This window comes from Helicoverpa armigera, chromosome 8 (genome assembly GCF_030705265.1).
Source record: "Helicoverpa armigera isolate CAAS_96S chromosome 8, ASM3070526v1, whole genome shotgun sequence".
Classification (NCBI taxonomy): Eukaryota; Metazoa; Arthropoda; class Insecta; order Lepidoptera; family Noctuidae; genus Helicoverpa; species Helicoverpa armigera.
In genome coordinates this window covers 12,141,030-12,662,146 of record NC_087127.1, presented here as the reverse complement: position 1 = coordinate 12,662,146, position 521,117 = coordinate 12,141,030, and the positions used below count along the sequence as shown (strand labels likewise).

The 521,117-nt window shown below is 36.4% G+C and overlaps 19 protein-coding genes, 1 long non-coding RNA gene and 1 other non-coding gene across 35 annotated transcripts; 10 read left to right on the top strand and 11 right to left on the bottom strand.

Moving 5' to 3' along the window:
* Positions 1–43,938: 43,938 nt before the first annotated feature.
* On the top strand, positions 43,939–225,722 carry LOC110380183 (metabotropic glutamate receptor 2). Its single transcript, XM_049838154.2, has 18 exons — positions 43,939–44,153; positions 96,082–96,150; positions 184,164–184,834; positions 184,913–185,055; positions 185,444–185,614; positions 188,130–188,274; positions 195,236–195,487; positions 198,101–198,275; positions 207,203–207,309; positions 208,085–208,234; positions 208,732–208,865; positions 209,913–210,076; positions 211,918–212,076; positions 221,028–221,190; positions 221,633–221,846; positions 223,199–223,350; positions 224,643–224,754; positions 224,934–225,722. The coding sequence occupies exons 3-18, from the start codon at positions 184,228–184,230 to the stop codon at positions 225,146–225,148; spliced, it is 3,063 nt and encodes a 1,020-aa protein (XP_049694111.2). The 5' UTR covers positions 43,939–44,153; positions 96,082–96,150; positions 184,164–184,227; the 3' UTR covers positions 225,149–225,722.
* LOC135117223 (uncharacterized) lies at positions 186,419–187,196 on the top strand. The gene is made up of 2 exons (XR_010276713.1): positions 186,419–186,615; positions 186,890–187,196. It is a non-coding gene; the product is annotated as an uncharacterized LOC135117223 (long non-coding RNA).
* A 689-nt stretch (positions 225,723–226,411) lies between the features above and the next one.
* LOC110380182 (uncharacterized) lies at positions 226,412–230,027 on the top strand. Its single transcript, XM_064035841.1, has 5 exons — positions 226,412–226,692; positions 227,555–227,742; positions 228,164–228,339; positions 228,636–228,760; positions 229,722–230,027. Exons 1-5 carry the CDS (start codon positions 226,430–226,432, stop codon positions 229,906–229,908), a joined length of 939 nt encoding a protein of 312 aa, XP_063891911.1. The 5' UTR covers positions 226,412–226,429; the 3' UTR covers positions 229,909–230,027.
* Positions 230,028–232,075: 2,048 nt separating this feature from the next.
* On the top strand, positions 232,076–234,661 carry LOC110380181 (uncharacterized). The gene is made up of 5 exons (XM_021340077.3): positions 232,076–232,352; positions 232,640–232,809; positions 233,209–233,351; positions 233,657–233,838; positions 234,245–234,661. The coding sequence occupies exons 1-5, from the start codon at positions 232,237–232,239 to the stop codon at positions 234,633–234,635; spliced, it is 1,002 nt and encodes a 333-aa protein (XP_021195752.2). The 5' UTR covers positions 232,076–232,236; the 3' UTR covers positions 234,636–234,661.
* Positions 234,662–234,723: 62 nt separating this feature from the next.
* On the bottom strand, positions 234,724–248,358 carry LOC110380173 (uncharacterized). 5 transcript variants are annotated; one of them, XM_021340064.3, is made up of 10 exons: positions 248,123–248,358; positions 243,820–243,988; positions 242,949–243,034; positions 242,409–242,527; positions 241,806–242,019; positions 239,877–240,004; positions 239,462–239,565; positions 239,098–239,202; positions 238,587–238,709; positions 234,724–237,515 (listed from the first exon to the last, which is right to left on the bottom strand). In XM_021340064.3, exons 1-10 carry the CDS (start codon positions 248,270–248,272, stop codon positions 237,436–237,438), a joined length of 1,278 nt encoding a protein of 425 aa, XP_021195739.3. In that variant the 5' UTR covers positions 248,273–248,358; the 3' UTR covers positions 234,724–237,435. The 5 variants fall into 5 exon arrangements, with proteins under 5 accessions (XP_021195739.3, XP_021195740.3, XP_021195741.3 ...); XM_021340065.3 differs by having other exon boundaries at positions 241,857–242,019; positions 248,123–248,353; XM_021340066.3 differs by lacking the exon at positions 248,123–248,358 and adding an exon at positions 244,544–245,300 and having other exon boundaries at positions 243,820–244,003.
* A 329-nt stretch (positions 248,359–248,687) lies between these two features.
* LOC110380171 (uncharacterized) lies at positions 248,688–293,338 on the top strand. 2 transcript variants are annotated; one of them, XM_064035840.1, is made up of 22 exons: positions 248,688–249,030; positions 249,355–249,471; positions 249,986–250,095; positions 250,629–250,764; positions 251,079–251,198; positions 251,302–251,404; positions 251,721–251,844; positions 252,221–252,337; positions 252,693–252,845; positions 253,119–253,208; positions 253,416–253,506; positions 253,926–254,013; positions 254,209–254,298; positions 254,433–254,507; positions 254,818–254,920; positions 255,377–255,681; positions 256,241–256,508; positions 256,900–257,100; positions 282,313–282,383; positions 291,781–291,871; positions 292,216–292,430; positions 293,153–293,338. In XM_064035840.1, exons 2-22 carry the CDS (start codon positions 249,399–249,401, stop codon positions 293,250–293,252), a joined length of 2,724 nt encoding a protein of 907 aa, XP_063891910.1. In that variant the 5' UTR covers positions 248,688–249,030; positions 249,355–249,398; the 3' UTR covers positions 293,253–293,338. The 2 variants fall into 2 exon arrangements, with proteins under 2 accessions (XP_063891910.1, XP_063891909.1); XM_064035839.1 differs by having other exon boundaries at positions 248,689–249,030; positions 249,345–249,471.
* Positions 257,403–281,780, bottom strand: LOC110380172 (uncharacterized protein). Of its 2 annotated transcripts, none has more exons than XM_064035842.1 (6): positions 281,658–281,780; positions 267,761–267,820; positions 265,127–265,300; positions 259,570–259,665; positions 259,126–259,260; positions 257,403–258,382 (listed from the first exon to the last, which is right to left on the bottom strand). In XM_064035842.1, the coding sequence occupies exons 1-6, from the start codon at positions 281,763–281,765 to the stop codon at positions 258,308–258,310; spliced, it is 648 nt and encodes a 215-aa protein (XP_063891912.1). In that variant the 5' UTR covers positions 281,766–281,780; the 3' UTR covers positions 257,403–258,307. The 2 variants fall into 2 exon arrangements, with proteins under 2 accessions (XP_063891912.1, XP_063891913.1); XM_064035843.1 differs by lacking the exon at positions 281,658–281,780 and adding an exon at positions 276,333–276,339 and having other exon boundaries at positions 267,761–267,821.
* Positions 293,339–293,409: 71 nt separating the features above from the next.
* LOC110380174 (high affinity cationic amino acid transporter 1) lies at positions 293,410–309,080 on the bottom strand. Of its 2 annotated transcripts, none has more exons than XM_021340068.3 (15): positions 308,918–309,080; positions 303,551–303,679; positions 302,870–303,021; positions 301,367–301,495; positions 300,771–300,929; positions 300,221–300,325; positions 299,641–299,798; positions 299,319–299,435; positions 298,596–298,693; positions 298,176–298,315; positions 297,148–297,250; positions 296,119–296,240; positions 295,634–295,776; positions 295,449–295,557; positions 293,410–295,374 (listed from the first exon to the last, which is right to left on the bottom strand). In XM_021340068.3, the coding sequence occupies exons 2-15, from the start codon at positions 303,637–303,639 to the stop codon at positions 293,924–293,926; spliced, it is 3,075 nt and encodes a 1,024-aa protein (XP_021195743.3). In that variant the 5' UTR covers positions 303,640–303,679; positions 308,918–309,080; the 3' UTR covers positions 293,410–293,923. The 2 variants fall into 2 exon arrangements, with proteins under 2 accessions (XP_021195743.3, XP_021195744.3); XM_021340069.3 differs by lacking the exon at positions 308,918–309,080 and adding an exon at positions 306,565–306,711.
* Positions 309,081–313,871: 4,791 nt separating this feature from the next.
* LOC110380176 (cationic amino acid transporter 3) lies at positions 313,872–344,630 on the top strand. Of its 2 annotated transcripts, none has more exons than XM_049838157.2 (11): positions 313,872–314,028; positions 334,348–334,579; positions 336,609–336,893; positions 337,142–337,246; positions 338,797–339,083; positions 339,979–340,216; positions 340,535–340,637; positions 340,985–341,136; positions 341,739–341,881; positions 342,287–342,395; positions 342,763–344,630. In XM_049838157.2, exons 2-11 carry the CDS (start codon positions 334,348–334,350, stop codon positions 342,876–342,878), a joined length of 1,770 nt encoding a protein of 589 aa, XP_049694114.2. In that variant the 5' UTR covers positions 313,872–314,028; the 3' UTR covers positions 342,879–344,630. The 2 variants fall into 2 exon arrangements, with proteins under 2 accessions (XP_049694114.2, XP_049694113.2); XM_049838156.2 differs by lacking the exon at positions 313,872–314,028 and adding an exon at positions 329,465–329,593.
* A 184-nt stretch (positions 344,631–344,814) lies between these two features.
* On the bottom strand, positions 344,815–364,071 carry LOC110380178 (cationic amino acid transporter 2). Its single transcript, XM_064035909.1, has 15 exons — positions 363,752–364,071; positions 359,723–359,971; positions 357,665–357,793; positions 357,078–357,233; positions 356,697–356,801; positions 356,269–356,406; positions 355,640–355,788; positions 355,084–355,181; positions 354,621–354,760; positions 353,999–354,101; positions 353,442–353,587; positions 352,726–352,892; positions 352,190–352,298; positions 346,680–346,908; positions 344,815–346,317 (listed from the first exon to the last, which is right to left on the bottom strand). Exons 1-14 carry the CDS (start codon positions 363,843–363,845, stop codon positions 346,766–346,768), a joined length of 1,926 nt encoding a protein of 641 aa, XP_063891979.1. The 5' UTR covers positions 363,846–364,071; the 3' UTR covers positions 344,815–346,317; positions 346,680–346,765.
* Positions 349,460–351,914, top strand: LOC110380179 (lipase 1). Its single transcript, XM_021340075.3, has one exon. The coding sequence runs from the start codon at positions 349,540–349,542 to the stop codon at positions 350,707–350,709; it is 1,170 nt and encodes a 389-aa protein (XP_021195750.3). The 5' UTR covers positions 349,460–349,539; the 3' UTR covers positions 350,710–351,914.
* An 854-nt stretch (positions 364,072–364,925) lies between the features above and the next one.
* On the bottom strand, positions 364,926–368,834 carry LOC110380180 (uncharacterized). Its single transcript, XM_064035822.1, has 5 exons — positions 368,695–368,834; positions 365,899–366,016; positions 365,342–365,481; positions 365,056–365,237; positions 364,926–364,978 (listed from the first exon to the last, which is right to left on the bottom strand). Exons 2-5 carry the CDS (start codon positions 366,010–366,012, stop codon positions 364,926–364,928), a joined length of 489 nt encoding a protein of 162 aa, XP_063891892.1. The 5' UTR covers positions 366,013–366,016; positions 368,695–368,834.
* Positions 368,835–369,509: 675 nt separating this feature from the next.
* On the bottom strand, positions 369,510–408,562 carry Myo31df (Myosin 31DF). The gene is made up of 17 exons (XM_064035779.1): positions 408,317–408,562; positions 387,714–387,894; positions 386,549–386,670; positions 385,984–386,203; positions 384,363–384,560; positions 383,711–383,950; positions 383,231–383,381; positions 382,626–382,783; positions 382,146–382,267; positions 381,329–381,479; positions 377,847–377,993; positions 377,103–377,329; positions 374,945–375,094; positions 374,248–374,543; positions 373,654–373,847; positions 373,056–373,225; positions 369,510–372,636 (listed from the first exon to the last, which is right to left on the bottom strand). The coding sequence occupies exons 1-17, from the start codon at positions 408,403–408,405 to the stop codon at positions 372,453–372,455; spliced, it is 3,000 nt and encodes a 999-aa protein (XP_063891849.1). The 5' UTR covers positions 408,406–408,562; the 3' UTR covers positions 369,510–372,452.
* A 228-nt stretch (positions 408,563–408,790) lies between these two features.
* Positions 408,791–417,384, top strand: LOC110380177 (forkhead box protein J2). The gene is made up of 6 exons (XM_021340071.3): positions 408,791–409,349; positions 411,246–411,369; positions 412,112–412,258; positions 412,638–412,818; positions 413,111–413,185; positions 413,451–417,384. The coding sequence occupies exons 1-6, from the start codon at positions 409,156–409,158 to the stop codon at positions 413,678–413,680; spliced, it is 951 nt and encodes a 316-aa protein (XP_021195746.3). The 5' UTR covers positions 408,791–409,155; the 3' UTR covers positions 413,681–417,384.
* A 695-nt stretch (positions 417,385–418,079) lies between these two features.
* On the bottom strand, positions 418,080–481,627 carry Ubr3 (Ubr3 ubiquitin ligase). The gene is made up of 31 exons (XM_064035937.1): positions 481,054–481,627; positions 469,041–469,254; positions 462,341–462,466; positions 460,917–461,055; positions 460,381–460,502; positions 459,829–459,970; positions 458,989–459,397; positions 458,414–458,646; positions 457,571–457,726; positions 438,902–439,083; positions 437,214–437,338; positions 436,730–436,872; positions 434,036–434,199; positions 433,378–433,675; positions 432,720–432,909; positions 432,232–432,344; positions 431,716–431,790; positions 431,267–431,378; positions 429,512–429,651; positions 428,924–429,068; positions 428,360–428,495; positions 427,375–427,618; positions 426,564–426,722; positions 425,925–426,221; positions 425,345–425,564; positions 424,640–424,891; positions 423,844–424,100; positions 423,303–423,554; positions 422,280–422,708; positions 421,737–421,876; positions 418,080–421,331 (listed from the first exon to the last, which is right to left on the bottom strand). The coding sequence occupies exons 1-31, from the start codon at positions 481,268–481,270 to the stop codon at positions 421,214–421,216; spliced, it is 5,949 nt and encodes a 1,982-aa protein (XP_063892007.1). The 5' UTR covers positions 481,271–481,627; the 3' UTR covers positions 418,080–421,213.
* LOC110379212 (uncharacterized) lies at positions 439,814–456,466 on the top strand. 5 transcript variants are annotated; one of them, XM_049838444.2, is made up of 11 exons: positions 439,814–440,040; positions 440,847–441,097; positions 451,327–451,468; positions 453,051–453,191; positions 453,480–453,694; positions 454,105–454,197; positions 454,788–454,915; positions 455,146–455,385; positions 455,474–455,605; positions 455,796–455,965; positions 456,192–456,466. In XM_049838444.2, exons 1-11 carry the CDS (start codon positions 439,848–439,850, stop codon positions 456,380–456,382), a joined length of 1,896 nt encoding a protein of 631 aa, XP_049694401.2. In that variant the 5' UTR covers positions 439,814–439,847; the 3' UTR covers positions 456,383–456,466. The 5 variants fall into 5 exon arrangements, with proteins under 5 accessions (XP_049694401.2, XP_021194432.3, XP_021194433.3 ...); XM_021338757.3 differs by lacking the exons at positions 439,814–440,040; positions 440,847–441,097 and adding an exon at positions 442,958–443,673; XM_021338758.3 differs by lacking the exons at positions 439,814–440,040; positions 440,847–441,097; positions 454,788–454,915 and adding exons at positions 442,973–443,673; positions 454,560–454,684.
* A 1,032-nt stretch (positions 481,628–482,659) lies between the features above and the next one.
* Positions 482,660–486,974, top strand: LOC110379220 (probable ATP-dependent RNA helicase DDX56). The gene is made up of 10 exons (XM_021338775.3): positions 482,660–482,933; positions 483,110–483,334; positions 483,488–483,750; positions 483,930–484,190; positions 484,343–484,685; positions 484,845–484,942; positions 485,167–485,308; positions 485,508–485,744; positions 486,047–486,125; positions 486,866–486,974. Exons 1-9 carry the CDS (start codon positions 482,874–482,876, stop codon positions 486,113–486,115), a joined length of 1,698 nt encoding a protein of 565 aa, XP_021194450.3. The 5' UTR covers positions 482,660–482,873; the 3' UTR covers positions 486,116–486,125; positions 486,866–486,974.
* A 1,236-nt stretch (positions 486,975–488,210) lies between these two features.
* Positions 488,211–488,374, bottom strand: LOC126054163 (U1 spliceosomal RNA). Its single transcript, XR_007510740.1, has one exon. It is a non-coding gene; the product is annotated as a U1 spliceosomal RNA (small nuclear RNA).
* Positions 488,375–488,910: 536 nt separating this feature from the next.
* On the bottom strand, positions 488,911–491,120 carry LOC110379224 (uncharacterized). The gene is made up of 5 exons (XM_021338780.3): positions 490,939–491,120; positions 490,290–490,445; positions 489,987–490,079; positions 489,558–489,700; positions 488,911–489,210 (listed from the first exon to the last, which is right to left on the bottom strand). Exons 1-5 carry the CDS (start codon positions 490,984–490,986, stop codon positions 489,015–489,017), a joined length of 636 nt encoding a protein of 211 aa, XP_021194455.2. The 5' UTR covers positions 490,987–491,120; the 3' UTR covers positions 488,911–489,014.
* A 267-nt stretch (positions 491,121–491,387) lies between these two features.
* Positions 491,388–495,263, bottom strand: LOC110379219 (uncharacterized). 3 transcript variants are annotated; one of them, XM_021338769.3, is made up of 8 exons: positions 495,050–495,263; positions 494,606–494,707; positions 493,827–494,012; positions 493,432–493,527; positions 493,033–493,238; positions 492,528–492,704; positions 491,958–492,215; positions 491,388–491,558 (listed from the first exon to the last, which is right to left on the bottom strand). In XM_021338769.3, exons 2-8 carry the CDS (start codon positions 494,630–494,632, stop codon positions 491,459–491,461), a joined length of 1,050 nt encoding a protein of 349 aa, XP_021194444.3. In that variant the 5' UTR covers positions 494,633–494,707; positions 495,050–495,263; the 3' UTR covers positions 491,388–491,458. The 3 variants fall into 3 exon arrangements, with proteins under 3 accessions (XP_021194444.3, XP_021194446.3, XP_063892026.1); XM_021338771.3 differs by lacking the exon at positions 494,606–494,707 and having other exon boundaries at positions 491,958–492,213; XM_064035956.1 differs by lacking the exon at positions 494,606–494,707 and having other exon boundaries at positions 492,528–492,680; positions 495,050–495,262.
* Positions 495,264–495,544: 281 nt separating this feature from the next.
* Positions 495,545–520,121, bottom strand: LOC110379214 (sodium-dependent serotonin transporter). Its single transcript, XM_064036049.1, has 13 exons — positions 520,012–520,121; positions 508,102–508,221; positions 507,465–507,624; positions 506,919–507,053; positions 502,254–502,473; positions 501,730–501,868; positions 500,972–501,106; positions 500,567–500,745; positions 500,154–500,323; positions 499,741–499,865; positions 498,005–498,189; positions 497,508–497,691; positions 495,545–497,346 (listed from the first exon to the last, which is right to left on the bottom strand). Exons 2-13 carry the CDS (start codon positions 508,168–508,170, stop codon positions 497,275–497,277), a joined length of 1,773 nt encoding a protein of 590 aa, XP_063892119.1. The 5' UTR covers positions 508,171–508,221; positions 520,012–520,121; the 3' UTR covers positions 495,545–497,274.
* Between the last annotated feature and the right edge of the window lie 996 nt (positions 520,122–521,117).

The window sequence follows — 521,117 nt, the reverse complement described above, 5'->3', positions numbered from 1 at the left end:
ACTGCAAATATTGTGAATGGGTTTTTGTTTTAAATGTACAATTTATTAAAATATACTGTTGCATAAAAGCCGATTCGATTTAACTTGTAACAGCGCTTGATACTAGCGCATTTTCTGCTTGGTTTTTGCAGTTTGCTAATGCAACCGGTTGACAACCACAGGTTCAAAAAATTACTGGTGGAACCGCACGATAAGTGTCTTGTCGCTCAAAATGTGTCGTTTAAAAATCCGAGCGGAGAATCAAAACGCCTAATGAAACTTCTAAGCGCTGTAAGTATATGCCAAGAAAACCAACACATTGAAATTATTTTTTTATCGATTAATGATTTCGAATGGTATATTAATAACATAAAAAACTATATAATATACTAGAGTTTATTCTAACACTAGCTGTAACCACAGTTTCACCCATGTTCTATAGGAACTGCTTGTCGTACCTGAATAAAAGTGACCTCATTATGATTTATGTACAAGTAATATTAGGTACTACAGTTTATCAAAATCCATTCAGTTATTTTTGCCTGAAAGAGTAACGAACAGTCACATTCCCAAACTTTCACGTTTATAATATTAGTGTAACGTAATTCTTCACCACTTACATACTTTAAAAGCCAAGCCTGTGTATACGTCACTGGCATCAAGACCCATGGATCGGTACGGTAATCTTGGGCTTAAGTAAAGCCGCTGAACGCGGAGGCTGCTTCTCGCTGCCTTTAATAATTTCCTTAGCTAAACTGCTAAGGTGCTGATAAAGATCACAGCTTACATACACTGGTTTACGAATAGAAAGTTTCGTTACAGAATAATATCTAGGATGACATGCAACTCGATTGTTGATTGAAAATTGCACCAGGATAGGTAATTTGAGATCAAGGTTTATCATATTAGAAACCTAACAAAATCGAAGGAGGAAGGAGGGAATACGAAAAAATTCGGACTTACGCACGAAGGGTTACATACCGTTAACAAAACAGCCAAAAATTCGCGTCAGCTGTGTGTATCTGCAGAGATTTTTACAAAATACGTTATTTATAGTTGTCACAATAAGTAGGCTATATATCTTCCTTGAAATCTTCAATCAGCAGTAAATTTTCATTCCAATCTGAGATCGCGGCTTATTGAATATTGGACGAAATACATTCTTGAACATTACAGCGCATAAATCTTGGGAAGATTGCATTGGGACTTCCTGGCGTAATGCTGACTATGCTAATTTTAATGTTGCATCTCTCGTTATTTCGGAATGCCGGATAAAATGGCGGCCATAAATTGAGATCCGGACATGTTGCGGTTAATTTATTTGTGTTTCCTTTTAAGTTATTTATAGTTGTAATGTAATGTTTTATTTTGAGGAGGTTTTGATTTTACAGCGTATGATTTGTAGGGAATGAATGTCATCAGTTTTTCTTATAGAAATGCGCGTATGCTTGTAAGTACTTTATAAAAGAACTACTGAACAGATTTTGGTGGAACTTGCAATTATGTAGCTTTATATCAGCATTTACGGTATACGCTAAATATTTTAGTAAATAATACGAACCGCTTCCAAGTTGATAGACGCGCTTAGACCTGAAATCCGTAAAATGAAAACCACTGTAAAACCGTGTTGTAGTGTTTAATATCTAATGTGACTGCTCAGTTGGTGACATTTACTATTCATTCATTCTGTCTGTTTATGGAAATGAAGCGTAGGTAAGTAATACTTAATAGTATGATAACACCCAGTCATGGACTTGGTTACACCTGCTCAATAATCTAAGTTGACACTGGTAGTGGTATTGGCAGAAAACAGTCAGCAGAGTAGAAACATAGCATTTAGGTCACATCGCATTTATCTGGAATTTCTTCGTAAGCTTCATTGTTTCTCCTTACGGGAACTTTGTCTGGTGAAATAACAATTTTCCGTATAAATAAGATGTCTTATCTAGATGTAATATAGAATGGATACAGTTCTATCATTATTCATATTTTACAACCAAAAACTATAGCAACAAATCCGCAGTTAAAACTTCAGATTAGAAAGCAAATAATATGAAATTCCAGTGAAGCCATAAATTGTAACATAACAACGGCAGTTTGATTACTTTGCAAAGCTATAACTCTTCCATTTTAACATTCAGGCAATATATCTAAAAGTGTGGGAGACAGTGTTATTAGCCTTTACGCCACATATCAGTAACAACATGCCCAGGATTTTAATTTAAAAATTCTCATCTAAACAACAAATCAAAATAAAAAGGAAGGTCAGGGTAGACATCAGAATTAATCGATGTTTTATTGCTCAAAGTTTTTTTAATGTACCTCAAATGCTTAGAAATACGTAGAGCTTACAAGTTACATTGGTAACCTGACCTAAAATGAAACCCGCACACTTTTATTTGAAAAGATGTTGTAATCGCTAGAATTCATATAAAATTGTACCAAAAGCCTTTTACATATTTATATTATTTTCATCCGTCTGCTGTCAAACCGCACTAATCCTAACACACAAAAACCATTAATTTTGCGAGCTAACAATAAAACGAATAACTCCAACCATTCTTCTCATACATATTGCACTTTTATCATGATACTTTATGCACGTGAATGCATACGTTGTTACAAAATATAGGCATTAGGGGCATGACATTGATATGGCTTTTAGTATTTTGATACAGCTGTGGACGGTGTATTGCGTTTCTGAAAGGTCTGGCTAGTTTTCCATGAAATGTTTGAAAGACAGGAATTATGGTTTTATTATTTACCGGCAGTTTTCCACAGTTTCATCTCCGTCCTCAGGGAATTTTACAATATCAATTACGTTTAGGTACATCTTTTATTAAGGCGACAATAGGTATAATTATAAGTTAACTACATAAAAACGTAGCCCATACTCGGTCATTTACGATAAAATATTGCAGTCTAATAGTTTTCTCATATTAACATAAGACCGACTTTATTTATTAAGTGAAAAATGGCTGCAAACTGCTTAACCAAAAGCTAGCGTGTTTAATGTCCAATTATTCACTTTTTAATGCGAATTTAAGTATAGGGAGAAATGTGTAATATGTTTTTCTTGGTAACTTTTGTAATAGATGCTGTAATTTCACAGTTATGACTATTAGCCGTTTTGTTGCAGCCATTACCTGTAAAAAGAGGAATGTTATGAGCTACTTACAATTGTATATTACCTTAATAGTGTAATGAAATTATGCAGAATGTTGACTTATTAACATTCTGAAACTTTTTAGCTTTTATAGTTAGACTGAAAAATGTAATTAGTGGCTCAGTGTGCACAATTCGAAATTAAATTAATTATTTATATGGGGAATAACCAATAAGATCTAGGTTAACACCGAATGACAACGTACTTCCTATTTAAAAATACCTGCAGGTGAACACAGAGATATAAACAAATTTAATTACAATAATTACTTTCATGATTTACACCCACCAATTAATTCTATGTCCCGACAGCCATTATAAAAAATAACCCCAACAATTTCAACAGTTTACATACAAATCCTCAAATTATGGAACAAACGCAGAAACCACTGCATAGCTTGGTCATAAATTATTTGCAAACGGATTTCACAATTCCGGAACATACAGCACATCCGTGAATCGGTGCACACGTATCCGAGTTCAGATGTCGTCTGAATCATGTTATAACTTTAATATCAGTTTTTCTTTTCGGCTTGGTCCCGTTGTCTGCAACTTGGCACTCGAGCTAAAACGCTCTTTTGTCACTCTACGTCATACTAGATTCCTCTAGTGGTTACATTATAGCCAGTCCTCACCTTAGCATAGAGAGTTGCTTAACCGTAATAACATTTTTTTTCAAATTTGTCCAAAAGTTTCGAACATTGTAAACAGCAGACGAGTGTAAGAAAAAATAAATGTTTCCTGTTTACAATTTTAGCATTTACAATGTCTGACCTATGTATTGCAAGACCGTATAATAGTTATAAACGAAATTTCACTGAATGCAAGATTAACTAGAGGTAAAATGTTTACGAATGCAAACAAGTAACACTAGTATATCCAAGCTTAATCCACGTTTACAGCACTAAATGTTCTTAGAACAACATGTTTGCTAACAATAGCTGAACAAAAATGTCTCGGTGCTGAAACTGCAGCTTTCATACTATAGTAATGCTGGAATGCAGAAGTTCATGGCACAGATATATCAACACAGTGGCATCTATTGCACGGCAGGAATTTGTGACACAGCCTAGAAAGCGCAGTGGATCAAGATATTAATTTAAATAAAAATCTTGTTTCGAAGGTGGTTATAAAATGAAAATGTGTTCCTTAATATGCTAATTTCGCTGCCCGTCTGTCAAAACTCTTTCCTTGGAGCTCAGTGTTATAGTGAATTATGCAAATATTTAATATGCTTGTTTTGCATTGCATTTGCATGAGAGCAATTTTTTTGTTACTTGCAAAAGTTTAAACTTAGTTGCATTTTAAACATTTTTCAAACATTTAAAAATTATACTTAATTCATGATTGTTAACTTTTGACTTTCTTGACAGAATTCCACTAGCAAGATTTTTTAATTACGAGAAAGAAAATGCCCCTATATGAAGGTATTGATTGACCAACTGCATTTCGAGCTCCTATGTGCTCACGAAGCAAGATATTCCAGTATTTGCTCAGTTTAGGCTCGTAATATCGTAATATTATTCATATTGTGACCTATTTGCGATTTAAAGGAACTCTGAGTGTGCGGCGATAAACTTGGTTTATAAGTGAAATCCTAGCAATTCATATGGTGAGTATTTCAGGGAAGTTATCCGAGTTCATGACCAAATATAGATGGCCTTCGGATTTTACTTGTATTTATGTTTTGTTCTATTGTTACCGCAGTATTTTATATATGGGAAAGTTATTTGTTAGGGTTATTGTATGGCTTTGTTTAATCTTTGTTGATTGTTTTAGTAACAAATTTATTAATAGGTACAATTTATTATACTCAACTTCAAGTGAATTCTCAGGAGTATTTGGTCATTTGAATTTCAGCATCGGTCTTAATACGTTTAGCAGAAGTATTGACATATACAAACTCAATATTAGAAAATTAATAATCTCAACAACTACTAAACCAGCATAAACTAAAATAAAATTAACTTTATTACCTTTACGTAGTAAAATCCTTTGCCAAGTATTTCTCCAAGTCTTTGCCAAAATGTTACTAATTTGCAAAACGTCTTGCAAAGTCAGGACCTGACTATGTTAACTATTAAGTTAATGAAAGTAGTGGGTTTCAATGAGGAAGCTTGCAAATGTTAGTGTGTATTATTGCTATGAATATTCTCAACTAATTACATTTACTTAGCTGTTGAGATTTGCTTCCAAATTGTACCGCTAAGAGATAAAGTTGTTACATTTTAATTTTGTCGTTATTTTGAATTTAAGAAGAATTATTTTTATAGGGCTTTTTGTCCCACAATATTGTTTGAATTAGTTCAAAGAATGGCGTAAAAAGTAAACATTTTTGCAAAGTCAACTCAGTAGACCTGTATGGCATTTATTTTTGCGATACGAAGTAAAATAAATTCAAGAAAAAAAGCACATTACTTCAAGATTTCTTATTACATTTATTGCTTCTTTCACAAATAATTTCCCGAAAAAAAGCTCTGAAACATCTTGGGACAAATATAAATGGTTGTTCCCAAAAACAACAGTTATTGTTAGAATTCTGCGTGTATTCATCGGGATACTTAATAGGCCTATTGGGAAATTACGGTATTTTCCTATCTTCCTTGAAGAATTTTAATGTTTAAATATGACCTTTGCTAGAGGGAAACATTTACTAACGGACATAACTTCATTGATTCTAGGAGTCTTGAAATTGTTTTATATTTCTATCTTCCGAATAAAGGAATAAAATTGATGTACTTATAAAAATGCTTCTTTATAGACCGTGATACTTATTTAGGTGGAAAACTGATTAACCTTTTCAAGAGGTATCGACATACGAAACTTCGCCAAAAGGTCAACCAATTTTTGACATAAAGTTGAACATCAAACAGTACTTCTTACATTCTTAAAAATACAATAAAAAGTACAGTAAAATGGTGTGAAAACAAGAAAATAGAGCCTACAATTTGGAGGCGTTTAAAATAAAACCAAGACTTTGCACAGTTAATTTACTTTGCATGTTAACTTAATTAGATATTCGTGATTAGAAGGAACACCCACGAAATGTACGACATAAAATATACAGCCTTGTTTATGAACTAGCTACATGCTAAGATTTATGTCCACTGCTCCAGACGTTATTATAATTTAAAAATATGTAGTAGTAGTAAAAGGTAAAAAATATAAAGCCTGAAGCAGCAATTAATAAAAATGTCGACCAACTGTTAACTTATTTAATAAACAAATGTACACATATTTACATAAAAACAGAACGATGTAATGAAAAAGTGACCCAAAAAAAATTCTAAAATATCTTAAATTAAATACCAACATAATTCAAATATCAATGAGGTAACTGCCGACATTAGTCCAAAGTAACCCTCCAAAAATAATTTCATAAGTTATCAACGTGACATACAAAATGACCCATAAAATTAAGGTGTCGAGTAAAAAATCATCCTCATCAACTGTAGTCAGTAAAAACGAGGCATGACATAAATAACTTTTGAGGCATAAATAAATGATTTAAATAGCCAAAATTAATTGAACCCTAAACTACCGGGCTTAAATCTTGGCCACAAAATGGTGGACGTAAATGACGTCATTAAATAGAGGTGAAACTGCAATTTGTCAGCATTAGCTGGCCAGCGGGCCTTGGGCCTTGGGCCTTGGCCGTTGACTTCGCTAAGGCCATCGAGTTTTAATTGACCCTTCATTGTTTACTTGTTGTTTGCTTATTCACATCCTTCGCAAGCTATATGGGTAACCTGTCTATCTATCGCTGCTTATTACAGACTAGCTGTTGCCCGCAACTTCGTCTGCGTGGGCAATATAGAATAGTCAAAATACTACTTATCCCGTAGGTGCATTCTTTCACGTGACAGTATAATTAGGATTTGCACTTAGCAGTCGCATAGATTCATTGATCAAGGTTGTGTTGTGGATGTGACCATTTATCTAAACAAAAGAAGTAAAGTTTGTGACGTTGTGAATATCTCTGGATCTAGTCAGCCAATTTGGAAAATTATTACCTATGGTGCGTAAGTAATTTTCACAGGAAACAGTTATAATCTATGTCTATATGCTTTGATCTCAGTGGCGTGCACTTGGAGAGGCCTATGTCCAGCAGTGGACTGCGATAGGCTGATGATGATGATGATGATGATATGCTTTGAGTCTGACAAAGCTGTCATTTGTACATTTTCTGCAGCTGCTCCGACTAATCAGAAGCCAGAAAGTCTGTCAGTTTTACCATGGATATCGGCTTGTGTAGTTGACTGGATTGAAGATAGGTAGATAGGTAGTCGCTCCAAGCAAAATATTGCTACTCAAACAGATTCTGTGACTGGAAGCCAACACCAACATAGTTGGGGAATAGCCGGATGGATGATAAAATGAGTCATCATCATCAGCAGGCGCATAGGGTAGGATAGTTTCACTACTGGGGAGAAACACTTGTATGACGGGGATTTTCTGTGCACTTACTCACTATGGTAAGGCTGACCCCACATTAGGCGTGCGCGATCCTCGGGCGTGAGTAGCGCGGGCGTCGCGAGCACGCTGCATGAACGTCGCGTTTTGCTGCCCTGCGGCATGTGTGAAGAGTGCAAGCGACGCGGCGCTCGAGTTGCGTTCTTACCCCTTCGCCTGCTATCCCCGCCACCCGCTAAACGCCTTAGCAGTTAAACGTCAAGGAGAGCGGCGCGTGCGCGCCGCGACCTCGCTGTAGGTAAATGCCGCAGGGCAGCAAAACGCGACGTTCATGCAGCGTGCTCGCGACGCCCGCGCTACTCACACGCCCGAGGATCGCGCACGCCTAATGTTGGGGAGGCCTAAGCCGGGACTCCACCGAAATGTTTGCATTAGTTCACCAATAGGCAAAATGTACGTATCTGTGAGAGTCCACTTCATGTGTTCGTACTTGAAACCTGCAGTTTTGCCATGATTTTCAAAATGTACGCTCTCAATTTGTCATTTCTTGGTGGAGCCAGCAAATCAAAAGAAACAGAAGTGTTGTATACTGGGCGTCACTACCGCACACCAGGAAAATTTCGCTCTTGCGTTTATATAAGTCGTGGTGGCCTAGTGGGTAAAGGACCAACCTCAAGTATGAGGGCGCGGGGTCGATCCCAGGTCAGGCAAGTACCAATGCAACTTTTCTAAGTTTGTATGTACTTTCTAAGTATATCTTAGACACCATTGACTGTGTTTCGGATGGCGGGTCCCGGCTGTCAGTGAACATCCTTGGCAGTCGTTACGGGTAGTCAGAAGCCAGAAAGTCTGACACCAGTCTAACCAAGGGGTATCGGGTTGCCCGGGTTACTGGGTTGAGGAGGTCAGATAGGCAGTCGCTTCTTGTAAAGCACTGGTACTCAGCTGAATCCGGTTAGACTGGAAGCCGACCCCAACGTGATTGGGAAAAGGCTCGGAGGATGAGGATGGATGCGTTTATATACCATATTTTGTGTCACACGTAAACAGGACGACAGTAAGTAAAAAAAGTCCACCGAAAAACTTTCAAAGATCTGATGAACGAACAAATCAGACCTGACTTGGTCAACTGGGGCCAATCAGAGCTCTATGAAGCGATCATATGCTTTGGCTCCTACTGTTATCGTGGTTTCTGAAAATTTATTCACCTCATTCAACGATGAATGTAATTCTGATGGTACTATTAAGAACACTTGCTTAGCGCAGAAGCTGACGTTGGCAGGTCGACTCTTTTGACTTCTCGAATAGGATACCATTGGTTTTTGTGCAATGTACACCTGCAATGCATAGGATAGGATACAGGTGGATAGGATTTGCAACAGAAAACAATTCTGTCTTTGTGATTGAATGACATCAAACGTAGTTTTATATAAAAGGTGTTTTTTTAGACTTGGCTCGGGTCTTACTGAGACTGTTCGTAATCGTGACCAATGTATTTGCGATCAGAAGTTGAAAGTAAGCACGTCTCTGGTATGCGACGCGCAATTTGTTAATTTTTTAGACGCATAAAGCATTTTACGTGTGTATGGTATTAAATCGAGAAAGCTCCCATTTCTTATCTGCACTTTGTATCTAGGCTTGTTCTTAAAGCTACAGAATCCTACATTACCTACCTACCTCACGCTTAGCAGCACTTGCGAGAGACAGATCCTCCTATCTTCTAGGATTAAGTTTACATACTTTGCATCAGAAAAAATAATGAAGGTCTACTTAATACTATTCACTCAAAGTAATTTGTTTTAAGGCCACCACATTAGTGGAAGAGAAGCTAAACTATGTTTATGAAAAAATCCTGATATAAACTCCATCTGTAACTTTAAATGATAATTAATTGTTATACTAAAGTCATCATTTTTGACATAATATTCAAAAAATAATTTAGATGGCACCGTTTTAAATTTGGCTGAGAACTATTATTTTCCTTTCATCAAGGTAATAATTATAATTGGATTTTGATGTGGCACGGCAAACTGACAAACACTATTGAAATGTCTATCGAAAAATTACACTACGTGTTAAAATATGGTGAATTACGGAAAATACACAACTCCATCTGTTGAAATAATAATCCTCTATAAAGAATGTATGGTAATTTATTGTCATTTACCACCTCGCTCCTTTGACAAATTTTATGTATTTATTTAACACAGATTACCACAGATGGAGCTACTTTAACCTTGGCTAAACACAATTTTCATTTTTTTTTCTTCCGAAGTTACTTATGAAGGTGTGATTTTCTGTGTAAAGGTTTATAATAGGCCGATCAACTAATATAAGTACAACATTCAAATGTACAGTTTTGACAAACAGATTGCGTGTCGTAATATTTTACATCTTGAATTCACAAAATTAATCATATCTTTTGATAGAGTGAATCGATTTCGATGAAACAAAAACGAAGTAATACCCCAAGTTACGTAGATTTTTTGTATATAAGCATTGTCTGCATTGAATTCGTAGATTTTACGTGAATCCCGAACGAACAAACAGATAAACAGACAAACAGACAAAAATGACAAAAATGATGGAAATGGGTTCTGTTAGTTATCCTTTAACATGCTGGCTATTTTTTTTGCCAATTTCTTCAATGTACAAAAATTACTTTCCTACAGATTTATTATATGTATAGAAGATACCTAATTTGGCATAACTTGTATGGGGCCAATATTAAAATTTTACCTCTTTAAGCAAATCAAGAGGTAGAAAATCCACTGTTATAAAAAAAGGTTAAACTGAACTACACATTCTATAAAGAAAAGCATTAAATTACATTGCCTAATGAACATACAAATAAGCAAATTATACTCGAAAGCGAGCTACTTCGAAATAATATTAGCAACTTAACGAATAAAAACGTTAAAGTTCACAAGTAAGATTAAAAAACTTTAAACATTATGTAGGAAACTAGTGCAGATAATCACAATTTTCCTACACTGCTGTTTAGTTTATACACGAATGGTTTTATAAAAGCTAATGAGGGAAAGTGGAATTAATGAGCTTCGCAAAGTAATGGTGTAAGAGTTTGCATTATAAATCTTAAGCAAACATGGATTAAACTAATAAATTAAAATGTATTCAGGCATGAAATTGCACGATTTATTAAAAAACAAAATGTAGTTCACGTAAGAAAAGTTTCAAGTTTTAACTATGCAGACTTTATAAGTAGACTTAACCTGTAGGGTACTTGAGTAGGTTACGGATTAACATAAATTTTGCCGTTTTTTTTTTTAAATTATGTAGTAGCTTTTCCCGCGGTTATGCCAACGGAAAGTGCAGCTACACAATAAAAATAACTAGTTTTATAAATAAGTTCTGATTTGTGTCTATAACACCACCACACTACACGTAAACAAACATTTCCGCGATGTAACAAATTGTGACCACAGCAATCCAATTTACGGAACAATAAAAACAAGCGGTCACTATCAACAGGCTTTTCACGAACAAATCTGATCAAATAAAAAAAGATCTTTTCTGAAACGGCTCGTCATTTGTCAAGCCGAGTCCGGCTTCGACCCGAAATCGGTTCGCAAAAACTGAAAACCCACCTTTCTCGGGGATTCAATAACATATTTGTATGTCACGAGGGAGTCGAAAGGCTTTGCCGAAACTATTTTACTGCCAAACGAAATTGAACCTTAGTGCGTTGTGATAAGGTTCACAAAATGAGGAATGCCACAAGGGCAGAGCTTTGTTCCTTGGTAATAGAGGAATGGATTGGACAGCCGTCTGTTTGCACTGTAATAGTGCAGGAAAAAAGATGCATAACTGGTGGCTTTGTTACAAATGTTGGCACGATGCGACAGGTTTTTGGAAATGAAGATTTAGTGTTATGGGTCCGCTCTGGATGTTGGAATGTTACATTCTGGTATTTTTTGCGTACTTTTTGAATTATGATTGTTAGCTAGAATGAAAATTATACTAACAATAATTTTGTAATTCTAGACTCAAATTATGCGTAACATGTTTGAACAATTTTGTAAAGTTTAAATATCTGAAATAATAGTACCTAAAATTATGTAATTTATCTCCCTTTAAAAAATAAACGACATGTCTAGAGGATTATTTTTAATCTAACCCTAACCAGGTGGAAAATAATCTTCAAAAATATTTTCTCAAAATTCCGCATATTTCAGTGTTTTATTTATTAAATCTTCAGTCTAACAAGTTATTTTAGGGCGACAAAAATATACTTCAGCTAGGAAAATTCACGACAAAATATTATCTAAAATGCCTAGTTTTTATCTATGATGATAAAATTTCATGAGTCTTTGTCCTGCCATAAAACTTATCGGGAGAGTAGTGGTCGTTTATCATGAATTCCTTTTTCCTAAACATTATAATATGGACCTATGTTTCTTTACTATTCCTTTGTTTTATACCATGAAAGAATATTGAATCTTTTGAACCTTATGAAATGGTTATTATAAAATTGTCTCCAAATAAAAAAATACTGAAACAAAAAGGCAATCTCACTAATGAGGAATTCAAATCTTCACTAGGCAGTAATTGTAAGGAGTCTAGACTACCCAAAGACGCTAAAACCTTATTGGAGCAGTTCAAGGTTGAGTTTATCCTCTCAAATAGCACATTGGAGCTTAGCTAAGCTGTAACCAAACTGTTATGTTTATTTGAAGACTATTTTATTCTGGCTGGAGACAACTTGCGGGTTTGCTTGAAAATCGTCTAAATTGAGCTCTTAGTGCCCCAGCCTGTGAAACGGATTTTAATATAATACATAGTTGGAAGCAAGAAGTTGAGAAGTTGGTATGAGGAAAATGTTAAAAAAGTCGAAATCTTATGAGACACAAAATAATAAGAATATTTTGGTTTAATTGTATATTTTCAAACAGTTTTACAGAAACCCACCTCCCACTAAGAATCTGTTAAAGATACTCAACCCTAAAAAAACTATTTTTGTAAACGATAGTGATAACAAGGCGCAGAGGAACCCGAATGTCGATTTAAAACAAACATAGACATTTTGTTGACGACTCAATAAAGCCTAAATTAGCCTTTTGAGGCGAAATATTATCCTGAATGAGAATTTGATGACACCATTTAATTTTGTTGAGACTAGTTTGTATTTGTACTATCACACTAAGGTTATTTTGTTTGTTTCTTTGAACACGCTAATCTCTGCAACCTATGGGGCGATTTACATAATTCCGTCCTTCAGTGTTAGATAGCAAATGTAGTGAAACAGGACTATAGGCTACTACTTACCTGGGTTACGGATAAAACCGCTACGTGAAGCTAGTATGGTGTAAAGACTACACATCACCAATACATACATATAAGTAGACTATGATAAAGGTTAATGGCAGAAGCGATTGTCATACTGACCGATGTCACGGCAAGAAGTTAGGCTTACCAAAGTAGTGAAGCATTGAGATAATCTTATGTAATACCAAAACAAAGTATCACAAAAAAACGTAATAACATTGAATTACAAAGCACTTTTTCAAGATAATAAATAGTGAAATAGTTCGAGAATCTAAATGAACAACATCAGCAAAAACTTCTCACGGCCCATGAAACGGCAAATTAAAATCATAAATCAAAAAGAAACCTAGTCAACACCTGTTAATTAATAACAGCGTTTAATTTATCCTCATTATGTAACGTAATATTTCAATGCAGCATCTGCATTCATGCTGTAAAGATTTCTTTATAAACGTATCTTATTCAGAAAAACTTTAAGTAGGGAAAAGGCTTGGAAATGCTTAGTCATGGGCCCATCAATGAATGCTGTAACTTTTTACAGGGTTGGATTTTTATCTCGGTTCCTCAATTCAGGTCCGTTTTAAGGGTTGAATGTAAAAACTGGTTAACTGCAATTCATTGCAAAAGAGTTATGTTCGGGTTTGGGATATTTTTATTATATGTTTTATAATGCGTCCAGTTGTTAGTAATGATAGCACGTGCCATTTAATAGTTCAAATAAATAATTTATTATTAAGCTATCAAATATGATGAGCCTTTGAGAGTACCCTGCACACTGCAGACTAAACTGTCGGCTGACAGTTGCCTCGATGGTGATTCCGAATAATTACCAGATTTGATGGTAATGTGCTTACTTCCAGTCATCTGCATACTGACTTATGTTGAGTCACATGTTATACAGTCCACTAGTATTATTTACTCCACCTGCTGAGCTATCGTCGCAACAACTTATGAGCCCAAATAAACTATCGGTCGATTAAAAGTATGCAGTGACAGTGACTCTTTATTGTCATGACGCGTTCTATTGTAATTAAACATTACAATGTTTATGATATCTCTTTATGAAAAATGAACGCTGCAATTTGATATTTCACATAGGTATACAATAAATACCTATACAATAAATAATAGTAATTAGTACAATCGTGTGGTGATTAAAAACAACGATTGTCCTCGGCGAAATTGATACAATATTCACAGAACATAAACCGCGGTGTTTGTTTACCAGCTATTGATAATAAATTTTTAAGCTTCGCATTTTCATTTAATTCAGTTTCTGAATGGAAAATGACAATTAACAAAGTAACTAAGAACTAAAACTTAGACAATTTCTTATAGGTAAATGCTACTATTCCGTTAACGAATACCTAAATGATAAAAATATAAAGACATAAACAGTCACACACACATACACACACACACACACACCCATATATACGCGCACACACACAGCTTCCAAGTTTACAGTATAGATTAAGTGTTTAAATTTAAAAAAAAAACCTTTAAAATATAAATATGTAACTTATTTGCCTATATAACTACTTTAGTCTTAGTCAACAATAATAAGTAACATAGCCGATAAGAGCTTCCTCTCTCCTATCCCACTTATTTTGCTGTGCCCGACAGGGTCCATGTGAACTATATATAAGACTACCACCTAAGAATACACATGGAAAGCAAATAAAGTATTGAGTATTGAGTATTGATTATCATTTTGTTCAGTTATAATTATATGTATATTTCAAATCAAAAATTATGCTCCAATATGTCCAATATGCAAGCGCTTTAAATAACCTTATATTTAAAAGTTATATTTATTTATTTATTTATTTAAATATATATTTCATTCCTTCTCGCATTGTGACAATTATAGTAGTATCTACAGTTTCAGACGGTTCTGGTTTCTACCATTGTGTGACGTAGAAATGACGTCACGTACGAAACTATGACGTATCGGTTAGATCCTGTACTTGATCACTGTCGATGTTCCAAGAAATACTGGTCAATAATATGTGAACACTTTGAATTAAACTTGACAAATAGCTTTTGCAAAATAAATAATATATTGTCTTTAAAGAGTTTATCTGTTATTTTATGATTAACCTTCACTTCTTAATGCTAAAGTCAATGTGAAAATGTGATGTCGGAAACATGATTTATTTACTTTTAGTAATTATTTTTTGAAAGCTCGCAGATAGAATTAATGTTATAATTATTGATATATTTCTAAGATTTAATGATGGACATTGCTTTGTTCTAACTAACACGCTGATAAACATTTAAACATATACCACAATGTCCTAAACTCCTTAGGGAAAGGTACGACAATGTCTTACCCACATTTTTTACATACCTGGATTAGGGTACAGTTTGCCTTGTACCCTAGAATGTCTAAGGTACCTAAGGGAGCTAAAGAAAATATATCTTATACGCAAAACAATCTGAATACAGCTCTCTTCGCGAATATCAAAAAGATACTATAAATAGACTGCTACTGAAGTACACTTGAGGCCAATGAATGCGGGTCGCATAAAAATCGTAAAGTCACCTATTTTATGTGTACTTACTGTGTTTATAAAATGAAAAGGATTTTTTAGGTACCTAAAGTTCTAGCTTTGAAATCGACAAAATCTTTACTTTTGTTGTGTGTGCGCAGAAAACAGAAAAAAATATATATAGTTTTCGGAATTAAAATTATAAAACTAGGTAAGCTTTATGGAAATAACTTGTAAAATACATAACATAAAAGTAATATCTATAAAAATTGAGACTCAAAAAAAATCTAACAAACCTGTAGATGTTTCTCCCTGTTGCCCCAAAAATTGGGTGAAAGTGTATTGTCGTTTCAATAGCATCGGCTGGCTCGTTAGACAGACAACATGTAAAAACCCGAGCCGCGTCACGTAACGTGCGGTTTCATTATTTCACGTTCACGAGGGAATTTCTAAAAAACCTCCAATGTACAAAAGAGTGTTTTTGAAATGGTGAGCCGGATTTTTTGCACTGCTCTGTAATAGATGGCGGATCTCAATTTTGCTTTGTATTTTGTTTGTTAGTTATAGTTTTGTTGTGGTTGAACCAGTTTGATTTTTTGAATGGAGTGTTTTTATCAACTTAAGAAAAAAAAAGTTTAACTCATTTTCTATAACTACAAAGTAGGATTAATCCGGTTTTTTTTATTTTTATAATTTTTTATAAGTTATATATTATAAGTTATATATATTTTTATAAGTTTGTTTTCCCAATAAATAAAATAAAATAATTGTTAAAAACTCCGTCAATAGATGGATTTTCTTCAAATCATTACATTATTTTTCAGTAAAAGAAGGTATTTACCTTCTTAAAATCCTTTATTTCGAATTTGATCTTTTTCCAAACTACTTCAAGGTACAATTTCAAATGAAACCTTTCTTAAACACTTTTGACGTCATTAAATCCTGCGGTGAATCTTTTTACGTGAGCCGCCTTTTCGTTCTTTTAGCGGGAAAATGTACGAAATAGTCGAAGAACTGAGATTATTGCTAGATCTACCTAGTGAGGATTTTAGAGTCTATCAGAAAAGATAAAGAAGTAAGTTAACGCTTTTTAGGTAACGCTTGATATTCCTAGATATGCCTAATGCTGATTTCACACTATCCCTATAGGCGGAATGTCAAATTACTATTAATGGCAAGCAAAAGTCAAATAGATAGATAACTTATCGAAGTCCGTAAAGTTCATAGAAGCTTTTTCAATAAGAGTCAATACACGGATGTATAAGTATAGTAATCATTTAAATATTCCCATTCCAAAATATAGCACAAATAGAATACACTAACTTGCATTTTCCAAACTTTTTTTCAATGACCAAATAATAACTACTATTAAGCCATTGTTCCGACATAGCACGTGCGTTTGGATCGTGACAGCCCTCAGTACGTGACACGCTGACAATAGCCCTAAACGATTATATAAGAGGAAATACATTACTGCAGATTGATTCTGATCTTTATTTATGACAGTTATTTTCGACCTTGAATTTGTGGTTTAATACTTGCAAAAAAGTTTTTGACCTTGAGTAAAATCTATTGAAAAACATAAGTACTTATACATTGATATGAATTTTAAATGAGTTGATTTTATAGCATTTCGGTAAGTACTTTAAAATATAGTCTATATCAAATGTAATGATATAGAAGAAAAATAATTATGCTCTAGAAATGTATAAAAAAAATATAAAAAAGGTAAATAAAAATTACACTATCGTAGTGAAACTATTTCAGTGTTACGTTAATAACTAGCCTAATTGCTTGGTAGAACGTTGTCCCTCTTACAAAATAAAACAAGCCTGTTGTTCCAAGAGCTTCTACCCAACATAACCTTTCCTTTCAATAACAGCCTAAGAAATCATCAATCTTAAAATTTCCATTAATTAATACAAAAAAAAACAATTTCACTTCAATTAACTATAGTAATATGACTTCAAAAGAAGTGCCTTATTAACTTTTTAATGAACGTTTGACGGTATTCGCCGCGTCTGACGTCATACCGCCGAAAAGCGTCAATCAATGAACCCAATATTGTTTGAAGTTAGGAAATGAGCAAATCAAAGGGAATCGTCTCGCGTACTTATTCTGTTTTTGAGGGTATTATTTTAATGAAAAAGTAGAGAAAATGACGCGAAACTGTTGGTCTACATTCAACATTCCAAAGATTTAAAAAAATTGTGGTGAATATTAGTTTTTAATATAATTTCTCGTAGTTATGTTACCTACATTTTAAATCGAAGGCAGCTACAGAGAGCAAAATCGTGGAATCGTATACTTAAACTTTTAAAAAATACTTTGAAGGCATCCCTATAACAGACAAACAAACATATAACAAAACACTATTATATAGCAATAACACAATTATTACACAGAACATAAGTGTATGCCATATAAGCTCAAACATACACTAGCACAATACAACTCAGTCTAACTACTTCGTAACACCATTAAACTGTATCCTCGCTGTCCGAAGTATATTTTAATCCAATTCACTAGAGAACTGATACCCGCACGTTGTCAAGACACAAACAATTAACTAGTTCTCACTAACTCAGCAACTAGATGTTTTGTTATAAGGATAGCACTGATAACTATAGCGACATTTATGTCGATAAAACTGGATTGGCTACGTAACGTCGCTTATTACCTATTATTATGTCATAATTTTCCTGCCTTTACGCCAATTTTTGACCGATTTCAAAAATAAGGAGGAGGCTCTTCTCAATTCACCTTTTTTTTGTAGAGTTTGTGCAGCAGAAGAAATTTCTTCCATACTGTCCGACTTCATGGCACATTTGTAATTTTCTCATTAATTAATCAATCCAACATTTCTTTGGCTGCATCAAGTAAAGGAGCGCTGATTGCAACTGAATTAAAAATATGATAATTTACTATACAGGAATGAATTTTATCCAGTGCACAAACTTTGTCAACTTATAGTTAAATAAGTTTTATAGAGACGTATATTTTTATTTTGTCGTGTTTTAGTACAAATAAGAAAAGATATTGCTATCGAAAGATGTTTATTTCGTCATAGTAGGCACGGCGGCAACGCGAAAACGGTTTACTGATGCGAGCGCTGCTGCTCCAAGCGCGTAAGAATAGTTGGTTTCCATATTTTACTGATTTTAGGGCGGACTAAAGAATATTTTTTTTCTTCTAATGATGCAGATATGTTCTGTTAATCTGTTTTTTTTGCGCACTGCTTAAAATGTATTCGTGTATAGAGAGATTGATATTGTATGCTAACAACTGCAGAATGTATGCTGTGAAAGATATATAGGCAATCATTCAGTGTAAAAAAACTGGTATTCAGTTTTATTTTGGTCTGATTGATTGATAGATGTAAAATACTGGTATTGGGCTGGATCTAGTGTGATTGGAAGTCAGCTGTAACGTAGGTAAAATAAATGTATGAGTATTTGTATGAAACCATTTTTGTTCAATGCTGAGACATAGACATAGAAATTTAAAAAATCGACCTTGACCTTTGGTTGGTTGTCCTTGAAATATTGGCAACAGGTAACATATCTAACAATGTGTCATATATTTATTATGAATATGTGTAATTTTTAAACGTATTTGTATACCTTTTCGAGAAAAGTTAGTAACATTGTGTTTAAAACAAAATATGTAATTCAAAAGTAAACAAAACTTGCCACGATCAAGTTTTCATTTATAATTGGGTTATAAATCTCGACAAGTTTCAGCTTACTTCAATTCAGATCGTATTATAATATAACCCTCTAATCTAAACTGAAAACTTTTGTAAATCAAGCCGTTAGTTTTACAACAAATTTATTTCAAACACAATTTAAATACCTACTACATTTAAGTATTTTCGAATTTGACTTTGACTTAGATTTCAAATATTTGAAAGTTTTATTTTGTTTAATAATAAATATAGAAATAACAAATCTAGAAAAGTTTTAAATCTATTTTTAAGACGAATAGCTTTACACTAATTTGTCATTGAAGTGGTTGCATTTGGACATTTTGTACTAGCCCAGCCTACGAAGTCGTTTTCTTTTGACACTACAAATAAAAAATTATATATTATTTTTTATATAGCTGCACGAATTTCCACCTATCTTCATTTGTTCTGTTTTTAATTAACCACGGGGCCGACTGGAATAAAAGTTCTACATAAAAGTTAAATCCATTATGTTTCTTTGTTTTCTTCTCCCATAAATCAAAAACATTTATTGTATTTAATTATGTGAAACAAGATTACAAGGCGAGCGAAGTCTGAAAATAAATTACACGTATCTACTACATTTGCTACGAGACGCTACGAGCTACGTAGTCACGTAGTACTTTAATGCGTGCTACGAAATCTGCTACGAGATTGTTGTTCGAAGTGAATTTTAAGCGTACATGCACGCTTTTACTGTAATCTTAAACAAATAGTTTTAATTATCGCGGTAATAAATATTGCTGTCAGTTATCTAAATATAGGAAACCTTTCAACGATATTACAGAAACAATTACTGAAATGAAAGTCGTAAACGCTAAGTACAACGATGTTTTTCATTTGACCTTAGGGTAGCTTTTTCATCAAATTCTTCAATTTACAGACACAAACTTTATACAGGTTTAACGTTGTACTTGACCTAATTTTTCTTCGTAAACAACCTGAAATTTCATTAGGCAGTTGAAGAAAAATTGTACCAAATACTGAAGATTTACTTATCTTTGAAGGTTTGAGGTATAATGAGAGTTACTTCGATATCATAGTTTTTATATAAATTCTTGGCACACTTTGATTCTCTCCATGTGAAAAATGACTAAGGCCAAAAAAAATCGGTTAACGATTAAACTTTCACCCATCATAACAACAAAAGCCTCAAAACTTCACATAAATAAAGCTCATGAAAGGCCCATTCATTGAAGAAATGAATCTAAGTTAATGACACGTTACACATTCGTGAACTGTAAACACATCGTTTGTGACAAAAGTGTGGGCGGTCGGCGAGACGCGCAGACACGCACAACAAATTGTTACGCTGACGTTTCATTACTGTTCAGAGAGGTGTAAGGTAAGAGAATAAGGCAATAAAAAAAAAATTTTGGTTTTAGATTAGGCGCTTAATGTACGTAGATAAATTGACTTAAAAGCTTAATATACTTCGCAATGATCAGTCATGGCTTACGTAGTCTACACAAAAATCTGTGTTTTTGTATTTTATTTAAACGGTTATGGTTAAATTGTCTACCATATTTTAAGGCATGTGTTTTTATAAAAATAGTATGTTTCCAGCAATTATCTTTGTCTGTGCTATGATTAATAAAGTTGCAATCATTTATCATTAAGAAGTATCCATACCTGAACCAATCCTGTCTAATGAATTTCATAGCTGAAAAGACATTCAAATCGCTGCCTCTTATGAATCGCCCCACACAGCCTCCATTCTGTTGTGGAGTAAACATGAGCCCGCCGCTATCCTTTCAGACGCACTTTAAATAAATAATATATTTGAAGTCATCTAATATTCGCGCCCTCGCCACATTTAACATGTTTTCAGCAATTATAGTCATAGCAATTTCGTGGCAAAGGATTTTATATGTTTATACCTTGTTATATATGTTTAGGATTATTTATTGCAATTTCGCAAATTAAATAATTTATGTACAAAATTACCATGAATTTCAAATATAAAATAGAAAAAGCTCAAAAAACCAGTTAGCTGACCATAGATCTGAAATCAATTACATGCTGGCTTCTGAGCACCCTTATTGAGTAAAGCAATATGTCAAAATAATACATAACAGCTTATATAAAAGTGCGACATTATGGCCAGACTGACTCCAAATAAAAATTATAAAATCTCCATCAGAACCTTCAGTAAAGTGCACTGAAATATAATTAAACATTCAAATTTCAGCGCACTTAGAAACACACCCTTATCATGTTTTGAGTTCATTGGCATCGTAGACAATATTTATGTAACTAACCTTTACAAAATGCCAAGTAAACATTAAATTAGCAAAACATTGGAATATCACGAACAGTTTATTTAGTAGAAAATACATAATTTTCTAATTCAAAGAAACCGAAGCTTATAAGCTTGTAACGATTCTGAAATAAATTAAATTCATTACTTAGTAACACCCACAGCACTAACAATTCATTTTAATTTAAAACCTGTAGCTCACTGAAGATTTTCTCGACATTAAATAAAATCTGGCTAACGTAATGTAATAGTTTTGAAAGGTTAATGACACGAGACGTTATCTCAATATAATTTGGCTTTGTAAAAACTCTAAAGAAAAAGATGCAAAAAGATTATTAAGATATCGAAATTATGACAAAAACAGTTATTCAAATGTATCATAATTTTCATATCCTAGAATTGATTTACATAATCTTTGTTTAAATTCTGTACACAGGTTTAAATATCCTGGTAACGAAAATGTCGTATCTTAATTTAAAAGGTATCCAAAATAAATTGCAAAAATTATAAAGCGATTGAATTAAACCTTTTAATATCCATTACGTTAATTGAATATTTTTGCACTCAGAAACCTCACGAGATTTATCTGACAGTTCATTTGAATTCCAGACAGTCTTCAACGCAAACATATGTAAATGTTGGGACATTTCATTTTAAAGCTAGAGATTCTACGATAGCTAAATCCTTTTATTTGTAAAGCGATAACACACAGAACTACACACAAAATTGCAAATACTTTTAACCTAGCTTCATGTAATTATGGTCAGGAGTACTACTTCAATTAAATAGATTGTTATATTAGCTTTACTTTCAAGGTCAAGGTCAATATTTCAAGATCAACCGGTGCGACGACTGAGGCATTTGGAAGTAAGACTCAATATAGCCGAAATCTGTGCCCCAGATTTAGTGTCTCCACTGTTTTATACTTTAGTACAAAAGTAGGGCCAATTCTTTCTATTGAATCCGTCTTTAGTATTTTTTTACTGCCTTTTGAAACGAACTTTGCCGTCTGTCTAACTTTATTTTCTTTGTATTCTTTGACTTGCGAACTTTGACCTCGAATCCTTTTAGACATAATAAACAACATATTTTTTTAATCAATGTAGACTCATCAAATTGTATGGTTTATACAGCAACTGTCAATCATGAAATGTTTTAATCAAACTCATATTATTATCTACACTATAATTTACAAAGCTATGAAGTTTGTTTGTTAACTGGATAACTAGGAAATAGTTTCACATTTGATCAGAATTATTTTTAGAAAAGTTGTGCCACTTATCATCACACTTCAATCGAAGAAAATACAGAAACGATTACCTACCAAACATTTAGAAGACAGGTGAAACCGCGGTATTCATCTTATTAATTAGTAGAAAATGACAATGCAATTTCAAGCAAAAATATAGATTACCATTTCTTTTCTAATCAACATGGGTATGATATGAATAAAATTGATTAATGGAACTTAGCTGTCAGTACCACTTGATAGGTACAGTGAAATCAGTTTCTGATTTGAAATGGATCTAATTCAATAGTGTTAATCAGAGTACTGAAATGAATGCTTGTCGAAAATCCATTATTGTGAAAGAATTTTTGTTCAGTTTTATTTCTGCTTGGCTAGACCTTGACTGAAAGGTTATTAACAATTATTTAAATAGATTACATTTCTAATATGAAAAAGCTGCTAATTTTGTAAAGCGAAATATGTCTATAACATGAACGATAAAAAAATAGCCTGACTAGGTACACAATTATTCAAACGGGTACCAAAATTAGTAAATGAAAACTATTTTCAAGCAATCAATTATAAATTCGCGACCAATCGATTGAAAAACTCGTTTATAAATCTAGTCACAAGAAATCTCTTAGCAGTTAAATTCGTATTCAAAATGAACTGAACATAGTCTGAGCTGAACTTCATTGACTTTTGAAATCAAACAAGACCCGATGAGAAATGTTCCGTCCTTATACAAAATGTAAATATTATGCCGTTTTCTTCGAGGAAATTTATTTATTCAGAGCATTGATTATGAAGTTCGATGTACTGTTTATTTAATAGAAATAGTGCATAAGAAAGCTACACGAACCATGGTGTAACGGCGATTTCAAACGCATTTTATGATACTACTACTCCATGCAAACGGATAAGAAAATAAAATAGCTGCGTCCTTCAATAAGCGGCCTTTTTAACACTGGGATGTTAAAATCGGTCCAGTAGGTTTTAAGATTTGCGTGTTAAGACAGAAAAACTAATCAGCTTAATACTATTACCTACTAACATTGATAACATCTTTATAACATTGATAATATTAGTAAAAATGTAAGATTAGTTATATTTAGATATTTAGCGGTCGTACTTTTTAGCCCTTTCCTAATGTAAAAGTATACGTTTCGATATTTTTTCATAATTTAGTTGATTATTTTAATTGGAAACTGACACCATAATACAATCGCATAAATATTAATAACTTAGCTGTACTAATTAAACATAAACCAATTCAACATGAAAGGGTTGAATCACGGTAGACTCGCGACCCGTCAGTCTAATGTTAACCGAACATGAAATATTAATTGTTTTAATCAGATATGCTACATACCAATCGTTTTAAATACTGATACTGAACAACAATTCATTATCAGTTTTTATAACATTTTATCATGTGCAATTTAGAGTCGTTAGTTCATTATTAATTATTTTATTATGAGTGCTAAACATGAAACTTAGTTAAAAGCTCAATAGAAAAAATATATGCATGTAATTATTTTCAGTTGGTTTATTAAAGGTATTCGTTAATGGAGTTACTTGGTGCCTATTTTAGTGTTAAACTAGCCGCAGATATAAGATAAATTCCCTATAAAATATTATATTCTTTATAATGTCAACCTTAGACCTTGCACCTACCACTGCTATTTCTCCACCACCTAAAGGTAGACTGGGAGAAACGCCTAAGGCGTTAAGTCCACTATTGTACAACATGTGCATGAAGTATTAATAATTAAATAAACAGTAAAATTGTTTAAAACAATATTATTTTTTTTTCAAGGAAAACTATTTCAAAAACTCCCCATTTTTCAGGACTTTAAAGCACACGATTTCTGAAACTTTGTGTGAGAGTTGAATAAGTAAGAGCTTTGAGTTCGTAAAACTATTCTGTACTGGAAACTATAATATTTTATATGAAATATATTCGCATAAATTGTGCGTAGTTTGCATGCAAGTGTAATGCATGCAGGTTGGGTATATTTACGTGCAACATAGTGTAACGTTCAACTTATTGAAACGCCGTTTTGAATATCAGTAGGTATAATAAATAACGAAGTCTAAAGTTGTTTGGGAATTGGAATATTATGTTTATTGCTAATATATTCATGAGTAATTTGAAGGATGTAGCTTTTGTAAATGAAAAGCTCTAATAAATTATTGTTAGTTTGTACATACGTCTGTAATAAGTTTTATTTCCACACATCGTTAATTACCCTATAACTATTTTCAATTATTAATATTGGTAACATCAAAGGCGAGTTCAATAAAATCAATTTCATGACACCTACCTAGACTGAAAGTTAATTGACTTTTGTACGATTTAAAATAAAAATATGCCATTCAAATAAACAGCCATGACTTTCATTCTTTTACACGAAACCTTTTTTCTAAATTCGTAGATTCTCGCGCCTCCATTTCTAAAGCTTCCGAATATCTTTTTGTAACTATTTATTTTCACCCAAAACAACTATAATACAATACGCAATAAAATCAATACATGACAAACAGGCGGCGTCAGTGTCAATGAGCAATAAATATCTTACAAAGGTCGGCTATACATCAAAGTGAGTGATGGCCGAGCCCGACCCTGAACTATACTGCAACTTAGCCAATTTATACTTCTAGCAATCATAGATCAATGTATTCTTGGTAATATAAAGTAGCTTACTGATTTGACTTAACCATTAGACTGATCACAGTATTTAATATTTCGTGTAGATATATTTTTAGCTTCCCGAAAGATTATTATTCGAGGTCAAAGTGCTACTAAACATCATTCAATACATCGGGACCCTTTTGACCTTGAATCTCCGTGACCTTGAATTCTCGTGGGAAACTTCGTAACCTGGATTAAAAGTAGCCTAAAAGATTTTTCTAATTGGTTTTGTAGATTTTAAGATTAGCGCATTTTCGTAAACTTTTCAGTTACCTACATAATATGTATTAGTAGAATTTTAAACACATTAAATCAACAGGTTTACATAAAAAAGTACAAACCTATAAACAGATCACTATACTTACTTCCAAGTGCAATATTACTAAGTGGTGGTTTCCCCCACAAGTTATGTGCGACTGTAGTTTATCTACGGCGTGAGGTAGGGCAGTCGCTGTGTCGCGTGCGAGGGAACCATACCTTAAGCGTAGGAAATGTGTGTGCTAATATAAAGAGTTGTTTGTGGTGCTAGCGAGCGATGGTTATAGAATTTTATGAAGACAGTTTTAGTAGTTTAGTAGGTTATTTTATAATGTTGTGGCTATAATTTAGAGTTTGTATGTTGCAGGGGTTACCTGGAATTATAATTAGCTTTATACATAAACTTTAATGTGATAAAAAGTTAACTTGTTTATTTTTGATGACTTGTAACATAGAAATTTTATCTGTTTCATATCTTCTTTGTAATTTTGTGGTATTTGAAATTTAATACGTACTATCTAAAATAACACACTACACTTGTGATCCATCCCTCTTTTGATGAAAGTTTACATTATGTTTACAAAGCTATGAAAATTTTTTTCATTGACGTGATGAGACTTGAATACCTTTGTATGTTCTTTCATAATTAAAAGCTTCTAATGATCGCTTTCCGCTCGAAATGTGACCTCTTCACAGTGCATGGTTGAACTTACTTTGTCTTCTCTCCTCCAATTAGAAATAAATATTATACGTTTTTAATTAGCATTGTTTTCCATCATTACTTAAAAAACCTTCCGTCCTGAAACCTTTTTATTACTTATTTTGGGCTTTGTGAATTTTTGTGTCATTCAAAAAATGTTATTCGAGTTGTCAGATTTTTTATTAAGATGTTACAAGTTTATGTATACTTGACTGATTCCCTATTAGAAGTCAGTCATGTATTTTTTTAAGTATAAAACACGGTAAAATAACTAGTTTTAGATTTTCTATCTGTCTATAAGTAAAATCGATTGAAAATAATTCAATGAATCAGCTTCTAACCTTTTGTCTAAAGATGACACCACTCGTTAAAAATTATTTGGCTTCTCTCAAAAAAATATATCAACCACGTAAAAGTGCCATAAAAATGTACATAAGTCTCGGTAACTATCCACATTTTACACAAAATTGCTGAAATACCAGTTTTATAGTAACTAAAATATAATTTTAGTTTATTACACGCTTTTTTTTCAAGAAAAAACGGCTCTGTAGCACGCTTGTAATAAGTACTTCAAATGACGACAGATGCGTTTTATATTCCCATATGTTATGTTCAAAGTTATGAGCCGTCTGCACTTACATAGTCTGTGTACTGTACATATAATCAAAGAGATGAGATCTCAGTCCCAGTAGTGGAAACATATTTTCTTTAAAGGGAATAAACTGTAAAAATATATGAGATTAAACTTGCAAGAGCATATTGCATTTCTGTTGCAGTAAATATGTGTAGAATTTAAATGAAAAATTAATATATCAACGGTCATCATCTGCCTAGACTGTTCTCAAAGTATACGGGGGACGTTTTCCAATCTTAACAGGACCAATGCTTATCTGAAGTCTTCAACCCTGTTACCTACATAAGGCAACTCAATGCCCCTGACAAGCCAGTCTTAGTCTTGTCGTAACCACTATCAAAGATGCCCAAAAAACAGCCAAGACCATTTTTTAATAACGGAAAATCATCATATGACTCCTCCCACGGGGGGTGCAGCGTGAGGGAGTGCCAGACTCTTACTGACTAACTCCCATCATGTCCCTTCTTAAGCCCTCTATATACCAGGACCGTGGTAACTCTTTCAAAAAATCCCGAGTCCTGGCCACATCTACGGTAAGAGATAAAAAAAAAAACTTTTTTAATACTGCCAACACGAAAACGAGTTTTCTACTCTTAGAATCAAGTTCCCGCAAACTTATTACTATTTAAACAGACTAAGTTGACCGGCATAGTATATGTTATGCTGTAGCCTGCAGGCAGTGCATTCAATATGTGGCTACCAGGGTAACTTGCGGTCTACGAAACTGCATCTTGTGTTCGGCTTATTCAATTTTCTTTTTGTAAAGAAAATATTATTTGTAAAGGAAATGTCAAAAGGCTGTGGAATGGGTGAAATGCGGAATTTTAGATTTAGCTTAAATATAGATTTGCTGCGGCTTAAATGTAAGAGGTAGGCACTAGACGTATCGTATCGTATATTGACGTTATTTCAAGGTTTTTGTAAAAATAAAGGGAAGAAAAATCTTATCTGAAAAATTAATGTCAACATTAAAAAAATCACCTTTTCATAGCAGAGTGGGTAAGCATACCAATTGTTTTTTCCTACATTTGCATTACTTCCATTTTACATTGAGGAAAATCAGCAGAAGTGGGATTTGGTCTCGATGCATATCTGGAATGTATTCACCTCCCCCGGGAATACCCGCGCTGTTGAAATATATAAATTTTGGTGAAACACGAAATAAAAATGTTAAAAATAAATATACATTTCTTGGTGAAATTCAACATTCTGTGTAATGGAAACCTTGTATTGATTTTTTGTTTGTTTGCCTATAGTAAGTGCTTCGGAGAACAAGATAAACTGTAGGTCCCGACTTTAAACATCTTTGGCAGTCGTTACGTGTAGTCAAAAGCCAGTAAATCTGTCAAACAGCGTTACCTAGGGATATTGGGTTACCCGGGTAGCTATCTTGACGAGGTCAGACAGCCAGTCACTCTTTGTAAAACACTAATACTCAGCTGCACCCGGTGAGACTGAAAGCCGACGTCAAAATAGTTGGAAAAAGACTACATTGTGACGCGTGACCTATGGTAAATGATTTATACAGTAGGTACCTGTAATCTATTTTTAAGGCGATAAACAAAAAAAAATTTTTGCTTATTATTATTGTTACTAAAGAAAAATGTAGACAAAATTATTAGGATTCCAGAACTAAGGTATCAAAAATAGACCCATGTTATTGTTAAAAATAATCATGAGACATTTTGAGCACAAAAATCGGTAAAACTTTGTAGTGATAAAACATTCTGCAGACCTTTAAAACTTTTGTAAAGGAAATATTTTTGAGGACGAAGTTTTGGAGCTAAAATAAGGTTGAATGAGTTTATTATCATAATTCCGAGGTTCACATAAAAGTGACGAATATAGATGGAAGATAGGTAACAGTATATTTTTAGGATCAAAACCTTTGGTCAGACTTTACCTCTGAACTTTGAAAGGGATTTTTTGAAAGCCGACTTTATAGGCCTCTGTATTCTTAATTCACGAAATATTACCTCTTTTTATTTTTACTTTGTTTTAAAGTTAAAATTGCAAGTCGTAATAGTGGACCATTAAGGGATTCTTATTTAAAGCAGTCCTAAACTTTTTAATAAAGTGGATCTTATTTATGGTTTTCATTCAACTTTTTTGTTATAAACATTGGTCTAATCAACTAAATTGAGCGGAATATTACGAGATAGTTGCACGCCTCTGCGATATATTCGTTATTTAGAAAAAAGACTAGTTTTAATGCCAAAATTCTTTCTTTTACATAAATATACCGATGAGAGCAGATTATTGGCCCAAAATACATGAATTGAAATCAATCAACATACATGAAAAGAGTTCCATTAAGAATACAAAAATATGCAACGAACGCGTATTCATTTTCGATAAAATTCAATTAACCTATTCTGTCTGATCTTATTCAATTCTATGAATGATGTTGCTAATCTTAAATAAATCTTTATAGAATATTGCACGAAACTTTATTTATGAACCATCACACCTCCACAAAATTGTATATCGAAATTGAATGCCTTTTCTAGCGTACGGCTCATTACTCATTTATTTTTTATTGAACTCGTAAATTCATAGAAAAACTTATAATATTATATGTATAGGGAAAGCTTTTAATGAATATAATTGCTTAACACAATGCCCCATTATTCACATAAATCTTAAACAATTAGTGACAATTTCAAGTCATTATAACAAAAATAACTAAATACTCGAATTAATATCTAACTCAGGCCCAACTGTTATAAATTTTTATTTTTAAAATGCAATCTAGTGTAGAACAAATCTTTAATTACGTTTAGTGTAAAATACATAATACCCCAAATCCAATTTATTTCAACTCAAAAACAGACACGTTAAAATAACCCTGAAAATAAATTGTAATCTTAATTATATCTTAAAGAGTAAACATGTTGTTCAATTTTCAAAATGTATAATTACAGAATTTCAAGTTGTATACAGAATATAAAAACACATTAGAAAAGTAAATTGGTCGAACACGCAAACATAAATAAAGAAAATTGTTTCGCCCATCCAATAAATTTAACTTAACCCTGAAAATAATTTAATTGCAAAAAAACCGCAGAGCTTTTAAAAAACATTTGTGTTTTTACTTAAAATTACGACCAAAGTTCATCTGCGTAAAGTTTGCGTGGATCATGAAAAAGATAAAATCTCTTTTAATGAAGTTACTATATTACTTAGTATCAGTAAATGCTCATTAGAAAATAATATTGACGGAAAATTAAAAAAAATCGAATGTATTTATTCGTTAAGGCAATATGTACTGATATTCAAATCTAGTATTATTTATTTTGTCGAATATATAATAATCTTTTCAAATTTACACAAACGGTCCACTGTCGCATGTATTATTAGGTTAATTTGTTAGACGAGAATACTATAGAATTACAAACTAGGTTATAATCATAAACAAAATAGAAAGATTTTAATTAAATATTTATAAGTAACATTATTGCATTAAATACGAACAGTCGTTTCTATCCTTAACAATACTACAGTGAACCCTAAAATAGTCTAACCCTAGTCGACACTACAACTAACAACACCGATTTACCCGAACAATGTCTAGCTAAATTCAAAATTTACCGTAACGAAAGCCTTCCCGAGGCCAGATAATATGCTATTACAGAGAGAAAAATATGTAAGAGGGTTAAACCTTATCGGGGTGACGAAATTGTTTGCCGTCAACAAAGCATTTTCATGAGCTTCTTTGATGGTGAAAATGAAAAATTGTCACCTCACAGCGGCTATTCTATTATGATATTATGCTATTTTTAGACCAAGTTATGAAGTAAGGTTAGTTTTGGGATTTTTGTGTACTTATGTAATTTATGGGCGCTGTGAACGTAGTGCGTAGTTTTTGTCAAAAGGACGGCAGTATTTGTGTATGCAAAGTAGAGAGAGTTATTGTGTTTTCTATCCTTATGTTAAAACTTTGAACTTACTCTGCACTATAAAATAGGATTTAATATTTATGATAATTAACTACCGGCAACACATATAGAAGTTATTTGAAGATAATTACCTATATTAAGAAAATTCTTGGTATAGTTATTCATAAGGTACGCTCAAGTTTGTTTGATTTCTTATAATTACAGTTTATTTTTGCCGTGATAACATCCGCTCTTGCCTTCCACTTTTAGATAAAATTATGCAGAACAAACATTTACCTTAAGTTCGATTTTATAACTTTCAGCTAGTTGCTTCATAGGTTCTGAAGTTATAATCGCTTCCTATAGTCAAGAATTTTATCGGTCGGGAACATTCATAAAATTCATATAAAATACTTCATCGAAATATGTATAGGTAATACTTATAGTATAGGTATGACCTTGAAAACGAAAAAAAAACGAGAAAAGAAAAGAGTATCCTGTTTCATGGTGTGATTATATCATGGCTAAGTAACAGCCGCACTGGTCAATCGATCATAAGTTTAAGCAGCGCTTGGCAGGATCAGTTTATCAATTGGTGACCAGTGGTGACCATATTGACTCGGTGTTTTGAAAAGCACGTTAACTTGACTTGGTGTGTCCCAACACTTACAAATCTTCTAAGAACAAACCGATCAAAACATGCAAGCAAAAGCTTAGGCAGATGATGAACAGTATTACAAATATTTAGATTCCACACACAGCATTTTCATTAATCTAGGAATTGGCGTATCAACAAGTAATATCGAAGTATTAGAATACCGTTTTCCAGTAACAGAGCAATTCCTGAACAGTATGTGGGAGTTAACATGCCTCGAATACCGTGAACAATGCTTCTAAACCATTAGGCTACAATTTACATGGATTGTTCTCGAAATATTTGCATACAATAGATGCAGATTCGTAACTGCATGCATGCGTGGTAAGATGGCGTAACGAGGATTTTGTATTAAAAAAACAATTGGCATAATATCTAAAGTGATTGAAAAATAATGATTGATGCTGAAAAAAATTGGGAGCCAGCTGTTGCCCACAGTTTAGTTTTCAGGGGACTACCTTCTTTGCGTAACCTTTAAAAATGTTTGCAGACAAAATAATAATGCTATTCGAACTAACTCATCCACCACACTCACAAACTTATCGTAAATACAACGTATTAAGAAATAAAAATTCCAGACCCATGCCATCATCATCATTATAACACATCGCTCTAATAATGTAATGTAATGTAAAAATGTAAGATGTAATGAAAAACAATATATTTTTCAATAACCATCACGGCCTATTTTCAGAGGGCTTTTTATTACTCTTTACAAAAGAAGCTCATTACTTCAAATTACCTATCCCTCATGTTGACGTCAATAAAATAAGGATCCGTCTATCTGGATGCGATTTATAGCAATTTGCATAAATTTACAAAAGAAATTCCCTGTTTATAGCTACGTTAAGGCGGGATTCCACTGGTTAGAAATGTTCGCATGAAAGTTACTGTTTGCTAGCGACCAGGAGAAACATTTGTGCGCGTATCGCGTGCTAGTGTAATGTAGCCTGTGCATTCTTTGTTCGCGAACAAATGTGCCGCACACCATGTTAGTGAGATCCCGCCTTAAGGAGAACTTTGGGTTTTTTACGATAATGACAGGAACTAAAGGGAAAGCAGTTGTTTATTTTACGCAGCTCATAAAATCGGGTATTTTAAGATATTATCAATCGGCCACAAAAGGTTTTAAGGGAAAAAATTTTATAAATACAAACATTATTAAGAAGGCTTTTGAACAAAGCTGGTTATTGTAGAAAAGTAACTAAGTACATAGCTTCTCCACTGTATTGTTGTTTATTTTTAAGTATTTGTAGCTGTAGACTATACAACGAACGCTTACTTTTTATATTGGAAACTTTTACGTGAACAGCACAATGTTTATTAAACTTTCACACAGTTAACTTTCAACCTATTTTAAATTAAATTCCTATTTTGTTTTCGAATAAATTCCACACATGCTACTACATTTTAGTTTTATGCTTACAGAACAGCCTCCATTGTGCCCAAAACCAAAAAGGTTGTCCACGAGAAAGTGTTTTATTATTCTCAGAGGGACATGCAAAATTGTTCTTTTAAAACTAAAGCCTGGGTGACCATAAAATACCCTGGTTTTGTGGATATTTGAACAATGTAACGTATCCGGATTCCATGGTTAACTCATGGCCACTGCGTAGTTTTGTGATGGATTTTCGTTGGGTTCACCACAAAATATGTTAACTATTCGGGTGAAAATTCACTCTAGTCAGAACGTATTTTTTATTTGGCGTATACAAAAAATACAGAATAGACAAACACAATGGCGTAACTAACTGCCTGTTGCGGAAAAATAAAAATAGTTTTACAGTATTTTTTTGATCCTTTAATCCTTTTTCGTTAATCATTTAGTTTTTCAGCCTTCCATACATAGCTAGCATTGTAAACCTTTGCGGAATAATATTTTATTACGTACTAGCCGTTTTCCCGCGGTTTCATCCGCGTCCCGTGGCTACTGCCCGCACCGGGATAAAATATAGCCTATGTTACTCGCAGATAATATAGCTTTCTAATGGTGTAAGAATATTTAAAATCGGTCCAGCAGTTTTTGAGTTTATCCATTACAACCAAACAAACAAACAAAGTTTTCCTCTTTATAATATTAGTATAGACTAGCTGAAGATATAACTACAAGGTTGCATACTGGTAGTAACTGAACAAGAACAAGGCATTACAGCAGTGAAATCTTCTAAGCTATGAACAATGAGTGCACAGTTAAGGTAAGAGCACATTAAGCTACAACTATAAAGTGTCAGATGTTGTGTTAAGCTGCAGACGGGTCTTTATGATGCACTTTTGAGGAGGCATAATGTCTTAAAGTAAGTATGTACAAAATGCTATAACACCTACTTTCTACGTCAAAAGTACGTACGCGACAGTCAGATAAAGACTAAACACGGCGTCCTTTGTGAGGGATCTGGATACTGTAAATGCATTGTTTTGAATTCGCTGCGGATCGCTTCGCAATCTAGTTCGCATTCATTCACTTGTGTCATAAAAAATAGGCAGCGGTGAGTTTGGCATTTGTACTTTGCAAAGTACGTGTAAAATAAGCCTGAAACTATCATATTATTAAAGATTTGTAAGTACTAAATGAGTTCTAAATAGAACAAAAAGATTTGTAAATAGTAATACTGAATGAAAATATTGTAACTTCGGTTCACAGTGTACCACAGACTTAACAATACAAACAAGTACTTGTAGGTCTGTATGTACGTATTAAATAGTTAGCGTCTTATGCCTGAGGAGGTCTGAAGAGGAAGCTTCGACTATAATAGCGTCTGACGTCAGAATATTCAGAACTGCTTCGAGAGGTCTATTGTGATGGTAGTTAGTTTGTTAGGGTTCAACTTTCGTAACTGAGAGAAAAGATGTAGATAATGTAAAATTATAAAAATATTTGTCTTCATTCTCGTGTCAGCCAAAATACGTCAACTGCTGGACTGCTGCCTTCCCCAAGGTTCGGCCCTTTACTCGATCTTCACTGCTTCGAGACGACCTTGACCAGATCATCTGTCCATCTAGTGGGAGGTATGCTCACGCTGCATCTTACGGGTCGTGGTCGCCACTCGATAACTTTTTAGCCCCAACGGCCATCTGTTCTGCAAACTAGACAGAGCTAGACAGTATAAGGCATGAGAAAGGACAGACCTCAGATACTTTTTATAGGAAATAATTTCCCTCGGGACATGCGCGAAAACGTAACATAAACATGCGTGAAAACGACGGCGAAGGCTTGATCATATTTTAACATCATTACCTAATTTTCTATAATTTGTATACTCAGCTAAAAAACATGAATAAAAATTGTGCAGGAAATCCTAAAATTCCTTGTTTTTTTTTTATCTCCAGCATCTGATTGTTACTAGAACACGTTGTTTCTTGTTCTAACAAAAGAAAGGTTCACGTCTGATTGCATATTCAATGGTGCAACCCTTACTTCGGTACAGTCGGTGTATCGAGAGACCATTTGCCGGTCACCGCCCTTGGAAAACCTTAGGGGGTGGCCACATAAAATTAATTCTCACATAAAATTTTTTATCAGTAAAACTATGCAATGGGTATGTGGAGAATGGAAAAAAAATGAAATCATACTTGACAATTATTTATTTTTATTTTAGTAATTTATTTAAACAGTGTCATTCATGAAATTCATTTTGATTCAAAGTTATATTAATTATGGCGATAAGCAGTTAATTATTCTTATTCGATTTTATTAATTTCTCATGAATACATAAAGGGCAACAAGTAAATATTATTATGTATGTTTTTCAAAATAAAATAAAACAGCATGATAGTTACCTACGCAATAAGGTATTCCATAATGACTTAGAGTCCACCTACTATCCGTTTACAATAAGCAATGTTCTAGGAAACGGGGAAACCGCTTACAGAGCCAGTTTCAACCAAACAAGCAACAGAAAATATGTATTTTTTCCGTTTACCTACAACCCTGTCGTCCTTATACCCTCACCTTTACCTAGCAATACAAAACAGACCCGAGGAATTGTGTAAGACAATGCTTGTCGATATCAATTACCTACACCCAGTTCAGCTCAGTTCAGGAATGAAAGAACAATTCGCGGACGATTGCAAATGACAGTTACGAAGGGATTTCTTTTAGGATCATGGTTTCCAAGATTACATTGAGAAAATAAGAGAAATATACGACGGGTATGCTGTACCCAAAAATTATAATATTGGTAAAGGAACCTTTTTTTTATACAGAATCAGATTTTATAAATTGAAAAAAATATAATATAAGATGTGTAGGTACTACGATCTACGAGGTACAACTTGGCTACGAATTGACTACGGCTGCTACGAAGTCGTAGCAATTCTCCGTGCTACGAGCGTAGGCATGGTGGTTTTAATTTTTACTCTTCTGCGCCAAAATGTTGTACATGGTTTAGTTAATCTAATACGTGTCTTTAATCATCAGGAACACATTTTGTAATAAAAAGTTCATCAATATTTACTAATTAACTTCGGCCCTAAGTGTTACGAATATTATCTTCTAAGAACAAACTTAACAAGTCCGCAGTCTTGTATAATATTACTGAATTTCGCTTACAACTTCGTCCGCGTCCCGAGAGACTACATTCGCACCTAGGATAAAAAGTCTCGCTATGTAAAGCGGAAAACGAATGGGCAAAAGGTTTCATTTACCTATTTAGGTATAAGTTTTGCAGAAATTGTCTTAGATCAAGAACAATACTATAGCTCACAATAAAAACCGAGCCTAATAATTATATAAATCATAGTTTATAGTTTATTGCAGCCGCGTTCAGCCTTGACAATACCATTGCTGTCGTTTAGTTTCTTTTACCGAAATCAGCACCAATATTAATAAAACTGCGGCCTAAATATAGGGCCTTGTCATAAACTGTTAGCAGGGCTGTCTAACTTTCATATTGCTTAAAATATATCGTACATAAATAAAGTAATAAGTAAATATGAAGGTACGATACACTTTGTATGACATAGATAAATATTGTTTAAAGATTCAGGAACTCTTTAAAAAAATGCAGGGATATGCACGATGAACAAATATAAAAAATATCCGAATTGAGAACCTTTTTGACGAGTCGGTTAACAAAAGAGTTTTTACATCCAGTCATTTTAGAGATTGTTTCTATATCATAGTTTATTTAGTTTAAAAGTTACACTGCCTTGTAGACACAGAAAGGCAACGATAGCGATTTTTTTTAATCGTACAAATATACAATAACTTTGAACTACATAAAATTAAGCATACATTCCCAGATCTCGATATGTGCACATAACAAAATCTTAGATTGTATACAAACTTCAACTTCCAATTTTGACAACCCTACCAAAGAAAAAATGAAATCATAAACAAAATATTTCATCATAAACCAGTAACAGTAACTAGGTATAACTAGCTTATATCAACAACTGACATACGTACGAAGGTATTTTGTATATTAAATACTTACGGAATACTTTTCCTGAAGGATTCTGTGTATCTTCTTAGTTTTTATTGTGAGTTGCGGTATGAGGAAGTTTTATAAACAATTGTATTGGGATAGTACATGTTTGAGTTGAACAAGGAAAAATATACTTAATTTAGGGCTAAAACTTCAAATCATTGTAAGAAAATTATTCCCTTATATATTCTATATTTAAAGTTATACACATCGTTCCAGACATAGGGTTCACTGTTTGTTTGTATTTGTTATAACTAGTAAATGCAACATTCAATAATTTCATAGAGTTTTTAACTGTCTGTCTGTTTACTAACAATAATAGTTAACTAATAACTTTTGCTAGGAACTTTTTTATTAGACAAAAAAAAACTAGGAAGAAATCCTTCTGTCTTATGTCTTTAATTCGTCCTTCTTAAGAAGTGCTGCATAACAAACTCTAATATTATTTCAATATATTTTTGTCTCTAAACTCAAAACAGTAAATTACCTCAAAATATATGGCTGACAATAACACGTATTATAATCTTAATTCACCTCACGTAATCTCACCCAACATAACAGAGATAGAACCTGTAGCTATGTCGTCATCGTTTCATGTCAATGACGTCATCAAATTTAAATTGTATGACGCCGAGCCTATTTGTTACGTCACCATATATACCGGGTAAGGGTCAAAGCATACATATCACCTGCGGTTTTGTTCCAAGGAGGTACCTCGGCCCTGATACACAGAGGGCTCTAGAAGGAACATAGTGGGTTTTAATTAGCAGGAGTCTGCCATTCTTTCACGCTAGCATACAGTGGAAGGAATCATTTGATAATTTTTTACAAAAAATTAAGCACGCATCACCTCGGAAAGGTGCAGCCCTTCAGTATCATTTGGTATGTAAGTTTCTGCTTCAACATACACTAATCGGAATCTCACGCCTCGTCTCGGGCCAGTAGGTCAATATGAGAGTAACAGTTAAGGACTGTTTCCAAGCTGATAATGTGTGTTACGACCTTAACAAGGAAAGTGAGAGGGTGGTTAAAAAATTACACGCATTTTTGAAACATCCTTATTTTCAGGCCCTCTTGAAAATGTTTGCTCGATGAAATTAGGTTATGTAACGTAGTAATTTATTTGGAACATGACGTTATTTAAGAATTTTATATAAAGAGATTATGTTGGTTGGCATGTTATGTAAGCTACGAATTTGTGGTTTAATTTATGGAACCTGAAGAAAATTATTTTTGAATTTTCATGAAAAATATTTTTTGCCCGCAAATCGAGAAAATTTTAGCTTCTTTTATCTGTTTTAAATCCAAAAATATTGTTTTCACATAAATTCAATATCATTCCGGGTACCCAAATAATATTCCGGTATTAAACCAATAATTTTGATAGTCCAAAATTGATAAGACCGTTTTATGGCGCAAACGACCAAACTGCTGGTAAAGCTGATTAATGGGAAAAACGTGCTGACTTCATCGATGGCTTTGAAGGCAGTTTATTTATGAAATTCAATTATGTAGAGGTACGTATTTTCTGTATAATAAAGCATAGGTGAAGGGTGGGCGTTTTGGGGGCTGTCTTATGTAATTTTTTTTCTGACGTTCGAAAAGTGCTGTTTTGCAGCCAAGTTTGAATAAATAAGTTTTGATTTTGATTTTGATTTTGAGATCAAGCGCTTTGGGAATGTCTTTGCCATGGGAAAACAGGCTTATTTATGTGCTTATGTTTTTGCAAGTAAGGATCCGCTTAAGGCCGAGTCTCCACCAAAGTGGAAAGGAGCGATGTGGAGAACTTTTTACAACAGCTAAATTCTAATAGATTTCGTTAATTGCACATTAAATTGAAGCTGCCAACTGAGTAGTATCTACTCACTGAGTTATGTATATCTACTAAGTGAGGAAATTGTACTGGTTATTTAAAAAACTACGCTCTGCTCCGCTGCATAATGCTCGTCTTCGTTTCGGTATAGTTTGGGCCTGGTATGGCCTTGTATCTATTACGGTTTCATCATGAAAATCTCAAGAGCATTTACATATGAACAACCTACTTAACTAACATACAAACCACAATTCATTGGACGAATGGCTAAAGCGTTCCCTTACAATATGAGAGGTCTTAAGTTTTTCTCCCATCCTTTGCACTATAGAAGTATTGACGTGAACTCCTGATAAAATTCTCACCAAGCTGAATGGCAGTCTGCTACTAAATTCAAAGTGAAAATAGTCGCATGTCACGGACCTCTGCTACCCGCTGATATTAGTTTCTGAACAGTTACGCTGAATGTTCTGTGACGATAAAAAGTTTGGCGGGAACTGTAGAAATATATTAACTTATTTGGAGAGGTTGAACAGTCAAGTAGTGCACATCCAACATAAACCTGATATGTTATCTACACTAATATAATAAAGAAAAATATTTTTTTTGTTTATTTGTTTATACCTTAAAGGCTTCGAAACTACTAAATCGATTTGAAAAATTCTTGCACTGTTGGAAAGCTATACTCTTCCCGGGTAACGAAAGATATACTCTAACCCGGTACAGGCAGTGATTTCTACGGGACACGGTTAAAACCCCGGGAAAACGGCCAGTATGTAATAATTATATTATAATATTTATATAACATATTAGCTACTACTGCACTAAATACAATGTTATGAAGGAAAACCAATTTTATAAAACAATGGCCGTCCTTCACATCAGCGGGAGTTAATTAAATAATTGATCATCCATCATGTATTAACTTTTATGTGAAAACTGATGAACCAGGAAGCGAAACAAATAGTTATTAATAAACTAATCTATTATAGTTTGTTTAGTATGAAGTTCCCGAGGGTATAATTTAATTTTGTGATTTTTAGAGAAAGGTTTGCAAAGACTTTTTACCGTGTTATAAGGTATCATGAATGCGAAAAATGTTTGTTATGCTTTCATGATAAAATTGCTGAGTTGATTGAGATAGGTATGGACACTAGACTTTGTAAATTAGGAAATTGATTTATTTATTTTTCATTCTGGTGCTCGCGTGTTAGTTTCCTTAAAGTGTAAATGAAACTCTGAAATAAATTACTAGCTTTCGTTCTAGTTTTCACCCGCATCCTGAGGGAATTACTTTCCGCATAAAGATAACACGTAGCCTATATGTTATTTATATGTAAAAGCATTAATACTGCCAAAATGTAGGTATCAAAATCCTTCCGGTAGCTTTGGCTTGTATGAGGAATAAATATATGTAAAAATTGAGTTTATAATATTATTAAAGAAGAATTCGCTAGGTACAATGTTTTTACAGCCTTAGTCAATATTATAGCCAGATCTGTTCACATAACCGAGGATATTAAAAAAAGTAACACGTCCCCTATTTTGTTTCGAAATAAAACTTTTATACAGCTTCATACTCCATTGAGAGCACGTACAATCCTATGACAGAAAACTCGAGTTTTTTTTCCAAAAAAATACGTGTTTTTCATGTATTTTCGTGTATTTTCTAGGCAAATGTTTATTAGGTTTCCTAATCATATTTATGTATTGAATAAAATATTTGTAGGACTTGTAGAAATATTGGAATTTGGACTCGAGATGAATAAGTAAATAGACATGTTTTGTGCGTGAGTAAGTAATATAGGTTTGTATTTCAAATCACGGCTGGTGGGTAAGTAACAGCCAGACATGTCGAACTGAAAATGGCCGACCACGGCTTTTCATAAAACTGGGGAGTAATAATAGCCTTCACATCACAAAAATCTATAGCCTAATTTTTATCCAGGTACGGGAAGTTGTTCCCTAGAGAAGACAGTTATAGATAATTTCATAAGAATACAAATATTTGCTTAAAAAACACAGTATAAACTAAACAAATTTACATGAAATAGACGCCTGCTAAATCGTCAACCCTTTAGAATATTTTTAATATTAATTTTATAAGAACACATAAATCACATCTGCAAGATTTAATAAAAAAATAAATGCTTAAAGATAATTTTGTCAGCAATATTCTCCAAGTGTCTTAGAAGAAAATATTAGTAGGTAATACTGGTTTATTACACAAATCTCATTTACGTCAAACGTTTAAAAGTAAACCAGGTTATATTTATTGGTGTTTAAATAAGTTATAATTTTTTTTCAAATATGAAGCTAGAATATAAATGCTTACTCAATATTACAACTGCGAAAGTAAGTCTGTCTGTACGGCTTTCACGCTGAGCCTACTGAACAAAAATGTAGTTTATTTCACAGATAGTCCTATATAGGCTACTTTATATCCGGTTTGAAAAAGTAGTTTCCTGAGGACAGCTGCAAGGAACAGCTAGATTAATAGGCGATTCAAACGGTGGTTGTACGTTTTATATAGGACTGAAGTTTTTTTTACACGCTTTTTATTAGCTTCACCTGTATGTTTGTATGTTTGTAGGTTTGTATGTTTGTAGGTTTGTATGTTTGTATGTTTGTTTGTAACCGACTTCTTTGGGCGCGATTTTGACCCACTTTAAACGGCCAGATTTCGTTCAAACTTTGTAGATTTATTGAGGACCGATGACAATACACTAATTTGATAAAATTATTCCATTTTAACCGACTTCCCAAAAAGGAGGAGGTTACACATACACATCGATTACTCCGAGGTTTATAGACCGATTTACGTGATTCTTTTTTTGTTCGACTTGGAATAGCTGCCAGTTGGTCCCATATTCATCAGGTCAGGATCTGATGATGGAAACCCTGAGAAATCGAGGGCAAACTTCAAAACTTGTAGGGATACATAGGGTAAAAACTTGACACTTAGGTGTACGCCTAAAAGCACTATTCAACTGTGAAGATTTGGAGCTGACCTGATGATGGAGACCAGAGAGGGTCGAGGGAACTCGACAACTGAATATGTAAACTACCTCGTGTTTGGGCTTAAATTATTTGCATTGACAAGACCTTTGCAACAGTGAAGGTTTGGAGCTGACCTGATGATGGAGACCAGAGAAAATGGAGGGAACTCGACAACTGAATATGTAAACTACCTCGTGTTTGGGCTTAAATTATTCGTATTGACAAGACCTATGCAACAGTGAAGGTTTGGAGCTGACCTGATGATGGAGACCAGAGAAAGTCAAGGGAACTCGACAACTGAATATGTAAAATATCTCGTTTGAACTTATATTCTTTGTATTGATGAGAACTTCCCACTTGTATGGATAGTGACAACTATTCGTATCACTGAAAAGCTTTAAATAAATAACCTTTTTACAAAAAAATTTAACCGAGTTCCCAAAACACTAAAAGCAAAAAAACTAATTTTAGGTGCATCGGCCTAGAAGTCGGTGGCAAAATTAACTTAGTAACATCCATTAGACACCGACTTCTAGGCTTTTCAATTTGCAAAATATGATCTTTGTTAATTTATATAATTTTCATCTGTAGTCGATAAGGTAAGAAAATTAATTAAAATTTTCTAGAATTTTCTCTACAGTCGATAAGGCAGGACTCGATGTTAATTTTTATTTCCAATAATTATCTTTAGCCGTTTTCTCTAATATTGACAAATTTTGTATACTAAAGAGAATTTTAATTCTACAAAACAAATAATAGTTTGAAAACAAACTAAAAGTAGAAAATAATAATAGTAAAATTAAAACACACGCTTTTACAGAAAATTTAAATTTTAATGAATTTTTAAGAAAACAGTGTTAAAATTTCAATGAATATAAATTAATAATAGTGTGAATACAAAAATATTTAAAAAAAGCGTGGGGTGCTTTTTAAGATATTATCGAAATGAAAATCACTGTACTCATATCTGTCAATAAAATATTTATAACTATTGACACCATGCACCCCACGCCTTTTTTTAATTTTTTTTTTTTGTATTCACACTATTATTAATTTATATTCATTGAAATTTTTAACACTGTTTTCTTAATTTAAATTCATTAAAATTTATTTTCGAGTTTTTAGTTCGTTTTTCTGTAAAAAGCGTGTTTTTTAGTTTTTTTGAAACTATTATTTATTATTTAATGGTGTTTAATGCTTGTGTAATTATAGGTACACAACGATAGTATTTTGAAAAAGCTTAAAGAATGAAGTCACAATAAAATAAGTTATAAATTTTACCATAAAATATTCATGTACACTGACTAGATCTCTAAAAAAATAGACGAAACGCAGAGAAAAAGTTACCAGGGTTAAAATCGGAAACATTATCCAGAATTTTAATATAACCAGCTATACACAAACTATCCTAGCACGTTTCATTAAACTATCAACAGTTTAATTTTAGCCTCTATTTTCGTAATTTCCTCGACCTTCATGCAAGTTCTAATTACCAACTGTTGCGACATTAAAAAGTAATTATATTGCAGATATCATGTTTTCTGTGAACCACTTCTGTGTAATTATGTAATTATTAACACTTGCCTAACTTAGTGTAAGTTGGCTCAACTTGCTTACTTTCAAGTTATGCTCTTGACACCTATGTAAGTAAATGTTATTGTGACAATGTTTTTGTTTTTCATTGAAGATAGTGGAATATGCCATGTGCAATGATAAATGGATGTTTTACTTCATTATCAGGAAAGCCTAATTTTGTCCTTGAAGAAAACTTTATTTTTAATTGACTTCTAAAAAGTGGACGCCCTCAATAAGGCAACGTTCTTAACTTGACAGACAGGAATAAAAAATAGGCATTTAATTTATTATAAAACACACTTCACGGAACCTTCTTTATCCTTTAAAACAAGGCGAGTCCTTATAAAACAACAATCCCAACTGTCATCAATCAAAGTCAAATTAAAGATTTAAATCTTTTGCAGCACAAATCCCTAAAAAGTCGACAAGGAAACCTTCGTCAAGTGACACAAGTTGGTTTTACTAGAAAATAATGAATTTTCCTTCTCCATTATGTACTAGATACTAATTTTTAAGCCACTAGTGCATAATAAAGCCACATATTCCGCAAAAAGTTTGCAAAAAAAAAAGTATAGTTTATCTCGCTAAGGAATTTTCGAATTTCAAATCGTGTGAACGGCCATATAGTGCTCCTGTCACCAAACATTCCAAATTCAAAAAGCACACGTCAGCGTAAACTAAGCCACTGCATAAAATAAGGTGATAAAAGTTTCAATGGGCCAGGGCTGGCAAGCCTACCCTTGCCAGTAGCTACCCGACCGCCGAACGGGACACTCCTCCCCGCCGAAGCCGCCCGAAGGCTCGCGAACCACATTCCATATTTAAAACTTTTCCGACGTTCGAATTTCAATTTCGTTGTTTTCAATTTCGGTTTCTCGAGTGCCAGTGCAGTTTTGTTTTTGAATGTGATTTTTTTAAAAGTTTGGTTTCTGATGATTTTTTTTGCTGATGCTGATCGTCATTTGAAAGGTATGTGGTATATAAGTTTATAATTATTATTAACTACCTTTATTTTTCATAATTAAAGGTACTTTGGAAACTCTGCTACCTTCATTTATGCAGATAATAATTTCCTAACTTATACTATCTACCCAATAACATTAATTTAGATATGTTTAATTAGTCTGCCCTCTTATAAACATTACCTAATACAATAAGAATATTTAAAAAGTTAGGAGGGCCCCTGTGATCGTTGTCAAGTTTTTCCTAGATCCTAGCCCTCAGAGGTAATTTTTTTTTAACATATGTCTTGAAATACAATAAGCTAAAAACCTTGTAGGAATATCCTTAATGTATTACCTTTACAGAAAGTTCAAGGTACTTTTACAATTATCGACACTTTTTACTTAATAAGTTATTGACTATATTGATGTTAACTTTGTGTTAATATAAATCTACAGGCCCTAGTCGACTAAACGTAATCTCTTAAAAAAGACTTCTTAAGATATGACAAAGATGTTTAAAATTCAAACAAGAATAACCTTGGAAAACTTACCCATTTAGGACACCTAAAGATCTATGTATGTATAACTTACTGTGCAACAATTACTTTCTTATCGTTTTATATTCATTGCACACAGGTAACTGAACCTTAATGATTTCCAAAACAAATATCAGTAATTCCTAATTTCTTATTTGGTGTTGACGCAGCATATTCTTACTTCACATATCATGGTTTCTTTGGCCATCCTCGTTTCTCTATTCATCCACATACATTCTCAATTCTATGTTCACAATATGACCTTCACGCCTCTGCATCACATCTTCATAGCACGACAACCGATCCTCATATAACTTTTCGATTACTGGCCACTTTTCAAGTCACCTTAATATTTACTCACACCGTTTCCACACCCATTCCGTGGGAACCTCTGCACAAACCGGGATAAAAAAACGAACTAAAAACTCGAAAATAAATTTTAATGAATTTAAATTAAGAAAACAGTGTTAAAAATTTCAATGAATATAAATTAATAATAGTGTGAATACAAAAAAAAAAAATTAAAAAAAGGCGTGGGGTGCATGGTGTCAATAGTTATAAATATTTTATTGACAGATATGAGTACAGTGATTTTCATTTCGATAATATCTTAAAAAGCACCCCACGCTTTTTTTAAATATTTTTTTTGTATTCACACTATTATTAATTTATATTCATTGAAATTTTTAACACTGTTTTCTTAATTTAAATTCATTAAAATTTATTTTCGAGTTTTTAGTTCGTTTTTCTGTAAAAAGCGTGTTTTTTAGTTTTTTTGAAACTATTATTTATTTTCTACTTTTTAGTTTGTTTTCAAACTATTATTTGTTTTGTAGAATTAAAATTCTCTTTAGTATACAAAAATTTGTCAATATTAGAGAAAACGGCTAAAGATAATTATTGGAAATAAAAATTAACATCGAGTCCTGCCTTATCGACTGTAGAGAAAAATTCTAGAAAATTTTAATTAATTTTCTTACCTTATCGACTACAGATGAAAATTATATAAATTAACAAAGATCATATTTTGCAAATTGAAAAGCCTAGAAGTCGGTGTCTAATGGATGTTACTAAGTTAATTTTGCCACCGACTTCTAGGCCGATGCACCTAAAATTAGTTTTTTTGCTTTTTAGTGTTTTGGGAACTCGGTTAAATTTTTTTGTAAAAAGGTTATTTATTTAAAGCTTTTCAGTGATACGAATAGTTGTCACTATCCATACAAGTGGGAAGTTCTCATCAATACAAAGAATATAAGTTCAAACGAGATATTTTACATATTCAGTTGTCGAGTTCCCTTGACTTTCTCTGGTCTCCATCATCAGGTCAGCTCCAAACCTTCACTGTTGCATAGGTCTTGTCAATACGAATAATTTAAGCCCAAACACGAGGTAGTTTACATATTCAGTTGTCGAGTTCCCTCCATTTTCTCTGGTCTCCATCATCAGGTCAGCTCCAAACCTTCACTGTTGCAAAGGTCTTGTCAATGCAAATAATTTAAGCCCAAACACGAGGTAGTTTACATATTCAGTTGTCGAGTTCCCTCGACCCTCTCTGGTCTCCATCATCAGGTCAGCTCCAAATCTTCACAGTTGAATAGTGCTTTTAGGCGTACACCTAAGTGTCAAGTTTTTACCCTATGTATCCCTACAAGTTTTGAAGTTTGCCCTCGATTTCTCAGGGTTTCCATCATCAGATCCTGACCTGATGAATATGGGACCAACTGGCAGCTATTCCAAGTCGAACAAAAAAAGAATCACGTAAATCGGTCTATAAACCTCGGAGTAATCGATGTGTATGTGTAACCTCCTCCTTTTTGGGAAGTCGGTTAAAATGGAATAATTTTATCAAATTAGTGTATTGTCATCGGTCCTCAATAAATCTACAAAGTTTGAACGAAATCTGGCCGTTTAAAGTGGGTCAAAATCGCGCCCAAAGAAGTCGGTTACAAACAAACATACAAACATACAAACCTACAAACATACAAACCTACAAACATACAAACATACAGGTGAAGCTAATAAAAAGCGTGTAAAAAGTAGCCTTCTTCGATAAATGGGCTATCTTATACTGAAATATTTAATCGGACCAATAGTTCCTGAGATTAGCGCGCTCAACCAAATAAACTCTTCAGCTTTGTTATATTAGTATAGATTCGCATAACAGTCTTTAAATATTCTAATCTCTGCATGCACTTACCTATCCACGTACATATCGGTTTACAACCCAATACAGTAATTGAACACGCTACAATAAGGTCAAGCATTTGACATGCTCTCTCACGCTAATTGCCGCCTCCACTAATATGATAGATATATTACGCAGTAAGCACAAATGAGCTAATTGAATACTAATGCGATTGCTTATAATCCAGTACTGGATGTGGTATGGCATTATTATAGGATCAGAATAGCTTATGCTGATTTGTGGGGCCTGACTGCAAGTTAATCATCTTACAGGTACTTAAAAATTAGGAGATCTGGAAACCTGTCTTGATAAAGGTTAACAGATATCTAGGAACTGAAAATACAATGCAATCTAATCAACTAGATTAAGTCAACGGTTTCTAGGTAGAACTACTCCACGTATCTGGATAAAATGTAGGCTTCCTTGAAAAAGGAGCTATCCAACACGGCCACATTTTTTTATATCTATTTCTTGAAGTTCCTGTGATTAGCACGTCTAAGCATCAATACATAAACAAACAAATCGTAAGCCTTATAATACTAGTTGATTTATTTTTATCTCAAACTAGCTTTTGCCCGCGGCTTCGCTCCGGTCAACTGACTTCTCTACTTTACCCTATTTTTTTTTTTCATAAGAACCTTCTCCTTACAATAACAAACACAACAAAAAAAAGAATTAGCCAAATTGGTCCAGGCGTTGTTGAGTTATGCGCTTACCAACACATTTTGCGATCCATTTTTATATTATAGGTAGATAAGATTTTTAACTAAGATAAAAATATTTTAGATACAAAAACTTATTGTAGTTAAAAATTAGTTTAACAAACTGTTCAGAGCATTTTGGTTAGCATTACCTATAAAATTAAACTTAAACTTTTTATAATTGATTCATATTTAAATAATCTTCTTTGCAATAAAAATATAAATTAGCTTACATAAACATTAGCATGATATTTGAAACGAACTTATATAAACAAAAAACTTAATCAAATCCTTTGAGACGGAGATGTGTTTCGCTATGAAAATAATAAACATGTTTCTTCAAATGAAAAATCATGTTCTTGATAGCATAAATGTTTATTCACTGCTATTGAAAGGAGCATTAGTAAACTAACTTCTAATATTTATTTGACATAGTACGTTTATGTTTCTGAGAAGCTTCAATACTAAGAAGGAACTGATATGGATGTTCATCCACCCTCAAACCAACCGCATCTTATGGTCAATCGATCGACCCTTTACACAGATACTTAGCCATCAGTTCCTAGTGGTGAGATTAACGTGTTCAAACAAACAAACAAGTGAGCATCTATCAAGTCATGCTGGTATTGAACACATCCTATTACCCAACTGTTAAGTACTTATGTTTAAACTATTTACCTAACAGTCTGCCGATAGTTGACCCGATAGTATGCAATTTTTTGCTGTCTTGATTTCCAAAAAAGTGTTCAGTCGATCTGATACCGTCTTAATGCTTGATCTTTGTAACGTTGGTAGGTACTATCATTCATCTTCATACTGACTTATGAACAAACAATCGGCCGACTAAAGTTTACAATATGCAGGTACTCTAAAAGAACACTTTACTTATGTAAAGAATAACCCTACAAAAAAATCTCCAGCCTAAATATTACATAACCTTTCGAGCCTTTCAAAAAACCTACGCGTACGTATAAAGATGGGTTTACACGGGCGTGGCTTAGCTCAGCTGGTGTGAACCGACCATGACTGTCAATTTTCAACCGAGCGATTATGTAAGGTGGCCCTCGAAGCTGGTTTTAAGTCTAGATTCATGACTGGGATGTTGAAAGCCTTGAAGGTTTTATGCTGGTGAATTTTTTAAGGATCTAAAGGCAGTTTAGACTGTTTGTTTAGATTTGTAAGATTAAATGTATATTAGTAAGTAATTCCTTTATAAAAATTCTGGGAACACTCTATTTACTATTAAATAATAATCTTTTTTTTTTAATAAACAAGCTTTTAGAATTCGTTTTAAAGATTTTATCTAACATCCAATTTAAGATAAAGGCGCAAATCTAACAGCTTATCCCGCGGTGATGTAAATCATTTCAGGTACTAAGTGAAATGTCGAGCCCTTTTAAAGGGGAAGGTTAACCAACAACCAAACTTACTTTCACATCTAGACACACGGCAGTGTGTCCGCCAAGTTCTAGCAAAAAAAGCGACACACCGGCCGTGGGTTATATTACACGAACCATTTCGGGCCAAATTCGACCCCCCTGTAACTCAAAATCTATTTTATTTACGCATATCAAATTTCTAGTATCTGTTGAGACCCCCTCACTTATCTAAAATACAAAATTTCTTTAATATACCTATTGTAGGTCTTGAGATATTGCCGTCAGAAAATCGCTATTTCTAGACACACGGCAGTGTGTCCGCCAAGTTCGAGCAAAAAAAGCGACACACCGGCCGTGGGTTATATTACACGAACCATTTCGGGCCAAATTCGACCCCCCTGTAACTCAAAATCTATTTTATTTACGCATATCAAATTTCTAGTATCTGTTGAGACCCCCTCTCTTATCTAAAATACAAAATTTCATTAATATACCTATTGTAGGTCTTGAGATATTGACGTCAGAAAATCGCTATTTTTACTATACACTCACTGACTGACTGATTCACTGACTCACTCATCAAAAACCTAGACCACTTCCAATGGTCGTATTGACTTGAAATTTGGCATGGAGGTAGGTCTTTATGTCAAAGTAAAGGGAAAAATCTGAAAATGGCCAAGTGTGAGTCGGTTTCAAAATAATGAAGGTGTAACTTTGATCCACGAACATAATATATGATAACATGTCATGTCAGTCAGTTGGTAAATCTAGTCCATTTAGTTAATCTAGTTCATTTCTTTATAGGTATAAATTTACACCGGGTATACCGGTGTAAATTTATACCCCTAATAAACTAAAACGAACTAAATTTATCTAGGTATATTTATAAAATATATCTTCGAATGGTACAAAGGTTTGTATTTAGTCAAAGTAAAGTAAAAATCTGAAAACGGCCAAGTGTGAATCACTTTCGAAAATAACGAATGTGTAACTTTGATCCACGAACATAATATATGATAACATGTCATGTCAGTCAGTTGGTAAATCTAGTCCATTTAGTTAATCTAGTTCATTTCTTTGTAAAAAACATAGTGCATATTAAAAAATCTAAAAGATAGTATTAATGAGACATTTCTTTAACTAACTTCATCATAAGAAAAAAATAAAATAAACAACCTTACAAAATAAATGAAATGTTGCCAAGTTCGATAATATGGGAATGCTTTATAAAAGAAGTGAGATCTGAATATACAAGTTCCATCAGTTAAAAATAGTTACTTTTAATGATGTTACTTGGCAAGTTTTAATAGAAAATTAAATACTTGATTCATTGCGTTTAGTAGGTTTATAACAAGGTGTATGAAAACTTGCTAAGTAACATCATTAAAAAGTAACTATTTTTAACTGAGGTATGTGTATGGAACTTGGTACTTATTCAGATCTCACTTCTTTTATAGGCGAAGCATTCCCATATTATCGAACTTGGCAGCCTTTCACATTTTTGTTTTGGGTGGGATTTACTATACACTCACTGACTGACTGACTGACTGACTCACTAATCAAAAACCTAGACCACTTCCAATGGTCGTATTGACTTGAAATTTGGCATGGAGGTAGGTCTTTATGTCAAGGTAAAGGGAAAAATCAGAAAATGGCCAAGTGTGAGTTGGTTTCAAAATAATGAAGGTGTTTCATACCCGGTGTAAATGTATACCCCTAAGGAACTAAAACGAACTAAATTTATCTATATTTATATAATATATCTTCGAATGGTCGTACCGATCTGAAATTCGTTACAAAGGATTGTATTTAGTCAAAGTAAAGTAAAAATCTGAAAATGGCCAAGTGTGAATCACTTTCGAAAATAACAAATGTGTAACTTTGATCCACGAACATAATATATGATAACATGTCATGTGAGTCAGTTGGTAAATCTAATCCATTTAGTTAATCTAGTTCATTTCTTTGTAAGAAACATAGTGCATATTAAAAAAACTGAAAGATAGTATAAATGAGACATTTCTTTAACTAACTTCATCATAAGAAAAAAATAAAATAAACAACCTTACAAAAATAAATGAAATCCCACCCAAAACAAAAATGTGAAAGACTGCCAAGTTCGATAATATGGGAATGCTTCGCCTATAAAAGAAGTGAGATCTGAATAAGTACCAAGTTCCATACACATATCTTTTTTCCACGTAAAATCATCAAATGACCCCTCCCGCTGTGGGTTAGCAGCGGTGAGTGTCTCTTACTGACTAAAATCGTCGTGTTCCGTCATAGGCCTTTTATACCAGGGCCGTGGTATCTCTTTCGAACAACCCGCAGCCCCGTGGCCCTGCTGGGCCCGCTGGTTGCTGACGTCTCTTTGAGGAGCGCGTGGAACAACGCGCGCCGTCGACATGGGTCTGTCGTCTAGGAAGACAGAGGGACGATGAGCCACCCGAACTCACCGCCAACAGACCCACGCCTACGGTGGCCGGGAGTCATCTCGCGACACCCGGCGCCCATGGTGTCTACCTGGTCCAGCGCGGCGGCCGGGATGAGAGGTGCGAACTCTCTGGCGTTCCGCCTCCTCCTTCTCGAGCATGACCGCTTCGCAGAAGGAGGCGACGGCATCCCATTCCCTCTCGCCCCGGACCATGGCCTGAACCAGGGCCGGACGCGAGAGGTCGCCGCCGCCCAAAGCCTCGACGAGGACCCGGCGGTGCCCTTCCCATGCGGGGCACACCTGGACTGTGTGGTCCACCGTGTCCTCGGGGCTGTCCGCACAATGGTGACACGGGCGCCTCCTCACGACCGATGCGGTGCAGGTACCTCCCGAAACAACCGTGTCCGGTGAGGACCCGAGCCACTCCTCAAAGAGGGGACTTACCGCCACGATGGTGGCGTGCCCTCATACCCATACCCATACACATACCTCAGTTAAAAATAGTTACTTTTTAATGATGTTACTTGGCAAGTTTTAATAGAAAATTAAATACTTGATTCATTGCGTTTAGTAGGTTTATAACAAGGAGTGTGAAAACTTGCCAATTGACATCATTAAAACCGGACACGGTTGTTTCGGGAGGTACCTGCACCGCATCGGTCGTGAGGAGGCGCCCGGGTGTCACCATTGTGCGGACAGCCCCGAGGACACGGTGGACCACACAGTCCAGGTGTGCCCCGCATGGGAAGGGCACCGCCGGGTCCTCGTCGAGGCTTTGGGCGGCGGCGACCTCTCGCGTCCGGCCCTGGTTCAGGCCATGGTCCGGGGCGAGAGGGAATGGGATGCCGTCGCCTCCTTCTGCGAAGCGGTCATGCTCGAGAAGGAGGAGGCGGAACGCCAGAGAGTTCGCACCTCTCATCCCGGCCGCCGCGCTGGACCAGGTAGACACCATGGGCGCCGGGTGTCGCGAGATGACTCCCGGCCACCGTAGGCGTGGGTCTGTGGGCGGTGAGTTCGGGTGGCTCATCGTCCCTCTGTCTTCCTAGACGACAGACCCGTGTCGATGGCGCGCGTTGTTCCACGCGCTCCTCAAAGAGACGTCAGCAACCCCAGCGGGGCCCAGCAGGGCCAAGGCCTGCCGGGGCTGCGGGTTGTTCGAAAGAGATACCACGGCCCTGGTACATAAAAGGCCTATGACGGAACACGACGATTTTAGTCAGTAAGAGTCTGACACTCCCTCACCGCTGCTAACCCACAGCGGGAGGGGTCATTTGATGATTTTACGTCGATAAAAAAAAAAAAAAAAAGAAGGTATGTGTATGGAACTTGGTACTTATTCAGATCTCACTTCTTTTATAGGCGAAGCATTCCCATATTATCGAACTTGGCAGTCTTTCACATTTTTGTTTTGGGTGGGATTAATTTTACAAATAGGAATACAAATCTTTAGTAAATCAGCCTTAAAATATGATTTTAAATGTGAATAAGCGCAGTGAAGTACCAGAAACCACGGTATAAACATAGCAATCAGCAGTATCCCATCCCTGATCGTAATCATGCATCATGATTGATTATTTACATTAATTAAGTTGATTGATTGAAAGTACAAGCAACGTCATTTGATTAAAGAGCATATTTGGGGTGAAGTGGTTCACCGATCGATTTTGAAGTATATCTTTTACTTAGCTATGCATTATAATATCATTAAACAACAATTCATCCCTGTGAATGGAAGGAAATATTCGTGTTAATTTATTTATACCCACGGGACAACTCGACACACAGCCAAAAGTAACTCTTCATTGTTTCCGTAAAGAGGAACGATTTGTATCTACATGGTTATATGGCGCAAAAACTACTGGAGCAATATCAAAAAATCTTCCATCATTAGGTACATACCAATCATTATTTTAACAATGATTGGTACGTACATAGTCTAGAACAAACCTCAAGTACAGATCTTACCTTCAGAATAGAATTGAAACCAATTGATTGATCGAATTTAATTATATCCGACCTCTTGAGTCCTGAATCCGATTCTGTTACAGAAACCTTAATAACATCATACTGAATGACGTTTCGACATTCGGCATTCGTCAAATTGACGTTTCATTTCGACACCAGGAAACCTTACGTCAGTCACGTTCAAATTTCGAACATTCAATTACGATAATCGATGAGTTTATTTGAAGATACTCGTGATATGAGGGAACTTTAAGTAAAAATCTATAATTATATTTAGAAGGTACTTTTCTATAAATAAAAATGTTATATTTAATTAAGTAATCGAAAGGAAACACTTCACCTTTCTATGCCTACCCGCTTAGCCTATTGAATTTCATGTTGGGGTTGGCTTCCAGTCTAATAAGGTGCACCGGGGCCTTTAAAATGGAGCGACTGCATACCTATCTTATATTTTCAACCTTGTTACCCGGGCAACTCGATACCCTCTCTCGGTCAGACTGATTGTCGGACTCCCTAGATTCTGAATATTGACAGTCGATAAAAAGTGATAAGTTATTAAAATTGCCATCCACTAATTGATCTCACTTACTTTTGTTTAACCTTATGATCGACCCTATGGCTGTGCCTTAATTACTCTGTCATCAGTTTACATGTCTATAGGTACACCAAAAATGAGACACGTTTAACCAATTTGTATACTGCATATAGCTAATATATACATGTATACAATATACATATTGTATGTAATAAACGAGCAGTATATCGCTCAGTATAATGTTATTAGGTCGCAGGTGGTGCCTGCCAATTTTACAGAAATAATATTTTACTCGCAGTAAAGGCCCCGCAAGGGAAAATGTACGGTATGTTATGAGAAAACAATATGGTGTTTTTCTTAACATGTTAACCATACTGGTATGAAATACATGCTGATAAATTGAAGTTATCATTTTACTAGCTTTTGCCAGCGGTTTCTCTCGGGCCTAGAATTTTACAATCGGTCTTATGTAAGGTGTAATAAAAAAAGATTATTATTTTAATATCTGCCATTTCTATCCTGTAACCATCGGTTGATCAACAACCGTTGATCAATCGCACTTTTACAAAACTATTAAAGCGATTTAAATAAATTTCGGTACAAATAAAATTTTAGAGGCTCAGAAAGGATATACTGTAATTTTTGTCCGGCTTTGTAAAGTAGTTTCGCAGGGATGCGGGAAAGCTCTTTAATTATTAAATTAGTCCCTTGGTTATATTTGTACAAACAAAGAATATTAATGTGTCTCCTTATATGAGAACACCTTCCATGGCTGAAATCAGCCTTGGACGCCATTCATGAAGTCTAAATATATTTACATCCTTAAAAATCAGAAAATAAGAATATTCAGAGAAGTTTTATTCCCTGAAATATGAGAAGCCGGCCGAATATTGAATGGAGTCGATTCACGGAACAAAATATATGGTTTTAATATGTTTACAAATAAAGATTTCATTTTCATTTTATGTAAAATCAGAGCAATACTCTAATGATGAACAGAGAAATTTTATTTAAGGAAAAATATTCTTCTTTAGTAGGCCCTTACTAATTGCTTCATACAAAGTATTCATAAAAAGAAACTTAGTTGTGTTACCTATATTGTGTTACTATTATACGTTTATATACCTTACTATGAAGAGAATAACAATGATTTATATATTCAAGATATTAAAATAACAATTAAATAGTAAAATCCTTAAATTAAAATGTTTTAATTGTTATTCACGTTTACAGAATCGTTGAGAGCGCTGTTGTTGTAGATAACGCTATATTTTGTAACTGTCCTTTACAAAATATAGCGTTATGTTTCTCATGAATTAATTAACTTACTGGGTATCTCAATTTAGTTAAAATTGTCTGGATAAAATAGGGTTATATTATTTTAATAAACACAGTTTAATTTCTGACCTACTTTGTTCATAGGACAATTTTTGCAGATCGACTTTTAAGAATTTATCATCGGTCATTAAAGCACTCAAACCTAATACAGTTTTCAATATAACCACTTTGTTACGTACGTGGTTAAAACATAGCCCATGTTTAGTGAGTGTATCTTTCTAATAGTGAAAGAATTATTCTAATCGGTTCACTAGTTCCGGAGCTAATTCCATTCAAACAAACAATAAAATATTTCCTTTTTACATATTAGTATAGATAAGATAACCAAAATTCAAAACCGGTTCCATAAATCCAGAGATTCTGAATATCTATTAAAAACCATAAGCAAACAATCTCACAAACTTACCTCGTAACAATATCAATATGTAATATAGTTTAAATAAAGTTGTTTATTATGTTTAACGTGTATATATACTGTAAACAAATGAACAGTTAAGTTAGTTTTAACATAACTAAAACTCTATATCTAATCGCTAAACTACCATAACTATTGTGGTTTTAAACTTAAACATAACATTAATATTATTGTTTAACCTATCTGTAGGTTTATAAGTATGTGAAAACACGGTCTTTAGTGCTACAGACAAAAATGAGTATGTATATTTATAGAATAAGTATGTGAAAATTATCAGAAAGTTTCTGTTCTCACATTCCGAGCTGTGTGGACAACTCAAAAAATAATAATTGTATATTACCTTACCAGTGAAAAGTGGTAGTTTCTGACATGTTTGTTTAATTATCTAGAGCATGAGTTAACTACTGAATTCCCATGATGACATCGTCTACAGTAAATTATTAATGGGCGTTGGTCTTCCATAGCGATACAAAATACGCAAAATCAAAAATAAAAGACCAAAATCCTAATAAATTAGTCAAACATGTCCCAAATCCAAAACCAATAGAATTAGTGATTATCTGAAGCAAACATTTGGATTCATTTGCATGTGGAGAGCTTTGAGTCAGTTGCCGCTTCTGTCGATTTTATTTAATCTATGCTGTGACGTCACCGCTTGTTGCCACAGATTGGTGAACATTTCGGATTTGCAGTGCGGTTCTATTGGGATAAGCTTTAATTGAATGTGGTTCAATTGATGAACAATTTGTTAGTTAGGAGAATTATTTTAAGTCATTTATTTAGTGGTGTGATAGTTATTTCTTAAAAAAACTTACTTTTACGTCAATTTAAAACCTGAATGTATACAATATACCTAACTTATGTACGTTTTACTAGCTTTTATCAAAGAGTATTTTGATTCAAACATTTAGCAGGTACCTATTTGATAAGATTTCTTCTCACAATCAACACCAGCAAAAGACCTAAACAAAATCGAGTATTCGCACAAAAAGGTCATTAACCCGAACGAAAACCCAAATGCTCTATTATCACAATCAGCTGGTTTTCACATTATCAAGGTTATCAGTAACCTTTGGCTTTTAACATTACCCCATAAGATTATATACTCGTAATTACAGGGTTATGGAGTACACAACGTCCGGCCAAGACGCTTAATATTAATGGTAATGAGGGATAAAGATTGCATTCTGATAGCGAATCTTACCGTAACGAGAACCGGTAATATTTTCGAAGCAGTTTGGAGGCTTAATTACGTTTTATGAAATTACGATTAAGTACACTTATACATAGGGCACGCCACCATCGTGGCGGTAAGTCCCCTCTTTGAGGAGTGGCTCGGGAGGAGTCACGGCGCCCTCACGTACCGCATGACGCAGGTCCTCACCGGACACGGTTGTTTCGGGAGGTACCTGCACCGCATCGGTCGTGAGGAGGCGCCCGGGTGTCACCATTGTGCGGACAGCCCCGAGGACACGGTGGACCACACAGTCCAGGTGTGCCCCGCATGGGAGGGGCACCGCCGGGTCCTCGTCGAGGCTTTGGGCGGCGGCGACCTCTCGCGTCCGGCCCTGGTTCAGGCCATGGTCCGGGGCGAGAGGGAATGGGATGCCGTCGCCTCCTTCTGCGAAGCGGTCATGCTCGAGAAGGAGGAGGCGGAACGCCAGAGAGTCCGCACCTCTCATCCCGGCCGCCGCGCTGGACCAGGTAGACACCATGGGCGCCGGGTGTCGCGAGATGACTCCCGGCCACCGTAGGCGTGGGTCTGTGGGCGGTGAGTTCGGGTGGCTCATCGTCCCTCTGTCTTCCTAGACGACAGACCCGTGTCGACGGCGCGCGTTGTTCCACGCGCTCCTCAAAGAGACGTCAGCAACCCCAGCGGGGCCCAGCAGGGCCAAGGCCTGCCGGGGCTGCGGGTTGTTCGAAAGAGATACCGCGGCCCTGGTACATAAAAGGCCTATGACGGAACACGACGATTTTAGTCAGTAAAAGTCTGACACTCCCTCACCGCTGCTAACCCACAGCGGGAGGGGTCATTTGATGATTTTACGTCGATAAAAAAAAAAAAAAAAAAAAAGTACACTTATACATATATTAGCTACACTTTTATATATATCGGGTGTGTCGTTCATAATCACATTAAATTAAATGCGTTAATATACTGGTTAATATATGTCGATTAAAATAAAGATAAAAGAAAAATACGTAAAAATAAAAAAAAATGCTTTTTTTAAACAAAGTAAATGGAATAAAAATGTGCAAAAATTAGAACACCATATAAAAGTCAGTCATTACAAACAACTGAAATTCTCCCTTGAAAACTGACAGCTGTCAACTGATCAAAACTTACGATACTCCTAACTTTATCTCTGCTTTACACATGATGTTGTAAATTATAAAAACGAAAAATGACTCCTGTGGTTAAACCACTGAATGGATTAGGTTATTTTTTTTACAATTCGCAATAGAATATCATAAAGTATATGCGATATGATTTAATGTGATTGTGAACGACACACCCGATATATTTTTAATATGGGACTTTATTTATAATGTAAAACCTGTACATTATCTTTAAAAAGAAAACTAGATCTATATTTACATAAATTAAAACTTTTAATATGGTACAAAAATATGTAAATAAACTTGTGTGAAATGAATCTGTGATACGGATATGACATGTCTCTAAACTACTCAGATAAATGATAATTACGAAATCACTCACCGACGATGTTGACCTATTTACAGAAAAAATATCCACATGCAAACTTTCTAATGGCAACATATAAATATATGTGTGGGTGGGTTAAGTGTGAGCGCAAAGTAAGAAACTTCACTGATGTCGAGTTTTTGTCTTGTCATCGTTGGTTGTGTTAACATGTAAGTATTAAGGTTAACATTTTATAAGCGATATTAATTTCCATAATCCTTACTGCCCATTTCGTAATTTACCTAAAGTACCCATTTCAGTAATGAGTGAATTTATTTAAACCATTTATGTTTTTATCAGGTTACAGTGGTTGTGGACAAAAACGAAGACCACAATATGTGTAACAACCATCTGATAGTCAATTCTAGTGTGCAGCGGCCCTTACTAATCCACTGCAAAAGTTAGTAGGCACAGAAATATGAGTACTCGAGGGAACACAACTTTTGTTGCGAATCGCGCTTTATTCATAACGTTTTACTTAATACGCAAGTTTATAATATGTATCTTTATGTACTTTATTTTAATTACGGACGATGGGTTAGAAGCGTAAATGAATAAAAATTTTATTCTGTACCTTTTTTCTTTTTTTACCGTCGTCAAAAATCATCAAATGACCCCTCCCGCTATGGGTTAGCAGCGGTGAGGGAGTGTCAGACTCTTACTGACTAAATCCGTCGTGTTCCGTCGTAGGCCTTTTATGTACCAGGGCTGCGGTAACTCTTTCGAACAATCCCGCAGCCCCGGCGCCTGGTTTAAGGTTAGATGTAAAGTAGGTAAAAAAATATTTACATCTTTTAGCGTATTTGTAAAAAAAGATGGTACCAATTTAAGCTAGTTTTTTAGGGTTACTTTGCCAAGGAATGAATAGGACATACATAAGTCATATCCATCTTAATATTCATGACATAAATGACATCAAAAATCAAGAATGCACTTGTTTATTCTATAAGCAGATTCCATACAAAAGGCTGAAATAATAAGTACTTACATGAAGGTTATCTAAAGGACGGAACATAAAGGCTCTCTTTTATTTAGCTCGCGCTTATCTCGCCGCGTACTAATCTCCCACGTAGGACGCAAGATATAAATAGATGTACAGGTGACAGCAAATTAATGTGCGTTTACTTATGACTTTATTTATTTAACAGTTTCTGTACGCAGTTTATGTACAAGAAAAATAGAACAATCAAGTACAAAATGCACAGCTTATTTCTTGAGAAATCTCTTCCAGTGACCTACCGTTATGAGAGAGTTAGAATTTAAAAGATTGCATATAGGTAAATAAAATTAAATAAAGTAATGTTGATATTAAAGCTGTTTTTATGCGTTATTTTAAATTACTGAAAGATAAGATAATTTAATTAAATAAATAATGTCAGTACTGTCAAGATAACATCTAAGCTTGAAATACCGCGTCGAAATAAGTTATGCAACATTTGTACTATAAATTACGATTATTTTAACTCTGGTCGTAAATCAAAACAAATTGCTTCGTTACTTGTAAAATTGGACCTTTCAGCAATTAAGTGATGCTTTGTGTAGCATAACAAAATTACTGATTAAGTAAAAATAAAAACAATGACAACAGTATGTTCAAAATATAAATATTGTGTTGGTCAAACTAACGTCACAATTTATTGGTTAACTTTGAGTAACTTTTGTTTACGTTGACACTTTTTGTTTGTACGTATCTTATAACAACTTTATCCATTAAAGACTTACAACGCTATTTTAGTTGGCCAAACACAAAACATTACGCTGTCAGATTGCTGATAACACCATAGATAGTTCCTAAGCCACCATGACTAATGATAAAGGAAAACAGCTTGACTTACAAGTTCCACCATTTTCCTTATACCAAACACTTTTACTTTAACAGCAGGAAAATTACAAGAATTTATGCGGCTGACTGTACTTACGTTAATTATCATACTTCATACATCTTTGATTACAAACATAGTGTCTAACAACCTTATTTAAGCTAGGCAATTTTCTTTCGTGATAATGTGTTAGAGATTAAAAGTTAATTCTAGCTTTAGACACCTTTTTAGTTATTCTATATTTTATTCAGTGCTGAAGCTCTTTCTTTGTAAAAGCTGTATATTGTAGAAGGCTTTTTACAATGACCTATCCCTAATTCAAAAACCCATAACTATTTAGGTACCACATTATTTGTAACACGTAAGTATGAAAATATCCCAAACTAAAATATTTTATAAAGGCTGCTCTAGTGATCTATCTGATAAAATGATTTACGACGTTTTTTCATAGTGTTTAGTCTAAAAAAATATATTAGCCTCCCGAAATATATTTCAAGGTTCATTTGGCACAAAATAGCTTTCAAGCCAAACAGTCTGTTAAATAAACATTATCTACCGAAACTGTATCATGTACTGCGTTCTCAGAGCATTTGACTAACTGGATAAGCCTTACTGTACTCTACTCTAAAGGCTAGTAGGTATCGAGTATCGAGAAATACTAATGCTTTGAACTCATATTAGAAGTACTAGACTACTGCACCATGCGCCACTGACGTATGCACATTCCTTCGTCTAGTTTATGTTTGTGTTAATCAATTTTGTAGTGTGCATGTATAACAATGTGATAGGAAATATCATGAATGAGCCGTTTATTGACTTGCCTGCCACAGCCTTGTCCCTGAACTTAAAATGACCAACTATTTTGGCTTATTCCACTCTGATCACCTGGATGATCTTTGATTAAATAAAGCAATATTATCAGTGGAATAAACCACTTCATAGATATACACTTTTATCATATAGAGATTGGTGCCCGTGCCAGTTCCAAATGTTAACGTTCTCTAAGAAGTCCTGATATCAGAGGGAGAAGGTCTGAAGGATCGACGGAGCATTTAAATTTTTCATGAGGATCGATTTAGCGGCTGTTTCAGTAGAAGTGGTTTGTGGTGTTCGCGGGAAATGTTTATTTGTAGCGAGAAACCTCGGAGCGGTTGGTAACTGTGGAAGCGAGATTTTATTTTAAGGAAATAAGTGGTTAATTAATTTTGCATGGTGTTTTTGAGATGTTTTTTTTAGATATTAATTTTAGAGGAAAACCTTTTTGCCACAAATAATATTATCGCTAAAATTAGGTATACTTAGGTAAAGGTAAATTGTCTATCTTCATTGTGAAAGTTAAAATGATACACCCACGTGACTACGGGATCTTTACTAAACTGAGTTTAAGTTGTCGAATTTGAACTGAAAACTGTATTATTAAAGTTCAAAGTCCAATCATTTATTTCACTTTATCCTTAACATATCTGCACTACCCACGCATATATACATGTTCAACACAAGTCAGAGGTGATTTGTAGGGAACGCGACACAATTCCGATTATCGTCTGCGATACTATTGTAATCCCTAGTGATCGATGTACTGGTGTAGCTGAGATTTGTAAGAGCTGCCGCACATTGTAGACAATACTGTCGATCGATTTTGGAGATTAACCGGTGCAAAATGTAACAAAATTGGGAAGAAAATTCGTAAAGGTATGTATGTACATATTATTTGAATGTGTGAAAGATTCTGTTATTTTAATATTACAAACAGATACTTCATTTTTATTTATTTGTTTACAGTTCTTACTCAATATTAAATTCTAATACTCTCGTTAGAAATACCGAAGACTAAACAGTCGGCTTACAGTTGGAACGATGAACCAAAAAATTTTGTGCTTTTTTTGGGAATTCATGAATTGTATCAAAGTTTTTAGTCAGTCTCATACCAGCCAAATACCTGCTCGCTACATATGATATCTTCAATAATTTATGAGCCCAAACCAACTATCAGCCGACTAAAAGTTTGCTGTGTGTGTGCGTACTCTTAGCATGCATATCCATTTCCTGCAATACTATTCGAGTGTTCGTGACATATGTCGCAGCTGGCTATAAGTAGTCGTCTAGCATTAAACTGGATCTAAACCCACACAATTTTATTCCACGTTATGCTTCAACGATCGTTATCGGTTTTATGCTGAAATTCTCACACTCTTTCGACTTATCGAAATCTTTATTGTTGATAGGATAGTTTTCGATCAAGATTTTACTTACTTATAGCATTTTGTGTTTTTAACCAAAGATTTTAGAAAAATATTTCAATACAATCTGGAGGTTTTGTTTCTCGATTTAAAAGGTGACGAATGTTTAAGTTAGGTACATTAGACCTTTCCACCATTTAGAAGTAACACTAACTTAAGCACCAAATGGACTACGTATAATGGCTGAAGTTTCAACATTAAATTCATTTGCAATCGCCACACGAGTTACCAACTTCCCGGCTTTCATGGAGTCCAACAAGACGCAAATTACGTTACGATGTAAAACCCTTCTGCATCAACTTGAAGGTAAAACTTTAACCGTTTAATGCTCTACTGAACTTAAGCAAAATTCGCGTAGATTTAGACACCTCAAAGATTTGACAGCTCATCACAAACCACATTGAGTGCGCCATCTCCCCAAAACTTATTTAACTTATTTGTCTGCCCGTGCCCCGAATACGAAGGAGCGTGAGGGAAACTGCGGTTGGGAAACCTGCCTTGAATAATAATGAAGAAAAACCGGCCAAGTGCGACCCCGGGTAGGCCTATAAAGGTATATTGGGATCCTGATGTATTTTAGTTGAAGCCTGTTTATGAGATTCCGTCAGGTTTCGTAGTCAGCAGATAAGAGTGTTATATAACGTCATGCCTTTTTATTCTGAAGGATTATACGTAGTGCTTTTAGAGAGATTTTCCTCTTTGGCGGTATGAGGTATGCCCCAGGTGGTCGTTATTGATACCGTCTTTATTGTACGAGACTTATATCAAACTCTTACAATTTTTCATAACCCTTTGAAGAGAAAATTCGTCAGCAATATTATAAAAGCATCTGAAATAAATATAATCTATCAGTTGGTTGATTGGGAGACTGTAGAAGATTAAGTAAGTGTCGAAAGCTGTATGTAACCTATCTTCTAGATTATTTTAAAATATCTATTTCCACTATATAATAGACTAGCAATAAATAGTACAAAGTGTTACAAGGACGAGCTTATCCCAAATGTATGTATAATATTTTATTATTATCTGCAGACATTACTTTTATGACATGTTTCCAATATCTGATATTTTTATAGGATACCTTATAAATATTTACTAAAGTAAAAGGTACGTACATTTTATGCTAAGCATTTTCTTAAGAGTATTTTTGTGGAATAGTCTAGCTACATAATATAAAATGTAAGGTATTTCTTTACTAGGAATTATCTATACTGATATTATAAAGGCAAAAGTTTTTTGTTGGTTTGCATATTAACCTTAGAAAATGCTGTGCTTATAATAAAAATATTTAAATGTCAGAAAGTCAATCTGTATTTACAATAATACCTTTTACTTATTCATGTTATAATGAACCAACTAGCTAAGAAAACCACCCAATTATAAGACAATTCCTACAGTAAAAATATGCCATATTTATGTTGAAGAGAAGTAATTTAAACAGACTGCAAATCTACGGGAGTTGTGACGAACAGACTGACATTTCATTTGTCAAGTGTATCTTATGTAATGCCCCGATTTTTGTTTTTCTTGTAAGAGGAGATGTTCTTACAAATTGTTTTTTGGGAAGTCAATGTTTTTGTGCTCGAGGCATGGCTTTTTCGTTAACTCTTTGTAAATGTTTAAGGCAGTTTCTTTCTGATTTAAATCTCTAAAAGGTTAAATGATAATCTTCTATGTGTAAAAAATACATATAAGTACTTACTATGATTTATGGAGACATAATTATATCTATCAACCAGCTGGCTATTTCCCGTAGTTCCAGCTACGTTCTGAGGGAACTACTTCCCGCATCCGGATAAAAGTAGCTTTTCATTCGTTTTTGCGCGCGAAACCGTAAAAGACAGGCTGCTCACTATCCTAATTACATAATAGTGTTTAATTACACGATATGCTCAAACCTATTATTACCAGCTTAAACCACTGATTTTCTCACTACAAACAAAACAAAATTTTCCATACCAGCTGCTTACACAATAGAATCCAACTTACCCAAAATTATTCAGAAATGTATGTAACATTGTTCCCGTGTTGTGCCGCTAAATATTATATTATATTTATTCAGCAAGAGAGGGATAATGTCGCATCATGTTATGGCAATAATATCAGGAATGTTCACGTGAGCTAGTTTGGAAAATAACTGGTTTTTGTGTTATATGTAAGCAGGTAAAGGTTTCATATCTAATACCTTTTCCTAAGGGTTTAATAGTAAAGCAAAACAAATTGACAAACTTAATTTAGCATTCAGTGGGTTTAGTGTTTGATAGCATAGTGGTAAAAGCACCAGCCTTACTAGTATGAGGCTGCGAGTTTGATTCCAGGTCAAGGCAAGTATCAATTAATGATAATTTTATTATGTCTCGGACAAAAATGTGAAGAAAAACATTTCGAAGAAACCTGGACTTTACAGTCTGAAGTCACAATTTTTTTGTATTTATTATTTTACTACTACTTCGATTCTTACTGTTATTTTAAAAGTGTTGAACATTTTACAAGCTTTTACTTACCATCACCGTATTTTTTTAGATGTTTGTATATTTCTTCGAAATGAAACATCTTATGCAAACATTTTCGCTTTGCTCGGCAAGTAATTCTGAAAACGTCTGTGTCCGCATTTACACGACTGGGTAACAAAACAGCAGTCTTGTGTTGCCATTATATACAATCTCACAGCGACTACAAATGCATTGTTAAGTTTATTTTTAAATTAAATTCAGTTGTTGTACAAAACGAGCAAATATTTAATGGAGTATCTATTACGGTATATTCTATTATGTTTTTATTGAAACTGGTTTATTAAAGTCCTTTAAAATTGACGCAATAAAATCTTTACATTTCATCTGCCTAGCCTTTTCCCAGCTATGTTGGGATCGGCCTCTAGAGTACCTTGATGTTACTGAGTACCTACCAGTGTTTTACAAGAATCGACTCCCTATCAGACGTTCTCAACCCAGTTACCCGGGCAACCCAGTAGCCGTAAGCAAAACTGGTAGTCAGACTTACTGGCTTACTGCCATAGATTTTCAATGACAGCCAGAACCTACAGTTTATCGTGCCCTCCAAAACACGGTCATTGGTGTCCAAGATATACTTAGTAATTGCATACAAACATAGAAAAGTTGCATTAGTAGCTACCTGCCTGACCTGGAATCTTCTGGGGTCATTACCCATTGAGCTACACGACTTAAAAACATTGCACTATAAAATAAAAGCCGTTTAGATTGAACAGTACCCACTTGACATTAGTTCTGATTCTGCCGTTGAACAATACCTATTATTGTCGCCATATTGCCTGCAATTTGCCTGAACGATGCAATTTCTCAACATTTACTTCTACGTGCAATTGTGCTGTAATGCATTTGTGCAGTCGAGTGCTTCGATTTTAAAAAGTAAATATATGAGTACTTTTTGTTTGTTTACTTTACTTGTATAGTTTTCTATAACACAGTTTGAATACCTGATACTACAAGCTTGCCTTGACGTCAGTTGCTAGTCATAGTTTGATGACAGTGTTTATGATCAAATATATTAGTCGAAGAAATATATTTCTCTAGTCTGATATTATCAAAGAAGAAACAAATATAAACGGCAGACCTACTAACAATTTATCTTACGTAAATAATGATCCCTCATAATATGTTTGAAGCTAATAAATGATGTCCATAATGATTGATGGTGGAAGGAAAAAATTGGGAGTTGCATGTTATGAAGATTACCTTAATTAGAAATGATCACCTTGTTGTTTTTAAGGAAAAACATAATTCTTTCCATGTAAAACATTATTCGTTCGACTATAACGAAATGCGAAAAACTTAAGTAAATAGAATATGGTATATCTTAAATTAATTTCTATTGTTAAGTTTTTAAATAGCTATAAGTCTTCCATAGGGTATTAAATAAATTAAATAAATAAAGAAACTAAAAAATGTTTAAGGTCATAATGTAAGGGTCATACCGGAGACCAAATATATGTAAATAACATACCATTATTAGTACCGTTGTTTAGCCTCTTAGTTCTTTTCTTTGACTCAGGCCACGAAAAAGGAAGGCTAAACAATTTATCAAACAGAAACTACTTATAAATGTTAGAGATATCGCAAGTACATACAAAAAAACTAAACTAAACTTCGTCAAAATTATGATCGGACCAAATTCATCTGTTCATTTTCAGCAATATACTGCTAAAATGTTGATGCCAAGTGCAAATCTCATAGAACCAAATGGTCCAGATGTTATACGATAAGCATTTATCCAAAGTCACATACATCAAGTATAATATTTCATACAAGTATCTGAGATTAGCCTATACATACAAAGTAAATATGACACGACTCGAGTGTTACATAAGTGATATTAACGCCTGAACAGACGTCTAACTGCTGTAACTTTTATATGAAGATTCTTTTGTTTATTTTGGCGATGAGCCAAACAGCTGTGATGGGTTGTGACTTATTGTGAAAATCGGGAAGGTTTGGTTTTGCGATATTGCAATTTTTGGGTTTGTGATTCAGTGATAGAATATAATTGGGGTGAAATTGAAATGAAATTTAAAACAAAGTCCAAATATTTATTTTGAAAATCGGTAAACATTGCTGCTTTTAATTTTATTTCATTTCATCTTTCCACGAAAAACATGATTGGATAAACCACGATTCTTTCACAATAATTCTGTTCAAAAAGTCTGGTTTAATTACAGTTAATTTTATTAATCAAACGAAAAATAAAGCGACATTCATAAGAATAATAAATAAAACATACTCCACTATCCCAGAATTACTGTCAATTGCGTGAAAGATGATACGAAATACGAATATTGAACATTTATTACATAATTTCATGGAATTACCGATAAATTCTCAGTTCTCTTAATATAAACGACATTATATTGAATGTGTAAAATATCGAGAACAACTTTATTATTAACTAGCGGTTTCATCCGGGTTCCGTGGGAATTATTGCCTGTGCCGGGCTAAAATATACTCTATGCTACTCGAGAAAAATGTAGCTTATTAATAGTGAAAGAATTTTTTAAATCGTTTCAGTAGTTTCGGAGCCTCTAAGGAACAAACAGACAAACAAACAAAAAAAGTTTTCTCTTTATTATATTAGTAGAAACGACGACTATCAAATCAAATATTAAAGTACCCGCGTTTAATCGATGGGCTGGTATTGACAGATCATTCGATTTGCGCTCCATTTCTGATAACCGATTCGATTTTAATTGATTGTCAACTGGTAGTTAGCGGAAGTCTTGTTTGTGTGGTAGCGTTCAATGCTTTTTGTATATTTAGTTGGATGAAAATGTTTGATTTGTGGTTTTTAGTTGAAATAATAGTCTGTTTGTATGTAAAATAAATGTGTTTGAATTAAGTCATGTTAAGTTTCGATTCCTCGAAGAACTCATGTTACGTTTATTAAAAAGCCAAAGCAATTTATGCCAATCACAGAAACTTTGTAAAGTCTTAGCTTAAAAATGTCTCAACCTAAACTTTAGAAAGTAAATAAGATTTTTAATATAGAACACAAACAAGTACCGATACTAAATATCTAAGTTGACCTTGACATCAACTCACATTTCAATTTAGTTCTTATCGTGTCAATCTCAAGACTGAAAATCGATTGTATAATTAGTATTTAATCCCCATAAGTCGAGTATTTCAGTGTTTATAACAATAATATTTTGCTTCAATCCAAGGTCTGGATTAGATGTAATTGCTTATTGATCTAGCCGCCGGCTCTTAGAACTTAGAGCATTGGTTTCTTGGTTCGTCTGTAATCAGAACAATTGAATTTATAAAGGCTTTGGTAGATTAAAATGTACTGAGATCGTTTGTTTGTACTGTAGCTCTGAGAATCGTAAATGATGTGGTTGTGTTTTGTTTAGTAGCCTTTTGCGGGTAGAGGAATGGAAGGTATTCCATTAGACTTTACCTTCAAGTTTTATTATTCACTTTCTTGCTGAGTAACACTACCTACATATTACCTGTCGTTCGACTACTGCTTCCATCATCTGGATAAAATGTACTAGACGAAACTATCTGACTATCTTTAAATTGGTTCAGTGATTTTGGCGTGAAAGCGCGGTAGACAGACAGAAAAAGCTACTATTGATTTATAATCAGTAAGGAAGTCTTGACCCACATTGTCAGCATTAGTTCAGCATTAAATACATATTTTTTCTCAGAACACAAAAATGTAAGAAATTGAAAAATAAGAGAGCATGTTTTATTGTTATTCCTCCTCTCCTAAAAATTCATTTATAATTTATAAACATTTTAAACCGATATCTTCCCAGTATTCCCCATCCCACGAAACTCGCCAGCTCTCAACCTTCACTCCTCATAAACTGCAGAATACATACCGGTTGCAGGGAAACCCATTCACCGAAGTGACCTGAATTCCGGTCATCTCAAGCAAACATTCGTGCTGCATAAAATAAGGCTGGCTCCGTGCCTACTTCTGGACAGGGGTGGCGTACCTATAGTAGCGTGCCAAATTAATTTGAAAAAAATATAATGGTGAGGTATGAATTTGTGGAAAATGTTAAGAAGTGTTATGAAGCTGAAAAGTTTTTTTGTTATAATATTTTTTTTACATAACTGAATCCCATTTATTTAAAACTGGACTCTTGACTATTAAATAGACTATTTATTAGGATAGTGTAATGGTTCCACGACAACCCTAGGCTGTAAAAATTTTCGTTTTTCCTAACATATATAAATACCGCAGGCTTCCCCCGGAGGGGAAGAGGTTGCGCCCCGCCATCCGCGCAACCCTGTAGAGCTCGTCACCTTACTGGACGCTCTTCCACCTTAGAGGACCATGCATTAACTTTACTATTAGTCCCGCCTAATAAAACTAGGGACAGGGGTAGACGGGACGTCAGCAAATCAAATCAAACTTAACATGCAGGGTACAAATTGAATTACAGATACTAGTAGAGAGTGAGAGGAGTAGCAACCCTACCTAACATAAAATATACATAACGCTTGCGTACAACAATGTATGTTTCAATCTACACTTTAAAACTACAATCCCCGATTAGTGACATGGGCTACCACAGGGCAGTTGGCATGTCGTACGTGTACCGCCAGGACTAACACAGAAGATTCTAGCGGTCACGTTCCCTATGTTCTAAATGTCTTTCCCAATCCTAAGGCAGAGTACTACGAAGTACAACTGCCATTGGGCAAGACAGTCTCCAGCCATGCTGGGCGCGCGCTCATATTAAGCCCCATCGCGAGCCTATTCACCCTTTACTGGTATATACAAATCTAACGCAAGCGCAGTGTATCGTCGGTCGGTGGCAACTTTCCTTAGAAGCGCTATTGGTATACACCGAAGTGGTATTTCGTCACTTCCTCTTCCTTTAATCTGCCCCGTTCTTGACAGGCATCGGCAACTCCCCAAACCTAGCCTGTCCAGTATGCGTGTCTTGCCATCTACCACCGTAATATCCAAAATGGGCCCTAAGGTATGGTGGCAGCTGACGCGACACGATCTCTAGCGTCCCTCGGGACGGGTCTAACGTTCAGTTTTAGCTTGGTTGGTGAAGCCTACCCCCCTCCCTGGAAGAGTGCGTACAACAAATGCAAGACAAGGCCAGCTGCCGGTTTGTCAGTCCATGGGAAGTAGCTTTAACTAACGTTTGGTTCATTTGGATCCCGGTACAAGATAAAGTATAAATAGCACATGGCATACGGCTAGTGCCGTATAGTAAATATGTATATTGCGATCTGTCAATGCGGTTCTGCCTTCTAAATGTGTATTCGATATGATAGTATTCATGCCCTAGTCCACGGCAATGTTGTGGGTGTGTAGGTGTATTATTAATGCAAGTGTAGTAGAAGGCCTTCTCCGCCTCCCTATAACCAAACGCATGTCAGAGGTACCTCAATGTAGTCAAGAGAGAATATGCCAGACAGATACATATATTTAGAAGCGCAGTACATAAATCAAAGCTCAGTTTCCTTACGCTTACGCCAGTGCACAGTATCATTACGCTTATTGCCAAGTCTCGTTTTACGCTTTGCTATAATTAAGTTCAAATATCAAAGTAATTAGAAATAACAGCCTTGGGATGCCAGTCACGGTCTTCGGTATACCTAGAGCCAATGTAATAATAGGGATCACTCACCAGATATCTGCTCATAGTAACTTGTATTCGTCTTACTCACCGGACCATCACCAAACACGATACTCACACATTCTTCCCACATCACTTACTTGATAGAAACTATTATATCTTCAATATAGACTCCCTAATAGACTCGACTACAGTATTTGGTTACTAGTACACTTCGTGACTCAGCTCCGACTGTCCCGAGTTCAGTTCCCTCAAAACCCTTGTGGCCTGCTATCCCTTCCTACATCCTCGCAAGTCCCACCTTCGGCGCTGACTCCACCCTGTTCTTAAGGTCCTGTTTCACGTATTCGCTTATTTGTTACGAGATAGATTTATTAGTCTTTTTGTACACATTCTCAATTGTTCTAAGTATCGTTGTCGGGGTCCATTTGGGATTTGGCACATGTGCACTTCTATTCAATACTAAGTCCTTTGTCTCAAGGTCCTAATTGCCCTAACGGTTGGCATCGGCTTGTAAGTTCTGCTTAGCACATGTTTGATTGCTTTGCTGTGAGAAACTTTCAGACCCTTAAAATATTTTGTTAAGTTTTTATTGCACTCCATGTCAGCCGGCAAATATCCCTACCCATAAAATAGAAAGTTAATGTGTTCTTAAGAGGCCCGTCATCGTGGCGCCTTGTAAAATAAATTAATATTATTTGATAATATTTAGGGCTAGGTGACGACAGTCACATTCCCCCCTCTGAAAATCAGACGCGTGACGCAGTACAGCGTATGAGATTTCACAATAGGCCGGAGAGCTCCTAGCTTCAGTCAGTTAAAACATAAGGCTTGTCTAACGGAATATTTCCACCAATAAGATTCTTACTAGATGAAACAACGTTTTGATGAAATCACTCTGGTTCCGGTCTAGTAGAAGAGTCTGCGCATGCTTATAAGTTGAATATACATACCAGAGTTTCTTCTACTAGAGCTTTTCATTATGGCACTGCGTTACCTTCCCTTATCAACTCAGCCTACTACAGCTGCTGAACTTAGGCCTCTCCGTCGCGTCGTGATAATTATTGCAGCATTTTTATCCTGGAATAGTTCGCACATGTACTAATTAGAAGTTGATTCTAATTGGAAGTTAATATAATGATAGTGGTATAATTTATTTATAAGAAAATTCGTCCCAACTGGGTTTACCCCCCTCCGATTCTAAGAGGATAGAGCCGGTTGTAAATCAACTAATAAGACAGAACATTGAACAAACATTAATTCAGTTCCCCTTTTTTTTCAACCGATTTAAATGGAAATGCCAATATATGTCTGTCATTAAAAGATACACTGTGTGACACAGCCGTGATAGCTCATGTCCACATTGATTCAATCATCACGAGCTGGAATATGATTCAGCACTATCGATTAACTTAAATTAATTAATTTAATTTTGGAAACTTAGCTTCGCAACTGCATCCACACTAGGGCTGCTAGTACGTAGGTACATCAGCCGACGAACGCTCACGACGATTTTGATGAAACTTTGAACCCAAGCGACGCAAATTTATGCCGAAACTACATAATATGTAATTATGTAGGCTCGTACATGAAGACTGTAGTGTCCTGGAATTTAAAAGATAACCAGCCAAGTATCTATTTACAGAAGACAGAGGCTATATCAATAGCCACACAATATATTGTTTTAATACGTGTGGAGGAATTACAAAGATAAATATTTAAATCACACGTAAATACAACTTAGAGGGAGCTGTCGCTTCGTCAGTTAAACCAAAAGTAATTATATACGTCGTTATATACTTATATAGAAGCGGGGTGTACAGCCATGACGTTTCTTTTCTTTAAAGTAGGTACGCTCAGTATTCTTACACTAATTCTATCCTTACGCTTATGCAAATACGCAGTGTCATAACGCTTATTGATACAGTTTTACACTTATAGTGAAATTTCACAACAACATTATTTTAATATTTAAGAACCAACATCCTGCCTCTAGCCATCTGCCAAATTTTTCTGTCCTAGTATTTCACATATTCATTTCTTTCATAATTACAATCACATACATAAATACCTCTAGACTGCACATTTTTGTTAGGGACTCGAACCCATAACTGTATTTCCAACTGTATCCATTCATAAATAAGTATATACAATTCACACCCATGGTAATATATATGGGAATCGAACCCATTACCGTAAATCACACCGTAGTTATATTTCTCTTAATTTTTGCATCATCTTTCACCTCTAGCCAGAGTCTAGGTCTTCGTTAGGGAATCGAACCCATAAATTAAATTCGTCTTAATTGTGACCCGTTTTATATAATACTTCTGTTAGGGAGTCGAACCCGTAACCGTAATCATCGCCATATGAACTCACAGTTCATCACGTTGTTCAAAAAATCACAGGGAATCGAACCCAATGCTGTTTTATTGCCGTAATGCCTCGTCTAGGACCATAAGTATGAAATCAAATCTACGTTGTGATATTGTGTAGTAACCGATTTATGAAATTTAGTTCTTTTATTCTCGTTGCACTGAAGTGAATCAGTACATTTAATGACGAGAATCCTGGTCACGCAGCGCCAAATGTAATGGTTCCACGACAACCCTAGGCTGTAAAAATTTTCGTTTTTCCTAACATATATAAATACCGCAGGCTTCCCCCGGAGGGGAAGAGGTTGCGCCCCGCCATCCGCGCAACCCTGTAGAGCTCGTCACCTTACTGGACGCTCTTCCACCTTAGAGGACCATGCATTAACTTTACTATTAGTCCCGCCTAATAAAACTAGGGACAGGGGTAGACGGGACGTCAGCAAATCAAATCAAACTTAACATGCAGGGTACAAATTGAATTACAGATACTAGTAGAGAGTGAGAGGAGTAGCAACCCTACCTAACATAAAATATACATAACGCTTGCGTACAACAATGTATGTTTCAATCTACACTTTAAAACTACAATCCCCGATTAGTGACATGGGCTACCACAGGGCAGTTGGCATGTCGTACGTGTACCGCCAGGACTAACACAGAAGATTCTAGCGGTCACGTTCCCTATGTTCTAAATGTCTTTCCCAATCCTAAGGCAGAGTACTACGAAGTACAACTGCCATTGGGCAAGACAGTCTCCAGCCATGCTGGGCGCGCGCTCATATTAAGCCCCATCGCGAGCCTATTCACCCTTTACTGGTATATACAAATCTAACGCAAGCGCAGTGTATCGTCGGTCGGTGGCAACTTTCCTTAGAAGCGCTATTGGTATACACCGAAGTGGTATTTCGTCACTTCCTCTTCCTTTAATCTGCCCCGTTCTTGACAGGCATCGGCAACTCCCCAAACCTAGCCTGTCCAGTATGCGTGTCTTGCCATCTACCACCGTAATATCCAAAATGGGCCCTAAGGTATGGTGGCAGCTGACGCGACACGATCTCTAGCGTCCCTCGGGACGGGTCTAACGTTCAGTTTTAGCTTGGTTGGTGAAGCCTACCCCCCTCCCTGGAAGAGTGCGTACAACAAATGCAAGACAAGGCCAGCTGCCGGTTTGTCAGTCCATGGAAGTAGCTTTAACTAACGTTTGGTTCATTTGGATCCCGGTACAAGATAAAGTATAAATAGCACATGGCATACGGCTAGTGCCGTATAGTAAATATGTATATTGCGATCTGTCAATGCGGTTCTGCCTTCTAAATGTGTATTCGATATGATAGTATTCATGCCCTAGTCCACGGCAATGTTGTGGGTGTGTAGGTGTATTATTAATGCAAGTGTAGTAGAAGGCCTTCTCCGCCTCCCTATAACCAAACGCATGTCAGAGGTACCTCAATGTAGTCAAGAGAGAATATGCCAGACAGATACATATATTTAGAAGCGCAGTACATAAATCAAAGCTCAGTTTCCTTACGCTTACGCCAGTGCACAGTATCATTACGCTTATTGCCAAGTCTCGTTTTACGCTTTGCTATAATTAAGTTCAAATATCAAAGTAATTAGAAATAACAGCCTTGGGATGCCAGTCACGGTCTTCGGTATACCTAGAGCCAATGTAATAATAGGGATCACTCACCAGATATCTGCTCATAGTAACTTGTATTCGTCTTACTCACCGGACCATCACCAAACACGATACTCACACATTCTTCCCACATCACTTACTTGATAGAAACTATTATATCTTCAATATAGACTCCCTAATAGACTCGACTACAGTATTTGGTTACTAGTACACTTCGTGACTCAGCTCCGACTGTCCCGAGTTCAGTTCCCTCAAAACCCTTGTGGCCTGCTATCCCTTCCTACATCCTCGCAAGTCCCACCTTCGGCGCTGACTCCACCCTGTTCTTAAGGTCCTGTTTCACGTATTCGCTTATTTGTTACGAGATAGATTTATTAGTCTTTTTGTACACATTCTCAATTGTTCTAAGTATCGTTGTCGGGGTCCATTTGGGATTTGGCACATGTGCACTTCTATTCAATACTAAGTCCTTTGTCTCAAGGTCCTAATTGCCCTAACGGTTGGCATCGGCTTGTAAGTTCTGCTTAGCACATGTTTGATTGCTTTGCTGTGAGAAACTTTCAGACCCTTAAAATATTTTGTTAAGTTTTTATTGCACTCCATGTCAGCCGGCAAATATCCCTACCCATAAAATAGAAAGTTAATGTGTTCTTAAGAGGCCCGTCATCGTGGCGCCTTGTAAAATAAATTAATATTATTTGATAATATTTAGGGCTAGGTGACGACAGTCACAATAGTTTTAATATGGTTGCACGAAGTAGTTTCTTTTGAACATTGTAAAAGTTAATAATTACGTACCTAAATTGGGTCATTTGAAACTAGACACCACGTAGACCATAGAAAATTGTTTAAATTATTATTTTCCTTCTCTTTCCTTACCATTCATTTAGTGTTCTATAATTTTGTGGATCGTAAAATACCTGATGACTTTTGCCTATGGTTGGCCATCCCTGTCTTAGGCTAGGTGATGTCGCATGGCTTACAAAACGAACAGGTTTATGAATGGCCTGAGTCGACAATATTATGAATCGAACAATAGGTTCCTACAATTTATTGCACCCGTGTTTTGGTACGTATTGTGGAAGGTTTGCGCCATATAGGTATTTGACTGAGAACTTGAATTATCGAGTGGGATTTACACCGCTTTGGTATGAACCGGTATGAAAATTTTCCTAATGCAGACTGTATTTTGTTTATTTCTGGTACAAATGACCCCAGATGTCTGTTCAAAAGCACTGGTATTCAGTTGCAACAGAGTAGAGTGGAAGCCGACTTCTATGTTGATAAGAAATGGCTAGGCAGATGATGATTAAGATGACGACCCAGAATGCTAAAGCCACCACACCCCAGCTAAAACATTACTTACCAATATCAGTGATCATGAAGATTACCGACTATAGAAGCATTGCAAGCTCATTCAACCTAACAAAAAGACCATCACACATGAGGGACATACTAAACCCTAGATATCGCCCTGTCAAGAAACCTAACAAAACAGAACGATATTAGATGTACACTCGCAGGTAAGTTTATCTCACGTACACGTACTAATGAGCGCTACGGTATCATTAGGAAACCTGATACAGAGCGTAATGAATCGACAGGATGAAAGGAATATACGTCTTAGTAGGCTGTATGTATATAGGATACACTATTGTTTTAGCTCGTTTAGTTTTTTGTGAGATAGCAGCTTACATAGGTAGTTAAGTTGAAAGGAAAATTACAAAAATACTCTTAAGATATTGCCTAAGCATTAGTAGGGTCTTCTAAGATTTGTGTTTTTTATTTGGCACAAATAAGCCTTAATATTATTACGAGAGCCGCGGTAACTCTTTTAAATAATCCCGCAACCCCGGCTGGGACTTTAATATCCTGCCTGTATCCTGCCTACAGAATTAATTAGGAGTTACAGATCTTGTCTATTTGACATTTACCGCTCAGTTTACATTATTAATGCCTTGCGAATGCACAACTTAGAATTAAGGTACAGTACAAAGGCCAGCGATAACGCAAAACACTTCTATAATACCATTTTAATGAATTTATCAAAACGCGAATATTAGACATTTAAATAAATCTACTTTTACGGATTTTATCGCTCAGTTTGCCCGCTATCATGGATGCTGTAAAAGATCTAATCGAATAATATAAAAACCATTTTTTTCTCACTATTTTATAAATTTAACCTCCATTCACTTATCGCCCTTTAAATCCTTACTACCTTTTTAACAAAACTAATACAAGCTCAGTAAATCCGAGCCCACAATTCGCCACCCCTTGACGTCATCGCATATAGTAAGCAATGATAAACGACACACATTCATACATTGTCATGCCCACGCTTCGGCTATATGGCGGTAATTAGCTGTGTGTGTGTGCGTGCCATTTGATGAGGAATGGTGTGTTTCTTATGGCATGTTTTGTCAAAATTAGTGATGATGCTTAGTGGTTTTGGTTGAGCAGAAATAATATCAAGTGGTTTATGGCTGTTAGTAATCTGTTCATGATAACGAGTAGTTGTAGTAAATGCAAGTTTTTGTTAGCAGTTTCACCCGCGTGACATAATATCACTGGCCTGGATAAATGGTCTATCAAACACTAGAGTAATATTTCAAATCTGTTTTGTAGTGGTTTTGCAGCAAACAAACAAACTTCTACGTCACACTTTTGTAGATTCTGTAACTCGTAGAAGGACATTGTCACTGAGTAGTGCAGGCTTTTATATGTGTTTTAAAGCAAATAAAATAATCATGGATAAGTAAAACTTAATAGTTTTTTTTTTAATTAATAAAAATATGACTACTTCCCACACTTATTTTAATTTCACGCACAAAATCGTAACATCTACTTGATTAAACACCAATATAATTTTATTTCATAAAAGCTACAAGATAACTTGTAAAAACATAATTCCCTTGAAAACGAGTCCTTTTCATCTCGTACAACATAATATCACGGGACATGAAATAAATTTCATAAAAAACATAAAAAAACCTGAAGCAAAAAAGACGTAATAAATCCTTTCCATGACGTTTTACTATATGACGATAAAACTGAGTACAAAATGTTCGTTTTACTCAAAGATGAAAGCAAATTGGAAATCTGTGTGTATACGGTTAATATTCATTTTTGAAGCTGTAATAAATATGCTGCCATCGTTGAATAAATTGATGGAAGTATTTTTTTAATAAAAATGTAACGTTATTTGGGAATTCTTCAACCAATATATCGTAATCGATCTTTTGGTGTGCTAAAGTACCTACGTAGGTGAAAAATCCAGAATATTGAGTGAAATACAAAAACGAGATTACCGCCATTTAAATTTGATTCAAGTCTGAAATAAAACCACACCAAACAAACACAGTTAACAAAACCCAAAAATCATATTCGAGCACAAAAATAATAAAAAATATACCGAGAATATTCAGTTTCACCTCTCCAATATTTTACCAATATTTTGTCAGAAGTACAGTAAATGTCGTTAATTGGCAGCCACAGTGATCCGGACTTTCGCCGTTCTGATTTCAATGTTGACGTGGAAATTTCCACGTCGACGTCAGAATTTCTACGTCGACGTCAGAATTTCCGTGTTGGACGTGAACGGCTTTACGTGGTTTAGTGAGTCCTGCAATTAATTGCGGTTTTGTGACGTCGATGTGTTCTTAGATAATTAATGTTGGCTGTTTACTATGGTGTTTGTATGTCATTTGTTATGGGGGTTAGGAAGCTAATCTAGAGTAACTTACTATCTGATTATCTGGGAGTTTTTTTTCTTATTAAAGTACCTAAACCCTTTAATGAGTAATTAAATTCATCGATGTGTTTATTATTATACCCTGGCTGTATAAGGCTTAAAATGATCACCTCTATTTCTAAATCTGGATTTTGAGGCTTTTTAAAGCAAGATTTATTTAAATAAATGGTAAGCCATTAGTTGAATAGTTTGTAACTTTACTATACTGATGACAAAATTGAATGAATACTGTGTGAATGAAACATAATTTCACTTTCCATTTTACGAAACGGTCGGTTCTATACAGGAAACAATTTGTATTCTGATTTCATTTAGATTAAACATAAAAGGGAATAAGTAAACGTTGGATCTGTACAAAAAAAAGAAACTTTTTTATATCCCTTTGTCTCAGCGTTTAGAAGCAATTCAATTCTGATTACGTTAACAATTCATGAAACAAGGGGCATTTTACAAAACGTTTGGATGTATATTTGTACAATTTTATTTACATTTGTAAGTACATTTTTAGTATAATTCAAAAACATAATGTATATTTTAAACGGTCTGATTTTAGAAAAAGAATTAAATGGATACACGATTGCTAATAAGTTACTAATTCGTTTTTATTTGTAGCTAGTTTTAAGTAGTTAAAAATGAGAATATGTTTTAAGATTTTCTTTGTGTATTTTCCTTGTCTTTAAGATAAGTATGTTTACGACAGGGTTTTACAAAATAAATCAATTTATTGTTTCCTTTCAAAACAAGATCGTTATCATGCTTCATGTTCAAATCATTTACATCATAAAAAGTTTCTCAATATTTCCTTTAAACCATTTTTCAGTACTTTATTGTTGTGTAAATAAACCTGAACAGTCCCAAAGCGAAAAATAAAGAAGTATTTTGTATTATTGTTCCATAAAACAAATTCTTTCAAATGTAGATTCTAGTGCATTGGGAGGATGCTAAAACACGAAACGATGACAAAGGGAATCCGGAATACTGAAAAACGAACAATGTGATGTTTCTCTGTTTTTACCGTTATGTAGGAAAAATATGTCCTTTTATTTTCCATTGAAAATAGGACTTTTCTTGCCTAGGAAGATTTTTTATTCAAATTCTATCAGTAGATAGATAGTATTTTCAAGCATTTGCGATTCCCATTAAAAATTGAAACAAATTAATATGCACTCGTCGTTAGATCACACAACACCAACAAAACATAAAAATGACTACGCTGAGTACTACGGTGCTACGAGTATTTCGTAGCATCGACGTTGCTACGCCGTAGTACATCTCACTACACGTTTTAATCTTTTTCGTAGTACACCTACGTAATGTGTATTTTTAGTCTTCAGTTGCTAGCTGATATTTTTCTAGGATAGTTGAGATAGATATTTTGTTAGTGAATTCCAAGTAATTAGGGTAAAGGGACGATAGGTAATAGGTATAGTAACATTGTAAAATGAATTGAGGTTATCATAACACTAAGATATTAACAGGGAGAGGTTATGTAGAACTGTGTCTTATTCACAAAATTGATTTTTAAAAACGTATATCTTATTCTTATTCACCTTTCATAACAAAAATATATGAAAAGTACAAACGAAGATCCGAATATACAAATAACACACGGAAATACACATAATATAAAAAACGTATTCTTTTATGTCGCGATAACACCATGAAACTCGCATTATGTAACAAACATATTTGTCGAACATCTTGAGGTAAACAAAAAATAAACTACATATGAATAACACTCAGAAGTACAACTTCGTACAAATATGCAACTTTGAAAAATATAGCCAAAAGAAATATTTTTTTTCTTTGTTTTAATCAACCGCGGTTTCGTTATATTTCCCAAGAACTTATTTTATCCATAATTAGACTACCACAGTCCTTACGCTAATTTTGTGCAAATAGGCTGTACAGATAGACACCTTAGTATCTAATTAATTCAATAGCAAGTTACGTGTGAAAGTTTTATGTAAATACGACTTTAAAAATATCCCGAACTAAGACTTTTCTTCAAAATCAATGATACTACGTCTACAAACATAAAATGATTACGGTACGTCAATAGGTTAGCATGTAATCGTTGCCAAGCAAGGCTTCTCCGCATCTACTTTATGACAGCGGGGTAAAGGCCAAACGATTTCGTGGAGGGCCACTAAACCAGCGATAAAGGTGTTTTATTATACTCAACTTGATTTATGACTCGTTTTATGGAGTTTTTATATGGGAAGCCATAAGATCACTATGTTTTAGTATTGGTAAGGTTTTTGAGTATGAAAGTTGCGATTTTTGCATGATGATACACAGATTTTGCTGTTGTATTGTATTTATGAGCGGTGAATGTCTACTTATCACTGTTTTGGATGATATAATAAAGACATAAATATAAAATAAATTTCCTTTTAAATAAATAAAAAAAAACTTCTACTAAAATATAATAACGGGAAAATATGTGTGACGTGTGTTTTTATATTATTTTTTCAGAAGCCAGTAAATGTAACTCTGACAGCCAGTATAACCAAGGGTATTAACAAGGTTTAGGTGGTAAGATAGGCAGTCGCTCCTAGTAAAAACTGGTATTCAGCTGCATTCGGATACTCTATAAGCCGACCATAACGTAGTTGGGAAAAGGCTATGCAGATGATGACAAGTTTTATGTTATTTTTTCATCCCCCCTTCTGACATGGCTGACAATACCGGTTTTTAACAGCCCCACAGTTATGCGCACACAGAATATTTCCCGTGAATATTAAAATATATTTCTCACATTTTGATCACGCATGTTACAGTTGAAAGTATTCGTTTTATTATGTTTTGAGAGTAAATATTATCAATTTGTGAAGTATTGAACTTCTGTAGGAGTTTAGTTTGTGTTTATTTTTATTTAGATATATGTTTTTCGTTTAGAACAGGTAGTTATCAGCGACAAAAAGTAAGACAATACACAATTTCATGTAGAACTGGAATAAAAAAGAAATATATAAATCATTTATCATAAGACAATACTGAGAAAGAACACTTAATATTTTACTAAGTGAATCAACAACCTAAAAATATAGTGTATTCATCTCAACTCAAAAATAATATAGTAACAATATTCATCACAGCTACTCAGAATTTAAACCAAAACTAAGTTTATTACAAAAATATATCTCTGAACTCATGTTTTGGTGAAATTAAAGAAAATATTATTGAAGCGATCGAACTTGTGCCTCACACGTGAGATAACATTGTATTTACCCTTCTACGTGATTCTAAGAATATGTGGCAAGTAAATTGTAGAAGTTCCATTGACTCACGGTTTGTTTATAAGCTTCAGTCTCAGAACCAGCCGGCTTGCAAAATTATTGCAGCAATTATAGACATTTAGTATCTTCATCATGCTCTATTTATTTAGAAAGGATAAAGACTACATTTTATCTGGTTCCGCGGTAATAAAGAAAAAAAGAATTATAATAACATCCAAATTAGGACTCATTAACTAGACTTGCTTTGTTACATTGGTTTGTGGTCTATACTTAGTGCAAAGTTATCTTTCTGCAAAATATTTGTGCTATTTCCTAAAAGGGTGAGGGCGATAAATATTTACAAAGGCGTAAGTACACGGCAATGGGAACTTTCCCATTAATATGTATGGGACATGGTAACAATGTACAAATGTACATGCTATGGGAATGGTACATTGTGTTAAGTGTACTTAACTGGCTTTTGTTCCAAATTAACACAATTGAATAATGTGAGCTTTTGATAGCATTGTATTTATTGTTCTCCACATTCATTTTGGTTATGGTAACCACTCGAATTGTGACTGAATTCGGCCACAGTTTAATGAAATAAAATACTAACGTTTCGTTTTCAATTTATCAAATCACTTTTTTATATCTTTTGCAATAGGAAACCAGCTGCATCATACAATGCAATTATCTAAAAAGATATCCTAGAATCTAAAAATATTTGGATTATAACAACCATTTCCATTATTCAAGAAATGAACAATGACAGTAACATGACACTTACAATTATTATGGTGTCCCTTTAAACTTAATCATGACAAGTACTTCTCGCCCAAACTACTCTCAACCACGCCCCTTAACCATTTAATAATTGATGCATACTTGACAAGATACTCGTATCTTCAAGGCAATGAGAACGAAATACTAACGGAGATGCCATAACGGAAAATCTCCTACGAAAGTAACACACCCAAATGCGGGTGTACGGGGGACGAAGAACGTTACTGTCTTCGCCCTTGTACACCTTCTTTAGACCAGATATTTTTTCATAATGCCATAAATCGCTGACATATACCACAAAGAACCCGAACGCTTCGTTAATTCACTCGTAACTGTTCGTTTTTTTCATATCCACCGTATTTGACCTAGAAGAAGGCACCTGACCTACTACCTGTATTATGGTATCTCCACTCATTTTCCTTACTCCGTGTTTCAAGGTGTAATGGTACAAGGATTTGTATGGGGTATTATCATGGGTATTTACCTGTAAATAGATTAACCGTTTCAAGCTCGAGGGTTGAATCTGACGGAGCGTGATAATTGTGCGACTGTTACCCTCAGGCGATCACACCTTGGGTGTTTGGGAGACGCTTTCATACATTAATGGGCCAGTGAGTAAAAGAATGAAATTGGTGATTGATAGCTACTTAGTAGCAAATAATTACGGGGTGTTTTTATAGTCTGAAAGCCGAGTTAAAGGTTTTAAATCTCGAAAACCAGACTTGGATCAATACTTTGTTATTTTGTCGTACGACAATTTTCGTAACCAGATACAACTCCTTGAAAATCACTCAAGGAAATAATTAACCATGAGAAAATATCCTGAATTATGAGTACTGTGGACAGTACAGTTTCTACAAAAATAAAATTGCTGAGTGACATAAAAAGAAACACAAACTCAACATCAGTCCTATTCTCTTTGCTAATTAGCTACATTGATCACAGTTTCATTAACTGCACAACTCCGTCTAATGCCATCTCGTGTCTCCAAAAATTTAAGGGCCAATTACGAAACAAATTCTGCTCACTCGAGTATATTCTCGTACGAAAGCCGAAGTTGTCCGGAATTAGCCGAATGTCCCCGAACGAGGGCGGAGTGCGTAATGCCATAAATTACGCAAAAGATTACGAGGAGTCGAGTGGAAAATGGTGTTATGGGATCCAGGAGATCAGTTCTATGGAGATCATTTGGGAAAGGATTGAATGGAAGTTAATGCGTTTTTCCAAGCGCTCCCAAAAAGGGGGATTCGGTAGCGCCATTGTTTTTCGTATGTTATTTTACGGAGATTTTTTGCCAAAGTACCTAACGGTAAGGAAAGGAGAGGTTTGAATATTTGAGGTTTAAAAGATGAATATAAGTTAATTTGGCTATAACAAGCATTTTGACTCGCATCGCATGTGTTATAGTCAGCGCACCCATTTACGTACCTATAGTAGCCTATAGCCCAACTCAATAAATGGGACATTATTTACTGAAAGCAATTTTCTAATAGGTATTTTATTATTATTTTCAAGCCAACAAACATTTTCATACATACATATATTTTTTGGATTAGAATTGAACTTTGTTTTAATTTTATATCCACAACTTATAAAGCCTAAATAAGTCATTTCTATTACCACATGCAGTAACTATATAACCCAGGACTACACATACATGTCTTCCGAAGTCCGAAGCCCGCATCCAATAGATATTGTACATCATTCACTAGAATTGTCCGGTCGTTATAGGCAATGCTACGGTTATGGGGGCTTATGTCGATCTAATGCCACGCAATTGATATTGTACTGATGATTCTATCTTGTCTTACTATTGATATATGTAGTTATCTTCATTAGAAACGCAGAATTTGATGGGTCGTCCGTAGGGTATGGTAAAAGTGAATTCTTTGATACGTGGGCTATATAAAACTAAAATATTTTTTGAAACAAATCAGTCTAGTAGCTTCAGAGATTAACTCGTTTTTAAGCGAACAAAGTGTGAAGTTGATACACAAGTTAACACAGTACTAAAGTAACATAAAATATTCTCTACTTTACGACAAGAAGCTAAACAAAATTAACTTGAACAACACCTTGATATACGAAAAGTTTTCAAACGACGCTCGTCAAAAGCTTAACTTAAATCTTAGCGATCACTTACGTGTCAAACAATTTATCAAGATCCTTACATGTGTGTACACACACACTTACATATACATGTGTATGTACAACTTTACTCTTATTTCTTCACAAAGTGAGCAACTATTAGAAGAAAATGCTAGAAGTTTTATAACAAGGTCGAGACAACTTCAACATGGAATTAGGAAGTTCAGTTTGTATGTATGTTTGTTCCATATCTTTTGTGCTACGGCAACTTGAAATGTGAGAGTTATTTTGTTTATTTGTTAGATTTTACAGTTGAATATGTTACGGAGTTAAGAGCGTGTACGTCAACCGCGCGCCATTTGGCCTAAAATGGTACTTTTCAAACCACTGTTTCTCAGTAACTACTTATCCTATAACTATGTTATTTTTTAATAACGCAAGGTAATTTCACTGTCTATATAGTTAATTGAACATAAATTTCAATTTGTGTAGTTTAAATACTTAAAACCCCTATAACGTAACAGATGTTTTATAAAATTCCCGTTCAGCGTCTATTTCGAAGCTTAAATTCATGTGAAAACAGTGGCAAATCTAATCATATTTATTTTTTTACTCATAGACGAAATCCCCATGCCTATAGTTAGTTGAAAACATTTTTTGATTTAGGTCTCTATCTTTCAGAAAAAAATATTTTAACAATGTGAAAAATTGTGAATTTCAAATGCTTTTTTTACCTATCTATCTTACTTAATTTAATATAACAATTATTTACTATAGTAATATAACTCTTTCTTTAAAATATAAACTTTATATTATAATTTAATCTCTCGTTTTGTTTTTATAAATTATTTAAAACTACTATAAAACGCTGCACGCGAGTCAACTCAAACCAGACCGCCGCAAGGCTTTACAGAGAGAGGACGTGTCGCTCCGTCACATCGCGTAGGGTGAATAACCTCTGCCGTGGATACCGAGAATAGAGTACATTTCAAGCGCGACCAACAAATCTTGATACATTACTATTTTATTTAAAGCTCAATTTTGAAGCATATTTTTTTTATCGATTGAGTTGAAATTTTGTTTGAATGTTCAGTTTTAATGGCAATGTATGATTCTATATCCAATATGGCGGTATACCCAAGATGGAGAAAAAAATGTTTTTAATGCATTCCTACGATATGGGTATCAAATGAAAGGGCTTGCTATGAATAACTCGGAAAAAAAATGTGTCGCGAGTCTAAATCCAATATGGCGGACTCCTTAGGCTAGAAATCACTTATTGCAGATGTCTGTTACCAATCGAGCTATATTTTTTTTTTTTCATTTTCGATGTACCCAAATTTTGACTTTTGATCTCGAATAACTTTTGAAGCATATAGGATAGATAACTTAAAACTTTATTTGCAATGGTAAACCCAAGCTCTTCACCAATATTTGGCTTTCCGGCAATTGTTGTTATTTGACCACAATTTTTCGGTCTGGATGGACTGGACCATTCATATAAACAATCAATTTTTCAAATCGGTCCAGGCGTCTTTAAGAAAACGAGAACAATCAAATTGAGAACAATCACAAAACAATCTAATTGAAACCTCCTCCTTTCTTTTTTTGAAATCGGTTAAAATACAGAAACTCTTAACATTTGTCATTAATCATCAGTCGACTATTTAGTACTGTTGAAAATTGTATGTAATATACAGAAAGTCCTCAAAACCAAGGTTTTCATAGGTGTCCGATTTTTTTGCAAAAGAGTGTAAGTATTAACGACTTATTTTCATGCTTTTATATTTTAGACATCCATAGACTTACACTATTTTCCCGCTATTAACTATTTATTAAATAATATATTTTTTGTTCTACCAATTTCACTCGAAAGGATCAAAATGGTTTGTTTGACTATACGTGAAGTATGATAGGCACGCACACAGCCGCGACACTAGTCTGCGCGGTTTTTTGCGTTGAATTACCTAAAGTTGACATCGCGCGCCGAGCGTACACGCTCTTAATTTGGATGACATTTGGTAAAGTAGTAGATTAAAAAAAATGTGCGGTGTCATTTACGCGGAAATGACTAGGTATAGTAAAATGCTTGACTATGTAGAATCGTTCTCAATATAAATTATTGCAACTAGCTTTCACCCATGGTTTCACTTCCCACAAAAGCAATTACTGCCAAGTTTTCTCAAAATTCATCCCGTAGTTTTTGCATGAAAGAATAACTTTCCATAAACCCACGAGTACATACATCCATTCAAACTTTTGTTCTATAATATTAGCAGAATCTTTAATAGTTAAACCAACAGAATTGCAACCAAGTGCTAAATAAACATGCTTGCACCATAGAAGGGACACTAAAGTCATCTCATTATTCAAGATCATCAGCTCTCCGATATCTTCTGCTTAATGACCTTTGCATTTAGTTACTGTTTTGCCCCGTTCCTGAAACTACAGCCATTTCTCTCGAACACACAACTATGCCATTAGCAAAGGTTAATCAATGTCTGTTTATATTGCTATTGTAGGGTTTATTAGATGCAACAATCGTCATGTTATTGTAGAAGATATTCAAAGTTATAATGGGAAAAATAAATGTCCTCTGTAATTAATTATCAACTCTTCATTTGGTACTAAAAACTCGTCGATAATTAATGACGTTTCCTCTCAATCATGATCGTGCTGTTACTCTTATCCCAATTTTTATACGAGGTCGTCATGAAGTCAAAGTTAAATCATTTATTGTATTTAGGTCTTTACAAGCAGTTATGAACGTCAAAAATATAAATATATTACTTTAATTCTTGTTGCCCATTCCAAAAGTAGCCCCCTACGTAGAAAAACGGGTTAAGAACCCAATAGTTGGTCTTTAAGGAATAGTATGTTATTACAGTTTGTATGTATTGATACATACAATAATAGTCACACTGTATTCGTATATTCTCTCTCAATGTCTCCCACAAATCAAAAATCAATGGCGACCTATATTCAGCTGTTAAAATATTGTGTTACATCTCCCATTCGAGTCACGAGGGATAGAGACTCGTGTTAAAAGACTTTCATAAAAGAATGTCGTTGAGTACGCTCGCGGTCTGTACGTTTTCTCATTATGTTGCTTTAGATTTTTGCTGTGGTTTTGCTTGTGTTTTTGAGGATAGTTTATTTACAGCGCTTTCATATTAACAGATTTTTACGAGAGTATACGTTGAACTTTGCTAAGCATGACACGTTTCGAGTGGTGAAAATTCTGTCGCACGGTTTTAGCTTTCAGGCAAGCTTGTACCAATGGTAATCAATTGATTAAAAATAATAAGTAAGAAATACGAAAATCCTAATTGAGAACTCCCTCTTTTTTGAGAATTCATCAAAACACATCAGTTTGCACAAGTTTTTTGTAAACTAAGCTTTGTTGAAATCTAACTTACCTTTTTAGAGATAGTCATATTAAGGTTTCTTCATTTGTTTCTTGCCGGGAACACTAAATATCTATGAAAACAAATGAAAGTCCTTGCGCCAAACAGCAAACGCACCGCTGTCCCACAGACACGACACGTCCAATCTAAAGTCATCCTAAATCACCATAATTACGCTTTCAGTCTAGACTAAACTAAATACCGTACTAAATAACTATATAAACAGACAGCGTCACACTGAATAGTGTTGATTAATGTGGCCACATTCTAGCCAAACGTGCCTAAAGCTTTGGTTTCCTAGGAAAGCGGTGCCGTCAAATAGCGGCCGTAATATTATGGACGCAAATAGACGGTCGTCTTTACGGTGATGACATGTGGAAAGTTCCACGGCCGTTTTATCACACCGTCATTGACTTTTTCCATCATCTTTACTTTTTATATTATATATTGCTTCGTGGTTACGAACGAAATCTATTAAAATTTCGTCGTCCTCGCTGCTCCATGAGTTGGAACTCATTTTTGACGTTGTTCCGAAAAAAAAAACACAAATACGTATTAAAAAAGCTTCACCGCTTTCAATAAAACGTTCACCAAACTATCTGACACCGTCAAGACGGCCGTCATGGAAATGGCGGCACCGCTTTTTGAAGTTACGTTGTCAGTTACCGCTCTCTAGGAAACCGCCCCATTTAGTTTACATAGACAACGTTCTAGTGACGTCATTCACCGCTGTATTACGGCCGCTATATGGCGGCACCGCTTTCCTAGGAAACCCAAGCTTAAGGGTTGTATACGGCAAACTTTTAGTCGGCCGATAAATCAGTATGGAGATGGATGCATGAGCGCACATTATCATCCTCCGAGTCTTTTTCCAAACTATGTTGGAGTCGGCTTCCAGTCTAACGGGAGCAGATATTTAGTCGGCATAAGACCGACAAAAAATGGCTGTCATTGAACATTTTTGGTAGTCGTTACGGGTACTCAGAAGCCAGGAAGTCTGACTACCAGTATACCAAGCAGTATTGGGTTGCCCGGGTAACTGGGTTTAGGAGGTCCGATAGGCAATCGCTTCTTATGAAACACTGGTTCTCAGCTACATTCGGTTAGACTGGAAGCCTGGATGACATCGACCATAAACTGTTTCCAATAAAATTGTTTGCCAAACATCGGGTCGACTGTCGGCCGACTATTTAGTGTGCCGTTTACTCTAAACTGTGTGGCATCACAGAGTGATTTTAATGTGAATATTGAAACATTATGCTGTACCCAGGCTTAGAGTTAATTGTGGTATGTAGCTTTGATGTGCTAAATCTATTAGGGTTTAAATTAATTACTTGGTTTGTACTGTGTTGTGATTATGATGTGTAGATTTTGTAATTAAAGCTGGTTGCCTTTTGTATTTAGCCCCGTTTAAATATTATGGGTATTCATTAGTAACATGTTAGTAACATAGCGTATTTAGTTCAAATACGATTAAGGCCGATTGTTCTCAGAAAATTACTTTTAAAACGGCATTGTAAATTGTACACTGCGTATTTGCAAGATATTCTTATAAATTATAAAGGATTAAATTAAAATAACTCAATGCTATTTCAAACATTGCATATATCTTTCTTCTTCACAAAATACTAATATGCCAATATCAGCATTCACAAAAAGACATTCTATAGACACAAAACCTTATTAACACATTAACGATTTTATTAAAAAAGAACCCTCCCTTTATATACATATACGATATAAGTGTATGTGTGTTTGTACCATGGAGAACGAAATGACTAGCGGAGCTGTCAGAACGCAATATCTCTTAAAATAATAGCGCGCTAAAGTACGGGTGTGTGGAGGAAGAAGAGCGTTACTAGCTTCCATGACAAGTCTTCTATGGAACTCCGTCACTTTTCATCATTACATCACATCAACTCATATTTTTTTTTTAAATAAAATCACCAATCAATCAAGACCAATCCTTGAAATGTTTGGTTTTGATTTGACAAGAAACTTATCAGGCCTACCGCACGTCACTTGACCTACAAAAATGCGCGTGACCTGTCTTGCTTATGGCATCTCCGCTATATTTCCTTCCTCCGTGGTTTGTACCATTATTGGGCCTTTCACATACAAGTGCTTGGCTCTGTGATTTGTGCTTAATTTCCGTTCTAATGATTAAATGTAATGAACAAACATCAAACGTAAATAGGTGTGTGGTATTGTCTTTATAATTTACTGTTTATTTGGTTTGTTTGAAGATAGGTAAATTGGGGCGAGAACTGGATGGTTTGAATAGGTAAATCTTACATGAGGTTATTTTTGAGAAAAGCAACTCGCTGTCATATAACCAATGCCTATAATTTTGTATTTAATATGCTTAAAATTCTTAAAGTCCGTAGGAATATAAATAAATAATATATTACATATTTACGCCTTACCCTAAGAACGTCATCCTTTGTAGAAATATTTACATCACAAGGTGAGATAACTGCTCAATTTTTAATTAAGCGCAACCAAGCCTGTTTAATTTTAATCTGCTTTATACGAGAGACCTCGATTTCCTTTTGAATATCAATATGCTCCAGTGAGCTCACAAGAACTCATTAATATAGGAAATATGAAAGTTAATTAACTTTCAGTAATGAATTTTGCTAACTAATTAATTTCTACCGATCATTGCATAAATCTTTGCTGCGAAGACCTGGCAATTACTGGGGAATGCGAAATTATTGGAGTGGCCTATGGATACGGATACCAACATTTTGGTGACAAACTTTCAGAAATTGGTTTTATACGAAAGTAAGTCTGTCTGGCGAAAACTGATACTAAAATATACGACAGTATTTGTATCTATTCATTCTTGCATGCGTCATATGAAAAAACAATTCCGTGCCGTGCTATTATCAGATTACTAACTACATATTGCATTATTGAATACTGTATTGTCATGGTATCTGTAGGATACCAAGCATAAAAAACCTGCCTTATTGAAGCATACTTTTAATCCCACCTCACTCAACAACCCATTCAACAGCTTACAACGACAAGTACAATAAAACAAACACTTAACATATCCATTGTACTACACACAACTGGGTAAGTATTCAATGATTGATACGCCTGTGACGTCACACCAAACCCCTGTTCCTATTTATTACCAACCATCAATTTCTCGCGATAAGGTTTACGAACTCTTCGTATCAGCCGTTATTTTATCGTATGTACTGTTTTTTGGATGTTCAGGAAGAAGTGAATGGAATAGCTTATTTTAGGGATCCAATCAATTTGTTTGAGATAAAAGGGGTTGGGCTTATCAATATGGTTGATATATTTTAGGGGGTATATTCCATCTTGAACCGAGCGTGACCCTATATTTAGATGCCTGGACTTATCCTTTTATTTATTTAGTTCCAATTAATTGAACGGCAAATGGATAACTAATAAATGACCTCTCAGGCGTAGGAGACTATATTCTTTTGTATATCCTTTTCTTTGTTTGTTTCTTAGCCTAGATGAAAAAAGGAGCAAAGATCTTAAATTGAATTTCGCCAAATCCAACTACTTACCTAATTCTATTTCTTTTGTAAAAACGCGCTGTACTATCAGCTTTTATCTTATCTTATTAAGGTTAGTTTCTAGTCTATTGAGCAGCTGGAAAAAAATATTTAAACATCAATATTATCTTGATTATCCACCCATTAGTGGCTATTCCTATGTAGGGACAATTATGCTCCTTTTTGTGTCCACATTATGCCTCGTCAAAATTAAGTTCCTTCCATTCATAACCCTCTTTCACCACTATAAACATACTTCCAAATAAAACCTCAAACCATAATCAATTCAAAGGGAATTCCTCGGATCTTCGAAACAACATCCAACATTCGAACAAATGATTGCCACATTTGTTCAAGGCCCGAAATATTTGCGGCAACGAATGTCGCGAGTTTTTCCAATATATCCCTGTCTTATGATTGGTCGTTCGTGTGTATAGTGAAATGGAACCATGGAGAACAACACGACAAGCGGAGGTGCCATAACGGAAAATCGCCTAAGAAAGTAGCGCGCCAAAATGCAGGGGACGAGGAACGTTACCTACTGCCATCGCCCTTATGCGCGTTCTTTGGATCCGGATATTCTTTGTTATACTAAAAATCATTGACAGATGTCTCACAGAACCCGAATGCTTCGTTAATTCACTAGTAGCTGATCATTTTGGTCATGACCAACGTGCGAATTTGACCTAGAAGAAAGCGCTTGACCCATCTGCATTATGGCATCTCCGCTCATCTTTCCTTACTCCGTGAATAGAGCCACCTGAGGTGCTCTATAAAATTGGTACTGTTTAAGTGTGCCGAATAGAATGCGAGGTAGGAAACTTGTGGTAGATGAAACGGTCTGATGTAAGCGCTGGAATATTGTTTGTTTTGGATTGGTTCGTCTTTATGTTTGTCGTTACTGATCTTGTTGTGAAAGTCCTTTGTGTTTCTGTAAATATTTGGCTATGTGATTTTTTCAATACGTGTTAGTAGCATGCATTAAAGCTGCTGCTTTGTGATTTGTTTTCTATAGGCAGTGTAACTTTTTCTAGTTTGAGACTTTTGTGTAATGTATTTAAAATAAATGACCAAGACTTGTACTTAGATAGAAATACATAAACTAGAAAAGAGTTAAGTTATTAATATAAAGTTGCGTCTTTTAAATAATTTTTCGATTTCCAGGGACATGCAGTAAATGACGAAAAAAAATGCTAAGAAAGTAACATCAGCTTGAATCGAAAAAAAAATCTAAAACTACAGTTCCATTGGAACTGCGGTAAGTAGACGTTTCTAGAAGTATCCAGGTCGGCCCGTGCCTTTACACCAGGTGGCTACTTACCTTTATGAGATTACGTTACATTTTATTGTGCCCGTGTGTCGTGGTTTACGGCGTTTTTCTGCTATAATCGTATTTTTTCTGTTGTTATCTATTGTAGATTATATTGTGTAATGTAGATTTAGTTTTTATATACTTTATCTAGATATCCTTTATTGGTCCAAGGTATTGATTGAATTCATTTAAGCTTTTAGAATCTAAAAAAGTATTGAGATAATTGTTTTCTCTTCTCTTATAAGAAAAATAGTATATCTCAAACTTGTACCCAATTTTATGAAGTGCGCCTTCACTATTCACACCGTATCTAAAAATAACTAAATCAAGAAGAAACAATAGTACAACACTAAAACAAAAAGATAAGCTCTCACAAATGCAACATTTAGAAACAAGGATTCAGCAAAGCGTCTAGTAATCCTTGCACTATTACAAGGCAGTACAAATGTACATGCAACATCACAAAAGTAATCTCTCCGTCCCAGCGTACAGAACATATGTACACGTCTGTACATTGTATATGTAGGTATGTAGGAAACTCATTATTTTAGAGCACCTGTAGCTTTTCAGCGAGAATCAAAGCGCAACACTACAGGACCTGAAGTTTGTTTGTACGTTTTTATCGTGTACTTGAAACTATTCATAGTTATTTTTTTAGATTTTTTGGCTGTTTAGCCTTGGGTTTGACTGTCATTTTTAGTGTAGGTTAGATAGATATGTTGTTAAGTTTGGAAACTTAAAAAAATATAGATTAGTATTCTACACGAATTTACATAAGTATTGAATTCTTATTACATAACCAATTTCGTTCTTCAAAATCAGCTCAAATGATTTTGTTTAATGATACTGTGGTTTTTAGTCTGCATCTATCAAACAACTTTAACTAAGCCAAAACCTTATTATTATTTTTTGTCATACTTACTTTAAAAAAAAAATATATATACAATAATGTCTGATGTTAGTAGACCTTAAAAGAAAAATAAAGCAAATCCCTACAGAGCTCATTGGGAGTTATACAGAAGTCAGAAGCCATAAACTTGTTTATGACCACACGAGCACTTATGGAGCGAACTCATAAAGATGGCCATTGGGCTAATAGCTTAACTGCCGAGCTTCAACCCAAAGCAATTAAATTGTGAAATAAATATCGCTGCTCCAAGTTATGGGATGCTAAATATGGGATGATATTTTGAAGGCTATAGAAATAATTAATGTCATCATATCCCAAGGACAATGGGATCGTTAACAAAAAATATAGTTGAAAGAGATCAAATAGTTCTGAACCGCTTTAGTTACAAAATTGTTTCCAAAAATATTTGCTCATAAATAACGAAGAGAATAGGGTCTAAAAACATTGCGACAAACCCAAAAAACCCAACACAAGGACACTTGTTTTTCCGATATTTTAAAGATCGAGTAACAGCTATACTGTAATCTTTATTGCTACTCACTCTTAAGTGTACTCCCCGATCCCCCATAAGGGGAAAAGGGCCATATGTTACGTCTAAATATAGCACCGACGTATCGGGAAAAGAAAATTTGAAAAAATCTTTTTTCGCTCGAAAACCCGTCAGCTGTAGCCGCCTTTATTTTTCCTTTATCAACCTGATCGGCGTGAAACTCCAGCAATCACATCGGAAGCAATTTTTCGATAGCTCCCTTTGTGTGCCAGAGTTTGCTTTTCATAGAAAATTAAACAAAAACAACGACAGCTTTTGGTAAATCGTTTTCGTGGAGTTCACGCCTGAATCGCGTAGGATTTGATTAGCTTTAACTTTTAATTCGTTGTCGTGTATTTGTGGGGTTCTGGTGGACGAGTGCCAAAAGTCCGTAATCCTGGGTTGAGGTACCTCACACTTGGTATTCATGGGGCGCACAAGTTGTAAGTCCCGGAGGTATCGAGTTCCGAGCGTTTGTTTGCGTCCACATGTAGGCTTTCGTTTGTTTTTGTGATATTGAGTTATCTACCTTTATGGGGTTTGATGGGCGAAATTGAATTTACCTGGACAGTTAAACTTTCTTTTGGGAACTTAATTTATGCGAAGCTTAACAGGGACCAGATAAATTTTTAATCATCTGTACTCATCGTAATTTTGTTTAAATATTCTGTTTAAAATTACTTGCTTTTAATCAGCATAATAAGGCCCTGTTAACAGCAAAGTGGACCGGAACGGACAAGTTTTTAAACAATTAAAGAAATCCTTCTTAAAATCTCATCTCAGCCTGCTCACACAAAAATAATTTTACCACTCAGAGATACTAGGCGTACAAATTCTATTGATTGTTTAAAATTTTGTCCAATCCACGTCGCTTCGCTTTTGTAAAGCCTGTCTAATAATCAGCACTAATCCGTACTATTCAGTACAATGGCATCTAAATCAGAACGCGACAACCATAATCCTCGTCCATTGAATGTACGTATGAATGTATGAATGCATTAATCACAGCGTCATGTGCGATCGAATGATTGAATGATTGAACGGAACCGATTGATTCATGAGTGGGAATATTAGCATTTTCCCTTTGACGAGCCAAATGTAAAGCTATTGACATGACAGTTTGACTATTGTTGCAAACACACGGAATATTGACTGGCTGTCAAAATTGTTCCGTGTTCATTTTAGCATGTGCTTTGTTGTAGTTCATTATTCATGGGAGTTGTAAGTTAAAGTAAAATAGGTAATATATGAATGCCTTCTTCTGGATAAGGTTTAGATCAAGACTTATTTGAGAAATACGTCACTGTTACGTACGAGATTCAAAAAATATGTTTACATAATAAAGTATCGCGGCAGTGTGGTCTTAGGAAATCACCCTACATATTCTTTAGATACAGCCTTTACAAGTTAAAACAGCGTGAATTCCTGTTGCTTACATTAAATTAATATGTATTTTGATTTCTTGATAATTCTGAAAAATTACATCATCAACAATTTCCGTAAACCATAAATCCTATTCAAGTCACAATAACACAGATTTTAATTCACGCAATCCGAAAACATCATTCATTATGAGCCGCTATACATTTTCCATGGTAAGCGATCACTCAGCCACCGAACATAATGGAACATTAATTTTATTTGCAGCAGTCACACAATGACTTGCGTCTTCAGAGCTCATGATTAACGGCCTCCGAAGGTCTGGGATTAGAATCAGTGTACCTCAGCTCGCTTGGATAATTAATTGAAGGAAGATCGCTAAGGTTGAATTTGTTATGATGATGGAAATAATCGGGATATTAATAAGTATATTCGACTTTGCTGTAAATCAAATAGAATCTAAAATCAGTTGTTAACAACAACTTTCACACGTGTTAACTTCTATGTAGTGTAAGTTTTATTAAATTTAGACTCTATTTCAATGATATTAATATTAATAATGGTTTGACAGCGTGCAAAATGCACTTCGAAGCTCGCCTTTGCTATATCTGTCCTAATCTTAAAATTTTTGCCGTCTGTCAGTTCATAATGAGTTATTATATCTTGTTACAGATTATTTTGAAGATTAAACAGAAAATACTGGAGCTCTACCACTTCTGATGTCCCTGTTACGACAACCAGGTAAGAAATTATTGATTTATTGTTACTGCTAACGAACCGCAAGTCTAAATATAACTTGCAAAAGATACACAACACATCTTAAAATAGAAAATTATGTGCCTGATGCCCTCATTTCAAGGCTTCAGAATTAATTACATACAACAGCACTTGCAATTATTATTATTGTCCCCATTTCTTACAAAACAGATCTTATACCAGCAATAATCGATAAACAAATTACATCTCCGAATTCTGACAAAGCCTGGAATATTAATTAAATTTCCGATTCGCCAGATGTGCCATTTCAATATTAATTTAATTTTCATCTTAGTAAACAGTTCGGTAGCTGTACCTTAAACACACATTTCTATTCAAATAGCCGTGAAGTATCTTCGTGAAGACGTTTACTTTATAAATAAGCTGAGCTGGTAATCTTTAGTCCTCAGTTAAAATCTTGAGGTTATCTCAAAATATTCGGTCGTTAATGCCTTGAGGTATTTTAAAGGCTGAGGTTTTAAAAGGTTCTATTTTTAGTGCTGGCTTATTTATAATACTTCGTTGCCGTGCGAAAATAGCTGCTTTTTCATACTTCGTACTAATAGAAAAGGTAAATAAATCATTAGAAAATTCACCTTTCATTAGAAGAAACGACAACATTTTTACATTTGGTACTACAAACCCTTAAATAAAGGTTAAGGAAAAAAGGTTTCTTTAGAAAAAAGGATTTTCTAAAACAAGGAAATTTGAATGCAAACACCATTCTGAGACACTATCTAAATATTCATGCAGTGCCCTGCATATAGACATAGTCAGAGATTTCCTTTACGCAAAGCGTGCATCTTCTTGCATACAAATTTTGTCTAAGTGACCTCAAGGACCCCTACAGAAGATTGCACGCTCGTTTGACACTGAACGTCTGGAGAGCTCTTGCTTCTTGGAGGGTTAAAATCTGTCTCGTGTTTTGGTGTAAGTTTGTAGCAAGGTAGCTGAAGTATTTTTAGACGGAAGTTTAAAATGATGTGTCAGGGAATTTAGTTTTAGGAAATTCGTCTTAAATTGCTGAAGAGAAAAACAGTGTGTGCTCAGTGTTATTACTAAAAAGTTAAACAGATTTTTGATGTGTTAATTTCACTAAATATTTTTTCTCACGTTTGATTTCCGCAAAGTTACGCCTGATTCCATAATTTATACAAAAGCTTCGATTTCTTTACACAGTACTTCGAAGGTTTTAGTAAAATAATAATAAAACATCATCTATATTAATGTACTAAGAACCTATATCACGAATCACCTTGCGATTGTGTTTTTTATTGCGATATACCTACTACATTAGTAGTTAGTTGACTTTGCGAGAACAATTCAACAGTCAAGTGATTCAAACTTAGCTAATCAAAGTACATCTTTTATTTAAAACTTGTTTATTAGCAACTCCATTAGTTTTGAAAGTACCACCTACTCATTTAATGCCCACGCGTCTTTTCACTTAATTTGTCTAAGGTCAAAAGGTTATCGACCAAGTTTATAGCTTTGTAATAGAGGTCAAAGTCATGGTTAGGTAGTGATTAAAGAACTTGAATTGTGTGGTTCAAATTTAGGCCTTGTTGTTTTTTGTTTAATCGAATGTTATTTTTACAAAAATTATTAATCTATGTACATATTACATAACTATTTAATATGTAAAAAACTCTTTAGTTTTTTACATTTTTATACATTTTTCTAGCTTTACCTTAAGAGGTCCTGGGTGGAGATAAAATATTTAAATCAAGTTTTAAATAGAAATATAGAGAAACAATGTTCGAAAAAATGAATTTCTTTTACATAACTTTACATACTTTAATTCTTTCTTAATTTTTCTTTAATTCTAAAGATAGGCAAATTACTTAGACTTTAAAATTACAACTATACCAACCATCACAATATCGAACCATCCACCTCCAAAATGTGTTAACTCACCACTGAATCATCTATCGTGAAGAACTTATCAAGTTCGAAGTAACTGCATCTCACAACGTTGTCGTGACGTGGTCGTGACGTTGTCGTGACGTGATCGTGACGGTGTCGTGACGTGATCACTCAGCCGAAGTTCATTAACGATCCGCCCAACTTCGATGGCTGAACTTAGATGATCAGGTTTGAGAGTACAGCCTTCGATTTATGTAACGAGTAAATTGAGTGGATGTGGCAAAGATGAGGGAAAAAGAGGAAAAGGAGCAATGAAGTTAAAAAGAGGTTTGATATTTGATGTTCGAAAGAGAAGTATAAAAGAAGGCATGCTGTGACTATCCAAATTGGAATAAAGGCAGGGGATATATAATAATGATCAAATGCTTTAAAGTTTATTTTAATTCTTCTGCACTGGTAAAATGTTTTTTATCATTTTTAGGGTTCCGTAGCCAAAATGGCAAAAACGGAACCCTTATAGTTTCGTCATGTCCGTCTGTCCGTCTGTCCGTCTGTCCGTCTGTCCGTCTGTCCGTCTGTCACAGCCGATTTACTCGGAAACTATAAGTACTACAGTGATGAAATTTGATGGGAATATGTGTTGTATGAACCGCTACAAAAATATGACACTAAATAGTAAAAAAAAGAATTGGGGGTGGGGCCCCCCATACATGTAACTGAGGGATGAAATTTTTTTTTTCGATGTACATACCCGTGTGGGGTATCAATGGAAAGGTCTTTTAAAATGATATAAAGTTTTCTAAAAAACATTTTTCTTAAAGTGAACGGTTTTTGAGATATCAGCTCTCAAAGTCGTAAAAAGTATGTCCCCCCCCCTCTATTTTTATAACTACGGGGTATAAAATTCTAAAAAAAATAGAGGTGATGCATGCTAATTAACTCTTTCAACGATTTTTGGTTTGATCAAAGTATCTCTTATAGTTTTTGAGATAGGTTGATTTAACTGTAATTTACGGAACCCTTCGTGCACGAGTCCGACTCGCACTTGGCCGGTTTTTTTTAAGTATTTATCGCTCGTTTTAAACATTTCATGCAAATTGTATAATATGGTAAAGCTAAAATCGCTTTCATCTGTGTAATTAATGCAAAAAAAACAAGTAACTGCATTATTTTACTAATTAATCTAGAAATTACCGTTTTTATCGGTAAAAAGGGCCACTTAAGTACTTGGTTTAAATTAAAGATAAAAAAATCCCTTTTGATGAATTAATTGCACGCAATGAAACTTTAAAATAGTGGATCCATCATTAAAATAAATTCAGTAGTGTGATTACATAAGCCAATCTTGAAAGCTCATTTTTTAAATAAATAAATTAAATAAGATAAGCTTTAATTATAATTATCCATTCTTTTTAGCGTAGTTTTTTGTAATCGAATTCAGTTGAATATTTATTGTAGTTTAAAATTCTAGAACCCATATTTTAAGGCTACAATTAAGAATTTTTATTATTTTATCTAGTTCAATTTATTTTAATTTTAGACAGATTTTTAATAAAGTCTAGCAACATACACAATTTCAAAAAAAAATACAAATAATTGTAGAAACAATTTTATACTTTATTTTCTTTCTATCTCAAAGTCTTTTTATTTACCCAGATTTATTGGTTGCCAGTATAAATAAACACCATCTAACCCGAAACCGGGATATATTATTCACAGAAAGACTCTCGCCGTATATCCATAAATTATCACAGGTCAACAGCATTTTTGGTGCAAAGGTGAAATATACAATTTCTTGTAGGATATTAGATACGTAATCGAAGTCCAGAACATAGAGTTGCACTAGCACGTAGGGATTTAGAGATATACCCCTCCTAAAGTACCAAAAACGCGATTTTAACGATATTTGACGATTTTTTTGAAGTACAGCAAAATAGTTTTTTTTGTTTCTATCTATAGCATTATATAGTACTACTCTTCCCGATTGAAATTCATTTTTATTTCCAACGTTAAGAGTTTAAATTTTCATGAAATACGTATACAGCTACGATAGTTCGATCTTCCCTATATTTCATTTGGCCTGTTAGTATGAAAAAACTCCACTTTAGTTATAAAATGGTATATATCGGGAAATAAAACTCGCAAAAATATAAATTAAAATGGGGTTAATGTGGGGAAAGTAGTACTATATGATGCTTTAGTTAGAAATTCCTATAAAATTCTGCTGTCCCCAAAAAATGACATCAAATTTCATAAAAAAACGCGTTTTTGGTACTTTAGGAGGGTTATATCTCTAAATCCCTGCGTGCTAGTGCAACTTTATGTTCTGGACTTCGATTACGTATCTAATATCCTACAAGAAATTGTATATTTCACCTTTGCACCAAAAAAAAATTATAATTTGTTGACCAGTGTTATGTATCATTACCACTGATCAGGGAAACGCCACGCAATCGAACCTTTATAAATAAAAGAGGACATAGATACATTTGGACATAATAAGGAGGCTTTCTAAAATCGATGTAACACACACTTTTCGTCAGATGCTAGAGAATTCCGAAACCACACTTAAAAAGGAAAATAAAAGCTTGTAAAAAGACCAAGGTATTTGAAGCCTTCTCCTTCTCCTAGAAATAGTTATCATTACCATATTTACTTGCCTCATGGTGTTACTGGTCACCAAGAAACACTGCTATGCACGGGGTCTCGAGTCCCATTTCTGGGTCGGCATCTCGGAGTGTAGAATGGTGAATTATACACCTGTGCATCGGAGAGCACTTAAATGTCGTTCCTGTCTCGGGTCGTGTCGGCATCCTACCTCTAGCAAATGCTTGTGCACTATAGTGACACTCACGTATACACCTATGAAAATGCATGTGGCTGTGTGCGTGAGGCATCGTGTCATATTGTTATTCCCTCCTTAAATGAGAATATAATACAACGGTGTGCACGGCCGGAAACCTATTGTTAAACTTGAACTTTTGTATAATGATTTCGTGTGTCTGGGTGTGAATATCTCTAACATTCATATAGACCTCAACCCTAAAAACAAATCAGCTACCTTTGCCAATAATTAATCGGTCGACACACTATTAATTACTACACTCTACAATTGAGGTTTACTAAATACATTATATGTAGGTAAAACTCGTAAAACTCACTAAACTAATTTATATATTAAGTACATCTGACCTTTGCTTATCTAAGCATAAAATATGATTTTGACATCTGAAGTTACTGAATTATATAGTGATATGTTCGTTTCTCAAGGTATTTTTAATAAACTATTTTGGCAATGTTTAAAACTGGGTGTAAGCCAAACTGTCAATATGTCTGGGTATGTGAAACTTCGAAATAAGTTACGTGACGTGAATCTGAAGTTAACGTTATTTGTAAAATATTAAGGTTTATTACAATTTATTTTTGATATTTGGCAAAACGAGAGTTTTATCTCAAGCTGAGAAAGACTATTATGTCATATCTTGTCATATTATATTTTATAGATATATAGCAAAATTTAATATACTAAAAATATATTATAATATTCCCATATCGTTCGTTGAAATATAAAATGGACGATACATATTGTAAGGAATATCGCCTTACAATGGCCATTTCTCTGCTATAAACGATTTCTGACTTCATCCTCCATTCATGTTCGGGTCTTTTGATACATTTTAACCAAACTGAATAGATGTCATACAAGATTTATTCGTCTTTGTCAAGAATTTCCGGGATAAAAATTGTGTTTTAATTTTCAGAAAAAATGTTGTGGTTTATGGGAAAAATATTTAAGTAAGTAAAGTAAATTGCGTCATAATGTTCTGTAAATAAAACAAGGTTTTGATAGGATTCTAAATGATACTCCTTTTTTGAGGTGGGATACTGAAAGAGACCTACACAGTCATGTCGTTACGGCGGGTCACGCATTCCATTACTCTCCTCTATCATAACAATTTAAAAATCTATATAAAATTCCATTACTACATATAAGATTTTACACATAAATCTAAACAACAAACAACCAGCAACAGATACTTACATCAATTCTTCAGAACTTCATACACCAGCTTCCTACTCCATGTTATTGAAAACTGCTCAACTTAACTCATAAAATCTTCACGGACTCGCTCCACGCTGGAGTTTTTCCAAGCCAAGGTAAAGCGATTGCAATAGAATTTATGCCAGCAATAAAAGTACTCGAATTGGCAACTGTTGCAGAAATTATTGGAGGCAATAGGATCTCAAATCTTGTGTGAAATATATTACCTGGCCTTTGAATGTATCGGAGTTTGTGAGAATTCATTATGTGAATGTAATTTTGTAGCATTTATATCGTGTCGTTGGAAGTTGTTCAAAATTGAAGGTTTAATACGAGGAATTTTATACGAGGTTAAAATTGCCGGGATGAAAATTATACATTCATAATTATTATTATTGGTGAAGTAAACCAGCATTAGAATCTAGATCTTTAAAAAGCCCGTTCTCTCATAGAAGAGCTCATATTTCTACCCATGCTCATACTTCTCCCTACCAGTTAAAAAACCATTTACATAATAATATAAAATACATTACAAATGCAAGCTTTTTCACAAATAAAAAGCCAGGAAAAAAGGTGTGCCAATTTTATTTCCGTCCTTTACATAATCTGGATGCGTGACCACAAAATTGCTTTCGAACGAAGTCGGCCTGTTCATTACTGAGTCAGGTCCACTTAAAATGACAAACGATTTGGGAAGCTATCGTGTATGGCTGGGAGGCGTGCCGGGGCATTCGATTCTACCTCTAGGAGCGCTTTTAGAATGGGGAATTTTGCCGCGCGTAAATGCTCGTTTAGGTCGTCGTGTGGCACATTGTATTGTAACTCACGCGTATCCGTCATATGTTATTAGAGTGCACCCAGGTTTTGGTCACGCGGATCATTTGATACTGCCTTTACTATATTTTCACACTGGCAGATTTTCCGAGTGGATTGTGCCGACGGTGTCACGCAAAAATGAGCATCAAAAATCAATTGACAACTACCGTTGAAAACGTTGACACTTGAAGTAGGACTGCTACTGTACACTACGCGCGACTAAATCCGCTGATGTAGAAGCTCTCCAAGAAGGCACGTGGCCGAAGCCGAACGGTCATGTGACGACTTTCAGAATTTTATCCAGTATAGATGAGACTAGTTTCGTATGTTAAAGGAAGTCCGAGACTGCTTTTATTTTCTTTGTAAAGAATGCCTTTGAACTCGGGTTCTTTTAAACTTGTACGAGACTACGCTGGTATCGATTTTACTAGACATATCTGTAGGGTAGGATTTTACATTTAAATTGTCATTTACAAATTCAATATAACACATGAGTATTGTGTAACATATTAAATAATAATTTGACGAAGTAATTCCTCTAAGTACATGGAAAATTAATGCTTTACCAGTATAACCAAGTGTAGTGGTAATGACCTGCGTTTAGTTATGAGAAACCGAAGTTCATTGCCATTAAGATAAGTCTTGAAACCTCACAGCTCTTAACTTAAGGCTAATCAACTCATAGCAGACGAGTAAACAAAACCGAGAAGAAACTTCAAAAGCATAAACAATTTTTTACTATGCATATCTTTAAGATTCTCTTCTAGAAGCTACTAAAATAAATATTTATTCAAAAGTGCAACCACACATATGAAACACTTTAACTTCATGGATAATATATAAAAATGAACATCAATATGACTATAGGTAATTACTTAGGTAAGAAAAGAATGCCTGGAGAATGAATCTCCGAAATATGGGAAATGACTACGGATGATTTTTCATTAGTAAGGTGTTACTAAGAAGTACACAGTCATACAAAAAGTTTAGCCTTAGCTCACCGTATTTTTTCCAAAAATACATTGTACACTTAAAATCTCCCAACGCGAACACCAGCTTACCATACATTTTTACTTAATCTTCCTTTTGTTTAATAAAAGTGTTCGCGCGAAGAAACAGGTGTCCTCAGGGTATCTAAATAATGAAGGAGTCTGAAATCAGTGTGTTTGAAATTCATGTCTGTATGTATGTGTGGAAAAATGTGAGACGCCTGGGAGGTAGCTTGTGTTTATAAATTTCTATTTTTGACTTTTATTCGCTTTTGGAGATCTGGGAATAAAGTAATATTAATGACAAGTATTCCTAGATCTTTTTTCAAGTCCCGATTCTACATGATTTTTTAAAGCATTTCTTTAAATATTTTGAGCAATTTGCAAAACCTGAAACAGCAGACCGTTTGTTAAAGTTATAATCCCATTATTTTAATCTTACATGAAGTGGAAAGGAACAAATGATTTCACAAACCAAATCTATTACTGCGTAGTGCTTGTTCATCCTGATAAAATACGGCAATGCTTTACACGGAACCCACAAAAAATGACCCAAAACGTGAAAGCCATATATTATTATTATTTAGTAGGGTTCCGTACACCAGTTTACGACTCCCGGAAATAACAAAGCGTTCCCGAAAAAGTTGACCTCATTCGAAACTCTTAACTGTTTCAAAGAAAAGTGATTTCTCATATTTTCTTTATCATGAAAAATTACAGCAATCGTTTATTTTATTCAATAATTTATTATGGTCCCTTTTTCATGTCGAAAAAACCTCTCACAATGGTTGGGGAAGCGTGGGGTAATTTGTTGGAGACCACTCTCCCCCTTTGAGGGGGTTCACTCAATTATAGGGAATTACTTGACGAAAACTTAGTATTTGTTGGACTGCCGGTGACGTCTATAGTCGCTGTTTTCAGGTTCGTTACAAGAGAATTAATTAAACTTGAACAAATATCTGATCTCGTGAACGGTTCTTCATTCTATCTCACATTAAAAAATACTTGTAACAACATTATCCAGTCATGAATTTATAACATTACAATACTGCATACTTTTGATTAAAAAACTTTGAACTCATCTCGTGAAAAATGGCGAAAACGCAATTGCATTTTGTTCTGTTGGTCGAACAGCGGGAAAACTGTTAGAAAAGTTGAAAACAAAGCACCAATACATTTGCATCTAGTCCACGCATACTTCACAACTACAAAGCAACACTTCATTCATTCATTTTCAAGGTCACATGCTAAATGCTCTTTGACCGATGACCTTGACCTCGAGTAGCTATTAATTCAGTTTAGTGCTTTGTTCGCTTTCATGTATTCTATGGTCAGCAGATACTGTAGGTCGATGGGTTTCTTTGTGGATCTAAATCTTACCCAGTTGACCTTGACCTTGACCAAAGAAAACTTTAGGTATTGCATTGGAGTTGACTTTGAATTAACTAGAGATGACATTTATTTTCGTATCGTATTAAGACTGATTGACTGCATAATGACTTTAATTAATGTTTGGATAAGAAAAGATGCAAACAAATGTCTTTGCCAGACCTTTAAGTAAATGGATAACATAATGAATTTATATGAAATAAGGACCATTTCGTTTAATAAACTTGTTTGGTATTTTGATACTGAAACCGATTTTTGGATCCTGAGTGACGTATAATTCCAATCAAATAATATATTGGACCATTCCTTTTTTTCAATAAAGGGCACACATTAAAATACCTCTACCATAAAACCAGAAGCCAGTTTATACATCACTGAAATATCATGACAAATCCCTTTACGAATGCGCAAATAAAAAAACAATTTTGAGCGTTCCCGAAGGTAGGTATAAATATGGTAATGTGACATATAAAACCCTTTTCGAAAAGGTTTAGTGCCCTAGGAAGAATGAAAGAATGTCAGTGCGAGTGACATACTGAGATCAGTTTTTTTGTGTTTTTAGTGACCAAGGTATATGGAATCTAGAGGTCGTTAAATATATTATCGTTTACTGTGTAATGGAATAGTTTCGGTTCTCATTTATGACGCTCTTTTTATTGTTTGACTTTATTGTCTTGCTTACATAATACATATAAATAGATTCGCTTTCATGTTCGTCTGTAACTATTTTTATATAATAAGTATATGAAATAAAAATTAGCTACAAAGTTACATACACATGAAATTTTAATTTGACCTTGAAACTTTGTACTTTTTTTGAATCCTTTAAAAATAATTTGTTTTTTAATAAATTAATAAATAGGTATAGCAAAAAGCTACAGTTACTAAGTGGAGTTCTAAAGTAAATTGTCAGTAACAGAATTTGTCCGTACTTTGTCAACATTGATAAAGCTATTCTAATGTTGGTAATTCCAATTAATGGATAGCGACCTTTTATTGGATTACCGAAGGTCAAATGTTTCAACAAATGACCTTGAATGTAATTAGTTTCTAAACTTAAAATTTAGAATTAAACCTTTTTGGTCTGAATAATTCAACATATTTCATAAGTTGATAACTAAAATCTTTTGATCATACGTGTTAAGAGCTGAGTTCAGAAGACTTATTAATCCAGATTTTGTAATCAAACATACCGAAAAAGCTATCTAATTTCGCTGAAGTTTTGATTCTAAAATATGGAGCTAACAAGAGGTATTTTACAAAAGTCGATAATATACAAAACAACTAACTTCTAGATTAAACATAGGCTTAAGAATGTATCTGACGGCTTAATCATTAATAGTGACTTATTCTAATTATTCTTACAGTTTCATGGAAAATAATAACCAAATTTTCACACTATGACCCCTTCTAAGTATTAAGATCATCACAATACAGGTACTTATTAAATGTCTTCACATGGAAATCACTGCAATTTCCCCGAATTCCCCGCAAATACTACACGTTACTGCGTACATAAATCGCGGCTCTCATTTAGAAAGATATATGTATGTATGTATGTATGCCGCGCCGCGTCGTTTGGGGACAAAACGCTGAGTTAATGACGCTCAGTCTTGTTACCTGATATGTTTAGATATGGCTATAGGTCTTTTACTGGTTTAGAAAGCAAAAGACGTAATTTTAGGTCAAACAGATCATTTTAGAATATCCTAATCTTTATTTTGTAATGCGGCGGCTCCAGAAGGTAGATAATATTTTGTTATGTAACTATTCAGGAAATATTTATTGCCGGCTTGTTTATCTCATATAGGTACAGTCAACATCAGGTCAGTGGTAACAGTTTTATAGGAAAATGGTACTTATTACTATGGGGTTAAGGTGCATGACAGTTACTACTGACGTGCAGTCTACCGTACATCGCTTATGAACAAGTTTTACCTAGCACATAGTAGCACATGGTACGAAACATAATTGCTTTACCATGTAGTTACATACTTGTATCCATGTTACACACATATGAATATAATAAAAGGACTAGGGAAGTATGTTATGATTTTATAAAGGGACTGAGATAGTACCTACAAAATATCTTCATCAAAAATCCAGGGCATTTATTGTAAGCAAAACAAAATTATTTTAAAGGGAAAACCCTCCGCAAATTCCGGAATTTGCCTAGTGATAGAAGAAAATATGTTTTAGCAAACATTTTAAGCATCAAATTCGTAAAGTTGATTGGAAGTGACACCGCCAAAGAGGGTCGGATGTAAAGAGTCAAACGATAAAAACTTTTCGAGAAGATTAGAAAATATTGAGCCCAAATAGAGCTTAATGTGCCAGAAAATTGGACCTTTGGCCGTTGTTCTAGAATTTATTATTTATTCACTCCTTACTTTCGTTTTATGCGGCGGTAATTTTGGGAAGTCTTATGATAATCATTCTTTATTTTATATTTCGCCATCCCTAAAATGTTCGCAAATATAAATCGGTCTAGTAAAATCAGATTTGTTTGCGCAGGTACTCGGTTTAGTTTCACAAAGTTAACTTAATAACATACAGACACATGAATCCAGTTTTCCCTGGATAGTAGTTTGCAATCCCACCGACATTCAGCAATTAAAGCTCCGTGGACTATCCACTTTGTTTATATTTCATGTAAACGGAGCTTACTATGAGCTATGTATGAATCCAGTTATAAGATTTACTGAGAAAATCCTCAAAGCAAAATACATCTAGGTTTTGGGGTACATAGAAATTGGAGACCGGCTTGCTTATTCAGCAGTTAGATACAGAGGATATAGTTACTAACTCAATCAATGGAGGTCTTTATAAATGGTAACCAAGTCAAAACAGCGTCGTGGAATTTCATTGTATCTCGCCTGAGGGTATTTGTGAAACCTCAGTGTTCACGCCATCGCCGGTCGTCATAAGCGCTTAACATTAATTAACGAGATTACTATCGGCTTTACATTACTCGGGTTGGTTAATAAAATCATCAATTTGCATAAACCAGGCTTGAGTTGGTCTTTGTATTGTTGTTTTAGAGGAAACTGTACGAACTGGGTAAACATAAACTTAGGAATATAGACCGTTTAAAGAATATCTTAATAAATCTACGAACAAGCTGGCTGAGTTTATTTGGACAGATCGCCATTCAAATATCTACCTTATTACCGTAGCATAAAGTCTATTTCTCAACTAAGTTAATAATAGAAACGAGAAGATAATGAGCACAACAGTTTGGCCAGCCCCAGTCTCTAAGGAAAGCAGTAAAATAGGCTGATTAATAAACTTTTTCTTTCTGACACCCGATAAGAACAAACAGACTCTGTTGGAACAAGTTTTTATTAAATTAAAACAGAAAGAAAGATGTGACTTGTCTTATTTCTTACAAAAATGTAACATTGTATTTTACACTTTATATACCAGATTTAAAATTGATTATTCCGTGTGGGTTGCATATGTATAAATAGACTAGCATTCGCCGGCATCTCCCGTGGTAACTACTTCACGGATTTGGACAAAAAGTGGCTGGGCTATATGTATAAATGGACTATCTAAGACTGAATAAATTCGAATTGGACCAGTACTTTCTAATGTAATTCCAAACTGTAACTATTGTAAATATTGTAACCTGTAGATTAAAACGTATATAGTTTTGTAATTCTTAGAAGTGACATTTGATTGGATTTCCGTTAATTGAAGTATTGGATTGCCAGTATATTGATACTACACATAATTCGCATAAATCTTAAGTTGAAATTCTGACTACACTGAATGTGATTCCATTGAATTAACAACTTCACAGTTAACATTAATAATAATTGTTATTCATAATGTATGGTCTAAATGTGAAATTGACTTTGTTTATACATTATACTTTCATAGTAAAATATGAGACTTTACTTGTGCATAAATCATTAACCATTAAAATTTAACACCCATTAAAAAACAAAACAGCTCGAAATTCGAAGCCACCCTATTATCGTCTACTTATAAAAATAAAAAAAAAACTTGAAAATAAAATCAGCTGAACGTTTAAAATAATGAAGAAACAAAGGCCCCGCCCTTGACTGACAACGGCAAAGCGGCGCACCCCATCCGCTGTCAATTACCCCCTCTTTACCCCCCTTCACCCCCTCCCCTATATCTCCTCCATTAATAAAACAACACTCTTTAAAGCAAGGAATTATAAAAATCTAAGATTTTCTATAAAAAATCCTAAGGGTGTTTAGGAATTTATTGAGAAAATTATAGCAACTATAATTTTTCCTAGGTTCTTAACTATTTCTAGACTGTTTGAGGACTGTTTCAGCAAATTGTAAGGCATAACTTTTGTACTAGGTTCTACCAGCAGTGTCACCCACATCTCATAGGAATTACTCGATAGAAAGTAGCCTTGCTCGATCAAAAAAAAAACAGAAAGAATTATTCAAATCGGGCTAGTAGTTCCTAAGATAAGCTCGTTCAATCAAACAAACTCTTTCAGTTTTATACATATTAGTATAGATTATGTAATTCATCAAGCTTTTCCTTTTGCTAAATATAAAGAAAGGTTTCATTTGGCTTCGCTGATTGGTTTCTGTATGTATTATACTATATGTATACCTGTACACAGCTAGCAATATTACCGACGGAGAGATTTATGACCTTTGTTACACGGAAACAGAAACATATTAATATATATTCACATACTTTTATGCTGTAGGTGATTATTTGTATGGTATTGTTTTTTAGTAATTCGATGTGTTTCGTACAAGATTGAATACTCCTACTAATATTATTAAATGCAAAAAAAAATACATGGATGAGTTTATGGTTCATTGTTCCTTTTTCACACAAAAAGATACTACATTGATTTTGATGGAATTTAGTATTAATGTAAATAATATCCTTATCAAAATTACGCATAGGCGTCTTTTTATCCATGTGCGCTAAGTAGTTCCCTTGGGAAACGGTAGAAATCTATATAAATAAAAATCTGATTAAAACTCGAGAACGGCTGGGCCGATTGAGCTGATTTTGGTTTTAAAATGTTTGTCGTAGTCCAGGGTAGGTCTAAACGGAAAGCAAATAAGGTAAAGGCGGTACGAAGTTCGCCGGGCCAGCAAACAGTACACCTGTGGATATAAAACCATTTGTAACCCATCACACTTTATACAACACTCATAGCCAAAAATTTATCATATCAATAATCACCAATCATCTTCATTGCTAAGCTCAATAACCCCACATCACAGCAGATTTCCCTTTATCGCTTCGCTTCAATAAAGCCTGCAACACAGACCGGGGCGGGGCGATAGATTTTATTGTTATGTCCCGATGTTACTCCCTAGACAATACGAACAAAGCTAACGCGAACTGCATTGAACCAGTTTGGTCGTCTTCTGTCCAGTTATCGTAGAATCTGTTTGAAAATTGAATAGAATTTTGTGTTACTTCTTTTGTTTTATTGTGGTATATGAAATCCCACCAAAAACATTAAATGTAAAAAAATGCCAAGTCTCTCGATGCAGTCTTTCCATCGTAAAAAGTTTTGAGATCTCATAGAAGCCAAGTCCTATTCAAAATATTTTGTAGTTATAAATCAACATTTAGTAATTGTATCAATAGTTTTCTTTATATTATAATTATAGTGACTTGGCAATGAGCACAAGAAGAAACAAATAAAACGGCATATTTGGATTTAATTTTCTTTTGGTTTATCCATGTCGTCCCAACCGAATTTCGGCAACGGCAGTCAGTCTTAGTGTACTCTCGATTCATTTACTTTCTTAAGCAATGGCCCGTAAGGTATTCTTAATTATTGTATTGGAGCATGTAGTCGGTAGTGACCATCATGATTCACACATAACAAATAATCTGATCACTGGTCTCGTCAGAATATTTGCACATAATTCCAGGCAGCAAGCAGCTTTTAATTTGTGCTCATTGCCAAGTCACTATAATTATAATATAAAGAAAACTATTGATACAATTACTAAATGTTGATTTATAACTACAAAATATTTTGAATAGGACTTGGCTTCTATGAGATCTCAAAACTTTTTACGATGGAAAGACTGCATCGAGAGACTTGGCATTTTTTTACATTTAATGTTTTTGGTGGGATCTCATTTATTTTTTGTAAGTGTATTTCTTTCTTTTTTTTCACGTTCCAATACACTATATTTACAATTACTACTATAACAATATATTAATAGGGCTTAAACTTATAATTATAAATAAATAACTAACAAACTAAATAGAACTAAACTAACTAACAAATAACTAACTAAATAAATATATATCTGTACGGTTTCCGTACAATGACTGGGTTGCTGACTATGCGACCTCAATTTACTTTAATATAATTCTTCAATTTAAACTTAGTTGACATTTTTCACTCATCGCGATTGGCACGGTGGGCAGCCAACTTATAACTATTTGTGACTTTAAGAAATAAACTATTTCAAGTGATCTGCCGTGTTTTACCGTCAACTCAACTTAACTACAATCAACATACTTGCTCTGAGCCATACAATATCTACTAACTTACAAACTATAACTAGCTAAACTAAACTAAATAACACGTAAAGTTCTCCGAATATCAATTATCACTACAATATTTTTTAGTTTCGAAATGGTTTTTCATAGACAGATGGCGCTATCAAATGAAATTTATCGAATTATTTTGAAGTACTACTTAGACTGCGCTTTGTAACGAAACCATAGCGCGATTCAGACAGGTACAACGCCATCTATCGAGCGCGCATATAATATTTATCGCAATACAATGGAGTTTTAGCTTTATTAATTTAATGAATTATGAACTTTATGTATTAATTTGTATTAATAATAGTCTATGTATTACATTTATATTATTCTTTTCTATTCTATGTATGTATTCATCCAATTGAATAGGTACTTAAACAACGAACAAAGTTAACAATGCAGTCAAAATCCATACATAATGTTCTTGCCAAACCGCAAATATAAAATTGTTTTCTATGGCATATTATTTTTTAATGTTTTTATAATTTTTCCTTTATATGTGGCTAATGACCTATCTTGGTGCAAAATTTGAAGTTTCTAAGTCTGCTAGAAGTACCTTAGATTTTTGATGATCTGTCAGTGAATCAGTGAGTCAGTGAGTGACAAAATGGTGTAACTTTGATCGACCGTAACTCCTAAACTATTAATTCAATTGGCATGTAATTTCGAACTTAAGCTTGTTCTAATGCCTACTATTATTCATCGAAAACCTAAACTCCTAGCTTTGTCCACGTCGAAGATATAGGAGGGGCGAAACAGCCGCGAATCGCTTCGAGAAAAGATGGTACGGCCGTGCCCGTTTTGCTCGAGACTTGGCTGGGGCACTGCCGTGCCCCCAGATGGGTTGTGGTTAGTCCTGCTAGCTAGACAATTTAGACCCATTGTCATTTATGCTCATGATCGTTATTTAATGGCGATTTCTTAACCGCCTGTATGTTTGTACTCGTGTATCACACGTTTTGCGGAACCGATTTTGATACAGTTTTCAACTGAGAGTCACACTTAGGAGAATGTTTAGGTATATATTTGATTCAAGTCGCTTTTATTTATTTTTTGGCTATGGTAATAGTCCATACTTTTGACGTTTGTCTCACCGAAACGATCAACCTAGCAATATTTATTATTAAAAGAAGAGTAAAGCGATTCAAGTTTTGTCAGATAACTTTGTGCCATGAATGAAAGAGGCAGAACTTTTATTCGCCTATTTATTATTTCAGAAGAGCTATAATTTATTCGACTGCCCCCATAACGAGGCTAATGATTTCCTCATCTCGTAAAACCAAAAATAAATCAAAGGGAGCTCTGTGCCGGGTGATATCGTAAAAAACCTTGGATCGTGTAATCCTCCATTACTGTCATTCGGCCATATTGCGCTGCATTTCAGCGCTGTTTCAATACTTCAGGCCAAATTGAACGCATTTGTATTCTTTAGTAGATTTCCTCGTAAACTTTAGCTGGGCTATGCAACTTTTGAGGATATTTTTATTCTTAAATTTTGGGTTTTTGAATAGTCTAGGACTGAAAATGCGTAGTATGTTTAAAGCGCGGCTGGCCTAATGGCTATGAGCTGGACTATGAACATGAACCTACTCCAGTTACAGGTTTATTTAGCCTAGTCAAAAAGACTTGCTAGCCCCAGCAAGTCTTTTTGGAATGTGCATATAGTATATTATTTTTACCCGACTGCCTAAAAGAGTTATGTTTAAAAAAAATACAATATATTCTTGCTGATGAACAACAGCGTATTTTTATTATGTTTCCCCAAAACAGGAAAATATAATCCCAGATGTTACGTGTTACATCATACAGGTGTCAATGTGCGCATGTAAACGCATAGGTATATTATTATTTTACTACGACATCGTAAACCTCCCTACAGTACGTATAAATATCTGTTGTCTCACTTCATCCAATAAACGTTTATTACTCTGATTTTAGTATGGGGTTATCTTCACGCTTTGCTGGATTTATGGGGTAAGCAGAAGGTGTGAACAGTTCTGATAAAAAGGAAAGGAAAAACAAGCACTTTGAAAATCAGTGTAAAGCTAAATATAAAACCAAAAATCCTAGGAATAATCTCTAACCCTGGTAAGCAATTTAACTTAGTTGAAACCCTTGAAAAGCTTACCTTGTCATCACAATTTTACATAAAAGGCCATCATGTTCGGTAACCTTCTGACAATAGGGCTTATTAGGTTAATAAATCAGATGCTATAAAGAAGAAGACTTTCCTTCAGCCTCTACATTGAAAACGATAGTTCAGCGATCAAATAAAAGTTCAATATGTCTCCTAAAATAATATTGATGGTGGATAGGATCCTAGCTCTTTCTTCAGGCCGTATAATATTAATCTTTTTCAATTTCTCTCCCGTACAGCCTTGGGCTGATAAATGAGCCTGTCCCTAGGTTGCCATAATTCGATTTTTTGTGACCGTATTATGTCAGGAATAGGGTTTGATGTTACTTAAGATATTGGCAGCCGTTTTTAGGGTTCCGTAGCCAAAATGGCAAAAACGGAACCCTTATAGTTTCGTCATGTCCGTCTGTCCGTCTGTCCGTCTGTCCGTCTGTCACAGCCGATTTACTCGGAAACTATAAGTACTACAGTGATGAAATTTGATGGGAATATGTGTTGTATGAACCGCTACAAAAATATGACACTAAATAGTAAAAAAAAGAATTGGGGGTGGGGCCCCCCATACATGTAACTGAGGGATGAAATTTTTTTTTTCGATGTACATACCCGTGTGGGGTATCAATGGAAAGGTCTTTTAAAATGATATAAAGTTTTCTAAAAAACATTTTTCTTAAAGTGAACGGTTTTTGAGATATCAGCTCTCAAAGTCGTAAAAAGTATGTCCCCCCCCCTCTATTTTTATAACTACGGGGTATAAAATTCTAAAAAAAATAGAGGTGATGCATGCTAATTAACTCTTTCAACGATTTTTGGTTTGATCAAAGTATCTCTTATAGTTTTTGAGATAGGTTGATTTAACTGTAATTTACGGAACCCTTCGTGCACGAGTCCGACTCGCACTTGGCCGGTTTTTTTTGTTTTTAGCAAGCGGGCGGACCTAGGGTTAAAATTAGATGGCAGTGAAAATAGGGTTTTCTTAAGCGCCAGCTTTTGTTTATGAAAATGATTATGCCCACGGTAACTATTAAGCAATTTTCTATCCGTTTTGTCGTCCGTGAAATTTTAGCCTACGCGTAACTATTTCTTGTCACCAGGAAATCATGCACAAACATCGTTTCCCTTGCATATCTCATAATTTTCAGTGTGTTTTTACAAAACTTAATTGTTTTTTCCATTCAAACTGTACATTAAAAAGCCATCATTTACCATCTGCACTACTTATCCCAATTCAATAACTAGGTACCACTGAACGTTACCTAATACACCACATAGGTACGGCAGGCCAAACCACAGACAATCGCTTTAGCTCAAGCAAATTGGCGTGTAACCTCATTAGTGAGCAGTGACGGTATTGTGACAGGAAGGCCTATTTAGTGTAGAGATATTAATTTATGATTGGTTATGGTATGGGAATAGAAGTGTGGGTGGAAGTGTAGGTTTTGATTATATTACAGCTCCTGTGAGAAAAGCTTCAAGGGAACTTGATAAAAAAAAATAATACATTTAGGTATAGATAGATAGCGCTAAACTTACGTGTGACATCGTTGTCGATTACACATTACCGTAACGTAACTAAGTAATAATATTACATTTTAAAAGACTGAAAAGCTTGTTTGTTTGAGCACCCCAATATTAAGAACGATAAAACCCATTTGAAAAACTCTTTCAGTGTAAGATAGCTCATTTAATGATGTGTGTTACTTTTTATATAGGTGAATGACGTAGTTAAGGGTTGAGGGTACGAGACTGATGACTGGCGGAGGCTAGTTGTTAAATAAATTAATAAAAAAATATTATAAAGTAGTCGTTTAAGTCTTTTTCCACCAGAACTTAAATTTCCCATTACGAAGTTCTTTTCCCCATCGTATTATCTTATATATCTTTAAGACAAAATGTGCTAGATGTATTATGATTAATGTTTCGTAATTAACTTGGTGCCATGCCGCTCTGACTACAAGACGTCGCGTGAAGTATAACATCCAATTAAGTGTGTGAAACTTGGGAAAGCCTGACTATACAACCTATGCATAGAAAGGGAAATGAGCCAGTTTTCATTTCGGGAAAATTAGACTTTGTAGGCTGTTGAAAGCCTTGAATACTGAAAATATTGTGCGTTCACTGTAGTGCTTAAAATTAAGCTTGAAAAGGATCATGTTTTTCGCTTTAAGAGTTCGTATATAAAAAGGTGTTTATTTATTCGTAATGTAGTTATTTTAGCAGTGAACTGTTGATCTATCTTGGGCAACAGTGAGGTAAAACACCACAATATATTAGAGTCATGCATCGGGAAGAACTTCTGATTTTCCTCTAATTGTAGTATTTTATCTTTCAATCCCTAACATATTTTTTTAAATATCTTAAAATAACACAGCAATACGTAAATTATTAAATTAAAGAATGATATCAGATGATTTAAAAGCAAAATCAAAATCAATTCTACCTTCAAACTTCTAACAACTATACAGTAGTGCGATGCAGGTCTTTGAATTCCAGTCTCCATTCATAGAATTTACAAACACCATAGCTCGCCTATATTCCATCTCTAGCTATGATATTTTAACCAGTGGAAACTGGATTTTGTTGGTGGAAATATTTGTATGGTGACTGTTATATCGCTTGCCAATTTGTGTTTCGGTTCAGGAACCACTCATTCATTAGGCAACCTGCGTATACTGATTGGGGTTTGATGCATCTATTTTTGTTGCTTACTAATATTTATAACAAGCTTAGTGGTATAATAATTTTAAGAGGTTTTATGTGTGCGTGTTGTAAGTACCTTTAGGGCTCTGATTTCCGGGTTTCAAAGCTACACTGTCCCCGGGTGACAATAGGGTGTATTTTATCTAGGAAAGTCATCCGCGAAAAACGTCTATAAAAAAATATAGCACGTGCCGGATAAGACTGTACTTTTTCAGTAGTAAAAAAATATTGAACTCTTAAAAGAAATATAGTATCAAATCAAATATTTTTTTAGCATTTTTTGACTTGCTTACTAATCATTTATTTTCTCTCTTTCAGGTAAATTAATGATTCTATCAGTAACATCGCCAGTCATATTCAGCAATTCCTTTCAGCAGTATTCCTGGTATGTACCTGTATAAACTGCTTAATACACCTGAATGAAAGCTAACTAGAACACTTGAATAAAGTTTCTTGCAAGTTCATTGCGTTTTAAAGAAGTTTGTTCACAGCTTTCAACCGCCAAGCTGATTAAAAAGATAAATGTTTATTGATTGGCTTTTAGATGATATAATTGCGTATTCTATTTATATTAAATATGCAACTTATATAACATGAAATGTGCAAATGAATCTTATCTCATTTTTACTGTACTAATTGACCCATTTTTTATTTTTGTTTATTTTATAAATAAGCCTAAATTTCTAGTATTTCTTTTCTACAAATTACATATATCATGGGCTTGATTAAACATGAAAACGTATAATATGATAAAATGTAATGTCAGCTACAAAAATATTGTAGTAATGTTAAAAATATAAAACAGTCATACGTTTATATGCAATAAACAGTCTAGTGTTAATAAAACCTTATATTTTAAGCTTTTTAATATAAACAAAACTGTTACGTCCTCGTTTGTGACCTATATTAAATTCGAAGGTTCCTAATAAAAAGTCTGGATCCTAAATTGGATAGGTACTTATAAAATGTTTTCATTATATAGAAAAGTTATTCGTTTTGTTAAATTCTAGATTTGAAACAACATTAAAATATATCATCTTTACGATCTAAATCGTATTTCGATCGTGAACAAAGTTGTTGTATTATTTAAATAAATCAGTCTTAAACAGCCATTCCGAGTATTAAAATGGCTTATGTTTAAACACCACCCAAAAAAGTACCTATTTTACTACCAAAAAAATTCTAAACGGTTACCAAAATGGATAAATGGTCACCAAACAACGTTTCCAAAAATATTATTAGATAAAACCATTTTTTCTTATTATTGACTACTAAAAAAATTTATGGACGCCTTTAAAATAAACTTTAGACCAAATATTATATATTGTCACTACTTAGATGTTACCAATTATGTAATACCATGCATGACTCCTAATTTGGTCATTTTTGTTAGACTAAAAAAGCTAACGATCGCTAGAATATTTCCTAAATACCAATTAATATACTAGGGTTCCCAAACTTACGTCGCTTATTTATTGTTATATGAATTTGTGTGTAACTCAATGCGTTTAAAATGTAAGCACGCAACATGCAGCAAGCATGGCTTCTGTCACGGCTCCGGCGCTGCGGGGCTCCGGCGGTCCCATGCGAGCTTATCGTCGCAGATGGTTTTCACGCTCACCACCGCAGCTTCGGCTTGCTGGCCGGCAGAGCCGGCCAGCCTCAGCCGCGGCGGCGAGCCTTAAAACTACCTGCGCCTCAGCTCGCAGGCCGCCTCGCCCCTCCGCGCCTACGCGGTTTTGAATTGCACTCTAGGGGTAGGGCAGACAAGACTAAGCGGAGTCGGTTTTGCAGCGATTCGTTTTCGTCACTAACTTTGATTTTTGGAAGTAATATTAATATTTTAGTTGGATAGAATTTGGTGACCATTAATCCATTTTGGGAACCAAAAATAATATGTGTGCGAGATTTGCGATTTTTCTGATGTTATTTTATTTTTTTTGGATCATAATATTATATACTTTAGTGCCCTTTTAATAAAGTCAATTTATTTTTTTTGGAGTTGTTTATTTTATTTGGTGCCTCAGCCTAGAGTCTTAAAAATATTTTTGGTGACCGCCTAAATTATACCCTATTAAAATTAATTGGTCTGTGATGGTCCAATTTTAAATAACACACAAACCTCAGATTTATAATAGTTTTTTTATTTTGATTTTACCAGATATATGAATTTTACATATTTATGTAACTTAATCGAAACTTTATTTGCTATGTACAATAGTAATAGGTACCACTAAATCGAAATTAAACAAAACTACAAATAACAATGAAAAAACAGTGTAAAAAGAAACACGTTTTAGTTTGCAATGTCGACATTTACTTAAATTCTGTAAAACTGGAAGGGATTAAACAAAATCCTATCAAATGCTCACAGAGAGATCCTTTCAAAAGTTACTTTATTTTCGAGAAAGTAGGTAAATAGGAGACCTTAAACGAAATCCGGGATCCTATAAATTGGGGACAGAGTCTTAAATCTTACACTTGTTTATAAAAGGACGTTACTCTTTGTGTCAGATTAATTCGGGTATTTACTGTTACAAAATATAGTAGTTTGTTTTCTTTTAAAAAAATATGGAGGAGTAACATTTAAGTTGATCGAGATATTAATAAAATTTTCTCCTTATCGAGTGGTTTAAGCACCTAACCAGTAATAGTGTCAGAGTTTTCTCAAATCCGCCTGATGGCCTGATGATGTGGAAGTTTCTAAAACTCACAGAGTGATCGGCTCTCCTGAAAAACTCGGAAGCCTGGTTATGTAGATAATATTTTATATTTCTCCTATGAACATAAAACAATACTATAGCTAAATAAACATTTCAACTTGGAAAAAATAACTCACAACGATAAGTTTTACTAACAATACCTGAGAAAAACTTACTCCAACAAAAAACAACTCTTTTGTAATATCATATCCATGCATTAAATAAATGAAGTATCTTATAACAACAAATCCAACAAGAAACCTGAACCGTAAAATGTCACTAAGCCTTAATTACGACGTGCCATACAAATTGCAAGCATATCTTGCTTTCAATAAGGTTCATATTCCAATGCAGTTGGTGTTAATAAAACTAGTTGTGAAGAGATCCTTCGGGAAATCCCTACTAACATAACGATTTTGTTTTTATATGAGAGCGCAGAACTAATTTAAATGTGTATGAGAATTGTGATTTTATGAGATAACGACTTTTATATCTAGAGTTTTTATATGACCTATACTAACATTAATAGGAATTGAAGTGCTTAATAAGTTATATTTATAAGAAACTGTGTGTAATAGCAGCATATACATATGTCCTTATGTGTGTTTCTCGTTTAAACTGGCTCTGTAATTTTGGCGTGAAATCCAGACAGAAAGACAAACATGGTTCTTTGGCATTGAAAGGATTTTAATCAAACTCTTAATAAAATCATTCTTATACTATATTCCACCAATTAATTATTAGGTTAGAACCATGTAAAAACAACACACGTACATTAAATTTATAGACCGCTTGCATAACACTCATAGAATTTCAACAGCAGAGACTCAGGCTGAGTTAATATTCAAGCCGCCATATTTGATGATTACAACCACGTGAATCCGTATGAACTCGCTAAACATTATACCGAGGTGTTCAAATAGAGGTACGAGAATATACATATGTATAACATCATATAATACCATAATCACGTAGAACATACCTTATATTTACCTACGTTCCCGAAATAGCAAAGCTGCATTGACAAAGGGGAGTTGCTATCAAACCGCTTAATAGACAGATTGACCAATACAAACACACCCACGATTTCAAAAGGGTTCTTAACATGGTTCTTAACGAGTTCTATACTTAGAAAACAATAAAAATAATTCTATTGTTTTTTTACAAGTAGGTCGTAAAAGCTTCAAGAAACTGAAGCTATTGATAACACTCAAAGTTGAGTGCCATCAAAACATAATATCGCTTTTCGTGACTCGAATACAATATTCTGGATTTATGTCCATAAAGAACCTAATAAACAAACCGAGCTTATTTTTTGAGAAACCACTAAGTAAGCTGAGTAAATCCAATTTACAAGGAGAAGCTTGTTTAAAATATTTTTCGTCCGATCACTAATCCTTTCCTTCGAAGCGATCAGTTTCAATGAGGGTGAGAATCGGGATTTTTGACTGCGGTCATAGCATGAGCAAAGCGATTTGGATGAGAACATTTATATATCTATGGATAGAAGGATATAGATAGTCCTATCTAGCAAACTATCTCCTCTTCACAATCTGTCTTAGTTAGTACGCTACTTAAGACTAATTAATGGGATAATAGCTAAAGGTCACTCAATTTTAAGACACTTAAGTAAATTGCTACGTTTTTTAAAGGGATTTTGTAAGTAACGTTTCAGTAATTTGGGGTAAGCCCCTTCCATGACATGTCACTCTGGTTAATTTTTTGACGATAATTTATTTGAGGATCTAATGAGCGAGTAGACTTTCTTAGCAATTTATGATTGGACTTCCTCATAACTCCTGTCCGATATTTCGTGAATTTATGTTATATTGCTTGGTTTTCTTCATCCCGCTAGTCGCTCCGCTTGTGAACATGCTCACATTCTAAAGGACTCCCGCAGTTTGAGAGGCGAGTAGTACCGGGAAGCAATTACTCAGCTCTCTCGATATAATAGAGTCCGTTATTTTCGATAGATGCCGAGCGAATTCAGATGCTGGGGAATTGTGATTACCAATGAGTTCTGAAGAAAAAGATAGAATAAAATTGTATGAAATTGATTTTTAAGGACTTAATGGAAAACAGTTTGTGGAATTATTTACCATATCTTGCTCGGTAGGGGTGGTAAATAATATATGTTACTTTTATGAAGCTGAAGAGTTTGATTATTGGTTTATATGAACGCGCTAATGTTAAGACTGTACCCATTCAAGGATGTATTTCATTTTAGGTAGCTGATTTTTCATAGTGTGTAAATATTTTATCCGGGGATTTTGCGTAGCTATGTAGCAATAAGTTGCTTAACCAGGATTAACCTTGTTCTACCCAATCTTGATAATCATCATCAGATAAACACAAGCCATGAATATTTAACAAAACCTTCAACCTTAAACAGAACCTTCGTTTCATTACTTCATTTATTTTCCTTATATTAAACCCTGTTTCAACAGGAAATCCTCTCGCTTGTAATCTTTATTTACGGTAACCATTTCCTTGGTTCCTATTATCTGGCGTCTTAGCCTATGCGCACACTGTAGATTTTTAGTCGGCCGATAGTTTGTTTTTTCCCATGATGATGTCCTTTTAGCCTATTATCGGCTACAGCGGCTGTTCTCATGTAAGGCGATTAGCCAACTACGCAGGACATAGTACACAAGCATTTGCGCAGACACAGGTGCTCTCACTATTTCTTCACTCTCATAGCGCGATGGGACGGCAATTGACCGTCACACGTAACAACGATCAGGTATTAACCGGTATCAGATCCACTGAAAACTCTGATTGGAATAAAGTTTTTTTTTTTAATCTTTGCTAACCATCGGGTCAACTGTTGGCCGACTGTTTAGTTTCTAGTGTGCGGCTACTCTAAGGCTATCAACATACTCCAGCTTTCTAGCAAACACGTGAGATGTACAAAGATTATTATATTTTTTCTTCTGTAGCAATCGCCTAAAGTCTTGGGGGACGAACGCTGAATTTCAGCCGGCATTTTATACGGCTACTTGGATTTTTTCTGGGGAAAATTTTCTCGATTTTGTACGGGTAAGCTTCCTGCGTTGCACGATAAAGGGAATAGTTTTATGCTATCGCATGGGGCTTGTTATTTGTTTTTAGGGTTCTGTAGGCAGCTGGAAACTAGAAGTAGGTTTAGACGTATAGTAGGTTTTATGCGTGTCGGAGGGTCTGATTATTTAATAGAATATAATAAATCTGGGAGTCGAGTCTGATACTAGTTTTTTTAAACGACTTACAAAAAAAGGAGAACTTTTTTGATTGGGAGGTACATTTTTAATTTGGCAGAGTTTTAACTTGCATACAGTACATTTACTAACTCAGATTTCTTTTATTTCTTCGCTTTATTTGATAACCAGTAACCCGTCCTAGAAACATTCTCAATTTTGAATTCCCCTGATTTAGTTACCAATAAAATCACATCCTAGACCTATTTTACCACCAGTGATTTACTTAAAACCCTAGTACATGGTAATTAGTAACACAAACACCGGTTTCTCACGTGACGTCGCCTCACGTGAGAGGTTTGCGAATCCAATCGTCTCCGAGGTGCGGTGAGCACTTCCAATCAATTGAATCCGTCGACGCCTTGATCTTGAATACGGACGGTTTATTCAAGGATGTGGTGAGATTTAAATTGACTGGTTTAAATGAAGACAGATCTTGGAAAGGAATTTAATACTACGTGGAAAGAAGAAAAAACCCTTAAAAATTGATTAGTAAGCGGGTGTGTTATTGTTTTCTTAAAATATTTGCATATTTGTAGTATTTTTTATTCAACCATGTTGTACCTATGTACTCACATGACATAAAAAGCAATTACATAAAATAGTACAAAGGTAGGTACTGCTTATTTCTAATGGAGTTCTCAGCCTAAAGAAACTCAATATTTCCAGCAATTTCCATTCAAGGGCTTTTTTTTTCTTTAGCAAGCTGCGTAGATCACGGGCATACTTAACAAAACGAATGATGAAATAAAGAACTAAACTAAAAGGCTTCAAGCAATTACGCAATCTAATAGCAAAAACTAAATTAGTTCCAATCAATAAACCAATTTAGACTTTTAAATTTCTTTCATAATAACTTCAAAACGAGCCCAATTTCATGAGTTAAACACCTAACTTAATAGACCAAGTTGTAACCGTTTTGGGGTCAAATTATATTTTCTCTCCGTTCTATCAAAGGTCGATTATATTAGGTACCTGAGGAAGACCCGAAACTTTGCCAGTATTTCGGTACAAATTGGATTGTATATTTTTTTTGCTAGATGTCCGTAAATTGTGTAGTGTAGAGGTAAAAGGAAAGTGTCGAGTGGGTTGTGATAAGAGTGGGTTTCTTGTGTCATTATTGAGTTACTGTAATTATGGAACCGTGTGCTCAATAATAGGATGTGTCTATTTCTAAAAATAACGTGTTAGATTGGAACTTTATTTTGTTGGATAACCATCGTTATATACGGGTTATAAACATTGTTATGTACGTACTGTTATGTAGTTTAAGTGTTATTATTTTTAATTTACGTCAACACTATGTGTGTTTCTGTGCCCATTCTATAACAGGTTCATCATCATCATCATTGATAAAAAAAAATATTTAAAAAAATCATCATCATTAGAATATCGCAGTCCACTGCTGGACATAGGCCTCTCCAAGTGCACGCCACTGAGAGGTTACCAAATCATTAACTTAAGAATTGTTTTATTTCGTTTATTTATTTCTTAACCCTCACAAAATCGAAACAAATACCTATAATTACAATACAGGAGACATACACATTTCATTCCAAAGAAAAAACAAATGCCTATAAATAATTTATGTACATACATACATACGTAAAACGTTACAAATCGGTTTACAGCCTGAAGCTGCGGAAAGGAGATTACAGAACGTCCCCTGATCATTAGTAGGTAATGTCGAATTGATGGAGAGCCCTTTGAGTACCGATGACTGACAATATTCTTTGTTAAATATATCAATACAGAGTTAATAACGGTATTTAAATAGATTGCAAGATTTCTGCTGAATGAGGAAGTTGCTGAATGAGAATTTGTTTTATTAGGTTACGAATACCATAACATTTCATGCTGCTATTTTGATTTTTCACTTATCCCTCATGGGTCCCCCATGGACTCGATGAAGTTTCTATAATTCCATCTTTGACTATTCCTTCAATCATGGTATTAAATTCCTTTTTTTCTTGCCACACTGTTAGTCTTCTTGGTAGCTGTCGGATTGCTTACTCATGACTAGTATTAATTCGATGCTAAACCAATTCAGTCTTCCCTATATCATCACCATTCATATAAAATATATTAACATACTTATAAAGTATTTTCTTCCTACATTTTTTCCTGAATAATACCGCAGCATTCATAAAAAGTTTAAAAAGGTTTCCAATTTCAAGCACATTGGACCTAAGTACATAAGGGCCAAATTTTCCTCAATGAAAATTCAAATCACACAGACGATTTCTTTCAACTCTTTGCCATAATACGGGATACCAAAACCATTACAAAGATACCATCAAAGGATATTACAGCACCTATATTATGGAAAATATTCCTTTTCATACGATGGGATTGGCTTGTAAAAACTCAGGAATAGGGACACAATATTGCTTCTCCTCCAAGCGAACAAATAAACTTTTAATATTAATATTATGATGCGCCAAATCTTGGGAATTCAATAACACAATATTTCTCTGTAGGGATGTAATGTTTACACTGTCGTTCAAAAAAAATAACAAACTGTCTCTTTTTATTATTTTTATTGCTTTTGTTGATTATTGCGGATATTTTGTCAGAGTTAATTTGAAAATAATATCAAGGGAGTTGTAAAATACTTTATTACGTTTCAACTGTAGCAATAATGCAGTCAGCAGATACTCAAAATATCGTAAAAATATTGCGTTTTTTTCGATACGTTAAAATACCTCATGTCGATGTTTCCTTTGGCTACCATTAAATGAACATTTCCCATGGTCGTAAAAAGTTATTGGTTTCGTACGAAATAAAGTGGAGCATTTATGACCTTCCATTATCGTGTGCCTTCGTACACACAAAGTGCATTTCGCATAGACGTCCAAAAATATATCATTTTAGGGTAAATAATGCTGATGTTATTTTTGCTTTCAAAGCTAACTTAAATAATCCTCAACATATTTATTGTTGACCTCCAAACAAAAACAGTTTGTATTATAAACTTCTCACTTGTTTTTCAAATCAGGGAGAACCCTTTGGGAAATCAGTTTTGCAGAATCGCTGCCATCGAATAACTTTTTCATATCAAACGGACTCTCGACAAACAAACTCAATTTTCCCATAATATCTGAATGTGTGGCCGCTAGTGTATTTTCTTCCCAGTGGCACCAATGACGGGCGTATCGCGTCCCATTTCTATGGTAATGTGGATTTCTTTCGACGCCTATCGATATCGACATATGAAGACATGGTACAACGCTGCGGATATTTTTCCTACGTTCATAATAGAATTTGAGAATATGTAGGTACTATTATTTTATTTGGAACCATCTAGAACATGCTTAAACTTTAATTAATACCAGCTTAGCGCAGATTTTTATATAATTTTATTTTCAAAAATGTATTATTTATTTTAATTATGATTGACATAGTGGCACACTGTATGCATTTACTTCAGAAAAAATAACGATCTCACACTTTCATTTAGCTGATAAAATAAACAGATCACAGTGGAAAATACAAACATTTGTAATTTAAAGGTAGGCTGCAATTTCAGTCCAATTTATTTCAACCTTGTAAATAAATACTGCGTTATTTATTAACCTGTAAACAGTTCGGTTTCACGCGACAACCATTGCAGAATAGCTGAACAAATTACGAATAAAACAAATACACGAAAATGAGGTTGTAATTGTTTTAACCTTGATGCGAGTGTTTGTAACTTTTCATGAAGTTTTTAAACGAAATAGTTCTACTAACGAGGAGTAAGTGCAGTTTATAGAACTTTGTTGGCACCTTGACAGGTTTTTAATAGTATGTAGAGCATTATAAGTACTTAATTATAGTTTAAGCGTGTTGTAATTCGTAAATTCTTAGAATTTCGTTTTTCTAGCTAAGTTATTTATTTACTTAACCGCGTAGTTATATATCTAATTCATATCGGTAACATGAACATATTGGAAAAAAATGGACAGATGTTGATTATTTAACTAGGTATTATATGGCTATAAATACCTAACAAAAACATACCTTAAAGACGCCAAGGTAAAAAAAAAACAAAGAAAACATTATACAGTAAACCCTTTCATAAATAATTCGGATATCATAAATCAATTTTGTTACCAAAATGTCAATATTAGGCAACGTTCTCGATATAATAATATTTTCTTTTCTTTGAAGACATTGATAGTGAATAGCTGAAATTATCCCAAATTATTATTACGGATATTTTTACGTGGATTCGGATATTTCGGATACGGTGTCCCATCCCTACGTATATATTATTTGGGATTAGCATTACATTATGGTAATCGTTGGGGAACATATATGTGCATGAGATTATAACGATATTAGTGGCTTTCTTTTTAAGATTTTCCATGGCTTTTCCACAAGGATTATGTTACTACCGATGTGTTACATAATTTAAGATGAAGTGAAATAAATAATTTAAACAGATAGCCAGTATTTTTATATTGATTTTAGTAAGAAGAGTATTGTAAAGTTATTAGTTAGGTATTTTATTTTTTTACCAGATCAAAATAGTAACTATTAGTTACTATTAGTTACTATTTTGATCTAGTATTAGTTACCTACTGTCAAATTCTGCCATCATAAACTACCTCGTTCAATAACCATATAAAGAGAATATGTCCAGAATACCACACCCATCTTAACCACAGTCGGAGTACAAACTTAGTTACAATATGGGACACAACTAATATCATTTGTCACCACTTTACAAAGTGACCAGGCTATCTATTTGACTTAGGATATGTTCTGAACGTTGTCCACTTAATTCTAAAATGTGTTTGAGTTAGGAGTAGGGTTAACATGTGTTATGGATTTTGGGGGACTGTTACTTATTTTAGAAATGTATTTAAATGTTTATTAAGTGCAATTTTATTATGATTATTTAAGTGTTCCCAGTTCCATTAGCACCCCTAATATACCTGATATAAATTGGCATTTGTCCTACCTCAATTTCATTAAAGAGGTTCAGTAAATACATCATCCTCGGAGCCTTTTTCCCAATCATGTTGGGGTCGGCTTCCAGTCTAACCGGATTCAGCTGAGTACCAGTGCTTTACAAGAAGCGACTGCCTATCTGACCTCCTAAACCCAGTTACCCGGGCAACCCGATGCCCCTTGGTTAGACTGGTGTCAGACTTACTGGCTTCTGACTACCCGTAATGACTGCCAAGGATGTTCAATGACAGCCGGGACCTACAGTTTAACGTGCCATCCGAAACACAGCCAATGGTGTCTAAGATATACTTAGAAAGTACATACACATTGCCTGACCTGGGATCGAACCCGCGCCCTCATACTTGAGAGGTTGGTCCTTTACCCACTAGGCCACCACGACTTCAGTAAATACATTTTTATATAAAATGCTCTGTAATACCTCTTTTTGATATTTTATCATAAGTTGTCATTACGCCAATATAAAAATCTGAAAAATCTGTATCAAAATGTCCAGAAACCTTTTTCAATACAGTCACAATACTACAAAGATTGATTAATTTGCCATTGAAGAACTTGTACCTACTCAGGAAACTAATCAAATCTTCAACAAGTATCAAAATTAATATTGCACAACTACAAACTAGTGTTGATTTCCAATAGTTCCTATTTATATTGAGAACCGCCACTTTTTGCCAGTCTGGGAACTTTACCAATCGATCGTTTCGAAATAGTTTAGCTTCTAAATGGATGTCAATAGGCGTTATCTGAATTTTGAAATAGATATTTTTAAGTTGTTACAAATATAAGAATAAGAACGATCAGTAAAAAAATAAAGAAATCTTCAGTCACTTAAAAGCAGTCAGCTAGCAAATAAATTCTTACAGTACCTGAGGTCATCATCTCCCAACTATGTTAGTTTCGGCTTCCAGTCTAACCAGATGCAACTGTGCCTCCTCAACAAGACCCCTAAACAAGACTTACTGGCTTCTGACTACCCTTCACGACTGCCACAGATGTTCCTATCCACCAATCTCACATAAATATTTTACTATCTCACTGTACCTTCTAAAGTACAACTTCATAAGCCTTTATTAAACTAGAGCACATAGTGCCGCGTCGCCTACGTGACAAAATTATTAATTTCCACCCGAATCCTACAGCAGGTTATAAACGAACACCTTCTTAATGAAACCGTGGGAAGCCACCTTGTCAAAATGACGAATTTCAGACGAAATTTCACTTTTATGTCACTCACTCTCGCCCTTGTGGTTAATTTATATGTAATTAAGACCCGCTTATTAATTGAACTTGTAAATTCATAATTATATTTTAATAATTTGTTTAACTTTGAGAATACGAAATGGTTTCTGAATATTTGTTGTACCTACAAGGACAGCGTTTTCTTAGAACTTCAAATGTTTGTATTTAATAAATTACAATCTCGAAAATAGGGCAACGTAACACAAGCTAAAAAATATAATTTGTAGAAGATCCGAAGTATTATCATCCACCGAGCCTTTTTCCTAACTATGTTGGGGTCGGCTTCCAGCCTAACCGGATTCAGCCGAGTACCAGCGCTTTACAAGAAGCGACTGCCTATCTGACCTCCTCAACCCAGTTACCCGGGCAAGATCCGAAGTATTAATGGTACTTAAATTGGCACTTTTTACTTAGTCCATTTTATGTATAAAAAATCTAGAACCTAACAAACTAGCGCATTACCTGTATTCCTACCATCTTAGACTTTTTCTTCCAGCTAGCTTCTTGCCATACTTTTGGCTGATATGCGCGTAGTCAGATACTTGCGCTCGGAAATGAGATGTAACCCGACATCAGGGTTAACAAAAACAGTGAACTATAATCATTTATCGATATCTAGGTACTATATAAAGGACATTACCAACTAGTTTATAGTAATGTAAACACACCGTCTAACGGCAGATAGGACTATCTCCATTCAGAAGCTATAAACACGTTCGATTTTATTGTCCAACGTCTCCTTACGACCAATTTAAATGGCATTTTATGGATCGCATCAAAATGACGTAAATTCACCGAATGCCAAACGTTTTGGATACCAATAAATAGACGATACAGGATATCCTTGTATGTTAAATACAAATTTTGAAGATATTTGAAATAGAGATTGCTTTAGACGCAGTAACAACATGGCAGAATACAAATGCGTGGATGTACTTGAAATAAAAATCTTCTCACCAGTCTTTACAACCAACAGCAATTTTATACACCAAACTACATAAACGGTCGACAAACTATTCGGTTTTTAAGGTAATCGTGCCCTTAACAATGCGCAGGCTAGCGTATAAATATTTCCAAACTGAAATTAATGAAACTATTGCCGGACTAAACATTTACAGCCTACGGGTTTTAGAAGATCTTACATTAACCTGTACATGACTTTTAAACTTCAAACTTAGAAAAAAGGTCTACAATTGTCAAATTAGCTTCATAAACCCACCTGTATCACCAAAAAACCCGTAAACAAAACCCCAGACTCACCGAATTTCATCGAGCACCCGTCAGATTGGTGTTTGTTAGTGAATACTGGATAAATCAGTGGCCCTGCTGTTGGCAGCTCATTCATTTTCCAATTCCACGTCTGCATATTGTGGTGTCTGCTATGATACGGGAAGGATCGTCTGATTGCATTTTTGAATCGGTTTTGCATATTGATTTTTGGAGGTAGCTTGTTTTGTGTAGGATGCTGTGTGTTTGATTGATTTTTCGTTTTGTAGAAAATTTCTATGCTTATGTTTTAAAGGTGAAGAGTTTTTAGTTTGAATGGGCTTATCTCGGGGGCTGCTGGGCCGATTTAAAAATGCTCTCAGCATTAGGTAGCTCCTTTAATTAGGAAGATTATAAGTAACTTTTATCCAGGTGCACCAAGTACTTCATACAGGATGTGATTAACTAATAAGTAGAAGCAGTATTTGTGTAATTTGTTACCCAAACCTAGTGTCTGCCTGACTGTTCGCGGTAAACTCTATAATTACTAAACCGATTGTCATGCAAACACTAACATAGAACATTTGAAACATTTGACATAGAACTTTTGAAATATGAAAGTAAAATATAAGTAACATCGGAAAAAATAAAGAGAAAATAATGCAATAATACATTTCCTAAACCTGTTGATTCTGCTCTATTATAACGTTCACAAAGCATTTACTATTGACGTACATACATAGATGTTATTTCCTAACATATGTGATTTCCTGATCGAGTTCTATATCGCTTTCTTTTCCATTTTATGAGAAATATCTTTGATCTTGTTTTTATTGGAACGTTTATGAGTACAATGTAATAACAGCCTATTATTTTGCTATTTTAGGACCAAGATTTTCCGGTATGATCAAAGCCGTTAATGGGTATTTTTTATAAAAAATTTTAACAGTAAAAATGTTGTCAATTAAGTTTCAGAAATAGATAAGAACGGAAAGATAGGTTATAATGTATGCTTCAAATCAAAATGTAATTTTCATAATGACAATGACTGTAAATGATATTTGCACATAACATTTGCAAGTAAATTGAAATCATCACTTTTACAGCGCTTAAACAAAATATGCGAGTGTGGCATATTTTGTTTTACGGCTTTTCCGAACCGGCCGCACGTATGTGCGGTGCAAATAATTGACAGATGCTGACATTTGAAACTGCATAACAGGGTTTAGCGAGAAAAATATTAATTTGCCTTGCAAGCTTTAAACGTCAAGTTTTGTAACTGATCATAGAGGGTCATCTGATCTATCAATCTTAGCAGATTCTTTATTCAGCAATTCAAACTGAACTCGACAATATTATGTACGAAAATCTAAGCAGCTGTCATAAAATGAATCCCGTTTTGCGTGTTCCCCCTCGCAATCCAATCGATGGAGCTCCGAATGTCCCCGAAACCATTTAACTCAGTTTATTCCGTTCGCCTGATTACATTTCCATTAAATTATGTTTGTTTTTTAATAAATAAGATTAATAATGAACCAATTCATCAAACTGGTGTAAAAGGCAATTCTTTGAAACAAGTGAACCGAATTTAAAAATCTATTCATTAAAACAAGGATGACATTTTCCGGGTGTGTTAATTTGGCAAATAATTTTATGGGCCCATTTTGTATATTTTACAAGTAGGTATAATTGCATTTATGTAGTAACATTAAAAAAATGTATATAATTTACCACAAATATCTAACATATACCTAGTATAGTCAGCCATTGTTTATCAAGGCACATTATCTCCCGCATCAGTTCAATGAACCCTATTCCTATTCTAATTTATTTCACACACGTACTGAGAATGTCTGCACCTAAAGTTTCAAAACCAAGTACCTACAATGAAAAATAAATATTCAAACTAAAAAAGTGAACATACCTAAGGGAGAAAATGGTAAGGAAAAAACAATGCAAAATGTAATGAGACTTTTGAAAACTACTTTGAATAAACGCTAAGACCCTACAAAGTTGCACTGTTTATCTAGAGAAAGGAACTTATAACAGAAATAAACTACGTTTATATGTAAAAATGGTACACTTGCCTTGATATTACATGCATACAAGAGTAGGAGAAAAAATCTTACAGATTTCTTTAAGAGTTTTCGCACACTGCAATTTTTTTAGTCGGCCAATAGTTAGTTAGGGTTTATAAATCAGTATGAATATGAATGGTAGCTCGCACATTACAAATATCGGGTATTTAGCCGGTATCAGATCGGCTAGAAATGATAGAATTCTTGATTTCCTTAAAAAAAAACAACCATCGGGCCAAGAGTGGGCCGACTTCGGATAGGCTTAGAGCAGGAACACATTGGGCGTCTTGATACGCGCGTTTTGAGAACCTACGCCAACGCGCGCTTGCAGGGGTACACTTCAATAGAATTCGGGGTTCTCAAAACACGCATTAGCAAAGCGCTCATTTCAAAACGCCCAATGTGTACCCGTTCTTAAGCGTAGAAAAAAATGCCTCGTTCTTCTGTATAATGATAACAGTGAATCATTTTTAATTGAAACTTGCGTAGTGCAACGCTTATAGTTGAAAGCTGTAAAAAAGACTAATGACTACAGGCGGATTATGCTGCGCATTTAATTAATTTGATAAAAGTGAAATACTGGAGCTATTTATTGCTCTTAACATCTGCTATATTTGCTTTCAGCATATTAATTTTATAATAGCTTTTTTCAATAGTTTATTAGAATAATATATTAGACTAAGGTCCAATTACATGTCATTCCAGTACAATTGTAACTATCAGTTTAAATACCCCGACTTTGCATTAAATATTAACAAAAGACATACTTTAAGTGTGGTAAACATTTAAATACTATCCCAAAAATAATTGCACTCCGTCTGCCTTTTGTTGAATCTCATCAACATCTTAAAAGCTATGTCTATTTAATTCAGTTTTATCATTGAAAATAATAAAAAGCCCGACTGGTATCAGACTTGAGGCTTATTGAAATGAACGCATCAATAACAGCCCGGCTGCGAAATATCAAAACCCAGTATCTGCACAAAACCAAATTTTATAGGAGAGCCGAAAAACGATTTCATATCTGTGACAGCTTGCCGTTTCAATAATATTAGTCGTACCGTCCTGGGAGTGATTGTAAAATTTGAGGTAGATAACAGGGTTTAAAAAAAAAGTGTTTTAATGCGTCTATCACCAAGTATGTACGTAGAGGAGCAGTTACTAATAAAAAAATTGTTTTCTTAGTTCCAACTTTTTGAGTGTGACAATTTCAAAACCTAGTAAGATCACTTGCTTTGTTTTCATTTAGGTCTGAATTTACTGAGTAGAAACTAAATGCACTTTTATAAACCTAGTAAGAAACAATAGAATAAAACAACGAAATAGCGATAAGCAGTTTTAATGAAAAAGAATTAAAAAAAAAACTCTTTTTCTCAGTAAAAAAAAATAATCACTGAAAATATTTGAAAACAATATTCAAATAAAATAAATTATTCGCTTATTAAAAATTGTCCAACTGAAACTAAATCAACTGAATTATTATTGATCGGTAAACTTTGCCAAAACTCCCTTCTGTTCATTGGCATAAGCTGTAATAATGATTTTACTATGCCTTCCTTTTTACTTTCTTTAATGCCTCTTGGAATATTTTTTAAGGTTGGGCATGGTCAAGGGATTGTGTTTTTTCATAACGTTCGGTATGGCCGCGGGCCGTACACTACATGAACGTGCCCCAAAGGGTGATAGCCATTAGGCTAATCCGGGGGTACCGCACGATCTCCCGCGAAGCAGCTGGCCTACTAGCCGGACTGCCACCGTGGGATCTGGAGGCGAGAGTCTTCTTGCGCCTGTACGACTGGCGCGAGGAGGCCGCGGCAAGTTGTCGAGCAGCGGGCGGAGCTCCGGCGCGATCTCATGGTGGCCTGGAGGGAACGGCTATCGCAACCAAGTACAGGGCACGGCACCATAGTGGCGGTAAATCCCCTCTTTGAGGAGTGGCTCGGCAGGAGTCACGGCGCCCTCACGTACCGCATGACGCAGGTCCTCACCGGACACGGTTGTTTCGGGAGGTACTTGCATCGAATCTGGTTCAGGCCATGGTCCAGAGCGAGAGGGAATGGGATGCCGTCGCCTCCTTCTGCGAAGCAGTCATGCTCGAGAAGGAGGCGGCGGAACGTCAAAGAGTCCGCACCTCTCATCCCGGCCGCCACGCTGGACCAGGTAGACACCACGGGCGCCGGGTGTCGCGAGATGACTCCCGGCCACCATAGGCATGGGTCTGTGGGCGGTGAGTTCGGGTGGCTCAGCGTCCCTCTGTCTGCTTAGACGACAGATCCGTGTCGACGGCGCGCGTTGTTCCACGCGCTCCTCAAAGAGATGTCAGCAACCCCAGCGGGGCCCAGTAGGGCCAAGGCCTGCCGGGGCTGCGGGTTGTTCGAAAGAGATACCGTGGCTCTGGCAAATAAAAGGCCCACGACGGAACACGACGGTTTTTAGTCAGTAAGAGTCTGACACTCCCTCATCGCTGCTAACCCACAGCGGGAGGGGTCATTTGATGATTTTTGACGTCGTTTAAAAAAATGCCTTTTATTCATAAAAAACCTTGGAAAACAAACAATCTTGACAATATTATACACTGAAGCGTACTTAAATTTCACCATGTTGTTCTTTTAAAGAACTCAAGATCAATTTCGACCTATAAAACTGATTTTTGCTCATTTTTAGAGACAAAAACACGCACTTGCAACGACTTCTTCTCACTTACTAAAGTTGCGCGGGAGTTTTGACGTTTATTACAACCATTTCATTGGCTTAGTATCTACATGAACCATTTTATATCCAAGTAACTACAAGCACTTACTAGGTTTTTAAAATGGTTGATGTTAGATACTATCTTTTAATCTTGTATTTTTTGCATTTTGAAAACGTTTACTGTAGATACTAGGTTTCCGACTTTGTGTAACTTCGTTTTTGTCAAATTTTTGGGAGTTTTTGCTATCCTAGTATGTGGAGAGTGGTCTATAAGGTCGAAAAATGCAAAAACACGCTTTTTTTAAAATTTGTCAGATACTAGGTTTTGAAATTGCACAGCCGAGCCTGTCAACCTCACTAAACGTCTCAAAATAACTAAAAATATCTTCAGAGTATTTTAAAAATACGCTTATGATTAAAAATAAACTCCGATACTGAAAAAATGGAGTAGATATTTTCATCTTATTTTTGGGGATCGTATATTTTTATTTCGGTGGTTGTTATTAATTGAATTATTTTCGGTATAGGTACATAAAAAAGTGTATTTCAAACTCAAAGATATTATTCTCGGTATACATAAAAGAGTGTATTACAAATTCAAAAACGGTTGTTTTTGTTAAAAATTACGACGTAATTAAGTCACGTGCCTCTTGAGCTAAACCTACGATGTTAAATAATTTTCAAAAAGTAATTATAGGTACCCACGCCTCGTAGAAAACGTAGACGTAAAAGTAAACATCAAAAAGCTTTCTCAGACAGAAAAGTAATTAACTATGTACACGTGTTAAGTACATTAATACTCATGAGGTTGTAATAAGAAGAGGCATGTAGGCAGACTCTATTTTACTTTCACTGTGTAACTATGTTCATTTAAAATCAAACACAGTTTAAGCAATAGAACACAAACATATACAAAAGACAATAATCATCATCCCAATTTCATTTGGCATCGGCGCAGCATGTTTTCTACTTCCATACTCTTCGATCTGCCGTCATCTCACAAGTAACATTCTTTCTAACCATATCGACTTTCACACAATCCATTGATCGTTTCTTCGGTCGTCCTCTTCCACTGTATCCGTTCATGTTCATATCCAAAACATGACTTTAATTCCTCTACATCACATGCCTATACCATGACATTCAAAAAACTACAATATTTTTTTGTAATTCTTCAAAGAATCTATTTGAAAAATGCGACTGTAACATCAAAAACTGTTACATATATTAAGGACACCAAATATTCGAACATCGCCTTTGCACTTCTGCTTGCCTGGTACATAAAACGAATTTGGCACCATTCCCATTTCGGAAATAAAATAAAACATTTACAAAGTCAGTGTTGGTAAAATGCAGCCGCTGGTTAAAGCGCTTGCGTTGATTTAATCGCGTGTAGCGTTAATGCTTCTGCAATTATATGGAATCCTGGTACATTATACTATTATATCCCTATTGAATGGGTAGATGGTTAACAGATTTGTAACGTTAAATGGACATTTTGTTATCGATTTTGTATTAACTTTTGTAGAATTAAAAAAATATTTTTTCAACCTTAAATAAAAAGAGAGAATAACTATGAATATTAAGACACGTTGAATGAGCCTATTTTAAAAAACAGTATTAAGCTGACCTATAAAAAAGACCAGATCAATTTAAAAAAAACCGGCCAAGTGCGAGTCGGACTCGTGCACGAAGGGTTCCGTAAATTACAGTTAAATCAACCTATCTCAAAAACTATAAGAGATACTTTGATCAAACCAAAAATCGTTGAAAGAGTTAATTAGCATGCATCACCTCTATTTTTTTTTAGAATTTTATACCCCGTAGTTATAAAAATAGAGGGGGGGGGACATACTTTTTACGACTTTGAGAGCTGATATCTCAAAAACCGTTCACTTTAAGAAAAATGTTTTTTAGAAAACTTTATATCATTTTAAAAGACCTTTCCATTGATACCCCACACGGGTATGTACATCGAAAAAAAAAATTTCATCCCTCAGTTACATGTATGGGGGGCCCCACCCCCAATTCTTTTTTTTACTATTTAGTGTCATATTTTTGTAGCGGTTCATACAACACATATTCCCATCAAATTTCATCACTGTAGTACTTATAGTTTCCGAGTAAATCGGCTGTGACAGACGGACAGACGGACAGACGGACAGACGGACAGACGGACATGACGAAACTATAAGGGTTCCGTTTTTGCCATTTTGGCTACGGAACCCTAAAAAAAGATAAAAATCTGCCACGACTTTGAAACTTCTGTAGATTTTAATTACAAGATAACAACGTATTACAAATCTTTTCCTTTTCAACTGCTGAAATAAAATCTCAAAACCTTGAAATCTTTGGTTTTAAACGGCATATTTCACCATTGTTAAAAATTTCCTCGAAATGACTCGAAATGAATCAAAGAAGGAAGGCACAACTAAACTTCTATAATAAATACAAGGAGACTGAAATAATAAACTAGCTGATTTCTGGCGGTTTCACCCACGTCCCGTGGGCACTACTGCTCATACCGGGATAAACTACAGCCTGTTTTACTCGCAGATAATGTTATATTGCTTTCTAATGGAAAAATAATTTTAAGAATCTGTGAAGTACCTTTTTAATGTAGCCATTACAAACAAACAAAGTTTTCCTCTTTATTATATTAGTAAAGATGTAAAAACTGTCTGTCTGTTTCTCCATTATTTTTCCCAAAAGTAAATGTTGGCTAACAAAACAAAACGATGTTGCCTAAATGTGACAGACCTTGGTTAAGTGGAAAAATTAGCTAGAAACATTAGTATATCCCTCTAAATTATTCTCCTGGTTTTTATAAGGAAGACAAATGAAAAATTAGTTCCACTCCGAAAGCGGTTGTGAGCAAAAAATTAAAATAAAGTGTCCTAGAAATAAGAGCTCATGAATTACAGAAATGTTTTTGTAGCAAATTATAAATTACACCTTATAAAAGTAAGAAAGTAAGACAGAGTAGATACTGCAAAATAACTTGAAAAGGACTTAGTTACTTTTTTAAATCTGGTCCTTTTACCCTAATCCAGTAATCAGCAAGTACTAAACGACCATTTTAATTCTAGGTCCAAATTTATTTTAGAACTCGACGTTGTCTAAAACAATTACATTTTAAGAACAGTTAAACCTTAATTAGGAACCCTTAGTAGCCAAATCGTTAAAGAAACTACGAACTCAAATAGTTAATTAGGCGAACTTAACAATATAAATACCGAGTGAACTGAATAGGTCTGAAGTGTCCAGAACTTAATTGTGTTTTAAGTAATTAGTTGATTCACGTAGGAATGAACTCGTTTGAACTGCCCTGTTTAAGTAGGCTGTTTCACGATACAGAACTGGCAAAGAAACAACAAAAAAAATACGTGTAATTAAGCAACAAATATATATCTATTTGAATTTGAAAATTTGGGGGATTTGAAAAATTTTTAAGTTTTAGATAGCTCATTTATTTTGAAACTTGAGGTTACTTTATCTTTGTATGTACTGTATAATTACTTATAGGTGCTGCCTCAATATTAATGCTTCTGTAACAATTTGAGATACAATAAAATACTTTTTTTTTGTACGAAAAGTAGTTTCTTCGAAATCCGAGAGGAATCTCGGTTGGAAGCTTATATTAAACATGACCCTTTTACAAGGCAAGACTACGCTCCCAATTAGCCTAATGTACTTAATTATTCTGTGTTACAATTTTTCTACGCGAAAAACTCTTTATAGTTGACAAAATTCGGTTTGAAATTGAGGCTAAGGTTGAAAAGGTGACTGTAAAAACATGTCGGTGGATTTTTTTGAAAAGTTGTCTTGCTAATTAGTGACTGCATAGCGAAACTTTCGTGGTTACGTTCATACATTTTTTAATTAAAAAAGTTACAAAGACTAAGGACTATGCAGTGGTTTTTGGAACAGGGTGAAAAGACGAAAAAAAATTGTAAAAAATTCATATTTTTTTATTAATGTTATATCATGGTGTAATTATCTTCAGCTCAAAATTATTTCATAATCAGAATTTTCATTCATTTGCACACAATATCTCATTTCCAAAAGATATTACCTTTCCGTTTTACATTTATAAGAATAGGTTTAAACCTTGGGAGCTGAGATCCAGGATAATGAAACGAGCCGGTAAATCAAATCCAACAATACCGGGACGAACAAACGGCTTCCCTTCGCTATCAACACTAGAGATTTATACCACCCTACTGAATTACGATATACTTTGAAATGAGTACTAATGAACTTTGGGTTAGGTATACGCGCTGTAAAATAAATACATTGTAATTAAAACATAGGTAAAGTATCCTTCCATTATTGCCTTACCGCATTTAATTCATTATTTGTTTCGGCCCAAGTACAACATCATAAACGAATTTTTTTTCTTAAAATAGCTGTTTACTTTTTTTGAACGTGAAAATATATACAGTTGTTTTAGGAAAACTAATGCTTAATGTGGTTGGTGATCTTGGTCGTAAGCGTTTTTCCAACCGCACTCAATTGCTTATTTGGTAGTTGCAGGTACCCAGGCAACCTTTTGGTAAAACTAGGTGTCAGACTCTCTAGCTTCAGACAACCCGTAACGACTGCCAAAGGTTCCAATGAAACCCTCAGGTATCATAACACAAGTCAATCAACTCCAAAATTTCGGGTTACCCAACCATGAAAGGTGTAAAAAAGAGGTATCGAATACAGCATCCACAGTTACACCCGGTTCAACAATCTCCACAGTAACACATCTCGTAACGACCGTCTTTATCTCTCACCTAAGTGTTATGACGATCATTATCTTACTTATCAAGTACACTTGAGTGCAATGAAACTGGGTCACCTTTAATATAAGTGCTTTTTTGAATTGGAGAAAGACACGTGTCTCTTTTATAGGTGTGTGATTTGGTTTAATGAGCTTTTGTGGTTGTTGGAAAATAGTTGGTGATCGTTTTGTAAGTTGTAAAAATCTTTTACGTGACTCGTATAATGTTAAGTTATTGGTTTTGAGCCTAAACCGAGTAAAAACGGTAATCTACTGTTCAATTAAAATGGTTTTAGCGGTTAGCCTAATTACTTTACAATATTACACCACATATAATATTTTTCAAATTAGAAACTTACCAGTGATATGTTTTATTAATGTCAAACTAAATATAAACAGATTTTAAGGACTAAAACTAAGCCTAAATTTACATTTATAGTGTACTAAAAATTCGTCAAAAATTGTTCCACATTCAAATGAATACTGTGTTCAATATCTTTTGTACTTCATAAAAATAGTTTTGATGACCTTGTTACAATAGCAAGTGACCCGAATTTAATGCTAGCGAGTGTATTTGAGCCCTTATTACAGCCAGATGTTCGCTTTTGATCTGAGCCTATATTATTATCTTTAGGAACCATTCCGTTTTCTTTGTGAGGCTTCAACTTTATTACGTTGGTAATTCAGCAGTTTTTCCTTTCTTTATCGTACCTGTACTTATTAAACAAGATAAGCAACTATAAGATATCAATGTGGATCCACCCGCGTCCCTAGGTAGCTACTTCCCATAGCCGAATAAAGAGTAGCCTGTGCTATACTACCAAGACTATCCATTCTGGAATCGAAGCCGCAACCTGCAAAGCGTGACAGGCAGACATTCTAACTTCTGCACCATAAGGCGGGTTCAAGATACGACAAAATCTGAAAAATATCAAAAAGGTCCTTTCTACAATTATTTTCCCTTAAAATAAATAACCTGGTCCTAATACTCCAAGGTCTTTATTAACTTTGTTTTCACCTTAAAAGAGTTTTCATAAAAGAGGAAAACAAACAGACTAAATATAAAATAATAACGGGCATCCTTTAGCCACTAACTCATATAAATTACTGCGATGAAGGAACCTTTAAAAGCACTTTTTACACGGAACCAGCCCTCAAAGGCTTTCACGGAAGTCTCATTGTTTTGATATATACGACTTCATTATTTATTTTTCCACAATTTTAACTGAGAATATTAACAATACCTACTAGGTTCTGACAGCGGTTTCGCCCGTTACCCGTGAGAACTTCTGCAGGAACCGGGGATAAACCCATTGCTTTCCTTGATAAATCGGCTATCTAACACTGAAAGTATTTTTCTTCGAAGAGATTAGCGCGTTCAGCCATCAAACAAACTCTTCAGCTTTATAATATTAAATCTATGTATAGGTAATACATAGATTTATATACTAACTAGCTCCCACGGTTTCACTCGTGATGGGGCCTAGTTATATCTGAAAGGTTCTAAAAAGTAGGCTATACCTATTCTGCCTTCTTCTAGTAGAATATTACTCAACAGTAAACGTAATTTTACAGGTTATGTCTGACGATATGATATTTAGTTATGTAATGTAATATAATTAATGTGTTGTTTTGCTAGATTTATTCAGAGAACAATGAGTGTATTGTTCTGTCTTGTATCATTTATGTTTTGTTCTCTAAAACCCTCTTTTCAACCGCCGTAAGCGATCTATCTTTGTGCTAGTTATTTTTATACTACCCCAACATTAAGACCGAAAAATATTTTAGTGTGTATTATGAAAGTTATACATTTGGACAACCGATTTACGTCTCTGTTGCTATTCACGATTAGGCAGTTACCGTTGTACCACAAAAACTTTAAAACGTCTGTTGAACAAGTGTCTAACAAAATACAGATTATGACGTTGAAATAAGGTCCGTTTTACACCCACAATTTTTTAGACCGATGAAACCTGTCGCGTGATCTCTCGTTCTCCATTTGAAAAAAAGTTCTCAACGGTCTACTGTCGTGCGTATATGTGTGACACCAACCGTACAAACTGTTAGCAAAACCGAGCGGTTCGCTAATGTGAAGGCACTGTTAAGGTTGTGACATTCTCAAAAATTAATGTTGCCTATTTTCTAAAGTAAATACTTCTTTTATAACTAAAGCGCGATTCATTAATTTTGTCTAGGCTAAATTCCAAACTAAATTCCGACCTTAGCAACAAATATTTTCTGCCAATAATAAAATCTATTTTGAGCTAACGATCATACTTTTAAAGATATTTCCGTTTTTCCGATAAACTGGAAGAATTCGAGACGTTTATAAAAAATTACGATGATATCGAGGATATTATGAGTGACAGATATTTCGAGGAGCGAGAGGTTTGCCGACTGATGAGATCAATTTATATTACTGACATGCCTATTATAAGCTGATGTTCGGGATTTTTTCTTTGAAATGCTTAAACATCTTTATATCGTTAGTAGCTACTTTATATTATTTACATTTACTACCTATTTACATTTAACTGCCTCGTTAGTCTAGCTATCGCAAGCGTAGCTGCTGAGCACAATGTCATGAGTTTGATTCCCTGGCCCAAGTCGCTTTGTGGGTTTTAGAAACTTTCACAAAGCAGCTCGGAACTTAAATATTTGGTGGTTAATACATCCTGCGATGTCCTGCGCATTTGGCTAATTTCCTTATATGAGAACAGCCAACGTGGCCCATATAAAGCTAGGAGGACATAATTTGATATTTTACATCACGTAGCGGATAAGCCATGCTTGTAAATGGGTATGCACATTGTCCTTGTATGCATAAGCTTATAACACTGAGTAGTGGTTTAGTCGCCGAGTCACATAATGACAATATGCGTGTATATTTACACTCACACACACACACGTATTATGTGGCTGTTTCCTGAAATAAAACATCTGTAAATCAACATGTCATATAATATAGTCAAGTTCATTATTGGAAATACATTTGTTTTACACATAAATATTATATGGAATTTTATGTTGATTTACTTTGTGATGCGACACAGTAAAAAGTTTACGACTCATATAGGTCGAACCAAAAATACTTTCACATGAAATGGAGTCAATAAAGACTTCATATATTCTCTTTAATACACCACAACAAACCACAAAAATATAAAAGATCCGTACATAAATAGGTCAGCGTGTAGGTTGGAGTCAATTGGGGGGTCAGATGGGGGTCACGGATGGGCCCCACGACTGAGCTTTCAACATTACACAGTCAGCTATAACTTACGGGGGCCCCGCGTGTCAAAACATGCCTTAACACCGTCCTCACCTTTACAAACGTTATTAAGCTTTTTGGTCACGTTCCGATCTCATTTTTATGGTGTTATGCTATGTCATATTTATAGGACATGAGTTATTTGGGGTTAAACCTATTTTAAGATGGAGCTACTACGCTTTGCTACGAGCGTAGCGGCGTAGTGCGTAGCTGCGTAGTACTCGTAGCAAACAATTTGCTACGAGTTGAGCAATATTTTTTTTAAACAAAAAGTAATAATTTTTGTCCGGAAATGTTTAAGCATTCTTTGCTTCAGTACATGATATTATTAACTTTGAATGAAACAATAAGAAAGAAGTTACAATAAAGACAAGAAATGAAATAAACGATGCGTTATCGCTGAACAAGGAAACACAAAGTTCCATATTATATCAACTTTTGCACGAGTTCGTCCCGTGTTCACAGAAACTCTGTATTTTTCTCAAATAAGTAAAATGTTAACTTTGCTCCTGCATTATGCTGAAACAGGAACATGTAACACAATGCCTGAAATAATGTACCTATTATCCTAATATAATATTTATGGTAATATATTAAATAAAAAAAAAACTCTTTCTCTGTTGGATTGCTATACTCTCCCCAAGTAACATAGGCTACATTTTATCCTAGTACAGATAGTAGTTCCTCCTGGATGCGGGGGAAGCCGCGTGAAAATAATACTATTAAGCCAGTAAAAAGGTTAATGATTGTTTTTAAACCCGTATTTCTATCACACTTTATTACAGTAGAATAGACAACACAAATACTTAATTAAACACAAAAATGTATGATTACCTACCATAGAGAGTAATAGAGAACTCATACATATATTCATCAGAAGGTTGAAACAAAGGCCTGATTGTCATGTTATACATTGTATTTACAGCCTATTTGAATAATCACCGAATGTACCGACTTTTGTACATTTTGTACCAATGATTGTTCATTGAGATTTAACCATTTTTTGAATGTATTTTTTCCTGTAACGAATTGAGCGATTCGGTAGAAATATGGACTGGATTTAATTGATGTATTAATTTGTTCCACTAGTTTATAGACACAATTTTGGTAGTTTTTTGGTATTGTTAAATTACTGGAATAAATAACTGGAATTAGTGAATACAAATATATTTTAAAACATAGACTGCGCGTTTGTTTGGTTACTTTGTTGGTAGATTAATTTATGTAACCATGTATTATGTCCAAAATTATGTACTATATACTTTTGCCGTACATAAAATAATACAAAGAAACAAATACATACACATATACCTACTCTATCATTAGTGTAACAGCCTCCTCTAGTTTGCATCGCGAATACTAAACGACAATTAACCCAAAATTATAACTTTAACTCATAAATAAGGGAAAAATTCGCGCCACAACCCCCCCAAGGTACACTAATGTTTTAATTAGCAAATCCTCATTTGTGTGCAAATAAAATTATATTACGGTTCTGGGATTTTAAGTAAACTTTATTGTTGTATAAACAAAGGAAAAGTTTCGATATAACGTTTTGAGGCTTCGAACAAAAATATTGAGTTTCGTTTGTTTTGTGATGGTTTACCAAGGAAGAAGGAAAGATTGCGGAGATGCCGTAAGAAAGGTAGGTCAGGCGCCTTCTTGTAAGTCAAGCAACTTATGGTCAGTTACTAGAACTAACGAGACGTTCGGGTTGATAAAACCAATCTGTCAAAGATTGATCTTAACTGGTTTGATTTTGTTTTGAAAAGAATTTACTGGTCCCATATAACGCATGTAATGGAGTTAGTATCGTTCCTCGTCTCCCAAACACCCTCATTTTGGCGGGCTACTTCTAAGCATGGTTTCTCCGCTAGTCATTTTGTTCTCCATGTTTTAGGCTCTTTGCTGAAATGTCAATAATGTTCTTTGTGTTTCGACAAGCTAAACAATGATTTAATGAATTTTCTTAAACGTTTGCTACGAAGAAACTTTGGTCGCTAAACTGATTGTAACATGAGATATTATTGTAAATTTTTACTCATCATCTTTTCTGAAATCTATTTATGGAATACAGGATCTATTACATGAATTACTTAGCTGTCACACGGTCCTACTTTAAGATTTATAGTCAATACAAAAGCTTTCACAAGGAAGTCTTACATTAGGCTTCCCGCGTTCGCGTTGTTCGCGTCACAGAACTCTGAAATTCTGAAGTTAGCGTCCTACCCAAATATACAAAAAGACAGGACAGAAACTATGTAAGAAGGATACAACATGGTTGTCTCGACGCGCTGTCATGCGCTATCAATCATTGCCAAAACTTTATATAACCGTCACTACATTACCTATTCATGAATATGCAAAACACACTTACAGTTTTACAGTAGGATAAGAATTTATACTAATTTTACAAACCTAAAGAATTCAGTTGTTTGATAATCTCAAGAACTACTAGTCCGATTTGAAAAATTTTTTCAGTGTTCGATAGAGCATTTATCGACAAAGTCTCCACTGAACGCTAGTGAAACCGGAATATTTTTAGAAAGATAACAACAGCAGTTTCATATTTATCGCTACTTTACAACCCTTTGCTTCTAACCAGTGTAATTATCTTAATTTCCACCCCCGTGCTATAAAACACTGGAAGTGCCTAGCGGCGCTACCCTTCATAAATGACTCCAAGAGAGGGTGCTTGACGTTTAAGTGTCGGCTGTTGGTTATAAGATGCTCAATCGTTGTTCTAATGGTGAAAGGCAAGACTTTTCAGCTTGGATTTTTTGGGGTGCAAATCTCGAGTCGAGCAAATCTTTTTTTTCCTGTTTTAATTTCTGAAAATCAAATATAATTCTCAAAGAAAAAAGTATAAGAAACAATTATTTTGAATACTTTTGACGGAAACAAACTCGTTAAATATGTTTTACAAAGGTTTTTGTAAACTTAATATGTATAGAGCCCCAAATTTTACCTATTTAGAAAATTATATTCCATAAAAGAAATGACCTGGAAAAGAGTCATTTAGTAATAACTATTACTGATAAAAGTTTTTAGTGAAAGTACCGTCCTATCAAGCGTTGGAGTTTTTGAACGAAAATTAAGTACTAGGTCAGAAAGTTTTCTTCCAAATTATGTACGTAGTTACTAATGTTATTCTTGCTCAGTTTTGTTTAAATAAACTTTAAGTAATTATATTTATTTTATGCAATGTACACACTATATATACCTACAAACTTACACTACTTATCTTTATACAAATCTAAAAATTAAATACTATATACATACAAAATATATATAAACATATTAAAAAAACCCCCGACCCAAAAAAAGTACGCAATAATTATGACAAAAAGTTAAAAACGCTAAACGCTATAAAAAGCAAAAAATAACTTTTAACACTACGTAAACTAAATTTTGTCGTGTCGGGGGACCGCTCTAATTCATTACTTTAGATACGGGTAAACGAATGTTGTAATTAGGTAGGTATCATTTGATTTATGTAAGTATTTATGAAGGTAAAAAGCGGTCCCCCGACACGTCAAAATTTAGTTTACGTAGTGTTAAAAGTTATTTTTGCTTTTATAGCGTTTAGCGTTTTAACTTTGTCATAATTATTGCGTACTTTTTTTGGGTCGGGGGTTTTTTTAAATTTATAATTTTATTTTATTTAATGCTTTTTAAAGGAGCTCCTTAATTTTTCCTTCTTTCATTTAATTTATTTTATCTTAAGATGGGGTCGCTATATGCGATCTCGGCCAAAGGAAGCTGTTTAACAATCCTCATGACAAACTGGCTCTTGGAGAATTGCACAGATTGAGAAACTATAAAGATTAACCTTTGGACATTCTAGATTTTAAGCAAAAATATAAATCGGTTTATCCGTTTCATTCCGGCATTCCAGGGTTTCATCCGCCACATCCCATTTCCAGCATCAGGTTCTCGTCAATCAGAAACATGAAGAGAACTCGTCAAGACAAATTCAACGAGCCCAAACTCGACGGGTTTACTAAAAGGCAGTTCAGGGTTACGTCTCCTACCTTCGTGCCCTAACAGCAGACCAGCTCAGTGGTTCCAAAAGACATTAGTGTTTCAAATTTCAGATCCCACATATACTTGCAAGTAAACTGAGCGTGTAACATTCCTATCACATCTAGCAAACGAGCTGATGACCTTGAAGACCTGAACCGATTTCCACCAAACATAGCTAAGAACACTCCCGACTGACATACCTTTTAAACAAAAAAAACCGCATTACAATCGGATCATCCGTTTGGGAGCTACGATGCCACATACACACACATACACACACACACACACACACACACACAGACACGTCAAACTTATAACACCCCGTCGTTTTTGCGTCGGAGGTTAAAAACATTTAATTAAACTGCAATGTAACCAATTTGGTATGTCGTAGTGACGAAGTCTGACAACCAATCTTACCAAGGGGTATCGAGTTGCCCGTATACCTGGGTTGAGATAGTCATATAGGCAGTCGCTCTCTGTAAAACACTGGCACTGGGAGACGACCCCAACACAGTAGGGAAAAGGCTAGGCAACTGGTTATGAGATGTTGAGTAACGCGAATTTATTATTGTTTTTTGTATGCAAATGGAATGGAAATGGGCTGAACTAATTCAATATGTGAATATTGATATTCAAATATAGATAATTGCCTAATTGACGTCAATATTCATTTCAATCATCTGTCTGTCTATTGACTAAAATTGAATCGAGTGCTCGCAATTGCAAATTAAATAAATTAATAGTTACTGGAGTGTCAATGTAATATCTATTACTAAGTTACTATGAATAATTGTTCTTTTTACAAGAAGATATCTGCCTAGTCTACCTTACTGTGTTGGGGTCGACTTACAGTCTTTAACGGATGCAGCTAAGTACCAGTGTTTTACTAGGAGCGATTGCCTATCAAGCCATCTCAACCCAGCAAGCAACCAGGTGAGATTAGAAGTTTTGATTTGGCTTGGTATGTATGAGTAAAATGTGTACCTATTAAATAATATTGGAGAGCAAATTATAATATTTAACTAGGTATTCAAATATTATGCAAATCAACATGATTAATATTAGTGTTTGTATGATCCCTTGCTGGACCCTACAATACTTTAGATGATGGTGGAAAGGAATAAAAGATTGTTAAGTACTGAACACTACTGTATTAACCGAAACGTACTAAAGGTAAAGATGAGCTTAATGGACTATGAGTGAATGAAATGAGTGACGCAGCCCTTGTTGGCTGTAACGAGAACGCTTGACCAACTTGGTAGCTCAACGCGAACTGAACATATATTATGAATTAAAATGTAAGTGGCGTAAAATGCTGATGTGCGGAATGTGCGGTTGCACCGTACATGCTCCCGAGCGGGAAGATGAGTATGAGATGAACATGATAAGATGAGTAACAAGGTGATGCCAATTGGTCCTTATACTTGATGATTAACAAGGTGATTCCAATTGGTCCTTATTTAATGCTTAGAGTCTCTACTTGAACTCCGTTTTACGTGATATAGGCACTGTACACTTGTCTAACTTATGCACCTTTGGAATTTCTCTGTAATCTGACACACACGGAATTTCACACTGATTACGCGCACTAGCACTATATTCCACAGTGGATGATGACAGAGAGGCCCCAGCCTCTGCCCGTGCCGGGTCACGTGTTGCGTTGCCTGTAGACTTGCCAATGCGGCCCTTGCCACCTCGAGAGAAGCGGTCCGCCTGTTGTGCAGCCGACGCCGTACCATGAAGCCTGCTCCAACCACCAACACAACTCCGATCATCACATAAAATGCTGTGTAGTGATGGATATCGTGATAGGAAAGTTGATTTGGTAACTTTTCACTTGCTTTAAGTATGCGGAGTTGTTTCTTGATTTCGTCGAACTCCTCGTTACTCGAGAGTAGTGTATTGTTTTGTATCAGTGGTGTCGAGATGCCTGCGTTTATGATATGATTAATTGGTTCTATCTCAGGTAGCTTTAACGATGGTTTTATGTTTAAAGTGCTAAAAGCTTCATTGCGTGAGTAAACGGTAAAACTTTCAGTTTTAATTAGACAGTCGTGTTCGACTCCCAATATGCCTGCTTTTATTATCTGCCCCGGCGACACATTATCGCCGCATAGAACTCTTATTTCACACTGACTACAGCAGAAAAATGCGTAATTGTTTATTTTGCTAAGAGCTGTCCATTGGTTCGAACAAGTCGTAATGCTGATCTTGCATTTGCTTGAGTCTGGTTCTAGTTCACAAAATTTTTCATTATTCTTGAGATGATAAATTGGCTTCTCTATATGACATAGATAATTGTCCACATTGTCACTTAGACATACCTGAACGTCGGATATGGACATTGGTAAATACGAGTCCTTCTTTAAATTGATTGCAACATGTTCAGCAATCGGAGTTAATGTAGCCATCCTTGAATTACCTACAGATTGAGGTATTGGGATAATTTTCATGATGGAAAATGTATCTCTAGACACCAGAGGTACTTTCAATTCGAAGATTAAAAACTCTTCAGTCATTCTTGCTTTGACTGTCAATAAATGATAAATGTTTTTAAAGTTGATTTGTAAGTTATTGATCGGTAACGTAAGATCCTTTGAAAGATGACTCGATATTGTATTCAGCGTGTTCTTCAGTTGTTCTGGTGACAATAAATGAATATTGAGTCTTCCGTGGTAAACATCTGTTACGGTATCTAATAAACTTGTTTGGATTGTTTTTAGCTGTCTGAGAACATTGCTTGTAGCGATTGCTCCCGTACTGAAATCGTTCATGATTCGATTTCTCTCTGATTCGTTCAATAAAACGTTTTCTATTCTATCTAGCTTGATTGATAATGTATTAAGCATCTTGTGTTGCTTATTAATTGCTTGCCCGTTTCTTTTCAAAATGTTGTATTCTGCTTCAATTACCGTTGTTTGTTGTTTCAACAGCGAGATTAAATGATCTTCATTGTCACGTATGGATTGAATATCTTGTTTATATTGTTCTGCGAATCTCTCATCAAGTACACCGAATAAATTGTTTGCAAGATACCCTACACCGTTGATAAGGCCTCGCTTGCGGCGGCGCAGGTCTCGTGCGCGGCGCGTGCCGGTATGCTGACTCAGCAGCAGGTGGTTATAGTACTCGAGTTCTGAGAATTCATGCTTTAGTTGAACTTGAATTACGTCACAATGTGATGTTTCTTTAAACTTATTGCATAGCTGTTCTAAGTAGCCGAGGTATTTACTGCATGCTTCGGTACCTTGCCAAAGTGAATTCATGTCATAGTATGTGACTATCTTCCATTCATCTCTGATTAGTTGCATGTTTGCAATTTTGTCCAAATAAAAACCTTGATTGTCTTTTAATTGTGTTACATTGTATGAACCGTATGCTGTGGTCAAAATGCTCATGAAAGACAAGAGTAACATTACCAGCGAAAAAAAGCTGTAGTTTACTCTTTTGATTTGATATGGCTTGCCATCCTTTACTTCCTTGGAACGCAACTCTTGTTTGTTGATTCTATCGTTCACAGGGAGAATAGACAGTTTGATAATAGGCCTCTTGATCAGCCCATTCTTTGTTTTCAATGTGACCACCCTGATGTGGCCATCGGCCCCGGGATGCAGCTGGACGACTCGACCAACTGCCCATTTCCCAGGAGGTAAGTTTGCATCGTTAATTGTGACGATGTCATTTAGTTGAATGTCTGGTTGAGAATGTCTCCACTTGCTTCTTGCTGACAGCTGTGTGAGATATTCTGCATGCCAACGTTTCCAAATATCTTGTACTATTTTTTGAGTTAAATGCCATCTTGTCCGCATATCAGTTTCTGTTTCTAATATAGTCATATCTTGATTTAGATTGATAAAGCTTGACGGAGAGAGAAATCTAGATCGTTGGGGTCTTCAGTAAGAGGACACAATGGCCTTGAGTTAAGTACTGCTTCTAACTGGGCCAGAACTGTGCTGAACTCTTCAAAAGTGAGCTTTTGCTCTCCAACGACTCTTCTTAAATGATATTTTAAACTTTTAACTGCAGCCTCCCACAGCCCTCCTGCTGTGGGCCATGAGGGTGCGTTAAAATGCCATTCAATCTCCAGGCTAGTAATTTCTTTGATGAAATCTTGATCAAATGTTTTTTGTATTTGTTCCAATTCTTCCTGTAAAATTTTGTTAGCACCAACAAAGTTTGTACCATTGTCGCTATACAAGTGTTTCGGCGAGCCTTTTCTTCCAGCCATTCGTCGCAATGCAGCTAGGAATGCTGATGATGTGAGGTCCGAGACTAAATCTAGATGAACAAGCTTGGTTGCCATACAGACAAATACCACTACGTAGCCCTTTGTAGTCTTAATTCCTCGGCCCTTGTTGGCCTTTATGAGCACGTGTCCGGTAAAATCGACGCCTGTATGTTCAAAAGGCTTTGCAATGTTACATCTCTGCGTAGGTAAATCACCCATCAACTGTGTCATCTTGCTTGGATTGTGTTTACGACAGGTAACGCAGGTACGTATACGTTTTTTGACGGCTCGATTACCGCCTATGATCCAATAATTCTTGCGAATGAATGCTGATGTCACCCGTGCTCCTCCATGGAAGGTAAGTTCATGTGCTTGATCTATAATTAAGTTTGTTAAATGTCCTTCGTGAGCTATGATAATCGGATGCATCATGTCTTGATTGATATTGGCCTTGCTTAGTCTTCCTTTGACTCTGAGAAGTCCCTCGTTGTCAAGGAATGGATTTAATTGCAATAACTTGTTTTTTGCTGATAGCGGCTTATTTTCTTTTAAATAATGTACTTCCTGAGCAAATTCTCTCTGCTGTACATGTAATATTATTTTATGCTTAGCATTTTTTAATTCATGTAATGTTAAATAAGTTTGCATGCGATTTTTCTTGTATCTCGCTTGCTTGATAAATCTTAATATCCATGCTAAAACTCTTGTTAGTTTAGCGAGTGTACTATATCTTACTAATAATTCATCCAAAATATTATCGCTTTCTTGCTGCGATATGTGATTAATAAGTTTCTTGGCTTTTCGTGCTTCTTCGTCTGTGGTAAACACTGCTTGCTCAGTTTCATGGTCAGGGTCGTATTTTCGGAGCCACGACGGTCCTTCCCACCACAGCGAATGATTTTTCAATTGATCGATACTCAATCCGCGGCTTGCACAGTCCGCTGGATTTTCTGCTGACTTGACGTAACGCCAGCAATCTATCGGTATTATGCTTGATATTTGTCGCACCCTGTTGGCGACAAAGGCTTCCAACGTCCTGGCTCTTTTTGTAACCAGGCTAGGACTACCATTGAGTCTGTCCAAGTATATATCTTGATATTATGACTGATAAAGCATTGTTTAATTTTAGCCAACAATTTTGACAATAATAAAGCACCACTCAACTCTAATTTTGGTAATGATATTGATTTGTTTACTGGAGCTAATCTTGCTTTTCCTGCCACCAAAGAAATCTTTGTTACTCCGTTGTTTTCAGTCTTGCAATAAACAACGCATGCGTAGGCTTTATTAGACGAATCGCAGAATCCATGTAATTCTAGCGTGTTGTTTTCTCCTGTACCCAGCCAACGCTCCAACTTGAATTGATTGATTTTGTGCATGTCATCTTTAATGTTTAGCCATTCTTTGCTAATTTGATCGGGTAACTTGTCATCCCATTGACTACTTGACATCCAAACTTGCTGAAATAGTAGTTTTAGCTTTGTTGATAACGGTGACAGCCAACCAAGAGGGTCAAACAACTTTGATATGTCTGATAACATGGATCTTTTAGTTGGTGTTTTGTTTGATGGTTCCATTTTTGATTGAAATGTAAATAAGTCTTGTTTTGAATTCCAACGTAATCCCAATGTTTTTGATGTCTCCATTTCCTTAAAATCGAAATTTTCTTGCTCTCTATTCGCACTGATTGCATCGTCTTGTAAGACTGATACGTTGGACGACCACTTTCTTAAATTAAACCCCCCTGATTTTAGCAATGTGATTAAATCTTGCTTTAGTTTTACTGCTAACTCGACAGAATGCGACCCATGAAGGACGTCATCCATGTAGAATGACTGCTCCAAGGCCTTGATTGCAACACTGTCGAAATTTTGTCTCTCATCTTCAGCCAGTTGTTTTAAAGTCATCATAGCTAAAATGGTGCGGCCTTGGTGCCGTATGTAACCGTGCATAGTTGGTATACCTGATGACGCATGTCAGTAGTATCCCTCCATATGATTTTTTGGAATTTTTGATCCTGTTCATTTAGCCAAATAAAACGGAACATTTTTTCGATATCTGCCGTAAAAGCAACGCGATATTGTCTCCACCTTAGTAGTAAAGATTGGAGATCTTGCTGTAGATTTGGGCCTTTTAACATGACGTCATTTAAGCTAGTTCCTGTTGTTGTTTTTGATGAAGCGTTGAAAACTACGCGAAGTGCTGTCGTAGTGGAATCGTTTCGCAATACACAATGGTGCGGTAAATAATAATCCGGTTGCATGTTACCGGACGCCGGTATCATATGTCCTAACGTTTTATATTCTTGAATAAATAATTTATATTGTTTTGCTAATTCTTCATTATTGTGAAGTTTCCTTTCCAACTGTTGAAATTGCGCCATTGCTTTATTTTTAGACAATCCCAACTGTACCTCAAAGTTTTCTTGAAAAGGCAATCTTACTTCATACATGCCATTATCATGCCTTCTTGTGGTTTTCTTGTAATACTCAATGCATTGTAGATCTTCTGCAGATAAATTGGATGATTCCGAGATGTCTTCAATCTCCCAAAATCTTTGTACTTCGTCCACTTGATTCAGGACTACGCTACAATGAAAAGTGTTTAAGTTTCCGCATAAGATCCATCCCAGTCGTGTCTGTTGCGCGACCGGTAATGATAGATCCACCCTGATAATGCCCTCTAAAATGATATGGGAATACACATCGGCTCCCAATAAGATGTCGATAGGACGGCTGACATTGTATTCTGGATCGGCTAGTTGCACGCCAGCTAGATGTGCCCATGTTGGCTTGGTAAATGTACATCTTGGTAACTGATTAATCAGCGTGTCCATGATTACTACATCTGTTTTAAATGTAAAGTCATTGAAATGCGAACAACATGTTATGTTCGTAACGCCCTTGCTACTGCTCTCCTTTTCTCCTATCCCGCAGATGACGGCCTTGCAATACTTTCTTGATAAAGCTAGCTGTTGTGTCGCTCTCGCTGTGATAAGAGAGGCTTGAGAGCCTTGATCTATTAGCGCACGCATTTTGTGGTATGATCCGTCACTTGCTTGAACTTTGATCATTGCGGTTGCTAATAATGTTTCGATCATGTTATTGCCTTGTTGCGCAACGTGATTTTCTTGAGATTCTTGATTTTGCGTTGCAAGGACCACTGGTGTTTTATTCTCAGTAATTGTGTTACATGAAGACTTATTGTTGAACGCTTCATGTAAAGTGTATTATGTCTACCGCTACATTCGCGGCACCGTTTTCGGACGTACATTCCTTATCCCCATGCGAATAAAGACAATTTTGCACAGACGTAATCGTGTTATAGCTTGTCGCTTCGAACTTGGCGTCATAGTTAAAAACTTATTACAATAGTATATTCCATGTGACTCTTTGCATAATGGACATGTTAATTCGATATTATTTACCGAAGTCTTACTTGCTGAATATTTATTCTTGAAGAATGATGACGATGTTTTATTTTGCTTGCTTGTTGATGGTTTGGAATTTTCGTTTTCTTGCGTGAAGATTCCAATGCGGTGAATCTGCTCTCTAAGAAGCTTAGAAACTCCGTCAATTTTGGTAGATCTCTGGGTTTCTTCAGAGATTCCAAATAATGATCATGCGTGTCCGCATCCAATTTCAGCAATAAAATACGCACGATGAATGGATCCCAGCTGTCTATGTTAACGCCTAGGTTCCTTATTGAGTTTAAACACTCTAGAGTGGTATCGTGAATTTTCTTGATCTGAAAAACATTTGCTTGTTGAACTACTGGAAGATTCAGTACGAGATCTAGATGAGATGTAAAATCAACCATTTGTTGTTGTACCTATTGTTCAATATCTCCCAGCAGACATTGTAATTGTCAGAACTGATTTGTAAATGCTGTATCAAACGTTCAGCTTCTCCTCGCACCTTGCTTTTAAGAAACTGCATCTTGTGGGCGTTTGATAAGGAGATGTTACTGTGGATAGCTTCAGTAAACAAGTCCTTGAAAGACACCCAATTTTGATAATTGCCACTGAAGAACGGGATGTCGATTTTGGCGTCCAATTCTCTTTGTGAACTACTGACTCTAGTTTTCTATTAATTGCATTTTTTAATTCATTGTAAATAGTTTCTTGCTTCGTATAAGACACCTCATATTCTTGATTCGTACCCTCTAATTCGCTGTCTAGTTCCCAATGTAAGGAATCTATAATAGACCATCGAGACTGTAGAATACGCAAGGCATCTTTCAACTCCCACTTTTCGGACATAAAATCCAAATTTATCCCTGCCACAGTGCGCTGCAGCGCCCTGAAGTTGCTTGCTTGTTTCTTCAATAGTTCATCAAGCTTGCTAGATGAACCTCTGGAGCATGTCTCGACAGGCGGCGATTGTTGTCCCACCGGATCTTCTTGCTCAGACCATGCAGGACCCTGTTCTTCCTGTGTAGAATCTCCTTGTTGAGTTTCTTTCATCTTCATCAACAAAACTTGATATTGTTGATTGATAAGTTCCTTAGTCGAGATATATAGCTCTTTTGTTTTTTCGTATTTACGGCCAATGAAATAGGGATGAGTCTTACTTTCTTCCATGAGAAGACGTTCGTGATGGTACTGGTAATCAGACCAATATTGATTTAAAGTATCTAAACGTCGCTTGAAATAGTCAGCAGTCTTACGATCCGCTGAGTCTTTTTTGATATTTGTAGCCAACTTTAGGATGGCTGTGTAAAGTTCGTCCTGATTTGCATGTAAGGCCTCCATGACGAGGATTTAATTATAGTAAGAAATAAATGGAAAGATCTTACTTGACTGTTTTGATAACTGCTTACGAATCCTTGGTGATCCGCTGATACACCTGTTAGCCTCAGATTTTGATGATGAAGCGCTTCTTGAGACACCTGTTAGTCTCGAGTCTGTTGCACTGAACTCCTTATAGTTCGCGGGTCCTTGATGACCCTGGGTCACTTGTTAGTCCCAAAGTTTTGTAGTCACTCAACACAATTCACACAAGTTTTGAGTCACTGGTTAGCTAACCGCTGCACTGTCCACGCGCGCGATATGGACTATGCAGCGTGCAATGTTCACAACCGAAGGACCATAAATATGTATGATCCCTTGCTGGACCCTACAATACTTTAGATGATGGTGGAAAGGAATAAAAGATTGTTAAGTACTGAACACTACTGTATTAACCGAAACGTACTAAAGGTAAAGATGAGCTTAATGGACTATGAGTGAATGAAATGAGTGACGCAGCCCTTGTTGGCTGTAACGAGAACGCTTGACCAACTTGGTAGCTCAACGCGAACTGAACATATATTATGAATTAAAATGTAAGTGGCGTAAAATGCTGATGTGCGGAATGTGCGGTTGCACCGTACAGTGTTCCTGTAATTCATTACCTGCAAATTATATTCAAAACAATTTATGCTAAACGTGATCCCAATTTATGAATATCATAATTGATTAATTAATTAGTCGAAAATAATTACGTACACTAATAACAAGCATCAGGGATTATGATTGTTTTAATATTAATTTATGTTTAATAAACATGGTATATTATTAATTAGAATTTCAATGAAATAATATTTAATAAAATGTCATTGGTGTATGTAATTAAATAGATTAATGCTGGTCAGGTGATAATCGCTTTATATTATAGTCAAGATAGTTAATGTCTCATTACAGTCTAATCTATTTAGACATCCGAGCCATTAAGGATGTTGTTTTCTAAAATCCTATTGATTTTGAACGGATACTACCTTTACTTAACTGCACGATTGTTCAAAAGAGTTAACGCGATCCTACTACATAAAGGCCTTAAGAAATGGGTGGGAGAAAACATGGTTGGTTGGTTTTAGCAGTAAGAGTCTGGCACTCCCTCATTACACACACACAGTGGGAGGGGTCATTTAATGAATATCCATTTTAAAAATCCTACCTCTACAGAAAGCCCGCCGAATAGCTTCGGTCCTTTTTATATTTGTTTATCTTTACATACCTCATATACACAAGGGTTGGTTTAAACTCTGCATCCCCATAATACACTTCCCAATTTGTAAGTGGTTTTACTCAAATAGCAAGTAACCCATGACATGGGTTCCACCACAGTTTAACAAACAAAACTGACCGTTTAAAAGTTTCGGAACCCTTGGATTTTGTCGAGTCACCCGCATCTCTCGTCCAAGCTTTTATTTATCGTGATCACTGAGGAAAGAAAGATAGCGGAGATGCCATAAGAAAGGTAGGGCGCCTTCTTGGTCAAGCAACGTACGTTAGGTGTGATCAGTTACTAGAACTAACAAGACGTTTGGGTTCCTTGTCAAATCAAAACCAATCTGTTAAAAAATCTGTTAAAGATTAGTAGATTTTATTTTTGAAAATAATTGCTGTTTTCCGTAGAAGGTGTGAAAGAACGGAGCTAGTTAAGTGCCTTGTGCCCCGAACACCTGCATGTTAGCTTGGTATTTTCTTAGGATATTTTGCGTTATGACATCTCCACTACTTATTTTATTCTCCATGTTCATGATGTACGAACAAAGGGAAGCTTTTACAGAGCATGATACAGAATATTTTCTGTTTCCACCAACTTATGCAAACTGGTACACTTGGGGCCAAGGAATTTGGGGCGGTTTAAATAACGGTAGCATTTTCTAAAATGTTTTGTAAGTTGTAGTTTGAAGTGGGTGTAAATGTGTAGAATGAAGTTTTTATTGTTATGCTTAGCTAGAGTATTTTGTATGCACTTCACAACTGCAGCGAACACCTTGATATTTTGTCTTGCATGTATTTTTGTAAGTAGACGATATAAGGCCATCCTCTGACGTGAAGTTTGTATGAATGAAGTAAAGTTTTAAGAAATAAAGATGTAGAAATCCTGAAGAAGAAAACTATTTAAAACTAACCCAGTTTCATTTCTCTCAAGTGTAATACATTTGTAGCGAACTGAGATTATTTCCAACTTTTACAAAGTGTGAGTAAAGGAATAAGATAACCTTTGTTTTGTGCGTTCCTAGTATTTTGTATTGTGTTGGCAATATATGACAAATGTTATTGTTAAAAGTTAAAACGTTCTGTAAGGGTTTTTTTTAATTTGAATGAGGTGCCTTTTCATTATTTTAAAAGGCTTGGAACAATAAAAAACGTGTTCGAGCAAATACGTTTTATTTTTGAAATTATAACTTTAACATAAGTGTTTAAAATATTGTTGTTTAAAAGGTGCTCTTTACTGAGCCATCAAAATATCCATCATATAATATTAAATTAAATTAAAATACATCGATAAACCTGTTAAACAAATACATTACAAATTAACAATAATGGAGAGTACAAATATTTCACAGTATTGTATATGTATGAATTTTTCAACGTGAACAATTTCATAATAATTCTCATTCACACGAGCATAACTTACAAATGTTTTAAATTGAATAAAAGGCTGTTATTTGAAAAATGTTTGAATTTTTCAGTGAAACTGATGTATTTATTTGCCAATCAATTAAAGAATTTTTATAACGAAACTCATGTTACAATTATACTTTTAAAAACCTGTTTTATTTGTGTCATATTTATTTGTCTTTTAGTGTGAAAAATATCAATGTATCATCATCTGCCTAGCCTTTTCCCAACTATGTATTAGTCGGCTTCCAGTCTTACCGGATGCAGCTAAGTACCAGTGTTTTACAAGGAGCGACTGCTTATCTGACCTCCTCAACCCAGATACCCGGGCAACCCTATACCCGGCAATAGTGAGACCGGTTATCAAATTTATGATTTCTGACTAACCGTAACGACTGCCAATGATCTTCAAAAGACAGGCGTATGTTTTAATTTTCTACCAAATTACAGTTCTTAACCTTTTCAGCTAAAACACAAATAGACAGACAGACATAACAACACTATTATAGATATCTAAAGGAACACAAAAAACCGAGATTTTTCCTTAAAATAATGTCAATTCGAGTACTTTTATTTGAAACATTTGATTTGTTCAGAGCCAAGTGAAGCATGCTCTCTGATTGGTCGCCCATCCGTGAACTAAAGAATTGAAAGTCATTTATACAGAGACAGTAGCATTTTTAACGTCTATTTGAATAAGTTGGCCACCGTTTTGTAACACTAGATTTTTTGGTTTTACTGGATAAAAGACTAAAAGGGTGGATCACACTGAGGGAATCCAAACACATTTTGGAAGGAACAGCCGCCAAAGCACGAAAATTGACTGATTCATAAACAGTTTTAAATTGAGGTCCCCCTAGCCGATTATATTATCAGCCACGGTTGCTGTTCTCATATAAGTGAATTGCACAGGAAATAAAAATATTATAGTGCACGAGCATTTGCGCAGACACAGGTGCACTCACTATTCCTTCACTTTCATAGTTCGATGGGACGGCAAACCGATACGACCGGAGAGAGATCAGGCGTAGAACCGACATTTACGTGTTCTAAAAATAATATAAAATCTTATGTAAGTCAGCATAATTTTTTACTCCAAAAAGCCTTTTTTTCTGAAACAATATGTCACATTGTAAGAGCTTATATGTCACGATCCAGTCACAAGTTTTAATCCAAAAGTTTAGAGTTTGTTTCAAAGTGTCGTAACCGCAATTATTCTTCAAGGCTTACAATATCTTATCCAGAAAGTTCGTGAAGCTTGGAAGTCTTATCCAGTGGAGTTTTTGTCCTTGCTCGTGACGAGATCAGAAAATGAAGCTACTTGACTTTATGTAGAAAGTTTTTCTTTTCATTTAGCAGCACATTTGGTACATAGGGTCATACATATTGGTAACAATAGCACTTAGTATTTTTTTTATCCTACTAATATTATAAACGCGAAAGTTTGTATGTATGGATGTATGGATGTTTGTTACTCTTTCACGCAAAAACTACTGAATGGATTTTAATGAAACTTTACAACAATATAGCTTATACATCAGAATAACACATAGGCTACAATTTGTAAACATATTGTTCGAAATACTAAACCTGCGCAGACGAAGTCGCGGGCACCAGCTAGTAGTAATATAAAATAGGCGCCTAAAAATCCCATGAATTAGATTTAATGAATATTTTTTTTATTTAAATCCATCTTTGGTGTAAAAAATCAGTAACTTAACTGTGGCTACAGTTTGTAAGAATGCCTAAAAATATCCTTAAAAGAACAAAAATATTCTAAAATATAACTGAAGAGATACAAACAGTTAAAGTTAAGCCCTTTATTAGCAGTTACAAAACGCTTCGTAAATTCATTAGAAAATTTCCACACAGATTAAAATACCATTGAAACTTGAATATTACTTAGAAGTTTCGAGTTCCCGAGATGGACGCGAATTAACTTTGATATTTATAGATGGGATCCTTTATTATATTTCATTGCGTAATTTGTAGAAACATCGTGTTCTTGTAATGGTCGTATCTAATGACTAAAATGCCTGTCGAGCAGTGATTTGTTAAAAAAATCTAGTTATCTGTAGTCCCAGAGATTTTGGATCTAAATTGTTTCTTTTATTATATTATTTTTCGTTTATTTAAAGGCTCAATCTTCTGAATAACTGATTTCATAGCTACACTTTTTTCAGGTGACGTAGGCTACTTTTTATCCGGATAATGGAAGAAGTTTCCGCTGAACGACAAAAAAATCAATTTTTTTTTCAGCGCTTACACCTTATATTCATTTCGCTATCAATCATAGCTTTGATTAGGTACTCTTATCACCAGTAAAACGTGCCACTTCTAAAAAATTGAATCACAAAAATCTTTGTCAAGCTAAAACTACATACTTAAGTAACGGTTACATTAACCTAATTCCCAATTTTTATAATTCCACTCCAAAATAATAGCTGTGATTCATCACAAGTAGAAGGAACCTTAATTAAAATTAACATAACAATATAATTCCCCGTTCATTAGTAGTGGCCGATACCATCGCTCATTGCGTCGTTATCAGCCGCACCCGTCACGCTCCCGTCACGCACCCGTCACGCACCCGTCACGCTTCCGTCACGCCTCCCCCACGCTTACCGTGACAAGTTTGAAATGTGAATTTTGTTAGTGCCATCCGTCATATCGAAGCGACATTTTCATTTATGTGAAATAAAACGTTTCCGATATGAGAATTATTTGTGGCAAGTGACATGACACTTTTGAATAATTATAATTACTGTATGAGTAATTTTATTGGTGCTTTGAGTCGAGTTAGTCGTTTGAATATTCCTATGATTAGTATTATCAAAACACATAAAAGCGAAAGTAATTCTGTGTGCTAACACTAAAACGTCGAAACCAAAGGAGATGAAATTTGGCATAAAAATAGGTGACACCCTGAAGACTAGAATAGGCTACTTACTATCAGAGTTTTGAAAGCAGTTCCCCTAAGATTTGAACGAAGCCGCAGGCAAAAGCTACTCGTCTTACACATCCCGTCTATAATTCCATGAGATGTGACATGAATACTACATATAATAAACATAATACGTATTCCGTATAAGTTATTACTCACGTAACTAAATTTAGATCTCACGTATCACCAGTGAATAATATATCCGTTCATTACTTCGCTAAGTATTCTATTCATAGTTCTGTTCTATAATTAGCTAGACAGATTACCTACTATTATAGAAACCTACGTCAGACGGCAGATTTATCAGGTCTAGACAACAAACTAGACTGAACCCGCAAAACGTCGGTCTGTCTAGCTTTCCAGATTGTTCTAAGGCTAAGAAAATCTTTGGGATGCCTGTAGGGACTGATTTATAGGACTGTGTCAACTGACTGCTACTATTTATCTTAGAAATGTTAATGGGGACCCTAAATTATACAGTGCGTTTTGCAAACTATTCGAAATTATCTGTCTAATGTTATGAAGCTGAAGAATCTGTTTGAACGTGCTAATCTAAGGAACCACTAAACGATTCAAAAAAATATTTCAGTGTAAGAGAGCGCCTGTATCGAGAAAGGCTATTAAGCTTATTATTATATGGAATGTACTAGCTGTTGCCCGCGACGTCGTCTGCGTGGGCAATTTGGAATTGTCAAAATACTACTTATGCTGTAGCGTAGGTGTATTCTTTTACATAACAGTATAATTAGGATTACCACTTAGCAGCAGCACGGGTTGATCAATCAAGGTGGTGTCGACGATTTGTGACTATTTATCTAAACAAAAGAAGTAAAGTTTGTGACGTTGTGGAAATCTCTGGATCTAGTCAGCCAATTTGGAAAATTATTACGTAATTCTCACAGAAAACAAAGGTCTGACAAAGTTGTCATTTGTATATTTTCTGCAGCAGCTGCGACAAATCAGGAGCCAGAAAGTCTGTCAAACAGTTTTACTTACCATAGATAACGCGGTGTCTAGTTCACTGGGTTGAAGAGATCAGATAGGCTCTCCAAGTAAACATTGGTACTCAAAAAGATTCGGTTTGACTGGAAGCCAACACCCACACAATTGAGGAATAGCTGGGTGGATGATGACTGAGTCATCAGGCAAGCGCATAGTTTCACTACTTGTATTTCGGGGATTTTCTGTGCACTCACTATGTTATGTTGGAATTCCACCGAAATGTTTGCATTAGTTCTCGATCAGGTAAAGTATACGTCCGAGAGAGTAAGTCCAATTCGTGTGTTGGCACTTGAAGCCTGCAGTTCTTCCAAGATTTTCAAAATGTACGCTCGCAATTTGTCATTTCTTGGTGGAGCCAGCAGATCAGAAGAAACATAAGTGCTGTGTATACTGTGCGTCACTACTGCACAACGGTAAAATTTCGTCTTTATAAATAGCACAAACGTTCGCTCTCTTGCGGAGGACGTTTAAATACCATATTATGTGTCACACGTAGGTAAACAGGACAACAGTATATTATCATCGAACCGCTTTCAAAGATCTGATGAGCGAATAGACCAGAACTGACTTGATCGCCTCGAGAAAATCAGAGCTCTATGAAGCGATCATTCGCTTTGGTTCCTACTGTTATTGTGGTTTCTGAAAATGTATTCAATTAACCAACGATGAATATAATTCTTAGCAGGCCGAATCTTTTGACTTCTCGAAAATCATAACGTTGGTTTTTGTGCAATGCACAAACTGAAATTCGATATATTACACATTCGATATTCACACTTCTACAGAATTGATATTAAAAGGTTTGACAACGGGCTATAGTAGCGTGGTTAAACTAACTGAAACAATTTTAGTGATCCTTCAATAAAGTTAGAGAAGCGGGTAACATTAAGAGTTGGTAAATACGTGATGAAGATGACCTAATTCATTACTATTCTAATTTGTTCATGTACCACAAAACTCAAGTTAAGGTGGAGAAAAGGATTACCAAGCTCCCCTCCCCTCATTTGCAACACGTTGCATAGAATCCTGGAAAGTTACGTAATTCTCAGCCATCAGTTTGAGCAGCGTGAGGGAGTGTCAGGCTTTGGCCCTAGTTGGCCTCACAAGGGTTTGCTGAATCTCCTTGAGGGGCGCGTGAAATAACGGGTCTCCCAGAAGCCGGAAGGTCGATGACCCACTCAAAACTAATCGCTCACGCCTACGGTGGCCGGGAGTCGTCTCTCGACATCCGGCTTTCGTGGTGTCTTACCGCAGTGGCTGGGATGAGAGTTGGGAATTTTCAGTCGCTCCGCCGCCTCATTCTTTGTCATCCCATTTCTTCTCGCTTCAGATCATGGTTTAAACCGGGGCCGGGTGCGATAGGTCGCACAGTCCGCACAGTGGTGACACCCGGGCGCCACCTCCATGAGATCAGAGTTGGAAATGTATGTTTGCAAAAACTAATAGAACATTTAGCGAAAACACGTTTGATAGTAATTCTGTCTTTTAAACTGAATAATATAAATGATATAAACGTGTGACTGTGACTGTTCGTAATTGTGAACGGTGTGATATAATTCTTAGCTCGATGATTTGTGATCAGAAGTTGAAAGCAAGAATGTCTCTGGCCTGCGACGCGTAATTTGTACGTTTTCAGAACGAACGAACTCTTGTCTTCTGTTGACATCTTGTTGACGTATTGTGACAGGTAGTTATAACCAGTGATGTTAATTTTAGAAATGACACAATGTTTTCGGTCGTATTTTGCCTACATTCTTCATTACTCAAAAAGTATATTAAAACCAGGAACTTATTTTTAAGGATGTTTGAATATTAATTACAATGTTTTTTTTTTATAATAATAAAATCTTAGACTCGCAATGCACTTTCAATTCTCAATTCAATTCTCAATTCTTTATTGCATACCATAATGTATTACAGGTTGTTGGTAGGTTATAGATATTAGTCACAATTATGGACCCTGTCGGGCACAGCAAACAATAGTAGGAGAGAGGAGGAAGAGCACTGTGTGTTTATATTCTATGTATTATCATTATTAGTTAAGTAGTTAGTAGTTTTAAGTTGTTTTTTTTTTTTTTTTTTTTATATTTATATATACATAAATATAATTATTATTTTGTTTATTTCAGTGTGATGCATGTTTGTTATTGGATGAAATGAATGGATATTCATGTTTATGAGAGCTTATAATATGTCAGAACAACATATGTAGAGTTTTTAAGAATGTGGGGAAGTTCATAATTTCTTCGGGACGTGGGTGCCGCTTCCCATGGGAACTACTACCCGCACCGGGATAAAATATACCCTATGTTACTCGCAGATAATTAAATGTAGCTTTCTAATGGTGAAAGAATTATAAAAATGTCCCTGGTGATGCGCTGATATTTCTTGTAGTGTTTTTATAGTAGCGAAATATACACGTTGTCATATAATTTTTTCTTGAAAGTAAGAACATACCATGACAAAGTGAAGTCTGTTTTCATTGATATTTTACCTACTACCAGTTTTATGGCTCATCTGTTTCTGCATGATTTTCTTCATCTATAATTTTAGGATATCATTTCTTTAAATTCAGTTTTTCGCTCAAGTTACTTATAAAAACGTTATTTTCTATGTAAAGATTGATAATAGGCCGATAAACTTACAAAGTTCAACATTCAAATATGTGTCATTATTGCACCCGCTGTTGCAGAAACGTTAACAGAAATTATCGTTCATTGCTCATCCCCCGTAGGTGATAGCGTGATAATACATATCCTATATGTTGAACCGGCCCCCAGGTAATATTCATGCAAAATTTGATTTAAATCTATGCAGTACTTTTCGAGTTCAGTGAGACCAAACATACAGACAAACAGACAAACAGACAAACAGACAAAAATTCTAAAAACTATATATTTGGGTTCAGAATCGATAATAGATCACCCCCCAAGTATTCTTTTAAAAAAATATTCAATGTACAGTTTTGACTTTCCTATCATTTTATTATATGTATAGATTATTAAAGGAATATTCATAAAGAGGACTGTGAGTCATAAAGACAACATATTTTTACCTCACTCTAATATAGAAAACACCATAATGAAGCCCCCTAAACACACACACATATCATAAACACGACTCGAGGAAAAAAACTCACGAAAAATATATGAGGCACATCAATACTCCTAACAAGGGTGCCTTAATCCGAAGGTTATATCACATACAAACATAATTATATTATCCTTTGCCAAACAAAGTTCCACCGTCACCTGGCAGACATAAAATTTATGACAGGTCGTATCTTGGAAGAGGCCATTACTCTTCAAAATTATCACATTCAGCCCTTATGGTAGGAGGATCTCAGACTGTCTCACGCCATGCTATGTTTTAGAGGGTACTAGAGATATTGGGCACACTGCAAACTTTTAGTCGGCCGATAGTTTGTGTAAGCTCATGAATTAGTATGAAGATGAGTGGTAGTACACACATTTCAAGGGTCAGGTATTTAGATTCAGGTATTTTGAAAAACTTTGATTACATACAATACTGTCTAAAAAATATTGCTCTTATTAAAATATTGCTTACCATGTAGTTAACAGCCGGCCGACTATTTAGTTTGCAGTTTGTTACATAATAGGGGTACTCTTAATATATTTCTATCATGTAATACACTAACGACATGTTGACGTGACTGTTAGCATTGCTATAATGTTTTCTACTTTATTTAAGAATGGGATTTACAAATGATAGATGAATGCATAAAGCATATAGACACTGATGGGTGAAAGGCGAAATGATTGAAAAAGTAAATAAGAAATTCTTATCACTGGCTAGTGTGTGATCCGTTTTACAAGGAATATTGTATAGAAGTATATTTTAGGGTCTTAAAGACCGATGCTCACAGATGTGGAAGTAAAATAAAGGTAGGCGTAAAACCTGTATACTTACGTGAATGTGTGCTATTGATAACGTGTTTATGCTTTTTATGTTTTTGCTCCTGAAGTATCAGAATCAGAAATAATAAAATTTCACGGAAATAAAATTATATAAGCTAGCCTTCCTGAAACACCATTTTTTTTACTGTATAAAATTGATTATATTTTTCAGAAACAAACGTTAATTATCTGCTTTCATTACAAGCTTCAAGTTGCATTAAAAGATACTACTTCAGTTCTCAGATCGTAAAAACAAAGCTAACAAACCAGAATCGTAAGTTTTAGTAGCTACACTAACTTAGAACATTTTACAGCAATAATATAATGGTATTGTTCCCTTTGTCTCAGTCGGCCCTGAACAAACCTTTGTTTTGTCCAAGTGCTTTAAAGGAGTATTTCAGTATAGCACAAAGACATACAAGAAATTTTAATAGTCATATTCCTATATCTGATGCCAAAAAGTTCTAAAGTTATCAAGACTTTGGCCAAAGATTACACGGATATCTTTATCTTTTACACTTCGCGGAAATAAAATCGCACCACATTTAGAGTACCTCCATACTGTCTGTAAAGTCGGCCGACAGTTAATCCGATGGTGGTCAATTTTTTATACAAAATCTTGATTCTAATCAATGTTTCAGTCTTTCTGATACCTGCTAAATATCTGATATTTGTTAGATGCGTACTATATATCTATTCATCTTCAAACTGTCGGCTGACTAAAAGTTTTTTTTGTATGTATTCTTAGCTGAATTAGAGCACTTTTTGCACGTAAAGAATGAAAAATTAAAACATCAGCAAACAAAGGTAGTGCAGAACAAAAAAAGGGTCTAACTGACTTTGATGAATATGTAATGGTTGGACATTGAAAAGATAAATATTCAGGGGTCGGGTTGCGTGCACTCGTGTTTACTGTACGTTAATACCAGTGGTTCTCAACTTAGTTAGAAATTAAGTATAATAGCTAATACCCCAAATAATGACTAATCTACATAAATAAAGCTTAAAATGACATTTGTTTCAGGAATTACAGGTTCAATAAGCTCAATACTCAACATTCAATTCTTTATTAGCATTTGATATTTACAACATTTGATGGTTACAGCTTAAAGAATTTGGAGAGCTATACAGTAGCTTAATAAAAAAAAAGATTTAGCTTAATACTTTTATCCAAGTGTCTAAAATAGTTTCAACGGCATTTGAGTGAAATACAACAAAATATTATCGCCACATACAATCCTAGTATCTGATAATAACTAAAACTAATCAAATCACAGTAGGTAATTCATATTATAAGCCTGTGTAACAAGGCTATTGCCATCAATAACGGAGCATGCTAATGAGATATTCCCGATGGCACAAACTAATGAAACTTTACCTGTCTCGGGAATTGAACCCTGAACTAGATTGTGTTATCTTCCACTGGGATCGGGATAGTGTATAAACTTGGAGGTTATGTTATTATAAGCAGATTGAGAAACGTAATATCATCATCATCATCATCATCAGCCTATAGCAGTCCACTGCTGGACATAGGCCTCTCCAAGTGCACGCCACTGAGATCGATTTGTAATATAGTACTTAGTATTTTTTATTCAATGCAATAACTTCAAATCAAAATATTAGGGGTTAAAGTATGAAATTGCCGTTTTATTCTAGTAGGTTTTTGAATTGCCATAGAGTCTTCATGGTTTGAGGTTTTCGAATGGAACTTTTTTCACGTGGTTTCTGTGATGTTTTTCTTTTAAAAAATGTGAAACATTTGATTATCGATGTTCAATTGTTTTTGTTATTCAACTTAAACAAGAAAGATGGATACTGCGAAAATTTGAGTAATTTTTGAATATGAGTTCCGACGCGGGATTGAACGGCAGAAACAGCCCGCAATATCAATGCTGCATTTGAAGAGGTGTCTGCTAAAGAACGCGCCGTGCGATTTTGGATTAAACGCTTTCGTGGTGGAAACTTCGACTTGAAGAACGAGCCATGAGAAAGACCGCCTGACAGGTGATTAACGAGAAATTAAGAGAGACGGTGAACGCCGATCCTAGTCAAACTACCCAGATACCCAGCCGAACACCGAATAATGTTGAAAAAATTAGCAGTAAAACAGCCACGACTCATGAATCGACCTTCACCGCTATTGCTCCATGACAACGCGAGGCCTCATACAGCAAAATAAACCGTTTTAACTCTTCAGGAACTGCAGTTGGAAACTATTCGTCTTCCTCCATATTCGCCAGACCTTGCTCTAACGGACGACCATTTTTTTTTGTGATTTGGACAATTATCTACGTCACAAGAAGTTTCTTCCCAGGAGGCAGAACAAAATTCTTTCACACTGTTTGTGCAGTCTAGATCCTCAGAGTTCTATCGTAAAGGCATAAATGACCTTCTTATTAGATGACCGCAATGTATAGATAATAATGGCAACTATTTTGATTAAATAAGTTTGTTAAAAATTAAAAAAAAATACAATTTAGGTTTTCAGTACAAATCGGCAATTTCATACTTTAACCCCTATTATAATTTACTTCGATGAAAACAAAATTTGCGAGAAACGGTACTATTGCAATAAATTAATCAAAACATATTTTGTTATTATTTCTTTCTGCAAGACATTAAACCAATTTAGACTATTGTTGTAATTTAAATTACATTCATTTGAACATTAATATGTACTGCATTAAAAAAATGTTTAAATGTGTAGAAACACTGCCCCTCACGCTAATAACACATTACCAACATACACGTGGATACAATCAAATTGGCCTCTAACTAAAATACCAATGTTTGTACAAAACACGAAATGAAATCATTATACACACGGTTTTTCCCGGAACTTCCAAAAAGGAAAATGTGAAAGAAAAATACATTTAACGAATCTTTTGTAACATCTATATAAAGTTAATAATTACAGCTTCATCATGCTTCTATGAAAAGTGATCCTTTATGTTGGGAAAAATCCGAAAATGTTGAACGAAACATCCTTTATTTGAATTCACAAAAGGCCCGTTTGTTTACACGAGAGCACGAATTGATGAACCGACGCATTTTTTATGGAGAACATTAATTTAAACGTTTTAAACTGGATTAAGCATGTCCGCCTTCTATTTATAGGCACTGGGTATTTTTAGAGAGGAAACGTGTATGCTGATTTTTAATTTATGGTATGAGTAAAGCTACCTGTGAAGCCTAACTATGTATAATGAATGAGATTGTATCGTAATATGTATTTTGTTACTTTTACATCTATAGTATCTACTAATATAATAAAGAGAAGACATAGTGCTGAACCGATTTCAAAACTGCTTCCACTGTTGAAAGCTACAGTCTTTCCGAGTAACATAGGCGATATTTGGCGATACGGATAGTTGTTACCACCTAACGCTGGTGAAATCGTGGGAAAACAGCAAATTTTTCGTATTATTTTCTGATTGATAAATCGTAATTCCTTTCTTTTTAGGAAGTAGTCATCAGGTTAAGGGCTGTAGGTGACTAGATCCCACCAAGTTTCTTATGGATTCCTTGGTGTACTAGGGCCGCGGTAACACTTTTGAACAAATCCACACCCTGGGACATGATACCTTAGTACGTATCGCATACACGAATCCTACACCCCTTTACATTTGACCTAAATGACATTACATAATTGGTACATGAATTTGCGTACATACCTACATATTTAATAATCAGTAATTTACATTGATACTGGTTTGAACATGAGCGATCGAATTTAGGCAGAATATTCGACACTTCAGCTGTAATTCAGTCTGGCTGGAATCTGGAATGGCATTTTACTGAAATTAACTGAATTATAGCCTAAGCTCATACATTTCAGTTATTCGATCTGAAACTTGTTGAGCTTAAAGTTATATTGCTATAATTTCGTTTGAGAAATATGGTTTTGTAACAGTAAATCGATTGATATTATGCATCAGAGATGGTCTTTTGTTTTATTGTTTTTTCCATGGTATTTTTTATTTCACACCGGGGTGTTACAACACACATTAATAAGGCATATTAATCACACTCAGATCGTGTTGGATTTTCCGTCATATCGGGCTATGAGCATGCACTATGTCTGCGAAAATGCTTGAGCATCAATCGACTTTAGGCAAATAAAAAAATATTTACAAAATAACTTTAATCGTTCTAAAAAAGTATGTAGGTTAAAAAGTCTACCACACTACACTTTATTGTATTTTACCCTCTCGCATGATACGAGGCCGTATATCAAAATTGACAATATAAGCCCCTCCCTCCTTATCTCGAAACACAACATCATGACACATACGATTTACTTTACTAACTTCAGAAATAGCTCGCAAAAACATAAAACTGCTGAATTGGAATCAACTGATATAAAGACCAAAAAACTATAAAATGCTTTCATTGAAAAAGCGAGTTTTTATTTATTTTCTTTGTACTCTATTGTTAGGTAGTTACAGATGCAAATATTTTTGATTCCCGTCAATTGTTTTCTACTGTATTTTTAACGCTAGAAAGCTACGCTCGGAATGAAATTTTATACCATCTGCAACCTTCATAAACCCTATTTCTCCTCGAAATATGGCATTTCAACTCATTCCTTTCGTTTTTCAGTTTTTCCTTAAGTGACCAACGATCATAATCAATTCACCATTTAAGATTTCTCATTCGTCACTATCGTGACGTTTGCGTTACCGCTTTTAAAGAAACCCTTTTCCACCGAACTAAATTCTGCAACCTCACCGTTCCTTCAAACATAAAAATACTACCAATTCATGTTAATCAAACCGGAATCCTTTTACCAGAACTGATAAAAAAGAGAGATAAACTGATCTACCATATGCAAGTCACTGAGCCTCAAGTTATAGCAGAACCGAGTCAAACAAAAAGTTTAATTAGGGACCCCACCTTACCCCACCTCGCCCCATCTCGCCCCACCTCGCCCCACCCTCCCAAAGAAAACAAACAAAGTTTTACGAAGAAACTAATGGTTTCGCCAAACATTTACTTAAGGGCCTAGTTGGTCTTTATTTAGCTGGACATAGGAATTAATTAAGGGTCGGAAGTCTTTCTTAGAAGTTTTATTTTTTAAGTTTTTCCCTGCTCTGTGATGTTATAATAAGTGAAACTCTTAATATACACTGTCGATGTAGTTTGCAAAATGTCGTCTGTACATATATATTGGCCTGAAAAGTGTGCTATTTTACTTGAAATGTAATTCAGCAGCTACTGCTGAGATAAGCATAAGATAGGTACTTATAATATTGAATATTTAAAAAAAAAATGTACAGTTCGAATATTATGGCCAGAATGTTATTTAATTACATACTCATAATTTAATATTAGAATTTACTTTCAATTTTGTCTTATGAAAAACCATTTATTAATTTAGGGTTGAGCTGAAAATATTTCAAGGGAAGTCTTAGCTGGAAATTTTTGCAGTAAATATCTATTAGGCTTCCCCAGAAAAATCTTGCTCATCTTTTCTTTATCTTTATATTATAGCCAATAATATTGAGGTATCTGTTATCTACCAGTTTTCGACGGAAAATACCCCAGACGACATTTTCCGAACGTTGGATATTCTTAAAATATACCCATTTAGTTCAGGCTCCGAATAAGATAATACTAAATGTTACCACTAGAAAAATATCCAGCTAAAATCTGTAGGGAATAGTTTTAGGATAAATCTATACCTATTTATAAGTTTGTGGCGGTATTATCTATGGACCTACTGAACCGATTTTGGTAATTGTGTTATCAGTCGAAAGATTAGTTATTTGGGCTATATTTTTATCCGGGTAGGTGAATAAAGAACATGAGTAAAACCGCAGAAATATGCTTATGAATAATATTTTGTTTGGTTAACATAGTCATTTAATCGTAATATTTTGATTGTATCGAGTTTGTAGGGAGAGAACACTTTGTAAAGTTTAATTCAGTTATAAATTGAGTGCTGTTATTTTAAGTCTGTATAGTACTTTATTAAATAACAATTTATTTACAATATTGAGGTTATTTTCAAGCGTATTTTAAACTGGGTGAACGCCGCGAAATGTTTATACCCGGATGAAATATCTATACAACCTTCCGCAATATGCCCCGCATAATTAATATTAGCAGTACTATTTTGATATCTGTAGTAAGATCGGATTTAAAAACCTTCTAAACACAATTTATCATTGACCCTCAAACCTTTTATTTCTGTGACTTTTCGTTTATCAATTGTTTCAATAAACACCAAACATTTTATTTCACAAAACAAAAGTTCACACTTTCAAATCTCAGTAAAAATACAGAGGGATTCTCTTTTGGTAGAAACAAACGTTGTGGGAAAATTGTCGAGTGCCATTTTATTTCTTGCGCTTTGGGTGCGTCAAAATATTTCTGTTTATTCGCGACGATGCCAGCGTATTTACCAAACTAGCTATTCTCTCGATACTGGTCTATCTGTTTATTGTTGTTTTATTTTACAAGGTTCTGCATCGGTATTTGCACAAGTATATATTTAACTATCATACTTTGCCCGTGGACTGACAACCAGTCTTACTTAGGGGTATCGGGTTGCCCGGGTAATTGGGTTGAAGAGGTCAGATAGGCAGTCGCTTCATGTAAATCACTGGTGCTCAGCTGTCTCTGGTTAGACTGGAAGCCGACCCCAACATATGTAGTTGGAAAAAGGCTAGGCAGAAGTTGGAAAAATATGACCCTCCTCGTTGGGTCAAAAGGTCAACCACTACCAACTATTCAACGTTATCTCAAAAACATACAATTTTATTGGCCCATTAATGTACCCTTGTAACGGTTACCCTACACTACTAACATATCGTATTCTCTGATAACGTCCCGTAACTCTTAACCGCACCCTAAAGAATTATTGAGGAAATATACAATACGAGCCATAAGTTAATTGAGTAATCAAATTAGCTTTTAATTGTTGGGTGAACACGCAACAACATAAATCCCCTTATCTTGAATATAAGTGTAATTCATTTCCGAATGGTAAATGGCCGTTTAACTTCGTATAAGTCAGAAGGTACAATACACATTTACAAATATAAAACAAAATACTAGCTTATACACACGGTTTCACTCGCGTCGACTGTTACGAAAGCCTTTATCGGGTTATCTACCACTGAAATATTTTTTGAATCTTTCCAATATTTCCTGCAATAAGCTCGTTCAAAGAAACAAACTCTTCAGAATTATAATATGAATTAAGAAGTTGATTAATTATGTTTCACTTAAGTACCTAGTGGTTTGTGTTTTACGTTACATTACACGTAGTAACTAAATAAGTCAATTTAAACTGACTTTACTTAAATAATATATACAGCGGGATTTCCTGAAAATCCCGTGAAATAGGCAGTATAAATTACAAAGCAAATAAAGTTGTGTTTTCTTGTATAAGTATGTATAGGAAGCTTTTGAAATATTTACATAACTTCAAAGCTTTATGACTCCTACGCTTAGAGAAAGCAATTCCTCGTTCTTTGCTAAGAACATAAAATATTTTCTCATCGTGTGTTCCCACACAAAGATTTAGAACAACGCAAAAGATAATATTAATAAACAACGTTTACTTTTCCAGGATTTTATATACATATTGCAGATACCTACTTTAATTTTTTTTCTCGATAAAAAAATGTCTCAAAATTAAGATCTAAAAAATGAATTTTATTCTTCGAACATACACACTACAGAAATGCTACTAAAATGTTCTATAATATAATATTCTTTTACGCAATAACGACTAGACCGATCTGGTTGTTTGTTACGTAGATAGGTATTACCCTGGAATAACACAAAAGTTAGTTTTTATCGACGCAACACGCGGGCTACCCCACGGGCGAATGCTAGTAAAAGTATATTTTCTCCTAACAGTAACGGCTTGTACAGATGGTCTGTTAACTTACAAAGACCACAAATAACTAAGTTGTTCAATCAAGTGAACAATAACAATAATAATCGAAGCTATTATAGGTGTTGGCGAACCTCCAGCCGAGAGCCATTTATCACGGTCTAATCTGTAATAGAGTGGCGGGAAAATGTCCTTTCACTTTATCGAAAACTAACTGTTTTCCCGCGGTTTTACCCACGTCCCGTGGGAACTGCCGCGTGTACAGGAATAAAATATAGTCACCCGGAATGAGTGTAGCTTTCCAACAGTGAAAGAATGTTTCAAATCAGTTCAATAGTTTCGAAGCCTTTAGGCTACAAACAAACAAAAAATATTTCCTTCTTATAATATAAGCAAAGATAGAAAAGTAAAGTAAAAGTTAAAATATATAGTTGCAACTTTTAGGTACCTGTAACCCGAAAAAAACAAATACCTACCCTAGTAGGTACTCATACTATTCATCGAACAAGATAAATTATCCGCACAGATGACCTAACGATTCCTACACAAACGACATGTAAGTCGAGTCCACTCGTAAAAAGACCCTAATCGATTTAGGTCCAGCTCTCAAATGTCCATTAACATTGATTAGTCATTGCCTAACAATTACTTATCTCTTTGAGTCGGTTTGCTCCGAATCTCTCTGACTGAGATTAAACGGTACCCAATGACTGGATATTACGAGTGAGCTAATGTGACTGCTTTTGACATGTGCTGTTTAGTTGGTAAGAGTGGCAAATAAAACCTCGGTTAATCTGAACTTAGAAATCGTCTGTCATATGTTTATTTTTGGCAGTCATTAAAGTTATGCAGAAGTAAGAAAGCCTTAAGAAGCAATCATAATATTATTATGAAAGGGTGTCTATTTGGACATAATTGTCGTTGAGGAGTATGTAGTCGCTTTATGTAAAACACTGCTATGCATATTTGATAAATATTCCTTTATTAGTCGTGTTTTGAAATTCGTTTCTTACACTTTTATTTCGTGTCACCTTGTTAAATCCCTCTCATTCTTGTTACCTATCTTTCTTTTCAAAGTATAAATACATTTATGTATGTCGGAGAATGAATAATTATTTATTTTTCGAGTAGCATCACTAGACTGAATGTTGTAAGCTTCATGTTGATGTTTGACAGTGACAGTTGTCTGTGTCATTTCAATCTGTCAGTAGTGTGAATGTCGATGGAGCTCGCTCTCTTGCTCCTGAGACGTCGCCGGCGCCGGGCGTGCGCACTGACCGAGAAATATTAAGATGGCGGACGAACATCACCAACACGTGGATTCAAATCCGTTTGAATCTGCGACATGTATGTTTACCAGCATCAATTCCTCAGTAAGAAACTTCAAGCCTGTATTCTGAAATCTGCATATTTTTAAGTAGCAAATCATCTATATTTTATTACTACTACTTAAAGAGTAAAAAAGCTTTGTCGCATTGATCAATTAAGTATGCAGCTTCGCCTCGGGGCAGAAACAAAGGAATTTAATTGTGTCTACCTCGGCCTGAAAGGTTAAAGGTGACGAGAGCGGGTTCTTTGTTGTGATTCCTCTTTTATCACTGTTGGCGAGACATTATACTTGTAGTACTTTTTTTCAAGCAACTATCCGGATCTTAATCAATGAGAATATTTTATGTGAAGGAGTCTACATCCATTTATTATTGTATAATAAATTGTTGAATACACACTTACATTTTTAGTGTAATTCCATAGCCTTGATTTATTTCAAACTAGATGTTACATCTCGGGTAACCACTACCTACATCACGATAAAAACTAGCCTATGTGCTTTGGTCTTCTCTATCTATCTACCAAACATTTGTTAAGCGGTTCACTAGTTTTGGCAGTACATAGACTTAAACGTGAAAAAATATATGCCCTTAATTTTATTTCCAGCCTCATTATTAGGACATACAGTATACATATAAACAGGAAAATCCGAAGCCGAATCTCGAGAAAGGTAGTATCTTATTATAGTTAAAAGAAACGTAGGTACCAATTTAAACATATTATTTTCCCTCAAACCTGCAAATAAATACTTTTGACTGAATATTTATTTTTAGTCAATGTTTATTTTCTGAAAGCCTATAAAGAGCTTAAGTGTATATCAATAGGACTAACACTAAGCCTCTTATAGCCAAAACATGTTTCTAAATATTACATGTATTTTTACTTTGAAAGGTTTTTTTTATTTAACTTTTGTGACATGATTGATCATTATTTATTTTAAGACTGGATTTTGTTTTGACATATTAAGTACCTAGTACTTTCAAGCCGTGTTGTTTGTATTAAATCTCAATGCGCGTACCTCTAAGAGAAAGTCATGTTAGTTACTCTGTATTATAACTCAAGAATGGCTGAAACAATTTGAAAATGCTGGCTGAAATGACTGAAAATTTAAGGAGTCGTAGCTTAAAACAGATTGATTCTGATGTCAAATATGACACTTTTTATCCTATCCGGGTACCGCAAGTAGTTCCTTCAGGGTTTGGGTGAAACCACAGATGAAAGCATGGTATATAATAGAATGGAGCTAAAAACATGCACGCACACAATTGCAGGGTTCTTTTAACTTAATAAGTTTTACAGTCAATTAAATTACCTGTAACTATAAATCTTACAGCAACATCGTCATTTACATAATAAAAACAATTAAATTAACATTTTACGAGCAGTATTTCGAGTAAAAAGTTTTTTGTTTAAATAATTTACTACTTGTAATCACGACTTTGGTTGCATGTTGACTCATTAATTTTCCGCAATATAACTTTTAAACCTTGTAAAACTCAAGTGATTAAGTTGTGAACATTAGACCTAGAAGAAAAAGCCTACTTTTATTTTAAGTTTTATTTGTTTAGTAAGTATACGATACATACATTACCTCGTCAGTTCTTCAGTAGAGCAACATGGACATTTGAGATTTTCAATTGGGGCAGGAACGATGATTTTTGTCCCCCTTTACCGTTTTTCAAGTGTTAAACTGTCTGGCGTCGATCTATCAGATTACACTGCGAATAGGCATTCTAGGTATAGGTATAGGTATCCTATTAATATTGTAAACTAACTGTGGTTCTCAATGGTTTCGACCGCGGCTATAGGGATCTACTTTCCGCACTTGGATAAAAAATAGCTTAAGTTACTCCTTGTTACATCAGTTATCTGGGAAGTCTATCGTCATTTATCTTTATTTAAGAAAACGTCTTTAAAATTTTAAATCTAGATCTTAAATAAATGTTAAACAGCACTGCAAGAAGTGCCAACTGGCAGCAAATAATTTTATTCTTAAACAATCTTTATTCACGTTTCGTGAATTTTTTATTTAAACTTTAAATAAAGAGACACTGACATTGCCGTATTTCAAAGAAAAACTTACCTACATTTCCTACTTGTCTAGGAATATTATTAACTGTTAAATTGTGGATGTAGATAGCTTAAGGAAGGCGTTCTTTTCTGTTCTTTGTAAGGAAATGAGACTTTATTAAGATAAGCCAGAAAAAAATACGCGGATGTTGCTTTAAGTCCGTTTGAGTTATTTATAAGGTACCTACAAACAACGCCTTCACACTAAGGATTTTTGTCCCACGGTTTCCGATATTATCGATGATACCGGTGATTGTTAATTTTTTGTTTCGCATATGCGCGATATCTCTGGTACGAACCGAACGGATAAGCCGAGTGGAAAATCCACTAGTATGAAAACACTATTCAACGTCCAAAAACTTCTGAAAATTTCGTCTGTCGCGCTCAAAACAATTTATCATTTTTCTGTTCGACGTCATGCCGAGTGCCTCAAAAATCTACACTCAAAACTTCAAACCACCCGGATATCGTCACTGAGATACATTTTCAGCTTACACAAGAGAGTTACGTCACAAGAAACAAAAGTTTACCAAACGTCAGTAGCTCACCAGATTTCGCCATAAGTACAGGCCACATAATACGTCAACCTTTCCCCCATTATTAGAGCCCCGGGCCGCTAAAATTTCCATTTAAAAAATACTCTTTTTCACACGAATCTGGGGTGCCTAAAAAGCTGCTCTGATTAATTACTGTGCCTCAAAATGTACGGTAAAATTCTGGCAAAAGTGTGAGTATTTGTAGCACGTTCTGGTAATTAAAAAACGTGTTGCGACGGATACAAGACCCCGGTTAGTGTTTTGTGCGATAAATCATGAGTTGCGCACTTAGTTTTACCAAATGTGGGTTATTTTTGGACAGTAAATAGCAACTGTTTAAGTGCCCGCACACTGGAAACTTTTAGTCGGCCGACAGTTTAATTGGTAGATAGGTAGATGGGTAAGGTATGCAAATGAATCGCACATAAAAACGATCAGGAATTTGGCCGGTATCACACCGACTAAAAGCTTCGATTGAATTCACTATTTACTTTGAATTTACAATAAAAATATTGTATAATTTATTGACATATTTACAATACAAATAAAAAAAACTATCATAGTAATACAAAAAAAAAAAAAAAAAGCGTCAAAAAATTCATCCCGATCGCTGTCGACTGGGAGCGTACCCAAGAGGCTGGCAGTGGCTATTTACTTAAATAATGTACTTTTTTCAAGCATCGGGCCGACTGTCAGCAGACTAAAAGTTTACCGTATGCAAATACTTTAAATCATAACTTACGCAGGTACTTAGTTTTACCAAATGTGGGTTATTTTTGGACAGTAATAGCTGTTTAAAAGGGCGGAATGTAATTAGAAGTAGAGTAGTTTATCGGCTGAATGCGTATGAAAAAGGTTCGTGAAAAGAGGTCGAAGGAATAATAAGCTACATTTGTGTGGTTTAATGAACATGACAAAAGAAGAATATAACTGACCAGGTAGTTAGGTAAATGCTTAATGCTATGTATTATATTGGTGTAATCATGAAGTAAATCGACTCTATTCTTTGATTGCACTTAGCTTGGTAATAGAAAACCTTGAAATATGGATAAACCCCGTCAATGTAGTATCCAATTATGTATGTGTGGTATGTTATATGCAACTATATTGTATCCAAGTTACCTATAGTAATATAATAAAAAGGACTTTTTTTATTTGTTTGTTTTTACCCCAAACGCTCCGAAACTACTAAATCATCATCCTCATCATCCTCCGAGCCTTTTCCCAAACTATGTTGGGGTCGGCTTTCCAGTCTAACCGGATTCAGCTGAGTACCAGTGCTTTACAAGAAGCGACTGCCTATCTGACCTCCTCAACCCAGTTACCCGGGCAACCCGATACCCCTTGGTTAGACTGGTGTCAGACTTACTGGCTTTTGACTACCCGTAACGACTGCCAAGGATGTTCAATGACAGCCAGGACCTACAGTTTAACGTGCCATCCGAAACACAGTCATTGGTGTCTAAGATATACTTAGAAAGTACATACAAACTTAGAAAAGTTGCATTGGTACTTGCCTGACCTGGAATCGAACCCGCGCCCTCATACTCGAGAGGTTAGTTCTTTGCCCACTAGGCCACCACGACAAACTACTAAATCAATTTAAAAATTCTTTGACTTTTCTAAACCTACACTCTTCTCAAGTAACATAGGCTATATTTTATTCCTTTACGGGTAGTAGTTCCCATGGGACGCGTGTGAATCTGCGGGAAAACGGGTAGTTATAAATATAACTAAACGTCATAAATGCAATACCTATTAACATTACCGATGAATATCCTCACACTCCAGAAAGTTTCGTGTCAGAAAGTGCGCGAACTTTCCCCCAGCATAAATGAAGTTATTGTAAGTAGTTCTGATTCTGATTTATGTATGGTGCTCATAACTTCTCGATAGTTCGGAAAACTTGTAAGGAAGAATAGCAGGTAATTAAGCTAGTTTGAGGTTTATGATATACGGGTAATAATTTCGATGGGATTTTACGTTCTGCAAAACTATTTTTGACTAGCTTTTTCCAGAGCGGTTCCATCCACATCCCCAAATATTAACTACACCCGAATAAAAAGTAGCCAAAGATGTAACAAAATACACACATTCTCACACTTTCGCCTTGATAATATTAGTGTGATTATAAGTAGTTCATTATTATAATCGAATAATTCATCATCCTCATCATCCTCCGAGCCTTTTTCCCAACTATGTTGGGGTCGGCTTCCAGTCTAATCGGATTCAGCTGAATCCCAGTATAATTGAAAAAATTGTTCCTAAGTAATTTTAGATATAAAATTAAAATTGTTCCTTGTTGCTACTCTCTACAGATTCCTTAAACACTAAAATAAAAGTCTTCTAAGCTACAAAACACCAAACAGAACTCCAAATATGATAACAATTTCTTGGAGAAAATGCCAAAACAATTGTTTAAGCCTACACACCAACAAAAGCTATTTAAGTATGAAGTTCCCCCAGGATTCGACCCAAAGTCATTGATGCGTTATTTGCAAATGCAAATTGGCATTTATTTCGAGCTGCCAGAAAGTCGAACCAAAATAGAATTTTGCTATGCTGAAATAAGGGTTGGAAATAGATGATTCGGGACTATTGTGCTAGTAGGATTGATAAAATACATGAAAATGTTAGTATACAACCCATACTAATAATACAAAGTAACACATTTTTTGTTTCTTTGTTTTCACCCCAAAGGCTCCGAAGCTACTGAGCCCATTTGAAAAATTATTTCACTGTTGGGAAGCTGCCCTATTACTAAATGCCTATGTGGCTATATTTTATCCAGGAACAAGAGGAAGTTTCCTCGGGACACCGGATTCCTCTGATGAAACCGAGGACAACAGCCAGTACTTATTTCTTAATATAAAATGCGAGTCATTATAGCAAGCCTTCCCCAGTAAATGTCACTCTAACTCTAAGTTTAATCTTTTCACTATACACTGCCTACCCATTTTACTAAAATAAACACAGGCATACAATAACGGTGGCTGGACGTAGTTAATTGAGTGGCTAACTTATGATGGAGTGGCATACTCAGGTGTGATGAATGAGTTGCATGCTCGTGTGTGACCCACATCGCTGGTCATACGACCCGGTTGTAACCGGCTTTATCCGGATATGCTTTGTAAATTGTGGTCTTCATTTTTAGTATATTTTTGAGTGGTACCTTTCTGCTTACGATACAGTTGTCAGTGTTCCAAATGAGGAACAGTCTTATTAAGCATTATGAAAAGCTAGGCCGAAGGTATGGAAAGCAACAACCCTGCTATTAAAGTTTAAGCCTGATAAATAACATACTTTTGAACATTTACATTCATTTTTGTTTATTATCATTAGAATTAGATAACTCTCATTTTAAAATATTTCAAAGAAATTAAGAAATCTGTACAATCTTATGTAATGTTAGGTGAAACCTTACTTTCTACAAGTACTTAACACATGGTGCTATTAAAGTGAACACCTCTTACATTCATTATTCCCAACTACACTTAGGGGTACAAAGCCATAATGTTCCCGTAGACCACAATACAGCGGAAACACTTAAACAAAGTTATGTCGTAATACTTAATGTTCGGTTTCAAGGTGAAATACCTACACACCTACACTACCTGCAGTAAGTAATGAAGTCTTAACGGGATATAAAAACTTTATTCTTTCCTAGTCAAAGTATACATATTTGCTTACTAAGTTATACACAGATTGAACTGCCTCGTTGGTCTAGTTGTCGCAAGTGCGGCTGCTGAGCACGAGGTCCCGGGTTCGATTCCCGAGTTGGGCCGAAATCGCTTTGTGGGTTTTAGAAGACTTTCACAAAGCAGCCCGGAGCCTGGAAGTTGGTGATTGATTCACCCGTGCATCGGAGAGCACGTAAATGTCGGTCCTGCGCCTCATCTCTCTCCGGTCGTGTCGGATTGCCGTCCCATCGGGCTATGAGAGTGAAGGAATAGGGAGTGCACTTGTGTCTGCGCAAATGCTTGTGCACTATAATATGTCCTGCGCAGTTGGCTGATCTCCTTACATGAGAACAGCCGCCGTAGCCGATAATCGGCTAGGAGGACATCATCATCATACACAGATTGTAATCTGTATATCTTTCGAGATGATTTTCAAGCGTTGCCATTTTCTAAGGATTAAACAGCTTAAACCAATTTTAAAAGAAATTAAACTTCGCGGAAATATACCTCGTATATATCTGAATATATAGGCTACTTTTATCCATGTTCGGGAAGTATTTCTTTGAGACGTGAGTCAATCCGGGCAGTGGTATTATTGAAACAAAACATGACGTATTTTTGTAATTTAGGCCTACACTTTCAGCTTAAAACTTCATACAGCCGGCCAGCAAGCAATGCGTATCACATCCGCCCACAACCCATAAGGCTGAAAGTCAAACATTATTGTAGCTAAGCCCAGATTTACGACGAAACACACTCACACAGGCACACAACAATATACATAAGTACACGCCATGGAGAACAAAATAACTAGCGGAGATGGCATAACGCAAATTTCTTAAAAAAGTAGTGCGAAAAAAAGCGGGGAACGAGAAAAGCTATAAGCTGTGCCCAAACACGCCTTAAAAAAAATTACTAGCAATCAAGACCAATGTTTGTTAGATTGCTTTTGATTTGACAAGGAACCGGAACATCTCGATAGTTGTAGTAACTGATAACGCATAACTTACGTTACTTGACCTGCAAGAAGGAGCCTGACCTACCTTCTTTATGGTATCTCCGCTATCTTTCCTTCCTCCGTGGTACACACACATAAAACATGGAAGTACATGCGACGGATTAGTCCGAGAATTTTCTCCTCCAATTTTTTCCTTAATACTTAAAAAACTTTTTGCAAAATCCCCGACAGGGATGACAAGGATTTAGCTAAATATTTATAAAGAGTTTGGGTTTCCCATTAATAATCATTGAATTGTAATTGTTCCAAAAAGTTTTTGGGAAGTGAAAGTTAGATTTAAATTAATCCAGCTAGACGGAAATACTACTCTGTGTACTTGGGTAATATTATCCTTTTATTTCAAGATTATTTTGAACAAGATGTCTCGTCTTTCAAATAAATTTATAGAACAACAGCCCTAATATTAAACACTCTATCCTATTATTGACTAGCCCAAATAATGTAACATAAAACGTCTAAAAATTAACTTTTGGTCAATTAAGTTCGTAATTACCCATCAGAAAGTTTACAACGATATTGACGGAAACGATATTCAATATTCCTCAGCCATTTCTGTTTTAGCGAGCAATTAACAACGTAAATTCAAAATAATCAGGCGTCCAAATCAAATCTGAACATAAACAGATTACGAACTTATAAAGGCTTCTAAAATGGTTTGTTTTCATTTAAAACATTTCGTCTCCTCGACATCCCTATCCGCGTAGCCAAAAGTTTTTAAAACCCCCTTAAAATTTTAAGACACCCTACAATTCGTGTATTAAATTTTCGGTTTTGTACCGCATTACTTTAAATGGAAGGATTATGTACTTTGAAGGGTTTTAAGGTTTAAAGAATCGTGTTTCCGCATTTTTTGTTTCACATTTTGGACAGCATTTTCATAAATATTCAATGTTTGGGGAAAAAGTTTAGGCGATAGCAGAAAAAATAATTAAGAGTGTTGATAAATGCGCCTTTCTGAACCTACTGAGGGAAGTTGGACTAACAAATTATATCCTTTCCGGTACTCTGTTCCACCTAGTATAAAGGTGTCGCATTAAATAAATTTAGTTTGCTGATGTGGGTCGACAAAACACAGGCCTGAAATATAACCGCGTCAAACCAAATTACTTTATGAATGGTTAACAAATGAACACAAGGATTATATTCGCCTGACTTATTGTGGTACCTCATGGATAACCTCGTAAGGAGAGGTTAAATGTTTCATTACATCGTCACCCAATGTAACAGGATTTAATTGCGTCTATATTTGTATACACTTATCTAATATCCAGCATCACCTAATTAGTTGGCTAGCTCCCAATTCAAATAAGCCGTAACTCTACTGTAACATAATGGCTATATTGTCACCATAAAATACTGATAAAATCTTTTCTATTGTTGCAGATTAAAATGAACGCATACCGTTCAACATGGCCCATATATTCCGCCATAATGGTATGATACACCCATGTCTAACATGCGTCCCGGTCAGCAGTGGTTGGCGGTCTGTCTACTCATCACCACGGTACACTACACAGAAATGAGGCATTCTATAGACTCCTTGAACATCGAGGACTCAGTCTTCCACAAGAGGAACAGACACCATCACAGGCATAAACACAAACCTGGCGATGATATTTACGATCCAACATTCTTCGCAGATAGACCAGATGAGTTCTATCCAATGCTGAGTCTGAAAGATGGAATGCATTTGTTAGATTATGAAATATCACCAAAACAAGAAGCGAAGAGTGATTGGGTTAACATGTCGAATGATCAAGTTGGGGAGATGAAAGATAAGAAGCATCAGCATTGGCCTATAAAGAGGGAAGCTGTGATAGAAGGGGAACTGGTGCTTGGAGGGCTGATGATGGTACATGAGAGGTCGGACAACATGACCTGTGGGCCGGTCATGCCTCAGGGAGGAGTGCAGGCGTTAGAGACAATGTTGTATACTTTGGATATTATTAATAACGAATTGAGACTGATTCCTGGTGTGACTGTGGGAGCTCATATCTTAGATGATTGTGATAAGGATACTTATGGGCTTGAGATGGCTGTGGATTTTATAAAAGGTATGTAAGATACACAAACTTCTTGATATAAAACTTGTGTTGAATAATAGCTTTAATAAATATTTATTTCTTCACCAGGCTCAATAAGCAATATAGATGACGCGGAGTACGCTTGCAACGCGACTGCAGTCAGAAAAGTCATATCAGGAGTAGTTGGAGCAGCATCCAGCGTCACTTCAGTTCAAGTCGCCAATCTACTGCGACTATTCAAGATACCACAAGTAAGAACTTTATTACAAACCCATTAAGGTCTTCTTTTGAACAAGCGTCCCTATCCTAAATCACTTTAATGAGTTTACAAACAAATAATTGGTTCGTAATGGAAATTTTGGACCACGTAATGACTCGCAAACGAGTACACTCAAGATTAATGGATCCTGGTCAGTTACAAAATCCTTTATGCGTAACGTTATTTATGAAGTTCATATTAGAACAATTACTGTTCAAAAAAGGTCGACTTTAAAGTTAAAATATTTTGCTACGTTCCGTTAAATTTCAATGTCCCTTAATTTTAAAAGCATCATATCATTTAGTCGACTGTCTCTTTGACTTTTTTATATTCACATTCACTATGTAGCCTTGTTGACTTCTTCTCTTCTTCTCCAATAGGTATCATTCTTCTCCACTTCCCCGGAGCTGTCGAACAAGGCTCGCTTCGAGTACTTCACGCGCACCATCCCGTCTGACCATCATCAGGTACGCGCTATGGTGGAGATCGTCAAGAAGCTCGAGTGGAGTTACGTCTCCATCATTTATGAGGAATCCAGCTATGGGATTAAGGTAAGGAAGTTACTACACAATGCGATAAAGCATACACAATGCGATTTGTATTCAACTGAAAAGATATTATAAAGTATTTTAAGCCCCAACATCATAAGTTTGGCGATTCAAAAATAAAAGTACAAAACTGTTTGAGAAAGTAATCCATTGCTATCATCTGACCTCAGAAATTACCTATATCTACCATTTTCATCATCACAAGTGTACCAATCAAAGACCCAAAAATACTTCAACAACAAACAATAGAATGAAAAACGCCTGCATATCACAACCCTGGTCATTCATGCGTGTTCTGATCCCGCCAGAAGCAGCCATGTTAGATGCGGATAAATTGGAGTGACGACATGAATATGAATGTCGTTGACCGCGCGTTTCATTTGCGGCAGGCTCTCATGGATTAGATGCTAATCATTGAGACAAACAGACAAATCTAGTATTGAGTTTGTTTATTTAAAAGGGCTAATCTCACCAATTACTGGCTTGAAACATTATTTCAATGCTAGGTAGCCTCTTTATCGAAAAAGGCCCTACGCTTTTTTTTCAAGTTGCGTGCAGTAGTCTTCTAGTAATATGTACACAGATGTTGTAAGTTGAATTTGCTACAAAACTTAGGATGAATATAAAGATTAAATAAAGAAAATATAGTCAATTATTGTCACAGTAATTCAGCTCCCTATTAAGCTGGACAAAATAAAACTTGTAACTCCGGGGGCCACAAAGAAGCAAACAAACTTATATTAGCTCTTCATAATATTTATGTAGAAAGTTGTTTCTGTTTCTTATACTTGGCCGTAATAAATTGTCATTGTGATAGGGGAAGCCGGGGTTCAAAGTGCCGGGGGTAGGTTGTTCCGATCCAAATAACTCCATGACGAAAAGAGATAGCAATAAGTGTGAAGTGCGTCGCGAAACGTCAAATCATCCCGCTATTGCGTCAGCCATTTTAGTGACGCTGTGTCGGCGTGTGAGAGTGGTAATGGATTAGTGACCAAAAACATCACGTAAGTAAATTTTTTCGTCTTTAAACTTTTTGGTCTATTTCAATAAATTTTCAAGCTATTCGTTTGTTACTTGCTAGTATCAGTTGGACAAACTATGGTGATTATCTTATTAATATAATTGTTAGCTTTTTATAACCTATTTCATTATAATTCTAGGTTAGATTGAAAACGGGATTTGGGGTTCAAAGTTCCTTTGTCGAGGGGCTAGTTGTTCCGCGGAACAACGTGCTCCCTAATGAAATACGTAAATAATAAAATTAAATCTTTGTTTTAGGATGAGAAACTATAAACGAAAAACAGAACGGGGCAAGGTTTCAATTGAGCTTTTGCAGCGGAAGAATTTTCTATTTTTGTTAATTAAACGTTTTGTCAAAGTTGATAAATGTTAGAGATGGTGACTAATCTTAAGCTGTTTTTTAATATTTGTTATTATTTTTTATAGTTTCTTTTTCAATAAATACTTTAAATTGTATGCCGTGATGTTGATTTTTCAAAAACTTTAAAATTTTGTGCTATTATAAGTAAGAAACATTAAAATTTTGTACTTTTATAAATAAAACTTTCATAAATATTCAGTTAGATTTGCCAAATTTTTTATACATACCTTTTCAACTAATCTTATATTATTAATGATTGGATTAGACAAGCGGAACAACTTACCTCAGCTGAGGAACAACCAGCCCCTTCGTGGGGCTAGTTGTTCCTTGTCGACTTGCTACAGAAAAATGATACTGCGCTAAAATATATTATTATTTCAATGAATTGGACTATATAATTTGAAACTAGGATACATTCTGCATCTATTTATGCAGGATTCATAGATTTTAGATCTATTTATTACGTTCATATTGCTTCCTACTCCAAAATCGGAACGTCGAACCCCGCCCTCCCCTACAAATACAGCTCATTAATTTATTATTCTACATACGGTTACAGATGCACAAAACTTTGTACACCTAGATATATTGAACAACATGAATATTTAAAAGCCCAACCACTGACCAGTGCATTAACATGACAAATTAGAATACCTAATCAATAAAAACTAAAACTCCCCGTTGGATAGATGTAAATAATAAATGCCTAATTACCCAAACGTTTAATATATCATTTAATTAGTGGTTCCTCATGATCGAAACCGATTTCCGCGCAGGTGGATTCAAGCGCTCATATTAGCACTAATATGGCAATAACAAAGGCAATTAAGCGGGAACTGTAGTTGTAATTTTCCGAAATTAATTAAAATTGTTCATTCGTTTTCATGCAGGCATTAATGGGAACTTAACTTTGGATTTTTCTCGAACTGCGTGCTTCTACAAAATATGTAACTTTAGTTTGTGAAAATCACTTTGGTGCCGTTAATTTTTCATGAGATATGAAAATACTTTTTTTCTAATTTGCAAAGTTCTAATCCTGATTTAAACTTCGTTATCAAAGTGTAAATTTCAATCCAGTCAGATATATTGATGATAATCTTTCTCCAATATCTCTAACTCACAAGAATATTTTCTCAGGCATTTGAAGAGTTGGAAGCGTTGCTAGCGAAGAGTAACATCTGCATAGCTGTGAAGGAGAAGCTGGTGAAAGACTCAGGAGTGGCACACGAAGGAGCCTATGACGAGATCGTGTCCAAACTGCTGACCAAGCCAAGAGCTAGAGGTAAGTGAAGACAGCCTCCATACACTGCTGACTAAACTGTCCACCAACAACTGCTTAGGATTAACTAAGAAATTATTTTGAGTCGGTAAAATGGTCGACGGATAGTTCATTTTGAAGGTAATTGTGAATCCAATGAACCTTCTTAGAAACATCCAAATCATAGCGCACATCTTAAAATCATAATACGTCTCGAACACACCCCGCACAAAATATGCTTAAAAGATGAGGAAGCTACTAAAATATGAGGAAAAAATATCAGTTTATTTCGAGGGTGACGTTACTTTATCGTCCGCATAAACACTGACAATACTGCTTACCCCTTATGGGAATATAAGGTGTCTGCCATGTTTACATGACATGGGGCCATCCCATAAATAATGTAAACGGATACTTTTAGCATACATCCAACTTATTATTACTACCCGTCCGCTTAGTTTCATATTCATAAACAAATAAATAATGTAAGCTAATCCATTATAAATGCATGCCACTCTATTTGGCAAATAAATATAAATATTTTTTTAAAATATTTATATATTTCTTTTAAAAACAAAACCATAGAGATGTCAGATTTTATTTCCTGAATCCGTGATTTATGTTTTGAAAACGTAATATTTCAAACAAGCTGCTATTATTCAAAGTTTTGACAAGTCCCAACTAAATCAACATGAATAATGTACGTAAGCAGAAGAGCTGCACACAGTTGATAACACAGCTGAAGGAATATTTGCAATGTAACCTACGGGCCATAGGATTATTAGAAAAAGCCTCTAAAACACAAAGGATGACTGAATCGTAACAGCGGGCTGATTACTGACCTTGATAGTTGCTATATACTCGCTTTAAAGTGAAAAGGTTAATGTTCATTTTACATACGTTCTATAATTGATCCTCTTACTACATGCTGTAAATCTGAGGGGAATTTATCCATACCGAAAACTTCAAATTGACAAATGCCTCGTTACATATTACCCTGCAGATTAAAGAGTGCCAAGAGTTGTTCATTTAATAAATTCTCATTTCTAGAATGTGATATCAAAACAAATACTTCTGCCGCAATAGTTATTATATGTATATGTAGTTGGCGTTGGCGTGGTTGTTAACGCCGATATAATTACAGACGCATTACACTTTCAGCTTTGTCTCTGAAATGGCGATGCATTTGCAAAGCGGCCAATAGCTTGTTTGCCTATAAATAGAAATTACAAAATACATGACATGGTCAAATGTTATGTTAAATGCTCGAACAAATTATCATTATTATCAGAGTTGGCTTTCCTACTATCGATACGAAGTTATCCTAAACTAATTTATTCGTATAACTAGTTTACGACTTCGTAAAAATAAATTCTTTTTCCGTAAGATATCTTCTATAATATGCGAGGTCTAATTCCATTCCTGAAAGGATCTTTTGTCATATAAATAGGCTTATTCAGAATAGTAAATGAGTATCACGTCTTAGTTTTATTTTGTGACAGCGAACGCACAATCACAATAGAATCCTTACTAATATTATAAATCGGAAAGTGAGTTTGTTTGTTTGTTTGTTTGTTTGTTTGTTTGTTCCGCTTTCACGCCGTAACTACTGAACCGATTGCTTTGAAATTTTGCAGACGTAAAGTTAGAAGTCCGGATTAAATAATAGGGTACTTTTTATCCCGAAAAAAATAGATATTCCCGAGGGAAAACATAAATATTGTTTGCTTGATGGATGGATTGTAGATGGCGCTGTGTGTCGTTTACAACAAGGTAATATATTGCAAACGAATATAAACATGGACATTTAGAAGCTAAATGATACGATAATGAATCCCCGAAAATGAGGAATTCCCGAGGGATGATGTACAATTTGTTTAATCGTCTAAACTGTTTTTTTTACATCTACTTATATATTGCAAACGAATATGAACATATAAATTTATAAGCTAAATGATACGATAATGAATCCTCGAAAATGAGGAATTCCTGAGGGATGACGTACAATTTGTTTTATCGTGAAATAACTATAATTCAACGAATTACTAATTGGTATAAGTATTAGTTAAGTTATTTAGTTCTTGAGGTATGCGATAGATGGCGCTGGGTGTTTTTAAAACGTGGTAACGATGTGTTTTTAAAATACGTAAGAAGTGGAATGATAGCTTTTTAAAACGTGGTGACGTTGTTTTTTTTAAGATACGTAAGAAGTGCAATGATATCTCGCGCTTTAACCTGTAGCTCATTGTTCAATCGCGAGCTTCCCGATAGCTCGATAGATGGCGTTGTGCTTTTCTATATCGCGGTGTTAAGGTTCGCCGCGAATTAGTCTTAAGGTGTTTTGAAATCAGTGGGGCCCAGTAGGGCCAGGGCCAGCCGGGGCTGCGGGTTGTTCGAAAGAGATACCGCGGCCCTGGTATATAAAAGGCCTAGGACGGAACACGACGATTTTAGTCAGTAAGAGTCTGACACTCCCTCACCGCTGCTAACCCACAGCGGGAGGGGTCATTTGATGATTTTACGCCGCTAAAAAAAAATGGTGTTTTCAAATAAATATTTTTTTTTGTACTCGCTCTGGAAGCAGTGTCTAACACTCATACACTTATTCGGTGCACTTTTCGACTCATTTACTTGCTGTTTTATCTTTATTCACTGATTTTCGCTTTTTTTGGTTCCTACCATTTTACATTGAATTGTGTATTTTATAGATTTTAGGTTTTAAGCAGTAGCTGTATAATAGTTAGGTTTAGTTAGTTTAGTGCTTTTTTTCTAGGTCTTAGATTTTTCCGTGGGAATGAGAAGTTTTCTTATAGTTGTGATTTATACCGCAATATAACCGAATTCCACGCGGGCGAAGCCGCGGGCGGAAAGCTAGTGGAAATATAATAATAGAAATGTACTCGCTCCGGTACTAGAAAAAATAATAGGGAGAGAGACGAACTGTCTGGGAGTTATTCCGTTTTTGATAGACTCGTTATTCTGAATTCTTGATTTTGTGGTAAGAATAGTGAAAAGCGTGTTATAGTGATTCCATTCATTTTTTGTTTTGCTACTCGTTGTTTGACTTAACCAGGATCATTATAATTTTGCTGCAAGCAATACACACAATACTTTTTAATAGTTAAAATTAGCTTAATAATTATCGACATGATCCAAGCCTTTCACCAAATACCTATCACCCACGACAACACCCCTAAAATCGAATCCGACAACAAACAAGGAGTTATAAAGTGTAATGTTATCTAGTTCCACCATGTTGGCACAAGGACGTGATAAATTGTGGCTGTGCGGAGCACAGATAGGCAGCTGCGCCGAGTAAAACAATTTTTCGCTAAAGCGGCCACTGAAATTGAATCTATTGGTGACGGCGATAAGCAATGATTACCATTAACTACGCCACTTTGCGTCCTTGTGGATGGCTGGCTTGGGGACAGATTGTCGGATTAAAACAGGTGGCCTTTGAGTACGGCTGCGGATACTGGAAAACTGGCTATGGAAGATTTTGGAGATTTGATACGGAAATAATTTTGTGGAGAAGTAGTTTTTGGGTGTATTTTTAGAAACGGTTTTGAAATCTGGCTTCTCTTATCTATCTACGTATAGTTGTTTACATTTCTGGATCGTTTGGAAATTGGGGGAAATTTGGTTGTGGACGTACTATGACTTAAATGATGATGAGGGTGATGCATGAAACATATTAAGATGTTCCACGACTGTCTAAAGGCTTCTCTAGTTCTTCACAACATCGAATCTTTTTGAATGCCCCTACTTAAGAAGTAGTCTACTTCTACTACGATATTATATATTTAGAAAATGTTATTTTAACTTTTTGATATAAATCACCAGATAAAAAATCCATACATGGAACATAAACAGCAAAAAATACAGCATTGCTCATTCATATTTTGATTGCGATAAAGTGCAAGAGTGCAGTGTGCTGTCACATAAATATAGCGTGAACTGAAGTGGAAACTCGCAGTGAAGCGGGCACTGCGCCAGAGATCCTGAACTGATACATTATTGAATAGTTATGTATTAGTTACATTTATATTGAACTACTTATCTAGTACGTCTAGAAGGAGATTTATTCAGTGTTTCGGAAGGCACGTTAAATTGGGGCACTAGGACTTAACTGCATCGGGTTAGACAAAAAGCCTAGTCCCATAGTTGGGACAAGGCTACGGAGATGATGAGACCTATTCCAGGAATTTGAATAAATGAAGATTATACAACTTGGATTGGAGAAGGGTCAAATAAACAAACCGGATTGTACAACCAACCTGTTGCCAAAAAGACAATATTTGCTTTAGTAATAGTACCTAATAAAGTTCGTCAAGACAAATAATACATTTGTAGGTTTTTATCCAAAGAGATCCACTTAATACTAGCTTCATATTTCCTAACTTCTTAGGAAAGAAGCCTACAACAAAGTTTGTTATACAAACTATGAATCTACGTCTTCATAAAATACTAAGACAACAGTAGTTAAAAATAAAGTATGTAGCGTTGTAAATGAACTGACATAACCAAATGCTCATAAGTGTTCATTTCAGTAATACACTTTTATAGCCCAAAATATATCTTCCTGATATCCAGTTTAATTCAGTGCTTATGATAATAGATGGCGCCACGTGTGGCCTCCTTACAGTTACTCTCAAGATTTATTATTTACGACTGAGTGTTCTTAAGACATGTTTCTGCTACTTGCTCAAAGGGAAATAAAAGTGGTGATACATCATTTTTTTCGTTCGTTACGCGAAAAAATATAAGTGGGAATGAGGTTATATTTTGTGTGTTATCTGTTATATGGAATTGTGTCTCTCCAAGAATAGTCTTTCTCCCGTTCTATTTTTAGTATCTCCATATATATTTTTGTAGTGCCTTCTTATATATACTAACATAGTTACAAATAATTTCAGTCAGGTTAAAAACAGATACTTATATCTTTATATAACATCTGAAGAAATCTCTCGAAATCAAATCTGCAATGATGACGTCACAGTCCCCTCACTAAAAAGTATCGATACATCGCTCACGTACGAGCTCTCGGCTACATCTGCCATCGATAATCGAGTGCTATTGTCTGACTCGAGCCGTTGGTATTAACTCGAGCGAACAGATCGTCGGCTGATCAAGCAGGCTTTTGTCTGTTGCACACTTAATTATATTTTGAGCACATTAGTATATAGACTGTAATCGAAACAAAAAACTACCTAAGAGTTTTATGAATGTAATTACCACGTGTAGAGTACCTAACCAATTTTTGCAGTTAGCGGCTGTATTCAATTTTCAAGGGATAAATGTAAAAAATAGCATTTTTTGACAGTTTGCCATAAAGTAAAGTACTGACTGACAGAATTGTCAACTGTACCAAAAAGCGGTGTGTGGTTACTAGTTTGTTTTTTTAATAACCTACCCACCAGTAACGGTAACCAAAACCAGTAAGCCAAAGTAATGTCATAAAGTAAAAGTAACGGTCAAATTCGTTTTTTCTATTAGTTTTGCTGTTACTTTAGCCTTGAAAAAACGAATTTGACTGTTACTTTTACTTTATGACATTACTTTGGCTTTTACTTTTGATGAAGAAACTGGCTGTTAGACTACGGAATACACAAATTATATTTGACACTTGTTTTTTAAGCCTTTATATTAACCACTATTCTAAAAGATAATAAATTCAATGTAAAAAGAAAATTGAAACTACGCAAAAACAAGCTGGTAAAGAGACATGGAATCTGACGTACAAAGTCAGCCATCTTGAATATTCTATGATACTATGTGACACCTCATTTGTTCTACTGGATTCAGTTGGCGAAGATATGTGAAGTAAGAGGCATCTTGTAGATATGTACGTAATAGATTCCTAATAGAATTAGATGGATAATATTATTAGCATCATAATGGAAATGTATGTACATGTTTTGGTTTACTGATAATCTCGATAGTCATAAACCTTTGCTATACCAAACCCTATTTACTAAGAGATACCATGATGAATCGGCTAAACGGCCTCGTCACTAAGACTTTTATATCACTCTTTAGAATTACCAAAATTAAGTACTACGAGTACATTCAAGTTTATAATATTAGTAGGAGTAGTTGTTTTCCACGGTTCGCCTTGCCACTTTTGATAAAGTAACCTATGTCAAATTCAAATTCAAAATTTATTATGCGAATCAATCATCATCAGTTCTCGGGCTTTACACTACCTGTGTACTAAACATTCAAATCGGTTGACTAGTTTTAGCGTAAAAGCGCGATAAATAGAGAGGGTTATTTTTACATTGAAAATATAAGTAACGATATTTAGCAACAACATTCACTCAGCCTTATTTCCTAACCCTAAAACAGCACATTTTAATCCTAACTCCAACAAGCTCAACGTAAAGAGGTTTTACCTGCTAAATAAAACACGGTTTCCCGTCGGATTTCCGCGCAGTAAGGGCTAATAAATTAGTGGCGTGTGCCCTTGTTTACTCACGATAGGCCTTGGGTACTGTGTCAATATACAACTAGGCTTTGCCCCTGTTACAACCAGGATAAGTCTCGCTTCTTGACTTTGTGTAGTTAAAGGCTTTTGTTTAAATTGCTTTGAGATTTACGATATCTAGGATATTTGTCGGAGAATACAATTTGAAGATTAAAATTCTGGTATCAAGTAAATTTTCGCAAGCTTAATCAAGGGAAAAAATATCTATAAGTGTCGTTAATTTGTGTACGGTTCACAAACAGCATTGCATATAAAAATACAAAGTATGTAAGTGTTTTGGCAATCACTTTAAAAAATATGAAATACATAAAACAAACGGTCACCCTCTTTGAGAATTAGGTACAACATTTCTAACTACCTGCTACTACTTAAAATGTTAGTGATGTCTTATATTAATATTCACACCCAAAAACACTTCTAGGAAAAACAAAAGAACAACGTTATCCATAGGCACAAACATATAAATGATTTTAAAAATATATCTTCGTTCCTCAGGTGCCATCATCTTCGGTTCAGACCAAGAGGTGGCTGGCGTGATGAGGGCAGTAGAACGAGCAAACGCCACCCACTCCTTCAGCTGGGTAGGGTCTGACGGCTGGAGTGCCAGATCCCTGGTATCAGACGGCAATGAACGAGCAGTCGAAGGCACCATCAGTGTGCAGCCCCAAGCCAATGATGTGAAGGGCTTCAAGGAGTACTTTCTAGGACTTAATGTGAAGAATAATAAGAGGAATCCGTGGTTTGTAGGTGAGATATTTTTAGTTTTTCTTGTCTTTTCATATCGCAAGCTCCACATTAGGGGTGTTTAAAATAACTGGATGAACTGTTGGGCGTACGAAAATTCTTCGAGACTTTTTCAAAAATTTAATGGGTGCCATTATTAGTAATTGTATATCCATAATCCAGTCCGTAATTAAACGTTACTTGGCTATTGAAAACGATGCCAATTAGCACTTTTGCCAATTTGTTCGTCTTTTCATTCAAATCCGTTGCTGACAAGAATTCTTGAATTTCAAAAACTTCTCCAATAAGGAAGAGTGAGAAACTTTTCAGTGAACTTATTCAGATATTAGGATTTTCTCTTTTATCTCGCTTATAACATTATAAATAGTTGAAAATGCTTCCAGAACCTTCCAAATCGCTTCTGGAATTTGCTCAAAAGAAACTTTGTTGCGCTCCTTTCAAGTGCGAGGGAGAACTTTGATTTTCTCGTAATTGGTGTGAATTTATCAAATCATTTCCATTAAGTAATTAAAAGTTGTTTTGCAAATAGTTACGAGATATTTACGGAGCTTCCAGGAATGGTTGAATCGTGGAAATTGTTAACTGAACGAATGAACTGCCTTCTGGGCCTAATGATAAGTAGTACCTACTCTTGACTACTCTTCAGCGTGTAAAAGATTTCCCAGAATTTTTGTTATTTTTGTTAATAAGTTTAATAAGCTTTGTATAACTGAATTTTATTGAGTCTATTACCAGTTAGAAAAAAAAAAATATCTCCGCTCTTATTCCATGTTGGCTTTGTCTTACACTATTATGGGAGCCTTCTTGCACTCGCGGTTACACCATGGCATGGAGTACATAAATTATACTTAACCGTCTTCGTGCCTGCTACTTAAACATAGAGTCTGCTTTGCACAGCCATAAATCTGTTCCATGTAAATTGATTTGGTTTTACGGGATACGAGGCTCTAACCCATGCGTGGTTTCGAAAACGTACAACCATTTTAAATGGGTTCGGCTCAATATGTATTTTTTTTTAGTTGTACCTTTTAAGAACATTAGGACAGAACAGCTCAAAGGTTGCAATTAGTAGATTGTACCCCACGATATACAAATTCTTTCAGGAAACAATAATTTTTCGTCGTACTATGAAAGCCTAAGAACTATTTCAAATACAGATCTCTAATCCTCACTCAACATAAATCCTTACTCCCTAATTCAAAGCTCTTATCCAAACAAACTCTCCTGTAAATATCAGAAAATATATAAAAGAATGGTATCGTTGAAACTCGGAGTGGGGACTAATTAGCATAGCGCGGACGAATCCCCCTAGTTTTACTGACAGCTCCTCATTTGCATACCCATTGTTATCTCTTTGAGATTGTATGTACCTGATCCTGGAATTTAATATCTGTGAGTCTGTTTATATTTGAATTGATTTATGATTGCACTTACTTTTAACTGTTTAGTTTATTTGAGTTGTAATAAGGGTTATAAGAATTATTTTGAAAAAGCAAAATGTGAGCTTTTATGTGGATGTTATCATTTTGGCCAATATTTAACGCAGCAAATTGCGATGATTTCGTTGACCCTGTGAATTAGATTTTACTGGTAAAGTTCAGCTTCCAAACTTGATCTTAACATGCCCACATAATTATAATACAGTTTAATTCTAAAAATATTACCTTCTAACTCGAACTAGACTTAACTATTAAACTTGAAAATGGTTCTATACTTAAGAACACTCTAAGCTCTTAAACGTCGCTTATAGCCTCTAAAAGGATTTCTGATAAATCTTCCCTTTCCTCGGAAATCGTTATAAACTTCTTTAACGGTAGCCAGGATAATCAAATTATTTATATCTTAAGTAGCAGATCAGAAGAAATAAAGACGTTTTTCCTAAAGCGGATATTATCAAAAATAAATAGGGACAGGATACTGCGATGACCTTTTTCTAATGGCATCGAAAATATCCTTTTATTTGGCTTTCTTGGAAAGTCAACCAAATTAGTTGGACTGTTTTGGCGAATCACATTTAGTGAGCTTATGTCTCTATTATATCTACGTTAAACTCTTCAAGCGTCCCTTGTCACAAGATACTGAGAGGAATGGCTTCCAACAGTTCCTTAGATTCATGAATTTTACACAAATCCTTCCTTTTCTTTTGCAGTCGGTTCGATAACCGCAAGATGCTCGCCAGTCTAGTCTGACTTGAACTGTCCTTTGCACATATGTATGCTGAAACAGAATTTTCAATTTATTCTTGGTAGGTATTATGTTAACAAAATAAGAGCACTGGGAATATAAGCTTGCGCCCAGAATTTATTTTATAAAGATTTTTTTTATGATTTCTACATCTTGGTCGTTGTTCAAATTGGTTCAGTTCATCAGTTTAACCATGAAATCCGTTCTATTACTGTAAAGCCGAAGAGTTTTTCTGTTGAGTTTTGAGTTGTTTGTTTGATCGTGCTAATCTCAGGAACCGATGCCCATGGTCAGATTCCAGGCCCAGCAGGGCCAAGCCCTGCCGTTACTGCGGTATTGTTCGAAAGAGTTAGATGTAGGGCAGGGGTCCACACACCACACATATCAATCAACTTATTTCAATCACCTTCTCAACCACTTCTTATCCCACAGAGTTCTGGGAAGACCACTTCCAGTGCCGCTACCCCGGCAGCCCGAGGACTCCGTACAACGGCCAGTACTCCAGGGTCTGCTCCGGGCTGGAGAGGCTCACCGTCAACAACACGGAGTTCGAGAGGCAGCTGCAGTTCGTCTCTGATGCTGTCATGGCTTTCGCTTATGCTATAAGGTGAGTTTTTCTACTGAGCTGGTGATCTGTGCTTTTTTTGTGGTCTTCTCAGAAATTATTTATCTTTTCAATAAGGTGGAGCTGAATTAGGTGGTAAAAGAAAAGGTCTCGTATAAGATTGGTAATTACAAGTTTGTAACCCTATAGCTCATTTGTATAGGTTTCTTAAACCCTATAAAGAGGAGTGCTATAAAGCTATAAAGTTCATCTGTACACGTCTTAAATGGAAATGTTGATGATGATGTACCCTATAAGTAGATATGACAGCCACGGTCTATGATTATGATTTTTTTAAGGAGCTCTTTAGCTTATAGTTTCCATGACAATAAAATCAGCGTATCAAAAGCACTCGATAAACCAAACATTGCAAAAATACTTCAACAAATATCATTTATGCATTATGTATGAGCACGTGTATTCGAAGGACATCTAAGAATAATGTGAATCTACGTATTGCGAGGTTTAGATGAAAACTGGTAGGCTTTCACATTGGCAGATTTGCAGATTTGTCTTTCATACTATCATTCTTTCGTACTTTCTAAGTATATCTTAGACGCCAATGGCTGATAAAAAGGTGAAGGAAAACATCTTGAGGAAACCTGGACTATAAAGTCTGCAATCACCAACCCGCATTGAGCAAGCGTGGTGATTAATGCTCAATCCTTCTCCGTGTGAGAGGAGCCTGTGCCCAGCAGTGGGACGATAAAAAAGGCTGTAACACAATATGCTTTAGTTAGAGTCTGTAAGACATTGTTCTTACATTATTAAGTAGTGATGGAATGCCTGCAGATATTACTCTTCATAAACCTAATATTTTACAGTTCGGCAGTAAAACTGGTTTATGAGTTATTTGGAAATCTTGGCAGTTGGATTATTCACACAGTCGTAAAAGAGAAGACATACAGAAAGTATGTTTATTTTCATTGAGTATAGTTATTGAAATTCTTTTTTATAGGTTTGTACTTGTTAGCTGAAACTAGCAGATTTTATTGTTTCAGGTGCATTTTAATGAAAAGTATAAAATAATAATTGAAAAAAATTATCTTCAGTGGGTGTTGTCTTTCTTTTTGAATCTTATACTCTAAAACTTAACTATATTAACCTATGCTAATATCATAAAACTGAAGAGTTTTAATGCGCCAATCTCAAAAATTACTGGTTCGATTAAAAAAAATCTTTATTGCCAACATGTGTTTAGCTATTAATATTTACTAGAGGTACATAATATAAAGATTCTCATAACCCATATTGCAATAATACTAAACAGATTGCGAGACTGTCTATAGCAGATGAGAGACATCTAGGCTCAATATTGCATGATAGCATGCATATGCAATGCTTGGCATTTTTCATTTCGTGCCAACTGGATATTGGCAAAGTTGATGTTGAGAGCAAAACGAGTACAGCTGCAGATAAAACGGTTAGTTTCTACACATTGCACGGTGATATAAACGCTAGTATGGATTAGCAAAGGTTTTAATTATACTAATATCACATAGAGGAAAATATTGTATTTCTGTTTGTTTGCAATGGATAAACTCAAAAACGTCTTAAACGATTTTAAAAATTCTTTCAATGTTGGCCCGAGTAACATGGCCTTTATCTTATCCCTTTACGGGCAGAAAGTAGTTCCTACGGGATGAGAGTGAAACCACGGGAAATACCCAGTTACTAATATACAATTAATAGGATGTTGGTTTAGTATATACGTCAGATATAGCTGCTTTAAAGCTTTAATTTTGCTATATGGAAAATAGGACTGAAAAATATTATGATGTACATTTCTGAACCGACTGGCGCTCTAAAAAGGGCTGCGCTTAAAAGCTCCGTATTTAATACAACGTGGTCACAAGTTAAATAAATAAAATCCTAAATGGACACACTCATCTACTCTACATTACAACTGTTAAAAATTCATCTCAAAGCTCTAAAACATAATTACTAACTAGGAGCCCAAAAGAGTCGCTCTGTAAACTGTTGAACCCAGCATTTTCAAAAGGATAAATAATTCATATGGCATAGTGAGCTTACTCTCGTAAACCCAATTCGACGAAAGCGGTATTACTTTAATGGTCCTTAATCAAATTTTCTGAGGTCATGTAAATGAACTAGCTGGCCCATATCAATTAGAGGGCCCAAAGGGTGCCGGGCCTCGGATCTCATGGAATTAATTTCATGCGATCCTACTAACATTGATTTAAATGTAATCCTCTGGGAAGTCTTTCTAATTTGTTCTCTTTGCGGTCAGGTTTCGTTAATTAATTTGACCAGCTTAGGCGGCCATAACTTTGACAATCAGCTTAAGAGATACTTTAATTAAGGAGATCCTAAAGATGTTAACAAAAACCTGAAATGGTATTAAGTTCTTATCGCTGTAACTTAATTTTACTGAGGTGTATAATAAGACGAAGTTATAAGTGAGGAGAAAGTTATAAATAGCAATCTCATCACTATTTAGGGCGGTTCTGAAACTATTTTAATCAAAAACATTTTTCGTTAAAGTAAGTCTGGCATGATACTGGCTGTTCACGGGGAACGAACAAACTTTAATCCTTTTTTCATTTCTTAATAGCCTGACCATTTTCCCGGGGGTGGAAAGAATTCGAGCGGTACAATTAACTGTCTCGCTAAGAGTTAATTAAGAAGCTGGCTGACGCTGCACTTTTCTCAAAACTTTTGTAAGTGAACGGCTTTTTCTTGCCGTGGTTTCAAATTACACCCGAATTTTAATGAATACATTTACATCGATGATTAAAAATCTTAACTACGACGATAAAATTATAATAAAAATATTTCTTGAAGTTTAATTAATGCTGTCTCATTTTTCAAGACTAGAGAAGGAAGTAAAGAATTTATTTATAGCTACGCGACCATCTATTTCCTAAAAATAAATATTTCCCACATAAAAAACGACGATGATAAATATAAATACCCTATTAAAGAAAACCCATTATTTACCGATGCCAATAAACTAAACCCTTAAGTCGTGAAGGTCAACAGTGTCATCCAATTTTATGGCATACTTGGCTTTAGCAATAAACTAGATAAGTCCCATTGAGTTCACAATGCCTCCGAGTATTTGTGAGCATCGCTGGAAGCAGCCATTTTCAACTGATGAGGATTTGAATCCTCGCTAATCTGTACTTAATATAAATGCAAAAGGAATATCGTCTGTTTGTTACGCTTTGAGGGTGCTGAATGAATTTTGATGGGGTTTATATTTTGAACCTTGAAGCAGAATAGAGAGTGTTTACTGAATACGTAAATAAGACACTTACCTTAGATGCTTACGGAGTTATGTATATACTACTGTTATTAATTAAAACAGTAATTACGGTGTCAAGAGTACAAACAATGTGTTCATAATTTTGATCCCGAATTTCCAAAAAGGAGACTAGATTTCCAGTCCTGTTTTCTATTTAGTTAGTGAACAGAAAACCACAAAAGGCTAAACGTTTTACAAATCTAGCAATATCAACATCATGAACAAAATCCTCGACCTACCAGTTTCGCCCATTATAGCATTCACGGACCCTAAGCAAGGACGGCCTAATTTTCATATTAGTGAATCCATTACGGCTACTTATCCGTCTTTTACCCTAAGCCTCAAAGGGTGCGGTGAATGGCACATTGACAAGAAAAGGGACGTTCTGATAAAAAAGGGTCTGATTCAGAACAAAACATGCACTCACGCTTAAACTGGGCTCGGGGCTTCAAGGATCGAAGGCACATTGTTCGAGGTGATGTATGGAGAACGAATATATAATGATTAATGTTTTGTAGCGATTTCCGTTGACTTTTTGGGCGTGTTTGTTTTCTTTTGGCCCTTCCGCGTGATGTATGTTTGTAACGTGCCGTGAAATATTTTGACGAATTGCTGGTGACAGAAAATGATGGCCCTATCGAAACTATGGCCGTAGTTTTTCGTTGAGTTTATATTTACTGTACTGGGATTACCTACTAGTTTTGCTTCATTTTACTAGCCAGTTAAACCTGGCATGCTCTCAATTACAGGATTTTACACAAAATCTTTTTGAAGGTAATCGTGAATCCAATCAAACTTTTTGCTTATCTAACAACGGTGGTAGTATACCTATTGAGTATTGAGGTTCTTCTAACCTAATAGACAGACAGACATGTGTTTCTGGGGAGTTTCTTGCGCCACTTCTTCTTTCCAGCTAAAACACATAGGAAGTGGTGAAGGGCTGTCTTTTGTTTTTGACGTTCGAAAAGTGCTGATTTATTAGCGTAATTTGAATAAACGTTTTTGAGTTTGAGTTTGATCGTTGTTAGTATGCATTACATGATTTTCATACCATGTCCAACATATCCATGAGATTTATGATCAGGACGGAACTATCATTCGACAAAAAGTTTGCAACGTGCAAGAGCTATCAAATGGGCAGATGTAAAGTCCAAATAGCCTTCGTATAAGAACATTTCGTTCACTAACGAGGTCGTATTTGTGCCGCTAGCTACAAGAGGCATCGCATCCATTCCGGCTTAGATTACCAATAAGTGAGCAGTGAGCCAATCGAAAACTGGACTGCTATCGAATGTTACTGGGTACTTATGTTACTCATTTTTGTTTGTCCACTCATTTTATGATGAGCTTTTGTCTGTTGGAGTTGAATAAATGTTGATTCAAAATTTCGTTTGCTCTTATGTGATTAGCTGAAATGGTTTTGGGGGTTTGCCTTATATTATTAGGCGTCAAGTTGTTTGCTGTTTCACATCTACATATGTGTTGTTATACCTAACCTTGTCTGCAGCTGTCTCCGTAATAGCTCTTGTTGATGTTTTTCCATCCTAGAGATTATATTCGGTTTTTAGCAGTCGATTAGAAGCACAAATTATTTATTAATTTCCTGCCTAATTATTTTCATACCAAGCAATATCCAAAGTGTTATTAAATAAATCCATTGAATTTGGGATTAACAAGCATAAGGAAGTGAACACAAACACCGTCACATTTTCGAAGCCAAAGCCGCAAACCTGTGGTTAAGCCGGCGTATCAAAGGGAACTGCCGGTTTGTGCTTTTGATAGCAACCACAAAGCCACTATAATTCAATCGGAGCAAAGCTATATGAGAGTCAAATGAACCGAAAACCGAAATTCGAAGTTTCATGTGTCACTGCACTACAGCAAAGGTGAAATAAACCGAATTAGATATTTGAAGTTTCACGGTCCCCTTGCAGTAGAACTGGGACCGTGTGTTTGAGAATGGTTTACGCAACTTAAATTTTGAAAGTGGTCAGACTAAATCTCAAGACGATTAAGTAAGCCTATATTGTGTAAAAGAAAAACTACTACCAGTTTGCAACCTTTTCGAGACCATAGACTAGCCCTTGTAGAATCGAGGAAGCAAAACTTTTCGATTCCAAATATCATTATCCAATTTCTATATAAAACTATGCCTAAACTCGCCTTCATAATATCCACCGTTACTTCATTATCTGTTTTCTGTTTCTTCACACCTTTCAAGTAAAAGCGACAACATAAAGTAAAAACAAACCAGGAAAACAGCAAGAAAAAAAGTTTTAATCATCCCAAAACAGCGGTCCATTAACGCCTCCAACAGTTTTAGGGTAAAGACACATTGTCACGGTCCATTACAGTCGACTTGTTGAGACAAAACAACAGCTCTTAGTGGACAGTGGACACATTACTGCAGATTCAATTACAAAGACAGACAAGTTCGTAGTGCCTGTAGGTGTTACGAACAAACTAATGGAAGAAGGCTTTTGTTTGTAGTATAACTTGCTTATTTTATTTTGGCATGTTTCAAATTAACTGTCGTGTCTACTGCCTTATCTAATCTTTGCTATGTAAGCAATGTTTTATTGAAAAATTTTTCATACGCATCTTTTAGTCTTATATAAATAAATACATATATAATATATACCCTGTACAACTGTGATGTGTAATTAACATCCCTTAAATTACAATATTTCAAATTCAAACACAGCCTTCAGCCAAACATTCTAAACACTTACAATACGACACTCCAATCAAAAGGCTACCTTTTAAAAAGCGGCAGAACAGCCAACCAGTCAGTGAACGAAGGTGGCTGAATAGCCAGACTACACAAGGACAGTCTATAGCCACCATAGAGAACAAAATGACTAGCGGAGGTGCCATGACGGAAAATATCCTAAGAAAATAGCACGCCAAAATGCGGGTGTGTGGGGGATGAGGAACGTTACTGTCTTCGCTCTTTGGAGCCTTCTTTGGACCCGATATTTTTTTGTAATACAAAAAATCGTAGACGGATGTCTCAAAGAACCTTCGCTAGTTCACTCGTTTTGGTCATGCCCGCTGTACGTATTTGACCTATAAGAAGGCGCCTGACCTATACCTGCATTATTGCATCTCCGCTCATCTTTCCTTACTCCGTGATGAGCACCTATACCTGGGCCTGAAGAAAGGGCGTAGAGCTGAAACGGGCGCGTCAATAGAAACCATTATGGGCCAACCTGAATAGAAATGGCGATGTAAAGACGTCTGTTGTGGTTCTCGAATGTTCCTTCTCAGAAGGATTGGCTTCGTGTTACATGAGGTGGGATGAAAATGTGTATGTGACAGATTTTCTAATCGTTGAGGTGGATTATACAAACCTATATCTATATTTACAATTAAGTGGAAACACTTCCCGGGTAACACGGGACGCGGGTGAAACCGTGTGAATTCGGATAGTAAATAATAAGGCTGTAACAAGTTCGAAAAGTATGTACTTAGGTATATTTTGTATTTGCGAGCTTCTCTTAAGTTCAAGAAAGAACAAAAGATTTTTTCTTTGGTCTCATGAGTATTTATTTAGAACCTTAATTACCAAACAACTGAACATACCTAACAAAGTAATTATATACCAAATGAAGTTCAGAAAATCGTTTAATTATCAGATACATAGTTGGGATAAGCCGGGATCAGCCCCGGGAAATAATCGCGTCCTCCTAACAGTACCTTGCTCTGCAGCCCGAGGGCCAATCGCACTAGGAATTAATCCCGGATTTACTTGTTTGTAATTAAACACATAGTATGTATTAATGACGTTAATAATGGTTGTTGCATAGACATTACTAGAGACAACAGAAAACACAATCCGCTGCAAACTGGTTTACATGTTCGAGACGCGTCATAAGCCAGTTGAATTTGTACATTTTCCTTGCATAAAAATAATATTACAATGAATAAGGTATGTAAGTCCACTTCTTCGCTATAACTTCATAGTAACTTCTCTGAATTCATCTATCACCACTTCAAGATTCATCTTAATCACTTTACAAAAACATTAATTTATCGCTTTGCTAGTTCACAAAATGAGCCTAGTTTTGCGACTACAAGTTTTTTCTTACAAAGAGAATTCAAGGAAAAAAATAAACAGAAACAAACTATGTATAAAAGAAAAAGGTACCTATTACCGACTTGAATTCCCTAGATAACTTCGTTAGTAGATAGTAATAAGAATATACGAAATAGTACCTATTACGTACTGTTTCTCGATTTTAGTTCCATTTTGTTAATTAATTTCAGAAAATTGTTCAATAATTTTATTTTCGGAAATCAGTAGAATTTTTATATTTGTTTCATTGGTACCAAAATATTTTTGGAAAAAGCAATCAAAGTAACATCCTAAGAAGACTTCCCAAAGAAAGAAGTAGGTACCTGTTTAACATTATTCACGGTCAAATTAGAAACAAAATGTCCAAAGATTTTTCTTCAAACAATATAAATCATTCGATTTTAATAGTGTTACTTAATAAGTATTGCTTTATATGTAATAACGTAACAAGTAACGCCTCGGGAAAGCTAAAGATTTCAATTCAGATAACGAACAAAGTGGAGTTATTAATCTAGTTTTGTTGGCAATGATGAATTGTGATTCGAAATTGCTATTATTTGAGGAAAATTGTAGGGTTTTATATTTTAATGTCATAGTTCAAACCTTGTTCAAGCTGTGTAATTTCATCAACGATTACATAATACATGCTTACAACGTTCTTTCATTATGCTTGACTATTTACTTGCAATGTTTTAATAAGAGCCCCTACATACTCAAAACGTACAGTTGGTGGATAGTATGATCGTTCGCTTATCCTAACAATCAGGTATCCTGCCGGTATCAGGCCAATTAGAAAGTTTGATTGGATTGACTAACACCTTCAGTTTAATACTGTCAGCCAGCTAGAGGGCCAACTATCGGTTGATAGTTTAGGCTGCAGTAGTCAGTTTAGAATTTATAACAGAGGACACTATTAGAAACTATTAAAAATGATGCTCCCAAAAGATTTACCTACTGAAGCATTGCAAAGAGGACACAAAACGTTAATTGGACAGCATTAAAAAAGCAAAAATCTTTGTCTTACCCACAGCTGCAGTCAAAAATGAGCCGTCTTAACAAAACCGCGCTCTCAGGGCTCAAATGCAGTTTTTAAAGAGCGCATTATGCAGCCGACCTCAATGCATTCAGCCTACACAAAACGTTCTCATTTCGTCATACAGAAGCTTTGAGAACCGCTGGAAATACCAGATTGTCTGTGAAAATAATGAATGTGGATATTCAATTCAAAAGTCGTGAGGTACTTTTTGGATGGCTGCCAAAAATGTGTTTTGTGGTTGACCACTTTGCGGTGATGGGTGTTCTATAATTTGACATTTTGTACTCTAATTATTAATGATTCGTTGCAACAGGTAAACTTATACTTTCAATGTAGATTAAGTATTAAGTCCCAGCTGTAACCCATGAGACTGAAAGCCGACCTGTGGTTGAAAACAGATTGGCTAAAAATGATGTTCATACCGTATCTGTATTATTGACCACTTAAGTCCAGACTTCAACTGATAATGAGAATATCTTCTAACAATAACCCCAAAAACTTATTTCAATTTGTTTATCACTTGTTAAAGATTATTTTTTTTCGACCAGGGACATGCATGCTGCGGTGTGCGGGGGGAGGGCAGGCCTCTGTGACGCTATGAGGCCAGCCAGTGGAGCTGATTTGCTGCGGTATCTTAGGAAGGTCAACTTTATTGGTAAGTCTAATTCTATCCTGGTTACTAAATAAACAAATGACCTTCGAATTTCCAATCGGTAGTCCACAAAGTAGAGATGGAGTGACTAATATGACTAATAGTACAAATTACAAAATAATGCGAGCAAAGATACATGGAGATTTTTACCCGGATACGTGAAGTAGGTAGTTCCCATAGCACTCAGGCGAAATGGTTAACCGTAGGATAAGACTGCAACATACAACTTTTTTCAAGAGTAGCTTAATTAAAAACTTTTATAAAGATTTAAAACAGCTTACACGAAGATTCCTTTAAAGAAATGCTCTCGGCTTTATATGCATGGCTTAATGGCATAGTGGCTTCCTATTCAAGTCTACTAAAACTTTCCTGCCAGGCTGGTTTTAAATAAATGTAGCTCCTTTAATGTCGCAATAGAGTAAAATATATTTTTAACATTTGGATATTTTTTTTTTTAAAATGTCCACCAAAGTTGAATAGCTGTCTACCACATTTTATTTCCCTCAGATCTTAAGATTTACAGCCGTATCTAAATCTTATTTATTTATACTTTTTGCACAATGTACAACGGCGGACTTAATGCCTTAGGCCCTCTCTTCTAGTCTACCTTTTTTATTACTTTGACTAAAAACCGTCTTGTTCCGTCGTAGGCCTTTTATGTACCAACGCCGCGGTGCTGGGCCTTCTGGTCTACCTTGGGTGGTGTTGAAATATATAATCATTGAAGCCGTTAAAACTTTTATATCCTTCTCTAAAATGCTTTTTTATCTTCCCCAAGGTCTGAGCGGAGACGAGTTCCATTTCGACAGCAACGGCGATGGTCCCGCTCGCTACAACATCTTACACTTCAAGCAGACAAAAAAGGGCACCTATCGATGGGTCAACGTGGGCCAGTACCTGGATGGAGAGTTAGAGCTGAATATTGATGGTGAGGCTTCAAATAACTGGAGAATTTTCTTAGTGTTATAATTTTGTTTTAAAAACTAGGACGTGTAATTGAGCCCGTGTGATGACGTCTGAGATAATTTTTGCTGATGTAGGTTTTAATTTGCGATCGACGTTTGCACTGGCTTACCTACTAAGCTAAAGGGAGAGTTGTATTGACACAGTTTACAAGATAGTTCCAGTTGACTGAAAACTTCCTGTTTCCTGCTGGTCAAATACTACTCAACTCAAATTCAAAAACGTTTATTCAAATCGGGCTGATAATAAAGCACTTTTCGAACGTCAAAAACAAAGCAAAAGACAGGCCTCAAAACGCCCACCCTTCACCACTTCCTGTGTGTTTTTACTGGGAAGAAGAAGTGGTGCAACAAACTGCCCAGCAACACCTGTTTGGCGTTTGGCCAGATTTATACAGAACAAGTCAAATAAAAATTTCGTTATTCTGTTAGCATAAAGTAAAAATATGTATGTTCTCTTCAGATATCCAGTTCAAGTGGGGCGAGCGGCACCCGCCGGAGTCGGTGTGCAGCGCGGAGTGCGAGCTGGGCCAGGCCAAGCAGTACGTGGAGGGCGAGAGCTGCTGCTGGCACTGCTTCAACTGCACGCAGTACGAGGTACCCACACGTCAAAAAGTTTACCATATTGTTGCCACTATTGGGTTACTGGGTCGATGAGGTTAGATAGGGCAGTAATTGCTCCTTGTAAAACACTGGTACACAGCAGCATCTGGTTAGATTGGAAACCGATCCCAACTTTGTTGGAAAAATCCGCGGAAAAAGATTGTGGCTGCTATTTTAGGCTTGTCAGGGGATGAAACTTGCAGCTCACTCGTTAAGAAGAAGACCGCTTTGACCACCTATATTGTTGTCAAGCCTAAACTACTCTCTACAGTTCATGACTGTAATTTTCGTTATCAAATTACGCGTTCAAGATCGTACTCCAGTTGTGTTTGTTGACTTGACGAAAATTATCCAGGAGTAATGAATGAAGTGTCTATTTCGATACCATTATTATAATATAAGAATAGAAAAACTTATGTGGAAATATCTAGTAAAAAGACGTAAGTCCATATAACAGAATTTATATTTTTCCGTTCCTTTTATTCCGTAAGAATTTTCTGTTAACCTTATAAGTACTTGATGTTTTCCTTAACCGTGAGTGATGTACAAGATAAGACTTTGAAAAGGTCAAATAATCACACGAGGCTTTCAGCCTACATATTTTAGTTTATCTAGTGTGGATATAGACATAAAACAAAAACTACGAACAATAAATACTTGAGACTAGCCGACAACGTCGCCATTACGGAAATACTAGTCCCCTTCATCCGGCAGTTTCTTGATACCGAGTTGAACCACTTAATGTAATAATACTAACTATTTTACATTAGCATTTAGGAATAGCACTTACTGACTTAAGTTAGGTATTTTGGGCTTAATTTTTGGTTATTGAAGAGGAATAAATTGAGGATTCTTAAGGATTGATCCTAAGTGACATTTAAATTACTTCAGGATCAGTGAAGCCAATAAAATAACTCCAAGTCTACACACACACAAAATATTGTTATATGAAGAGTTTTTATTTTGCCTCCATAAAAGAAGTAGGTACATACATCTGAATGGTCGTTTCTGATTGACGTTTTATTTTTTTCCCCAACACAGATAAGATCGATAGAAGAGACTCAATGCACGGTATGCCCTCGAGGGACCTTACCGAACCCCACGAAGACTGAATGCCGTCCCATCCCCGAGGCCTACCTGCGGCCTGACTCCGCCTGGGCCATTGGGGCCATGTCCTTCTCTTCAGTCGGGATACTGCTGACTGCGTGAGTATAAACTATTTAGGCAATAGCAAACAAATACCAATAAAGTTGTTTCAGCACGAGAGAAGAATATAAAGACATTATATGATCAGACAATTTAATGCACTTTCACACCTGTGGATTTTACATTATACGGGGGATCAGCAAAAATAATAATTGTATGAAAGATGATGCCTAGAACTACGTGACCTGCGTGATACGCGCAAACAAAATCTGCTGATGTGATAGCGCTCTTAGAGACGGACCACTCTCAAGTAGGTACTTATATTATATTGCTCCAAATATTTCCAATAACTTTAACATAAAATCCAATATACTTGTCTCTAAAAATCAGGAATTGATATCGACAATATTGTATTATGTAAAGTTGCTACAAATTGATGAGAATCCCCATTTTGATATGCAAATCAAATTGTAAGCAATTCCCTTTGTCAATAAAATTTGGAACGAGAGAATCCGTATAAATATTGTAAATCTGTAAGTGGGTACGTATCTGTTATTTACATAATTTGGTACCTACATATTTTTACTTGGTAGGTACTAAAATCTGCTAACACGTGGTCTCGTTCATAAGTACACTCATAGGTGTAGATTATATTATTATAATAAACTGTCAAATAGAAAAACAAACTTTTAAACCAGTCCAAAATTAATTTAACCAGATTACCCGGTTAGGAACTATATAGTTTTGTTTAAACAGTGGTCCAAAACTCAGTTATGACATCCAACATTTGCTGCAGTCAGCTGTTCTATTTGTCACCGAGTTGCATGAAGTTCGGGTTAGGAGCACGCTCTAGGAATTCTGACTAAATTCTAGAACGTTCGCGAGATTGTATGTATTCATAATTAATTGGATCGTCGTATTTGAATACGAGATGAAAATTAACCAAATTGAAGACAAGACGCTGTACTAGATTTTCCTCATAGTTTCATAAAGTAAACTGTATGTCTTTATCATTTCTACTTGAAAATTAAGTAATGAGGTTTACAAGGTACATGTGGATAAAAACCCGGAATTCGATAAATGAAAAAATAAGATTCATATTTCGAATTGTTTGGTCTGAAAAATATATGTCCTGGATTGAGAACAATCCCTTTTTGGAAGCGGTAAATAATATTTACGATTCCAAAACAAGCAGAGGCTCGCCAAACTAAAGGACCAAAGTCTACAGTAATCCATCACCCACTGCCTGAATTATTCAGCTTCGCAAAAAGAATGAAACAATTCATCAAAATGAAGATAACATTACAAAAATAACTTCGTTAGAATTCATAACAGTTAGCATTCATGATTTACAAAAAGCAATCGAGAGGAAAGAATCCAAAATGGATCCATACAATTTCGAAATGGCGCGTGATGTGAATTAGAAACGTTTCATTAAATGATGGATTATTACAGTATTGATGAAATTCATTTCCTGCTGGATTTGTGACGAAGTTAATATTTTGTGTCCTGTGCCAATTTCATGCCTTCTGTTTGTAATAAGAATAAATTAATTTGGTTGAAGACAGTCACACTTTCAAGCTTGAGTGAATTACGGTGGATTTCTTTATAGAAATCTAACGCTTCATCAAGTAATAATTTAGAAAAACATTATTAAGAAGCAACAGCAATCGCCTTAGTTTATACTCCACATACATGTCCATAACTTACTGAATCTTGAGTCCGATTACAACATCGAGTGACAAAAAAGAAGTGTCTATTAGGAGGAAACCTCCTGTAACACAGAGAAGCCATGAGCATTTATCAGACACCTTTACTAATCGTATTTTTTATGTTCATCAGATATACAAGAACCAAGATCAGTTTTTCAATAATGTAACTAACATGTTCTCATCAACAGCTTTGTATGTGGTGTGTGGGTGCGCCACAGTTCAACACCAGTGGTCCGAGCCAGTGGCAGGGAACTGTCCTACGTCCTGCTTGCTGGTATCCTGATGTGCTACCTCGTCACCTTCGCGCTCGTCTTCAGGCCTACTGACATCCTCTGCTCTATACAAAGGTATGCAATATTAATGTACGAAGTAAGGCTACTCTAGAACTATGGCAAATTATGCCAACCTTATTATAAAGTATACTTTTTATTGGAAGCCGATCAAGCAACATGTAACTAGCTTAACGTATCAAGACAGATTTTATAAGACTTTTTGAAATAAATAAATCATCGGCTGATTTACTGGACCTTACGACCTAGCCTGGTATTCCTCTTTTTTATACATAGAAGGCAGCGGCGGGTTTTAATAAAATGAAAACTTATTACCCATAGACACAGGCTTCATTATGTAGGTAGGGCAGGATAAGGTATGAGAATAGATCACCACGCTTGTTCAAGGCTGATTGACATCAAAGTACAAATACATTATTGATCCATTTGCTTGGACAACAAGGGACTCTTAGCAGAATAAATAGTTAGTGCTAAACATAGTATCGTATCTAAATATATAAAACTCAAAGGTGACTGACTGACTGACTGACATAGTGATCTATCAACGCACAGCTGAAACCACTGGACGGATTGGGCTGAAATTTGGCATGCAGGTAGATGTTATGACGTAGGCATCCGCTAAGAAAGGATTTTGATCAATTCTACCCCCAAGGGGATAAAATAGGGGATGAAAATTTGTATGAAACTTTGTCAATTTTAAACCGATCAGACTGAGACTTTGCATGCATAAAGCTACTATGGCGTAGGCAATCCTTAAGAAAGGATTTTGATAAATTCCATCCCTAAGGGGATAAAATAGGGGATGAAAGTTTATATACATCTTCTTAGATTTTATGAAGAAGTCCTGATGACGAATCAGAATTTTATGATGACGTTCGCTTAAATACGATATTGATTAATTCAACCCCCATTCAACCCCCACGGGTGATAAAATAAGGGATGATGAAGGATGTAAAATGTATTAGTTTGAACCTATCAGTACGTAATGGAACGAACAAAATAATGTTTAGTTCTAAATGTTGAGAAGTTCTGCCTACCGCTATTAGATGGAGCTGTGCATTTTTGTCTCATTTCTGAATTGCGGTGTTAAGATTCTCCACCAGTTAATTACCTTCAAACTGAACTGTAGGTAATCTGTTTGTTTGGTTGCTGCGGATTGCCTTCCTCACTGACATATTAAACATAAATATTTCTAGCGGATTATATTTGACGGTTCTTTTCTTGGCATTTTGTTTTGGTTAGTCGTTTTGGTCATAGACTGCGTTGTATTTGGCATTTGTTTTGTTTTCGTTTGGATATCCCGTTCGAATTTAAACGATTACAGTTTCCCCTAAAAGTCTTTGCCATGACAATAAATAAGTCTCACGGGCAAACTCTCAAATTTGCGGGTATTGACTTGAGAGAACATTGCTTCTCTCATGGACAGTTTTATGTTGCTTGCTCACGAGTAAGTTCACCCAATAACTTAATAGTTTTAGCGCCTAATGACAGATTAGTAAAGAATATTGTGTACAAAGAAGTTTTGTAGGCCCTAATTTTTTACACACGCTAAACAAAAGTAAAGCCGCAAAAACCATACCTAATTAATAATAATACTTCTTAACGCGAGCGAAGCCGCGGGCAAAAGCTAGTTATCTGTATATACGTCTAGTATATAATATGTTGTGCTTATATTGCCTGATTTACACTGAACTCAAATCCTCAAAAATTATATAAGTAGTAACATTCGCTGTCATGCTAAATATAATCTTAACATTTAAAATTAAAAGTCAATGTATTTCCAGAATGAAAAGACAACAATATAATTTTCTTTAGCTAATTTTCTGTAAAATTCTCCCAGCTACAAAATGTCTTCGTTTAATTTGTTGTCGCCACAAAAGTGTTTGTCCATTTCACAGACTATTTATCTTGTCAAATTAAAAAATGGAGATTAAACTTCAATATTATTCTTTTTAAATTCATTAGATAGCCGAGAATTTTATTTAAATACACAGTAAGTGTATTTAAAAAAAACTTTTTGAATAAAACACTTAATTATAAAAGAAACAGAACAGAGCAAAACAAACATTAAACCAAGAATATTAATTTCAAAAGCTAGATTATTTTCAAAACCTAGGAATGAAAATATACTGTAAACTAAGATGTTAGAATGGCATTCGTTTCCCTGAGCTTAAGAACTAATTATAAACTGTAACGAGTAGGTGCTTCAAGAATGTTTGTTACTTTGTTTTAGTTTATAGCAGTTAATTACGTTTTTCGTGACTGTCACTATACGTTTGGGGTCGTGCTATTAATATGAATAAAAACAAACGAAAATTCGTGAAAATATGAAGTAATTCCGAAGAAATTATGGATGCATTGTGTGGACAATCATAAATGCTCATACATTATAGCATTGTAGAATAATTGAGATAAAAAATTGAGACTGGTTTCTGGTTTATTGTGTAAGGATACAATATGACCTATTCGTGAACGTCTATTTTTTCATATCAACATTTTTTCTTGAGTACCATTTCTTACTACATAAATACGATTTATTTTGCTTCAACGATGATTAACACTACTGCAAAGAAAAGCAAATAATAATTTTCCTAGCTCACAACACAATGTAGGCTATAAAAAAGATTAATACGAGCAATCATCCGCCCATCGCTAAATATAGTGCTTTTCTTTGTGAGAGAACTAGGCTAAGAGCGGCTTGCATTAAAAATATTATATTACAAACTCTTGAGACTTGAGACTGTTTGTCGTGAATGCGGGCAAAAGGGAAATTCTTTTTTCTAGGCTCCTTTAATAGCACTTTTATCGATCGATGCGGTTTAAGATCTTTTAGATTGAACAATAAATTGTCGCTTCTCGAGTACCAGCGCGATTGTTCGATTCCAGCGCCGTACCAGTACCAATACAACTTTTCTAAATTAGACATAAACCTCAAGTCTGTCTTTCTAAATGTAAAATATATGATATCAATGACCGGTTAAAGGTGATGGAAAACATCTCGAGGAAACCTGGACTATAAAGTCTGAAATGACCAACCCGCATTGAGCAAGAGTGGTGATTAACGCTCAATCCTTTTCTATGTGAGAATAGGCCGCAGCCTAGAAGTAGGACGTTAAAAATTATTTTTTATTTTATTTATTTATTAAGAAAACCAACGGCGATACATTCAGTGCTTAACAGATTATGATGAGATCGTACGTTACGGCAGTTTGAACAATGTGTACTGTCTTACAAGTAGGTCAAGCATGAACCCTTGCAAAGGATGAACTGGTGATAAACAAACAATATTAAATTTTACCCAAAGCATGGGGCACACAAATAAACCATGGTGAAATTGCCTCGAACAACACCCATTGTTACTCCCATACCTCATTTCAGATCCTAAACATAAACGACAGACATCGTTTATCATCATCATAGAACATTTACATGTCAAAAGCAAGGTGCTATGCGAGTTAATTACAAAATAACTCGCATCATTAATCACCAGAATCGTACCATTATAACCTATGACGTTGAATATAGTTTCACTAATTAAATGTATCATCGCTGGGCTTGTGGCCACACTGTTGTTTACACTAGGTAAATAACTGAAGCTATCAAAACTTTTACAATTCCGTAATTACTTGAATTTTGTTGGAATACTATGTCCTTTTCAAAGCATTGCAAATGCTGAAGCTCTACCTACTCATATAATAGAGCTGAAAAGTTTAATTGTACGTTTGTTAGATCGCGATAAAACTCTTATCTCAGGAATTACTAGCCCAATTTGAAAAAATGATAGTGTCAAATAGTCTGCTAATTCAGGAATTGCTTCTTATCTGGGTGCGCGCAATATTTTCTGCGGGACACAGGTGCAACGACAGACAGAAGGTACTTGCAAAATACTGAACAAACAAACCGATTCACCATACGGAAGGTAGTGCATAACTTACCTACCGTTCACGTGCTACCTGAAATATGTATGAAGTTGAAATACTGAGCGAATTTGTGACGCGATTCCACCAGCTTGAATGCCAGATGTAAAGCATAAACTATCACTGAACGACTAGTTTATGTCTAGAACTCAGTTTTTAGAAGTTTATTTTGTTGGAGGAATTACTGACACACATATTTTCGGATTTATGTAATTGAAACTGCGTGCTCAATTGTTTTTCTTTGCAGCGATCTAATGAATCAATCTGATTGTTGTTCACTTAGTGGAAAATTGCTCTTTCTCAATACCATCGGCATGTTTCACTCCGTTACTGCTCCATGCCTCATGTCTATCCGATTATTTGCAAGTAATTTTAAACAGAGCCTATATCTGACAAACATTTAACATCCAAAACCTGTTGTTATTCCTAGAAATCTGCACCCTCACTCAACAATACCAACACCTTTTTCTACAAAAGCGTACCAAATGCCCCAACAAAATACAGTGTTCCTTTCCCAAATCTAAGCGTTACACAATATTTCACGTCAGACATTACAGTCTGAAGGTTCTGAAATCGGGGGCAAGTGCCAACCGATTGCCTGCCGTTGGCACCAAATCGTTTTAGTGAGGGGATAGCTAATAATTCTGTGTGAATATTATTCGATGTCGACAGAGATTTAGGAGTGTGTTCGAGGGCTTTCCGAATTTCAATTTCAATGCAGGTGTTTGAGTGCAGGGAGTGGTTTGTACTTGCTCTTGTTTGACGTGTATTATCCAGGTTATTTGCTTGTGTGTATTCTGGAAATGTTGAATGTTTTATCTTACTTCCTCTTAGCTTAAGGACTTCTTTACATAATACTAGGCAGTGAATAAAATGCTGTCTTGAACCATTTGGCTTGCAGCAATGCAATGAACAAAATCACTTCGATAGCAGAATATTCTCTCCATTCCCATCACTACCAAGTTAATGCAGGTGCTTGTTTATATTTAACATGCTCTCCACATCGAAACATCACAGCTCATCCTCCACACCATACTAGGTCTTATCCCAAACACAATAAAGTTGACTTTCCTCTAACAAAATGGTAAAATTTCAGCGCCTTTGAGGAATCATGTTATTGCACTTGGAATTTTTGTAATGGATTTGTAAAGACTGTTTGGAAGTGAATAAACATAGAAGCTTTCGTTGTTTGCACTGAAATTCCTTGAACTGATGTCTGTGGCTTTACACTATCTCAGTAGGTGGTTAAATGTATCAGGATGCATTTTCTAAATAGGACCTAGAAATGGAAGATCTTGATAATAATATTTTCTTAGCGAATTTTCATAATATATCGTATTAAGCCACTTTATTTACTACCTATATTAATTTCTAGAGATATGAAAAAAGATCACAAGATTAATAAATTAAGCGGGCTATTTTCTCGCAGTTTCTCTCTGGCGTTCGAATTAAACATTGTGTACTTAATTTTCTCACTTCGAAGCTTATCTTTAGTTTTATCAAGATTTAGGAGACTAACCCAAAGTAGTTTATCCTCTATTCGAATATAATCTAAATAAGAGCCAATTAATTCCAAAATCAAAGAGTCAAATACTTTAATCAAACTTAGTGAAACAGTTCAGACTTTTAGCAACTTGATATAAACTTAGTTTTAATTTAATTTATTCAAGCCTGAAAATAGAAGGTGGTTATCAACTATTACTTCAACAAGACGAAGACATTTTTCGATCTTTACACATTTACTAAATAAGTAAACAAATATCTTTACAATAATAAAAACCATCGATGTACCTCTAGTTATTTTGGTTTCTCTAATTTCCTAGGGTGGGCAAAAGATGTCCTCATCACATTCCATAATTATATATGAAAAGTATAATTGGTCAATATTAATTTATCCTTGGCTTATTGGTTATTCCTTGGCTTCTGTAGATATTTAAAATATAGGTAAAATAATGATCCTCTAACCACTAAATATCAAACTACAGCTCATTCCCAACTCAGACGATCGAACACAGACATATCTAGACATCCGACTTGCTTCCTATCCGGACTTCCGAAGATAGCCGATGTTGCCCGACCTACTCCGAACTGATTGCGTACAGCTCTGTATTACCAAGTTAAGATCTAGACACACGGCAGTGTGTCCGCCAAGTTCGAGCAAAAAAGGCGACACACCGGCCGTGGGTTATATTACACGAACCATTTCGGTCCAAATTCGACCCCCCCTGTAACTCAAAATCTATTTTATTTACGCATATCAAATTTCTAGTATCTGTTGAGACCCCCTCACTTATCTAAAATACAAAATTTCATTAATATACCTATTGTAGGTCTTGAGATATTGACGTCAGAAAATCGCTATTTTTACTATACACTGATTCACTTATTCACTGACTCACTCATCAAAAACCTAGACCACTTCCAATGGTCGTATTGACTTGAAATTTGGCATGGAGGTAGGTCTTTATGTCAAGGTAAAGGGAAAAATCTGAAAATAGCCAAGTGTGAGTCGGTTTCAAAATAATGAAGGTGTTTTATACCCGGTGTAAATTTATACCCCTAAGGAAGTAAAACGAACTAAAGTTATCTATATTTATATAATATATCTTCGAATGGTACAAAGGTTTGTATTTAGTCAAAGTAAAGTAAAAATCTGAAAACGGCCAAGTGTGAATCACTTTCGAAAATAACGAATGTGTAACTTTGATCCACGAACATAATATATGATAACATGTCATGTCAGTCAGTTGGTAAATCTAGTCATAGTTAATCTAGTTCATTTCTTTGTAAGAAACATAGTGCATATTAAAAAATCTAAAAGATAGTATTTAAATGATTATATATGATTATTATATGAGATAGTATTTATGATGAAGTTAGTTAAAGACATTTCTTTAACTAACTTCATCATAAGAAAAAAATTAAATAAACAACCTTACAAAAATAAATGAAATCCCACCCAAAACAAAAATATGAAAGACTGCCAAGTTCGATAATATGGGAATGCTTCGCCTATAAAAGAAGTGAGATCTGAATAAGTACCAAGTTCCATACACATACCTCAGTTAAAAATAGTTACTTTTTAATGATGATTACTTGGCAAGTTTTAATAGAAAATTAAATACTTGATTCATTGCGTTTAGTAGGTTTATAACAAGGTGTATGAAAACTTGCCAAGTAACATCATTAAAAAGTAACTATTTTTAACTGAGGTATGTGTATGGAACTTGGTACTTATTCAGATCTCACTTCTTTTATAGGCGAAGCATTCCCATATTATCGAACTTGGCAGTCTTTCACATTTTTGTTTTGGGTGGGATCTAGTTATACTTGTAGACTGCTAGTCTGTTCACAAAGTGAATGATTTAGACTGCCACTAATGATGGAAGTTTCGACAAATAGGAAAATACGGCTTCTAGAGGCATATTTGGAATAGCTAGGGAGTTATTTGGGTATATAAATCAGGTTAGGCATTTTGAGAAACCCGCACAGTGACAGTTATGGCAAAACCTTGATTCATTACTTATTGTTAGCAAAGAAATATGAAAAAATCATGATAGTTAGTATACAAAACGAAGAATTTACTTACGCGAACACTTGCAATTATTTATTTCACATACACACACACAATCTGGAATTAGAACTACGTAGGTGGGTGAATTTCCCAGGACCAAAAATTGCGTGGCATCGATGAAATCGGTACTAAAAATCATTGTTATAATATTCTTATATTTTTTTCTAAGTAGGTGAAATAGTAATCTATGTGTAGCACTAAATATTTTGTTAATAGGATTAATAGGTTCTCCAAAAAAAAAATTTAAACCTCAAAATCTTTCATTGCCGTGTCTGTCCACACGTCACCTTGATGTGTTCTAGACCTTATTGATAAAAATGTATTAGTTATTTATATTAAAACCTATTTTTATTTGATTCCTGAATAGTTAAAGTATTGTTACAGGATACATTTGTTCAAATGTTTAAACAATACAACGAATGGTAAATAAAAAATTGTTTGTCCCAGAACTACCATTCATCGCCATGTCCTAAACATATTTGAGAATATTGCTTCTTCTAACGGTTTGCGTCCCTCCCGCTGTGCGCTAAATGTTGCATATTAGTGGACGTCAAGTGTTCGACGTGAAATTACGTGTGCACGTGCCTGCGTTTTCGCGCCATAAATGCAAGTATGCAATTTTTTTATCACTGGACATTTTTTCTTTCATCGCCGTGGATAAGTCTTACTTCTGTTTGAATAAGTTTGTCCTCTTAATTGATCATTCGGTACAATGCCATCTATCTTATGTTTATTTGTGACGTGTTAATTACTGTGAATTATTAACAGATTTTTAGTTTTTTGATGTTTTTGCCTTGATATTCATTGCCGTGCTCTCATTGCCGTGGTTTCCGTGGTCAAAATTTGCTATGGAAATGAAAAAAAATACACAGCAATGAAAAAAATTTCATTGCCATGCCTTGTAAAACAATTTCGTTTCATTGCCGTGGCCGCATGTTTCATTACCGTGACTTATGTTTTCATCGCCACGGCATGATTAAGAAAAAAATCAATTTGTACTATATAGTCAACTACAAAAAGATATTTCCACGTTCACCTTACAAAATGATAAACTTACACACACACCACTTCAGGTTCAGGTTCACTTAGGTAGTTTTACTAAAGGAGTGTTTAAGAAAAAAAAGAGAAAGATATGTCAAAACGATGGCTGCAGGAATAGTTTTCATTGCCATGGACGCATGTTTCATTGCCGTGCATGCAAATTTCACCGCCGTGGCATGAAAATTTTAGTCTTGTATATCTCGTTAGTTTTTTAAGCTATCTACTAGATATTAAGTAAGAATATATATCTTATCAAAAACTTTAGTAAACACTATTTTTCTTGTTCTAAAGTTGAAGTATAAAAAATCCACGGAAATGAAGATTTTATTGGACCTGTTGAAATTCACCCAGGTACTTGATTCTTATACCAAACTAAATTAAAGTAACTGCAAATATGAACTGAAAAAGCCATCTACCTCACATACGCATTTCCCAAGTATCTAAATAAACAAGTTTAACTGACTTGTTTCCCCCAGGTTTGGCACCGGTTTTTGCTTCACCGTGGTGTACGCAGCACTCCTGACGAAGACCAACCGCATCTCCCGGATCTTCAACGCGAGCAAGCATTCCGCCAAGAGGCCTATACTCATCTCTCCTAGTTCTCAGCTGGCTATTTGTGCTGCTCTTGTATCTATACAGGTAAGGAAACTATTGGCAGTAATGTTTCAGAACTTTATGTAAGAAGTAGGATCATTGTTTCATATCTCATTCATTCCTATAATGATTGATTCATATCGGGACATATACCTCCTATTATTTCCAAATTTCCAGATTGCTAATAACTATGGCACATTTTGTCAATAGTGGTGGCTGTTTATATTTACCAACTTCGCCACCCCAGGTATGACAGTTTTAATCTCATACTACATTATAAACCAGAACCAGAACTACTATAACAGACAGTCTCTGATATGAAATTTAACTATGAATGCTTTGAAAGAAACAAGCATGCATTTCGTTAAAATTATACATGAATTTTGACCCTAAGTTAGAAGACCCCTTTCACAAAATTCATTTCATCTTGTCTTCTACACTCTAGACCAATAACATAGTTACCTACTCATAAACATTCATCTCTCAGGTGCTGATAGTAGTAGTATGGATGATAGTGGCGCCTGCAAAGGCTATGTTCCACTACCCCACTCGAGAGGACAACATGTTGGTGTGCGACTCGTACGTGGACGCGTCCTATATGATCGCCTTCTTCTATCCCATCGTGCTGATCCTCGTGTGCACCGTGTACGCTGTGCTCACGCGCAAGATTCCTGAGGCCTTCAATGAGAGCAAACATATAGGTAAGTGTGAAGCTAAATTGTATACAATGCAAATTAAACGCATATAAATATGATGACAACTGTCCATGTACTGTTGGAAGATGGTGGTGAAATCACTTTATGCAAAGCAGCCCGGGCTCTGAAAGAGCACGTAAAATTCGGTCCTGTTCTGTCACCCGATCACTCTGGGTCTTGTCGGATTGCCGTCCCTTTGGACTGTGAGAGTGAGGATAATTTATAGTTGTTGATAATTCAACCGTGAACATCATATATCAAGACTAATTTATTTTTGACAACAGGCTGTTTTCGTACTTTGAAATAAACCTAATTTTCGGTTCGAACTATTTTCATAATTGTATCCCAAAAGTTTATTCAAAGCATAATCCTATTCATTCCCATTTTATTCACAATAGAAACTTTTCAATCTGGGCCGTTCAGCCGCCCCGATACTTTGGACGGCTGAAATACAAAATTAATATCTATTTTGTATAAAAGTTTTTGAAGCACAAATCATAATCAAATTAGCTCAAAAGTTGCTTCAATTGTGTTCTGAATTTCAAAAATTACCAAGTTCGACAACTTGAAAGAAAGAACGAAAAATCTTAATGTACTTTTTTTAAATCTTGAAGACTTTTAATTAATTCAGAAAAAACTTGCTAATTTCAGATATGCTAAGTATAGCGTATTTATTTCTGGATTACTTACGGCCTTGGTAAGACTTAAATAGCCATCAGTGTACTCCTACATTGGTCCCTTACTTAAAACGTAAAAGATATCATTTTGATCTCATCAGATCAATTCTAAATAAAAGAGAAATCCCGGTCTAATACTTACTTACGTACAATTTGCAGAACAAACATCAATAAACAGACGTACTGACATAATAGGGGATCTATTGTAGTCCCCGTTGTTAGCACAATGCAATCTGTGGGCTTTCACAGCCGGCGTCAAAGCAAATCGTACTGCAATGCTGGTACAATTCGTATTGACGAAATACCGTATAATTAGGTTCATCATGATCAATATTGATGTCAGCTGTGTTTGTTTGTTTGTTATCTGTGTCTCATTAGCTATTGTATCTAAAGTTGATTCAATATTCAACTAGTGCAACTAGTCTGCAAAAGCCTGAAATGAAAACATTAGACTTTGTTCATCTGACTACGGCTGAACATGAAAATACTATTACAAATATGTATTGAAAATTCACCAGGTTAACGTAGCCACCGCACAGAGGCTGTTCTTTCCATTACTATTTTATGGACTCCTGGCTCTATAGGGGTGCCTATTTACTCCCTATATTCCTCCCAATATGTTCTCTCTTTATTTGCACCCTTACATAAGAGTAAGCTTAAAATACTTTATAACTTCCCCAGGCTTCACCATGTACACGACGTGCGTGATCTGGCTGGCGTTCGTGCCGCTGTACTTCGGCACGGCGTCGCACGTCCCGCTGCGCGTCACCAGCATGGCCGTCACCATCTCGCTCAGCGCCAGCGTCACGCTCGTCTGTCTCTTCTCGCCTAAGGTAAATATTTCTAGCTTATTGTCTAGGCTTGGCCGTAGGTAGGCCGGAAATATAAACATCAATTTCCTTAAAACTACTTTGAAAGTTGAACCTTAACATTCATAGGAAACAGTTGAAATGACAGGGTTATGGAAATTCGAACTTAGGACTCCATTTTAATTGCTTGCCAAATAGAACGTCCAATATTAAAGACTATGATCACGAGTTTCGTAGTCACGCTCGCAACTTATATAAAAAATAAAGGTTCTTGAAATTGATACAGAAAAACGCTTTTATTTGTAACTTACCCAAAACTTATGTAACCCACGTAGTTCACAAGCTTCCGACGTTACAAAACAAAACACGACGGTATTTCATTCGATTTCCTCCACTTTATAGAGAAACAAACGAAGGAGATGTATGTGTAAACAAAAATAAAAAGGGCAAGTTGAAGTAATATGTTGGCGACCTCTCACGGGTCATTGGAGCGAGATCAGCGACGGTCCACCAGTCACGGAATATGTGGACGGACCAAACTGAATTACAGGCCAGATCGACATTTTATATTACGCAGTTAAACAGTATCGACGATTGTAAAAGGGAAATGATATAATTTGTTACACGGAATAAATCATTTTTTGCTAAAATTGGGTTGGAGCAAGTTTTTATGAATAGGAGTCATTTTATGTATTCCAAAATATCCAGTACAAATGACAATAATGTCGTAAAAATTGTAGCCTATTTTGTGTTGAAAAAGACTGGACAAACTTTTTCAAATTGAATTTAAAATTTTCTCATCGCAAAACCGCTTCAAAAATTCAATAAAAAACGTAACATTGGATATTATTTTCATTTTTATTAAACAAGTGGTCCACTTTCGTTTCTCTTCTACTCAGTAATTAAAATGTCAAGTAGTCCGATTAATCAAGGCTCCACTTCACGGTTTAGGCTGTCCCAAATATTTTTTTTATTGTAATAAAAATTTCCGATATTTTTTGTTGTCGCTTGAATAGCAATTTTATTCGAAAAGCCCTGAGGTTTTTTCAATGGAACATATGGAATGGATTTACAGAACAATATATTTTTGTAGGAGAGTTCGACTTTGTGGGGCTTAAATTGAAAGCACTATTGGCTTAACCACAATTTGTACGCCGTTTAAAAATATATTGTGAAGTTTTGTTTTATTTTGCGGACTAGTAGTTTACAATATAGGCTTTAGGACGGCTTTTGGGACCCGTTCCGAGCAAGGAAGCCCTTACAGTATAACATTCTATTCATGATGATGTCTGATTTATAACATTTATTATTTCCAGTTGTACATAATCCTGATTCGACCGGAGCGCAACGTCCGGCAGAGCATAATGCCGGTCCGGTACAGCCGCAAGCCTCCACCCTCGTTGCCGTTGCCTCATCCGCCGACTAAAAGTAAATGTCGTTGTTTATTACCTGGCTAAGTTATAGAATTTTTTTTTTCTGAGAACTTATTGGATTACAACGATTTGCTAAAAGTAAAAAACAATAATTGAATTAAAAGTAATTTTGTTCTTACGTAGGTACCGCAAGAATTATGAGATTCACAATTAATAATGTTTTCGAAATTCCAGAGCCACCGACGGCAAACAAGGAGACGCAAACAGACCCCGCGGACTTCAAACTCCTCAACGGACAAACAGTCCAACTGAAGAATGATGGAGATAAGAAACATGAAGATCCGCCCAAGGAGGATAATAAAACTCAATGTAACAATATCAAACAAACTAATGTGAATGATAAGTCTAGCCATACTCCTGTAACCAATGATAAAGCGGATACCTTATAGCAAAGACATTCCTCCCGCTCCCTTCTCGAATATTCCAAAAAAAACAACAATATTAGTTTTAAAAAGAAAAGTTGCTCATGCAAATATAAAGAAAGAAAACCTGTTATAGTCTAACCTTTTATATTAAGTAGAAGCTTTTGATGTACATAAAGAAATACGCTTGAAACATATGGGTATGTAAATAATTGTTAATAATGTCTTTCTTATTCTAGTCATGTAAATAAAGATTGTAAATATATCGGAAAAGACATAATAGTGATGTTTAATGTATATAATCGTAAATGTATTAATCATGATAATACTGTTAAGCTTATCGTTTTATATATTAAATATTTAATGTAAGTTATAGATTAAGTGCAGTGCATGGTATGTGCAGCGAAGAGCCTTGAGCCAGGACAGTAGAGACAAAACGCTTAGTGTAAATAATTTTAAATTTTCTAATTGTCAACTGAATTTAATCTCTGTAAGCAACTCTGTATTTCTACTTACATTTCCATGTTAATTAATTGTTATAATTATGAATGATAAGTAATGTTTGTTGTTAAATTCTATTTTGTTGTTAGAATTTATTTCATCAAGTTATTTCATCAAGACTATATCATACATATCATAAATTTTCCAATACTACATACGTTATGTTAGGACGATTCTGCTTAAAATTTTAACGTATTAATTAATGTTGTCGCTACTGTCTTGCTCTTCCTGTACATATTATCCTTAATTTATAAGAGAAATAATAACGTAAATCTTTAAGAACTTATTTACGGAAATAAACAGTTTGATGTTACATATCTGTACCATTTATTTTCCTCCTAAGTATCCGACTACTAAATGTCTGAACGACATATACCTATCATCTATACTAATACCTATTATAAAGAGGAAAACTTTGTTTGTTTGGTTGTAACGGATAAACTCAAAAACTATTGGACCGGTTTTAAGTATTCTCCCACCATTAGCAAGCTATATTATTTGCGAGTAACATAGGCTATATTTTATCCCGGTGCGGGCAGTAGCTCCCACGGGACGTGGGTGAAACCGCGGGAAAACGGCTAGTATTTTATAACGTGAGATAGTGTCTCAAAAAGAATCTTCCCTATTGATTTCATCGAAAGAAATAGGTGACTAATAAACTGCGCAAAATATAATAATTAGGTACGAGATATAACAACTACCGCTTCTGAAAATGTAGGCACTGCGATTGGAATTCTAGTTCCGTAATCAATGACGTTCATTACATACGAGTATGTGCGCGATAAGATAGCTACAAATACGATTATAATGCCAAGTGAGTCAGTCGACGATCTGTTGTCAGCCATGGGGCCTAAAATTAATGATGTAGAAGTGAAATTTAACGTAGAAGATAGTTTTGTACTAGCTGCACTACCGTATAGGAAAGCCAGTTATCAAAGAGCTGAAGAGGCACAGGATAATGCAGAAAGTCCTCAGGTTAGAAGTGATGAGCCAGCAATTATTGAGCATACAGATGTTGGAGGACCTTTAAGAGTTTCTACAAGAGCTAGGTTCTCTTACGAGCTAGACAGGTAAGCAATTCCTGATATTTTTGAAGTTGTGAGTGAATCCAAACAGACACCTGTAAAAACGCTGTTGGTTTGTTTGCATAGATTATCTTGTATAAACTAATAAACAAGATAGTGAGAAAGCAGTCAGGTCTTGTGCAATAAAATGTTCATATTAATCTATGTTAACAGCGTCAGTTTGTTTGTTATTTAAGTTCTCACTGCTCATAAAATACCTACACTGATTGAAATAAAATTTTGCGTGGGGCCTTCCCGGGCCTTCTTCATAAAGGTTTAAGTTTCGTTGTATGTTGAAACTAAATAGCGGCTACGTTATACTTGTACATCATACCTACATATAAATATAATCTTTTTATCACGACTCAATTAGAACGATACGGACAAGGATAAATAAAATCCTGAAAAGGATATGAAATGTTTTGCCATTTTGGGAGTTGTGATAAACATGTAGGTCAATGCGTAGTTACTTTTTAAATAAATAAATCGTGCCACACACACTTATTCCACAACATAATCAGCACCAATATTATAAATCGAGAGTTTGTCGATATATTATGCTTGAATGCGTTTATTTCCGGAAAAGACTTGAGTCTGGCTTGAGAATTTTTTTTCAGTGTTAGATAGCCTATTTATAAGGCTGCGGTTCCACTGAGGCGGAGACGCGCGGAGCGGAGAGGAGACGTGTGGGGATCGACCAATAAAATTACATGCAAAAGACGAGATGTGGATTTCATGTAATGTCCATCCCCACACGTCTCCTCTTCGCTCCGCGCGTCTCCGCCTCAGTGGAAACGCAGCCTTAAGAAAGGCTTCGAACTTATAATTCGGATGTATAAAGTAATTACCATTTACGGATAAATTGCAGATACAATAAGAATGCCTTGTTAATATTTGAAGGGAACACGACAGATGTTCCTTTAAGCATGGAAGATGATGCAGACGAATGTGATGATATGAGCACGAAGTTCAAACGTACTTTTGAACAATATCGATTTGAAGTAGAAGTCCATAGCAATCTGAATGATGATGAAATTGCCAGCACTTGTGACAGATGTAAGTAATTATAAATTATCACTTAGGTACCTTCGATTAATATAACTTCTCTGTCCTAGTGAGTCATATGTGATATACCTACACCGATTGTTTAATTATTGTGAGTTTCTGCGGTTTCATATCGGCCAAAATTGTGTATGGAGGTATAACAGGACAGGTATATCGGATGTGTGAATTCATATCTTTGGGTAAGAGAAATAGCTGCAAGCAAACAAAAAAGTAATCCATGATAATTTAACATACATAGACTAAGTAATTGTATGATCGACTAGCTCCAAGTAACACTGGACACTTTGCTAGCGATTAGTTTCTTCTGGTTAGAATCCCAAAATACTTGGGAAAGATGGCTGGGCAGATAATTGTGATGCTGGAAAACTCTCTAATGAAGTCCAAGTAGCTGACAATAATTTTTATTTTCCAGTCTTCCAGCAAGACTTTACAGATTACGGCTGCGTAGCAGTAATGATGTTAGCTAAGACGAGACGAGGCATTGTGGAGACCAGCCACAGTCCTAGAAGTGAATTCGGCGTGATGCGATACATGTCTGACCTACTGCCGCCGACGTTACGGGACAAGCCTACTATTTACATCGTGCAGGTAATAAGATAAAGACTTACGAGACTAATCATAGACAACCAGTCTAACCTAGGGGTGTTGGGTTGCCCGGGTAACTGGGTTGAGGAGGTCAGAATTAGGCAGTCGCTCCTTGTAAAACACTGGTACTCAGCTACATTCGGTTAGACTGGAAGCCGATGCCAACATAGTTGGCAAAAGGCTCGGGAGATGACTTATGCACGAATGCCCCATTCTTCTAGAAAATCATTTTATGTACCTTCGTGTTGTCTATATCTTTTTTTGTTTGCAATGATTAACATTCTATCTATGAATTACAGACTGAAGGCTACTATTTAGTACCTCGTGCACGAGTCTGGTCGACACTGCCGCAGGACAACCTGGAGTTCCGTCTCCTGGTCCCCAACGTTTCATCTCCTGATGCCAGGGGCCAACGCTCATCTGGGTACGTTACAAATAAGCAAGTAATTTTTAATAATCACCGTGTGTTGTTCACACTCATAACAAATCTAAAATCTCCGAGTGGCAAAAATATGATGAGGCCTTAGCAGGCTAACACAGCCAAGTAAAAGAGTAAGGTATACTAAAACTGAAGATTTCAGATCGGACTTTGAAAAGTTCAATGGTCCCATTTTGTTAGGGTTCCGTAGCCAAAATGGCAAAAACGGAACCCTTATAGTTTCGTCATGTCCGTCTGTCCGTCTGTCCGTCTGTCCGTCTGTCCGTCTGTCACAGCCGATTTACTCGGAAACTATAAGTACTACAGTGATGAAATTTGATGGGAATATGTGTTGTATGAACCGCTACAAAAATATGACACTAAATAGTAAAAAAAAGAATTGGGGGTGGGGCCCCCATACATGTAACTGAGGGATGAAATTTTTTTTTTCGATGTACATACCCGTGTGGGGTATCAATGGAAAGGTCTTTTAAAATGATATAAAGTTTTCTAAAAAACATTTTTCTTAAAGTGAACGGTTTTTGAGATATCAGCTCTCAAAGTCGTAAAAACTATGTCCCCCCCCCTCTATTTTTATAACTACGGGGTATAAAATTCTAAAAAAAATAGAGGTGATGCATGCTAATTAACTCTTTCAACGATTTTTGGTTTGATCAAAGTATCTCTTATAGTTTTTGAGATAGGTTGATTTAACTGTAATTTACGGAACCCTTCGTGCACGAGTCCGACTCGCACTTGGCCGGTTTTTTATACGCCATACACCAGTTATAATTGTCGGCACGGATATTGAGCTCTCGGCGGAAGAGTGGGGATCGCTTTGCGCACTGTACACATAAGGCAATAAACCAATAAATCGCTTCTGCGCAGGTGAAGGTCAGGGCTCAATATCCGTGCCGATAACTATATCGTCTATGTACATTTATTTACGTGTCCATCTTGCTTTCAGGGCCTGCCTCCTAAATCATATCCACGAGAAGCTCACGAGCCTAGGAGATCAGACAGACTTCTGCAGCCTTCTTCAAGATGCTGTCAATGAATTCGTTCACCAAACTCCTACGCTCCATGGTCAGCCTTTCAGATTATATTCGTCTCTAACCAAAGAACTGAGACTAGTCAGGACCACTGAACCGTGAGGTCTTAATAGAGCAATTTGTGTTAATGTTTGTTATATTGATTTGGTACCTGAAGTTTTGTAATAATCGTGTTTGGAATAGATAATGTGCACGCTTGCCTAGTCGAAGAAGCTGGTTATTCTTCGAACGTAAAGAATTAAAATAACCAAAAGGATTAAAGGGTTACTTACCTATCGTTTGATCGAATTGTCCTTTCCAGAAAATAAATATTGAAATTTCTATTGCTCCCAGTTTTACATCATCAATTTTCTTGACCATCAACGACCACAAAAATGGTAGTTTAAAGATGCTGAAGACATTCTGCTTTCCTGTAAATAAGGTCAAAGTACTCTCTCTTTCCTGCTATGTATCCCACATGGTGGTGGGGTCAGCTTTCCTTATTTTTCTTTTCCACTTCGCTCTATCCATGACGTCGCTCTCGGACACCTGGCACTCTTTCATGTCTTTCGACACTACGTCCCGCCATCTGGTCTTGGGGCGCCCTCTCGATCTTCGACCGGGGATGGAAAGTTGCAGAGCCAAATTTCCCACGTAATCAGGTGGTCTTCTCTTTACGTGGCCGTACCACCGTAGCCGATTCTCCTGCAACTTATCTGCGACATCACGCACCCCTAAACTTCCTCGCACGTATTCATTACGAATACGATCGAGCCTAGTGACGCCGCACATCCACCTCAGCATCTTCATTTCGGCAACTTGGATGGTATGTATGTGCCTTTTGGTTGCAGCCCATGTTTCGCTGCCATACGGTCAAAGTACGGCAGGCTAATGTTCCTGTTGATTTGTGTCTGTGAATGTTTTATTAATGTGTTGTAAGTAAATATACCATTCAACTATAGTCTCAAATATTTATTTATCTCTATAACCTTGTTTCAAATCACCCAGTCAGCATCTTATTCAGTAATGAAGATATCAATAGGTAGGCACCTACAACGATTTTACCGGCAAATAAAATGTAGCTATAGGACCTATTTATTTCTAAATGCGATACGTTGGTAAATAAAACCTAAATGGAGGTTCAACACAAACGATTACGATTAAACGAATTTTCCCACTAAATTGATTAATGGCAAGTGAAAAGCCTCATTCATCGGTAATACGACCAAGCTAAAATGAGCCCCTGCGACCCTAGAATACAGAGTATTTGGTGGCTCAATGTTATTGGTTGCGTTGCGGGCCTAGAGCCAAATCGTGTAATTCATCAATCCGTGTGATTAGTAGGCGCTATTGATGACGCGGAGAAAATCCCTCGAGATAAGAGTTTGTTATTGAGCTTATTCAGGTTTCTGTATTGTGTTGGTGTCTATAACTACTTAGGTACATAAATGGGTTATCGGTAAGTAGGTAAGTACACTGAGTTTCATGAGATGAAAAAAATGTATGTAGTTAAGTTACCTAATCCACTCAGGTAGAATAAGTAGTACATTCATCAATTAGGATTTGATTCAGAGTTTAGGTAACAATAAAAAAAACTATTGGCTCTGAAGACACCCAGTTCCAACAATTGTACTTAAGCGCCATCAATATAGAATGCTACACCTACGCACTTAGTTGCCGAGGGTCTTGTCACAAGAGGCGTGCCGTGGGATTCGTGACTCCGTGAGTTACGGGAATTATTCATCAAAAGATAAGGTTGCAACTACCACGTTAAAACTTCTTACAGCATCCTACTTCAGACTTCTTCTCAAGGCCTCTCACGCTGGATAAAGAATTGAACCTGGGAAAAGACGCTGGATCTTGATGGAGAATTATTCATTACCTGACACTTATTTCAAACACACACAGTGCTGAGCATTAATTACACCTTAATGATATTTATTGTTCTGTGTACTCGATGTCCGTACGTCATTGTTGGGATCTAGTGGAATACCAGCGTCAGGTAGAATACCTGACACATGCTGAACTGGACTCCCATTCGGTGCAAACTTAACACATACTGCAACGTTAGTTTCTGTTAGCATGTTTTTATTTTTACCCAGCTTTTGTTTTATTTTATTTGTTATTGTGTCTTGTTTGTGCTGAATAAAACTTTTATCTATCTATCAGAAATTGCATCTGCAGACTCCTGACTTCCTGAGTCTGATCAGTTAGAGTATAAATTCTTCCTTTAAAGCCTGTAACTGAAAAGACCCTGTTCTAAATATCACTTCTCTGTAAAAAGCCTTATGTTCCGATCAATAATTTTGCTGACAGTGACAGCGGATTTTGGTCAGCAGTTACTGTCACTCGCTATTTGTTATTATTTTTTTCGGCAAATTGCTCGGATTTGCTTAGATATATTTTTTTTATAATATGTTTATTTCTAAGTAAAACAGCAAAATACGTAAAATGGATGAAGAAGCGATTGAAAATATAAGAGAAACAAGTCGTAATACACTGGTGTTGAACAGAAGAAAGCATCGAGACGAAGTGGCTGATGTACGGCGATCTATGCATTCTTTGCGGTAAGAAATATTCAACAATATTACACGGAAATTAATATATAAAAACCCATTATATTTGAAATCCTAAACCTTGCATACCAAGTTACAATTTAATTTCCTTTGTCACAATAGTGCACTTTTGTTCGAAACTGCGCCCTTACCAGTTTAACGCAGTTTATGCTCAATTCTTTATTAGTAGGCCTAACTATGATTTTACTGCTGAGCGATAGCATTTCCACCCAAAAAAATTGCAGTAGACTGTGCAAATTACGGACCTTTTCTGAATTTTACATTATAATGTTCTACAGCACAAATTCAGACACAATCACACAGATTGCTAATAAGCTGAAGACTAAAGCACCAATCAGCTTGCCGGAGCTCAACACCTTGAAGAATGCCCTGATAGATGATCCTATCAACGTTGAAGTGGTGTTACATACTCATGGAGCTCTCCGAGGCTTGGTGCGGGAAATGACTGGTAAGAAATATCAGCTTTTTAAGACTGTTAATTGGAATTTAACTATCTATCAACTTATTGTGAAATCATTTGTTTTATTCTACAATGATCAATTGTAAATAACTGCTCTGCTTGTTGCAAATGCGAGTGATCTTGAATAGATTTTACATTTTTTTTAATAAAAAATTAAAAAATCAATCAAATGGCTCACAGCCAAACAAAGAACTATATGAGATTGGCAGTTACTTTATTGAAAGCCTTAAAAAATATTGGTTAGGTATTAACTTAAAACTCTTGGTACCTTTTGTGTCATTATTTATTAATTTATTGCATAATGTACATACTTACAGAGTTCCCTATACATCATCCTACTAGGGTACAGCAAATAACCTTCAAACAACATTTTGTAATATTTTCCAGGTCATGAAGCGAACAAGCAGTGTGCGGCAGTGGGCTGCATCTGTAACCTGGCCCTCGGAGATGCTAGAGCTGGATATGCCGTGGCTAAGGCTGCCGGCCCATATCTTATTGCCGCCCTTGATAATCTCACCACTGAGTATGCTGTAAGTATTGTACATTATACTGGCTGCTTAATTTTGGTAGGAGCATACAGCTTTGACTAATTTATCTTAAATTCATTAATCACATGACACCCAAGATTCTAATACTGATAGTTTAGTAAAACGAGGAAACTTGCACAGCTACTAGGAAAAGTAAAAAGCTAGCAACCAAGCAATCTTGTTGTTTTGAATTAACTAAGAGAGTTATGAAAGAGCAGGGCGATTGAATTGAAGAAAATATCTGACCATTTCATGAAATTCCTGAATTTTAAGTAACTTTTATCTGATATCCTTTCTAATTCTTTCAGGTGACCAGTGCATGGACTCTAGGCAACCTGGCTGGCTCCGGGCCCAAGGCGTGTGATCTGCTGGTGTCTCAAGGCTCCATCGCCAAGCTGACGGATCTGCTCATCAGCAATAATGAGGATACGAGGGAGGGTGTGCTGTACGCTCTGGTGCGGTTTGCTCATCAATTGCGGGATGAGTTCAGGTATTTAAAGTTTTATACTTTTGTTGCTTAATTGTTTGTACCCTAAAGGCTCTAAGCTCTGGGGTAAACTTCAGGACTAATTTGAAAAATTCTTTCACTGTTAGGAAGCTACTATATTTTGATGTTATGTTAATTCTTCTTGGGACATAGTGAAACTGCGAGAAACAGCTACTGTATGCTCGTCAAAATTATGTTCCAAAGTGATGTAAGTTAAAGAATCATTCTTTTATTTATTGCTCAAGCATAATGATAACAGATGTATATCAAAGATCTTTAAACATGAAGCATGTTGTTCCAGGCATACTTTTTTCACTCTGTGGCTTAGATTAGTACATATTGAAGAAGTCTAGAGAATAAGTGTCTCTTTTACTTGCCTTAATAAAACCATAAACATTCCGTATTTCAGAATGGAGTATCTCCACCGAATCCTGCAGACTCTCCCGAATTTAAAGATGGCGGCATCCTCACAGCTTCTCTTCATACTGTCCTGTCACCGAGACTTCACAAACCACTTCATCACTGAAGAGTTTCTGCTCAAGATCTTACGATACCTAGGTGTAAGTATCGAGAAATCTATCGAAAACCCTAACATTGTGTACTTATTTAGATTCCTAGCGAATTTGAACTGTATCGAAGTATTTAGCATAGTGTTAAGCAATCTCTTGGCTAATAATAAGGTTAATGTGCTAAAAAAATTGATGGAGACTGAAAATGTGAGCGATTCTGTATTGTGGTTCTTAGGCAATGCTTATAAGTGTTGTAGCAATCATGAATTCTTTGCAGTATTATTGCGGTGATTTAAATAAAGACTTTTTTTACTGAACTATGGTATTTTAAATCTATTCTGCTTGACTTTTATGTTTGTAGGTTCAATAAAACAAATAGCATTTGCAATAAATATATTATCATATCAATAATTATAATATTCAAATATAATAATTAATAGTATTATTTAATAAATTAGATTAATATGGATAAGGCTACAAATATAGCATTTAGTAGGTCTACATCACTCTCACAAATGTAGCGTTGAGGACCGTTCACACTTACACGGCAATCGGGCGGACAACTGCGTAACTATATAAAAAACGTTGTTTATCTAAACTTTAAACATGATTAAAATCGCAGATCATTTTTAACTATATTTAATAATAACTCTAAATTCAGCTAAAAATATTTTAGTCTTTATATTTTAGTACATAATCATACCGTTATGCCGTAGTTCGCAATCCGTGTCCTGTGGAAAATAAATGCTAATGGCAGTATTATTACTGGGATATCTCACTGGATTCCGAAGGCAACGAAAATATTTGTACATTCTAATAAAGAAAAACTTCTACCTACTCGCCAATGTTCGTCTTGCGTCCTTTTTATTCGTTATAATAAAAGAAAGAGACGTAACACTAAGCAACTATTACGTAGCATTATTGCTCATAAGTACTAAGTTTTTCTAAATTTACTGTTACATGTATGTACAAAATTGCACTTTACATCACAAATGAGCAAAATCTAAGGGCGCGTCCATAATGCTGCACGGGAACATATTCACATAGCATGTGTTCATGCCCTTTTAATTTTCTGACGCCACAATATAATAGTAATTGACAAAGACAAGTTTATTGTGAACGGAAAATTAAAAGATCATGCGTTTTCACATAAGTATGCTTATAAAATGATATCTCTAAATACTCATTAATTGGTAATTGGTGTTCTCTATAATAATACTTCTCGTTGAGAGAAGTACCTATAACAGGGCTTTGTTGATGAATGATTTTGCGAACTGTAGGTTGTAATTACAGTTCACGAAATCCACGTTTTCGGTACATAACAGGGTATTAGGTAATTTTAAGTCAAAGAATCAAGATGGCCGCCATGAATGTCAGCGCCATCTTGGATAAGTTTGACAGTTACATATTTTCAGACAGTGAGTGTTCCGTGCAGCATTAAGTAACGGCTCCAGTTCAACACGGTCGTCTGAGGCTATACGATAACTACGAGTTAGTAATATATTACCGTTACAGAAGGCGATTACGATTATACCATAGTAATTGAATCCTTTAGTGTTGCCCAACCGTCGATTATTTGTTACGCTATTTGTCTAAAGGCTCAAGTTCATCAACTACATAAACGACACTTTTCTTAAAACACCTGCTAACTATGAATTTTCAAAGTTTTAAAGTAACGAGTTGTTTTAAGAAAATCGAACATTTATGTCAGTGAACTTGTGCATAAGTGGTACAGTTGTCATATTCAGTCTAACTAGGTGGCTGTTATTGAAACTACAGTTGCAATTTCTTGGAGACATTTTGATCAGCCCATAGTGAGGTTTTTTTTTATGTAAAGCGCCTCAAACACAATAAATATCGATCACCTTATTCATAATCCAGCCATCCGCCATTTTAGATTTTGTCTCTTTTCGTCTTTCGTCATAGGCTTGACAGAAAAAGACAGTTGGTAGCTAAAATAGGTTTTATTAAGTGGCTGAATTATAAATAATGGGAGATATAGCACACCCTCAAATTGCTACGTTTAAGTAGTAAATAGTTGAATGCTTTTTAAACCGAATTCTACATTGAGTTTGTCTAGTGTGTGAGGCGCTTACATTGGTACATACAATAAGTATTATATAGGTCCTCAATTTTACGATAGTAATTTGTTGGTCAATTAGTTCATGGAGAGATTTGTATTTTAATCTTTAAAATTTGTTAAATTGACTAGCCAATATATTTTAGGTGTCGAATTTTAGCTTTGGATTTTGTAGACACCAACTTTTGTTTTGTTTGTTAGACTGGTGCCTAAAAATATGACGTTACTTTGGTCTTTCAGTCTTTCTATATTGATATTTTATAGATTCATACGAACATAATTTTCATGCAAATTATGATATTCCAAAACATGTTCGTTGTTCCAGCATTTTACGTGCGCGGAAAATGCTTTCAGTAAGTTTTAAAGATTTGACAAGTACATATGTAGGTACTTAAGTAATTTGTTGATTTAATGGAGATATACCATATATAACATAACTTTCATGGTGAACGCACATCTATTGGAGTAAAGATAGCTTCACACTTTTACCTGAGCTTCCAAGCATTTTTTCTATTTCCTTTGTACTCTCTTGTATTTTCTTTGTTAAATGTGCGTTCCCCATTAAAAATATAGAGTTATTAAACTCATTAGATATTATGGATAGTGTCTGTAGTATGGATAACATGTTTAGTGGTTGTTAAAATATAACACTGGACATGACCTTTATGTTGACATTAACATGTAAATAGTAGAATGGTCTTCAGTGATGTATGTTGATATAGTTCTCGTCAAATAACTTTACTTTTCCGAAGTTAGTGTTGCCTTGCGCATGCGCATTGGTATATACGAGTTTTTCATTCTTTATGAAATTGATGGAATACGATGAATAGTCTATGCAAAATATCGTTCTACCCAACATTCAAGAACATAGATTATGTATTGCGCTTTTAATAAAAGTTGAGTGTACCTATAGTGTAGTCGCCACAGCCTTCGGACAAGCAAAGCTAGTGGACAAGAATCTGGCATAGTGTAGACATCGAGGTTCGGGCGGTGGCGTGGGAGTTGTGGTCATTACGTGTGGTCGGCGTGTCGGCGCGGCTGGCGGCGCGCGCGGGCACGCGGGGCCGGCGCGCCGCACGACGCGCCGCTCACTGCGGGGGGAACAGTCACATACAGTAGCTATCCCGCTGAAAAGCCCACCTTCTTACAAATCGCCCACCCTTCGCCAATTATGTGTTTCAACAGCCAACTGTGTTGAAGAAGAAGGGGGCGACCAGCAAATACAAGTATGCATTACTTATACATCGTTAGTAAAACCCCGCATGCACAACAAGCCAGTTAAAATTGTTAGAGCCGCCGTACACGGACTGCTTCAAGCAGTTGAGACCGACTGCTTAAAGCCGCGACCGCGCAGTGAACTATAGTCATTCATTCGCTACCGTACACACGACTGCTCGAGCAGTCGCGACCGCTTCAAGCCGTCAACTGCATGATGAAATTCCATCGTGCCGTCGACCGCTCGCGAGCGGTTGCGAGGCATACACCGACTGCTCGAGCCGTTGACTGCGCTAGAGCAGTCGACAGCTCTCCGACTTCCTTCTCCCCCCCGCCCTTTGCGGCCTCGCGGCGTCTGTTTTCTCATTTGACTGCTCGAGCAGTTGGGTCGTAGCTCGAGCAGTCAACAACCGACAGCTCAAGCAGTCGACGCCGACCGCTCGAGCGGTCCGTGTATTTCACTCAGCCGCTAACTGCTCGAGCAGTCCGTGTACGGCGGCCCTTAGTAAAAACTGAATATGTATCTATATAAATCAAAGATTAAAATAAAAACTCAACTGAAAACAACCAAACTAGCACACAGCCAGCCTTCAAATCCTTTATCAAACCCCTTATCAAACACAATAGGTACAGTTGCCGCAAAAATCAATGACATCAACATTCACTTCATCTTCACATTTTACTCCCTTCTCATCCCTAATCATCGTTTTATACACAATTCATTACTCTGACATTACCAAAATATTCGCAGTAACATACAACAACATATTTTCCGCCATCTTAGAACAATTTGAGAACCTATACCCGCCTATTGCAAAAATAATAAAAAAAAAACAATTCTTATTTGCTACTTTTGCTTTTACTTCATAGCCCACATGAACCACATCACAGGCTGCAGTTAGTATAAAAGCCAAAATCAAATAAAAAAAAACGTGCTAATTCCTCACCCTGACAGTGTGACAATAATTTTATGACAACCATTTTCACCTCTGGGTACATGTCGTTAGAGTTCATTTTACTACTGTCGTGTTTCGCTAAATCACTCGCGTATATTGATCTAATTCGGCTTTCTGGAATATTAAAATAAAAGCAAAATAAAAACTCTATAACTCACTTGTTGTGCATGGCTCTAAGAAATTGTAACGGGGTTTAGCTTTGGACTCAAAATCTCACCATTTTTTGACATGGAAAATGGTTTAAAATTGGGGAAATTATTTAAGCCCTATACAATGCACTCAAAAGTAATATTTTCATTTTTGCAAATGGTTACTGCTCGTCTTCTATAGCCTATCAGGAACACGGTTTATCTGACAGGTAAACTATAACTTTTAGTTTCACAGGTCTCGGATAGCAAAATCTGGCACAAATTATTAACAGCCTTTATCTGACAGAGCATTAACCGACTGACACTTTATAGGTAACCAGTGAAACCGGTCTAAATCTTTCAAAAAGCCATACCTGAAGGTTCTTCCGGAGTCTTAGGAGAGGTAGTAGCAGCTTCGCCATTCACTGACTGGGTCTTTTTATTCTTGTCGTAACCATTGGCTCTGGGACGTGTATGATCTGAAATTGGTAAGGAACTCATTAGAGAACTTTCTTGAGGGATTTAGATGCCCCCTAAACAAATGGGGCCCTCTTAGGTTACAATTCCAGAGATTTCTTTAATATGTCACAGTTTCTGTTGTTCATAAAGAAACTGCCCTCTCTTTCTCCCCTCATTTCCTCGTGATGTGATGAAAATATGTGTGGTCTCCGGACGATTGAAAATTTAGCCGTTAACTCATCCTCGTTCAGCGAAAACTTGTCTCTAAAATATACTTACTATTAGCATATACGGTAGAGCGGTGCATTTGTTGTCCGGAGAGTTCTGGCAGTGTGAGCGGTCGCCGCGTGCTTCGCCCTCGGGAACCCACCATGTTGAATTCCCTGCAATTTTAGACGAACTTGTGACAAATTCAGAAGAGAAGAAAGCTTTTGGGACCCCTTTTGAGAGGGCACACATTTGTGGCTCTTGAACGCGAAAGCGTAAGAAGGAACACGGTGGCAATTTGACACTCAGTAGCAGTCGTTGTTACAATCCCACGTCAGAAGCTGTCAGGCGGATTTGAGAAAACTCTGACACAAGGACTTGCTAGGTGATTAAACGGAGAAAGTGCATTTTCAAGATTACCCACCCAAATTCTAATTTCATGTAAATTATATAGTAATCTACATGAAAGTATTTAGTAAATACTCACTCTCTGAGCGGTTCTCGCCAAAAGTCAGGAGTGTGGACAGGCGGGAAGTGGTAATTGTTCTGGTAGCCGTACGCGTCCAGCCCGCTGGCTCGCAGACTCGCGTGCAAAGAATTCTTCATACACTGTAACTGTTGCCAAACGCATTCGATAGTTTAACCTTTATTTAAAAGAGAATAGGGTTCAGAATTAGTTGGTGAGTTTTTGGAATGAGTGGTTTCTTATAAATGGGTGTCCAAAATTGCTGGCTTGGCAAAAAGGATTTAGAAGACTTTGGTCTTCTCACTAATTCATTTGTCAAAGTTTGTTTTGTTGTTTTCAAAGGCCGTTAAGAGTTCAAACCTTTCTGTATGATTATTCCTTGAAGTTTTCGATTTCGCCCACGTTTGTGTAAAAGTGCTAGCAAATCCACCAAAATATGTGCATTGTGATTCAGTCATACAAAACAGTGCAAATTTGCCTCTTGCCACCCAAACCGTGCTTTCTTTCTAAATATTAGTAGGGATCCGAATCTCTTAAAGTTAGGTATAAGATAACTCCTAGCTAACATAGCTATTTGTGCAGAAATTCCTACAACTAGACCACTGAGAACCAGTAAACATATAGTTCGGCTAGTAAAAGGAAAAGTATGCAATAGTCAAGAAATTTTGGCTGTCTAGTACGCGGGCACATTAACCAGGGGACAATTTAATTTTTACAGAGCTTAGGAAGAAGAAAGTGCTATCAATAGACTTGTTTACATTACTAATTCAAACAAAAATATAGTGAACACATAAAGCAGTTATCCCGTACATTCCATTATGGTTTCACATAATGTTAACTGTACTGTGCCATGGTCAGAATGCCCTTAGTCTCATTTAAATTATTATAAGCGGACTGCTTGCTCACCAGGGATATGCCATAAATTTTTCGTGAACAATATCGTTTCCAGTGAGTACTGTTTTGATTTTAGCCCAAAAAATGCTAGATCTCCTGAAGAGCAAACAACCTCAAAAAGTGTCCTAGAAGGTGCTGTTCCCATAATTCCGTTTACAGTTCAAACAGCAACCTCTTTCCACGACTACTTAAATCAAATTATAGCTAAAATCATTGTAAAAGCGCATACGAGGACGGGACAAAACAAAGATGCTAACACATGCGGGGTTAGTAGTCAACTAAAACATCACTCTCGCGAAATTATTGTGCCAAAAACTAGGTTAAGATACTTTAACTTTTTGGAGTTATACCCCTGCCAGGAAAGGCCAAAGATCAAAGTGGTATCAGACTTCTTCTAGACTGAACGAAGGTCCTTTTGGAAAGTACGCGCTTCTGATCAAGTGAAGGGGTGAGTCAACATCCAAATGGTATCCCTAACTGCTAGTCCCTTCCCTGGCTGGGGCACTGTATGCGTGACGCGATCCCGTCCACGTCGGCGCGCCAAGCGGCTGCTACGCCGAGCCTCAACAACACCACCACTTTATGAACTCCAAGGGAATTTGTAGGACTTACTTGGACAGCGGAAGGGATCAGGGGGACCTTGAAAGACATAGATGATATTGTTGTATCCTTTTTAAAAATTGAGGATGTTTCGATTCTCTGCAGATATGTTTAGATAGTTCAAAGTGATTTTCAACTGTCTTACTTTGTCTTCTGACAAATACTGTTCGACTAACTAATTAGATTTTGGCCGTACTCTTCATTTTGACCGTTAAATGGCTTTACCATAACATGGTTGATTTATTTGGTGAGTTTACACCAAAATGTATGCAGTAATTCAATTATTCTCGTTCTGAAGCGAGGATATCGCCTATCGATTTAAAGTTAACTCGTAATCCTTTGGGGCAATAAAGGAGACATGGTAGAAACTTGTTGGTTCATTTCGTGGAATGGCAAGGATCAGAAGTAGTCGGGAGCGGAGCGTGGTGCGTGTTGCGGGGCGAGTGCGACACGTACGTGAGCGTGGCCGTCGAACAAGAGGTTAGTGACGGCGCCGCCCGGCGGTACCTCTCTGCGCTGGCGCTCGGCGTCGGCGCGCAGGCGCCGCACCAGGCGCTCCGCCTCGCCCAGCCGCGCGCGCAGCTCGGCGCGCGACTCCTGCGCCGCGCCCCCCGCGCCCCCCTCCGAGCCGCACGACGCGCACTGCGACACCTCCAGCGCGCGCAGCTTCCTGTGCCATCCACTCTCATCAGCTGCCTAGCCTTTTCCACATATCTACGTATATTGGGGTCGGCAGAAGCCTCTACTTATAAAACGCTGCCGATAATCACTAGCTGTTTTATAGGTATGAAGCGATTGTATGTCAGACCTCCTCAACCGAGGTAACTCCTAGGTAGGTACCTACTTACAATACCAAAATAACATGGATTAAATGTCCTTATGTGTCATTGTACGCAAAGGAAGAGACCTCAGGAGAGGGTCCTCAGGGGTTGGTAACAATGGCCTTGTACCAAGGAAACAAAAAACGTTTAAAACAAACACATAGGTATCTGGACGTCTTATGTCTCCTTTTTTCTTAAAGCTACAAAGACCCAAAATGGTATGGAAAGGTATTCATACTCAGTCTGTGCATCAACTAGAAGCTGCAGCTGGCAGGCGCGTGCCTCCGCGGCCTTCGCCTCGGCGCGGGCGGCAGTCGCCTCCTGCTCCAAGCGGGTCACCTCGCGTTTCAGCTTCGTCTGGACATCATCATTATGGTATGAGCAAACAATGTAGTAAAGTTCCAAAAATTTTAAAAGGACCTTTAACAGAAAACTTTGATGCAAACTAAAAGCATAATTCTTTGATCATAAAAGCAATACGCCAAATATATGTGCGTGTTTTGATTTTTACAGTTACATCCATAATTTTAATTGTGATGCACGAATTGGGTGAAAAAATTTACATAATTAGCTTATCTAAGATCATTATTTTATTACTTATATATACAATTCTTTCAGCATCTAATTTATTTCATTTATTTTTTAACTTGCTCTTTTACGTAACTAGACTTACTTAATTGGTGTTTTGTTTTGAAACATCAACAAGCTTAGTATGAGGAAACAAAATGTACTCGTAGGTTCTAAAATGTATAACATTTGCAAGAACTCGTTAAATTACCTCATTGTTTTCGGTATTTTCCTCGGCTGCAGGCGAACTGGTTTTGGGAGACGATTCTTTATTGAATATGAGTTGGAACTGCAAATCTGGAAAGAACAATATTTTTATAAGATCCTTTCAACGAATACGGGTTTTCCTTTGTAATGTAAGGCAAGGACCTAACATTGGTCGATAAAAATCTTAACAAAAATACATCGACTTGACATGACGACGAGCATGTATTTCATTTACATGTGGGCAAGTACCTAAATTCATGGATTGCTAAAGTAAAGTTGCACTGCAAACTCATTGAGTCATCGTAAATAATCTTGTCATTATGGCAATAGTTGCAAGTTGTTTAACGAACCAGTTTACCTCATTGTTTAGATCATTTGGCTAAGTGCGCATGAGTCACTGGTTAAACGAGGCAAAAATAGATGAATTTATAACCTTCGGTGAAATAAACATTTTAATTGCATTTCGAACTTGCAGTATTAAAGAGTTATTCAGGGTAATGTCCTCGGTATTATCCATTTATTTTGTGATGCTTGTCATATTCTTGGCGAGCCACTTGTTTCGATGGTTCATCGTTATGATGTATAATTAGAAGGGCAGGGAGCAACCACATAATGTGCAATGTAATCGAATTCATATTTATCCGTGTCAGTAAAAACTCTTCACTCACACTATCGGTTTAAGATTTTCCAAACCTACATATATGCGGGCAAGACTGCATCTCAGAAGAGCTTATGCAAAGAAATATGTCGATTCTCACTGACCAGAATTAAGACCAGGCCCAAAATCCATACCTGATAAGTAATAAGGTACACTTATACAAAAGGTACCTACACCTATTTCCTGTCTGGACTTTTAAAGAGTTACTTTTGCTTACCTCTATTCCTCTCCCTCAGCGCTTCAATCTCGCTATGTAGCCCATTCAGCATGAGCCGGTGCTGCTCCTGCAGGAACCTGACGCTATGCTCCAGGTGCGCGACCCTGGCGACAGGATCCCCGCCGATGATGAATCCTCCACTCGAAGGCTCCGGCGGTGACTTGCTCACCTGCAAATGATGGGTCTAATTTGTTAGGTTGTATTTTTACGAGGCAGGTATGTTTTTATATATTCTGTGTTGAGTATACCTATGTAATAATACTTAAATTACCCTCATTAAGGTATTACCTCATATCCATAACATAATTTCACACGGCACAACCTTCCTTTACCTAGTTATATAAATTAAATAAACGAGACAGCTCTTTGTTCAGATAAATAAATTATGAACCTCGGAACGGTATACGGAAACACTTAATTGCAATTAAATTACCCCTATCGGTAACGATTTCCCATAGCCAGGTGATGGGAAAAGCCCATTTCATATACATAATTACTTTTCCTATAATGTCAATGACCGGAAGGTAGCTCTTTGTGCTCCGTGACTCGGCAATTTTATTATTTATACTGGACACTCGCTCGAAAACATAACAAACGTAATACTTAGTAGAGAGATGATACAACTGAAATCGAACGAGTATCTGGCTGAATATCTATTTCCGACGCAAGATTTGCGCTGGTGACATGAGAAATTAAATACAAATTAACAAATTGATACACTTACTTGGAGCTTCGTGAACGGAGCAGCTGGCACCAGGACTTTAGACGCCATCGCTGCAGACCAGATTAATTCACATCCACAAAGCAAAGCAATAAGAAGTCAGGAAAAGGCGATTAGCGCAACCTCCTTTGTTGTGTACCGCCGCGGAGCACGCGCGTGTTTCCAATGATAAAGATTCAACATTTGTGCACAGCAAACGCACCACGACCTTGCCCACTACACGTAATAATTAAAAATAAAATTTCACAGATCAACACAAATAATAAACAGCGGCGTATTCGACTAATACTTTATGAGGTAGACGTTTCTCCTAAAGTTAACCGGGGTCGTCGACCGTGGCGACCTTGAACCACTGAACTGGTTACTAATGGTGAAATTGACTTGGAGGAAAGCACTGTTTCTTGGTGTTTCTGTCGATTTTTGGAGGATTTTACGCGTGTTTTTGTCGTGTGGCGGACGGCTCGCTGGGGCCGTGGGCTCTGCCGGCAGGTGCAGGCGCGCGGCGCGGGGAGGGTGCAGTGTCTATCGATCGCGCCGCCGCACACAGGTTCCGCGTCGTACCGCTGACTCACGGGCTTCGTTTCTGTCACTATTTGGCTGTGGCGCGCTGCCAACTCCTCTGATGGCTTTATGGCGTGTCACACAAGTCTTAGCTAATAGCTTAATTTCACCATACGGATTTGGGAATAATATGTAACTTTTTACGGCGACCTTAACCCGAAATGATCGTTAGAATGCTAACAAAACCCGGATATAGTTACGCAATTCGACCACCACTAGTTTTACCCGAGGAGTTTATTTCTCGGATTAGTTTTAGCTATTTCCGGTTATTTGAACTCCACACGCCACTATGCTCTTACCTACCTCAACAAAAACAGCCTTTCTATAATTAAGTTAGTTTTTACAATAATGAAGTAGGGATGTAGGCAGCTTAGCAATTTTACACATTTAAAACATGTGTAAAAAACAATCCCTAGCGCTAAATAGGTACTCAATGTAGAGATACCAACCAGCGTCACTAAACTAACAATTTTAATGCAATAAAAATAGCTATTTAACGACCAGAGAAAGTGCAAACTTTCGAACACGTATGGAACATTAAACTGTTGGCACAATGATAAAACCCTCAAGATCTAACTAATATACTGCTATTTTATTCAGAGGAGAGCGAAAGGGCTAATGGAAGTAAGATTTCAGATCTATCATTCATAATACCAGAGCTGATTTTGAATTATTGCACTTGTCCAAATTCATGAAATTCTCCTCTAAAAATGTAGGTAAATATTCTATTTATTCGCCAAAGTAATGGCCATTATTTCCATTCAATTTCCTCCTAATAACAACGAAATTGACTGTACCGCGTCCATCCTTTCCAAAAATAAAAGGCGCTTTTCCGAGAACACATTTCAATTAATTAGTTTTCCATTAAAACTTGTTTTCCAAGGAATATGTTCAGTAAGTGTTTGTTATTGATGGTGTTTCCACAAACATTTGTCTAGTCAGCCGTCTTTCTTTGTTATCTCTTTGTAAGAGGTAATCCTTGTAAATAACTCGATCCTTTGTCTTTAAGGAAAACACCTTGACTTGCAAGTTGTGCAATTTAAAACTAGTATCCTTTTGCAGAATTGTCGTCTGAGATACGACAAAGGCTGAATTTATATTCATATAGATCATCCAAGACCAAAAGTGCGTTTCAAAGGGTCCAAATTCCGAATAAGGGTGTTTGTTCACTATTCTTTAGACCTACATTTGGTAGCCTTATTCTTCTTAGACCTCTGAGGTTATAGGTAGCATCATACTGTAATGTGATCATGTGAGCCAATTTGAATCAAGCATGAAGATGTATAGGACAATGTGATTTATAGCGATGTTTTAGGAACTGCCTGCACGTGGGTATAACTGTGTGAAATACAGCGAAAGGAGATTCATGGACGATTCGTCGAAAGCAAACTATGCTGTTGTTATCAAGCTTTCTACGTTGCAAAAATATTTTCCATTTAATTTAATCAATATCAGGTCAGTTCATCACGATAAACCCTCCGGTGTTTCAAAACAACTATATTAGGTAGATTCCGAGCGAGCGCTTCATGTTATTAATTTAATGGACCTGCAATATTACAGCAGACATGCAACCATTTCGACGAGTTGTAAAGTTCGTGAGCTATGGATCATGTCGGCTGCTATGTTCATTTATATTAAAACCAGCTTCCGACCGCGGTTTCACCCGTTTACCGAAATAACTGCTTCCCGTATCCGGATGGTGACCCCTATGTCCTTCTCCCGGGTCTAAGCAACCTCCCCACCAATTTTCAGCTTAAGTGGCACAGACATTCTTTTATTGCGTATTTCCAGACATACATACCAACATGATAAAGCAAAACCTAGAAATATCACATCAGCTGAAACCTTTTTGATCGTTTTCATGCCATTTTTCCGCAATATATTCGTAAAATATGTAATGTGGCTTTTATATGATGGATATTCAACCTTCACGCTCCGCATGAGGATTACCATCCAAAATTTCACGGCACGTACGATCCGAGTCAGGCATAAGCCGCCGTAACAAATCTCGAACCTTTCTTTTTTCGTTTTGCATCAGAGCTCCGTTACGTATTACATACCAACTTAGTTATTTCATTCATTTCGGGTGATAAAATCTTCATAATAACTTATACACACGCTTTGGAAACCATTGATAGAGTACCTTTGGAAATCAAGTCACTAGTTGCTCTCGTGTACTAAAGGGTAAAGGGTTAGAAAAAATGTATGTGTCATCACAGTCTACTGGACATCGGGCTATTTCAGGATTTCCACAGGTTAATTAAGTGACCTGTAAGTAATCGCGCATTTGAGCGACCTTTTACGATCCCATCGGTGATGCTATTTGTGGATCCAAGTTCAAAACGATGTGTGTAGTAGGTACCTATTCGTATTTTGTCTATTAAGACGTCTCCTATGTGTATGGCGTCGTCCTAATTTACAGCGATCGTACGATGGCGCGATGCGTTTTTCATCTCACGATCTCACTATCTCACTTGCGAGGTTCAAATAGGACACTCTGATGAAATCTGTATGTTTGAACTCATCGCACGACGAGAACGCATCGTGTCATCGTACGTTCGCTGTCAATTAGGACGACGTCTTAGATGAAAAACGCATCGCGCCATCGTACGATCGCTCCCAATTAGGACGACGCCTTAATGTAGGTATACTTAGTGAAAGTACTTTAAGTTGTGTAGGCAGGGGTATTTCTGAAGATGATGAATGATGTAGGTGGATAGCAGTTGAAATGAGGAAATATGTGGATGGTATGCAACCCTGACCTTTACAATTGAATTTCACTTATTAATACGTGTCCAATGCCTCTGCGCTCTGCCTCTACTTACACCCTATATTCCGCTAAGGTATGGAAGTACCTTCATCACGCTAGCGCTGGGGTTTATAAAAGTTTCTACTTTACGCCAAAATCATGGGTAGATAAGTACTTACTTTTTTTTCACAAAATACCTACCAGTGACATGGAGATATTATGATGAGAGAAAAAAACTAAGAACAATGTTGAAGAGAAACTTCAGAACAAACCTGAGCTATAACATCATCTTCAGATTCAGCTACACTGGCTAGCGTCAATATCGCCGTTCTGCTCCACTGAGGAAAGTGGCGGGCCTCCGGGTGTGGAGCCGGCAGCGGCGGCGCCCCCATGTCTGCCGGCGGTCGCGCGCTAAATAACATAGTGCACGACCCACGGCTCACCCACGCACAAACTATCAACAACTAATTACACTATTCACAAAAACAACCAAAGCTCGCACCTATCACTAGCACATAACCTTTACAACCGACTGTTTCATTTCAAAAATAACAAAAAAGTACTCTTTATTTTTTTATGTAACGAATTGCACTTTATACAAAGAAAAAAAAAACTAAATAAAATATTACAACGGTTTTCTAATTAAATAATTCTCGATTTGTGTACAGTTTTTGTGATTGCTTTTTTTTGTTGTTGTAAAACAAACAGTGCGTTGCCTAGCAACGGTGGCATGACATCATGGCGGGCAAAGTAATCACGCGATGAAATTACTATTTTAATTGGCTTTTATTTATTAGTTTTTAACGTAATTATTACCTAACATGTTGGCATACTTTACTTTATTAATAGTAAAATTCTTATGCTTCATATACTTTTTCCAATGAAGTTATTATCAACACGAAACTTTATTAAAAACTTATTTGATCAGTGAAAGCGTTGACCCCGCGTTTGACATTTACAATTTACTTTTATTTGTCAAATTCAAATGTTTACACAATAATATTCGTAATGGCGAATAGTGTATATCTAAATGTTTAGGATTTTTCCGGAAATTATATCGTATTTTTGTGCTTATACTCTTGTTTAGTGTGATTTATATAAATGGTGAACTGATATGGAGACTTGCGTAAGAGGATTTTCTTTTATGTCCGATAACAAAATTGACTTGGCCGATTTGCAGGTTAGTGCGTTTTCTTCTCAATTGTGATTCTATTTTATGAGCCTAAACTTACTTAAATTGCTGAAGCTCTGAAGACAAAATTCAACAAGCTTGAAAGCCTCGATAACTTCGTAGTCATTTCTGAACAAAATATTTAGTTACCATGACATTTCTTTACTTTTTACTCAACCGACCTTTTTATGGTTTTATTTTACATAAAGAAAGTTGGGATACAACAGCTACTTATTTACATTATTTCCGTAAAGTAAATTATTTAAGTACATTTTAAAAAGCTTAGTTTAACGCCATCTGTTGACTAATAGTTGAACTTATAGTATATTGAAGGCGGCGAACTAGAGAGGGCGTGGCGGAGCTCGCGCCGGGAGCGCATGAAACAACGCGAGCAGAAAATATGGGACAATTTCGTCAAGGAACAGGATATCGTCAAAGGAGTCTGTAATGGTAAGCTGTGACCTAACGCTGTGTAAACAGATTTTAATATTGAGTAGTAGATGGCGCTAGTCGCAAATGTGCTTGCTGTAAAGTAGGAGAGCCCAAATTATAATCAGAGCTTTAATGGGACTCTTGGATTTGGATTTTGTTGTGTAAAATAAATGATTCTCCTGCCTGCCTACTAATGCGTTTGAAGCAAAGCGGGAATGGGGCTTTTTCCCATTCAGTTCCCGCCGTGGCATGCATCAGAATTCTCCTATAGAAAATAATCTGACTCGATTAATCCTCGAAATCATCCCATTGTACCTAGTCTCTTGAAAATTCTTTATGTTTTTGATATTATGTAAAAATGGAGAGTAAAATCAGCACTGCATTATGTTTTTATACACTTTAGCTTCTTGTTTATCATAGGACCTAAATCACTGCGTTATATGCTACTATCAATGAAGGACTTATAATCATACATAACTCATCTTTATCCTGTCAATTGTCGTACCAAGGTAAGTAAAATATTATATTTCAGATGACCCTTACCAGTTTTTGGATCAGTTACCAGAATCTTGTCTGAAAGAAATAATGGAACATGAATTGATGAAAATGACTCAGGAAACTGATGAAGACCTTATACCGAAGGTAGGTAGACAGCTTTTTAACATCACTACATAGTATAAAACAATGTCGTTTTTTCTGTCTCTATATCCCTTTATACGCTTAAATCTTCAAAACTATGCAACCGATTTTCAAGCTGTTGTTTTAAATGGATAGAGTGATTAGAGAGGAAGGTTTACTACTACTACTATCAGGTACAAAGCCGGGGCGGTTGGCTAGTAATACCTTTAGAAAAGTATCGTCAACTATGGCAATCGTCTTTTCGAAAATGGTGTTAATATGTAGATGTTTGCATTTTGCATCAATTATTATGTCTCTGCCTGCACCATGCTCTATTGGCCACTGCACATAATTTATGTAATTAGCCAATGGCCACTTAGATACTTGGCGTTTCCGCTGCCTACTGACAGAAATCTTCTGTTCTATTCTGATTCTTACGCTGCTGCTATGGCATCAATTCCAAATAATGAAATTTATGTCATGCCGTGCCGTGCATAGTCAATCCGGCTTCTTTGAGCTGAAACTGAGCAAGAGCCCTTCCCTTCTTATTTCTCCAGGACGTGGTCCAGCATCCCAGTGTAGACAACTCCTCAGGAGACGATGGACAGCACACTTGTGTGGTGACGTTCGCTGATGACGTAGACGAGAAGGAAGACTGCGAAATGTTCCATATTTTTGATGATGAACCTTCAGGTTAGATACATGTTATGCGATCAGTTTTTTTTCTTCGTCTTTCGGTTTTCGTTTAGTCTTTCGTTGTAGATATTCATTAAAATATTTTCCGTATTGAAGAGCTTGTATTTCAATTAACAATCACGTTCATTTTGCTTTGTACCACTAACACTTCTTGACTAGTGCGAGTAATGAATGAAATTAGATTTAAGTGGTTTAGCGTCGGTCGTAACTTAACGCAGCGAAGGCCCTTATACATCAAAATCTATAAGACTGATCAGCATTCCATACTTTTTTATGTAAATATAGGTGTTCAATATTCATTTCCTTCTTAGGTGAAGAAGAAGCCACGAATAGTAATCCCGAGCCGCCCGCCAGTCCGCCCACAGTGCGCGAGATATCTCCCTCTGCTAATGAGTCTCCAGAAAGGCGGCTTAGCCTTGAAAAAACTTCCAGTAAGTTTTAATATTATTTCACTCAATATAACATTAATATACATTATTTATAATTTAACCAATGAATATAGGATAAAATGTATGTATTTCTTATTTCCGACAGGTAAATCATCAGAGAACGTGACAAATGTGATCGAGAGCAGCATCTACTGCGCCAAAGTGAGAGATCTTAGAATGAAGATCAATGAGGAACTAACAGCTTTGATGTTAGTCTGTCTTACTATGTACAAAGTTATTGTATCTAAATAAAGAGTCCATGCAACTGCTTCAATACTAGAGGTTCCTTAATTTAGAAAAAAACTATTAATCATACCCACTCTTAAGACCTTCATTGGGCCAGATCCATCATCCGAGCCTTTTCTCAACTATTTCGGGATCGGCTTCATTGGGCCAGATAAATTAAGCATAATATTCTCCATAAATTATTACATAAATTATTAATTCTTACATAAATTATTACATTTAACTTCTTTGAAAGCTCTGACATGTGAACTTTATTTGTACTTGTTTGTGGCATACCAGGACGACACTAGACCGTCGCGACATTTTGTCGGCTGAGCCGGACGACATCGCGCGTATGATCAAGCGCTCCACAGAGTTCTGCACGAGATTCAACAGGATCTACATGTATCAGTTGCAGAGACAGGTAAGCGTGAATGTGTGTCGTATAGGTAGGTGTCCTGATTTTGACGGCGGTTTTGCTCGCTCTCTTGCGTACTCTGCGTACACCGAATAAAATAGCTTCTCTTGCACCTACAACACCTACGTCTTTTCCTAGCTCAGCCCGGTTCCGCACCACTCTGCTTCACGCTTCCTCAATAAAAAGGCTCTCTGTCTGACGTTAAAATTATTTTAAGACTCCTGAGATTAGCGAGTTCAAGCAAACGGACACTAAATACTTGGGAATTATTCAAGGACAGTTTGGTCTTAAACCGCCATTTAAAAGTGCAAAAGTTTGTAATGGAAAGAGCCATTTAGTGTTTGAAGTTATTCTTCTTTTATATAAATGCTTATTCCGTTAGATCCACGATATAAAACGTAACAACAGCCAGAGCCTGCCGTTTGCGAAGCACACTCAGTTCCAATCGCAGATGGTCAGGATTGTGTCACTGCATCAGAACATGTTGCAGTCGTTTCAGGTAAGTGTTCCAGAACCTAATAAAACTGTTTACATTTAAGAAAGCCAGTTTATTTCACTTCCGATTTTGTAGGTCAAAAAGTCATTATTTTTTGTGACAGCTTCAGAACTATGATGGAAATAAAAGATGCCTCTTTCAGTAGGGCTCCTGTTTAGTGGGTTAAAAATCCGAATTGATACGAACATAGTGATTTTTTGGGACTGCGTGAAATGCAGGCTTGGTAGTCACAGCCAGAGGAGTCATTTGATGATTTCCTACCAAAAAGAAGAACTTCCTTTTGGGGAAGTGTCTTAAAAAGACAGTCCTTTTGCTTCACTTGCCAAAGGAGTTAATTAAAATAATGCTTCATTCCAAGGTGTTCCACAAGTCGATATCATCAACATGCTGTGTCCGCGAGAGTGCAGCCAGCCTGGGCTCGCTGCTGGCGGCCGTGCGCGACTCCACGCACATGTGCCGCGCAGTGCCGCCGCCCAAGGACTTCGCGGCCGCTGTGGACTTGTATACTGATGTAGGTGTAGCATATCATCATGGGTATATGAAGGAAAAAAAACGGGAAAAAATCTGTTCACAATAAGTGCCTTATTGTCTCTCCCTCTCCAAGATGAAGGGGCATTGCAGTGCCCCCGTCAAGTCGAGTCCCATTTACCTCTGAAGTCATGGAGTCATGTTCTACCTAGTTTTTTTATTACGCTCAACTGCTCGACAAACAACTGGCCTACTATTGTAATCATTCAAAACGCTAAGCCATGATTGTGAAGTAATGTATTAATATGTTTGTCAGGAAATGGTAACCACGTGCGACAAATTGGATGAATTTGTTAACGAATACGCACTCCGATGCGAAGAGTTTCTCAACAGTATTGAGAATATGGTAAGTATTTATTAAGATAAGTTTTAATTACTATCTAACCATTATCTTGTAAATAAATAAGCTTGACATAAAATAGAGTCTAGAGTGGTTTTACAGTAGAGGGTAAAGAAAAGTATGTATGTTTATTAGCCATTACCCACGTCTTGATATACATACATGATATACTGCCTAAATACTCTATAAAATATCATTTAATGTTTCCTTCAGAATATAAGATATTCGAAGAAATCAGCAAAGAATAAAGGGAAGAAGAGATCTTTGGGAGCCATGTGGAACAACAGGAGCAATGCCAAGACTAGTAAGAAAACGTTTAGTTTCCCTCGACCAATATAGCTACTTAAATAATTACCTATATGGAACTACTCCGCGCTCCTAGGTAAAAAGTCCTGCCCCTTCCTCGATAAAAAGGGTATCTTAAGGTCATTAAGTACATGAACGGTACGGCCAGCTGTTGTAAGGTAGCTGCATGCTCGCTGTCATCCCGCCGTTGACTTTCTAAATTGATGTTATAAAATGTTTTATATTAGATACGATTAAGGAGTTAAATTCTAACTACAAGTTTATTGCTGCCGGGCGGTGCTGTTCATGTATGCCATGACCTTATCACTGAAACAATTTTCCACAAACTCAGTTTTCAGCTTTTAAATATTAGTATAGGTGTAGGATGATGATGGTGATAGGTATAACTATATTTACAAGGATTATCTGGTTTCCTAGGTACAGACAGCAAATTATCAATGTACTCCTTGGACACGCTGAGGCTCAATCTGAACAGTAAGTCTTCTACCTCCAAGGATAACCACACGTAAGTGTTCATACACCATAACGTTACGTATTTAATATTAGGACCCAAGTTCTGTCTACCATGGATTTTCAAAATCAAAGTGCACAGTTGTTTGAAGAAAATCTTGACTTGAAATCCATCGAGAAAAGTTGTTTTAATAAAAGTAACGTTTAAGTTATCGGTGAACTTGAGCCTGAATCTTATGTTTTTACACAGCAATTCAAGTAAGCGCGGGAGCAATGGGACCAGTAATCTGAAACGCGGAGGAATTGAGAAACACTCTGACGGAACAAAAACACAGAGAAAGTTAGTATTTATTTTTATATTTAAAACATTCACTGGAAATTTTAACTTAGGATAGCACTTTTATTGAATAACTAGGTCCAATTTAGAATATATATCACATGCTATAAGTATCACATGTTTCGAAATTTTTCTAGGATTTCAGTACCAAATCGCCTAGTTACCTTAGTGGCAAACGCGGCAGCCGAGCGCAATTCTATGGGCATTCCAAGGTGAGTCCAAAGAAACCATTATTTTAAGGTGTAGGGTATTTTGCTATGTAAGGTGATTTTTAGTTTTATGTAGTAGATTTGAGCAAAGCAGTGGTACTTTTTTGTGCCCAAACAGCGTTTTTAGGAAAAGCCTTAGGAAATCCACCTTATGTCAATGCATGAACGTCTGTAATCGTTTGTAACCATATGAAAGGATCATCGTTAGCAAATTACGTGCTCCACCTGAAAAAAGTCGGTCAAGGATACCAAATTCCATCTCGATCTGCAGAACCATTTTAGCAATGAAGTAGTAATATATCAACGCATTCAGGTCCCGTCGTCCCCTGATGCGGGACCCGCATGCGGGGCGTCCGCGGGCACCGAAACCCACGCGAGAAACTGATATACGTACCATGGTAGAAGGCGTTGAAACGGTATGTATGTTTTTGTGTATTTAATTCCGTTTAAAATTTTCATCTGTTTAGATATTTTCTGTATGTATATATATCAGGAATACAGTTATTGTGCGTGCAATAAGAGCACGCCTACCATCGTCAGGATATTTTTCAGATGAGATTATTTATTTATTGAATACACCATTATGTAGAAGACAATAAAAACTAAAAATAGAAAGAAGTACATGCAACATCCCGACACCCGAATACCCGACCCGACAACTATCCAGATTGGACACAGCACCCTTCTGGTTGCAAGATCCTTTTACCTTTGGACAAGTACCTTATACCTGAAGAGCCATTCTCTCTGTTTTTCATACCCCTAAAGTTTTGGTGTATTATACCCATTGGATATAGGATACCATCACATTTTGATTAGGAAGTTCACATACTGAAACACACCTTGCCGTTGTTAAAAACTGGTGGTCTACACAGTGTGCATCCTCCCACGTGATAATAAGTCGCGAGGCGAGCCCGCACGGCGGCAGCACGCTGCGGCGCAGCAAGGCCGCCACGCCGCGCCGCGCGCCGCACCACACGCCGCGCAACGCCTCGCACACCTCGCAGGCGCCGCATACCTCGCAGGCGCCGCATACCTCGCAAGCTCCGCACACCTCGCAAGCTCCGCACACCTCGCAAGCTCCGCATACCTCGCACGTGCAACACGCGCAAGCGTCGCACGAGCACGCGCCGCACGAACACGTGCAAGCCGTGCCGCAACACCCGCATGATGCTCACAAGTTAGTGTTGTTACTGTAGCTTGAGGGTTGGTTGATATAAGTCATTTTCGGTCTTAAGTATTTCATGACGGATTTAAGTTATGTAAACAAATTATTAAATGAATAATCATACATTTTCATCGATTCGACTTGGATTAAATTTGATACCTACTCAGTGAGGAATAGGAGGTTATAAACAAAGGTAGAAATTAAATATGTTTGCCGTAGTAATTATTTTTTTATATGCCATGAACTCACATATTAGCTATTCCAGTAAAATGATAATTTGTGAAGCATTATCCTTCAATCAATCAAAACATTCCTTAAAGCCTTAATTTCTGAAATTCATCTTAAAACTTGGTGCAAAATTTGAGTCCATCATATTTTACAAAGTCTCCGACAACTCATGCTCAAAGCTCATCCACAATGTCTTCTTCTTTCTCCTGCCAAATATTACTTGCTGTTCCCAAATATTACTTGGGGTCGGCGCAATATGTATTTTCTTCCATTTTCCCCTGTCACTCGTCATACTGACACTCACTCCCTTCCTATTCATATCATCCACAATGTCTATGCACAGAAAAAGCCAACCATCTCCGATGCCAACGAAGCGATCTGAGGAGCCTTCTCCAAAGCCAAAGGCCCGGCCCAAAACTCCAAAGACTTCAGTCTGCACAAAAGAGTGTTTAAGTTCCACCCGAACAGACCTCGAGACTGTGGACTTGAACCAGATGACGCCAGTGTGCAAGATACAATGTGCCATGAAGAAGGATCTAGAAGTAGATGATAGAGAATCCGCGAATTCTATGTCGCCTATGATGTTAGAGGATTCTGGTGAGAAGAAAAAGGTGAGTTGCTGTTGGTTTTTCTATAGGAAAATAACACCTGACCCTAAAAAGATCATGTTGTCCATTCGCTTTAGGGAAGAGTTTAATGAGAATAAGGGGTCAGATTTTGTTAGCAGCTTCATTTGCGACCTGATTAAATCGCAATACATTTTGTTTTGTTCTCCATACCATCTAAATTGGTTCTCACAAATAAGACACGAATTATAAAGAGGTTGTTGTTATAATTTCCAGTGTTGCTCAAGATGAATGAATACTTTCAGGTTTCTTAGAATGAAGGTTTCTAGTTACACTGCTTATTTAACTTTCAAGCCTCTCAAAAGCTAACAGAATTATTTCAAAATTGACAGAATTACGCTATTAATCTTTATTTAAATAAATTTTATATTCCCAGAACTCCCCCGAAAGAGTGCATTTGAAATCAGTGCACAAGATCAACAGCTCTAAGAAAGACACTGATGACGCGAACAAGTATGGCGAATGCAGTAAGAGGGATAACTCTCCTAGGAAGGTTCCCTCGCCCGCGCCGGCTAGAAACAGGGAGCCAGTAAGCGAGAGGAAGGAACGAGAGAGGACGGAACGAGAGAGGACTAAGGTAAGATATTTTAAAACTTTCACTTTTGAGAAGCTAAGATATACACGGATGACATGGGCCATATTTTATTCGGTTACGAAACTAAGTTTGGATCCCGGTGAACCCGCGAGAAAGGGCAAGTGTAACCATAATGGTGGTATGTAATATCATAGACCACTGGTCTATAGTAATCTTGAATAAACGGCCGTAACAGTTCATGTCGACTATCTGTCATCTCTTTGTGTGACGTTAGATGTTACATATTTTTTTTATTTGGCTCACGTTTTATGGAAATCGAAAGTAAGCCCGGAAATAAAATACCATTATAATCAAAAACAAAATAATTTATTGGAAAAATAACCATTCCGGAAAAGCGTACAAAATATAATCTAGCTCATTTTAACAATTTTAATGATGTAATAAGTATATCATTGAATAAATACAATCGAAAGCCGAAAAGCATCACAGCGACTTTTAATATTTAAATACGATTATGTACAACAAATTCTCAAAGTTTAAATTAATGTTTAAAACTTATATTAAAGTAGCTTAGTTTTGTGCAGTCATATTTTGTGCACTTCGTTACTCGGCCATTGAAAAGAAAAGATGGTGTCTGAAAACATAATTTTGTGAATATAAAGGCTTCTAGAAGAATACTTTGTGCCCATAAAACATCAATCAATAACATGAAGATGAGATGTGTCAACATGGTTGCTAGATGGCGTTACTAGTATACAAAATGGCCGACATAACCTAAAAATAACGTTTCTTTGTAAATGCTAGAACAACATTTATCTTCATAAAAGCTGTTCAGCAATACATTATGGCTTTAAACACGCATTCCTTAATAAAATACTTTATTCCTTACGAACAAATTGTATTATATTTCCTTAAAAAATACTGTCATATAACTGCTGTATCCTTTTGTAATCTTTGTAACATCGTAAAACCTAAGTAATTTATTATTATTTATTTTAGCAGTAAGATTGTGTTCTCAAAGATTGTGATTTTGATAGTAGAATGAAATGTAAGCATTTCTTAGCAGAAAGTCCAAGGATAAAGGGTCTTAATCTTAAATGGCTGCTGTAAAAAAATACTTTTTATAAAAAAATATTATTCTTTAAATATCTGCATTTTCTTTGAGAAGCACAACTAGGTAAGCTATGTACCATACTCCTGGCTACTCGATGGGTGTATAAATATGTGTGTGTAATGTCAATATGTGCGTTTAGGCGCATTTGCCGCAAAGGGGTTTGTTGTCCATTACGGAGAAGGTGGCGTCTGTCACCGGGTTTCTGCATTTCTGTAACGTTGAAACATTTAATTAGCATACTTATCACAATTCTGAACGGTGTAAACTGTTATCTTTTTTGCTAACATTGTAGAAAGTAAAGTTAAAATATTTCGGGTCTGTTCTAGACTATTTCAAGCGCTACTCGAAATATTTCCTTGTTCCTCTGAAAAACGTGACAAGTGAGAACGTGAAGAGTGCCATCAAAATATCCTCCCCTCGTCTTAATTACAACCAGCAACTAAGACACTAAAATTCATCTCCATCATCCTCCTCCGAGCCTTTTTCCCAACTATGTTGAGGTCGGCTTCCAGTCTAACCGGATGTAGCTGAGTACCAGTGCTTTTACAAGAAGCGACTGCCCTGCCTGACCTCCTCAACCCAGTTACCCGGGCAACCCGATACCCCTTGGTTAGACTGGTGTCAGACTTACTGGCTTCTGACTACCCGTAACGACTGCCAAGGATGTTCAATGACAGCCGGGACCTACAGTTTAACTTGCCATCCGAAACACAGTCATTGGTGTCTAAGATATACTTAGAAAGTACATACAAACTTAGAAAAGTTGCATTGGTACTTGCCTGACCTGGAATCGAACCCGCGCCCTCATCCTTGAGAGGTTGGTTCTTTGCCCACTAGGCCACCACGACTTTTTTTTTTAAATTCATCTCCAAATCTCCATAATATATCTAACTCAAAGTCCGTTATTTTAAAAAGAACCTTAAACCGAAATCATAAAGTTGAAAACATCTTACCATGCAAGTGAAGCAGTCACGGTGCCACTTGGCATCGAGGGCGATGATGGCCTTATCCGTGATGGGGGAGCCGCAGCCCTTGCAGCGAGCTGCGAACTTGTCGGCGTAGCACGCTGAGCAGTAGGGTCTGCCGGCCTGGAAGATGAGCAGATATTGTTAATAGGGGTCTAATAGGATAGTTCTTGGGACCTTTGAAAAAAATGTAGCAGGGGTTTTCAAACAATCATCAGTTTTGTTTTTGTTGACGTTATTTCCTTTTCGAATAAAATTCCTGTTTTCAAACATTCATTTTACATCTTCGTCGATTTCCTAGTTTCAAATACCACCTACTTTACTTATTATGACGCTAATAGCAGCTGTCCCATATAAATTAAACTCGCTTCAAACTGTTGTTTTGTCCCAAAGCATTCTGTCATAAGTAGTTCAACTTCATAAAATATTTACCTGTTCCACAAAACCGCCACCTCCGAGCTCCTTCCTGCAGCCGCCGCAGACGAAGTGGTGAGCGTGCCACGATACGCCGAGGGCTTGGATCACGCGCTGAAACATAATAGTGTTCATTTAGTACACGATCCAAACATATTGCGTCGCGTCCTCTATAAAATTTCTAGAATAAATGGGAGATCTATTCAGTATTTCGATGGTCCTTTGGGCCTGGACTCCATCTAAGGAATCTCTATCATGGAAAGGAGAAGTGTTTAAACACCTAATAGAATATTGTTATTCAAAACAAAGGAATTCTTAAAAAAGCTATCCGTGGAACCACAGACTTAACCGTCTGTATAAAATGGAAGTTAGGTACTACTACAACATTTGCCTAATCCTTCAAAAAAAGGTGTGATGTCATATTAACATTATTAATTGGTTAACACTGGTTAGTGTTAAATAAATCAATATTAAAATCAAATCACACGCATCAACACGTCAAATTTTTTGCAAACCATCTGTGTCACCATTAAACAAATATATCATTACTAATTGCGGACTGAGATAAAAACTGAACCGATTATAGCGTGTAGATGTATCATGGCTTGATTCCCATGGTGATGTCATGGCTGCCATTGAATGATGGGCTATTGTTTAAAGCCCGTGCTCCGGCGACCGGTTTCTGTTATGGGTTGGAGGTAAAAGTTGCAATCCAAGACGGATTTTGATTATAATGGTGTGCTAAATTGCTTCGGAGATACACTGATTATATATATATGTATTAATCAGCTTCTCGTTATTCTTGCTCGGTTGTTAATCGACACTCAATCTGTTTTCAATAAATACGTACAGAAAGGCTTCTTCAGTGACTATTAGTTTAACCAATGTCTCGGTTTCATATACCATCATTAATTTTCCTCATACAAATAATAACGATTACTCATGCAATTGATAAACATAGAGATCCGGTCTTATTGACCTCAAGTAACATTGCCACTTCACACAGAAGCAATTTGTATTTTTTACTAAAACAATTACGGAGTTACACGCGGAAATGAGCGATCACTCATTAGTGGCCGTGATGCGTCGATAATTTTATGAAAATAATTGATTTGAGATCGATAAGTACTTATTTATTACTGAAATTACATCATTATGGTATATTAGTATTTCATAGAAATGTAGTATAATATATTGGGTATTCAAAAACAATGATTTATTTATGCCATTGTTTATTAGCTGATTAGAAAAGAGAATCTCCTATAGATTGTTTTTAACCAAGATGTTTAATCCTTGTTAGAAACCGTAAGCCGCTGAAATTCCTGCACATCATTCCATCTAATCTATCCCTAAAAAAAACTAAACACTGTCTTCCACCTTTAGAGGGACCGCCCAGCAGAAGCTATACTTCACAAACTAGCCTTTAAAAATGCCTACTACATTCAAACAAATACCCGGGAGGTATCTTGAATAATAATGATTATCATATGCCTATTTTCTCATCAAGCTACAATCGTGGGTGGTGTCTCATGACAAATATAATACTTTCGCTACTTGAGCGTCTCCATGTAAGGATCGCGGAAGGCCCTGACCGGACTGATTCACCCGGCCTCTATCATAATGTGCCATATTATTGTATAGTCTTATGTAGGTATTTGTGTTTGTGTGTGTGAGTGTGTGTGGTTGGTAGGCATAATGAGAATTACGTGTGCAGTCCGAATATTAGAGTTTTGTCGTCGGTATCATGGTCAAAAGGTCGCCCAAGTAAGAATTATCAAAATGCCTTTTAAATACTTCGATGATTTGTCCTCCTTCCGTATTAGCCCAAAACAACAGTCAACTCGATCTGAGAACCAACCTCAGTATAGTTAGTCACTTAAGAAAATAAATCTATCTTATGACTACTAACTTAACTAATAACATGCACACAGAATATCAATTACGACCGTCCTTTAAAAGACACATCCTCTATATTGGCAAACATCCACATCTTATACCCCACCCCATATTAGCAACATCCTTCTAAAAGGTCGAAGTGTCCACTGTTCAGAAACTTTACCATAACGAGAACCAGGCTACCTATATGGACCTTTACAAAGGCTATAAGGCTTCGTAGTATTTATTTGTAACTATGCATGCATTAAAATATGCAAATGTATACGTGCCACGTGACTCGGCTGGTTAAATGATGTCACCAGTAAAAATGTTTTGTAGGAATTTGCACTTTGAACTAGGGCCTGGCTGAAGGATCGCTATAAATAGCATTGGTCATCATAAAACAATATGTGTAGGGCTACTTGTCAATATGGGCATGTAAACTAAAAACTTATTTGTCTCAGTTGTGGAGATTCTCCCTGACACTTCATCTCCTCGTGCCAATCATTTAGGCGTGAACGCCCACCTCAAGATCCTATGTAGACATAGGTTTCGTCCAGAAATTATTTTTAGTCAGTATAATATTATAGTGCAGAATTAGACCAGAAAAAATGCTATTAAAGATAGACCTCCTATTTCCTTTGTTGCTTTTTGTACTTAAGTCAAGCCCTGCAACGATGATATCATACTTATATCCCCAACCTAAAACTAGGCTATCAATTGAACCAATAACCTGCTTCTAACAATATAATTATCATGTCTGATTCATAGAGTACAAACACTCTCCTTATAGCCCAAGAGCCCGGGGCCGCCAGACCTTACTTATTTTCTGATGGACAAAACATAAATAATAGGATAGTTTTAGTGTGTATAGTGAACGTACATATATCTGCTAGCTTAAGCAGTGGGCCAATTTTCAGGACCAAGTGCTAGGTTCGGAAAAATTATTATACTCACTTTACTTTCAGCCCGAGGTCAGATTTTTACTTATGTTGTAAGGGCACTAAATACACTAATACTGACCTATTATGTATGCTTTGTCCTTAAGAAAATAAGTAGGGTCTGGGGGCCCTGGGATCTTGTTCTATTATAAAAGCTCGATAAATTAACCGCAACATGCAATCAAGCTTTGCAATGCGTTGCAATATTTTATGTATGTTTGTATGCGCGCGCGCAACAAATACATTACATCACTCGCTTTAAATGATAGCACTTAATTATGTAATTAGTGAAGCTAGGAAAACTACGATATTGTAATTGAAATGTGTTAATTATAGCACAATGGTGCTTTGATTGTGCTCACGCGCAGTGATGGTTTTTAATAGCGTTTTAATTTCATGTAATTAGTCTTACTTAAAGCTCATGTGCTCATCATGCTTTTGTGTTTTTATGTAGCTGTTATTGCATATAATTTAAACGGTGGTGTTAATATGGAGAAATAAAATATTTTAATTGAATACTAGAAAGAATTGCAGTTTTTTTCTTAAATGTAGGCCTCTCTACCAGTAGAGATCTTGAAATTGGTGACGGTTATGGATCCGCAACGTCGGGATAAAATTCTATTAATATAACCACGATAAAATCCGTTAAATAAGTTTTATTCAAATGTCTAATATTCGCGTAAGTGTCAGAAATCAATACGGGTTACAAATGACAGCAAATTGAAAATATAGGTATGAAGCAGACGAACTTGCTTGTCATAAAAACCTATCGTTCTGTCTTTGGCTACCTATTTGTGCAAGCGCAACAACTTAGGTCACTCACAATGCGGACGTGACCTACACCTCACTTGTTTTCGCCCGGTCAAGGTCATTACGTAACTAATATAAATAATACTGAAGACATTTGAATTACCTACTTATTCAAAGAGCATCTACACTATAAATATTAAAATGAATAGCTTATTGAAATAGATTAGTAATGCATTGTTAATTGCCACTTGAGGTAAACAAACTTCCCCATTGATTCAGAATAGCTAAATATGAATAGCTAATAAAGAATCTTTGTGAAAACAAACCACACCTAACATGTCATCATACTATGTACGACACAATTTTAATAGTTCCAAGTTTATAAGAAAAATTTATATAGTTTCTATCACATTACAAGTATCTTTCCTTGTAAAAATATCCTTGAGTATGTGTTCAGTGAACTCAAATCAGGTACCCTTGGCTACCGGATGCCCATAAAAAATAATTAAATGCACCTACACAATTAAATGCAAATTGTTCCTATCATGATCTTTTCTGCAACAAAAACTCCAAAAAAACACACGGCTATTAAAAATCAATTAGAAGTTGCGCAACTAAGGGCTGATTTTTCAATCATCAGTTAACTACTATCTGAGGAATAAATATGGCGGTTTGACATATTTTCCATACAAGAGCTGTCAAAACGTCAAATATATTCCTCAGATAAAAGTTATCTGGCGATTGAAAAATCGGCCCTAAGATAAACGAAGTAGTAAACATAGTGAGTCATTCCATCTGATGTAAAATAGAACTAATCCCTGACCTTGGAATATAGATTTATTTACATATTGACATGTTGATAACCGTTAGAAACCGTTTTAACTCATCATTTCCCTGTTGTTATCCAATTCGTTGTTTGAAGAAAATGTATTCTTCTTCCATACCTTCCTATCTTACATCATTTCTTAAGTATAGCTCTTTGTAGCCATATCATCTTTCATTCATTGTATCCGTAGTTTCTTTGGTCGTCCTGTTCCACTATATCTATCCACGTTCATGGCCAAAACCTTTTGCACAACATAACTTATATTAATCCATGTCACATGTCAACACCATGTTAAGACATCCATCGTTTCTTTTACTCTAACACATACGGTTACCAGAAAAATTGCAGATATAACGTCCACCTTATTTGTTTGGCTACATGATATTCACAAGACCCAGATAAGGTAGGCCGATGTTCAAATGATTCACACGAAAAGATACACTATTCACTATCATGAATCACCTTTAAACAGAACCATAATTATTGAGTCATTAGCGTCACTTTTCATATTTTTGCGCCGTCAAAGTTCATTCCATGTCTATATTAGAGGATAGTGGGCGAGTGGGTGAGCCTACTTACTAGCAGGCTAAATATGGCCGTCGTGACGTAATGCCAGTCATCACCCACTGAAGATTCAGAGGTCTTAACTTGTTAGGTCATTGGCTTCTAGATAAAGCTGTTGCTTTTAATGTACTATCTCGATTACTTGATTGGTTTTATTGTGCTAGTGATTAAATATGTAGGCTGTGATGTCATGGAGTGTCAATTTGTTTTATGGTTTTGTTGCTATGCAGCTATGATCTAGTTTAGAAGTTTTTGGTATAAGATGATGGAATGTCTAGACATTCTAAGATGTTGACGGCAATGTTTTGCCATCTCAAAACGACAACTGCAAGAGTGCGAATTCCTCAAAAATTTCAATATTACCTTGAACCTACAACGATAAGACGATAATTTCGATCAATCTTTGGAAACTTTCAACATCTTCATCTTCTGAGCCTTTTCCCAACTATGTTGGGGTCGACCAGTATAATCGGATGCAGATGAGTACCAGTGTCTTACAAGCAGCGACTGCGTACCTGACTTCCTCAATCCGGTTTCTCGGGCAACCCAATACTTTGGCAAATTTTTGCAAACTTTGAGCTTCTAAGTCCTTAAAGCAATTAATATAAAAGCTACTCACATCAGTGATAGGCTCGCCACACCCATGGCACCTGGGACTGTGGTGGGCTGCGAAGCATGGCACGCAGTGGACACCACCGTCGTGCTGGTGGAACTTGGCGCCATCGATGGGCTTGCGGCATGTGTTGCACGTGAAGTGTTCGGGATGCCACTTCTTGTTTAAAGCTGTCACTATCTGGAAAATAAAGATTAAGATTAATGTTGTGGTTGAAAAAAAAAATGTTTGCATGAGGTTTTTTGATCAAATTTTCGTTGGTGGTCAATTTATTCATTTTCTCAGTTTTAATTTCGTTACTTTAGGTTGTGAGAGGTTGGGTTATCCTCTTCATGTGTTTAACCTGACATTTATGTTTAATTTACATTATTTCAATGAGTACCATGGTGAAAGATGAAATTTTACGTAAAGATGCTGAATAGTCTTATATTAGATCTTGTTATTTGTCATGAAAGAGCTCCCTTTCAATACAAGAGTGTTAGGGTTTTGGTTAAAAAAAAACACCTGTGATTCCCATTTTATAACGTTCATAAAATGTGGTCTCATAGAGTATCAGATTGTAGGGCTAACCGCAGCTTCCTCTTTGCACCATTTTCTAAGATCCCATGAAACTGGTTTTTATTACTCGCTCCAGCGGGTTCCTGTATCATCTTCCTTCAAGAACTAAAGTTGCGGTTTCTATTACAAACTGGGTATAAATTACATGAACTATAACATGAACAGCAAAAGGCACTCCGGTCTGAATAGTATTTTTAATTTGCTATTGTACCTTGGTCAAGTTTTATCTCAGCAAGTGTTGTGCCCATTTCTATATTCATATTATCATTTACACAACCAATATTTATTTCATCCTCTATTCCTAAAACCATTAGTATCCATCGGAAAAGCATTAAACACCAACTGAAAAAACATCTTCAGCAACCCATTGACTAAATAACTCATTGAAAGTTTTATTCTCTGCCGCTATAAGAAAACACATGCTTTTCCTATCTATTTCTAAATCTGTAAGTACAACGCGTTTTGTTTACCTTTGTTACGTCACACGTGTCTATTTCGACTCTTGCGCATGACCACGTGGTCTGGGTATTTATATCGATGTCCATATAACGTGAACTTCGAATTTTTTTCGTGAATTCTTCAACGTTTTCGCGTGAGGTGGATGTTTACCTCATCTTTATTGTTGTATTTCTTTCTTGTTATTGTTAGATAGAGGAAATTTACATTTTTCTCTTAACATATTATTAAGAGACTAGTGCTATTTATTCTGTATGTTCACCTAAAGCCAGTCACAGCACAGGAACATTTATATCCAGTTTTGTGTTTTCTTCATTTAGAAAAGACTATACTTGACTGATACACAAGATGAATTCATCAAAACCTTGCTTGTCATTAATTACACTAAAACAATGCTTTTTATCATCTCCTACAAAAATCCTAAGTTTAGACATGATCATTCCATACTCTTCTTCAAATAAATCTATCATCAAGTTTTGTCTTTTGCCAACTAATTATAATCACCTGGAGGAAGCATCCTACCCGCCTTGACCGCAGTGACCACTGTATTTCCATAAGCATGTGGCTAGGTGTGTTTTGTTTGTATATTTATTTTTAATTTTGTAATTTCTTCTTTTAGAAAAGCCAAAATTTAGAATGATATCTGAGAGGAATTAGACGAAACCTTTCTTGTCATGCTGACGATAATCTTGAGTTTAGACATGACGGTTCCATACTCCTCTTCAAGTTAATCTTTCATCATGTTTTCACGTCTATTGTCTTTCGCCAACTAATTATAATCACCTGGAGGAAGTACCCTACCCGCCTTGACCGCGGTGACCACTGTATTTCCATAAGTATGTAGTTGGGTGTGTTTTGTTTTGCTTTAAAGCTTTGTTAGCTTTGGGAGGAATATTGTTGGTAACTGTTTTAGCTTCTTTATTTTCTTTAGCGTTTGTATTATCATGTATGATGGTTAAGTTGCCTGTTATTTCATTTTCAGTACTCCGTACGTTATTGGAGTCATTCCTCAATGATCGCTTTGGTGTGATAGTACTTATGGCCTAGGTATTACTTATTTGTATGGATTATAAGTTCTTTGAATTTTAGTAGCTTTTATCTAACACTATTAGAAGTGTTATCATTATCTGTTACTGGTCTGTACTTTATGAAGATTTTTATTCATTTCTGACTCAAATATGGACTCTCTGACCAAGTTTGACCTTTGTCCACTCAAATTCCAGGTAGAGCTGAATTTAAAGCTGATATGTGTTTCTAATAAATACAATATTGTTGACAGTAATGCTATTATCGCTATCGACCCGTATCGGCACTTATCACTGATATAGAACCATTACGATTGTTCTAGAAGATAGGGCCGAGTGCATAAAATTAGTGTTAAATGTTGAAACGGTTTATAGATATCACTGAGCTATCTTTTATCTGTATATTCGTAATTTCTTCTGAAAACAACCTTACATTGTGTTTTTTATATTAGCTGCTCGCTCGTATACTTGTGTACGTATGTACTGACTATTACATATGATCTGAATTCTCGATGGACTACTCCTGAAAATATTGCACTAGGGCTTCTATGGTTTATTCCATCATGAACCTGTAGGATAAAAGATATGATAAAATACTTACTCTTCCATTGATGACTGAGTTACAGCTATTGCACACAGCGGGGGCTTCTACTTTGGTCGACTGTAACAAAATAATCTCGTTAGATATAATAGATTAATATCTTAAGTCAAACAGATTTAATGGGAGAACCATTGGACTTGCATACCAAAAAACGTAACAGAACATTTTTGGTAGGTAGGTACGGGATAATATAATAAATAAATGTTTCTGTAATTTCAAAAAATATGTGTTTAAAACTTTCATGGGGAAAAAGTCCTCATGCAAACTTTTAGGATTATTTCTGTCTGACTAGACAGTTGTTTACCTACTTAAAACGAACCTGTTATTAATAGATAACTAATGATAGTAAATAATGCTATTTATGCCATACAAGTGTGCGTTTACCTGCATTACACCACAAATTAATTATGCAATGAGGAAAATTCTGTGGCACAAACAAGAGTTATAATTAATTATTCCCAGCTTTACCTTACCTACTACCGATTTACCTACAGTATGATTATGATATATTACCAAAAACTTCACAAATACAATTACGATTTATTTTTTATACCACTACATAATACCTTTACCGATAAACCTAAAACAAGTTCCAATAAAAGAGCAAAATAGTGTAGCTTCATCCATATACAAATTAGTAGGTATATTTAAAAGGTCACAATCAACGGTTAGTAACACAAAAAATACATACAAAACCTAACATTGACCTCGAACGTTCAATGCAAGCCGATAACGCCGATATCTAAGATACCATTTGATAAAATTCAAGTTATGACATCACACCATGCCCACTACAGAGATAAAAAAGTAATTCGTCTCAATAAGCACTATTAACAGAGAAAGAAACTTAGCGGAGATGCCATGATGAAGGTAGGTCAGGCGCCTTCTTGTAGGTCAAGTAATATACGGCAGGCGTGATCAATTACTAGAACTGACTAAGCGTTCGGGTTCCTTGTCAAATCAAAACCTATCTGCCAAGGATTAGTCGTGTAATTGGTGATTTTATCTTGAAAATAATGGTCGGGTTCCAATGTATGCGTGTAAGAATGGAGCTAGTAACGTTCCTCGTCCCCCGCACACCCGCACGGCGCGCGCTACTTTCCTATTAGATTTTGCGTTATGACATCTCCTTTATTTATTTTGTTCTCCATGACACTATCCTTATGTGGGAACTACGTCATAAGACGTTTTACAAAGACGGCTATATCCGTTGTCTTATTTATGTTGTGCATATAAATATACGTAGTACGAATTATGACATAATAATGCAATTGGCAACACAAATTTATTCTAATGAGAGGACGGAGAAAGAATAATAATGATTTATAAATACGTATCGTTTTTTTACTGTTGTTTATAAGCGTTGATGCGCTCAGTGTTATTTTAAGAATGTATTCATTGTGGACAGTGCAATCTGGTATTTCTTTTGTAGCATTGAAATTATGAGTAAAATTGGCCTTTGATTAATCAAAAGGTTAAATGTATTTTTGACCTGTCCAAGTATTTTTGTTATATTATTTTCTTGTGAAAAATTGAGACCGTTTCATTCTGTAATGTGCATTCTGAACTCTAACCTTAAATCCAATTTCGTGTTTATTTTATTGGTTTGACCTCTTTTTATTTATTGATACGGGTAATTTGTAAAATAAATGCTTAACAATCAATCAGTACCCTCCATATCGCAGGTTATCTCACAGGAAATTACTCATACTTGCCTCAATTAACTACGTTTAAGTAGGTACATGAAAATCCTTTTTGTACGTCAGTTTGTTCCACATGAATCAGAAATAAGAACAGGTGTATACTCCACGGACTAATTGTACAGACTTCTCCACATTAATTTGTCAGACTTGCAATCTAAATAAGATTTTCAAAGTGCTTTTTAAAAAAAGACGAAAAATCTTCTGAAAGAATCATTTTCTGTAAAATCGTGCAACAGTAAATTGATACTTTATAAATGCAGTAAGTCCGAATTCATGCCTGCATTATAACTCCTTGTGATTCTATTAATGTCACAAAACTACAATTATTTCATCATCTCAAAACAGCTAGTCATCCACAAAACTATAGGTACTCATAAATATTACCCGAAACGGGAACAGAGCTCGCGACCAAAGCTACGGGAAGGCGTAGGCGAGTCTACTTACCACGTCACGCTCGCGATTACTCACATTTGTCACACTTACTTGATCGAGACTTATGTAACCGACACAATGCCGTGTTTGGCATTCTTAAAGCTCGGAATTAATTCACGGTCATTGTCATTGACGACGGATGAGTAACGACGATAAAAGTTTATTTTTGCATGATCTACAGTCTGTTTGTGATGTGAAGTTCCATCCTCATGTATTCTTAGAATCTTCTAGGATAACGGACGGAAGTATCGAAGTGTGATGTTGATTATAAAAGCTTAGTTGAAATCTATTTATATAGGATTTTATTCCTAAATAAGTCCAACAAAAATTTTAAGCATGATCAGTTTTACATCAATAGGGGATCCTTAAGACGCTGCAACGCATTGATAGCATAGTCAGTCATATCTTCCACACTATTCTTGCTCGAATTGATCTCCAATCTCAATATTAGACTAATGAAAACTTCCCACGCACCTGCATTACACACAGCACTGACATTTATTTCTAGATCGCTCGCGAACAATGCTAGACTGGGTCCTTAATCTAAACAAATGGATCTTGCATGCCAGCCCATAAAGTGTTGGATACAATGTCAAGTGTGTCACTATCGAGTTCGGCAGAAGGAATAGTACGCACTTTTGTGGTAGAAGATATAGAAATACAGCTTGAGTTTCCCTCACAAATGTTTACCTTCGACATTTTAAACTGCGTTCTTAAGTAGAAAATGACTAGATTTGAGATACTGTGGTGATGGCAAATTATTGGAAATGGTTGATGGTTGCGATTATTTTCATGAAATCTAGCTAGTGTTATCTTGTTTTTAACAATTTCTGCTATTATGTTACTTCACCCAAATTCCCAACTCCAACTAATATTCATTTTTTTCGTTTAAGTATTGCAGACAATGACACTATTTAACATTGTAGCGTTTCTTCAATTTGCTTTTGACAATATTTGCGAACAACTCTTTTATGTTCCCCTGAACTCCTCTAAACCGCTGTTGCTCCTACCTTAACCCACACAATCCAGTTGGGATGTAGGGCGCTCACAAGTTCAAGGCATCAGCAGTTAAACGTGGAGCGTTTTTAGGCCGTCTATATACGTCCGACAATTTCTTTTGTTTGCTTTCCTTGTGAGACCTCTATAACCGTCGGGTAGGGCCCCATTAAGGAGTAAGGACATGGTCCCACTACGGGTTTGGGCTTGAAAGAATGCCGACTTGTATTCGGGTTTGTAGTTTTAGGACATTGTATTGAGTACAATCGATTCATTAATTAACAATTGATTAATTAAGGCTGTTAGCTATGAATGATTTTGTTTGATGTATACCTGCTGTAAATTTTTTTTTTGGTCTTGCAAAACGTGTTTGTTCTAGACAAAAACTTGGATGGATTTCATGGATTCTTTGACACCATATTTAAACTCTGTAATTTTTTATTGCAAACACGGAACATTGTTTACTAATACCTACCTACATTCGTCAAAGCAAAGTTGTGTGCTATGACTTCTCTAACAACTTTATTTGGTTTGTGTGACGTTCCTATTATGGAGAAGCGGAAATGATTTGATTTAGGACAGCCATTAGGTTCTTATTGAATCTAAAGGGGCACCAGGCTTCTGTGCTAATGTATTTGACCCAGTCGACCTTGTTAATGTCAAGGTCAAACGATAATATTAAATTCAATATTATTGACAACGATAAACTTATTAATAAGCTAACAAATGGAGCGTGAAATTGCACAATTAAGTGTAAACAAGTCGTATGCTACACATACTTAAGATAAACCTCTCAATAAGATAGATACCTACGATAGTTTACAATGATATCAAGATAGATTACTGCAGGAAAATGGTCAAGGAAATGCATTTACAACGTCCAAGTAACAACACGGGATATTATAGTGTTATTTACCTTAATCACCGACCTTTATTTTGAAACAAAGAGCAGTGATTTTCTAAGGAATGAATGAAAATTAAAGAACGTTCTGCTCGATTTTCTATACAATAATATGACGCTACACGGTAATCTGAAAATATACTAAAGAAATGCTTCAATATGAAAAGACTATAATTCTCATCGATTTATTTTTACTATTGGTTATAAAATAGTAAATTCAAAAGCAACAAATAATAAAAAATAAATCGCAAAACGAATGATTACAGTTTAAGTATGACTATTTAGTTACTACGCATATAACTAAAATAGAAAAAAAAAGATTCCATGAAAACGTGATTACTCAAAAAAAAACAATAGATAAAGGCTGAGTAACCAACGCTAATATTATCGATAACCGTTGATTATAGCTCTAGTTATCTTTATTAGTTCAATATAGCGCCGAAAACTAATAAGTCCATTCACTCTAGTACCCTTGTACTATTAGATTACTGTTTATCTTTTATCTATGTACTAATATCAAATGCTAGTTTGTTGGCTTATATTACTTTCACAGTTACATGGCTAGTAGTTGTTACTATGGGCATGTAATGAGGAGGGATGAATTAGGTACATGCCACAAAGAAAGTAGCTTTAAGCCCCTTGTAACATCATTGTAACATTATGGTATGCAAATTAATATGAATATGAAAAGTTTTTATTGAGCATGATGATTGAGATGGACGAATTGTCTGAGAGATGATAGGAATAAGACGGTAGTGAATGTTAGATGATCGCAGACAGAGAAAAATGGGACCAGCCTCACATAAAATCAGGGAAAAAGAAGAAGGTGACTAGAAAAATGTTTGATTCAACACAGAAATCTTGAAACAGTAATTTTTTTGTCTAATAGCGTGACGTTGGTTCGAAATATTCCAATCAATTTAAATAGATCAACAATATGAACATTCGGAATAATTCAACGTTTATTCCATTTTCACGATCTGTTAAATACCTATGAAACATGATGTAAAATTATTATTATCTATGGCTTAAAGTCCAAGGATTATAGACCGGTGCACCGGTGCACCGGTGTCAGAAATGTAGGACACTATACTCACGTGGGTTTCAACTGTAAAAATATTTTGGAATAAGTCTCAGGACTATTCGGGTTAATGATCTCTTAATTTTTTATTCTGTTCACAATAGGCGTTCAATTAATGGGTGTGTAGGACGATTTTATAATTTAAATCGTTATAATTTTCAAGGTCCATATTAGTTCGTGGCATAAAAGAGAATCGTAGGGAATTGTGTGATCCACGAGCGATTTTGAAGACGCTTTATCTTTCGGAGATAGAGAAAAGTATTTAGTAGATGAGCTTAATTTTAGTATCCATTGCTACAATTACGAAAAATTCTTTGAACTCGATTGCAATAAATTCTGCTTCTTTTAGATTTCTCATTACGTAACTTGCAATTTCGCCGCTTTTATCTTTTTGTTTCTAAAGCTTGTTCTTCTAAGAAAGAATTATATTATAAATCTACTTGGTCGGTTTTATTTAGACGTGATTTTTTTGTAACATAGAGACCAGGCGTGCCCACGCGATTTCTGAGGCCCCCTAAATCTTCTTACTATTTAAACATTACGCGTAGAAAGGTGAAATGAGCTGTATTTTGAAGACAATTTATTAATCATTAATGTTTGAATTAGACGTTTAATTTATTGTGGACGTATTTTTAGTTTATTGGGTTCATTAGCTTTTTAAAAAAAAAACTATTTCAACTGAAAGAGTTGATTTTTAACTGTGTCTTACACTTGCTACATATTGGACATCTAAGATATATGTAAAAAAAAACTAGATCTGTATTTACATATTAATGTTTTATTATTTAACGTCTATAGTAGCCTAGTGTAGTAGTAATACGTATACGTATTTATCGTTAATATATATGTTTTCGTCATCGTCTCGTCAAGAAGATAAAAACATTAGAATCGATCATAACTCTTAAGATGTGTTGCACACTTTGACAGAGAAATCATTAAACTTACATACAACCGTTCTTTTGAATTCAATTCACCTGAAATTCCTGCCATGCAATTTTACAAAGTTAATGCCCAGATTCCCAGATTTCTCCTAGATTTGCAATGTCAGTTAGTCTCACAACATAAACACGTTGTAACCTTGCAATGCAGCCCTGCATCGCTTGCTATACAAAATCTGAAATAGTTCGCGCGTGGGACGCATTGTATACGCGACGACCTCTCGCGCTATTGCTGGGCTATGTAGACGCGTGGCGATTATACAAGTCACTATAAAACTATTAGTTATTTTTATACCACGGCGTCTAAAGGAGGGTTATGTTTTCAGTTAGCTAATTATATACAATTACTGTACCTGTAGGTAAATACATAGATAATGAATATAATTATTGACTAAATTAATTTAAACGTTATTTTTGTACCACTGCTGTAAGAAGAGTTATGATTACATCGTAATGTATGTTTGATTCTATCACATTATTTTCTAACATGTATTGTGTTGGAGAAATATTGACCAGCGTTTAAAGTAAAACTTCATCATTGTTGATTGACTACGTAGCAATTTTTGAATAGCACGGGTGAAGTATGCATCTACACAGGATGAGGATTTTAATTTGAAACTTTTTCGCACGTGTTACCACTTTTAATCCATTAAGCAAGCCGTAAACACAATAATTTATTAGTAATATAACACCATAAATGCAATAATATATTAAATTATACGCATTACGTATTAAATATTAGTATATTATGTATTCTAAGCTTCACACATTAAGTGTAGTTAAACAAACTGGTTATTTATGCAAATGTTTGAGGCTTGTCCAAATATAATGAGTGAATCATTTGTGGCCAGGTGATATATGTAAAGGAAAAATATTTATGAACTAGCTATAATTAAATAGGTAATGATAAATATATGAACGGGAAAGGCGAAAATACAACTGGGAAATATTTCAGAAACCAATAATATTTGCGTGCGGGTTTTGGTTTGCGGGATAGGATTAACCTTTTGTATTTAGAATTTACATCTAGTTATTACTAAAACAATTATTATAAAAATCTGATCAATTAACACTAAGCCTGATTGACAAAGCTTAACGAACGTTACCAAATATATACGAACCTTTTGAATTAGTCCTAAAAAAACTTGCCTGCTAAATGTATTATTTATCTCATACCGTGGGTGGTAAATATAATTTGAACAAAATAATCAGACATTTCAATATTTTCACATACATAGGTAGTTCTTAATAAAAAAATATAATGCGAAGCTTCATCGCTTGTTTGTTTGCAACCTTGAACTCAGAAACGGAAATCCCACCGGTACGCCATTTAAGTCGCGTGCCATCAAATCAATAATAGAAACAACAGATCATTAATTTGTAAGTTTTTTGTATGACTAATGTGTCCAAAAACATGCCATGTAGGCGTTTTTAATTACTAGCTACCTTCTGAACTTTAATTAAATGGGACTTATGTCATAGCAATTATTCGATTATGTTGTATTGTGTTATTTGTTCATGATCTTTTTCCTTTATTTTTTCCAACAAAGTGAATCATCAAAAGTTCAAGCACCTTTGGAAATAACTTACATTGGACTGTTATTGACTGTATTCCCACGACAGTTGAATTTTGCTAAAATTTTTGCGGTATATTTCTTGTTCAATTCTTGCATACCGCTTAGTATTTTCTAATTATTAAGTAAAAATATTAATTAATGTTAATAAGTAAAAATAACAGTGTAAAGTTATGCTATTATTTTATTAACGAAAAAAATGATGATAATATAAATTAAGAATCGTTTATATCATTACCATTACCATTGCCTTTAATAATTAACAGAACACGCACGTGTCCCATCACTACAACAGAGTGTCGTATTAATAGTTTTATTATGTCAATCTTAAGCGACGGGACAAAAATACCACTAATTTTAATTCCAATGCCAGGAAAATTTAGACAATCGTTCTTCAGATAAACTGTAATTTTTTCTCGCATTTACAGAAATACTACATTTTCACGACATCATTTTGTGGTATTTAAAACGGTGTTTCTATTCTAGACTTGTATAACTGTATTCACGTATGAAAGCCAGTAAGTCTGACACCAGTCTAATCAAGGGGTATCGGGTTGCCCGGGCAAGTGGGTTGAGGAAGTCAGATAGGCAGTCGCTTCTTGTAAAGCACTGGTACTCAGCTGAATCCGGTTAGACTGGAAGCCGACCCCAACATGATTGGGAAAAAGGCTCGGAGGATGGATTCACGTATGAAAGCTGTGAATTTGATCTACAGCCAGATGATCGCCTTAATTTCTTCATGTCGTCTTCGGCCTATTGCCAACGTTTGTCTCAGTTAATTAATTGCTAATTGCTCAGTGATTTATTTAATTAGACTTGTCATTAAGCATTTGAAGAATTAATTTATCTGACATTGTTATCAACTCTTTCTAGTCGGTACGCATTGCATGCAGTACACATTGTATAGTGGCAGTCTTTTCTACAAATGATTGTCCATCCAAATCTGTATGTCTGTGTTTAAAGTCCTGTTTGTTTGCTATAATGTTATTATTATTGACCTTATACTCCGCACTCTTTTCACGACGTTCAAATTGTTCATGTAAGGTACACAAATCAATTTCCTACGACACCTTCCCGTCTCATCTTAAAAGAATTTCGTTAGCACCTCCTTCTTGTTCTAAATGGTTTCCATCGTCTATATTAAATTTTCCCCTTCTCGAAATAAATCACAAGGTTCTGTTTATGTATGTTTACGCGATCACATTTGTAGTCCATCTGTGTTGTTATGAGGATGAAGCATCACTAAACCTTCCTATAAACAATTTTACTATGGATTTTGTTTTTTGTAACTTTTACCTTTACCTATTTAAACTGGAAACTTTGTCTCTGTCGTTATCTGGCTTTATATGACATCTTAATCTTTCCTTGGTAAGTCCTTCATGTTTATCATACCTATTCCCTACTTGTTATATCTACCTAGATCTGTTCTCACCCTGTTTACTACTCTACACAAAATTTCTTCACTCAATCTTCATGCCAAAAGAATGAGACCTTTCTTTTCGCAACACCTAACATACCTTAAAGGTCGAGCAGACATCGAATGTCAAGCCGATTACGCGAGAACGGATTTGTAAGCAAAATTCTATTCCAGAATAAAGCTCGCTACACACGACACTAACGAACACAATTGTAACAATAATAGATACGCATCACCGTCCGCCACGGATTTGTACAACACTTAGTCATGCCGTAGCGTTGGCAATCCCGCCAACACCTGAATATTTATCATGGAATTATTGGTACGAATAAAATCTCTATTTTCACCATAGATTTTGGACCAAGGATTTTTCGGCTGACCGTTCCAAGCTTGATTACGGTGACTGTTGACGCGAAATTTTTCGTCTTGCAGTCTGCTGCGAATATTTCCCCAACATTATTTATTACATATTTTTTTCAACTCGTATTCGTAAGCGTATTCTTTTACTTTCTATCTACATGGATCCTGTAAATAGTAAGGTTAAACATTTCTGCCATCATGTAGGTTACTGTGTTGTTGGTCATACAAAAGGACTACAATCGGGGCCTCTTCATGATTAATGATAAAACAATTGAGATCAACACAGCTCCGGAAATTCCTTCCGACTACACCATTCGGTATTTTAACAAGATTTACATTTTTTGTACACTCGTGACTAACTTGCGATTTAAACGCGTGCTGGGTTTGTCATTCCGTTGATTGATGTTAAAAGGCAAACGTTTTGACAAGACTGATAACTGACACTCATAACATGATGAAATATAGTCTGACAGACAATATGGAGTTTATAATCCTATTAATTGTCTTGATTTTGTTCACTCCTGTCTTCTATGCAGATTTAGCCTTGGAATATTTTTATGAAACATCATCCATATACACGCCTACATTATAAATAAGTCAGCTATCAACACGAAAGTTAACCCATTTCTCCCAAGTCGCAGCTACAATTTCATATTTCTCGTACTATAATCACTAAATCCTGGCAATGTTGGCACTCGCCGCGACACCTGACCATCGATCATCTGAATATTAGTTATACGTGAAGTGTTTGTAAATTGTACGGACAACGACCGGTCGTGGTCGGACATGTATTTTTGTAAGGTTATGTCACAGGGTCCTGAGTATGAATAAGGATAGATTAGGATTAGAAACAAACGCAAAAAAAATACTGAACATACTCTATAAAAGGTAAGATGCTTAGAGATGATTTGAGTTATGAGATGTTGATTGCAGCTTAAGTACCTTAATCCCAAATCAAAATAAATAATCCAGTATTAGTAATAATCCAATAATATCGGTCTTGTATGTACCACAGAATATTGCCGCTGTTAGTATTACCGTGAAGCATTAAACATACGCTACATGACTAAATGCTTGTTTAAAAATATCAGTTGCATACTTTAAGACAATATTGATGTAACTAATACGAGTACATAAGTAAAGTACAGTTGGGTTACTAACAAGTTGACAGTTTTCATTTAATGGAGTTTGCTTAGGAAGGAAATCGTGACCACAATATTCATGTGAGGAAACAATGATGTATATCTAACCTTCACATTGAGACACTATATCGATGGAATGACAACCATATGCTTACACCGGAGGAAATAAACGATTGCAGCAAAATAATTCCGATAACATCAATAAAATTCGATAAATTCAAACCCAGTACTGTACTACATTTTCCAATATTCCCAATGATAATAGTGCGATGTCGTAGGAATTTATTAATTTTCATAATGGTAGAGCAGCCAGGAGACAAAAAATACGCTAAAGACGGGCAAACATTCAATTTTTATGACAGTAAATTACTGTCCGAGTACGTACCAATACATTATAATGGACAAAGTAATGTAGCATTTGTGTGTTCAACCGTCTACTTCTACAACTAGCAATAAAACCACACCTGACGAATAATAATCTACTAATACACGGGGCGTGTGTAATCCCAAATGGCGGAGAAATGTCGCAACGCCAATAAATTAGTGAAGCGAATGTGAAACAAGCCCGAGTGGGCAGCTGGATATAGAGACATGTGCTATTAGTACGGGAGTGACTAACACGGGGAAACTTAGTGTAGTGGTATGTTTGTAACTTGAAAATAACTGTATGTGTATGTAAAGTGTTGTATTTGTATCATATAATATACTTCAAATTGAGCACTCGCAAACCGTTAATCAGTCATAGGTAATCAGTCATAGAGTCACTTCATACTACGTGGAGATTCCCAGGATACTCCCCAATAGGTAGGTACTCGCAGACACTCTAAACTTCACATGACATTGATGCACTATTCATCTAAATTCCCAAATATTCTTATCGTCTATATTTCCTCTAACGTCTGATAATATAGATCCTGTTTTGCATACAAAACGGATTATCTCGTCACCAGACGTCCTGACGACCTAGCCAAGGTCACGGGCAGCCGGCGGGAAGGAGTGTGTGACCTATGACCGTGCCTTGCGAGACGCCATACCAATACTCAACAATGGTTCCACTTTATGGGTTTCTGCTACTTGTGGAAATGTTTTGTATTGATAATAAAATTAACTAGCTACATTTTATACCATGACAAACCTTTTTAAAATGTTTTCTAGTTGATTTGTTGTGGGTTATGTTTGTTGAATGCTAATGTTTATTTGAAAAGTTGGTTTTTAGGTCTTAGTTAATTAGGCTTAATTATATCACTATTATTTTTTTCTCGATTTTGCAAAACAATAATTTATTTTTAACAAAAAAAATCACAAAGTAAAGAAGTTTATGCCCTAATAATTTTAAAACGTCCTCGTCGCTGCGTTAAATTAATTAAATTATTCTGCAACGTTAAAAAAACACTTCATGAAGTAATGACTACGTCATCGTAACATACATTTGCAAACAGGTGAGCAGTTTGTTTTTATTTTACTGAAACATTGCAAATACTCAGAACCGAGTTTATCTCGCAAAAATAACTGTTGAATCATGCGTGCCTGACCCGCGGCATGTAATTTGTTTTCCTTGTCTATTCTTCTATAAGTAAGTTTTATTAATTTACTAACATTAATCGTACAATTATTTGTGTAGTTTTTCTTATGAACTGTTTGAAATGTTGACTGATGTTCGAGTCCGAGCGGTATTTAGGTTATTTGAAACTACAAGTTTTACTATGATCAAATAGATTCTTTTTAATTTCCTGTAAACTTTAATTAGAGTGGTAACATTTTATATTAAAATCGATGGCTGTAATTACCATTACTAATGAGAATTATCGCATCACTTAATTATAAATGACCCCGTGGTGAAAAATCTCAATTTTCCTGTAATATTTCCACAACACGACAAGTTTCGCGGAATCGTAACAACAACAGCTGCTCCTGTGCCCATTATTAAAAGAGTTTTATAACAAGCCGAAATGTCCGTCAAAATTGTCAACCTACAGACTTGTCCCAATTTTAAAAACGGATTCAAAGCATTAATTTTATGTTTCATGGAAAAATTCACTAGAACTTCAGCAGCTAGTTGTAGTAGTAAAAGCAGATGCTAGAGATTTGCAAATTATTTGGAAGGATCCCGAGTTGGACTCATAAACACACGGTATTTATAACTACCTATTTTGATGTTCATTATTGTTGTGCTTCTAAACTTTATCGTCTCGGCCTTCACGGCTCTGTTATAGATTTAGCTTTTCATTTTATTTATCATGTTTTTCATATATTGATGTAAGTGCAAGTACTGTGACGTAATATGGTTGATATTGCTTAATCTAATCTCTATTATTGGAATTTGATTCCATTAAAAATTTGTCACTAGATAAATGTTTTGCGTTGTTGATTCGCATTATTGATTCCTATTGCTTATTATTTTACATAGCTCTTTTTATCATATTAGAACATTTGGTTATCTAATTCTCATCCTTTATGTTTAGATATCAGAAACATTTTTTAAAGCCGATTATATAGCCGGTAAGGTCTTACAGTCAAGTGGAAACTTCAAATAGTTTGATGTCTTCAATGTTATCATTCCTTATTGCAATTTCTACTATGTTATGTTTACCATTTATTTCTAAATGTGTACTACAGCAGTCAATTATTGTATTGATATCAATAAAGTGTCTAGTTGGTGGTCAATTAATAGTCCAGTGTCGTGTCACGTCAGACTCGGTAGCAAACAGATGTGGATAGCATCCCGCTGATTAGATGCACATTCCTCTCAATTACATCAACTGTTTCAGTGCACACTGATTTGTTCCAAATATGCTATTCACTAGGAAATAAACATAATGTTTTAATTCGTTGTAAAGAGTCACACTTTTGCTGCGATTTTATATACATGATTTTTTTCAGGTTGGGATCAACCTTATTAAACTGAGTACAAAAAAACAAAAGGCACCATGTATTTAAAAAATTAACCTTTGCAAAAACGAAAACCGGTCTAGCATTTTATATTTATAGAAATTAGGATAAAGACAATTTTATGTGACCTTGCTCATTTTCATGAATTAATTTTCCTTTTAATTTATTCCGTATGGCTTAAATAATGTCACGTATCTACTTTTACAAATTATTTCTGATGAAATAAAACGTGAAAAACACAATTTTAATTGAACGATTATTTTATACGCCAAACTATAAACTCCTTAAAACACTGGACCGCTCAAATTTCACAGATTTTGTCGAAACACCATTCTAATCTTAGACATCCTTCGCTTGAACACTATCTAATTTCTCACAATCATGAAAATACTTTTCAACTGGCCAATATTGTTCATCGTAACATTAAAAATAATACGTAGCTACAAAAGTTTATAAACACTTACCATGTCTGTGTTCACGTGTGTCCTGTACCAGTGGTCGGCGTTGACTGGCCCGGTTGCCGGCGCGTCGAGACACCGGCCCCTTATCGCGCCATGACGTAATTCTTGCATTCGGACTGCACGCTCCGGCCTGCGATCTGTACCGATATTGTCGAAGAAATTGGATCATTTAGCAGTTTTTTCCAACTTTTTGTATGGACATCTTTATGTGGTGGTCGTCACTTCATTAGAGATGTTAATTAAGCTGAGTTACTTTTATTATTCGCTGCCAATGGGGGACAATACATCTCTTTCGATAAATGCTTCGTTACCATCGTAATTTAACTAAACCTTGATGGATAATGAAGTAAAAGCTCTGGAAAATGCAAAGCTTGTTGTGTTAAAATGCCAAAACAAAACAGTCTCAAATACAGTTGCTAGAAAATCATCCGATCTAATGCGTAACAATAACTAAAATTCAATCATGGTAGCGGAATATTACATTGTTTTTTTATGACTTCGTATTATTCCAGAACAATATAACATGAAATAATTGTTGATCTTCACCTTGATCCTATTGTTGATGATCAATGAAAATCGCAGTTCAAATACGAAGAGGAGAAAGAGTACTCGTATTTATTAAAGGAAAGGACATTAATGAAATGTGTTTTGTTTACAGATCTCAATGGCACCAGATCGTTGTGAAGTGACCAGATTAATCAAACAGCTATGCAGTGGAGATGCAGGAGGGTAAGTATATCCAAGGTCGAAATAGTAGCCTAACACTTTTCATAAGAACTAAGGTGTCTACGAGTATTACAAATTGATGGTTTGATGATATCATCAATAAGCTCGCACGATGCCTTAATTAATGTGTCCCAAATGAACATTGACGTGGCGCAGATCATAAAGTTCCTCTTAGCGCTACTGTTTACTCCTAAGGCGAATTCTATGACAAAACCACACAAGGAAGGAAATTAAACAAATTGTAAAAAGAAATGAACGTCAACACAAAAGAATCTGAATATTATTAGATATGGCTGACAGAGCAATGATTAGACGCACCCTAAGACTGCCCACAATAAACCTTGTAGATTATGTACTATTAGTAATGTTTGCTCTATTTACAAGGCGAATGATATGGAGACGGATATTACTATCGGATTAGTAATAGAAACAGGTGACCGTTTAGGGTTTTTACAAAAACTTTGATGCTAATTAATCAATCAACATACGTTTATTCAAAATAGGCTTGAAAACAAGTACTTTCTGAAAGTCAAATATTACAAAGGATAGCCAACAAAAACTCCCTTCGCCATTTCCTACGTGTTTTTGCTAGGAAAAAGAAGTGGCGCAACAATGTCCAATATCAAAATTATTGCTGTAAGATTTCGTGCACCAATCTTTCTTCTATTGGACCCATCTTGGCGAGTCCATGGATTCTTGGCGAGTCGATGACAATCAGTCCTATATTTCAGTGGCCCAGTATTTCGTCACATGGCATTGTTGGTCCCATACATTCCTAAATGCTAACCATGCTTATAGTGATATAGTGCTATAGCTAAGTACTATAGCAACAAATAATTTTGTTCCGAATCTACGCCACTAATATTCTAGGTCAAGTGGACGAAGCGCATCTACTGTCTATCGTATACAAACATTTATTGCCTGAATCGAGCAATGTGTTTACGGTTTTCCGTATGGTATTTCCCAGAATACTAAAGTCTTGGGTCTGTTACGGTCATTGTCAAAAGTTAAGCTGTACGAATTTAATGAAATACAGCGTGTTTATTTCGTTTTGCCTTTTTTATTTTGACTTCAGTTCTGGGAATCTGGTTACTCGGCAATAGGTAAGTAATTATTATCACTCAATTACAGTGCTTTGATTCAATTTTAGGATTAGGTATGTAGAAACGTGACTATCATATAAATATCAGTGATTCATACAATTCCCAGGAATAATTTCCTTCCTTTACATTTGGAAAGACATTTTCCTACTATTTACGTACTTTTTTATGAACTTATGCATGCTGTTTAGATTGAAGACACTTTAATTATGCAATGTGTCCTGAAATAATTTTTAAACGTATTGCCCGTCACTAATTGTAGAGTTTGCATATCCCAAGTACTTTTTACGTTACTTAATGTCATCTACTACCGTCTTGAACAAAGAATGCAGGTGATGCCACGGGCAGAAACCATATCCAAATAATCTGATCAAATAAATAAGATGAATTAATTTTGTAATCAATTCCAAGAGATTCCTAATCTACAGATTACGATATATTGAGGAAAAGTTTTCTTTCTCAAGTTTCTTGTAATTACTGATACGTCAATACAATCGTAATTTCATTAATTCGATAACAGACTTTTCTTGGAGTTATGCGTACTTGAAAATAGATTATAGACTTATCATGTTAATACCAAAGAAGTAAACAAAGCTTATAGAACTTATTAATTAAACCATTCAATCACTTAACCTTTATAGGAGCTTTCATTAACTAAAGAAGTAACGGGCGCAAACTCCTCCCACTCTTTCTTTTCCTCTCTAAAAGACAGAGAGGGAAATACCGCAAAATTTGAGTGGTATCCCCACCCACTTGAAGTCCGTAACGGGTGGTGTGACTAATTACACCTGACGAAACGTGCTGGAAGTCGGTTTCTGATCGTGCATACTAAATTTGGTAAAGGATTACGATGTGGGGTTCTGTAGAAGAATTCTGCTGGAGCAAAAAACGCCAATTTGCCTACAAGATTTCTTTAATTTTAAAAGTGTTCAGACCGCCATGAAGTCTTCGTAGTTTATCTCTGTTACTAGAAAAACTATTCGTTTCGGAATTAGTTTTTGTATTAAAAGGAAATCTAGCGTTTCCTTAGAAAGCCTTATAAGCAATTCTAATCTATTGCTTTCGTAGTCCCTAGTCATATCATCAAATCGGTAAAATAATGACTGTCAAATTACCAGATTCGTCTTTATTTATAATACACAGTACAAGTTCTAATTTTTGTGAATCATTTATTTCAAATTCTGCCTCAATTGCCTAAAGGTAAAAAAAACTGCGGAACCGCAGCTCTTTAACAAAATTCGTGAGAATCAAGCCGCGAGTGTTAGCTAAATTTTTTTCGGAAATCACTTTATCCAAATAAAAAGTAATCCCACCCAAAACAAAAATGTGAAAGACTGCCAAGTTCGATAATATGGGAATGCTTCGCCTATAAAAGAAGTGAGATCTGAATAAGTACCAAGTTCCATACACATACCTCAGTTAAAAATAGTTACTTTTTAATGATGTTACTTGGCAAGTTTTCATACACCTTGTTATAAACCTACTAAACGCAATGAATCAAGTATTTAATTTTCTATTAAAACTTGCCAAGTAATCATCATTAAAAAGTAACTATTTTTAACTGAGGTATGTGTATGGAACTTGGTACTTATTCAGATCTCACTTCTTTTATAGGCGAAGCATTCCCATATTATCGAACTTGGCAGTCTTTCACATTTTGTTTTGGGTGGGATTTCATTTATTTTGTAAGGTTGTTTATTTTATTTTTTCTTATGATGAAGTTAGTTAAAGAAATGTCTCATTTATACTATTTTTAGATTTTTAATATGCACTATGTTTCTTACAAAGAAATGAACTAGATTAACTAAATGGACTAGATTTACCAACTGACTGACATGTCATGTTATCATATATTATGTTCGTGGATCAAAGTTACACATTCGTTATTTTCGAAAGTGATTCACACTTGGCCGTTTTCAGATTTTTACTTTACTTTGACTAAATACAAACCTTTGTACCATTCGAAGATATATTGTATAAATATAGATAAATTTAGTTCGTTTTAGTTCCTTAGGGGTATAAATTTACACCGGGTATAAAAAACCTTCATTATTTTGAAACCGACTCACACTTGGCCATTTTCAGATTTTTCCCTTTACCTTGACATAAAGACCTACCTCCATGCCAAATTTCAAGTCAATACGACCATTGGAAGTGGTCTAGGTTTTTGATGAGTGAGTCAGTGAATCAGTGAATCAGTCAGTGAGTGTATAGTAAAAATAGCGATTTTCTGACGTCAATATCTCAAGACCTACAATAGGTATATTAATGAAATTTTGTATTTTAGATAAGTGAGGGGGTCTCAACAGATACTAGAAATTTGATATGCGTAAATAAAATAGATTTTGAGTTACAGGGGGGTCGAATTTGGCCCGAAATGGTTCGTGTAATATAACCCACGGCCGGTGTGTCGCTTTTTTTGCTCAAACTTGGCGGACACACTGCCGTGTGTCTAGATTGTGATAAGTGTGGGCTGGTCCAGTCAAAATGGGTACTTAGTGTATGACAAACCACACCCACGGCGATATAACGGATGCTAATTTTATATTAGCTTTAAAATCTTGTGAATTGAAATATTATTTGTTTGTTTTTTGTTTCCTCTTTTCGAATTTACCATTTATGGGTGTCATGGCTGTAAATCTTAGGTTGTTAGGTATTGTACCTCACCACTATTATACATAACTGCAAAAGCAACTGTAGGTATAGCATCGCATAGCCAAGGGCCTGAAAAAGCATATACATAGGATCATTTTTATCCGAGTGCAGAAGAAAGTTCTCTCGAGACGCAGATAGAACCTAGTTATAAAAAACCAGAAGACAAAAACCGCAATACAAAAGCGGTTTTTAACGACTCTTATAATTCTCTGTTTGTCCGAAAAACCTATCCAAGCTCCGTGTGGCTAGCATCACGTACAACTTATTGCTTATCAGTGACAACGCGAAGCCTTCTATGAAAGTGATGAACTATTTCTAATCCGTCCTCATCGCTTTCTGATAGCTTGTAATTATCTAATTTATGACTTCATTGAATTTCCAGTTTTCCAACTACGTATATTTTTCCTGTTTATCAGTTATATTATCGCTAGCTAGGATAAAACAATAAAAATTCCGAATTAGAACAAACATTTGAATAATCTAACACTTATTCTAGGAATGTAAATTGTATCTAAACTACTAATCCATATGTAATCCCCCGATATGTGGTTCTGCGGTAAATTCCATTTATAGAGCATTATTTTTAATTGCGTTATTTTGTTCTACAAGTGTAATCTGATAAGTTCTGATAGTCTGAATGCGTTGTATGTGAACTTGGCATTTATTTTCAATGTGGCATTCATTCAACAGTGTTCGTTTGTTTGTTTATATCTTTATCGTAGAAATCTGTCTGATTGTATGTTCGTGTATTTTTGCAAGCACGTGTAGATCAGGCTCGCGATTAACGGCAAATGTTTTGAATGGTTCCGAAAAAGGGAGTTTTATTAACTTTCTCTTCCCATAAACCAAACGCTCCTGGGTCTTGAAATTGCCTTTACCCTTTCCACCACTTAGGGATTATAGATTTACGGCACTCCTTTGATTGACTTTAATCCTATCTCAATTCTCAACATCTACCACCAATTAATTTTCATTCATTCTTTCTATCACATTTACTTCCAAATGATCTAATATTCACAGCTACAGCGGTATCATTATACAATAACACATTATTATCGTTCCATTTATCGCCACTTCAGTACAATGTCGCTATACCTACATGACCGACTTTTCTCGAAAACTATACTTATAATTACCATTTCATGCATTTATTCTGAGGTGTTATGATTTATTTTTATAGTATGATAATTTGTTTTCCTGTTGCCATTTATAAATACTCTGTCATACGTGGTCACTTACTCGATTTAAGTACCTATAGGAAAAGATTTTCCTGTGACGTGGATTTTACAACCACATAAACTACGTATACATATATTCCATGTATAGCTACTTCACTATGTGTCGCTGCTCTATTCGCTGACCAACTTTTAAATATAATTTTGATATTCTTGACGTAGTCGAAAGTAACAGTAACTTCAATATCTCCAGTAGATACTTACGTACATGACTATTAGAAAGCAGACTATCAACTGTTTATAAACAGCATATTATCATACAAAACCGCACATAACATTTCCAATGACTCAAGCCCCCATAACCCGATGAGATCAGCTCCCGATGGCATTGCGATACGCCATGGGGTCACGTGCCATTACTTATGGTGCTCTCGCCTTCCATAGCTGTTTATGTGACCAGCCATGGCAGTTACATCCCATTGTCTTGGGATATAAGTAGTAAGGCTGGTGCAGATGCTTCTTCGTATTGTTTGGAGTTGGGTAAATTAAAGTCGACTGTGGTTAAGGACTTAAAATACAAAACAAGATATAAATAAACTAAGAACATGTGTACATGATGAGTATGGGTTTTCAAGAAAAAAATAAAGGGATGGCTACATATCAACTATAATGACTGTCGTAAAGATAGAGATAGATTCGGCGATGTGACGAATAATTGAGTAGGCACCTATTCCATACCTACGACTTCATGTCTTCAATTAATTTTTATTTGTGTAGGTTGTTGCGCGGCTGTGATCTCAGTGCATTTCTTAGAACCTTCTTTATAAATATCCATCTACAAAGGCACCTGAATCTTTACTACCTATACCAAAAACCTACAGTTAAAGACGCCATGACATCACCATCAAATAAATCATCCATTTGTTTACAACTCCTACACAAAACCCTAATTAAACGTATTAGTTGAATAGTTCACGCGACCGAACCATTCTCACGTGCGATTAGGTCATTGCATCGCGCTGCACCCATTAACGATGCTATCCTATACGTGATGACCACCTTGCCATGCGGAGCACGGTTTGCAGTTGAAGGACAGACCTATCTCTTAGTACTTAGTTAATTAGATGTAAGGCAAAACTTATGTTTTTTAGGTATTGTGGTGTATGTGATGTCTTTGCCATAGCTTTATCCAGGTTTTTGCAAAAGACGTCCAGTTAAAACCAGTCAGGTCAGTTAATAGACCAAATGGTTGTAGGAGTTGATCATATGTAGAAAGAGAAATAATTGCCCGGGTGTGGAGAAGAAATTATACCTAAATTACTTTCAGTAAGCACCAACTAATGCTTGCCATACAAAATATGAGAAGAGATCAAAATCGGTATAATATGGCATGATGTTTCTCTTTATCAAATTCTCTCAGTAGGTACAAAATATCAAGACATTACATAATCCCTAAATCCAGATTCCAGTAGTGTGTAAAATGCCATAATAAGATAATAGACGTTTACCGCAGATTGAGATGACCTTGAAAGTTGATGTCACCGGTGCTGAAACTAAACGCTTTTATGGCCGAAACTGATATTGCAAGAATACTGCTATTTCTGTACATGATATTGTCAGATTTAGATTAAATGATTTGTCGTTTTGTCCCATACGTAAAGATGTTTGTGATGTTGTCATATTTTATTATTTTTAGCCCATACTGTCCCACTGCTGGGCAAAGGCCTCCCCATCTTGCTTCCACACTTCTCGATCTTTCGACCGAGCCCACCAGTCTCGATGTTGTCATAATACCTCTATAATACTTCTCACATAAAAACCATAGATAAAATACCATGATAACGAAATATGTACTGTTTATAGCATTCCAAGTTCCAAAAAGTTCCAAGTGCCATGTATAAGAACGGTATAAAAGTATATTATTTGAAAAAGACATCCACTGCAATGCTTAGTGTCATCATCATCATCATCATCAGCCTATTGCAGTCCACTGCTGGACATAGGCCTCTCCAAGTGCACGCCACTGAGATCGATTTTCGGCTTCTCGCATGCTTAGTGTATTTTACACTATTTTAAATTCTGATAATATTCAAAAAGCACACTAGGTGGGTTTTGGACAGTTTATTTATTTATTTATATCAAACACAGCTAATTTAATCTTTACAGGCCCTTAGCCTAATACGACAAAATTAGTTACATTATATAAAATTTAAAAATTCAAAATTACATTTATACATACGAAAGTTACATTATACATACGAAAACTAAACATAATATCACAAAAATAATAAACTTCGTTCATAATTTTTGGAGCTATATATTTCTGAGAAAGATAAACGGGATTTTATCTTCTGTCAAAGACCTTATTACGCACACCATAAGATCAGAATCACATAATTTATAACTCATTGACATGCAAAAAATCACTCTAACAAAACTATCCACACAATAAAAAATTAACTCTAATATTTTAACCCCTTTCACAACAGACCAGATAAGAAATTGCCAATACGCAACAGATAGTCATTGCTATGATCAATGTGTATGGGTCACGAACATTCGCTAAAAACAAACGCGAGTCGCATTTGTTTGACCTTGACCTTGGGAAGTAAACAGGGAAGCTCCGGGGTAAGGTACCAACTGGCACAGATCAAGAAACACGCGAAGGTGTCAAACACAGTTAGAATTTCATGTAACCTTTCTGGATTTTTCCATTCTTATCTGATCTAAACTTAACAGTTACATTTGTGAAATTAACACTAAAATGTGTTACGGAGATTATATAGTGTTGGTTCATAAAATAACTCATATAAGTTTTCCTAACCAAAGCAGAAGTAAGATGGTATACTTGTGTAAAAAAGATGTAACCTACTAACATAAAAACCAAAACTCAATGGCGTATTCCAGTCAGAGACGATTGAGAATCTAATCTTCCCGTTGAATGCACGACTTGAATAGAGAAAAACAAAAGAAAATAAGCGAAAAATTCCAATAAGCATATCATAATATGTTGTAAAATCTATAATAAGTAAAATGTCGATGTAATGAAGGGTGAAGTTTACACAAACTGTGGTGCTTTTAATGTTTTTATTCGTGTCGTCTAGACGGCGACCATGGGGTGTCTCCCTAACATGCATCATGTCATGCCCTTTCGGTGTCCTGGACTTGTCTCATTAGGGCGGGTTTATACCTTTGTTTGTTTCATCCAGTATTTTTCGTTTTGGCAATATGTCAATGCAGGATCCTTTTCTTTCTCATGAACGTCTGTGTTAAGTACAATCCAGGAACGGAACCCTTTTCATGATCTCGCTGTTGCCTTGGGTCCTATTTCGCTTTTTAAGTTATGAATCAACAACACAACTTTGTTAAATAGCATGCATTAACGGAAATGGGCTACTGACCGATGTTCCAAATACTCCGTTTAAAAAAAATACAATTATGACGATAATATTTCAAAAAAACAAATGTGGATGCATCCTTATAATTAACTTTCTAGTGTCCTCTGCTAATGGGTTATATATTATAACATTAATAAGCACTCTGTTTGCAAGAACTAATTAAAATGGAAAGCCTCATGTATAGCGATAATTCACCCTTGCTTATGCCAACCTTATGCTTGCTAAACTTCAGACACATTCATCTAAAAAACTTGTTTTTCCTTCAAGCTTTACATTTGTTATCTCTCAGGTTTTCTCCTAAATCGTTGGTGCGTTTACAAACTTTTGGAAACCGTGCGTGTAAGAATCAAGTCTGCCATTTTATTTTGCAGGTTTAGTAAATAGGAATTTTGGATTTTAAATAACATGCTAATGTCCATCTATTGATTAATTGTACCTGAAACGTTACACTACCAATTAACGTTATTTGCCAACGAATAGAGCCACTACAAAGTCATCTATTACTTGATTTAGAAACAAATAGAAGGCATCGTTGAGCCAATTTATAACTCACATGTTCCATAGTTATACAGCGCGTGCTAACAAGCTCTCATAACCAGTTTGATGGGATTTTAAGGACCCCTATCATTTAGTATTTAGTTCAGCATTAGTCCTGCACTTGATGATCTTATTGTTAACGAGATAGCTCAATATACATATTGTTGTCCTTGTGCAGTTTATAGTTTTATACATGAAGCAAATGATGATGTTCTTTAATGACTTCGAAAGTGGGATGTGCATCAAGTAGCTTCTATTGCTTGGTTTAACCTTTTGTTGTGTCCAGTTTTTGAGCACCCTAATCGGTCATTAGTGATTTCAATAGCCGACATGTCGTAAGGTATATTTATTTATTGAAAATTTGTCGGCTTGTCTGGATCTGAAATAGTGATCTTATCCTGATTCACTCTATACACTTTTGAATTCGATTTTTATAAAGCTAATTTTCGCAACTCGCTACCAGTCTGTGCGATTAATCAGTTGACAGTTATGATTAGCATGAAGAACATGTGTAACGATTGTTCTTGTTTCGCAGGGCTGAACGTTTATCCGGAGCTAAGAATGCTCAGTTGCAGTACGCGAGTGGCAACAGTCCTCGGCAACCGAGCACACCGCAGCTGCTGAGAGTGAGTACGACCAAGTATCTTCTCCTACCACAGTTATTAATTTAATTTCATACTTCTCTTGTGTATTTTGTCTACTAACACACTTGTATGTTGTATGTTGATTTCTGACACTTACGTGAATATTAGACATTTAAGTAAAACTACTTTTACAGATTTTATCTTATATCTCCGCCCTATGGATGCTGTAAGTAAAGGATCCGAATTCCGAACCGTCGCGATTAAATAATATTACTACAGTTTTTGTAGTCTGTCTGAAAGAACAACTGCTGATTTAACCTTGTCTAGATCACCTTCGTTTATTATGGTAATTCTGTAACGTAATACGACGATATTTCTCTCAACAGATACTAGAAGAGACAATCCAAAAGAAGGTCCCGAAGCCTCTCTTCCAGAAGCAACCATCAGCCCGAGGGCTGGAGCGCCACCGGCTCCTGTTCAACATATCGGAGAAGACCTCGGACTCCTTGTTCCAGTATCGCACCAAGTTCGTGCAGCATATGCTGACCAGCGCCATGTATGCCAACAGCGCGGTTGGAAAGCCTTGGGAGATGATTGGCAGGTGAGGGAGTCTATGAACCATTTGTTTGACCCACGTGTATTAACGTTTCGATTTTACCACTGCCATCAGCGGTGGTTGACAGAATCGAGAGATAATCACCTTCTGCCTGATAATATACATAGATGGAATAGCGAAAAGATGATCCAATAGAATTTAGTGACGTTTGAAATGTTAGTCAAATAATGGAATGTTACTATAATACGGTACTCATTTTCTATTCGATTCGAACATGGCGGCAAAATAAAATTTAATACTGCATGCACTTGAAATTAGAAATTTTATTATCTACTTTAGCACATTATAGCATGTCAAAGTCGTAAAACACTCAAATTAAAGTACAGCGCGGCCGTCTAGAGTAAGGACGGGGATGACATCACTGTCCGCCCTTTTATCCCTCGACAGTCTGGCTTGTGTTACATCGTAAAATGTTACATGACCAGATCCTCTAGGAACGATATTAGTTGTTTTAAGTAGCTCTTTTTCTCTTCCTTTTTTTTTATTATGTGTTACCACGGTTCCACTGTTTTGTCCTTAGAGAATTCATAAGCAGGATAAACACTTAGGCCCGTTTTTACTGATAATATGAACGTCTGTTTTCTTAAAGCAACTGTTTTCTATGAACTTCACGTTCTGATACAGTTTTCATTAAATTTCAATCTCCAGTTTTATTGAATGGGTTTAGCTGTTAGCATTTTGTTTAACATCACATATGTATTTTACAGTATATCCGAACAAATTATCGACGAGCTCCTTCTAGGCTGTCTGAAGGAGATGGAAGTTCGAGATCTAGTGGTCCAACTGTACAAGACAGAGACGCGTTGACGCGAAACCACATGTGATAGACAGAGACGCACAGTGTGCTCACTGACAATTTGATATATTTAATTTTTAATACATTTGTTTTTCTACATCATTGTTTTTTTATTATAACTTTCCTTATTAAACGTCATTTTGCTTAATGCGAAAATGAAACAAAATCTTGATACTTAAATTAGTATTTATTAAAATTTGCGGCTACATACACACTTGAATCACTGATGAATTTATCGACAAGTCATCTACAATAGTTTCGTCAGTCTTACTGATCATGATAATCTATATTTCGAAAACACACTACTTACAAACTAAAATTCGTATCCGTTCGTCTACAATTGCTTACTGTACAAAGACACTGCAAATGAAATAAGCTTTACATACAGTCGCACTGGCTTTTTTATGATAAAATGGCGTAACATTATCAACAAGGGTAAAAAACGTGAGTTCGTTCATACATAAATATCTATACAAAATAAGGCACTTACCATACGACTAGGCATAATACCCGGGTATCAAAATATTTGAGAAGTTAATGAATAATTTACAATATACGAAAGAAAGCTGTTGAATTTGGTTAAACGTCACATCAATACAAATAATAACAATAAGACAGTTTTGTTCAATAATATTGTCCGAACACCTTGTACTGTTTCACTTAATATCACTTTCTAAGCGAACTACACTTCTTCATCCTTGTTCATACTCAATCGGAACGAATTCAATACTTCGCCGAATTTTGCTCTCTGTCTCCTTAGCGTATCGTTTTTATCCATCTTTGGTAACTTTGATATGCTCTCAGTGCTTGAATTATCTGTTTGGTATGATTCCTCTGGTGTAGGTGGATTAGATTTCATTAGCCTTGGCTTTAAAAGCTTAGGACCACCTACCGCAAAAATGTTTTCTAATTTGTTCTTTAAGTCTTCTCTACTCATTGACATGTCTTCCTCTTCAGGCTCAGATGAATCTGATCTAGGCGCGTTTTCTTCTGTATTTTGTGCGTTGACTGGACGTAAATTTTGTGTTGGTTCCCTGGACAATAACTCTTTCTTTAAATCCAGGAACAACGATGGTCGATCCATATTGTTTACTGATAATTCGGCTTCAGCAACGTTCCCTGTGGAATGCGATCTCCTTCTTGGAATCTCTTCATCCTCAGTTGGAGCTATAGTTTTCTGGAATATATTATTCAACTTGGACATGAATTTAATCTGCCTGTCACTACCAAATCTTATATTGCCATCGCCTTGTGAATTGTTTGACTGTATGCTTACTCTAGGCTCATTAACTTCATCATCGTCTATCTCTTGTGGTTCGGGTTTGCTATATCTAGGTAGTACTGTATTAAATTTCCTATAGTTATTATTATTCTTAAAATAATTTTCATCTAGAGGTGGTGGCACTGGAATTGTTGATACTGGTGTATCATCTAATGACTCGCTGAGTGCTGGTCTGTCTATAGTGTCTGAATACCCTGATTCATCTGTTCGTGAATTTGTGTCGCTTTCGTTAAAAGCCGTTATTTCTTCGTCATCGAAATCATTAATATCGTCGTTACTGTCCAGCTTCTCCTCTTCCTCGCTAACTCTCGGCAAGTCTTCCCTGTGCACCTGAGCAATTACGTCGTATTTAGACAATACTTGATTGCCCGATGATGCATCGGACCCAGCATCTGACAGTTCACTCAAAGACTTTCTATGAGGGATGCCAGTCTCATTGGGTTCGACTGTTGATTGGCTGTCTTCTTCCTTATTTTCCTTCAAACTAATGACTTCACCGTAAGTATCTTCCTCTGCTTGCAGTACTTGATCTAGCAAGTCTATTATCTTTGCTTCTTTTTCTTCATTATTTTCAATCTGAATCTCCTGTACTATAATTTCTTCTACTTTTTTACTATTTATTGCTGTGTCTTTTAATTCCTTGTTGATCTGTTCCAAATCGTCATATTCTTCCATGTTGTCATCAGGTCGTGCAAGCGTACGAGGTGGTGTTGGTGATTCCACTACTATTTGTACCACAACCGGTGGTTTTCCATTTCTTTTTTCATGTGGTTCAAATTCTATTTCATTTGCAGTAGATTTTCCTGCCGGTTGCTTATAGAAGCACATACATATGAAATACACTGGAACTCCTAAAATGTCAAAGCAAAAAAGGTTAGTATCAAGAATCACAGAATAAAGAAGAGAAATGTCAAGAAGTGCTTACCGATTAGCAGCCAGATGAAAAGTCTTATCCACGTATTTATGTTGATGATTGCCATTAAATGCACGTTGGTGTAGATGCTGATGCAAGGAATAAACGGCACCAGGGGTGTCTGGAAATAAAAACAACAAAACATGGAAAAAAAAAAATATAAAAATTGGCATGCATCAATAAAATATTATACTTACTTTGAATGGTAATCGCTCATCACTGAAAGGCTGCAAAGCCATGATGATGACGATGGGTATAGTCAGCACGTGCAGGATGATGGCAGGAATCAGGGGCTGCTGCACGTAGACCACCACCAGAGCTATCGCGAAGCACATCACCACTGGAACAAAAATAATATTTAATTACAACTCTTTAGAACATTTGTTCCACAATTTTGCCATTCCCTTTTGAGAGAAATGATCCCAATTTCGCCCGGATGAAATGAGGGGAGCTGAGATGTTTTTAAACAACTAATAGAAAATTTCCGCTCAGTAGCTACCACAGAGTAGGAGGAACAAAATTTCTCGGCTCCAATTTGGTACAGCCTAAGCCTAAAGAAATCATATTTTATAGAAGGGACCTCAAAATTTGGGTAAAGCGAAAAAAACTCGTGGTTTACTTTGATGCAAACATTTTCTGACAGAAACCAATATCTGACCATTTTTTTAATATTTAAACTTACCAAACAAAACTATGGCTACATTGACAATTGTAGTAGAGACCCGGGTGGCTCTCTTGTCTGCTCGGCCGATGATCTGTTTCATGATGGAGTGCTTCGCTTCAGGCTCATGGAATGAACGGTATCTGTAAAATGGCAGTCTTTATTGCATCTTCGTAATTATCTTATGAATTACCCTCCTGGCATACATCTCCTAGCATGAATCGTTTTTACGGATATTCAGCAGCCAGGAAGTCTGACAATCAGAGTTGCCAAGGGGATCGGTTTGCCCAAAGAAATGAGTTGAAAAGGTGGTTGGGAAAAGGCTAGGCAGATAATGAATGGGTATCTCAGGCGATCCTTTCATGATATTTTTATAAGACAGTAGCAATATAGTCGACCTTTTTTAAATTAAAATAAATGCTGTATTTAGCAAGGGTGATGATGAAGTGCATGAGTGGTCATTATTTTGACAAATTCATCACAATCTATAAATAAATCTTTTGTCTCAGAATACGAGCTTCATTAACACATTCAAAGAGACGTGTTAATTGTAACATTGTAAGTATAGTTTACGATTCTGATGAACTAGACCAAAATAGTGGTTGTGACATCGAGCGTGTCGCCAAATTACAGACAATTATGTGCCAAAAAATACTTCCACGTGCTTTCCCTTTGTTTTACAATGTTTATAAAACTATGCAATATGCGTGATTTAGTATGGAGAAAAAAGGTATTCAAATAAAGCATTGTAAAATGTAGGCACTCATTTGAAAATCGTACATTTCTGGGAAGTCCCATACACGTATCATGCTCTAACCCATACCGATATAACCCAGCAATAGTCAATCACAAGATATGGTTAGTAAATTACAAAGCTAAAGAATAATACTGAATTCATTTGTAAAAATAATTCGAAGTTAGGTAGGAAATTTATCAAGGAAGGCTTTATCCGAGTGGGTGGATAAGTTCCCGCGGAATAGGGTGAAACCACTGGCATAAGTATAAAGAAGAATAAGTCATATAATGAAATGTAATCATCAAAGTTGTTACCTGAGTAAGACAACACACACAGCGACGATGGTGTAGGAGCAGAGCGTTCCGATGCACATCGTCAGTACCAGCTGTTCCAACTCCAGGCAAGCAGCTAGCAGGGCTAAAAGATGTAAGAACATATGAAAAACTAGCTACTAGGTGGTGGTAAAGGGTGCATGTAGCTGGAGCAAGTTAACATGCGCAAGTGACAAGAGCACGCGGCTGGGTATTTTGCTTTAGTACATACGCAAGCATGGGATGGATTGTGTGAAAGTAGATATGGTAAGAAAGAATGTTACTTGTGAGATGACGGCAGATAGAAGAGTATGGAAGAAGGAAACATGCTGCGCCGACCCCAAATAAAATTGGGATAAGGGCAGGAGGATGATGAAATACGCGAGTCGCTGGACCCGTACGTTTTTAAAATGCATGTAACCTGCGCATGTCAAGTAGGTTGGTATAAGTAATAGAAACATTGGATTGTGATTCCCAAGTCGAAACGTTAAACGTATTCTATCTTAGTCAAAAGAATAAAAAATACTGCTCTTACACACACGTGAATAATTAACGTCATCTTAATTACCAAAGATAAATATTATTCTTGAAAATATGACAACAGCATTATGCAGCGGAAACAATGTGACGTTGACAAAATTATAATTTCACCTTATTATGCCATCAAGTATTTGGTATTTAGCCAACACTGGATTGCTGCTCACTTCAACTCGGCACAAAATATTTTGACAAAAGGAGAGAGTGACCTTCGCTAATGATGTCCAAAATAAATAATTTCGTCACAAGCGCCAGTTTGTCTGCTGGTGTTTAGTTTATATTTAAACTCATACTAATTGTTGGTTTGTACCCTGAAGACTCCGAAGTTACTAAACCTATTTGAAAGAGTTTTTCACTGTTGGACACTTGGATAGCTACATTTCGACGTTTGACATAGGCTATATTTTATGAAGTACGGGAAGTGGTTCCCTTGCGATGCGGGTGAAACCGCGGGCCAAACCTAGATCTAGGGCTATGAATAGGGATATACTTACAAATAGCAACAGTGGGTATAAGAGTAGCGATAATAGGTGACCGCGTCGTGGCACCGACTTTAGCGAACCAGTGGAGGAAGAGGCCATCCTTCGCCATCGAATACAGCAGTCGTGGCAACGGGAATAACGCGCCAAATAAACTGAATATAATAAAAATATGAAAATAAATAATTTGTAGTAACAGAGGTCTACAAACAAAAGATGCCCCATAAGTAGGTACCTATATGATGACGTTGTAGAGTTGAAAAGTTCTTCAAGTGCTGCCTAACAGCTTACAAATTATAGGTACATATCAGTTAATTCAAGATTATGAAAACACACATGTGCCTTCCAGCCTTAACACTAGGAAGTGTAATTTTCAAGAGAAAAAGTGCTATATTAATTAGCCTAGATTCATGAACTTTTACTCTATTATCATACCTTGTAGAAATACCAAAAACGGCTCCGATGGTGATGATCCACCGCGCCCAGTCCCACCCCACTCGGGTGAACGCTACCGACACAGACGCAACACCTACCTGAAATCATCACAACATACATAACGTCAGCAACGATAACACAATCATCATAGATCCTACGAATATTATAAACACGAAAGTTTGTAAGGAACTAGACATCATGTTAGGGTATGTTTTTTACTCTTTCCCCCCAAAATTACCTGATGGATTTTTACTATTATCTTTAAATGTCAAAACAACTCATAAACTATTTTCAATCCAGATGCAGAAAGTGGTTCTTTCAACACAATTAATTATTAGCCTTTCAAAGTTATAAGAGCAATAATTTATAGGCGATTGGATTCAGAAGATTCATCTAGGCGCACAACATGTTCAACTTCAACAGCGACATTTCTGTTAAAGGATTTTGGATTCTATTTCAATGAGCACAATATTCGAATTTCTTTGTTCCTGAATTTGTTAGGCTCTGGGATAGGTAGAACGAGTAGTTACCGCGGTCCTGTAATACTAAAGGCTCCAAAAGGTACATACATGGTGGGTGTTAGTCAGTAAGTTTGACACTCCCTCGCGCTACACCCACAGTAAGAGGGGTCATTTGATGAATATGTTACGTTATGGCAATAGGGAATTATAACCTAATATATACATATTTACCTTCATATGTTATGAAGGTGAGGGTACTCACCAACTCATAGTACGGCACCAGCATAGTGGCCACGATGCTGACTCCCGCATACGCAATAAACACTATGAACAGAACGGACAGGATCGCTAAAGGTAGTGTCTTCCTTGGGTCTTTCACCTGTAATCATAAAATAAGTTTAATTGCCATGAATTCATTGTCCCTCAATAGGTAAGATAAATACGGAAGTGAAGATGGCTTAAAGAACCCACAGAATTTCTGTATTCAAACATCGCGTTTTGAAACAACGTAAAAATATTAACGGCCATCAACTGATCAAGTCAACTTATTAACCTCTTAATATCATTAAGGTAACAAAGCTCACCTCTTCTCCCGAAGCATTGATCACATCAAAACCGACGAAGCCGTAGAAGCAGATGGCAGCCCCCTTGAGCATGCCCCACCAGCCGTACGGGAAGAAGCCCCCCACGCCGTACCCTGGGGGTACCAGCTCCTCAGGGATGCTCCAGTTGCGGGAATCCGCTGGAGAAATCATAATACATTAATACATGATGATGGTCATACCTAAATAGTAGAACAATAAAGTGTGGCTGTCTGTCGCAAAATTTTGAATGATTATTAACTTAGCTACAAACTTTACTTACTATGCTCACAAATAAATACATTGAATTGAATTGAATTGAATAGGGTTGGTGAAAGTAAACTACCCTTTTTAACAAGATAATTGTGTCATGTTAGAAGCCTATTAAAATAGTCGCATTAGATTTATAGGGACAATGTTACATTATGTTAATGAATAAACAGTAATTACTACTACAAAATCCTGACTTACCTCCATCAAAACAGTAACAAAAGAAATACATAATTGAAACTTTAATTCTTATCGTTTGAAACTGAAGTCTTGAGAGACAAACTGCTTACTGCAAGGTTGGGACAGTACTAACCCTTGAAGGCTCCGGCGATGATAATGAAGGCGATGACAATGATGTTCATGACGGACAGCACGTTGTTTACCATCGAAGACTCGCGCACGCCGAACGACAGAACCACTGCAACATAAACACCATTGTCACACACTTCCTAAATAAACATGGTGACGCCATTGTATTTGGATCTAATGTAATTACAATTTAGAGACACTTCCTCATTTATTTGTAGTAGTTTTTGCCTGTCTTGAGATTTTGTGGGAGATGAGATATTTACGCGCTCTTTCGAAATCACTGCTTCGATAGCAAGTATCTCAGGATACAAACACCTTTTACTTTACTTATGTTAAAAAGCTGAAGTTTGTTTCGGAACTACTGGATCGAATTGAATTTTTTTAGTGTTAGGTAGACCATTTATTGAGTTCTCAAAGGATGCGGGTGCAACCGCTGATGTAAGCAGTTAGAAAATAGGAATACCATCTCACTCAAGCAGATAGCACTCTCAAGTCATCAAAACTAGGCTATTAACATAATAAATGTTGAATATAAAGAAGGCTTAGATACTCACCTCCTATGATGGTGACGAAGAAGAACGAGAAGAGATCGAAGTAGGGGGAGATGCCCAACGAGGCGTTGATAGGCATGTGGTTGAGGAACCACTCCGACATGGCGTTGTTGGATACTGCATCAATATAAGCACCTAAACCGCGGGCCACACTTGCTGCACCTAGAATAGAAAAGAATAGGACTATTTTTATCTTACTGCTGTTAGAGTTCATAATCTTACCATCATTGTCTGCCTATCGACACATCAACCATTCGAGTAGGTACAAGAATTTTTCGTGAAACGACCGCCTATCTGACTACCTCAACCAAGTTACCCGTGCAACATTTCACCCCAGGGCACAATTTCGAAACACTTTTAGTAGTTGTGTTTAATCATACGTGAGAGTCAAATAAGCCAAAAATTGTGGACCTGTGGAGCTCCATTGTTAAATCCTTAATCCTTGACAGCACCATGGACGATCCATGGAAGCTTCATCTACAGTTAGAGGAAGTTTATATAGCCATCATTGGAGAACTGGTTGAAATCCAGGCTGGTGTTTACACATAGCTTTCCCATCATTCTTTAACATCTTGTAAGTAAATGTGATTGTAACTCACCGTATGTGAACTCGATGATGTTAAACCAGCCCACTATGAAGGCGACGAGCTCCCCGACGGACACGTACGTGTAGATGTAGGCTGAGCCCGCCAGCGGCACCCGGGCACCAAACTCCGCGTAACATAGTCCTGGAAGAATTTGGGAAAATGGTAAAAACGCGTAGCCGACTGACCCTACATGACGGCTGACTGGAAGCCGACCCTAACATTGTTGGGAAAAAGGCTCGGAGTTGTTTAATGTTCTTGAGCCTGAATAGCAATGACATTTATTCTTGGCCAATGACAAACGAGTACATCTTCCTTATTAAAGTTATTCCTTAGATAGGGTATTGTAGTTATTTATAATATCTTCTATAACTCATTATTCATACGTATATCATATCATATACCTAATATGCATTAATAACTACAATGGGGTTTCAACTGAGTATTCATCATGGAGTATCCCTTTGATTTGAGTGATGTCAGTAACTCGCCGAGGCATTCAACAAAAAGGTTCAACGACATGCCGATATAAGATAATATCTTTCTATTTTACGCATTTCCCAGTAATCCTGTTTGCTGGCCGATAAAACAATAATACAATTTTGTTATCGGTGATGAAGTTTTATATTAAACATTCTTCGAATCTAATGACAAAATATAACACATTCGTGTGTTCGCGAAATTTCCTCGTACCTGCTACGTAAAAGATTTTCAAATAAAGTTTATGAGCCAAAAAAGATCAAAAAGATGCTCATAAATGCTTTAAAAGGATCAACGATCCTTACAAGGAGCTGCTATGCGTTTCAATGCAATTTTATTCCACAATAGAGAATAGTCTTAGATATCATTGATATCTTATAAACATACACATAAGTGCCATCATTTATTTCCACGCTCCAACATCATCTATAGCTTTGATTTAGCTAAGTTTATATCGATTGCTAATATAGCCAATAAAAACAAAATAAAAGGCACTACAGATACACTCGTATCTGCATAACAAATAAGTGCGAATGTTTATGATGTTCAAACAAACGAATCGATAATTGTGTGATAAGAGTAATTCCTGAGTTATAACGAGACTACACTTACGATTGTATTGTGTGTAGGTAATTTATTTACAATGTATACATTTTGCCAAGTGAGTGAAGTCATAGTCATTACCTGCAGAATAGCTGGTGTACATCAATAAATTGGACCCAAATTATAGCACTCTCATTCCAATAAATCAAGTCTGAATAGCTGTCTTCTGCATTAACATTCAATTCCTGAGATGACTATTTTGCGTACCCAAATAATCAGCAGACTCGTGGAGGATCACTCAGGCAGAACATTCCGTTCAAACAGCGAAAAAAAAAACAAATAGGATCAGGGGTACCAGAGATTATCGCTAGCATCGAAAGACATACCTATATCACACATAGAGCATAGTTCATATATCCCTAGCGTGTGCTAAAAGGACCTACGAGGCCTTTGCCCAGCATTGTCAATACACAATCCCAATCATGACTGAGTTACCTGCAAACAGCGATGTGGTGGCAGCGATGAGGAAGGACAGTATTATAGAGGGGCCGGCAGTCTTCGCTGCCACAGCCCCCACCAGCACGTACACGCCTATGCCTAGCGTGCCACCCACGCCCAGCGCTGTCAGGTCCCAGCAGTTTAAACATCTGGGGATTACATATAAACATTCTTTACTTATCTGTAGGTATACTAAAATCGTGTTATTCTTAGGAAGTTTGAAAGTGTCACCGGTAATAGAAAATCAATGTGGAAACCAGCAGTCATAGTATGGGTACGTGATGTGAAGCGATACTGTGAAGATCATTGTGTGGGGAAGGTTTAGAGCATTAACGCGATCCATGAAGAGGCAGGGAACCAAAGAAGCGATGGGTGGATTGTGTGAAAGTTGTTTGTCTGGCGATAAATGAACATGAGAAACGACATTATAGTTTTTACGAGTATCCTAAAGGTGGCCAAGGAATTCGCATTTAAATTCGACAAAAGGTATGCACTCTTCTTATTAGGATATCCTGTCCAGAATCCAAAGTATCACATTCATAATAAAATTATACGTTTTGAAGTCATTTCGGATTCTTAATTTGTTAGCGTCTCTTATGAAATTAATAAATATAAATGTAGTAAAATGAATAAAAGTAAACAAAAATAGGACTCATTTTATCAACCATATCCCCTCACCTTTTCAAACTCTCGTCACCCCTGTCAGGTTCGAACGCGCGTCTCCTGGACACGAGCCTGCAGATGGTCTGCCACGTCCCCTCAGCCATTGATCAGGTACCTCCAGCTCCACATCTGGACTGCCAACTCCTGGAACAACACACACAGCTGATGATGGAACAGCTGATAAAGACATTTGATTTTGATTGATTTCGTTTGACAGGTTAGTGTCAGGCAGTGATAGAAGAATATGAGGTTTTAGAAAAAAGGTTGTGCATAAAATTCTGCATTTGTGCATAAAGTATATTATTTGCTGCTGCGCTTGAGGTCTAGGGTTCGATTCCTGGGCGAAGTCGCTTTGTGGGTTTTAGAAACTTTCACAAAAAGCAGCCTGTACTCTGGAAGTTGGTTACTGATTCACCCGTGCATCGGAGAGCACATTAATGTCGGATCTGCGCCTGATCTCTTCCCGGTCGTGTCGGATTTTCCGTTCCATCGGGTTAGATTGAAGGAATAGTAAGCGCACTTGTGTCTGCGCAAATGCTTGTGCACTATAACATGTCCTGCTCACCTGACTGATCTCTTTATATGAGAACGCCGTGGACGAAATCGGCTTTGGTCGCCATTATTATTATATTATTCCAAATATTTATTATTTGGAGTATTCCGGACCATTTTTGCGGTTATCTCAGAGAGCTGTATGCATCACTACACCTATTGTAAAACGAATTCCGTTTGATCATGATATATCTACTCAAAAATGTGCAGGGACAATTTTGGTGGAATCTCGCCATTACACATTGGTTGGTTCACCATCATCTCAGCCACAGGACGTCGACTGCTGATCATAGGCCTCCTCCTTAGATCTCCACAGATACCTGTTGGCGGCGACCTGCATCCAGCGTCTTTCGGCGACCTTTCTATGGTTGGTTGGTTTATCGAATTTATTTACTTCATCAATAACGAGATTTACCTACCAACTTTCCACGTTCCTCTCGTAACAATGTGTAAGACAAACAGATAGAGCGACTCTGTAATCTGAGAACACTTAATCTCTGATCTTATCTCTCAGTTAACTGCTAACCTTAGGTTCACAGCGTTTCACAATTCTGATAACCGCCAGTTATCAGCTGTGAAAGAAATAACTATAGTCTTAGAACGGTAGGATGTAACAACTGATTTTGTGATGTGGATTAACTTTCTATAGCAATACTATGAAGCTGAAAAATTTGTTTCTTCGTTAATTTAACCGCGCTAATCTCAGGAACTACTGGTCCTATTTGATAAATTCAATGTTATACATTTATTCACCAAGTTGCCTAGGGCGAGAAGAGTGAAACCACTAGGATAGACTAAGTTATTTTATAATAAAACGTCTTCTTCAGCTTTATATGTAATACAAGAATTTGTTGTTCAGTTACCAAATACAAACAAGTAATCAGAGTTCTTTTCAGCCTTTTCAGGTAACAAATCGATTCCACTCATCTCATTCATCATTTACCGATCCTTGTGCCATGGATGTTGGTATGGCTGACTATTTATAAATATTTTACATGAAGCTACAGCCTATTTGAATTTTTCAACTCAGATACCTGAGTTCATTGTGAGATAAGCTTATATTTGAGCATTTTTTCCGGAAATGACTGCAGTCTTAAGTGTATGTATAGGTCCGATGGCAATAGCATACATTTCCATTTATAGATGTTAAATAGAAATACAGTGTGTACGTCAGATATATTAAAAGTGTTTCACTATCGGACTGTATATAGCAGAACGGCGCTATATACTAACCACAATAGTACATTAAATACTGCTAAATGACTCATCAGTGTTGGTTTTTTCATAATGCGATGTTACGAATTGAGAATCAGATGTGGGTTAAGTACTTAGATAGTACACGAGTATTAGTTCACAGAGTTTGAAGAGCTGCTAATGGAACTATGGAAACCATAATAAATACAAACTATAGCTTTTACAGCGACCACGTGCTGTAACTTTTTCACGTACCCGAATATACAGATTTTTTTTTTAGTGAGATCAATCTATGAGAGATGATATAGGCTTCTTTTTACCCGAATGTTTGAAATAGTTCCTTCTGCATGGGTTTAAACAGTGAGGAACTGCTATTTAAATTAACAATTGTATAATTGCATAATCAAAAACTGCAACAGAACATTGTTTTTATCTTCCTTCAAGTCATACCTAAAAGATTGTCATTCTGTAGACACTGCTGTTTATAATTATGTAGAGTAATCGCTATTTTCGTAATTGCTTAATCCCCAAACAAACATATATATGAGATAGCTGAGAGAACTTGAATACGAGACGCCTGGCTGGAGGTTATTATTCACTTCCTTGTTCGTCTATGGTTGCTCTCGTAAAACGCGAAGTGTAGGTTATATTGAATTTAAGAAGTAAATATTACTTATCTAAAATGGTTTTAGCTCAGTTCTATTTCAAAAAGTATTAGTAATTTAAGCTAATTTTTGCAAGTCTATGGCAGGATATAGTAATCAGTACCTACACGTTTTGTTAGTTATCTTCATGGAGGTAGGTCATTTATAAAAACGGAAACTGTTATTCTCGGAGTCATAAATGCCACAGAAATCGACACGGATTTGCCTGCAAGAGTTTTTTCCGCTGCTAGAGATTTTGGGTTCCAAAACGATTTGCAGAAAGGTGTCTTTATGTATGCATCCGCAAAGAGAGTCAGCAAACCTAGCGGGGCCCATTCTAGATGGTCCGAAAGAATTACAAGTTAGGAACATGGTGTGTTCAAAAAAGCTAAGTATCATTATGAAAGATATGGCAAGGGGGAGTGTCCTCCCATTCTTCATTATTATCATTGTTAATATCGAACTTTACGTCACGGTCAAAGTCATGATTAGACCACATTTTATGAGTTTCTAATGAATGAATGTATTTTTATAATGTAATGTCATTCATACATTTTCATCGAATTGGAAGGAGCATGAGTTTCCCGTTACTCTACCATACTCTACCATCACAGTTTCCCACAATTCACCAGGACTTACCCCAATTTCTTCACTCACTGTCCCAAAATTCTTCACCCCTCTGACCCCAACTTCTTCACGCCCCCCACATATCCCAAACAGAAGAATGTTAACGTGACACCGCGCCTGCGCTCTGCGCGTATCTAAACACTAGATAACAATAAGGTCCCTGATTAGATAAGGCACAATTATCGGAAGATCTTTTTAACTTGTTTCACCGAGATACTTCACTATCGCAACTGTGTTACAATAATGTTTATCTTAGAACGTATTAAAAGTCTGCTCTTGGTACAAGCAAAGTTTTTGGGTGGGTCTAGCTATTCTCATCATCATCATTTCCCTGTTCTTATTCCAATTTCCAGCATGGCTTCTTCTATACCTTCCTATCTGATGTCCTCTCACAAGTAAAGGTGCCGTCAGAAACATTCGTTCTGTAGTTTAAGACTAACAAAAAACCATGCAAACTAAGTATAGGTACTCAATCTGGTATTTTTTGTGGGGGGGGGAAATCCTCATGGACTTCCTCCGGCTGAGGTGAAGCGGAGGGGTGTGCCGGACTCATACAGGCTAAAACCCCCCTGTGTCCTCCTTGCATGTGGGCGCGGGGCAGCGGGACTCCAAATTCTTCCGCAGCTACTCAATCTAGTCTAAACCAACTAACAATATTCTAAAAATATGTATTAATACATCTTGCAACACTTTCAAGTGTTTTCCCAATGCTCCATACAGTTAACGTTTGACGCTCTCACATCTTAAAAGTAATAGTTACGAAAATGCTCTTATCTCGCGATAAGATTTACTTGAACAACTAAGATAAATGACATAGCAGACTGCTACTAATAGTAGGTACCTATGTGGTTAATTTTGTCACGAATTTATAGGTACCTGAAGTACTTAGTTTGCACTTGTATCGCGATTTTCAATGTTTTAAACCTATCTTTTGAATAAAACTACTCAATACGTATACCTCTCCCTAAAATGTATGTATCAATGTTTTTTCGGATTAATCGTAAGCTCCTGTTTGAAAAACTATGTAATGTTTGTGCTCTATTTTTCTACATATAACTGACAAAAAAAAAGAGGTTTTACTTTCAGAAAAGGGAACTTTTTCAATCCCAAACCACAATACGGAAAGATTCAATTCCGGATGTCAGTCATTCCATGAAACTCAGGTTAGTCAGAAGCCCAGACACTTTACAACTGGTTTGGAGGTCAAATGGTGTTTGTTTCATGAATCAGACTTATGAAAACATGGTTGAACTACATATTTCCATAAACTGTTTTCCGTAATACCTACAACGGGCTGTCTTACATACTGCAGCATAGAAAAGTCATATGAGCCATCTGATTAACCTAATCTCATTTAGATATTCTTGCAAAATGCTGAAATATAAGGCGCTTTGCCCACGGAGCAACTTAAGTTGAGGAAACTATCAACATTTTAAAAGTTTCTTGTAAAAAGTTGATAGTTGCTATAACGTTTACGATTGCCGCAATTTTGTGGCAATCTGTGAGCAACTTTCATAGCCGAGTTCGTGTGACAGTGGATATCGAAGAAGCAGCATTTGCTCTCATTTTATTACGTCGTCGCCGTCGACGGCGCCAACAAAGACGGAATAATATTTAACAGTTGCTAGTTGCGGCAATCAGGAACTATCTTAGTCATCGATTACAGCAACTGAAAACTGTTGACGATTACCGGAACTCGAAACTCGAGTTGCTATGTGTGCGCGGTTCAATTGAAATATATGTAAACAGCTAGTTGCCAGTTGCCAGTTGCTCCAATAGTTGCTCCGTGGGCAAAGCGCCTAACCGTCTTACCACAAAAACTTTTAAACGTCAGTTTAAGCCTTGTCTAAAAAAATGACAAATTATGACGTTGACATGTGGTTCATTTTGCAGCCACAATTTTTTTAGACACGTGTAAATCAGGTGTTTAAGTTTTTGTAGTAAGGCCATTAGTGTTTTATTTGAAGAAAGAAGGTTATTTGTTTACTTCAGCATAACCTAACTTGGTTCTGATTAGTCATAGATTGGCTGTAAAAGTACTTATTTTCTGGAGGTATGTATAATTATGTACTTGTGTAAACACTTAACTAACGAATATAGAGCATCTAATAGTAGGTATTCATTAACGTTATTGAGTCGAAAAGCCGGAAAATTTCAAAGATCCTAATCGGTTTCAAAGCACAATATTTTGATAAAGTAATCACTTTTTATAAAAGGCATAGCAACAGGGAATCTATTGGAGTATAAAGCTTCCGGGTTAATTTACATTTAATATTTAGTAACACACCCACCTAACAAGCTATCAAATACTACAAAACAATTGATTACACATAACACACACTCTAAAATACACAAAAAACATTACCTTAAAAAATGAGAAAGTACCAAACAACACACAAATTCACACAGTTTCCACAAAGTACCGCACTTAAAGTACCACTTATATTATCACTAGCTCATTTCTTTCACTCGGGAGTAACAATATGGGTGGTTTGTACGAAAGGTGTAGGCACACTGGTGTTATCAGATACCTTCAACCGATTGCCTCTATTATCTTTGTTTTAGTATGTACACTTGGCTAAATTGACGGAACATTTCGTTTATCGCCTGATTACCTAGATGTTGCTCTTTGGTGATAATTTGATAAATCATTATTTCTTTATGAACTGTATTTACTTACCATATGACTAACTATGAGAATATTTTGTGTTATCAAGATTGATAATGCAGTTTACCTGTTTGGGGGTTTTAATTTGAGATTTATTGCGACGTAAACATTTTATGGAGATTATTTCAGGAGTACAGTAACAATAAAGTTCATTGACTTTATGATTTATCGGGATTAAGAGAAAGCTTCACTTAATTTGTCACCTTTGATTACCTACAATCTGTATACATGATAAAAGTTGAAGCAGAATAATAAGAACTGGTAACCAAAAACCGCATGCAACAGGTAAGACCACATATTGCCCAACAAAGATTTCCGAAGAAGCTTTTCTTGGCCGAGACTTTCAAAGAAATTAAAAAGGTTGTATTTCAAACAGATTAACTACTACAGGTTTTTATGAGATGCACCAAGGAGTTTTCAAAGAAAAGTTCTTTAAGATATCTTTTAAAAGGACATCACACCTATCTTGGACGTTAACCCTAGATCGATATGCAATGTACAAAACAAAAATACCCATTGTTATTCTACACTCGTGCTACTAATTATAACAATGACAAAACAATCACAAATCGAAAGGTTCAAGTCGCCAGGATATGCTGATAACGATCACTGATAAGAGCCTAGATCGACTATCTACATGCTTTATATGTGTTCATTAATTTGATTAGTATTTCTAGAAATTAAACCTAGCAAAGATAACATGTTTTCCTAGTTAGTGTTTGTTACTGATCATAGATGGCAGTAGTGTGCTGCAATTTTCAGAATATTTCCGCAGAAATATAATATAAACATAATATTTTTACTTTTAAGTGTAGGTTTTTATAAAAATATGTAAGGGTTAACTACATGTTAACTTTTATTTAATTACATGTTTGAGCCGTTTGGGGTTGAAACTCTAGGGCCGTGGGGTCCGAGCGCCCACCTTCTTGCCAGGGATATTCCCAGCGCCTGGTTGACACTTCCCGGGACCCAAAGGCTGGCTTTTATTTCGCACAGAGGTCTTCTGCCAGTCTTTTGGGTACATTACCCAGTGACAGCGATGAGGAGCAATTTTTTGATGCCCTGTATTAGTTTTAAGTTGTATATATATATAAGTTTATTTTAGTGTGTCAAATGTATTCATAACGATCCAATAAAAGCCTTGTTGGGAACGCCTACTAAATTATAAATACTAAGCAGCGTTCAGACGACTTTTCATTTGTTTTTCATGTGGCACTTATTATTTTTCTCGCAGATCGTTGTGAAAATAAATAAGGTATTAAATACAATCAATCCCATATTGTTTCTATAAAAAATATAAATTTTTGAGTACCATAAGATTAAGACGCGTATTCACTCAGACAATATTATAATAACAAGCACTTTTACGCCTGAGACACATGTTTTTACCTAGTTCTGGCAAATTATACATCAGCACTTTTTAGAATTAAGTAAGATATTGCATAATTATGCACAAAGTGAAGTAACAAACAATTTAGTTATTTATTTATTAATATTTTGTCATAAAAATATTACTAATGCGCCTCGTAAAATTATAAAAAAAACGTACAAGCAGAGCAGTGATTACTTCGGCCCTGGATAGCCATTCTTAATCAGAATAAATAAATCAATGACATTGGTGAACAGTTGAGTTATTTCCTCATCTCGTCTGCATTTGATAAAACTAGAATCGATCTGAATAAGAGCGTTAATTGCACATAGTTAAAACAGCCAGGTTCTATGAATTAAAGGTATTGGCTTATGGAATAATATGACTGATTCATCAGTACTCTGGATACTTAACATATCTGTTTTTTTAGCTCAGAGTAAGAATTATTAATTATGATGAGAAATCCCAGGATGATCTCCATCGATTCAAAAAGTCCAAAATTGAATTGAGAATGTCCTGCTTTTTGGTAAGTCGGTTAAAAATAAGTTTATAAGAGTGATTTAATAATTACACTTTTAAAAAACTACGTAAAGGCTAGACTTGCTATACCGAAAATGATACCTAAAGTATTAAATACTCAACGTTTTTTTACCATTTAGCTGACCACTCCCAATATGTGAAACCCATTCACCAATAAATACATAAAGGATTTTATTTGCATACTTTTTATTTCTTCAATAAGTGCTAAACAAGTTCCATAATGTCGAAATACATATATTTATATACCGCTGCCGAAATATAAATAACTTCCAAAGGATATACCGTTGTATGACGTCATCAGTCGTCAAGCGCGAACTCGGCTTTCACTTCGGTAGGTATTTGGTTAAAAGATGCGTATCTTTAAATGAAAATAAGGACTTAAAATATGCGGGGTTTTCTGTTTGTTATAGCAGAATTGGGTCATTGGGTATTAGCACGATTGGATATTAACAATAAGACAGCCTAACTACAGCTACTTTTCGTTAAAAGGGTAAACGCAGCAGGTGTAAATAAAATGTTGTCTTTCTCTATAATTAAACCAGCTGTTACTCGCGGTTCTACCTGCGTAGGTATGTACTAATAAATAACAATTCGGTTAAATAATTTCATTGGTGTTTTTAAACTAGTTGAGGCAAATAAGTACCCGCAGTTACAATTATTTTTTATTCATTGAATTATTGTGGAGAATGCCAATAAATTAATTAAACAATAATACAAGCCTCATGACTGGTCTGTTATCCATTGTAGACACAGCTGAAAACTGAAGGAAAGAAGGATGTCTAGCTCATTATAATTTATAATTATTTATTAAGTACTTATATTATCTGTCGTAGTCATATATTACAGGCTCTTATGAAGAAAAACATCTGCATTTTTAATGACTACTATACAAAATATAGCTTGTCACTTGGGGATAGTCTAGTTTTCCAACAGTGAAAAATGTTTTCAAATCGGCTCAGTAGATACAGAGCCTTGCCTTCGCAGATTTTTTTCAATATTGTCTGTTGCATTATTGATATTGTAAAAGATATACTAAATTCACATGCAATGATCAAAGCCATTTCCCAATGGGGGTTAGGAACAGTCTAATATTCAAATTATTACAGGACTATATGCAAACAATTTCTTCAAGGAAACATTTCCTTTTAACGAAACAATTGTCAATTTATTAGCAATACTGTTTCATCATGATTATCCTCCAAAAATCCCGTTCGTCCACGTAACAGGCATAAAGAGAAGAAAACATGATCCAATTACTCGTCATGACCTACGTCATAATTGAACAAAAAATTGTTAAATCCCTGTGACGGCCTGAAGCAGGAAACTGAAGATTTTTTCCTCTAGACGTGACAGTGAACACTACGTGCATTGGTTTCATACTTACACATTACCCTTGAAACCCTCTGAGGTACAGTCCCCGCACACAGGTAAATTTTAGACGATCAATATCGTAGTTAAGGGTCTTAAATCTTAAAATCAGTAGGGAGATTATCATCATCGTCATTACTGACCGTAGGCGTCCCCCAAGGAACACCAACTACCCCGGTCATAGGTATCCCGCATCCATCCACTGCCCACCACTATCTTCAAGGGAGATCATAGTACCTATGCACTAAACAACGATCACATATCTGGCCAGGATCAGACCAACTAAAAAGTTCGACAGGATTCCCTTCAAATAAACTGTCAACCAACTATAGGACTAACTATGCTATCGGCCGACGGTTTAGTATGCAGTGTGCTGGGACTCTCATGGTGTATTATTTACGTAATAAAGGGCTTTAGGGCTATATTTTATGACCAAACGTGCAGGGCGATGACGACATACAGATTATGTCAATGTTTTGCTGTCGTTGCTGGAGAAGTTCATTGTTGCTGACTGTTCCCAACCTTGTTGGAGTCACCATCCAGTCTAATCAAATACTAGTGTTTTATAAGGAGCGATTGCCTATCTCACCTGAATCCAGTTACCCGGGCAATCCTATGTACCCCTTGATAACTATTGTTGCGATATCTTAGTAATAATACATACTTACCTATTTTTGCTTACATTGCCGTTGGAACAGCTTAAAATCCTTAACCGCTAGCTGACTATACTGCGGAAAACCACAAAATTTGTGACCAAAACCTTACTTTACAAGGAAACAATTGATTTAAAAAAAAATTCACCAAAACCTTGCTGATTAATACAAAACATAATTGTTGGTTAGGGAAAATTTAACGCAGGTGATAGGGAAAGTGGAATGAAATACAAAAAATAATTTCCCCGAAGAATTTTATTAATCACCAACTTATTAACTAGATACTTCTCGCGGTGTCACTCGCCTTTTGAGGGAAGTCCACGCACAAAAATGATAGCTGGTCTATGTGTTTGTCCAGAAATCAATATATGCGTACTTTTTAAGACCTGGCAATTTTCTTACTTATTCACTTGGGCACCACCAAAACCTGTAAAGTTCGTGAAAACCCCTGGACAAGTAAAAATGCCAAAAGCCTTTGAGCAAGCATGGTTTCTTCTTTGTATAAGATGAGTCCTTTACCCAGTAGAGAGAAAGTATGACAAACATACAGATTAATCTAAAAGATTTTAGTAAAAACAATTACAAATCCTCTGACGTATGTTATACTCATTTCTTCCCAATGGACTTTCATTTGAACGTCACATACCTAATAATTTACAATAATATTACTAATTACGTACCTCACGATTTATCACTATAGTACAATATAAGGTAGGATCACTAACAACTGACAGTTGACGGTCAGCTGTAACGAAGCGCGCGCGCATTCATCTGCGCAGGAGTCGAGCGAAATACATCGATCTTTTATTTGTTTTTATCGATTTTTTGTGTATAGTGTTGTGTTTTGTGTGTTTTTTTGGATACATTTTTTTGACAAGGTAAATTAAGTAAATTAATTAATTAATTGTTTTTTTTTTTTTTGTTTTTGCTATTTTTTTGTTAAGTTTTGTGAATATTTTGCTGTTTACAATGTTTTCTTTTTTGATATTTCGTAAGGAATTTCTCTTTGGTTTCTAATTTGGTGAAACTACCATTTTAATGTTCTGTTATCGAAAATGTTATCGACTGTTACAAAAGTATGCGTTCTGTGAAAAAGGAAGTATTTTCATAGTTATGAATACAAGATTTTTCCGCAAAAGCCTAACCGTGTTGAATCAGGTAATTGACTATGAAAGTTAGTAAATTCCTGTGTTAGTTACCTTATTTATTTACATACATTGGAAATATAAGTTGGTTCGTTCACCTTTTTGAATTGCACAAGGAAAAGATTTTTCAAAAAATGATATCAGATACACTTATGCATGTTTTTCTTTTTGTTCGTGGTGTTTTTTTTTTTTGCAAAATCCAAAAGAGGTACAACTTCACAAATAAAGTCTGTATTAAAGATTTCTTTAAGGAAATAAATTCCTTAATCGCGAGAACGATGGTGGAACTTGATCCAAAAAGCCGAAACATAAAGTCAATGACATAGTATGTAGTCAAGATCTAGCATAATATAATCTATACGTAGTCAGAAGTCAATGGTTCTATTTCAAATAGTTCTAAGGTTCTTAAGAAAAACACACACGATTCCAAATAGATGGTCTTCAACTCCTGAACCTTTTCCCAACTATGTTTAGGTCGGCTTCCAGTCCGAAATGCAGCTGTTTCACGAATATTTTACAAAGAGATGGTCTTATAGTGAGGAAAACCTCCGAGAAAATTCTACTATTTATACTATTTACTTACTAGCTATGTCCAGTTTATAGGCAAGACTTGATAATACATAAGGTAACTTGATAATATACAAGTTAAAGAATGTGACGTTGTCAGTTATGTCTGATGGCATAGTGAAAGTTTGTCTAGTCTGGGAGCCTAGATTTATCGATGTATTAGGTGCCTAGAATCAAAATGTGAATATATAAATGCATTTATTTCCTTTGCCGAAAATGATTTACCACAAAATTGAAATTAATATACAAAAATTTCCGGTTGTTCATGCAAAAGAATGAAAATCATCTGTATGGCAATTTGACATACACAGTAGTGATGGAGGTCAGTCTGCATGAGATATTAATTTTAATCACCCCGCACCTCATTACCTACCGTAATTTCATTGATATCCCGAAAAAAAACAAAACAACTAAGAACGACGAACACATTAAATGCATTAGTAGGTTTCTTCAGATGTTCTGTACAACTATTAAGTGAATAGTCTTCATTAAAAGACCCATATTAAAACCTCCTCTCAATTACTATCAAAAGGACCTTGTTTCTTCAACACGTCAACTTTGTTTATCTCTACGGCCGACAGACGCCACGGGTATCGTAACTGACAACGCTAAACCCACGTAACAAGCCTTATCTAGCCTTACAGATTGCACTTACCTGGTACCTACTGAAATATTGTGGAAAGTCAGTAAAAGCTGGTTACTGGTACACTTTCAGAACTTTTAATGGATAGAGTAAACTTTGAGATAAAGGGAAAATTATTGTAGACTAACTTAAAGTTAAGGCTATTTCTCTTAAAAATTATGTAACGATGGGATTTCAGAAAGTTTTTTATAGTGACATCATACCACGTGACCTTTTCTTTATATAATTCTAGTGCATAAAACATATGATTTCGTCTGCATCCGTGGGACCTACCTACTTCATTTCACCTTCAATTCCGACGATACATAGGCTAGGTAACACTGAATTATATTTTTATCAGGCCAGCCGTTTCTGAGTTTAGAGCATGCAAGCAAACGACAAACAAACAAACTTAACAGTCTTCCATGTTTATAATATTAATATAGATATGTACTAGTATATGCCGTTACTCAACTAATGATCCTACAGGAATGCTGCTATAATCATTTCCAAGTAAATGATTGACTGCATTCTACGCTAACATACTTATAACCTGCCGTTCATACGAAAATTATAAATGCGAAAATCTAACTGTTACATACCGACATGTTAGTTTCATTTTTTATTGCACTGTACTAGAAAAATCTATTAGAAATTGTACATGCTTTTGCAAAATGGTTTTATTTTTCAAAAAACTGAAACTCAGGTACACTTTCCTTAAAACCCACCAAACATTACCCAATTTTCCGAGACAAGAACCAAACCCGCTATATATATACAAGCGATTGGCTTAGCCGTTGCTCTTTTTATTTTACGCCACATGTTTTTATTAAAAACTTGTCATTTAATGTGTGCTGCACTTTTATTCCGCGAGAAGGAATTTCCCCAGGTAAAACTTTTAATATCGGAAATCCGTATGAGTATTTTTTTAATGTCACCTTTCCTTTTATCCTCTACTGAATTAGAAGGTTTGTCTTGATTCATGATATAGAACGTTTAAATTACGTTTGGCCTTTCCTAGACAAGCAGGATAATATAAAGCGCACACTTAATCTACGAATACTAGGCAATATACCTTACTTATTAGGTTTTTTGGTCATCCTTAAACTGATGACTAATAATTTAAAGTGTTATTTGCCATTGTATAGCTCTCGACGTAGTTTTATACACATATAGGTATTATTTATTAGGTATTTGATTCAATTACTAGGTTCTACCAGCGGTTTTTTTGCTTAATTTTACTTGTTATCTTAATCTTACTTGTTATTAACTAGTTACGTTTCCCAAGACCTTCAACACAAAACTTTGATCTACACCAAAATGCTGTAAGACCACCTCTTCAATCTTACTATTGATATTCAATAAACCTTTACCTTCTCAATAAAAACATCATTAAGTACACAAGTTATCATTATCGAGTATTACCGTAATGGCCTGAGCACTTCGCGACATTGACACAAAAACTGTCGATACAGCGACTCCTGCGCACGCAAGTGTAGATGAGCCCAAATGTATGGAAAATGTGTACTTGACTTAGTATTATTTACCTTATCATGCATTCTGTGTGTCGTAAATAGTGTCTATGGTTTTCCTCTTGTACGTTGAAGCCACTGATCAACAATATTTGAAAGCTGCAGTCTCATAAAAGAGTTAAAAAAATTAAATGTGTATCTTCAAACGGCTCTATTGAAGGCTCTAGGTCTTCAAAAAAAACAAACAAATATTTTAATGTCCAGTCAATAATTGTATCGCTTATATCTTCATTTTATCTATCTTTCTTTTATCTGAATTCATAGGGAAAAGATCGAAGCACTCAAACGAATTGGTCTGTGAATTGTTTCCAATTATTATCACCGATAGATTTTTAATTAAAAATCCAATCAACGCAGCAAGGCAATTAAAAATGACGAATCAACGAAAAAACCACACTTCGTTAAGATTGCATAACGATGCAAAGATAGAACTACATTGAAGTGCTACATAATCTTACTAAAGGGTACCGGATTTTCCGGGAAAATAATCTGACAGCCAGCGTAAAAAAGGGCATCGGGTTGCCCGGGTAACTGGGTTGAAGAGGTCAGAAAGACAGTCGCTTCATGTAAAACACTCATATACTCAGCTTGATCCAGTTAGATTGGAAGCCGACTCCAACATAATATAGGTCAGGTTAGGCAAACATTAACAGCTATCCAGATTCTGTGCAAGTAACTTAGCTATATCTCATTGCTGAACGAGAATTATTGCTTATTTAATTTAATGTTACATTGGTAGCAAGATTTGTAATAGGTACTTATATCCGTATACTTTTGAAGGACCCTTGTAAGATGCTTCTTACTATGACCTTAACTTCTGGGCAAGCATGATATTTGAAGATATTATTTCGTTATTGCCCAGAGGTTAAGGCCATTAACTTAATACTACATTCTATAATTATTAAGCAATATTCTTCTTTGTTTATATTGCGTTTTTAATTAGGTATATCGTGCGTTCAGTAATTACCGGACGCACGAATAATCCGTTAGTAATCCATGCATGTATAAGCTTACTTAACGCTTCATTAAAACCATTCTTTGGTTTGTTGTTTCATGAAGGAGTAAGACTAGATACTACGTATAAACAAAGCAAAAATAAAGTTTGTGACTTATATAATCTAGGTAACGTATAGCTCAATACAGAAGGCTTATTATAACAACATATTATGGGTAATATAAATTACAATCATTGATTAAAGTAGAACGAGTGCTATAGATTTTTAACTGACAACCGATTAACTAAATATCTAACTCTAAACAGAAACGAAAAAGCCATAAACTACAATTTATATTCTACAACGTGACTTTCGATAACCAATGAGAATTAGGTATTTTCCAATTCGTTCTCAATGTGAATTCATTTCAATTCGGTTTTTAAACGCACAGTTAAATCCTACTAATATTATAAACGCGAAAGTTTGTATGTATGGATGTATGGATGTTTGTTACTCTTTCACGCAAAAACTACTGAATGGATTTTAATGAAACTTTACAATAATATAGCTTATACATCAGAATAACACATAGGCTACAATTTGTAAACATATTGTTCGAAATACTAAACCTGCGCAGACGAAGTCGCGGGCACCAGCTAGTTGACTCATAATCTCTTATCAGTTTTCAGGAGGGACTTAGTGACAAAATAAACTTACGACTTTTGGGGTTAATAATCAAAACTGCTCAAAAGTTATCTTATGACAAAAACTGAATAACACAATTCGACATGGTTAACTGCTCTTCTTTGTTTGAAAAAATATGTAGTTAAGTGTTAGATAGCCCATTTATTGAGGAAGGCTAACGACGTTTTATACGGATGCCCTTACAAGTTCCCACGGGACGTAGGTAAACTGCTTGTGGATGCAGGCTAGTTAGTCGCTTTAAGGACACAGTTAAAAAATATTTAGTTTTCTTCTACTTATGATAAGCTTTATAAGCGTAACTGTTTTCAAAACTACTCCGAGCACAATTCGTAGTTAGAACAACATTTTGCATCGATAAGCGTTGCCTAAATGCATACCTATTTCAAAACTGTTTTGTCTTGAGTATACAAGGCTCACTAGTTTTTTTTACCGCTATGATTGAGAGTGTTTTACAACTAGATATTGTTGGGTTTTAATGGTACTACATATATGTGTATGTTCTGCGCAGCTAGATGATGTAAGAAAAGACAGTTGTCGAAGCAGACAATCAGTCTATCTGATATTAATTTAAATAACAAACTAAGTGACACCAACGCGCACGCTGATGTTATGTGCATTTTCTCAGTATCGACTAACAGTTCCCCGCGACTTATCCCTCCGCTTATGCACTTACAAACTTCCCAAAACACCTTCAAACTGGAACAAAAGTAACAAACTAAGTAGTCTCTTGTAGGTAAAATAAATTAAGTCCTATAAATAAATTGTAACCAAAAATACTCATCAGTTACTTGACTGGTATTTAGGAAAATGCATATGCATTTTATACGTTTTGTATTTACAAAACGTTCAAAAGTAAACCATGAGTACATTGACATTGCACATTTTTCTAACGGATATCTTTATGATTCACCTCTTTTTAAGTAAGTTACTAAGAAATTCAAATTGTAGGTATATCATATAAAACTGTTAGATTTACTTAGACAGTTAACATTGTTATCGAGTTAAGCTTAACTAGTTTATCCATTATTTTTCTGAGTATCCATCTTGATACGACTTCTTCCTCTTACCCTGATCACAAATTAATTTGGGTCAACACCACTTACAAACGCAATCCCGTTATGTCTCCTAACAGTATTTACATTGTTATAATTACGTTATTTGTCACCTTTTAATAATACTAATGCAAAACTTTTTGCATCAAGTCTGTCTCGCGTGGGTCGCATTCAGAACTCAATGGCATTGTACTCAAAACGTTGATTATAATAAAAATACAAGAGTCCAGTTAAACCGGTATGTAAATCTAAAATATTACCAAATTGAATACCTAGATTAGTAATTAATATCTTGAATGGCTAGGGGCCGAAAAGCACGTGATTACGGTATGGTATGGTTTGAGCAAAGGTCGCACCTTACAGTAATTTTTCTGATTACAGGTTTACTCTTTACTCAGTAAAGGATTATTATACTAGCTGTACCCTATGGTTTCTCCAGCATCCTAAAGGATGTACTTTCCCAAATATAAATTAAAACAAAATCCATATAAGTCCACAGTATAACATTTTCATAAACAAGCAACGTGAGGGCGAGATAGTCCACCTGTGGGGAAGATAATCTCAGCCGGACTCATCCTTAAAGCTGCATTAAATAGGCCAACTACAGATGATGTTAATGTTGCCCAATTAACAGAGAAACTAAGAAATATTAGAGAAACAAGATATCCGCCGAAGGAAATTAGCAAACGAGAAGTTAACATACTTGTGACCGTTCGTTAGCGCAAATCTACAGGTTTTACTCGTTTGCAACCGGCCTTAGCGAGTGCTAGAAAGTAGTTATGTTAATATTGTTTAGACTTTAGAGTATATCAAACTTATTTATTTGATCACTAGCTATGCCCTGCGGTTTTACCCGATGAACCACATCCTACACTTTTATTTAATGCTCAGCTCCTACCAATCAAAGCATCATTCTAATTAGTCCATAACCTTCCTCAATAATTTTGCTATTGCGTACTCAAAACGTTTTTCAAAACCGATTAGCAATTCTGGAGTTTTATGGCGTTCAAACGAACACACACTTCGTTGATTAGTATAGACTTTGAACATATGTAGCAACTTAGAACTACTGACATTTTAATGCCATGAAGTGAGAATGACCTAGGAATCTAGAAGATATGTATGTAAATCCCTGTTGCTAATTAACGGGTATGTAAGCAGAGAGCAAGTAGGTACAGAGCTGTAATACGATTGACTGCTAAATCGCTAGTCACTGATTGGATTCCCGTATGTTTCAAATATTTGCATGGGAGATGTAAGTTGGTTTTCAAACTTTTTGCTATTATCATATTCTTTAAGATTCTGAAATTATTAATTATTAAAAAACAGTATAGTAAGTAGCAGCTCGTCTCCTAAAATATATATTTTTTTATCTAATAATTTTTATAAGAAGGACATATTAGGACCTAAAACCTTACAATAATTTAATTTATACTAACAAGCCTATATTATCCGAGTATAAGCTAGTGACTTGTCACTTCAAGTTACGAGTTACTTACATACCTTCAGTTTCATCAGGCGTCATATTACATAGTGTTACTCCTACAACCTTTTAAATGATATTTATGTAAATAGCACACCCAGTGACACAATGACCTAACTAACAATTATTGTATTACTAGCTTTTCCACCCGCGTCCCGTAGCCGGATGGTGACAAAAACTATCCTAAAACCTTCTCCCGGGTCTAAGTTCCTCCCCTCTAATTTTCAGCCAAATCGGTCAAACCATTTTCATGTTATATCGTGACAACGGAAAGCGGGTTTCATTTTTATATACCTACATAGATCATAGATATAGATATTATGTAATTACTCCTTTATCAAAGTTGTCTGTCTGCCTGTTGTTTTTTCATGGAAAACGCCTAAGCCCACGAAGTAAGAAAAGATAATAAGCGGAGGCCTTCTTCTAGGACAAATTCGTACGGTGGGCAAGACCAAAACGATTAGTTACTGTTCTTAGATGATTTTCTGTTATGGCACCTCCGATAGTCATTTTGTTCTCCGTGGCTAAGTCCCATTGAAATAAGCATGTAACATAAAAACAACAGCAGTACCAGAACATTTAAATTAAATCGTTCAAAGAGGAAAACATTTCGCTGTGACCTCCAACACTGAACCTTGACGGTGCGCAGACGCATTCAAACAGCCGCTCAGTACTATCGCTTATAGTTTGACGAAGCATCCGTATTTTACTATAGAATTATGTTATCTACTGAGTTGAATGAATAGGTAATAAGCCTTACAGTATAATAGCAATAGTCCTAATAGTCCTTACAGTACATACATAGGTATATTAGAATACCGCAACATACATAGGTATATTAGAATGCTACTTCTACAACGATTAGGTCGGTTTAGTTACTTTTTAACTAACTCTTCGCTTCCTTGTATGTATAATATTATATGTATAATTATTTATTATCACATAGTTTAGTACATTTGATTATGTTTAACCGATTTCCCAAAAATAAGAAAGTTCTTATTCAGTTACGTATTTTTTTTGTTTGTCAACAGTCTACTTATAGGTTTTTTATTAGCTACACGTGGACCGGTTCATGAAAAATAATATCGATATTAAAGCCTCGTACCGATTCAATACGTAACTAGAGCACGATCTTGTCGAGTGTTATTTATTAATATTCAGTTCGTAATAAATTATAATTGTAAATATGTCGTGTGTTCCGTTATAATAAATCTTGTTACATTCGAATATTAGATATGTCGACATTTATAAAGCTTTGTAGATAAATTGAATAGGAATAAAGAGTTACTTAGGTAAAATTACACATGTCCTAGAGCCTGAGAAAGTACATACCTAGTCTTATTTTTATCCTTCTGCGGGAAGTAGTTCCAAAGTCAAAGTCAAATCATTTATTTCATTTAGGCCTTTACAAACACTTATGAACGTCAAAAATTATAACTAAGTTTGATTCTAGTTGCCCATTCCAAAGGTAGATTTGCTCCTTTGGAGAACAACGGGCATGAAACTCCATGGTTACCTATTCTTTCAGAATGAGAGAAAACAAACTGAGAATAATGATCACTGAGGTTTCAGGCATATACTTAAAAAACAGAGTAAAGTCTCATAGAAAACCGGCGCAGTAATGAAATAATCGCTAAGATTGTTAGTTCAAGATACTAAATAATATTACTGTATTGTATTTTTTGCTCAGAAGCAATTGAGTCGCGTCTATGAGATTTTTTTAAAGCAGAGGCATCCGGGTCCGTGTTAACTGAACCTGAATATGTATAACCACGTCTATAAGACATGTCTATGAATTCATTGAATAATCCTAGAAGCCAGTTATAGTAAGCTAAAACAAATAATATAATAGTGACAGCATTCATCTGTAACTGCTCTATTCTATTGTCAAATATGGAACAGCTGTTCAACATAAAACTACTATTACTTACCAAAAAATCAAATAGTCAGACAAAAGCCAGAAAGTCTGACAACCAGTCCTATTAAAGGAAGAAAAGAAAAATGCAAGAAAAATGGCTTGAGGCGTGAAAATAGTCAGTCGCAGACAGTGCACCTGGTGCGAGTGCCCACCGATCTCAACGTAGTGGAAAATGGCTAGGCTGATCAATCAACTCTAAGTACACCACCTTCACTTTTTATTTGAAACATAGCATAATTTATTCGGTAATGAAGGATCTCAAACTCTGGTTCTCAGCTGCATCCCATTAGACTGGAAGCCGACCTCAACATACTTGTGAAAAGAATAGGCAGATACCATTTTTATGGAGTGCCTCCACAACTTTTATCATTCCTATCAAGTATTTTGTTTATTATTGTGTAGTATCAAAATGTCACGGTCGACATGACACTTGTATTTACCTCAAAGTATAGGCAAGTGCATGCAGTGTCTAGTTGAACTGGTTTCTGACATACATACAGGTAGCTTTAAGATTTCATATCTAGCCCTTACTTTTCGTGGTTTAACATAGCAATTATTTGTGTTAACTTATTTTTGTCTGTATTTTAATTTTGTGTTGTGTATGAGTCATGTTCTAACAATTAAATGTAGTAGGTACCTATTTAGTTTCTTTCTCTCGAATCAAGTTTTTTCCCCCAAGTCAATATAAAGAATTAAAAAGTATTTTCCCTTATCACTTAGGTAACAAATAAAGCTGTTATAAATATTGCAAAGTAAATATCGGTATTGTTCTTGTCGAATAAATCTTTGACTGAACAATACAATTACGATATAAAACATATAAACGTCCAGCTATGTTATTCCCCTGTTGCAATTTTCTGCAATAGGGGAATAGTTCTACTTTATTTAAATTAACACATACCTATTTTTGCCAAAAACGACGTTAATAATATTGATTAATACCTGCATAAAAATAGATATAATAATAATAATAATAAGCCCCGAAGGGCATCTGAGGCGGATGACGGGGAGTAGCGACCCCGCGGGGCTATATATCCGAGTGCTCCAGGGAGAGTATACTGTCCCCCACCTCCGGCTTGCCGGAGTGAAGCATGACGGGGGATAGGTCTCCCGCCTCTTGGCTTGCCTTCATCGGCCGGTCAGAGTGGAGTCGCTAGAGCAAGGTTAGTCCTGCTCGGAGGGTAGGTGCCTCGTGGTAAGTGGCGAGTGGGCCGGTGATGCTGGACCCACAGGGAGCGCGTGATCTGCGTTTAAAGTCCGCCGAGGTATCCTCACCCTTCTCAGCCGCTCATGTCCCTGTTGCCCTCTTGTTGCTTTTCAGTGACTGATTCCCGGGGGCCCAGTAAGTGAGCTGGCGAGTCTCCACCTGCCATTTTTACATGTATTTATTACATTGTTATCGGCAGGTGCCATAGTTCCCGTAGTTTCCCCATTCCTAGTCCACTAGCATCCCATCACAATAGCCCAAGTAGTTTTCATCCATAGTTAGCAATAGTTTAGCACAGAACCGGGGATTGTCCTTGGGTACATTTCTATAGTGTATACAGGGATAATCGTCGGTTTTGTGTCACCATTTCATTAAAGTTGTTTCAAAAGGGCTTCAGCGTGTTGGCTTCGGCCCCACGTTCGCCTCCCAAAAATCCGGGACTCTGTAGTCCCGTGGTCGGAAAGAGACATACAAATAATAATAATAAATTCGTTTATTGATCCACAGTTACATTCGCAAATCACTTCTTAATGTTATGAGGTAGATTACAATAAAGGTAAACTGTAACTATATTACGAGAGTCATTTTTATCAGTTCTGTGGTCCCCAAACTAGGCTGTGCCTGTATCTTGGGGACCTATATACATTAGAGCAGTATTTTCGTCAAAATTAAAATAAAAAAACCTGAATTTTATCATGCAAGTCACGTGCCTTGTGGTTTTAACGATCACCAATCACAAATTAGCTCCAAGCTAATGACTCCAATAAACGATTTAATAACTCGCTCGGGGAAGTACTAACAGTACAAAAAAGGTTATAAAACACCAAAGGCAGCCTGTGGCTTTGCTCGCTCTAAGACATAGGCAATAGTAACGGTAGACTAACAGAAAGTCAGACAATCGCCTGTGTTACCAACCTGGGTATCGGGTTGCCCAGATACCTGGGTTGAGGTGGTCAAATACCCAGTCGCTCCTTGTAAAACAGGTACTGTAGCTGCACCTGGTTACACTGAAAGAAAATTCTAGGCAGATGAGAACACAAACACACCTAACAATAAAACATTTAAGTTATCAAAACAAAACTATAGTGCTAATGTTGAAAAAATATGTTCGGTAAAACAATCGGCAGTTAACTAAGACAGCCATTGTTAGCTAGCTACCGATCTCGATAATAATGTTATTTTTATATGGCAACACTGCTTAGACATGTCACATGTTGTAATAAAGATGACAATGGTATCGATTTATGATTTGAAATGATTCACAGCTGTACTTAGTAGGTATACTAAGTGAGGTATTGGCAGAAAGATCTTTTAAAGTTGAAGGTACTTATTCATTCTCCTAGCCTTTTCCCAATTATGTTGGGGTCGGCCTCCAGTCTAAACGGATGCAGCTGAATCCCATAGTTAAGAGTTTTACATGGAGTGACTGCCTATCTAACGCCCTTAACCCAGTAACTTAGGCAACCCTGGACTTATACAGGGTTTTTCTTAAAGTATGAATCGAATGGAATGGAGTTCAGAATGCAGGGATTTTTACAGGCAAAAAAATAATTTAATTTTAGTATTATTATTCTTTATTGTACACAAAAACATTTAAAAGACACACACAACACAGAAAAGACATGTACAAAGGCGAGCTTAACCCAGAACTGGGTTCTCTAACAGCAAACCTTAGTACCTATTTCATCAACTTTTTATCAACAGACTTCACGTCTAATTCGACTTGTAACTTGTCTGTCATTCATTACATAACAACATGATATGATATGAAGTATAGTCGTATCTATACTAAGTTAGTTTAGGAATTCGCAAACGTTCTATCAGTAACTTTCACTCAAAACGACAGACGAATATAAAACATGATATTTAGGCAATTATTATGGCGAACACATACTTAGTGATGTATGCTTGTATTTTTGTTGATTTATATCGGGGTTTAAGCAAAATGTCGCTATAAACAGTTTCGCTTGAAGACTGAGGGGAATACTAATTTATCGTGTTTAATACATTGATTTAAACCAACAATACAACATACATATATAACATTAGGAACAAAAGTGTTACCTAATGTTATATATGTATGCCCTGGAATGATTTCTTAGCAAAATAACTTCCATCAGCAGTTTCAACTGCGTCCTGTGGGAATTAGGTACATATTTCGCGCCCGAGTAAAAGCCATCCTCGGTAACATACTCCATTTACACACAAATATTTATAATACATACCTATGACAAACTCTTCAGCTACCATCAGGTATGTGTACAAATATTATAAAGCCTATTAAAGCAACATTTTAACATATGACAAACATTCCATCTCGCTCACCGTAACTATCATATTTTGCTGTTACTATGTGTCGAATGTTTAAAAAGTAGCACAATCAAAATATTATTGTCGATCGGACTTTATCCTTAAAAACACGAAGTCCAAATCTTAAAATTCGTAGCCAATAAAATTATCGTAAAATGCTCGCGAACAGCACATTATCTTCATAATACATTAACATAAATATAATAAAAAAATAAAAGGCGCGTGGGTCGACAACCGTTAGTCCCTCTTTTTACATATTTGGAGAAATATATTGACACCAGATATCCTTAGCACAGATGCAGAATTTCCTTATATGGTCATGTTTGTAAATCTTCTGCAGTACCTTGGTTTAAATGTAGGTAGCCTTGTAGGATAAAATAGATTTATATTGTTTTATTTATTGTTGCATAATAACAGTTGCAGTTTTTAAAATAAATCTGGTAAATAAAGAATAACTGGTTGTAAAAACCTGCAGATTTGAGTGCAATCTGCACCTTGCCACGTTTTAGACAATGCTACAAAAACATTGTAGCTATCTAGGTAATAACAAAAAACTAACAAATTGCTTAAATTGTTTCGTCTACGACAAAAATAAAAACTGACACAATGTAGCCTAAACTCATTAGAATCTAGCAGAAGTAAAAATAGTTACAGGTTTATATTATCTGTTATGTCCGTCCACATTCATCGCACACATAGGCGAACACTGGGCAAAAATCGTAAATTTTTCTCAAAGTTCATTAACTACATTTTTATCAAGTCCAATAAATAGGCCGTAGTCAGATTTGGTCTCGAAACAGTCTTATCACCAGTTTATTCACCACTAACAAAAGTCACACTTTTTCAAAAGAAGTTTATTTTTGACTTCAATCCATGAAACCATTGGAAATAAACACCTTCACCGACTCAAAATCACGAGGTCCTCAATTCGAATGTAGTTGAACCAATTTCCAAAATCGAAGAGGTCTTTAATATTTCCATTTTTGACATCAAAACACTGACTACCACCAATCTCATGACCGCACAGCAACAAACAACCTTCCTCATCACCTTTGTCAAATTCTAGTGAACCACTGGAGTAAGGTCGTTGTTCTTATCACCACAATGATGAACAGTTTTGCTGGAACCCTCCCAAATCCTGAGCACACAGTGATAATGTACTTCTTTGTCATTTGTCATCGCCATTTGTTTGAACAGATGTTCATTTTTATGGTTCTGTGTACTAGGCTTGTTGTGTGGATTTTCTTGTTGTAGGCTTTTGAAGATGCGGATAAAATCCTTTTACTCTTGTATTTCTACCTTTAGGTACTGTTCTCTATCTGTATCTGTCTTCTCATCATCGTCATCACCATCTTTATGTTTTCAGGTCTATTAGGAAGTTGTACTATAAATTATTGTTTTCCCTGTTATTGAGTTAACCGCAGCAGCTTCTATTGTTTTCGTTAAAATCATAGTTATTGCAAGAACATAACAATTTTATGTGATTCTGGTCAAAAAGAGGTTAAGGCAATCGTAAAAGTTCCTTGATTTAAATCGTCAATTGTAGAATTTAAATAATATTTATCATTTATTATGCCTTTTCCTTCTATTATAAAAATGACAGTAGATTCAAACTCAGTTGCATAGTGCACAATGTGCATATACTCATTCACTACTTCTAAATGTCTAGCTCCTAAAACATTAAGACCAAACATCAATATGTCAACAGCCTCCCCGAGTCTCAAGACATTCACATTGCAAACGCTGTTTACACTAAACTTGATCAATCTTACGAAACTTCGGTCCGTTCTCCGAATGTTACGAAATTAGATTTAATAGTTCGATCCATGATCGGGTTTCTTTCTGTTTTTGCTGTATTTTTAGATTTTTTTGAAGAAGCCTTCGGTGTTAGAAATATGTCAGTTTTCTTGATAAGAGTATAATTTTGATTTATATCATCATCATTACCATTTCTATCTTGATAGTCGGCGCATCATGTGTTTTCTTCCTATTTATTTTCTATTGTGCCTTTCTGATGCAATTCTCTCGATATATTGCATTTTTCTATTGCATCTACTAAACAGCTGTACGTTCTTATTCTACCTTTATGTTGAAGTGTCGATTACTTTGCTGCGCATTATTTTATTCACCCGTAACATGACTTAAATATTCTACACCAACTATGAAGTAGATCAAGCGAAGGCTACGTGAATAGAAACAGATTTTAATTATAAGTTATAAAAACCTGACCTTTCAATATTGAACACGTGATTTATTTTTAGATATTTTCGTAACGATATTTATTGCGAAAAGCTACTGACTGTTATGTGGGTCATGCAAATAAAAAATATTTTTGTTTTGACCATTCATACGGGTTAAGTAACCATTCACGTGTGACGTATGTTCTAACACTAGAAAGGAACCGTTATATAAAATTCTTAACACATCAGGTTATATTAGACGCTATTGTACATTATTTTCCTCTTCATATATCTTATTAAACGTAAGTATATCCTGTACTTTATCTACTTTGTCTAGAGTACCTCATTCTAACGTCTGGACTCCACTTATATTAACTCGTCTTCTAATCTTTCCTTTACATCTACATACAGGGCTTCTGATTGCGGGACTTTCCGTACTATTGTATTTCAACCGTCTTGAGACTGTAATAAGTTGTCTGTAGCTTATTTTTGGATTCCTAGACTTATATCCTTTCTCTTCTCACTTCCCTTATCGTCTGCTCCAAAAATCTCTTCTTCCACAACTTCCTAACTGTTATGAAACAGACAAACACACAACTAATCATCTAAGACATTGGTTTTGCTACAATTTGCTGAAGGATTACCATCCGCTGTTGATAAGGAAGATAGGAAACACGTCTGTCATTCATGTCACTCATTTTACATCGTCATTATTTGGTGTCGAGTCACTGGCTGCTTTCTATTTAGTTGTTTTTAAATTATTCTTTAGTTTTTCTTATTTAAAATGGTGAGTTTGTTTTTGTTTAGTATTCGAATTTTGAAGTTTTATTTTTTCTCTTTTTTTACTCGATTTGCTTTTGTTTTTTCCTTAGTGTATTTTTGTTCATGATGTCATCTGCGTGTGTAAAATTGTAAGGTTGTATAGTATTTAATTTAGTATCCAGTTTTTGTACCTTTGACTTGTCATCGTTTTTAATATCTAACAATCTTCTAAATTGATGTACGTAATTGATAGAGTAATCATCTTTTGCAGTACTTGTCGTATTTATTGCACTGGTGTTTTCTAGTTTTGGTAGCAATGTGAGAGAAGTTAGAAAGTCTAATTTAAAAAAGATCGCATGCATACCAATAATACGTTGAAAGGCAGGTGTTTGTAAGTAAGAAGTCCGTGCGAAAATACTAAAGCAGAAAAAAAATCAATAAATATTAATAGGAGATATGAATAGGAACTAATATCATGTTGATTGTATATCAAAGTACTTTATGACATAAATAAAACAATCTCAAGATCAAACGTAATTGTTATAATCCTACATTCATTGTGTTATGATAAGTTTTAACTTCAATGGTATCTTAGTTAAAGAAGTGTTGTCTTAACAATACTTTATGACATTTGCCGACGTTTGTTAACTGTCAAGCATTGTAATAACAATACTGTTTTATCAGATTTTTGAGATAAATGTTATCTCAGGTGTTCTTCATAATTTATCTTTTTGCAGAAGTCGTACCACCTTTAATTTAAATCTGTAAGATATCTTTGGATAGTCTACTCAGACTTCCATATTTTTCTAAAATTTTCCTCATTACATTTTTCATAGACGCTGTTATGATTTTGGTTTAGGTATAAAAATGGAAAAATACGGTAATTTGAGGAACTCTTGCGGACATACTAAAATTTTACACATGTTTTCAAAATTATCTCTGACAACATTTGTCGGAAATCGCTTTATTTTGTTTAAATTACAAGATAAAAGGGTTTGTGATGATATCATTTCTAAATTCTTAAGATTTTTGTTAAGTCAACAAACTTTGTGTTTCGTAAAAATATTTTCGTCCAGTGTAGTATGTTTTGTTATTCATAAAACAACAAAAAACGCTTAATATCGCTGAAGTGTCAGGCAGAAAGTGGCTCGCGTCTTGTTTATATGCCTTCTTAAAAAGAGTGTCCATGGACTTTCTTCCCGGCTCTTTTCCATGGGACATTTTAGAGCCGTGCAACTAGTGTGACGTTTCATATGAGCCAGCAAAGACCTATTTGAAATTAAAAAATTAACTTGGAAGAAGAAATTCACTCAACGAACGCAATCTAATAATAATTGAGATTTATTCGTACCGAACTAGAATATTATGCATTTAATACACGTGTCCATCAGATCAAATGAAGTTTACAATAATGTGCACTATAACACATAATACTTACATAATTTGTTTTACAGACAATAGCCCTTTTACTTTGTTGAAAACCTTCGGAATTTCTACAATGCCTATAGATACATACGTATGATACGTATCCCCCATAATATTAATTATGTGATAATTTAGTTTAATATTTTTTTCTCTTGAAGTACTTGTGTATCAGATGATTAAGATAAGTTAGTACGCAGAGGTTTTCAAAGTGTAGATCAGTGATGTGGTATCATGTATGAAATGTTCTTCCATTCGTTCTTAAATCAATCATCACCATTATTTATATTATATTTATTTACAACTGTGTCTCATTTATCATCTGCAATTCTTTTTTCTTTGTTTTCTCCCTAGCCAGATTTGTGCAGCATAATATTAATGTTAATTAAGCAATAACGAAAACTTTGCCGAACTTACAAAGTTTTATCATCTTACACGATGTTCCCACATGAAAACCAGTTTCCGCGAGATATCAGTGATATCATCTTATATGTGAGAACAATGGGAAGGTAATCTATTACTTACGCACTAATTAGAATAAACATTCTTGAATAATGGCTGGAAATACCTTTGGGATTTTTCACACTTTTTTGTCTATGAAAACTGAGGATTTTTGTTTTATTTTTAAATTTTATTATATCCGTTTCATAAAGCCTATGTATCCTATGGTTTATGCGTTTTTTGACCCGGAAAAAAAGCCTCTTTTTAGACTTCAGAAACCGGTTCCACCCTATTAACGACGGAATTAAAAAATACTATAGGTAGTTATGGGCCTGTGGGAAAATAAGCTCCAACATTTTCGCGATTTAAGAAATAAAAAATATTCTTTTTTTATTTATACCTGCAATCTGCATCAGATTTAGCAGCACTTTGCTGTTATATTTATCACCTATAGATGATTCCTTTGTATTTATTTTTGGCAGACTTGACAAAGAGATAAAAGGTGCTAAAAACCTCCCACGATTATCACATCAAATCGTGTAAAATGACTCAATAAGACAAACGTCACTTGTGTCAACTGTCACCTGTCAGCTGTCACGCATCGCGCCGTGATCATGTCATTACCGGTCAAGCAATTACCGTGTTCATTACCGTCGTCACGGGCCGTGACGACATTGATCGTTTATGCTGCATTTCAATCAAGTAGTTTTTATTACGAATGGCTTTTTCATCTGAATGTTTGTTTGCAGTCGCTTAACGAGATGGAGTATTCGAATATTTTTGTGTTTTTTACACTCTTGCCTTAGCTGCTCCGAATCTTCCTAGTAAGGGCAATGAAAGTCACAGAGATAGGTGATACTCTGGAAGGTGACGCAAGCTACTTTTTATAAAGATGATGGGAATAGTTCTCCCGGGAAACGAGTGAAACAATTTGTAGAAGCTAGTGCTCTATAAATCTCCAATTACACTGTTTTTAGTATGTAATTAATAACGTTATAAGTTGTTACATAAGCTAGGTTAGACAGACGCTTCATAAAATATCCCGCTGGTAGCCATAGCCGTGGGAAGATGCCATTCACTTAGCTTTTGAAATGTTCGCTAGATGACCAATGATTTTGAAGGTACCTGCAGGTAAAACGCACATACGTAATTGACTTCTATTGTGACAAAGTGACCTATCACAGCATGACTGTCATTCACCCAGGATGCTCAATTCCATCACGTTGAACCAAATTAGTACCAAAATCTGAATAGGTATAACCTACAGACAAACAAAGTTGTTTTGTTACGCTTTCACGCTAAAACGGCTGAAGCGATGAAGATAGAATTTGCAATAGAAGAAAGTCTGACAACCAGTCTTACCAAGGGTGTCGGGTTCCCCGGGTGACTGGGTTGAAGTGGGTAGATAGGCAGTCGCTCCATGATAAGACACTGGTACTCAGCTGCTAGCTGGTAGACTGTAAGCCGACCCTAACATAGTTGGGAAAAGCCTAGGCAGACTATGATAAATGGTACCCTAGAAACCTCTAGAAAAGGATTAAGACGTTTTCTTTTGGGTGATAGCAAGTAAAACTGTGAGCGAACTCTATGTAGTTCTATGTAAATATCTCGTCCACAATTAATAGATTGTTTCTATTCTGACGTGTGTTCGACTTTGTCGCTACGTCACGGTCAAGGGCGAGTCGTACAATATGATGACGTTAACCGCGTGGCTAATGCATTAGAAGTTGTATACATAGGTACCTAAATAATATTGTTAGATACATAGGTGTTTGTGTGAGAGCAATGAACTGGAACGATGGCGGATAGAACGATTTGATGAGGTTCATTTAAATTATCATTGTCAAGGAAAATCTTGATCAAAGGGAAAATAGATGTCAACGTACCAAAACATTTCAAAATCCTGTGATAGGATTATCTGTAGTTTCTACATTTACGTATTCAGAAAAGTAAAAAACTTAGAAAAAAAAATAAAGATAACCAAAGTTAAGTTCTAATATAATTACCACTAATAACAGTATTATAATAATCAGTTAAACATTGAAAACGAGACTATGGGTTTATTAACAATTTAATTGACTAATATCTAAAATTAAACCCCAAATTACTTTAATATGAATCACTGTGTTTGCTTAGCAAATATTTTAAAAGCTGGCAAATCAAGGAAATATATTTAAACCACACAGAAGTATGTCTGAAACACGTGTGAGCGATTAGTCTTACAGTGTTAAGCGATCAACCATGACAACAGACAATAGGACGCCATATTTTGTTTTAATACACATTTATTTTGACTAATTAACCTTTACAGCAAGGCCGCATATACAATATCTTTGTATTCGCGAAAAAAATGCAAATCGTGAGGATCTAATACAGTTTTAAGTTATTTTTGGAGTATACTTACTATCTATTTAACCTGTTTTTGGACTTTAAACTGAAATTCTACGTCTTGATAATAAGTTATTTAAATAATTTAGATTCAATTGATATTCCAAAAAAATTTAACTAACGATGAGCCACGTAGGCTAAGCAAATAAAAGATTTACATTTAAGGTTGACAAAAGTAAAATAAAAATAACCATGTACATATGTATGTTCACATATGTACAAAAAAAATAAGAATCTCGATTTAGGCTAGCTCTTGCGAAATTCTTACCCAAAACGAACGTCAAAAACAAAAGGCAGCCTCCAAAACGCCCTTCACCAGTTTCTATGTGTTTTGCTGGGAAGAAGTGGCGCAACAAACTCCCCAGCAACACATGTCTCTCTATTAGGTAACCGACCCGACATTCTGTTACAGCCTTTTTATCGTCCCACTGCTGGGCACAAGCCCTGTCTCACACGGACAAGGATTGAGCATTAATTAACCCGACATTATTTCTTCTTTAATTAAACCATTAAATTCCTGTATTCCAGATGGGCTGCGGTCGAATATTCAACGCATTACGGCGGTGCAAGCAACTAGAAGACGGTGACACGTCCACACAGCTAGACAGATGCCTAGGCCTCCTAGACCTGACGGCGCTAGGCGTAGGCAGCACGCTAGGGCTAGGGGTGTATGTCCTAGCGGGGGCGGTGGCCAAGACTGTGGCGGGACCAGCTGTGTGTATTAGCTTTCTGGTCGCTGCTATCGCTTCGGCTTTTGCTGGTGAGTTCATTTTGAATATGGTGAGGTTTCATGAGATCAAGCAGTCAGAGAAGTATGACTTATTTCATGATGTGATTTAGGAGAAGTGTAGCACCACAGGGTTTTCTGGGTGACTAATTTACGGATGCTTCCCTTAAACGAATTAATTAGTTTTATCGGACCAAATTCAGGTAGATTTAAACCTACATGTATAAAAGATGAAATGAATTAGAGTAAAATAATGGAATGGTTCGGTAAAAAAGGGAAATAATATGAATTATCAAAAAACAGCTCACATACAATGCCACACAAAGAGTTCAAATAAATTCTCGTCAAACCAAGTTCCCCAAATTGGTACCCAAATAGGCTCATTAAACGTACAAATTAGACGGCCATTAAAATCATTATAAACTCATATAATGTGACATGCGCAAGAGTGACTGGCCATAGACAGTCCCTTTACAAGGCTATCCATTGTGTATCCGACATCTGTCAGACAAGACATGGCCGAATATTTTTTGTGACGTATTTAGGAAATTATTCACTTCCTCATTGTTATAATTTGCGTATTCATAACTGATTTGTGCGTCAATCTGGTTTAGTTTTATCAATTTTATGAAATATAAATGCAAATAGCGAATATTTTAACACCCATAATCGGATTGTATGCTATCTGGTGCAAAATCAAAAATCACAGCACAATTTTATAGTCGTTTTATCTACAAACATTATATGCGCGGCTGTTTGCGCAGTCCACTGCTTTTCAAGCTTTTCAAGCACCTTTTCGGGAGCAAAGGTTGCAATTTCGCGGACATTTTAGGAATAGTCGCACAAAATTACTTCGCTGCACACCGCGCCATGGAATCTCGCCTTTAGAAAAAGGAAAGATATTCCAAAAAACTCTATCCAGGATCCTGCTATTTATTTCGTCTGGGATGAGAAAAAATGGGTCTTCCTATATATAATGTATAATTTGATATTAATTGACCTTTAAGCCTTAAACCTGGTTAACTTGATCTAGTAGGCAGTAAACATCACTGGTCCACTGCGTGTTAGTTCACGATACAGATTTCCAAGGTTTTCCTTTCATTTAAAATTGTATGACCGCATACCAATGTCCGAGTACTTATAAAAAAGCAAATGAAAATGAATAAGAAAAATCATCAGTACACTAATTAATGACTGTGAAACGATAATGATTTTAAGTATTTTTTTCATTAAAAAAGGGCATTTTTGTATATTTTTATATACGTATATTGAAAATAAAAAAAATGTATGTAACCCATGGCGATTTGCGTCATTATTTTAACAACCAGCCATAGATACAAACAATGATTAATTATAGAAATAAATAATCCCGTACACAATCCCGGGTATTATAGCGCAAACTTCAAAGTACCGATAAAGTACTTGTAAGTAGATACTTCAACTGTATAATAAATACCGACTACTTATGTTTTTAAACAATAGACGGCGATAATTTCTAATATTTTATGTCAATGAAAAACTTAAGTGTTGTATACTTATCTATGTAGTTGGGTCCTTACATAGCTTGGTAGTTATAAGTTATAAGATTGAATAGTGTTGCATGATCTCAAGTAGAAAACGTGCCAAATGATAGTTCAGTACATTTAATAATAGTTACATAAGGTAACTAGTTATGTTTAACTAATTGACTACAGTGTTGCAAAAAATTGAACCTTGGAATTGACTTGCGAAAAAATTGTTATGTCGTATTCAATTACATTATGTAGTTGTTTTTGACAAAGCTGGGTACCTACTTTAAATTTATGAACAAGACTTGCCACATTTGTCAATAGAGCTATTGGCTACAGAAAAATCAAACATTCGTTTCAGATCAAAACGTAAAATACAAATCAAACCTCAATTTTTTTCATAAACTATCTTCCTACTTGTCTCAAAGCAAATGAATTTACTATTGGCCTGTTACATTTGTATTAATATTCCTTGACTATGAGTTGCAGACCAATATTATACAGGCTACATAAGCTATCACAAATAAATTGCTTATCTACCCTTCTTCTTCCAGGCCTCTGCTACGCCGAATTCGCAGCCCGCGTGCCCAAAGCCGGGTCAGCATATGTCTACAGCTACGTGAGTGTCGGCGAGTTCATCGCCTTCACCATCGGCTGGAACCTCATCTTGGAGTACGTCATCGGCACCGCCAGCGTGGCCAAAGGCATGGCCTTGTATATAGACAGCCTGTGTAACAATTCCATGGCAAGAGCTATGACTGAGGCTGCTCCTATTAATGTGTCTTTTATGGCGGATTACCCTGATTTCTTCGCGTTTGCTCTTGTGATGTTGATTACTGGTGAGTTGCTTTTACATTTTTTTATGATAATTGAACATGAAACATGCATCCATAACTATCAAATTACAACTTTGCATACAGGAGTTTCAAAATGTGTGGTAGAATTCCTTTCGATTCTATCAGTTTCATTTTAATATCCCTTGTAAAGCTAGGATTTTTAAAAAACATTGTAGACTTCTTTATCCATACTTACCTACCTAAACGATAAAGATGGTTCGTGCTAATCACATGATGTTGTATATTCACAGTACTCCTGGGCATCGGCGTGAGTGAGTCTACGAAGCTGAACAACGTGTTCACGGCGCTGAACCTCATCACTGTCATCATTGTAGTCATCGCTGGAGCTGTCAAGAGTGAGTACTTCTTCTTCCTGCCCTGTTCCCCAATTATTTGGAGTCGGCGATTTTTCCGCCTCCTTTCCTCTTTGTCAAGTACTTTGTATACTAACATCCACTCCTCTCTTATAGCATCATTCCTTTCAAGCAATTATTCAGTCAAAAGTAATGCTAGATATGGAAAAGTCACAGATTTATACAGCTATTAAAATCATGTGTGGTAAATACCGGACTACAGATTTAGTTACCTGCAGTATGATGTAGATAGGTACAGGTGACTCCATTGTAATTTTATTTTAATACAGCTTGGTAACTCAAAAAACCCACATCTTGAATTTTATCGCCTTTGCTAAAGTGCGTGTATCTTATAAACAAGAACCGTAAGATCCCCTGCGGTCACAGCGCTCATTTGGACTCCCTAACCGGACATCCACGTGGTCAGCCGTCATTTGCCAATTCGCGCGCAGCTCAGGATCCTGGCTGCTGGCTATTTATAGCGGCTCCCACGGCCCTGGCGAGATTGAGATATATAGACCATGGCTGGAAGGATAGTTTGCATCTTGGCTTATGGAACTTTACAATAATTGGGGAAAGATTTGTCAGAACAAGCGAATCAAATCCAATAACCCACAAACTTATAATCCGATACTGTGTCGATGTGTAGATGGAGGCTCCGAAAGAGGGTATTTACTCTTGTAGATCGAATTAAAATCATAGAGATTTACTCTCTACTTATATGTTTCATAATTCCGCTTGCTTGCTCGCTTGATGCTTGATTGCATAAAGACTCTCATTCCGATTTTCAGTAGAAATCTGACAAACCTAGGTAATATTTTACCAGACTTTCTATAATATTTTTAAAAACACACTAAATTGTTATAATAAGCATATGTAAGGTATTCACTAACAATAACTGATCATAATCGTCTTCAATAATGATTTATGATCTAGTTGCGATACAAAACCCTTAGCACTTCAACTATACCATATCTAGGCACTTGGTTAACACAAGTACTAAGCAGATGATTAGATAAGTCTGAGAGACGAATCAGAGGTACAATTTATTGCACTTACGGTGTAATGTGAGATAATAATGATTTGCCACGTGTAAATGGAGTTGCTTTGTGGAATACTAGCATATACACGAGATGTTCATTATATTATGTACTGAACGATGCATCCTAGAGAATACATTCATCATGTTTTCCGGGACTGCTTGAACACTTAATAAAATTAAATGTTTTAGTTATGGTAGCATAACATCTTTCTAGTAAGCTTTTGTCAGCAAAATAATCATCGCCATCCCCTCAAGTGCTAAAACACGAAAGTGGGGAGTGTTCCTATACATATGTGTAACATTCGTGCTAATAAGAAGAACATATAAGTTTTCTCTTCATTCCTTGCAACTTTCACTGTTTCACGAAATAACTAGGAAAAAATTAAGAAGAACCTTTTTCAATATTCTTTGTACCTATGCTTTTAATAATTTATTTGATGCTTATGTGCTTTCTAAAAGCAACCACCACCAGTCAACTACATTACTTACTAAAACTGAACCCCTTCACCAGGTGACCCAGCAAACTGGAGGATAGCAATTGAAGACGTGCCTGAAGAGTACAAGAGCCAGGCTGGCGCTGGAGGCTTCGCCCCCTGGGGCGTCGCCGGCATCATGGCAGGAGCAGCCAAGTGTTTCTTCGGCTTCGTGGGCTTTGACTGCGTGGCCACCACGGGAGAGGAAGCTAAGAACCCAAAGAGAGATATACCCCTGTCGATAGTCTTGTCGCTGGTGGTGATTTTTGTGTCGTACTTCAGTATCGCTACGGTCCTGACTATGATGCTGCCGTATTATTTGCAGGTGAGTTGTTTCGTAGTGCTTTGAAGTAGATTTAGTAATAGATTTGTGAATTCTGTCTTTATCAAGAAAACACACGAGGTCTTGATGTCCAGTTCTTTGATAAATCTCTACCCTACTAAATCAAAAACATATTTCTCGAGAGTAATAGGGTATTTTAGTCTAGATGAGAAAAAAATTAAAAGTGTATTACAATGATTGTTTAGAGGAAAAGCAAGAGTACATAAATATATTTTTTATTGCAGCTTAAAGTTTTTAGGTTTTTTTATCTGTCTTTGAACACTACGAAATGTCGCCGCCATGCTAATGACGTCATTACGGTAGTCAACAACTTTTAACCAAGTGTTTCTCATATTTATATCCACTGGTACTTGAATCCATAATTTGTCTGGTGTTTTACACTAGTGTTCTCACATTCAGAAACAACACACCAACGATACGGAGCATAATTACTCATTATTAAAATTTTCAATACATATCAAAATATGTATTACTGACAGCTGTAGTTTGTTTTCTTACGTAATGACGTCATGACCAAAAAACAATCATGGCGTCCGTTGTGTGCCGCGTTTTCGCGAAATACGCGCGAAATTTGAAATTATGATAAAACAATTAATTTATATTCGTACATAACGTGAGAAAAAAAAATATTTTTAATTTTTTAGAGATATATTAAGACTAAAGAATTTATTTAAGATATATTTCAAAAATGCATGTAATAGTTCTGCTTTTGCTATATTTTCTGAGCCGATTTCATCTGTTCTATTACAAACAAAATAAAATGGAGAGATCTTTTATAGAAGGCGGAAAATATGACAAATCAGATCTCTCATTTTATCTATCAGGTAAGCTCGTTGATACCTTAATTTAACTGTTTTAACTAAATTCGTCTCCCCAGGACGCAGACGCGCCATTTCCCCACGTGTTCACGGAAGCCAACCTCCCCGTGATCAAGTGGATAGTCACCATCGGAGCCATCTTCGCGCTCTGCACCAGTCTGCTCGGCGCCATGTTCCCTCTACCCAGGGTGTTATACGCCATGGGCAGTGATGGCGTGCTGTTCAGACCTTTAGCCATCATCAATAGGAGAACCCAGACTCCTGTTATTGCGACCATTTTGAGTGGGTTGCTTGCTGGTTAGTATCTTTCATCCTTTTTAGATTGATATTATAATAGATACATTTTTAGCGCTCGATAGGCGTAAATGGAAGTAGCTAGACCGACAATAGCTGAGCTCTTAAATTAAAAGAGAAGGGATACATTTCAATAAGATAACTATGTATTAAAATATTTGCACCTGTAATGCATCTCTTAAAATACAATATTACAGTATTTAGCACCTCTAAACGTGTTGTGATAAGTTATTTAGTCTAACAATTCACTACAAAGTAGAACAAATAACTATGAAAATCTTTTAGTCACGTCTGTAACGAATGTTTTTATTTATTTTCTAGCAATAATGGCGGCTTTGTTCAACTTGAACCAGCTGATTGACATGATGTCTATCGGAACTCTTCTCGCGTACACCATAGTCGCTACCAGTGTGCTAATTCTCAGGTAAATCTTCTTCATTCTAGAAAAAATAAAAACACGATTGTACGACATTCCCTTTCTATCGATTCCAACTTCTGCTACTGATTGATGTCATAGAAGTAATTGAAGTCTGAAACTATCTTGGCTCACATGTTTGCGAAGATCTTTAAGACTCATTCGCGTGCACAGGAAGGCGAGCCGATCAAAACAAGAAATAATGAACTAATGTGGAAAAAACCATTGAAGTCACTGTGAATTCGAATAGCTGAAAACCGAGCAAAGTGGCTAACCTCGGGGTAGCTATCAGCTGTGGCTAAAACGGCAACAATACCTTCTATAGAAACTTATGAAAACTCTCCTTCTTCTTCCAGATACGAAGAAGAGACAACAATACAGCTGCACGCGACGAAGCCAGCACCTGAGACTCCCTTCAGCGTGTTCAAGCAGCTCTTCAACCTGCTGGGGCTCAAGTACCCCACGCAACTGTCGTACACCATCGCCAAGTGCACCATTTTCATATTTTGTAAGTATTCATCTCCCGAGCCTTTTCCCAACTATGTTGGGGTCAGCTTCCAGCCTAATCGATTAGCAAGAAAAAAAATAGATTAGCAAGTTAGCATACATAAGTTAATATGACAGGTACTAGGTATAATATAGATAGCGCCTAACTCAAAAGTACTGTTTTGTATTGAACTGTCAACTTGCTAATTCTTTTTTGTTAGGCGCAAAAACTCATTTTTTTAATATCTTTTTATCCACGGAATCGATATGGTCTAAAATTTAATTCTGGAGGGTAGCAATTAGGTAATTAGCAGTTTAACGTGCCATCCGAAACACAGTTATTGGTGTCTAAGATATGCTTAGGGATCTATCAGAGAGCGGTCACGCGATCGAGCATTCTGCGTTCGTGTTCTGCATTCGAGCTCTGCTACTTCACTTGACCGACGCGGTCAGAATGCCTCCTAGGTGAGTTTACCTATATAACGTAATATAAAAGTACGCAAAACTGACCGTTTGAAGGCTTGACAGCGTAACCGCTCCCAGTCTGATAGATCCCTTAGAAAGTACTTAGGCCACCTTTTTTTCAATCAATGTGCCTCTACAACTGTATTATTCTCCCTGCAGTCGTGGTGGCGCTGGTGACGTGCTCGCTGCTGCGCTGGGAGCGCGCGGCGGGGGCGCTGGGCGCGCTGGGCGCGGTGCTGCTGGTGCTGCTGCTCGTGCTCTACCGGCAGCCCAGGAATAATGTGGAGCAGCTGTCGTTCACGGTATGGAATCTTTCTCCGAGTTCATTTTTAAGGGTTAAAAATGGGTTTGTGCTTATCCTGTACCATTGCTCTGGGACGGGTGTCTTTTGGTGTAATTTTTGAATGTACAAAAAACAGTTTTTATTAGGGGATCTTTAGACTTGTACCATTAGATGACTTAGACCGTCGTCTTCTGAATGGCAGCGCAGCAGTATAACTGGTGATTAAATGGTAGTAAAACACAGTCGCAGTTACTTTTTCGTGGCTCTACTAATATAGTAAGGCTTAAGGCTTAGACTATGGAAAGGTTTGCAAGAATACCGGTTGTTTATTAAAAAATGCAAAAATAGTGTCATTGTCGTCAGAAATCAGTTTTAAAAGACCATGTCTAGTAGAACAAGCTGTTTCACTGTTGTAATGTTCCAGGTGCCGCTGGTACCGCTGGTGCCGTACCTGAGCGTGTGCATGAACGTGTACCTGATGGTGCAGCTCGACTACCAGACCTGGGTGCGGTTCATTATATGGCTCGTTATTGGTAAGACACACATCTCCTTATGTAAAAGTCAGAACATGTGTTCCTTAAAAGCATTGCTGTATGGAAGAATTTCAGCAAATATTCTCCGATCAATATAATATAAATAAATCAAGCAAATATAAATATATCAAGCAAATTACAAGAAGTGCTGATTTTCAGCCTACTTTGAATAAATGACTTTTGATTTTGATTAAAGAGAAGGTGAAGGATTATGTAACGTATAAGGAAGTTCAGGAATTAGCATTCGATAGGCGTAAATGGAAGGAGCTGCACCGACAAGAACTAGGCTTTTAAATTAAAGAAGAATGGTGGGAAATATGTCGTAATAAAAATTCAATCGATTTAATAGCTTTGCTTGTCTTTCCAGGCTACATGATCTACTTCTTCTACGGCATCAGGAACAGCTCTCTCCGGGAGAAGAGTGAGCCTGCCACCAACGGCGTGATCGAAGAGAAGAGACAAGTGGTCACCACCAAGTTCTAATGCAGACCGACACTGCTTAGCCATATTAGTGTACAATACTGTGACGTCTTAACCTTACTTACCTTGGGAGCACTGGCCCCCTCTATTGGACCCCTGGAGGCCCTGGGCCCTGGGCCCACAGAACCTAATGGATAAAAGGGTGGACCCTGATACAATCGTAAAATACTTAGACTGGTTAACCTACTTATTTGAAGATGCCACCTGGGAAGATTTTTGGTCTTTTCACTGGTTGAGAGGTGGTAAAATAAGCAAATGTAGTGAATTCAGGCATTTTGAAAAGCTTTAGGGTTTTAATAGGTAAAAATATGTATATCTTGCGGAAGTAGGGAGCGTCTGTAGTATGTGAATTTGTAATGATGCAGTAAGTTGTTTTATGTAAGTAGTTTAGAAAATCGTTAGTAGAGATATTGGTGTGAATTGAAATGTGATTTGAATAGTTAGTCCTAAAAAGCAGTAAGCAATAATAACATTAAAATGAGACTAGAAATATCTCGCATGACCCATAAACTTAGAGATTTGTATCGGAGGACTCTAAAAATTGATTTTAAACGTAAATAAGCTACATATTATAGTCTTGTTTTCACTGTGAGAGTATAATAATAATCGTTTAATCTAAATGTAACTTTAAAAGGCTAGACAGCTATGTTTAGATATAAGATATTTGTAAATAGAGATTGTTCCAGCTAATTACAGGGTTTTCATAGGACAGATTATTAAAAAAATAAGTGTTGAAAATAAGATTGCCCACAAGTGTTATTTATAAGTAGCTTTTATATTCTGGAAGGCAACTGCTACTTATTTTATAAATAAGTACCTACATTTTTATTTAAATTATTAAACTACACCTACTTATTAAAACTTCAGTGAAGAAATCGAAGTGGTAATAATTTAAATTTTTTGACTCAGTTATTTTAAGATTTCTCACTTTCATCCAATTTGGCAAGAAAAAAACTGGACAATATTTTGTAATTTTGCTATATAAAAAAAACATTGACAACTGACATTCCATTATTGTAATATTTTTAATTAATAGTGATGTACAAAATAATTTAAACCGACTCTGGCGAAGCCAAGAGAGTGGTTAGAACTATATTTTTAAAATAACGTGATTGCTTAGAGATTAGAAAAGTTTAAGAGTAATTGTTATTAATGTAGTTTTTGAGAATAATGTTTAAGGAATTGATAAACTTCGTTGTGATAGATGTGTGATCGACAACCGTTAGTTTCTATGATATTTTGGTCAGTTATAGGCGTTATTAAAGTCAATTAAATCAACTGTTATGAACATGATCGCAACGTACATACAGTTGCAGACATTTACCACCTTATTATAAATCGTGGTCTTAACAAGTACCGGATTTAGTTTTGGTTTACTACTTTTTTAAGACCACTTATTGTAATAAGATGGTAATAGGTGAGACCTGAAAACCTTTGCAATTTTATAAACACATCTGACAGACTATACAACTAAAGTTATATAGTTGTGTTTACACACACATCCACCATCACATATTAATACCTGCTTACTGTACAATACATACCAATTACCTACTATAAAATTGACATAAACCAATTGCAGACAAGATTAATCAAAGTTATCGATACAATAACGTTTATAACTGACCAAAATAATAAATTAACTTATTAGCTATAAATAAATAAGTAGTGTTAAGCATTAACAAACTGTGATTTATTGAATGAGTCGACTTAATTATTATTTGAAAGAATGATTAAATGATTACAACTTGATAACTTTTTTTATTTATATCCAGTGCATAGCCACAAAGGGGCTAGGCGGGGCCATAGCTATCAGGCTAAGAAATCCTAAAATCATAAATAGGAAACCTCGATCAAAATGAACTATTGAAAATGACTCTCAATTTTTTATTTACAAAGTTGGTAAAAGTATGATTGATGAAATGAAACCAAGAAAATATTTAACTACTTAATTTATTCATTTTTACCTAAACATTACATTTTCCAACACGCTGTTTCACAGCCAATATATGTAACTAATACTATCTCCAAAATTTTACAAGAATTATCAATTCATATCCAGATGACCTTGACCTTGAATAATTTTAATTAACCACAAAATATAATCACAAAAAAATGTTATCGACAAGAAGCCTTAAATAATATAAAAAAAGGAAAAATAAAGATTAAAGATAGCAAATAAAAATAATTAAGTAACACAGCTACAGTACTAAGTACTAAAATAAATACGCTAGCAACAAAAATAAAATACTTTGGCGCAATACGTCGTAGGAACCTTACCATCGAGATTCTAAATATACTAGAAAAAAAACATAATATTATTTTTAGAAAAATGCTTAAGTATAAAGTAGGAAACTTTGAATTCCATAATTTTTTTCATTGAGTAGGCACATGCCTAGTTCCTAAATGTACTTGCATTTAGCCTAATTTAAAAGCAAAGCAATTTTAATACCTACATAAAAACACTTAGGCACGATTTAAAATCAAGCAATGATCGGTTATAAGACCAGTTTATAATGAAATACTTAAAATCTAATGATTTTATACAGTACATGCCAATTTCTAAACTGAGGATTCACAATGCGCTTGAGGATTATTACGAATTTGCAAATATCTATTTGAATAATATATTTCTCAGGCATTTGCCCTCAATACAGAAACAGGTTGTAAGTATGTCAGATCACTTATAAAGCTAAAGTTAATACTTACTTAGTTTACAATAACCACTATTCTAAATAAGCAATAAATACATACACATAACATTTATTCACTCAATATTCGATTTTAAAAACTATAAATCTTTTGCACTGATTTTGTAACGTATTTTTTTTTCATTTATGAATACATTAATATAATCTAGGGTCAATATATGTATAATCTATTAATATGCGAGTAAGATATAATGCAAGCTTAGTTATTTGGTCTTGTATTATTACAATAAATGCGACTTTAGTACACAACACACAATATGCTAAAATGGCTATAAAACGCTGCTTTGATATTATAATATAGTCCTTAAAGTAATGACACTTAAGTACTTATTCGCGTAATAGTTTAGCTTAGATCTTAGGTCCGTTTTACAAAATCTGATAGTCAAAGTACTTAGCATCAGATTCAACAAATCATATTGCTCCAAATATCGAGCCCTTTTAGAGTAAGAAAGCAAAAAACGACTCCTCCTGACGTGTGTTAACTGGATGTTAGACTTCTATTGACTGAAAACTAACGTCATTATGTCCCTTATTTAGCCCTTTGTGTCATCTCACTTTTATAAGGATTTATAAAAAGTATTCGAAAGACATTGAACTGCAGATCAAGTCATACATACTTAGTAATGGAAACAATTGATTGGTTAAATCCCATAACAAGTATACTTCAAGCTTTCAGTCAGCTAACACCCAAGTACACATTAAAAAATCTACATAAATACTGGGTCATAAACCTAAACTAAATATCATCCTCCGAGCCTTTTTCCCAAACTATGTTGGGGTCGGCTTCCAGTCTAACCGGATTCAGCTGAGTACCAGTGCTTTACAAGAAGCGACTGCCTATCTGACCTCCTCAACCCAGCTACCCGGGCAACCCGATACCCCTTGGTTAGACTGGTGTCAGACTTACTGGCTTCTGACTACCCGTAACGACTGCCAAGGATGTTCAATGACAGCCGGGACCTACAGTTTAACGTGCCATCCGAAACACAGCCAATGGTGTCTAAGATATACTTAGAAAGTACATACAAACTTAGAAAAGTTGCATTGGTACTTGCCTGACCTGGGATCGAACCTAAACTAAACTAAACCTAACCTAAACTAAATACTAGAAATAAAAGACACTACAGTACTCGTAGGACTGACCACTCTTTCTTCTAGTGGTTCCAGCTTGGCTGATTGTCAGCCGAGGGCGTGAGTCAGGCCGTTGTTCAGCAAGGCGGTCTGGCTGTCATTATGTAGGTCAGCCAGTTGGACGCCGCTGTCTATTTTGCGCTTGCGTTCCGAGCTGTGCCAGGCGCCGTAAGTTGCGTAGATTAGGAGACCTGCAAATAATGTTGTTGGATTTAAATTACTTTTGAATTAAGAAATAAAATGTTGAGTAATATTTTAAATTCGAAAGTGAGTATGAAATGTTAAACAGAAGTATTAATTAGGTTGAGTATGTGGAACGCTCGGGACAAATGAAATTCCGGAGACGCAGATGAAACCACGGGTAACAGCCAATGTAGATTTTATAAATACTTTTGTAACTAATTGTAATGATAAAAAAATTGTGGTGTTGAGCCTAATAATTACTTTTTATTTTCCATTAGTAATAAAGGGACAGATCCACAAAAGGTTGCGATGGTTTTTTTTATAGACCTCTCAAATCTATGGTTAATCTTTGGACCAGTAAAATATGAACTATGTTACGCCTATATTTATACATCAAAGAGCGACGAATTGCAATCATTATCATCCTGCCAACATCCCAATTTTATTTAGAGTCAGCGCAACATGTCTTCTTCCATACTTCTCTACCTGATCGTAATATAATGTGAAGGATTTACTTGGGAGATAGTAGATCCTTCACCTTGTCAAATCGAACTGTCAAATAGCAAATTCTTGTTAACCTTGAAATATTATGTATCAGGTAAACAGGTTTTACAGCATGCAAATAAATACAGTTATCTTAATAATGTAATAATGACCTACATGTCAGACTGTTAGTGTTCAGTACTTTCATTCGATTGCAAATTATAAATATTTATCGTTCGTTATCCTTTTTAAAAGTAATAAGTCACACAGATATACATACATCTAATGCAAAAATAGATACTAATAATATAATAAAGAGGAAACATTTTTTGTTTTGTAGTTTGTAACTACTGAAACTGCTAAACCGATTTGAAAAATTAATTCACCGTTGGGAACCTACATTTTCCGAGTAACATAGGCTATATTTTATCACGGTACGGGCGGTAGTTTCCAAGGGACGCGGGTGCAACCGCGGGAAAACGACAAGTTATCTATACAGAGGGATTGAATGTCGCGGCTGACGAAGAGAAATGGAAGCGTAAAGCATATTGCGCCGATCGAAAAAAAAAAATGAAAATAGAGTAGAAAGAAGAAATACCTACACAGAATCGACCTGCCGACATAAACGAAGGTCACATCGTTGGTTACTACAGTATTAATAAGAATATTTTCAAAAATCCTGTATGGAAAATACATGACCATTAAGCTGTGGGATTTTGACTCATATAAGACCTTTGAACTGGTTTGTTCAATGAAGATATTAAGAAGTTCACACGTTTTAAGTTCGGGGGAAACCAACCAGTACCTATTAATTTGTCAGAATATCCTTGATATAACTTTTGTCGACCTATTTAATCCGGATCTTGGAAAGTCATTCTTATTAAAAAAGTAAGGTAAAAAAGTAAAATGGTAAAGGCACTAGACACTCTTCTGAATAAAACATAAATTCATCAATATCTCCTACATATTTTCAGATAAGTAATGCTATATGCAGCCATTGTAACAATGAGGATAGTCTTCAGGTTAACTTTTATCTATACTAATCTATACTAATATTATAAAGAGGAAAACTTTGTTTGTTTGGTTGGTTGTATTGGATAAACTCAAAAACTACTGGACCGATTTTAAATATTCTTTCACCATTAGAAAGCTATATTATCTGCGAGTAACATAGGCTATATTTTATCCCAGTGCGGGCAGTATCTCCCACGGGACGCGGGTGGAACCGCTGGGAAACGGCCAGTTTTTTATAAATTCAAGTACATGTTACAAATTAACTATTCCTAAATTAATTTGAAACTACACTTAAAATATAAGATCCGTAATGTATTTCAATAACATGGCGAACAACAGTAAAATAAATAATACAAAAACCCATAACAAAAATATGAGGCAATTAATTAATGGATAAAAAACTATTGTACAAGATTATTTTCAAAATTACAGACATTTTTTAAATCAAGATATCAATATAATTCATTGTCGTTAGTTTGTAATTATATTTAATGATTCTATTATTAAGTTCTGAACTGGTTTCTCAAATAGATACCAACTATAATCATATTTCCATTAGTCACGTACTGTAGTACAATTTATTATTATATAATAACTAGAATATCTGTTACAATAAAATTAGAGAAACTACATATTAATAGTGCTATCCACGACCTCTCAATGTGACCTGGCACAAAGTTACATATTATCGTCATTTTATATAAGATATTACCTAAATACCTACAAAAATTTATAAAAATCAACGCAATCAAAATTATATATAACTAGCTTCCGCCCGCGGTTTCACCCGCATCCCGAGATAACCATAGCTGGATGATGACAAAAACTATCCTATGTCTTTCTCCCAGCTAAGCTACCTCCCTCTAATTTTCAGCGTAATCGGTCCAGTTGTTTGACCAAGGGATATTATACGGATTAACTTTTATATTTGAATAGGTAGATAAAAAAATCTCGATCTAAATCTGACATTGATATCAGCCATCAGATATGATATAAACAAACGCAGTAATAAATATATGTAAGAAAAAAGTATCTGAGAACCTATTTAAGTCAAGGAAATCACAAGCCGGCCTTTATTTAATACGGACTAAACAGACGTGACGCTCGCTCGGTAATTTACGTTAAAACTAGTTCATTTAAAAATGCATCGAATATTTTTGGGATTGTTTTTCATCGCCCAAGTTCTAAGCCAAACTAGAAACTTAGAATGGCCTGAAGACGCCATATTGACTTTCGGAGGACTAGCCATGAAGTATGTGCAAAGAGTCGAGGAATTTGACGTGTTAACACCAGATGGCTACTACCTCAAACTGTTCCACATACCAGGAGACAGGAGAAGACCCGTGCTGCTCATACACGGTGCCTTAGATTCCTCAGACAGCTTCATAATGAGAGGAAATACATCGCTCGCAGTCGCTCTAGCCAGGGACAACTACGATGTTTGGGCCATGAACTACAAAGGCAACAGATATGCCAGAACACATGTCACGTTGGACGCCGACGCAGACAAAGAGTTCTGGAACTTCAGTCTCCACGAAATAGGGACAATTGACATCCCAACCACCATAGACTTCGTATTGAAAAGAACAGGCCAAAGAAAGTTAAGCGTCATCGGATTTTCAGAAGGGACAACCGCCTCGTACGTTATGGGAGCGACGCGACCGGAGTACAACGATAAAATAAAGCTTCATATATCCTTGGCACCAGTATGTTTTCTACAAAACACTAAGCCTCTTATGTCTTACATTATACAGTTGGCGCCTATTTTAAACATTGCACTAGAGGCGATCACTGGTAATGAAATCGGTGGTTACAATTCAACGTCCAAAGCTTTGATTAACCAATTCTGTATGAAAGAGGATCGCTATAAGGTATGTTTAGACGCCTTGTTCTCGGTCACGGGCGCAAACGCCAAGGAGATTGAAATGGAGTTCTTTCCTGTGGTACTAGGACACTTTCCTGCTGGCAGTTCAAGGAAGAATCTGTACCATTTAGCGCAGATAGGCGAGTCGAAGAAGTTTCAAAACTACGATTACGGATTGGCGCAGAATATGAGGAAGTATAAGAGACCAACTCCGCCGGAGTACGACTTGAGTCGAGTGACAATGAATATTGCGTTGATAGTGGCGAATAATGATAAGATATCGACCATCAAAGACACTGAACTCTTGAGACAGCGGTTACCGAATGTCGTGGACTACGTTATGATGCAAAATAGTGCATTCAACCACATAGATTACGTTTGGGGGAGGAGTACACACAAAATGATGTTCCCACATATATTTCGGCTTTTAAATAAGTATAATTACTAAAGGAAATAATTAAAGACTACCAACTAATAAGTTATTTACATAGTAAAACGGGTAATAGTGATTGTGTGGTGTGCGTTAAACGTGAGTATAGTGTGATAAAAATTTGTTATTTATAGGATAATTCTTGTGAAAGAATGCACATAAGATATAAAACACAGGTATGTTAATATTTTTAATGATTTATGTGAATATAATACCAAAAATATAACGAAAACAAAACAATTTATATTGCTGGCAAGGACAGTAAAAAAAATAAAAATGGAATTGTTTTCGGAGGTCAATAAAAAGTAAAATTGGTGGTAAATAATACAGATAATACTATTTGTTTTAAATAATAAATGAATACTTAATTTATACATGTAATCAATTTATTTTATTATTAACTCTACAAGATGTGTATGAAAAATAAGTTCAGTTTTTGGTGAGTAATGTAAAGTTTTACAATTTCGTTTGGAACAATAGGGCAATAAATCAAACTTGAATAAATTACCAAAACTAAATCTGATAAATTATGAATATAATTAACAAACATGCCTCTACGTTTTTTTAGATATCGCTAGCAAACCCAAATTAGTTTAAGAACTGTATCTACCACAGTAAATATATGTACTTTATCTTTGAAAAAATATTTTCAAGGAGTGACCATGTAACTGCCTCACGGTATGATCGATCAAGCTTAACCTGTGCTTGGTTTCAATCAGCGGATGGGTGATCATTGAGTCATAAGCGATTTTATTCAAAGCTAGGTTTCTCTTGCATTTTTCCTTATATTAGTCCTTAGATCTCCTTGGTCTTAGGCCTTAACCTGCAGTAATATTATATTTTAAACGTTATACATAAGGAAGTTGTAATAAATATATTATTATAATACTCGGAAATAATATAATTGTTGTTTTATGGTCTGTTGAGTAGATCAAAACGATAGAGTAACTTCCTAAGACAAGATTATTATGCATAACATATTTTTTTTGTTGGGAACCGTCTAGTTGTATAGTTTTTTTCTAGTAAATTATTTTAATGTTAGCTAAATTGATATTTTTGAATAATTAGCAATGGTCCAATTCTATACAAATAATTTGGATAATTAACAAACTGCGTATTTTTTTTTGCATTTAGGTTAATTTTCTAATTTACATAAGATTCCTGACCATGAGAAACATTTCCTTCCGGAAACCTCAAACTGCACTCGAATTTGCATTTTTGAGAATTTAATGCAATTAATTAAATTAAAAAATATTGTATATATAAAAATTGTTTTAATACTGTGTTTCCTTTGTTGTAAAATTTATTTTTAATAAAAAAATCGAAACAAAAAATGAATGTGTACTGCAAAGAATGTGTAAAAATGCCATCATTATCATCGTGATGTGATAGTTATACCATCACCTCGGTCGCTAGAGCCTCGTTCATTGTTCAGTGGGGTGCACCACGGGCAGGTGAAAGCCTAAAAGCTATAGTAATAAGGTTGATATTGGCTTACCAGCAGCGATCCATACCGCGAACCGGAGCCAGGTCATGTAGTCGAGGTTTAGCATCAGATACACGTTGATGAGGATGCTGATACCTGGTAACCAGGGCACTAGGGGTACCTGGTAAAGAAACGGAGGTATGAGCATAAAAATTGAGAGGTCGGTTGATTATTCCCTCATTTGGATACAGAACATTTTAGCCCCAGACTACACTAAAACTGAGTGTGTTTTTTTTAAATAACTAATGGAATTTCGTTATTTAAACAGCTCGTCTCCCCCCAGTCTACGATTGCCATTGGGTGGAGAAATTTAAAAACTTTCTGCTCCACTTTAATAAGAGCCTGGGTGTGAAAATCGAGTGGAACATTCAAAACATTTTAGTAGTGAATTTTTTGGGGTAATAGGGAATGATGATAATTTCTTTAATAAGTTGAATGCGCAACAGTCTCGTCTAAATGACGACTTCAGAACAGTATTAAAGTTATTTTTCGAAAAATCCTCTATGAACAAGTATTTTTTTTTTGAACATAGGTTACAAAATACTCACCGAGAAAGCCAGCTTCTTATCAGACACAGGTTGTCTAGATATAGCTACTAACGTAGCTACTACCAGCGTGGAGCCCACCGCGAGCATGGCTGTGGGACCAACATGGCCTTCCAGTATGGCGTCACCGTATTGGTTGATGCTGGACATCATTACGAAGCACCATACTCCTAGGAAGGATAGGTTAAAAAAAGTTAGAGGACTATGCTGAAACTTTTTACAAAATTTTCTGCTGGCAGGATTCTAGAAGTAGGTGTCTAAAGGTGATTTAGCTTAACTTTCATATAGTTATCGGCACGAATCTTGAGCTCTGACCTACATCTGCGCAGAAGTGATTTATTAGCAAGAACCAATCCCGAGTGACGGCTATGACGCGATGCACTGCGGGCCAATCACCGCTTTAGCCCGCCCCCGCGCCTTCTGCGCAGGTGAAGGTCAGAGCTCAAGATTCGTGCCGATAACTATAACTATATATCTTGCATGCATAGCATGGCATATAGAAGTAAATTCAAGAATTAGGCCATGTATTTTCGAGAAATCAAATTGCAAGCCACAGGTGAATCGAGATTGACTTCCTCCTTTTTTAAAGAATGTTGAAAATAACATATAAAATATATTCGTTGCTAGATAAATAAGTATGGGCGATTTGCACGATTCAGAAGTTAATATCGAACCGCCATTAAGTTTGGCGTGTTATACTACACGCCGTTCACACTTACCGTACAAAGTGACGAGCACAGACACAGTGACGGAGCTGAGTTTGGTGGGTAGCGCGTGTTTGTCCGCGTTGACGAGTTGCCGCAGAGCTTCGCGGTACGTGAACTTCAGAGGTTCCTGTGTGCGATGCGGCTGACTGTACTCGTATCTATCACAATATAATATCAGGTAAAGTACACTGTTTTCGAATTGAGAGCCTCTTGTTTTGAAAGTTCATTACAAAAATAGCTCTAGTGTAAATAATGCTTTATAATTTTTAATAAACATAAGTTGTAGCCAACTGGCTGACATCAATAGTCAAACAGCTAGCCCTTTACAGCTACAGTTTTTGCTAGTGATTGAAATCACTCGTCTGATTTTATAATTAAATATAATAATTGAGGCGCACAAAATGTTTTGCATTACAGAGATTAAAAGCCTGAAACATTACAACTATTTAAAAAACTGTAGTTGATATAATTTATTAAATCCATGCGCCAAGTACAAACCCATATTAAAAGAAAATGAACTATAAAAGTAAATAAGAAGCGTGAACGTTATCTTTAAATAAATAACTTACCTAAGCAGCAGTACACAGGAGGCGACCATAGAGTAGGCTAGCAATGTGCCTATAGACATCATGTGGATCAACTGCTCCAGACGGAAGATCATAGCCAGGGTACCTGTGAAGAGTATCAGTATTTATCCATCCTACTAGGAGATGGCTCCGTGGCTAAGTTACAGCTGCACAGGTTGATCGAACTTCAGGTTAAGCAACGCTTGGTACTGTCTTACTATGGATGGGTGTGAAGAGTACGCCATGTTTTGGAAGGCACTTTAAATTGGTAGGTCAGAGCTGTAGTTTGAACATGTTCGGCAGTCTTTAGAAGTATTCAGAACCAGAAAGTCTGAAACCAAAGCGTGACAGGTTGCCAATAACTGAGTTGTGAAAGTCAGATATGTAGTCGATTCACGGAAAACACTACCACTCAGCTGCGTCCGATTAGACTGGAAGTCTACCCTGACTTAGATGAGAAAAGGCTTCACAGATCATGAATCGGAATTTCCTCGAAAAAATAGGAGTCTTTAGATAGGTTTTTAGACGCAATTTTTTAATAGTAACATAGTATCAGCAGGGGGACCACGGCGCCTAGGAGACTGGGGGAGTAGGGGGAATAGGGGGAAGTGATGTTAATAGTTACCAGTGAAGAGTCCAGCGATCATGGTGCCGATGAGCGGCGTCTGGAACCTCTCGCTGACCTGCCCCATGAAGCGGAACAGCAGCCCGTCCGACGACATCGCGTAGATTATACGCGGCAGGGGGAACACGGCGCCTAGGAGACTGGGGAAGACAAATTTTGGATTATATTTAAATTATGACAACTTTGAAGTTTAATAGAACCATCAAAAATTACTTCAAAGTATTATTATTACCGCCAATGATAAGAACACACTTTATAACCAATGTTAGCTTGGGTGAAATATCAAAAGACCATTTTAAATTTGCTAACCGGCGAAATATTAACCCTAATAACCCACGATTATCGAGGGGTCACTTTTTACCCGGGATCTCGAAGAAGTTCATAGGATGCAGGTGAAACCACTGGCAGAACTAGGTGCTTTGGAGATATTTATGATGATGAACATAGACAGCATATTTATTACCTGGAGCAGAGAGCGCAGATGGCGCCGACGCTGACGGCGTACTTGGCCCACGGCCAGCCCAGCTGGTCGTACACGTACGGGAACGGAGCCTTCTCGTCCTACACACAGATATTATTGCTCAACTGTACTGACATAAGTTATAGTTCAAAATGTTCATATAAATGTATCGGCTCCCACACAAAAAAAAAATATTATGAGAGTGTTGTTCTTTAGGTTCTAAGCTTAACAATGGCAGTCTGACCATAAATTTGCTGACAGCCAGTTATTTACTTATTTATGTTAGTCGAAGGGTTGAATTTATTTTCAAAGACTTTAGCTTCTTTTTCACAAAATGATATTTTCCACCATTTCAAAACACATATAAAAGTTTGTGAAGAAAGAACAATTAAGTAAACTTTTCAATAAATTGTAATGTAGGTACAGTCTTCGCAAAAGACAATATTCCGAGCATAAGATGAGTATGCGCATTAGGCCCATGTCTCGTACTTCCGTCATCCCCTAACATCATTTGTTTTTTTACAATACTCCATGCCGACATAAACTTTGTCAACTCTACCTGCATATAATAAGGCAGCATAAGCGTCAACACGGAAGACACCCCGCAGTACGCCAGGAACACCACGAGCAGTGACGCCACCACCGCGAAGGGGATCGTCTTCTGGGGGCGACGAGCCTCCTCGCCTGCTGTCGCTACGCAGTCAAAACCTGGCCAAAACAGTAGGTTAGTCATATATACGGTGCTTTCTTGCAAGATACGAGATAGTTAAAATGATTTTGAATGTTTCGTCCACTCATTTCAGCAAACAGTAACAAATCTCAATTTGTGTGTGTACCCTCAGGTACACATTTCTTAAACGTCCGCGACGGTAAAACCTTTCTGTACGAACAAGTGATAGCAATGAATTTGCGAACTAACTCATACACATTTTTTTACACAACAATTATGGAGTTTTGTCAACATTCCAGATAAATTAGATCCCTTACGCATTCTAAAATTATTTAAATAAATTGACTGTTCAAACTGTTCCTCCGTGAGTTAAAGGCGACTATATCAAGTTGCTACGTCAATAAGTCACAATGGACAGACAGACGATACGCTCTAAGAACAAAGTTATCATATAACAAAATACATGTCAATCGTCTCTAACACCTAAAGAATACATAATATAATTTCAATTTTCTTACCAATAAAGCCATAGAAGCAGACAGCAGCCCCCTTGATGATGCCAGCGAGGCCGTAGGGCGCGAAGCCGCCGGTGCCGAAGTCTTTGTGCTCAGACTTCGGGACTTCTTCTGCAGGGATGCGCCAGTTCTTTGTGTCGGCTGTGGAGAATATCATGGTACAAAACAAGTTTTTAAATATTTGTATGTATTTTCTTTTCGAAAACAACGCTTTAGGAAAAGCAAGAAACATTAATACATTGGTGAAAAAATCTATTGTTTCATTTAAAAAAGTTGCCAAACGGACTTTGTTAAAATAAATAAAATATCTGCAGAAATACTTGCAGACGTATCTTTCTAACTATAGATAGCTGATACATAAGTAGTAATTTCCACGGGACGCGGGTGAAACCGCAGAAACGAGCTAGTTTGCTAACTTCAGTTCATCTTACCCTTGAAGGACCCCGATATGATGACAAACAACACGACACACAGGTTGACTCCCGTGCAGAAGTTGTTGAACTTTGTCGACTCCTTCACTCCGAACGCAAGCGCCACTGTAATAAACATGAAAAACATATTATTAAAAACTTGTAATAAAACCGCACAGGTCGATCATAAGGTCATTTGAAAATCTTTGGCAGTTTTCAGAAACCAGAAAGTCCGACAACCGCCTTATCAAGAGGCATCGAGTTGCACAGATAACTGGGTTGAGGAAATTAGACAAGCAGTCGCTCCGTGTAAAAAACTGGTACTCAGCTGCATCCTGTTACTCTAGCGGCCGACTCTAACATGGGAAGAAGACAGATGATGATGGATGTTGTACTACTGACCAGAGAACGCCATGATGACGGAGAAGGCGAACAGGTCAGGGTACCGCGCGAGGTGCGGCGTGTCCAATGGCATGGCGGCCTCCAAGCTCGTAGATATCGCCTTGCCTAGTAGCGAGTCTAGGTACTCGCTTAGAGCCTTCACTACGGAGGCGGCACCTGGAAATAACATGATATTATATATGTGGTAAATCAAATCAACCATCAGGGTACTACTTTTGTTAATTTCACCAAACTTCTCTAGTCTTTCGTCTTCCGCCCATAGCTCAAAAAGGAAAAAGAAAATCTACAACTTTCACACCCAATCCTTTCATCCCCACATACTTACATTTCATTCTGAAGAAATTAAGTAATAGGTAAATATGTACAAGTCGTTTTATGCCAGTGTAAGGTTTTGGCATGACCCAATTTTGACATTAAATTACGTAAAAGACTTCAAAAATAACCTGAAATTAGTAGTACACTAATTTGATAAAATGAACACTGAATTCGAAACCAGCTTTGGATAAACATAAACATATCAGGCTTCTCCCGAATCTGCAAGATAAATTAATAAGAAACCACAAAACAATGAAACATGACCAACTTACCTATAATATACTCCAATATAAGATTCCATCCGATAATAAAAGCAATGAATTCGCCGACGCATACATAACTGTAGACATACGCCGAGCCCGCTTTGGGCACGCGGGCGCCGAACTCCGCGTAACATAAGCCTGAAACAAGAGAATAGTAGGTCTTCATAAATGGCTAGAATTCCTAGAAAAGTATGCGGAATGTCAACTCCATATAGGAAGGGAAAATTAAAACAACAGCCAACTTTAAAGACTGCCCAACCATTATTATACAAAGACTTTTAAGTTAAGTTACATCTGAAAATATTTCAAATTCAATTTGCCCTTATTTAAGGGGTTTGGTATAAGCATTCTTCAGTTAAATAGATAAAGGCTTAGGCTTACACTTTCAATATCAATTGATTTATAGGTTTTTAAACAAAAATGCAAAGGCAGTAATAAGATAAAGATAAACGCTGATAGTCATTTTGCCGATAGAGATTGCTGACTCTGAGAAAAAGTCATAGTAGTTCAACGTGTATTTTCAGACATCCGCATACATTATTTTTGTCACTTGAAATTCCTAAACAAATATGACCCAGTTTTTCAATCCGCATGTTAACTCAAGGCTTTACTATAATGTAGTTATGCTATAGTTACAGATAGCGTATCTATCAGTTTCACAATCCTGTATCACTTTATCGTAACCATCAACTGTCCATGATTGTTGAATGACAATTTGATAGGGAAAACATTATTATTGTCCATCCATTAATTGTACAAATAGGTATAGTGCGTAGGTTTTTACATGATTATGATGTGGTGATACTAACTGGAGTGTGACCTATTCTTATAAAATTCTGTTACTAGCTTGTTGCTTCATTTCGGAGATTTATATCCTAGTCTTCTCATACAGTAAATAACTAAAACCATTGATTATGTCAAAATCCACCAAAGATTAAGCTTTGTCAATCATAGCTCCAATAAAAAATCGCACGCTACACCAATTAACAAAGTGTCAGACCATTTAGGATAGCATAAAATAACCCAGATCATTCTACAGACACGCCAGCTCTATCCACCTAATAAAGGCGATGCAAAAATAACGAATCTAAAAGTTACTCACCAGCAAAAGAACTAGCAATAGCAGCTAACAAGAAAGACACCACCACAGCGGGTCCCGCGTAATTCTTGGACACATCTCCGGGTAACATATACACACCCGTGCCTAGAGTGCTACCTACCCCTAACACTGTCAGGTCTAAAGCCGAGAGAACAGGTCCTGAACTTCTTCGTCTACCCATGAAGTATTGACGACATCTTGCTGACGGGTTCTTCATTGTTAGTGGCTAAAAGGTGTAAGCGACATTGGGCGTAACGTTCTCTTACGACCTTTAAGGTCTTGATTGATTGGTCCACTTTAGCAATTCCAACAGTGAATCTTGTTTTGTAGGTATTAAATAATTATGAGTGTCGATTTTAAAGCAGAGGCAAATTATTTACGTGTGGTCGAGTGAATAACCACATTAGTCACTTTTTGTCTCGCACTTGGTCTACATTGGATCTAAAGTCTTCCTAGACCACAGTTCACATTGCAGAATTAAGTTAACTTTACAGTACTATGGTCTCCGCGTCTAACAACTGCCATTATTTACGGATACTATTGTAAAACGCACTGACGAAAACGATACATGAAAATTAATGGTTTTCTTAGTACTTTCAGCGATAACAGCCGATAGTTACGTCGTTTTTAATGATCATTAAAGATTTCCTCTTAAAATTCTTAGTTCGGTCATAATTGTACAAACGCGCCATACGTCTTGATAAAATATGCCTAGCATGCGCAGTCTGTCTACTCCTAGCGCAGTCCGTCTACTCCTAACGCAGTCGGTCTACTCCAAGCGCGTAAAGACTGACAGACGACGGGTTAGGCAAGCAGTGCTTTTCGACATCTAACTTTTTATTTGTGGCATACTCATACAATTGTTTTTGTTCTAAAAAGTATATAAACTTCAAGGTTTTGTTTATGAAGCAAACACTTTTGAACGCTAAATACCGGAATGTTCTACGACTAAATAAAACTTATCTTACCTGCAAAAACACTAGCCACAGCAGCCAGCAAGAAGGACAATATCACAGCCGGGCCCGCATAGTTCTTGGCGACGTCACCAGCCAGCACGTAAACTCCTACGCCTAGCGTGCTGCCTACGCCTAGCGCAGTTAAGTCAAGCGCTGAGAGCACTCGGGCTAAGCGAGCGGCTCCTTCTTCTGCAACTTTACGACGAGAAAGGACCCCGTAGGCGATCCGAGCCACGCGGGTAGCGCCGGCTTTGAGACCACCTAGGAAAATAGAAAAATAATGAAATACACTTAAAATGCAAAAAAGATATTTAAAACTACGCTGTAAAAGTGTGGAAATTGTCAATGGATGAACGATGGAATCATTTTATGATTCAGGCATAAAAGCGTCAAAAATCATCAAATGACCCCTTCCGCTGTGGGTTAGCAGCGGAGAGGGAGTGTCAGACTCTTACTGACTAAAAACCGTCGTGTTCCGTCATGGGCCTTTTATGTACCAGGGCCGCGGTATCTCTTTCGAACAACCCGCAGCAGGCATAAAAGCCTACGAGTTACTTAAGCATCCGCTATGAGATCAACCAATTTTTATACCCTACCCAGGGTAATGCAAATCAATAAGAATCTCACACTCCGTCACGCTGCACCCAGCGGGAGGGGTTTAACATAAAAAGGTATATATGTATTAGCATTGAGCAAATTACTTTGTATCTGTAGTAATGCCTAATGGGAAAAAAATATTTACTTTCGTACTGACATAGGACGCCTTGGATACAATGTCGTGTACTTACTCAGGAACGCTAATAAACCGTCGGAAACCAGTATTCCCTCACACATATTATAAAACCATAAAACAAATCATAGAATAAGAAGTCAATACATACCGATGGCCAATAAAACGACGCTGGCCATTGACGAGGCCATTCATTTAACACGTCCGAAGTAAAACTAAACTATACTGGACCAAATCTACGCACAAACGTACCGACCACTTAGAAACCTCGTATTGGGAACATAGTATAAAGAATATTAGCGGCAATCAAACCAATTAGGATTTAAAAAAAGTTATTAAGTACTTGGACATTTTTTGTTTCTCTGAAAAAAACTTCGCGAGTTCTTCAGTTGTTCTAGAAATTAAATATTATTTTTGGTAGGTTCTCGTAATTATCTAGATATATATTTTTTTCACTTCTAAATATTTAAAAATATATCAGTACTATTTTGAACTTGATCTAATTACACACTCAATTTACATTGAAACTCGAACGAATAAGGAATGTAGAACGAGTAGCAAATATTTGTTTATTTGGTACACATAGAACACTTGTGTTGCATTACTGGCTTGACGACAAACTATGAACTAGTAATAATGCTGAATATCACGGAAGAATAAACTGCAGACTAGGTTAAACCCCTACGTGATAGATAAGTACAGTCGCACACGTATTTTTTTAAGAGTAGCAGTTTTTTGCAGCTTAAATTTCATGCTGAGCAGTTTTTTAGTCCGATAAAAAATACAATAAATACAAGGTGTTGATTTGCATTTGAGCCATACTTCAGGAGGAGGACATAAAATACGTAAATAATCGATTGGAATTACAGTAGACGGGAAATAGCTAATATGCACTGCTTTTTTTTTCATTGTAATGTCGTAGTATTTCAGAAGTAATCCAATTTTATGAATGAAATTAATGAATAATCGTTGCGTATGCGTTGTGTTTGCGTATGTGTGAGGGAGCAGCACGGTTTTGAGGCCAGTAACATACGCGGCGAGTTTGAAAAAGGGGAGGTGACATAGTCGAATTTCCGAAAAAAAAAAAAAATCGTAAAATTTTTTTTGTTGATTTGGGTTGAGAATCATTAGTATAATTGCGTCCTTGACTATGGCACGCATGCTAATCAACAGCTAGTATATACAAAAAATGTAATATCAAAGTTATTCGAAATTAATTAAGAATTAAATAGAAATAGGAGATGAAAATGATAGAAGACTACTAAATTATATTATACAATAAGACTTCTGAGAGCGACAGTACCTAACACTGCTGAAGTAGCAATTTTCAGAAACCTTTTGGTATAGATTTTTTTGCTGAAATCTTTTTTTGTGTCGGGATTGACGCACATGTTATTTAGAATCACAAGTAAAGGCACATTTCATAAAGGAAAAGAAATAAAATAAAGTGAATAAAGATTTCAGATCTTCTACTCTCGATAAGTGCACAAAACACATGAAGTTTGGAGTAATTTATGAAACAGTATGTAACAGTTCTTGGTAGACTTAAGTTCACAAAATATTCAATGACCTAATAAAATAAAGATAGCAAACAAAAAATGCAAAAACTTACAGAGCACCACAAACAAAACCCACATTATCCTCAACTACTTAAACGAGACTGCTGTAATTCAGGCAGACCGGACCGCCCAATACCGTTCAATTGATCGCTCAGACATTAAGATATCATCGATGTACGTACATACACCAATTGATACAGAATGTAACCGTTATTGAATAGTGCTCTGTTGACCTCCGGCCGGCTTCCATAGTGTGTATTGATTGACAGCCAGGTTGTTGGCTTTTTTATTTCACATGATATATTGGTTGGATATATTTTGTAGAATAATAAAAACTCTATTGAATGATAATGGGATCGTTGACAAAACCTTATACCTGAATGCGCCCACAGGCAGGTTTTTGATATTTTTTCATCGATCATTTTAATGCTTTTTTAAAGTGGTGATGAACTGGTATACAGGGAACAGGAAAAGAAAACTAGTCAGACTAGGTGATGGGTTGAGGAAAGTAAGGCAGTCGCAGGCAGCAGTTAGACCTCAAGAGCTAGAGAAAGAGGAAAGTGAGGCCAGTTGGAGGAGGTTGTTGTTCACAGATATTGCAACCAATAAAGCCACTGAAGAACTCAACTGGTTTTGAAATATCTGCAAGAAGGCTAATAATAATAAATATACAGCTTTTTTATATATTTTTAGCGAGAAGTATAAGAATTGAAACTAGGTGAAAGTAGAATGTACCCGTATTTTTATATTATTTTGTTTCCACTTGACTGGCTCCTACGAGGCTGTATCTTTAACAGAATTTTATACAGCATTTGAAATGATTATAAGCATGTGCTTTCAGAAGTAAGGAAATTAATGATTACCGGATTTATTATTACGAGCAATAGCTTATAACATTGTCTGAACAAACTGCTTCTGTACTTAGCGAATAGGCAATTTATTTAGCTCTGTTCAGATTACATTAACAATGATTATATTTACGATACTGCTAGACATTTCTTGTATGACAGATTATGCCACCTTTGTGATATATGATAGCAGTCTTGTTTATTGGATTCTTTTACTAATAAGGATTTTTATTGTAAACCACTACTATTTTAGGACTGATAGCCTTTTATTGTAAACTAGTTTCTGCCTACGGTTTCACCGGTGTCCTGAGAAAACTGCTTCCTATAGCCGGATGGTGACAAAAACTCCTGTGCTTTCTCCCGGGACTAAGCTTCCTCCCCACTTATTTTCAGCTTAAATGGTTCAGATATTCTTGATTTATAAGTAGTTTAACTAACAGCACTTTCTCTTATAAATATCCATATGTATGTATATGTATATATGTCCCTCATTTATCAAGGGCAATCTTGTAAAGCATGTTGTAACTTATCTATGTGGTTAAGGTGACATGTAACCAAAAAAACTTGACCAATTTTAACATGTTGATAAATGATAACCTTCGGAAATTCAATAAAGGCATTTACGATAACCGCGATAACGTTTATTATGTAAAAATATGCAAGTGTGTGCAACTGCATTCATATAAATTCGTTACATTATGATACAAATTAAGTATTATTTAATGAATTATTGCATTTGAAGCTTTATAAATTCAGTGACGTTAAATATTGAAGTATAATTTATGTATTTTTGTTCATTTAAATAAATATATTCTCCTTTTCCGTGTCAAGATGGAATAAATTAATGTATTAAATGTTGCTCTAATTTTAGACTTAAATAGAGTAAATTAAATAGAAACCTTACCTTCATCGTAAGCCTGGCGTACTGTGGGGCTCTGGTCACCACGTCCACGCACCGGTTCGTAGTTTCCCATTAAATTATCACTCGGAAAAGACATTGCGGAAAACCAATATTAAAACCTAACCTATTTATACATAACTAGGTCGCACGACGTAACTATGTGCTAGGGTACACTTTGTATTCGGATTTTAACACATCAACCACAATATTCTTTGATTTACATGCGATAAATGTGGTTCAAGCATATAAAATTACTTTCAAATCGTGTAGCCGCACAAGTGAAACGTGAAACTGACATTGACATGACAGCCGATCTGTGTCCTACTGGCGTTTAGTGACGAGACGACGTTATCGATATAAGAAAGAAAAAGTGTAGTATAGTTACCGGCACGGATATTGAGCTCTCGGCGGAAGAGAGGGGATCGCGTTGCGCACTGGACACATAAGGTAATAAACCAATAAATCGCTTCTGCGCGGGTGAAGGTCAGGGCTCAATATCCGTGCCGATAACTATAAATAATAAAAAAAGAAAAAAACTTCGAATAGGAAAAAAAATACACATGGGTATCGTTGGCAGGCAGTCCTAAAATAACCACATGAATAACATCAAGACGTCAGACTTAAGTCGAATTTTTTCGATTTCGGCCTAATTATTTATTTCTATCAGTTTGCGTTTACTCGCGTATTTAGAATTATTTCTATGATTTGGGACCTTTGACGAATATTATATGACAAAATAGTACCATCAATAGAAACCGTATTTTAAATTACATAAAAAAGGACGATATTTAATAGAATTTAACAAGGAACATCACTACGCAAGTGCATTTGACGTCAAATCTCAAAATATTGCGTCATCTATGGAAGCGTTCACAGTAAAGACAAATCAAAATGCTGCGATCATAAATAATTAATCTTTAATTTTAACTCCACACTCTTGTTCCAAAAACCTTTTTTTAATTTTAATGGTTTTATCTCGTAGGAATAATGGTAAAGGATAGTGATAGCGCATTAACTTAATTTTTATTATTTAATCATAGATACAGGATAGGTATCTAAGCTACGTAGAGGAACCCAAGTTCCTAGCACACATACATGATGAAATTACGTATATTTTAAGTCTCTACTACAAAATTATAAATTCATTCTCGTTCTCTTTTCAGAAGATTGACACTTTTCACTTTGGAAAACGGTAAGCGCATACCTTCAGGTAGCAGACCCAATTCCGACCTGTAATTATTGAAGAAACATTATTTACCATTCAACTGTTGACCGGACCGCAACAATCGCGTATATTAAGTAAGTACCTTTTCGAACGTTCTTGCCCTTCACATTGGTTGGCTGGTTAATAGGTTTCACTTGATGCTCATTTGCGTTGACTGAGCTGCCAGGGGAAATGGCAGTTCTCTTAGCTACAGCACGCTTGGGATCCATCACCTCAGAATACGGTATTTGGCCGTAGTTGCCTAGAGGGCTCTCCAATTTAGGCCTGAAATATCCAGAAGACTTTAATTGATTACCTACTAAAATATGGACAGATATGAACGAACTCCACAGTTCGTTATAGAAAAAGTCTGAATTCAAAGACCTTACCTAAAGCGCATTCGAAGACGGTCATCATCTCCGTTCTGCAGCGAGTTGAAGAGCTGGTACAGCATCAGGCTGTGCGCAGGGTCAGCGCGGAACTCCGGGGCGTATGGCCCGAACTCTTGGTAGTCGTAGTTTTCTTCCTGCTAGGTATCAAAAGAGAAATGTACCTCTATATTTTTTCAAGTTTTAAGTTAATATTTCTACCATTTAAACACATTCAACTTTTAGTTCGGGGTTCCGATTTGCTGATCTAACTATGTATTAGGTACTTGTGTATGGATGTCTTTAATTAGGTCTTTTAAGGAGTCAGAATCAGAATACCTACTATAAACTAGGTAGGTACCTACTGTTTTGGTGAACAGTAAAGTTAATGTGCTACGGTTAAAGCCCGAAGTGGTTTAAGCTATGATGAAACTTACACTAGTTCTAACCGAAGACCGAGTATGGCCGTTTACATCTAGCTGTGGCGGGCAAAATCTAGGTACCTAGGTACCTATAACCGAACTTTGGGCTTTAGCGGTAATTTCAGCAAATAATTAGAAATTGAAAAGTAATCTTACGTTGTAGAGGACGTCTCCATTCTGATCGAACCTAAAGGGCCGGTTTTCATCATACATGTCGTAGGCCGCACCGCATGCGATCACGATGGACCAGAATACTATATTCCCGATCATTCTGCTGTTAAACATAGAAACAATTCATTTATTTCCACACACATATCTACGTGGGATACTATCTCCAAATCTGTATGCCCTGTGCGAGTTCAGAAGCCGGCATGAAGCTTGTTACTTGCCTACCTAATTAGAAAAATAGTTAAACTAATATCAGGGAGAATTTAAACAATTAACGACAGATACATACCTCCCTATTTCAAAAATAGATTAAGCTAAATACCTACCTAAATATCTTTATTCCTCTATAAAACAAGCCGGGCTATGTTTTTATTAATAAGCACTTGTTTAATATCGCTCGATTCAACAAAAAAACTTCTCAAATGAAAAAACATTTCATTTCATTTGAGCGCGCAGTTCCACGTAGGTATTCCTATTCATAACACAAATATTGAAGCCGTTGTTAAGGCCCAGTTTATTCGTACTAATATCGTAAACAGAGATGAAATATACAATTGAATTCCTACAGCTTCCCTTCATCCTTGAGACTGGTGATACCTAATTCAGACGAGGATTTTATCAAATAATCTCGCAAGTTGATTCCGCCATGCAATCTAGCCAGATGAAAATTAAATCAATTTGTACTTCTCGACTGGCGCTTTACACAGGCAATATTAATATTTAGCAGAGCAATAATTTTACTAGTTCTTGATTCAGCTTCTAAGTATTTCTTGGTCTTCAAAGACAGTACCTAAAGGTGAAGGAAACATCTTGAGAAATCAGACATTAAAGTCTGAGATAGCCAATCCACCTTGAGTATGTGGTGATTCGTGGAAACTGATTATAAAGCCAAAACAGCTCAGTTCTCACTGCGGGTACAGATTATTACTAAACTAGCTGTTGCCCGCGACTTCGTCTGCGTGGGCAATTTGGAATTGTCAAAATACTACTTATGCCGTAGGCGTATTCTTTTACATAACAGTATAATTAGGATTACTACTTAGCAGCAGCACGGGTTGAACATTCAAGGTGGTGTCGACGATGTGTGACTATTTATCTAAACAAAAGAAGTAAAGTTTAAAACGTTGTGGAAATCTCTGGATCTAGTCAACCGATTTGGAAAATTATTACGTAATTCTCACAGGAAACAAAGGTCTGACAAAGCTGTCATTTGTAATTTTTTTTTTTTTTGCCAGAAAGTCTGTCAAACAGTTTTACTTACCATGGATAACGTGGTGTCTAGTTCACTGGGTTGAAGAGATCAGATAGGCATTCCAAGTAAATATTGGTACTCAAACAGATTCGGTTTGACTGGAAGCCAACACCCACATAATTGAGGAATAGCTGGGTGGATGATGACTGAGTCATCAGGCAAGCGCATAGTTTCACTACTTGTATTTCGGGGATTTTCTGTGCACTCACTCACTATGTTATGTTGGAATTCCACCGAAATGTTTGCATTAGTTCACGATCAGGCAAAGTGTACGTCCGAGAGTGTGAGACCAATTCTTGTGTTGCCTGCAGTTCTACCGAGATTTTCAAAATGTACGCTTGCAATTTGTCATTTCTTGGTGGAGCCAGCTAATCAGAAGAAACATAAGTGCATAACTATTAATCTTAACACCGCGATTCAGAAATGAGACGAAAATGCACAGCGCCATCTAATAGCGGTAGGCAGAACTTCTCAACATTTAGAACTAAACATAATTTTGTTCGTTCCATTACGTACTGATAGGTTCAAACTAATACATTTTACATCCTTCATCATCCCTTATTTTATCACCCGTGGGGGTTGAATGGGGGTTGAATTAATCAAAATCGTATTTAAGCGAACGTCATCATAAAATTCTGATTCGTCATCAGGACTTCTTCATAAAATCTAAGAAGATGTAAACAAACTTTCATCCCCTATTTTATACCCTTAGGGATGGAATTTATCAAAATCCTTTCTTAAGGGTTGCCTACGCCATAGTAGCTTTATGCATGCAAAGTCTCAGTCCGATCGGTTTAAAATTGACAAAGTTTCATACAAACTTTCATCCCCTATTTTATCCCCTTGGAGGTAGAATTGATCAAAATCCTTTCTTAGCGGATGCCTACGTCATAACATCTACCTGCATGCCAAATTTCAGCCCGATCCGTCCAGTGGTTTCAGCTGTGCGTTGATAGATCACTATGTCAGTCAGTCAGTCACCTTTGAGTTTTATATATTTAGATAAATAGTTACTATGGAGCTTAAAATAAAATTAACATCCTCCCCTTAACATTCGGTCACGTGCCGTCTCTCCCCCATCTGTACACACACAGCTTCCGTATAAATCTGTGTATTACAATTGTACCTACGTGTGTAGTATTGTACCGACGTTTGTAGTGGTGTACCTACACGTGTTTGTTTGTTAAATGCACTGATATTGATTGTACAAGGTCATTGCCAAATCGGTACCTACGTGGAATTTGTGATGTATGTGCGGAAATAAGTAGGTATATCTCAGTAGGTAGGTATGCTACATATGAAATTATTCTTAGCTACTGCTATTTAGCAAACTTTCAATTAGTTAGAATGAATTAAAAAAAAAGTTAGAATGAGTACCTAAGTTATTTAAGAGATGATTGGACCTAATTGTAATGAATTGAACAAATACGTTTAATCTATTTTAGACCTAAACAATTTTGCGAAATAGAAAAACAGATGTTTTTTTACAAAAAGTCGTAAATTGAATGTTAAATGATTAATTATATTCTTACCTGCAATTCCCCAGGACGTCGATAGCAAAATATAATGAGGAGTTCACACTACGATGCTTTCCCGACGACTGAAATATCCTCCCGCCCGCCCTAGCTTTATATCAGACCCTATAATAGCTACGCCGCTACGAGCTACGCGCTACGGTGCTACGGCGTAGTTGCTTATTGCAAACTTGTAGTGTAGCTTATTGCAATTTTATTGTATTAAATTGTAAGCAGGGAGAAATGCTTGTGAAGAGCTCTTGAATATAATTTTATTGTTGATGCAAACTTTATTGTTACTAATGATTAAATATATTGAAAACACAAAATTTCTTTTGTGTGATTTTGGGTTTCATAATTTGAAGTCTTGGAAGGAATTCGTTTGGTAGCTATTTTATGTAATTGTGTATTAGTATTTCTAACAAAAAACATTGAGGAAGTGGCGAAAGGTATGCGTTTTAGGGACTGTCTTTTGTAAATTATGACGTTCAAAAAGTGTTCTTTTGCAGCCAATTTTGAGTTTATGTTTCTATGTATTTGTTGACGGTGTTCTGTTTCTGTCTTCTTCTTCTTCTTAGCGTTTATCCCGTCTTGTGACGGGGTCCGCTTTCCGAATCTTCTTCTTCCACTTCGCTCTATCCTGGACATCTTTCTCTTTGAGTTCGCAGATTTCCATGTCTTTCTTTACGACACTCAACCACCGCAGTTTTTGGTGTTCTGTTTCTGTGTGTTATGTAAATATTCATCAACACTGAACGGTTTAGATTTTTCAAGTAAGTATATTAAATTGGCCAATGCCGTAAAGGTAAACACAGGTAATAAAACAGGCTCAATAAAGTGTAAAATGATTTAATTCAACACGTTGCGAATCTCATGGCACCACGACAAGGCACGTCCATCACTCGATAACATCTATATACATATAACTAGAAGAACTCGCTGTTAACATTTCAAGGCTTTTTGTTTTTAAAACTATTAGTGACAGAACTTTAACTAGCATTACGAACCACTGTTTTAAATTTATTATATTTCATATTAGACTTTAAAAAAGAAATAAATATTATTGTATACATTTTAGCGTATGATCTGTGTCTTGTATGTTATTACTCTCCATGTGCGTTGTATATTACTTAGTATTTGCAATCATGTCAAAAGCGCATTGGGTGGGAATCGAATAATTTACAGCCAGGCCGACACTTTAGCCATTGGGCTATTGTCAATTGATTATCTAGATCACCGATACGCATAGGCAATATTGTAGGTTCAATTAATGGTTAGGCAAATTTTGTAGCTTTCGTTTTTAAAGTTATTCTTGATAGTTAAAGTTCTGTCCCAAATAATCATGACCTCATAATTTCTATGCTAAACGTAATACTGAACTAAATTAATAAATAAAATACATCACTGTGCGTTATATTTCATCACATTATTGTTTAATCTTGCTTTAAATTACTATGATAATAGCCACATAGTAAAAATATTATTTTCAGGTATTCATTTATTTACCAGGCTAGTAAAGACTGTGTTAAATGACTTTGGTAACTTTCCAATTTCAGTACAATAGATGGCATTCAGAGCGACAGGAACAGCAAATCACTTAGAACTTTCAAAATCTACGAGGTCTCTGCTATTAATTTTAAAGTTATATGTAAAATAACTTATATACAAGACCCTTTTATAATTATGTAGCTATTATAATAGTAATTTAAAGTAAGATTTAATAAAAAAACAAATGCAATTTCGATCTATTCTGTAAGCTCGCGTTAAACAAACGCGTACTAAGAAAAACATCGACTAGCAATATTTATAATTTCGCTATAAAAGCGCAAATAATTCCCAGAGTAATAGCTTAAATTGGCTTACATCTCTGAATACAATGATTTAGAAGATTTTAATAAGGAAAAGGTCAAATAGAAAATATTCAGAGCTTTAGCTCAGGTAATAGGTATGTTTCCGATAGTACCACTTTACTGACGTCGGTCGAGTGGAATAAGTACTAAAATCTTCTATTTCGCTCAGCTAATCATTATTTATTTGTGCGCTAAGATCCCCATTTAAAACAACATATTATTTCATTGTAGGTACCAGCTATAATTTCAACAAAATAATTTAAATAACCCCCCTATTTCATAAATTGTAACCAAGCAACTATAAGTAACAATTTACTATATTACCATATTAGCACATTTAATGTTCAACATTATTTACCAACTGTACATTTTTTATTATTTCATAATTATGTAAAAGTGCGCGGTTATTATTATTATTCAAAATCTATTTACAAAATGTGATGTCTTCATATTCTAATAAAAAAATCCTCAAAAAATAATAATTAACATAATATTTAAGGCACGTACTATATAATTCATTTGATGATGGCAACATTATAAGCCAGATAATGGTTGCAACATAACGTATTAAGGTGCAACATAATTAAATGTTGCTCAATTTTATTTATCACTTCAAAAATTTCTATTGAAAATCTTAGCTCACCAACAACAATAAAATAATTTATCTATCAACAGTTCATAGTGTTGCCATCATCACACAAAACAAAAAAATAACAACTAACCATTCTAATTAAAACTAACGTTAACATTTGTCGAATAAGTTAATAAGGTACATACTTAAACTTACTTCTTTATACGTAACTTTTAAGGCCGCTAGTTTACTACCAAATGCCAGATATCAGTCATTTAATTTTAATGTTCTACAAAGTTAAACAAAGTTTTTTGGATTGTATAGAAATTTTATTTTGTATATATTTCCCAAAAGTATCAAACCGATTTTTAAGAATGCTCAAATATTTTCTTATTTATTTAAGAGCAAAGCTGGGTTGCTATTATATTTTAAGGCCTCGCAATTAACCATAAAGGTTTAAACTGGCAATACTAAAATCGCGCATCGAATTTGTGTTCTAACAATATTAAAAACTGTATATTTCTTTTTTTTTATAAATAATGTACACGGTCCTAAATTTTATACTATTTGACTATTCAATAGAATAACTACAACTATGCCTTCTCACTCTAATAAGTCACTACCGTTTCCACAACATAATTATATAAATTACATAAAGCGGGCGTTACTGTTTCCCTCTCAATAAATAAACAAAATCGTTGCACATGATATTGCGCAACATGTCACAGGTTATGTTGCGCAACATATATGTGCAACATCTGATGTTGCTAGACAAGATTCCACGGGCTCGGGCGTATGGTATTATGATGTACACCAATTTATTTTCTGGTGGACTCGCTCTATCAAACTGCAACAAATTGCGTAAGAAAATTTCTAAAATATCCGTGACATTGCACCTTTTGTGAGTGAATTTACACCTTTTCGAACCATTTAGGTTCAATCTCGTCATAATAGGTCCCCATAAATGTTTGTCTACAAAGTTTGCTTATGTGTCCTCTCTTTAGCATAATTTGAAATAAGTCATATACAATATTATAATCATTACATATTTAAGTTCTCAATTGTATTACGTCAAGTGTTATTTGACCGTTCAAGTTTACTTACAATAATTTAACAACTTTTTGAACTCCTATCTTTCTTTTCTCGGCTCGTTTTATATGATGACCACCTAATACACACCACGAGCACCACAATATAGTTATCGGCACGGATATTGAGCTCTCTGCGGAAGAATGGGGATCGCTTTGCGCACTGTACACTTAAGGCAATAAACCAATAAATGACTTCTGCGCAGGTGAAGGTCAGGGCTCAATATCTTTGCCGATGATTATACCTACCTTCCTCCTTCATTCCCCCTACGCCCTAGCGGAGGCGGGATGGTAGGTGATGACGTTGTGTGCGTGTGTGAAGGGCGCGGCGGCGGCGGCGGCGGGCGAGGGCGGCGCGGCGGGCAGCTGCAGTGCGCGAGTCTTGCCGCCCAGGATGCAGCGGGTGGTGGCTCCCGATTCTACTTCCACTGATAGCTCTTGGCCTGTTAACCTGTGGAGAATGTGGTGTTGGTATACTTCTTGTTATTTTGCTGGAAAGTTTTGTTCATTACCAAAATCATTTATTCAAACTTGGCTGCAAAACAACACCTTTTAAACGCCAAAAATTTTCAAAAGACAACCCCTAAAAACTAAACCTAAACGTAAACGCCTGTTTGAGAAGAAGTGGCGCAACAAACACCAGTAGAACCTTTCAACAATGTTCTATATAAGTATATTGTTACCATTTCTTCTTTCCAACCATAACGTTAGGAAACGATAAACATTTTTTAGGACATTGTTCAATGTAATTGACGTGAAAAAGTGCTGATTTAATAGCCTAATTTCAATAAACATTTATATTTTATTTTATTTATTGTTTGGGACTTTTGTTCACTCTATTTATTTATAGTTTTCATCCTCCATACTTACATATTAAACCTATTGACGAGTACCCCCAGCAGTTCCCCCACGAGGTCCGCGGTGCCTCCCGTCTGATTATTATGGGGAGCCACGAGGCCCACCACGAGGTCGTTCTTAGCGGACGGGATGCTGATCACCACGAGTTGCACGTCGGAACTCATTATGCGGATGGCGCCGACCTAGAGAAAAATTACGACATTGTAATTTATAAAAACCTAACTTTTATCACATTTTTCAATGGGACTTGACGAAGTTTTTTGGAAAAATTTGCAGAAATGAGAAGCCACTTTTTTGCCACACAAGAAAACATTTTGCACTTTCAACTTCGACAAAAATTACGGGGTATTTTTTTTAATTTCGTGAAGGCGACATTACACTAGTGTGAAAATGAAATGTTTATTCTACTCTAAATAACATTAAAACGTCCGATAAATTACAACATTTGTGTGCGAGAAATTTAGGAGTTTCGACATAACATAAATTATCCCTGAGACAGAATCTCATCACATGTAATCGAATCAACATGTCTATTTCTGTTAATCTGTCTATTGGGTAATTTTAAACATTTATTTTACTTCTTATACTTCTGATATATTTTTGTTCTCACCTCAGTAATAGCAGTAGGTTTCTTGAGCGGCTTGAAGGTGTTGGCGTCCAGCTTGAAGATAGCTGACTCCGTGATGAGCAGGCACCGTTCAGCCAGCTTGTTGTAGCGGTTGAACTTGTGCACTCGGCACGAGAATAACGCTCGCCCGACTTGTTGGGACTTTTGGAGAGAGGCTAGCTGGGATTGGTAGGCAGCTGGAATTAAGGTGGTTGGTTAATAAAGGTTTGAGAACAGTTTCATTTTTTTAATTAATTAATACTAGCTACTTCGAACATTTAGATAAAAGTATCATATAGCCTTCCGTGATAAATGGGTTATCTGACATTAAAAGATTTTTTTAACTGTTTTGTAGTTTCTGAGAATAAAAATTATCCTTTATAGCCTTCTAGCGATAACTTTGCTATGGAATACTTAATAGATTTTACAGGTGAAATTCATTACATTTGAGCATTCAATTTGAAAATACTTCTCATTATTAGATAGCTCATTTATCGAGGAGAGCTATATAGGCTACTGTTATCTAGATGCAGAAAGAAATTCTTACTGATCGCGGGTGAAATTTGAGAATCCGCTAGTATAAAAAAAAACACTCACCAGCCTTCGAATTATAACTACTATCCGCCAAATAATCCCCGATCCACTGTCGATCCTGTCCCCAATGCGTCCTCCTGCCCCTCAGAGCACTAGCGGCACATATCTTCATCTTGAGCTGCGGCCACTGGGCCCGCGGTATGGGCTTGAGCGTGAGGTAGGCCCGCCAGCGCCGGTAGGCGGCCTGCAGCAGCGGCGCGGGCAGGCGGCGCGGGGCGGGGGGCCACTGGCGGATGACGCCGCGGTTGCGTTGGAGTTCTGTTTGTAGTTCCGCGATGTAGCGACGGACGCGGTAACGTCTGCGGGATAGATTGGGTAATTATTAAGAAATGTCGATAAAAATCATATTAAAAAAAAATAATACAAATATGTGTCTGAATTGATAGGGAAGTCTTTTTTGGGAAGTCAGTTAAAAATTGTCGTTTTTGATTTGAAGTTAAAATAATGCTTTCTCCTAAAATTAAATCACAATGCTAACCGAACAGTCGATAACGAATAGATTCGATATGATGAAAATGAAATAAACAAATAAGTACTTAATATACTTTTGCTCATTTAAATCGATTCATATTATCAATAATCACTCCATTTAATTTAAATGTACGAAACTCATGTATTTTAGTAAGATAATAAAATTTTCCTGACCCGAATTAGTGACGTGCCCATATCGATAAACCCAAATATCGACACATATACTAACTTCCAAGCATTATATATAGTGACCGCAGCCTTCATCTTCTTGTACCGCATGCGGGCGAGGGTGCCGCGCCACAGTTTCTGCAGCAGAATCACTATGGAAGGTATCAGTTCCGCTCTAGCTGCTTCTAGACCGTGGAGGGTTTTTGCACTCCTGGAAAGTAGAAAGGATATTTGTGGGTGAATATTACGTCCGTTTTAAGGTTTAGTAAATTGGAAAATTTTATTCGAAAATACTGTAATAGTGCAGTCATTGAAGCATTATTGCTACGATTTTTTTTACTGTGAACCGATTTGCATGAAATTTTGGAATTAGGTTCATCTTACCCTTAACTTTAAAAGTGAATATGATTTGAACTCCGCCACCCCCCCTGGAGGTGGTTGCCACCCCCTCTTTGGGGTGAATATTTTTTTTGCAAAATAACCTCGGATATCGATAGAAGACCTAATTTTAAGCAGAAGTCGTCCGATACTTTTCAAGTTATTGGCAATTGATAATTCGCAATTTTTCAGGCAAATATCAAAACGTTTTATCGTGTAAAAGGAACAAAATTGCAGGCAAAACAACGAACAATTTGTTTTTATAAAATGTCCTAAGTGCAATATTAAGCGGAACAAAGCCGTAGTGCATTTTATACATTCTAATACAAATGTTGTGGTCAATGCCATGTAGCACTATTAAAAGTCTTTTGCAAATGTAAAATAAGTGAGCTGATTGCAAATATGGGAGCATCTTATATTTTTCTTTTAAATCAATGGGTTTCATAAGTGCCATTTCCACCAAAATTAAAATTAATCGTATTCCGCCTAGGATTAACTTTATTATGAAGAGTTTGATAGATAGTATCAGTTTGGCTGCTTCAGGACAGATATTTTTCAAAGAAGTCACGTTTAACGAAAAGAACAAAATTTCAAATTAAAGAAAAACCCACCTGTTTTTCATAATATCTCAAAAATTACGACAGATACGTATAAAAGTGTACTGATAAAAAATAGGTATTTTTCTGACAAACAATTTGGTTTGTTTGTTTTTTCTGTCGAACAAAAATTGACGGAGATATGATTGTTTAAAGAGCGCGTGGCAGCGCAATCACAGCCTCTCTTAAGCCCTTTAACCCTTCACCGTTTTAGAAAAAAGTTCTTTACTATATATTGCAATGATGGATGTTGTAGCTCTCTTAATTACTTTTACAGTGTTTTTTTATAAAAATTGTGATAAAATGAAAATTGAAGGAGTTACGGTCCAAAAACTTGTCATATTTTTTTCTACTTAGTAACTGAAAACTTCGGAATGTCAATATTTGGAGCAATGTGAAAGTAGGCAGTATAATAAAGAGTCACAACTATTGTAATGTGTATATATGTCACCAGAAAATAATAAAACTCGTAAATTGATCAACTTACTAAAATAATAGATGGCATAAACTACGTCGATTAAATTTCAGCAAAATAAAAAACGGCTTTGATCTTTAATATCTAGCTTAATATTGCACTTAGAACACTTTATAAAAAACAAATTGTTCGTTGTTTTGCCTGCTACAATTTTGTTCTTTATACATTTTCGATAAAACGTATATTTTTGGAGATATTTGCAAAAAACCGATGAAAAACGTGAAAAAATTGCGAATTTTCAATTGCCAATAACTTGAAAAGTATTGGATTTTTTTTTAAACTTGAAAGACAACTTTTGCTTAAAATTAGGTCTCCTATCGATATCCGAGGTTATTTTGCAAAAAAAAATATTCACCCCAAAGAAGGGGTGGCAACCACCCCCAGGGGGGGTGGCGGAGTTCAAATCATATTCACTTTTGAAGTTAAGGGTAAGATGAACCTAATTCCAAAATTTCATGCAAATCGGTTCACAATAAAAAAATTCGGAGGTTAGACCGTATTTTTCGCTTCAATGACTGCACTATAAGGGTTACAATAATTTACAAGGTCACATACAGGGTCAAATTCTTGAAGATCAGATTCAAAGTACTTAATGGGCCATAGTCAACTTTTCAAGATTCATTTGATGTCATATATTCTGATCTATGCAAGGAGCTTGGACAGCTGTTTTTTTTTTTGTAAGTAAACCTTCAGCTATTCAGAATTATTCAATTCAAAAAAGGCAATGGAAGCGATAAAAAATTATTAATATTCTAACAGCAGCAACTCACCTAATAAACAGCTTAGTATGTCCAAACTGGACATCACTGACATGCAAATCTCTCAGCAACACCATGACAGCATCCTTGTCATTGCTGCCACGGAAGTTGGGCCAGGTATACTGGGAGAGCATCTTGTACCGCTTGAGGAACCGGTCGTACCGCTGCCGGGAAGCGAACCCGGCACGACGGACGCGGACGTTCTCGACTAGACCTAGGTAGGCGACTTGGTGACGGACCTAGGGGGAAAACGAGGAATAAAGTATTGTCAACCAGTCTAAACAGATGAGAGACCAGTGTTTTATATTGGAGGACTACCTATCTGAATTCTTCAACTCAGTTATAAGGGCAACCTGATACGCTTTAGTAAGATTGGTTGTCAGACTCTCTGGCTTTTAACTATCCGTAAGGACTGTTAAAGTTGTTCACATAACAGCTGGAACCTGTCAATGTAATCTGCTTTTCTAAACACGGTGGACTTCGTCATGACTAGTAACTAATTTAAAGGTTCAATTCCGTAAAAAGGCTGTCTGGAAAAAATGCTTTTTGACCTTATTGTACTCATATTTGTTTTTCTTTCTTCTTCTTACTCAAGTTTTTTGTGATATGTTTTTTGCTTCTCTTTCTATCTCTGTCCACTCCCTTCTTATTAATTCTACCTCTGCCTGTATACTCAACACTCGCAATCCATATTCTTTTGTATTTTCCTATATTGTTTTGTCCTGTGTTAAGATTTTTCTTTTAAATTGTACTCACGAGTTGTTCATCCCATGTATTGGGCGCCTGGTGCGGGTTGGGCTTGACGCAGCGCACGTAGAAGGGCTCCTTGCTCTGCAGCCCTGTCACCAGCGCAGACATCGAGTTGCGGAACAGCGTCGCGGCTGATGGGGGACGCTTCGACGTCTAAAGGAAATAATAATAATAAAAGTATTTAGAATGTATGGCAATTTTGAAAAAACTGTCCAAATAATTGCAATAAGGACTTCTCATGGAACAGTGCTGTGTGAAGTGGGTCAGGGGTCGCGAGACGCTAGGGTACTGTTGGTATCAAAACATTGAGCGTCGCTACGTTATCCGTGCCGAATTATCGTTGTGATGAAACTTGACAGTCATGTAGCTTATATGTTAGAACAACATATAGGCCACTTATTGTCGACTTGTAAGAAACAGTTCTCTAAAGCTTGGGTTTCCTAGGAAAGCGGTGCCGTCATATAGCGGCCGTCTTATTACGGACGCAAATAGACGGTCGTCTTTACGGTGATTACATGTGGAAAGTTTCACGGCCGTTTTAACACACCGTCATGAACTTTTTGTTAGTTGAATCATACTTACTAACCTGTTTTATTTAATATTTCTCAAATTTCACAACACCAATTCTGTTTTAGGTGACTTTTCTCTAATCTTTACTTTTTATGTTAGATATTGCCTTCGTGGTTTCGAACGAAATCTATTAAAATTTCGTCGTCCTCGCTGCTCCAAGAGTTGTAACAAATTTTTGACGTTGTTCCGAAAAAAAAAACCACAAATACGTATTAAAAAAGCTTCACCGCTTTCAATAAAACGTTCACCAAACTATCTGACACCGTCAAGACGGCCGTCATGCAAATGGCGGCACCGCTTTTTGAAGTTACGGCGTCAGTTACCGCTCTCTAGGAAACCGCCCCATTTTGTTTACATAGACAACGTTCTGGTGATGTCTTTCACCGCTGTATTACGGTCGCTATATGACGGCACCGCTTTCCTAGGAAACCAAAGCTTTAGGGAGCGGCTGAAAAACGCTGGCGGAAGATACATAATCTTGATGCTTTTCAAAATCCGTACTCGTAGTGACTGGGGAATATGAACCCTACCTTCTGTATATTAGTCCCCCCCTCGGGCCACATGTCTGCGAGGGAGCGGTTGTCGGAGGAGTGCAGCAGACGCTTGAGGTCCTGCCACAGCGAGTCCTTGTTCTTGTCCATGAGCTGGGGAATATGAACCCTACCTTCTGTATATTAGTCCCCCCCTCGGGCCACATGTCTGCGAGGGAGCGGTTGTCGGAGGAGTGCAGCAGACGCTTGAGGTCCTGCCACAGCGAGTCCTTGTTCTTGTCCATGAGCTGGGGAATATGAACCCTACCTTCTGTATATTAGTCCCCCCCTCGGGCCACATGTCTGCGAGGGAGCGGTTGTCGGAGGAGTGCAGCAGACGCTTGAGGTCCTGCCACAGCGAGTCCTTGTTCTTGTCCATGAGCTGGGAATATGAACCCTACCTTCTGTATATTAGTCCCCCTCGGGCCACATGTCTGCGAGGGAGCGGTTGTCGGAGGAGTGCAGCAGACGCTTGAGGTCCTGCCACAGCGAGTCCTTGTTCTTGTCCATGAGCTGGGGATATGAACCCTACCTTCTGTATATTAGTCCCCCTCGGGCCACATGTCTGCGAGGGAGCGGTTGTCGGAGGAGTGCAGCAGACGCTTGAGGTCCTGCCACAGCGAGTCCTTGTTCTTGTCCATGAGCTGGGGAATATGAACCCTACCTTCTGTATATTAGTCCCCCCCTCGGGCCACATGTCTGCGAGGGAGCGGTTGTCGGAGGAGTGCAGCAGACGCTTGAGGTCCTGCCACAGCGAGTCCTTGTTCTTGTCCATGAGCTGGGGAATATGAACCCTACCTTCTGTATATTAGTCCCCCTCGGGCCACATGTCTGCGAGGGAGCGGTTGTCGGAGGAGTGCAGCAGACGCTTGAGGTCCTGCCACAGCGAGTCCTTGTTCTTGTCCATGAGCTGGGAATATGAACCCTACCTTCTGTATATTAGTCCCCCCCTCGGGCCACATGTCTGCGAGGGAGCGGTTGTCGGAGGAGTGCAGCAGACGCTTGAGGTCCTGCCACAGCGAGTCCTTGTTCTTGTCCATGAGCTGGGGAATATGAACCCTACCTTCTGTATATTAGTCCCCCTCGGGCCACATGTCTGCGAGGGAGCGGTTGTCGGAGGAGTGCAGCAGACGCTTGAGGTCCTGCCACAGCGAGTCCTTGTTCTTGTCCATGAGCTGGGGAATATGAACCCTACCTTCTGTATATTAGTCCCCCTCGGGCCACATGTCTGCGAGGGAGCGGTTGTCGGAGGAGTGCAGCAGACGCTTGAGGTCCTGCCACAGCGAGTCCTTGTTCTTGTCCATGAGCTGGGAATATGAACCCTACCTTCTGTATATTAGTCCCCCCCTCGGGCCACATGTCTGCGAGGGAGCGGTTGTCGGAGGAGTGCAGCAGACGCTTGAGGTCCTGCCACAGCGAGTCCTTGTTCTTGTCCATGAGCTGGGGAATATGAACCCTACCTTCTGTATATTAGTCCCCCCGGGCCACATGTCTGCGAGGGAGCGGTTGTCGGAGGAGTGCAGCAGACGCTTGAGGTCCTGCCACAGCGAGTCCTTGTTCTTGTCCATGAGCTGGGGAATATGAACCCTACCTTCTGTATATTAGTCCCCCTCGGGCCACATGTCTGCGAGGGAGCGGTTGTCGGAGGAGTGCAGCAGACGCTTGAGGTCCTGCCACAGCGAGTCCTTGTTCTTGTCCATGAGCTGGGAATATGAACCCTACCTTCTGTATATTAGTCCCCCCCTCGGGCCACATGTCTGCGAGGGAGCGGTTGTCGGAGGAGTGCAGCAGACGCTTGAGGTCCTGCCACAGCGAGTCCTTGTTCTTGTCCATGAGCTGGGGAATATGAACCCTACCTTCTGTATATTAGTCCCCCCCTCGGGCCACATGTCTGCGAGGGAGCGGTTGTCGGAGGAGTGCAGCAGACGCTTGAGGTCCTGCCACAGCGAGTCCTTGTTCTTGTCCATGAGCTGGGAATATGAACCCTACCTTCTGTATATTAGTCCCCCCCTCGGGCCACATGTCTGCGAGGGAGCGGTTGTCGGAGGAGTGCAGCAGACGCTTGAGGTCCTGCCACAGCGAGTCCTTGTTCTTGTCCATGAGCTGGGGAATATGAACCCTACCTTCTGTATATTAGTCCCCCTCGGGCCACATGTCTGCGAGGGAGCGGTTGTCGGAGGAGTGCAGCAGACGCTTGAGGTCCTGCCACAGCGAGTCCTTGTTCTTGTCCATGAGCTGGGGAATATGAACCCTACCTTCTGTATATTAGTCCCCCCCTCGGGCCACATGTCTGCGAGGGAGCGGTTGTCGGAGGAGTGCAGCAGACGCTTGAGGTCCTGCCACAGCGAGTCCTTGTTCTTGTCCATGAGCTGGGAATATGAACCCTACCTTCTGTATATTAGTCCCCCCCTCGGGCCACATGTCTGCGAGGGAGCGGTTGTCGGAGGAGTGCAGCAGACGCTTGAGGTCCTGCCACAGCGAGTCCTTGTTCTTGTCCATGAAGCCCGTGATCGCGTACGTCACCTCGCCCGCGTAGTGACTGCGAAATATCAACTTTATTTTTATGGAGGTAGAGTCGAAAGTTGTTTGGTAAACAATTGTCTGGTGCGGTTTAAGCCGGGAATACACGGACCACTTGACTGCAGATTTCTACGGACGCACATACACGAACTGCTCGAGCAGTTGCAACTGATTCGGGCGGTCGCAGCTTGAAGCTTGCTTCAAGGGGTCCGAGTATTGCCGGCCTAAGACTTATTTTAGGCAACAAAACAACAGTCTAATAATGTTTTTATCAACATACCTCCAATAATAAATCTAAGACTATTTACATTATTATTCCAAATAAATTATAAACTTAACAAAAAAATCATCAACATAAAAAATAGTTACTGCAAAATTTTATAAATGAGAAATTTACCTCTGTCGGATGGAATTAGATTTATTTTTATGTATAACTATTAGTTTAGAAGAATTTTGGTATAAAGATAATCTGCAGCAGTGTGTGCAAAAATGTTATAAATGCGAAGTTTACATCTGTGAGATGGAATAAGTTTTTTTTTTTATGTATAACAAACAATTTAGAAGAACTTTGGTATAGAGATAATCTGCGGGACTGCAGCATTGTGTGCAAAAATCCTATTTTTTACCATCAACAAGTTTAATTTTAGATCATAAGATTACTGTCTATAGTTAAATAGTAACTCACGTGATTCTGAAATCGACGCCATGTTTGAGCTTCTTGTCTGTAGGCGCGAGTTGTCGCGACGTGTAGTGCTTGTGTCCGTTCAGTCGTCTGTCCATCGCTTCGAGCAGTTGCGTGTCGGATATCTGGGAACACAGAGGAAAATAAAAGACACTGTTGAAATAAAAATTGCATATACCTACATAAAAAATATACACTTCCAAATTAAGAACCTTTTTGGGAAGTCTAGTAAAAATAATTGTTATCGAAATAATGCATAGACTTTGGTTTCTATGGAGAAACTTTTTCGAGTAGAAATTAAGTTGCGTCGTCTCATCTCATCTCCCGAGTCTCTTCAGGTTTCTTCCAGTCTGACCGGATCTAGCTGAGTACCAGTGCTTTACAAGAAGCGACAGCCCTATCTGACCTCTTCAACCCAGTTACCCGGGCCATCCAATATACAGCTTGAATCGTACCTACATCTATTAATTGTACACTACATACCTTAGTAGGATTGAGACAGGCCTCATCCATGATGGCGATGAGTCCCTGATGCGGCGCGTCCACCAGCTCGCAGATGACGCGGTTGTTGAAGTACTTGATGGGCGTCCACTGGATGCCCTCGCGAGCGTATTCTTCTTGCTCCTGCTTTAGTACCAGCTCTAAAATGTAAGGGATTTATGATGAGAGACAGATATTTGAGGGTGTAGGGTAAAATTACGATTTCAGCAAATTGTCTGACGGCTTTTTGTGTCATATCGTTTTTACGGCTAAGTGTGGGTTGTAGCTTGTAACTTCTTTTTGTGAATATGTATGTGTATTTACACTGTGTATTTTATATTTCATGGGAGTCCTCATCATCCCCCGAGTTTTTTCCCAACTATGTTGGGATCTGATGGGAGTCCTGTACCGTTTTATTTTTAATCTTGAAACGAAGATTTTTTTTAATTTGATTATTAGGCCAGCGTTTATGATAATCCACGACTTACAACGTTCTGCTTTGTACTTAGGATAAATTGTAACATATTCGAATAAATATAAATTCAAGGCGATTATCTAATTCAAGTCACTAATTGTTGTAATACCACGCATGTACCTCTGCAACTTACCAATGAACAGCTGCTGCAGTTTCTCATTGCAGTAGTTGATGCAGAACTGCTCGAAGCTGTTGGTTTCGAAGATCTCGAAGCCGTAGATGTCCAGCACTCCTATTAGCGTGCTCTTGTACGTGCCCGACGGGACGTCGATCGCTTTGTTTATCTGGTACGGAAAGGTGGACTTTAGTGCTCAAGGTATAAGGTTGAGATTCCTTGAACTGACGTTAACAAAATGTTTTAACTTAATACTATGTAAAATGTTACATATTTCTGTATAATAGATAATATCGAAGCTTTGCACCAATGACACACGTGTGCACGAAAATGTACAATCTTGCAAGGCTGGTGTAATGGTATGTTTATTTTTTTAACCAACCAAGCAAGTTTATCGAGCAAGTATCTTAAACTTTATCTTTTAGTTTTTGGCGACTCCCGACTCCTACAGCATTCAAGTGTGTACAAACTTCTATCTTAAATTCAACCAAAACTTACCTGTTGTACAATCCACGTAAACAGCCTATCATAAGCTGCCTTCGCAAGAGCCAGCCTCGTATAATTAGCATCCATCAGAGAGTGCTCCTTGTTCACCAGGTCTCCTCCAGCAGACAGGACCCTGCCGGCCATAGAGGACCGGAGAGCTTGCTCTGATACTCCGAGAGCGTTGGTGCACTGTGTGAGTGGACCTCCTATGCTGAGCTGGCCGTCTGGCGTTTCTGTGAAGGTTAGCTCGCCCTGGAAGAGGGATTGGGGGTTAGCAGGTCATATTTTTGAGGACTAGTTCTATGTTTAGTTTCAAAGGGCAACAGATAATATCGATTGCGCGTCGAGTGTCAGACAAGGGGTTAATGATCATCAGTAGCGTTCTCCTGATTGTATGCCATTATTGGTGTAGCTTCGTTCATCTAGATCGAGAACTGAAAACCCCTAGGGTTTTTGAAGTTTCTATAGTTATGAACCCATAACATATTGCCAAGGGATTTGGGAGTTACCTCTGCAAACAGCCATACTATTTGAACTTTTCATAACATGAATATATAAAGGTTGACAATAATATTCTCCTGTCCTTTCATTGACCCTTCAAAATTCTCCAACTTATCTATTTTCTGGTTCCTATCTTAGTTTTTGTATAATTCTTCCAACTCACCAACAATATAACTCCCGCCACAATACTCCATATATCCTCAACGACCGACTGCGAGAAGCTGAGGGCGTCGAAAGCACTATTCGTGACGGAGAACAGTTTGGAGTCCTGCGCCGTCGCTCGCTCGCTGCCGAGTATCTTGTATACTGCACTGGAGGCGAGCCCGAACTTCTTTGTTGTCGCGTTGTTTGTACTTAGCAGCTGGAATTTGAGAAATAATTGGGATTATGATGTCTTTAACTTCATGCAAACATGGGTAAGAATTAGATAATTAAAGAAAAGGTGGCATGAATATTGCGGCTCAACAGAGATGGCGGAGGGCTGATTTCAATTAACATATTCTCTCCTCAAAGAGTTTTAATTTTTCAATCATAAAGGGTCTAGGGTTTTTTTATTATTCAAAGAATACAATGGAAACAAAATATGATGACATCTACTACAAGCTGATCTTGGTGTTAGGCCCTTTTGTTAAGTTAGCTACGGCCTTCTTTTCCTCTTAAAGAAGGTGAAATATTTACATCGGCATTTAGAAAATTCTGTAGCCATTGTAGGCTGAATATATTAGCATCTAGTTCTACGAACAGGTTTCGAACCATAGCATAGTAGCGTAAGAATATTACAACTGTTACGAGAGAGAACGTAAACAATAGTTATCTGCACCGTGGTAATATTTACTGTTTGCCAATTAATTAATCTGTTCGCTACATTCTGTTTAATAAACAAACGTACGGAGAGTGCCATTGTGGTCTCCACTATATAGTAGTAGTGTTTCTCACGTACCATTACTCTTTATTACTTTAGAATGTCCATAACATGACATGTTATATCAATATGGAGCTGGGTAGCCTTATATGCCCCCTTTCTCTTTCATATGAAAAAATATTGTAATAAGCAACTTCCTATTGTGAATACCATGAGAATTAATAAATAACCGCATCCCTATAATGGTTTCATAGAAAAACAAGGCGGATTCCTGTCAACACCATAGGGCAAGAATTCCAGTATGAATATAATAATTACACAACAACACAATAATGGGTGACGTCGCGAACAATCGCCGGCAGAACGATGATATAAGACAAGTTTACAAACAAGGCTTCTAATAATCTCCGCTATTGTGGACACGCGCTGCTATCGACAGAAACACCGTTTAACATGAAAAATAGTTAATACTTTTGGATAATATGTTGGATACTTCAGGTCGATCCAAAATTAATGACAGCTGCATAAAAGCCATTCTGATAGGTATCAAAGGGTTTGGAGAGGAAGGTGGGACGTATGCACTAAACGTAATGGAATAAACCCACAGGATTCATAAAACATACAGTTTGGGATTTAAAGAGGAAGTCAACCAGGGTCTTACTATCAGCATGCTAAAAAAAGAAAACAGACATGGCGATACCTATGTATGTGGTATAAAATGTAGGGATTTTGATTACACCTGTCAGACGTTTTGGAAAGGGAATTGGGACTATATTCTTTAAATGTTCACAAAGCTGTACTTATGCAAGACATAGCGTACTTTTTCTACTCCAAATGGCAGGTGGCAGGAGACACAACTTTATTTAAGACACCGGTTCATATCTACTCGTAAAAAGTAATCTCAACACAAATGATGTCTTACCTGATAGAAGGCATGGAAATTCCTCTCTCCTGGTTGCAAGGAGACCACCCGACTCTTCTCCAACAAGTAATTACTGATGTGACCTCCCACAGGGTCACCTTTGTAGTCAAAGTGTATGTCCATGTACTTGCCGAAACGGGACGAGTTGCCGTTTCGATTCGTTTTCGCGTTACCAAACGTTTCTAGTATGGAATTTGACTGGATTAGTACGTTTTTTACCCTGGAAAAGAATAGCCAAATAAGTATTTTGAAGACACTGCGAAAGTGATGCAAATAGAGATCGGTCACCGGTGTTTTAATAATCTTTTGACAGTAACTCAGTTTGCAAGTAACGCAATAATGCTAAACACATAGATACGTACATAGATAGGTAAGTCGTAACTTGGAGACGGAAGAAGGCTACTTTTTATTATCTAGGTGATAATAATGAAACCGTAGGCAGAAGCTGGTATTTTTATATTGCGATGATATTTTTTGAAAACAATTGAAGTAGTTGTGGAGCATAGGTAAAGTTTATTGCCTACCTATGCTCCACATAGTTTTTAATTAATCGCCAAGAACTTACCTATCAATATAATCTCTGTGGACTTGTGTTGTGTTTGCTGCTATGTACTTCATTATGAACTTGGACGCCTCTGTCTTGCCGGACCCTGACTCGCCTGATATTAACACGCAAGTGTCTTTGCCCTGAAACAGAATAAGTCATCATTATTTGTGAGATATTTATAATTCCACAGCATTGCACTGCATAAGACTACTGAGCTGCAGCTAAAATGTAAAAATGTAAATACAAAGGAACTTTGACAGGACCTAGGTGACTACTATGATTTTTTGGCAAAGGAAATCGACAATATTTACTTTTTATGCCCTTTTTCAGGAATCAGGAAAGCATGAATGTGCACGTATATTTCACACATATACATAATCACACATATATACAATTACATCATGGAATAGGCACATTAGACCACATACTTTACCACCAGTTATTGTTAAACAGTCGGACTAAAACCTATTTAATGATAGAAGGTTAGTTACATCTTTCTTAGCGCCTTGACCTAACATACCTAATAGAAAGCGTGGGAAAATTGATGAAACAGTTTTATCACGGATAGCAGTTATCCAACAATGACACCTGTGTTGTACCTACATAAGTTTAGTTTAACAGGTGGTCTTAAAGAACCAACTAACCTTTCAACCTCGACTAAAATAAAAAGTTTTAGGTAAAATACTGTAAAACCCTTTACAACTTTTTGCCCCTGAAGGTGACGACATAAAATTAACTACATTACGGGCACTTTCCACGGATCCTGAAATCACTGTTTTCCCATTTTATGGTATCTTAAAGCTTACAGTGTTTTGTCAAGTTTAGTGGTTAGAAAGCACTCAGGGACACTGGGTATCATGCTGGCGGGTCACAAAAAGGGTCTCCAATTTATGCATGTGGAAGACTATAAGACACTGCGGTAAAGAACATAAAAATCGGAGTACAAAGGTCTAATGCTTCCAGAGATCGCATAAACCATTTTGATTCTTATTTGTTGTCTATAAACACCCTTTGTTATGGTGGCCTAGCAGTTGACGCGTCTCAAGTATTTACGAGGATGAGGAAGAAAATGTCAAACCATCACCCCTCCTATCGCAAACCTTATTTACATAACTGCTTCCATATTTCATTCTAGAAGACGCCTGATCGCTTTCGCCATCAATGGGACAGTTGACATTCTTACCTGTTGCCTCAACACCCTCTGACAAGCATCAGCCACAGCATACACGTGAGGAGTGACTTCGAACATCTCCCGTCCCCTGTACTGTGCCATATGCTGCATACTGTAGATGTCCAGGGTCTTGTAAGGGTTCACTGATACTAGTACTTCGCCGATATACGTGTAGATTTTGTTGTGTTGAAACCTGGGAACAATGAAGCATAGGTTTAAAATTTTTGGCTGTTAAAATGAAAGGTCGTCCGTTGTTTTTAGGGGGGTATGTGAAGCCACTTTCTCTTAGGATAATCGAGAAAAAAATTGTGTTTTGCAAATATACGGTAACTATACTATACTCTCAAAACCCCTTGCATTCTTTTAAAGTTTTGATCATAAAGTAGTCTTATGTGAATGACATGCCCCTTTTTCATCTATGTACATTGGTGGAACTACCTCCAATCTAAAAGGTAGAGAGGCTAAGCTGCGCATTAAATAGGTCATCTTAGAACCTACTGAACCCATTCCAGGCTTTATAGGCCTCTGAGTTATAGGTTTATTTTATGGCTAGCTCTGGTATGTGTTTACGAGACGAACAGTGCCTTAGGCAGAAGGTAGTTTTCCAGTCTCGCTGACTGACTACATCATTCGACAGTCATAATCATAATACATAAGGTTGCGTAGGATTATAAATATAGATGTTGCATGAAGTGAGGTCTGATTTATGTCATTTGAACTTAACCCTGACTTACAAAGGCGTGGGAAGATGGCAGTCATTGCCAAAGACGTTTACGGAGCGAAGATACTTAAACGACATATCATGTCAAGAGGTGTGGTAATCTGTCAATAGTTGAGCGTCTTAATTGACTTCTAGTAAACCTGTTTTGTACTTTACTTGAACTTAACTAAGTAGTGTGTTACGAAAACTTAAGCAGTCATAGACTTGCGAAATTCAGCATGTGGACGATTTTTTTTAGGTATTGTATCTTTAATTCTTTATCAGCTCGTAAATAAAGGACAAAAATTATTGGGAACTTAAAACTTGTCCAGACGCTAAAGTTGGTCTGTCGCAGGGAAAAAAATAACCCTTGCCCAATAAAAAAATCCAAAACCAGTAAACATGCATAACATTAAAAAAATCAATTACACCAGTAGTTCCCAAACTTATTTTTCTCGTGGACCACTTTCAAAATTTTACTGGTTTCGGTGGACCCCCTGCTGCTACATTTCTACCACATTCTTAAAGTCGCCAAAAAATAAAAATTGTGTCACTTCTGAGTTCTGTCCCTATATTCCGATATGTAAAATAAAAACGAAAAATGGTACATTTTATATCACTTTATTTACTAAAAGAATAGAATTACAAGAAAAAAATATTAAGGTAATATAGGTTCAGGTCATAATTTTAATTAATGGGAAGGATGTATCTGATGGAGTGTCAGCAAACGATCTTACGGCTTTATTTTTGTGAGCAATAACCGCAAATCCCCCCGCTCTGTGATGTTTAATTTGCTCCTTTTTTTTTGTTAAGAAGTTTGTAACGGCACTAAAACTCCTTTCGACAAGCTCTTCATTTTGTAATAAAAGCTGTCAACAAAATCAGAAGCAATGCATTGAATACGCGTTTATTTGCTCAATTGTGCGACGAAAATGATGAAGACTTCCAACGACTGCTCTTACATACTGAAGTACGCTGGTTGTCGAAAGGTGCATGCTTAAAGAGATTTTACTCTGTTTTCGATTCCATATTAGAGTTCTTAGAAAGTAGAGATCCAGATTTAAAAGAAAACTTGATCAAATTCAAAGCAGACATTGCGTTTTTGACAGATTTGTTTAAAAAATTTAATGATATTATTAACAGGTACGTACTAGGTAGGCCCTTATAAAAACTATGCTTACATTTTTTCGTGGACCCCCATTGACATCTTATGGACCCCCATTTTTTGTTCACGCCTACGTAGACCCCCAGCAAGTCTCCCGTGGACCCCTGGGGGTCCACCTGGACCACTTTGGGAATCACTGAATTACACTAACGACAAACGAAGTATAAAATCTCTCAATGGCGCGTCAGTCGCGCCTCATTGGTCCGATTAAGATTTAGACATGGCTCGTTATACTAATTGTTGTGAGCTGTTAATCTATTTCCTCTGCTATTTCTGACGGTTTTGAGTGTGAATGTTGGGAAGTATTTTATTTTGGAGTTTATAGAGTTATAGCTTGTGGTTACACCCCTATATCTGGTGAATCATCCACAAGTATTTTTTTGCTTGGCACTTATGTCATTGATCAAGACTTGGGTCATCAAACACCTACAATAATGTATAATTCCAAATAGCGTTTTCTATATTACATAGTAACGTCTACTAGTACTATTCAGCTTTAACATCCAGATGTCCCTCTCGACTGGAATGCGGTAGAACTTCAGTAACGACGGGTAATCACAGAGCTCGTTTGCAATTTTACGGTTTTATAGCTACCGTAACATCGTAGACATATTAACCCTGTTGGATGAGGCATTCCAGATAAAGGTATACTTACATGCAAAACCATTGAATATCTAGGATCGACGTGCAATTGAGACGAATCGCAAATATGCTTTTAGCCACTTCTTTGGACTGGCGAAGGGCAACAATTTCAAACATTTTGCTTAGCGTCTTTTTAAACATGTGTAGAAATCTGAACAAAATTCCGAGAGCCGAAACCGGTTTGCGAACCATGTGATAAATCTGCAGCTGCGTTCGGTAGCTCTTAGGCCTACTGTTTAATAATAAATTAATCTAACAAGTCAATGTTTTCATTTTAATATTTAAATATTGATGTTAGGCCTAGATAATATTATGGCGAGCCTAAACGGCTTTTGAAAGCACATATGTTTGGGTCTTTCTGCCTAGAGCTCTCTTGTTAATAAAGGCTAGTCACTTAATGCCATCTATCAGTCAAATTACACCAAACAAGGCAATGTATTTTCTATAGTAACCTAAGCGCTTTACCAAACGAACTCATCAAACAAATTGCTACACAAACTACAGCAAAAATCCCTAATAAACCAAGGAGAAATTCTGAAGACACGCCATAAAGCCGAGGGAACATAACTTTCAGCGATTTGAACACAAAAAGGTTGCCGTGCCGAAATCATAACCTCCGAGGTTATTAGGCCAACGACCTGATGCACGCGACAATGGCGGACCCGACCAGATGCGAAACATAACAACCGACAAGCCACTAAACATGTTACTTTATGGAGTAATAGTGACATAACTATGCTACATCTGGCTTAAAGATCATTAGGATTACACTAGCAGAGAAACTGTTCGAGCTTTTAAATTGTTAATCTGAATTTTATGTCTCCCTTAAAATACGGCTTAAAACTAGAAGTTAGAAGTTCGATGGACTTAAAAAATGGGCTTTTTGACATGTTTAAACATTTAGGAGCGCTTTGGGACCACCTGTCACTAAGCACATTAACATAAATAATGTAGCTAAAAATGTTGGTATGCCTATTACTTAGTCAATTAACCTAAATATTTTCACAGTGAAAAATGTAACAATAGCCACTTTTTCTATGTTACTATATTATTATATAAAATAACTTATTAATGAAATAATACATGTAAAAAAGCCGGTAGAATAAGATCATTGATGAGTCACACAACAAGAAATCGATCGATACGTTTCATGAATATTGATCTTATGTGTAAGTGGGCTTATTTTACAAGCAGCATCATTTGCACATCCATAATCAATAAATATGGATTTAGCCTTCGAACGAGCTAATATTTTAGTAGCACAAAAGCTTCCTCAATATATTCATCGTTCTATCTTTGAAGTATCGTAGCAACCTGCCTTATGTGGTAATCTGATATCATAATGATTTATTAGATTGAAATAGTCCACTACATAAGTAGTATTAACCCATTGAAACTTTTGGGATATCTGCAATAGGTGGCATTGGAATTCTGCTGGCTGCCGACCATCAGGTGGTAGGGAGTCTTAATAGTAAGCTGAGCCCTATATCAGCGTGCGTCTTTTTATCAGAACTCAGGTTTTCTATTATTAACCGTATGATTCATCCATAATAAGAAATGGCCTAACAACTGCATATATTTCCTCCCACATTCAACAAAAAAAAAAATATTAAAAGCAACCACGCTCAGAAATCCGCTAGCTTACGAAAGCACAACCAAAACAAATCCAAAGCATGTTAAGCTCGGTGGTGACGTCACTATGCGCGCGCGCCGCCCGTGTGCCTCGCAGGCCGGTTTTTAGTTCAAGAGCAGAGACCGAGGTCAGCTGTGCCATGATCTTAGCACATACACCACATTCCCGCCAATCGCAACGAGATCAAGTCCCGGATGAATTGGATTAGGTTATATTAAGCTGTGTCTTTACCTAGAAATCTTAACACCAAAAATTGATGAAGAATCAAAAGAAATTCATGGAAACCAGTATTCCAAGGGAAGCAACAAAATTATTGGCAATTCTTAATCTTCTTAAAAGGCACGAAATGAAAAGATTCAATATGGGCATCCATCCAGTTCTCATTACCAAACCGTTTATAAGGAAGGCGTCTTGAACCTTGATTCTAATTAGCAAGCCTATTACAAATTAATCACTTGCAATTCGATTGTGGTATGACACCTGCGAACACCTTGAACCTCCCCAAAAGGAGGAGCGTACACTCCTTACACTTAGACCCCTTATTGTATGCAAATGCTACTGAGAACGTAGACCAAAAGGCTTTGCGGTGCACAAAGATAATCTGTACGTGTCAAAGCAAATAAACTATAGGCTCTGATGGTTTTTATTAGCTATTAGTTGAGTCATGGTCTGCCACGCATCACTGAGCGATATAATGCTATGACTAAGTACCGTGAGCTTGGGTGTAAACACTGTAATTGCATCGCAATTATGACAGCCAACTGTTCTTGGTAATAACTTGAAGGCATTCGAAATGGTTCCCATGATGGATGCGCTAAAACGTTTTAAAGGGTTATAAAATAGAAGAGCAGTTTTCATCAGAAAACTTTTATTAATATCAGCAAGCTTTGAGCAGCGTTTTCCATTATTTGACAGCATCTGATTGATGATCTCTTTAGACCCATTCTAGGATAGCTGCATGAAGCTGACAATAAATAATTACTTGCCCTATATCAAATTTGACACGTTAAGGTTCAATTGGAAAAGGATATTATGATGAATTTATTGTTTGGCAATTTATTATTTATATTTTTTAAATGAAGTATAATACAAGTATGACACATTCGCAACAATTGTTGCAATCAGAAACCTATTCCACAGTTGTGGTTGAATGACTTAATTTTCACTAGTAAAGGGTCAACCTACTAAGTATTACTAGGGCAGGATTTTCCCAAATGACTCAGTCATAGTTGGAAATCAAAACCATACTTTATTTTACTAACGTCAGTGAGCCATCAAGGAGCTTCTTAAAACTCCTCATGTGTAATGTTAGGTCAAAATTTGCCTAAACAAGATCGAATCGAAGATCGTTCGAGCGATTTGCTTCGAAAACATCTGTTATATTTCTCTTCCGCATCTAACCGCTAATGCTTTAAGGACGCGATAATTACCACCATTAGCATTAAGATAACAACATCAAGGAATTCAGTTATCAGTGTGTTATTGTTTTCAAGTGGATTTTCAAGTTATGGTTCTTAGGATTGCCAGCTGTTTACCTTTTCAAAGGGTTTCGACGAAATACTCGAATCGTCCTTTTTGTTTTTATCTTTCTTCTATGATTGTAAGATTAGTTAGCATTCTTGGCATTTTTGCAGAGTTTATTATACTTTGTTAATTGTTTTTGGAAACGCCAATAGTTATGGAATATGGTTCATGTCTCATGCAATTTAACCGCTCTACGTAGTCTTGTATTTTTTGTTTCATATCAAGAGATCTTGAATACGGTTTTCTTTATCTGATGTTGCTTGGGAATTACCTAAAAGGATCAGCAAGAAGTTGGAATTTTGCCTTCTATATTTATGTCTGCGTTAGAGAACAAATAGGATTTTTCTACTGCATTTCAAGACTTGAAGCGTTATAAATGTTACTACATACAGGCACACCTGTATGGACCAATACAAAACATGAATACGTATTTACTTGAACACTTACGTAACACATATTTGGTTGTGCTGACTGAGGTGAGTCAGATCTCGCTTAACTAAAGTGTTCACTATCAGGAATTATCGCTGTTTATCGACTGTAGAATTATCAGCCGATAAACAAACCGTTTCAGACGAAGCCGGCAACGATGTTATATTTGCTTAACATTATTGTTATAATACAATAGAAAAACAAGCAATTTTTGTAAAACGCACTGAAGCAGAAGAAACTATGAAATAAATAAGAGCGATCTTACTCTATACAAAACTTGAAGAAGACAAACAAACGTCCTATGAATTTCAACAGAAATCCTTACATATCTTAGTGGGTGATCTAGTCTAAGAATAGTCCACCCCACATCCTATGGATGTCGTAACTCGCAATAGAACCGTGATATCGTTCAGATCAGGATGTGCAACTGCATCCGCCTGCATTAATAGCATCGAACATTAGCCTGCTTGACGAAATGGATGGCCTCGTTAATAATGTAGGAAGGAATTATCGCAGAATCGTGGAGTAAGTGTACACATACATCGCTTTGAAGAGACTATTTTCTGGGCATAGAATCACGACAATGTGCAACAGTCTATTTAGATACCAATCACCCTAATTTACTTAAAAATATTTTAAACTAAGCATAAGACCAAATACCATAAAATTAGACAAAAATCATCCACACAGCAAAAGGAAAAGTAAAATAACGATTTCATTTGACGGGTTAAAAAAAACTGCTCTATTTATTCCCACTCCATCTATCCAGCAGTCACCAGCAGACAGCAACTAGAGTGAGGCGACGACCAGTCTTGCTAGACGATGGTTGAGCAACGTTAGCACGGGACATGCATACAAATACGTGCTTAATGCCGAAGGGAGAAAGCGTGTCATTGCGCTGAGGTCCTTCCAACACAGGTTTGATACTGACCTGGGTGATGTGAGCAAGAATGGATTTATAGGGTTACTTCCAAAAATGAGCAAATACTCAATTGGAACGGATAGAAATTTCAGTTTTAAAGAAAGTACAATATTTCAAAGGTTACGTTGCTAGTTTTCCGGAGTATCATTCCTATGAATCAATCTTGACGTCTGAAGCCAATAGTCGACCAAAACAAGATGTTCTGTGCAGATTAAAATAGATTCTACTATCAATGTTTATTTACCTTTTACCATTTTTATCCACATGGAGGAAAAATCACGATAGCATAACATTTATAAATAAACACGACGTGAGTAGGTCGCGTTAGTCATAGAAGAGTAAATTATAAACACAGATTTGGTAGTAAATAAATGTTAAATAATATTTTTTATGCAGAATGTTATATAGTTTAGAATCATAGTTATGTGGTATGACGTCACTATCTTGGACGTGAATCACCAGGGCAGACGCATATTATGTATGGAATTATGTATCTTTATGTATGTAGATGATTACAAATGTGTCTGTTTGATGAATAAATTGTTAAAACATGTGGCTATTTCCGTGGCTTTTAATTAGAAACAGTTCGTTTGAAACTTACTAGTCCTATGACGTCTGCAATTAATACTGCAAACGTAACCGATATTTACAATAGAGAAAAACATGATCATGATATACTAGAGATTTTCAATAAAACATCAGATGAACATGATACAAAGTCTGAACAAGAAAGTAAATCTATCAAGAAACGGGAAGCAAAACCAAGGAACTATGATAACATAATTTATTAAACTAATGCTATAAATGTTTCCATCAATCTTACTAACCGTCTCAGACATCGATCGATAGAACGTAGATTGAGACATGATAGCATAAATTAGGTTTGAAGGCTGAAACTTCATAACAAATGTCAGTTTATGGCTTCCAAACTTTGCAGACTTAGATTAGATTTCGTTTGGCTTCGGAGAGAAACGATTCGCTATGTTCTTTATTGATAAGCGATATTTATTTAGAAATGCTTCCTATATTTTTTTCTAAGCCAGTCTAAAATTAGATTTGAAACATTTCGTAAAGTCAAAAAATAAGTAGGATCGGTAAATAGGTTTATGATCATTAATAACACTAACGTTTCCTGTTATTTCAGAATAAGGTAACATTGGTCTTAAATTTTAATTTAAACCAATTTCAATGTCGACCACCAACTACGATGAACTCATTCAAATAGTTCACAAATACGGTAGTACATGTAACTACATAGCTAGCATTCCTACTAGACCCATACACCATGTCATTGACTACTGGCAATGGAAGTATAAAAACAAAACAGAACATTATGACAATGACGTGAATGGAATGGGCACGAATCAAATTCACCAGGTCAGCGGCACACATGCAAATCACGTACACTCAGGTACACACACATGCAATTAAAAGATCACTTTCCTTGAGGTGGTTATATGTCGTGTGCCTATGTGTGTGTGGATGCTTCCGCAGCTTGAACTCTTGAAGCATCCTTGTGGAAAATGTAAGGAAGTAGGATTCGCCGTATTCTTGGCACAAACATGGCGCTTTGGTAGATAGCTTGTTTTCCTAGCGTGAGTCATGCGTTAATCATCCTTTGTAGTTGAATAGTTAGGTCAGTTCATATTATGAGGTAGTGATTGAGTTAAAGCGTATCGCTTTTGCTTTGCCTCTTTGTATCGTGTTAAAGATGTTTTACTTTGCTGTTTTGAGTTTACCTTGAATTATGTATGTATTACAAATAATCTTTTCGGGCTTTCAGGCCAGGAGGCCACCTCCAAATGATGGAGGTTTCCTAATAGAATTTATATAGCTGTTAAAGCCATAGCGGTAATTATTCTTTCGACACAAACCCAATCAAAATCACTTTGCTAATAAGGTTGTTAACGTTCCCAGAAAACCTTTCTTAAGATCTTTACCAAGAACGAAATTCAATTATTCAAACGTTATGTCAAAAGCCCTGTATGTATCTATTCGTGGAATGTCGTCTCATCTCGCGACTATTCCAGGCCCGTGGAACCCATCGGTATGTGAGTGTCATAATGTTTATTAATATAATCGTCCTCTTTTCTTTTATAGCTTCCAAGGATAAGAGCTCTTTAGTAGGTTTGAATATCTTTTAGCTTGGTGTCGTAACTTTTCTCAACCTTGTAAACGTATTATAAGTTGCAAGTCTTGCAAACGATAGGGCTTGCATTGTTCGATAATATCTTTTGCATTGATATTGTCATAGGAAGATCCTTCCTTAAAATATTTACTACTTCATCATTTACATCTTCATCAAATCCATATTCTTCCTGAACTATGACATGCACTTCATTCCATCTTTACCAAAATTCATCTCCGTATTTAGTTCAAATCTATCTATTTAACACTCAACCGCCTGGCAGCAATTGTCGTAAGTAAGAAAAGTAGTAAGATAGAAAAAGTAAAGTTTTTTATGCCGTCGTATTGTCAGTCAGCGAGTATGTTAAACTCGTGATTTATAGCTCAACGGCTACACACTTTATCACACCATAAAACCTCTTTATTTTTACTTCTTTGTCTTGCCAGTCTTGCATTTTCAAATTACACAGCAAACTTTTTAGAATGAGGTCTAGCAAAAACTCCGTCATTGCTTTTAACAACGTTACTACCAAACTTCACATCATTTTATAACGGAATTTATGTTGTACGTACTCGTGTCCTGTATGACTGGCTTCTTTTTGTGAAACAAACATAAGACCACACATTGACATAACATTCCGCGGCCCTTGAGCATCGTCATCTTGCGGTCAGCGCCGTATGACCTCTATGGCTCTATCGCTTGCCACAGACACGCAAAAACTAAGTACACTTTGTATACATTTCATAACGTCATCATTTACACCCACTATATTATTTCAAGTCAAGCTGTACTGCAGCTCTAAAAAAAATCCCAATTGTGAATTGATATTCATCATCATCATCATCTCAGCTATCTCGTCCACGTCCACTGCTGAACATAGGCCTCTCTCTTGAATCTCCTTAGATCTTAGATTTTATATTCATAATTCGGAAATATGTAGGACGATTGTGGATGATCAAGGTATTACTATTTTCGTCCAAAACAAGTGATTGATAAGTTATAATTGATTGAGTGACGGGTAAAGTCGCAAATAAACGTTTTGACTCCGCTATTTCCTCAACTTTTCCTGTATAGTCAGTTTAAACTATGAATTATTTGGAATGGTTTCTGTGTAAAACTGGTACCTAAAGTTAAATAAAAGGAAATGCCTATCAAATATTTTTTGAATTTGTTCATTCATCAATTCGGTTTTGCCTAAATATGTACAAACGCGAAAATCGAAATATTTTATTTCTGCATAAGGAAAAGCCTTGTACTAATTCTTATCAGAACTTTATATTTAATCCTCCTAATACGAAAATACACATGTATTGCTTATTTATACATACTTAGGTTATGTTTTAGTTGCTTTACTTAATTTAAAATGTCTGCCTTTTAAGCTTCCCCATTCATCTATAAAGAGAAGCTTTAAGGTCTACACGGTTTAAGGTTTTCATTTCTTCCTTCTTTAATTCTATTTCTTTCATGATATGCCTATACATACCTGAGTGCTTATGCTTTTACATCCTCTCTGGTATCTCTCAAACCTCTGTGATACAAACTTACTAATAGTCTACCTAATTATTTAGTAACTGGATATCGGTTTTGTATCCTTTACCTACACGCACTTTTTTGATAACAAAAAGCAATTAACTGCTGATAGATATTTTCAAATATCAAAGAGGTAAGTACTGGAAATCCAAATAGTTCCAAACTTGGTGGTAATCGACTCAACAATTTGCCCAGCTTGTTTCGAGCGAGTAAATAAACATCGATCAATGCTTGTGGATAAAAGTTACATCGCAGTCATAAAAACATAATTTCCTACAGTTTTATTGCCACGAGCTATGAAAATCAATTAAAATTTACTTTACTACTTTGTCTATTATGTAAATGGGTCCCATATTTACTTTACTTGCTACAATTAAGCAGAAGATAAGATTTTATCGATATTTGCGAAGTAGAACCAAATATTCGTTTTTTTATTTGCCCAACAACAAACGCTCTAATACCCCGATCGATAAACTTATCATTTTCAAAAGCATTTCAGTCGGCAGCACTTAACTAAAGATTGCCTTCTTACAAACAAACTGAATAATCTCTTGAAATGCGTATATACGTCAATACATTGCAATTATCTTGATCTATCTATTATCACATGTACGTCGTTAGCATTAACCATTGTTCCTTAGCTACTGAGACGTTTAATAATGCTTCCTGGATCAGATGAACATCTATGAAAGCTCTCATGGGTTCCTTCCCACTGGCTTTGATTCATACCAAAACATTATTCAATACTGGACCAATTCTGATCAGACAGCTAGGACATTTTTGTGTTTTTTAATTATTATCTACCATAATGGATGAAGTCCAGATGGTAGATAATAATTTCTTCTAGTCCAATTTAAGTTGACGTCTATAGATATTGTAACATCTTCAACAAGATAAATAAAACCATAGACCGCAGCAAGAAATCTTTATCGCATTATAATGAATGAGGTAAGCAACCTAGGCTGGAAGTTCTCTTCACGTTTCCGCATCTAGTAAAAAGTAGGTTCTCTAACAACCCTGCATAATACTGTCACTGTAATCGGCGTGAGCATTCGCACAATCATGGCGAGACCGTTTATAGGCGAAGTGTCACCACGAACTGAGCGGGAGCGATCTTAAGCTTGAGAGAATGGCGATCCGGTCTTATATATCCTTTCTGCTGAATTATCTTTTATATAGACGACCTTTTTTCGGGCCACCAAGAGCCATATACAGAAAGGGCCATTTGAAGTCGATCTTCATCAGTTTTTAGTCACCCCAGTACCGTAGTGTTACCTGTGACACAGGCCAGAGCTCTCACGTTTGCATTGACTTATCGAGCCAAGTTCGAGCAAAGGAAATGTAATATTACACGAACGACTTTGTGCCACTTTTGGCCCTTCTATAACTCAAAACCTCCTTAACGTAACGTTTTTCAGTAGCAGTTCCATCAATTCCCGCTCATCTCCCCGCTCCGTCACCACCATGGCCTCATCTTATGACCCGGTCAGCGACCTCGCTAATGTCTCAAGCACTTATTGTTCATTACGCGAACACGTGAAGAGTAGCACAGTGGCAACACATTTGCAGCTAAGAGTCGATTGTGTGCGGATGTCCTTAGTTTATCTTTGGGCGGTTGAGGAAGAGGAGATCAAGATTTATATCTAAAATAGGAGAGGGTGGTCCAAACCAATATTTTAGTAATGAGAATGTTACTCTGTTATTTCGGCTCGTTTTTATACGTGATCCGGTGAAAAAGTAAAAAAAAAACGGGCGGGTGAGTGGGAATGAAGTCATCAAAATCAAGTTTCACATAGTTTCCGAGCGTGTCGTCGTTTCAAAAAGACATGACATGGTGAAAAACTCAGCTCCAATTCACACAAGTCCTTTGAAGCTTTTGAAAAGGCTCGTAACTAGACACTTCACCGAAAAAGGGTACAGAATTGCAAGAAACAAAAAACATGACGAAATCGTATCTCGCATACCAGGACCTACTTTTGGAGTGTTTTATGACCTAGCTATGTATGCTAGTAACTATGGAAACACTACATTAACAATACATTATCTATCTATTCAAGTCCACTCGCTAGTCACGTGTTTGTCAGAACATTTTGCTGTATTGAATTTTCCTGTCTGAAGTGGCGATCCAGGTGTCTGATAACACTTCATATTTTCGAAACCTATCGATAGCTAATCGATCTAGAGATAAGGATGGCAGCAGTATACTTGTATCACTAACTAACATTGAAACAGTAAATAATACTGTTATAAAAATACCTAATATGTATAGATAACTTCTAGATCCTTTAGATTTTTAAGTATCGCGTAAAGTTGTCAACACTCTTATGAAACACTTGTTTACAAGGAATGCTTCAATGAGAATATCCTAGATACTTATGATTTTATGAATCACTTAGAACAAATTCATTAAAACATTTTTTAAATTCCTTAGTTTGTTCATCAGCTTCATCCTCTAGCCTTTATTCCAATTTAATTTATCGCCGTCGCATTGACTTCCTCTTCCATACTTGTTTCTCTGTTACATGTCTTCTCATTAGTGGTAGGTATTCTTTTCAACCATATCGTCTTTCACAAAATTAATCCATCGTTTCTTTGCTCATCCCTTTCCTATCTTTTGATTACGTATCCATTCCCGTAAAAGTTAACTTCATCAAACATATAAGTATACATACATAAGTATTTATGGATTTTTTACCTGTAGGTACTTCTTACAAAAAAAAAAGGATGTGATGAATTAAATAACAGACATATTTTGCTATAAAATAATAGGAAAACAATAGAATATTTTCAAAGTTTACCCATTAAAACTATCGTGACGTCTGTGAACTATGACGATGAATTGTGGCTGTTTAATAATACTGAAGGCACTTTTCATAGAAAAGGCGATGTGGTAAAACCAAAAGGGATTTTCAAATGTAAACCCTATGTATTTGTATGTGTATTTTCTTAAGAATATTATATAGTTCTACCAAGCCAGTTATAGTTTTGGAAAGCCATATATCCAGCTTAAATCCGCCAAATTAGATCTTCACGTTTTTGCAGAGACACTAAAAGTGTAGCTGGGCCTAGATAGAAGAGTAGAATCATAGGAGAATAGTGATACTTATTATGTGGATCAAAAAAGGGAATATTATATAGCCTTTGGTCGATACGGATAATAATATTGAAACAATTGATTACAAACTCAATGATAATCATTATTATAATAGAACAGGTGAGTGATCTATTTCCAGTGACACAGTGTATGCTTTTTCCTCAGTTTACAAAGCTGTCCAACATTACACCAATAACATTGTATTCATAATCTACACTCGCTATGACAATACTAGTCTAGTACACCATTTGCGTATTACATGGGAATATAAAACTAGCCTATAATATAGGCCGATATCATACAAAATAGCTTTCAACACTGCATCGAAGACGAAGTGAGAGCGACTTGACCGTTGCATTTTCACACTAATATGGTATTTTCACCAGACATCTAATAAAATGTGTTCCGTCCTTTGCGACATACTTAAGTATGAATAACTTATGTACAGAGATGATTACACTCGTAAAAAGGCTCGTCACGAGGAACGACCACCGCCCACAACATTTCGCGGACAGTCGCGACGACCTTTCGCAGTGAATCAGAGCATAAAAACACTGTTGTTCATTAAAAAGATCAGCGAACACTTGTGACGGTGAATGTACCACGCATAGTGTTCGTAAATGTCACGGGTATAGTTCAGTTTACTGTTAGGAGCTCAAGTGGAAAGGGCGAAAAGAAAGGTTCTTATTTTGCGGCGTTGTACCAAATCCATGTAAATGCCAGCGCTCCTCTTTCTGCCTTTCCAAAAGCTAGCAATCTCGCCAATAAAAAAACATGAATCTATAGCTCTTAGAGTTAGTCACGAATCATGAAAAAGTGTTGGCAACCAGATCTTAGCGTGACTCAATCAAAAGAATCATGAACAATTTAATCGAGCCATTGCACCGAATGTCCAAGATAAATAAAGATTGATTACGTTTATATCTTTTATCCTGACAGTCCCGACTGGTAAGTTAAGCAGGATCCTGAAGGCGGATAATAGCCAGTCATATTTCCTTTAGAAAGTCTCTTTATAAAGAGCATTCTCATTTTTGAAAATTTTGTTTTAACGTGAGACGCATGTTAAACAGTTGTAGAATACTTGAGTAGCCGGTAATCTGCAAAGGCCATCTTCAGAATATGACTGGATTTTATGTGTTCCTTATATAGGACTCGTGCTGCCCCATAAACGAGTGACGAGAACCATCTGCAGAATCCGTCCATTTATGAAACGTAATCCAGGTGTTTCAACTCTCCAACCAAGTAGAAATATTCAATGACATCATAAGCCAAGACACGTGCGTACCGCCAACACCATTGTATAGAGATAATTAGTTTAGAGGCGTCAGAAACGTGACTTTGTTTGTTTTTATCTAAATAGTTTTAGCGATTATTGCTGCGGTCACGACTCCGTTTGGAAGACTTTGAAGGATAGCCAAAGGTGGATGATACTGCTGCTAATTGGCTTTGGAGTCATTTCTTTTTAAGTACCCCATAATGGATATTGGATTTTGATTTTACAGATGATATATGTCCCGTATACCACGGGAACAGATCGATAGTTAGCTGATATGATTTTCAATGTTCACTGAGTAACATCCCAACCTGGGATTAACAGCAAACGAAATCCATTGACATTAATTTTGCATAAGTTGCAATAAACTTTCAGTGTGACACATTAGACCTCACTTCATGAGTCTGGCAGTCAGTATCCAAATGTTCCTGTGATACCAGATATCCAGATCCTTAAAATAGGACTCCAGTGCCACAAAGAAGCCCCTTTAGAAGACACTGTAATGTAATATTAAACTTCGCACATGCCCAAACAGCGTAAGCCGTAAAACGGATATAATATGTGCAGTTAAATGCAGATATGCAAGCACATGTTGCACGGCTAACTGGGCCCATTGTCCTTAATTACTTGTCGGTCAATTAGCGTCCAGTTTGTTTGGAAGATGGGCGTCTTGGAGATATTGTGTAGCTAAGAAGGTTTGTGGATGCTAAGCGCTGGTAATTTTTCTTCGAGTGTAGATGATAATTTATTGCCGACAAGCAAGGTAAAACAAGACACTGTGTTTTATGTTAATGAAGGACATTTGTCACAAGAAAATATTGAAGAAAATTAGGTGAGAAAGGACGATGGAAAAGTCTATGAATCGAGAGATTTATGTACATTAATATGGAGGTCGAGCAAAACGGTCTTGTACTTATTTTTTCCATAGAAGTAAGTAATATTGAAAGGTATGCTGCTTCGATCTCAAACGTAATAAGGGAAAACTGGTCATAAACCACACAGCAAGTGTGTATTTCAGTGCTTTCAACCAAGAGCACGTAAAGCTTTGATTAAGCTATTAAGCTGAAAGAAAATTACGCTAATTTAGCACCGCCAGTTTACTGCATACAAACGAACGGTCCCATTCCGCAATGCTGCATTCTCTCATGTACGCAACAAATACGTTATTAATAAACCATTAAACTGATGCGACCTATTTCGTTAATGTGCGTATGCGCACGCCGTGAAAGTATTTGACAAGTACTGGTTGATATGACTTCTTGAGTGATGCTGGCCTGGTTTAAGCAATGGCTTTAATGGCATGTTGATGTGCTCCTAATTTGAAATGTTTGGAAGGGTCTAACGTTTTATTGTGATAGATAGGATTGCCATCAGTAATAGGAAACTCCTTGTTCCTACAACCATAATTGCAGAAGCGATGTAAGGAACATGAAGAAATGCAGCGCCAACCCCAAACTTTGGATTAGGGCAAGAAGATGATTATAGTAAACACCTAAAAGGCCGAAGTAACTTGGCAAAATATTTTAGGGCAAGGAATAGTTCAAGTAGCATGAACGATCTTTCCTATCTTGCCTAAATTGAATGTTGTTGTTAATCTAATCGGTTAAGCAAACTAGAGAATGTCACTTTTGAGATGGAAAAAAGAGATTTCAATCGAATTGCAAGCAAACAATCGCAGTCGTGATTGCACAAACAGTTACAAATCGGTCTGAAACTACGATCAAAGTCTATAAAATATAGCCAGACTCGTTACAAACGCAGAGGCAGTTTTTGCGAGAGCATGCTGGGAAATTTTGATGTTCCCACGGGAAGCCACCTTCAATGACTCGAGCATAAGCTTGGGAAACGGAAAACATCAAGAGATACCAGCAAAATATAACGATGATAATATCGAAAACTTTCTTCCCGATCTGATATCATAAGCAAACATCATTCACATCTTAATTATACAGTTACTTAATCACTATTGATAATTAGTCGCTTTTGAAACCTACAAAAAACGGCGCTTGCTTAAAAATTGCTGATTTGAATAATCAGAAACATGAATTAGCAAAAAACTTTTTTAAAGTAAGTATGTTTTTATGTCAATTTCCCAGAAGATAATGTTGTTATTTTTAAGGAGTCCATTCTGTTTGGTACTTCAACCGGAACAAGGCACCAAGTTCAACCGGTTCCGAATTCCGCGTTTTGTTTAGTATACGTAAATAGATCATGTTTGTATCCAATGTTTATTTTTAAATCAACTGCCACTGTTCATTTTGTAATTAGCTACGGGGTTCAAGATAATCATTATTATCACATCAACCGTCTTATAACATTACTTAGTGGATATCTCTTGATGAGATGGATGGATTAAAATTTCTTCTTTCAAAACAAGGTACCTACTTTGACAAGTCGGCAGTTTGTATGATCGGTTAGAATGAATGTCTCTACAGAGTTGCGAAGAATTTTGGTGGAATTTCAGCATAACAGTACGTATTTCCAAAGCATCAAGATGTTACATAGTAAGATAGCGGAAAACATAAAATATTTACTGCACTTCATTTAGTCTTAGAAGCCGTAAACCCATAGAACCAAATAGGACTGTTTCAAATTCAAATTCCGAAGGCTCAGTTACAGCCGAGGCACAAACATGTCTGTGGTCTGCCTCAAAACTGATTGAGACTTCAGTCAGTCGAACTAGAATAGCTACTGATTTAATTTATGTAGCGAGACCTGTATTGTCAATGAGAGGCTTTGTGGATCCAGTCCCGTTTGTGGTATTGCATGACTATTCAGACAAGTTTATGTGCGTGCAATGGCTCATTTCAACAGTTGGAATTTTCATATTTATCAAAACATTGCAGGTCATATGTATGCTGTAAAGAATTCATGCAGGTCATCACAATTAACAACAGAGGTGGCAACGGCGCGATCTTATCAGTCTATAAGACAGACAGCATTGTACTTCCTTACGGTATATTTTTCAATAGTACAAGACCTCAGTTCTTTTATAACATAATGCAAACAATAATACAAGGAAAACATGATGAAAGGCCACTCAGACACCTTGAGCGATGACATCAGACCAGTGTGTCATCCTGGGCTATAGGCTTCTATCGTAATGAGTGTAAATAAAGATGTTAGACACTTGGTGCAACGCGACTAGAATAATTATCACGCCGAAAAGAAGGCAGAGGTTTCGAAAGACCATGTCAAGCGAATTTGTTGACACATCGGCTATAATCACGCGTGATTTATGCATTGAGTTCATCAAAACAGAAATGCTAATTGAATTTTTGGGGTCTTGCATTTTTTTTTGAGTTTACTTACAAAATTGCTCTTATTACATCATGCCCTCGTAATTTCAAATATGACCAAACATGTTATAACATATTTTGGTAACGAAGAATTACGAAGACATGCCCCGTTGACACAACAAGACGATCCAACGTTTCGGCAAATCATTTCCTTGGTGACTTCGCTTTACACCACAGACAAGACGCAGACAGCAGGAAATTAAAGAATTATTGCGTTCGAAATACGATATCGAAAAAATACCGCGAAAATCACAATTCAGCCATTTTATTAAAGCTGCGAAGGAATTCAACGGACTGACATTGGTTCGATGCCTGCGCGCTAAAAATAAGCAACCCCAAGGAGATTTTCTGACTTATTTCGATCGTCCTTTTCATGAAGTTGTAACGAAAATAGCTGTGACACAGATTGTTTCACTTGCTTACTTATTATTTCATTGTTTATTTTAGTTGCGGTCATCAGAATCCGTACTCTTTTTCTCGGAAGATGACGCCTAATATAATGCTTAAACAAAGTCTATTTAAATATTACATGATGCATTTATATTTGTAGTGATTATATCACGTCTTCGCTCATTGGTTTGTTTACTAGCTTTTAAGTGATCTAAAGAGCCATAAATTGACCAATGAATAAGATTTTTCTTAACTTTGATACCTACTAATGTCATCCCAGTCAAGCCTATAAATAATATTTACTTAGTCAATACTTTGTTAAAATTATAATAGCCCATTAACTCCCACTGCCATTGGGCCATGAATTTTCAAGGTTCGGTGGCCAAAAGATGTTTTTTGTATCAGCTCAGAAAAAAATACTTAGATGATAAGTGTGCAGATTTTTTTATCTTTCCCCTTTCTGTAAAAACCAAAAGAATTAGGGGATCTCCCTTAAATTAATTTTATCGTTTTATATATTTTTATCATGAACAGATATTAAAACACATCAAAATTAACTACAGATAATAAGTTTTGCTGCAAACCAGTGCAGTCATAAATAAAAATAACGATGATACCACCAAAGAGTTTGCATTCAACGAAACATAATAATATATTCTATGGGAATGAATATGTGCACAAAAAATTCTTTGCCATTGACTGCTTTGTATAATTACAGACACACATACTTAGCCGTCGCAGCGTCAGGTAATTAGATGGACAAGCGTATTGGTTCGGTAACTATGAGGCATCTTATATTTTTATCTCAACTAAGGATCAAGTACCTACTTAATTGATGATTCTCAACAAATTGTGTAAGATATATATCACTAATTAGTAATTAATTTTAAAATGTTAGAGATCATCCTAACACAAGATAGTTAAATATGATTTCGTTTAATTTATAATTTACCTAATTTTAGTTAGTATGGCAGCTTACAGAGAGGAATGAAATTTGAATACTTTGTTGCCCTGATATCAAATTATTAGGAAAAGGGCAGAAAGAAGACATTTCATATAAGCAGGCATCATCGTAAACAAATTTGTCCCCATTTAAGTTTTTAACTGGCAAGTTAAATTAAGCAGAACTTAGAATATTTCCGCACTTATAGCTAATTTGTATATTGTATTATTTTGTGGCTTATAAAATGAATATGTATGTGTAGGTGTATGATATGCCTAATAAATATTGTTAAAGCTATTTTATACTTTTTTTGTAATTTAATAATGAATCATTTATGATGTCATAACAGTAGTCAATAAAATTAAAATACATTATTGTACACAACATGACTAAATGTTGAATCGAAATAATTATTTAAAGGTATTGCTATCTGGATTCTAGTTGAATCCATTGTTTTTTTTTACTTTTTAGTTAAATCAAATCATAAAACTTTTTTATAATTTATATTATATTTTGTGTACACAATAAACTTGTCACACTCATGACCAATGATAACAGAGTAGCTATCTGATACTCTTTGATGAAAACAGTACCAGTAAAGTATTGAAACAGGTGTAAAAATGCAAGGTCAACCACTGGCATAAAAGATACCACATGTTACAAAGTTTTATTCAAAACATAATCATTTACACAAGTTACCCCCCACAAAGTCCTAAATAAAAAGGTTTGATAGGCCTTATTTATAGTCGCGTACATTCGTATGGTACACAAATCTAGAGAATTTAGCAACATCCTATTTTCTTAAGACATTTGGGACTTTATTTACAATTTTATTCTTGAACAATAACTTAACAAGCACTTGAGAAATATTGAAAGGTTTAAACAAAACATAAGCAGATCGTAAGTAATCAGTTTGATGACGATATCGTTAGGAATAACTCACCTCAAATGCAAATTTTCTATAAAGGTATCGGTGGTCAAATTGTCCAGTAGGACGAAGTCGGACACACCGACTTCTGGCTGCGTCGCCATTGTTTACAATTCACTTAGCAATCCACAACAACAATAGCATCAATGTTCACACACTATTTAGTTCAAATAAGATTAACGTCTATAAATTATTGTCAACAAACCGTTAAAAATAAAAGAACTGAAAACACAAGTCCTCCTCTCGACCACTTTGTTCAAACTGTCAGTTTTTTAAATTTATTCATGCTGTCACCCTGAGTGAAGTTGCCATAGCTTAAAACATTCGATTTCTTTTCGATATGTTGTTAAACTTTATTTATTTATATCTTGTGACATATTGTTAAGTATTGGCTAATATGAAAAATGTAAATTAGTAATTAATAATAAAAATTGGATCGAAACATAGGTAGCAAAAAAACTTTTACATTCATACGTTTCTGAACTGACATCACCCAAAACGCCGCCATTTTCCTTGTTGTAGGTGCCTCAAATGTCATAATAATTTCAATTTCCATGTAAAATAGAATTTTGTTTCATTTTTTAAGTTATTCAATAAGTTAATTTAAGTGTTTTGCAACGTATGAACGTATTTGTAAGTTATCATATTGTGTTCGTTCGTGTATATTGGTCTCGTGACAGTAGTTCAAGTTAGTCGTCATTTCAAGGATTCTCAATGTCCTACAATGAGGATCATCTTCATAAAAGGTAGCAAGAACATTCCGCCCACAGCGAGAGGATAAAACCTATGTTTTTGTGTTCATATGGTGATGAGAACGCGAAGAGTGGTGAAAGTGCGCGTATATTGATGGGACAATGAGCGATTCCCCAGGCGTGGAGTGGCTCCCCGCGTTCAGCCCTGGCCCGCCACGCCACAGCCCCCTAGGCCCTATCCCGCGGTTCCTGTACGAGGATGTGCAACCTCTCGGCCTGCAGCAGGAGAACAATAACAAGGAGGCGGATCAGAAAGAAAACACGAATAAAATCAAACACGCGAAGCCCGCGTACAGGTAACCGAGTTTTCCAATGTTAAACATTCAGAGACTTCCTAATACGTGTGAATGCGTCATTTGTAAGTGACCCTTAAAGTGATGAGTAATGAAATTTATGTAAATGAAGGATTTCATGAGGTAGGCTACTTTGTTGGATATGCTGACACAAGGATTACAAAATCAAGTGTTTCATGTCAGAGAAACACAAATGTGTTGAGTAATAATGAGGTTCCAAGAAGGATCTTATCAACATAGCCCACATGATATTAAGATTTGATATCAAAGTATTAATTTAATCCATTCTGTATTGTTTCTAAGCAGGAAATGAATTGAATAAATTTTTAAACATTGTTTACTCAACTTTAAGTGCTCAGTTCAAATATTTCACAGATACTTAACACTGATAAACAATTAAATCCATTTGAACAAGATTTGCCTCAAATGTAGATTTCACTAGATTCTAAACACTACTTCCTCTAAAAACACTACTTATTGAATTTTACAAATGTCAGTTGAATATCTTCTTGCTCCTGCCTTGTTCCCAAGTTATTTGGGGTTGGCGCAATATGTTCTTAGCTTCCATTACCTCTGTCAGACATTCTAACATCCACTCCCTTGTTTCACTATAAATGAACAGAATATTACCATTATGAAATGAAAGGTTTCCCGTTAAAAGTAGCGCTCCACATCCAGTGCGAAATATTTAGAATATCAAGAACAAATTCTTTAGGTTTATAAAATACATTTTATTTAATAGAACTGACCTATTGGGAAATTAAACCTTTATTTGCATATTACAAATTACTGCAATTTTGAAGTACATTCAACAAAGCATTATGAACTTACAAATCTTACAAGGCATTTATTACTCAGCATTGACATAGATTTTATTCTGTTTACTGTGAGGAAAATATTTTATAAAATATTCTAGAAAACTTAGGTCATTGCCCTCTCAAGAGATACATTCATACTTTTAAGTACAACAGCTAAACTGTAATTATATTAAATTCATTGTTTTTATGCATCATTTCTACTTTGATTGAATACAAAGACATAATTCACTAAATGTAGGCATTTGTAACAGCAATATTATGTTATGTTTGCAGTAAGAATCGCAAATGTTTTCCATAACTGTTATGAATTTCATAGTATTGCAAATAGAATGTTCCTACTTGAAACAATATAAGGGGCATTGGCCCTATCAGAATACTAGACTAGATGACATATTTTCCTCAAATATTGTATCACCAATTTTTTTACCACATTTTGCATATTATTGTCAGATAAGTCAGTATCAAACTAGCAGTAGATTAGAAGATTAGAAATCAGTGACGCATGAGTATAAAAAAGATTAAAACACAATTTATCTGATAGGCTGAGTTTATTGAGCCAAACATTTACTTACCTAGATGATGATTTATCAAAACTCAAAAAAATATTGTATCAGTTAAATATTTATGAGCTACAAATTATAAAACATTTCCTTCTATTTTTTCTATTATGTCAAAGACTGCTTAGAGATAATGATCAACCCGATGTTGATGATGAGGTGTGCTCAATGACTTTCAAATCAAATTGCTGCCTCGGGAGAATAAATCCAGTATCTGCCTAACCTTTGCCCAACTGTGGTTGGGTTCCAATCTAACCAGAAGTAGCTCAGCACCAATACTTTTACATAAAGCAACTCCATATCTTACTTCCACAACCCAGGTACCCGGGCAACCCAATATCCCAATACCCCTTAGTAAGATTGGTTATCAATCTTTCCAGCTTCTGTCACAAGTAACGCCAAAGGTGACCAAAGCTGACAACTAGGACTATTCATTGTGGTCACAAATCTATATATGACTCTTTCATTATTTTTTATTTTAACATGTTGTCAATACTAACATGAGGTTATTTGTCTTCTTCCAGTTATGCCAGTATGATCAGGCTAGCAATCAGCAGTTCTCCAAACGGCAAGATGACGCTCAACGAAATATACACGTACATATGCAACGCTTTTCCTTATTACAAAGAGGCCGGCAAAGGATGGATGGTGAGTGGGTTCAAAGATTTTATTTCTATATTTTTGGAGGTACTTTGCCCTCATTATTCAGCTATCGGTAACTCTTTCGATATTGTTTAAAATTGCCGTTCAAACAGTACTTGTTTTGCTTCACAGTTTGAGCTTTGAAGTGAAGATGATCATTCTGAAAAATCTTTTTTTGGCTGGTCAAAATAGTCACAGTAAACTCTAGCTAAACTTTATTCTATAGAAGTAGAAATAAAACATCATTTGCTTAGTATTTTCCTAACTGTTTTCGCGTTGGCGCTCTAGTGACTGGATGCAGCTGTGTGCCAGTGTTTTACTTGGAGCACCTGACTTTCTGACTACCTCAACCCAATTACCTGCCCAATCCTAAACTCCTTGTTAAGACTGGTTGGCAGACTATAGTCGTAACCAGTCACAGAAACGATACTCGCAGACTGATACACATGTGTCCATCTCCAATATAATGACTTATAGTCATCAGCACGAATCTTGAGCTCTGACCTTCACCTGCGCAGAAGTAATTTATTGGGTTCCTTTTGTGGTATGAAGTGAGGCGCGGGGGCGGGCTAAAGCGGGGGTTGGCCAGCAGTGCATCGCATCATAGCCGTCGCTCGGGATTGGTTCTTTGCTAATAAATCACTTCTGCGCAGATGTAGGTCAGAGCTCAACGTGCCGATAACTATACCACTGTAATATAACTTCACTATAAAATAACTCTTCTAAACCAAAATTGTCCTTCTTTCAGAACTCAATAAGGCACAACTTATCTCTGAACAAGTGCTTCATGAAGGTGGCGCGCAGTAAGGACGACCCCGGCAAGGGCTCCTACTGGGCGATGGACACCAGCTACAAGATGGCTGAGGTCGCGCCCAGGAGACGCAGGAGTTTAAGGGTCAGTTTGTAGAGAAATTGATGTTCTTCTTGTCATTGGTAGTGCTCACCAAGGAGTTATGTTATATAATTTGATTCTCCTTTCATAAAACCATTACACAACAGTAGTCGCTGTCACAATTACAGTTTTCGAATCGAGTGGTTTTTCGAATTCGATATAAACCTGATACAAGGATTTGTAAAGTGATTTCCACCTGCAGACCACCCTATGAGAAGCACACTTACACATACAAACACTTTTTCTAACTTGATAATATCTGTGCCATTGTAAATGAGTTCGTACATTGTGGGTTCTTTAGTTCCCGAGTTAACATCTGCTAGGTACAGTTACGGAGGCATCATCTTGTGAGGATTGAAGAATCTATTTTATTGTCTTTCAGATGGCCCCATACAGTCCAGAGTGCAGCTCGAACAGTAGTGGCGAGGCCGGTGGCGTGGCGGGGGTTGACGCCGCCCCCACGCCGCCGCACACGCCCACCACGCCCTCCGCCCCCACCACGCCCACTGACACCAACACGCCTGCTACTGTCAAGGAGGAACCTGTTGTTAAAGAAGAACCAGGTATACTGGTCTTAAATATTTGTTCATTTCATTTGACATTGTCATTTCCCAGCCTTGTTGAGTTTCGTTTAAAATCTAACTAGATTCAGCTGATGACCTTGATAGTCTAACTAATGAATATAAGTCTGTTTTGCAAAATTACAGTTATGATTCTCTAGTTTTTGGTCACTTGTAAAAACCATAAAATATCAACAGTTTGCTGTGCTTTTCGAACCGCGGAGAACGTTATTTTCTTTGGTTTGAACTTTAAATCTGTAATCGAAAATATAATAGCGTTAAATAATGTCCACAGATTCAAAGCACACAGACGATGCACTATCAGCGCTTATGAACGAGGAACTGATGACGGACGTCGACATTATCAGTGGTAAGTATAGTTAGGTTAATTCGAGTAGTCCTTGTATATCATATCCTAAGACTAAAAAACTTCTGTCCCATAATATGTATGCTGAGATGAGATATTTAGTATAATGGCCTATTTATTGAATTTAACTCATAAAGAGCTAAGAATGAAGCCGGTCAGCAAAGCCACAAGGTCCTTGGCTGCTGTTGAAGGACTCTATTGTTTTGTTTTATGTACATGTCCCACATGTAACATTTGAGCTGTGTGTGACTGAGCCCTTGTGGTGCAGAGCGTGCGTGGTGCCTGGGTCGGCGGCGGCACGTGTGCGGCGCGCTGCACAGCTCGCTGACGGACGACTACGGCAACTTCGTCGTCACGCGCTTCGACTGCGACTGCCCCGCCGAGCCCGACCTGCCCGACCCCGCCCCGCCCGCCCCCGCCCCCGCCGCGCCCCTCACGCCCGTGTCCCCGCTCGCGCCCTACGCGCCGCCGCCCTACTGGCACAACGAGATTTTATAACACCCGACGCACCCGCACTGACTCCCCCAGCTCCCCACTCCCCGCATATCACGTTCGTGTGACGTCAATTGTTTCCCCCAGTGTCGCACTGTGTCGTCCAGTCGATGCGTCGACTACACTATATGAAACTTGACGTAGACTAAGAGCAAAATATTATAGTAAGCATGGTTAGATGTTACGGATTGTACGCAAAACTTTTGATCAAGTTTGAAAGATATGTTAAATACTAATATCTTAATTAATAATTATAATCTTTATATAAAAATTACTTGTTGCAAAAAACTTGGTCAAATAAATTTTGCTCGTTTGGATTGAAAAGTTAGCTTGAAGTTTAATAGCTAGGGAATAGGAAATGTGTTCGAATGAAGCTTGCCATTTTTGACACGTTTTGAAATTTATATACTTAACTGTGGTACACGACGGAGGAACCTAAAAAAATATACAAATATTGCTTGCAAGCCAGAAAAATTATTCAATCAACAAAAACAGAACAATGCAATTTTATGCAAGAAAATCAAATTAAAATTCACAGTCCTTAATCTCCGTCGTAGCCACGTGTAAAAAAATATATACTCTATATAAACACGTAAATATACGTAAGTATATAAAAAGTTTTATACCACAGACTTTAACAGAGAAATATTATCAGATCACCAACATATCTGTAATTACGAATATATAGCGTAGCTTAGTTACCTTAGGCAGGGAAATGTATTGTAAGCGTCGTATGTTGTGGCAGATTCCATGCACCGCAGGCAATGTGTGGCTACCTCGTAGGCACCTTGGATGTGCTACCTTCTGTGTTCTTGTATATGGCAGCAAGTGAAACGAAATCAAATGTCTATTGTACAGTTTTTGCAAGTATAATTCCGAAGGTAGCTTATCCAATACAATCGGACGATGTAATAAATATATGTCAGTATTGGAGCCAGAGTGGTGACGAACAGATCTCAGAATGACCAGTATAATATATTATTATAATTAAATATATAATATTATTATAGTGTGCTAATATTTTATCATTTTAACTGTGCATAATGTAATATTAGTTACATTTAGTTTTAACATAAAAATAAATATGAGTTAGTCTGTACGAATTTATAATTTAAATATAAAGTATGTAACTATTAATGTATTTAATATGAAGTCACACTTATATACGTAAATATTGCTTTTTTAGGAAATCGTATATCGGCCTATTGATAAATAACTACTTATGTTGTAGTGTGCACTGGTCACTCCTTGTTATACCGCTATTTGTGGATAAATATTCATTCTGGCAACATTCATTCTGATTGTTGCCAGTTCGACATATTTATCTTATGAGAGTTGACATTTAAGTACATAATTTAATATATAAATTAATTAATGTTAGTAAGGAGGGTTTACTTAATAATTATATTGAGGAATACGTTATGAATTGTTAAGAAATGTTACAAATAGTCGTATAACAAGCAGTTCCCGCGAGTGCACACGTTAGGTTCCGCTTGCCTAAATTCTATCGATAATTTCTAGTTTATTTGTTAAGGTGCAAACACGTATTTTTGTGCCATAATAGCGGGTTGAAGGATGGCATTGAACACTTAGATTTATAGAGAAAAAAAAAGAAAATAAAAACTGTCCCATATCTTATTGAAAAATGTGTTCAAAAAAGTTTTTTAGAAGTTGTACCTACATACACGAGTAACGTTAGTGTCTGTATATAGTAGTAATTATTTTAATATTAACTGAAACACTTGGGATGTTATGTATTGTAACATTTTTACCCGTTTATATTGATAGTGCGAGCCACGAATTTTTATATGTAAGTGCTCACATATTTGTAGATTTATTTGTGAGTTGATCATTTATATATTGAAGCTTTGTTGATTGTGAGGAACAGTCGATAGTCCGGAGTGGAAATATGTGAGCATTATGTATCTGTGCGACTCAGTGGTGCCGGCTGCCGTCATAGTTCAACGTGAGATTATAATACAGTAACATGGATGTTTTATTTATTCAATTTTATTTTTTTACACACAAATTCATTGCTATTTTACCCACGTGGGTATATTTCTTCTAAACTATGATTGCAGCTCGGCCGAGTATGATTCGTTGTCCTTGTGGTTGATTGTGGTCTATGTTAAACATATAGATGATAATATCATTCAGTTTAGATTCCTTTATAAAAAAACAACGTTATTACATTGGTTAAACATTCCTCTGCCATCGACACGTGTAACAAATATATTTTTTTTTGTGTATTTTTGCTAAACAATATATGAACACAGTTTTATCAGTGGTCTCGCTACTTGCAGTATATTTATTTAGAAATATGTTTTAGTATAGTTTTATCTTAAAGTTTAGCCGAGTAGCGAGACCGGCAGTATTTTCAGACATTGTGACTGTCAACGGAACCGTATTTTTATGTACTTTATTATTGTTTTAATGTAAAGGAGCGATGTACTTTTAGTATTTAGATTTCCGCGACAGTGTTGAGACTAATTACTATGAACAAAGAAATAGGTCTACTTTGGGACACATTACTTCATTGGCGTTGTACGACTTTTCAGGACAATACTCTGTTCATGTGATGTGTCTCTGAGTAGTCGCAGAGTGTATGTTATGTAGAAAGTGTCCTATCGATAACATTTATTTGATGTCAATAGTCCATAGCGCTGTACGGTACTATATACAGGTAAGCACTAGTTCTTCTTACAAATACATATATCAGGTTCTGTAGAGGCCTTACCACAAAGAAATATATTTTGAACAATTGTTGGACACTTTCACTGTAACACCGGTACAGAGTTTTAAAGTTTTTATTTTTTGAAATGCATAATTTGATACAGACATAATAATCGTAACTTTCACAAAGAGGTGCATAGATTTATTTGCCATTAGTTGCCATCTTATATTGTTTGATAGTATTTATTGTTTTCTGTGATAAAAAAGTAAAGAAAAACCTTTTATTTTTCGAAGATGACAAAATGAAGTACTTTGTATTATTATTTTTTTATTTTTATTTAATATAGATCCTTCAAATGTGTCGTTGCAAATAGTATATGTATAAAGGTTAAAATACAGAATAGTTGACTTGCATTGTTGTATGTACGTAAGTGTAAGTAGTACGATACATTTGAAGCAACTATTGTAATTATACTTTTTATAATATTGATTAACAACATTAATTTTATAATAACTTCGAGCGGGTGCAAGTTTGGGAGCCGATGTAATTATTTCAATCTCGTCGCGAGTGGATTTTGAGTGGAAAGTAGTCTGAAAAAATATTTATTCATATCTGTGTATGTAGTTACGTGCATAAAATAAAATAAAAATGTAGTAAGACACTTATTTCGATTCGAAATTCACCGAGTTAAGTATCGTCCATCGTCAGGGCAATTTTCAAAAGGCGAAGTCAAAAGGTTCTTGATCCCGAGTTCGCGTGTATACGAAATCGCATCTCTTGCTAAACTTGTACAAATAGTACCTACATACGTACCCAGAGACAAGCGAACACTGTGCCCTGCCTCCCGACTGCACCCGCTCGCAATAAGTATTTTACGTTATTTCGGTTACTCACTCCGCCTATAAATGATATTAACGCGGCGATATGGAAAATTAACTATTTTATTGTAATCACGTTAGCCGTTAATTTAAGAGTAGGATGTTCTACCTCTAAACAAATCATAGTTGATGTACAATATTATAAACTTTTAACAGAATTTGTACGTTTTATTTGGACCTTACCTATTATTTACATAGCAAGATATGCACACGCGATGGTTGAGCAATTTACTGGTTTATTTTGTACTAAACTGTGTGGTGGTAAATCTGATCCCACCCAAAACAAAAATGTGAAAGGTTGCCAAGTTCGATAATATGGGAATGCTTCGCCTATAAAAGAAGTGAGATCTGAATAAGTACCAAGTTCCATACACATACCTCAGTTAAAAATAGTTACTTTTTAATGATATTACTTGGCAAGTTTTCACACACCTTGTTATAAACCTACTAAACGCAATGAATCAAGTATATAATTTTCTATTAAAACTTGTCAGTATATTAACGCATTTAATTTAATGTGATTATAAACGACACACCCGATATTATGTTCGTGGATCAAGTTACACATTCGTTATTTTCGAAAGTGACTCACACTTGGCCGTTTTCAGATTTTTACTTTACTTTGACTAAATACAAACCTTTGTAACGAATTTCAGATCGGTACAATAGATAAGTTGATATGCGTAAAAATAGATTTTGAGTTATAGGAGGGTCGAATTTGGCCTGAAATGGTTCGTGTGATATAACCCACGGCCGGTGTGTCGCTTTTTTTTGCTCGAACTTGGCGGACACACTGCCGTGTGTCTAGATTATAGAAAATAAATTCATGAAATGGAAAATAAGAACACTGATAGAAATATCAACAACTTTAATGATTGAATATATACAAGAACAATATACATACACAAGTTTAACAATATATCTGGGGCGGTGCGGACTCCGGCGCAGGTGACGATACCAGGCTAGTATATAGTCACAGCTATTGTATATAGACTATTATATGAGCATGTTATGTAGCAGAGGGATAATCATAACAAAAAGTAATATTATATATGTTCACATGTCACACTTCGACAAACTACTATTCGGTTTCGCTAGCTGTCGCATTCACGTGACAAAAATATATAAACAAAACAATATTGGCTGTTCAAACATTGACCAATTTTGAATATTCTCTACCACTTCGTAATTTCTATTACAGAATCAATTCGTTGTGATTACAATTTTAAAATGATAATAGCTTAATAATAAAACTACAATTTAGTTAACACTAAAACTAGATACAAACACTAAATTTTATAAAAACAGAAAAATGTACTTTTGAGGACTTAGAAGGTAATATACAAGGGAATCAAACAAAAGCATCCAAATTGCACACGAGAGATAAACGATAGATAAAGCACCATACCTCGTAGTGAACTGATTGAACTTATCAGGCTCTTATTGTCGACATTGTGTTGGAAGCAACGAAAAGCTCTTGTCAGCTATCATACCTCGCAAGCCCTGCCGTGCATTGTTCAGTTAGGATAAAATTGAGATACCTATTTAGTTTATTTTCACATATCTGGGAGAAGGAGATAAGTTAAAAACCGTCATTAGGTATGGAAAGTCCGCAAGCTACTCGCTAATATCGTAGTATAATCCTATATAAAAAATATGAAAAAAATAAAATAATAATTTAATCGTCTTTAAAATCTAAAGTGATTCGTCAACCGTGTCCACAGAGGAGCGAGTAAAATTTAAAATATACGTATTCACAGCCCTAACAACACCCATTGGACATCCCTAATGAAGTCGAAGGTTATATTTACAATGTTCAAGGTTTTGCCTTGTTTACGAGAATCACAAATTATTTCATAGTGATCCTACAGACTGAAATACATTCCGCTCAATCAAGGGATGTAAACAAGACAATATATTTCATGAAATACTTGGCAACACATTTCAAATGTTTGACCAAACATTTGGGCTGCAAAATATGAGGGGTTCGTAAGTTTAGCGGTGCGCTAAGTCGGTAAGAATTATGTCACTGGGGTAAGTTTGATCAAACATTAGACACAGTATCAATTTCATAGACCTTATTGCGACAATTTTTATTGTTAAGAGCGTGGCCAGGAAACGGGTGTTCACCAACAAGACAGGTATCATTTTATTTAGGGCCAGTCGATATTTCATTCCATTGGCAATACACCGAACGTATTTCATAAATTGTCATTTCATTCAAACAGTTTTTTTTTCGCTGGCCACACTCCCAAACTCAATTACAGTCAAAACACTAGATAAAATTTACTTCTATAACACATTTAGTTAAATAGTGAAACAAGTAATAATTTTACTATAATATGTACTGCAATCATGTTCATATTGTACGTTATGTAAATAAGTGTTATTCTGGTATTCCGATAAGACAGTAAAACATCGATACATGCATTATTCGAGTATTCACCTCACGGAGCTACACTGATCGATTGTGTAAATAAATAGATTATTTATAATAGCATATACCCAAAAAATTGACAACGTAGCAAATAATATAACTTTAGGCAGATTTTACATTGGTTACCAACTAGTTATTGTATGTGGTAGACAGAATTTGTTGCGCAGCTCATAATGGTTGAAATAAGCCTATGCTGGTGTCGATTACATTTTAGGCTATTTAATATAAAATAATGGGGTCATTGCATTGAAGATATTTTAGCGTGAATTCTATTAATCATGTTGACAATAAAACTCAAGCGAATAAATGTACATAGTTCATATCATATCGAATGAATGAAGGATTACAATATCGCTGTAACACGATATAGAGTTAATGTAATGAGAGATGTAGTAGTTATAGTAATTATAAATAATAAAACAAACACTAAACAAAAAATACTTCTAAATGAAATGACTAAAGTTTTCACTATGAAAGTGTAGCAAGCTAATGCACACTACTCGCCTCGGGTTAAATATTCCTATGGTTTAGCAGGAAGCTACATATAATCTCTAATATGAAAATATATGTGGTAGTACATATTTGCAAAACTACTGTATTTTGTTGGCTCGAACACACAATATGCGCTAAACCCATATTCACATATATTTTGGATATAGACACTAATTTATTGTAGGAGATTACTATAGAATTTGTTAATTTATATGTATTGTACCGTTTAAAATACGCGCTCATAGGACGAATGAGGAATATGCGAAAATATTAATTTAATTGTTTATAACTATTAGACTTTGTTAATACGACAGCTAAAAGTGTTCAAGTAAGTCTTAATTGACACAACAATATAATTTTGTTATCTAATATTTGTGATTATTACATATTATGAAATAAAGTAATATTATTCGGGTTGGCTGACCGATTTATTTAAATTAATTTATTTGTTTCTTTAGAGAAACTCTAATATTGACCTATTCCGAGTTACAGACAATTTATTTTGTCTATTGACGGACGCAAGGCAAGTTTTTCAACGAAGATCAAGGTCGGCACTGTCTGCCACGCGACCGAACATACATAGATTCGTCAGTATGATGTCAAAACGTAAATAATATAAAATTCAACTAAATTCAATTTGAAAGATTTAGATGACTTGAATTCTATTCCTGAATGCAGCCAGGATGAAAATATTTACGAGTTCAATAAATAATATATGGGGAAATTTTCACCACATCCCTTTACAATTAGCAGATCATTCTGTAGTTTGTAGTACGTAGATGTGAAACATAACCATTTTATCAATTACAATCATTTGAAAACTTGTCATAAAAACAGCAGATCATGACCAAAATTTTGTCATTTTACCCACGAAATGAGATCGTTTGACAGTCCCATCATATTACATACAAGACAAGGTTTATTGAACCCGCTGCTTTATATTAAAATAAAATACCTACCAGCTTTATATATTATATATTTTACGTGGTATTTCCGTGGCTGTGTTTTCGTCAGTGTTGTTATAGTAAGATATATTCGCAGTACGTTAGTGTGTTGCTTCAGAGCGAGTCGCGATGCCACACCCAGGTGCGCTTGGTGTGGTCGAAGCGATGCGCGAGCCACTGCGCTTGCAGTAATTCCAGGCGGTCTTGGCTTAGGTACAGGGGTTTGCCGCGTCTGTGGATAAAGATGAACATTATTACAGCCGTCGGTATGTGTCAGTATGTTCATATTTCTACAATAGATAAAGCACATAATTGAAGGCATGCTTTCTCTCATTAGAAAGGGAACAGTTGCAACAGAAATCTGTTTTGAGAAGATAATTTAGCGTGATTATTTTTAGATTTATAGTATAGGTTTATTAAAACCTAGTTTCATAACTGTTTAAAAAAATCTGTTTGCTTTAAGAACAGAACGTAAAATTTCAAAGTAAACAGAAAACCGACATTTATGCTGTCAGGGAATCGGGCCTAAATCAAGTTATTACTAGACATAATATTCAAAAAAGGGTATCACAGTTTTTTATTCTAAAATTTTGGTCAAGACTGGTATAGTGTATGGTATGTTAAATGTGCAACTGACTTGAGGTCGCGGTCCTCCTCGTCGTAGTCGTCGAGGTAGAGCGAGCCCCACAGACAGGCGCGGCGGCCGCGGATGACGATGATGTACGTCGACGTCACCACCAGGAAGATGCCCGTGCCGCCGCCGCACTCCATCGCGTGCTGGAATACAATCAAACATCTTAGTACGCTTTGACATACGGCCTATCTCTTATTTGCTTACTACAGATAGATTTTTGACAGTAACCCCATTAAAGTATTGTCAAATTCTGAAACAATATGTAGATAGAATATAGGAAATGGTCGTTACTGTTTAGTAGATAGATAGGTTGGTCTCTGAAGATATGCTACACATGAAGTGACGTCATTAAAGTAAGCCATTGCTCGAACATGGCGATCACATTATACGTCGCACATTGCACATGATTACGTGCGAGTCAACCTGTGCTGCGAAAAATGATTGTGTTGAGTGTATACTGCAGTAGACAGATGCTGTCAGTTAACGAACCCGTGGTACTTTCCTTCAGTCTGTGCCTATGTCGTATAGGCCATATGGGTACATTACCTGCACGGCCTCAGCGACCTGGTGCTGGCGGCAGCAGGGCTGCTTGAGGCAGACGAGGGTGCCGCAGAGCAGACACACGCTGGCCTCCTTGGAGTACGTGATTACCTGCACGGCCTCAGCGACCTGGTGCTGGCGGCAGCAGGGCTGCTTGAGGCAGACGAGGGTGCCGCAGAGCAGACACACGCTGGCCTCCTTGGAGTACGTGATTACCTGCACGGCCTCAGCGACCTGGTGCTGGCGGCAGCAGGGCTGCTTGAGGCAGACGAGGGTGCCGCAGAGCAGACACACGCTGGCCTCCTTGGGCACGGCGCCGCACTGCAGGCAGACTCGCTCGTGGTAGTACGTGAACAGCCGGTCGTAGTCCCGCGGCAGCGCCAGCAGCGCCGGCTGGCACCACTCCACCGCCATCGAACGTAGCAGGCGACGGACCTGACACAATAGAACACAATAAGTGTCAAAAAAAAACTGCAGCTTGTACAGTATGACAGAGGTCAAATATCTCGCCCATACTCCACATATGAGCGTATGTAGTATCTAAGTATATCTTGGACACTGACTGATTAAAGGTGAATACATTACATATGCAAAAAACCTAAACTAAAGTCTGTAATCACCAACCCGCATTGAGCAAGCGTAATGATTAATGCTCAATACTTCTCTGTGTGAGAGGAAGCCTGAGGAGGAAGTTTGAGCCTAAATTACTACTAGAAAGGACATCATTCATTTCATACTCAAAACTTAGTAGCCAGAGTAAAAATTTAGTAGATTCTCGTAAAAAATCCCACCATGTTTGGAGCATTACATTACGTCCCCAAACTGGAGAAGGCAGCCGCTGCCTTCAAACGACTCCTGCCCAGCCTGAGGGACCCAAACGCATCAAAAATGTTCGAGACTTGAATTATCTCCTTTACTCAAAATTTGTAAACAGATCGAGAGGTGAGATATGCTATACACTTGTAATACCGTGTCTCTGCAAATAAAAATTCTTTTTCTTAATAAAGGCTGATGATGAAGTATACTCACAGCTAATTGTCCTCTAGCAGCAGCAGACCCCAGCTGTCTTGCCCAAGCCCTAGCTGCGACCGCAGAGTCTGGCGGCAGAGCTCTGCCAGCGGACCACTCGCTCCACTCCATGCCATCAGTAACCAGCTCGAGGTAGTAGGCAAGGCGTACGAACTCCTGCCGAGGAGTGGCTACCTCGGGCAGCTCGCTGCCGTAGAGGTGGTGACGGAGTAACGCAGCGATGCGGAGGAATGGCAGGAGGAGTTCTTGTAGCTGTGGGGAGAATAATATGTTTGTAAAATATGTGTGTGTGTGTGTGTAATAAGGTTGTAGTATTATTTTTTGATGATATTTTTGGTTATAAGGCGACCCAAACATAGGTGGGAAAAAGGCTCGGAGGATGAATATTTTTGATTTTGACATTTATCAAGTTTAATTTTGTTGAAATTATATCGTTCATTTTACAAGCACATATTAAACACTTTTAGATGTCAAATTATTTCAAGAGTATATCGGGAATAGTATCGGGCTTAGTATTTATCCCCATCCATGCAATATTTACCTGTTTTTCCATAGTAGCAAGATCAGGCAATCTCGGATCCTGTCCCGCCGCGGGTGGTCCGTCCTCCGTGAACAGATCAGACCCGGCCAGGGCTCCCAACAGCAATTTAGCTGCGGCCCGCAGTCCCGCGGGCTCGCCAGGCCTGCCGGCCGCGGCTAGGGCAGCCCTGCCTGATGCGCTGCAGTTGGCAATGAACTGGCAGACCACTTGGTAGTAGCTGAGTGAGTATAGTGCGCGAACTATGCACGTGAACTCCTCTGTGAAAGGTTTGGTATGTTAGAATATGTGTTCTAACTTCAACAGACGACATAAACGTTTCACCTTTAAAAATTTGTTTACTGTAGTTTTAACATTCAATTTTAATGTAAACAGTTGTTTTAAGGAAAATGAATGATTGTAACGGAATACATACAACTATGCAAGGAAGTACAAGGGAATTAAGGAATTAAATAAGGGAGTAAATAAGAAAATAATGTAAGGAAGTACAATAGGAAGTAGATAAGGGAGTTATATAGTGAGAGTACTCAGTTGTACAGAGATGAAGAATGTAATGGAATACATTTGCAATTATGCAAGGGAGGACACAAAGGAGGATATGGGAGGGGTGTTTAAGCTCTAATTATTTAGAGTGCATACTAGGGTAAGTACATAAGGGAGAATACAAGGAGAGTATAAGAGAAAATAATTATATAAGCGGAGTACAATACGGAATAAAATAAAAACCATGAATACAAGATTATTTGCCCACTCATTAACTTCAATTTATAACTGTTAAGCATAATGAAACACAACTCACGCATATCAAGATAAGGCGGCGTGGGCGGTGCCAGCAGTAGGAACTGCATGAGCAGCGCCGTGGGGTCCTTCAGCAGCAGCGGCACCGGCCGTGCTGACGCCGCCGCCGACGGCACCGGCGCCGGGTGCTCGTGGTCAGTGGGCGGAGAGGGGGCAGGGGGGCACAGTGCTCGCCACGCGGCGGCCGCGCCGAAGCCGCCGCCCGCGCCGCTCAGCACGCGGGAGTGGGCGCCCGCTACTACTAGTAAGGGGACTGCAAAGAAAAATATACTGTTTTATACCGTCGTCAAGAAAAGCATTTTGAAATCAAAATAATCTAGATATAGAGGTTCGGTTCATATCTTAAGGAAAATACGTCGACCATATTGTAAATGTAAAGTCGAGGCACTAACACATCATCGGTTAAAAGTGAACGATAAAATGTGCGAATTTATTTGTCAGTACTAGTATTGCAAACGGACAATAGAGGAAGCCTTTTCCGTGAAATATATACCGACTTCCAGATTTACAAAGACCATAACACTACAAATAAATAGCCATGCAGGTTGATAGAATATTTTAAATGCCTTTTTTTATATAATCAGCAATCTCTACTGTCGCCATATGGTTAATCTGGAACTAACATCGATAATTCAGCTTTCTAAGTATCATATTCAACATATCTACCACTTAATATTGCTACAGTAAATTATATCAGTCGACTCACCTATGCACTCATTCCTCAGCTTATACCTGGGCGCGACGCAAGTCTGCAGCGTCCCCCCGCGCTGCACCAGCTCGCACTCCAAGTTCGTCCGCACCAGCGACGCCACGAACGTGAAGATAGCGGCCGGGGAGGATCCGTAGCGCTGCTTGAGCTTACCACCCGCTGTGGCCGTCATGTCTTCCATGGCCTTGCCCATCGCTTCCGATAGTCGACTTGGTGCCTGTGAGGAGTTAATGAGTATTAAGTTTGTGTTATAAAAGGAACCATTTATGACGTTAATGCACTGACTATTCATTCGGAAATATAGTTTTTCTGAACGGTTGGACAGTATGACGTCTTATTCATGACGTCATGAGTTCACGAATATTCTAAATCATGTGTAAGTTAGGTTGGTATGTAATAAAGCAAAATCTTGTGGATAATTTATGTAAAACCGCTATTACGTTAACAATGACTCTTAACGTCAAAATGGTGACTAGGTATACCCCTAAATCACCGGTGTTTGTTGTGTTGTGCAAATTACCCCTAAATGGCGCTGGTGTGAAGTTGGGTCAGTTCTCTAATTAAAACAATGACTCACGGGCGGCGGATGATCCTTCTCCAGCATGTCCTGCAGTATCCTGGCGCTGTGATGGTGCTGGCGGGGCGCGGGGCGCGGCGCGGGCGGCGGCGGCGCCAGCGGCAGCACGCAGTTGGCGAGCTGCCGGCACACGGGGCACAGGAACTCGCCCCGCTCCACGTGGAGATTGTGTGGTCTTTGTGGAGCTTGTAACGCTCGGAGGTACGCGTGGAGGCAACGTAAGTGAAGGTGGTGGCCGCAGGATTGGACGTGTACTCCTCCTTCCCAGCCGACGGATACTGATACCAGCCATGACTCCTGAACACAGATAGATACATATATGAGTTCAATGCCTGTGCAAATAGACTTCAATTTCATTAATTTTCTAAAAAGGTAAAAACACGCATACATGGGTCATTAATTTACAGTACATATCCCATTCCACCTCATAAAAGACGAGAACAGATTTCTGTAACATTCTTAATCTTCTCTATTTAAATCAGCTTTTAAAGATAAAATATAATCATGTTTTTTTTTTCAATCTTTAAGTATAGGAGTTTCCAAAGGGGAAAATACCGTTGTTTGTACTGACTGTCAGCTGCACCAAAAGCGGTCAGGCCATAAAGCCTTGTATTGTGCATCTTTTTTCGTATTTATTACCAGGTCAAAGTGCTGGTGCATCTCATCATGCAGTCGGTAGTGGTGCGCGGCGGCGGTGCCGTCATGCTGTCGCTGCAGCCGAGCTCGCTCCGCCTCCGATAGCGCCAGTCGCGCTGAGTCCCCGCCAGCACGTCGCCGGTGACCCAGCACTGATGTCGACTGCGAGAACATCACACATTCAATACAAAACGTCTTACCACAAAAACTTTTAAACGTCAGTTTGAAAAAATGACAAATTATGACGTTGAAATAAGGTCCATTTTGGAACCACATTTTTTTATGGTCTACAAAAACTTAACAGGTAAAATGTGATCTCCCTAAAGCATTTGATTGCTGTAACATGACAGAGGTTTTGTAAAATTGCTGTAAAGTAATAGACACAGTTATTTCTGAGCAATTTAAAATATTTTTGAATCTTTTATCTAAAATATAAAATACACTATTTAAATATGAAGCACATCAAGCATTCCGATTTACATAAGTATGTGATGCCGCAAGGTTCAATTTCAGGTCCACTTTGCATTAAAGTCGCTTAGGCCTTTAAGTTGAATCGCCTTTAAAAGGTACAATGAGTAATATTATGATGAAGCCTGTCATTGAACATCCTTGGCAGTCGTTACGGGTAGTCAAAAGCCAGTAAGTCTGACACCAGTCTAACCAAGGGGTATCGGGTTGCCCGGGTAACTGGGTTGAGGAGGTCAGATGGGCAGTCGCTTCTTGTAAAGCACTGGTGCTCAGCTGAATCCGGTAAGACTGGAAGCCGACTTCAACATAGTTGGGAAAAGGCTCGGAGGAGGATGATGAAGCGTACCTGCAGCAGCACCACCAAGCCTATAGGATCGTTAGGCGTGGTAGGCGCAGTGGTGTTGCAGATGACGCAGTCGTAGTCCCGCTCGACGGCCTCCTCCTCCTCCCAGTCCATGGCGGCGGCCACCTCGCCGTCCATGTTCTGCATGGCGGAGATGAACTGCTGCTGTCTGCGAGCGAACTCCCGCATCAGCTGTTGTTGACGTTCGCGGGCGCGGCGGGAACGTTCTTCTTTTTCGCGGCGTTCTCTGTTTGGGATATAAGGAGTTGGTTAGTTTTTGCTGCAGCAAGTAAAAATGATCCTCAATTGTCATCATTATTAACCCATACAAGTCCAATGATGGACATAGACATTCCCTAAGACACGCCGCTTACCTCCTACTTTTTTTTTTTAGCGACGTCAAAAATCATCAAATGACCCCTCTCGCTGTGGGTTAATAGCGGTGAGGGAGTGTCAGACTCTTACTGACTAAAAACCGTCGTGTTCCGTCATAGGCCTTTTATGTACCAGGGCCGCGGTATCTCTTTCGAACAACCCGCAGCCCCGGCAGGCCTTGGCCCTGCTGGGCCCCGCTGGGGTACCTCCTATTTAAGTCTTACTATTTTGCTACGTCACTTTTTTATGGTAACCCGTAAGTTAGCCGCAACACTACCTCTACATAAGACTGTATCTATCAGAACCTGTGACTCCCAAAACCTAATAATACACAATAAGAATTACAAATCGTCGCTCTATTAAAAAAAATATTACGGCAGGACAAAATCCTTGCTGCGGGATTGTTCGAAAGAGTTACAGCGGCCCTGCTTAAAGACCTACGACGGAACACGACGGTTTTTAGTCAGTAAGAGTCTGACATTCCCTCTCCGCTGCTAACCCACAGCGGGAGGGGGACATTTAATGATTTTTGACGTCGTTAAAAAAATGAACAAAAGCCTTACCCAATCTGGGAGGAATTTGCTGAAATTACAAATAAAACAATTCTACATACCGTGCCCTCTGCTCCGCCTGCCGTTCTCTTTGGTGCGGCCACAGCGAGTGTCGCACGTGAGCGATGGCGGCGGCGCAGCGCGCGTCTAGCGCCGCCAGCTTGCGAAGTACTCGACCGATGAAGTATGGCCCATCACCTGGGTGGAAATGTTAGAGTTCATAGCTGCCATACGGTAAATATAAGATCCAACTTTACAAATAAAGACAGGCTGCCTTGAAGATTGATATTATTTGCTATTTACACATAAAAAGCCATAGTCGTAGAACAAAGACAATTCTGCAAACCAGTAACTTTACAGAACGCCGCCCAAATTTTTTCAAATGTTTATTTTAGAAACCGCTGATCCGCTAAACTTAGAAATCAAATCTGTCAATACGTTATCCATTTTAATTTTTACTGATAAAACATTGAAAATTATGAAAACAGACGTTTTTCTACGACTATGACAAAATAGACTTTGTGATTTTCTTACACAGCCTTTACATTAGAGTATATTATAATTGATTTTTCATCTTCTTTTATAAGGTTAGTTTTTTGACGGTTAATCATTATTATTGTACTCACCGATAGGTTCCTCTGTCTCCGGTGCGGGTTCGTCCAACGAGAAGGAATCCAGTCTGCCAGACAGTTGCGAGTGCAGCTTCAATAGTAACGATATTATCGATTCATTCACAGGAATCGAGTCTTCTGACTGAGTGTGTAGTTGGACCTGGGCGAAAAGATTAATTTGAGGGTTACGGTTTTCATGTGACTGCCAAGAGAAAACGATTATGATTTTGAAGAGGTTTTACTCTTCTGGCACGTTATGCTAAAAATAGACGTTTAAGATAGAATTTCAAAGCGTAAACGGTTCTCTACAAAATTAAGGGAGGCAAGCTTTTCAATACCTGAATCTTAAAATTTACTTGAAGGATAATTTTCACGTGTTATATTTATGTCGTGTCTTATAATCATTTGACTAATCTGTTAATCCACTTCCTATATATTTTTTTGCAGAGTTTGCCTGTTTATGAAGCAGGAACGACTAAACATTAAGCGAGTTCTTTTTTAAATTAGAACACAATTTCGACATAGTGCCATTGAACGCTTCATCCACCATCAGACACATGATGCAATACTGATCATACCTAACTAGCCTATATCCCCACATACCTGGTTGCTGGTAGAAGGCTGCGCGGGCTCGGGGTGTCGGGGCGCGTCCTGTATGGCGGGCGGCGCGAGCGCCGGGCGGGGCGCCGGCAGCGCGGGCGCCGCGCCACGGACCGACACCGACCACGAGCCCTCGTCCATGTCTGTACGAAAACAGAGCAATTTTATACTACAACTCAACTTTAATATTAACTCCCTTTTTATTTATGTTGAATTTGAATGCATTTTATGACTACTTTGTATAACTTTACTTTTACGGATTTTGTCGGATATTAATATTATTTAATCCCGATGTATAAATCTGAAACGTTAGAATTAAATAATATTAATATAACCACGACAAAATCCGTAAAAGTACAAAAGTATAAAAAAATTGCTAACTAAATTAACTTTCAAAGCAACATTTCACCTTATCAAAAACTGCAAAACATAGAAAGAAAAATCCAATCTAGACACACGGCAGTGTGTCCGCCAAGTTCGAGCAAAAAAAGCGACACACCGGCCGTGGGTTATATTACACGAACCATTTCGGGCCAAATTCGACCCCCCTATAACTCAAAATCTATTTTATTTACGCATACCAAATTTCTAGTATCTGTTGAGAACCCCTCACATATCTAAAATACAAAATTTCATTAATATACCTATTGTAGGTCTTGAGATATTGACGTCAGAAAATCGCTATTTTTACTATACACTCACTGATTGACTGACTGACTGATTGACTGACTGACTGACTCACTCATCAAAAACCTAGACCACTTCCAGTGGTCGTATTGACTTGAAATTTGGCATGGAGGTAGGTCTTTATGTCAAGGTAAAGGGAAAAATCTGAAAATGGCCAAGTGTGAGTCGGTTTCAAAATAATGAAGGTGTTTTATACCCGGTGTAAATTTATACCCCTAAGGAACTAAAACGAAATTTTATCTATATTTATATAATATATCTTCGAATGGTCGTACCGATCTGAAATTCGTTACAAAGGTTTGTATTAAGTCAAAGTAAAGTAAAAATCTGATCTGAAAACGACCAAGTGTGCGTCAGTTTCGAAAATAACGAATGTGTAACTTTGATCCACGAACATAATATATGATAACATGTCATGTCAGTCAGTTGGTAAATCTAGTCAATTTAGTTAATCTAGTTCATTTCTTTGTAAGAAGCATAAATCTGAAAGATAGTATAAATGAGACATTTCCTTAACTAATTTAATCATAAGAAAAAAATACAATAATCAACCTTACAAAAATAAATGAAATCCCACCCAAAACAATAATGTGAAAGACTGCCAAGTTCGATAATATGGAAATGCTTCGCCCATAAAATAAGTGAGATCTGAATAAGTACCAAGTTCCATAGTTACATATACCTCAGTTCAAAATAGTTACTTTTTAATGATGTTACTTGGCAAGTTTTAATAGAAAATTAAATACTTGATTCATTGCGTTTAGTAGGTTTATAACAAGGTGTGTGAAAACTTGCCAAGTAGCATCATTAAAAAGTAACTATTTTGAACTGAGGTATATGTAACTATGGAACTTGGTACTTATTCAGATCTCACTTATTTTATGGGCGAAGCATTTCCATATTATCGAACTTGGCAGTCTTTCACATTATTGTTTTGGGTGGGTTATTCACACTTGAAAAAACTATAATTATTCACACTTTTTTTCTTAAAATTAACTGTTGTGTACAACCCGATTGTTTCTTAAACTCTAAATATCACCTAAGAATTTCACAATATAAGATTTTTCTTACCATATTCAATAGGTACAGGCGGTGTGTCCAGATCAGAGGAGGTGGCGATGGCCAGACTCATCTCATGGTCAAACGATTGTAAAGCTAACGCTTGACTGTCATCCGTTACGTCCTGCATAAACACAAATAAAACTTAATCAAAATATTGGTTTCAATGAAACTGTAATTACTAAGTTCACTAAATAAGGAACTAAATAATTAGAAAATCAAAATTCAACCACTAGGCGGCCAAGTGATAATGAAGACAATATAAAAAGATTATACACAAATGCTAACAATCAAAGTCAAATTTCAAATAGGCATTTAAGAGCTCTTTCGAAACGTCAAGCTATCACCAAGAATAACTAGAAGGAGGTCAGATAGGCAGTCAAATACTGGCTGCATCTAGTTCCTTCGCAATAGAAGGCTAGACAGATGATAATTGCAAGTGATTTGCTCAAAATTCGTACCTCTAAAGCTCGGATTTGTGGCGCATCACCACCGCCGTCCGATTGGTCATCTGTCATAGAATCACCACGAGCAACCTGCGACAATTTAATAAAATCAATTGAAGCACAGCAAACAGCTACCATAACCAATCTACAGGACTAAAGATATTGTTTGAAACAAATTAAATCTACATATAATAAGTAAGAAAGAGGTAAAAAGTTATTTATTGAAACAAGACTGAAAATCAGCTTTTGAAGGTACATTTTACAAAGGAACTCAAAAATGTATCAGACTTCTTAACTTTCTATGTGTTTAGCTGGCAATAAAAATTGTGAAATAGCACTCTAGCAACATATTTCTGTTTGTATGATTTAAAGAATCGGTTGTAATTAATCTTCTTCTTCTTGGCGAGTCGATGGCAACTTAAATTTTGGAGGCCCAATATTTCGCTACGCATACGGCATATAATAAATCGCACACATATTAAATATAAAAGGAAATGAGATAAAAAAGGAATGATAGAGGTCTAAACTCACTTGCAAAGATGTGGGTACAGCTAGCGCTGTGCTTGTGGCGGGTATCGATGTCGATGTAGTAAGCAGTGGTATTCGCGTTGTCTCGTTCTCTGAAGGTTCCCATTCTGTGTCACCTGAAAAATAAGTTATGTTATTGAAGACCGAGATTGAGTGTAAAAGTTCCATTGTAAAAGGTCTGACAAAGGGTCTATCGAGCGCTGCCGAGAAGGCTAGGGGCTAGGGTTTAGGGTTTAGAGCATGTCAGCTAAGCTCTCTGTTTTTCATTTAAATTTCATTGGATTACATACGCCTAGCGACGCGCGGGATTACAGTATTTGTTCCTAACAGTAAACCTTTCTCTTTGATCACTTTATCTGCTAAAAAAAAACACATGTAAATCGGTTGCTAAGTTTTGAATATTTAAGCGTACAAAGGGACAACGGGACAGAAAAAGCGACTTTGTTTTATACTATATAGTGATTAACATTATTTTATAAGTATATACTTACTATCAGAATGATGCTGATGCGTATACTGCGCAGGCGAGGCGGCGGGCGGCGCGGGCGGGGCTCTCGCGGCGGGTACACTGGCGACCACTGTCCTAGCGTTATCGCATACAGCGGCCCCGGCGAACGCGCCCAGCAAAGGGACGCCCGACACGCTGCCGCCGCCAGCGGAGCCTGCTACCATCACGTCGTGCTAGAGGAGAAAATTGCGTTTAAATGATGGTTGATTGTGTCTCAGCTAAAATGTTTATGTGTGTATAAAGTTATGGAAATTAATGCTGTATAATTAAAGAACCGTTTATAGAAAAGAAACCGAATCGGTTCTGAAGTTTTTGTATGACAGAGAGTTACAAGTAAAATAATGATGATAGACTAGAATCTTGTTGTAATTGGATTTCTTGTAGAAGACGAATAAGAATATAAAAATAAAATTAAAAAGAAGAGACATCACATGGAGAATCGTTCCGTTTTGCTGCGTGGCGTCTTGTTGCGGTGTTGCCAACAATTATACTATGTACCTTGCAATATTGCGATGCTTTTTGGGTTGGCGGGCGGCGCAGCACGAAATCGCTGGCATCTTCTAGTATCGTCGCGTCGCATCTTGGTATTAGCTGACTCTAAAAGACCATTGACAGAACCATCGTATATCTGATATGCTCACGTGGTGCTGCTGCTGGCGCTCGGCGTGCAGGTCGGCGGCGACGTGCAGCAGACAGACGGCGAGCGCGAGCACGTGGTCGGGCGGCGCGTGCGGCGCGGGCGCGTCGGGCGCGCGCCGGTGCACGCCGCGGTGCAGCACGCCCAGCAGCGCGCCGTGCAGCACGCCCGACGCGCAGATCACGCGCGGGTCGCCGGCGCCGCCCGGGGGCGCCGAGGCAGGACGCAGCGGCGGCCACAGCACTCCGCTGCCCGTTTTCGAAGGTTCTGTTGAGCCTTCCGCTTTTTGTTTTTCGCGGACGCTGTGTAAAAGAGTAGATTTTAAAGTCAATGCAATATTTGACGTAAATTTTTTGAAATATCTGCAGCCTCCACCACCAACCGTAAATAAATAAAACGACAAGTCGGTCTCAATATCTAAATCATTGTATGGAGCAGAACGCTAATAAAAAAATTGCTCTATCTTTCTAATACATTTTTTATGAGCTACCCCTGTGATATTAGCCCAAGGCATCAGCCTTTTCATAGAAGAAAAATAGAACACAGTAAAAGCAATAGTGCAACGCACATCTTACAAAAAGTTAGCCCGATTATCTGTCCTACAAACAGTTTGACATAAGCGAGCAGCTTAACCCTGTAAGTCACATTACACATTTACTCACTAAGTAGAATATCTCTCCATGGACGCGTGGAAGTCCCTCCTGTGGACAGCACGACGCAGCACGTGCAGCGGGTCGTAGTACTGCTCCCATACAATCGGCTTCGGCACGAACAGACCCTGCTCTAGGTTCTCCGAGCCTTTCGGCGGTGGACGGTATGTGGACAACTATAATGGAAGACAGAAAAACGTATGTTGTAATGAAGAATCCAAGGAGATCCCCCTTGAATGTAGATAAACTGTTTGCATATGCAATCTGGTCCTAACAGTAATCTATACATATAATAAATCTGTAAAAAAACTGAGTCTGTACATTGAATATATTAAAAAAATAATAATTGGGTGGGGTTTAGAAACAGTAATGGAGCACAAATCCAAAAAAAAAAATTCTGTCTGTATGTCTGTTTGTTTGTACACGCTAATCTTCGGAACTACTGGACGGATTTCAATGATTTTTTCTTTGTTGTATCAGTATTAAGCCTGGTCAACATATAGGCTATAATTTACCTTCGAAACTTGAAGACCTGATGCAGAACACCAACAGACCAACAAAACTATAAGAGATACCAAAATGGTGCCATAGCAAAAATTTTTTCATGTGATGAGCATTTACAGCTGAGATAATAAATTTTAAGATCTGGAACACCTGATGTGGAACACCAAGAGCCCAGCTTCTCTGTACCATATACAGGTATGACGTTTTAGCAAAAGTTGTTCAATTTGATAAGCACTTTCTATTGACTTATACAAATTGAAGATCTAAAACACCTGATGTGGAACTCCAGGGGCCCAGCTAGACTATAGCATATAGAGGTATGACGTTTTAGCAAAAGTTGTTCAATCTGATAAGCACTCTCTGTTGACTTATAAAAATTGAAGATGTAAAACACCTGATGTGGAACCCCAGGAGCCCAGCTAGACTATAGCATATAAAGATATGACGTTTTTGCAAAAGTATATACATCGAAGATCTGGAACACCTGATGTGGAACTTCAAGAGCAATACTACACTTGAAATGTATAGAAACGAATGTTATGAAATAGGTATAGTGACACAAAACCGACGATTATCCCTTTATACACTATAGAAATATGAACTCAAGGACAATCCCCGGTGGACGTCGTTAAAAAAAAGACTTGGGCTATTGTGATGGGATGCTAATGGACTAGGAATGGGGAAACTACGGGAACTATGGCACCTGCCGATGACAATGTATTAGATACATGTAAAAATTGCAGGTGGAGACTTCGCCAGCTCACTTACTGGGCCCCCGGGAATCAGTCACTGAATAGCAACAAGAGGACAACAGGGACATGAGCGGCTGAAGTGTGAGAATACCTCGGCGGATTTTAAACGCAGATTACGCGCTCCCTGTGGACCACGAGGCATCCTCCGAGCAGGGCTACTAACCCTGCTCTAGCGACTCCACTCTGGACGGCCAAGCCAAGCCAGAGTCTTGAGACCTAACCCCATCATGGTTCACTCCGACCGGCCGGAGATGGGGGCAGTATACTCTCCCTGGAGAACTCAGTATATATAATATAGCCCCGCGGGGTGGCTACTCCCCGTCATCAGCCTCAGATGTCCTGCGGTGCTTATATCTCAGTATTATTGTCGTTATTATCTCAAGAGCCTTTGTCCCAATTCTGTTAGAGTCGACTTCCAGTCACGATGCAACTGAGTACCAGTGTTTTACAAGGAGCGACTGCCTATCTGACCTCCACAACCCGGTTACCCGCTCAACCCAACACCCCTGGGTAAAACTGGTCACACTTACTGGTCTGACTACCCATAACGACTGCCAAGAATGTTCAATGACAGCCGGAACCTACAGTTTAACATGCCTTCCAAATAACGGTCATTGGTATCCAAAATATACGTAGAAAGTACCTACATATGAACTTAGAAAAGTTGCATTGGCAGGTACTTGCCAGACCTGGAATCAAAGACGCACGCTCATATTTGAGAGATTGGTTCTCTGCCCACTAAACCACCACGACTTCCACTAAGTCACCACGACTTTGTCATCTATTTAATGTTTTTTACGTAATGATACGTGTAATATTTTTGCCACACACAACTTAAATGCGGACTAATTAGAATCACCACTTTGATCCCTATGGTCGCGTCTATTGCGGTTCAGTTCTCAGCGTTTTGTTTAGTCTGCTGTGCTTTTGCCGTTGAAGTACAAAAATTAAATATATGGAACGTTTCTAATGCGTATTCCGTTGTTTTAAGTCAACGGGCTCTTAAAATTCAATATCAGACGATTAAGATCTTTGATTTTGCTGACCCCGTAGTCGCTGGCATAAGGGACAGGATCCGCGTACGAAGTCGCGGGCAGAAGCTGGTCAGAAATATTTTCTAAGCATGAAATGAATTACACGTAAGTTAATTTGGACGATATCGAATAAATTTTATTTGAGTGCTATATGTTGTTATGATGTGAACATTATTGGAATGTAGTAGTGAGTAAACATCTGAAAATGTAAAAATTCAATGCCTACACAGAATCCTAGTATAAGAAGAGGACAACTAAAAAAATGGACTGCAGATGGATCTACATAATGAGTTTTACCCCCGTCGAAAGTCGAAGACCCACTTTCGTTTGGCAGAAGATGAGAAAAATGAGCAAATCTAAGAAGTAGTTAGTTACATTAAACAGTCTTATGATGATGAATCTGTATATAACCTTACCTCTTTGAGCACAGTCTCGAAGTTCCTAGTGTGCGCGTTGCCGGATCTCTCAGGCATGAGTTCTAGTAGTTGTGAGTGCGTCTTGTCGCCAGCAGCTAGCAGTGTGCTCACTTCCAGACGAGACTGTGTAAGCTCGTCGTTACCTTTGTAAGATTGAAAAATAAATTATACGTTGATCCATCTTAGTTCGTGCAGAATTTCTTATTTCACAATGACGCAGTTAACAGTTTCTACTGCACTTTCTATTCACTCAAGTTTTGAACAAAGACAATGTAGAAAAATGTCTCTCAATCACGCTTTAACGGCTGATCGGATTTTTAAAAACTAAGCAGTAGAACAGCTTATACATCAGAATTACGTATATGCTACTATGTATCCTTACGAGGGAAGTACTTCCATAATCCAGAAACGAGCTGAAGCTACTTTTTAATAATTTGCATTTGAAGATATCACATCATCAGCACTAAAGAAGTTCATATCTTACCAAGATTAGTTCTAGAAGACACGAGTATAGCGAGGAAGGTGAGCAGGCCTTCCACCATAGCGTCCTGTTCGGCAGCCTGCGCGGGAGACATGGGCATCATGCTCAGCCACTCGCGACAGCCAAACCTGTGGGAAAATATATTACTTTTATTATAAGCTGTCAATTAACGGTTAATAGCTCTGTGTGAGAGGAGGCCAGTGTCTAGCAGTAAAGAGTACCGCACACGACTAACGTTTAGTCGGCCGATAGTTGTCAAAAAAATCTGATGATGATGAAGCTTTGCATTTTGGTTTTAATTAAATCGAATGTATCATTTTACGATATTTTTTGTAATTAATTTATGCCTTGTTATGTTATTTGATATTTTCGATTATGAAGGAATGAAAAACCGATTGAAGAATGTCTATGTCCTAAAGGAGTTCTAAGAAAGTCTTTAATGATGCATAAATGCATAATTTCCTGTTGTTATACTTAGATAAGGTCCTACGGATGTTAATGATCCTGCAGTTTATCGTATCAGCAATAATAAACAATGCAAATGCAAGTCTCAGAAACGAAATATCAGGACTTTCCCTGATTTTGCAGTGGTGTTACCACAATTAAAAATATTATTTATTTTCAAACAAATTCAATATTGATAATGGTAACAGATACAAAAACCTAATTATAGTATGACATCACAGAGTATTTCACAATTCGGAACAAAGAATAGGGGATTACAAAATTAAGTCAACATCCGGCTTTGACCAGTCCCTAACAAAATAAGCGTCAATTCCGAAGGGTCACCCCGATTAACTTAAATAAACGAGTCTGATTCAATCAAATATGACTGACACATATTGTTACTTATATCATACGATTATTTAACAACCAGGGTAAAGAACAAAGCGTTGTTGTAAAAATATTCCTGAATCATATCGTTTTTTGTTTCAAACAAAATGTGTCTTTGAGACTGGACTTTCCTTAGTTTAGTATTAAACAGAAGAAACGTGACTGGTGCGGACTGAACAGTGGTCATTTATTTGAAGTTTGTGATAGGACAAGTTAGTGTTTTAACGTACATTGTAAATAATTTAGTGCTAAGTTTTTGCGATAGTAGTACAAGTAAGTAATGGAGCATACATTGTTAATATTTTTATGTGTGTGTGACTATCTAAGTATCCGCAAGTTTACTGATTAAAACGGGTAAAGAATCACCAATACTAAGTTAAGTTAAGGTCGTCAGTTTGAGTCGCATGATATGGCAACACTGCTTCTTAGATCTAAGATCCCGCGCAAACATTCGATTATGCGATTATAAGTATTTGTTTTTAGTAATATCTCAGTTTTTATTTAGTACCTATAAGTGTTCATAAATAATATCAGATGAGAGTCATTGCTCTTTAAACGATCATTGGTTAGCAGTTAATGCCAGCATGATAACACATTTCTCATATACCTCCTACTTTCACAACATAAAATGAGTCCCATAACGGTTTCTAAGTCCAAACTTAACGAATTGTATAGTTTCTTAATAAATTGGTACATGTGCATACATGTGAACAAATACTGAACTATAATTTTACCACATCGTCAATACGGGCTATAGATCTCTTAGATTAAATTTTGAAATTGGTTCTTAGTTCTCTTGTAGGAGGTTCTCGTATGTGTATTTGACAAATTAACCAGATTAGTTAACAAATACTCACATATCAATACACATATCGAGGAACTGGTCTGCGGGCAGATGGGCAGCGCACACCTGCAGCCAGTAGATGTCCATATCCACCATGGAATTGCAGAAGTTCGCCTGTATGTACGTCATCGCTTGCCCCTTGATCTGCAGCCCGTTGCGCACCCATACTCCCGCCAGGATCTCGTAGAACAGGCTCTGTGGAAGAAAACATATATTTATTAACTCATTCATACTTTTTGCACACTTTGTATAATGGCGGAATTTAGACGATTTCTCCCAGTATACCTTTGGGTGCATACATATTACATTTGCTAGGGGAGACAAAGAAATAAGAAAAGAAAACAAGCAACGGTAGCGATTCTGTCAATTTTCTACAGATGTATTATTATTATTATATATTTGTAAATGTAGAAATATTTCTAGACTTCTACGGCCTGATAATGTGTAGCCATGGTAACAATTAACTCCTTGAATGCCGTTTATTATAAAGCAATAGAAAATATATTGTGTCGCGTGTATCTGCCCCCGACATAAATGGGTTATGAGGTCGTTTTTTGTAGACGAAGTAAAAAATCTGGATTTATGTCTTATGCATGCTGAACCGAATAAAAAAATATTTAAAAGTTAAAAGTAGTTTAGGTTTTAGATGATTAAAATTTTATTTGTTGACATTTCGGGAAGACTAAATTCGAATGTTAGATATTAATGTACATACTAGGTATGTACATTAAATTGTAATGCTGGTTTTTTCTTGGAGACTTCCAAGTTATATGCTCTCGCTACACCACTAGAAATTGCAAGTGCGAGCCGGGTGAATATCGCAAGATACAAAGGTTACAAAGTTCAACACTGATACCGATCCTTTGTTCCTTTTATTATAACTTAGTTTATCAGTATTCCTTGCAGGCATTGTCATGGCTGGACGTGTTACTTTGATATATTTAATACTCCTTGGTGCAATGGTGGCTAGCAATGATGAAGAAGGAATACTTAAAGATGCAGAGCAATTTGTCTCGGAATACTATTCATATGAAGCGACACAAAACCCAATGCTTATTGCAAAATATCATGAAAATTATATGAAATATACTGAAGAAAATTTGGAAGATCTGATCACGAAGAATCCTGCATTAGAAGTATTGATGACTCGAGGTAAGGGAGTTTGTAATTATTTTTATATTTTCATGTCTGTCGAACTTATCTGTGCTAGCAGGCAATTAGCCGAGATTGACCCGAAACAATCGTCCTTTATAAAAGACAGTAATTATGTATTGTTTACATAGTTCAGTAGCTATTGAGACTAATTAACGTGATTAGTGAATAAGTAGAATTAATTACAAAAATTCTACTAGGTTTGGCCTGAAAAGTTTTTGTTCATTGAGTAGTTGGTCTAGTGAATTGGATTAATATCGGATTGGAAGAAAATAATCATGAATTTGAAAGTTATAATTATAACATGTGAGCAAAATTATGCTTTCTTTTTAGTTTTAGGCTTTTTAATAGATCGTCATCTGCCGAGCCTTTTCCCAACTATGCTAGGGTCGGCTTCCAGTCTAACCGGATTCGACTGGGTACTATTGTTTTACAAGGATCGATTGCCTATCAGACCTGCTCAACCCAGTTACAAGACAGTCGGGACCTACAGTTTAATGTGCCATCCAAAACACATTCAATGGTGTCCAAAACATACTTACAAAGTACATACAAACTTAGAAAAGTTGCATTGGTACTTGACTTACCCGGAATCCCATATCCCATGGCCTGGTACCATACTTGAGAGGTTGGTTCTTTACCCACCAGGTCACCACGATTTTTTTAAATAGAATACTTTTTAATTAAAATGTAAACATGTGAGTATCGGTATTTTCTTAGTCGTACCACACAATAAATATAAAATGCAAGTAATGTATAAACAAATGCCTTACATATTTATAAGGGAACAATATAATTAATTCCAGCGCAAGGATTGCTGCAGATCAGATTGTTACAATGGGCTGACGTCATTGGTCACATAGCTATGGTAGACCATCAGCTGACGAAGTACACCAAATCCATGGCAGATATTACGTCAGATACGCTGGTGGACTATGCACAATGGCTGGTGTCTTATGACCACACAACTATACCTGGACTACTGGATGAATTGCATAAGTTGGTTGTACCATTGTTCACCAGCCAAGGGGTGTTACAGCTGGCTTACCAATTTTCGGTAAGTTATTCTGCTAATTTACAGGTCGTAACCGCCAGGGTAATTTATTTGCGAGGCAGATCCCTCGCCGTTATACATAATTGTATAGTAACATCGCATGGACTTAGAAATTGGGCATGCTTCGACTTTCCAGTGTGTATTTTAAGACTTGATAAAATTAAGCAAAATATGGTAAAAATATTCAACATCCAAACGTGATGATCAGCTGAACACACATGCATGACATAAAATATACAAGGGAACCATTATACGTGTTACAATTCGAGGTCATACTTGCAATTTTGCACACGTTGATATTTAGTAGGAGGATAATAATAGGTTTCTAGAAAACGAATCAGCTCATAGTGATAGCAAAAAGCCTTTTAGTTGAGTCAGTTGCCTATCAGCGTAAAACGCAGTTAATTACCGTAGTGCAACGAATGCACCTAAATAAATATTTGAGTCCTACTAATAATATAAAGTGGCAAAGTTTTTTGGGCTGCTTGGACCATAAAGGCTTTGAAACTACTGAACCTGTTTGAAAGATTCCTTCACTTTTGAATAGCTCAGCTATCCCCTGGTAACATAGGTTGCATTTTATCCAGGTACGGAGATAAATTACTTCAGGATGCTTGTAAAACCGCGCAAAACCGCTTCAGTACAGAACAATACATCGCGATGAGATATTTTTATTGAAAGGCGTAGTAAATACAAAGATTATTCATCAATTACAGCCGCGAAGGAGTAAACAAGACATTCTTGGCCGTGCCAGGATGTAAACATTGACAAAGTATGCAGTTGCAAACTTTTTGTTTGTCTTACGTACACATGCCTGCGGAGCGATTGGTAGCAACGAAAATGACAATTAATATGACTATTTTAATGACCTAGCTAGATATATAAGACCAACTAACTTGAGCCTCTTTAGGGCTTCTTTCTAGGATTTAATATCAATATGCCAAAAAAAATGCTGAGCACTTCTAAGGGCACCCACTGACCCACTTTTCACACATCATCAAATAAAAGGAATTCAAAAGCATCACATTTCAGTTTCTCAGGATACAGGACCACACCGAATTTAAAGCTATAATACTCGGTCATCATATCGCATTACTGCTCCTTATAACAGGAATGCTACATCGTACCAAATTACGTGTGGGAAGCATTATTTGCACCTACGTTTTGTGTCTCTATACCTACATATTTAGCATAATTCCATTGAAGTTACAAAAAAATATTTTCTACCTACTTGTGTCTACAAAAATATTAAGAACGATACTACCTAATCATTTACATACTACTAACACCCTTTTCGACCCTTCTTAAAAATTCCGATACAAAAAATCCTTTATCATCCCAAGTTTGGGGATTGGAAAAAAATGGGTCATTCTACGGCAAAGAAATGGAAAGTGTTCCAAATTGTGTTTGTTTATTGTGGAGGCGCGGCAAACGACTTGACAATCGCAGTGTTGCTAGTGGTAGGAGCACTTTCCCTTGTAATGGGGATTTTATTGTTTCTTAAGCAATATTTTCCAATACCGAAGTTAATCAATAAATATTGCAATCACAATTTTTAAAAGGATCCGTAATTAATTCAATTTATATAGTTAATAGATTACTAATTGAAGGTTTAATTATAATAATAATTAGGTGACTTATTATAAACTAAACACTGAAGATAAGAATAATGAATCACTTAGACGAGATAGTTATAAGAATCATTGACTAATACAGTGCTAAACAAGACCCCACCATTGAGAACGAGCGAGAAACGGTAAAAATAAATGAAACTTGTTCGGTCAGTTCTATGGTATCATACGACTGAGTCAGTGCCTAAGCGCGTTATTGAATTACGGGTATTACGTATAGGCCAACAGAAAACTGTTTCAAAATTATTGTTCTACAAATTAAGTTTAAAGAAAGTGAATATTATTTATTGTGATTTTGGTAATTTGTGTAGTGCAGTGGCAACCCCACGACCTCGAGCGGGCTACATCAGTGGGTGCGCGTCAGCCGCCATGTCCGTTCGACGCGTGCGCACCTTTCGCGTGCTTCTTGTTCTACTCGTATTGGCGAACACATCGCGCGCACTAGTCGACGAGGTCCTTGACGTTATCAAGCTAGGCAAGGAAGTAGGTGAAGAGGTGCTAAACTCCTGGGATGTGTTCGGGAAGCCTTTCAATGCGACGGGCGGCGTCGACCTGCCGGTGGTCCGCCGCCGGGAGCGGGAGATTTTGGCGCGACTCGCGGTGGTGTCACGGTCCATCGAAAAACTTGAACTTGGTGTGCAGAAAGTTGGTGCGGTAGCACTGTTCTTGGCTAAGAAAGGAAATAAGCCGACACGGTTGGAGCTACGATTGCACGAGATGTCGGACCTGTTGAACCGAGTGTCATGGTCCAACAGGCAGATGCGGGAATATGTGGGGCTCCAGGAGGAGTTGGAGCGAAGTACTTTACAGGACTTTGCGGAGTGGTGTGTGTCTCATGACCCTGGCGCGTTGCCGGGGCTGCTGGAGCGCGTGCACGCGTTAGTTGTGCCTCCGCATAAGAACTTATTGGGACGAGGGTTGCTGCAGCTGCTGATAGATGATGTCAAGGTTTGTAAGCACCGTAGCACATTTAGTTACAAACAAAGGCACATCTGATCACGCCACGTTTTTTCCGAGTCCTTTGAAGTGAAACAATAATCACAGGCATGAATTGTCGATTCGTATCATTATTATTAGGTTGAACGGCGGTGATGCGGGTACACATAATAGACGTTACACAAATTGAAGAGAGGCTTCGTTTCAATGTCAACTGTTGCGTGACTCATACGCAGCGGTTTAGAGCATACAGTAATAAATTATTTAACGTTTACTTTATTGTTATTATGCAGGGGAATAGACAACTGTTGTGCTGTCGACAAGGTCTAAGTACTTTCACTTGTGCAAACGGTCGATTGAACTTAGCTTCCATAATGTTTTAGCTACCGTTAATATTCCTCGTCTTTAGTTTTATGATGCAAATGTATTATAGTGACGTAAAAGGCACGTAACGGTGTATGTACAGAATCTGTTTCGCGTTAGTTTCACAAGCTTCAGACAGTAGGCGTTGTTTTATTCGACTTGGTGTCTGTAAGGTATTAAGCAAGACGTACGGTCATCCGGTTGGTAACTTTTTTACATAGTTACTAACAAATGACTCATTTATTATTGCTTTAATACATAGGAGGATTTATTGTTAAGTAGGCGAGAGGCCTGTTAAGGCGTGAGTAATGAATAACTTACTACAAGTAGAATTAGGTCATTGACCTTATTATTAAGTTAATATTCAATTATGTAGCAATTCACACACTGACTTCTCCGTAACTATTGAGCGGGTTTTTACAAGTATACATAAGAGAAAGCAACGAGTTTCCGAAAAATATTCATCGATTATTGGTAGACGGCCTGATTTTATCATCTGTCACACACGAGATGATTTGCTAACTGTAAAGGATGACTCATAAGGGTCAAACAACTCAGTCTGGGCCGTGGGGTTCAACTCCGCTGGTCCCAATAACTGTATCCTTGACAAAAGGATAGACACTCGCCATATTCGTCACAAGCAGTGACCAATATAACTTGGTCCCTTGGTCATATGATTGAACTTTAACACCCCTTTGACAAAAGGATGTGGGAATCAAATCTGATACAGATATGTTCGTTGTTTTTTGGTTGATACTTGGACAGTTATTCGATTGTTATATTTTTGATGACCTTCCTTTGTGTGTTGGGCATTGTACTAATATCGATGGGTTTGTACATGGAGGGGTGATAAAAGCGGTATATTTAAGTAGACTGATTTTCATCTGTTTGGTTTCATGTGTTAAAATATGTGTGCAGTTTCATAGAATATTTATTTATATTCAGCACGCGTTCGAAATATCAACATGTGTTAGTGTTACGATCGTTATTGTGTCAATGACTTAAATTACTCAGTGTGTGAGTGTTATTATATATTTGTATACCAAAACTTTAATCAAAACATCATTCTGATTCCTCCGCATCACATGCCCATTCCATGACTGTTGATTTCCACGTAGGTTTTCGTACCTTTTTACTGCAGTCTTTACTTTACATAGGTACGTATTAACTTAGTTGAAGGCTAACTATTTGTAGAATAACAAGAAGAACTAAAAATAGAGCTAATGGGAACATGTCATCGACAGGCAAAAAGTTCGAAGGTTTAATGAGTTTTCTATGTTATCAATTTATAACTACCGTGAGAAATGTATCGAACAATACGTTGTATAACTTGTGAGAATGCTGTCAATTCAACATTAAAAAATAACATGTCAATAGTTTTTTTAGTTCACTTGTGGGAAATTGTTATAACATTTATTGGTTTATTACTAGAAATAGGAGTAAATTAAAGAATTATTTATAGTTCAAAATTAAACACGTATTCGTCGGTCAACAGACATGACTGCCTTGATTATTGAGCAGTTGTATCATGCGCATGTGTTAGGATATTTCAATCGTCTTTTTTGCATTATTAATGAATGATCGATAACGGAAAAACATCTGGAGTTATCGGAATAAGCTTGTACAGTTAGTGGCATAGAAATTTCTATGGTCCATGCATGACTCTGTGGCTTGCCGGCAAAATAAATACAAATGTAAAAATTCGGTCTAACTAGCAACAATAATGATATACAGACTTGTACATCAGTAGGTACAGGCGGACTGCGAAGTTTTAGTAACAGGAAAGGGGTCCTGTTTTACTCGGAATCCTGTGTGTCAATCGGTCGCTATTAGGAACAGTTCTAAAAAGAAAGGACAACTCCACGGAAGGAACGTATCAGCGTACAAAAGCGTCACCCATTGATTTGGGCATAAACAATACAAGTTGGAGGTTCACGATATCGGAGGATGCGATAGAGGTCGTATCATATCCTGCAGTTACTTCCTCCTGGCATTGACCTGGTATCATAAACAATGCATTTGTGTTCAAGTGCATTCAAAGTTCCAATAATTGAAAAGTTAGCTTTCAAGAATTATGAAAAATAACCCCTGTGTCATTTCCAAAAAGGTCAAATGCTTGCTTGGCTAGATTAGAAACTTAACACTGAAACTTAGGTAGTTATGATTGTTAACTCAATATTTATATGTTTGTAATGGTATGACCATTATTTTTACCGCGGGGTAAAAATAACCCAAATATCACATCTTAATCAAACAAGTATTTAAAACAAATCAGGTTTGACTCATCAGCCAATTTTGCTTTTACAAACAAAGACTTGTAATCTGAGTTAAACCTGTTTGTATACAATACATGGTCAGTCCTCGACTCATAATATTCTGTAAAAGGCAATCTCTTGATGAATCATTATAAGAACATTCGGTTTCTACATCAAAGCTTTGGAAATATTTATTTACTTGGTAAAGAACAAAAGATTTTTGTAAATAAAAGTCAAGTTCCGAGAGGACTTGTCGCGCCCGGATAATCAGCAGCCAAAATAAAAATTGTGTTCTCTAGCTATAAAATACCTGAGTACCAAGCATTTTAATTGGTTTAGTCAAGATATGAATAAAGCTGATTGAATAAAATTAGTAGATAGGTAGCACTCCATATATGTACAATATTTTACAAAAAATTAAGAACAATATAAAACCAGAGAGTTAAAGTAAAGCATTCTTCAAAGGTATGCACAAGATATTAGATACGTTCTTACAGTAGGAAGGTAATTAGCAGAAATCATGACACAATGCTTTGTCTAGGCGTTTCGAGATTATGCAGAATACGGAATGTAAACAGCAGTCAGTTTAACTTTTTATATAAATAATTGGTATTTTCTGCATACTTAAAATTTTACAGATGTTCGTTTTAAAAATGAGGAGTTATGGGTAAGCTTTTTTCAGAGACGAGATACTAAAAATCCGCTTAATTTATTTAAAGGCACACTTACAATTTTTTATTAACTCGGTAATTAAAGTTTTGGACCTAGTGGCAGCGTTCGTTGGATGTTTTAGGGGTCATATTAAACCATAATTAGACTTGTCGAAAATAATATCATATTTTTGGTTATATTCTATATATATAAATATTTCTTTCTTTTTTTCTTTACATAGATTATATGAAAAACTGCACCTACCACTGCTATTTCCCCACCACCCAAAGGTAGACTGGGAGAAAACGCCTAAGGCGTTAAGTCCGCCATTGTACTGTTTGTGCAAAAAGTATATAAATAAAATAAATAAATAAATAAATTCGTCTATGATTACATAACCAAGTACTAGCCAACTAGCTGATAGTTCATAGTACCAGTTCACAACATGCACTTTAGTGTCAAACGTCACAACTATATGCAACGCCCCATAACACAGTGACTCTGGGAGCGACAGCGCTCAGTAATTGGCGCTTCCTCATAACGCAGAACACTACACCGGTGTCGTATCAATGAAAATATTGTTTTTATGGCACGGGCCTTAGGGCTGGGACATGGTAGTTTTTGTTGATCGATATTTTTCACCTATATTTTATTTTGTGAAGCTGGATTTTCAAGTGCTGCTTAAAGTAAGCAAGGTATTCGTTTAAACTGCATAATTTCATGATTTATGGATATTAATAGTTTTGCAAATTCTTTTTTTCATTGTGTAATATCAGAGGTATTTTATTTGTTTAGATGTCAGCATGCGGAAATGGTTAGAATTCATAGTATAAACGTAACAATGCAAATAATATTGTGACCATTATCTAATGTCATTATGCGTACTTCTCGCTGACTCATAAATACCCCTTCATTAAATAATTTCTGTTAGGAATGGCTGGCAAAGCAATAATTAATTAGATATATTCATTCCAATTATTACACTAAGTAATAAATCGCGTAATTATAATTAGTTAAAAGTAAATTGTTAATTGAAATTATTTAGGTCTAAAATTACCAAAATTAGTGCTACGCCTTATATGTATCAAACAATATATCATAGTAAATTATCGTATAAAGTACCTATTGATTTCAGTACGTGATAGATAAACAAACGACGCTTAAAAAAAAATCGCGTCACCGAACTTTTTGTCAGGAATGACTCAGACACTCAGTCCGGAAGAGCAAACTTTACGTTCAGATTTCCAAGACAACCTGTTTCTACGAAGCTAGTGTTTCACAGAACTCAACAAAGAAAACTTAAGACTCGCATTTCAATGTGTGTGTAAAAAATATAGCAACGTATGCGACATATTGCGCGGGAGTTGCCAGCTGACACCGCACATGTAATGAACAAATAATAATAACAATGCTTCTATTACCAACATATGTAAAAAATCTAAAACGCACAATTTTGTGACTTATTCCATCGCGATAAGACTCGAATTGGACACAGATTTGTTATAGCACGGCTAACAGTATTAACATGCGGGTGCGTAGGGATGAACAGAAAGCGTGTCTTATCGATATCGATACAGTTTGATGTGATGATGTAAAGTGTAAATACGGTCAGCTGTTTCCAATTAATAATACGTAGCTAGATGAAGTGTATAATTAATATTTGTGTGCAATTGAGAAATCATGAAAACATTTTCAGTTTTTTTTTATTATTTTTTCTATAAACAAAATCTAATCAGAAACAACTGCGAGGCTGTATACAATTAAACATGTCCTTTAACTCATGGTGACACCGATAAGAAACAATACAATTATATTTATACGCCTCTAAGGACAAACACGACGATAGGAAATGAATTAAAATGCTTGAAGAACGTATTAAGAATTTCATTTTCAATTGTTACGGCTTTCGGATAGTACGTATTCATTGTTAAGTTTAATGAAAATCCAAAACATCGAGACACGAGTATCGAGCTTACGCACAGCGCGGCCCAGCACTATCGCGACCCCACTCACTGCGTTCCGTCGGTCCCCTCACTTCGCGTCAGTCAGTGTAACTCGTGCCGCGTCACAAAACGTTTCACATCCAGTGCCACAATGAAAATCGCAGCGCTTTCTGCGCTGTTCGCGATCGGTCTAGCCACCGAGCTTACACCGACGGACTTAGTGCGACACAAGTTCTACGATCTAGAAGAGGAGTTATGGAGGAACGTCACGGACCCGATGTGGCGGGACTCCGGCCTTGGCGGGGACGTCGAACTAACAAAGGCATTTTACGCTTTGAACGATCAGATCGAGTTAATTCCAAGGCCTAAGAGGCTGACGCTCAACTCGTGGTTATGGAACAAAGTGTCGGAAAAGCTGCAGGTCATTGACGGGTTCTACAAGAACTTCATAGAGTTCGTGAGGCACCAGGCGACGCCGGGGACCGTTCCCGCGCCAGTTAAAGAGTGGCTGGACATGGCCGAGTCTGTGCTGATGGACCCTAAAACGTCAGTGGCCCAAGCCGTGAGAAAGATTCACGCTTTCTTGGAGCACGGCGATTTATTCCGATCTGCTCTGCAGGTAATGTTTGTGACTAATAACTATTACATAGATACGGGGTAGATAGACAAGAACGACGGAAATTCGTGCTATATAATGTTTGGTAATGTGTTACGAGCTACTGTTTATCGTAATACAATCGAAATGTTTACACTGCTTCTATAATAACATGATATTTTTTTTTTGTAAACGTCGCATTTCTGTGTCTTGTTTGTATAGTGTATTGGGTAATCGTATTTTGTTCGCGAAGCAATGCCCTCATTATTGCTTGCTTGCTGTGACTACCGCAAACATTTGGAATATCAAAAAGCAGGTTATACTAATTGAGCACATGCTCGTTATGCCTAAAAGTATAAACAAACGGCTTTTTGAAATTGAGTTATAAGTATGCAATTAAATCGTCAGAATGCCTGTAATGAACGAATGTACAGTAATTAATACATGTATTTGCAAATTAAACTTTAGTAGGTAGAACATTTTCACCGTATTAATATTCTTGGAGGCACACGGCTTTGAGGGTCGTTAAAGGACGAAGCGTGAAAGTTGTTAACTATAATATTTATAACCGTTACAAAATATCAGTTTCATTGTACTTTGCTGTAAACATTAACCATTATAGATTAATGTGTTATTAGGAAAACGTTGCATATTACACCGGAAGCCTTAGGAATGCAGGCAGTTGATTACCTCGTATTCGTCATTTAATCAGCTGTTACATATGCATTTTATATGCTAAGGTGTCACATAGCTTTTGATTCACCCTGTTCTTGTCACGTAAGTCTAACCTACTTTGACTTAGCTACACAAAACCCGCATAGGGAAAAAAATCTCGCAAAATATTTATGCTGTTACATGCATCTTTAGGTACCTATTACGAAACCACCGAGAAAGAATTTGTCTGTTGCATTATGTACTGTGGGTGTAAAATATGTTGTAAAGAGGTACAACACTAAAGCCAGTTAACGACACTGTAAATACAATACCAGATAGGTTCTTAAAATACTAAGCATTATTTCTACTAATCCTTACTAATATTATAAGTGTGATGCAAAAGTAACTCTGTCGCGCCAAAACTACTAACTTATTTAAGTCAAAGGACACATATAGCCTAGGGCCTCCTAGGGCCTCAGAAAGGACATAGGCTACTCTTGACCCGGTTACGGGACGACGCAACTACTCTTTTACAGTTGACACTAACCAGTGGGGCATAAAACATTTTATTAGTAACACAGCTCAAGCTAATTAGACCAATTAAACGCACATGATTAGCAGTATGAGGACAATGGGTGACCATCACGCAACTATACATAAGTAAACATACCTCTTTACTTTAAATTCAAAACAAAGGTCAATAACAGGAAAATTGTCGGCCATTTTATTTGTATTAAAGTAAGGTCTGAGAAAATAACGGTATCGATATAAATGTTGCTAACACCTAATCGGCACTGTTGACAATTCCCACAGGTGTGATAACTTAGGTATATCAAGTTTATTTGGAAATATGACATCATTGTATACAGAGAATTATGACTGTCATTTGAAGCAATTTTAGTTTTTTAGGCTAGTATGTAGCTTGTCATTAAAAGGTCTGAATTTTCGGATAAAAACTCCTGAGTCACCTTTCCGCAGATCATGAGAACGTCTCTCTAGCAAACAGCGCAAATAATATTGCCATGTCTTTCTCTTTCAAAATAAAACCAGACTAACGTGGACTTTCGCAGGCCTATAGAAAACAAACGCGCTACACTGAACGATTTTACCGCAACCAATCCGAACAAAAATCAACCTTATTACAAGCACATTAAGCTCCACAATTCCCTACCACACTTAACAAAATACTGTCTGTCAATTTCAGGAGGAGGACTCAGACGTGTGCGACCTTCAAATGTCTCCGCATCAGCTGATCTACGATATGTACAACACCATAGCCCTGACGGAGATCAAGGGGTACGCCATGATGCAGTTCTCTTGGATGCTGCTCAGGATATACGGACGAGGTAAGGATCCACATCTATAAGTTACGATTGAAGAGATATGTGTGCTGAAAAAGTGGTTTTCCCAGATTTGGGATAATAAATTGGTCGGTGAGTGACCTAGAGTGAGCAATGTCGACAAGTTATACTAACTAGCTGTACAGGACGTACTTGGTCGAGGAATTTTCAATCTTATTTCAAAGAACAAATTAAAGGCACCCCAATGTAGTAATTAGCAGGATAACTACGTAGATTAAAATGGAAATAGATGCATTAATTGATATAATATTAAAATTTTATGGCAAAAGGAAATTGTATTAGAGTGATTGTTACGGAAGTAATTACAGTCATTATTTATTAAGCGAACCCCTATAATAGGAAAAGGCCTATTAAAAAAAACCCGCAGATGTTCACTGCTGGTCAATTAAAAGTAATTGAAGAGATAATAATTATCATAACAGTAATGACTATGCTATTTATTATTTTTATAAGATTAAAAACGAAGGAACAAAAATAAACACGATTTTCTGGGAAACATATAAAAAAGGCTCAAACAAAGATATTTATAAAAAGCTCGGAACATGACTAAAACGTATCACAATTGAGTCACAGCGGTGCGCATGCGTCAATGTACATTTTTGCTATCAGTAAAGTGATATGCAAAACATTACATTAAACAAGCTATCATGTCGCTACTGAATGTGAATTCCGCTTAATTTATGCATGTTATGTACAACAAAAGTAGTAGTATTCAAATTAAAGTAAAGTATGTATTGTTTTGATCACCTTGTACTTAGGTATTTTGTACACAAGAAACATTAATCTGGACAGTGGTTAAGCTTCTTTCAATAAGAAACAAACTTTGAATAAGCCTTACTTTTTAAGACAAAAAGATCAATGAAGGCAAATTAGAACAAAGCAATAGGAAGTAAATAAATAATGTTAATTGATTGGTTGATCTTCAAGAAACAAAGTGACCGTGCCATACTGAATAACAATCAATTTGCATACAAGGTAACATTTTGTTTGCGTTACACTTGTGACATATTCATTCATCATCATCGTCATCATCATCAGCCTATCGCAGTCCACTGCTGGACATAGGCCTCTCCAAGTGCACGCCACTGAGATCGACATATTCATTAAACCCTACAAATTAAAATATTATGTCAGAACTCGGAATAAATACTATTATCATATTTTATATAATTTTTGTTGTTTACCGCAGCTGTTCAGGCTAGTACTGAGAATAATACTAACGTCATAAGACCACAAGAAATAAAAAAACATTATGTAGTTATTATAATTTTTATCTCGCAAGTGCAATACACCTAACATTGCCCTCGTTATGACTAATTGCTAGAATTAAGCAAATAACAACAATAAGTATTACTGTAATATTATATCTGTTGTTATTGCAAAACATGTTCAGCAATTATTTTCCGCAATTATGAAATACTTTAAATATGGGTAGAATAAACAATGTGATTCATTTAAAGAGGCAATCAATGTAGTTTACTACATTTATTTTATTTATTTGTAGCCCCAACTTCTTGGTACTTGTATTAAAATTTAAAAGTAATGCATTAATGGTATATGTTTTCAGGTAATTTCACACAAGAAGCAAGCCTGACGAGGCAGAGGTATTCAGAGAGAACTGGACAAACAGCCAGCGCGGCGCGAGCGGCTTTGGCTATGGCGAAGCGAGACTTGTACAGATGTGACCCCCCTGTGCACACTAGTGGTGGTAAGTGGTACTGAGCACTAATATTTACTAGACTTTAATAACTAGAGTTATTGATAAAGCTTAATTGAGGCAAGACTGGAAAACCTAGGCAGATAAACAAAATCTCAAGGAAATTCCTATACAAACATGTTTATCTTTTTTCTTTATTATTTAAACCGAAAGGTTAATCACTTGTTTTTATTTATTTTATGCTCCTTAGAGAGCAATTCTTGTAAGAAGGTAATTACACTATTGTATCCGTGTTATTTGAAAGGTCTATCGTACTAAAACTGCTTATTTTGTTTCCAGTTACCTACGCTGAAGTGACGCGCCTACTCCAAGGCTACGTGGAAAACGAGGTGGACCTGAACGGAGACGGCACGTGCAAGGAGAACTGCGCCTTCTACACCCTGACTGAGAACCACGGCTGCTACAAGGAGCAGTTCTGCTCTAAGCAGGACAAGTGCAACGGCAGGATCATCGACTGCCAGTATGTGGATTCCGACATGTGGGTCTGTCCTGCGGTAAGTCTACCTCACATAATATCATAAAATGCTTGAAAATAATTAAAATGAAACAAAGAACAATCTGGAAATAATATACTAACTCGGTACGCTCGCAGAGTAAAATTGCTTTAATTAATGTGGAGTCATATCTTTAAGTGTCCCCGTCTGATTATACCGTTGGTATAATTAGCGTGAAACTACACGAACAGAGTTCATGCAGACAAAGGAAATAAAAACGTTAGCTATTATGACCAAAGTGGAACAAAAACAACAACAGAAAAATATCGAACAAATATTTTCATTTTAAAACAGCAATCTAGTAAAGTAGCCGTGACCTCGTTTGTAAACAAACAAATCACGATAATTCATCACGATCGGCTATATTACTGCGAGGATATTCGAATAACTGTGTATGTTGAATTTTACAGAGCTACAGCAGTCAAAGAAGGTACGAATGGATCGAGTATGAGAACGGACGCACTTTGGGAAGGGTCGGCAGCTGCAGACTCGGGACGACCAAGGTGAGAACAATTTGACACCAATATTTGACCCCACGTCGCTATCACAGGACGTAGCATTAATATATTGGCTCCAATGTTTGTATATTGGCGACATGCCTACAGTTTGGAGAGCAATCATTATAGCGTGGCTTATCTGCCAGAGTTGGAGAGTAGTTAATGAGGTCAGATGATTAAGGAAACTAATCAGAACGCAAACACGACACCGAGATGAACTACAGAACGATACGTGAATCTGATTATGTAAGACAGAGATTCTCCTACAAATCTGCTGCATTTTTTTACATTTACCTAAGTTTTTTACAGCATGTCATAAACTAAGACCGTTAATAATGACCCCAGTCTAATCGAGTGGACATGCCCAGGTTGACTCGTGGTGGCGTTGGTTGTTCTGGCACTGTTCGTACTGCATGTGCCTGTGCGATGACGCGACCCGCTCGCATCGCTTCTTCAGTCTCCGAGAAGCCACATCAGACATCGCCAACAACAAGTTAGTCCCTTAAATGTCCGGGTCACCCGCACACTTTTAGGGACACTCTAAAACTTCCTCCCAATCAAGTCAAAAGTCTTTAATGTAAATTTTTCGTTCAAAGGTCGACTCCTGGTGGAGATGGACACTAACTCACTGCTCGTATTGCTTTTGTCTGTGCGAGGACGATGCCAGCGTGGCTGAACGTTTCTTCAGCTTGCGAGAGGCCTTGGCAGACATAAAGAACAACAAGTCAGTACTTGGGAAAGCGGAGGAGTTCAGACTAAATTGACACGACCACATTTGCTTTCGTTGTAAATACCGCTTTCGGGGACTACACATGCAGTTAAACTTCCACTTCTGCCAAGTCGGTCTTAATCTCATCTTTCGTCATATCTTGTGTTAACAGCATGGGTGTGCGGGTGGACTATTTGTTTCCACAATACTTAGTTAGATGCTCTAACATCAGCTATATTTCACAGGGTAGTGACAGGTATCCGTTTAGTGAAGCACGGCAAAGTGTTCCACATTCAGATATACCAAGGGAAGCTGGTCGAGAGGGGTTTCGTGGAGTCTTCGGAAGAGGTGGTCGCGCAGGCGTTCGACCCGACGCAGCCAGGCATCATAGAGGGAGTTGACTACCACACGCTGTCGTATGAAAAACGAGCCATTGATCTGGACGAGCTAGATTCACCTGCAGGACATGTTTTAACTGGAGCCAGGTGAGAAGACCTCTTCACGAAGATGTTATTCCAACCATTTTTTATTTATTTACAATGAACAATATTAACGGATTATTATCTTCCACAGATTCCGAATGATCGGGGCCCATCTACACTTCGAAATCCGGTCCACACCATTCAACTACACGACAGGCAAGCTTTCACCGGACAGGAGTCAATGGATCAGCAATGATAACACTGAAGGATCTTATACCCCTAGGTAAGTCAAGACCTTAATTTACAGATATACCTAATGACTTCCTTGTCCCATGAACCGTGGACAGTGAAATGGTTAAGTATGGTTTGCAAGAAAATCCGAAAAAAAAAAATCCTGCTGCAGCAGTTGGGCTGTAGTTTCAAGGACTAAAGGACAAAGGGCTTGATAAACTATGTTATTATTTTTATTCCAGGTCACGGCTGGAGCTCCACAAGCCAGACATCCCGACGCGCGCGCACACTTCACTACGCATAGACTCACAACACGACCAGTACATAGAGTTCACTCATTCGGACTTCGACGCAGACGCGGCCCAGAGCACGGTGCCTTTCGTTGATATCCAGCCGGTTGTGCCCTCTAAAGGTACGCGACTATTTATTTATTTTGGAAACGCATTACACAAAAATATATACGATAAAAATTCCTGAGTGGAAATCAGGGCAATTTAAAGTTAACTGACATAAGCTAGGGACTCTGTGATTGGGGTACGTTAGTGGAGGCATGTGTAACCTGACAGTTACGTAAGTTATTTGGAACGGTTGTTTTTCCTATAGGTAGAATGTTAAAAGTAAAACTGTTTCGTCCACAGCCCTCAATACCAAAGGAGCCACCCTGATCAGCGGAGCGGGCTTGTACCACAGAGGAGCGCGGGGCTCCGGGGGCTTCATCGGCGCCAAGCTCATCACCTACGACTACTCCAGACATGTGAAGGCCGAACCACCACCATCCGAGTTCGTCGACGAGGCAGAAACAACCGAATTTGTGCCTATCGTCAATTAGAATACAGTTCAATTTCATATACTCATTTTATTTTGTAATGTAGCGTAATTGTGACTTTTTGATAATACGTATTTTTTAAGTCTTGTACTGAGTTTTATTTCGTGATACTCTTGTAGTGAACGTACAATAGGGTGTGCGCAAAGGGTGTTATTTTCAAACAAGATACGTAACTGTTTACTCTTGTTTACGTTAAGAACTATGTGTAAACGATGACAATATCCTTTGGGCTTGTGAATGGAAGCCAGATTCACTGTCATATTTGTAAATAATAAAGCTTTAAGAATGTATCGAGGTCTCCGATATCTTCCAATACAAATAAGGCTATAAGTTTTTTATACCAGTTGCTTTATAAATAACCCACTGGTTGACATACTATTAAGGACCTACTTTAGGAAATAAAAACAATCCATTAAATATTTTTTCGTTATTTATTTTTATGTTGGAATATCCTAGTGCTCATATAGGTTACTACGGAAGTGAACGATTAAGGTTATTATAGTGCCAGATTGTTTTAGTTATCACGGTCAAGAAAAGTCATCTTTAACTGTAGAAAATGCTGTTAGAAGTTTCGCTTAGACTAACTTTGCACAAGTTTGCGAAACGTGCCAGTTATGATCAAGATACCAAGATTTCGATTCAGAAATTGCTGGAGTTCAATGCTTAGAATTTAAAAAAATAGAGTGCCATGAAGGTTAGTTACTAAGAAAACAATGACACATGTATTTTGAGTATTTGGTTACCTGAAAGACTCGTTGCGAAGTGACAGCTGCACAATTCGACACATCACAAAATAAGCAACGCTCAGTGCGGTCGATACATGAACGTTAAAATGTGTCATACGGTTGGAAGCTACGAAGTTTGACAACCAGTAGAACAAAGGGGTATCAAGTTGTCAGGGTAATTGGGCTGAGGAGGTCAAACAGGCAGTCGCTCTTACACATTTTATCGACTGCTAAGCAAATGTGCTTATACGCATCTCTGTGGAATCATTTGCAAGAGTTTTTGTTGGTTGTTAGTTGCAACTGCTCGAGCGGTTTGTGTATATGCGTCCACAGAACTCTGCAGTTCACTGTGCAGTCGCAGCTTGTGCTTGCTTCGGCCCTGACTGTTTCAAGCGGTTCGTGTATTGTTGGACTACGTGGCTTGGGAATAGGCAAAGCTATTTGAGGAGTATGTAGTTTCGCTGACCTGCACTCGGAGCGGATGCACGGCGAGCAGCGCCAGCAGGTCGGGCGGCGGCAGCACGTCGGCGGCGCGCAGCCCCATGCCGCGCACGCCGGCGCACAGGAAGGCGGCCAGGTAGCGGTGCAGCGGGAAGTGGAACGACGCGTGCATCACCTCCGACTGCCGAAGTGTATACTTTATTAGAAAAAACTATTCTCAAGGGATGAGGCTGCCAGCAGTGCTGCGAATCGCAGGCTAGACGTACAGGACGGATTTTAGATAACGAAACTACAAACCGGCAAGCACGTTAGTGACACTCCCACAATCGTCACGAGGATGTGCCAGGTACATAACTGCCAATAGATGTTAATCTATGACCTCCGCTGACTACGTCCCGCTCCGCTAGTGACTAAGAGTGAGTACCACTAACGGGCTTGCCAGACTCACAGTGTTAAGGTTGATCCAAACATTGCGAGGCATGCGTCGCGAACGATGACTGGACCCAAGCATATACTAGTATCCTACTAATCCTACTTTCTACTAATATAAAACATATAAAGTGATAATGAATGAAAGTATGTTTTTGTTATTCTTTCACGCAGAAAGGCTGGACCGATTTGGTTGAAATTTGGTATGTAGATAGGTGATAACCTATCCTACCTACCCTGGATTAGCACATAAGCTACTTTTTATCAACGCACCATGCGGGCGAAGCCGCGGGCGGAACCTAGTGTTGATGTATCTGTCAAACCGAGGCAGGCGTTAGGCAACGTTCATGCCACACACCTCGCAACGTTTCGAGCCACCTTTAGTAAGCCTTGTAGCACCGCAAAAATTACATATTTTCCAGCTATTAACACAACTCACCCTCTCCATATGCGGCGTAGTAAAGTGCACAGCATCGAGCCACTCCTGCAGGTAGGTCAGCGCAGCAGCTATGATACGTCGCGCGAGCGGCGCGTGCGATGCGTCCGTCAGGTGCGACAGGACTGACCACATCGGGTAGGCTGCAGCTTCCAGCTCGCACGAGAACGCGGCGTAGTAGGAGGATGGTTCGAACTCGATGTGACCGCCTACCTCGCGGATGTTGACGTTCATGCCTGGAAGGTTTTTAAAGATGTAGTAATTGCTTGGTTACATTTTTTTTATTATGGGCTAGCTAAACGTGTTTTTACGGGCCGATGATAGTATCGGGACGAAAACATTTATTGATTACAAATTGATATTTATTGAGCCACTTTATCTTGACAGCGAAAATACATTTACGGGCTGTTAAACTTTCTTTTTGAAAATTTTGGAAGCTTTCTATAAATTTAATTTCCAATTCTAGAAAGTTCATTTCCAGATATCCTCATAAATGCCTCTCTCTCTCTCTCTCTCTCTATAAAGTGCACTTCTTTAAATACAACTTATTTCAATAATAAATACAAAAATATACCAACCTTGCAACATAGACAGGAACTCGAACCACATATCAACCAACGCATCATCTTGCAGAAACAGCAACGCCACACTCTTATGCGACAGTACATTATTGAAATCCGACACCAGGGGCCAGTAACAATGCTCCTTCATCACTCTTCGCGTACAATCTATCACATAGTGGAAATTCTGATCGGGATCATGTAGTGTATTTTGTACGAGGATCTTTCCCATCATAAGTCTTAAAGACAAGACCATGACGTGTAGTAAATGTAGTTGTTGAACGCAGCGTAGGGCTAACGCCTCGTTGGAGAATAGCTGGACCGACATGTGGACGACTCGGTTGGAGAGCGTGTCTGGGTCGGCGGCGTCTTCTAGGACAAGGGGTATGCGGGCGTAGTGCATCACGAATGTACGGGTTAAGTGTTCCTGTAACAAGATTTTTGAAGTTTAGTATTTGAAAGGGTGCGTAGTTCCTGGTGGTCAAATACTGATTTCCGTAGGCGCGGTATAGTCGCTCGTTTCCGAATTATACCTTCAGGAATCTTTCCTAATTTATTAATTACTACACGATTTAGAAATTCAAATTAATTTATTTCTGCGAATATGGGTACATGCATGCAGATCTTGTATTATTTAACAGGTTCGACCAAAATTGGAAGACGTTAAACATATAGCAAGCTTGTGTGCCACTAAAGCTTTTCTTATATGTTAAAACTGGAGAGTTTGTTCGAAAACCATTATCTCAGGACTAACAAAAAAAGACCGATTAGAAAAAAATACAGTGTTGGTTGCCCATTTTCGAGGAAGCTACTTTATAATCCGGGTGCGTAATGTATGTACATTGTAGTAGAAATTACCTTATAATCTTGATCTGGCAACATATTCAGCAGGAAGCAGACCACGTTCTGGGGGAACTCGTATTTGAACGTCCAGAATATGAACTCGTCCAGTAGTGTGTTGTGTTGCAGACGAGGTGCGAGAGCAGGCAAGTGGCGATACCTGAGAACAAAAGATTATTTTATAACTTTCCTGTTACCACAGTTTAACCACTACATAGCACCAAGAAGGATATTATATGCCTTGCTCAGGCTTGCCTTGACAGTAGCATCTCCGAAGCTAAAAAATATCCCACACTGCGCTCACTAATATTCGTGGCCAAATCCCCCTAGCTTGGGTGAGGCCTTTGTCCAGCAGTGGACGTTCGGCTGGGACATTGACGAACCAGAACTGAGAGAGAACTGCTTTAAGAGATACCGGAAAATCAAATCAATGTCCATATGCCAGAATAGTATCTACATTGGGGCGGCAGATATCGATTCTACTTCAACATAAAGGAGGCAGGGACAGTTATTTATATTATACAGTTTATCATTATTTTAGGTTTTTGTTTGCATAGTGTTGTTACTCACTCGTCAGGCGGTTCTGGCGCGGGGAACATCTCGAGCGCCTTCTCGTACATCTTGTTGGACTCAGCCATGTAGCAGCCGTACTCCGTGTCCGGGAACGGCGGCTCCACCAGGTTGCGGTACATCTGGGTAACAAGGCAAAAGTGGAGTTATTTAAGGTGAATATTCCTCTTCTTTATTATGTACAATTGTAGATAAACTGTTAGGAACTAGGAGGAAAGTGAAGACACCAATAACACATTTCTTGGATAAGACATTATTACAGATCAAAATACAATTTTTAACCAAATATCTTTCTGCAATTGTAGCATCTACTCATCTAAGACAGTGCGTAAAAATGACTTCATTGTCTGTAAGCACAGCATCATCTTCCGAGCCCTTTCCCAACTACGTTGGGGTCCGCTTCCAGTCTAACCGGATGCAGTTGAGTACCAGTGTTTTACAAGGAGCAACTGCCCTATCTGATCTCCTCAACCCAGTTTCTCGGGCAACGCAATACCTCATAAGCACAGCAGTTTTATGTTTAATAGCGTGCTCACCTGTGGGTTAATAAGTGCCTTGGTCATGGCGGAGCGCATGAGGTCGCCCATGTTGTTGAACTCCATGAGCATCTTGACGTAGCCCTCGCACTCCTGCACCGTGATCCTGTACGTGTCTGACGTTGTCTGCGTGCCGCAACTGAGGACAATGTCATAGCAGAGTTAGGAAATTTACAGAATTTACCATTATAAGCATCTTATGCAGCATTTAAACACAGCATAAACATTGGATGCATGATGTGTCCTCCTGTTACTAAAGGAATACACGTGCTAGATGACTATATGTGTTAGTTTTAAGATTGTATTGTGTATATTCTTTGTTGGAGGTTCAATAAATAAATAGGGAGGTGTTTTGTCCATCAAGGTAATTTTGAGACCTGCACTTGAAAGTGATGATCTTTTGAAATGATCATAAATAACACAGGTTCTATACCAAGTGCCTTTTATAAAATATGCTAATAACCAAGTTATAAAACCAATCTTTTAAGTGAAGATTTTCTATCTGGAAGATATCATAACTTTATAAAACCCCTTTAAGCCCACAAACCGTTCTGCAAAGTCAAGAGGGACGTCGAGGCGCTCAAGTACCATCAAGACTCGTTGCCTGTTGGCGTATATCAATAAGTTTCATATCTAAGTGTGTATTGTACGCCAGAAGCCAGGCTGTTCCAAGAGGGAAGGTCAAGATAATATGTGGGAAAGATAAATCGGACAGGAATATTTAATAGCGTTTGGAATTAGGGACTTATAAAAGACCATTTAATCATCAAATTCTAATAAATAAGTATCCATTTCAAGTTTATTGGACCATTTCCTCTTCAGGCCCGTAAATTCCGACCTATCCTCAGAACGGGGGTAAGACGTGACCAATGACCTACACTTAAAGCTGACCTATTTTACCGTCATAAACCCAGTTCTAGTTTACCTTCGAATGAGCTGAAATACTAAAAATACTCGGCACGGTTGCCGTGGGAAACCTTAGGAACATATGTGTGGCTTCGTCAATCACGAGGACAGTTTTTGTAATGCTGAGCGGATTTTTGAGTTATTGCTTCTTGATTAATTTGAAATGCAAATCTTTGGCTTATTTACAGGTATCTCTTTTGGGTTGTTATTTACTTTTAAGATCGAACGAGTACAGGCTATCTATCTTCTAGTCAGGATTAAGGATTTTAAACTTTGGTGATATAGTTATTTGGCTGGACAGAGGGAGGACAATTTAAATCGTTTCAAACACCAAAAAGCAAAAAGTTTTTAATTCTCAAATGCACCACTTCCACAGTCAGTCAAAAACTTCACGAACTCGCTCGTTTCTTTTAAAATAAATTGGTCTCAGCACTTTTGCAATATTCGTCGTATAGCGAGGATCGTAGACTTATAGACAAAATGTCCTCTATTACCAAATAGGTATTGATGCTACCAACCTGTTTTCTCTGAAATGCTGCAGCAGTCGCAGTATGAGACGTGGCATCATGGCTTCTGCGACGCACATGAGAGCAGCTGGCACGTCTCCTGGTCGAGGACATTTGTTGCCGTGGTTACTGCAGAACCTGTAACCAAAGATGGACTGGATAAGAAATGATCATAACACAAAAGGTAGAGATAGGAACATGACACGTATGTAGGATACTGTGAGCCTTCGATAATTCCAATAATATTGCTGAATCATACAATAACTGAAACTAAATTGTATTCTAGTTTACTTAGGATTTAATCTTGATAAAACTTAACGCCATGTAACATGTGTTTTCAACGTTTAATTTCAAAGACTAAACACATATTCACACAACAATAAATTATAATAAAACATCACTTAAGTTAATAATATCACATAATCAATCTTAACTACAATCGTAAAGCCGACTTAATACTACAATTAATCAAAATCATCAAACATCTGTTGTACATCCTTTGCAATTTCATCAAAAACGTCATCATCAAGATTAGACCGACTAGTGACGTCAGAATGACGTCATTTGACTTCAAGGTCATCTCGAAGGTCCAGGGGCAAGTTCAAACGGACGTCTGAGTCACGAAACGTCACTATGTTGGTATATCTCTTTCTGTCTTGAAGGAAGCTTGGTATGCAAGTAAAGGATAGGTGCCTTTTCAGTGTGTCTGCTAGGGTCTATTGTTTTGTGAGCATTCTGGATGGAATATGCATTTGTTTTGTTTTGTTCCTTTTCGAAGGATATATTGGTGTTTTGGTTGGGTATTGTTCCGTGGCTTTTAGGAGGATAAACAAAGAAAGCTTGGACAATGGGGACGATACAATCATATAAGATTGAACTCCTGATCTGAGCAAAATGATTTTGATTTTGGAACTAATTAGTCGAAAGTCGAAACATACACGACAATTTGGGCGCATTAAAAAAGTTTATGACCCCTTTGCAGCCCTCTAAGTATATCAATATTATTTCTACATATTTGTCATTTATCAAAAATCAACAATAAAACGTTTGGGCCCGCCTTTGAAATGATTTTCTATTGTTGTGCAAACAAGAAGTCATTACACTTATGTTCTCGGAATGAATAGTAAATAGAAACAGATTAACTATGCATGACTTGTGATGGGGCTAAGCTGGTAACCAAATAACAGCTGATCGATAAATCTACAAGGTTAAGCAGTAAGTACTACAAATACTCGTTGTTGTCGATTATCAGTACATTTGAAGAAACTAAAACCCCTGTGATTCTAAGGGAACACGACTTATAGTTGTGAGTATGTCAGAGAAATATTTGGAGCAGTTGCAACGCCTGGATAACATCCCGAAAAGATAGGAACAACTGAAAATATCTCCTAGTAAGTCTTAACAGGTAATTACCACGGCCCTGGTACACTGAGGGCTCTAAAAGGAACAAAGGATGGATTTCCCAAATAAGGGTCTAATATTGCAGTTATTCAGTTTTGATTCAAGTATCTAGTTCGGCTAAAAGCCAGACCCAACCTGGTAAAAAGCTAATTTGGATAAAGATAGACGATAAATGCGTGTTCTATAAGTGGCAATCAGACAGCTAGCCCCAATCAACATCGTTATCGGACGCAAATCACAGCTTATCATGAAAGTAACTCATTCTGCAATCAGTGTATACGATAACTTTGTTTATTTTATGACGGGCAATATTTTATGGATACACGTGAAATCGATGTTTACTGCTCTTAAATCTTTATGTATGCAGACATGACCAAGTTGGCGTCACGTGCCTGCCAAGGTTATGATTCGAATGCGAGTTTCATCTTTATTTGATGGGTATTCAGCTAAAATAATTATGTTTTCTCCCTTTGTAAACTGAGATAGGTGAAACTTTGGCATACTAAAGATATGCACCCACGTAAACTTGTAGTATAAGGAAAATAAAGTGACGTATTCTTGGAATCGCAAGAACATGTCCCAGTGATTCATTTATAAACAAAGATGTTAACATGATATCATAAGCAGGAAAATCTAGTGACCTTAATATGACTAGATTTTCATAAGACCGATAGAGAATTTTTCGACATCAGTCTAACTTTATTTTAGTATCGCAAAAGTTTAAATTACAAGATTTGAACGAGACGAATAACGGAGCTATCCAGGTTATCACATACTGGTTAGACAAGATTTAGGAGATAGACAATAAAAATAAGAATTTTATCGAAAAGAGAATATTGATAAATTCCATTATAATATGGACAACTAAGTCTCAGTTCTCGCTGTTAGAGACAAGGTCAGTTACCTTACATAGGTACGCGTTATTGGCCTTTGGGCAACTTTGGCGCTATGAATCATATTCGCTTATAGCAATATTTGGAATACCAGATATTGTATTTTGTTTTCGGGCTATTGATATTAACTTCTGGCTACTATTGCCGGAAGGGCTTTCCAAATATTTTATCGTAGGTTTTACAGACCTAAATCAACGAACCCTATACTTAAACCACCTAAAACCTTCATGCTGGCGAATTCAGCGTCGCTAAAACACCCTGTTTTCTGGGAAATCAGATTACAATCCCTTGATCAACAGACGCGTTTACAAACCATAATCAAATGTTCCAACAAAGTTTTAATAACTTCTACTATTAGCCTCATAACAGTAATTTCTGCAGACAGGTGGTACAAAGCTAACTGCCGGCTCCTCCCATTCTTAAAGCATTCCACGTATGCGAAACACGCCGTGTATTCTAATTCTATATGTATGAAATGTCAACAAAACAATGTACAGCTGCTTATCGAGCGATCCGAATAACAATCGAACAGAAATGTGTTAGTTTATCGCCGATATGATATCCTGGTAACCTGTTTGTTGTAATTATGCCATGTTTCAGTATGACTTAAGTTCTCTGTGAGGGTGTGTGTAGGACGTAGGTTGAATAATGACACGCAGGTATTTGGTTTAGTCAGGGGCTATAGATATGTACAGATGTTTTGAAGTTCTCATTTAATGAGGTTTGGTTCTTCTCCTATTCAAAGATTTTCCATCTTCCATCACCTATTTTTCAGTAGCGAGCTGCAATAAATTAACTTGTCAGCTGCGGTACAAATCTAGTTCCATTCGTTAAGCACTAGATGCACCAAATACGGCAATTATTATGATCATCACAGGAGGTCTAACTCCACCCGTAGCTCAGTAAATTCTTCTTACCATTTGCGCTATGGTTCCTTGGTTTTTCTTCATAAAAATGATCGCATTAAGCTTTTTGCTTCCTTCGGCAAAAAATACCATGGGAGTTCATTGTACCCAGAAACTACCCATCATCGTGCTTATTTTTTGTCGATAATTTAATATTACTTCACAGTAGTATTTTTAGTAAGTAGTTACATCAATCACGGTTTATATTTACTTTGGGTTATCATCGTCATATCTCACGTGTAAAATATTACATTAATCAACAATACACAATCATACCCTGTCTTATCTAACTAAGCATTTATAAAATAACTTTACTCGCCTCTCGCGAAGTGCATCTTTCTAAATCTCTATCCAATTTAAGTCACAACTCTTTCCCAATTCAAAACTCAAAGCACCGAATTCCACTAGCTCAACAATAGCTAAATTATCGTCTATTTACAGTAGAGCGTGGTCACCTTGGGCTGAAGGTCTAGGACGTTCCCGGTCAAGTTCAATCAAACACAGGCTGGTTACTGCAGCGTTATCAAACACGTGTGTTTGCCTGCCCAGATTACATGTCGGCCGCGATAACGCTTGATAAACAGCGCTATCGGTGTAATCGATATTTGGGCTGCGGGATTGTTCGAAAGAGTTATTGGGGCTCTGGTACACAAAGAGTTCCAAATGGTACAAAGGTTGGTTTTAGTCAATAAGTCTGACACTCACTCTTGATGCTCCCATGCTTGATGCATGGCGTGAGGGGTCAACTGATGATTGCCCGCCTCAAATAAAATGGCTTCACTGTTTTGGCGACAGATTCCTGTAATATCGTGATAGGAACAGGTAACAAATCTTTTGGGAGCTCACGTCCCTCTTGATGATATCACAGTGGTTTTTGAAACAGAGAAAACAATAATTCAAGTAGGAATATTCTTCTAGTAATCTAGACCACAATTACCCGAAACGCCCCGTAAACAAATAAATTAAAACGATAGCCTCAGGCAGCCACGATACTGGGTCTCGTGTCTGTCACAAATAGTCGTAATCATAGCAATATGTACACAACATAATGTGTTAGCTTTGGTGAAGCAAAACATTCGTAAGAAGCACGTGTTAGCGATAACAATCAAATTGAATGACTGTACGTTGAGTGCGGCAGACGACTCGTTGTAGGTGCCTACTTATTTCAGATTTAATTGTTACGATTGACAATCGATAATACAGTATATTTTGATAAGTTGTACACAAATTCCCCAATAGTGCTTAAAATTAACCAAGTATAGTTTTCAATGCGGAGTCCATTTATTTCACTAACATATTTATTTATTTATTTTAGAAATAGGTACGTATAAAAACGGTGACCAGCCCTGACGCGTGAGACCTGGTAGTTAAACCCTAACAACTAATTAAGTAATGGAAATTTTATTCATCAACTAACAAAAACATTAATGACAATACAATAATCAAGGCTAAACTGGATTTAATTAGAAATATTAAAAAGCGGATTTTAGGGATAAGCTCATTAACTTAACAAGCACAATAGATCAGCTTTTGAGTCAAAGTTGGTAGGTGGGAGGAAATCGCGACAATTATAATATATACGGTTGGAATGCAGGCTGCAGCACTGCGGCTTATAGACTGCAGTTACTGCGCGGAAATTGCGGCTACGGTGGCGAGGGAAGAATTTCTGCCTTGTGTTTACACCTTATTTGTTATTGTACCTTTTTAGGAGACCCTTTGAAGCTGTATGTATGTATTGGCATACAAAAAAGGTCGAGTAATCCATCATCATGTCATGTCAGTTCGTTTGGTATCTTTTTCAAGATTATAAGCGAATGTCGGTAATTATTTTTATTGTCTACACGTGTATGATGAAAAATTACTACCTTATCTATATTTTTGCCTATAATCCTATTTCATCTGTCAGCAATCTCAATGGATTCTAACTCTTCACAGAAAGAAGAGCAAAAAATTAAACCACAACTTCATAGCCACCGCATTCACAAGCACAAAATTTAAATAATCCGACTAAACTTAAACGTGAATATAAACAAGGTACGCAATACAGTGTAAATAAAATCATCACTTAGCAGTTTAGCGCTCACGACCGCCGAGCAAACATGAGACATGGCGGCGCATAATTTCTCTAATAACATTGATAGAAAATAACCTGTTTTATAAACACTACATCTTCTTCGTAAACATCGAGTATTATACAAGGTGAAAGATAACAAAGTAGCAGGTAGACAAAGTGCAGAGAAATGTCAGGTTCATAATGCTTAAGTTTATTTTATCAGCTCATATGGCACATATAAAAATATTTTATTTTGTACCTATGCCACTTTCCATATTCATTAGGCTCTTTGACAAACTCAATAAGCTCTGTAGTTTTAAGTAAATCAGAGTCTAAGTAAAGCGGTCTATTAAAAACAGTATCACGTCAACGCAAAGTCTGGTCGTTGTCTTTATTTTGTACCATGATTATCTGATCTACATTTCGAATCCGGTCCGGTATCGAAACACGTTTTGTGTTTTTTGGTGACTAACATCTTTTTGGGACGCTATTCTTAATTAATTAAAATACTTCTAAGAAGAGAGGCAAGTGCTGTAGATGTAAAACGAACCAATACAGCAATAAAAATCCCTTTTGGTTTGCCAGATAATTTTGCAGTTTCACTGTCATTTAGATATCTCTAAGTACAGAATTCTCCTGTCCTTGCCAACTGGGGCGAGTTACGTGGGATGATCGCCATTATTTTGCCCCATTTAGTCTTAGATAGTCGGTGAAACATGGGCCAACTTGTGCGACATAAGTCTTTATATGCCTCTGGCTTCAGTATACCCGCCCCCGTATTTGTCGTGACTCAACATAATACAACTATAATGGTCGAACCTGGATAACATTAATCGATAAAAATTTAGGGAAAAGTGTGCTTTACCTTGCATATTCTATGAGTTTTGCACAATTCCCAATATAAAACCACGTATATTGCGCAAGCGAGACCGATCCGTCACATTTATTTAAAGAATACAGCTTCTATTTTTGGCCCTTCATAATTTGGACTGTCTTCAGCGAGATATAAAATATTTTATTATCAGCATCACCAGATAGTTGGCGCCGGGAGGACGCCTCGTCGCCATTACAATCGACTTGCGAAAATTCGACAAGACAGCCTTGACCCTGATGTGACATCCCAAATTGCAGTCGCCGTAAAAGGTTAAGTAAATAAAACAATTCAGTTTATCTTCATTGTGGTGGTGTAACGAGGTGATTCGACCGTGATGAGACAAGTTTCAGGTATTTGTGGTATGTGACTCATCAAAGGTATTGTTGAAATGTTAGGTATGCGGTTTTACTTCGATCGAGACAAAAAGTAAGGACGTTAAATTATCCTTTACTTCAAAAGGATTTCAAAGAATCAATGTATTGAATTGGAAACCTTAAGCTTGGTATGCATTGTCCGGAGGACATAAGTTCTTGCCATCTAGCCTCTCCCTTATAGTATTTAGAGCTTAGTTTCAATAGTTACTCACCCATCCTCCTTCATAACGGACTTGTCGCCACAGTCGCAAGCGCCGCCAGCCTGCGACAGGAACATGTTGAAGTCGTGCGTCGAGTGGTCGCCGCGATGGAAGCACTCGCGACATATCGACATGCAGGGCGAGATGCCGCACGTGCGACATCGGTACGCAACAACGCGCGGTATCCACACGAGCCCGCATTTGTCGTGTTTGTCGTAACTCCGGACTGTGGACAAAAATGCAGATAAGTATGTGATACATTTTCAGTGGAAGTGAATCCACTTTTCACTAAAATTAAAGGTGAGGTACGTATAAATGAATCTTAAGAACCGGCACATGATAGACAGGATCAGGAGTTGCACCAACAAAAGGAGGACCCTTAAACTAACTATGAATTCAATGATTCTTCTTGAAGTCTCTCTCCAAAGACTTGAAAAACGCGAATTGTACAAAAACAAAAGGACTTAAGGTAAACAGAACTGAAAATATATTCACTGTTAACAACTAGATAAAGACGTTAAAAAAACGACATTTAAGAAGGTCTCAAAGTTAATACATGCAAATACTTGATATAAACACGTTTTTGTACAGTCATTGTTTAGCTAACTGCGGAAAATACACAAATATCAGAAGACAAGGAAAATCCAAATACATTATAGTATCCAAGTACAATATCCTGTTGACCACATTAATTTAATCATTGCAGTTTTATCTAAATAACAGGTACGCGGACAAAGTATTTAAATGCACAATTTGAAGTGATTTGCGTTTATCGAGATTTGAGTTCCTGTAGTTTTCCTATTCAGACTTTAGCAGTTTATCCAAACAAAGATTAAAAATCTTGTAAAAATAGGATTGGATGTTGTCTCCGAAACTAACAAAATAATTGTTTAGGGAGTCTCGGAACATCACCGCCTTATTTGAGTTTACTTAGTAGTTAACATACAAACAGTCGTATTTTCAGTTGCATGAGTGTGGCCAACTCGTTAGTAAGGGTTGCATCAATTTCTTAGAAAACTACATTTAAGCTGTTTTAAATTTAATAAAAGCAATAATAATAAACCCGTCTAGATATTTCTGTTTTCCTTAAGCAGAAACGATTTGTGGTTTGGAATATTTCATGGTTTTGGACCCGATCTAAGAGATTGCCAGTCACATCTGGGGCTTGACCTTAATCGTTTTTAGGTCACGACAAACTTTATTTTTCAATTGCTGCATTCGGCAGCTGCAGTTTTGTCTAGCTAGGGAGTAAACTTGCTAGGCTCTGCAGTGCGGTATCAATTTCATTCTAAATACATTTCTATTCCCACAGACACTGGTAATTCCAGTCAAAATGACTAAACGTTTTCAACATTAATCACTCCCAGATTCTATTCAAAAAATCTCATATACAGAATTGTTTTATTAACATCTGCCAGAAAAACACCAGCCAACAATGGCTGATCCACCCCGGTATCAAAAAGGCCAAGTCATTTCATGTAATTACAATGGAGTCATTAATGTTTTTGAGACCATTACAAATCTGATTCAAATACAGGCGTGATATGCCGATAGATTTGATCTGTTAACTATTCATAAAAGGCTTATGTGTAGGTTTAGATTTTCCAAAAGAAGACATCGCTGCAAACGCTAGCATTAATGTGATCTTTTAAATGTTTTATCACTTTATGTTTTTCAAATGCATGAAAACGTCACTGTTTGTTGCGTCAATTGATAGCTAGATCCTCGCGTGCGAAATAAATCTATTATCATCCTCATCTTATAAAGCAGTAGCGTATTTGGCGTTGCTTGTTATTGTTATCGTGCCTCTCTTCACTTCTGTCAGAAGTCAAGATTATATTATAGCATCGAGTGAATTATAGTTTCTTAGTCCAACACGCAATCACTGACTGTGCAAAGCAGTATTATTTAACTCGACATTGCAGCTTCCTTAATTGTTCATCTCCAAAAATAACTCAGACATCACTTCAAAAAAGCAACACGTTTTTTAGTTTTAGCAAATCCTAGAACGTAATAGGATTCTAAACTCCTTATCGGCAATATATCTCCTTGACTTCGTACTGATAGATTCTACTTGTTTCACAAGTCGTCAGGGTCACTTCCCCGCTGAATGGATCTTTGATCTCCAGCTAATGGCCCTAATGTCTCAAGGTCAGCACAGTGCGTTAACATTGAAACGAACGCTAAAATAATCTCCAACTTATCATTCAATTGAGAAATGCAAGAGCAAGCGGATGAGTATTCTGAACGTTTGGCAAAGTACCAGAAATAAATTGCTTCAATAATGACTAGGTTTCATGAGGATGAACCCGGTCTATTAAAAGAGGGCCGAGTACAATAAACAGACTCATCATCATTACAATCTATTACGTATCTAGTACGATGTAACTCATCTATGTCAGTCTTTCCAAGAACACGCAGTTCAGTAGAACTCCAAGTTCCGGGAACTGCGTTGGTTTGCAACACGATTTTAAATGATTATATACACGACTCTCATTGTTCAAAAGATTCGATATTAGTATTTGGCAACGGTTCTCAATATCAAAAGGCTACTTAAATATTTGATGTGCGCAACTTAGGTGACCCCAATCTGTGAGCTTGATGATTGCCAATTTGCCAATGCAGTGCATTTTCTTGAATGGGTAGAGATACACTTGTACTTAAACAGAATTAGAAATTGATATGAGAAGAAGTGTGGTATTTTTAGTATTATGAGTTTTGGAAAGAAATAAATTAACATAAAGAATGGAATATTCTTTACTGGTTCCAAAAATAGCACACTTTTGTCAGTGAACTCTCAAAAAGAATGTTTGTAAACACTTACTCGGCGCTATATTAGGAACAGGGAAAAAACGCAATCTTGGAATGCTGCGAATGGAACATAAATATCCAATATTTCATGTTTTTCACTGTTTACGGCATGAATAACAGTTTGTGGTAAATAATGCAGATCTATTCGTATTGATGAACATAATTCTCGTTAAACTGATAGATACATCGCAACAAAGTTGTCGTGACAAATACACACATCAAACTAGACTGCCTATCAACCGTAAAACAAGAAAGGAAGAAAAAAACTATCAAACATAGTAAACACATAGAGCCAATTAGTACGCCAATATAAAGCATTACGCAACATTAGCCGTCTGCAACAAGGCGTCGCATCGATAATTACGAGCAGCGTGCGCGTGCGCCGAACGGGCGGTTGTTCATATCAACGTTCGTTGTACACGTATAGTGGTTATTGCCCTGACCGTGACGCTGCCGACGCTTTGGGCAGCCACACGATCATACGTTGACATTATTTCATGCATTATAGAAACATGGACTCCACTCGAATTAACGTTAATTGTCATGGAATATTCCATCCTTAATAACAGGTTCTTGAATTAAGACATACGACAGAAAAAATGGCGAAACAAATTGTAGGCTTGGTACAATATGTGTGTATTATTTCCAGCTAAAGGTTGTCAAGTATTTGGAAATTCCAAGTTTATAGGCGTCATTGATAAAATTATAACTTTTAGGTATCGCAAATGGGTTAATCCAAGTTTCAATTTGCAACCACGGTGTGGAATTTTAATTCAGAATCCTTTCCTACGGATTCCACAGGAATTGCAGCTTGTTCAAGCAGGATTTATGATACGGAAGGGGTCTGTATTTCCGTCGTTACATTGATTAGTATCTTAATGCTTAGTGGCGTCATTTTAACTTCCGTTGTGTTAGATGAAAATACTTAAATGTGAGATATAAAACACCGAATTTGGCATTATTATTAGCTAAAAATTGCTGATTTGCAAGAGGTCCACGAACTCTGGGAGATAATCCAGGTAAATCGAACATTGTTTTCCTGCGATTCATGTCTCGTATATAAGAGAAACAAAGCGGGTGCTTATCTCTTAGCAGGGAGGAACACGGCACGTGTCTGTTGGACCGCGATCAGCTGTTAGACGGGGTCGACGACCGCCACGGCCGGTGAATAACACCGCCCGATACAAAACGCACCAGTGTCAATGCACTTGCTAAGAAAACTGGGGTCGTCTCAAAATGTGCGGGTAAATCAAACGTGCATACGAGATCAGAGTACCAAAATGCTTGTCAAATTGTTCGTGAGTCATTCGATGGCGTGCGTGGACGCATATCGATATGCAGTACCTGCGTACTTGTTTTTTGCGTAATAAACTCGAGATGATATTTCATGGAATTGAAGTGGTTTTTTCAATTTATTGTTACCATACAACTATTAATGAGGCTCGTGTGCGCTAAAGCCAGAACCATATTGCCAATATTTGCCTTTGGCATTGCGTCCGCCTGACAATTTGCGGGCAAATGTGAAATAGTACTTTGTCTGACATAAAAACCCCATAAGAATTTCTGTAATTCATATTTGACTAGCGAATCGCTGAGTTTACTTAGCAAATACATCTGCAATAATTCTGAATAATAAATATCCATGACAAAATACTCGTTTCGCAAGGTCACTTAAATGTCGAAAGCACATTAAAGTACTCAACTATCTGACTTGTAAAACTAGATCTTTCATATTTGCCATAATCCTGCGATGCAATTTCCGAGGGCATAATACATATAACAAGGAAAACCAAGCAAAAGCACTTTCAAAGAAACTTGTTCTTAAAGCTTTAGTTAAAAATGTAACAACTCGTACTTTTTATGAAGGAATTTGTCTCCTTCCTGCGTTCGTGTGAACCAGAGGAGACCATTTGCGAATACGAAAATAAAAAATTGCGTACGAGTTGATATAAAATCTCTGGCCACGTAATCATGACATTCGTGACTGAGATAATACTGGCGAGGTGCAGTAACATTGAGTTAGAACTTTTCAATTTTTCTCGTGTAGTCAGGCAAGCAAGATGACTTGACAGTTTTTGTACATACGAGATCTCTACTCTGAATTTTATGCAAACCTCCATTTATGGTTGGATAGTGAGTCGTAGTTTATGGTTATCGCCGCTGTGAGGAGGTCTGCGATAATTTATCAAACTTTTCCACTACTTAATGTGTCATTAAGCACATACCCCACAATATAACTCACCGGCAATCTCGCAACACATTTAAAGTTAAGGTTTTTAAGGTGATTACTCAAATTATTGTAGGCAAGTAAAATCTTTGTGTCTGTGATTAAATGCCTTTTTAGCCTCTCATGGCATGTGGGTGAAACTGCGGGAAACGGCCAGTATCATATAAAATTACATTGTATGCAGTTACATGAGTTTCACTGCACGACGATCATAGAATACGGTTCAATTTACGATAAAACTCGAAGCCCTGAGATATGTGACAAAGCCCACGTGTAAATTCTCAGAAGGGGTAGCGTTATTAAATCAAACGCTAAAAGATCTTTGTCAATTAAATGCTGAATCATGTGCCCAAGGGAAATAAGGAGTTACAGCGATTATTCACAGTTCGATATATTCGACGAATAAGTTATTTAGGGATCGTCTGATCACACTGATCACTTAATCATATGCGTGGGAGTCGATGATTCGATTTATTGCTCCGAATGCGTCGTAAGTTTGGTTCTGCGTATATAAATAAAAAAATATTTATTGCCTACGTGACTTCCAAAGTTACATTTAATATTCTTTTGTTAGATTCTGTTGATACAAATGTTTTTTCAATGTACTTCCAATTGGCTTTCTTGGTTTAAATAAATAAAAAACACTAACATTAAAATCGGTTATTGAAATTACACTGATAAACAGCCCCCGGTATGAGGAACCTAAAATCCCCTAATTATTGTTAATTGCTAAGCGTTATTTCGATCACTGTCTTCCTTTACTTTTGGCTCGGTCATGGTTACCATCGTTTGCTAAATAACGAAGGTATTAAGTTATTTGCCAGTCATGCTACTCAGCTTGACGTCATCAAGTACAGATTTGGCATTAACGTTGTAAATTATGTTATGAACGGCTATGTGGTATACTTTGAGCACGTTTAGTTGACCTGCCTAGCCTCTCCCATCTAGGTTAGGGTCGAATTCCAGTCTCACTAGATGTGGACGAATATTTTACATGGAGTGACTGCCATTTGACCTCTATAAAGAGCTGTCATTATAAAAATGAATGAACCGGTATCCAAGACCTATAGTGTGACCTCAGTTGATAGACTTTAGTTTCTTGGAATAGATATTTGCGGGACAACAGGAACCGATTTGCCCCTAATAACGGCCACAACCAGATAAGCGCAGCTTTATTCGCCGGATGGACTACGTTTTCATTACTCAACCAACATCGGAAAATTTTAGGTTTTTTATCGCACCAATCTAGCTCAATGTCAATCCTCAACTCATCGAAATCGGCAGAGGACAAGACTTAGTTTAGATAATCTTAGTCAGCACGTACAATTACCCCTTAGGTTATAAATAAATATTAGTAATAAAAACCTTTCGTATTTCTTGCTCGATTATGATCACGACCAACTGCTGATCAAATAGAAACTGAAACCCGTCAGAAATAATCGTAGTTTAACACGAAAGATATTACTCAGCCTTTGTTTTTCTGCGCATAATAATGTACACGCTTTACCTTTTATACTTTAGCCATTGAGCGAAGAGAGTGCGTTACAATTTATTATCGCTTATTAAATGTTAAGCTGGCATTTAGGTCAAGCCAGTCAGGTGCGATGACATTGGTGAGACAGGTGACAAAAAATACTGCTTAGTGGCGCCCCCATTATGTTAATGCTGGCAACATTATGTTTAATATCTATCTAATAATGATACCTTACTATGAGGAAGCGTAATCACAGCCTATTTACATGTAAGTATAAGTTGTTATAAGGTTTGTGAGGGCCCGAAATAGTTTCGTTAGAAGTAATGATCCAATTTTGGCTACTTTTTCGCTGATACGGTACGCTACAAGGAAGTTAATGTAATATCTTTATTTAACTTTATGTTGAAACGAAGTGACCTCACGAGGCCATTCAAAAAAGTGGCCCTTAAACTTTTTTTAGTGTTCGAGTTCGATCGAAGCAGCTGCTATTTATAAAAGTCATAATCATATACATAAAACGTCATATTATAATTTAAATGTATTTTTAAAGTCTTGAAAAAATTAATACAACTTCTCGAGTAGGAGCTTGGGGTCAGGGACTGAAGAAGTAAGCGCGATTTAACAAAAAGTCGCAATTACGGAAGCTGCTTGAGCACAAGACCACACAATTCGCAAAAGGCACATAGCTAGTCAAACTAAAATTAACCATAATAGATAACACATTAAATAACGATTTAAGGATGTTATTAAAGGAGGTCCCAAACTCCATATAGAAGTCCGCCATAGTAATTACTGTGAGGAGCGACGCCGCCTAATTCTGGCCTTCACGGAGCTCAGTTTTGACCTCAACGAGGTCCGTGCCAAGGTCAAGGTTCCTGAGATCGAGATCATGCTGGCTAGTTCCCGAAAACGCTTTTTGCTATATGTTTTTGTTTGCGGAATTTGCCGTAGAAGATCAGTTTGGGAGATACGGAAAATATGGGATCCGTAATTTTTGAGCTAAAGAAGCTGGGGTAAATTACATCTCGACTGAAGATATGACTACTATCCTACTTTGTCTACATTATAGCCATCAGAGTGTAGTGCCAATTTTTATTCGCAAGATGTTGTCAAGGAAAAATCTAAAACTTATTGATATTATATGGACGACATCCAAGAAATCTCAGAGCTACCAATCATTAGTAGGTATGCCGAACTACAAATTGCCACAGTATAGTAAAAGAACAGCGTTGCATCATTACTAGCTTCTGCCCAAAGTTTCGCCCGCGTCCCGAAATTAGGAACATCCCGCACTTGGATAAAAATAAGCGATGTGGTAATCCAGGCCCTGGATTGCAGAGTGTCAGCTTAATATGAAATATAAACCAAACCGGCTTATCTGCTTATGTGGTTAGTTTCCTACATACCAAATTTTGTCCAGCACTTTGCGCGTGCAGATGTTACAAACATACACACAAAAACTCACTTTTCGTCTTTATAGTATTAGTATAGTAGTGAAGGAGTACACCGACACTATTCCCATTGTTTTTCATACTATGTCATGTTATGTGTTCATCTTTTGTTGTAGATCCTAAATAAAATTAATAAAAATAAATAAAAGTATGACGTCTTAAGATTCGACACGAGAAAGTCAAATAGATGGATGACATCCAAAATCAATGCTTTTCACTGAAGATCTGCACTTGAATTTGTTCCAAGAGCTACTGACAGCGTGAGAAATCTCTAAGCAAGTTAGGAAGTTGGAGTCATGTTACTTTTTCTCAAAACAGATTTAGGACAGTTAGTAGGTCAGTCAGTAGTTGAGTCCCATTTCGATAGGATAAACAGGCTACTAGAGAAAACGGCCTAATAATGAACTGGCTAGGTCACTCTAGCCTTTCCTATCGAAGTCCCCAATGCATTTGTGCCTATTCTCCTCATCTATATGCAAATACCTGACGGACAAAGAAACTTCACTTATGTCATTACAATGCGGCAGTAAAAACAAAATAAAAGAGTTTTGTATCAGCTGTTTATTTGGCAGAATAAGAAGCAAGTCATTTGAGACAAATTGATTGTTTGTTACTGTGACTTTCGGCCGCTTACTTTGCAGGGTCTCTTACTTTATTATTCTCTTTTACTATGGCAATATATGAATAGGGAATCATATCTCTGAGTTGGGATCCCACAGACGAAAGAGGTTGAGCTTCTTAAATCTTTTCTTAGAGAGTTTTTAAGATCTCATTATTGTCTAGCATATGCATTAATTTCCTATATTATTACTTACTGTACTGTTACAAAGAGACGGGTACACTTTTTATTCGTTTCTTGTGGTACTGATAGTGAAATAGACAAAGAAAACTCAGCAGCAACTGCAGGTTAATTAAACAGCAGGTAGAATAAAGTTCTGCGTAATACCAGAGACTTAACATATCATGAATTCATGACGTAATTATACGTTTGCGCTTGCATGCGCACTGATCTTCGAAATATTTTCAAGTACAATAAAACAAGATCGACCGTTTTAGGTTTCTGTTGCAATTAATAAAGAGTGTGTGTATGGATCCTGAGACAAAGCGAATTTTCAGAAGCCACTGACGTGAGGTATTTTCGATGAAGTCAGAACAGCAATAAAAGAATAAGGAAGTTAAAATGATTTATCGTGATGGATTTTTCCATCTTATTAGTTGTATTTTTTATAATTGCTGTGGAGTCGCTTTACGCGAAATCGCCCTGGGGCAGACGCCCGCTGTTCAGTTGAGCAGAAAGGATCTCGTAAGATCACGCCACCTTAAGATGGTATCACGAGTAAGTATCACAATATTATACCAGGTCCTTATTCAAACAACGCTATCTAGGTGTGTCGGATATGAATTTAACATGGAGTGACTGTTATCTGACCTCTAAGCGGGAATATTCTAGGAAATCGATATTTACAGATAAAATGGTTAGGCAAATGAGAAGCCCTGCACCTGCACCTACGCTACTTTAATTGCTAGGGAACGTTTAAGGTGCCCTGATGTCAATACAGAATCTATTGTGAACATTTTGTTGACCGACAGCGCACAACAACCGCATTTGTAGTTAAACTGTTGCATTCCGTACGAAAATAAATATGTGGTATGATAGACTAAGATTTTACCTTGTCATTTATCATCAATATAATTAGATATTAGCATATTACCTATTCATAATGGGAAGTACCGATCTGGGTATATCTACCTGTCTTTACCTTAATATCATCTCAAGATTGTTTACAATTTATTAATATACCTACAGATATGTAATAATGAATCATATACCTGCAAGGTTTCACCACATCTGTGTGACATTGGACACGCGAAAATGGTCAAAGATGGCGACCAGTACAGGTATACATAGCTACTTGTTTACTAAGGTTACATATTGACATAATGTTGTCTTCCTTGTATTGTAACTTTGATAGTTTATTTTTATAGGATTGATAAGTCTTTTCAACTGACAGTAACTATAAGACGATAGAAAATCAATTGTGTCTTCTGCTAAAACTAAAGAGAGTAGTAGTTAATAAGGTTTTCAAAACCATGGCTCTATCATGGATAATTTGTACCTCAACTTGAATATCCTTTAAAAAGGATAGAAAGACGTAAATAAATATACATATTTATTTATTCGTAGAGAAGGCTTATGGACTAATCACAATATATATTATAAAGATAAATGTTGTTATATGATTCAAGATTTTTTGAATCTGTCTAATAAATATGTAGTCTGTAATAATAAATATGAATTATTTTTCTTATGCATGCCCGCCGAAAGGTAGAATGTGTTGGAACTCCTGCATAAAATATTAATATCTTATTTTGTACCCTTGTTGTTTACAAAATAAAAAAAATAATTTGGTTTGAAAAAGCTCAAAAGCTTGTTTGTTTGCTTAAACTATCTAATCTCAGGAACTACTGGTCCCATTTGAGAATCTTTCCAGTTTTATTAAGTAAAACAATGAGAGCAAATTCAATATTCCACCATACATAAGCAACAAATCTATAAATCTGGACTAAAACCTGAGAACGGTGAAAGGGGAAATTGAGACTTACAGCAAGAACTACCACAAGATTTGCCGAGAAGAGATGAAAATGCTACCACACATCTCAGCTAATCCACTTTATCTGATGTAAAACTGACATCAAATTAGTTAGATTATACCTAGTTTCTGTAGAAACAGATTGCTAAGTCACAGAAAAGAAAAAAGTGTTAGAAACCCCATTTATCAAGTAAGGCTGCTTGTTATACGGGTCTATGCAGAAGTTGCCACAAGATGCGGGTGAAACCGCTGGCAGAGGCTAGTATGAGATATATTGTGTGTCATGAGCATTTTATGGCACAGTTGCCCTTCTCACACATGAGACTCATACATAGAACATAGAATTAGTTGGGCAATGTGGTGCAATAACAAAAAAACAATTCTATTGAAACAAGTCATACTCAAAATTGATAGGGAAAAAGGTGGGATTGGTAGCTTTCGGTCATTTACCTGGATGTGTAAAGCATTTGGAGGTAAATCTTGTATTTATTCATTGTCAATCTGTTCTAAAATTTTTATCATTTTCTTTTGAAGTAAGTAGTTAGATACACTAACTTTAAGAAGTCAACTTCATAAACTTAGTTCCTTCAATATGTAGCAGCTTAGTGGATACAACAAAGACATTCTGGTCTTCTCTGGTATAAAAGCTGCCACCTGCGATTTTGTTGCATCGTCATACATGAACACACAACAAAAGATTTGATAAATGGACTATCTAACACTGAAAGAATTGTTCAACCCAGGCCAGAAGTACTAGAGATATTCAATCATTTTCATCATTACAAGCAACTATTCAATTTATTATATTTGTTAAGATTTTAAGCTGAAATTATTTTTTAAGGAAGCTTTGTTGAAAATTTATCACAGCAACAAATTTAAAATTTTCATATATTTGTTATTTAGCAGAGACTGAAAATGATGACCATTTTAGATGAAATCCATTTATTTTTTTATATGGAAACTAATAAAAATAGATTATAGATATGATATTTTGCAAATTATTTCAACAAAACAAAGTAACATAAGTAGGTACACTGTAAGGTTACCATAAACACCTTAATAATTTAACCTTGCAGCAGAGACCTACTTAATTAACAATTGTCCAACATGCATTACTTATAAATAATGTAATTATGTCAATGTCAGTCCCCATTAGCTTGTAATCAAACTTTAATGATTAAACAACTGCCTTTTCTGTATGGGATATGCCAATTGAACTGTTCTCATTCTATAACTGTACTTATTTCATAAAGTAGAGACAAGAATTGACCATATTTGTTGAATTGGAAATATCTATCAACAGATAGTGAAGTCTTGATACAACAAACAATGGAAGGTCATGTGGCGCTACAGCTTCAATTACTCATAAAAACTACGCAATTGGTGCAATAAAACTGTTATAACTTCAGTTCATAACCTACAAACTATCATAGACGTATTTTGAAGAGTACAGTTAGATGCTAGAACCCACCTATAGTAGCGAACTCGTCCGGCGTCCTCCCGCCGGCCAGCAGCCACCGGCACCAATCTATGGTCTCCCACTCGTCGATGGCCTTGCTGGGGTTCAGCAGGACGTCCAGCAATGGGCCCAAATGCTGTGGGGAACCATTCTCACAGTCCGCGTGTATGTATGCGGCTGCACCCCTCTTACCCTTCTTCATAAGCACTTGAGCGGTAGAATTCGACATTTTCACACTTTGATCACCACAAAACCGAAACAATTACACTAAACACATAAGTCACCATATATTTCGGTCACTCACGGAAGAAACACTATTTCAAGTTTTACATAAGGCAATGAACTGCGGTCCGTAACGTCGTTGTGGTATAACATTTTTGCAAGTCACGAACACAATTTTGGATGAAATTACACTAACACGAAAACGTTGGGGTTGAAACAATCATTGAATATCGAAAATATATATAAATAACACCGTTTTAATGAAAATATGCAATGCAGAAACAACTCGGCCATTCGTTTAGAGTGGTCATCCTAAAAAATATTTTATTTCTGTGTCATGCTGTTGGTTAGCATGCCAGTGCAAAAAATAAGTCATTTTTATTTTATGCAGATGCAGCTGGGTTTTCTTTATTGCATTATGCAACTGCGATAAATCCCTGTATAAACGATAATAAATTCTTGGTAAATGGCAATTCGTCGATTTCCATTTTTTATGTCTACGACTACAACCTGCCATCGTGGTCGTGGTCATCAGAATCGCAGCCACTTCTCATATCTTATTCCCTCGAAATACATTTTGCCTGTAGTTGCTACTAATTTTTAGCTTCGTAGTTTTGAAGATCCATTTTTTTCAGTGTGATGAAGCTGCGCAAAAGTGGGAGGGTACGAGACGTAAGATGCCAGCACGAAGTGTGAGAGAATTGAAATTGAGGTATGCGAGGTGGAATGTAGGAACGATGACTGGAAGAGGAAGAGAGCTATATAGTAGATGTTTTGAAAAGGCGACGAATAAGACGGCAGAGTATGGAAGCGAAAACATGCTGCGCTAACGCTGACCCCAAATAAAATTGTCATAATGAGGATGATGATGAATATTTTCTACCTGATACTTACCTTTAAAGACGGTCAACAAAATTACACCATTTTTGTAATCTTGCACACTTTCTTCATCGTCTTAGGGTCACTTTCTGAGAACGTCCTCTTTTTGGGAAGTTGGTTAAAAATAAGTAACGAAAATATCAGTTGATCTATTCCTTGTAGAAGATTTTTTTTTATTAGCCTGTGCTGTCCCACTGCTGGGCAAAGGCCTCCCCCAAAGCCTTCCACTTTTCTTTATCCCTCGCTGCTTGAGGCCAGTCCGAGAGGAAGCTGTCCAAGTCTTCCCTCCAGCGTTTCCTTGGTCTCCCTCTCGGTCGCCTTCCATCCTCCGGGATCCACTTTGTGGTTATATTGGCCCACTTGTCCGGGTGCATTCGACAGATGTGACCCGCCCAATCCCACTTCAACTTCGCAGACTTATTGCCCACATCGAGTATGCCCGTCTTGGACCGGATAATGGTGTTGCGTATCCGGTCGCTTAGCCGTATGTTGAGCAGGCTACGATTTTTAACTGGCAATAATCTTAACCTCTGCAAATGGCGGCGACATGCCAAAAAATTCCTAACACGTGAAAATAAAATACTGATTTGTTTTGAATTTTTATCGTGTATCAGTGTAAAGCCTAACTTACATAAAGGAAACGATAATTAATTTGTTGTACAAGTTACAAGTTGTTGTTTGGTTGGGAGAAGGTTAATCATTTTAATAATTTTGATTCTGCGACTCAAAACATGGGTGAAGAGAAAAAGGTTATGTTTCATGAAATGGAACTTGATGATCGGATATTGAAGGTAAATACGACACTGCAATATCAATTGATAGTTCTTATCATTTAATTTAACTACTGATCATTATAATTTGATCCATTGTTACATGTTAAACTTGCTAAATAATACTTCTCATACGATTACTGATCACGCGTGGTAATTATTTATTTCCGCAATTGTGAACAGCACTATTTTCACAGGCTATATCGCAATTGGCATGGCCGGAGCCCACATTAATCCAAGAAACAGCCATACCACTTCTGTTAGAAGGCAAAGATGTGTTGATGAGGGCTAGAACAGGTTCTGGCAAAACTGCGGCCTTCACAATACCTGTTATCCAGAAAATATTGAACTTAAAGAACACGAGTACACATCAGTGCATCAGGGCTCTTATATTGTCGCCAAGTAAAGAGCTGTGTGGACAGGTGAGAGCTCACATGCTTTCTATCAACAAAATTGTTTATATTGGTGTAAAAATTGTGAGACTGGAATCCACATAATGCAATAATTTTGTCACCACATGTTATACAATATAAAGGCCTAACAATACAATATCATTTTCTAGTGAAAAATTTCAGATTACATCTGTCATCAGTGATCTAACAACAAAATGTGCGAGAGAAGTGAAATGCATAGACATATCGTCAAGCGGAGACACTCCAACACAGAAGGCTTTGTTGTCAGACAAACCAGACATAGTTGTGGCAACACCATCAAGAGCACTGGCACATTTGAAGGCAAACAACATGAGGCTGAAGGAAGATTTGGCTGTGCTGGTAGTGGATGAAGCAGACTTGGTGTTTTCATTTGGATATGAAGATGAAATCAAAGAGTTGTTAGGGTAAGTTACTTAAAACTTTAAAGTCTGATAACCATAGAAGAACCATTAATCGTAGAGATTAATTGAATAAATCTAAACCTGTTGAGTGGAAATAGTATCACTATCACATAATCATGGTCAGACCAATAAAACTAACATTTTTCAATAATTTGATGAATACTAAGTATATTCTTTTACAGACATCTACCAAAAATATACCAAGCGGTGTTAGCATCAGCCACACTCTCCGATGATGTCCTAAGTCTGAAAAAGATTGTTCTCCGGAACCCTGTGACTCTAAAACTGGAGGAACCAGAACTAGCACCTTCAACACAACTGCAGCATTACCATCTGTTTGCTGAAGAGGATGATAAGGCAGCCATATTGTATGCTCTGTTGAAGCTCAACCTTATTAGGGGAAAGAGTATCATATTTGTCAGAACTGTGGATAGGTGTTATAAGTAAGTAGCTTGCTTTTTAGTTAACTTGTGTGTTTTTATGGCAAAATCTGCACACTATTTCCAGGATTAAAGCTAATCTGGTTGTAAAGATACAATTTAAAGTAACTTCAAATAGAAATGATGAAGATAATGATCAACTATATTTGTTTCAGATTAAAATTATACCTAGAACAGTTTAAAATAGGTTCCTGCGTTCTAAACTCGGAGCTCCCCGCAGCAGTCAGATGTTTATCAGTAGACCAGTTCAACCGAGGAAGGTATCAGATCATCATAGCATCAGATGAAATGGCTCTAGAGAAACCTGACGGTGGTATATTGCCTATAGAAGAAAGAAAAAAGAAGAAACAAGCTTCAAAACGGAAGAAAGACAAAGAATCCGGTGTGTCGCGAGGAATAGATTTTCAGCACGTGTCAAATGTGATTAATTTTGATTTTCCATTGGATGTGAACTCCTATGTGCATAGAGCTGGAAGGACAGCTAGGGGGAAGAATCAGGTAAATGTTCAATACTGTTATAATTCATGTGTAATACTCCTATATTATAAATTTCATAAAATGGTTTTGTTTTTAGCTCATGTTCTACATATACCAATTTACAAAAATGTAGAAATGGGTGAATGAAATAGAAACTATTCAGTTCTTTTCTCATTCCAGGGTTCAGTGTTATCATTTGTGTCAATAAGAGAAAAGCAGTTAATGGAAGCAGTAGAGGCGCATTTATCAAAAGGTTTCAAGGAACAGAAAGTCATACAGTAAGTTTCATGTATTTTCACTTTTAAATTGATGTCTTGTAATACTGAAATGAAATGTATGTTCTACTTCCGAACACAGCATCATATTAGTTGTTTTCTTTTTCGCTGTATGTTAAAAACATAGGTGTCTGTTTGAAGCATAAAGCAACAAGAAAAATGTGCTGGCAATAAAATCTTGCCATGGGTTCCTTTATTATTTCTGTTTTTTTTTTCGTATTTTCCAGAAAGTATGAGTTTGCTCTCGAAGAGGTGGAAGGTTTCCGTTACCGGTCCCGGGACGCGTGGCGAGCTGTCACCAGGATAGCTGTCAGGGAAGCCAGGCTCAAAGAGATCAAACAGGAACTGCTCAACTGTAAGAAGTTGCAGGTAAATTATATCTCACACTAAAAATATATTTGTAACCAGTATTACATTTTATTATACATACTAGTATTTCCACATGATGAACAACTATTTTACTTATCTCTTTGAAGAACGACTAATCTTCTCTCTGAATACCTCACACACCAGCACAAATTAAATTCCCCTCCAAAAACACTTGAAACTAACCCTCACATTTTCACAGGGCTACTTCGAAGAGAACCCAACAGACTTAGCAGCTTTACGAAGAGACAAAGCCTTGCATACTGTCAAGGTCCAACACCACTTGGCTCACGTTCCTGAGTACTTACTCCCCGCAGCCTTGAGGAATGAAGACTCAGTGGAAGATGAGCAGGAAGGGGCGGCGGCACCCGCGCCCGCACCGCATAAGAAAAGGAAACAGAACGCCCAGTATGGCAGTGCTAAAAGACATAAGTACCAGGTGGGTTTGCATGCATATTTATTTATTTTATGCTGAGTTTGGGTAGGAGGTCCTTGCCTTGTAGTGGGTGAATACAAGATGGTTTAAAAATCAAGTAGCTGTTGAAAATGTTTTACAGCATCTGTAAATAATAAAAGTAATATTTTCTTACCAAGAAATGGAATTTTGTAAAATCATTTTATATGTTAGCATTTTTCAATCCCCTGACTCCCATTGCTTGCTTAGCAGTTTCATATTGAATGTTACCGTAATTTTAGATCATGTAATGAATATGACCAATCAAATGTTAAATTCTGTTCCAGGCTCGTCAAAACGATCCCCTGAAGAGTTTCGACGTGAAGAAGAAGGCGGTGACCGCGGGCGACACGTAGCAGACACTTTGTTAGTATCCGAACGGATGAACTTATAGACAATACTATATGTTTTTATACGAACATTTTATACGCACTTGTGTTAAGGTTGGAACAACACTTGCAGTTGTATAAGACGTTGAATTTAATAAAACTTAAAGTTATCAAAAGCTATTTCTTTTTTTTTGAGTCATAGGATTTTGCTCAGAAGTTTTTCAAAATTGATATTTATCACATTGGTACATACGTTTTTCTCAAAAGTATCGAAATCGATATGCGTTACCAATTAGAGACTATCACCTATTTCGCTATATTGATAATATCCAGCACCATTTCGATAAAAATTGATTTATCATATCTAAATATATAAAACTCAAAGGTGACTGACTGACTGACATAGTGATCTATCAACGCACAGCTGAAACCACTGGACGGATCGGGCTGAAATTTGGCATGCAGGTAGATATTATGACGTAGGCATCCGCTAAGAAAGGATTTTGATCAATTCTACCCCCAAGGGGATAAAATAGGGGATGAAAGTTTGTATGAAACTTGCCCACGCAGACGAAGTTGCGGGCAACAGCTAGTTGAAATATAAAATAAACAAACTCTAGGAACTTGAGGAGGTGCTCAAATATTAATCGTCGTTATGTAATCATCTGTTCTAAACGGGGTTTGTTCAGCAAAGTGCAGTTCCAGCCTAAATGTTACTGTTGTACCTAACATGTACAAAATAAAGCATGTCTCATGTTGTGTTTTTCTTTCACACAGTTGCGTCGGTGTCTCCGCGAGATATTTAGTATAACCACCAGTTCGGTTAGTACGATCAATGTTACACCGTAGCATTGATGACAATAAATTATGTTTATTTTTCCAAAAAGTGTTTATTTTCTTTTTTATGGGGATTTTAAATCTAAAACAGCTTTCGCTTTCCGTTAGTCCATGTCGATGTACTAATATGTGTTCATTGTGCGGTCCGCCATGAATAGTAAATCTGAAAAAACGGTTAGTACTCGCCTTCAAGTGAATCCTCTCAGCTTTTCCACATTGGCAGATTTGCCGCTCGATTTTTTTAACGTCCTGCAGTGGTCACTTGTTTGCTGTCTCGTTACCGCGACATCGCCTGTTCGTCCGGGTGTTGTCGCTCGGAAAATCCGCCAGTGTGAAGAGGCTGTATGTCTTTGACTATATTTTAATAGTCCTTCAATATAATGGAGAGCGTAGGGAAGCATTGGCATACATGTATGGTTAAAGGTAGGTACGGTTCCAATCGACACAGTAGAACTGCAATTTCTGACGATATCATTATTTTGAGATACTGATACGTAAACTTTTTCAGTACAAGCTCCATTCACGTAGCTGAGCCACTCTCTAATTCTCTACTTATTATATTAGAGTTGGTTTCCAATATGAACGCAACTCAACCCTAATAAACGAAGATTAGATAATAATAGCAGCTAGTTTTACAAGCTGAACATTTTGGCGAAACCATCTACCATTACCGACTCCTGACAGAACTAAAAGGCCCATTTAATATGAATAAGAATAATTTATTGTGACAATAATTTGTTTACAGTAGTGTGTACAGAATCCTCTTTTAGACAAAAACAATATGCCTGTAGTAGAAGACTACTGACTACTAATCTGTTCCTACTATCTGCTTTTTGAATTGGTCAATTATTGTTTTATTCTAGGGGTAGAAAGATCCCACCATTGGGTACATTACGTATCCTGCTCTCAAAACAGGTGCATGCTCTTGTAGATTTCTCCTCGTAGTCATATTCGGTCACTATTTATCAGCTGTTATTGCATGTAGTTAGATCTGTATTTTATGTTTTACATCAGCTAATATTTATAGTACCTATTTCGTGGTATGTGTGCTTGCTTTAATTAATATTCTGAGTTGGTATTTTTTATTCTGGAAATAATTCGCGACTGTAACTTGTTAACATTTTATTTGTGCATGTGTATCCTGTCCTACCTATACCGTACCTATCCTGTGTACCTACTGTCTGCGATATCATAAATATCCAAATTACCATATTCCAAGTCATATGAGTCAAATGTCATCCACACCTAACCTATTTATTTTGCTTATTTATCTATTGTTATCACGGAGGACCGCGCAGAACGCAAGTCCAACTACCAAAAATTACACGTACGACGTACCCCTATTTGGGATAGTCACAGACGGACTACTCCCGGCCGCAGTGCAATGGCCGGAGTCCGCCCGGGGCAACCGCCTTCGTGATCACGGTACACCCTACGCAAGGTTAGTATGACGTCTGACAACCAGCCACCTCCTTATATACCCGCTCCCGAGAATCTTAACACCGACTTCTAATTGTAGGGCATAGTGACATCTCTTATCACTTTTGCGAATCATTTTGGGTTACCCATTATGAAAATGCATAGAAACTGCACTAATCAGTATCTCAATTTTCCATTTAAAATTAAAATCATGTATTCACGAGTAATTCTAATTTTAGTGTACTTTGGCTCGCTTGTATTTAATTAATTAGGTAGGTTTCTCGTAAAATTCCTCGCATTGTTTAAAATAAATGACATCAGACAACTGTCATACATTCTGGCAATAGCAATAAATTGAGTTCCGAATGAGCGGGAAATTAAAAGGGCTTGCTTGGCATGTTTTTGCTGCAAGGCTGCAACAAACAATTAATTTTATGGACCTACACGTAGGTATAGGTAATTTTATCGCCGCCTTGCCGTGCCATGACATAGTTCCATACGCTCTAATTAACATGAGTATATAATGTCTACTTGCCTACAGAATACAAGGAAACACATATCCACGATTCACCATTTTATTATCTTAAAAAATGACAGATTTATAACATTCTCAACGATTACAATAATGTTCGGACTAGACTATAACTTGAATATTCTTATAACAACAAAGTTAGACGGATTTAGAATATCTCTTCTTCTTGGGCGGTTCTTTGATGATGACCTTGGAGTCGCTGAAGGCTCGTCGCAGCGTGAGCGCCTGTTGCCTGAGAGACACGTTTGTAGACGACTGTAGGGTGGATAGAGGCCGGTTCAGGTAATAGCCGTAGGGCCCCATCTCGCGACGCTGCCACGGACTTGTGGTGATCCTGTAGAACAGACAAGCATATTATTAGGAATGGTGCTGTAAGCGTTAGAAATGAACTGATCCGAATTCAAAAGGGGTTGTAGAAAATTTCAGGGTTATGCATCATCATTTGAGCTGGACGTTTTTTGATCCTGAGTTCAGTAGATGGTGAGTTGTGCGTTGAGGCTCAGTTGGTTGTTCCAACGAGTACCAATTGCTGTATAATCTCGTATTTGCACATGCACGTTGGCCAGGCAGTGTCAATGTTTCACGTCTCTAATTTACTATAATTTCATTTCTGGCAACACTAGAAATCACTCGATTGTCGATCGATCTACCATTCTATCTAAGGGTTATATTATGATGTACCATATCATGAGCGGCGGCATCTCGGGGCGGGGACGCGTCTGGATGTAGAAGGCGAGTGGCGCCACGCCGCACATCCAGATCATCCACTGCTGCATCATCTTGCGGCTCTCCAGGTCGTCCTCTGACATTATTACCATTTCGTCCTGCAACATTCATATTAAGAGATATAGTATAGTGGATCAGTTTTCAGCGAGCGGTTTCACCCTCATCCCGCGAAAACAACTCCGCTTCCCGGATAATGAATAGTGTACCTTGATAAAAGAGATATCTAACACTGAAATAATTTTTCAAATCGGCCCAGTACTCCTTGAGATTTTTGAGTCTTTCTAGGGATTTCACCAAAAGGGTCTAAGTCTACCAGATCTTAAAAGTTGAAGTACTCGTAGTTTACAGTACTTTTACTTCGTATAAGGTCAGATATCAACTTACTTCGAAACAGTATTCAACGATACTCTTCAGGAGCCTGACAAGCATCACCCAAAAGTGTAGACTGTATATCACCATCCATATGAATAGTAGGTGCTGGAAGAGAAACCATTGATTTTAGTGGATTAGTTTATGGTAGTACTGGATAAAAGGCATTAATTCACGATAAGTCGGATATAAAGTAGGTTTAATCGCCTTCAGCATGGAAAATTTCGTTGCAGGTAATTTGGCCGTTTTATCGTGGAGGTACAGCAATATCCAAATTTTCGCATTTACGTACCCGATAAGCAGAACAACTATGCTTACCTGTAAAATAAGTTCCCAGAGTGGCACGCGTCGGAACACAAAACGTCTAAAGAGCGCGGAGAGCACCCTCTGCGCAAGCGCCGCCGCCCCACTCGCCCACAGCACTGTCGGCACCACTGACAACAAGCTCTCCCCACATTTGGCCCATTCCAATAACTGGAATCAGTAAAAGATAAAGATAAAAATTCATTTATTCAAAGAAGGCTAAAAATTTCCAAAATACAGCCTCCAAAATGACCGCCCTTAACCACTTAATTTGTGTTTTTGCAACGTAAGTAATCGTAGTTACGTTGTAATCCATATACATATTGTGGGAAAAATGGGAATGGAAAAGGCAGTTAAAGTTATCTGGAAGAACCTAATTCTCTTGAGTAGTTATCAGACGAATTAGAATGTATATAGCGTAATGTATGTAGCGTATACCTATAGTAACACATTAGAATGTGGAAATCTGAGTCTACCATTGTATATAACTGCTTAAGAAATGTAAAGTAGGTAAGGCCATACTACTCGCATACTTGGGGTCATAATGAGTTAGCAGGTTGATGCCAGCATAGTCAGTGGAGAGTAAAAGGTAGTTTAACGTATGTTTATCCTGTACTTCATAATCCCTTACTTCCTGAGAAGTTGTCAAGAACTGTGTCCTCACCTCATATCCTTCTTTTTGCAAGTAAATCCATATAGAGGTATTCCACATCACAATTTTATGTATCCAAATAGTTGACAACGAAATTTAACATTGGTAATGTAATCTGTTAGACTTTCTTTGTTGATTTACACAAAAATATTAATTCCTATGTCACCATGATCGTTTTGACATTTTCCCAAACAACATTTTGATTGACTTGACAGTGTTTTTTATAAGCGATATGGATAACCTTGGCTCTAGTAATTTTAATGAGATCCTAGCTAAAACCTGCATGCATATTAACCCTTCTGTACCCTTCACTTGTAAGCTCCACTGATACCCTGAGCCAAGTTGTCATTTCCGATGTAATAATTCATTTATTAGCTAGTTGGTACGGTTGTAAGTCGCTCCTTTGTAACAGCAGCTTGCGCCAACTAAACTGTCTCTTGATTAAAAATAAAAAAAACGTGTAGGTAAAACAATATTTTATTAAAAGAACCAAGATATAGTACAATTGTGTCGAAGCCCATAGCCTGTAGATCTACACCCTGCAGGGGAAGTCTTCAAGGGTTTCCATCTTGGGTCCCCCCACTTCCAGGCACACAGACGCTGGTGTGCGGTGTACACGCACATCTCGTTGCCTGCAAACCGATATAAAACATTAATTCCTGATGAAAATATTTTTGCTGCTAATATTGTAACGAAAATGATAGCTGGACTGACAAAAACTGCTAAAGCCAAATTCTACATATATTTTACGGCAATAAATTCAATTTTCACATATTATGGCAAAATTATGAAATTTTTGGGGCCCATAAAGGCGGTCTTGGAGAAGGTTGTCATTAAAACCATTATCCATATATGCGCATGATATGAACATAATCGTTTAAACGCACAGCAATATCACATTAGGTATTAGCTGTTCCACGCAGCTTTCCTCTTACATGAGGGAAAGAACTTAATTCCTGGGCTATATTTGAATTCCGTTAAGTGGAACTTTAGGTATAATGATTTGTCGCATAATATCAGATCATCCCTACCTGGATAAAAGTTCGTAGCTTTTCAAATGCATCAGCGGTGGCCTCACTCGATTGCCCGACCAGATGGACACTGAACTCCTTCGGTGACTTCCTGAGACCCGCGTTGGAGTCACTGGGTCGCTGCTCTTCGCTGGGTCGCTGGTCTTCGCTGGGCCGCTGGTCTTCGTTAGGCCGCTGGTCTTCGCTGGTCTCAGATGTAATCCCGCTGAGGGTGCCGCTGACGTCCATTGAAGATCTCTTGGGAGACGCGATCTCACTCTAGTTAACAACGCTTTGCCTAAATAAACGATAAGCTACTATTCTAAAAAAAAAGCCTGTCGGATGCCTCATCATTCAAGTTGTATTAGACCACGTAATCCATGGGCCTTACATCCTGCTGATGTAAATGAAAGTACTGTTTTATAGTGCGGAAAAGGGGGATTGTTTACTTCAGCAGCTATCTGCATCATCTGCGTATATAATAATACCTGTTCAAGTTAATGGGTAAAGCCTGTGCCGTTTACAAGTTCCTCCTCATAGAAAGGTGAATTATAATTGGAGAAGTCAGTTATAAATAAGTAAAAGCATTACGTATGAGTGGCCCCGTCAACCCTGGTGTTGGTCTCCAGCTGGCCTTGTGGGGCGAACCCTCGCAGCCGCCGATGGACTGAGCCGACGAAGCTGTTGACCTTCTCCATGGTGAGGCTGACTCGCTCCGTGGCGCGTTCTTGCAGCTCGGTTTGCCTGATCCCCAACACAATTGTGCACCTTAGATACGTGAATATAAAGCACTAAAACATGAATGCTGTAAAAATCTGAACTTGTAGCGAGGGTTTGATGTTTTGTCATGATTGATGATTTTGATGTGAGCAGGAAACTATCATAGTTAGCCTTCTTGAAACTACAACGAAAATATCATCATCGTCAGCCTTTTTATCGCCCCACTGTTTGGCACAGACTATGTTACCTCATAAGAATGTAAACAAAATCAAACAAAAAAATAGCACGATGGCTGCTCGCAAAATAGAACCATTTTCCCTTTGCAAGAAGACATCGTGCTCGAAAAAAAAAAGATATAGTAATGAACCATACCAACCACTGTTCCAAATACGGCATATTGAACCTCTGGCAGTAGTGCTTGCGCACATAGTCGGCATAGCAGAGCGAGAGGAACCAACAGACAGTGATGTGGATCTGCGGCTGCTGCTGGCGGAGGAACCGCGTTAGCGGGCCCAGCGGCATCAGCTCCGTCTGCCCGCCCAGTAACCCTGCTGTCGTCATCTCCAGCAGCACGCTTGGACTCTGGAGACAAATAAATATAAATCTAGATATGTTAAGTGATTTATTCTTGAGCATTCGACTGGATCAAATCGTTCGTTACAGCCTTTTTATCGTCCCACTGCTGGGCAGCAGGCCTCCTCTCACATGGGGAAAGTTTGAGCATTGCACTGGACAAATAAAGATTAAAAATGAATATAATGAAGTTGATACTTACATCTCTAATAAGCGTGTCGAGGTAGTATTGGAAGAAGCGCATGGAGCACACCCACAGGTGGATCATCAGCGCCAGCATGCCGAGGACCATCGTTGACTGAGAAATATAAACAAATGAAATAAATGCCTAATCCGTAAGAAAAGTGCGGTTTTCTATCTGTCTGATCCGCCTGGAAACATGTGGATGCACTTTTGGAAGTTATTTTTAACTTAAGTTAGTCTTTGACATCTAAGTGACAAGGAAGAATGGAAGCGGAAGACATATTGAGCCGAATCCAAATAAAATTGGGAAATGAAAAATAAAAGGTCTTTGACGGCTGAGAAGGTTTATCATAAGATCCCATCACTGTTTTGTTCAAGCACATTAAAAATAACAGCTTATCTCCTCCAACTTACAATCAAGCACTTCTCCAGCAGCGACACATGGGCCTGGTCTCCGGCGATGAACACGGTGGCCTCCAGCTCGTTGTACAGGAAGAGAGCGGCGGCGCTCGCGAACACCGCCGTCGGACCCACGCCCCATATCTCGCCGTTGCAGCTCAACCACTTCGCTAGTGCTTCAAGGTTTGAGTCGTATAGGTTCTGTGACAATTGGTTCATTAAGGAGCAACTAGTATAATTAAATATGTAATTAAAATAATTGATGAACAACTTCCACAGTTAAAAATCTAAGGTCTTCTAACAAAATTCTACTTCATATTGGCGTGACATGTAACAACTATGTAAGGAAGTAGAATGTCACAATCCAGATTCTGGACTACTCAAAGTTAGACATCTAAACAAACACCATCTATCTTGCCCAACCTCTGGAGACTATATTATAGGACTCGCAACAATAGCGTTGTCCTAATTTCAAAAGTTTTAATTCACATGTTGCATTGCCCCACTGTTTGTATTGTTCGGTATGCATGTACTCTACGGTTAGACTTAACGTTAGGAAGTAATCGTTAAGATGAAGAGTGATTGTAGTGCTTTTTCATGAACAAATTGCTAATTCAAGGAACACTTTAAATGCATGGGTAAACCGTGAAGAAACTTTCGAAATTTTGAACGATAAAGATAATAATTTTCTGAAAAAGTTATGAAAGAATCTATTGTTTTCTTTTATTTTTAATCTGATATTGCAATACAGTCACACTTTATCCCATACGATTTAAAGTAGATCTTTAAATTACCAATGTTGTGACTCCTGTAGAATTCATTTGTTCCTTCGCTTTAACACGTTGCTTTTTACATATTGCATGGGAATTTCAATAGTCTTACATAGTGGTTTTCTTCTGGAAGTCAAAGGGTTAGTTCATCATTTAGGTATTCCTCACCTCACGAAGTTATTCGAAAACACGAAAATGTAAGGCGGGGCGAGTCCTTTCAGGTGTTTCAACTTAGACGACCTATACAATTTGTTGTCAGTTTATTTACTCACAAAATGTCTCCATATCATATACTAAATGAATTAATGCTAGTGGTTTATATATTATCCAGTTGTCAGTTTGTAAGTAGTGGGCTCAAAATAGTTTATGTACCTATGTGTTTCAGAAAACCAAAAACTACCCTGTGCCTTACCCAGTCCGTCTTTAAACTGGATAAGACTACAGACACCAATCATTGTAATTACTTACACAATGTGTGTTGAAGCTTACAGACTTCCCCGCCATGCAAGCGGCGCGAGTGTTACTCTAGCCCTCTCTATATTTATCATTTTCACTTTGCGGTATCATTAATATACTTTATCACACTTTAGATTTTACTATAATATATAACAATACTGTTTTTTTTGGTTAGATTTCTACGGATCTGACTTTGTGATGGATATTGAATATGTCAAATCGAGATGGCAGTGGTTGGCGTTTGGGTCAGGTTAAAACCTTATTTTATCTAAGGAGTTTTATGTTGATAGAAACCATAAGAGGTTTGTTGGTAGAGAGGAGGTAGTTTGTTTCCTCGGGAACCACTTATTAAATTATTTTCAAATTATTGTCAAAGGTAACATACATAGGTGCATATTAGGTATAAGGTATCACACTGTAGTAGGTACTTTCAGGGTTGGGACAACATAACTAAGGAAAAGGGTAGGGTACAAATGAAAAACCACCATTATTGGTAAAACAAATGGCTAGATGGACCTGTAATGGCTGGTACAGGCCCAGTCTACACATCTGTGTTTATTCTAACACACGACCGACGAATACACGGCTACACAACAACCACTACACATCAACATTGAGTACATCATTATCAACAAAACACATACAAAAATAAATCAACAAATATAGTCAAATCACGTAAATATAACTCTGTGGGTATATGAACTACTTTTCAAATATATTTTTTTATAAAAACACTTATTATTTATTGAGTATCTAGATTCTAAATTGGTTTAATATAAGCTTATAACTGGAAGGAGATTATTTTGTTCGATAAATAATATTTCGCTACATTTTTCTAAGACAACTACTGAATGAAGAACTTTTCACGATACGTTATATATTTTTATACATATTTTATTGAGTCAAATGTCATAACAACACTTTTGTAGGCTAATATCTATGTATTCCCCGAATATTTAAATATATTTTTCACTAATATGATAATGATCCAAAGATATATTTTGCTACGTATCGAATTAATTTCGTTATTCAAAAAGCTAGTAACTGCAGCTAAGTAAGCCCGAATTCATTATTATTATTAATTCTAATTTTATCTTTTGTTAATATATATTATCATAAATACGATAAAATACAAATCTACAAATGTTATTTTATTTGTCTCAAGCCAAAAAATTGCGCGAATATGCTACACAATGTTTATAAGAAGACCCAATTGGAATATCGTCAGATAAACTAGTTACTTCAACTATAACTATTTATAATTCTAATATACATTTATCAATGTTTCAATAAATATCTCTACAAAGTAATAATGCTTTAAGATACTGTTTTATTATCGTATTTCTACATTGAAAACCTATGCATATGATCCCATAAACTTCATTTCACATTTCAAGTATTATATACAGGTGTTATATACCCTATTTCTAATAGTAAATATATATCGTTTCTGCACTCATTGCCCAGGAGTATAGAAATGTATATATTTTTGAATATTTTTAAAAAAGCTTATTTACAATGGGGTTTGCTTACGACTAAATATTAAAATGTATTTAAGAAATAATCCATGCATTTATTCACAAGTTGAAATTAAATATACTACCAAAAACTACTGCTAGTTCATATAAATTAATTTTCTATGAACCTGTATAGTTTATAGGTAGTATAAATATTTCTTACATCCACGCATTTACTCTTTATAGTCTGTCCAGCAACACTTTTTAGGATATACAACAGTACTTATAAATAATTTATTCCAAGTCCATTATACACTTATTTATATTCGTTGTTGGTATATTAGTACACGACGAATAAATACTAAAATACTGAACAATATAATACTACACTTTTTACGTAGGCTTTCTTTATTTTTACTTAAAGCAATAACATACTGATTGTTATTATTTTTCTTGAAAACTTTGTACATATTATAAAGAACTACGAATTTTCTATATAATATTTTTTAAACATTTACCAAAAGCCGATAATGCCTAAAATCTACGATGTAACTTTGATTTATGTTGTTAAATCTACAATACAATAACATACCGGAGTTTTATATCAACGCTTATAAGTACAATTTTAACTAATAAAATGTAAAGTTGCAATATTTATTTATAATACTGATTGGGGTAATACTGCAGAGTTGGGGCGACTTTGCAGAGTGCTGCAGAGTTCTAGACAAGCCACTCGATGGCTGGCTTCGTCTGCAAAGGGGCTGAGCTGTATTGGTCAGGTCACAGGCTGCACAGCGTTGGGTCCGTTGGCGGTATCGAGATGACTTCAGGTCGCTTGATGGTTTTGATTCGCTGGAGAAGAACACCAGAGATCAGATGGAGTCAATACGGTATTGTTTTTATCGCATATTATATTGTAAGTTTTTTGAAGAACTTTTTTCGCTGCATATTAAAGTCTATATACAAGGGATATATAAGATAAAATACCACAGAAGAAACTACAGGCTACTTACATGAAGGAAGCTGCCAGGCGTGATGATAAACTTGTAGAGGATGTAGAGAGGTATGCAGGAGACGGTGGTGCCGGTCATGACCCAGCCCACCGTGATGGACCAGGCTGGGTAGGAGTACTCGCCGCCCAGCATCTCCTCGTGTGCTAGCACTGATACTATGAAGAGTACTAGCAGGAATACTGGACTGTTGGGGGGGAAATTATCACATTAGTGTCTGATATACGTTGATTGAATAATTTCCTTCAATTTTAGTTGAAGAAATCTATCACTTTGGCTATGACTGCAAAGTGTAATTTTGATGTACATAATTATTGTTTTTTAACTTAAATTCTGTATAACATAAAAATACAAAAGAAATTACTCGAGAGTGTTTCAGAATAACCTTTAAATTCGTTTAATATTCCTGTTGTCACATAGAAAACTCCAAGACCCTTTTCCAAAAAAATATTGACACAGCAACCCTAGAACTCTATGAGTATTTAGAAATCCCTCCTCACCTGATATAGGACCAGCAAGCCCTCCAGAACCAACCGGGCGTGTGTCCCAGCATGGTCCTCACGTCTTCTGAGAAGCGGTCCACTCCGTACACCCAGCAGACGCCGGCTGCCTCCGCAAACACCACGAAAAGGATCGCCAGACCAGGACCGTACACGTTTAGTAGGTCTACTAGGTAGACACCGCCCTAGGGGATATAATGCAATATTATTATTTGCAGTACCTAACTTTTGTAGGTCAGAGAAAAATGATGTCAATTAAGTTCATACAAACCAACAAATCGAAACCAAATGCAATAGTGTCAATTACCTATTGCAACTGTCCTAAGTATAGTTGCATAGTGGTGATATATCTGAAATTCTTTTCCTGAATTTATTTTGAGGTCGCGGTGTAAAATGTAGGATAGTCGTCAAATCATCAACATAAATAAGAACCCAAGGAAAGCATAGAAAACTTCAGAATAAAGTGATTTTGGGTATTTTCGGACTACTCTCCTTTATTCGTTTCCGTCCATTTGAAAGTCCCCTCAAAATCAAACCCTAACTGACACCACAATCGCACCCTTACAGACACTTTACTAGATATACAGTATACAGAACAATTCCTCACGTAACTAAACAGCTTGCTAATGAAATCAGGAGCGAAATAAAAGCAAAACAAACCTCGGAGCGCACCAGGTCATCCCGTTGAGTGATGGCCATGAATTATGTATCGGAATACATTCGCGCAGATAACGGAATGGTAATATATTAGGTACCTGTGTTGTTGTGCTGCTTAGAAGCTAGTGTTAGAAGTAAATGATGGAACGTAGTTTTAGTTTGATGAAGTAGGTAAGTTATAAATCAAGTGTGGGATCTTTAGAAGGGTTATATTGAAGCCTGTGTTGCTAGAAAAAACTGCAAGGTCTAGGTTCGGGAAATATGCTGAAGAAAGTATTTTGAGATTATATCTTTTACTGCATAATTCTTTCAGAAACCATGTAGATTAGAAACATAGTTGCAAGTAGTGTTTTACAAAGCTCCGGAATGCCATAGGTTTGTTAACACAGAACCTTTTAAAGACGAACAAGTACGTAAGTAATACTTTCACAGATCAATTCTTTGACATCCTTATTTTCTCTATTAATTTGCCACACATATTTTCCTTCCAAATATCAATTTTTATGTTGTCTGCGAGGTCCCACATTATCCGTTTGGTCCGGCACGAGTTACGGGTGCCCGGGTAACCGGGTAGCGTATGATGAAGCAATAACGTTTTGTGCTGACTCGGCCCGGGTGTAATCTTTCACTGGCCTCGCTAAACGTCCTGCCTAACTGCACAATCATTTCACTGACTTTTTATGGGTATTTGTAAGTTTGATGAGTAGGAAAGTTCGTTAGTAAGAGGATTTATAAGGTACGTATTATTCGCACTTGAAATAATAAGATGCAATCGGTTAGAAAAATTGTATCTATTCGATCTTTTAAAATCGGTCAAGTCGAAAGATTGAAGGATTGGTTAGAATTTTTTTTATGCATCTACTTTTACCTATAAGAGGCTTGAAAGGAACCTCAAGGAAAACACATTTGTTTTATATAGAAGTTATGATGTAAAATTGTTTTTGTAGTGCTTGTCGTTTATTTATTCACTTATGTATCTCCAGAAAGAAAAGTTATATCCTAAACATAAGAAGACTGACCTATGTCCCTAAAAGAGATCAACTTTTATTAGCCTTTAAAACAATTAAATGTACACTTACATAAGTAGTAGTCGGCAGGGCACAGATGTAGATAAAGAGTAGTAACACAGCTACGAACGCCTCTCGGTGCCGCCCCAGCACCCGCGGGTACTCGTCACATAGCGCTGTCGTCACTGCTTCTAGACCTGATAGGAATTACTGGATCTTTTAGAAAATCTCGTATAGAGAATGCCAAAACTTAAATTATATTTATACTTTATTTCAGTGCACATACACATAAACTTATATTGTATTTTTGACCAACCCGGTATTTGAAAGTTGTACCAACCCGGTATTGCGAAACTTGGTTACTAAAACTTTTATGAATATTGACTTTTCCCCAGAAAATTATAATTTTACATAGCTAAGTTTCTTCTTAAAGAAAGTAAAACAATATCCAGTACAGTTTGTTTGATCAGTTTTTCGTGGTGTACCTCCAAAAGTGCTGTCAAGTCCGAGCGTAATAAGCATGAGGAAGAATATGATAGCCCAGAAGACGGAGCCGGTCATGGTGGCGATGGCTTCAGGGTACACGATGAACACCAGCCCCGGGCCTTCGAGACCCACCTCCTCGATGCTCTTGTTCTGCACGTGCGCCATGTAGCTGGAGGAAGAAAATAATAAGATACATGTGACCACCGGTTCTGTTTTGCAAGAGGCAGATTTACTACTATATAAAATTCTGCTTCTTGGACTAAAAACTCTCAAAAGACTAAAAAATTCTTTTGGATTTAGAGAGGTAGATGTAGGTAAATTTATTGGGTGTACCTTTAATGTCATAATATTTTGAACATGTATAGGTTTTCGTCTCATAATTATGAAAGATGTGAATGCATAGTTTACTCACCCCAAAACGGAGAAAATAACAAAACCAGCTAAGAAGCTGGTGAGACAGTTGATGGAAGACGTGATGAGGGCGTCCCGGTAACAGTTGTTGTTGAACTTGTTATAGCTGGACAGTGCCAGGAGTGTGCCGAACCCGGGGCCCAGCGAGAAGAAGATCTGGGAAGCTGCGTCGATCCACACCTGGGATTGGAATGGATTTGATACTTTGGCTAAGAGTACTTGAGAGTAATGGTGTGATAGAAGGAAGAATAAGCAGTTTCGGAAAAGGTGGCTGATATAACAGTTTATATATGATTCTTAGTTACACAGGGTATGCTTCGATGTAAAAAATAGGTGCATGGGCAGGGTCATTTGCCACCTTATTGCAGAATGCTATGCTGGGGCAATTACGACAGTACATTCATACCTTAGAATTCTGCAGCTTATGCCACTCTGGAGTGAGGTAGTAGCGGATGCCCTCGGTGGCTCCCGGCAGTGTGACTCCTCGCGCCAGCAGGATCAGCAGCACAGCATATGGAGCTAGCGCAGTTACCCATACCACCTAAATATTTGTTAAAAATTATATTTGGCTTATGTGCCCATGACGATTATGATTTTTTCCACGTAAGTATATCTATTGATTTATTTAAGAGCTATGAAAGAATAACAGCTAAAAACACATCAGTTAACAGTAAGTTAATCTAAGTCTAATTATATTAGACTAAAAAAAGTTTATAAAAAGTAACACATTGTATTGCAACGTTTTAATCGAGGATGCTAGCCAAAAACAGAATAAGGCACATTTTTTTTTTGTAAAATGTAGCTTTAGTGCGAAGAACCTCGTAGAAGGTTTACGCATTCAAACGAAAAGACAACGACTGTGATAAATTAGATATGACCAACTTTTAAAAGTAGTATCAATTTCGTTAAACTTTTCAACTTCAACATTCTTTTCATCAACCCCTTCTTTAAATTTTTCGGAACATCGTTACATTTATTCGTATTTTATCAAATTACCATTTGAAGGTTCCATTCTGATAATATCTATTAGGTTAGATAAATCCAAACGGAAAATCATTCTTGATCTGTGAAAGCTGTTTAGAATAAATTATTTATTCTAGATATTTCGAGTTATGTATTTATTCTTCTTATATCCCTCCTATTTAGTATTTAGGTACTACTAACCTTCCCAGCACTCCTGACCCCCTTCCACAGTGAGAAGTAAACCAGTACGAAGACCCCGAACACGCAGAGAGCGAGGGAAGGCTTGATGGGGCCCATGTAGTCCAGCCCGTTGGACTTGTGCTGCTCTAGCACGTTGCGTCTATGAATATATTAGGTAAACTGTAGGAGGCTTCAACGTGGGAAATCTCACGGAATAAAGATGGGAATCGAAAGCTTAACTTAAGTTCAAAATTATTAGATCGTTGCCTTTTTAATTTTTGTCGAACAAGACGTGTCGCAACGGATCTAGTTTCGATGCCAAAGCTGAAGCTGAAAGTGAAGTAACGTGAGTAGATTTATAGAAACGCTTTATTGATAAGAAAAGTTTCAATCTTGTCTTGTCAGGTATTTAGTATTTCAGAAACTTACAAAGTCTTTTCAGCCCCAAAGTCCTTCCTTTCCATCGATAAGATATTCAAACACATGAATTAAACGAGAAGTGATTGCAGCTGCGAACTAGCTACTATAAATAAAGACAAACTCACTCAAAGAACTCCTTAGCAGGTGTCGAAGCATTAGGATTAGTCTGCGGCGCCGTCACAGGGGAACACAGAGGGGTGTTCCACTCGTTGTTACAACTCGTCCACGGCAGCACCGAGTTGATGGAGGAGACGGACGCCACCAGGTAGTAGACCGCCCAGCCGATGATCGTGTTGTAGTACATGCCCATGTAGATGTCGATCATGCAGATCGCGTAGCCCACGCCTGGGGGAAATGGCATCCATTGGTTTGGGTTTCTAAGTTTGAAGTCTAGTGACGTGTTGTGGTTCTAAAAGCTGATGAATAAACTATAGTGCTAAACACGTTGGTCACCTATTACTATGTGAGCAAGTTAGAAGTATGTTGTGAAGGCACATACCTAGTGGAAGTTTTTTGTTAGGAAACTTAAAATTTAAAAAAATATAGGTACTATACATACAGTTCAAACTAGTTATTATTAAAATCCCTAATAAGAATAAACAGGATCAACAAAGTAAGTCAAAAGTTCAACCATCTCTCAATGTTTATTCCAAACCAAACGACACCCTTCATCCACCTAATTAAATTTAATGTCTCCAAAACCAATTTGGCAGCATCTTCGCAAACTGGCAATAAAACAGCATTCATCCATTCATTATCACATAATAAATCTCCAAGCGTTCGAAATCAAATTAATCAGTGCAGCGAGCGTCAATTTCGCGACGCAAACTTAGTTTAACTTGGAAATGAAATCAGTGCCATCTGTCGACATCAGTAATCAAATGATATCGCAACGCCTCCGCTAATTAGTTTAGCCGTCACTAGATGGCGTTATTCACAATCATGTGTTCGGTTTAGTGCAACTGTTGAATCGGTTTGTTATACGGTACAGAAGTGGAGCAATATTGTTAGTTTCGTTAGTTTAGGTCAGAGTCTGAAACTCAAGTTGAGTATTGAGTTTTCGCTCAAGTCATGTTACTATAGTATGTACCTATGTGCTGTGGATATTGTGTATGTGATGTGGTGAAGATATATGAGATGACATGTAGGTACTTTTGTTTTTTTTTTTAATTCATATGGAAAGAGCATTTTTTTAAATTTAAAAAGCGGTCTTTTGATCAAATGTGGCATCAAAGACACCTGTAACGACATTACTTCAGCATACTTAATTAAACAAAAAAAACACTACAGAAGACATTACAGACCTAACTGCATATAAATACACACAACACACTCCAATCAAACCCATTACAAACTTCCTACACAAATAAATACCACACTCCCCAATTCCTGTGCCGTTTCACACATAATTTGTGCCTGCCATCAATCCCCATAAGTTGGCAAATATTGCCATAACATGGAACCTTCAGCTATCTGCGAAGGCCGCCGGTGCCTTCCCCGATAAGAGGAACTCGTAAACTGATGTCTAAGTATATTGTGAATCTTTTCAATATTACGTCGCATTAGTTGACTTGGGAAGAATTTTTGACGAAAATATTTTATTCAGCTGCTATATCGACTTTCAAATTGTAATTAAAATATTATTTTTTACAAAATATCTCCAACCATTTTAAAAAGAAGTAAATAAATAAAAAACAGTGATGTCAGATAACCTACTAAACTTGAAACCCTATTTAACCTTCAATATAGGCTAAGAAAACCTCAGTGCAAAACATGTTGGTAATTTCCCCTCCTGACATTGCTATAAGTTGCAACGAGTCGATGAAGGGCACCGCAAATGTTTGCGGAGCGGATCACGCCGCATTCAGTTCAGTCTACCTAGGTACAAACCTAGGCATTAATAGATGACGCCAAGTCTAGAAGTTTTATAAAACTGCAGACACGTAGAATAAAAATGTTTGCTACGAATTGACTACGGCTACGACTGCTACGAGGCTACGGCGTAGCTTATATGTAGGATCATCATAGAACAATAAAGGATTATGATGATACCTATGTTAGGTATATGATAGGTTCTCGGAGGCTTCGTTTAGGAACGTGACAGTCAATTTAGATTGCTATCTTAATACCTAGGCTGTGTAGTGTGAAACAAAAGAGGTATTGTTTGATATTCAGTGGACAATGGGTGATTTTGAAGCTGTGTATCGAAAATCGACATCAAAATTCGTATTGTAGTAGTAACTTCATATTTCCATTTCAAATAAGAAAATCGTAAATACAGTAAAAGTATAGTTTCTTATCCCAAGGAGTAGCGAAGTTTTTCCGTCCGTGTCGTATTAGCTACATCGCAGTTCGGTTTCCAGCAGATGCTCGATAGTAATAATTTGACCAATCACGACACTTGTTCACTTCGCACTTCTTTCTTGATCTTTAGAAAACTTCTTGCAAAGTTTTTGCGATTATAACTGTCTTGGATCGTTTAAAACTTTGAACTTTTGATTTTGGATTTGAAATAAAATAGGATCAGGATAAGTATTTTAATTTCTGGGAAACGCGACAATGACAATGACCAAATATATGTTTTACTCAGGCAAAGAAACATTGTTTACAAAAATCTTTTTATGTGTAATAAGGCAGTATGTGGAATAGCAAGGGCATTTTCCTGATCCCCATTAATTAAAGATAAGTGAATAGTGTATTATCAACAGCTCTTTGATATTGATACGCCAGAACGCGTAAAGGGGTTAACCAATTATGCTAGGTTGTAAGGTGATAAACAGTCGCATAACTAAAAACAACAGTAATACTGACAGAAATTGACATAGTTTATAGACGAAGTTGCTGAAATAAAAAAAAAATACGTACTTATATAAACAACGAATGTTTAATAAAAAAATAATGATAAGACAAAGTAAAAATGTGTACGGTTTAAATAAAAAGTGTTTTTAAAGTAACACAAATCTTTGTATTATTTTTTAACCTTCATATAGTCTTAGTTTATCTTTCTTTATTTTTTTAAATCTTAGTATTAAGATTTGTCTGAAATCAAACTGCTAAACCACATACCCCACTCAATCACAAGTCAATCCACCAAACACTAGGTACCTTCGTATCCGTTTCATACATTTTAAGTAGCCACTAGCCATCCACTCTTCCCCGCCATTTGTCCGCGGTTAAAAGCATTGCCTCCTGTATATTTATAAGCAGTAATGTCCAATGACCGGACACTGCCGACACTCCCGACACTCGGACACTCGGCTTTAACACACGAATGCGGGAATTTAGTTATATATTGGGTTTGAAGGAAACAATATGGGTAAGTGGTGGGCTTTTGTTCTGGTTACATACATAGATTAGCAAAGGGTTAGAAAGGTAATAGAGATAATTGGTTAGAGGCTAAGTAAGTACCAGCTCATCAGTTACACAATAATACACGGTAAAAATACTCTAAAATCTATGTGAACTATTGTGAATAAAATGTTTCATATTGGAAACGAGTGTTCCCTGCGATTCTTAGTTTATACACTTTTTCAGGCTTTATACTATCTGTGTGTGTATTCATTTACATCAGTTCGATAGTTTTATCAATATTACTAACGATGATTAAACATGTGTTAAACATGTTCAAGATGTTTTAGAGAAAAAATATGGTATTTCTATTGCAGTAGTACGAATGAAAATCGTCATACAATTTTCAATAACAACACGACAGTGATTGCGAAAGAAATCCAAGGATTTGAATACAAGCTCAAAAGCGGTTTTCAATAGTAAACAGTTTGTAAATACACCACTTAATACTTCAATACTGATTGTAAACCGATGCTGTCTCCGGGGACATCTCTTCGTCTCTCAATATCCACGCCGACTATTGTCCTGTAGTAATATCTTTGATTGGTGGTGTTTGTACTCACTTTGGTTTACCTACTTACCGTTAATATTGGTATTTATTATTGGGGAATTTGATGTTTTTTTTTTATATTTGCCTTACATCTCTAACAACTTAAATTTCAAGTTTGGTGTCCTTGATAAGCTTTTGTTGCAAAGAGCACTTATGATAATATAAAGGAGAAAACGGCTTACCTAAGGTAAATTAAAATTCCCCATTTGGAATACAGTCTTACCTCAGCTGAACCCAACCCTCTACATGCCAGTACCCTATTCCGAAAGCTTATAACCTACGAAAACAAGCAGAGGGACTGGTACCGATTTTTTAATAGACATTTTTGTGTATTGTAAATGTGTAAGTTCTTCTAAAAAAGTTCGTACTTAAAGCACCTGAACGCACTTTTAGGTTAAACCCACGATGAAAATGGCAATTTATAAAAATTGCATTCATTTAAACAGCTTAAATCGACATCCAGTTAAGGTGACTGCGTCAACTGGTAGCAGGAAATTTAAATATAAAATGGTTATTTGATGCGTTACTTAAGTTAACGATTCGCAATGAGGTGTGATCTAAGCTTATAGACCGCAGTAATAATATTCTCTAAGCATTTTCTGATGTCCTGGTTTAACTGCAACAGTTCATACAATTCAAATGTAATCCCATGAACTTTGTAACGCGAAATATAATAGTATGAGCTCTACAAACTTTTAGTCGTCCGATAGATAAGCTCTTAAATTAGTATGACGATAAATGGAAATATACACGTAACAACAATCAGGTATTTGTTCGATATCAGACCGACTTAAATCTATGATTGAATCTTATAACATTTGAATTGTAAGAACTTTCTCGAACACCAGTGTCCCATACAGCTACACATATCTACGTTAAGATTTCTGCTCACCCTTAAGCGCAGGACAGATCCTCTTCCAGAGCGTGAGGCAGCCGCAGCGATGGTACTGGCCCAACGCCAGCTCCATGAAGAATAACGGCATCCCGCCGAACAGCAACATCACGCAGTATGGTATTAGGAATGCACCTGGTAAAAAGCATCTTGTCACTAGGTAGGATGTTTCGGATTTCCCCTAAAAAGTCAACCGTGTAAAGTGGTGAATCCTTAGTGAAGGTTTTTGCGATGGAAACGATGAAAGAGAAAAAACATCTCGATCAAGAATCTTATTACAGTAGCTATGTTGATATGCTCATTATTTCGTGAATATATCACACAGTAGCCAAACTAAATGGACTTAACTTACATGGACATTCTCAGTAATTAAAATTCGTCATGACTTCAACCCAATATCTCACATGAGTGTACAACTTATCTATTGACTTTCAAATATTTTAGACCTTGAATTCAGCAAAATTTGACACCAACCAAAATATTTGAAATAACTTTTAGCTTGATTAGATTATGTAACATACAATTGAATCATAATATCCAACATACCTCCCCCATTCTGGTAGCAGATGTAAGGGAAGCGCCACACATTGCCCAGGTCGACCGCGAAGCCGACCACCGCCAGCAGGAACTCCGCCTTCTTGGCCCAGGTCTCGCGCTCCCGGGGCGGCGTCAGCGACACCACCAGGGACCGGGACTTCTGGGGCTGCTGTGGATGAGGTCAGGTTAGGAGCTAGTGGACGAGGAAAAGTCTTCTTCGCCTCAGAAGTAGACTTTCCTAAGATGTCCTAAAGGATCTAAAGCTACAGATACCTTGATAATGTACCTACTACATTTATAAATGAGTGTTCATAGCAAAGAATATTGTTTTCGATGCATGTCTTAACACATGCGATATGTTTAGAGATGTTCATGGTCTCAAGCACAAGAAGATGTTTTTGAAGCAGTATTTTAAAATGTTACAAGTACAGTACAATACAATATTATTTCTGTTCACTCCTTGCTGATCACGGATAGTCCCCAAAAGTGCATGTACATTTCCAGCATGGAACCTGCTGATGAAGCAATAATTCTCGATACACATCTTGTTGCAAAAAATATTCCCCAGTTTACTGAAGGCCTTTTTCCATCGGTGGACGTCCTTAGGCTGTAACGATGATCCTGTAGTACTCCTGGTGGTACTCACGTTGTTGGCAGTGGCGGGCGGGTCGGGCGGCGGCGCGGTGGGCGCGGGCGGCGCGTCCGAGGGCGGCATCGCTGTCGGCTCGCACTCGCCGTTGCGCCGCTCCGGCCCGGGGCTCTCGCCCTGCAACAGTTTTTTGGTTAGTATTGTTTGTTTAAGTCGTCTGCCTAGCCTTTTCCTACAATGTCGTTTACCAGTCTAATCGGGTCGTTGAGTCCCAGAGCGGCTGTTACTTTGCTACGAGCTGCAGGGTAATTTATATTAGCTTCCTGAAGGCCTCTTCAAGGTCCGTTTAGAGCTATGGTGCGATGGTAAGAACAAAGACCACATGAGAATTGAGGTTCGTTGGAAGGAGTACATAAGTTAAAAGGTGTATCAGTGGCAACAGGTTTGTCGATTACATATTATGGATAAGTTGCACTTGTTTTTGTTTGCATATCAGAGCATACATACCTTTAAAATATGTGTGGAGTCATATTATCTGTCCCGGCTATAGACACACTAAAACCACTCTCCCATTAACCGAAAAAGAAAAACAAAACAAAGTCAAAATATAGTTCAAAAATTTTATTTACATTCAAGAAAATTCTTCCAGCAAAATTCTCATTATATTTTTGTTTAACGAAAATCAGGCAGCAGTCACATCTCGTTGTAAAGTACCAGTGTTTATGTGTGTCGAACAATTTTGTCGTATTTACTGAGAGACGGCAAACAGCCAGGCCGATTGCTCAGCAAATAGAAATAATGAAAAGTGACCGTTGTCGCGGGAACGACTAAGAACTCATTATTGACGACCAAATAGAAGATTACGTTTGGTAAATAACGATGGTGAATGCTTTTTGATAAAAAATATGGTTATTTAAAATAAAAACAAAAAGTGCTTGTGAGTCTAAAATCTGTATTGTGTACCAGGAATTTTAGTTGTTACAACAAGCTTTAATACAATCATTTGCTTATGTTAGTCTTTCAAAGGTCTTAGCTGTAAGTAGTCAACTGAATTATCTTATGTCGTCAACTAAATTAGTTACCTACTATACATTTCTACCAGTTCCAAATTCCTTGGTTCGATATATAATCTTTGCGATCAAATATCAAAAGATTTAAACTGAACAAGTTTCTTCTTCATTCCTCAAACAAATCTCAATAAAGAACCACACTCCCTCCTATATCAAAACCAAATTAAATTACTCTCCACTCTTCCACGTTCCTGCCAGTTTTCATTACCATCACCATTAGCGGCAAACAGACAAGTGGCGCCTTCAATCAGCCGGCGGATCATTATCGCAACTAATTAAGAGCTACGTTACAGATCGTCAAAGTAATCCCATGTGTTTAATGTTTATTTGCACCCTTAGACTGATTTGAAGGAGCTATATATTTTCTTTTCGACTATGTGAGTGGATTTAGGGTCAAAAATCCTTTACGCTTTGCGCGTCTTAAGTTAAAGAATATGTAGGTAACTTAGAATCACTGCCTTGGTAGTCTTAGATGTCATTTAATGTCAGTTTTTCCTATGATTATGGTTATATTTTAAAGTAAAGTCTTCATGCTCATCCTCTACTTATTTTTCACATTACAAACCGCCATTAAAGTTAAAGCTTCATTAAATCTATTGCTAACACTTTTTATCTTGTTGGCAAAGAAAGAGTAATAGATTCAATGAAGCTTTAACTTTAATGGACGTTTATGCAACTGACGGAAAGAGGTGTTTCCTACAAACACAAGAACATCTAAAGTTGCCCCAAGACATATTAATGCGCATATTAGGATCATCCTAACATAAACTAGTGGCATCTTCCATCTAATACATGTAAAAGGTCTCGTTGTTAAAAATAAAATGCAAAACGGACAAAAGGCTGTAACGGCTCACTTTATGAGGTATTCTAAGTTTATCGCCGATAAAACGGACGGAACGCCATCATTCATTGGTGAAGGCTTAAACAGCTAAACATTAAGCACTTGATGTGTAATTTGGATGTGTTTGGGTATGTTTGGTTTTTATTGGTTTATGTGATTTTTGGAGAACTAACGGGTTTTGGGTATTTGGAGTATGTTTTTGGTTTTTATTTGCTTTAGTTTTGAATCTGGTTGAGGCTCAAAGAAATTGTAAAAGTTCATCTGCATTTATATATAGGTAACAATACAAATTCTCTTGACACAAGAATTCTACTCATTAATTATTAAAAAAAAAATAGTATGAGATTTTGATTCCAGCCATGTTGAACAGTCTCAAATTAATTGAAATGAACGGATGATAAATGAAGATGTAAGTAAGTACGAGTACAGTTTTTCAGTACTTCTAGTTCAAGAAAGCTTAGAGTCTGTGGATAATGTTTGATGTAATTCTTTCATTTACGATTCTGTTAACGATACACGCAGGCCAACGCTGAAGATGGGAAATCTCTGTCTACGGTTTTATTTTCTTTAACTTTGCAAATAACCTGTGTGACACAGGAGCAAAGTCTATCAGGCTAGTGCCTAGAATTTTTCTGTGTGTCTTGTGCAAAAAGAGAATCAGAGTCATAGTTAACTCTTAAAAGTTTTGACAAACACAAGCAGATGACTTTAAAACATCCGATCAATGAATAAATCAAATTGAATCTTAACTAAACGAATGGCATTTAATTAATAAAACAAAACGTCTTCTGTTTGCCTGATCTACTTTATTTAAATCGAGTTTTCTTTGAATTGCGTCACTTTGATTTGAAATCACTTTCGGGTTAGAACAAATTTGTTTTGTGTGATTAAAAATTTGCCATCGTAACAGAAGCTTTTAAGGTTTCTAAGAAGTATTGGAATAATAATTAGTTTAATATGATACCAAAGAACTTAATGTTACCATTTCGACAGATAATATTTCTTTTAAAAACAGCTGTAGTACAAGTTCTACTTTATAGATGGTGTTGTTTATATGATGATGAACCGTATTTTTTATCGAAAAATGAGTATACTAGAACGGAGGACTGAAGGAGGAATAACCTTTTGTGTTTCTTCAATCGCGTCACCGCATTTTGGAGTCCTTATAGGATAATTCTCATTTTCGAGCGAATCACGATCCTTGTTCTCAATCATTAAATTACATAAATTGATACTAATTCTCTCTGTCAGTTCATCCCTTACACCACATGACACTGTGAGCAAACATGCGAGGTCGGTTGGAACTACTCCGCCGTCCTCTGGTCTCCGCCGTCAGGAATTCGTAGGTAATTGCTGTCCGCTTCGACAAATGTTTGCTCATGTTTTTACTTTAGGTGACATTGGACACATTAACTTTGTAATTGTGTAGTGGCTTTTAAAGATTATTTAAATGATTTTATTTTGACTTTAAAAAAACGTTTTGGAATAATACATTATGTCTTGTAACATATTTAGTATGTCACCGATATCTTAGTAAGTCAATTTTTTGTGTAAACGATCTCAATTTTGCATAGTCACGTATAAGTTACATTTGAAAGACATTTCAATAGATTTGCTGAAAAGAGATTATTGGTGCGATCAAACAATTTTGATCGCAGCAATAATCTCTTTTAGGTCCAGAATACTATTACCATCTTCCTAGCTGTGCATTGGGAAATCTGGTTGCTGCTGATCTTCCAATCGGGAAGGTCTCATTTGAACGTGGTAGTTTGAAAGTATTTCATATAGAGAAACTGGCTCGAATTTGTTATTGGTTTTTTTGTACGTATGTCTATTATAAGCAGACTACTAAGGTGACAGAACAGATAGAGAACCATGCATAGAAGTCATATGAAATGCAGCAAGCGTAGCGACTGTTCTCGGTTCTATTCCCATTTCGAGTCGAAAGCGCTTTGTGGGTTGTGTATGAGGAGAAGTATAAGTTAGATACAGTGGTTTAAATACATATCAATTAACAAATAGGGAATTATAGAATTGTTATATTCTTGGAATACCTACATATATCAAAACTTATAATTGTGAAAGTGCTACTTTTGCAGAGATCAATGAATAAAAACAATTTAGTGATATCAAAAGATATTTAATTGATATTGATTTTAAAATTGGTTTCTAACATTTTGTACCTATTCATGATAGTAAGTAGTAAGTGTACAAAATAACTTCCATAATAACTAAAAATCCCATCTACCCCGCTACCCGATTCCAACTTGTGACACACATCTCTGTCAGCAATGCCAAACTCGGGCCACTAGGTATGCGACATACCGCGCGCACTATGTCGCTCAATCGTGCGTCGCTTTGTGCCGCACCAATCAGCGCAGCTATGCTGCTAACTGGTTTTACGACCTCAAGGACGAAAGGATGACCTTGGAATTTGTTTTGTTGATGTGAATTTTGTAGGAGATAACTTTTGGAATAAGTGAGGTGTGAAAGCAGATGCGAAGTGGGATGATGAGTGTTTTTTGCAACGGTTTTGTTTATATTTTTTTTATTTATGAAACACTTAATAAAACACAGTGACTACTGAGAACTGATATGCAGAAGTTAAAGTAGCATTTTAGAATGTCGCGATATAGATGTGAATCTACATTTCTCCTCAGGTAATCTTTGATGGTTTTGTTACAAACAAGCGGTTATTTACTCATAATTCTGAACCAGGTTCTGTTTCACGGAGTAGAATAACTTGTAAGTACATAATTCAACAATATTTATTCAACAAAATATGTATTGTGTGCCATTATTTCGAGGTCGCGACTTACTGAAAGTCAACATTGTGATGACAAAGTCCTTACAAATGTTTAGGGAAAACTTGGATTTCTTTAGACATGTTTTGAAGAGCTCAAAGTGACAAACTTTGTGAACGCCCAGACGAATTGTTTGTATACTTCGCGATACAACTACCTGTTAGCCGTGGTTTACTGTCTGATAAGTTTTCAACGTAACATCACTTCTACTAAGGGATCAGCAGAGATAGAGGTCGCTTGTATGTTCAAAAAATATGTAGGTAATAATCATTGTTATTATAGCAATAAACACCCACTTTAGGTTGTCAGAAAAACGGTATAGGAACGGTATTCGCCGGCTGTATTTCAGCAAACACGAAAAATTACTTACCAATGAAGTTCTTACTTATTTTAGTTTATTTTATTGGTTTTAAGAAAAACGGACGTTAATGTTGTCGATGAACTTGGGCCTTAACATGAATTACTTACTACACATGCAGTTTAGTGGTATAGTAAATAGTGTAATTTACGTGTAGTTGATAGTGTAGTATCTAAACTTAGCAAGCGAGCGATCTATCAGGATCTACGAGCAAGTTGTTATCTAAACGAGGTTGTGAACTGAATCCAAGTTGCGATGAGTCTGCGTCGCGCGGTCACCTCCTATCTGCGTTATGGGAATTATTCGACCTTGACCTTCAAATAGCAATGCTTGTTATCATGAACTTAAATGATTATTAAATAGTGATAGATGAAATTTAGGTTGGTGATCTTACTAACGTTATAAATGCGAAAGTTTGTAATATGCGTTAAGTATGTGATTATCATTCTTTTACGCAAAATATTGACGAATGGATTTGATGAATCTCGGCAGTAATAATATAAAGCTTGAATATAAAATAACATACAGACTACTGTTTATCCCTGGTTTTGGACTGGATTATCTATCGCAAAATTATATCAGTTCCTTAGTTTTGTCGTGAATGCGAGACAGATTTAGATACTTTCATATTTATAAAATTAATATAGTAAGAATGGCATTTCTTGTTAACTTCATGACTAAGAATGGATACAATGTATATTAATAAATAAGAATTTTGTTTGCATGTTCGTCTAAGTTCGCGTGTTTCTTGGAGCGATTTTAATTTATGAAACACGTGTTGTGTTTGAAGAATTATAATTAACTTTGTCCTTGTAGGTCACTGAACTTACCTATTGTATTTTTGTAGAAAGTGCAAATTGTATTCTAAGTAAATATTTTAAAAAATAACGATAAGGAGTACAGATAACTCATTCAAAATTTCAAAGATTTTCAAAAGTTATTGTTGATTTTATGGGCACAGCCAATTAAAATCTACACTAATATTATAAAGCTGAAGAGTTTGTTCGTTTAAATAAATGTATATCAGGAACTACTGGACCAATTTGAAAAATTATTTCAAAGAGATAGAGCCCATTTATCTTATAAGCTAAAAAGTAACTTATAAGCTATTTTTTAACCAAGAGTATGTAGAAGTTACCACGGGAAGCCTGTAAAACCTCTTGTGGAAGCCAGAAATAAATAAGTCCATAGCTACAATTAGAAAAAAAACATATAAAACGACATATCGAGAGGAATCAGATCGCGACAAAAAACATCGTATTGGAAACATAATCCTATCAACATACGTAAGCAGATTATTATTCTTGCGTATCGTGTCATGTTTTTATGAAGAAAATTGTTCATTTCCCACAATTTTCCCAGTTTCATGCCGTTTTTCAGGACGATTTTCATTCATAGATCGTTTTTTGACCTTTGATTTGGTATATACGTTAGATCTATAAGTACTGTTATAAACTAATATTATATCTTTAAATGCGAAAGTAACTTTGTTTGTCTGTCAGGCTTTCATGCAAAAACTACTGAACCGATTTTAATGAAAGGTGCACAGATAGTCTAAGAGCGGACATAGGCTACATTTTACTATAAACTACGGAGAACAGCATGTCGATTCTATAAAATATCACAACTCACTTCGACATCACTCTCACTTCGACTTCGATCTAAAGGTAGAATTCCGTGGACGCGACAATAGTCAACCTATGAAAATGTATGGCACCGTTGCCGAGGCCCGTGACAGTCGCGCGCGGCCGACGAATTTCGTAAGCTGCTCGCGGCATTGTCAACAATTTAATTCTGCTTTTACTAAAATTCTATAGATGTTTTTAAGCGCTAGACCATGTTGAGAAGCGTACGGCCGCGAGCGGCTCACGAAATTCGTCGTCCGCGCGCGACTGTCGCGGCCCTCGGCAGCGGTGCCATACATTTTCATAGGTTGACTTTTGTCGCGCGCGGCTGCGACAATCGCGACCCACGGAATTCTACCTTAAAGTTTCGTGATTGACATTGTCAAACTACACTAGCGCTACACTATCGAGCGTGTTGACAAGTTGAACTAAATTAAAGTCGAGATTTTGACAGATCTGCCAAAATCTGTCTATCTATAGGGGGTAGGGGAGATGGGCAGTTGGAGACATGATCAAATCAGAATAAAGGGGGTCCTTTTATTCTGATTTGATCATAGTTTTTTTATTGGGTAGTTTACGTTACCGACTGGTAACGGTGTTCATCCATAGACTATCTGTCATTTCTGTGAGTTGTCAAGAACAAACACTCGTAAAAGTACTTAAATATTTTGTTGCGGTTTCGGATCGTTATAAAGAGAAACTAATGAAAGGTATGTGTATTTTCTATTATTAATGATTGATTGTCAAAATCTCCAGTTACGATTATAGTAAGTCGATGCAATCCACACCTATTATACCTCTAGAAGAGGTACTACAGCAATAGTTTATGGGCCCCACGTTTTTATTTTAGTCTAATATGACCGGGACCACCTACGTAGGTTGACAGGTAAGTAACTATTTTTTATTTTCTAGTTTTCAGTGCACATAAGATAAAACCGTTTTACTTAAGTTTTTACCGATTTTTTTATAAACTAAGTCAAAGTGTCCAATGCTCCCTATGGTAGGGAGGCTTGGACATACCATGTAATGTATAATTTGTAAATTTTTGTTCTTCTTCTTCAGTGAAAATTTGTGAGGTTATAAATCTGCGCGAAAAATCCTTTATAGAATCTTGTTTCAGGTACCGTTGCCAACTTGATCTAGGGACTCCATTTTTATCAGCTGTTAATTTTATTTTTTAACCTTTTGATACCTCTTGTATTGCTCGTTATATTAAATCTTTAGGAATTTCCCGTCGCAAACCATTCTTTTTACGACGCAAAAACGACGGGATGTTATAAGTTTGACGTGTCTGTGTGTGTGTGTGTGTATGTGGCATCGTAGCTCCCAAACGGATGATCCGATTGTAATGCGGTTTTTTTTTGTTTAAAAGGAATGTCATTCGGGAGTGTTCTTAGCTATGTTTGGTGGAAATCGGTTCAGGTCTTCAAGGTCATCAGCTCGTTTGTTAGGTGTGATAGGAATGTTACACGCTCAGTTTACTTGCAAGCATATGTGGGATCTAAAATTTGAAATACTAATGTCTTCTGGAACCACTGAGCTGGTCTGCTGTTAGGACCCGAAGATAGGAGACGTAACCCTGAACTGCCTTTTAGTAAACCCATCGAGTTTGGGCTCGTTTAATTTGTCTTGACTAGTTTTCTTCATGTTTCTAATTGACGAGAACCTAATGCTGGAAATGGGATGTGGCGGATGAAACCCTAGAATGATATATAACCCTGGATCAACAAAAGTCCATCTTTATTGTTTCTCAATCTGTGCAATTCTCCCAGAGCCAGTTTGTCATGAGGATTGTTAAACAGCTTCCTTTGGCTGAGATCGCATATAGCGAACCCATCATAAAAAGAAGGAAAAATTAAGGAGCTCCTTTAAAAAACCATGAAATAAAATAAAATTATAAATTTAAAAAAACCCCCGACCCAAAAAAGTACGCAATTATTATGACAAAATGTTATAAACGATAAACCCTATAAAAAGCAAAAAGTAACTTTAAACACTACGTAAGTGCCAACTAAAGCATGTCAGACTAAACAAAATTTTGACGTGTCGACGGTTTTATTTAAACCGTTTAAATATCTCGTAATGTTGAAACTGATTGTAATTTTTACGATAGCTCTTTGATTTTATCTAGCCAAACATAAGAAATGGCAATAAAAGTTGATTATCTGTAAAATCTGATTTTTTATGCAATAAATGTGAAAAAGTGCCCATCCCTCCCCTACCTCCCCTAAAGTATGAAATGACATTACGAATCGAAGTGAAATGCGAGTTGTTGATCGAGTTTTATAGAATAGCAGGACAGCTGTAATATTACATTGACTACTATAGTAAACCAAAATGATTATAATCATTTATCAGTCTTAACTTCACGAAAATGGCCACTGAAATGCTATCTCTACATGTTATAGTACGAGCTTACTGACCTATATTCCGAAGGTAATTCAACATAAGTTTAATACAATGAATAACATTAATATGGCATAGGTCTATATGTTGGGAAAGACAGTCCGACTGGACTATTGAGAGGAATCGGTCAAGTGGACGGTGCTCCCTCGTCTGTAGATAGATATGAACATATTTTAACTAGTACCTACTTATTTTACTGTAGTTTGTGACTGCCTCTTTCTTTTGAATTCGATTAACACGGCCGGTATCAGTTTTGTTAAAATACCCAATTAAAAGTAACTGGCACAACGGAATGGACACTTTTTGTTACAAATATTTAAAAAAGGTTTATAATTTAAGGAACCAAGAACAGGCACAATGCAATAATTGTTTATTGAACTTAAAACTGCATACAGAAAGTCTCTCGAGGAATCCGTAAGTCCTCTTGAAAACTGATGGAAAAACTCGACATCAGAATACGGACAAACAAATCGTGAATAACTTAAAGTAAAACACTTCATTTTACTCGTATATACTTGAAATAAACACATTAAAGGGTTTTATAATATGATGAAGTCAATAAAGAAACAGTCTAAAATACGCAGTTTAGCCAAAATAACTTGGTTTGTAACAAAAGAACAAAGTAACAAAAGAATGCCAAATGTTCCGACATTCCCACTTTTGAGCAAATACTTTAACAATTATTTTCTTTTTTTTTCTGACTGTTTTTACGCGGTTTTTTGTCACGTTACAGCTTTGTGTTCCAAATGTGGAGTACATTTTTCAGTTAGGCTTGAATTCCTCTTTCTGTAGGGTTTGATTCCATGTCGGGGTATTTTAGAGGACAGGGAAATAGGTACCTACAATGCACCGTCGGTCACTGGCCAGCGCATGACAGGTATTTTTAATAATGGAGATTTTGCTTAAATTTTTTCATAATGTTTATAAATATTTCACAGACAATGGCGAGAATCTAATAATAACTAGATGTCTTTAATTTCTTCGCCGTGTTACGTTACAAGGCACTTCATAGTATCTAAGTGATATTATTAAGATAGAACCTTATTCATTACGTGGATTAATTTCGTTTTAAGGAAAACATATTCCTAGAATTAGGTCTCCAAACAAACGTTTGAGAAGCATGAAAAATCCTCTTACTTGCCTAAATTGAAATAATTCTCATTCAAACTTGTGTCACATTTATCTGGTATCAATTTGTTTTTTTTTTGCATTTACTTTTAATTGAGAATCTCCGCGTTTTTCATAAGTCGCTTAAAAACTTACGTTTTAAAGACAGACATGTGAGGCAGCTTAATAATATTTGTTTTTTTATTTTATTTTATTAAAAAAGGAACAACATATTGGCAACTTACCTATTCTAACAGTTTTTACACTATACGATAACGCGTCGATTTTCTTAGAATAAAAGTTTGTTCCACATCTAACTTTTAAATGTACCGCAAGTTAAACAACGTGCAGAAATAAAGAAATTCAGTAGGAATCGACCTCCGAGCTGCATTCGAGGTGTTTGCGCACCCACTGTGTCAAGTTGTTCGCTTCGGCTTCCAAACTTTTTTATTATTTTTCAAACGTCTCTTTTGCTTGCATTTGAGAGTAGGTTACAGAGATCTGATGTTATAGTTTATTTGAATTTTCGAAGAAATGGGTGATGATGGATAGTTCATGAAGTTAATTGTGAATTTAAACCCATGAGTTTGGGGATTGAAAGTACTGTTACTTAGTAACACTAAATTATGTGCCTCATATACTAACAATGGTGGTGTCTTCGTCAATATTCCTTTACTTTTATCGGGGAGAGTGACTGGGATACTGTATGACAGTTTTTTATTATTGATGATGTGATAGTTTTTACAATATGTAGGTTAAGTGAAGTTGCTACAGGAATATACATAGACTCAAGAATTTACTTCCTAAGATATGCGATACATGCATTTTACTTTACCAACACAATTTTCCATACTTTTTATAGCCTTTAAATATTCCTAGTAGTAGCAAATAAAGCTCCACTATACCAAAGCAGAGTCAACGTAATTAAAAAACTCTTTTTAATTAGACTTGCGAATGTTGTACTAGTGATATATTTTTATTTTTTGTCCACGTTTGAGCGCAAATGTGTCCACTGTGTTGATTCAGAAGATTGTACGAATGTTGACTGTCGAGTGCCACAGGTTGCCGGTCAACAAGTTACTCTCCTTATTTTGTTTTAGACTGTACTACGGAATCTCGAAGTTCTAAATACCGATGCAATCGGAACCTTGTGAATCGAGCTTCTGTATTTTGTGAATAGAGTGCAGAGGTATTTTGAACATCGATATTCCTCAGTAAAGTCGTTTTATAATGTGTTTTTTTTATGTTTGCAGTTTGTATGTATGAAGTTTTTAGTATGCCTGGATGTTGACTTTTAGACTGGAAGGTGGTAATCATGCGTTCAGGAAATGAGAAGCTCTCGAAGCGAGGCGAGAGATAAGGTCTGTAGTCAACTTTTTAAGTTTTATGAGAGTTTTAACGCAAATACAGTTGACAACATTCGTGAAAATTACTGGTGGCGGTTACGAATATATTTTTATTATATCATGGTTTAGGCTCTTGATTAATCTGAGTGGGATGTAAAAACTGACATACTTACAATATAAGTATTTTTTTGTTTTTTAATGAAAGTGATAAGAATATAATTTTATGTTAAGTTTGTTAGTAAGCATACGTAGTTTTAACGATAACTACGTTTTACAATTTCGAACTCCTGATATTTTATCAGTTAAAAAATCTCACAGAATTTTTGGAAAACCTTTCCATTACATGTTAAACCATTAGCAACATAATGAACCCTTCAAAAAAGTTCTCTAAAACTTCGAAAGGCACTCACCTTATGTTTAAGTAGCCGTCAGCGCTCCGGCGAGAGGATTCTCATGTCGAACTTTCGGAGGGTAGCCATCACGTGTGCTGCTGTCGACGTCTTCAGTGCCACTGTGGCAGTCAGCAGCAGCAGCCTCGATGGCACGGTGGGCGGGGCGAGGACACGCCCCCTGCAACAAGTTGCCTCCAACTACAGGAATCAGGGAATAAGTGATGCCGATTGTGTTTTTTTTTGAGCTGAAGATCAGTTGTAGGCTGGTTGTACAACTGTGGGGAGTGGGAAATAGTTTCTGTTGTAAAAAAATATTTTTTAGATGAGTTGATAAGCTCTTTGCTTATTACCATCTAGCAGCTAGGGAAGTCAGCATATCAACAGCTCTAGGTATTTAATCTAAATCATGAAATTATTTTAGCGTAAACTCGATTCTGTGGCCTTCTATTTATGTACCCGATTTTCTGACATAGGCGCTTATGAAAAACTTATCGATAATTTTTTCCAGCTGCGATTAGGTCCTATTTTTGAATTTAGTCAATAGTAACATGTATCAAACTCAACACGAGAAATCACACAAAGAAGCCGATTTCAAATCAGTTGCATGCTTTTCTTGTTAACACACGTGCGCTGCAGGTCTTTAGAACACGTGTTCGCCTTATATTTTCAGTCTATAACTGAAAGTTAGAATAAGGTAAACTTAGTTGCAACCTTATAAACTACGATCAGGAAATACGTTCAGAAACTATTCTTTAACACGTGTAGCTTATTCCTTTTAAAATAAATGTATTAATTACTTGATTGTTTGATTATGAGAATCATCGATCATAAGGTAAAGCTTGGACTTGGAGACGGTCCGTGGATGGGTGATCATCTTGTCAGGACGAGATATCTCGTGTTTCCAAAAGTTCGTTAAATTGGTGGGTAACGGATTTCATTAGAACTTCAGCAGTCGTAACGTGTAGCCAGAGGCCAGATAGCAGGTTGTTGATACTGGGTTGACGAGGTCAGGTAACCAGTCAGTAAAAAGTGGATAATGTTGCCAGTAGAATAATAAGTATATTGATTTATAAGTAGGCCTATTGCACATGCACTTAGTTAATACTACACGTACATAAAACATA

Coding starts and splice junctions, on each gene's coding strand:
- LOC110379214 (XM_064036049.1), bottom strand. CDS start 508,170: ATGCCGCCCTCGGACGCGCCGCCCGCGCCCACCGCGCCGCCGCCCGAC. Junction 507,625..508,101: donor CGCCCGCCACTGCCAACAAC/GTGAGTACCACC, acceptor CCTCATCCACAG/CAGCCCCAGAAGTCCCGGTC. Junction 501,869..502,253: donor CCTGCTAAGGAGTTCTTTGA/GTGAGTTTGTCT, acceptor ATATATTCATAG/ACGCAACGTGCTAGAGCAGC.
- LOC110379219 (XM_021338769.3), bottom strand. CDS start 494,632: ATGAATTCTACAGGAGTCACAACATTG. Junction 494,013..494,605: donor CTACAGGAGTCACAACATTG/GTAATTTAAAGA, acceptor CAATTGTCACAG/AACCTATACGACTCAAACCT. Junction 493,528..493,826: donor TGCTGGAGAAGTGCTTGATT/GTAAGTTGGAGG, acceptor TATATTTCTCAG/TCAACGATGGTCCTCGGCAT.
- LOC110380182 (XM_064035841.1), top strand. CDS start 226,430: ATGCCAAGTGAGTCAGTCGACGATCTGTTGTCAGCCATGGGGCCTAAA. Junction 227,743..228,163: donor TGCCAGCACTTGTGACAGAT/GTAAGTAATTAT, acceptor TTTATTTTCCAG/TCTTCCAGCAAGACTTTACA. Junction 228,761..229,721: donor AGGGGCCAACGCTCATCTGG/GTACGTTACAAA, acceptor TCTTGCTTTCAG/GGCCTGCCTCCTAAATCATA.
- LOC110379220 (XM_021338775.3), top strand. CDS start 482,874: ATGGGTGAAGAGAAAAAGGTTATGTTTCATGAAATGGAACTTGATGAT. Junction 482,934..483,109: donor TTGATGATCGGATATTGAAG/GTAAATACGACA, acceptor CTATTTTCACAG/GCTATATCGCAATTGGCATG. Junction 483,751..483,929: donor GAAATCAAAGAGTTGTTAGG/GTAAGTTACTTA, acceptor ATTCTTTTACAG/ACATCTACCAAAAATATACC.
- LOC110380179 (XM_021340075.3), top strand. CDS start 349,540: ATGCATCGAATATTTTTGGGATTGTTTTTCATCGCCCAAGTTCTAAGC.
- LOC110380176 (XM_049838156.2), top strand. Junction 334,580..336,608: donor TATCGCTTCGGCTTTTGCTG/GTGAGTTCATTT, acceptor TTCTTCTTCCAG/GCCTCTGCTACGCCGAATTC. Junction 341,137..341,738: donor GTGCACCATTTTCATATTTT/GTAAGTATTCAT, acceptor TTCTCCCTGCAG/TCGTGGTGGCGCTGGTGACG.
- LOC110380171 (XM_064035839.1), top strand. CDS start 248,965: ATGGAGACTTGCGTAAGAGGATTTTCTTTTATGTCCGATAACAAAATT. Junction 249,031..249,344: donor TTGACTTGGCCGATTTGCAG/GTTAGTGCGTTT, acceptor TTGAACTTATAG/TATATTGAAGGCGGCGAACT. Junction 291,872..292,215: donor GCACACCGCAGCTGCTGAGA/GTGAGTACGACC, acceptor TTCTCTCAACAG/ATACTAGAAGAGACAATCCA.
- LOC110379224 (XM_021338780.3), bottom strand. CDS start 490,986: ATGTGGAATACCTCTATATGGATTTACTTGCAAAAAGAAGGATATGAG. Junction 490,080..490,289: donor TCTGGGAACTTATTTTACAG/GTAAGCATAGTT, acceptor TTTCTCTTCCAG/CACCTACTATTCATATGGAT. Junction 489,701..489,986: donor TCGTTGAATACTGTTTCGAA/GTAAGTTGATAT, acceptor TGAATGTTGCAG/GACGAAATGGTAATAATGTC.
- Ubr3 (XM_064035937.1), bottom strand. CDS start 481,270: ATGTCGAATTCTACCGCTCAAGTGCTTATGAAGAAGGGTAAGAGGGGT. Junction 469,255..481,053: donor GGACGAGTTCGCTACTATAG/GTGGGTTCTAGC, acceptor TTTTGTCCACAG/TCCGGAGTTACGACAAACAC. Junction 458,647..458,988: donor GTTCCTGTCTATGTTGCAAG/GTTGGTATATTT, acceptor AAAACCTTCCAG/GCATGAACGTCAACATCCGC.
- LOC110380172 (XM_064035842.1), bottom strand. CDS start 281,765: ATGCAAGAATTACGTCATGGCGCGATAAGGGGCCGGTGTCTCGACGCG. Junction 267,821..281,657: donor CACACGTGAACACAGACATG/GTAAGTGTTTAT, acceptor ATTTTGTTACAG/TCGACCAAAGTAGAAGCCCC. Junction 265,301..267,760: donor ACTCAGTCATCAATGGAAGA/GTAAGTATTTTA, acceptor TTTATTTTCCAG/ATAGTGACAGCTTTAAACAA.
- Myo31df (XM_064035779.1), bottom strand. CDS start 408,405: ATGGCGACGCAGCCAGAAGTCGGTGTGTCCGACTTCGTCCTACTGGAC. Junction 374,544..374,944: donor ACTATATATAATGCTTGGAA/GTTAGTATATGT, acceptor TCTATCCCGCAG/ACGTTACCGCGTCCGTCGCT. Junction 372,637..373,055: donor CTCGTCAATAGGTTTAATAT/GTAAGTATGGAG, acceptor CATTCTCCACAG/GTTAACAGGCCAAGAGCTAT.
- LOC110380181 (XM_021340077.3), top strand. CDS start 232,237: ATGGATGAAGAAGCGATTGAAAATATAAGAGAAACAAGTCGTAATACA. Junction 232,353..232,639: donor CGATCTATGCATTCTTTGCG/GTAAGAAATATT, acceptor AATGTTCTACAG/CACAAATTCAGACACAATCA. Junction 233,352..233,656: donor ATCTCACCACTGAGTATGCT/GTAAGTATTGTA, acceptor TAATTCTTTCAG/GTGACCAGTGCATGGACTCT.
- LOC110379212 (XM_021338757.3), top strand. CDS start 443,095: ATGTCCGTTCGACGCGTGCGCACCTTTCGCGTGCTTCTTGTTCTACTC. Junction 451,469..453,050: donor GCTCAGGATATACGGACGAG/GTAAGGATCCAC, acceptor ATATGTTTTCAG/GTAATTTCACACAAGAAGCA. Junction 454,916..455,145: donor GCAGACATAAAGAACAACAA/GTCAGTACTTGG, acceptor TATATTTCACAG/GGTAGTGACAGGTATCCGTT.
- LOC110380183 (XM_049838154.2), top strand. CDS start 184,228: ATGTCTAACATGCGTCCCGGTCAGCAGTGGTTGGCGGTCTGTCTACTC. Junction 188,275..195,235: donor GACCAAGCCAAGAGCTAGAG/GTAAGTGAAGAC, acceptor TTCGTTCCTCAG/GTGCCATCATCTTCGGTTCA. Junction 223,351..224,642: donor TCTGTCTCTTCTCGCCTAAG/GTAAATATTTCT, acceptor TATTATTTCCAG/TTGTACATAATCCTGATTCG.
- LOC110380180 (XM_064035822.1), bottom strand. CDS start 366,012: ATGATCGGGAATATAGTATTCTGGTCCATCGTGATCGCATGCGGTGCG. Junction 365,482..365,898: donor ATGGAGACGTCCTCTACAAC/GTAAGATTACTT, acceptor TTTGATACCTAG/CAGGAAGAAAACTACGACTA. Junction 365,238..365,341: donor CGTCTTCGAATGCGCTTTAG/GTAAGGTCTTTG, acceptor TGGATATTTCAG/GCCTAAATTGGAGAGCCCTC.
- LOC110380178 (XM_064035909.1), bottom strand. CDS start 363,845: ATGTCTTTTCCGAGTGATAATTTAATGGGAAACTACGAACCGGTGCGT. Junction 355,789..356,268: donor CTGCTTCTATGGCTTTATTG/GTAAGAAAATTG, acceptor TGTTTTGGCCAG/GTTTTGACTGCGTAGCGACA. Junction 354,761..355,083: donor ATCTGCGCTCTCTGCTCCAG/GTAATAAATATG, acceptor TGTCTTCCCCAG/TCTCCTAGGCGCCGTGTTCC.
- LOC110380173 (XM_021340064.3), bottom strand. CDS start 248,272: ATGTTATTTAGCGCGCGACCGCCGGCAGACATGGGGGCGCCGCCGCTG. Junction 243,035..243,819: donor GCTGAGGGAGAGGAATAGAG/GTAAGCAAAAGT, acceptor TGTTCTTTCCAG/ATTTGCAGTTCCAACTCATA. Junction 242,528..242,948: donor AAAATACCGAAAACAATGAG/GTAATTTAACGA, acceptor GATGATGTCCAG/ACGAAGCTGAAACGCGAGGT.
- LOC110380177 (XM_021340071.3), top strand. CDS start 409,156: ATGAGCGATTCCCCAGGCGTGGAGTGGCTCCCCGCGTTCAGCCCTGGC. Junction 409,350..411,245: donor CACGCGAAGCCCGCGTACAG/GTAACCGAGTTT, acceptor GTCTTCTTCCAG/TTATGCCAGTATGATCAGGC. Junction 413,186..413,450: donor GGACGTCGACATTATCAGTG/GTAAGTATAGTT, acceptor CTTGTGGTGCAG/AGCGTGCGTGGTGCCTGGGT.
- LOC110380174 (XM_021340068.3), bottom strand. CDS start 303,639: ATGGCTGAGGGGACGTGGCAGACCATCTGCAGGCTCGTGTCCAGGAGA. Junction 303,022..303,550: donor GGTGACGAGAGTTTGAAAAG/GTGAGGGGATAT, acceptor TGTAATCCCCAG/ATGTTTAAACTGCTGGGACC. Junction 295,375..295,448: donor TTTCATCTGGCTGCTAATCG/GTAAGCACTTCT, acceptor TTGACATTTTAG/GAGTTCCAGTGTATTTCATA.